At 42.0% G+C, this 434,204-nt stretch overlaps 6 protein-coding genes, 3 long non-coding RNA genes and 1 other non-coding gene across 14 annotated transcripts; 5 read left to right on the top strand and 5 right to left on the bottom strand.

Moving 5' to 3' along the window:
- The first annotated feature begins 261 nt into the window (after positions 1-261).
- Positions 262-425, top strand: LOC140706287 (U1 spliceosomal RNA). Its single transcript, XR_012085927.1, has one exon. It is a non-coding gene; the product is annotated as a U1 spliceosomal RNA (small nuclear RNA).
- Positions 426-2,555: 2,130 nt separating this feature from the next.
- DRGX (dorsal root ganglia homeobox) lies at positions 2,556-37,460 on the bottom strand. 2 transcript variants are annotated; one of them, XM_072994865.2, is made up of 5 exons: positions 37,074-37,460; positions 36,403-36,504; positions 30,353-30,525; positions 29,119-29,231; positions 2,556-6,251 (listed from the first exon to the last, which is right to left on the bottom strand). In XM_072994865.2, exons 1-5 carry the CDS (start codon positions 37,296-37,298, stop codon positions 5,980-5,982), a joined length of 885 nt encoding a protein of 294 aa, XP_072850966.2. In that variant the 5' UTR covers positions 37,299-37,460; the 3' UTR covers positions 2,556-5,979. The 2 variants fall into 2 exon arrangements, with proteins under 2 accessions (XP_072850966.2, XP_078246760.1); XM_078390634.1 differs by lacking the exon at positions 37,074-37,460 and adding an exon at positions 36,802-37,033.
- Positions 37,461-55,642: 18,182 nt separating this feature from the next.
- ERCC6 (ERCC excision repair 6, chromatin remodeling factor) lies at positions 55,643-118,751 on the bottom strand. Its single transcript, XM_020808773.3, has 21 exons — positions 118,478-118,751; positions 117,027-117,480; positions 115,802-115,922; positions 112,040-112,145; positions 110,701-111,403; positions 98,455-98,583; positions 95,379-95,537; positions 92,832-92,967; positions 86,966-87,136; positions 83,007-83,183; positions 81,313-81,429; positions 79,828-79,923; positions 78,369-78,587; positions 77,522-77,632; positions 76,511-76,630; positions 75,393-75,487; positions 73,826-73,971; positions 73,057-73,740; positions 71,420-71,612; positions 69,234-69,312; positions 55,643-67,210 (listed from the first exon to the last, which is right to left on the bottom strand). The coding sequence occupies exons 2-21, from the start codon at positions 117,476-117,478 to the stop codon at positions 66,776-66,778; spliced, it is 4,449 nt and encodes a 1,482-aa protein (XP_020664432.3). The 5' UTR covers positions 117,479-117,480; positions 118,478-118,751; the 3' UTR covers positions 55,643-66,775.
- A 50-nt stretch (positions 118,752-118,801) lies between these two features.
- Positions 118,802-120,216, top strand: LOC110087241 (uncharacterized). 2 transcript variants are annotated; one of them, XR_013543666.1, is made up of 2 exons: positions 118,802-119,394; positions 119,585-120,216. It is a non-coding gene; the product is annotated as an uncharacterized LOC110087241 (long non-coding RNA). The 2 variants fall into 2 exon arrangements; XR_013543667.1 differs by having other exon boundaries at positions 119,908-120,133.
- A 22,337-nt stretch (positions 120,217-142,553) lies between these two features.
- LOC144588223 (uncharacterized) lies at positions 142,554-338,587 on the top strand. Its single transcript, XR_013543664.1, has 2 exons — positions 142,554-154,010; positions 338,466-338,587. It is a non-coding gene; the product is annotated as an uncharacterized LOC144588223 (long non-coding RNA).
- On the bottom strand, positions 185,501-207,064 carry LOC144588224 (uncharacterized). Its single transcript, XR_013543665.1, has 2 exons — positions 207,004-207,064; positions 185,501-187,307 (listed from the first exon to the last, which is right to left on the bottom strand). It is a non-coding gene; the product is annotated as an uncharacterized LOC144588224 (long non-coding RNA).
- CXCL12 (C-X-C motif chemokine ligand 12) lies at positions 323,945-351,361 on the bottom strand. Of its 2 annotated transcripts, none has more exons than XM_072994867.2 (4): positions 350,963-351,361; positions 344,993-345,110; positions 332,546-332,632; positions 323,945-329,039 (listed from the first exon to the last, which is right to left on the bottom strand). In XM_072994867.2, the coding sequence occupies exons 1-4, from the start codon at positions 351,162-351,164 to the stop codon at positions 329,033-329,035; spliced, it is 414 nt and encodes a 137-aa protein (XP_072850968.2). In that variant the 5' UTR covers positions 351,165-351,361; the 3' UTR covers positions 323,945-329,032. The 2 variants fall into 2 exon arrangements, with proteins under 2 accessions (XP_072850968.2, XP_072850967.2); XM_072994866.2 differs by having other exon boundaries at positions 323,945-328,728; positions 350,963-351,355.
- A 23,981-nt stretch (positions 351,362-375,342) lies between these two features.
- Positions 375,343-390,452, bottom strand: TMEM72 (transmembrane protein 72). The gene is made up of 5 exons (XM_020808768.3): positions 389,645-390,452; positions 383,779-383,845; positions 379,775-379,846; positions 379,449-379,588; positions 375,343-376,416 (listed from the first exon to the last, which is right to left on the bottom strand). The coding sequence occupies exons 1-5, from the start codon at positions 389,712-389,714 to the stop codon at positions 376,019-376,021; spliced, it is 747 nt and encodes a 248-aa protein (XP_020664427.3). The 5' UTR covers positions 389,715-390,452; the 3' UTR covers positions 375,343-376,018.
- Positions 390,453-392,265: 1,813 nt separating this feature from the next.
- Positions 392,266-399,381, top strand: PAOX (polyamine oxidase). Its single transcript, XM_078390633.1, has 7 exons — positions 392,266-392,508; positions 392,749-393,241; positions 393,660-393,856; positions 394,294-394,549; positions 395,386-395,498; positions 396,343-396,500; positions 396,711-399,381. The coding sequence occupies exons 1-7, from the start codon at positions 392,322-392,324 to the stop codon at positions 396,852-396,854; spliced, it is 1,548 nt and encodes a 515-aa protein (XP_078246759.1). The 5' UTR covers positions 392,266-392,321; the 3' UTR covers positions 396,855-399,381.
- A 13,113-nt stretch (positions 399,382-412,494) lies between these two features.
- MTG1 (mitochondrial ribosome associated GTPase 1) lies at positions 412,495-424,208 on the top strand. 2 transcript variants are annotated; one of them, XM_078390631.1, is made up of 11 exons: positions 412,495-412,677; positions 413,141-413,207; positions 415,412-415,514; positions 417,214-417,294; positions 417,530-417,586; positions 418,001-418,091; positions 419,504-419,565; positions 421,051-421,147; positions 421,679-421,760; positions 421,870-421,982; positions 422,615-424,208. In XM_078390631.1, the coding sequence occupies exons 1-11, from the start codon at positions 412,578-412,580 to the stop codon at positions 422,719-422,721; spliced, it is 960 nt and encodes a 319-aa protein (XP_078246757.1). In that variant the 5' UTR covers positions 412,495-412,577; the 3' UTR covers positions 422,722-424,208. The 2 variants fall into 2 exon arrangements, with proteins under 2 accessions (XP_078246757.1, XP_078246758.1); XM_078390632.1 differs by lacking the exon at positions 412,495-412,677 and adding an exon at positions 412,687-412,953.
- Positions 424,209-434,204: the final 9,996 nt, after the last annotated feature.

Raw genomic sequence — 434,204 nt, 5'->3', positions numbered from 1 at the left:
ACAAGCAGCCTCTTCACTAACTGAAAGTTTGAATTTCCCGCTTTCCCTGCCTTCCACGCACATTGGGTATGCTAATATCTGTGCACTGGAGGATTGTGGGAGGAACACCCGGCCCCAAAACACTGAGGAGCTCTCTTGGCCTCTGGCAGAACTGGGGCTGTGCAGCCCTGTTCTGAGCAGGAGGTGCAGCCATGGGGGTCACCATGCCTTGGGGGGCCAGGGTACAGAAGGGGGCAGGAGGTGCAGGGGCCACTCCAACTCATACTTACCTGGCAGGGGAGATACCATGATCCTGAAAGTGGTTTTCCCAGAGTAAGGCTCATCCATTGCACTTCAGGTGTGCTGATCCCTGTGATTTCCCCAAATGTGGGAAAATCAACTGCACAATTTGTGGTAGTGGGGGGCTGCATTTGTGTTTTCCCCTGGTCTTTCTAGAATAACTCTTTCTCCTTTGGTCCTTGGCTGTTTTCACCGCCCTCTGACATTTAAATTTGCTGCCATAGGCCTGTTGGCTCTGTTGGTTTTCCAGGTGGGCTCCAGGAGGCAGATCCTGGAAAGCGAGCAGTGTGGATGGCAGAGTGGCAAGGTCCAATGTGGCTGCTACGGCGAGCAGCCTCTGGTGCTGGTTCAGAGGCCTCCCAGCATGGCGATGGGAGGCTTCTGGGTGGTGGTGGCTGAACCCTTTTTTACAGTATTCGCTCCATAAGACATACATACTTTCCCCCACACACTTTTTTGGCAGGAAAACTGCGTCTTATGGAGTGAAAAATACAGTAAATACAGAAGAAAAATAAGAAGTGAAGTAGAGAAAAGCACCAGCAGTCCTACATTCTCCTCCATTATTTCCTGTCTTCAGAAGCCCTTCAGAATTCTTAACAGTCAGGCTTGCCTTTTACAGGAAAACTGTTAACAACGTGCGCTTTTTATACATGATCAGTGACACTTAAATCTCTTACATGTAGGCAAATGAATGTTAGTTTTGTCTTGGGTTTTTGCGTGTTAACACATTAGTTGGTTGCATGCTAATACTACTATAGTAACCATCAGAATCTGGAGGGAAGTGTTTTTGGATAGTTATAAAGTCACTGTCTACAACTAGATGGCCAATTTGTTCCAAGCTGGATTGAGCTACAGTAAACAGGGTCACTTTGAGGTGCAGTATGTCACTTGGGGTGAGCCTTGCTCCCACGTGCAAGGATGAATGGTTTCAGGGCAGGAAACCACACCACAAGCAACCCTACAATGGCCCATTCAAAAAAGAGAAAACCCTCTCTATGTTCCTTCTTCCTCCATGGATTTTTTAAAATTATATTTGTAAGTGGCATGGGATTGAACTGGTTAAAAACTATTTTTTTAAAACTTTAAAAAACCTACCAGATCCTTTTTCTCTCTCTCTCTCCATGAGGGGAATGAGAGCAATCTTTAAATTTATTAATACATATGTGGTTAGATCGTGCAGGGGCTTAAATGGAGTGAGTTAAGCGATTTGCGTTAGTTCAATACTAGCAATTATATATGCTGGAAACAAACCAAAATGAAGTGATTTTAGGTAAAGGTAAAGGTTTCCCTTGACATTTAGTCCACTCATGTCCGACTCTAAGGGGCGGTGCTCATCCTTGTTTCCAAGCCATAGAGCCAGCGTTTGTCTGAAGACAGTTTCCATGGTCACGTGGCCAGCGCGACCGGACATGGACCCATACTTAAAAAAAAAAAGTAGCCCCTGCTAGGGAAACTCAAAAGGTGAAGATAGGCATGGAAAAAGGTGAAGCTGGTTCCCAATTACTTGTACGTTGTATGGTCACAAAAAAATGGAGCAAATCAGCCCATTCCCAAAGTGGGGCGAAGGTCTGATCACACCCTGTCTTTACTCCATGAGAGCCAGGAATTCATAATGAGCAACCAATTATCTTTGGGGAAGGGTGAGGTTACAGACCACCTACAACCTGACGAGTGAGAAGAACGTATTTGACAATGTCCATCCAGACCTTCAGTTAAAATTTTCTGTTCTTCACCTTAACACCTTAACTCATATATATAACTGCCATCACAGTCCAATGGTAGAACACCTGACCTATATTAACAAGGTCCAGGGTGCTTCAATTCTTGGCATCTCAAGGAAAAGGATAATCTGTAGCAAGGTGGGGATAAATGTTCTCTCAGCCCCAAAGATCAGAAAATCAGAATAAATTGTCCTGGGCTAGGTAGATCAAAATTCAAAGCTTTGTAAAACACTTAAAGAGGACTTTCTAGTTTAATGTCTGGATTAACAGCTAATCATGTTAAAACAGAAGTTTATCTTTGATATGTCTGTAATCTTAGTTTCACTCGAAGTGGGGGAAAAATGAGATCCCAGGTTGCTAGGTGTTTCATCCCTATGTGCACCAAGCAAAGGGTATTTTCAGATTAGAAATCCTTGGCTTTGCCTGTAAACGCCTTTCTGAAATGGGAGTCATATCTCAATTGTGCTGAAGAGCTATGACACAAAGTTACTGTATGTATGTGTGTGACATTTTGAATAGAGAAATATAGGGTCAAAAAGAATGCAGAGATCTCATTGGGGTCCTTTTTTCTAAATGTATATTTTATTAAACCAACAATGTAAATGTTAGTGTGAAGTTACAGTTCATGCAGCAGGTCTTCCTTATTATACAGCAAAACATCCAGGCAGCTTTTTGCAGCTACATCAGGCAGGCAGGCTTTGTGATGGTCTCCAGTTTTGCACAGTCACCAGAGTGTCGCACCATGAATTATTAAATCAGTGTTTCGTGGTAATACATAATTTCTTATCAATTATTCATGCTAATGTGTGTGTAGTTTACTTAATTGTGTTATTGACGATCAAAAGTAATTTCCTGAAAATCCTCAAGGACAGAAAATTTAATCAGCATAACTACTTTTCAGATGCAATGCTGTTAAGTATTCTTAATTTGCTCAACAGTTCACTTATTTATGTACCTTTCTGGAGGAAAAATGAGTTTAATCAAAGCATTAGAATGAAGAGAGAGTGTATGTGAAGGCCAAGTTCACCTGGATGATTGGTAATTATGCTGAAATGAAATTGAGAATGCTCCTCTTTGCCAAACCATTTTAATAGTGGAACTTTAGAAAACAGTGATTAAAAAAAAAATGTCCAAATGACGGCTGGAATGATCTTGGAGACAGAAAGGGATTCCTCTTCTTCCCAGGATGTTACATGGCTTTGTTGGCAGGAAGAGCGATTCCTGTTCTTTCGCAGACAATGCAGAAGAAGAGATCAAAGGAAAGAGAATCTGGAGCCAGGGAAGTTCTTGTCACATTCAAACTTCACAAGGATGCTGTGATTTCAGGACTACACTGGTTGCCTGTTTTTACTTTCGGAATGCAAGCTTATTTTTTTAAAAAAGTGGGCTGAATATTAAAACAACGGCTGAGGTTTAGACAAAGAACTGCCGTTCTTCCATTTTTTCATCTTCATCAGGCTTCAGAGACAATACTGTAGGAAGATACTAGTGTGCATCATCAGTCAAAACAGAGCTTCATATTATGCCTTTTTTAAAAGCATTTCAACAAGAAATACAAAACAAAATGAAACAAAAGCAAAAAAGACATTGTGGTACTTTAAAGACTACTATATTAGGAGCTCTGACCCAGAGAAATGCTCTTCACATGTTGTTTGCACACAGACAATTTGCGATCTGTTATAGAGACTGGTACCCATTTTTAAAAAAGTGAGCACCAACTGTAAGTTACAAGGCTATGTGTCTGTGAAACTCTAGTACTTTGGAGAACCAAATGGACCTTCACTTTCATCATCTTAAGAACACAGTGCTGCCAAGGGCAACTCTTCAAGACTTTATCACACTTGTCTTATGTGTTTATGTCAGCAATTCTATATGGACTTATTTTAAAATAAGTTTCACTGACAGCCAGTGTATGTAGTGGATAGTATGATGGACAAGGACTCCGAAGATCTGGGTTCAAATCCCCACTCACCCATGGAAACTCACTGGGGGTGGCAATGGCAAAACCACTCCTTAGTTAGCTCACATGTATCTGGAAAACCTCTTTAGGGTCACCACAAGCTGGATGTGACTATATGATGGCACAAAATAACAAGCTTCACTTATCTTACTGAGACTTATATTTTGGCAGATATACACAGTCTTGCATGGTTAAACAGACTTAAATTTCTTGTCCTGTAATCCATCGTAGGAATTTATCTGAATTCTGAATGGCACTAGGAACATCTACTATAACTGACTGGTTAAACAAAATGCAGTCAGTGTATTCGCGAAGGCTCTCACGGCCGGGACCTAATGGTTGTTTTGGGGTTTTCGGGCTCTTTGGCCATGTTCTGAAGGTTGTTCTTCCTAACGTTTCGCCAGTCTCTGTGGCCAGCATCTTCAGAGGAAGTGTTGTCCTCTGAAGATGCCGGCCACAGAGACTGGCGAAACGTTAGGAAGAACAACCTTCAGAACATGGCCAAAGAGCCCGAAAAACCCACAACAACCACAAAATGCAGTCAGGTTTCTGTAAGCACATCAGGGGTTTTGGACCACAGTTTCAAAGTAAAAAAAAAATGCACCACTTAAGGGCAGAGCCAATTCACTATGATCACCAATCATACCATGAGCTGTGATCTACAGATGCAGTCAATGTGGTGACATTTCTTCCACTCCATCTTGTCTGAGGCCTGCTCAGAATAAAATAATATGGAAGTGTATAGTTACTGTGAAGTTACTATTGTGTTCAATCAGAGGGAGAGGGAAAAGAATGTGCTAAGGTTTCGAAGGCAAAGCATTTCCTCTTGAGAAGAGAGTAGATGCAAGGGTGCTATCCACCCAATGAAATTCTTTTAGGCTACATTCCTGGGCAGCTAAGAGTAAGTCCTACAGAAGTCAGCAAGATTTATCTCTGCACTGACAACATGTAAAGGACTGTTCTGTGTAAATGTTCTAAAAACCATGTGTTTCCTAGAAATGTTTTAAGTACTGCCTCTGGTGTCTGAATCCTTCTAAGTCAAGAAATCAGAGGCACACATCAGTAAGTTAGCGGCCAAGCTCTCCAGACCGTGTGTGACTCACTCTCCTTTCTGTGTGTTAGAGCTCATTGGGTAAAATGGCTGAAATGTAGATTTTTTTCAGGCAGCAACTGGGGCAGCAGGTTATCTTTGCTTGGACTTCCTGTGCCTTGGGCAAAAACTACAGTATCTCCATTCACATTGCTCTCAGGAACTGCTACTTGAATTCCAAATTCCAAATTTCCACAAGGGCAACGGCCTTCCCTATACAGTACCAGGTCTGAGGATCCTACATGAAATCCTCTGTGCCATACTGCATTATATCAAATTGCTTTCTTAATGGAAGAAGCATTGTTAGGTAATTCTGAAAGATTCATCCATCCACCTCAGTCGATTTCCTCCCAGGGCACAACATGTGCTATAGCAGCAGTTCCCAAACTTTCCCACTTCACTCTTCCTTATTGATTTAAGAAACTCTCACAACTCCCTTCCTTTCCACCATTATACAATTCTCTTTCAAAAGAAAAAGCAATTCATAATTTTAAATTAGCAATAAAACACAGTGTCTCATATGTGTACGTGCATATGTACGCGTATACACGCACAGAGAGAATTTCTTTATAAACCTCTGGGATGTTTGGGAATCAATACACAAGAGGTGCTGGAGAACGGTCCCAAGTTTCTCTCTACAGCTTCTAATAGGACTCCTGAATCCAGTTTTGCTTTAGATTGAAGTAGCACCAGACTCCATGGGGCTAATAAGGAACCCGAGGAAATTTATCAAGAAGTAAAAGATGTCAGTAAGAAAGATGACTGAGGAACGCTTGCACTTGTAGCTTGCTGGGACAGCAAACAGCTACCACATTTTCTTCCAGATGCAAAATGATCCAGATAGCTGAGGTTGTACACCGGTCAGGTAGATTTCCTTAGATTTGGCTTCTCGATATTATTGGGTTCATTGTGATGTGGAAGGCAGGCTCTCAGACACTTTTCTCACTGTCGTTCTGTTCTACAGTCAAAGGAGGCTTGTTGTCCAAGACATTCTCTGCACTGGGCTTGGCCCCTGAACCACAGCTGGGGCCAGGGCTGCTGGAGGCCAGAAGATTTGCTGACTGAAGCACAGCCTCGGAATGTTCGCGTGCTTTCATGCGCAGGGCTGCTACGCTTGCTGTGCGATTACTCTGGCAGCCGTATGTGGGAAGGAAGGAGAGCCCCATGTGGTCAGGAACGCAGCAAGAGCAGAGTGGACTACCTGGAAGAGGAAAAATAAAAGACCACCTGCCACCAGAATCATCAACAGAGCTGGAATAACCAGAGTAACCACAACACACATCTCCAATTATACACCAGAATAATTTTACAGGATCCTGTCCACCTTCATTTGTTCATCAAAAGGATCTACAGGTCACACTATTCTGTCCTCCTGAAATGATGCTCCTTCTATAAAATCCAGTAAGACAATAACAAAATGTTCTTTTAAATAAATCCTAAATTATTTTGATAGCCCTTCTACTTCTTGTCCACCAATCACTAGAGTTGAAACCAACTTGACCTCCCACAGGACAAGGCTAAACAGACTGTGTTCCTGCAGCGAGTTACTCATAAACCTATCTCAAACTGTATTCTCACTAACCTAGCCACATGTAACCATCCAGTTAGCCAGGGACACTCACTAAGGGAGTGGGGGTGGCGCTGGTAAAACAACTCCTTAAATATCTCTTACCTTGAATATCCTATTAGGGTTGCTATAAATCAGTTCTGACTTAACAGCACATAACAACAGCATGAAACTGTCAATTCATTAATTTGTTTCAGTCTGTTAACACACACATTTTTATCATGTTGTCTTCTTTTAAGACTAGATGCATCATTTGAGAGTTAACAGAGAACAAAAAAGAGTTTTAAAGATCATATTCTACATTCCAGAATACAGAATTCCATTTTTTTAAAAAGGAACTTTTCTAGGTCTGAAATTGGACAAGGTAAACAATACAGATTACAGCATTACTTGATAAAATGGACAATATTTAGTAATGTGACAGCTTTCCATCTTAATGGTAACAATTTATTACATTCAGATTTAAAAGTATAGCTAAACTAGGTTGATTTGATGGTCAGGCAACAGATATAACAAGATACCCCTGCAGAAAGGAAAGGAAAGGAAACTGCCATTTAATCTTGGAGAATGTGACAGAAACATATCAGCCTTTCTAATCTGTGTATGCTGACATGCCACAAAGCAAGGAAATCTGATTTGTATTCGCGAAGGCTTTCATGGCCAGGATCTAATGGTTGTTGTGGGTTTTTCCGGCTCTTTGGCCGTGTTCTGAGGGTTGTTCTTCCTAACATTTCGCCAGTCTCTGTGGCCGGCATCTTCAGCAACCTTCAGAACATGGCCAAAGAGCCCGAAAAACCCACAACAACCATTAAATCTGATTTTATTTTATTTTTCTGTCTACCTATGCAAAGCATGAAGCTATCAAAAGTTTATCTATACATAATACTAAAAGTCTGTGTCTTTTATGTGTTACATATGCATCGCATGAGTAAAAACTTGTTTTGGCCAGAATATACTTGCCATTTTAAAATGTCCCTCTTTTCCTTTCTATCCAATATTAGCAGCATTCACAAATGCAAAATGCATGTCTTCATGAGAGGCAAAAAAGATTATTTAATTGTACGTGTAAATATGTGTAGTGGGAGGCAGTCACAGGGAAAACAAGGACTTTAGTGAGAGCTCCATGCAATAACATTGTGGAGTGCTTCTATTTCTGTTCTCTCATTACAGTTTCTCACAAAGATACTGAATAGGACTATAAAGTGAAAGCTTCATTTTAATCCCTACAAGGAGACAAGTCTGTTCATTTGCCAGCCTGAGGAAGCCAACTGAACTGGCCATTTACTAAACTGTTTCACAAACCTGCTGTCTCTTCTATTCTAAATTAAAAACACACAATTATGTCTCCATTAGGTTACAGCAAATTCTGCAAAATTGATCTGAACCACCTACTGTTGCTGTATTACATCATTCTTGAAAGGCTGAGCCTGGACATAAATACTTAATGTAATAAATACAGTCTGAAATATTTGATCCACTTGACAGTTTAATTGATCTGCGACAGACTGACAGGAAAAATTAAATTAGCTCTACCTCATCTCTGCCAAAAGCACATTTTAATTGTAAGACGTACTTGAACTACAGTTTGGTTCACAAAGCTGGTTCCTTTCTCGCAACACCACCAAAGGGAGCAAGTCATTTCCATTTTAAAATACATCACACTTGCGCCCTGCCTCTTCCTTCAAAGAGCTCTCTCTCTCTCTCTCTCTCTCTCTCTCTCTCTCTCTCTCTCTCTCTCTCTCTCTCTGAAAGCCAAAACATTAAATGGTCCTGAGGAACTGCCTTATACAGTGGACCCTTGACTTACAGACGGCTTGACTTACAGACTTTTTGAGTTACAGACTTCTCTGGCGACAAAATTTAGGTTTGACTTGCAGCCTGAGATTTGACTTACCAGAAAAAAACCAAAATGAAACAAAAACGGCCTGTTACGGGATTAATCGGTTTTCAATGCACTGTAGGTCAATGGAGACTTGACTTACAGACTTTTTGACTTGAGAACCGCCTTCCAATACGGATTAAGTTCTCAAGTCAAGACCCCACTGTACTCAGTAAGAAAACTCTAGTTCAGTAGCAGGAAACTGTTTGGGTCCCAAGGGCCAGATTGCTACCAGGATCAATCCCGTGACCAAAGGTTATGGGGAAGAGACCCCAAACCCTCAAGCCCATCTCCTCCCATGATGTTACCCACCTCTGCTGTCCCTCAACATTTATTTATTTTTATTTATTTATTCTATTTGTACCCCACCTATCTGGTCAAACAACCACTCTAGGCGGCTTCCAGACATCTCTCTTCAATTTCTCTGGCCCACACCTCTCTGTGCTAAAAAAAGTCCTTTCTATGCCCCTTGTGTTCTGCTAAGAGACATATGAAAGAAATTCCTTTCCACCCACTTAATTTCATGACAGATGAGCAGGATGGGGTAGAACCCTGCTGATCAGAGAACATAGGCGAGTGGGAGGTATCAGCCCACTGTCATCTCCAATCAGTGAGTAGAGATTACAGCAGGATTTCTCTGTAAACTGCTTCTACCCCATTTGTGAACACTAGCACTGCATTTGCAATGGGTGGACAAGGCCTGATGTTTCCTACTCCTATGCATCCAGAGCTTCCCAGCAAATGCAAACAACACCTTTGGAAAAAAGATTTTTGGCAGCATAAGCCTCCCAGTTTAGCAGTTGCTAATAAACTGAACATAACTTGGAAAATGGGTTTCTTCACATGAGTACTGTAATTCTGTATGAAATTCACTGTTACAAGAAGCTCCCTTTCGGGCCTTTGCAGCTGCTCCACACTAGTGGCACATACATACAGAAATGCTTTTTTTTTTTAAAGGAACAGCATTCTCTCTGTAGCTGATTCAGCAGCCCTGAAGCCTGAATTAAATTTCGCCTACCCATCCAACCTGCTATCTATTGCTCTCCACCTCTCTGAACTGCCTTTGGAGAGCCCTTGTGCCTTGAGTAAGTGGTGCAATGGAAGAAAATAGCTGTTACCTTCAGCAGTATTTTAGTGGCCACTGTGGGACAGATATGGGACCTTAGTCTGATCCAGCAAATTCATGGGTCTATTTGAGTGTATCCTTTCCTTCTTCATTCAGAACCACAAATTGGGATAGGGGGATATCCCAGCTGGACATTTCAGTATCCCTGGGAAGTTCTGACTAAATAGGCTGAGATTTAGTGCTATGCAGATGGCAAGTTATTTTCCAGCTGACAGAGATTTGAATCCAGAGTCCTCAAACTCTCTCATTTCTTTACAATTGTCAGTGTCACTTTTTAAATATTTTTCATTATCTCTATTTTACTTTCTGATATGACTTTTCCTCAAAGTCTCAGTCACAGCTGCTCCATGAGTGGTGGAAATTTCTCTTGCCTTGTCCTCAAGCTAATGATAATAAAATGCACCTTCCCCTCCCCAAACTTTAGAAAGGGAAAATTCTCTTGTGCGATGCCTGTGTATACTAAGACTCTGACTTCAAAATTGAAGCATGTTGTGCATAAGGATCCTTTACCATATCGATGAATCAGAATATTCATATTTATAGCATGTTAAGAATCCTTGGATACCCAATGTGGTGTAGTGGATAAAGGAATGAGCCAGGGCTCAGCAGACCCAGGTTTAATTCCCCTGTTTCGCCATGGAGGAACTGGTGAGGAACTGGTAAAACCACTCTTTAAATACTCCACTTATCTTGAAAACTCTCTTAAGGTCACTTCAAGTCAGTTCTGATTTGATAACATATAACAAAAACAAAGCATCCTTGTTTCTCATTTAAGTTTTCTGACGGACACTAGAAACTGTGAATATAGCTCATTTCAGTGCTGTTTCTTACCATCTCTAATCTTCTTTTGCAATTGCTCTTTGCCACAACATCAAGAACTCATTTACTTCTTAATCTGCTAATGTGATCTATTCCATCCTTTGCCAGGAGAGCCTCTCTGCACTCTACACAGGCAAACAGAATAATCTCTACACAAGAAACTAAATGGGCACTAATCTGACATTAAAAAGGGTAACACTCAAAAGTCCATTCCAAAACACTTCAGCCTCTTGGGATATTCTGTTAGAGATATCTAAGTAACTACTATGGAGAAAAGGAATTGCAAAAGAAGATCAGAGAGACAAGACAGAGACACCTGAAATGTGCTATATTCACAAATCCCTATATAAAGCATATATAAAACAAACTCTGTGTATATAAACATGATGCCCAGTGTTGCACAATGGATAGAGTGGCAGAGTAGGGCTCTGAAGATCTGGGTTCAAATCCCTGCTTAACTATGGAAACTCACTAGGTGGTTGGAGCTGGTAAAACTTCTCCTTAAACATGTCACTTACCTTTAAATCCCTATTAGGGTCACTATAAGTCAATTCTGACTTGACAAGACATAACATAAATCTGAAGCCTAGGTGTTATGCTCCATGTATCTGTGGAAATGGACTGTAATCCATGAAAGCCCACACTAAAAGTAATCTGTTGGTCTTTAAGGTAACACCTTTTTATTTTTGTTATACCTGCTGAAAAAGATGAACTCTTTGAAAGCCACTCTCTCAATACCATGCACAGTCTTAATGAGGATCACGGTCCTTACCTATTAGTAATAAGTTGGAGGTGTGAGGGGAGCATCAGTGGGAAGCCTCCTGCAAAACACTTCTTTATACTTCTGTATACACACCCTCACAGCACATGTATTCTTTGATCTGCACTCTCATGGAAGCTGGGGAAGGAACGGATAAGCCTCTTGTCCTGCACAGGCCGATCTGATAAAAATCGCTAACACCTTTGTATTAAGAAGTCTGTAGAGGAACACGGGATGAAGAGCAGGCTTCTCTCTGCACTTAACATGGGGAGTTGGGTGGATGAATCCTCTTGGAAGGGCTAAGAACAAGAGCTGCTCATGACCAGCGCAGGGTGGACACCAAAACTTCAGAGGCAAGTAATGCTCGTCCCAGTCCGCAAGGTACCCTGTCTCAAAAGATGCTGTTGCTGAATCTTCTGTTCCCTTACCAAGCCAATTCTATACAGCGCACTAGCTCCAAACAGAAGCTGCTTGCATGCATTTTAATTTTTTTAAAAAACACCCTTTCCACAGTTGCGTAGGGTGGCACAAGTATTTTTGTTACAGGCAACAAGCCCAGGGGCAGTTTTATAGAATAGTAGCTCCCTGTTTCCTCCCTGGCAGCATCTTCATTTCTGGACTTACAAGAAGCATGCAGAGGAGAGAGTCATGCAGGTAGAGAGGACTCAGAGATGGTGACAGGCATAATACCAGCAGCTGCTGCAGCTCTCAGAAGCTTCCGCTACTGGAATGAGGAAGGATGAAAGACTTTCTTCCCTTTTCAACTACTTGCTTACATTCTGGATTGAATGGGCAGTTTCTCTTCCAAACCTAATGGGATGCTCACACTTTGGCAGGAAAGTGTGCCAGCATTAGTGACAAACAGATATCTCACACAAAGAATAGACTTCATTACCAGCCAGAGGTCCTACAGCTGTGCAATATATTGTTTGCCAAAGACTGAGGTCAACTGATCTCCACACCCATCTGCTACCCAAATTGGGAATCATACACAACACAGTGAGAATGCTGCTGAGAAGCAGCCACTTCAAAATGTCAAAATGAGGAATTGGTGATCCTGAGAGAGGGCTGCACCACAACCAGTCACCATGTGGACATAACACAGTATGGTATAAACACCTAAAAAATGCTAAGCCCACTAAAGCGTGGATGGTCAATTACTATTTCACTTGTAAGTTAAAACACAATCGCTCAGGTATGCAGCACAAGGAGTCCTCCATAATGAGAAGCGGGCTGAATTTCATAGAAGGTTTAAGATGTTCTACAAAAATTGCACGGATAGTGCATGGGAAGGGCAAGGCAGGACAAAAAGTGTACCATCGGCTCTACAGGTCGCTAAGCAGGCTTCAAAATGGCACTAGGCAACTAATAACCACACGAGGGTCTCTTCTTCACCATGAATTTGTTTAATCTGTTTTTCAAATATCACTAAGCTATTAGCTCTCATCATGAAGCTGCAAATTTCACTGGTGAAGGGCGTTCTCTGTGTAAAACTGCTCTTGTTTGCCTGCTGTAAAATAAAATGCCTATATAAGTGGAGAACGAAGGGCACAAATAAGGCTAGGCACAGAGTACAGTAACCTGCCTGGTGGGTACAGGAATAGGTGTCTAAATAGCTGGTGTTGCTCTCACTCGAAGGATTCTGAAAAACACCGTTCGCCAAGGACAACAATTTAGAACTCAGCCCTTTTCTTGCAGGCACCACAATTAAGCCTCCACAAAACCTTCTGCAACCCTGAGAGATCCTGATCGATCATGTTCAGTGCTTTGATGCATAATGCAAAAGCTCCTTTCCCATCAATGGCAGAGGCTGCTGTGCCAACAGAGCAAGCAGGGACATGAAAGGGGGGGAGGGAGGGAGTTAGGGATGGCCCACACAAGTCATCCCATGACAAGGGTAATTATTTTCCTCTTCCTAACCTCGACTAAGCGATAGGGGTTCCCGTGAAGTTCTGGATGAGTGGAATTGAGGCTGTACCACAATGACAGAGAATTTCCGCTGAAAACCAGAAGGATTCTTGTTTACACTCATTAATAACTTCTCTATTAATGAATTGGCTTCATCCATTAAGGAACTGATCTTGGGTTCTTGCTTTTAGCCTCCTAATTTCTCCCAGTAACTTCATATTGTTATACAATGCATAAATAAATCAAGTGATGCAAGGGATTTTCCTTTTAGGCTCTGTACTGCATCTCTCTCTCTCTCTCTCTCTCTCTCTCTCTCTCTCTCTGTGTGTGTGTGTGTGTGTGTGTGTGTGTGTGTGTGTGTGTGTGTGTGTGTGTGTGTGTTGTGCAAACATCCACACCCCTGAGAAGGGAGGGCAGGAATTCCCTATAAACAGGCCTTATGATTGCACAAATTCTGGATAAGCCACTTTCCAGAACCTACTGTAAAAGAGTTAGTCTTCAAAAAATACTTGAGCAACTTACATTGTGAAGCCTTGGAAACAGAAAGCAATTCACTATTTTTCAAAAGTAGTGTTCCAAATTCTGTTGTTCCAGCTACCATATATTTAGCAAAGGGCAGCAGAAAACCACACTGTCTGACAACCATTTGTCAGGCATTCTTGGGAGAAATATTGCCACGCCCTGCAGGTATCTTAAAACATCTTTCGCCCACAAACTGCTGAACAACTAATAAATCTCATCACTTCTCAGAGGACAAAGCAGAGTTCTCCAAGCAGAGGCAGAGTTCGGATAGGCTTTCCTTTTATTGTAGTGAAGGAGGAGGATCTTAAAGAGCACTTGCAAAACACATTTTAAGGGTGCTACAGAAATCTCAGCAAGATTGTTATCCTCATTTATCAACATTATTTCTATTCTATTCTTTTTGCCACAAAGCCACCAAAACAGTGTACAAAACCAGAACAATTAAATGAGCAAACATCAATAAAGATGTTAAAATAGTTGAAACTTGACATGACCAATACTTTAAAAGTACAGTATGTGTCTTAATGCTATTTTTGAAAATGAGGGGAGGCACTCCTAATTCTGAAGAAGTATCCCCCTATGAAAGCTCTTGCCCAGCTAACAGGCCTCTCCACAGGAAGGATTACCTCCGAATGTCCTCTTCTGCAGATATTTCCATACAGACACATTCAGAAAAAAAACACAGGTGGACCAGGCCCTTAGAACATTTAGAAAAATGAGCGTGGAAAACAATTGTCAGCCAATGGTGTAATATGATCTTGATACTTTTTGCCAGTTTGCAATCTAGCCAACTAAAGTTTCCAACACTTCCAGATATTTCTAAATGGAAGCACTACACACAGAACATGTTGCAGTAGTCTATGCATAATATAAACTAAGGCATGGATAATTGCTGCCAAATGCAGGAAATAAACACAGTTGAATCAAAATGCCACCGCCACCTGAAGGCCCAGGAACAGCATACCGTATAGTCTGCATTTTGCTCTCAAGCTAAGCAACTGATTTTCAAGGGGACTGCAACTCCTTTCAGAGCAGATTGAATCCCAACAACTGAATCAGGCTTTCTCCAGATCCACGCTCTTATTGCTTTTCTTGTTGGTTTGTTTACCCTCGTGCAGTCCAAGGGCCATTAAATATACGTAGTTTGCTTATGTAGTATTACATGGTGAGAAGCAATGGAACTGAATGTTACCAGAGTTCCAAATTCCCTCAAAATACAGGACATTGTGGGGCACTAGAGGCCAATGGCCAGGGAATGTAATTTCTCTCCAGCAGCTCCAATACAAAGAAAGTACCAGATTCATTGCAAAATCATCCATCAAAGACAGACCAGAAGATCAAGATGCACAACCGTATTAAAAAGAGGTCATAAAGAAGTAAGAGAGTAGCACTACTCCCACCTCCTTCCAATGGCCAGCACAAGTTCTCAATGAAGCATATTCAGTCCCATAGTGAAGTCTGAAAGCCTAATATAATCAATATAATTCAACCACTTGAGCAGTTCAGTATAATTCAACTGCTCTGCAAAGTTGGACAACGCTAAAGACATGCTGTCCTCCTTCAGTGTTTTCTCAGCTTCCCCATCTGCTATCTGAAATTATGAACTGTATCCATGCCTCAAATGCTGGAGGGAGTCTCTTCTAGCCTTCCATTTTTGACATTCACTCTTACTGGTACCCTTCCTCCCCCCCCCCCAAAAAAAGCTAGCTCCTTATCTCTACTTCTTTTTTCCACTACCTATAGTGAGCTACATGAAAAATCCCATACAATTCATCCTAGCCACCTGGGTCTTGATAACATTTGTGGACTTGTTACCATGAGATCCTATGGAAACAAAGGCCATAGAAATATACTAATCAGGTCTCAACGTATGACAAACAGATAAACTGTAATGGAATAAGAGTTGCTATGTGGCCCTTGTCTTAATCATTAATATATTTCATTAACAAAAGAGACTTAGCTGTAGTTCAGGAAAGCAAATGAATCAAGAGCAGGCAAAAAGAACTTATAAGACAATACGCTCATCTCAGCCACTGAGATGAAGGCTCTGCCAGCTAATTAATCAAAGACTCTGCCCATCTGCACAGAGAGAAAGCTACAGGGTAATAGTGAGTATCAAAAACGTGCACTGAGATGGAAGAGTCATGAGTCTTCTTTATAAGTTATTAATTTTCCCTAATCCTCTTTCTCAGTGGCATATGTATGTATGTGTGTGTGTGTGTGTGTGTGTGTGTGTGTGTGTGTGTGTGTATGTGTATGTGTATGTGTATGTGTATGTGTATGTGTATGTGTGTATGTATGTACAGTGGTGCCTCGCATAGCGAGGTTAATCCATTCCGGATTAACCCTCACTATGTGAAAACATCGTTAAATGGAACGTAAAAAACCATTGGAACACATTAAACATTGTTTAATGCGTTCCAATGGGCCCTAAACTTACCGTTCAGCGAAGCTTCCTCCATAGCGGCAGCCATTTTCGCGCCCTCGGTAAGCGAGGGGAGGGCGCGAAAACGCTGCGTGCGGCCATTTCGGGACTTCCGGTGGCCATTTTGGAACCGCCAAACAGCTGATCTGCGGGCATCGCAAAGCGAAGATCGGTAAGCAAAACGCTTACCGATCGTCGCTATGCGAGTTTTTGCCATAGGGACCGACACTATGCCTCCGTATTAGTGATCCCGAAAAAGGAATCGCTATGCGGATTCGTCGTTATACGGTGCACTCGTTAAGCGAGGCAACACTGTATGTATGTATGTATGTATGTATGTATGTATGTATGTATGTATGTATGTATGTATGTATGTATGTATGTATGTATGTATGTATGTATGTATGTATGTATGTATGTATGTATGTATGTAGATCCCAAAGAAGGGCAGTGCCAAAGAATGCTCCAACTACCATACAACTGCACTCATTTCACACACTAGCAAGGTTATGCTCAAAATCCTCCAAGGTAGGCTTCAGCAGTATGTGGATCGAGAACTCCCAGAAGTGCAAGCTGGATTTCGAAGGGGCAGAGGAACTCAAGACCAAATTGCTAACATGCGCTGGATTATGGAGAAAGCCAGAGAGTTCCAGAAAAACATCTACTTCTGCTTCATTGACTATGCAAAAGTCTTTGACTGTGTCGACCACAACAAACTATGGAAAGTCCTTAAAGAAATGGGAGTGCCTGACCACCTCATCTATCTCCTGAGAAACCTATACGTGGGACAGGAAGCAACAGTTAGAACTGGATACGGAAACGCTGATTGGTTCAAAATTGGGAAAGGAGTGTGACAAGGATGTATATTGTCCCCCTGCTTATTTAACTTATATGCAGAATACATCATGCGAAAGGCCGGACTGGAGGAATCCCAAAATGGAATTAAGATTGCCAGAAGACATATCAACAACCTCAGATATGCAGATGATACCACTCTGATGGCAGAAAATGAGGAGGAATTAAGGAAGCTTGTAATGAGGGTGAAAGAGGAGAGTGCAAAAAACAGTCTGAAGCTCAACATCAAAAAAACTAAGATCATGGCCACTGGTCCCATCACCTCCTGGCAAATAGAAGGGGAAGATATGGAGGTAGTGACAGATTTTACTTTTTTGGGCTCCATGATAACTGCAGATGGTGACATCAGCCATGAAATTAAAAGACGCCTTCTTCTTGGGAGGAAAGCGATGACAAACCTCGATAGCATCTTAAAAAGCAGAGACATCACCTTGCCAACAAAAGTCCGCATAGTCAAAGCTATGGTTTTTCCTGTAGTGATGTACGGAAGTGAGAGCTGGACCATAAAGAAAGCTGACCGCCAAAGAATTGATGCCTTTGAATTGTGGTGCTGGAGGAGACTCTTGAGAGTCCCATGACCTGCAAGGAGAACAAACCTATCCATCTTGAAAGAAATTAACCCTGAGTATTCACTGGAGGGACAGATCCTGAAACTGAGGCTCCAATACTTTGGCCATCTCATGAGAAGAGAAGACTCCCTGGAAAAGTCCCTGATGTTAGGAAAGTGTGAGGGCAAGAGGAGAAGGGGACGACAGAGGATGAGATGGCTGGACAGTGTCATCGAAGCGATCAACATGAATTTGGCCCAGCTCCGGGAGGCAGTAGAAGACAGGAGGGCCTGGCGTGCTCTGATCCATGGGGTCACAAAGAGTCGGACATGACTAAATGACTAAACAACAACAACAATGTATGTATGTATGTATGTATGTATGTATGTATGTATGTATGTATGTATGTATGTATGTATGTATGTATGTATGTATGTATGTATGTATGTATGTATGTATGTATGTATGTATGTATGTATGTATGTATGTATGTACAGTGGGGTCTTGACTTGAGAACTTAATCCGTATTGGAAGGCGGTTCTCAAGTCAAAAAGTTCTCAAGTCAAATCTGCATTTCCCATAGGAATGCATTGAAAACCATTTAATCCGTATCTGCTCTTTTCTGTCCATAGAAACTAATGGGAAGCTGCTATTCCGCCTTCGACCACTAGAGGGGGATATTTTGTTTCTTTTTTTTCTTAGGTCAAGAAAGGTTCAGGGAAGGCAGGGAAAATACAGCCCAGGCAGTACCAGGCAGTCTGAAGACTCCCAATCCACTCTCTAAACGCTGGGAGGAGTGAGGAAGCAGACAGGCACCCTTTTCACTGGCCAACAGTTAACCGAAAGTTCAAATTTTGCACTTTCCCTGCCTCCCACGTGGGTTTTTTTCAGTTCTTAACTCAAATCTAAGTACTTAAGTCAAGTCAATATTTTCCTATGAAAGCGGTTCTTAAGTCAAAATGTTCTTAACTCAAGTCGTTCTTAAGTCAAGACCCCACTGTATGTATGTATGTATGTATGTATGTATGTATGTATGTATGTATGTATGTATGTATGTATGTATGTATGTATGTCTCTCTCTCTCTCTCCCTCTCCCTCTCCCTCCCTCTCTCTCTCTCTCTCTCTCTCTCTCTCTCTCTCTCTCTCTATCTATCTATCTATCTATCTATCTATCTATCTATCTAGTTGTTTTACATACATTTTGGCCCCAAACTAAGACCTATATCTTAAGTTCTGGCACTTATGAGTGACTAGTTGCCTTTGCAATCTGTCTTATTGCAGAACCTTACTGTTTTTATTAGATAGTTATTCACTGTATTTTGTTATTTTAATACTACTTTTCTACTCATCTTTATAAAGGAGAGGATGCAACACAATGATGGCTAACAATCATAGTTAAAACAATTTCTCTTGCCTCAAGAAAATAACTGCTAAAATGTATGGGGAAATCAAAGACATGTAATTTTAATTTTTGTTACTTCCAGTTTTCTCTGCCTGTGCAAGTCTTAGCTTTAGAAGTGACTGCAGATTTCTCATGCCATCTGTAACACAGCAAGGCATGACAAGAAGGGCTTTCTACAGAAACTGCTGTGTTGGTTCAGGGGTAGGATGCTCACTTACTCAACAGGCACAGGCCACAGAACTAAACCAGTTACAGAATGGTTTACCATGCCCTGTCCCCATTCTCGGAGGAGCCCGCTGGGCAGGAGCAGCGCTTGCCCAGCCATGCAGCTTTCTTCAGTGCCACCTCCACATCAGCCAGTCAGGCCTGGCAGAGCCTCTTGCCCTCCGTGTGGCAGCTGTTGCGGAGCTTCAACGGCAAGGCCCATGGGAGCCCTGATGGCGAGGCCCACCATGGCTGCCCCCGGTGAGTAGCCGCCAGTGCCAGAGCCACCTGCTGCTCTTCGATGGCCACCCAGGAGCCGCCCACCAGCGGAGAAGAGGAGCCACCCCCATGGGGCCAGGTACAGGCAGCGAGGCTTCAGCAGCGGCACTCGACTAGCCACACGTGACTGAGATCCTTCCTTTCAAATCAAGGGGGTAATGTCAGCGTATATGCATTTTTTGGGAGGTAAAAGGTAAAAAAGTTCCCTGATCCCTGATTTAATACAACATTACAAACTCTTATATCAGGAGGAGGAGCTTCATCGTGGTGAAGCCAGCAGCTACTGGGAATAGCTCCCAGGGAAGCTGGAACTGATTCGGCCTGGGATTCCCTTAGAAATGGGGGAATCAAAGGGGTGGTCAGGAGAGACCTTTCTGTAGCAGATAGTGAGCCACAGAAGGTAGAAGGTTGGGCAGCAACTCAATTTTTCTTCCTTCTGGAAATTCACACAAGCACAGACCGAAGATGGGAAGCCATTTTTGGCAACCAGCCAGGACAGCTCCATTGCCGAGGATAAGAGAACAAGAAACACAGCGAAAATATACAACAACAAAGTAAGTGGAATCCCTTGTTCTATGAAAAACCCCATTAAAATGAAGAACAAGTGAGTGTGAAAATTTACGACCGAAAAGAGATAGAAGCGGCGTATTTAGCATGTCAGCTCACGCTTCAAAAATGAAAGGAAACTAGATCCATGTTCAGCAAGCTGATTCAAGGTCGAATTGAGGGAACAGCCAGACAGAAATAGCTCGTGCCTTTATTAAAGAAAAAATACCCGGAGAAATTAACACTGGACAGGCTTTAAGGGATTAAAACTTAGTGAAAGCTGTTCACTTTGGACTTTTTTCTTCCTTGTATATTCTTCGACTGCATGGGACTCTGATTAAAAACCTGAGCTGGGTCCCCTTTTCTGGGGAAGGAGAAATAAGCCTTTGGAAGTTAAAAAAGAAAAAAAACAGACTGTGAACTGTGAACTGAGAGCCATACAATCTGAACTGAACTGAGGACTTTGATAAATGGCACTCTGATAACACAGCCTTGCTGGGTGAAGATGGAATAAATTCTGGGAAGCAAAAAAGAAACCTGGCAATGTGTACAGCTAAGCCTTTGTCTTGTCCTCCCCAGTACCACTCATGTGGCACGTATTGTGCGTCTGACAAAACTGCTTAACTTGCTGACCCATTCGTGGCCAGTAAACGTTCCTTGCAACCCTTTGTTTGGTATGCAATATTCCCATGTGAGCTCCAAAAGCATCACTATGCGCCTTACTTAAGATCTTGCCTCTATATTTTTCAGGTACAATAAGTTGTTTGAGGTTTCTTTACTTTAGTCATAGGTAAAATCACTGGCACAGAACTTATTCCCTTGATTGTAACAGTTTGATTTGGAAGTACAGCGGTGCCTCGCATTACGATGTTAGTTTGTTCCAGCGAAATCACTGTAGAATGAAAACATCATAATGTGAAAAAAGCCATTTTCGCTGCCTGTGCAGCAAGGAATCCGTCCCAGAAAACAGCGGGGGGGATTTTGTTTACCTGGCGGCCATTTTGAAACCGCCGATCAGCTGTTGGAAAATTGTCGTTTTGTGAAGAATCGGTTCCCGAAGCAGGGAATCGATCATCGCAAAGTGAAATTCCCCCATAGGAAACATTGTTTTGTGATTGCAAAAGCGATCGCAAAAGTTCATCGTAATTCAGTTTCATCGTTAATCCAGCAATCGTAAAGCGAGGCACCACTGCATTTGTTCTTTAGGAACCACATCAGGGTGACACAGGGTTATGTGAGAACAGGTATCTACAATTCCAACATAAGACGTCCCATTAATATGAATTTTCTCTCCAGAGTTCTGTAGTAAAATATTGTCTTAATTTATAAGAAAGTACTGAACAACTCTGGCTTCTGGCAGATCCATGGCCAGTTGCCATGGAGACAGAACCATTGTTACAACCTCCTTCAGTGGCTTCCACTGGTTTTATACCTTTTTGGTCTATCATCTTTTCCATTTTTATTTTTATTGTTTTTCATACAATTTGATTGAACATGCCCAAGCCCACCATAGTTATAACACTGTCCATAAGTCCTTCAATCATACTGAGGAGATCTGTCAAACTTTTCCTCAGGGTTCATTCGCTTCAGCGGACTAGGCCCTGCCAACTTAGGTGAGGCACTAAAGTGGTCATCTTTCCCTGACATTTTACTGTTGTAATTTTGATTGAATGATTTCTTACTGTTGTCCCAGTTCTGATTGCAAAATTTTACCACAGAAAACTTAGGATCTCTAATCTCACTAATGGAACCATCATATTCAGACACCTGTAATACATTTTTAGGATTTTTGTCTTTGACTAAATAACGCAATTCCTCAGGAAAAATGGAATAAAATTGTTCTAAATCAACCACATTTTTCATTTGGTCTAAAGAAGTGACATTTTCACGTTCCATCCATTTGTCCAAACATTGAATCAATTTAGCCCCACTTGGGCATAAGATTCTTCAGGCTTTTTGGTAAGGGAACAAAATTTTCTTCTAAGATGTTCTGCATTTATGCCAAATCTAGAATATACTATTTTTCTATATGCCTCAAAATCTCTAGCTTGCTCCAGAGGCATCTGAGAATAAAGCTCAGCTAAATCTCCACTTTTTTGTGATCTCAAAACTATCATCCTTTCATCACCCTTAATCTCAAAGTCCCAGCACGCTCTCTCAAATGATATCAGGAAAGATTCATGGCAATCTCCTTTCCTATATTGGGGAAATTTCTTTAGATTGATCGTTGAGAGATTTCTCTCATTAGAGTTGTTGTTGTTATTAGCCACTAATTCCAACTGTTTCATCTGTATTTGAAATTCCATTTCTCTTTGTCTTAATTCCATTTGTCTGGCCTCAGCCTTCTCCTTGAGCTGTAGTTCCTTGAGCTGCAGTTCCTTAAGCTGTGGTTCCCTAGCTCTTTCTTCTTTTTCTCTAGCCTGAATTCCTGTTCCAACTTCCATTTTTCAAAATCTTGGGAGCTTAGAATACTTTGTCTCTCTGAGGCACCCTCATCAGTCTCCTCCTGTTCCACTGGAGCTAGAGGGTCTCCATTTCCCTCCACTTCCTGAGGTAAACTTTCTGCCTCCTGACTCCCTTTTTCGCTATGTTTGGGTGGCATGTTTAAGTGAGTGAATTAGTCTTTAATGTCTGCACTGCTTTTAAAAAGAACCTGTCTTTCTGCTGTTTATTCCAGCAACTACGTTGTTTTGCTTTACTCAGCAGCTCTCTTTGGTTGTTCTCCATCTCACAACCTTTTAGTTACTGTCCCTCGATGTCTGAGGTATTTTTCCTCTCAGACACCAAAATAATTTTATTTCTCAAGCCACTGCTTTTATTTTCTTATCACCTCAGATCTGTTCTGACCCTGGATTCCACTTTTTATCTACCAGTGCTCCCTTATCTCTCAGATCCTTGGATTTGAAGCTAGCCACTGGGTCTCTCAAATCCTGAGGTAAACAAAAAAGAGTTTTTCCTTTAGAGTCGGTTCCCTATCTTTAGTTCTCCCCAGATCTGGTTTCAGAAGCCCAGCCACTAAACTTTTCCACAAAAGCTCTAGCAGGTTACCCACTTCTTCACCACAGACCTCTGACTAAAAAGTACCCACGACTCCAGAAAATTCACTTTTAAATACTGGCTTCACTGGATTATTTTTCATCCCGCCGATGGACACCAATTGTGATGTTTACCCTGTGGCCCCTGCTTGTTTCACCAAACAAAGAGCTCACCCAAGTATCCCAACATGCCCTTCAACATGCTGCCATCAGTTGATCTCTTTATCAACCTATATTTCCTATGAAAGACTGAGGGCCATTCAGTACTGACTTTTAAACAGAAGCAGATTTAGTGATTACAAGTTGTTTCAGGACTAGTTCTTAAGCACATTCTTAAAGCTTCAGTATTTTACTTTAACCTTTTCTATCTTAATTAATACAGGTCACACTCTGACTAATCACTCCTTAAACACTCTCTCTGCCTCAAACCCCAAAACTCTTTTTCTCTTCCCTGTCTCTGACTGAACTGACTAGATTCTGACTCACCCCTCCCTTCTAGTTTCTCTGGCTCTGCCTCCCAACAGCTCTCATTGGTACATGCCAATGCTACAGGCTACAGTGGTGCCTCAACTTACAACCGTCCCTACTTATGACCATTTCAAGTTACAACCAGCTCCGGTCACAAAATTTTGGGAAATTCTAATTGTTAACTGTAGGTGGCGACGAGGCTGCTTCTTTGTAGCTCTTTTGCCCTAACAGTTGGAGAGTGTGCGATCAGAGGATTCTGCCTGGTAAGGTAAGGTGCTGTTTTCTGCTTTTTAAAAATTGTTCTGGGTGGGTTTTGCAGCGTGGTTTTGGGCTGGGGCGTATGTTTCTGTGCTGTGTTGTTGTTTTGGTTTTTTGTGATTTTTTTTTGCAGCCCCAGCACCTTTGGGGCTTGCTTTGCTGTTTATTTTTGGTTTGGGGTGTTTTTTTAAAGCCACAGCGATGGAGCTTGACTTTTTGTTTATTTTTGGTTTGTTTTTTTTTAAAGCCCAAGTGATGGAGCTTGCCTTGCTGTTTATTTTTGATTTGGTTTGTTTTTTAAGCCCCAGCACCTTCCGACTGGGCTTGCTGTGTGCTTAATCCCCCCCCCCCCGGGAACAGATTAATCGCGTTCCAATGCATTTCAAAGGGAAATGGTGCTTCGATTTACGACCATTTCGAGTTACGCCCATCTTCTGGAACGGATTACAGTCATAACTCGAGGCATCACTGTATCCCATAGCAGAGCAGAGAATGAATGAGGCCCTGCTTATCAATATAAAGCTAACTGTGCAGGCAGCAGGATTGCATTCTTGCAGTTTGTGTTTTTAACTAAAAATAGAAAATGCAGGGAGTACTAACCAGGGCTGTGGAATACGGGGGTGGGAGGTGGGTAGCCTTTAACCCTTTCCTCTCAAGGTTCTCTCCCGAGCCAAATGGAAGCTTCTGTTGGATTAATTTTGTTGTGACTGCTTCACAAAAAGAAAGGGCTGTCTTCACCTGTTCTGTTCCATGTATCCTGCCTTAGTATTGGGCCAGAACATTTTTCAAATCCAGAATTTAATGTCGTTATCATGGGGTCTGCATGTTCCCATGGCAGTAACGTTGGTCAGCTGCTTCTACACTTGCTATTTCTAGATTTAAAAAAAAAACAATAAAGCAACTTCCAATGATGCATTTAGTGACCGACAGGTTCTTCTTCTAGCAAAGAGCCTGCTTGCTTGAAAGAATCAATTTAAATTGCACAAGGAAGTAAAACAATCCATTAACTATGGGGAGAGGCATAAATATCCTGGAGGGTTTCCCTCTGTCTGACCAATCAGGGGAATTCTTTCCTAGCCTCATAAACAGGAATCAAAACCTTCCAAGGAGCCTCTCTTCATCATCACAATCTTAGTGGGTGCCCTCGCCTGCACTGCAAGAACATTACCAGAAAATAAAACCACAGCTTAATAGTGACTCATGATTCAGTTTGTTTATTCAGATTTATTTCCCTGCATATATACATTTGGGTGACGTATCCAAAGGTGCTGTAATTTGCTAGAGGCTAATCTGAAAAAGAACAGAAAAGGCAAAATACTGAAGACTAAGCTATTGGCCAAAGTCCCTCCTTCAGAAGCAGCACACGGAGGGAGAACACATGCATGGCAAGCATAGGGCTCACACCCAAGTGTTGTACTTTGACAGAACCTCCCTGCAGAACATGCTTTCTCAGTAACCTTTTTTTAGTGCCTGGCATTCTGTGTGCACAGATAGGTGGGAAAAGCAACAGCGTCTTACAGCAGGGGGAAGGAAAGAGCACATAATAGCTAGGAACAATGCAATCCATTTTTCCCAGTGTTCCTGATTATACAACCTTATACTGTAGTATAGTCTAGATTATCATCCTTCTCCCCCTTTCGCTTCTTATAATTCTGGAGAAAGACAGCAATCTGCCTTCCTCAATGGTGTTTCCTACTTCTTCCAAATAACTTCTCTCCTTTTCTTTTTCTGCTTCCTGAATGAAGCAGAGTAAAATCAGTGGTGTTTCCTCACCCTCACTTCCAGATTCTTTTGAAGAAATAGAAGTCTGGAATGTGTTTTCTTGTCTTGACAGCTACCCCCCCCCCATTCTTTCCTATTTGTACAAGCTGATCACATACATGCCATATCAGAAGCCAGCCACTCAGACTTCAGTGGTGTCTACTGCTTGTTTAACAGGGTCAGCTTGTGCTCAGAAAATCATGATGGGTGTGCTGGGTTTTCTGCTGACTTGCAAGAGTGGGTTGAAGTTCATTTTAGATTTTTAAGAGTAACAATAGAAATATAAGGTGGAGATTATGTAGCTGTTGTTTAAAAATCCCTTTTATTCTCTATTTATGCAGACCTTCGCTCTTCGCTAATACACATGTATTAAACAACATGGGTTTTGTTTTGTGGTTTTTTTTGGAGCAGTAGAGCTCCTTCTACCACCACCATTTCCATTTTTTTTAATGCAAGTTTGGCATAGTGCAAACTACCATTAGAACTCAGACTGTAAGGTTTTGCAAGCACCGTCCCTAATGTAAGCAGTACATATTTGGGTGTAGCATTGAAAGACATAAGGAAAAGAAAGGACATTACATGGTATTCAGTGCTCTGTTCCCAACAAGAAACAATTCCACTATTTAAAATATGACACACCAATCTTGCATCATAGAAGGGCTTGTGATGTAGATTCTGCCTAAGAGCTATTGAACACTGCAGCAGGTTGCCTAAATCAGGAAGCTGGGGTGCCTTCTTGGTGGACATGGATGTAATATTCTGTCTTAGGGATGGACCTAAACAGATTCTTAAGATGAAGGCTCCTCATGCTATTAAGGAGTCTGCCTGTCCCTATCCAGATAAAAGAAGAAAGACCCTATTTTCACACAAAAAAGTAAGGATAGACATTAAAAAAAAAACTTCCAGTTTACGAATGTGAAATATTGTGCTTCTGTATCCATGATTCAAAACACAGGAAATGGCCTGATATTGATTCACAACATCAAGCCCTTGTTTACGGCAGGAAAAATGATGCCAGGCTTTACATAGCAAAGGGCAGCCTGAATACTGATAACATCAATGGCAGCAGTTAAAATGCTCTACCTTGTGATCACTACAATTCACAAAATGACACCAAGCAAGGGAAAATTTCAGAAGTTGACCCTTTTTCATCAGTTAACCACTTCTTCCCTAAACACAAAGCAATTGTCATGGCTGTTTTTGACAGGTTTGAACCTCTCAGTAAACTAATGTTGCCGTGTCCACTCTGCAGAATGCAGGCTAGAAAGCTATGTTCAAATTTCCAAACCCTTTCTTGGGTAACTCAACCTGAGAAAATAAAAACTGTATCAAACAAAAGGCTCTACGAACATGTTGTGTGCATATTTTCCAAAAGATTACCCTTTGCCTTTTGAAATTAAAAAAAAGGGGGGGGATTTCCAGAGTCAGCAAAGATTGCCACTGGAAACCAAGGTCAAAATCAATCATACTATGTGAAAGAAAGTCAGTAAAGAAAGGCAGGGACAAAAAACAATTCATTATTTGTAAACCACCCAGAGTGGTCTTGGTAGCCAGATAGGTGGTATAAAAATCAAATACTGTACATAAATAAAATTTGAAATGTGGTGTTGGAAGAGAGCCCTAGAGATGCCACAGACAAGCAGAAAGGACAAATGGGTGCTCAATCAAGTCAGGACTGAACTCTCACTAGAGCAAAAATGAGTAAACCAAGGCTATCCTATCATGTACATATAACGAAAATACAGAAGTGACCAGAAAAGACAATATTGCTGGGAAAAGGGGTGGCTTTAGTAGGAAGAGAAAAATACAGTACCTAATATGGTCTCAAAAAGAAAACCAGAGCTGTTAGTCTGCAGAATTTACAAGGGAAGACGATATTGCTGGGAGGGGGGCAGACGGATGAAAACAACCTAATATGAGATGTTGTTGGATTGAAAGATCAGAGCAGAACTGTTAATGATAGGACATGTTGAAGGTCATTAACTCGCCACACATCAGAAGTAATTTGATGGCACGTAACAACTTTAGAGGTTTTTTTCTGAATTACCAATCAATTGTATAGTGAGAAGATGGGTGGAATGGTTGAGACTATTACAGAATATAGCACCAAAGCTCTGCTAACATTGAGTGAAACCACTGCAAAGCAAAAACAGTAATTTCATAGCTTAAATGAATGAGCTTCTGAGTATCTGTTCTCTATTCTTTTAAAAATATATTTTAAAATATTTTTACAATTGGACACAGAATCCCTTTCGCAGCACCAATGTCTCTTTGGCAGGGAAGGAGTTAAAAAGTTATCCTCCTTAAGAGTCAGCTACTTCAGTCCTGATTGACAAGGTGAAAAGTTCTGATTGCCCCTGGCCTGGAGATGATTTCCTCTTTTTCAAACTGGTATCAAAAGCCTAGTTTCAGAAATGCTTACTGAAAATACTCAGGGTTGGACAAACACAACTGCTCTGTGCTTTTGTAATACAGAAATACTTTGAAAATGCCTTACAAAATTGTCTGCTAATTCTCTGGAGATACATGGCAAAATGTCCCTTTCTGATATGCCATTATTTTATTTAAAGCACACTTGTTTTTTTGTTTTAGTTTTTTACTCTTCAAAGAAAGCTTGTCTTTGACTATTTCTGTGACCTTTCATTGCCCTCAAACATCTCCCTTCCCACACCATGAAGATGCAACAATGTATCACCTTTGGAACAGTCTCGGGAGTTAGTCTGTTCCACACATGCTCAGTTTATAAGAAAGTCACCATTTTGTAAGGCCTTTTTGAAGATCAATGTTTCAGCCACTTCAGCCTGGATTCCTTCCAACTTTTTTTTAAAAAAAAAAAAGCAGGTGAAGCCAATCATTCTCTTTCAATATCAGGAAGATTGGTATTTTCAATTTATTTGATCTGTTTTAATCTGGGGGTGGTTAAGGTTGCTTCTTTCTGCACAAGGGGTAAAAAAAATACTTTTAAAGAATTGTAAATCAAAAAACCTTTGTCCAAACATTTGCAAATTTGATAGAGAGCAAGGGCAGACTGTCTACTACATTTGTGCCCAATCTGGTGCTGTTCCAAAGTCCAGTTTCAAATGCCAAAAATGTTTTGTTTTGGCATTTTAAAAATTGACTTGTAGAATGTAGATTTGCTTTGCCAGCACTGCAATCTTGTGAAGTAATAATGAAATCCCATCACTTCCAGCAAGAACAAACTCAGTGCAGGAAGACAGCTATGCAGCACAAAGATGCATGAAAAGGAAAAAGGCAGAAGTATGTGGCTTATCCTGCAATTATTTACAGTATTTCCTTTACAACTTTTATATTTTTTGAAGGCTTACATAAAGGTTTTGGGATTCCTGATCTAATCCAGTGGCTATCATCGGGATATCTCCTTCTCAATCCAAGCTTTTGACTGGTTAGTTTGAAAATCGGATTCTTATTTCCAAAAACCCAGCTATGTTAGATACTTGGCCAACATAAGTGCTTATTATTTTCCAGAGCAAGTGCATAAGAACTGTAGTTCTAATGAAACCAAACAGAATATTTAACCTTAACATCAAAACAGGAAAGCAAAATGTTATGTTTAAAGACATCCGTTTTGCAACCATTATGCCAAACAGTCCAACTCAAATCAGTCATATATTTGCCTCCGAAGAGGATAGCTTGAAACCACTGAATTCCTACTGCCCCACATGTGAGGTTAAACAGAGACCCTTACCTTTGAGGGATGCAACTTGCGACAAAGCCTGTGCATATGTGGCTGTATTGAGGAGAGTCCCTGGTAGACATGAGGGGAAAAAGGGACCAGAAGGGCCAACTCCTCTGCTAAGGCTGCAAGAAGAATGATAGAGATTACCAACAAAGACCTATGCTGAAGGTACCTAACACTAAGGCCCTACAGGAAAAGAGTGGACTCTGTTCTTATGTCATCCAGCCTCATAACAACTCTGGGAGGGCAGCCACAATAACTCTTCCATTACCAGGCACAGTTTCTACATGGCAGTACCACCTATAAAGAGTGTCCAGGAACATAAACTGGCTCAGAATGTATGTGCTTATCTTTTTACAGATGTAGGTCATGATAAGTGTAGAAAGCCTATCACCATATAAAAACACTAAACAGCAATCCTATACAGTGGTGCCCCACATGACGATGATAATCCGTCCCATAGAAATCGCTGTTTAGCGAAATCATCGTCATGCAAAAACCATTTCCCCATTGTAATGCATTGAAACCCATTTAATGCGTTCCAATGGGGGAAAATGCCTCATCGTTTTGCAAAGATTGCCCATAGGGCAGCCATTCTGCGAAGTGCCGATCAGCTGTAAAAATGGCTGTCCTGTGAAGCATGGGTCCGGAAAACACAGGGCAGCCATTTTGCGAAGCCGCCGATCAGCTGTAGAAATCGTCCTCTTGCGAACAAATGGTTCGCGAAGCACGGACCAAATCGTTGTCAAGCAAAAATCGCCCACTGGAATGACTGTTGAGTCATCGTTATGCGGATTCATCGTTTAGCGGGGTCGTTGTCTAGCGAGGTACCACTGTATATGTTTACACAAAGGTAAACCCCATTTAATCCACAAATATTTACTCCAACTAAGTATCTGTAAGGCTGCAGTCAACATCTGAATGTAATTTACAAATGTGTCTGTACACATGAATCAGATACAGCATGCCAATGGGAACAATATTTCATCCATTTCTTAGATGTAGTGGGCTCTGATTACTAAATTGCCACACTGAATGTGTTTTAAGGTGCCACATAATTGTTTGCAGGTGCTAATAACACAGTGCTTGAAGTCCAGAAGTGATAACCAGAGTAGCCCCATTCCATCTGTGGTGAGTCAACACCTCCATAAGTCCCACTGACTGAAAAGACTTACTCTAGGTGCAACATTACTGGATTCCAGCCATTAAATATAATGATGAGAGCTACAGAGGACAAACCTACCTCTGTTGAATCTCTAGATTCTCCTTCTTACTTCTGGTATGATCAACTGGGGAGGGAGAGTTTAAATTCCTTCCTGCGGGTGTCACTTCAGCCATTGTCTCTTTAGGCCCTTCCTGATCAGAAGCCCCTCTCTCAGTTTTTCTCCATTTGGCCCTTCTGTTTTGAAACCAGACCTGAATCAGGAAGAAGAATATAAACAGGCAACCTTTCACTCAGTCATCAATTACCATTTATCCCTTACTTATTTGCTTTGTGTAATCCTATCATACTGATTTGATTGTTAAGAGGGCTTCTTCTTCTCCAAATGAAAACCCAACTTTGTCGGAATATGGGTTCCTGTCTGAGGCCCTTATTCAAGGAAGCAAATGACATGCTTCATGTTAGCACAGAGTTATATCCATTCATTTGGAAGTTTAAGCACAAAAGTCTGACAAAGGGGGGAAAAAAAATAAGCAAATACTTGTATTTCTTTTACCATGAAACTGATAATGCTGTCAGTGCAAAACCACAAAGAACAATAAATTTATCTTTAGTTCTAATTGGCACCAATGGGAAACTCTTGAAAGTGCACATAGTGACAGAAGAAATCAGTGTCTAGGTCAGGAACAGAAAGAATGAAACTTCCCTTCCCATGTTTCACAGAAGCTCAGCTCTTACTGCCTACGCAAACACCTTATGTGGATGAAACCTGGAGAGAGTGGGTCGACTAAATAAGAGTGAATGCAGTGGACTGCCAGAGAGAGAGAGAAAGGAATAGAATGGGTTTGAAATGCCAAATCCAAATGCCAAATCTACTGGAGAAACTGCCCTTGCCCTACAAAAGAAATGTATTTACAATAAAGGGCAAGTATTACACTTGAATGGTTTAAGTAAAGATTGGTCTTATACAGAGTGGATGGTGTCCTTCTTATTCATGCTAATTTTGATCCTGTTTTTAATAAAATCTACTCCGTTGCCATATTTTAGAAGAATTAAAAAATATCCAGCTCTTCAGACAAAATCTGCACTAGTATGATGGAAGACACACACACACCACACACACACATACACACACACACGTAATATAAGTGAGTGTCTCATTATTCTGCAACATATATATTCCATCTTATCATTTTGTATATATATATAAATTTATCAGAAGTCTTCAGGGAAAGCCTCATTTAGATTATGCCACTAATACTAACTACCACATTTAGCTCCACAAGAGGCCAAAGGCTTCTTTTCTTTCTTCTTTCCCCCTTTGCACTGATTCTAACTGTACTTTCTGTTCCTCCCTCTTTAATGCACAAGAGCTGACTCTTCTTTTAAAATTGCTTGAAGAGAAGAGTTGTGACTCAGGATGCTGCAAAGCTTCTAGTCCCACCACCTTGCATGTCCCATCAGACATGCCTTGGTATTCCTCACCCCAGATAGAAAAGTGAAAGAAAATTCGGTGCATTTCAAATCCTTCCACCATTGTAATTGTGTGCACATGCATGCACACATGCACACACACAAACACTCCGTCTATCTGGGCTTGTTTTGAATTATGGATGCATCTGAAGGTTTAAATACTTGTCTGAACTGGAGAGAAGAGGAATGAGGAGATAGTATCTTGGCTAATCCCAGAAAAAGAGGAAGAGAAGGAATCTGGTTTCCCAGTCCCCATGGCATACAGTGGTTCTTCATTAACGCCAGGCTCTCTCTTATGGAACATATAAAGTAAGAATGTGCAGAGTGCCTCAACAGAGCCACTGCCACTGAGCCATTAAAACAAATGAAAATGTTCAATATTTCTTGCTGAATAAATATGGTAATCTTCTAGATCAAGAATGAATTATAGGCAAATTTGATCAACAGGTCTTTGATGTTTGATATTAAGCACCAGAACTACAAGTCCCAGCATTCTTTAGTTCATGGTGATATTTTCAGCTGACAAATCAGCCAACTGGTGGCCAAAAAAAAAAAAAGCACAAGCAGGCAAAGACACTGATTCCAGTTGGAATGGGAGGGAGCCACCTCTGCTGCTAAAGGTACAGGTTCCAGAATATATACAATAAATTATCTTTAATTATAAATTTACAAGCCTGCCAAAGATCTGTGCAAGCAAGGAGTTCCAACACTGAATGGTAGTTTAAACTATATTGTCATTCCAGCAGCATAACCCCATGTATCTACTACAGTGAAGAGACAAATCAGGAGCCTGAATCCATCACTCTGCCACTGGCTGCGAACCAAGGTAGTAGTGAAACTGGAACTAGCCAATACTTGGGTACTATATGAAATTCATACTGCCTGAGTGTCCTAAACAATTGCTGCCATTGGCTGAGGACACATCCCAAAATAGTTGCAATTTGCTGGCATTCTGGAGCATAAGTGAACATGGAAGGATGTGAAGATTTAACATAACATGTTGAATTGAAGGGATAATTGTTGTTAAATGAATATAACATTAACTGGGTGCATTAACTACATTAATGCAGATTGTTACATATAGTTTGGCTCTTAGATTAGCTGATTCAGTTAAGAGAGAATTTTTTTCCTGCTTTCAGCAATAATCTTTTTTATTTTCATGTTCATCCCATAGCTCCACACTGAGCACCAAGAGCAATAACAGACTCAATTGCTCATTCTGAAATCCCAAAGCAAAGTTTAGAATGGTTTGCAGCTGAGCATCTTCTATCCCACTTATCTCGGTGGGATTAAGTTGCTGAAATCCAAGTACTTCAATTTAATTCGGCTATAACAAGTGAATCCACAATCCTGTTATACCTCGGTGCTTGGCTTTAGTTTTACTAGAGACAAATGAAGACATGACTGGACTCCCTATTATTTTATACTGAAAAAGCTTAGCTCAGAGAGCTAGATTTATCTATAGGCATAATAATGTCCAGAACTATAGAAAATCTGGCTTTCTGAGCCATAACTAAGGAAATACACAATTTGAAAGATTATTGCAATGTGCTGTGTATTGTTGTTCTTATTATCATCCCATTTTTATTTAGCATGCTTTTAATTGCATGTATCAGCAAAGGCTAAATGATGATTTTATCTGCATTCTAAATTTAGGAGAGTTAAATGCAAAGCCAATTGCAGACACTTCCTTGTGTCTTAATTGAATGAAGGTCACAGCTATAACAACATTTAATTGAGCTATTTTTCATTATCATATTTTAATGACTTTGCAATGACAGTTTGCCGGCTTCTGAAGAAAGGGTCTGATGAAGTCGTTTATTTCCCTATTTAGTTTTTGTTTGACAACATCATCTTCGATTAAGATGTGGCTTCCCAGCACATTAATCATATTTGAATGAGCAAGGGGCAGAAATGTAAACATGTCTCCCTTCCCCTGTTTCCCCATGTCCCAGCATGAAAGCGAACCTTAGCCTCTATTGTGTGCTTGCATAATAGCCCACAACAAGGCTAAACACTCTAATTGTTACCACCCCTATCTCGCCCTTGCACCTTTCAGGGAGAAGTTATGATCTTCCACTTCTGAATGCCCAATAATTGTCCCATTTATCTCAATTTGCAGTGCAGTCTTTAGGCACCAATTGTTAAAATGGTGGGAGGGAAAACCCCAAGCCATCACCTCCAATGTACTGGCAAAAAGAAGATTTGAATGTCCAAATAATAATAATCAGTTTAATTTCCCTGCACATGAGCAATGATTCATGTTCAGATTTAATAATCAGGGTTGCATAATCTGATTATAGAAGAAATAATTTGTTTACAATCCCCAATTTACTGCAGTGAATTCCATTATCTCTCCTTAGCCATTGGGTTTTAAGAGATACTAACATGACCCTGGGGAAGAAAAGGCATGCTATTATATTTCCTACAATTAGATCTTTGCATAGTCTTAACCCCGAGCACCTACATAAAAAGAAGACAAAAACAGCAGGCAGGAAAAGCCCCATAAATAACATATGTGAGTTGAGAGAAAGGCTGGGTTTTATTACTAAACCGGGTGTGGGAGGGGGCTGTTCAGCACCTGGTTCATGCTTCTGAGATCTGTTCACACCACTCCTTAACATGTTCTCTTCTTAATGAAAACATATAAAGGCAGATGGGAACAGGAGAGTACAGGGCACTTTAAAGATGTCCGTACACATTCCAAAGGTACTTCTGTCAAGTGAAGAGAGGAAGAAAACTTTCATCAGTAGAAAGCTTAGGACTGGGGCAGAATTTTTGTAAGATTCCAATAAATATCCTCATTATGACAGGAAAGGGAAGAATGTACATGCCTTCTGAGATCTCAATGTTCTTCTCCTATTCTTTAAAATTTGCAGGAAAGGAGGCCTATTCAGGGTTTCTAATGCGGCCATATTCTAAAGCTGGGGAGGACAATTTGTGGTCCTCCAGATATTTTTGGATTGCATCTCCCAGGAACCCTCACTATTGTCTATGGCTGGTTAGCTCTGGAGTGAACTACAACTTAGCAACATCAAGGGCCACAGGTTGACCACTTTGTTCTAAAACTTTAACAGCTGTAGTGATATCCAGGATGACCACAGCATCAACTTCATAACAGATAGGCATCATTCATGACATTTTCCTGCCTCTCCATGACACTTCCACCATCAGGAGGAGGGTAGGAAAGCAATACCTGTGGCACCCACCCTAAAGAGCCTTGGTCTCACCCCATTCCACATGAGACAAACTAGATCTAATACTTTCTTCTCATCATAGTTCCTTGAGGGCCAAACTATAAGGTGCAGAGAGCCATCCCATCATTAGAAGAAGCAATTTCTTAAGTACTGTACTTAAAAACCTACTATTGTCACATCAGGAGCTTTCCCCATCTCCCATAATTTGCATATCAACTTGCTTTGTTTTTTTAATTGGTCATCGGGAAGTTAGAATTGGCTTTGTCTCCAGTAAAAAGGTTCAACCACAGTTCTGCTTTAAATGCCTCTCTGTGACTCTTAACATATTTCACCTGCTGACTACAGAGAGTCTGTCCTTAATAAGACAGAATAAAAACTATGGGAATGCCAGAAATAAACTTTATACATATTGATTCCGGAGATCTGAAAAGAGAGACACGTCTTCTTTTGCAAAGAATCCTCCTAAAATTTCTAAACTTAAACTGGTGAATTTCCACCCAAAAGGATGGACTGCTGGGGTTAAAAATAAGACCTGGCTGTTGATATTAATGAAACTTACTTTCTGATATAAACATATACTGTATTTATATCCCCAGATACAAAGTCAGGAGAAGGCTATTAAAGATACATTGTGACAAGTGCATACAAGGCAAAACTACAGTATCCCCTTGCTATAAACCTATTAGATAGGATACGCATTTACTAAATTATTTAGTTGCATTAATTTTAATAAAGCTTAAAAAAATATCTTCTCAATTACCCCAGTGACTACCTTTGCTCATATTGTGCAGAACACTAGAAAATAGCAGGAGACTGATTTCTTACTTAAAAACTGGGCAGGCTTATACCTCTCTACAAAAAAGTACTTGATAATTCTCCAAAACCACTGTGTAGAAAGTTCCCTGGAAGGAAATCTCCTTTAACTCAGGGGAGCTTGCTTTCTAATAAGGATTCTGTTCTCTTCCTTCCCTTTATTTCAGTGGAGTCCACATCGGGTGCGGGAGACCTGCCCTGTGCTCTGAGTCAGTCAATTTCCTCGGGAGGGCAGCTTTGCAGAGGAGGAAGAGCTGGCTGGGAGAGTCTCACCCATTCTCAGCACCCCACCCTTCCCCCCCTCCCCCCCTTCAAAGCGAGGAAATGGATGTGCATTGATGTAATTTAGTACCTTAGAGACATGGACAAATTAGTGTAGAACATTATCACTGGTTAATTATGAATGACCGATTAATCAACCTAATCTAATATTCCACATTATGTTGATGTTATTAAAGTGCATCATGAAAATGACAGATTGGCTTCATTTGCTTTCTTTGCCCAAATGTGCAAATGGGTCCTCTCCTCACAGGCAGCATTGGGCAAATTGGATGATGTCAAAGGGGGGGAGGGGGAGGGGGAGAGGGAGAGCGAAGAAAACTTTCTGCCGCCTGGCCCAAGGCTCCTTGCTGGCAGGCCCTTGTTTACCTGGACGCGGGCTTCCGTGAGGTTGATCTTCATGGCCAGCTCTTCCCTCGTAAACACGTCTGGGTAGTGGGTCTGAGCGAAAACGGCTTCTAGCGCTTCCAGCTGGTTAAAGAGCAAGCAGGTACATCAGCCAAAAGGAGGAGGCGAGGGGGGGGAGCTGGGGCTGTTCTGAGGCCAAAGGGCTCCGTCCTCCCAGCTGCCTCAAAGCTGACCCTCCCTCTCCCTCCCTCCGAGAAAAGGAAAGGGCCCGGCGGGGGGGGCGCGTCCTCAGAAGGGCCTGGCTGGCAAGCGGGCTTCTCCGTTGCGGGCCTGGGCAAGTCCCCAGCCTCGCCACAGGCTGAAAACCTGGCTCGCTTATTGATAAGCCTAGCCCCACCACCCCCCGCTTCAGGCAGTGACCTCGCAGCGCGGCTGGTCTGTTTGAAGAACCAGTTCCTCCGAGGCCGTGCCGGAGGCCTGCACCCGCCGGAGGCGATGCCGCCCTCCTCGACGCATTGCCTTCCAAGGCGCACGACTCGGCGCCCATTCCCCGGGTCCCGCGCCCCGGGCAGGCTGAGGACTCTAAGGGCGAACCCTGGGCTTCTCGGCGGCAAGGCAGCCCGGCCTGGAAAGGGGGTCGGCTCGCGCGCCTGGGGGGCATTCGGCGGGGCCCAGAGCAAGGCGCCGGCTACCTGCTGCAAGGTGAAGGTCGTCCTGTTTCGGCGCTGCTTCCGGCGTAAGAAACCGTCGTCGAAGTCGGCCGTCGAAGGGCCTCCAAAGGGCGCGGCGCCTGCGGGGACCAGAGACAGTTCTGGCGCTCCTGAGCAGCCCAACAAGAGCGGAAGGTGTGAGGCTTGGCTGGGAAGCCCCGCGCAGGGAAACCCTGAGGCCCAAGAGGGCACCAAGCGGGGAGCCATTTCCTCTCTTCTTCTTCCCTCCCCCCCCAACACACGCCTCTCGCCGTGGGGACAGACAGAAGGCGCCTACGGCTGGGCTACCAAGGAGGGCGGCCTGACCCGCAGAACCTCCCGTCCTTTGGCCCGGCGAGTCCCACCCGAGGCGCGGGGGGGGGGGGGGGCTAGGCGACTTCTCCTCGATGCCGGTACAAACGGCAGCGCCAGCCGCCGGCCCCCCCCCGCTCCCTCCCCTGGGCCAACCTGCGCCTCACGCAGAATTCCCGCCCTTTTCCCCCCGAAATGTAGCAGGCACCAGAAAGTGAAGGTACGGCAGGAAGGAGTGTTTTCCCCTTTGGTTGCCCACTGGGGTTTTTTCTTTCTTTCCCAAATGCCCTTTTTCTCTTTCCCAAGAGCAACTCGGAAGGGAAGAGGAGGAAGCGCTCGCTCCAAACCGACCTCCCCCCCCCCGCCGCCGTGATGAAAGTGGACGCCCTCCGCCTGAAGGGAGGTCGGGGAAGGCAGGCGTAAAAATGGAGGTCGCGGAGGGACAAGCCTGGGCAGGTCCCGGCCTTTTCCTTGACCGCGCCAAATCCCGAGAGTCAAGGGGCCACCCCGCTCGTCCAGGAAGGCCTCAGTAATGGAGGGCCGGAAAGGGCAAAGGTGAGGAGGCGCTTGGAATAAAAAAGGGCGAGCGAGAAATTCGTTCAGGGCAACCCGCTTGGGAGGGGAGGCTTTCGAGAGAGAGAGAGAGAGAAGCTTGGGGCAGAAAGCGCCCCAGATCGCCCCAGGCTCCCATCTTCCTCCTCGGCCTCCCTGAAACCGCGGCGAGCCGGATTTCGTTGCGCCACATTTGGCGATTCGCCGAAACAGGCAGCCGAGGGTCTGCCTAACCGAGAGCTCTTTCCGCGGCCGGGCCCGAACCCTGGCGATCGGGCGCCGGTCACGAAACTGGGCGAGGAGGGCCGGGGGCGAGCCCGGGGATTGTTCACTGGCGGATGTGCTCCGAGGCAGCCTTGGGGGCTTACAGGATCCGAGCTTCGGGAAACTCCTGCTCTGAAAAATAAAGTCACCCCCCCCCCCGCTTTGCGAGAGCCCCGCTGGCGGCGGAGACGGGGTCTGTTTAGCTTTCCGCAGTTGCCGCCGGAAAGTGTCCCAAGATTGTCCACAAGCAAAGAGTTACGATTTAGGATAAAAGGCAACACCAGACACATTCCGGTTAAAGGGTCCGACCCCATTAGCTCATATGAGTAAATCGATGTAGAAGCCTCAGACGCGCCAGGGGTCTTTTGAAGACTCACCTAATGGGTGCCTACTTCAAACCACTCGGGCGGCGGGAACTATCCTGAGATTTGGTACTGGGGGTCTGGGTTGCTGCTCTTAGGGACCGAACCTGGTTTTGCAGTGCGCGCGCGCGTCTACGAGCACGCGCGATCCTTTCGTTTCACTTTTTTCCTGTTAGATTTACTCCCCGTTAAGTGTGTGTACGTTTGCCGCCCTACATCTATGTGTGATAAATTCCTCCTAGATCAGTGCCTAATACAATCCGAGGGTTGTCACTGCCAGGCAGTTTCGAAGGTCAGAGAGCAGACTCGGGTAGGTAGAGCAAGGGCATCCTCACGAAGTGGAAAACCTGACGCGCGTATTCGCGGAGACAGAAGTTCTGATTCTGCCCAAAATTACTTTAGGAAACTGAGCGGGGATCCCCAAAGGAGAGGAAGCGCCGTCGAACTATCTATCCTCGGCCTGTTTGTGCATGACATCTTCCCAGTTCCATCCACAGATCCTCTAAATAATTTTAATCTGATTCATATGAAATAAATTGTGTAAAACCCTAATAGAAATGCAACATTAAATCCTAGTAGATTCGATGAAGACTTAACTTTCCAAATTATTTGCATGAGATGATGGGCTACGATTTTTTTTTCTCCGTCCCCGTTTTTCCCAGGCTTGACGGAGGTCTCCAGTCGGGCTGGGTGGGAATTAAAGGGGCTGCGTCGAAGGTGTTCGGGGAAGGCAAAAGGTGATGGAGAAGCGCCGCGCTTGGTGACACCGACCTCCCTGCAGATCATTCCCAGCCCACTCCTTCAAGTTGTATTTGTTGCTTTTGCGGCCAGTATGGGATAGTCACTTGAAAAGAGTCCCATTAAAAGCAAATCTATGGAAATCTACCTGTCGGGGTGGGGTGCAACAGTAACCCACCCGAAGATTTGGCAAGCTGCGTTCGAGGCTACCAGCAGGGCCTGCTCCTCGAGAAGATCTCGGCCTTGAAGAGTCCACTTTCCCCAAGTTCAACCCAATTCGTGTTGATTTACATAACTGTCTGACTAGCACCCTATTATCTAAACATATCACTTGGAACCGAGCCTCATCGATCGAGGAGGGCCATCCACGTTGCTGAAGTCCAGGTTCTTCGGTAAGTGAACGGCTGCGTGACCTGGCCTTAAACGGCACTCAGATCAGCCGGGTTTCTTTTCAAGTGAACATTGGTGGACTAAGGGGAAGATCAGCAGGCGGGACCCAAAAGCAGGCCCAGTTACACTGTATGCCCGGATGCCTGAAGGACTCAGGAGAAAGCGGGAAGCTTGTGGCTCCTCTTGCTCAGAAGCCAGAATCACAATTAAGGAAAGCTAAGCGGGCATTAAGCGGAAAAAGACACCTGCCTAGACCTGCGAAGGAGGAACCGTAAACTCCGCGGAACTTTTTCCTTCCCTGATGAGCATCGTAAGCTCCCTTTCAGTTCTATGGGCCTTGGTCAGTTTACCAAGTATACTGGAAGGTGGGGATAACTTCAACCAAACTGCTTGTGGCTGCCCCTACTTCAAACTATGGGTTTTTCCACACTTGCCCGTGCCTCATTCGTTTAATAACTGACCCAAACTTTCTGAAACTGGGAAGAGGTTGTGCCAGACCAGGACTGGAACCACTCCTGCCGGCAAGATGCTTCCCGTGCCAGCCTTTTTCCCCTCCTCCCGGCTAATTTCAAAGCCTGTTTCCAAAACGGTTTGAAAGATTTATGCTACCCGCAGGCGAAAGAGAACGGGAGAGGGGGCCTGCCCTCGATTTCTGAGAGAATCCCGATTAGCGGCGGAACAAGAACATCTGTGCTGCCGAGGAGAGGAGAGCGAACATCCCTGCCCCGCGTCGCCCGCGGCTCTTCCAGCCGCAGAGGGGAGGCAGGTGGCAAGATGTCACCGCGAAGCGCGCAAAGACCCCCGCGTACCAGCCGGGCCGCCCAGGCGCTTCCCAAGCAGCTGAAAAGAACAACCCTCCTCCCGGTTGTTGTGGGTTTTTCGGGCTATTTGGCCGTGTTCTGAAGGTTGTTCTTCCTAACGTTTCGCCAGTCTCTGTGGCCGGCATCTTCAGAGGACAGGAGTCGGAACGCTCTCTGCAAAGAGCCCAAAAAACCCACAACAACCATCAGATCCCAGCAGCGAAAGCCTTTCGAGAATACTCCTCCTCCTCCTTCAGCGCTTCCAAGTGGGAACTCCCCGGCCTGAGAAACGAGAGGCAAATTGCGCGGGGGAAAAGGGGGTTCTTTTGCAAAGTCCCAAATCGGAATGGGGTTGGGGGGGGAGAGAGAAGGAGGGACAGAAGCGCCCTCTTAATCTAAAAGCTGCGGCCAAGCGCTCAGTTCCTCTCGCCTTGCCCAGCAACTTGTAGGGCAACCTTCAGAGGCAAATCCCGCAGAGTTCAGCCGGCCTCACTGCCAAGGAATGAGGAACAGGATCGTTTCTCAAGTTTAAGAAGTCCATCCGCCTCTCAGAAAGGTAACCGAAAACTTTGCGCTCCTACTTACGGTTTGATCTCCGACACAACACTCACCCTCCAGCTGCGGGGGACAGTGGAAGTAGAACATGGTGGCCCTGGGAGATGCGACGGGAGCGGAGGGGGCCCCTGGAAGCGGCGAAGGGGGGGGGGGGGTTCGGAGCTGTGGAATAAATCGCAAAGAGTCATTAGCAGGCAATCAAAAAGTCCATCGCCGATGGCTTCTGGGGCTTCTTTTTGCTTTTAGCAAACCCAAACCTAATCGGGTCGAAGCTTTCCGTAAGAAGAATTAGGCTTAACACCATCCCCTCGACAGAAAGGGTGTGTCTGTTCATTCTAGAGCCCTGCTAAAGGCAAGATTTTGGCCAAAAAGGAAAGGTGGAGAGTATCGCGCTCCTTCTCAGTTCGAGTTCAGGGGCAATGGCTGGCTCATCCCGCCGACCACCCATTCCTCAGACATAATGCGTGTCTCTTAAAAAGAAGTAGCTAACGGGGGAGGGGGGGGAGGTGGAGATGCAGCGCCAGCGGAGGAGGAAGTTATTTGCGTGTCCTCTCGGAGAAGAACCTTTTGGCAGCAGAGAGACAGCAGGCATTGCGCCCCCCCCCCCAGCACTGAGCCCGATCCCCTTGGCTGACAGAACCGGAAAGGGACTGGAGACCGTCACCTTTGTCCGAGTGGCACCCGCACAGATCCAGCGAAGACAATAAATACCCCATGAGAAAAAAAAAACATCCCTACCTACACTAGGACAGAGGAGGAGGAGGAGGAGGAGGAGGAGGAGTGACTGGCGGCAGCAGCACCAGCACCACCAGCAGCAGCAGCAGCAGCTGCTGGCGTCAAGGCAGCCACAAGGCCTCGGCGGAGTCGTGCCAATGGGCAGATGTCTTTGCAAAACTGTCTGCAGCCCGCTCAGCCTCTCAGCACTTGCTTTTATAATCTCACGCGTAATTGGCCTTAATCTGATTATTGCCAGCGCTGTCTACAGTGAGTAACTTGGATAGGTCTGCCGGGCCTTCCAAATGACCCACGTGGTGCGTGGAGGGGGAAAAGCGCGTCATTTCTCAGTAAACATCAGGAATGTGGAGCGAGAGGAGGAGGAGGAGGAGGAGGGGAAAGCCCCCGTCGAGGCCGTCCCCTCCCCGCCACCGCCTCTGCCTCTCCTGCCCGCGCGAGGCTCCCCAGGCCGGGCCGAGTCCCTCCCGGGCCGCCCTTTTATTGCGGGGAGCCGGGCGGGGGGAGGCCTTGGCACTTGTGCCTGGCTGGCGCGTCCCTCCCCGTGCCCACTAATGGCCCATCGGGTGGGCTCTGCCGGAGCCGCCTCGCCTTTCCAAAGCGAAGTTTGATTTTGTTCACAGCGAGGGGTCTCCGGATTGATGCTCGTTCCCCGTCTGCAAATGATATGCGGTGGGACCCTTCGCAATTACTTTTAAAGCGCATCCGAGACGGAGGCTCAGCAGCGAGAGGGATGGCCCAGCCCTCACTCCCCCCCCCGCCACCAGCCGGGGTGAAAACGAGCCTTTAAAGCCCCCAGCTGAAAATTTAAATTCGCGGGCGCGGGATTGGATCAAATGGCACACACGGAAAAGTGGGGAGAAGGGATAATGGCGCATAATTGGTTCTATAATAGCATTACACAAAGATAATAGCCGCTTATGGCCCCCCTGCCCTATTAAGTGCTTCCCTGGCGTAAAGCCTTTACGATATTAAAGGGAAAATATAATGATATTGGGGTTATTAAATGCGTTTAATTAATTTATGCACCACTGAAAATAAAGTTGGTGTCTTGATCCACTCAAGATGCGTCGGAAGATGCAAGTCAGACAACTGTTGATAAGTTTGGCTGTCTATATTTGGTCTAGACTGCTGGTTTTCTCTGGAACAAACCCCTTTTGGACAGACGACAAAGGCTGAATATTTTATAAGCACGGCAGTAGAACGAGAAAAGGGGCGTCGGGCGCGCCGGGGAAAAGGAGCGCTCCAAGGCAGAAGGAGCTCTCGAGACCAACCGGGCGCTTCCGAGCCGGCGAACCGCAGGAAAAGGCGGGAGGGAGGCGCAGTCCAGGAGCACAGCTTCTTTTTTCTTTCGGCTCTCAATATATTGCGGGCGCAAAAAGCTATTCGGACAACCACCGGTACTCTGGGTCAATCGTCTCTCTGTCTGGCAAGACCTAGACGCAAAGCTTACCACCCTACTCAATTGCCGAAAAACGTGGCACGAAGGTTTTAGACTTTTCTTTCTTTTTTTCTTTTTTCTTTTCTTTTCTTTTCTTTCTTTTCTTTTCTTTTTTTTTTTTTTTGCCTACCACTTTTTTTCGCCAAAAGGATGAACTTTTTGACTGGCCACCAGACTCCAAAGGAAGGTAGACTAAGATTTCGTATTGGCTTCCCAAGACCACGAATTTATTCTTTCCTACAGATTAGACGACGATGAGGGTCGGAGCGAAAGTTCGGCTTAGCAGAAACCCCCCTCCCCGTCCCGCCATTAGAAACACAGTATGGAAAAGGATTGACAGCGAGGAGTGTAAATCGGGAGGCTCCTGCTTCGCAGGCACATCCAATGTTGTGAACTCCCAGGAAATCCTGATCCTGGAAACCGAGGTGGCTTTCCTTTCTCTCTCTGGCGCCTAACAGGGAGGGGTGGGGGTTTCTTCCCAAGAACCTTAATAAAATAATCATAACTTCATTATGGCACTCTTGAAGGCCAGCTCTTGTCAAGGGGGAGAGGAGGAAAATGCATCGCTCTCCTGCCCTTTGCCAGCCAGTCCTGGCGGGAGAGAGGCAGGCAGGGAACCTGCAAGTTCCGCGCAGTCGATCGGGTGCTCTCTTGCACGCGCAGAGGGGAAAAACCACACCAAACCGACCAGCCACTTCTCAGGCCCGCTGGCTAGAGTTGAGCGACCAAGAAAGAAATCCCCTGACTTGCTTTGCACGTCAGAAGGCGCTAATGGAGGGCTGATGGTGCCGAAGAATTGAGGGGAGCCAAAGGAGGGCAGAGACCCGATTCGCCTCCCCTGCTGCATGGGAGAGATTTTGTGAAGGGAGGCTTGCTCTGCTCTCCCGAGTCCTCCCTCCGACAGCCTATCTCCGGTTCAGCACCTTGGACAGAGACCAGGATCTTAAGGCCTTCCTCAGCTAGTGGGGACACGGGGGCACGTGCTGTCGACCCAGTTGAAGTGTAAGGAGCGGGTGTAGTTTTTCTTCTTTGGCGAGCCTGTTTCTCCAGCAAACCCCTCCCCCCCTTTTTGTATCTGACGCCTTTCCAGTGAAATCGTCGCCCGGGAAATGCTCGGCCACAGCTGCAACACGCCCACCCCTCGCGCATCATTTCGGGCCAGGCCAGTTAGACAGCCGAAAATGTCTAGTCCTCCTGATGGGACCGTCCTTTTGGGCCTGGATAGCCAGTGATTTGCTCCCAAGCCGCAGGAGGACTCTGTCAACTGTTTGCCGGAGTTGAGAGGAAGGGCTCGTATTTCACACAGGCTGCTCGCCCCAACCCCTTCCACGCTCAAATCCGGTGTGTGTGTGGGGGGGGGAATGGAGAGGTCGCTTCAATTCGGAGAGGGAGAGATGGGAAGTACACGTCCTGCCTAAAAGCGCTGAAGTGACTCTTAGGGCGCTCTTTGCGCTGGGAGCTAAGCAGCAGAATATGCAGCCGCGGGGAGGGTGCCTTCGACTTCGGCCCGATTATCTCGGGGTAAACGCTTCGTGGCTCCCTCTCCCATCCATCAAGCGCCTCGCCCGCGCCTCTCCCCCGCCCTTGACAAGAAGGCACTGGCGCTGTCTCTTGCACTGACAACACGCAGGCACAACACCACAGTAGTGTAGATTTAGATTTTTAAATGATATCCAGACCCTGGACTGGTTCGACTTTGACTGAACCTGTTTGCTTCGGCGTTCTTCTCAGATCAAGCTAATTTAGCTCCGTCGGCGGGTCCTCCCCCGCACCCCTCTTCCTTTCCTTCGCCTTTAGTAAGCCGCGGTGACATCCCGTTGTCTGTAGGAACTTCCAGTGAAGAGGTTATATTCCAGCTTAACCCATGAGCAGTAAAATGTATTTTCCAATTAGTCAAATTTGCAGATTTGTGCCGCTTGGATTCTTTTATAATTTATAACATAAAAGTGTTCTTTCTTTATCTAAAGACCAAGGTGACTGTTCTTCATTTTCTTTAACCTCTTTTACACTTGATGTTCACCAGACTCATAATGTTAATTGGCTTCATATACGGATCATCAGTTTAATGAAGGAATAAATCCTTTGTTTTATTCTTTATGTCCCTATGTTTTAGCCGTCATTGCTTTAATGAAGAATGGGACATGTTCCCAAATAAAAACGTGCGCGAGTCGGTCCTGAGGACTCAACTGCGGCTGGAAGGGAAAGAGAAAGCCTAGAATCTCTCAAGAGTTGTCTCTCCGGCAGCAACGTCCTGCGGAAAATCCTGGCCGGTGGCTTCCTCCTGCCGCCGCCGCGGAGCGCAGAGGGCTTCGGGCAAGGCGCACAGGCGGCTCACGCGTGGCTGTAGTTTCTCCCCGGATCCTTGTGATCCTTCCTCGGGAGAAGGCCTGAGGCCAGGACGCCGGCTTCTCCCAGCCCAAGCGCAGCTAAGCCTGGCCCAAGGCCTTCCCCGGCCCGGTCACCCGAATACAAGCACCCTCCTTCTGTTCAGAGCGAGTCCCACTGCCGTTAATCGGAGCACTTGGGTGGTGCAATAGAGATCCTGGCTGTCCAAGGTGGGCGGAGCCGCTTGCCCCCACCTCATCCACAAATTTATGCATTATCGTAATGTGCGCAGACCCACTGTTGTGTTGCAGCGCCGCACTTACTTGGCACGAGGCAACTCTGAGGATCAAAAAAAGGTCCGAACCATTCCTGTGGAGGTTCACGGTGAAAATGTTTATTATTGCTGCGACCAATTTGTTATTGACCGTGGAGAAAGGAAAAGGGAGGATCAATAAAGGAACTGCCACAGTTAATCAATTCACATATCTATTGCTATCTGAAACACAGATTTTTAATCCTAGGCTAATAAAGATTTTAAATTTTAATCTAAGACCATAGTGGACGGACACTAAAACAGAAGCGACAATAAAATACAGAATGCAGTCTGTGAAAAAGAATTATCATTATAATTTACCCACCAGAATGAGAAGGAATCCTTGCTTTCAAAAGTTGATTGGGGTTTGGCCAACCTCCAGAGCAAGTGAATTCCCTTTTTGTGGCCAAGGCTGTTTCCATAGACGCCTCCTGGTTTAAAGACGGCAGTCCATGGCACTGTAAAGAAGCTGTTTGCCGGAATGGACATTTTCTTAAAATATGTGTCAGGGATCCCTCCTTTCTTATGGCCACTAGCTCCATGGAGGTAGAGTATAATAAAACTACCAACTAATCAGTTGACAAATCAGGACAAGCCCTGCTATCTCCTGTACTGAAAGGGTGGATTTGTCCTACATATGGGATATTTGCTTGTATGCATTAAAATGTAGTAGAAAGGCATCTCAAATACATGGGCACATGTACCTCTCCTTCATTAGTGGAAGAAATCAAAACCAGGCACAAATGAGAGGTCTAGACTCTTTGAGGAAAAGATTGGGGGGGGGGGAGCCACAACAAAGCATTGTCTTCTTCAAATTGTTTAACGTGTATTGTGACAGGGTCATCTAGTATGTAGTCATTAATTAATTAGACTGTTGAAAGGAAGATACAGATCAGCTATACAGTTGTAGTCCTACACAAGATAATGATGGAATAATAAATCCAATTGACATAGTGGGACTTACCTCTGGACTAAATATGTAGAGGATGGCTCTATAGAGCTGCAACTGGTACAACTCAGCATTGAGAAATATTACACCAAAATCACTGATATTTACAACTGAACAAACGTGGACAGTATAAGGCTCTATGGCTAGAATTCTAAACACACCAACTTACAAGTAATTCTCAATAGGGATTGGTTCTGGGTAAACATCATTAGGTTCATGTGACCATCGTTTCATTGGGTTAATATTGAGTTATTGTAGGCGGGGGGAGAAGAGAGAGAGTTGTGTTTCAGCTCATGAAAATGTATTTATTTGTTCAGAACTTAAGACTGTCCATTCTACACTGCAGTCTATGTAGGGAAGAATATTAAAGAAATACAGAGAACACAAAACACCACTAAGCATAATCATCACCATAGGAAAGAATTCTGTTGTCTAAGTCAGAGTGTGTTTTACCCTCAATTCTACTGAGGCCTGGCACCCATAATCTTCCCTTACAGCTCTTCAGAGGGGCTCGCTCTACTGTTGCTGCTAATTATTTGTGGATGATTTTGATATCAGTGCTACTTTACTGCAGAGCCACTTCTGGAATTGCTTTGTAGGAAGAGACTAGGGTCACTGGAATGGGCTTTGCTTTTTGCTGTGAATTGCACTGATTGTAACAGCTACATAAAAGCTAAGTGTCATTTTTTTAAAAAAAAGCTAAAATAAGAGGATTATATAAGGAAATTCTGAGTTTCTGCTATAAACAGGTTATCAGAACCAGAATGGGGCTCCTTTGGGCAGCAAGACCCCAAAGTAGAGAGGGAATTGAAGCAGGGAACAATTGCTCCACCCTCAGTTGAAGAAGTTAGTGATAAGGAGGAACGGCCTGTGTGCCACTCAATAAACTTATATATATATGATAAGGAGGCATTAACAGGTGGGAATGGAAAGACAGCAGATGTATGCCAGGTGTAAGAAAGAAAGAAATCTGGGAAATGGAAAATAGGAAGGAGAAGAAGGATGCTTATAATCTGTTTTTTGATGGCAGAGATGGAAACAGCAAATGCAGAAAGAAGCCACTTCTCTCATGTTTAGGTTTGCTGTTTGTTCCCCTTCCTACACTCAAGTGGAAAATATTAGTACATTGGCCTCCCCCTCACACACCGAGGAAACTCTCAGCGGCACACGCAGAATTCTGGGGAGCATCACTTCAGACACTAGATTGGCTCCAGCTATTTTGCGGGATTCTGTGCCTTTGGGACCACACGAGGGTGTGAATGAGAGGCATCACATGGAAAGTTCCCACTTCTTAACCAAGGAAGAGACAGTGAGAGAGTAGAACTGACTGAGTTTATGTTACTCATACGATATGCTCCATGTTGTTGTTATGCGTTGTCAAATCACTCTAAATTTAGGGTGATCCAAAAACTCAATGATTTTCAAAAGGCCCTCCCATTAAAGCCCTGTTCAGATCTTGCAGACTCAAGGCCATAACTTCCTTTATTGAATCAATTTATGTCATCTTTGGTCTTCTTCGTTTCTCCTCCTACCTTCAACCTAAGTAATTATGCTTCATGCATCCACTGAAATCTACAGAACTTTCAAGTTACTAATCCTGGTCAGTTTTAATAAGAATGAGCGGAGGATACCCATGAGTCCTCTTACACCCAACCATTAACTAGTCTTACAAACACCCCAAACTGGATTTCTATAAAAAGCTTTGATGGATGAAGTTCTCACAACCAATGGATGGCTGTTATAGATCAAATAATGGTCTACAGCTAAAGCTACCCTGACAAATGGCCATCTGATCTTTGTTTAAATGCCTGCAGCCAAGATGAGTCCATTGCCTTCTGAAATGGTCCATTCCATTGTCTAATAGTTCTTATTGTCAGGAAGTTCTGCCTAATATTTAAACAAAAGAGAAAGACCAGCTACAATAAACATAAATGCCCAATGGAGTGATTTTAAACAGTGTGATCAGAATGCTGGTAAGATTTCTTGCCTAGCTCAGACTGGAAACTGCTGCTGCTGGTGGTGGTAGTAAAGGATAAGAGCATACATGTAAACACATTAAAGTGTTTGTTTTTATACGCATAAAAACAAGCAAATAGATAGTATACTAAAGTAAGATTTTATTCAGTGACTTGCAATACTTGATATGCTACTGGTATGTTTTACATCAGTATCCATTTAATTCTTGTATTTAAAAAAACTTTAATACAGGTGTACTGCTAAATAAAACAGAGAAAAAGCTGGAAATTCACAACTGGTGCAATTCCATCAGCCTCTACTTCCAGCTCACATAGTCAGAAGGAAAGAAGGGACTACTTCAAACATTCAGCAAATTGTACTGTTACATGAAAAATTGTATCCTACATGGCTTTTGCATGGAACTAAAACCTCACATTTGAACATTTTTTACATTTCTCCAAAAATGGACTTTCACTGAATTGTTAGACTAATTACAAGTCCTAGTGTGTGTGTGTGTGTGTGTGTGTGTGTCCCCCTTCAGCTTTATTATGAAACTCATTTCCTTACACAGTCCAGGATAAACAATACCAATATATTTTGTTTTAATTACTGGTGCTTAATGGGCCATAATGAGGATGTTGAGCAGTGCAGGAAAAATGTAATTTATAGCATGCTGCTGAGCCCTGGAACTTGGCCACAAATATTTCACCTATGCTGGGCAAGCAGTAGATTAAATAAGATTTGGAAAGTCATCTCTTATTTTCTAATGGCACCCATTAGCTCCCTTTCTTCAACCTGGACCCTTGCACAGCCACTCCATTAAAGAAAATCCCAGAGGAAAGAGAACTTAGAAACTTAAGTTCCTGCTGCAATGGCTCTCCCTCTGCCAAGATGTGTACACACACATTTTTTGAAACATGCATATGTTACTTTTACCAATTAAGTTTCAGCTCGCATGCACTAAGAATATACCACCTATAGGGTTGTCAGGCCAGCAACTTCTCATTCTCTTAGATTTCAAGGCCAAAAACAGAGACTGGGAAGCTGCAATTTGTGATGTCATAGGGTAGTCCCTTTTCTAGCCCTTATAAAACAATGTGTGACTGTGTGTGCATGCTCAACAATAGCAACACAAACACCCTCACTGTGCAGCAGTAGCTCCCCTCCCAGCTAAGAACCAATCATTCCCCCTCTTTCCTTAATCTTCCATTTTTTTCCTTGAAACCCAGAATGCTTTCTCCTCTTTTCATTTAAAATGGAGCTCATTGTGGCTCTGATCATCAGCTTCTCATAGCAAAATTCAAGCTTAAACTGAAGAAAGTAGGAAAAACCACTGGGCCACTCAGGTATAATCTAAACCAAATCCTTTATGAATGTAGATTTCCAAAGAATAGCAAGGAGAGACAAGAGGGCTTTCTTAAATGAACAGTGCAAAGAAATAGAAGAAAAGAATAGAAAAGGAAAAACCAGAGATCTGTTCAGGAAATTGGAGATATTAAAGGAACATTTTGTGCAAAGATGAACATGATAAAAGACAAAAATGGGAGAGACATCACAGAAGCAGAAGACATCAAGAAGAGGTAGCAAGAATACACAGAGGAATTATACCAGAAAGATTTGGATGTCCCAGACAACCCAGATAATGTGGTTGCAGACCTTGAGCCAGAAATCCTGGAGAGTGAAGTCAAGTGGGCCTTAGAAAGCTTGGCTAACAACAAGGCCAGTGGAGGTGATGGCATTCCAGTCGAACTATTTAAAATCTTAAAAGATGACACTGTTAAGGTGCTACATTCAATATGCCAGCAAGTTTGGAAAACTCAACAGTGGCCAGAGGACTATAAAGATCAGTCTACATCCCAGTCCCAATGAAGGGCAGTGACAGAGAATGCTCCAACTACCATATAATTGCACTCATTTCACACACTAGCAAGGTTATGCTCAAAATCCTACAAGGTAGGCTTCAGCAGTGTGTGGACAGAGAACTCCCAGAAGTACAAGCTGGATTTCAAAGGGGCAGAGAAACTAGAGACCAAATTGCTAACATGCACTGGATTATGGAGAAAGCCAGAGAGTTCTAGAAAAACATCTACTTCTGCTTCATTGACTATGTCGACCACAACAAACTATGGCAAATTCTTAAAGAAATGGGAGTGCCTGACCACCTTATCTACCTCCTGAGCAATCTATATGTGGGAGAGGAAGCAACAGTTAGAACTGGATATGGAACAACTGATGGGTTCAAAATTGGGAAAGGAGTACGACAAGGCTGTATATTGTCTCCCTGCTTATTTAACTTAGATGCAGAATACATCATGCGAAAGGCTGGACTGGATGAATCCCAAGCCAGAATATCAACAACCTCCGATATGCAGATGATACCACTCTGATGGCAGAAAATGAGGAGGAATTAAAGAACCTCTTCATGAGGGCGAAAGAGGAGAGTGCCAAAAATGCTGTGAAGCCTAACATTTAAAAAAAAACATTGAAAAAGGGATGCCTTTCAACATCAAGTAAAAAACCTACGAGTTTTTTTACTTAAAAATCAGAGATCAGAGGAATGATAATATTAATGCTTTAGTAGTAAGTAACGGAACAAGTTACTTTGGCAGACAGGTTAATGATAGCAGTAACTATCTGCTGCTGATCCAAAGTAGTGAGTAACAGAACAAGCTCCTTTCAAAAAGTGACATTCAAAGTTCTGCCATTGCCCCGTTTTGGCTGGCACTGTGCTCTGAGGAAGTCCACCCACCTGCACCACCACATCCTCCCAGGCTATGCTCCTCTGGGTAGCCACCCGGAAGGAGGCCATCTACGTGAAGCTGGGCCTTCTTGGCAGTTGCATCGGCTCTGTGGAACCAGCTCCCGGTTGAGTTGTGCCTGGCCCCCTTCCCTTCTCATTTTTAAGAGGTCACTGTTGAAGGCAAACACATTTGAATTTTTCTTTGCCTTGTGCCCTGCAGTTTTTAATATGTGTATTTTGTGTTGTTTGTCTTTTGAAGTCACCTAATTTGCTCATTTGTTTATTCAGTGACTGTGTTGTTATTGTTATTTTTAATATATATATTATTTTGTTGTGAACCGCCCAGAATAAGCACTAATGGAGTGGTATTAAGTTTAAACAAACAAACAAGGCTAGCACTGTGCTTTGATGTAGAGATTCATTCACCACTTCCTTTCCATTCAGCCAATCACTTGCCACAGCTACTTTTGTGAGTGAGTGCAATGATCCAGCAGAACCATGGTGGCTCTTTTCTCCCCAAGGATCCTGTCTCTATCTTCAAGCTTCACAAACTGAAACATATATAAAGTCACTGAGGAAGCAGAGGCCGAAATCACATCCACTGGGCGGGTGTCAGGGGCACCATCCAAGTCAGCCTTTTGTTTAAAGAGTTGGGTGATAAATTCCAAACTGCTGGCTGAGGAGGAGGAGTTTGAAACCACAGCCTTCTCAACAAGCCTTTTGCAGCCTGCATCTGTTTCCATCCAAGAAGCTAAACCTGGCCCCAACAACAACCATGAGAGATATAATTTTTGGAACTACCCATAAGAACTTTGTGCACAAACTGAAGAAGATGAATTATTATCAAAATGTAGCTGTTTCTTGTTTGATTTTTAGTGGTCTGATAAAGATATCACGTGCTCCTGCCTTTGTTCAGGTTACACTATTCTTGGCAGGTTTCTAAACTGCTTTAGAATTCTACAGAGTAATTACTATTAGGAAGGTGCCGTTCAGATCTTCGTGACTTCAATTCCCAGGATGCTTCAAGCAGAACCCTGGGGGTTCTAGGCCACAGATCCACACTTACGAACATCTACGTTTTGCTCACCTGGACCAAGGCCTCATCTTGGAGGCTGCATGACCCTGCTCTGGCCTCCTTCCTGTTGCTGATGTGGAAAAAACAGGAAACTGTTATAGTGTTTCTTGGGAGTTGTAGTCTTACTGCCATTTAGGCTCTGTGAAGGGTGCCTCCCCCAAAACTATGATGTCCTGGAACCATGGCAGCTTCCTTTTTTGTACATTAATAAGTCCTGGGTGCACTTGTCTCTCATGGTACACCAGTGAGAGCAGCCTGGAGCAGAAGCATTCTGCAGGCTCCGAGGACTGACAAGCCAGAGTATCACTGGACTTCTCCAGAATCTAGCCATGGATGAAGCCCACTAATCAACAGAGATCATAGCTTCACTGAAGTGGGTGGCAGAACATTGGCTGCTGGGTGGAAAAATACAGCAGAGGAATATCAGGACCCAACACGAATAAGGCTGGATGCAGTTTATGGGCATCTGCTGCACTGTTCACACCTTCTACCTCATTATGAAGGACATCCTTGTGGGCACAGGATATTACCCAGCCCCTCTAATGCCACCTCGGCCAAGGTATTAGAAATTTGTCAGAAAATGGCAGGAAGTTCATGGGGCTACTTTCATCACAGTGTCAAGGCTGGCAAGCAGTTGAAGAAGAATCAGGTCCCGCTGGAGTTGCTCCAGCATCAGATGCTGCAGGATGTGTTAACATACTATAAGATGCAGCTGCAGAGTAGAGCAGCAGTGCACGAAGCTGGAGAGTACGCAAGCAGCGGCACAGGAGCAGGGGTAGATTCAGCAATCTGGAATTAGTACCTGAGCCCATTTCCCCATTTGTCAAGAAATCACATCCACACTACTTTCTACAAACATTTTTAAAAGCTTGTGTCTATTTGTACATTTGGGAGAAGAAAGGTGAGTCACGGCTGCTGCTTTCACCCTAGAGAACAAAGGCAAGAAGTTTCCTCTATGGATGGACGATAGGTTTGAGACGGAAATGACAACAGCAACCTAAGAATATTAGTCTACAATATTTGAGGAGGTCCTTTCTGTACTCTTACTCATGCATTTTCTGGATGTAAGCTGAATTGTATCCAATTCATTTTTAACATATGGAATATAATGTACCAGCTACTGGTGGTGCTGAAGTCCTTTCTTCATGTCAGGAAGATGCAGAAGAGCAACACAGCCCCTAGTTAGCCAGGTGATCTACCTGCTCAGGTATCTCCAGGGGAGGATGGTTGGACGTTTAGAGGCCAGGCAGCCCCAGACAGGGGAATCCTTTCTTCATTGTAACCCTTCTGCTGCCACAACCCTGGTGCTGTCACTAGCAATGGGAAGCTTTCCAGTACTGGCTGGCCAACAGCTGCTCTGTCCTGTTTTGATATGAGGAATCATTTTAAAACAGGAGGTGTAAAACACGTAATTTCTCACTTGTTATCAGATAACCTACAGTAAAAATCTTACTTTGGGTTATCTGCAACATGTCTTCTTCCTGCCTACAGGAAGATAGACATACTAGGAATGCTAATGAATGAATTGGTCTGCTGTTGGATGGTATAAATATGCCTTGTTTGTAGCTATGGTCAGAACTCACTGACCGAGTGGAGCTTTTTTCCCCTGCTGCTTGTGTTTTCTTTTTGCACACTTGCCTGTAGCTTCATAAAAGTGGTTCTGCTCTTTGCCTCTGATTGTTTCTTCTAAAATCAGTTTCATCTCCATGGTTTGAAATAGTCCTGTTGGTCACCCATTTATTCATGGCGATTATTTCTTCCAAGTGCTTTGAGAGTAGGTTTCACTTTACTTTTTAAAACATCAGGTTGTTCATCCTAAGCAAATTGACAACTATCAGAGGTATCTGTCATCCTTGCACTTCTATATAGTTCTTCACTAGATATAACTGGCTGCTTCCTGATGTAAAAAAAAAATGGCAGAAGATTTCTCTCTGCCTGGACTTTTGCATCGTAAATTGTGAATTGAGGAAAAAGACAGATACATGATTGCTGTGGCAACAAGGCTATAGCCAAGCTGGAAGACAATGGAACAGTATGGACAGGTTAAATAGATGGGTACTTTCCAAGGTTCCATGTCCAGGGTATACCCTGACAAGATGCTACAATCACATCATTTGCCTCAGGACAAAATGATTATTTACTTTCTGGGACTAAAGAAAGGTGGTACAATGCACTTTCCCCTCCCAACTTGCCATTTAGCAATACAGAACTGAATTTTAGTGATGAAGGTAAAGAAACCAATCAGAATGCAGGGAAATGAGAGGCATCAGTGGAACAAAAAACAATTCCTGCTTGGAAGGAAAAAAAAACCACTCACCTTCATATTTTCTCTCTCACACACATACAGAGACACACACATACATTTTGCAGCTTAATTTTTTTCTTATGAAATTTTACTTTTTGCAGATTCTGATTGTTCTGGGGCCTTTGGGCATTAGTTTACCTTAATTCTGAGGAAAGCTTTAGTTTGGACAATGGTTACATTATTATTTTGAGGAGATTCTACACCTCCTTAATCATTTTTCCCGCTGATCTTGGGTCCCTGTCAGAGACTTCTACTTTTTTTTTTTAAGATCACTCTGTTTTACTTCATTTTCAGTGTTTGTGAATGCTGAAAATGAATCAAAGCAAGCTTGCATCTGTCAAGTTCCCTTCTGCTGTCAATTGCCAGTATCACGAAGTATCTTAAGAAAAGAGCTTAGCCACTTCACAATAATGGCAAATGAAACACTTCCTCTGCTCCATGGAGGGCAGAGGAAGTATTTAAAAAAAACTGTACCATGACAGGGTTGATGTATTGCATCACTTTGAAAAAGAAAAATTGACAACTTTCTCCAGGATGTGGGAGGGCACAAGAAGGGGGATTTTTGCCACAGCAACATGTTGCAAAACGTGAGGTCATATCTCTAGCAGAAATTAGAAGCCTGCGTTCATCACAGCTGGCATTTATCCCTAAAAAAGGTTAATTCCAATGTGAACCACACAACCATTTCCAATCATACAGAAATTCATCTAGGTATCAAAGTATAAATATTTTCATTGTAGCAATAATTGCAGGCAAGATCAGATTGTTAATTTCTACAAGGTTTATTCATCTACATTGTTTCTTTGTTTCATAAGCATAAGAATACAGTACTTTAGAGTTGTTGAAGATATGTTATTCCTTGAGAATTTGCAAGCACATTTAAGTGACATGGTAATCAGTTTTACAGCTATGGAAATCTGTAGGCACCAATGTTTAAACAAAAATCCATTACTGAGTTGTTAAAGGCTGCAGGTGTGATTGCCATTCAAAAGTCTCTCAATGAAGGAAAGTTGCAAATAAATAATCCAAAACCAAAACTTCAGTTCTAGGCAGAGCTTAAGTTAGAAAAAACTACTTACAGTTATAAGTTTTAGCTACAAAATTTTCGGAAAATAACTCATATTTCAATCCAAAAGAAGAGAGCATATCTCTAAAATACATCATTAAAAACTAAAAACCATTATAGTTTAATCAATCTTTAGCCTTTAATCAATCATTAATCAATCAATCAATCAATCTACTAAATAGGCAAATTTACTTCCTTCCTCTGCTCCTCCATGGAACAGAGGAACAGAGGGAGGAAGCTTTTTTTTTAACCAGTTAGGGTAGCAGTAAGGCCACACTCCAAATTATCTTATGAAGACGAGTCCATAGTTTCCTATTTTGTTTCAGTGCCATGAATAATTACTTTCTAAACTATATCATCCAAAATCCTTCAGCCAAAATACTCATTCCTAATGAGCTATACAGTGGTTGAGAGACCTATTTGACTGATGAAGGGGGAAGGGAGTCAGAACATTTAGCACATTTCTGTTTTGTCAACACCTGCTAGTGATATAGAAAGTTTCCTGAAAGGGAGATGGAAGACAAAGAAATAAACCCTGATATCAGTAATTTATGAGGTACAAGTTTGGGCAATCTGTAAGAAATTAATGAGGAGAATAGTTAAAACTCAAACAATTACAGTTAACAGACACAAGCTTGTTAGAACCCTAGCATTTCAGTGAATTCAGTTAAAAGGTTTGAATAAAGCAGGCAGTCACTGGAATAGAGGAAGTAAGAGTAACAATAATAAATCTACAAAATAGCTCCTGAAGTAAAAATAAGGAAATATGGAAAGTAAAGTAAAAGAAACTGGATTGGAAAACTCATGAGCTAATTAAGAAAAAATAGCAAGAATGAAATAATGTGACAGGAAAGAATGTTTGAACTGGAATTGTATAATATGAAATTAAAAGAAATGGCATTAAAGACTATTTTGGCAACTAAACATCTCTCATGATGAGATTAGTCTGCCACAGATATGAGTAGTTTTCCAGAATTCAATAAAGAAGATCATATAGAATCCTTTTTAAAATAAGTCTTGAGAGAGAGAGAGATGGATACAGAAGATAATACGACCATGGGATATTTAAACTCTCAAATCTGTGGAGGTTTAGCTGGAATGTATGGAGAAATAAAATAGACAAATCCCAAGACTGTTTATTATCCAAGGAAAGGGTTAGGCAAAAAGTTGGTTTTACCACAGAACAGAGCCAGAAGGAATCCAGGCCTTTAAAGAAAAGCCTCCGTAAGACATGCAAACACAAACAACCTAAAAGTGTCTCAGAGAGCCCAGATTGCAGATAACCTGAGTTGTGAGAGAAGATGCAGAAAAAAAAACAATTCCTCAGAACCAAAGGGCCTGAAAGATATAGAAGCTGTTTCAGAACCGGGGGATTGAGAGAAAGAATTGTGGCAGAAGGCTGCTTTTAAATTGGGGCCTCAAGCGAGGGTCCAGTGGAACACTAAAAGAATGCTATCTACGTGGGCACTTGAGACATAATTCATCACATGCTCTCAAATCAGTTCCGATTTTCCAGGGTTTTCTAGTTGTGAGCACTCCAAAGTGGCTTACCCCTCCCAGCTTCTGGGGGTACCCCTGGGACTGCAGCTTGGCAATGCAGGCTGGCCATTCTCCCAGGAAGCACAGTGGGGAATTGAACTGCTCACATCTGACTCACTGAGCTAGCTGGCTGGAAAGGGTCACCATAAGGCAGATTGGACTTGAATGTGTGTAATTATCATTAAAATATAATTGTCCCGATTTGAATAAAATAAATCCTCAAACAGGAGCCAAGAGGGGGAAAAATTCAGTTAGAAGGGTAAACCTGAATCAGGAGACACAGTTGATTCTAAGTGCCTTAGGAAGTATAGTATACAACCTTCCTAAGAGCTGCCATAGAAACAAGGAGACTTAGACAAGCATTTAGAATTGGGGTCAAGGATTTCGCTTAAGAGAAGTCATAGGCACTATAACAAGAAAGTTCGGCCAAGAATAATTGTGTGACACCAAGTCAATTCTGGCTTATGGTGAGTGACCCTTTCCAGAGTTTTCTAGAAGTGTTTCACCTGTCCCTTCTCCTGAAGGTGCTCTGTATTACAATGTAGTCTCTGTACTCTCACGCTTATACCTGAATATGTGGCTTTGTTCCATGAAAGCTCAAATTATAAACAGTCTTTAAAGGTGCCACATCTTTGCCTTCATTATTTTGCTCCCTGCTCCCTTTGTTGATATGCCTAATTTTAGTCACACTCTTTTTTTTTGTAATTTAAATCTAACAGTTTTGGTTCCATTTTCTGGACCAGCAGGTACAACCCACCACTTCCCTTCATTGAAGCATGGTCTGTTCGTGAGTTTCTTCTCACAATAAATATCACAGGGACTCTGAGCAACTTTAGACCTAGCAGCTGCCAGTTCATCCCACAACCAAATCAGTCACACCCACTAAAAACTAAAAAGAAACAAAACCAGCCAGAGGATTGTACCTTGTACAGTACAATGATTTTTTTCTTTTTAATTTCAAAAGAATTTTTAAAATGAAAGTGAAAGCTGAAATGTTTAAATATATTGAATGATATAAATATAAATTAAGAACACGCATCACCCGTTTCAATCAGTTATAAGCTTATCTATGTGCTCTTTAAATCTATGGCAGATTTCAGTCCTGCCGCCTGAGAGAAAGGTGGCACAGAAGTGCAATCAGTCAATCAATCAATCTAAAGTGAAATGGTGGAGACATGGAGAACTCCGAGACACAGATAGTGGAAAAATGAGTTTCGGGAAACTTGGTAATGGAACAGTCAGTGAAATCTGATGTTGTACATATTGACTAGACTTCCTAATACATTTCTGCCCGATAGCTGAAAAGTGCAAGAAAGAACCCTTTGTAAACAGCCAATCCAACACAGTGCTCTTTCTGGAAATGGGGCATCTGTATGGTTTTGAAAAAGTCAGTCTTTTCTTTTTCCTGAGATGTAATAGAGGTATCAAGAAAGTGAAAACAGTTTGATTCCTGAGTGAACATTTAGAACTCCTTGGCATCTTCTTTCTCGGGGGCTGGAATGTATATGGCGAGATAAGCAAAACTTTGTTCAACTGAAAATTAAGCAACATTTTCCACATGGCAAAAGACATCAAAATAATAAGCAGTGCTTGCAAAACAGTCAGAAATGGCATCAGGGCCTGAGCTACTTTGGGGAGTAGAGTTTCCTTTAGGGAGGGACCAGAGTGATCAATGAACACCCTCAATTACAATTACAGGCTATCCAGAATCTGACCCAAATACTGTCAGAGATGACAAACAGATAACCTCCTAAGGCAGGGGTGGCAGCTTTTGATGAAAGGTAGGATGGTCTCTGAGGAGGGATGGACTCCCGAGATCATTTACTCCTCCCTTAGTAAGTCATTTTTGAAAACTCTTTCCCAAATACCAATGAGTTGACTCTCTCTCATCACTTGTACTAAATTTATGACAGTAGGTCTTTGGAGAGCTTGACATATCAATCTTACTACATTCGCTTAGCGAGAACACCTACTACCTCCTTGAGCCTATATCGAGCCCAATACAGCCTGCTTAGGCCCACAAACTGGCCTGGATCTTAAAACCCTCTCAACCATGTATAGTTCTTTGATTTGAAAATCCCCTCATTCTCAAGCAGCTATGTTTTACTCATCTAGTTAGTTGTTCTATTCACTCATTCCTATTGTCATTTATAAAACAACACTTCAACGTCTGCTATTTCTCAATACAATCATTGTGTATATTCTGTTTCTTGTATGTTCCCTTGTTTCCTTTTTGAAATAGGTGGGTGGGGATTACTGGGACCAATTTGCCAAGAAACAATGCTGTCAATAATCCATTGTAACTGTATATTCTCAGAATATGCATATGCTTGTGCTTCTTTTTGTGAAGCACACCTGCTAAAATCCTCTGGCAATATCTCAGTCCTCTGGAGTTCAAGCAGAAAGACAAACCAATCACAAGGCAGATCCCTAGAAGCAAAATGCTGAAGGAAAGCTATTGCTTAATCCACCAAAATAATGCCATTTTTATTGTGTAGTTGGACACAAAATAGGTTGCTGTGGTGGGGGGTGGGAATTGCAGTTGGAAATTGGTAACTGTGCTGTTGACAAAATGGGAAGAATAGAGACCCATATACGTATTTATTAAACACTGCAGTGTCTGGCAAAATCAAGGATAGTCTGTAACACAATTTATATAAAAATAAAATGTACTCAGCTTCTGCATTTACAGCAAAATGTCTAAACCATATAAAAACTCATTTTGGGGCAGAACCTCTGGTTCTTCACCTTTGTCTTCAGGGAAATTGCATCCTTGTAAATATCATTAAAATAACTGTATTCTTGTGCCTGGGCCTGCCCTACACACTAAGACTCCAAACATCTACACCAAATGCACATCCACCAAATGCTACCATTCTGCCCTTCCCAGATTAAAATCAGGGAAAAGTTTATTTCAGATCAGTGAATCTTGAAGGAACAGCAGAGAATGCCAAGATAATGTGGAAAGTAATAATTAGTCATCTTTTAAAATGGATCAACCCCCAGGAATGTCTGGTCTGTATTCAGCCAGAGAGATGAGTTATTGGAAGTAATTTAATAGGCTACAGACCAGGGCTAGCAGAACCAAAGTGAACCTAAGAAAATGGGGATTTGCATTAACACACTCCTTTACAAGTGCAGAGAACAGGAAACTTCACACCTATGCCAGTGTACTCTACGCCCCTCAATATGTAATATGGAGGATGTGAGGTTAGCTGCCCTAAACCTCTTGATGTTGCCCATTATTGGGCAAAAATTATTATCTATTTAGGGAGAAGAACCACAAAAATAGTGCTTCATGGTTCATGGCCACCTACGAACCATTCAAACTTTAAAAAACAAACCATTAAGTCATTTGTTTTTTAAATAGTCCATGCCTGGAGGTGGGATGGGAAACTAACTCCTCCATGCCCACATCCTGCCCGCCACCCTTCCACCGCCCCCTTCACCTCCCTAGCTGGTCCTGCCTCCTTCTCCGCTGCCATCTTGAGAGTCAGCGGCCAAGCTTCCCTTCCAGAAGCCAGGTTTGCTGTCTCTCCACATCCACCTGCCTTAGGTGGGCGCATGCACAGGGACCGCAAACCTAGCTCTCAGAAGGGAGGCCAGGCCTGTTGTCTCTCAAGATGGTGGCAGAGGCAGAGGATGAAGAGGAGGCAGCAGGACCAGGTAGGGAGACGACAGGAGCAGTGGCAAAGGGGTGGGTGGCGGAATGAACCTGGTCACTCTTTAAATCATAAAAAATTTGTGGTTCAGGTCAGCTCAGCTTCATCAATTTTGATGAACCCAAATGGACCCAAACCAATGAACCTGTGATTTTAAACAAACTTCCTGGTTTATTTTTTAGTTCATGCCCAACTCTCTATATATTTATTAATTGTACTGCAGTTTTTCTGACACAAAGAAGAATCTTCCTTGGAGAATCTTCCTGCAGTATTTCAGTACTAACAGTATGCATGTGTTCTGATACCGCCCCTCTTTGAAATGGATCCCAATGAGAATTATACTGCATTATGTGGGCATAAAAATGTCCCATATCCAAAGAAGTATCTGTTAGTGCTGAATCAAGTATGCTGTTCCCAAGCATTCAGAGATATAAAATACAAGGTGAAATAGAAACAAAAACAAAAATCGGGAGGGGGGGAAGTACACATCTTTGAGAACAAAGTGTTGGATGAGAACTCAGAAAAGCTGGGTTCAAATGTCTGCTTGGTCACAGAAACTGACTATGAGGTGGCAATTGTAAAGCACTCTTTTAACATCTCAAATATCTCAAAAACCCTATTAGGATTGTTGCAAGTCAGAAGTGGCTTGGTGTCACATAAAAAGAACACACATCTTGCATTATGGGGTATTTTCCTGATCCCAGTGAATTCTAATATCATTTTTCCTCCCAAATGAAGAAACAGCACCAGTGGGGCTTTCTGAAACCACGACATGTCGCCTCTGCTCACTGCAATATGGTCAACAAGAAAACTGCATGCAACCTTTCTTTTTAAATCCCCATTTTACTTTGGATGGGACAAAACATCTCAACGTAAGAGGCAAAAAGATAAATAAATTTATTGGGACATTTATTTTGAACCAGTTTTTGTTTACAGAAACAAACTGTTAATGGCAGTTAGCCAAAATTTGGACATGCTATTTACAACCATGCAGGTGACAGTATTGTAGGCAGCACACTTTGTTGCTCTAGTTCTGCATGGACTCTTAACAAAACATTACTCCTAAAGACTAAAATTTCCTACTAAAGTGCAAGAGAATAGTTTTTTTTTTAAATTATAATCTCTAAATTTCTGCTAAGTATTATCTAGACTGCAAGTCAATTCTCAGGTTTGCCACATGATGGGGAAAAGATGTCTACCTTGCGCTTCACACTCCTGATTAAAACTGCTCCTTTCAACATGGAATGTGATGTTTTCAGATTGATATAGGAATGTGTCAAAGCCGTACATTGTGAGTAGAGATGGGCATGAAGTACTTTGTGGCCCTTCATCCTAAGTTGTCTGCACAGCAGCCGAGCATTCCTTTCCCTCTCCACCCACTGATCTGCCAGCACAGTGCTGCTCTTTCCCTCCCTGTCACATGATCTTCCAGTCCAGGCAGTAGCCTGGCCTTCACTTCTCTGCCTCCTCCAGCAGCTAGCCACTCAGATGAGTAGGCAGGACAGGAAAGTATTCCTGCAGTGCTGTCTTTGAGTAGCCAGCTGCTGGAGGAGGTGGGGAAAGGAAGTCTGGGATCCTGCCTGGACTGGAAGATCATGTGATGAGGAGGGAAAGAGCTGCGTGCTCTGGCAGGTTGGTGGGTGAGCTGGTGGGGCGAATGGGATGTGTGGCAGCTGTGCTGCTGTGCAGCAGACTTATAACGAAGAGGCATGAAATACTTCATGCCCATTCCCGAGTGTCCCAGTTGATGAGATACTGACAGTCAACACAGGTTACCTGACTTGATTAACTGCACATTTCCAGGCATTTTCAAAATTATCTCCTATCTATTTTCAATCCCTATGGATTAATTGTAAGTTATTTTAAAGCTAAATTAATAGATTGGGGTAGGGGACTTGTGCAAGTCACACTCATGATCTTGGCGCTATCACCCAAGGGTTCACTAGCTTTTTCCCTTCAGACCTCCCTTGGGGGAGCTGAAAACGGGTGAGGCCCAAGAATCATGAAACAGCAGTGCAGAAACCGAGCTTTTTTGGGGGGGGAGGAAACAGCAGAGAGAGGTGAAGTTTGGAATTATCAAGTGGCAATGACCAACATAATTTTAACTTGTTACTTTGGAAACTGTTCCATTCTTTGCCACAAGTAACAGGAAGCTCCGTAAAACTCAAAGTTCGGTAAAGATACTGGCTCTAAAAATACCGTATCACAGGTTCCCCGTGTCAGATACAATTTACTGATTCAGCAGCAATACATTAGAGTCATACAGAACATGGTTCTCCAGACTTGGAGAACTGTGCCTGTTCCTGTGACCCCATGCCTTCTCTACCACCCCCAGAAACACAATTTTCCTAAGCAAAAAAAGCCTCCTTATGTCTTCTAATGGCCAAAAACATATGATTAAAAAAAGAAATAAAGTGGGATGTGTGGGTGGCACTAGGGATCCCTCAAATCATGGCAAAATTGCCAAGGGTCCTGAGAGGCCAGATGTGGGCCCCTAGGAACTGCATGTGACTCACAGGCAACATGCTATCCACCCTTTTCCCCCCCAACTTCCTCTCTACTCCCCACATGCTCCTCAAAGTATCATTTACCTCCTGCTATTTCCTCTTTCCTTCTAATCCCTTCATATTTAACTTGCCACTGGATATACACAGTGAACTGCAAGCACTAAGGTCCACCCAAAAGTGAGCTATCTCAGTTGTGATCTTCTGGCCCTAGTCTGGAAAACAACTGAAAGCCAGGGTTGTTCTCTCTCACCCAGCACCCCTGTACCTAATATGCAGGCAAAATATCAAGAGGTACAGCTCCCACTGTCACATGCTAGGTGAAGTTGCAGCTGTTGCATTTCTTCCTGTTGTGCACAGTAGAGGCCTCTGAAATCCAGCCTATTTGCAGAAAACATACAGGGGGAATGAGACCTAGCAATTTCAAAGTAAAGAGGCAGCACCATGAAGGAGAAACAGCATGCAAGGCACGAAGAGTGATGGTAATAACGTAAAGATCCAGATGAGCCCACTCCCCATGTCTTCCCTTCACCTTAGTTATAATGGCTACTGATCATGGAGACACCCTAAGCATGTTCAGCTAAACATCCTAAAGTGCCAGTGGAGAGACGTTCACACAGACTAGACAAAAGTCTGTATTATATCCAGGTGACCTGCACATTTTGGTTGGTACATGTGCTGACAAAAGAGCACATAAATGGAATTAAGTCAGAAGGAGTAAAATTCCCTACACAGCCTCTGTGCAGCCATAATATGGGTGCGCTCCCTCCTCCTCAGATCTCCATAACATTCACAACACTGCTCTGGAGCATCCTCCGGAGGAGACATTGAGTGCACACAGGAAGTGCAAAAGGGGGTTACTCCTAGACAGGTTAATGAGAATATGCAAGCATATATGCCACAATCTGTAGCTTCCACATCTTTCTACAAAGGCTTATTGAACAGTTGCTAAGCACAAAAGTTCAGTGAGCAAGTTTTTCTAAGCAAGAACTGTTCTAAAAACAAATAAATGTCTAAACAGTTCCTGGGATGGACCCATACACCATTTTAAAAAGAAGTTACAACATCTGATCAACACTGCATTGCAATTTTAAGTTCCTCTGGATTTAGAGGACTGTACACTTCAGCAAACATGTACAGGATTGACTGTGTTTAAAATGGGTACTTTGATACCCATCTGTCTGAAATATGGCAGGTCTATTCTCCTGTAGCAGTAGAATCCTTGAAAATGGCACACTGGATAGAAATTAACAATGGTATATATACTTGAAAAGGAATCAATGGAAATGACAAAAATGGGTAAAATTCATTGCGAAGTGAGTGTATGTTATTCTTATGGATCAAAAATAATACAAATGATAATAAATATAATGAAAATTAATGGAATGATGAAAATATTTTTTTTTTAATATCCTTCTCATGGCATATCTTTCTGTGACCTATTCAAGTTTGTCTTCGGTCAGCCATTTTCTCCAAAACAATCTAGGTAACCTTCTCACATCACACTGCACAGAAATGCACCAACCATAAAGGAAGAGGCTCTCTTCCCAGCATAGAGTGAGAAAGGGAAGTTTACCAGTCTGTGCTCCTCCCACCCCTCAGCTGCTCATGTGACTGACTGGAGGTTATAACCTCAGCAACAGAGATGGGCATGAGTTGAATCATGAACCACAAAAACTGGTGCATCTGGCTGGTTTGGTTTGCAATCTGGTTCGGGGATCCTGTTTTGCTGATGCACCAATCTTTTCTCCCCTCAGCACGTTGTTTTGTTTCGGCAAAATGGATGCCCGCCCGCCCCCTTCCCACTGCCCCCATCACCTCCCTTCCTAGTCCTGCTGCCACCTCCTCCATTGCCATCCTCAAAGCCAGTGGGCCCAGCTTCTCTTCCAGGAGCCAGGCCTGCTCCGTCCGTGCATGTGCCCACTGCTCAGCTGATAGGCGGGCGTATGTGCAGAGACAGCAGGCCCGGCTTTCCTTCTTGGAGTCAGCTGCTCTCTTTGCACCGTGTGCCTCTCAGCTGGGTGGCGGGCGCATGTGCACTGGCAGCGGACCTGACTCCTGGAAGGATACCCAACTCCCTCGCTCTGAGGATGGTGGTGGCAGCAGCGGCAGGACCAGGTAGGGAGCCAACAGAGGCAATAGGAAGGGCTCAGTTGGTCGGTGCCCGCCTGGCATGAGTCCGAAAAATGAACTGTGAACCAGTATGTTTTTTGGAGGATTTGTGACAGTTCATGGATAGCCACGAATCATCACAAATCACCATTTTTCCAGTGCCGCTGAGAGAGGGAGGATCGGACTGATAAACTTCCCTTTCCCACTCCATGTTAGGAAGAGAGCTCAGAGTGAGCACAAGGTGGGTAAAGATATTCTCTTCCTTCATGGTTGGTGCATTTCTGTACAGTGTGATGTGAGTTACCTGGATTCTTTTGGAGAAAATGGCTGACCTAAGACAGACTTGAACAGGTCACAGAAATAGGCTCAGCAACATGGGAAAGGAAGCAAAGAATGTGGCATGGCAGGGGAGGCTCCCTGCGGTTAATTCTCGGGTTTGGAACAACTGTGTTCAGCTGACAACCAGGGAGAACACGGCTCTCTCTCCACATTTAGAAGACCAATTCTGTTCTCTCATTCCATCAATCCAAAACTTGAGCCCAGCAGTGTTGAAGTGGAAAGAAATCTGCCCATCACCATTTCCAAAACCTAAACAATTCTAGATCTTTCCATTATATTTCCTTGTGCCAGACTCTCCTACAGATTATGTTCCTTTGGAATACACTGTACAAATACAGTTTGGCACTCGAAATAATTCTTATTCATACTAGTCAACTGACTCCAAGTAAAGAGGTCCAGTTATATATGCAGATCAACAGTGTGCATTTTTCTGATTGTGACTTGGCTTATTAGGAACTGTAACGGAAATGGATTTTGAGGTCTAGTCAACATTCAAGTCTTTTTAAAAGCAATAGTCCATCCCCACTCCCTAGGTTTCTACTGTTGCATTATGAGGTAGATGTCATAGTTTATGTAAACAGTGTACTGATGTACACATACTATTTCATTACGTTATTTAAAAAGAGGACTAAAAAGCCACAAGTGTCCCCACTTGAAAACTATCACAAAAACTATCATAAAAACTCTGGTTTGAGTTTCCAGAGTCCTTGCCCATTTGACTGCCTGTGAAAAGTGCAGATGCTTCTTAGGAGCTCTCGGAAGACACAAGACTGTTCCACACTCAGCTTTGATTCAAACTCTTGCAGTATCTCCTGGGTACTAGCCTGACCAGGCACCTGGGCCTGTAAAGCTACGAAAGTTCGGATATCCATCAACAACTCATAATGCTTTGTTGTGGGAGGAAGAGGCGCCCCTGTTCGCTGAAGCTGCTCCTCCATTTGGTCATCTGCTCTCTGTGGCACTGTCAGACGGTTTCGTTTCCTTATTTTGGCCAGCAAAGATGAGGAGTCTGGGACAGTTGAAGAAGACTCTCCTGCTTCCACTCTACCACTGAAGTGAGCATCAGCAATATTTTCATTTCTATCCTCCTTTCTCTTTATCTCTGTATCCTGCAAAAGAAAATGGACATTTCTGGGAGGCAGTTTTCAGATTTATACAGTCTGGCCCTCAAATGGTTACATAACTGTGAGACTAGAAACCTCTAGTCAGGACCTCACTAGATCATGTTATAGTCTAATCATAAAGAATAGTCCTGTAGTGATGAAGCACATCAGCATTGCACAACCCACCCCTTCAGATGTTGCTGGACTGCAATTCCAAGGATTCCTGGAAATTGGGGATACCAGATTGGGGAAGGCTAAAGTGCAATCTTGGGTAGAGATGAGTGAAGTAAGGCCATTCAGATGATAGAAAACTGCCATCAACTCATGCCAGCACAACCAGTGGTAAAGAAGACTGGGAGCTACAATCCTGCAACATCTCGAGGGTCACAGTTTGCCCAGTCCTGTGTAAACTGAGAACAGATATGAAACTAGCCCAGTCTATTCTAGCCATGTACCGAACATACCAAAGATCTAGGAAAAAATATTTAAGGCAGCATATTCACGAAGGCTTTCACAGCCGGGATCTAATGGTTGTTGTGGGTTTTTCGGGCTCTTGGGCTGTGTTCTGAAGGTTGTTTTTCCTAATGTTTCACCAGTCTCTGTGGCCGGCATCTTTAGACTCTGTCTGACTTCTGGTGCAGTTTGTTCGGATAATTGAGTATTTACAGCTGTGGAATCAGCTTTTGTCCTTTTCAGGAGATGGGTGATTGTGGTGATCAGCGTGTTTTTTGTTGTGGTGACAGGGAGAGATTATCTGTCACTGTGATTGATGGGTGTTGTTAGCTGATCTTTTGTGTGCAGCAATCACCGGTCCTTATGGCTGGGTAGAGTTTGTTGACCTTTTGCAGGCTTTATTTTTCAGTGCTGGGAGCCAGGCTTTGTTGAGTTTTAAACTTTCTTCTTTTTTATTGAAGCTATGCTGGTGTTTATGGATTTCAATGGCTTCTCTCTGCAATCTAACATACAGATTGCTGGTGTTGTCTAGTACTTCAGTATTTTGAAAAAGAATTTCATGTCCAGCTTGTTTTAGGGCATGTTCAGCTACTGCCGATTTTTCCGGTTGTTTTAGTCTGCAGTGTCTCTCATGTTCTTTGATTCTGGTGTGGATGCTGAGTTTTGTGGTTCCAATATATACCCGGTCACTGGACAACACCAGCAATCATTATGTTAAATCACAACTATCCAAACAAACTGCACCAGAGGTCAGAATTCTGACTCCTGTCCTTTAAAGATGGCAGCCACAGAGACTGGTGAAACGTTAGGAAGAACAACCTTCAGAACACAGCCAAAGAGCCTGAAAACCCACAACAACAATTTAAGGCAGCATTTGCAAGTAAAGAGGCAATAGCTTATCTATACACTATGCTTAACCTGTTGAAAGCCAGAAGACATCACAATATAGACGCTTATGTGAGGAAATGTTGGGTAGTATTAGGTGTACAAGTATGTGCATTTTCACTAAGTAAAACAGTTGCCAAGTGCCACATTTTCCATACATATTATCAAATAACAACACCGGGCAAGTGAAATGTCTGCCTGCCCCACCACCTTAGAGGATCTGCATTGATAAATGCAAAAAATGGACTATACCCGGTAGCAATAAGGGGCTTACAGAAACATCTTGAAATTCCAGCAGTTCCAATTACACAGCACCTCTGTTTTGAGGCATGTGCTAGCATTAAACTCTGACAAAACATATCAAACTGTGTTACACTAAAATGTCCATTTTTAAACGGCCGTTTTGGAAGAGTTCTCATAAATTTTGGTATGTTCACTAAACGATTTGAAAGCATCAAGTAAAGCATTTTTAGTTTATTTTGTACCTAGCCTCAACTTCTTAGATAAGCCATTAGGTCAGCCACTGCCCCTTGATTTGCAATGAAAGGAATGTACTACTGCTGTATGTCACTGAAGCTTATGTATTTTATGGAGCTAGAATGAGGAAACATGCAAAATGATCACATAATTGATCAAAAAAATTAACATTTAAAATGAAGTAGTATTTTTCTTAGCTATAATTTTTTTTTACCTTGCACTTCTTTCCTGGAGATAGGGAAGACGACGACGGTATCGCCGTATTTGGGTTCTTCTTTTGACCAAACCTACACCTGAAAGATACCAAGAAGCATGTTCTTCTCACACTCATACCATAAGATGTAATAGACACATCACAAATATGAACTTTTTTTTATCATGAGAGTCACATACCAGAGGTGGCTGGAGGCACTGCCACAACCAGGCAGGGTTAATACCACAAACCTGCCCATTTATATACATAAATCCACCACCCGCCCTCTTCATTCAGATTATCACTTAAACCTTTCCTTCCGTCTGCCTCCCCCATCTTCTGTCTTACTCTTTCTATGTCCCCAGCTCTCACTCCCTTTTCAAATCCTGTTCCTCACATGGCATTTAGGCTTTTAATCTAATAACACCTTTTTTTCCTAAGACAAAGTGGCTACAACTAAGCAACAGCTGACAGTACACAAGGAAGACATTATTTGCCTCTCCTGCAGAGCTACTGCCCTTATGGAAAAAGGCTTCATTCACACAAAATGGGACCATTTCTTCCTAAGTGTAATTGATGAATTAAAGGGTGGGGCTGAGAAGAACAGTGTACAGACAGGACATTCCACACCCTGGGTTAGTGCTTTTAGTCACATTTGCCCAGGGCTTATTGCATATACTAAAGCTGAAGACTTTATTAATGGGATGCATGAAAGACTGAGGAAACCAAGACTACCTTTTCTTGAGCAGCAAAGGTGTATACACCATTAGACTTGAATGTAGTCAATAGACATATTTGCCAAATCAATGTTTCTCAAGCTCTTTTTACTATCTATGAAATGGAAATAGTGCTTATATAGTACTGTGAAGATAGTATGAAGATATATGAGGAAATCAAATGTTATCTAGCCAGAGTTTTAGTACTGTCTATAAATCAGAAGGTGCAATAGTCAAAGAACACCAGAGCATTTATTCATTGTCTTCTTCAGCAGCGCAGGAGAGCATCAGCAAACTTTGCAAGTTTTCCATTTAGACCAGGGACGGGCAACCTCAGTGGGCTGGTACAGGCTGTATCTGGCCTAGAAATGCCCTTTCTAGAAGACAAAATAAAAATGGGAATTGCCTGGGCAGGTACTTTTTTTTTTCTGTGATATTTTTGGAAGCAGGGAACCTCAGCTCCCTAATACAAAACTTACTGCTCCCATGGGCCTTTGCAAAAGCAAAAATTGGATTCCCACTCCTTTTCTTGCTTCTTCTTCTTCTTCTTCTTTAAAATGATGGCCCATGGGCTGGCTGGATAGCTCAGTGGCCTCGCTTAGCAACGTTAATCCGTTCCGGAAAAAACGTTGCTAAGCCATTTCATCGCTAAGCGATATTAAAAAGCCCATAGAAACACATTAAAATGTGATTAATGCGTTCCTATGGGCTTAAAAACTCACCTTTAAGCAAAAATCCTCCATAGCGCCACCATTTTCGCTGCCTCTTAAGGGAGGAAAAACAGCGGGCAGCCATTTTGTTTTTCCAGCGGCCATTTTGAAACCTCTGATCAGCTGTTAAAAAGGGTCGCTTTGCCATGATCGCTTCCCCGCGATCATCGGAAAGCGAAAAAAACCCCATAGAGACCGTTGCAAAGGGATTTTGCGATTGCAAAAAGTCCATTGCTAAGCGATTTCGTCGCTCAACGGAACGATCGCTATGCGAGGCACCACTGTATCTGGCTACAGAGCCAGAGATTGGGAGTTTGATTCCCCATTGTGCCTCCTGTGAGAAGAACCAGCCTGTGTGGCCTTGGGCAAGCTGCACAATCCCAGGGTGCCCCCAGAAGAAGGGAATGGTAAACCACTCCTGAGTATTCTCTACCTGGAAAACCCTAGAAAGTATTGCCGTTAAGTCAAAATTGACTTGATGACACATGATTATTATTACTGGGGGGCCCTGGTGGTCTTTGTGCTGTCTGCAACCTCACTTTATCCACCCCATTTAGATCTTGAATCAGCACAGGGTTGTTCTGCGGGAGATTATAAGGGCACAAGTAGGGAAGATAGCAAGATTTAGAGAAGCACACAATTGTATGTTGCTTGGCCCTTCATGTTTCTTCTCACGGCAGAGGTGCACAATTCTGTTCTGCAGATGTGACATAACAGAAACATAGCCCCAAGATATACATGCACAAGCTCATGGAATTAGAAGGATCATCATAGGCCTTACTTTGCTTTTGCTGGCATACAAGACAGACCACTGGGCCCAGCCCCACCAGAAGCAACTTGTTGGTATTGCCGTCGAGACATCTTCAAGGCTCTGAGGGCCTCCTGAGCAACACGATTGGCTTCCGCTTCCACTAGCATGTAATGTGGACTGGAAGCTTCCATAATGGCATCATGCTTCATTACACTGTGTATTCCTGAGGGTGTAAAATAATTACAGCTTGTCTTTATTATTTTTTGGGGGGGGGGAGATCATCTAAAATTATGTGTTAAAATACTAACAGAAGCTCATGTACTGTAGCATACATCAATTCTGAAGATATTTTCCTGTAATGGAAGAACGGGTGAAGGCACAAGGAGGAAGAATTACTATTCTGCTCTGCAGTGATTGGGTAACTTGAGAGACCAACACAATAACTCAACATTTCCATTGTTTATGGTTGAAACAGCTGTCTAATCATCCATCACAGGAAATAAGCAAGTCCATGGGATGCTGTACCCCATTTGGAGCACAAGGCACAGGTCTGCCCCACCATCTGCCTAGGGGAGCCCTTTTCCATCTGGCTCCCTCAGTGCGCCCATGCAGCTGTGGAAAGAGGACAACACGGGGAGAAGACAGAGAAGAAACAACCAAGAGTTCCAGCAGGGCCCTGAGACACATCCAGCGGCCTGACAGCTTCTCCTAGAAGAGAGCATAGATCTTGAGACCTGTCACTGAAGGCATCACTGAAGAGGGAGGCTCTTCAGGATAGAGGTTTAGTGAGAGATCAAGTGAGGGGAGGGGGGGGAGAAGCGAGAAAAAGATCTACAGTATTTTGTTTTCTGAAGTACATGGAGGGCATTGCTTTTATTGTGCAGTCACACTGCCCTAGTCGCAAGAATTGTTCAGGGGTGAAAAAAACAATAGTTGCACCATCCCTTTTTACCTGTGGCACAAGTCCTTCACCTGAAGTCATCAAACTCTGAATGTAACAGTTAATGCCAAGCCTTATTTTGAAACTGGTTCTTAATTGCAAAAGACCAAGCAAAGATATACAGACATGCACATGGCAAGTGCTAAACACCAACAGGCACCAGGCATTATCATACATTGCTTATACTTCTGCCAGAGCACATAACTTTGAAAAAGTTTACTAGGTAAAACTATCGTTTCACGCAATCCAGAATTAAATATTACTGGATTTATTTAAGAGCATTAATAGAATAGAAGTTCAAAAGTGTTTGCACCTTAAATTAGTATGGGACTGTTATTTCTTGGTGATAAACATCTGGCAGAAGTATATTTTTACCTGTAGTAGGACTGATTCACAGAGAATGACACAATAAAAAGACAAGGGGGCATACTAGATGACTAGATGACACATACTAGATAACACTATTTTCTCTGCCATTTTTCTTTCCCTTCAAAGTTTTCAAAAACCTGAATGAACAGACAAGGCAAAGAGGAAAGAGGAAAGAGGAGGAGAAAGAAGAGGAAGAAATACATTCACACCATCTGGTTAAAGAATTTAAGCTACGCTTTCTGTACTATACTTCAGCTGCCACCAACTGCTTTCATTTGAAAAATTAGGTATAATTGTTTTCAGAGCCAATCCAAGACTTGCTCATCTTTTACAAAATGGTGCCCAAAAAGAGGGTTACCTGATTTTTTGAAAAGTTTCTCCAAAACATAGTCATCGTTTTTCTTTGGATCCTTCTCCTCCTCCTCCTCAGTTTCCTCCTTTTGGTACTTTCTCTGCTTCACCAGATGAGGAATTCGCTCACCCTCAAACTTGGCACCTCGGGAATGTTTAGATTTTCTTGTTGTGTCCTTGTGATGTTTTCTTTTTGAAGAATGCTTGCCTTCATTATTATCTAGTTGCTTGTTACTGTCCTGCTCCTTGCAATGGCTATAGTTCTCATGTACTACATTATGCTGACTGCCACATTTCACACTAGGTTCACCAACTGGCAATGAGTTCAGTAACTCCAAACTCCCCGATGGTCGATTCTTTCCCAACTGTGCTCTGTACGATGGTTTCTCACGTAATTCTGCAAGCAAATATGCTACTTTACTGAATGAATCTGTATTATTAGCAGTAATTTGGGCATTATCGTTTGAAGAACTAGGCATCTGAAGGGATGAGTTTGTGTTGGTATCTTCAGTTTTTTCCATTTTTGTAGAAGGTGAACTTACAAGTTGTGTTGCTGCCAAGGAACATGGCAATTCAGTGCCTGTGGGTGGGGTATGTTCCGTGAGATATTTGCATCTTTTAGAAATCTCAGAGGACTTTGTGGCTTTGCGCTTTAAGTGTCGCTTTGGTGCTGGAACATCAGAACCAGTGCCTGAAATACATGACACAGAAAATCAACTGCTACTCTTGACTCTCAATTTGTCCTATAGATGTGGCAACCAACCCCCTTGCCCTACCTGCAAAGATGGCACTGGTTTCTGTCCCCTGTGTTCCATCTGGACTGCTCAGTGTAAAGAGTTCATAGAGATCGTTGGATTTGAAAAAGCTCCTTTGCTTTGGATCTTTCAACACCCGATTTGCTAGAAATTGTTTGAATATTTGTCTGCGAAAACAGTATTTTATGTTAAGATGTGTAGCTGTCTCTTCTACGCATTAAGCACAAGGCCCCATAAGAAAAACTTACTGATGTGAATTTTACCCTAGAGAACAATTTACACAGTGCAACAAGATTCTTGCTTCACACAGATGTTCTGATTTACTTTAGTAACTTTTAAGCAATTCACCAAATGTTAACCATGGTGTTTACTGAATTGAAAAATCCCACAACACATCAAAATACCATCCTATGGGGCAAGTTTATTCCTAGCAGAATTTACAAACAACTGAAAATGACATTCTGTTTTACAAACAAAGAAACAGGTGGAGAGATCCAAACTAACAAACGATGATGGAGGTTTGCTCGGTTAGTCAAGACAAGAGAAATGAAAGGTTGGAGGGCAAAGACATGCTGAAGGTGAGAAGGTGCACTGAGGAAACTATGCTTGCCACTAGCCTACTTATGGGACATCCAAAGAAGGCAAATTAAATTCCCTGATAGCCTCTCAGGTGAACCTGGTTGTGCAGCAGGGTTTCTTGATAAGACAGTAGAACATCTCAGGCACACCTGGATCTAAGCAGTACATCAATTAAAAATAATTCAGCAACCCCCTCTATAGAAGTGAAGTCTAAAAATCTAGGAGGTTTGGAGAAGGTGCTTCTATATCAGCAAAAGGAGAATTACAAGGACTGGCAACCGAAGAAAGCTGTATCGACGGGGTTGGCGTTCTGCTTCAATGTGAACGTGAACACAGCTAGGAGATGAAACTCATTTTAGCAATGTTCCTTCCATCTTGGACAGGTGTGTTCTTAAAACATGAGCCTTATACAGTAGGGGCTGGTCCTCAGGAGAACAGTTTCAAAGGGAAAAGATCCTGCTGCATAAGAGGGCTCACAGTCAGTCAGTCCCAAACTGGAACAATGTGTCCTTACAATGTAATCTACGCATTCCAGAGAACTGGAAAGGAAAAGGTATCTTCTTATCCCTTTCCTTCAAAGGATATTCAGTGCAGAGGGGAGTTATTTTAACTGCCCAGCAGGCACTTGCCCTACTTACTAAAAGCTATCAGGGGCTTCAGCGGGCCAATTTTCTCTCTCTGCATTCCTTTGTGAAGGAGGGAACAAATTCAACTGACAGCCTATGTCCCAGAAGGACTGGCTCCAGTGGCATTCTGACATTCCCCCTTCGAAGCAACGTAAAGTGCTTGTCTACGTTCAGGACAGGGTCCCGATGCACACGAAACAGCAAGCCGGATGAAGGGAAGCAGGAGGTCTTGGTCAATGCCAGGATGGGACTGTATCTGAGACCCTTTTGTACGTGGTCGTAAGTTTCAAAATGACAGGATACAAACGTAATAGATTAATGCTTCTGAGTGCTACATCTGATAAAACAATAGCAGATCAATATACTTGTATGGTTCCACTAACCTGTGGTAAATTTTCTCTTCAATTGTGCCTGCAGTAAGAAGCCTGTACACTGTCACATCTTTTGTCTGGCCTATTCTCCATGCACGCTCTCGAGCCTACAATACAAAAATGTTTTTTGCAAATGGCACTTCCAAATACAGAATTGGAGTGGATCTGCCTTAAGGCAAAACAAGATGCTGCATTAAAGATACAATAAACTGATGTGCTTAGACTGATCTGCTAACCCACATTTTTCTTCCCCTCTTTTACAGAAAAAGCAGCTGCAGGATCCTGACCTGGACTTGCTCCATACAGAGTTAGATTAACCCTCTTCAGCATTTTGTTTTCCTGATGAAAATTGTCCCATAAAGCTGCTATGTCTTTTGGAGGCACAGAGCAACCTCAAGGACTGAAATGCAGTGTGAAAACAATGAAAAGAAAATATACAACCTTCTCTCTCTATGCCACAATCATGATTTAGATCAGTGGCTCCCAACCCTGGGTAATCCAGATGTTCTTGGACTGCAGTCTTCAGAAGCCTTCACCAGCAGCTATGCTAGGCAGAGTTTCTGGAAGTTGCAGTCCAAGAACACCTAAGTTACCCAAGGCTGGGAACCAGTGTACTAGACCAAGGCCTACTTCAGGCACATGCTCTAAAGCAAAAGGACAGTTTTAATTACAGTGATGCCTTGCAAGACGAAATTAATTCATTCCGCGAGTTGTGTCGTATTGCAAAAATTTCCTCTTACGAAGCACGGTACTAATGGTTGTGTGATTTAAATCAAACAAAAAAGGGGGGAAATCATCTTGTGAAGCACGGCCATAGAAAAATTCGCCTTACGAGTCACAAAAAATTGCAAAACACCGTCGTCTTGCGAGTTTTTCGTCTTGCGAGGCATGACTGTATGCTGCTAACACAATGTGCAGTTTGGTACTTAAGAAAGAACAACAGTATGCCAGGAAAGTCTCCACAGCACTGAAACATCCTAAGCCTTGCACACCTCCCAAATGCTTTTTACTCCTCCAAAAAAAAGCTAGACATTTAACCTACCAGACAGTCTGATATTCAAGGAAAATGTTGGCCAGGGTCCATTATCAGAGCCAGCTCAGATTGGTGGGTTTTGCCCCTCAAACCCTACCTGGGTGTCTGTGCTGGGATTCCAATCAGGGTCATAGATAACCACTCTGTTTGCACCTGTCAGGTTAATACCAAGTCCACCAACGCGAGTAGTAAGAAGGAATACAAATACAGATGTATCCTGTAAATACATGCAGTACAAGGCAATTTTTAGGAAAAGTTGGAAATTGCACATTTAGATCTTGCCAGCTTGTGAATGAGGTGAATTTGCATTTTGGTTTCTTAAGGCTACAGAGTATCAAGCATTTGTATTTGGGAACAAGTTCTTCTGAAATCCATAGCACCCAATTCTGAATAAATGTATTTAGGATTAGGGTGTAAGGAAAACTAAGTCTGAAGTTAATTATGGGCTGAGAATAATTCAGAGAATCACAAAGTAATAAATGTAACATGAAGTCATCAATAGTGTTTGGCTAACATAATAAGCCATGGTTATCACTGTCTCAAGGGTGGATTCATATCCACAGCAAAGGCAAGAACAGCATATAGAGTGTGGATAAAGAATAAGGTTGTTCTCTTCAGACTGGAAACCCTATTCAGATGTTATAAATTTGTTCCCATAAATTGATCTCTGGTAGTCTCTGAGGCAAGATTGGCACATTAAGAGGGAGGAGAGGCAAACAATGTTCACTCTCCACACCCAGCAGTATGTGATGGCAATTCTGCAGGGAGTTTGCTTGCTGCCTCCTCACTGAAAAGAATGTTTTAGTGTAATGCTTGCTTTCTTCTTTTCCCATTCTTTTTCTTTTTGTGTCATCTACCCTAGACAGCACTCAAAGAACTGTAGGTACCTGAGAAGTAAACAGATCTGAGTCTGTGTTCCATAATTCAGAATGAATTCCCCTCACCTGAAGAATTCTCATTCAAAATACATGGGGACCACTGCTTATTATAAATATTTGCGTAACTGCACAAATGAGTGGCATATTTGTGTACCTGAGTATTGCTCTTACTCTGTTAATCCTTGCAAAACCAAATACTTCAGAAATTGGCCTCACTAGACGCTTCTCACCTCATTGTATCTTGTCACCAGGGGCTGCCTAGATGCAACTGGTGTGGTCCCATCCATTTTGAGGTAGGAGTAACTCTTCTTCTTCAGAAACGATTCAAGGATGTGCAGCATCTGAAACATTGGGGGAAGGGGGAGGATTCTGCTGAAAAGGGCATCAAATTTAAAAATATATTTTATTTCTTTATTTATTTATCAATTTTTAAATGGTTCACCAATTCCCAGAATATCTTTCAAGTGCTAAACCGAACTGGACATTAAAAGAGACATTAAAATACACAGATTATCAATAACTAAACCATAATAAACTCAGAATTCAAAAATCCAGAATTCAACAATGTGAAAACCGGGCAAGTAATTAACAAGAATAATTAACAAGAAGGTAAACATCTAAGTGAACACGCAATTTTTTGATAACTAAAAAAACCCAAATGTATGCTGCTTATATACTGCCCTGCAGCAATTAAAGCATCCCCTGGGAGCTTTACAATTTGATTGTGCAGGCTATACATCTCTCTCTATACATACCTTCTAAATATAATGTTGGAAGCAATCCTAATCAGCGTACTTTTGCAGTAGCTGAGAAATCTACTGAATTTACACTGAAGAATAAATATATTAAAACATGCTGAATCCAAGACAGTACTGAGTAAGAACAAGGGAAAAGAATGCTTTTAGTAGATTAAAAAAAGGTGTGCACAAACATGCTGATCATATTTAAGCAGCTAAAAAGAGTTAGCTTCCCACCGTGACGATTCTGAAGCATTGCACTCATCAGAGAATTCAGCCACTTTCCTCCCGTATCAAGTATGTCGTGAATAATACCAGACATTGTGTTAAATGCACTTACCTGCCTAGACTGAGTAAAAAGCAGCACCCTGTGGCCTTGTTTGTGCCATATTTTTAGCAGAGATTCTACAACTATCATTTTCCCAGAACGTTTCCAGAATCCAAAATGGTCTTCTTCATGCACTTCCTCATCAGGTGTACCCTTCAAAATCTTAGGGCCACCAGAGAAAAGGTCTGGATGATTGCAGATCTTTCTGAGGGTGACCAATCCCGAGAAAACCTACAAAGAAGATGTAATGAAACATTTTCATTCCCCATGTGTCACACAAATCATGTTTGAACCAGCAAAACAGATAAGTAATTCCTTGTGTTCGTCTTACTGGTGCTTTTGGAGAGAAGCTTAGTGAACAGTTTATGCAGTATATTTACTTATTTTTTTCTGACTGGTCTGTTCACCTTAAGGTTAAAGTAAATTAAATAAAATACATAAACCCTAACAGTTTATGTTTGAAAGGGAGGGGTTACTGATCATAGCTGTTCTCTATTGGTGCAATGTTTTCAAATCTATTCTTTACATGGCTTATGAACCTAGCTAAGGAAAAAAAAAAAGAAAAAGCAGGCTGATAAAGAACAAATGTTGGGGGGTATAAAGAGACTGAGGGCAGCTCACAATAATTAAAATACAGAATATAAGTTAAAAGCAAAATAAATTTGACCATTAAAATAAATAAACATGCAATCAAATAAAATAATAATCTAAAATCATGTGGAGAGGGGAGACCTCTGAAAACACAATTTAAAAAAATACTATACCTAAAATCACAGAAGAGTCCAGGTTAAATGCCTAGTGTAGTTAAACAGCCTGTTTTAAAATAAATGATTTTATTGGTCAAGTTTGCCCAATACCAGCTTTCCAATGTCAGCTTTCTTAGGTCTGAAACAGAGATATAGTCAAGCTCTGCTACACAAAGTGCTTTCTGTTAGAAACACCATTGGCTAAATCTGGGATCTTCTGCATGCTGAAGAACCACTAGATTCTTCTAAAATCACTCCATCAGAAACTAACAAGAGAAGCCTTCATTTCTTTTCTTGCTCTTCCTAACAACAACAGTGTGTCGTCAAGCTGATTCTGACTTATGGCAACCCTTCTCAGAGTTTTCTAGGGATAATGTACTTATACATGTTTACCAGTCCCTTTTTCTTGGGGTGCCCTGGGACCATTTAGTTCGCCGAAGGGACAATGGAGAATTAAACTTCCCACCCACAGCTCTGCAACCAGGTGTTTTATCTCACTGAACTCACTGCTGAACAACCAAATCCAGCTGTCTATGCTAAAGAAGCTGACCATCCCTAATTTAAAGGAGATTTTGAATCTTCTTCATAAATATACATCCTATTTATTTTGCTAGTTTGGTTGAGTTTTCATGCCTACTGCTCTCAAGAGGCTGCAAAGCAGTTTTGGCAGCAAATGGAAAACATCGTTTCTCACATAGACCGTTCAATTCTTCAGCTGGGCTGACCTGCATTTCTCCATTGAGAATCTTATAAACTTCTTTGGAATCAATAAATTGCTGGTAAACTTGGTGCTGCTCCTCTGTCAAACGGCAAAACAGTACCTGAAGAGAGACCCAGTAAAAGTTACTTACACTCAGCATTACAGTCAATCAGTGGGAATTATGTGACCTTTGATGAGCTTTGCATGGCTCATCAAAGCCATCGGGAGCTTTCCCACAACTCCCAGGAAAACATCAACAACTAAAAATAGGAAACCACGCCTCCAGAAGCCATAATTGTCAATTTAATAGTATCCCTCAGCCATGAACAATTTTGGATCTGGAACAGCCTTTAAAAAATAATAATAATAAATCAAAGTTCCCCATCCGTGCAATAAATGAATCTTGAATTATACATAAAACAATTGATAAACATCCTTTCCCCCTAAAGGTTGCATACTATGAAATGGTAGACAAATTGCTTTTATTCCAGACCTTAGCATTTCCATGGGGAATTTCTCAGCCCCTGGGCTTTTTATCCGTTAAAGCTCATGACATGCCTATCACACAGAATTTCCTCATCTTTGACAGGCAGGAGTAATTCACAGTTAACTCTAATTCTTATTTAAACTCTGTTTGCCACGTTGTTAATGACAGGAAGTTCTCTGAAGCGGTTTGGCTATAGTTGTCAGCAAGCAGACCTACTGAAAGTTTTAAAATAAGGTAGCTGTGACCAGCAATTAATAAAGTGACCCCTTGACCAGATTTCCTTCTCAGCTCCTCAGGTATGAATTCCAAAACCAGAAAAGATCCATCTCCTAAACATTCTTAGACTTTATGTATCTGACTAGATCATGACAAATCTTTAGAGGAGTCCCTCCCACCGCCCCAGATTATTGACTTTCCAACCGACTTGCAATCTACCCAAATAGCCTCTAACTATTCATCTCCAACAAAGAAAATTATCTACCCCAATTTCTTCTAAATTTTAAAAATCTCTCTCTCTCCTTTAGGTCAGAACTGTCATTTCATTTTACACTTCAGATTTAAGTGTCAAGAGAAAGCAACATTATAACAAATATACAAAAATTGTGCTTCCTTTTTTTCACTATAAGGAATAATATTCTATATGTACCTCTTACACAGAGATGCCAAACTCCCATTGCTAAGCAAAGTAAATTGGACTAGAGTAGCCCAATGCATCAATAGGGATTTGGTGAGTCAACTCCTTCATAAATTCTCTTGATTCAAATTTGCTTAATCTTTCTGCAATTTAATTTAGAACAGCAATTTGCAGTTGGAGTAAGCCCATTTGAATCAATGGGACCCACATACCTGTTGACTCAGGAAATCCCCACTGCCTACGCTAGTGGAATAGGTCTACTCTAGAGTGACTTACTATACCAAGCAACAGGATTTTAACCAGTGAGTTTCTAAAAACACTTCCTTATAACCAAAGTCTCAGAGAAGTATCAACATGGGAAGTGGATAGATGGCACAACTGAACCATACCTGTTCATTTTTACCAGGTAGTGAAAGACTCATTTTAACATCTGCCTTCATTCTCCGCAACAGATAGGGGTTAATAGTGTCCCGTAAAATACATGCACACTTGTATGCAGTTGTTACCTTTTAAACAAGAAAACAGCTTATTTATTATACATGTTTCTAACACTTTTATCCAATCTTTCTCTACAAAAAGCTCAGGGTGGCATGACTGGAAGGCACCTCAACTTATCTGCATAAAAAAACTTATAAGGCTGGATATAAGGGCTCAACGTGAGAGATTGGCTCAAAGTCATCCGAATAACCTTATGCCCAACCAGAGGTTTAAATCTTGGTGGTGTTGCCAACCCTCTATTCTCTCCCTATGGAGAGAATGCGTATACTGTACATTCCTTTGTCCTGTGATATCATGTTCACTGTCAGTGACAGGAATGCTACAATTTCTCTTGAGTGTACAAGCGAATATCTGGTTATGATTGTCTGCGAGTTTGCCTCTCTATGATTAAACATGTCTGTATACACTTGAGTCTATGAATGTATCCATTTGCTCAAGTGACTGGAAGTGTACATGTTCTTTGACTGATTGCATGTCATGGGCATTAGTTTTCTGTATTTGTGTACAGTGGACTGTGTATGAGATAATATGAATGACTATGCATATATTTGTATGTGTTCACACAGTGAACACACAGCGTTCCGTGTCTAAATCACACTGGCCATGTGACCACAGAAAGATTGTCTTCGGACAAACGCTGGCTCTATGGCTTGAAGAGTGGGATGAGCGCTGCCCCCTAGAGTCGGACACGACTGGACAAAAAAATTGTCAAGGGGAACCTTTACCTTTACCTTCACACAGTGAAGCTGGACTGTTCATCAATTTAAAAGTGGAATAGGATTATCCAGTTACCAGAACACTTACATTAATTACTGGTGCCAGTTCTCTGCTTATCTGGGGGGGGGGCAGCAGCAGCAGCTCTACCACTGTCCCTCCACCTGTACAGGAACACTTATGGGACAGGGAGAAGAGAACAGTGGCAGTGGTAGCAGCGGCTGTTTTGAATCATTGTTGGCTGCTGTGCCTTTGCAGACTAAGGCTTGGGTCTTACATGCCAAAGAATTGTGTGAAACCCCAGGTATGCTGCTATCTGAGGCAATCAGGTCACTAGTTAATGATATGGCCGATCCCGACTGTATTTCATGTGCAGATGAAGATTAGGTATCATGACCATCTAACAACACATAAGGGCTCATGTGCACTACAAATGTTTTTTCAAGATTAGTTGATCAGGAGACATGAAAACTGTCATAACAAAACACTCATTCAAAGCTCTTTGGGATGAAGAACAGCAATGAAGGAATTCCTTAGATCTTTGCTGCTGTATGTAGGACGCTGTACAACGGAATCTGCCTTGTATACCATGCTGATCACAGTTATGTATTACTCCAAACTGACTTCTCTGGGGTCAAGTGATTTATCATCATGTATAGCCCTCTGGCAACTAAGTAATATTTTTAGATCGCTTACCTACTATGCCCCACCCTCGCTAATGGATGTGTACCAGATAAAATATGTTTAGTTACCATCCAAATTGAGTAGAATAGGAACAACAAGAAGAGGGTCTGTACTGGAACATTCAAATTAGATCTGCAAATGAACATTCAAATGGACTATGAACAAGACACATCCCCCCCAACTTTACCTGAACCGAAGAGGCATTAGCATATCCTCCCATAGTAATCGGAACAGAAAATTGTTCCATAAAGACAGGAAGTGTTCCCAACTTTCCCGGAAATACAAAATCAAAAAGGGACCACAGCTCCTTTAGGTTGTTTTGCATAGGTGATCCAGACAGGATTATTCGATGAGGAGTGGAGAACTGCAACACGAAAATATAGAAAATGTAGACATTTGGCCACTCAATTATCATATTTTAACTCTATAAAATACAATCTTAAAAACAAGACTGTCTACACATTAAATAAGTATGAAACCTTAATTTATGGTATAGAGTGGTACCTTGACTTATGAACTTGATCCCTATTGGAACAGCGTTTGTATGTCGAAAAGTTCGTAAGTCAAGGCAAACTTTTCCACAGGAATACATTGAAAACCATTTAATCCGTAACTGCTGTTTTTCGTTCTTAAATCGAGGTGCTGTTCTTCAGTTGAAGCATTAGTTCCCATAGGAACTAATGCAAAGCCGGTTAATCCGTATCTACCACTAGGGGGTGATTTTTAAATTTTTCTTCTTCTTTTGACCTAAGGTGAACGTAGGTCAAAGAAAAAGGGCAGGAAAGGGGTTTTTTGTTCATAAGTTGAGGCTCCATTTGCAAATCAAAGCAACTTTTTTCGAACAAAGCCGTTTGTAACTCGAATCGTTCACAAGTCGAGGTACCACCGTACTGCATGGCAATATCTGAAGAATACAAGAAGCCTTACCAGAATTAACGAGGGAGATTCATAAGAATGGAGCAGTAACAGGACAATAAATTAATTAAAAGAAGCTGAAGTTTAAATATTTATCCTAAAAGATAATATGAAATGCAAAATGATACATGCATCCTAACTCTCTGTTAAGCCTCAAGATACCTATGAGTAACTTATTCAACAGAATTCTAATAAACTTCAGCAGCTAAGTTTTCATCCAGTGATGAGATAAATAAGAAAATATATTAAAAGATGGTCTCAGATAGATTTGGCAACCATGGACAGAGTTGGTGCTACAAAAATGGTATTGTTGCCAAAATTCTTTTCCAAACTCTCCCTATAAAAATTAGCTCAAAAGACTTGGCGCAATAGATTAAAAAAAAGTTTCATCCATCAACGTTAAGACAAAGACTCTAAGACAAAAGAGATTAGATCACGGGGACTGGGGAGAAACCAGTACACTACACACAAACATGATGAGGCAAACCAATTAAAAACACTGGCATTATATCTGGAGGAAAGTTATGGGCAGATATTGAAGCAATCTACAAAAATTTGGAATAAACGGAAAAATAACTTAATTTCAGAAATATCACCACTGCTTCCATTTACATAACACTTGAATTTTTCTTATGCAGATAAGGTATGGCAATATGTTAAACAGAAAGAATATGAGTTTTACAGAATAGGAGAACTTTATGAAAATGAAAACCCCCTTACTGTATTTCAATTAAAAGAAAAATTATAGTGAGTGTATATGAATTGGCTTCTTTCCCATCAACCACATTACCTAATTACAAACCCCACAGTAAAACACAGTATGATCAAGAAATATGTCGAAATTTGAATATATCTTAATGTAACATATGAATAATACAAAAGAATAATACAAAAATAAAAAGGTCCTGGTATAATTATAATACAGGAATTATAATATTATATCAGCATGCAACACTGTTTTTCCCTCTGTAAAAACTATGGTCGATATACAAGTTAATCCATTAAAAGAGTAGACTATGTCTAGATGGGCGGCATATAAATGCAATAAATAAATAAATAAAAACAGCACTGATTCCATCACTGAATGAAGAGAGCTTGCCATGTTGTTGTGGCCTTCTTTCATGGGCACCATTTATTCTGCCCTAACAACATACGTATATTCATTACTCCTCACCTCTTTCAACCCCACTACTACAATGGGAACTCACTGCCGAAAATCCTATAGGGTTTTTATTTCAATTAGCTGTATGTGACAAAGTGCAGCTAGTTAACAAGGTGCTAGCTATGGGGTTGGCCATAGTTTGTGTATCAACTCATGTGCTTTCCATTACTTTTGAGAAAAATCCCACTTAAAAAAAATGGAACACAAATAGATTCTACAAGGTCCTTAATTCCAATATAAACCATGCAAATCATGAATATATGTGTAATAAATACAACCAAATTTGGGTATGTTATGATCTGCTGGAAGCAAGAATTAATATCAAATGTACATTTTCCTAATACAGAGTCTAAGTCCTTCCAAACATATAAGAAAAGGACAAAAGAGAAAAGAAAAAGAGGTAGCAGTCTCTACACAAAGACAGTTGGTCAAAAATTAAAGGACACAATTATATGCATATACCTACCATTCCCACATATGTCAACTCATTTTGAAATGAGGAACACTTCCACAAGCAGTTCAAGTATGGAGTGCATGGGCGCTACTTTTCAAAAAGCAGAATAAGCACTTAATTGTGCTTAGAGTAGCTCTATGGACCCCAGAAACATATAAATAATTGGGAAGTGTTCAGGGACAACATTTTTCTTTTTAAGTATCTGCTAGTGGTAATGTTAAAACATCCATACTCCCATTGCTAAAATTACATATTCTCAAATCTTTTTATATTTAAAAAAAGATTTATGTTTAAAATCTGTGTAATCAGAAGAACAATTCATTAATATTACATTTATCTGTCCCTGCCTCCATATCTTCCCCTTCTATTTGCCAGGAGGCGATGGGACCAGTGGCCATGATCTTAGTTTTTTGGATGTTGAGCTTCAGACTGTTTTTGGGCTCTCCTCTTTCACCCTCATTAAGAGGTTCTTTAATTCCTCCTCAATTTCTGCCATCAGAGTGGTATCATCTGCATATCTGAGGTTATTTCCTCCGGCAATCTTAATTCTGTCTTGCGATTCCTCCACTCCAGCTTTTCTCATATATTCTGCATATAAGTTAAAATGGGGAAAGATGGTGCCAGGGGGCGGGAGGTTGTTGTTCTGATGATTCGTCACTTCATGCTCACTTCTCTCTCCTCTAGACCAGACTAAATCCACCACCACCATGAGCAAAAGGAACCAGGTGTTGTACGTGAGGCAAGCCGAGCCTGCCTTTCTGAGCCGCTTCAAGGAGCGAATTGGTTACTAGGAGGGGCCGACGGTAGATACGAAGTGACTTGAGTAATTCAGAGAGACTGTGGGCTGTGCCGTGCGGGGACACCCAGGATGGACAGGTCATGGTGGAGAGTTCTGATTAAACGTGATCCACCTGGACCAGGTAGGTGGGGCTCATCAGCCCTGGAAGGCAGCCCATCTAGAAGAAGGAAAACTCCGATTTCAAACCTCCACTGCCTTGTGGCTATATCCACTAATGGAAAAGGCTTCAGGAGTAAACCTTGAGGCAAAATCCGGAGCCGGGGTCCCTGAGGCAGTTCATGTTGTTCTGGCAACTCCTGCGACGTCGCTGGAACCAGTTGTATTGGCTCTTGCCTTTCCATTGGACTATTTCAGCGACGTGGAGAGAGGGGACTTTCTGCCTGGGTAACAGCCTATCCTCCATATTATTTTACCCAGACTTCGTGCTCTGGAAAGGACACTCATACAGAGCACGTTACCATAGTCCCTCGAGACTGAAGGATGCCTAAGAGAAGAGAATCACAGCTCTAAAAATACAAGTCTTCTCTGACTTCAGATTCCAGAGTGGTTTGCAGCAGCAGCAACATTTATTATAATTTCATTTATTTACCCACTTTTCTCTTTAAAAAGGACCCAAGGCAGCTTACATCATTAAAACGACAATATTTAAAAGCTAATAACAGTAAATATATAAATATTTAAAAGAATTAAACACAGATTATATTTTAAAAGGTAAATAAAATTGATACAGAAAACACATTTAAAAGCACCAAAAGACAAGATGAAACACAATGCTCATTTAAAACCATGAAATGTTTTGAAGTTTTAGGATCATACCTGTTTGCAAGCAAGTGTAACTGCAGCATCTGGATTCCTAATTTTATGCCCCTCATCCAGAATCACATAATGCCAATCATGGTTTTGAATGCTATCTTGCAGCAAGCGGATATATGAATAGGAGGTTATCAAAATGCCATTACATGCTGCAATTTCCTGAATCAGTTTCACCTGCAAATAATAAAAACACCAATTATTAAAACAGTGAGAAGTCAAATAAACTAATGCTTCACCTGCAGTTAGCACCTAGTAAATAACTGTAACACTGTAAGAAAAAAGCTAAAAGTAAAAAAAAAATGATTCTAGGAAGAAGTATCCATTTAAGATATGATATAGAGGGATTAGAGCAGTGGAAGCAAACCTTTTTCGGCTCGAGTGCCCAAAATGAGGGGGTGAGGAAGAAACCAGTGGCTGTCGTGCCACCGGGAAGACCAGAACCGGAACAGGATGTGGCAGTTTCAGGGACAATCATGGGGACGGACAGGAAGTTAAAGGACCCAGAACTGGAAGAGAAAGGGGGAATCCCAGCTGCAACCACTTCAAAAGGTTTGTCGTGTGCCAGAAGAAAGGGCTTCGGGTGCCAGCTGTGGCACGCGTGCCATAGGTTCGCCATCACTGGATTAGAGTTACCAACTCTTGTGTGCATCAGAAGCATAAATACTGTTAAGGCACTTACTTTAGCCTTTATACTACGAATCAGTGAAACTGTTGTCAGGTCTCACACATGGCTGATACACATCACCCAAGAGGTTCAAAATGCTAAGAATGCACTCCCAGCATACAACAGTATCATAACAGCAGATGGCAGACTGTTATGCTACAGTCACCTAGTTGTCCCATCACTGCATCCTCCTTCTCTTCTGGAATCAACAGATTATGGAGCCAATGGGACTCAAGAAGTGGCACTTGCATTCCAGGAAGGCCAGCAGCTTTGGACAGTGAAATACACAGCATGCTTATTTCTTTCTTTTGTCCTCTCATTTAAGGTATGAAGTGAGAACGTAAGTATTATCCACGATGGAAAGTATTAAATCAACACATATTTCCCATGCGTGATTAATTTATCTAGTGCACAAAGTTAACTGGCATTTGGAATAATGGGGAAAGGCTGGAAAAACTGTAGCTCAAATAATTTTCTACTGGTTTTTTAAAAAACTGAAAGTAAGGTATAGCAAAAGAAACATGTCAGGGGCCATCATTTGTGGCACAAAGTTGAGATACAAGTATTGTAAATGGAAATGAATTCCTTTTTTTTAAAGGAGGGAGACCTAATTTGTAGGAATTATCATTTTAGCAGTTGCAGAAATAACCCTCATCCTCATTCCTTGTCTTTACACCAAAATTGGTATGCAAGGCAGCTAACAATAAAACAAATGAAACGTTTTTTTAAAAAAATGAAGGAAAAAAAAAAAACAAATGTCATACGAAGCACCAGAGTAGTCAAACAGTCTTCAAGTGAAGATGAACTTACATGCCAAAGGCCTGTCTGCACAGAACGTTGCCAGTTGGCAGCAGGATACGAGTCAGCCTCCCTTGCCAAGAAATACCATCACCTGGGAGTGGCTACTAAGAAGACTCTCCTCACATGCTCAGGACAGATGTTGCCAATGAAGAATACTAGTGGGCATAGCTGGGAGAGGGTTATTTCCCCAGTCTTGTGCAGGATGCAAGACAAGCTCTGGTGTACTCATCCAGGTTCAAGTCCTGGATAGCTGCCGTTTTCTATTTAGGTGCGTGGCATTCATCAGCATTATCTCCAACCCGGTGAGATTGCTACCAAGGGTTCTCAGGCTCCCTCAAGTGAGCGACAGTAGGGGCGCAAACTGGCATGGCTCTCACCCTATAACAACTAACCCCTTTTGCCTTATATCACCTCTAAGTTTTTATTACTACAAGGACCACTCCTTGTTTCCCTCTACCTCCTCACTACTTTTAAAAATAAGTACTTCCCAACAGCTCAGAAAAAACTATTGTTATGATAAGAATGTACAAACAAAGAGAGATTTACCGTATTTTTTGCACCATAAGACACACTTTTGCCCCACAAAACAGGGGGGTGGAAAGTCTGTGCGTCTTATGGAGCGAAGAAAACAGATTATATTTTCCTGTTTTCTTCTCCTAAAAAATTGATGCGTCTTATGGAAAGGTGCATCTTATGGTGCAAAAAATACGGTATATGTAATATGCATAGGCAACACTTTTCTGCTTCCATCCTTCTGATACACAGGATGGCCCTCACTCTCGGTTATCATCACAGCGGCCTCCTAAAAAGGGTGGGCATCTTCTGTATTGTGCCTTTGGGGCAAATAGGACAGCCGTATGTCAGCTAGCCTACAAGCAGACCCTTCACACTTCAGCTCCAGGAAACAGATGGAGGAGGAATTGCTAAATCAGATTGTGCCAACCAGGCAGCACCCTCTGGCCCCACTAATCTGTTTGGCACACCCACCAGTAACTGGCAGGCAACAATTTGACACAGCCTGCCCAGGAGAGGTGACCTTTGCTTTCTAGCATGGGGATGCTGGTGTATTGAAGTAATCATTTAAGGGATTCTCACAAAACTATATCCAAGGGCTTTTAAACCCCTCTGAAATAAGAAGTGTAGAAACACAGTTTCAAATTTCAACCAGACACGTATTTTCAAAGGAGGAAAACCATATAATCAGATATGACTACTGCTAGTATTTTTGACAAATTGCAACCGGACTTCCATTTTGGCGATTAAGGTTTGGCATAAATTGTTGTGCTAAGGACTGCGTTTGAGATCCCAATCGTCATTCAGCAAATGTAATCCTCATTTGGTAAGTGGACAGTCTAATAAAATACAACTAAGACTAAGACCAAGAATTAAAAAAAAAACAGAGTAATCCCTGAATAGCAATTAATAAAATAATGCACACTCCCAATAGCTGGAATTTTGTTATTTCTGCTCCTAACGTGTGGCTGCACCATCACAAGTTCTCTTGCTGGCAGAGTAAAACGTGACATGTTTATGCCAGCCCAGCCACAAGAGAGAAACCCTGCATCATGCAGGACAGTAATGTGCATAAACTCCCCAATATGCATTTATTGCAGCTATTTCCCAGCAATGGTCTGCTGCAAAATACTATAGGCATCTCTATGCAAACACTTAGGACAAATCATCTCAGGCGATTTCAAATTAAAAGCTTGTAAAATATGTAACCTCTGCTAGATTTTGCAATTAATAGGGTATCTCTGCAATTAGCCTGGCTTACAGAAGGCTGCTACAATGTTGTCATTAAAAGATGTTTTGTGAAAGTGCTGCCGTTATTATGGCTCAGGAGACCAATCCCTCCTAGAGGGCAAACAGTGTAGTGGTAGAAAACAACAGCCATAAATCACGCTGTCAGGCAGCAGAGAGAACAGGAGTAAAAACACAGGCACATGAAGGCCGTTCACTGTAGACACAGCACAGCAGAGTCCTGCTCAGGATTCACTGAACCTGTAATTAATTAAAATTTCCTTCAAGCCAAATTTTTATTAAACAAAGATTTGTGCTGACACCGAAGGAAAACACAGAAAGGCAATTCATCACCTACCATTTCCCTAGTTTAGGTCAATGTAAGGTAAGGTTTGCCACAGGCCTTTTAAACAGTCTGCAGGAAAAAGATGCGCAGGCCTCAGAGGGGACATCGCCACCTTTTTTCAAAACTCAGTCCAATGTTTTGTAAACATACATAGAAGTTACACTCCAGGGATATGTCTACTCTAACATGGCTTTCATCTTTCTCTCTGCACAGAATCTCATCTCTGTGCACATTTCTCCTTAAACTGCAGGCTTCAGCTTTCATCTTTTTTTCCAAAAAGAAAAGGAAGGCTCCAAGACTGTGAGGGGTAGACAGCACATAGGTAAAAATAGAGTAAACAATGCTGAACTAGGCTGATCCCATAGAAGTTTGACCTTCTGTAATGAAGCACATAATTCTGTCTGAGGAAACCAATCAGGGGAATTGTCTGGCACCCCGATTCCTCTGTCTGTACCATAAACATAGAAGGAAGAGACACAAGGATATTCAGCATCAACTGCACGAACATTTACCTACATAACAAACGATTACAGCATTCAGTGGGGAAAATCCTACAGAAATTAACCCTTATACAGTGGTGCCTCGCTTAATGAGCGCACCATTTAACGATGAATCCGCATAGCGATGTCGCTTTTGCGATTGCAAAAGCGATCACATTGCGATGTTTACATAGGCAAAAACTCGCATTGCGATGATCGGTAAGCGTTTCGCTTACCAATCTTCGCACTGCAATTTTTTTTAAACAGCTGATCGGCTGTTCCAAAATGGCCGCCGGGTGCCCAAAATGGCAGCCGCAAGTGTTTTCGCGCCCTGCCCTCGCTTACCAAGGGCGCGAAAATGGCGCCGCTATGGAGGAACTTCACTGAACGGTGAGTTTGGGCCCCATAGGAACACATTAAACCAAGTTTAATGCGTTCCTATGGGTTTTTTTCGATCCGTTTAGCAATGTTTCTGCATAGCGACGATTAATCCAGAACGGATTAACGTCGCTATGTGGGGCACCACTGTATCAAACATGCCTCTATTTTAACTCAGTGTTACTAAGAAAAGGAGCAGTCTGATTTCACAGTACAATACAGACACTGTGCTAACATAATTTCCTAATTTCTATGCTTAATGAAGTTTGAGACAATGGATTTACATGCTTCAGGGACAGACATCAATGATAAAGGAACAAGAAAAAAGAATAGTATTTCCTAGTGATGCTCTCAGCCTATAGTTGGGCAACTTTTGAAACAAGAACGGTTCTTCATCTCTTTCTCTGGCCTCCAACAACCACAGTAGCTTCTTTCCCAAGTCTTTCTGTTTCTTCTCTTTACAGTTACCCAAATAAGACTTTATTCATGACCTCTTTCTCATATTCTACAAAATTTAGAATTAATAACATTCCCTAGAGCACCAAAAGCAATGTTACTAAACTCCAAGCTCTCTCCCTAGCTAGCCAAATGGCTCCTTTAAGGGAAGGGGAGGCTGAACATAATATAGTTTCAACCTCAAACTGGTGGAGAACATTATCTAAAAGCAGCATCAACTCTGCCATGAACATTCAGAAGCTGCTGCTGAATTATCAGGAATTATTATGAGGATGTCTAGCCTCTTTTTAATTCAGTTGAAGATGCTATTAGGGATTCTGGCCTGGCCCCAGAGGAATTGACATATGGTATACTAAAAGGTTTGGGGTTGATGCTATTCAAGATTTATTTGAAACCGCTAGATAATATTTTCAGTAGCGTTCAGGTAAGGTAGCCTTTAGAACAGATGTGAACCATTTCCAGCCCAAAATCCATATAATTATGAAAAAAGGGGAGCACATATCAGCAGTGTATGGGGTGAGTGTCCCAATTAGGCTATGGCTAACCTGATCTTACATGTGCATACACACAGCACTCACACACAAAGTTAAATACCTATCTCAACTGCTTCCTTAGCTGATCCATACAAACCAGCTAAAGGAGGAGAGATTGGAATCCAGCCGGAAAAGCTTTTATATCTAATCACCAGTTGATCAGGAAAAAATTTTTTTTTCAGTGGGGCAAGCTCTTTTACCTTGGGGTGGATAGAGATGTTGGACTGCAACTCTCAACATTGCTCAATGTTAACTAGGCTGGCTAGGGCTGATAGGAGTTATGCATTAACACCACCATTTTGCCCACATATGTGATCATCTAATGATAAATGATAAGGAATCAGGGTTTTTTAAGGACCATGTTTGGTAACAAAAGTTTCAAATAAACCTGAACTGTCCATGCAGTAAAATTCAGTAAAATGAAGAGAAAGTTTGGAAGTGTGGGTTTTAAAATGTTAGAATGCACTCATACCTTTTTCTTGGCATAAGATCCTGTTTCATGTAAAACTGCAACTCTAAATGGAGGCCACCATGTATGAAACTCTTTCACCCACTGATGCATCACAGTGGTCGGACATACAATCACTGTTGGACCCAGTCCTTGGAATCTAGAATAGATGGCAAGATGACAGTACCATGAAACGATACATACTGTATGAGCCATTAGAATAAGTAGTCACTTGCAAAAGGAAAGAAACCCTTATTTTTCCTCTTTAATCAACTCACAAATGAAGTCTATTGTAACCGTATTCTTTCAACTCAAGACTTAGTAGGGGCACATGTTAATCCATGCCTATTTGACAAGTGGTTAGCCTTTCACAGAGTAGTTGAGACATCTGTATTCTAAACCTCTGAAGGAACTGCAGACTCCTGTTGCTATCTAGCTTCCTTGCTTAGTTTGTTTGGCATTTGCTGTCTTCAGGATATTTTACTACAGTTCGTGAGACAGCTTGCACGTACATTGCCTTGACAGGACACAAAGGAGAAAGGCAGTATTTGTTTCATCCAATATTTGATTAAGTATAAACAGGTAATTCAAATGAGAGTGGCCATCTAGATGAAATCCTGCATCAAAGTAGCATGAGCACCCAATGCCTAGTATAGCCTAGTAGGATATAAATGTTACCATTATTTCTGAATTCTCCTCCCACTGTCCCATTCCTCCCTTCACTTTGCCCACATTATCCCTACATATCTCCCCCTCTCAGGCCCATTCTCTGTTGCAGTCTCCTTGCGTGTTTCCGTTCTATCATGGGTACCCCAAACTTATTCAAAGAACCCCCCCAACTCAACTTCCCCCCCAACTGTCAGCTGGGACTTGCTAACCTCTCCACTTAGTGGTTCTCACTGTTCCACAATCACCCTCATGTCATTAAAACCACCTGTTCTCCAATTTAAGACATAAGACATAAGACATAAGAAATTTATTTGTCATTGCGCTCACAAGTGGGTGCAACGAAATGAGGTGCTCTTCCCCAAGGTAAAACTGGAGAATATAACCTTCCAGAATATAACCATCTGCTTGACCACACTGTCCAGGCCGGGAGGCAATGCAAGCAAGTAGCTTTCCTTGCTGGAACTGTTCCTCAAGCAGACTACTGATCTTAGCATTCTTTTTCCGCTCATCGTACTTCTTCTGAATTTTCTTGGAACACTTTTTGTTTAAAATTTCTTCCTCCTCAGGAGTCAGCTTGGCACCCTTTTTGCGCCCAAGGGGCAAGGCATAGTGGGCTTCATACCACTGTCGGTATGGTGTGCTGTCAATGAGTACAATGCAGTTTTTCACCAGCGTCTTTGTGCGCACCAGCTCATTGTTAGATGCATTGTACACTACATCAATTATTCTGGTTTTACGGGTACAGCACTCAGACCCCCAAGAGAAGTTTCCAACATCCAGACGCAGAGCACGGTATTTTTTGTTCCCACCACGTTAATTAATTTTAAAAAAGCTATTCTTTAAGATTTCGTTTATGTTACCAGATGCTCACAATAATGCATTTCATGTTGCTAAGGCTGTAAAAGAGTGACAGTGTGGTATAGTAAACAGAATGACAGACTAGAACTCAGGATATCTTGGTTCAAATCCCTGCTTGGCTATGGAAACTACCCATGGAGTGGCAATGGAAAACTGACCCTTTAACATTTTCCATACAAAGAATATCCTCCTTGCTGTGTCTCTATTAGTCAGAAGAGACTTGACAGCACATAACAACCAAGCAATAAATTCAGTTTAGTTTTGACAATGAAACAAACACTGCATATATCTCATTCCCCCTTTCCCTCCCTCCAATTTCCATTCCCTGCCTCTTCCAACCTGAAGAAATTCCACCCCATTCACTCTGTTTCTAAATTTCCAATAATTGACATCTCAATTCCAGGGCACCTATTTGAAGAATATCAAGACACTTTTCCTGGCTGTTCTCATTGCTGGGCTGATTGCTACATATACATTGCTATTTGGACTGTCATTACAAAAGTAAAATAAATCCTTATCGTGCTAACCTGAAAATAGATTTTGCTGAAATTTTTCCTTGCTTACTCCTGAATGCCACCTTCATCATCAACAAAGCCTTATGATTTCCTATAAAGTAGTCAGTAGGTATCTCGCCATAGCAAGTATTTTAACGTAAAATGTAATAAAATGACTTAAAGGTATTACATCTAATTGAAAATTCCATATTGTGTAAACTATCAATATTAACATAATTGAGTTTGTAAGCAATCCGTTTGTGCTATCTAACCTTAGACACCGTATCGACCCAAAATATCTGGTGAGGCTCATCTGCAAAATGAAGCATCAATGCCTGGAATTCATTAAGAGTGTTACATGTTTAATTTTTCCTGCCCTCCAGCTCCATTGTCTCGTAAAATTTTTCCTTTGATGTCCCCACTAAAAGAATTAAAGGAATATTGTAATTGAAATGTTGTTAATAATTCACAGGGCCCTCCTCCACAGCAATACATCCAATGAAATATTAATTGAGCTCCACAGACTGACAGTCTGCAGAAAAGCACTTGCCTGTAATTTGAACCACGAGTCCTGATCTTGCTGTAGCTCAGACCTGCCAAGAAGGCAATTATCTGAATGGTCTTGCCCAATCCCATCTCATCTCCCAGAATTCCTCCCACCTGCTGGCAGTGCAATTCCCAGAGCCACCTCACACCTGTCTGCTGGTACCTACAAATAAGAAAGCAAAAGAAGAAGGCAAACAGAGATCACAACAGAAATAACTCATGAATTAGTCATTCATAAGGTTTGAAAGCTAGTTACCGTAACATGCTGCATGTGTTTTACATGAGGGCGATATTTACCCTGTCATGCATTTTTTATGCCTTTGGACATTAGATGTGATAAATGCATTCATGAAGCACTGTTAAAAGAACTTCTAATTAAAGCAAACCATGATAATTAGAGGGTGTCTTTTAGAAAAAATATAGATAGCAAAGCGGTAACCCCCACCCCCGGGGGCATTTCTTCAAACCAAAACTACAATGGTTTTAGCAGCTGAACATATTGGACAATTGTTACAATATAATGGAACATGACAGGGTAGGGGCATCAAAACTAAGAGGGCAGTGTTGAAAAGAACAAGTAGTAAATGTTCCTTCCAATGAGAGGATTTTTTAAAAAAAATTAATGGCATTATCAATGGCAAGATGGTGTCACATGTGACTTAACAAGAATAAGGTAGAAAACACAATATAATTTCTATACCCCCTGGAGTGTGAGACAAGGGCTATCTACTAGGTACAGTTGACTATGGCTTACATCAATGATTTATCTTGTCCCATCAGTATTAACATAAATACTACTCAGGCAAGATCTGTGTAAAGACAAGTTAAAGGCGGGAGTGGCAAGGGAATGACTGCATTTAGTATAAATTAGAAGTGAAGCAGAAAAGAAGGAATGTGAAAGCAGATTAAGAGTACGGAAACTAGTACAGTAGTGCCTCGCATAGCGATCACTCCGTTTTACGGCGAAATCGCTTAGCGATGCATTTTTTGCCATTGCTTTGCGATGGTCCCTATGGGGTATTATAGCTTTGCGATGATCGCAGGGAAGCGATCATCGCAAAGCCCCCATTTTTGGCCAGCTGATCAGCGGTTTCAAAATGGCTGCCGGGTAAACAAAATGGCCGCCCACTGTTTTCAGGCACGGATTCCTCGCTTAAGAGGCACCGAAAATGGCGGCGCTATGGAGGATCTTCGCTCAACGGTGAGTTTTAAGCCCATAGGAACGCATTAATCACATTTTAATGCGTTTCTATGGCCTTTTTTATTTCGCTTAGCGATGTTCTTGTTTGGCAGCAATTTTTTTTGGAACGAATTAACATCGCTAAGCGAGGCACCACTATAGCAATAAGCTACCCGACACCAAGTTTAAGTTGCAAAATGGATTTTAGGATCAGGCATATAATAATAATGAAAAAGAAGAAGCCATGATGCAATGAAAAAGAGGTGTGTGTGTGTGTGTGTGTGTGCGCGCACACACACGCGCATGCACACATGTGTACATGTACCTGAATCTCTAAGGCCCTCTGCAATACCAAATGAAGTCCACTGAGACTATGCACTCAACTTAAATGGGCACAACAAACTTACCCCTAGGATTCTGTCAGTTGACCTGCTTTTATAAAAGGTGGTCTAAAATTAAGAAAAGCTAAAATGAATCACCTGCCTATCATCTCTCATTTAAGAGAGAATGAATCCTCATAATATCCCATCAAATACTTCTGAAAATCACGTGGAGAATTTTAGAATACTGGAGTTGGAAGGGGTCTCTCTGGCTATCAAGTCCAACCCCCTGCTCAGTTAGGGCCTATTTTAAATGTGACTAGATCAGTATTCTTATTCCACACATTCTTACTATGAAATGAACAGAACTTTTGACAACAAGAGAAAGCAAAACAGTCCCCCTTTCCTTCACTAAATCCATTTCCAAATTTATTTGTGTAATTGCAAGAACAGGCAGAAAATGATCTACGAGGCCCTTCTTTCAGTTCAGCCATAATGAAAATTCTAAAGCCTGGACAACAATACAGGCTTCAGAGAACACAAATATAAACTCATTTGGGAATTGATTTGTCTTCCTCAGGATCCAACTTTGTCCTGGAAATGTGGTCTGAAGTAGGGAGGATGGAGAAAATAAGTTATTCTCCTCGAATGGAGAGCATATAAACATTTCCAATGCATAACAAAAATAAATAAATATATAAATATATAAAGCATGCATTAATAAAAATAACTCACAATGAATTTTTATACCAAGGAAACCTATTTGCAAAACTGTTTATACTAGGGAAAACTACATAAAAATATATTGGAACTACCTACAAACGTTTATGGAGACTTCAAACAAATCTGCAAACTGATGAAGGAATCACGAGAAAGGAAGGAAGAACCTGAACAAAACTATAATTAATATCCAGCCATTCCTAATCAGATCAGTTTTAAAGCTACTTTTCTCTACTGGGGAGAAGGAGCAAGTCAGACAAATCATTCACTTCAATTGATCTTTTTTAACCACTCAGGAAGTTTTGCCAGCTGACTCACACTTGCTTGGGGATACCCTTCATTAGGGAAGGTAATCTTGCCAAGACTCATTTTTAGTTGCCTGTCTTAGCTGAATTCCCTTTGGATTACCCCGATCATAGATCCATTTTTAGAATAATGGTCTCAGCAGCATAACATATTGTAAGTCCACATAGTAACTGATAGGAAATATGTTAACCTAGCTGGGAGTTTGATGGCTCCATTAAACACTGCTCAAAGGGCCATGCTCAACCAAGTGTTGAAATAAAGTGCCTGACAATGAACTCTGAATACCTTGTAGTGACTGGATGGAAAGATGGACAGGTTGAATAGGGTGAAAGGAGGCTCCTGTTTTATGCAGATAATGCCCTGTGGGCTGATCTCCTGGTAGCATTGGGCTGCGGGGGAGAGAAAACTCTCTCTCAGAGACAAAGTTTTTTACTCCAGTGTAGAATGGTAAAGCAAAATGAGAGGAGGGGAGAGAGAGAGACTTCTATCTATCTAAGGAGGAGAACACTATTTTTGTTAACAGTCAATTGTTGCAAGTACTTTAGCTCACATACTTGAAAAGCTTCTTGAAGAGAAAGCCTGGAACTTTGTAACCTTCGGGAAATTCAGTATCACTTTCCTCAGACTCTTCCCCTGCCATTCGTCTTGCCTCCTTGTCTTTCAGTTGTTGTTTGCGCCACTTCCTGAAATTAAGAGCAAGGATTACCGCATAAGAAACATCATAGAGGAACAAGATAGCTAGCATAGGAGGAAAAAGGAAATCTGCAAAACAGACATTACGATGCAAAAAACCTCATTGTTTTGGATTCAGCACAGGAAACCTGGTCTCAGATATTATCCTAATCTTATACTCTTGAGGAGTCTCATGGGCGGCAAGCTATCTGGCTGAGTTCCCTCTTGCAAAATGAACATAACAGAGCTGCTATGAAGGTAAGTGAGAAACACTGGGAAATACAGCATATTTCCACTTTCTAAGGGAACAGCCTATAATTTTTATTTTCCGTTAGAACAAAATGAAACGTGTTCTTCCTGAGAGGATCAATCCACCCTAGTTTAAGAATTAACCGGCGCAAAGAGCTTTTCGCATCTATAATTTAGGTCAGGCCTAAACAAAGCCTGGTTGGCGCTGTCCTTAAAAGGACTTTTGCAGCCCTAAGACTGAGCAGTGAAAAAACTACAGGTAATATTTTTGGACAAAACTTAGTATTTTTTCCTGCTCCCAGAGAAGAGCAAAGGTCAAGTACTAATAGAGCTATCTTAATGAAGTAACTGATTAAAGCTGAAAGGATGACTAGAGACCAATGTGCAAAGAGGTGAAAGGAAAGTCTGATGCTGCACAAAACATACTGCTGGGACATGCAATGCAGGCTGTATGAATTAAGGTAAACTGGATATTATAATGAGATAAATAGAATGTTTAAGCATTATAATATGTGGTGTGAGTAACCTAACTGGACAGGAATGAGACATTTTCAGACAAACAACGACAAAGTGTTTTATTTTGGAAATGACAAACTCAGAAGAAAGAGTAGCTCTAACACTGAGGCAAGATGCAGCACAAGCAGTTAAGGGCTATAATGTAAGGTCTGACTGAATAATATCAATCAGAGTTCTTGGAAAAATTCTCTGCAGAACCATCATTCAACCTTATGCTCCAACTGTAGATGCTGAAGAAGAAATTGAAAGCTTTCATGCAAGCATCCAGAAGGAAATTTATCACACACCAAAGCATGACAATGCTAATGATGACAGGTGACTAGAATGGAAAAGTTGGAAACCAAGGAGAACCAAATGCTGTTGGAGAATTTAGCTCAGGGTCAGAAACAAAGCAGAACTCCTAGAATTTTGTGAAGCAGGATATTCCACTACAAACATCTACACCCAGCAAAAACAGCAACAATTTCACTGCACTTTCATGATAACCCAAATTAGATGGCAGATGGACAGATGAGTAAGTCAGGGGGAGGCATTAATTTAACTCTGCATCACAATTGATAAAGAGTTTTCTTGAGAGACATTGCAATGAACAAGCTAAGCCATTCCTTACAAAATATTATCAGGTTGCTGTCTCCATATCAGAAACAAGAAATCATCTGCAGCAGCCAGCTATGGGAGAGTTCAAAGTGAGCAGAGAAGTTTGACTTCAGATAGATCTACATCCATCCATTCTGCGCATTCAATGCCATCTTTAGTCCATCAGATTTTTTAAAAAGATTCAAAAACTTACAGCACTGGTTTACTGGAGGCCAAAACAAGAAGAATGTATATATCTCAAGTTGCAATCGTCAAACTAAAAAGCTTAAAATAAGATTCTAAACCAGAATGAACAGCAGCTCCCTTTATGATATACCGGTAGAAGTTTCAGTCTGTGTGCTCTAATAGACAGGCTCAGATGTTGTCGCATATTTTAGTCTCTAACCAAAGAAATATGGGCATTAGAAGATATGGAAAGTTTGCTCTAATACACACAACTTAGCTTTGAACCATGTCTTCCAAGAAAGAGGAGGTGCATCTCCTTTAGTGATTAAAGCTAATTTACCAAGAAGTTAACGAGTTGCAAGTTTGTGTAAGAAAAGACTGAATCTCTAAAGGTAAGAACTGCCTCCAACGGATAAAATAAGTTATTTTCTCTCTGGAAAAGGGAGGAAAGAGGGTGCCCTCTGGTGCATGATGGATGCATTGGTTCTTTTCAGTAGATGAACAGATCCATACTGTTGAGCACTTGGGTGGGTAGACCTGGATCTACCATTAGATCCCTGGGTGACTTGCAGCAGATTAGCTAGGATGTCTGGTTATCAATGAACAACAGCAGCAGCCAGAAGGACTCTCTTCTTCCATCCCAAAGTATGAGATTTTTGTGTGAAAAAAAATTAACTTACATTTTTTAACTTTCTATACACATCTTTAGCACCTATTTCTCTGGTGAAACTTGGAGATTCTGGTCAAAATGAAACAAAACAGATCCAGCAACCCTGAAATGGCCCATCCCTTATCCAGAGAGAACTACAGTAGTCTTCAACTGGTGGTAGAGATTTCAGTCTACCTCATCACCAATTTGTGACCACTGCTATAGGGACAGTTGAGGTCTAAAATGCTCTTAGTTGTTCTGAAGGCACTTCTGAAAAACCAAGTCTCCAAACCACAGCAGATGTTTTAGCCTATGTCAGAGACAGACCACCTGGAAATCATACATGAGTTTCAATCAGCTTCTTTGACAGATTTAATAAGTATGTTAATTTCAAAGTATGGAACTACATTCTGTACAATCTACTTGGGGGGGGGGGCGGAAACAGTTCATCTTGTTAGCTTTTCATGCAGTCATGTAGTTGAAAGCCAGTGCAATGTAATAGACAGAGCACTAGATTCTGACTAAATGAATGTGGGATGACCCAAGACTAATCATTTGACAGCTATTTCACAGAACTGTTGAAAAGAAAAAGAGGCAGCTGAGGTGCTACCCTGAACACTTTGAGGCAATGTCATGTTAAAAATGGAGAAAAAAGTATAACGAAGTGTTGCCAGCCTACATTCCAGTCTCCACACCTCCTACATAAAGTCATATACTGTAGTACTTTATGTCAATGAGCATGTTCCACTCTTATTGAGAATTTCTGGCTCTTTTGTTCTTACTCCTAAAGACTTTTTAGTACTTTTCCAACCTCTGAATTCCCAAAAATGTGCAAATGCCCTCCTTCAATTACATAATGACCATCACTCCAAGAATCTAAATGTATGTTGTTGTTGCTATATGCCACCAAGTTGCCCGCGACTTATGGTTACCCCATGAGTAAGTGATTTTAAAAAATTATATAATTCTTGTTTTGGAAGAATTGTATAAGGCTGACTCGAATACCGTTTCCTTCAAAATCACAATTTTACAAAAAGCATGTGATAGGTATGCTTGTAACACTAGAATCTCCTAAAGTCAGTGCACTGGGGGACTTTTCTGTCATTACATCAGGAGAAGATGAAAAAAAGAAGGCTCAGATAAACAGAGCTCTTTTCCATGTCTTTAGACACTGCTGAAGAGGGGACACATTGCTAAACCACTTTCTAGTACTGGTACAGAGTCAATGGTACAATGGAACATAGAAGATATCATACAGAATGTACTGAGGCCAATTCGGAAGATAAAAAGTAATGCTATAACTGGTAATGTTGTTTTCATATTGCAAAATCTAGTGTAATTTACTGCAGATATGATGGAGACAGTTACTTTATTTAACAGTGTGTCTGGTTATGAGATTACTCAACAAAATGAGAGCTATAACCTATTCCATGAGTAACACGAGATAGTTCTTGAGGCTTTATAGCAAGGCTGAACAAAGTGTAACCTCCAGATGTTTCTAAGCTGCAACTCTGAATATTCCTTTTTACTACGCTTCTTAGGACTGACAGTAAAGTGGATAAAGTAATCATTGTTACGACAAGTGGCAACTGCTAAATGAAAATGTATCAGTAAAAAAAGTGAAATATCTAGGAGTTATTACCACAAAAAACAACAACAAGTAATTTGATGAAAGAAAATTATCTTACAGCACAGAAGGAAATTCAGAGAGACTTGGAAGAATGGAATAAGCTACAAACCTCAATGATGGGAAGAATCTCGATAATAAAGATGATGATATTACCCAAACTGTTATTTTTAATTCAAAATTTACCAATCTTATTAAATTATAAATACTTCAAGGACCTGGACAGCCTGATTTTGAAATTTGTATGGAAGGCCAAGAAACCAAGAATAAAACTCAGAATATTGCAAGACTTAAAAGAAAGAGGTGGTTCAGGATTACTGAATTGGCTATTATATTATAAGGCACGTGCCATGGTGTGGATTAAAGAATGGTTAAAGTTAGGAAATCAAAGGTTATTGAAATTGGATGGTCATGATTTAAAAATGGGTTGGCATGCATATGTGTGGTATGGGAAGTGCAAAGAACAACTTCAGAGAACATTTTCCACGGAAGGTGCTCTGTTTAGTATGGCAAAAAATTCAAATCGAAACCTACAAGAAAATTCCAATATGGGTAGCACCAATAGAACCATTTACACTGAAAGTATTGAATCAGAAGGGAGCGTAATTCACGTATAAAGACTTATTAACTAAAGACCAGAATATGAAAGATAAACAAGATCGAGAGAAACTGGGCCTTGCTACAGATTAGTGGTCAATGATGAAATTAGAATCAAGATACAAAAAGGATAAAACTAGGGACTTTTTTGAGGGGAAAATCCAAGTGGATAAATTATGGATTTATACTAATGAGAAAATAATTTTAAAAATGTATACATACTTATTAGAATACAATTTAGAGGATGAGAAAGTGAAGGAGGCAATGGTAAAATGGGCACAAAACTTTGGGTACAATATTGATATGGATGAATGGACAAAAATGTAGAAAGAGAATCATAAAATGATTAAGCCAGTGAAGCTTAGAGAAAATATCCTTAAATTGTTTCATAGGTGGCATGTTACTCCTGTAAGATTGGCAAAAATGTCAGAAGGGATTAGTAATGTTTGCTGGAAATGTAAAAAAATCCAGGGACTTACAGTGGTGCCCCGCATAGCGACGTTAATCCGTTCCAGGATTAACGTCGCTATGCAGGGGGGAACCCATAGGAACACAGTAAACTCTGTTTAATGTGTTCCTATTGGGGAAAAACTCACCGCTATGCGGGGAATCCTCCATCCAGCCACCATTTTCACCGCCCGGTAAGTGAGGGCAGGGCACAAAAACTCTGCAGGCAGCCATTTTGTTGACCCGGTGGCCATTTTGGAACCGCCGATCAGCTGTTTGTAAGACATCGCAATGCGATGTTTTCCCTATCTAAAACATTGCAATGCGATCGCATTAGCGATTGCAAAAAATGCGTTGCTATGTGGATTCATCATTAAATGGTGCGCTCGTTAAGCGAGGCACCACTGTATTATCATATGTGGTGGTCATGCGAAGAAGCCAAAAAATTCTGGACACAGGTTTGGGAAGTGGCAAAAGGGACTGTTCAAAAAAAAAAATACGTTTTAAACCTGAAATGTTATTATTGAATATAATGCCAGAAATAATTGATAAGAAAATAAAATATAGTTTACTGTTTATATTCACAGCAGCTAGGTTACTCTGGGCCCAAAAACGGAAGAACACAGAGACACCAATGTTGGATGAGTTATTAAAGAAGCTATTGGATACTGCAGAACTAGATATGCTTTCAGAGGCACTACGGGATCAACCAAGAGACTTTGTAAAGCAAAGCTGGAAGTTGATATATAATTGAGCCTAGAAAAAGACAGGAACTTAGGGGGAAAATCAATTTAGAGCGAACCAGTGCTCACTGGAGTCCTTTGAAGACACTCCGATGACCAGATGACGGTAAAATCTCTGATCCATAGGGGAAGGATAGATGTTTAGTTTGTAATGTTTTTGTTAATTATTTGTTAGTCTTAATGTTTTTAAGTTTGTATGAATAAAAAAATATCTATCAGTAAAATAGTTATTTTTTAAAAAAATCACCACTTTCCATCAGTATACTGCTAAAGGTTTGAAAAATTTAGTCTGGCATATTTTCTCCATTTAAATTAATATGCTCTGATGGTTAAATTAATTAACATACATATATGTGTACAAAATAGTAACGTGACACAAAATGCAAAATATTGTAACACTTTCCCCACCTCTAATTTATTTTTACCAACACATTAAGACAGAACAACTGAGCTGTTTCTTTGGAAATTACCAAACTTTCTAGGAAGGCCTGACACTACAAAGGTGCTGTATAAGAAATACTTAGCACTTTCGGAACATTTCGATTTCAAGAGAAGGAAAGTCAAAGTCGCCTGAACTAGAGGTGTCATATTGAACCAACTTCAGGATGCCTGACTACCTCCAAGGGATCAAGCATGTTGACTTCTGCAACACACATACAAAGAAAAACACCATCAGTATACAGTAGAATTGAATTTAGACAGAAAGCCCATTTCTTGCCAGCATACACAAACACATACACTCCCACATCACCAGTTTTGTCAGGCAAAGCACGATAAAGACTGGCAGTCTTGAAAACATGCCTTTTAAAGACGATTTAATGCTCCAACAATGGTACTGCCATCTCTGTTTTTTTACTCATAGACCCCATGACAAGTTTCTTTTTTATTTGCAAAAAGCCTAAGAACAACAGAACAGCTGGATGATCACAATTTGATTTTTCAAAAGATATTCGGGAACCATGCTGTGTACATAATGTACTTTGTGTTTCTGAACATAATACATTTTTAATTTCTGACAGCCAAGAATCCCTTAATGATCATTCTCATTCAGTGAATTGAGTTAATGAGTTACTCTTCCGATCTGGCTTTTTATTACTTGTGTGGGGTCGCTCTAATGGCTCCCTCCATGACAGATAAAATGTATGGTACATCAAGTCTTAGTGAGTAAAACCAACTGACACCAGGACTTGGGCATTTGAGCTTAGTATTAGGATTCCCTCTCTCACTTCCAATGAAGTGGTCTACAAAAGCTTACGGCAAATAAAGCCTTTCGTAAAGCATTGTATTATTCAAGATCACATAGTTTTTAAAAAATGGGATCGTGGAAATTAACTGAGGGCTTACAGCAGCAGCAGGAACTTTAAGAAATGGGGTGGTACAAAGCACGACTAAACGACTAAACACAAACAAAGCAGGTACTAATAAAACATGGTGTGAACAGGGTTACAGTCAAAGCACAGCAGTTGCTACTTCAGCACACCTATACATTTTTCTTTGATTTAAATTTTGGATATACCTGCCTTCCTCTACTCAGTGACTAAGGAGTTCGCTACAAAAGCAGCAGCCAACTAAACTACTACCAATGTACTAGAAGTGGACATGGAAGGCAGGTTTGGTCGGCAGATGCTCAATTAATCAGCAGAAGAGCTACGTTCAAGGAGGACTCAGATGAACTACTGATGCACTTTCCATTCTCCATGGAAAAGGAAGATATGAGGTCTCTGAGAAGCAAGATACTCCCAGAGGGAAAAGAGAAAGACCACATAATTGTGGACTACTGTACTGAAAAAAGAATAACTACTTCACACTTATTTAGCTCAACCTTCTTCCACAAGAGGAGTTGTGCTTCTAATACAGAATAAGTAGGGATCTGTCTACGGAAATATAATACTGAGAAAAGGGAAAGTTACAGCAACAAGTACTGGGGGCCAGTTGCCTGTGAAGACAGAAGATTGGAAGGATGTTGAATAAAGGCAACTGGGAAAAGAATGGTTTTAAACAAGGAAAGAAAGGGAAAAGGCTCCCTCTTAAAGTGGGAGTTCAAGACTTGTCACAACCAAAAGTCTGAAGTAGGATGATGTATCCGAACAATCAGGGATAAAAAGGCTGTGATAGGCAGGCAGAAGCAGATGTTCAATGAAGAAGTCTTTTGAGAGACAAGCAGTGGCGATATATTGCCATGCTACTTGATTTGAGTCATTACACCCAAGACACATAGCAACTGGAACCAATGAGGAACCAGGAGGGATAAAGGGGTGATACAACCGTTAATGCTAGAAAGCAAGTATTGCTACTGGATTTCAAACATCTAAAATCTTGCTAATTTACTAAGTGTTTCATTGAATCTGGTCTCTGTTATGTCACAGCCATCGCTCGCAATCTTTAAGAATTCTTGGAGAAGGGATGTGATGTGACAAGAAAAGAGATAAGTAAAAGCTGTCTCATCTTCAAGGAGTTGGGGGGAGAGGGGAAAGTAGACTGAGAAAACAGTCAGCCTGAAATAAGCATGAAGCAAACTTCTACAACAGACAACAACATTACATGATCAATCTATGAGCATCTTGAGAATCAGCCTATAAGCATCTGAGGATCTTCCATCTATTCACATTGGAAGTATAAAAAACATACAATATCTTGTGATTGTTATGCCTTCATTGCTAGCAACCCAAATGGATTTGTCAGGAATAAGTCCTAGCAAATGAGAGTAATTTTCTCTTTTGTTAATATTTCTAGTTTAGTAAATCAGGGCAATGCCACAGGTAGAATATTCCTTGATATCAGCAAAGCATCTGACAAGGATTCCACTGAGATCCTTCTTGAGAAGATGGGAAAACACGGATTGGATGCTACTGCTATTATGTGGATAAACTCTGGGACAACAGTACGCAAGTACGAATGAAAAAATTTCCCAACAGTGAGAGTGGTTCAGTGACAAAACACATTGAAAAAAATGGGATCTCAAGTTTAAACAGAGGGTGAGCAGCCCTTTAAAAAAAGTGTTGTAACATCTTGTATTGCAAAACATGAACGAAGCAGGAAAGCTGGACTAGATGATCTCCAGACTCCCTTCCAGCTGTACAAGTCTATGATCAACAAACTCGGAATTAAGTGGCAGCTGAGGTAAGTCCTCGTGGCCTTCAAGTGGCCAGGATAACCTACAAAGATCACAGTCTTCAGATGAAAATTCAAGAAAGTAAGATTGGGGAAAAAACAGAACTTCTGGAAGACTGAAGTTGCAAGGCATATTATGATATGAATGCTTTCTCTACATTTCCTCAACTCTTTCCCCACCTTTCAACAACAGCAATCTCTACATCTCTGGCACAGTCACATCAACACCACCCCCCTCAGAAAGGAACCCCACAGTCTCCAAGACAAGCCAAAATAGCTCCCTCACCAATTTTACATCAAGCTGAAAAAGAAAGGACCACAGGCTACAAACTGTATGAAATTGGAAAAGGTATTCCTGGGCAGAGGTGCCATGTGATCTTCCACAAGAAGCAATGCCAGAAGGACTCCCAGACTGTAAATACAATGAAGTGGAGGAAATATCAATAATAACTGCCACTTTCACCTCCTCCGGACCATGAGGACTCCTAACCTTGTCCACTTCTTTCCATTTGGGTTCAATTCCATTTTCTTTGATCCAGTTGATCACACCACTCCTACTCCCTAAGCACTAACTGAGAATCAAGACTGGCAGCTGAAAATGAAACAGTCGGGCTTCATCAACACTTTGATTATATTAAACCCCAAACCTCTGAATAATCTTTCCCAGTGACTCTACAGGGATATCGAGTAGGAGTAAAAATGCTGTTGTACCCTGTGGGAACCCAGAGGACAGCTCCAAAGCAACAAATCTCCCATTACCATTCTGCTAGTGGTTTGATAAAAAGAGACTGTAAAGCAGAAACAGTCTTATTCAGGTATTTTCAGATGAAGAGAGCCTTTGCCATTTCTGGAGACTGGCTAAAAACAAAACTGCACACCCATTTTGGCAGCTCAATTAAAAATCTTTTTGAGACTGAAATTTTAATAGACAAGGACAAATGCAATTAGTGAGACTAAGAGCACAAAATTAAGCTGTACTTTAGCGTGACATGAATCTTCATGCTTGCATGCGACTCCCCCATTTTCTCCCATTCAAGGAGTTGCTTCCACTTCAGCATAAACCAGTTTGTCATTATATCTCTATGGATCTACTCTAATACACAGCCCCCAATTTCCCACCTTCAATTACATATAATAAGAGAAACAAATTCTCTCATTTCCCACTACATCTTTCTTTCTAAAATTAGTGTTCAAAGTCTTCCTCTCCCTCAGAAAAATCTGCTGTGAAATACGACAAGACAGAATGACTACAAAGTTCCCTTGTTTGTCTGTTTTGAAGTCTCCCTCTGGAATCACAAAATTTTTAATTGATCTTGTGCTTCAGATGTTCAGAGGAGAATCACAGCTGGCTCACTGTCAAGTTTTCCAGGCATAATATCTTCACCTTGATGCAGGACCATCTCCCCAATACAATCTCAAAAACTTCACTGCGGAAGGAAAAGCCATTTTCCATCTTTTGAGGTAAGTGGGACTCCCCACACAGTGACTTCCTCAACTAATCAATCCAGGAGGAGTGCCTCTCTCATTTGGGGGTGAAACTTGTCATACTCCCAAACCAATTGTTCCCTATCAAAAACTATAACTGACAAGGAATAAAATGTAAATCTGAGCAAATGACGTTTCTTGAACAAATTCACTCCATTTTATCTCCTAGCAGCATTTCCCATGGCCCAGATTACCTGGGGAATGTCAGTAACAACATCAATGTGGACAGCTGCAGTTTAACAGCCACAATAACTGGAGCTATGAAATTTTAAGAGATGTAATGTGTTGGTGGCAATTACAGTTATTGATATTTCTAAAATTCATTTAGGTTTTTATTGTAACTTTAGCAACTGCAGGAAATGTATGACTTTAGCTGGGATAAATTGCTACAATCTTAACGTTATTAAAAAACTTGTCTGAATGGATTTAAATTGTGAATCATATTAAAACTTTCAATCAAAATAAATTACTCTTGATGAAAACACTGAATTAAAAATGATTTAATATTGAGTTAAGACAATAGAAAAAAAGTTCTCTTTCAATAAAAGAGCAAATATTTTACAAATTAATACATATATTAATTCCTTAGTTCATCTTTCAGAAAGCTTGCAGTTTCTATAGCCAGAGGTACCTGGAGGGGCCTAGAATAGAAAAACATAGTTCTCCTGTGAACATGAAAATATCCTATTGCTTTTCAAGCAGTTTTGGGGCTTCTCCTAAGCAACAACTCAACAATAAGGGATTCAGGTCAATCTAGAACATTATTTTGTGACAAACACAGTGCAGCATGTGTTATTCATCTTGTATTTTAAGAACAACTTTTCTTAAGTTAGATGTTTTAATTCTTTTTAGTATTCATGTGCATCAATTATCAATTTTGTTTAAAACAGCAATGTGTCCAGCAAACTATTTCAGTATCAGCTTCCCCATTAACCATCAGAGTAGCCTTCTTTGCTCCAAAGTTATGTAGTCCTATAATCAACTAATATTGGAGCTGCAGACTTGCAAGAGTACTAATGTTCACAGCAAACTGCATCCTGACAAATTAAGAACAAAGCAACCACCATAATAAAGCAGGTGGAGGGCAGCCATAAGAACATAAAAGTCATGCAGGATCAGACCAAATCTGCCCACAATGACAACCTGTAAGAAGTCCAGAGACACAACTTAAGTGCAACTTCCCCTTGTGCTCAATAAGAACCATGCTGCTCTGGTTCTAGAGGCCATGTATACTAGCACCCACTGATAACTCCATCTTTCATGCATTTGACCAATTCTCTTTCTGCAGAAGTGAACATTCTAGGTTCATTTCTGCAGACCAAAGAAGGGCGCAAAACTGTAAGCAGGCACACCCACAGTAAATTATTTCCTTGGCATAAAAGAACCTATCAAGAAAAACTGAACCCACAAAATATTCTAGAGTAGTCTTAATTGATTAGATAGGCGGGATATAAAATAAATAAATAAATAAATAAATAAATAAACAAATAAACAAACAAACAAACAAACAAACAAACAAACAAACAAACAAATATTCTGAAATGATTCGGTCCCTTAGCATCTGAAATGTACAAAACATACAGTATCAAGTATCTGTTAAGCATCTGCCCTAAAGATCATAATCAAAGTTTATACGTTGCATGTTTCTATTTCCCAACATTCTCTCCCACCCTATGATATGTATAACATCTGATAATACAGTACACATTCCATGTTTGAAGTCCAAAAAACCTTAAAATAAAATTTCTTAGATTTTAACACACCACATGTTCTCCTTTTTGATATAACATTCTGATATAATATGTGTTGAACTGTACTGAACTCAGGGCAGGACTGCAATAAAGTCAGCTGAACTTAAGAGAGTTCTATGATATATTTCAAAGAAATGTGAATCTGATGTACACTCTGAAATTTCCACCATAAAGATTACCTGTGCACTAACCTTAATCTTTGTTTATAGCAATCTTCATCGCCATCATCTTTGTATTTTTTTATTTTCCTTTTCCTAATATCCTCTTCCTCTTCATCAGAGCTCTGGAAACTCTCATCCTCTATATCATCTTTTTGAAATGCTTTTTTAAGTGGTTTTTTCCCCTTCCACGACCGAGGTTTCACATTATAAACAGCAGCCTTATCCTCTGACTGCAATTCCTGTTCCTCCTCCCAACTACTGAGCTCTTCATCAGGCACATATTCAGACTCCTGGCTGTCCTCCTGTTGTTCCTCCCTCTCTCGATCTTTAGATTTAGGAACACTTAACTTTGCCTGAATATGAAGAACATGGTCCTGAAGCTTCTTCATGCGCTTCCTCAAAGGGTTCTCCATTTTTGAGAGGCTTTTCCTCTTGTTTCCCTTGCCTTTTATGGGACATACTGAAGCACTGGCTTGACCTTCCTCCAAAGGCACTTTCTTCTTGGTCTGCTTACAAAGGGATGGCCTCTTCTTTTCAAACGAGAGCTGTGCTTGATCTGCCAAATATTTTTCAAACCCAGATGTTTCATTCAGCATTATCTGGCGGGGCTTTTTCTCTTGATTTTGGTGTAGTTTTGTTCCAAAAGGAGTCATCTGACCAGTTTTGATAAGTGTCTCCCATTCCGTTTCCTGGACTGGCATAAGCATACTGCCAAGGGATGATGGACCAGGATCTAAGAACAACAACAACAAGCTTTATCTTATTTTTATACTTAACAGTAGTTCCCAAAGTCAGGTCCCCAAACATTGTTGGATTTTAGTTCTCAGAGGCCCCACCCAGCATGGCCAATGGTGCTAGGTCTATGTAAAAATATGATCACTGATGCTCAAAATGTGGTACTCTACAGCACAAGCTGTGGGGAACAGAAAGTGATAACTCCAGCTATCATGCACCATATACAATGATACTTTACTGTACACAATCTTCTTTCTACATACAGTATTAACATTTTTGAGTGTTGATTGATAGCATTTCATTGAAAGATGTAATTCAATCCCAGTGTTTGTCAACTGAAACATTTTTCCAGCTCAGCTAATTTGATTAACACTTCCAATTTATTAAGAACAATGCTCTAGTGATTCCACAGTACAGCCATCCCTTCTGAACAGAGCTCAGATTTATGTTCATTTATGAAGACTCCCTCACAAGTACTCAGATAAGCAATTCTGCAGGTGCACAAAATTAAAACTGTTCTAAATCTTTCTTTTTGAAAAATTAACTTTTTTCCCTAAGTGAAATGTTCACAAATAATTTCTGATGAAGACACCAGAGCAAAATGCCACCCCAAGCACGTTACATAATTCCTTACCTCCATCATCTTCAAATACATCGTCATTTATTTCAACAGGAATTTTTCCACCAAGAATTATTTGAAGGCGCTTTTGCTTTGCCTTGATTTTTTTCAATTGTTGCTCCTGAAATAGTAATAGCGCACACCATTAAAGCAGAATAGCATGTTCTCAATCTTTCAAAACAGGCAAGACATAATGGGAAAATTAATTGTGTCTTCCATATGATTTCTGAAGCTGATATAAGATTTTCTAGCATCCTGTGGACAAAAATTACCGTATTTTTCGCTCCATAAGACGCACCTCTCCATAAGACGCACCAAATTTTTAGAAGAAAACAGGAAAAAATAATGTTTTCTTCGCTCCATAAGATGCACAGGCTTTCCATCCCCCTGTTTTGTGGGAAAAAGTGCGTCTTATAGTGCGAAAAATACGGTACTTCGTTCCTGAATAATCCACATTTTAACTATAATTCATTATGTACTGTACTTTATATGCTACTTTTCCAGCCTCCCCAGGCACATAAGATACTAACAATAATGAAACAATAATTAAGTCAATAAAATTGCACTTTGACTAGGCCCATTGGGATCAATGAAACTTACAGAGGACTTGACTCACCAAATCCCCACCAATTCCATGAGCCTGCTCTAGCGTAATTTACTGCACTAAGCTACAGATTTCAGCCTATGCTCAGATGCTGCAAACTCAAGGCCATGGCTTCCTTCACTGTCAATCCATTTCTTACAATTTCTTCCTCTTCTCCTGCTGTCTTGAACTCTGACCACCAATATCATCTTTTCCCATGAGTCATCTTCTCATGAGGTTGTCAAAATAGAACATCCTCAGTTTAATCATTTTCATTCTAGGGAGTGGATAATTTTATCTAGCACCCACTTTTGGAACCTACCAAAGGGAAGCACTTGAGCCACTTATATTAAACATAAAACCCGTTCACAACATACCAAGATCATCTACATTTTGAAAAGATTTACACTACTTCCTGAAGTTGCTCATACTCAGGTCTTAGCAAGTCTTCCAAGGCAACTATGTTTCACACCGGGAGAGTTATAAGAACATTCAACACAGAGAACAGATTACAAATTTGCACACTCAATAAGTTCAACAGTTGACGCAGAGTCCCAGGTATGCCGGGCCCTGGCTGTTTATGACATTGGAGGTGGAGAGAAAGGTTACAGCCTGATACAAATCCAGGACAAAGAACAAACCAGCTTAATTTGTTCGTTTGTTAATTGAGGCTTGTTGTTTTTTGTCGGAAAGGCAGAAGTCCAATTGTCTCAACTAGATGTTTCATGAGTCCATGAAACTCAGATATGTGCCAACTGTGAAAATCTATCAATTTAGACCTACTCTAGTTGGGATGAACAACTGGATTTAGGCTGATGATTTTTTTTAAGTAATACTCTTATCCTTGGAACATGTTTTTACAGCTTTGACTGCTCCATTCTATATACAAAGAGGCGCAGAATAAGAAAGTCAGGGTAACTGAGGGCTAGAACACGTTTCTTAACAAGAAATAGAATAGATTAGGGTCTAAGAAAAATACAACTACCACCATGAGAGGACAGATGCATTTTACTCAATGGAACACAGTGTGAGAAAAGAGACAGTGCATGTTTTTCTCCCTCTGACAATAAATCTGATTAGTAACAGACTCAAGAAAAGTGTCTGATGTATATGAGATTCAGATGATGTCTAAGATCTGATCCAAACAGGGTCCAACAGATAATTTCTAGTTCTTCCAGAGGCAAAGTGTGCTAAAAAAGATGGAATCTGGATGCAGTCCCAAAGCTTTATGCAAACTGTGGATTTTGGAAAGAAGCAGAGAAACAAATTTAGCTTTGGTGTCTGTCAAAACACTCAAGGTGTTCTGTGTGGATATTTTATGAGGGGCTCTCTAATCTCTATGCTTTGGGTCATGAAGCAATGTAATTTTCACAGTAGTTTAATCTCCTTTTAGGAAGATTTTCAAGCATCTTAATTCCCTTGCCTCTGCACCTATCCTTATGAAAGGTTACAGTTTGCCGTTTTGGTAATACCACTGCAATTTATGCTACTTTCACACAAATCAGCCAAAAACATTAAGGTCTGAGTGGGGCGAGGGAAGCAAAAGAGTCTTCCCCATATTACAGGATTTCCCTTCCACATAAATCACTGCACTTGCACTACTGAAACTTTACAGATTTCTTAAGTGGGCTCACCTTCACACTCTCCGTCATTTTCTGAACAATAGTCTACAAACAAGTATACCAGCAAGACATAAGACTGGCTATTAATATTTGTAAAAGTGATGGTTAAGGGAAGTGAGTGAAACACAACATTGCAGAATAAGAGCAAAACTTATTGAGTTTTTATTACAAACCATCACTGGATGCAATGGAGACATTTTCCAACAAATTAATGGTTCAATAAACAGATATAAATTGTTTCTCTGAAGACATGAGAACAGATACAAACTTGTGGAAAATATCATTTTTAGATTGGGTAGATTTCCTGGTGTGCCCTATGACTAATAAAAAATGTAGAATGTAGTAATTTAGAAGGGTTACAACATATAGTTGTACCCAGTGTGGTACAGCAGATAGGATGATTGTGACGGACAGTCCAAAAATCACACCTGTCCATCACATTAGAACCCTGATGTGGGAGCCAATGACAGGACAGGAGGACAGAACCAAGAAAGGGGAAAAAAGGGAGGACAGTTGGAATCAGTTAGTGTGGACAGTTAGAAAAAGTCAGTTAGGGCAGTGGTTCTTAACCTTTGTTATTCGGATGCTTTTGAACTGCAACTCCCAGAAACCCCAGTCAGGACAGCTGGTGGTGAAGGCTTCTGGGAGTTGCAGTCCAAAACTCCTGAGTAACCCAAGGTTAAGAACCAGTGAGTTAGGGAGAAGAAGGAGTGAGGTTTCTGAGAGAGATGCAACGATAGAGATAGAGAAATTACAAATAAATATACCATAGCTGAATTGAACATAAGTAAACAAGGAGTGATTTAGTGTGGAACATAAAATATCATATTTTAGTGATTGTGATCTAATGAAATTAAACAAAGACTATCTGTGATTCTGAGTTATGCTTTCATACCCTTTAATAAAACTAATTCTGTTATTGACAGCAAGTGTGAACGTAAAGTTCTTTATTTTATTTAACTTATATGCCGCCCACTCTACCCAAAGGTCTCACGGGCTTTACTGTGTGGATAAGAGATATCCACTGGTGGCAGCAAGAGAGAAAGAAGGAACATTGCCAGCATGGACCTGAGTTGAGGGAAACAAACAGGGACACGGGTTGTACATAACAGTGATGAACTAGGAGTCAGGAGGCCTAGGTTAGAATCTCTGCTCCCCCATGAAACCTCATGGGGTGGGATGGAGGAATAGAACTGGCAAAACCTCTCTTTAAATACCTCACTTACTTTGACAGCTTTATTAGGGTCACTATAAGACGGCCCCAACAAAACAACATACACCTACTCTCCTTATTTGAAAAATAAAATTATTCTTGAAGTCACAACCACAGATGAAATGACATCCTTTTACACCAAAGTTGAATGGAGCTGAAAAGCACAAAAGTGAATTTTTACTCAGTGGCCACCAGTGCTGCCAATGACGCCATTGTACTGCACAGGTGAACTCTGCCCAACAGGATTTCAGCAATTATACTGTCAAAATTAACTTTAATGAAGCTTATTCCAACATCAGAAACTTACAGATTTAAGGAGGCTTCATAGAGCATACACAGACCCAACAACTTTCCATTACCTTGTTATATTTTTGCCGTTTCACAGAATCTAATTTTCGGTTAATATCTTTATTAGTCGCAGCTTGGGGAGTAAGTTGTTCAATAATGGCATCAATTTGTTTCAGGGAGACTGCACATGACCTAAAAACATAAACTCAATAATCATCAATGAGAAAATTTAAAAGTTAAATAGAGGCAACTGCATTTTCAAATACTAAGCAATATATAAAACTGATAACCTATTATGGTTTCTTTAAAGTAATAGCTGGTTTTCAAATGCCTGGGAAAACAGGAGATTCATAAACTCTACCAGCATAGCAGTTGTTGCAACTAAAAACTAAAGCCTTTTTACTGTGCAGGGAAACAGATAAAAAGCTTAATTAATGGATTCTCACTCTAAATCTCAACAAGAAACTATTTTAGCTGTATTCCTGTGGTTGCTCTGCACATTCAAAGTTTTATACTACATTGCTCAGTGATAACTCTACTTTTCCATACAAACTAAGTTGTTTTGAAAACATTACCTTAGTCTAACAATCTGAGAAAAATTGGGTACCTCCATTAACTAAATGCTGGGGCAAGGGGACAAAGGAAAGAGTATTACATTATACATCTAGTTCAGTGCAGAATAATTCATGTTAAACAGAATGGCCATGGCCTGAGGATCTCGCCTTTCAACTGAAAGTGATTTAACTATAGGCACAATTTTGCTCTTGCAGAAATTAACGACAAAACATCCACTAATGGAACAGGGTTGAAGCCTAACATTTCAACAGGTGACAGTTAAAGTTCTTCACTCATAAAGAAAAAGGATTTTAAAAAATCCATCTGTTCCTTTCTATGGAACTGCAATAGGCTCACAATTTCTTATAATACTAAGGACCAGACTTTGATGCAAGATGTTTGGTTCTCAAGCTATTACATAACCACTAGCTTCGTAATACTACATAATCACCACCAGGGTGGATAAAATTAATATAAATCATGATTTAAACAAATCAGCAAGAATCAGATTTTTTAAAATTGGAATCATGACATGAAGTCTACCATGATCCCCACTGAGATTTCTTAACAAAATAAATCAATAACATTCAACAGACTGAAATCCACTTTGGAAAGTACAGGAGGGATCTTGCAATTCACGTAGTATCCAAAACTTACATTAGATGTGTCCGGATATAGTTTTCAACCCCCAGGATGCCTATAAAAACCTCTAAATAAAAAGTTACTAGTCACCCAACTCACCTCAAGTCATCTAATACATTGTGGTATTCTTTTTCTGCATCAGCAAGTTGCACCTTGTTTGCTTCATTCATTGCACTGTCCACCTGCTGAAGAACCCCTTCTTCCAATACATCCTGATCATACACATCAATTTCCAGGCCCCTGAGTTCATCTGCCCGAGCAGCATTTTCCACAGACTGGATTTTCTGCCTGTCAATGAGCAGAAGTGGTCCCTTTCTGAGTGTCCCAGAAGCATCGCCAGATGATTCTGATAACTTGCTCTCCAAGTCAAGTGCTTCCTGGTCATCACCCATATCACATTCACTAGGAGGCAAATCACTTCCTTGTTTGACTTCCATTGGTTCTGTATTGCCTGGATTACTGTCAGCTTCTGGATAGCCGGAACTGCTGCGAGTAGCACCATCATTCTGATCAGGCATACAGTTTTCTGGGTGAGGTTTCTCAGCCTGCATCTCTGTTCAATATAAGGAGTTGAGAAGTAGCATTTAGGTTCTTTAGCAACCAATAAAGATTACACTTTCAAGTCAGATCTCAATTACAGTATGTTCATTTCCCTAAAGCAGATACCACTCAACTGAAGAACCTAGATCTACTTTAGATCTCTACTGCCTTTCTCCCCACAGGGGACCCAACATTTTAACATTTTAAATGTTTAATATTAACCTCCAATCTCATATAGAGGTTTTAGAAAACTGTGTTCAATAGTTTGGCACACAAACCTTCATTCAATCACAACAGGTTCACAGAGCAGACTTATGCAACACCAACTTTGCACTCCTACTTCCCAAGGAGTATAAAAAACAATCCAGCTATCTCGGTTCTTGGCTAAGAGAATGGCAGAGAATGTGTTGCCCTGTACTAACAGATCACATATTAATGCAGGTTTTATTTGTTAAATATTAATTTTAGCTAACTTAAATTTCACTTATTTCCACGTTTTTGGCTGAAATCCAGCAGTAAGTCAGAACTACAGTTGGCCCATTTGAGTCAATGCAAGGTATTGAAGAGGTGGCTCACCAAGTCCCCATTGATCCAATGGATCTTCTCTAGTTGCAACTTACTTCTGGGTTTCTGCCATTGTCTTGGCATCTTCCAAGAGTTGTGGACGATCCCATACACAGGAAGATTGCCTCACAGGTTAGCCTGCCTCTTACAGGAACGAAACACAAAACTCCGACGGATTCATCCCAAATCTGGCTTTCGTGGGAGTAAATCCTACTAAACCCTTGGGACCCAACGAAAAAGGTGGGGGGGAAGCCCTGTGATCCTTGTACACAATCCGAAGGCGGCGGGGAGGGGAAGCCGTTACGAGACCCCCTCCAGAAGCGAACATAAGCCAGCTGCCGACCTGTTCTTTGGGCTCAAGCGACCCCGAGCGCCTCAGCCCAAGATCCAGCCTGGCCGGGACGCAGAGGCCGAAGGAGCCCTACTCGTGAGCCGCAGAGCCCTACCTCGACTTCGCGGGAGCCTCCGATGACAGCCGAGATCCGCAACCCGATTCGACGGCCACCAGGCCAGCGCCCGTTCGCCGCAAGGCAGGCGGAAGAGGGGTGGCTACAACCGGATACGAAGGCCAGGGCCGCAGAGAGAGAGAGAGAGAGAGACTTCCAGCCGCGTCGTGGCGGATGGCTGGGAAGAAGGATAGGGGAGACCCCGGCTCTCCGATGCCCGGCGAGTCCCTCGTCCGCCTTCCTCCACTCGCAGGCCGCGCGCCAACGGTCACCGTCGCCCGCCGAACGCAGGGAGGCGCCAAATCACAGCAGTGCGCATGCGCAGGCAGGGGGACAACCGCCCGGTGCTTGGTTTCCGTTTGGAATGGTCAGGCTGCCGTTCGAGCGGAGAGCCCAGCGGTTGGAGCAGCCGTTGGGCGGCCTGGGCTGCGTTCTAGATTCGGTTCAGTGTTCGGCTTGGTGTGCGGGCCGTTGGGTGGCGTAGAGCAAGGCTTTGTTTAGGGAATGTCTGTGCACTGGCCGTTAAACGAGAACCTGGAGGGCGGGGTAGGGTTTCTGAGAGTGTATCGACCAGTTTTATTACATCCGTAGTAGATAATTTCAAACCCTCTGCAATCTTGTGTGTCATAAAGAAAAAGCCTTCTCTCCGGTTTCTTTGTTTTCGAAACTCAGGAGAGGACTTTGGACCGCGGAGGCTACTTTCTCTTAACAGAGATTGATCCTTACCTTTTCCCCTTTCAGGCGGGTCCCGTCATTCGAACCAACGAAGCACTGTCTCCACTACATCACACGAGACTGTGCCATAGAATTGAGGCCCAAGTCCAAGACCTGTTGGACCCTCTTTCCAAAGTTTCTGAGGGGGCATGAATATATTGCCTGTTATTTACAATCTCTTTTTCCATAACGAGACCTTTCAGGTATAACTTATTTTAAATTACAACTTTTTTCACATTTGGTTTGTTTTAGAACAAGAAGCGTCCTAGCAATTTTTTTTAAAAAAAGCAGTTTAAATTAAACATCCATTCATAATTTTTTTTAAAAAAGTATCTTTTTAACAACCCTGCTACGATCGCTATATATTGAGTAACATCTTGCTTTGCTTTACAGTAATTTCTGGACTCTAAATATTTGGATAGCTCAGTGGTTTACTGTCTGGCTGCAGAGCCAGAGGTTGGGAGTTTGATTCCCCACTGTGTCAACCTTGCCTCCCTAGGATCCCTTCCAGCCCTCCAGTTCTAAGATGATGGTGATCATCTACTACAATTGTACAGTACAGTTGATAGTTATGTGGTATGTGTTGTGCATAACACATAGTATATTGCTTAGTTGCTTATTACCTCAGTTAGCCCCATGACTGATTACACTGTAAACAATGATCTGTAATTCATGGCTATTGTCTTCTACTCTCAATTCTACCCTTTTCCCCATAGGACTGGCTATAAAGCAAATTTCAGGCAGCACCACAAGAAGGAATATCAATGCAGTGATTGGCTGGTGTCTGAATAATACAGCAAGATTTCAGAGCAGGACTATCGCAACTGTGCTCTTTTCCTGTTTATCTCCTGTTTTATCTTTTGGAGGTTTCAATCCCACCATCTCTTCCTCCTTTTTATTCACCAGAATACATCTCGTCCTACTCCACGGGGGGGGGGGGGGGGGACAAAAAAGTAAAGGTTCATGCATGTACTTTGAAGTTGAATGTGGTCTGAGAATTAAAGCAGTTCTGCAGAATCAAGAAATAGCTGTGTCTGTTTTCTACCCTGGGTTTCCAAACATAATGGTCAGTATTCTGTCACGTTTTTTACACCACCATAACAATTGGCATCAATATCAGCAGTAAACTGTTACCAATTAGGAAGCTAGCGTAGACATATGTCATTGTGCCCCAAATCATATGAATCCACTTGCAACAGGAGATATCTATACTGACTCCTTAACTTGTGTCAATTTGCTACTAAAATGTATACAGATAACAATATGCTAACTGGTATAGATAAGACTGATTTTGATCAGTGACTTATAGTACAGTACTACTATTACATAACAATAACAACAGCCACAATGCATTTATTACAGTCATACAACCTGTTCAGATACATGCCAATCTACTTATAAAGAATATGGAAATGTTTAAGAAACTGCTTTTTGTTGTTGTTTAGTTGTCAAGTTGTGTCCGACTCTTCATGACCCCATGGACCAGAGCACGCCAGGCCCTCCTGTCTTCCACTGCCTCCCGGAGTTGGGTCGTCCTCTTTTGTCCCCTTCTCCTCTTGCCTTCACACATTCCCAACTTCAGGGTCTTTTCCAGGGAGAAACTACTTTTACATATAACATTTAAAAATTTTAGAAGTTTTGTTATACACTAGTGCAATGGCAGTGAACCTTTTTGGGCCTGAGTGCCCAAACTGGGGCGGAAAACACAGTGGGCCGCAGTGGCGACCCATCACTTCAGAACCTGAAGTGGCAGTGGCCGAACTGGAAGTAGCGGCAGAAGGGAGAATCCCGGGCACGAAGGTGCCTCAACACCCCACTCTGGATCCAATGCCAGCTGCTCCGGATCCTAGCCTGTCGCCTGTTGAATCATCAGCACCATGGCCGCAGCTGCCTCCTGAGGTTTGGCTGTGTGTGTTGGGGGGGGGGAGTAGCAACCTGGCAACTTATGGTTTCCGTGCCTGAAGAAAGGGCTCTGCATGCCAACTGTGGCATGCATGCCATAGGTTCACCATTGCTGCACTAGTGCAACAAAATCACTAGAGCCTGGAGCCATTCTGACCAGGTTTTATTTGTGTTTTAGGGTTTTGGTAAGCCTCACTGTACGCCTTTCTTAGCAGTGAAGTTGATTTAATAACATTCGGTTGTGGACTATGAGTTATGAGCGTCTGTGACAAACCTCATACTGTGGTTTGAAAGTATGGGAAATAGTTTCATGTATTTTCAGTGTTCCAAGATGCACTGATGTTTTCAAGTAAAACACAAGTCCTTACAGAATTTAACAGATACTGTACAGCTAATCAACTTACTTGTAGTTGTCACTGGCAAAAGTGGGATTTCAGGTCACAATATTCATAAAGCATCTGAATATTCTTGAGCAAGGAGTAGGGTATTAGAGCAATAACAAAGTAATGAAACTAAGAAATAAAGATAATAGAGAGATAGTTAGGATTTGCATGTTTGACAGGTGACAGTTGCTATTGTTGCAGATGCTGTTGGGGCACTGAACTGCTCCATTATTTATGTAAAATTGAAAGGTTTCTTCAGCAGGAATATTTTAGATTGGTACATCATCATTTATTATATCTTTTCAGATCTCATTTATGCCAACTTTTTCCTACATAAAACTCAACTACTGTACAGGACAGGTATCTCCAGTGAGAAGAAGCAGATTTCTGTTAGGCATTTCTGGCTATTGTGCCTTTAATTAAAAGTTTCCTCCATTCTGAGGAATACCAGTGACTCCAATTACTTTCCATTGAGCAGTGCCTTGTATTTCAACAAACTTAATTTCTACACTCCTATTTAGTTATAATAATTTCCTGTTTTGTAACACAGGAAGATGTCTGCACCAGAGGCTGGAAGCTTTTTTGTTCTAAGGGCACTTGGAAAGTTATACGAAACCGGGATGAAGAATGCCACTAATATGGCAGTCTAAACCTATTTTAATCAGGCTAATACTAGATTCTTGTTATCAGCCTCTCCCAGGCATGTATACTTCCAGATGGAAAGCTTTTAGTGTTTCTAGTCATGGGAATTAATCAACTTTTCCATCTCTCCTAAGATTTTTTGTGGTGTGGGAATAACAAAAATGGCAACCTTGACAATAAAGCAGTGATACAATAAAAGTACTGTGCTATCTGGAAGCACTCCAGGTTTGTAAAACATCCCAGAGTCTCTTTGGTACATAATTCATGTCAGAAAGACACATCGATACACTCATGTGTTTAGATGAAACTTGACGATCCTTAAACAATAATACTGCAGAACAGTGTTCTCTTTCCCCCATTTTTCCAGCCAGAATGTAACTTTGGATTTTATATTTTCTTCATGGTCTCTGTGATTCATACACAGGGGTACCTTTACGCTTGTGCAGATACACTCAGGAATATTCTAGACTAGAGCTTTGCCTTTCCTGTTAACTGATAATACTTGTCCGCCCAACAGTTCACTTCTAAATGCCACCTGGACAACACCCTGAAAGCTTTTGGAGCTATATTTTTCTGAAAAAGTATAAGCAACTACAATTAGTTTCATCGCTACTACTTGCCTCCTCTTCCTCATTTTCTTCTCAAAAAAAATTTCACAATTGTTATTCATAATTTCTGTTTCTTCAGTGTTTATGGCCTCTAAGGGCCCATTCAAACACTGTATATCTTGAAGCAGCAAGATACTGCTAACCAACAGACATATTAAATGCCTATACTGTTTGGATGAAGGTAATCAAACCTCAAACTGTAAAATCTGCCAGAAGCGTAGAAAAGTGGCATTTAAAAATAGACAATCTCTGCTAATCTTTTCCTGTGGGAGGAATCAAAGCCATGCATTTGATTTGCAAAGAACAAGCCTCAACATTGGCATAGACTTTGTCTATCTGTAAAACTCCATTAAAAAACTAATAATGTGATTTGCTTGCTCAGAGGTGCAAGATACCTAACTAAATAAAACATCAGAATTGGTCCTGACCAAGACAAAGCTTCTGAGTTAATACTGTCAAAATACTTACATAGCTGGTTACATCAAAATGATCTAAGGCTTCAATACCAACCTCTTTGATGTCAAAGATAAGGAAGAAGTCCCATAAGGAGAGCCTTCAAAACCTTAAAGAATCAGGAATAAAGGGGAAAACCGCATTGGTAATCATCCACTCTTCTATACTAAGGAACACTTCCAAATGTAGAGAGACTGAGAAGATTGTTTGTTTGGGTCTGATGTCAGTAGAAACAGGTCCCTCAGACCATGAGCTGCAGATGTCACAAAGATGTGATTCTTGCACCTCTTCTGGTCACAGACAACTACAGTACTGAATTCACCAGAGCTTGATAAAACCATTCTGGGCACTCAACACCAAACTTTAAGCAATAAGCAATCTTCGGGATTCTGATCTTGAGTGGTATTGGGATCCCCAATACCAAGGAAAGACACAGCTAGGGAGAGGTGATATTCCAGGTCACCTACCTTCCAGAGAGAGAGATCAGTCAGTTGGGGTAGACCAATGGTTATTATTTCTTCATCTCATTACCATACTATAGGGGTGCTGACTGGCATGCCCCTATGTCACATTATGAAAGTTTGGCTCAAGAAATATGCTAAGGCAAAATAAATGAAGAGATCAAGATGCCCTTCAGTACTATCAAGTCAAAAGCAGCAAACGATGCTGCAATGTGTTTCTTTGATTTCCTCACGTAAATAGAGGCAATCTCGATCATCTCAATCAAGAAAGAATCATATGAGCATCAAAAAAAGTTTGTCGAGGAACACACAGAGCAGTCATCCACAGTAATACAAAGCGAGGCAGAGACTTCTGACTCACAAGTTGAACAGGTGTATATTTGTTTAACTTCCCCTGATTTTGATATGGGAGTTTCTAATGCTCTATCAGAGGACATAAGAACATATTCTGATATGATGTTGAGAATGGCAAAATCTCTCTAAATAGCATAGGCCATTGCCACCACAAACTGACCCAGAGTTCAAAAAAGTTCAGTGTAACAGGTTACAACTTGTTCAAATACACCTTCTGCTCGTTCGTTCGTTTAGTCGTTTAGTCGTGTCCAACTCTTCATGACCCCATGGACCAGAGCACGCCAGGCCCTCCTATCTTCTACTGCCTCCCGGAGTTGTGTCAAATTTATGTTGGTTGCTTCGCAGACACTGTCCAGCCATCTCATCCTCGGTCGTCCCCTTCTCCTCTTGCCATCACACTTTCCCAACATCAGGGTCTTTTCCAGGGAGTCTTTTCTTCTCATTAGATGGCCAAAGTACTGGAGCCTCAGCTTCAGGATCTGTCCTTCCAGTGAGCACTCAGGGTTGATTTCCTTTAGAATTGATAGGTTTGTTCTCCTTGCAGTCCAGGGGATTCTCAAGAGTCTCCTCCAGCACCACAATTCAAAGGCATCAATTCTTCGGTGGTCTGCTTTCTTTATGGTCCACCTTCTGCACACACTATCAAATCTTGGCAAAAAAACCTTCCTCTTTGCTTCCTACTTCAAAGAGAATTGAAAATCTATATAAGGTACAGGAGGAAGGAGCATCTTTCCTATTAAAACATTCACAACCAAATTTAGTAATTGTAGAAGCTTCCCAATCAAGATTTAAAGTGAAGCCATACTTCATGCCAATAAAGAGAATTGTAAAATGGATCTAATGTATAGATGCATTTATTCCACAGCTGCTTTAGGGATCAAGGTTGCTAATTATAAGGCTCCAATGGGCGGGTGTCATCTTTTCTTATGGGTGAAAATGCAGCCAGTTTTAATGAGCCTCTCAGAGGATAAAACAACTCTGACATTAACTTTTCAACAAGAAACTCTGTCATCATTATTACAGCAGATCCATTCAGCAAGGCATGCTAGAGGATGCACCACTAAAAACATGTCCACAACAGCTCTTTTAAGAAGATGTGCCTGCTAAAGATCATCAGGTATACTGGAAGGATCCAAAAATTGGAGAGTGGACTTACCTGTTGCCAGAGAAGTCCTTTTTAACACCAAAACCTGATGGAAAGCCTCTGCAAAAAGAGCCACACTGAAATCCATGGAGAAGACTCCACTTACCAAAGGGGAAGATCTGCAGATAAACGAAGAACAACAAAACAACCATCGTCAAGCTACTACAAGCAGCAAACGACTGGGCCAAAATACCAATCAATATCAGTACTGTACCTGCAAAGAAGAGCGATAAAACATCAAAGCAATGGTTTCGGCTCAAGTGCAAACAAGACAAACAGTTTAAAATACCATATTAACAGATCTGCACACTACTCAATCTACTTTAGCTCCTTTTGACAAGGCATAGCACTCCATCACCACTGGCCAATGGGTACTTGCCATCATAGTTCATCTTTGTAGTTCTATATACAGCTCAGTAACAAAGGTGTTACTGTTATGCACCATAAATTCAGAACTGACTTATAGTAACCTTAATGGGGTCTTCAAGTGTAAGTGAGATATTAAACAATAATAATAATAATTTATTGTCATTGTAAGTATATACACATACAACGAAATTCACAGACACCCAGAGACCAGACACATGCACACACATAAAATTCCCAAACACTCCCCACCCACTAAAAGTCCCCCACTAAAAATACAAACATCTACACCGCAGGCCAAGTTACACAGTCCAACTAATTATTCACTACTGATGGTCTTTAAGCTCATTATTAATTGCAATTATAGCTCTGGGATAAAAACTATTGAGAAAACGTGTGGTCCGAGTCTTAATTGTTCTATATCTTCTGCCAGATGGTAACAGTTCAAAAAAGTTATAAGCAGGATGGGAAGAGTCTCTCAGGATGCTATGTGATTTCCTTAGACAGCGGGATGTGAAGATGTCATCCAGGGTTTTTCCAGTAGTTTTTCCAGTTCCACACCGCCAATGATTTTCCGTGCCCAAGTGAGGATTTGTACCTAGGCTTTCTGAGGCCTAATCCATTTTTCTCTTCACTACATTTCATTGAATATCCTATTGGACCACTAGAATTTTTTTTAAAAAAAAACTGCCAAGCAAGGCAGTGAACTGAAGACACCATCTTTCTTCAATCACTAGATAATATTTTTGATTTGTCTGCAACTGGCTTACCTGGTTTGTAACTACATTTTTGCCAAATTCTGTAATGTGGGATTTGTCACGTTTCTCTCTGCCTCCGTTTCCCCACCAAGTAGGAGCCATTTGTTTCAGTACAAGGCAAGTGAACGTGAGGTACTTTGTAACTGGAGCTCTTGAACTAAAACGTTTGAGTCGTTCTAATCCACACTGTGAGAGGTGGAATCTGAAATTTACCATCTCTGAGCAGATCAGCAGCACCTGTTTTGGAAATTGCTGGCCTACAAATCTAGCCATGGGTTTCTGAACATTCATATTTTTCTGACCACACCATGTCTGTAATGCCCAGCCTCATGAAGACTGATATAGAATCAAAAATAAGCTTCTGTTTTTAATATTTCAGTGGCCTGAGAAGTGAATGGTAAACCACTTCTGGGTACTTTAATCTTAGAAAACCACAAGAAGGGTCAGAATCAGTTTGACAATACACAATTAAATGGGTATGACCCACCCTTGTCTTTGGACAGTTTATTGCAGTGTCTTTAATGTACTAAGAAGATATACTTAAGCCAGATACTAAGGTATGGCACAAGCTGTTTCATGTCTACTCAGAAGCAAGTCCTGTTAGGTTTAATGGGATTTGCAGGTAGTGTGCAGACAATTACAGCCCCAAAGCCTTCAGCTTTTTTCCTGAAACAGTTAACATAAATTTGTGGTGGGAAATGCAGATGTAATTGTGGAATCCTGCAGATCTGTACCTTATTATAGCAGATTTCTGTGTGGAGTATGAAAGATTTCTCAGGGTGGCATTTAAGACTTCCCGGTTTGTGCTGGCAAATTGTTAATCAGTATGTGACAGCATAAATAAAATTAAAGGGTTTAATTAAAACTAATGAATGAGTGAATAGAGAATAGGCTGTGTGTTTCACTGGCAGAACCCTGATGCTCTCAATAATTAAAGTGTCACAGAGCAGGGGATATCTTAGAAATGTCAGAATTTTTTTTAAAAAAGGTAAGAGAGATACACCTTAACTTCCAGAACAGCTTGAGAGCTTATGTAAAAACATAGGAAGGGTACAATTCTGATGGGAACATCTCCTCTTCCATACCTGCAAATAAACCCAAACATATTTCTCTTGTTCTTTAAGGTCTCTCATTTTGTTAATAAATGAGATGTTGCTACACAAAAACTGATCTTCAGACAAGAATATTCATGCTTACAAAGCTAAAGTGGCAACAAGAATTCAAAAGAGAACCCCAGGTTTTGGAGAAAATACTCTACACACTCAAATTTCCGAGGTCGGTAAAATGAGTACCCAGCTTGCTGGGGGGGCAATGTGTAGCCTGTATAATGAAATTGTAAACCTCCCGGAGAGTGCTTGTAGCACTATGGGGCGGTATATAAGTCCATAAATAAATAAATAAATAAATAAATAAATAAATAAATAAATAAATAAATAAATAAATAAGTAAGTAAGTAAGTAAGTAAGTAAGTAAGTAAGTAAGTAAGTAAGTAAGTAAGTAAGTAAGTAGGTAGGTAGGTAGGTAGGTAGGTAGGTAGGTAGGTAGGTAGGTAGGTAGGTAGGTAGGTAGGTAGATAGATAGATAGATAGATAGATAGATAGATAGATAGATAGATAGATAGATAGATAGATAGATAGATAGATAGATAGATAGATAGATAAATACATTTTTAGCAGTTGCCCTTTGTACTTGGACTATTGTTCTCTGCCATTTGATCACTGTCATCTGCTTCTGAAGGACCCTTTGTGCTTTAACTCAGACTGCCTTGATCTAATTGTTGGCTTACCCTTGGCAGAAACACCTGCTATTTACTTCATATACAACTTATTTCAGCCCTAAGTACCCTGTTTCCCTGAAAATAAGACCTAACCTGAAAATAAGCCCTCGTATAATTTTTCAGGATGCTTGTAATATAAGCCCTACTTCCAAAATAAGCCCTAGTTAAATGAAACCCCACCCTCCATCATTGTGTAGCATTGTGCAACAACCAGAATAAGATGACATGACTGTATTTGAATAAATGTAGATTGTTGTACATTAAAAAATAAGACATCCCCTGAAAATAAGCCCTAATGCATTTTTGGAGCAAAAAGTAATATAAGACCTTGTCTTATTTTCAGGAAAACATGGTAGTAAGGCTGTGAATGTACTATTTTTCACTTTTACTGTCTGTTATTAGTATTAGAGATGGGCACGAATTAAAAAATGAATCACCAAATTTGTTTTAAAAATTATTATTTTTTCAATTTGTATTCATATAAACCAATGACCCAATGAATCCCCAAACAATGCATTTTAGCAGTTTTTGATTTGTTGATTCATTTGGCTATCAAATAGGTCCCCAGGTACCTAGAAACACCAAAATTACAGGGACGTTTCCTCTACAGTCCTACTAAGTTTTATGAAGATTAGTTTTCAGATGTCCAAGTTATACACCCACAAATAGGGCCCCCCAGGAAAGTTTCCTCCAGGCACCTAGAGACACAAAAATTACAGAGAAGCTTTCTGTGACTCTCCTCTACACTTTCTCCAAGTTCGGTGAGACTGAGTTTCCTCAAGCCAGCTTCTAAAGTGTAATTTCCTCGGGGGGGGGGGAACCCACTTTGTGGGTGTATAATTTGGATGTCTGAAACCCAATCTTCAGACATCCAGTCCCTGGGGGAACTTTCCTGGGAGGCCCTCCTTGTAGTTGTATAACTCGGATGTTCAAAACCAAAACTTCACCAAACTTGCAGGGCCTGTAAAGGAGAGTCAAGGGAAGCTTCCCTGCAAATCTGGTGTCTCTAAGTGCTGTTCATCAGGCTTTTATTTGGTTTTAAATAAAAAAATACAAGTTGACAAATTGATTCATAGATTTATCAGAAAAAATCATAAATTAGTAATTTGCGATTTGTTGACCTTGATGAATCATGAATCACCAGTTTTCTGATGTGTGCCCATCTCTAATTAGTATGTTTTAAAGGAAGTTATTATGAAACTGATAGAAGTCTGTCAAACACAAATCCAAACCAAATAAAAATGTTCGGTTATTATCAGTTTATTTTTCACCATGTCATACAGTAAACATTCTTAAAGTTTTTTCATGACTAAATGAATATTATTTCAACTCTTTGCACACACACATTCATATATGTATACCAAGGAAGAATCTATTCAGGATCTGTATGGTTGTTTATATTCACACTTATTCTCTGTGTATATAAACTCTCATAAATTTCAACACCATCATCTAAAAGGGAAATCTACAAATCGGGGAGGAGGGAGCATATACTTTCTCTTTCTTTGGGGACAGCATCACATTCTTTTCTATCCCTTCTTGGGGGAGTGGGTTTCATGCCTATGGTGTGGAGTGGGTGGGAGATGCTGACCTGGGTTTAAAATTCTTAGTTACGGCTCTGTTCCATCTTCCAGTTTTAGATATTCAAATCACCGAACCAGTCCAAATAGGCTTTGCTCTGCCAGGAACTTGCTTCAATCTTGATTTCATACAAATCAACCTGAATGAGTTCCAGTATACCTGCAGGAAGAGCCTCTCTGCCGTTCCATACCCACCACAGCCTATTCAGAACAGATTTGTATTCTGAATAAATCACAGATACAATTTACTTGCCATAGAAACAGAAACCTCAGCAAGTATACAAAGCAAAGGCCCTTTTTAAGTGATCTGTGGTGAAGCAATTCCCTTCACTACAGGTATAAGCAAACCCAAACTGATGCTTTCTACACAAATGATTATAAATAAAAGCCAAAATTTTGTCAAACTGATCGTGTAAATATAACGTATAGGTCCCTCGGTATCATTTGAAGGAAATTAATGTAGGGGCCAAAGAGATGGAGTCTGCAGTAAGTAATGCTCAAGAGGTTTGGCTGCGATTTTGTTCCTAGTGTAGCAGAAATAAATGTTCTTGGCAAACCTTCAGGGGAAAATAAGACATATGGGTAAGTAAGATTAATCTGTGAAGCTGGCATCTATCATGAGTCACCTTTTACATTATAAACATTAAAATACACAGGTTGGTGCAGGTCAGCTTTGTGCAAATTGTGGCTAGCTTGAAAACTCTTCTTACATAAAGTATTCTTAATTCACTCTCGCACACACAAAAATGCATAAGGGCCTCCCAGATTTTAGTCAGCTATAGATTTTAGTCAGCTGAGAATTTTATACCTGAAGAACCCTGGAAAGGGTCACCATAAGTTGCAATCAGTTGCATGTTATTATTTTTCCGAGTCCTAGTTTTGTTGCTCGGGACGTGGTGGCGCTGCGGGCTAAACCACAGAAGCCTGTGCTGCAGGGTCAGAAGACCAGCAGTCGTAAGATCGAATCCACGTGACGGAGTGAGCTCCCGTCGCTTGTCCCAGCTCCTGCCAACCTAGCAGTTTGAAAGCATGCAAAATGCGAGTAGATAAATAGGTACCACCTCGGTGGGAAGGTAACAGCGTTCTGTGTCTAAGTTGCACTGGCCATGTGACCATGGAAGATTGTCTTCGGACAAAACGCTGGCTCTATGGCTTGGAAACGGGGATGAGCACCGCCCCCTAGAGTCGAACACAACTGGACAAAAAAATTGTCAAGGGGAACCTTTACCTTTACCTTACCTAGTTTTGTTACATGTACGTTTCTGAGAATGCATACCTGTAATGGAGCTTTGGTCCCGGATGTTTGAACATCGAGGCAAGATTGGTCTCAATAACCAATCACTAAGAAAATCTATCTTTACTGCATATATATAACAATTCCATTGGCAAATCAGCAAGTGTTAAACATAAACCGTGTAAATGGCAAGCAAGAAGTGAACAGAGCAATTAGTTATATATTAAAGTGCATTTGCTTCAAAACAGAGAAATAAGAACTGAAAAAGAAGAAAGCCACAAGCCCAAGAGGGAGCCTGTTTCTGTGGGCCTGGGTAAGCTACAGAAGGCAGGCAGTTCAGAAGGTGATAGCAGAGGTGCAAGAATTCGGAGTTCTCCACAGGGACAGACAGAGACAGCAAGCATGCCCATTCTTTTTCTCAGAACAAAACACCTTGCAGCCCAGAGGTTCTTTTATCAAGCATTTTGGGTGGTCTCTCTGCGTCCTTATCAGCATGTTCAAAGTAGGACTCTTGATCTTGCACAGGACGTTCATCCCTCCAGAGCATCACATTTTGCCAAGGACAGCAAAGTATTAGCAAACAGAAAGAATAACCAACGTGCACTGGTTGAGCTGGAGGACCATGCTTAACAAAAGGAGGGAGGTTCTGCAGAGCTCACTGTTCAGTCTCCATATCTGTGCAGCCCTTTTCAGGTGTTACACAATCTAGTTTCATCAACATGCATAGAGAGGAGTGCCCAGCATCTCCACCTTCAAACACCATTGTTTTCTTCATGCACATCATCATCCGTTTCAGAAGAGAAGTTTCTGCTTGCACGGAGATAGTGTGCAAGGAAGAGTCGTCACAAATCAGAGTTCCTACTGCTGTGAAGAGCCTTAAGCAATGAAAACCATCTCTTCTTCAGACGTGCTGGTGACTGGGTGAAGAAAGGATTCATGGATCAGGCCTGGGATGGGCTAAGAAAACTGAATTCTTTAATAACTGAATAATGGCCCCAGTTATTTTCCCGTTGCAATATACCCTGAAAGAAAATTAGGCTCTTTACCTGAGAGTATTTATATCTGCATCTTGAGAGCAGTAAATATTGAATAGGATTATTAGGAGTTAGAATTGTTGCTTTTTAAAAATGGGGCCTCATCCAAAGAGCAGAGAGACTTCCTTTCAGCGATTGATTTAACCCTTTTCTTCCTTTGCAAAACAGTTTCCAGTTTAATACTCAATTCTGTGCTGTACATGCCCATAGACATATTTAACACTAGCCAACGGACCCAGCTTCACCCTGGTTAAGATCCTATTAGTCCCACCCTCACACTAGTGCCTTCTCTTTTCTTCGAGCACCCTCTTCATTCTTTTGCATAGCGACAGCAGGAAACTTTCAAAGACCCACCAGCAAATCATTCAGACCCATAAGCCTCCTGGGGTTAACCAGCCCTCCGTTCCAGTGAGTCTAAACCCAACCGGTAAGGGTCCGTCCATGGCAATGGAACTACAGAGAGTTCCTTCACAAATCAGATCATCATCATCCTGCCCAGCACATGAGACTAGTTCCAGCATGTGCCTTATAATTAGAGATGGGGATATTTATATATGAATACGAATATCCCCGCGCAGCTGGACTTAATGAGGATCTGGACCCTGGGGCTGAACCATCCACTCACATGTCCACCAGCAGTGGTGGCCCTGCTCATCCTTTCAGTCGAGCCCAGAGTGCTGCTCTCTTCCCACTCAGCTAGCCACTTGGCAGCCTTGTAGGGAGATTCGTCCTCCCTCCCCCTGCCTGGAGTGGCCAGCCGAGTGGGAAGAGAGCAGTGCTCCAGGAGTGATTGGAAGGATGAGCAGGGCTGCCACTGCCATCAAACGTGTGAGTGGACAGTCCGGCCCCAGTTGTGCAGGGACATTCATATTTGTATATGAATACGAATAGCCCATCTGTACTTATGATGTCAGTTGAGCTAGATTTTACTTGCCACAGACCCACAGTCATTATGCAGGATATGAAGTCCTGAGCCTTCCTGATAAAGTGGTCTTGATATGTCCTGATAAAGTGAGAGGACTTCTGCACTTCTCCTGAGGCCAACTCAGCTATATCAGGAAAGGAAACCATTGAACAGCAAGGTGGCTAATATACCAACAGTATGCTTTTTCTGCCTTAGGGACTCATTTTCAGACCCAGCAGATTGTGAGACAAGGCACCTGTGGTAAGGGTGATAGAATCTCAAGAGATCACTGCTGCTCTGCCTCCCTGAGCCTTCTCTGCATGGTAAGTGATCAATACATGTGCTCACTTCATCCAGCCAAGTCTATACACTATATCAGTTGTTCCTAGCCTTGGATCCCTAGATGTCCTTGGACTAAAACTCCCAGAAGCCTTCACCACTAGCTGTGCTTGCCAGGATTTCTGGGAGTGGCAGTCCAAGAACATCTGGGGACCCGAGGTTGGGAACCACCACTCTATATACTAGCCAGAATCCTGTTGCGCAACTCCACACAGATAAAGGCTGGTCATGTCATCAGCTGCAGACTTCAATCTTTAATTAAAATTTTCTATGACTATGAATCAAGTTGAGATACGAAAGGGACTATTTGTCTTAGAAGATGCTGTTCTTATTATGTGCTGTGGCATCCACCCTAAGTTATGCATTATTTATAAGTTGTATGTTAATGTGGTTGTGAGGCGGAGCCAAGGGGGTGCTGAAGAGGCGGAGCCTGGGACAGAAGTTAGTTCAGTCAGAGACAAAGAAGAGAGGAGTTTGGGGGGGGGGGTTGAGTAGAGGGTGGCTAAGGAGCGATTAGTCAGAGTGTGACCTGTATTAATTGTGATAGAAGAGATTAAAGTAAAATACTGAAGCTTTGTGTAACTTTAAGGTGCTTAAGAATTATACCTGAAACAACTTGTAATCAATAAACCTGTTTCTATTAAAGAGTCAATACTGGATGGACCTTAGTCTTTCATAAGAAAAATAAGTTGATAAAGAGATCAATGGGTGGCAGCGTATCAAGAGGCATGCTGGGATACCTCCGTGAGTTCTGGGTTTGGTGAAACAACCGGGGGCCATGGAGTAAATGCCACATGTGTCATCAAGTAACTTCTGATTTATGGCACCCCTATGAATGAGTGACCTCCAAAATGTCCTGTCCTCAACAGCTCAGCTCCCACAAACTCAAAACCATGGCTTCCTTTACTGAATCAATCCATCTCTTTTTAGCTAGAAGATGGTTCGTCTATATCAACGGCTCCCAGCTTTGGGTCCCCAGATATTCTTGAACTAAAAACTTTTGAAAGCGTTCACCACTAACTGTGGTGGCCAGGATTTCTGGGAGTTGTAGTCCAAGAACATCTAGGGACCCAAGATGGGGAACCACTGCTCTATATATTACTTTTCCAAGCTTCAGGGGAGGGAGATTCATTATTGAGCATTCATGACTTTACTCCATCAGTGCATATGTGTTGTTTACAGTTAACATGCAATAGTTGACATGGATGGCTAGATAGAAAAGCAAAGTGCTGAAAACAGATGAGAATTTTCTGGTCCTGCTTCTGACAATGTAGTCTTTTATTTGTCATTTCAAGGATCCTGTGCTTTCTTTTGACAACAACTGTATGATGACAACTATTAGACATCAAAAACATTCCAGAGCCTCTTTTCTGTGTGATGCTTGTAAATCAGTGGTTCCCAACCTTTTCTGAGTCATGACTCCTTTTATAATACCCAAGTAACCTGTGACATCCCCCTCCAGGCATATTTGCATAGGAAGGCATTTTTAATGGGGTAAAGTCATCCCTTCTCAGAAAGTAAAGGCTTCTTTCTTCCCCCCCCAAAGGGCTTGTTTCTCATACATACACATAAATGCTAATTTTAATATCTGGTTCCAAAAGGTCAAGGAAGAAATGATTTCGCAGGGCTACAACACATATAAGGCAACCCTTGACTTTGCAATGCCCTTGGGGGTCGTGACTCCCAGGTTGGGAAACACTGTTCTAAAGAGAAGGATATCAAAATAAACTGTGAAGAGTTTATCAACTATGGCTGGTCACAGTTGTGACTCAGAAGCCGAAGTCATTTCCATGCAAACACTGGCTATCATTTTCATGTTCTTTGCCATGCCGAAAGTTTTTCTAAACAGAGAGCTTATCTGCACAGTACTGGATTAACTTTAAGTTTTGTTTCAGGGATCATTATATTAATGCCACTTTCTTGGAATCTGTATTTTACCTTAGGAAAGGAAAGGATTACGTCTCCTGAAACCTAATAGCTACCCAATTTCCCAGAGAACTAACATGCTGGATTGGTGGGGGTTTTTTTTACATGAGGTTCATTTTTGAAGTTTTTTTTAATGAGAAATAAAGGGGGAGTGACTGTCAGTGACTGGTAGTCCAGCTCCCAGTTGTCCACTAGGTGGCTCAGCTGGCAATCTTACAGAATTCAGGTTTTCCCTGCCTGCCCCTCAGAGTTGTCCGTCATTGTTTGGCTTACCTGTTGTAGGTATTTAAATGGAACAAAAACAGCCATGCAAATTTTTAAAGGAAGGATAGGGCAGTTTTTAAGAAATTGGGATTGATACCATCCATTAGATGTTTCTATTTCTATTATATATATATTTTAAAAATTAATTTGAAATAAACCTTTTTTAAAAATAAAATTGAATACAATTCTTTGGGTGGTTTGGTTTGGCTTGTAGCATGCAACGGTGAGCTGTATCTTCATAACAATAACACTGGAGAAAAGTTTTACAGTCATGCATGTAGCCTGGATTGTTGGAGTTGGAGAAAATTATACCACTGTGACAAACCCAGACCTACTGGGATATGTCACACAGTTACACTAAGCTGCCACCAACCATTCCCTTTAAGAAGTCACACAGACCAGGGATGGATTTTTAAACAATAAAAAGAATAAGGTTTATTTTAAATACACACAGGGAAAAATAAACAATCAGGTGAATAAGGTAAAGTAACGTGGCTTATTCTCACTCATACAAGCATACAGTTTGGTTCACCCAGAACCCTTAACTTGAAGCACAGACCCTGAACCTATCAGTTCTGGCTAACCAACAGACACCTGAACCTATCAGGTTGGTACTCTGACACACAGAAGTACCCTGTCTGACACACAGACTCCCACAACAGCTTCTTCTTCCCAGCTGCTGCTTCGTCACAACCCAGTGTCTCTCAGCATCTCATAAACTCTCCACACAGGCATCACATATATATACAGTACAGCCCCTCCTCCTGATGTCCCGCCTTCCACTCCCCATAGGATGAAACTTTCCCTCCAAACCCATGACAGACAGGTAACATCAGTGCTGTATGTAACACCTCCCCTCTTTATAAGTTGTTTTGTAGGGGGAAAGCTAAGGTGCTTTTACCCAAAAAACAACCTGGATAAAACACACAACAACATTTATACATACGATATTATACTTACTCATACTTACATTCTAAGTCAACCATAGCAATTATGCATTTAAACATTTACCATATACATTACATCAATTTACCTTTATTCATACAAACCAAATTCAGAAACAGGTACATTTAACTTTTTGTCATCATTATATACACATAGTCCATATTTCTTTCGCCGTCTTCATTCTTCAGGTCTTCTTGATAAGGCGTCAGCAACACAGTTCACTGACCCTCTGACCACCTTCACTTCAAAGTCATAGTCCTGTAGGTTTAAAGCCCACCTCATAAGTTTGCTATTGTGGGTTTTCATCGTCTTTAACCATTGCAATGGTGAATGGTCAGTACACAGAATAAAATGTCTTCCCCAGATGTAAGGCTTGGCCTTCTGGATCGCGTAGACTATGGCCAAACACTCCTTCTCCACGGTTGCCAAATGTCTCTCACCTTTTTGAAGTTTCCTACTCAGGTAGGACACTGGATGCTGGTCACCATTCTCATCCTCCTGGCACAGAACTGCTCCTACCCCGCTGTTAGACGCATCGGTGTAGATGATGAACTCCCGGTCGAAGTCTGGAGCACGCAGGACTGGATAGTTGATTAACGCCTCCTTCAACCTCTGGAACGCCGCCTCACAGTCGCTGGTCCACGGGATGCGGTCATCAGCCTTCTTCCTCGTCAGATCGGTCAGCGGAGCCGCAATCTCGCTAAACCTCGGGATGAACTTTCTGTAGTAGCCCACCAACCCAAGAAATGATTTGACTTTTTTCTTGGTGTTGGGTCTAGGCCAATCACGAACAGCTTCTATTTTGGCCTCTAGGGGTTTTATCATTCCTCCCCCTACCATGTGACCCAAGTATTTTATTTCTGGGCTACCCAGCTGACACTTGTTGGCCTTTACTGTTAGCCCTGCTGCACTTAACCTCTGCAGCACTAACTCCAGGTGTATCAGGTGATCTTCCCAGGTATTACTGAAGATCCCTATGTCGTCAATGTAGGCCACTGTAAAGTCACTGAGCCCTGCCAAGGTCTGGTCCATCAGCCTTTGGAATGTGGCTGGTGCATTTCTGAGACCAAAGCTCAGGACTCGAAACTCATAGAGACCAAAAGGGCTGCAAAAGGCAGTCTTTTCTTGATCCCTGGGATCAATTCTCAATTGCCAATATCCCTTTACCAGGTCCAATGATGAGATGAACCGACAACCCCCTATGGTTTCAATCAGGTTGTCTAGCCTGGGCATTGGGTAGGCATCAGGAGTGGTTACACGGTTTAATTTCCTGTAATCGACACAAAACCTAATGCTCCCATCAGGCTTGTCCACAAGGACTATCGGAGAGGACCAAGGACTAGAAGAGGGGACGATTATGTTCTCCCTAAGCATCTCGTCCAGCTCCTTCCGCACCTTGTCCCTATAGGGTCCCGTTACTCGGTATGGGGATACTGCCTGCGGGGGTGCATCCCCTGTGTGGATCCGATGCATCACTCCCTTCACTATCCCCGGCTTGTTGGAAAACACCTGTTGATATTTACTAAGCAGCATTTTTAGTTCTTGCTGCTGGTCTTGGGTGAGTGCAGGACTGATCTTTACCTCCTCTGGGTTGTATTTTACTTCCCCTCTACCCTCCCAGAAGGGTAATTCCGCTTCCTCACTCTCAGCTGCTTTTATCGCGAATAAAACCCTCTGTTCCCCTCTGTAGTAGGGTTTTAGGGCATTCACATGAACCACCCTCCTTGCTTGGTTCTCCTCCTGCTCTATAAGGTAGTTCAGGTCTGACATCTTGGAAATGACCCTATATGGTCCTGCCCATTTGAGCTGCAGTTTATTCTCTCTGCAGGGCCTAAGCCAAAGCACTTCCTCCCCTGGGTCAAAGTGCCTCTCTCTAGCTTTGTGGTCATACCATGTTTTCTGTCTGACCTTCTGAGCTTGCAGGTTTTCTGCTGCCAGCTCTAGATTTCTCCTTAGGTCATTCATCAAGGTGTCTATGTATGTCACAACGTCTTGTGGGTCATCCTGGGTGATCTGCTCCCAATTTTGTTTGATCAAATCAAGGGGCTCTTTCACCCCTAAGTGTGCAGCAAACATGTCAGAGTGACCCCTTTGTAAGATCATGGGGCGATACTTTTCAGGTACCACCAGCTGACTTCTGATCCCATCTCCCCCTTTTGAGATATTCCTCAGGGTTTCTCTATATAAAATCCCCTTTTTCTCCAGAAATCTCACTGGAGTTTCAGGTGTTAGCTGGGCGTCAGTCACCTGTTCAAAACACTTTTGGAGAGTGGCGTCTGCCTTTTGCTCCTGTCCAAATCTGCTGTCTGTGGTTAAGGTTTCCACCACAGCTTCTGAACTCCCCTCTGCTTCCGTCTCTGGCTCATCATTACCCCCCTGAACTGTCCCCGTGGTGGCTTGTGAGCGTGTAATCACTAGCACCCGTTTCACATGTTCAGCCAGGTCATTTCCCACGAGCACGGCTGCTGGCAGAGTCGATGAAATCGCTAGCCGCCAATCTCCCCTCCAGCCTTGAAAGTTGACAGGTACCTCTGCTACTGGCAGAGAGATTACCTGCCCCTCAATCCCTGCCACCTTCATGCTCTCATTTGGGATTATAAACTCCCTAGGAATAATATCTGGATGGCACAGGGTTACCTGGGAACAAGTGTCCCGCAGCCCCCTATACTGACGGTCAAGTATTCCTACGTCCACCCCTGCTGTCTCAAACAACTGAGAATCTGTTTTTATCAGCAAGCAGTGCTTTACCTCCACAAGAGGACCATTTTCCTCAGCCTGATCAGCAGAGGTAGCTGTTCCAGACTGAGTAGCCATGGCAACAGGCTCCCTCAGCGACACTGAGCCTTGCTCTTTCTGGACACAGAACACAGCTTTTGGCTTGGTTCCACTAGACTCCTGAGGCACCATTCCTTTTAGCTGCTTTAATTTCTCACACTCTGAGATTAGATGACCCTTTCCCTGACAGAAATAACATTTTCTGGTGTATTTTGATTCTCTCTCATCTTGTTTTGGTTTTCCCTCCAAAATCTGAGGTCTTAGTTTCATGTCTGAGGGCTTCCCTTCACCATGGGCCCCTCCCCCTTGCTGGCTTTTCCCTGGTCCCTGAGAGTACTTGCTGTAGGTTTCTTTGGGTTTACCTACAGATTTCCCCTCACCCAAGGGCTTTCTTATTTGGGAAATAAAATCTGCGATCTCTGAGGCTTCTGCCACAGACCTCGGTTTCCTTTCCCTCACCTGGAATTTCAATTCCCCTTGCAGGACTGAATAGAACTGTTCCAGTGCTATCAAGTCTTTAAGCTGCTCATAGGTCTCTGTCCCTTCCTGCGATAGCCATTTCTCAAGCAGCCTCACCAATTGGGCCCCCACTTGGGTAAAAGTCTGTTCTGGTTTCTTGGTGAGGGACCTGAATCTTTGTCTCAGCTGCTCTGCATTTATCCCATGTCTGGCAAACACCAGTTTTTTAAACTCTGCAAAATCTTTCATCAGTTCCTCAGGCATCTCGGCATAAACCTCAGCCAGGCTACCACTGATTAAAGACCGCATGATGGTCATCTTCTCAGTTTCCCTCACTGAGAAGTCCACAAACGCTCTTTCCACTAAGGAAAAGAACACCTCAGGACAATCTCCCTTGTGGTACACAGGGAATTTCTTCAGGTCAGCCTTAGACAGTTGGCCTCCCTCAGAATCCCTATTGTTATTATTGTTCTGGTTCATCATTTCCAATTTTCTTAATTCAAACGCCATTCTTTCTTTTTCCAGAGCAATTTTCTCTCTCTCCATTCTTTCTTCCCTCTCCATTCTCTCTCTCTCTCTCTCTAATTCAAATTGCCGCTGTTTCTCTCTTTCCCTTTGCTCCATTTCAAATTGCCTTTCCCTTTCCTCCCTTCTTTCTCTCTCTAATCTTTCCTCCATTTCCCTCACCCTCAGTTCATGCTGTTGGGCTAGGAGTATTTTTCTGAGTTCTGGGTCCTGCTCTCCTGTGCTGTCACCCTGCACTGAGCCAAATTCATCCTCAGAACCTTGGTCAATCTGGGGGTCTTTCACTTCACTCATGTCTGCTACTTGGCTTCGAGTCAAGGGCATAATCCCCCCTCAGAACAGGCTGCTTTAAAAAGTCAAGCCTCAGAATAAAACGACCACTTTTTTCCTTTTTGCCTCAGAACCAGCTCTCCCTAGAGATTGCTGCTGTTCTTCAGCACTAAACTTGCAACAGTATCGAGTCAGAGCCTACCCCCCTCTGCTGGGCCTCTCAGCTGGCAAGCTAGCTCGCTGTTGCTACGCAGTTTTGCCTCAGCTTTTTCCCGCCAAAACTAGGCTACCTCAGAGCACCTTAATCTAAGTCTCCCCAGTTGGCACGTTCTTCTACTAGCGCACCTCCCCGTGAGGTACACCTAGAAGATTACCTACGCGCCTCAGACTGTCCCTGACTAGACCCCCCTTGCTCTGGGCACACCTGCCAAGGCTTTGCTGGACCACTGGACAACTGGACCAGTCGTATCCCACACGCTGGACACCAATCAATGTGACAAACCCAGACCTACTGGGATATGTCACACAGTTACACTAAGCTGCCACCAACCATTCCCTTTAAGAAGTCACACAGACCAGGGATGGATTTTTAAACAATAAAAAGAATAAGGTTTATTTTAAATACACACAGGGAAAAATAAACAATCAGGTGAATAAGGTAAAGTAACGTGGCTTATTCTCACTCATACAAGCATACAGTTTGGTTCACCCAGAACCCTTAACTTGAAGCACAGACCCTGAACCTATCAGTTCTGGCTAACCAACAGACACCTGAACCTATCAGGTTGGTACTCTGACACACAGAAGTACCCTGTCTGACACACAGACTCCCACAACAGCTTCTTCTTCCCAGCTGCTGCTTCGTCACAACCCAGTGTCTCTCAGCATCTCATAAACTCTCCACACAGGCATCACATATATATACAGTACAGCCCCTCCTCCTGATGTCCCGCCTTCCACTCCCCATAGGATGGAACTTTCCCTCCAAACCCATGACAGACAGGTAACATCAGTGCTGTATGTAACAACCACCATATAGTGCTTTTTAATGTCATTTGCATCAAGAAACCCCTTTTCCATTGATCTGTGTGTCATTGAAGCAATGAATTAGAAAAGTTTGTAGGGATGTGCTGGAGTGGGGTGGGGAGGCAAAGGTAGGCCTTGTGGAATGCAAGCTGGAGCTGCTGGCTTTTACTGAAAGAGCTGAGAGGGCAATCTACTTCTGCAGTCAAGTAGGTCATGATGATTTATGCAAGCTGACTTCCAGGGGAGGGTCCACTGGATCAGGGATCAAGAGCAGCTGAAATAAGAAGCAGATAAGAAGCATCTCAGCAAGGTTGGCAAGTGCATGCACCACAATCTCTCTCTCTCCAATCTTCTCCCCTCATTTCTAGTATTTTTTTGGTGCACTGACCACATAAAAATACAACACACAGCATTGTGCTGAGCCCCTGAGTCCTGGGGCCAGCTGTGAATGTGTGGAGGTGGGCACCCAGGAAGAGAAAGCCAACCTCCACACAAGAGTTTTACATTCTCATCCTCCAGTGTTACTAGCTTGGAGATTTGTCTCCTCATCTAGAAATCTGCTGTGGCAATTTCCATGACACTTCAATTGACACCAAGGAAATCTTGAGGGAAGTTGAAGTCCAACAACAACGAAAGGACTTCAGGCTTCCCATTGTGATGGAGCTGACAAAAGCTTCAGGAAAGAATAATACCACGTGGAACCCAAAGCATGAATACCGAGGAGACCATCGAAAATTCCCAAGCATAACAGTCCTTGTTCCAAAATGTAGTGGAACTGGTGAGCCATGCTTTCTCCAAACTCAGAAAGCCCCTCCTGGCGGATGGTATTAAAGGACTCTGCAAGATGCAGGAAAATTAAGTGAGCTGTGCTCACCAGCACTCACCCAGTTTTACCCACAGCACAGCTGAGTCAGTTAAGTAACAGAATCAGAGCTGAGACTTAATTGACATTGATCCAGCAAATAAAGTTTCATCCAAGAATGCTTGGAGGTGGCCAACAACCACCCAGTTGAACACCTACCGTAGGAAGGGAATATGAATTACAAGCTGTGATCTGGTCCTTCTCCTTCCTTGAGCGGTCCCCAAGTTGGAGCTGGAAAGAGAAACGGAGGCTGCTCTGAATTTTCAACAAAATCCTTTTTATTCTTTAATACATCCAATTCAACGGCTTCGAACGGATCGATTAAATTTAACTCTGGTAGGATCTTATAACTCTTAACCCTAACATCAGGAGTTGTCCAGTCACTTCTTATATCAGGGCTGGCCCAAACCGCCGCTTGTCCGTCACAGGTCTCAGCGGGCTGCTGCGCACTGCACAGATCCTGCCGCAGCACGGGTGTCTCACCCTATCCCCCTCGCGTTGAATCAAAGAGGGATTGGGATGAATCACCCTCCTTCCCCACAGGCTGATTGCATGGATAGACCACAACAGTCCATTCCAGTGGTTCTATATTTCCTTTCTTCGCCTCTTTACCTTCTGGATCAGGAAGTAAGCCTCCCCCAGTTCGTAGGTTTGGAAAGTCTTTCAAGAGTCCGGGCACCTTATCTTGTTCAGGGATTCTCTCCGTCTGAACCGCCTGATCTCTCCTTTCTGGTAATGGTTCATCCGTTATCTGAAAAATGTGTGCGCTTTCCCCCTCTTTTAATGCCTCTTCCCAAACAATCAAATCACGCTCCTCTCCCCTTGTCTTCTGCCAAACACACCTCCAATGACATTTTCCTCCCCATTCCTTCTTGTTCTATTTCTACCAATACACCCTCCCTACAGCCATGTTCTTCCTTTGTTGTAGTCCTCTCTGAGGATGGCACACTGACAGCTCTCTGCTCACACAAGCCAATTGTTGTTCACATCTCCCAGGCCTAGCATGTGTGAAGACCTCTTTAAAACAGTAGAGACTATTTCCCCCACTTTTTTTATTTTTCTCTCTCATAAGCACATGTGTACACATGCACATTTACTACCTCCTGGATCTAAGAGGACATTCCCTTCTAGATGTAACATGCAAAGATAAGGGGAAAGGACTGAATCTAAAGACCAATGGTTTCCAGCCTTGGGTCCTCAGATATTCTTGGACTAGAATTCCCAGAAATCCTGGCCAGCCCAGCTAGCGGTGAAGGCTTCTGGGAGTTTTAGTCCAAGAATAGCTGGGGACCCAAAGTTGGGAACCACTGATATAGATGAAGGATAACATCTGGTTAACCAGACCCGAATAATGGAAGTCTTCCAACAGAACTGGACCAAATGGTGTGCTGGAAACTCCTTGACAAATCCATGGCTAGATTTTGAAGGGGATTTGAACTATTTTACTTTCAAAATGCTTAGGATTTGTAGTTGCTACTCAGGTTTGCTACTTATGTCTCACTGGGTTAGATTGCTGGAAGCCCTTAGTCATTTGACAGCACCATAAAGACGATGTGGTGATAATTTTTTATTTTCATTATTTGATAGAGACACAATAATAGGGTCAAGTTTATGTTTTGCATTGGGACAATTGTAGATAAATTTTACCCTGCTCATTAGCTAAACACTGAGAGGAAGCAAATACAAATATTATGAATCAAACCCATGAAGGAGGAGTAGATTTATTGAAATAGCTTCTTGCAAATCGTATATGAACTGTAATGCATCTCCCTTATGGGTCAGAGTTCATGCCTCAACATTATGTAACTGAATCAACCCAAACAAGCTCTTCATTGAAGCATTCATGGAGACTAGCCTGTGCTTCGCAGTCAGAGTGGGTCTGCTTTACAGCAGTGGGCTCTCAGCCTGAAGCCACCCCCCCATCCTGTGTTCACAAAGCTCTGCATTGTCTCACAACAGAGACATCCTCAGCTCTGCAGCTGTCATAACACTTAGAAACTCCCTTTTTTGTCCCAGACATAATTGAATGTAACTCAAGTGCCAACCTTTATTTAGCACAGAGGCACTGTTCTTTCTTAACTGCCCCCAAAAGAAGCTCATCTGTCTTCTCAAATATTCATGTTTTTCAGCACCAGCAAGCACAGCCTACACTGTCTCACTGTTTCCAAGACCTGGTGACCCTGAGAACATTGTAGCCAGACACAAGGGTGCAGCCATTATCCTTGGAATCTCAGTGATGTTGCCTGATATGCCTTCTTACCCTTCTTGTAGAACTGAATTCAGTTCTTCAAAAAAAAAAAAACCCTCCGGTTTATGAATGTGGGATATTCTTGTATCCACAATTCCAAATGCCGGGAAATGGCCTAATATTTCTTCAAAATATCATGCCCGCATTCCAGCAGAAAAAGGATGTCAAACATACAGAGCAAAGGGCAGTCTGAATATTGAGAACACCAATGGCAGCAGTCAAGATGGTCTATAGGATCCCCTCTTGTGCTCACTATCATTCAAACATGTCAAAAAACGGTGTTGACAATTGCTTTGTGTTTGGTTGAGAAGTGGTTAACTGATGAAGAAAGGTGTCAGCTTCTGGGATTTTCCCTTGGTTGGTGTCACTTTGTGAATGGTAGTGAGAACATGATAGTATCCTGTAGAGATGGAGAATGCAGACTAGAAAGTTGTGTTCAAATTCCCAAGCCCTTTCCTTGGAGGAGACAACCTGAGGAAGAAAAGCTTCATTGGACCAAAAGCTCTACGAACATGTTGTGTGCATGTTTTTCAAAAAATGTCCACTTGCCTTTTGAAATAAAAAAAGGAAGAGGCTGGAGTTAGCAAAGAATGTCACTGAAAATCAAGGTCCAAATCATCCATACAGGATGAAAGAAAGAGAGTGAAGAAAGAAAGGACAAAAATAAACGCCTTGGGTGTTGGAGGAGAGCTGAACATATACTAAAGACAACCAGGAAAGCAGAAAAGTGGGGGCTCAACCAAGTCAAGCCTTAACTCTCACTAGATCAAAAATGATTAAACTGAACCTATCCTATCATGCACATATAATGGAAATAAAGAAGAAATTAGAATAGTTTACATTACTCTGCTCCTTGGAGGCACCGTGGGGAACCAAATTCCCAACCCATACCTAACTCACTGAGCTATCCAGCCAGCTAAAACAGCTATAGGTAAAGGTAAAGGTTCCTCTTGACATTTAGTCCAGTCATGTCTGACTCTAAGGCGCAGTGCTCATCCCTGTTTCCAAGCCGTAGAGCTAGTGCTTGTCTGAAGACAGTTTCCATGGTCACGTGGCCAGCGCGACTAGACACAGAATGCTGTTACCGTCCCACCAAGGTGGTACCTATTTATCTACTCACATTTTTACATGGTTTCGAATTGCTAGGTTAGCAGGAGCTGGGACAAGTGATGGGCGCTCACTCTGTTATGTGGATTTGATCTTATGCCTGCTGGTCTTTGGACCTTGCAGTACAGAGGCTTCTGCGGTTTAACCCACAGCGCCACCACATCCCTATAGCCCCAGCTATAGGAACTTGCAATTTGACTGGATGTTTGTATAGAAGGAATGATGGTTGTCTCTTCCTGTGATACACTTTTCCTACTCCTAACTTTCCCTTCCCAGCCCCATTTTACTTCACAGGCAAAAAAGATACAGTACATTGAGAGGCAAATGAGGAGGAAGCACCACAGAGCTGATGATTATGAGAAACAAAATGACACAGCTGAGAAAAATCATCATCTTTCTTGCTCTATCCCAAAAATGTCCAATCTGGATTGAACGTTGCAGAATACTTTGGATCAACAAAAGATATTCTCATGGGAAACATCCCCACAACTCAACTTTTTGTGTAATTTGACCCTGAAAATGGAGCCTTACAAAATATACAACTTGTCACTGCCTCAAGGGGTGTCTGTGTGTTTTATCTTAGTTGTACATGGAATTACTGTTAAGAAAGAGGCTTTAGCTGAGGTTTAACCTTAGAATATGTCACTTTTCAAAGTTTTTCCACAAAACTCCAAAAACAAGTAGATAGTGTCCCAGAACACCCTGAATCTGGAAACTATGCCCTGCTGAGAAGATCTAATAAATTCTTAACTGGCCCTGCAGTCAATGTTATCTTGCAGAAGGTGGAAAAATAGAAAAAGAAGATCTACTATTCCAGGGCTAAGAAGTTTTTAAGAGCAATAATGTTATTTGTAACATTTTATCTTCTTTTGCTGTTGCAGTTCTTTTACAAAGACAAGTTGTAATGTTCTGTGAGACCAGTTGTAATGTTCTATGATAGATGTATATAAAATGTGTATAAAATAATGCACTATGAGGAGAAAGCAAACAGAGAGAAGGGTTTCTTCCTGTCAACATCTAGTGTCATTCTAACAAGCTGAATGTTGGGAAATTTGGGATAAGCAGCAAAAAGTACTTCTTCACAGAGAGTTTACTTTCTGACAATGAAGTAAAAGATAGTGGCCATGTTAGGTGGTCTTCAAATGGGATTCGACAAGAGCATAAGAATAAACATACCATCTGGCAAGATATTACTTCCATGATTTAATGTATAATGATTTCAACAACGCTTTTGACAAAGTTCCCCTTGACATTTTTTTTTAGCAAACTGGCAAAATGTGGGGTAAATGTTGATACTCTGTTAGATGGATCTGTTGACAGACCATACCAAAGGAAGCATCATGGACAGAAGTGACAAGTGGAGTGCAGAGGTTTTATCCTGGGCTTGGTGTTGTTAAATGATTTTTTTATAAATTTGGATGCAGGAGTTCAGGGATGGGTCATCAAATCTGCAGATGATATGATACTGGGAGAGGTAATGAATATTTCAGAAGTCACAATCAGGATTTATGATGACTTCATTAGACTGGAGCACAGGGTCAAATGAAACACTGAGATAAAATTAATTTTACATCTTTTTATTTTCAATATGTATCCAATGACTTATGTTAATTTCACTGTAAATGGGCTAGTATAAAGAAACCCATTCACTAGAAATTCTCTCTAAGACACATTCCTTTCTTACAAGATAAGCACCTCAACTCTTTCTCACAAACCTGCTGTGAAACACCACAAGGACATGACTCCCCATCTTCCAGCTTGGAGCCAAGGAGACAGGGAAGAAAATATAAACAAAAAGTCCCCAAGAAGAAGAACATCAGTTGTAATGAACTAACTGACATTTTTTTAATGTGAGAGATAAAGACTGGGAGCACTTAAAGAAAACTTAATTCTTTGTTCCAAAAATACCAAACATCTATTGTATCTTACTTTATATCCATGTAATCAGTAATTTTCTGATGTCTGTATAAATATTTCACATCTTGTCAGAAGGTTGTAAACATACCATCAATACAAGGTTGTGGGTAAACTTTTTGTCTTGTGATCTGTGCTTTTTAAGGGACAAGATCCTTATAAATGTATGTTTATTCTTTACCTTGTTAAGTCAAATGATTTGGGCTGTTGCCCCATTCCTCTCCTAGCCTACATGTTATTTCCAATAAACCAAACCTATATTATAAAGTATCTTGTCTATGGTGGTAATTATTTTCTCTCCTTCTCAGGTACCCGAAAAAGTTGGACTTGCTGGAAGAACCAGACCAGAATTTTTATGACATGAATTTTAAGAAGGATAAATATAAACAGGGCAAAACAGAATCAATGAAGAAGCTGAATACAACTGTACTCACATTATCATCTTCCTTCCCAACGTAGATATACAGTAAAGTCTTCATTTAGGCATGAACATTCATTTCGACAAGAGGAAGGGAGGGAGGATGCTAAATAATCTGGAAGCCAAGCAGGAATAAAGCATGAGTTGAGAGAGCTGAGTCATTTTGGCCTGCAACAGAGAAGTGCAAGAGGTCATAGGATAGCCGTCTTCAAATATCTGAAGGGTTGTCACATGGAAGATGGAACACATACATGTTTGTTGTGCCAGTGGATAGGACCCAAACCAATGGATACATATTAAAAGAAAGGAGATTGCAAGGTTAGGAAGAACTTCTTAATGGCAGGAGCTGTTTGGTGGCAGCAGGGACTACCTTGGAATAAGGTGGACTCTGCTTTGTTAGAGATTAGATAGCCATACATCAGAGATGCCTTAGCGGTGCATTTCTACACTGGTGGGGGATTAGATAAGATAACACTTGAAGTTCCAGCTCTGCATTTCTATGATTCTGTAATTTTTTTTCTCTCCTTGCTCATTTTCCCATTCTCTAACTGCAATTTAGTGAGATGCTGATGTTGGATGACTGCAGAGAGATCCATTGGATTTAAGTGTGTGCTAGATTTGAGGGTGTGCATTTATGGTACCACACATTTCCATTTCTACTGTATGGCATGGAATCATGGACTTCTGAAAAATTACAAGGATTTGAAATGTGGATTTATTGCTTGATGCTAAAAAAATGGATGGAGAGCATGACAAATGAAAGAGTTCTAGAAAAAGACTAGAAAATTATAAAAACACATAAAATGGGGGGAATCAAAATATTTTCGTCATGAAATTCAGGTGTGATAAGTACAGAGTATTATAGCAGACCGTTCAAGGTAAAAATAAATAAGAAAAGAAGTGCAAAAAGCAGAAAAACCTAATGGCTGAGGAACTGAGAGATCAGTTTGAATGCAATACAGCATCGCTATATAGAAGGATACAGCCAAAATCAAAATTAGCCATGATGATTTTTAAGCTCTATTAGAGGAACAATCCTGAGAAGCTTTTCATCTGATATTACAATCTATTTTCATACACCACCTTGTATGCTGCCTTCCCTGTATCAGGCAAGCAAGGCTCAGTTGCAGAGGGTCGTATTTGTACATTTATCTTCATCCACTTGATCTTACTCAGAGTTAGGCATGCTGACTGCAGAGAGAATGAAAATAAAAGGGTTATGAACAGAAAAGGACTTCTCTCCTTCCATCTGTCCTGCATTAGAAGGACCGGATCCTACAGCTCTGTCGAGAATGTTTTCATGCACACATCTTCATTCATTATAGTTTTGTAGGTCTCCAGATTACACACCCTCTTGCTGATCAGAAGAGCAGGAACTGACAGAGAAAATATAACACAATTTTTGTTTTTGTTTTCTTTGGCTTTTTAATCAAAATTGATTTGTGAGAGGAAAAGGGCAAATTGGATAAATTTGCTGGAAAGCCATAGGGTAGCTCTTAAGTGGTCCATTGTGTCTGAACTTATATCCTGTTGGTCTCTTTTTGTGTGTATCTTGTGTGTCTTCGATGCTTATTGTTATTTATTTTTCATAGCCATGACTTTATGTGGTCTGAACTTTTCTGGATAAGTTAAGAAGGGCCCATTAGCTTCAAAGCTGGCTGCTGGGAACTACAGGCTTATTGGCTGTGCCCGTACACTGTAGATCTCACCATGGTTGCCCGGAAATCTCTGTGGGAGGTTTCCAACCATGCTGGCAACTCTTTAGCCAATCATAAAATAAAAGCAGCTGAAAATATTAATAAAATGTGTTTCATCAAAGGAATTTCCTTTAGGCCCTTGCTGACTTCAATTTATTCGAACTTTTGTCCTACAAAAAATTAACTCAAAAACATCTGCCTCATCACACACTTTTTAAGGAAAGGGGAGCTAAAATTTAAAAGCCAATGGGAATGTAGAGCCTGAAAGCAGCAGACCAGTCTAGATGGTCTCCAAACTGATTTGAAAAAGCATAGGAGCAAGAAAGCTTAGGGAGTTTGCAGTGAATATTTGAACATATTGGCCTACTGAGTTATATGCCGACACAACATCTATAAACCTCAAATTAAGGAGTTGGCCCAGAAATTTTATGTTATAGGCTGAGTTGTGTGACTCAGTCCACAACAGCAAATGCCTGTGCTAACTTCTTTTGCTTACAGCAGTTTGCCATGGAGATCTAGGCTGAGTGCACTAGTCCAGTGGGTGTAACTAACAGGATTTTGGCCATTGGTTCTAATAGTTCGATTTCATGTTGGAAGTATCTGTTTTCTTCTTTGAAATTTTCTTTTCTGAACTTAGGCTTCTCAACACTACTTCCTTGAATATAAGCCTCCTTAAGAGGAGCCTTGTGACGCGATGGTTAAACTGCACTACTGCAGTCAAGCCACTGCTTATGACCTGCATTCAATCCCAACAGGTTCAGGTAGCCAGTTGAAGGTCGACTCAGCCTTCCATCCTTTTGAGGTCAGTAAATTGAGTGCCCCACTCACTGGTGGAGGGGGCAATATGTAACCTGCACAATTAAATGCTACATATTTAATTACATACGGTATTTAGCTGCCTAGAGGGTGTCTAAGGCAGTATATAAGCAGCACACTTTTCTTTTCTTTTTTTCTTTTCTTGCTTTTATTCCTTTGAAGCCTCACCAGTATTACCTGCCCAATATTGCACACAACAGATACCATTATGTTTTGAAACAAAATAAATAGTACAATACTTAGTAGCCCTGGCAGCAAGTCTCTTAGGATGGGGTGCACAGAGGGAGTGAAACCCAAACTATTTGACCCTCAGTTGTGGTGTTATTTTGAGGGACTTTGAGACTCTCTTTTTTGTCATCTTTCTTTTACTATAGGCCAGATATGGAGAAACGTTCTCGGTTGTGGGGGCTGGCCTGGCCTCCTTGACCAGTTTGGCAAACCAGACGGTGTCCTGGCCCTCGAGCCTTGCAGCATCAGCCCTTCCTCCATGCCAACTTCCTCCATTAAGCAAATTTATAATTTATAATTTATTTAATTAAAATATTTTCACCCTACTTCTCTCTATTAAAGGACACAAGGCAGCCCAAACACCATTCATGTCACTTTGCACACCATCCCAATCGGGATGTACAGAGTCCCCATGCGCTCTGCCACCATGGATTAAATATAACAGGGAAAGTAGCACAAGGGATCTTTTCAGGCAGTGACCAGAGGGAGGTGCTTCCCAGGGAGGGATTGACTTCTCTGGGATCCTCTGTGGTCTCTAGGAACCCTGTGAGCCTGAGGTCCAGGTCTGGATGTAGTTCAGGAAAGACAAGGTAAGCCGTCTCTATTGATTCATGGAAACCATCTGAATTCTCCCCAACACCATTTTAAGACAATATGATAAATGTCACTTGCTATTCTAACCTGTCTTGCCTGGTGACCCACCAGTTGCTTTTTTAAAAAGTGGCATTTCAGCAATGTGGGTTTGTCCAGAGCACTGACGCCCTGGGCAGCTTGATCCCATTCCCAAGCAAGAGTGTTTTTATGGCTCCCAGATGGGCCTTCAGCTGCCTAAACAGGGAGGCAGCATTTTTGTTTTCTTAGGAGCCACTGAGGCAGAAGGTCATTTAGAAAGGATTCAAAATGGTAAAGTCAGCAGGGTCTGACTTTATGCCTTTTGGGTGTGATGAAACTTTTGTCAACATTTGGGAGGCTTAATGGACAGTTACGGTTGAGGGCAAGGAGCAAACGGATCTCTCGCTCACTGACAGAGTGAGAGTGAGAGATACGGCCTTGGGGTCATGAGGCTGTGTCTGGGGAATGGCCCTGCACCATTTTATGGCACTGGTGCTGAAGGAGAAATGTTTAATGCTGTGTGTGTGGTTTTTTTTGTGCAGCTGACAAATTTACAGAGTCTCCGACAGAAAGATCAGCTTGAGTTCAGCCCTCGCTACTTGTGGTCAAATGCAGTATGTTTAAAAGAAGAGTCACAGTCTTCCTCTCCAATTGTGTTCACTGATGAAGAATTTGGAGTACTAGAGTAACCAGAAACTGGGGGAGGAAACAAGAGCACTTCAAATCTTTGAAAATCTGAACCTCCCATGATCAACGATAAGGAATTCTTGCATATTTAGAAAATACATTAACAAATGTTTTAGGCACAGCCTGATTAGAAATATAGCTAACCTACCTCCAACACACTAATCTCCAAAACATTGGCAGCTAGGCAAAGACAGATGGCAAGTTAAAGTTCAACCCTGGACCATTCCGGCTGGAGAGGAGCAAAGGAAAACCAGAGTCTACGACTCAGAAGTGGAGGTACTGTAGGATTAATCTTGTGCTAGACAACAAAGCCTGTGGGTTACAGGTCAAGGTTGGTGAAATGGAGTTTACAGACACTTCAGACTACCTGATGGTGTATATGTGTCTAGGGGGAAAGAAAAGTATTCGTTGCACACCATCACAGTTCTTTGGGAATTCCAGTCTCAGACTAAACACATTCTAACTATGAATGCAAAGTATAAATCAACGTGCTGCTTTCAGCCTACTTCAAAAAAAAAATCTGACAATAACAATTTGTCTTTCCTGTAGCACCCAATTAGATGGGAAACTGGGGGCAACAGAAAGGCAGAAAAAGAAGAGAAAATAGGAGAATCTCCCAAGCAAGAGCAATTTTTACAGCTCCCAGATGTGCCTACAAATGGCAGGAAAAGAAATGCATTTCATCTTGGATGATTTGACTTGATAGATGTCTCTAAAACTGCCGGGGGGGGGGGGAGTCAGAATTATCACTGAGAGCAAATAAATTCTCAAAATCCAGTGGAAAATTAATTCTTTTTGAAGCAAATGGCAGAAACAATAAATGAAAGTTCTGTTCCAGCCCTGACCATAGATAAGAGAACTTAGTGCTATTATATACAATGAACAACCAGGCAGGAATACATTTTAGCAAACCCACATTTTTTTCTAAATATTACTTAGCATTCAGGAAACATTCCTTTCAGTAAGAAGCCTAGCAGTTGAGAAAAACAGGGATAACATGTCGTTGCTTTTTTCCATCAGGAGGAGGCACTAGTTGTGCAAAGAAGCTGAGGGAACTGATGGGTGCTCAAAACTGTAAGTTCTTGTCTTAGTCTGGGGGGGGTGGGGCAGAATTCCAAAGCTATAGCTGACAAATGTTTAATTTTACAGCAAAATAGTAGTAGTAGTAGTAGTAGTAGTAGTAGTAGTAGTAGTAGTAGTAGTAGTAGTAATGAGCCATCAAGTCCATTCTGGTTTATGGGTATTCTAGGTAGAGAGTACTCAGAAGTAGTTGATTGGTCCCTTCTTCTGAGAGCATCCTGGGATTGTGTGGCTTGCCCAAAGTCACACAGGCTGACTCTTCTGGGTACACAGGGGAACCGAATTCCAAGTCTCTGGCTCTGCAACCAGATACCAAACTCACTGAGCTATCCAGCCAGTGCATAAGTTCAAGCACCTGTTTATCATCTTTCAGAGAAGATGGAGAAAAGAATTTATTTTCAAATCAAATGATTGAAAGAGAGTGCTTCTGAGCATGTACAGGGGGCCTTTCCAATGAATTGACACATATCATTATCACTTTGGGATCAGACAGTATTAACACAGATAATATTCTGCATCAGAAGAATTGGTATTTTGATCTTGTAACCAGAATATTTCTGAAAACTGTGGTAAGGTTTGATGACTGAGCATAAACAATTTTTTAAATATCAACCCAAGTACTGTAAAATGGTATATATTGTATTCTTTTTACACTATCTCCTAGAATATCATCACTGCTAATAAAGCCACCATACCTAAAAAATCAGTCAGTCATATGTTGTTTGTACATAAATTTTTTATTGGAAGTGCTGAATGTAGTTACCATTAATACATTAAGCATGAAACAGGGTGGAATGCCCGTGTGACATATATCAGTAACACACACTTAAAAAAAAAAGGTTCGTACAAACGTTGCAGAGCCAGGAAGCAAACCAAGATAACTGCTTAATGCAGACTCCCCCCCCCCCGACCATCTCTCTCTCTCTCTCTCTCTCTCTCTCTCTCTCTCTCTCTCTCTCTCTCTCTCTCTCTCTCTCTGTGTGTGTGTGTGTGTGTGAGAGAGAGAGAGAGAGAGAGAGAGGTGCTGTCAAGTCTGAATCCACTTACAACAACTGTAATGGGGTTTATTTAAGGAGTGGTTTTAGCAATGCACACACCTGCATGAGTTTCCATAGCCAAATCTCTATCCACTGAGTATCTCTCTATCAAAGCAACCATAATTCTTACAAATAAAAAAGCAACAACAATAACAACAAAATGGTAAATGTACAAGTATTAGAAAGAAATAATGTTCCAGGTCACTACAGCACCAAAAGAAAATAATTTAGACATGTATTTCAACAGAAGATCTTTATAAGGCTCAGAAAATGGGCTTTCAGATCAGCTTTAGGCCTAGAGTGAAGAATAAACAACAATTGTGAAGTTAGTTAATGCCCTATGAGAGATTTGGAGCTCTGAACGGAGATGATTGAAGTCAGAAGCAGCTGAACTAGTATCCATTTTCACAGACTGAGTGGGTCTTCAAATTTTGGTTAAGTTGATTTAATTTTGTTTTCTCAGAATTTTGATATAGCAGGCATAGAAGGAGCTCACGGAGGACTAAAATTTAAAACTACCTCAAACAAAAAATGCTAGAGATCGATCTAGACTTCACTCACAAGACCTCGGCAGAGCTCATTTTAAGGCAACTAGGCAGCAGGGACCTCTGATGTAAGAGAATGGGCAGAGAGATTTACCAAAACATCTGCGCTGAGATGCTGCAAAAAGAATGTTTTTGTCCCTATGGCAACTTCCCCCATAGAGCTGGGATAAAGTACTCCTGGTTCCTCAAGTTCAGCTAAGAATCCACAACAGAAGGAGAACAACAGTGCTTGAATCTGTGAAAGCTGCTCTTTCAGCAGAGCTCTGCAAGACATTTCAGAGCAGAAAGAGCAAGATCACAGGGATAGTGAAAATCAGCTAGGAAGCTGGCAATCATTGGGTGAAATCCTTTTTTAATGCATATCCTCGTGCATAAGGCTATTGAAGTCATCAGCCACAACCTTTTATTGCTGCTGAAAAGTTTTCAGTTTGGTTTTGTCCTTCTACAGGTGCTGTCTGTAAAGATCAGACAACGTGGACAATCTCTTATGAGATGCTCCTGACAAAAATGGGAAATATTAGGGATTGTTGGGATTGCTGAACTGTTAGTGTTTTGTTCCCTTTTGTTGGAGGAGGAGAATGCAAAATGGAAAGGAAAATGTGCAACGCATGAATGGCTCTTATGAAATAAGAGATAGCTTAGGCTAAAATGTGATGTCTGGTTGAAAGGTTCTTTCTCTCAAGGTTAATAATGTTAGTTCAACAATTAAAAGAAAAAGAATTTTGAAAATAGTGAACCAAGAACGTCCAGCTCATATCTTCTTGCAAGAGATACACCATTAAGAGTCACAACATAATATTTTAAATTATAAGGACATATGAAAGATATATTCATTGCAAGTACACCCAAATCCATGTGTTATTTTACTGCAGTAGCCAAAAAATGTGTGACTTCATCATACCACATAAACTGAAAGAGCCAATAAAGGCACAATAAAAATAACGCTAGGCTCTGTTTATAGTCCAGACTCATAGCAATCTCAATTTCTTTGCAAACCACTGCGGAAACTAGACAGGTTTAAAGAGGAAACAGTTGTCTTTGATTGTGACTTGACTATGTGCTGAATAACATACTTGACAGAAGTAAACCTGAGGGGACTTGGGTTGACAGACAATGAATGCACATGTCACAAACTCTTAATGAATGTAAGTTAATAGACACCTGGAGACAATTACCTGGAGGAAAAGTTTCCTTGTACTTTCCAGTTCAGTTTACTCGGGAACAAACCTTGTCCTTCCTTCAGATGATGGATCTAAACAAATTAAAAATTGTCATTTGAGTCTGCATCTGGCAAAGCACCAGCGCTAAGAGTATTTGCATTTGGTAACAAAGAGCTGCGTATAGGGAAATAAATTAGGACATTAGGAAGTGAGTACACCCCCTCACATGGAAGTAGCTTCTATAAAATTTAATTAGGAGAGTTTGAATTATACTATATATGCTTTCCTTATTTCATGATATTAAGGGTCAACATGCTGTTCTACCATCTTGGATAATATCAAAGGTTGTGTCTAAGCCTAGAAATATAACATAGAACTAGATTCATATTGGCCAATTAATTTATGAACTGGAGTCCAAAATACTAACAGGCACTAATATAATCTGGTTGCAAACTATATTCAGCAGGGCCAAATTGGGTTTATGCATCCTAGACAAACTATGGGTTCACTTTAATAGAAGGCTTGTATCCTACAAGTCGTCTTATAGAAGAATAAAAAATTACCAGCAATTGTATTTCTGGATGCTTCAAAAGCATCTGGAATGGGGGTTATATTAAAATTAGGGGACTTAATGAATTTTGAATTAAATAATACAATCATCAGAACTAATGAATTTTAACCCTGTGTTTTGTTTTTGTTTGTTTGTTTGGACAAGCACACATTCAAACAGTTTAGCCATTTGAAGAATAAAGGGCTATAGAGATGAAATGATTCACTAATAGGTCTGAACACAAAACAAGTACACAATTAAAGGAAAAAGCATGACATATAAATGCAATTACACTGAAGTATCTATTTTAAAATATACCAGCAGTACAGAGGTAATGAGGCCACCAATACCTTTGGAACTCTGATCATCTGAGTTGCTGCATCATAAAAAATAATGACTTCTAAAATCTATACATTTTTAATGAACAGTGGTGAAAATACTATTGCTTAGGTTAGTAAACTGCACTACAGTAGGCTTATTGAATTAATTGGTCTACTGTAACCATGACTTTTTGTATGATCACATGGAGAAATGGAACACATTTTGGACCACCTGTGATGGACAGGGAATTGCACTCTAGTCAAACCTCAATTCCATATTCATGTAGAATCCGTGAAATCTAATGCACTTAGGATTTAATAGACGCCAATTATTTTCCATGTCATTCCCATTCATTCTCATTTTTGTCTGTATGAAATGTATTGTAAAAGTGATGTAAAACAGACTGACAGCAAACCTGTCCATCAACACACACACACACACACACACACACACACACACACACAGAGAGAGAGAGAGAGAGAGAGAGAGAGAGAGAGAGAAAGAGAGAGAGCGAGCAGATATTTATATACAGTGAAACTCTGGGAATATATTGGAGAGAGAGGGAGTGGGAGAGGTAGCAAACCTCTGTGAATATTCATGCAGCAGCAACATCAGAGGTAGCAAAGCACTGATGAATCCCCTGCAAGCACAGATAATGTGTACTTGAATATACAGTATATCACAGAAGTGAGTACACCCCCTCACATTTCATAAATATTTCAGTATATCTTTTCATGTGACAAAACTGAAGAAATGACACTTGGCTACAATGTAAAGCAGTGAGTACACGCCTTGTACAACAGTGAAAATGTGCTGTCCCCTCAAAATAATGCAACACACAGCCATTAATGTCTAAACCACTGGCAACCAAAGTGAGTACACCCAGAGGTGGGATTCAGCAGGTTCGCACCTATTCTATAGAACCGCTTCCTAAATGTACTATTGGTTCTTAGAACCGTTTGCTGGCCTGAGATGAATGAAGGAGGAGGGGCCAGGTGACCAGCTATGAGCGGGGGGAGGGGGGCACAATTAGCTGCCTCCCTTCCTGCGCCACACTGAGCCGTCTGAGGTGGGGTGTGGGTGAGAGAGATAAAGCCCTGGAAAGAGCAGAGGCGTCAATGGGGGAAAGGGGGGAGGATGAGTCCTTGATGTCACTGGAGGAAAGCTCATGGCCTCGAGGCAGAGGGGGGGGGATGATTGACAAGGCATGAGGGCAGGACACAGAGGGAAAAAGTTTTGGGGTGAGACCACTTCAGTTAAACACCCAACCGTCCTCATTTTACTATGATTTTTTTCAAGTTAAAGGTACCACATAAGACTGTTGCTTATGTGGTACCTTTTTTAAAAAAATGTCCTGGGTATTTATTTATTTATTTATTTATTTATTTATTTATTTATTTATTTATTTATTTATTTATTTATCATTAGGACATAGAACCTGTTGTTAATTTATTTGAATCCCACCACTGAGTACACCCCTAAGTGACACTGTCCAAATTGGGCCCAAGTAGCCATTTTCCCTCCCTGGTGTCATGAGACCCGTTAGCGTCACAAGTCTCAGGTGTGAAGGGAGAGCAGGTGTTATCACTCTCACTCTCTCAGACTGGTCCCTGGAAGTTCCGTATGGGACCTCACAGTAATGAACTATCTGAGGATCTGAAAAAACAAATTGTTGCTCTACTGTATTTGCTACATGATATGTTGTTACCCGCCTAGAGTAGTCGGTATAACTAGATGGGTGGGCTATAAATAAATAAATAAATAAATAAATAAATAAATAAATAAATAAATAAATAAATAAATAAATAAATAAATAAATAAATAAATAAATGTGGCCTAGGCCAGCGATGGCAAACCTACGGCATGCATGCTACAGCTGGCACACGGAGCCCTTTCTGCCAGCACACGAGCCATAGGTCGCCAGATTGCTACTCCCCCTCTGCACAGCCAAACCTGAGAAAGCAGCTGCAGCTGGCGCTTCAGAAGTGTGGATCCGGAGCAGCTGGCGCTGCAGTGGATCCAGAGTGGGTCTCGAGGCACCTCTGTGCTGGGATTCCCCCTTCCGTTGCCACTTCCGGTTCCGCCGCGGCGGTGGTACACTGCCCCCTGTTTTTTCCCCCGGTTTGGGCACTCAAGCCCAATAAGGTTCACCACCACTGGCCTAGGCTATAAGAAGATTGCCAAAACCCTGAAACTGAGCTGCAGCATGATGGCCAAGACCATACAGAGGTTTAACAGGACAGATTCCACTCAGAACAGGCCTCGCCATGGTCAGCCAAAGAAGTTGAGTGCCCATGCTCAGCATCATATCCAGAGGTTGGCTTTGGGAAATTAACATTAAATTAAATTAAATTAAATCACACCTAAACGCCCTCTCCGTCGTAGAGCTCGTCCAGCGCCCTGGTTTAACCAGGATCTTCGAGCGCTGAAGCGACATAGGAGAAGGCTAGAGCATAGGTGGAGGAAGAACCCGACGGATTATAATAGGATAGCTGTCAGGGTCGCAACTAACCTTTACCTGTCTAAGGTAAAGGCTGCTTGTCGAACTCATTTCGCTAACCGGATAAGCGAAGCGTCCAACCAGCAGACAGAGTTATTCCGTATAGTGCGCGACCTATCCGGAACTGGTCTGGATGATAGGCCTCCCCCTAGTTTTTCACCTGACCAGTTTGCAGCCTTTTAAAAAATCTAAAGTGGAGGCCATTCGACGGGACCTCTCTCCTTTTTTGAACACAGTGAGTTGAGCAGAGATGTCCAGCGCTCTGTCTTGCCTGGTAACCCTTGATTCCTTTCAGCCTGTCACGCCTGATTCTGTGGCCAGAGTGCTTGACAGCTGTCGAGCCACCACCTCCTCCTTGGACCCTTGCCCGGCCTGGCTAATCAAAGCAGCCAGGCCGATAACAACAGAATGGGCCACTGCAATAATAAATGGGTCTTTCCTTGGGGGCAGGTTTCCCTCTGCCCTCAAGGAGACACTCATTAGGCCCATAAGAAAGAAACCTAATTTGGCAGCAGACGAAACTGGCAATTATAGGCCCGTCGCCAATATTTCTTTCATGAACAAAGTGGTCGAGAGGGTGGTGGCTGACCAGCTTCAGGCACATCTGGATGAAACAGATGCCCTGGATCCTTTTCAGTTGGGCTTCAGGCCATGCCACGGTACAGAGACGGCATTGGTCGCCCTGTATGATGACTTGTTGAGGGAGGCCAACAGTGGTAAAATTTCTTTGTTGGTCCTCCTCGACATCTCAGCAGCCTTCGATACCGTCGACCACGGCATCCTCCTGGGGAGGCTCTCTGAGCTGGGTATTGGTGGCTTGGCTCTGGCCTGGTTCCATTCCTTCTTGGAGGACCGCCCCCAGAGAGTGCAGCTTGGGGAGAGTATTTCGGCCCTGTGGAATCTCACTTGTGGGGTTCCACAGGGGTCGATCATCTCCCCAATGCTGTTTAACATCTATATGAGACCGCTGGGTGGGGTCATCAGGGGATGTGGAGCATCATGCCATCAATATGCTGATGGCACCCTGCTCTATATTTCCTTTTCACCAACTGCAGGTGATGCCGTCCTGTCCCTCCAGCACTGCCTGGGGCCATATAGCAGTGGATGCAGGAGAACGGGCTGAGGCTGAACCTGGACAAGACGGAAGTTCTGAGGGTGGGTGGCCCTGTGGATGGTGGCTTGGGAAACTCCCTCATGTTTGGGGGGAGTGGCCCTGGCCGCAAAGAGTGGGGTCTGCAGCCTGGGGATACACCTGGACCTGATGCTCACCATGGAAACGCAGGTGGCGTTGGTAGTCCGCACTGCCTTTTTCCACCTTTGGCAAATTGCCTGGCTACGACCTTATCTAGACACGGGGGCACTCACTACCTTAGTACATGTGCTCGTAATTTCTAGATTAGACTACTGTAACACGCTCTACGTGGGGCTTCCTTTGAAGCTGATGCGGCAACTTCAAGTGGTGCAGAGTGCGGCGGCCAAACTCCTTACTGGAGTGAGAAAATACCAATTTATCTCTCCTACTCTGGCCATGCTGCACTGGCTGCCCATCCATTTCCGCATTGACTACAAAGTGTTAATGCTTACATATAAAGCCCTAAACGGTTTAGGACCTCGATACTTGGCAGAACGCTTACTCCCAACTAGTTCTACCCGTGTCACCCATGCGAGCCAGGAGGTGAGGCTGAGGAGCCGAACGCCGAAGGAGGCCCGGAAGGAAAGAACTAGAAACCGGGCCTTCTCGGCAGTGGCTCCTCGCCTCTGGAATAACCTACCTCCGGAGATTCGTGCTGCACCCTCGCTGGGTACTTTTAAGAACTAAAAATGTGGGTGTATAGGCAGGCCTTCCCTTCCAATTAATTCCTGTCCTCTTTCCTTTTTTATTCCTTTTTTTATTCTTTTTCTCTTTATTTGATTTATTTTGTATTTTTCCTATCTTGCAAAATCATTTAATTAATTAATTGTTATAAATTTTTCTTGAACTAGTTATCCTTTATGTTGTAAGCCATCTAGAGTGGTCAAAATGACTAGATAGGCAGGGTATGTATGTATGTATGTATGTATGTATGTATGTATGTATGTATGTATGTATGTATGTATGTATGTATGTATGTATGTATGTATGTATGTATCAATCAATCAATCAATCAATCAATCAATCAATCAATCAATCAATAAATAAATAAATAAATAAATTAGACGTATGAGTGCTGCCAGCATTGCTGCAGAGGTTGAAGGGGCAGGGGGGGTCAGCCTGTAAGTGCTCAGACCATACGGCGCACACTGCATCAAATTGGTCTCTAGGGCTGTCATCCCAGAAGGAAGCCTCTTCTAAAGATGATGCACAAGAAAGCCCACATATGGTTTGCTGCTGACAAGCAGACTAAGGACATTGATTTCTGGAACCATGTCCTGTGGTCCAATGAGACCAAGATAAACTTGCTTGGTTCAGATGCTGTCAAGTGTGTGTGGAAGCAACCAGGTGAGGAGTACAAAGACAAGTGTGTGGTGCCTACAGTCAAGCATGGTGGTGGGAGTGTCATGATCTAGGGTTGCATGAGTGCTACCGGCACTGGGGAGCTACAGTTCATTGATTGAACCATGAATGCCAACATGTACTGTGACATACTGAAGCAGAGCATGATCCTCTCCCTTCGGAGACTGGGCTGCAGGACAGTATTTCAACATGATAACAACCACTGCTTTGCTCAGGAAGCTGAGGGTAAAGGTGATGGACTGGCCAAGCATGTCTCCAGACCGAAACCCTATTAAGCATCTGTGGGGCATCCTGAAACGGAAGGTGGAGGTGCGCAAGGTCTCTAACATCCACCAGCTCTGTGATGTCATCATGGAGGAGTGGAAGAGGATTCCAGTGGCAACCTGTGAAGCTCTGGTGAACTCTGTGCCCAAGAGAGTTAAGGCAGTGCTGGGAAATAATGGTGGCCACACAAAATATTGACACGTTGTGCCCAATTTGGACATTGCCACTTAGGGGTGTACTCACTTTTGTTGCCAGCGGTTTAGACATTAATGGCTGTGTGTGATGCGTTATTTTGAGGGGACAGCACATTTACACTGTTATACAAGCTGTCTACTCACTGCTTTTTACATTGTAGCCAAGTATCATTTCTTCAGTATTGTCACATGAAAAGATATACTAAAATATTTATGAAATGTGAGGGGGTGTACTCACTTCTGTGATATACTGTAGATATTTAATATTTGATATTAAGAATTCATGGTTAATCCTACAATCTTCTCCTGGACTTATTTTGACAGAGAGAATATAGCTTGCCCATCTTTTACTTCCAATTATCTAGTCTAGTCTATTTGATTTCCATGTGGCCATCTGCTGATTTCCACATGTACAGTCATATATTCAGTTGTCTGAAACAATAAATAGGTTGCTAGTGTCACAGAATTCTATGAGTCATTTTCCTGCTTCATTTCAGACTCCCAGGCCAAATTCTCCAGCAGTACTTGGTTCTGCTTTGCTTCCAACTTTTGTGTTCTGATTATCTATGATTATCAGCACATCTTCTGCTGTGTGATCCATTTCCTCATGGATGCTTGCATTAAAGCTTTCAATTCCTTCTGCTGCATCTATAGTGGGAACACTGACTTGGTTAGATTTTTCCAAGAAGTCTCATTGATGTTATTTGGTCACAGCTTGCCTTAAAGCTCCTAACTGTCTATACTACATCTTGCCTCCATAATTCTGATTTTGTCATTTCTAGAGCAAAGCACTCCATAGTTGTCTGACTGAAAATCAGTCTGAAAGCTGTATGTGTTACTTGTCAATTTGGAGCTGACTTACAGTGACCCCAATAGGGCTTTCAAAGCAAGTGAGATATTTAAAGAGTGGTTTTGCCAGTTTCACTCTCCCAGTGAGTTTTCATGGCTGATACGGGATTCCAACCATGTTCTCCAAAGTCCTACTCTGTCACTCTATCCACTACACCACACGGGAATTTAAAATCTGCTTCCCCATAATTTTGACCTCCTGGTACTAGTCCTCTCATCTGGAGCAACAGAAAACAACTGTGCTTTTGATTCATGCTCTGTGTGTGATTTTTCAGATATTTTAATCATGCCTTTAGTTCCTTTTGTCCCTCTTCTCTAGGTTAAAAAGGTTCAGTAATTTCAATAACATTCAATAATAATTACTATTCAATGCTTCAATAACTACTACTACAGTATTTCAATCACACCTTCTATGGATATACTTCAATTTTCAGTGCCCTTCCTAAAATGTGGTACCCAGAACTGGACACTGTACTGTAAATGTAGTTTGAATCACACCAAATAAAGAAATGCTCCTTTTCATGATATCAATATTCTCCTTGCAATTAATGCAGGCTAAGACTGGATTTTTACCCAGTGTGATGTAGTAGATTGAATGATGGAATAGGACTCAGTAGTCCTGCATTCTATTCCCTGCTTGGTAAAGCAGAGATTTGAAGTAGTAACTCCTGAAAAGTTTCATTTAGCTTGAAAGCCCTATTAGGGTTGCTATAAATCAGTTCAGATTTGACGGCACATACTGTAATACACAAGATTGCATTACTTTTTTCTGAAGCTGTGTGTCGCTGTTGCCCCATGTTCAGTTTGCAATTTGTGAAGCCTTCTAGAGCTTTTTTCAGAGGTGGCAAACCGACTCAAGCGAGGTCTCCCAGACACAACACTTTTGCCTTCCATATTTTTGTATCTATCTGCATAGCTCTACACATGCCTCCACGGAACATTCATCTTGTGGGTTTTGACCTGGTGTTCCAGCCCATCAAGATTATTTTGATTCTTAATTCCATCTTCCATGGTGCAAGCTACCTCTCCCAGCCTAATAGCATCTACAGATTTGATAAGCATCTGCTCTACACCCTCATTCAATAAACAAATTTTAAACACCATAAAGTTTAGAACAGAACCCACGCGTGACACTCCATTCGTAAGCTCCTTGGAGACTGATACAGAGCTATTTTATGTGCATTCATTTCGTAGGTTTTCCATCAAGCCATAGATCCTCTCAATAATATTATCATCCATCCCATATCCATATTTTATCTATATATTAAACAGTACTATCTTAGTTTTAAATCTGTGGGGTTTTTTTTATTAGAAAAAGAAAACTTCATGAATTCCCTAATGGTTATCTGATGATGTAGTTCTCAATGTGGATCAGAAGGAGCTGGGGGTTTGCTGCATTAGTCAGCTTTTACAATATGTATTTATGTTGCACCTTTCCACCGCAACATAGCGCTGCAATCTTCATGAAACAATAAGAACAAATGAAATCAATTTTCATTATAATCAATTAAAACCGAACCCACCATAAAAACAGTCAATCGTCATCGTCGTCATCTTAGAATGGCTGGGCAGGAAGGGACTCATTGAGTCCAGCCTTTATCAAAGAGGTACATTGTGGGAAAATAAACTCCCAACCTCTGGCTCCACAGCAAGATATCTAAACCACTGAGCTACCCATCAGTTCTAACTAAGTGCACAGTTTAAAATGACACAACAGACTAAACATTATATACTGGTTTTAAAGGACGTGGGGTTTTTCCCCCCACCATTCTTAAAAGCAGTCAGAGTGGAAAGTAACAGCATCTCTTAAGGGAATGCATTCCACAGTCTGGGAACTACAGAGGAGAAAGCCCTCTCCTGTCTGCATGTTAGGCAGGACTCTGCAACTGTTGGGATTTGTATGAGCGCTTCTCCTGAAAATCTTTACATCTATACAGGTTCCAAACAAAAACAGATGAAGTGACAGAACCCTCAGCAATTCTACCTAGTAACAGCAGAAAGAAGGTGATTGTCTGGAAGAAAGCAGGAAAAGAGCCTGCGGGAGGTGAAGAAGAACTGAAGAGGACAAGGCGAAGAAGTTAAATTGTATCCTGAGGAGGGAGGTTGTATCTTAAGAGTGGGCAAGATCTTGAGAGTGGGAAGTTGGATGTTTGAGAGCTAGCATGTAACTCCATGTAAACTTAAATTGAACTCTGTTTGGTTTTACCAGTTGTTATGTTAAAATGCAGAATAACTTTTATGTTTCATTCTTAAAACTGCTTGGGCTCATACGTTTTGGGCTGAAGGCAAGCCTATTAAATGTAAGGGCTTTTAAAAATGTGATTAGTCCGGGGTAAGGCTGGTCACGGATGATCTCATAGGTAGCCAGTCCCCAAGCTGTTTAGGGCTTTAAAGGTTAAATCTAATAACTTGAATTGGGCCCAGTAAACAAATGGCAACCAGTGCATATCTTTTGGTATCAAGATTCTATTATCACAATACCATTCACCATTAGGCTTCCTAAGCTGCCTCATATTACACCAGTTGACGATCTTAGTTCTCCCTGGTAGCCACACACAGAGGGCATTGCTACAATCAAGGTGTGATGTAATTAAGGCATAGATAATTGTTGCTATGTCATGTTGACTGAAGAAGATTGTAGCTGGCACACTAAGTGCAATTGTGCAAAGGCATACCTCCTTCTTACTGCTGCCACCAGGGACTTCAAGGACAGGGCACAGTCAAGGAGCATTTCCAGACTATGAACCTGACCTGTCAGGAGGATTACAGCTCCTTCTAGAATAGATTAAACCACAACTCCCAAATCTGGCTTTCTGTTGACCAGCAGGATGTAATTTCAGTTTGCTCACACTCATCCAAGCCAGTGTTGAGCAAAAGCTCTGTTCAAGGCTCCTGACTGCTTTCTTGGCATTGGGTAACAAGGAACGGTAGAGCTGGATCTTATCAGGGTATTGGTGGCACCTGACACCAAAGCTCTGAATAACCTCTCCCAGGGGCTTCATATAGTTGCTGAATAAAATCAGGGATACAGTAAAGTCCTGAGAGACCACATGTCAAACGCTATAGCTTTCAGACAGTATTCCCTGAATACTACTCAGCAGGAAGAATTGAAGCCACTGCAGCACAGTGCCCCTAATGCCTAACCCAGCCAGGCAATCCAATGGTCAATGGTATCAAATGCCATCAAAAGGACCAGGAAAACTAATAAGATTGCACACGCACACACCCCTTTTCTAGTCTCTGGCATGGGTAATCTACCAAGCTAACCAAAGCAGTCTTGGTTCCATATCCCAGCCAATAGCCTGACTAAAATGAGTAAAGGTAATTAGTGTCATTCAGGAGTGCACCACCTTCTCAACCACCTTAGCAGTAGACAACTTTAAGTGATGATACTGATTTAAGAGCTTCAGTCTGGCAACATGAAGGAAACCTTGGCCAGGCATTCCTGCACCAGCCTCTTCTTCCTGTACCAGTCACTGCTATTACTCTCTTCCTGAATATTCTCAACATGGCCCCTGCCGTTCCTCTCATGTCCACCTCCTCCATCTTCTCCCAACCACAAAACAAAACCAAAAACAGCAGGGAAGCATGCCTTCAGCATGAAAATCTGGTCAGGGGTAGGCATGGATTTTCCTTTCACAAGGCACTCGTGTTAATTATCTTGTTTATGCTTCATCCACAAAATTAAATGCCTCAAGTAAACCACTCTTGGAAGCTTATTTAAAAAGATTTTTTGTAGTGTCCTAGGAAAGTGTTTACCCCCTCCCCCATACAATCCCATAGGAGAAGCTAGGTTGCCTAATGAGTGAGCTATGATATGTGGTTTACACAGAAATGCTAACACTAACCACACATTGTGGATTTTGCAAAAGTTATTTGAGGGCAACCAGAAGTTAAACAGTACTCAAAAGTGCAGGACTATGTAAGTCAGAAACTGCAACAACATGCCAGTGCGAGATGGGTCTTGCTCCCTTTGATAACACCAGCTTCAACTCTATGTGTGTTGTTGTCTGTACCAACAGTGACTACAGTGTATGCATTTGAAATGATAAAGTTAAGGTGCATAGAAGATAGATAGTTACGTAGAATAGGGAAGCAACTATGACATTACACTCACTAGGCAGAAGGCAACTGAATTACACTGGTGTAAAACTATGTAGTACTTATCCAGCTAAAAGGAAATTCCGCAGACATCACCATGTCATAGGTATATGCCTCAATGGTTGATAAAGATGAAGAAGACACAGAAAAACTCTGTGCAGAACTCAAAGCCATTATAAAACTGTTTAAAAAGCAACACCTATATTTCTTAATGGGGAAGATTTTAGGATGTTTTCTTAGAAAATATCCTAAAATTTTGTGAAAATCCTGTGGTCTCTGACATTTCAGACAGCCAAATAGACTGTGTACATAGAAATTCTTACGACTGCACATATAGCAACATAGTGGAAGCAAATACAGTTAGTCAGAGGCATAGCAACAGTGTTAGGCAGGTAAAAATCTGTCCTATCTTTAGAAGAAATAGATGGGTTAGTCTGTGCTAGCATATCAGGCAAAAAACAAAAGAAAAAGAAAAAAGAAAGAAACCGTTGAGGCACCTTAAAGACTAACTATTATATTTCAATGTGAGTCTAAAATATAGCAGTTAGTCTTTAAGATGCCTCAACATTTTTGTCTCTTTATTTTTTTATACCTGGAACATAAATTTAGATTATAATCTTATTGCTGCTGTTTGCTTTAAATTGGAAAAAAATCAGGAAAAGGATTGAAATTAAACTGCTAAGCTGTTGTTAATGAAGGGATTCACGATGATATAAAGATAACATACTCAAATAGCTCTGCTATAAACATTTATTGATGTTTTCAATTTTGATTCAGACTGCTAAGTCTCTGAGAAGCTCTGTTAGGATATATCTCAGTTAGCAGAATCAACAGCAACGGTGTTCTTGTGAGGTTTTAAACTCACCTTATTATTCTGTTCTCAGGGGAAATAAACCGGGCAGAAGTTTAAGTTCAAACAAAGGTTACTAGGTTAATTTGGAGAAATATTTGATAGAAAAGGCAGCCTTACTAGGTAGAAGACTGTCTCAGGGCCCAAGAGGAGGGGTTTAGCCCATTTCCAAGAAACAAAAGTTAACAGGTTGAGGGTTAGAAAGGCCTGAGAAAGGAAAGAGGAGGTGGTGAATCCTTAACTCTTTAGGAAGGGCAATGGGATAGTGAGAAATAGCCAATGAAAGGAACAGTTTCCTTGCTCAACAGTGGCTCCTCATACAGGGAGGAGGCAAAAAGGGTTGTTTCACAAGACTCAGGACCTGGTTATACTGGTAAAAAAAACCCTGGTATTTGCACCATGTTTAGCTGCAATTGCACTGATGTTTAAAAAAGTTGATCACATTATTTATTTATTTATTTATTTATTTTATTTATTTATTTATACCCCATCCATCTGGCCTAAAAGGCCACTCTAGGCGGCTAAACTCTTGTCCCCCCCTCCCCAACAACTCACATTATTTTGTTTGGAAGCTCATCTATTTACCTCCTCCTGGCAGGCTTGTCTATTTTAGCTTGGGACTGAATTGTGGTCTTATGCCTCGAATTGCCCCCCCCCATGTGCCTTGTTCTCCCGCCATAAATGGCTCCCTGCCTGATCGCCTTCTCCGCCCCCCCTGCCCCTTGCTACCCTGTCCCCGCACTCGCCCTCCCTGCCCGAGCATGCCCGCCTCTTTGGGTAACTATGAGAGGGGAGGGGGAGGGGGGGCAGCAACCAGAGCCATGGGGGGAGGGAGGGAAGGAGGGAGGGGGGAAAGAAAGTGCAGGGGAACCGGAGAGGAAGGGGAGGAAACAGCCAGGCCAGTCCAGGGTTGGAGCAGTGAAGAGATGTCTTTGGGCAAATAAAATGGATCAGAAGCACAAATCCTCTAGGATACATATGGTTTTTTTTATGTAGGGTAATCCCCCAAAACAAACTCAATCACAGGAACCATTTCTGCCCACAGATTGGACAGTGTTTTGGGGCAAATCCCATGTTAAAATCATGAGGATTCAGGAGGATTCATGTTTGGATCAGTGTTTTTGCACCACCTTAAAGCCAGGCACACGTCATTTCTGTGGTGTAGTCTATGGGCACAAATGGGAACCGCTGGAGCCTTCTTAAAAGGACAAAAGCAGTCAGGCTTTCTAAAAGGACAAGCAGCTTGCCCTCTCCTCTCTCTCCTTCACCTCGCCACAGCAGGTGGGGCCAGTGTGAGAGGAAAAGTCTCAAATGAAACAATTTTAAAAGCCTGTGTAGCCCCCTAAAACAGTGGTTCTTAACCTTGGGTTATTCAGGTGTTTTTGAACTGCAACTCCCAGAAACCCCAGCCAGCACAACTGGTGGTGAAGGCTTCTGGGAGTTGTAGTCCAAAAACACCTGGGTAACCCAAGGTTAAGAACCACTGCCCTAAAACACAACTTAAAATGTATTTAAAGTTTTCCCAAGAGAAGCAATGTAAAAATGCTACTTAACTAGTATCTCAAGGAGACACAGACAGCAACTCATATACTTCAGATCCCAGCAAATACTGTACTCCTATGCATATTGTGGGATTAATCAGTGATGCAGATAAGCCCTCAGTCTTTGGCCCACGACTCTTCGACATTTCTATTAATAACATGAATGAGGGGGTGCTAATCAAATTTGAAGATGACATAAAATTAGGTGGAATAGTTAATACCCCAGAAGACAGAAACAAAATGTGAAAAGATCTAGATAGGCTTGAACAGTGGGCAGAAACCAACAGAATGTATTTTAATAGAGATAAGTGCCAAGTTGTACACCTAGGAAAAGGAAACCAAATACTGTACATAGTTACAAAACGGGTTACTTGGCTCAGAAATACTACAAAGAGAAAAATCTGGGAATTGCTGTAGATCACAAACTGAATATGAGCCAACAGTGCCATAGGGCTACAAAGGGGGCTAATGATATTTTAGGCTGCATTAGCAGAAGTATAGTCTTCAAATTCTGTGAAGTAGTAGTTCCCCTCTATTTGGCACTGGTTAGGCCTCATCTTCAGTCCAGCTCTGGACATTGCAGTTTAAGGAGGATGTCAACAATCTGGAACAACTCCATAGGAGGGCAACAAGGATGATCAGGGACTGAAAGCCAAGCCCTGTGAGGAGAGATCGAAAGAAATGGACATGTTTAGCCTTGAGAAAAGGAGACTGAGGGAGATATAGGATATCAGTTTTCAAATACTTTAAAGGTTATCATATACAGGAGGGGCAAGATCTGTTCTCAATCATCCCGGGTTGCTGGATATATGAAAATGGGTGCAAGATACAGGAAGTAAGGTTTCAGTTGAATATCAGGAGTAACTTCCTAGCTGATAGAGTAATAAAACAATGGAACCATCTACCTTGGAAGGTGGTAAGTACTCCAGCACTGGAGGCATTCAAAAGTAAGTTAGACAGCCATCTGTCAGATATACTTTGATTTGGACTCCTACACTGAGCAGGAGGTTGGACTTGATGGCCCAAGAGGCCCTGTTTAACTTTCTATTATTCTATAGTTACACCTACTTTTACTTCCCAAATACCCTTACTTCCCCCATGGGGAAAAGCATAAAAGAGGGGATGCTTCAAAAGATTCTTCCAACATTTGCTCTAAACTCATGGTTCCAAATCTTGCATAATCCAAGTGTTCTTGGATTGCTTCTTCCAGAAGTCTTTACCACTAGTTGTGCTGGCCAGGGTTTCTGGAAGCTGCAGTCCATGAAAATCCGAGTTACTCAATTCTGGGAACCACTGCTCTAAAACTAATGTCATTAATGACAATTTTGAAAGCAGAAATGTACATTTTTTTTAAAAAAAGTGAATGAAAGAAAAAATTATGTATTTGGAACAATAAAAATGATGTGTAGAATTACAGAACATCTGAAACAAAATTTGAGAAGCTGAAAAAAAATCGTGATCTGAACAATTTAGAAATGAAATATCTAGAGAAAGCCATGATTCTTTTAACATGCATGTTCAACAAACCACAATGGCCACTACTGATGAATAGCAATAGTTCTCTGATTATTGATACCAAGGGTAAAATCATGGTATAGATTGAGTACATTGAAGAAATGTTTGAAAATAGTAGGTGAACAGAATTTATTGGCCCATATGTTGATACTGGAGGAGAAATACAGAAATCTAAAATGTGGTGCAGCTAGCCAGAAACAGCAAAGCTCATAAACCTAATAATGTTTTGCACAGATATGAAAGTTACTTTTGACTTTGACAACGCGAATATATTCTATTGTATTGCACAGAATGTGTTAGAGGGGCACTTTGATGTTTTAGTGAATCTTTTCAGTCACATCTGCCAAGCAGGAATCACTCCTGAAATCTGAATGAGATGGACCTTTATTACCTTATCCAAAGATGAATATGCCAAAGCTTGCACTGAGCACAGAACAAGAAGCTTAGTGAGCCATTTGTTTACCTTTTTTAAAAAATAATGCATGACAGAAATTACAATAAATCTGGGGAAAGTGTAGGAGACACACTGGATAATTTAGAACCAGAGAGGATTTGGAAGCAGGGAACTACTTCCTCACATAAGCTTAGAGAGACAGACATGACATGAATGTAGCTGATATGTATGTTTGCTTTACTGAATACAAGAAAATCTGTAACAGCAAGCTGAGAAAGTTGTTAGTAAACAGAAGTCTTGACTCAAGAGATATCTTTTTGATTGGCAACCTGTACTGGCAACAAAAAGCTGCAGTAAAAGTTAAAGATCAGATGACAGAAAAGATAAGAGACACAAAGACAACAAAGATGTATACACTTGCCATTCCTTTCCAATTTCTATTTTGGGAATGTATTAGAGAAGCACTTATGAGTTCAAGCGACAGCACTATTATCAATGGAAAATTTATTAACAACATGCCTTGTAAATGATATAGCAACTAGCTAAGACTTCAGATGGTCTGCAAAATTTACTCAAGGCAATGATGAAAATAACAGCCCAGTCTAAAAATGAACTTGAAGAAAATCAAGTTCACAGTAATTAATTTTTTAAGCAGCTCAAGAAATGCAGTTAAAGATCCAAAATGAATTGGATGAAATGAACAGAGGAAGGTGATGGATTGGAGCAAGTTTGTTAAGAACAATGTGATGGACAGAATTCTACTGCTTACTTACACCAGTAGAAGTGCAATGGCATCAACCTCATTGGTGGCCACTAGTTAAAGAGATGTGGGTTTTATTCCTTGTTGCACACCAGCCTTGTAGCTTGGAACACAATGAGGTATATACCGGTAGGTAGTGATTCCCTAACTAGCAGTAATTTGCTTCTGTGATTTATACCATTGTACTTACATTGGCCATCTCATGAGAAGAGAAGACTCCTTGGAAAAGACCTTGATGTTAGGAAAGTGTGACGGCAAGAGGAGAAGGGGACGACAGAGGATGAGATGGCTGGACAGTGTCATCGAAGCTACCAACATGAATTTGACCCAACTCCGGGAGGCAGTGGAAGATAGGAGGGCCTGGCGTGCTCTGGTCCATGGGGTCACAAAGAGTCGGACACGACTAAATGACTAAACGACGATGACTTATACTGGTGCATATAAACAACAGGATACAAGCTAATATGTAAAAAAATTTAAATTTGGCCTTGACAATGCCAATGTATTTTATTGTATCACACAGAATAGTGGACTTTAACACAGGCAACTATTGAAAAATAAGTAGCTGAAATGTGAATTTATTGTAGGATACTAAGAATTTCTTGGATCAAGAAGATTGAAAGGTTAATGAAGAATCACTACAATGAATGAATGAAACTCTAAGATTACTATTATTAGAACAACAAGCAATGAAAAATCTCAAGAATGCAGAATGCTAGAGTAAGAGAGATGAATAATAAGAAATGAAAACTACAGGTTCTTAAAGCAACAATAGGGATTGCACTTCTAGCACTGGCATTATTAGCACCATGCTCTACTGAAGGACCTCATAAACGTTCTACCCTTTGAAAGAGCTGAAAGAGTCTGAGGCCCAACAGCCACAAAATGGTAGGGCAAACGCAGAGCTCGAAACAAAAGGGTGGGAGATAAATGTGGCATTTTGGCATTATCAACAGGCAATTAGCAGTATAATTTTATAGTGAAACCCTCTTTGGAAACTGATAAACTCATTTTGCGTTGTTATTTCCTTGTAGTGGTGTGTTCTGTAATTCAGCTTTCCTGAAACGGAGCCATTAATAACATCATAGTAATATTTTTAGGCACAACAGGGGAACATAATCGCACTATATTAATGTGAGTTTTATCTGAAACTTTAGAGGCTGTGACTATACCGGCAAGCCAAATCACGGTGGCTTGATTTCAAGCCTCTTTTATGCTTCAGTTCAGTGAGCACATGGAGGCTGAAGTTTGTTTTGGTACCAGTGTCCACATTGACCCCTCAGTCTGATGCAGTTTGATCCGTGCCACAGCCTGCAACTTCCTTCCTTACATCCCACCCTATCGCTTCATGATTTATTGTAAAGCCAGCGGTCAGTTTAAAGTGTTGTATTGCATTAGGGGAAAGGGACAGTTTTCCAAAGTTCTCCATAACATACAAACAAACCACATACAAAACAAATCTGCTGTAATTTGTTGGAGTTGCTTCCATTTCATATCAGTTTTTTTTTCTTTTTGTCCTTGCAAAGGTGATCAAGCACTAAGCTAGTATATCAATGTAGTGATAAAGTGATCTAGCACTCAACTCAGCAGTTTGTAAAAATATCTTGGAGTGACTTGGGAGAAAGATCACGTGGGTGGGAATTCCCACGGTTCCAAACCATTGAGCCCAGCTTAGGACCCCCCCCCACACACACACACTATCATCCACAGTCAAGCTCTTGTCCTTTGGGGAAGCGAAGCAAGTGATCATAGAGAAAAAAGTCCATCCAAATTATTTGGGTTTGAACAGTTATTTTACTAGCAAACAGATCAAAATATTTAAATGGAATTAAAAATATATGTAGACAACATTGGGTTTTTTTCCATCTTGAAGAATCTGTTATCCGATGCAATAATTTCTTTGTGTTAATATTTTACATGTAATTTTATGTATGTATTTGGAAGCCGCCTAGACTGGTCATAAGAACAGATAGGTGGAATATAAAATAAATAAATAAAATAAAATAAATGAACAATAGCATATGTGATTGATACCATCCAGCTATATATCTCTACTTTCTCTTTATTTTCATGACTTTTCTCATCCCAGTGAAAATTGATATTGGTAGTTTCACATTTCTTCTCAGATAGAGTAGATCTGGCATGCTTTCTGGTGAGCTATCCTACCCCATTCCATACTTGCCTCTCCCATATGAGCATGTAGGACCCCTGGGAGGCTGGATTTGGCCCCAAGACCTGAGGCTTCCCACCCCTGCCTTACAGGCTGTTGTTTAGGTTCCTGGGCCTGCTGAGGTTGCTCACGAAACATGCTTCTCTGCAACATCAGTTGCATTTCTGTAACAAAGAGCAGCTGTTTGACAGCAAGAAGGGAAGAAAGAGAAAGTGAAAAAGAACCTCCTTTTCATGTTTGAATATGACAGTCTGGCAAATCAGTGCACAGCCACCAGGGCTAAAAGGGTGAACCTTTCCCAGGGAAGTATTTTTAGAAGAGGTGCCAAATTCTCATGTATTTGCTGCTAAACACCACATCTTAAAGAAAGCACAAGACGGAATGGCTTGAAATGTTATGAGCATTTTTAAAGCTTTCATGCAGATGTTTTCCTCCATCACAAAGTTTTGAATTAAAAGTCCCAAGTTCTGGCCTATTAGCTTGTACTGTATCAACTAAAACACACTGATGATGTCTGCTTATACTTTGCAACAAACAGTCTTTATATTTGTGAGACCAGAGGCAAGAAACCAGCTGTTCTTGCTGGAGTGCCATCTCGTCCCCTCTCCGTAGAGACAGGAGTACAAACTTCACTCGGGGCCTGCTCTCAAAAGACAGAGGCTACGGAGACAGACCCTATACCAGTGGAGGAAGAAGTGCAAAGGTGGACGGTTGAGGAAAGCGGTTGAGGAAAGCTGGAAAACCTTGGCAGGAAAGGGACAAAAACCCCAGGTAGAGGTGGAGGCAGGGTTTGTGGATATAAAAGGGGGAGAAGGGGAACTGCCTCCAGGCTGGGAATGGATTTGGATGCAGGACCCTTGGACAGGGAAGTGGGAAAGGCTCCACATACCCAAGGAGGAGGCAGGCTACAGAAGGAGGAGGGAAGTGACCCTGAGACTATCCTATTGGGCTGAGATGGAGGCTAAATACAGCAATAAATGTTACCCCAATTTCCAAAGTTGAAAAACTGTGGGTTAGATGATCCCACTGTTAGGTGGCTTTGTAGCTTGTTGACAGGCTGTACCCAGAGAATGCTTACCACTGATTCCTTGTCATCTTGAGGAAAATAGGGTGCCTGTGTCCGAGGTACAGTATTTTTCAATATTTTTATAAGTGACTTGGAAGTGTGGAGGAGATGCTCATCAAATCTCCAATTGCCATCAAGCTTGGAAGTGTAGCTAATATTCAGAAGACAGAATCTAAGACAATTTTAACAGCTTGGAAAACTGGGTGAAGAAAGCAGAATAATTTACTACAGGGAAAATGTAAGGTCCTGCCATTAGGCAGGAAAACTCAGATGCACAAATATAGCTTGGCCACAGTCCATGTGAAAAGGGTCTAGGAGACTTAGCAGACTATAAGCAAAACATGAGTCAACCGTGTGACACAGCAGCAAAAACAAAACAAAACAAAAACAAATGCAATCGTAGGCTGCATTAACAGAAGTATAGAGTCCAGATCAAGGGAATTAATAGTACCACTCTATTCTACTTTGGTCAGACCTTTCTTGGAGTATTGTGTCCAGTTCCAGGCTCCACAATTATCAACAAACCTGAATATGTCTAGAAGAGGTTGCCCAGGATTGTGGAAGATCTACAAATTAAGTCCTGTGAGGAATGGTTGAGAAAGCTGAGTATGAGAGAAGATGAGTAGAATAGAGTGGATGAGAGAAGACTGAGAATGATATGATATCTGAAATAATATTAGCTGTGGGTCTGATGGCAATTTTATATATATATTAATTGTATTTTAATTGTACATATCTTTATTGTATTTTAAATGCTGTAAGCCGCCCAGAGACCTTTGGGTAGTGTGGGCGGCATATAAATAAATAAATAAATAAATAAATAAATAAATAAATAAATAAATAAATAAATAAATAAATAAATAAATATAAAATAAATAAATGATATCAATCTTCAAATATTGGGGCTGTCCCATGGAAGATGGAGCAAACTTATTGTTTGTAGCTTCGGAGAGTATGACCATTGGATTCAAGGAAATGTTGCTTAAACAGAAGAAGAAAGATCTTTGCAATAGCAAGAAGCGTCTGACAATGAACCTGACCGCTTCAGAAGGTAGACCTTGGAGGCTTATAAACAGAAGTTACATGGTTGCTTATCAGAGATGCCTTAACTGTGGATTTCTTGCTCAGGCATTTGATTGGACTTCATGATATTTGAACTCCCATCCATCCTAGCCACAGCAACTAGGGATCAGCCAGGGTGAGAAACACTGCTCCTACAGGTGTTGGAAAAAAGAGCTCACACTGCTATGAACAGAGTGAGGCCCCAATACTAGCAAGAGCAGAATCATCACTGCCCTCCCTATGTTTCTAGAAACCACTGCTCCTGAGAACTAAACTACGTATTATACCTACTTCATAGCACATAGCATTGCCTTTTAGTTTTCTTTAAATTCTATATGTGTAGTGGCAGTGTGGGGTTTTTTTGGGGGGGGGTTGTTTGTTTGTTTGTTTGCCCTCTTCCTCCCCATAGTGGACCCAAGGCAGCTCACTAAAGATAAAACAACAGATTTTAAACCATTATATAAATATAGTGTTTAAAAATAATTACACACATATTAACATTTTTTAAAAATCAAGTTTAAAAATAATTCAAAACATTTAAAAGCTTGTAAGCTAAAAACCAACATTCCTGAGACAACTTACTGCATAAAGGCCTGCCTGAAGAGGAAGGTCTTTGCCTGACGATGAAAGGACCAGCGGGAGGGGGCTAACTTGGTAGCTTCTCAGAGCCGTGCACTCCAATGCCTGGGAGCAGCTATTGAGAAGCTCCCTCTCATGTCCACACCAAACGGGTTTGGGAAGGTGGTGGAACCAAGAGAAGAGCCTCCCTGAAAGATCTTAAAAGCCAAGAAGGCTCATATAGGGTGACAGGATCGTTCAAATAGCCTGAACCCAAGCCATATAGGGTTTCATAGGCAATAACCAGCCCTTTGAATTGGGCCCAGAAATAGACGGGCAGCCAGTAAAATATATGAAATGAGAAGAGGAGATTCAGCATTTATTTCATTTAAAGTAGTTCACATAGTGTAAACTCTCTCTGTCTCTGTCTCTGTCTCTGTCTCTGTCTCTGTCTCTGTCTCTGTCTCTCTCTCTCTCTGTGTGTGTGTGTGTGTGTGTGTGTGTGTGTGTGTGTGTGTGTGTGTGTGTGTGTGTGTGTGTGTGTGTGTGTGTGTGTGTGTGTGTGTGTAAGAGAGAGAGAGGCAGAGATTCTCCTTGAGATTCTTCAGATAAGGCTTTGCCCCTTCTTTCAGGCCTGACTAGTGGCATGGACATGCGTGGGTACAATCCAGAAACATCTGGATGGCTGCACTTTTGACACTTTTGGGCAAAACATTTCCAGAGTGAGGAAATGTAAACCATTTTAGTCCCTTCCTTCAGATGTTAGAAGCTATTGTTTTGTCTTGTTCCCACCCCCACCCCCATTGGAATACTTAATTCGTAAGACTCCCAGGTAAACAACTTATTAGCTGCAGACAATCTTGGCTGTACTGATGTTGTTGAACTACAACTCCCATCAGCCCAAGCCAACATGGCTAATACTTCATCCCTTTGTTTCTTCTTCCAGTTTTCCCCTCTCTTCCTCCAGTGATAGTCAAGTCCAGCCCCCTGCCAGTGCAGGAAAATCACACTTAAACCATCCTTGACAGATGATCATCTAACCTCTGCTAAACAAAACAGAACAAAACAAGAAAACTCTGGTGGAGGAGACTCTACCCTCCCATCTTTTCTATATAGCCTTGCTGTATATGGCATAGGCAGCAAGTATACACCTGATCTCTGTCGGTGTGGTTCTGAAGATTACAGCCGCCTAGAATGGTCATTCAACTAGATATGTGGGGTATCAATCAATCAATCAATCAATCAATCAATCAATCAATCAATCAATCAATCAATCAATCAATCAGTCAGTCAGTCAGTCAATCAATCAATCAATCAATCAATCAATCAGTGCAAGAGTAGGTAATATATTTTGTTTTATTTTAGTGCTCCAATAACAGGTATCACCTACTCTTGCATTTGGTCAAAAATATAATAACTCACAAAAGCTTATGATGAAATAAGTACACTGGACTTTAATGTGCCTCAAAACTACTGGTTATACATGTTTGGTGATATATACTGGTTGATAGGATTGGATGACTTTTCTGCTGCCTTTGGGGTGAGCTTTTTTCTCTTTTTGACTTTAAAGATGTGCAAAGGTTTCACAATTCCCCACATTTATATTTTCAAAAAACAGAATCCTGTTTGTGTGATTATTTAATCTCATTACCTGCTTGACATGTCGCTAAATAGACATTTGTTGTTGTTTAGTCATTAAGTCGTATCCGACTCTTCGTGACCCCATGGACCAGAGCACGCCAGGCCCTCCTGTCTTCCACTGCCTCCCGGAGTTGGGTCAAAGTCATGTTGGTAGCTTCGATGACACTGTCCAGACATCTCGTCCTCTGTCGTCCCCTTCTCCTCTTGCCTTCACACTTTCCCAACATCAGGGTCTTTTCCAGGGAGTCCTCTCTTCTCATGAGATGGCCAAAGTACTGGAGCCTCAGTTTCAGGATCTGTCCTTCCAGTTAGCACTCACGATTGACTTCCTTCAAAATGGATAGGTAAATAGACATTACCACATTACAATAGCATAAGGAAGGAAAGAAAACATTGTCCTTAGTGCTTGAACGTGGCTGGTGGGTCTCCAATACTTTTCAGCCCTTAAGTCACATGACACATTGCGAACAAATTATACCCCAGTGAAGGACTGAGAGACTGCTTGAGCATGGTAGGGTTGTATTAGGACAGCAGCTCTGATCTTGGTTTAGAAAGTTGGGGGGCGGATTAAATTAGAGAAAAAGAGATAGTCCTACTTATTGAGGTGTCAGCCATGCAAACTTGGAGCCTTGAAATTTTGTCATGAGATATTTTTCACCTGATTTCTCACACAACAAAGCTGGCTCAGTTCAAAAGAACAGGAATAGAAATGGGATCCAAAATTGGCAGAACTCTGACCTAGAATAGACAAAAAGCAAGCAGAAAACTGGAACTGTCTGTATAGCTTAGAAGAGACAAATGCTGTGCTTGTGCCAGTCAGTTTTAGCACAAGCATCCTGGGTACCACAATGATTATACTTATTCTCCCCCCCCCCCCGTTAGAAAAAAGATATTTCATAGAGGAACAAATGTTATATGTCATTACAAGACATCTGTTTATACCCATATATAGCATGGACATAAACAGATCTTTCAGAAAATGGATCTTAATATTATAACTAACGAATTCATGCAGAGAGCATCAATTAAAATAAATAAATTCAGCATGGAGAATTCTAACAATATATACCTCTAGTACATTTCTTCAAAGTGCACTACATTAGTTGTTTGCTGTACATTGCTGATTTTGCCAAGGGAAGAATTTTTTATTTGTTTTTCCTGATAGTTGGATCTTGGATTTGCTCTTCTGTCTTATAGGCATCCTTCAGTCTCGAAAGACTATGGTAACGTGCTCTGTATGGAGGACATGGAACAGTGTCTAGTGTTTCATCGCTGTATGCGAACCTGGAGTGTCCTCTCCAGGGCACAAAGCCTGGGTAAAGTAATATGGAGGATAGGCTGTTACCCAAGCAGCAAATCCCCCCTCTCCATGTCACTGAAATAGTCCAATGGAAAGGGAAAAGCCAATACAACTGGTTCCAGTGACATCGCAGGAGTTGACAGAACGACACGAACTGCCTCCAGGACTCCTGCTCCGGATTTTGCCTCGAGGTTGACTCCTGAAGCCTTTTCCATGAGTGGATATAGCCACAAGGCAGTGGAAGTTTGAAATCTGAGTTTTCCCTCTCCTAGATGGGCTGCCTTCCCAGGTTGACGAGCCCCACCTACCCAGCCCTCTATCCTATGGATTCAGGATATATGGAAGGGGCATACAAAGAGTGTTTGCTGTTATTTCACTCACAGCTTCTCTCTTACTTGAATGCAAAACAAATGTGGTAGCGGAATGTTCACAGGGACAGTGCCCTACTTGCTTTCATCTTACTAAATATTTGGGTTGCTTTACAAACAGACATCTGAGCAGAACAATCAGACTGGATTAACATGTATAAAATCTGTTCCCTGTTATGCAGCAAATAAACATCGCTTTGGGTAGATTTGTGTTAATATTTTGAAGTAACTGCCACATGTATTTATAGTGTTCTCCCTGAATTTGCCCCTGGACACACACACACCCAGGAAACTGAAAAGTCTACAGATACCTGGCAAAAAGATTAAAAGATGTTAAAAAATAAAACACACCCCCACACAACAGAAATTATAATGTGAAAGCAACTTAAATTATAATGTCAAAAGACCGTTGAGTTAAAAAAAATTAAAAACATACAACAGTGTTTAAGAGCAATTTTAAAACTGCATTGCTCCATGCTGATCACACATTTTGTGGGTGGGTGTCATCTGATGTTATTACCTCATGAGTGTTTTCTAATGGTCAGTGTTTCTTTATGCCCCATGCATGGGTATAATAAGGAGGGAAGGGGGAGAGTAAGCAGGTAGAGGAGAGCAGAGAATATAAGCAAAATGGGAAGACAATATGTGTTGGGAGTGAGATGTCAGGAAGCAATTCCTGATGTTTGTGGACAGGATGATCCAGTGCATCCCAATACATCTGGCAACAAATATCTTCCCGATGTGTGGACAGTAATAACAGGTTGACCTATTCAAATGTGCAACAAAACAATAGCAGTTTCGCCTAGAACAGCCCAGAAAAATTGGAGAACCACAGTATGGATAATCCCTGAGTGAGAGAAAGGTCAAAGAGGAAAGAAGGGGGAAAGAGACTAAAGGGCTTGTTCACACTGTGTGATATCCCTGATTGTTTTGGAGTTCCTGTACCGGAGTCTACATGAGCTGATCCTCCATTGGAGCAGAGCAGAACCAAAAAACCTGGGGGGGAAATCTTTCCCCACCCTGACTCTAGCCCTGGCTCCCGGTCACTGTTGGGAACCAGGACTAACTGGTGGATTAAGTAGAGAATTCTGATGAACTGGAGCCCCTCAGGATTTGCTTCAGATGATCCCTTTCAGGGTCTTCCTTTTAGGAAGGAGTTCTCCAAACAGTGAAAGCCTAAGGAAGAGTATAGTATCTCATTCCACATCCGATATTAATGCTGTGAAGTGCTCTGCAGACTATTGTAAGTAAAGATCAACAGACTAATACAGTGGTGCCTTGCAAGACAAATTTAATTCATTCCGTGGTTAATGTTGTCTTGCGAAAAGTTCATCTTGCAAAATGCGTTTTCCCATAGGAATGCATTAAAATCTAATTAATGCGTTCCTATGGGCAAAAAAGTCAGAACAAAGTCAAATTTGGTTTACAAAGAGTTTATTAAGTGCTCTTTAAAGCCATACATATTGTGCAGATGATTTAAAACATTTCAGTCAACAAAAAACTTTAACTTTTTAAACATCATAGAAAAACATTTAAAAATCAGCAAACATGAGGCAGGAACAAAAAACAGAAAACGTTCTTCTTGTGAAGCACGGCCATAGTCTTGCGAGTCATCAACCCCATTGCCAAAGCCATTTGTCTTGTGAGTTTTTTGTCCTGTGAGGCATTTGTCTTGTGAGGCACCACTGTTTTGTAAAATAGATAAATTAATAAAGTATATAGTGAAAATATGGTTGGCTTCTTTTGAATTTCGCTTGTGACCATTCTGTTGGTAGGATGATGGAGTTCCGGTGTACGACCCAAAGGTAATTCTGCTGCATTCAAGACAATAATGCTACTACTTACAAATAATGGACAATATCTGGAATACGTCCACATCCAAAGCTGTAAGTTTTGTACAATACAATCCAAGACAGGAGCAAAGATTATTTACAATGCAGTGTCAGTGAAACTGCTGCAACTAGAGTACGAAAAAGAGCCAGTGATTAATGTTATAGCAGGAAATGTGGGGGAGCTTAACAAAAGGTTTGTTAGCAAAATGGATAGACTGGCCAGGCCAAAGGCCCCACCCAGTCAGCATGTTTATTCCTGCTGAGGAACAGCTTCCCTCCAAAACAAGTTGACGCCAAGTCTCCTGGAGATTCATATTTCTCCTCCTCCTAAGCTTTCCCCCCCCATAACCTCTGGGATTACACTGCATTAAAAAATTTGATAACCAGGAATAAAGGACATTGAAAAATGGGCAGTTGATGGGAACTAACCACCTTTTTGACATGAAACATAACTGTCATGCCACATGAGTTAGTCTTTTACTTGTGGGAGTTGATTTGACTAAAGCAATCCTAACCTAAGCAAGGCTGTTACCCGTTGCCTGGGGCCAGAAACCAAGTGTGTGTGCCTGACCCAAAGCAACCTCTTACATTTTAGTGCTTGATACTAGACATCAAAGGTGGAATTGGGGGCTCAGTTTAAGCAGAGCTTGGAAGTAACTAGTTATAAACAATGAATTATGTTACAATTTGTAATATAAACTTGTTATGCTTTAATTATCCAAGAGTACTAAAGGAAATGGCTGAAGAACTCTCAGAATCGCCATCCATTATTTTCTTGAAATCATGGGAAACAGATGAGGTGCCAGAGGATTGGAGGACGGCCAGTGTTGTCCCTATCTTTAAAATGGGCAAAAAAGAGGAACCTGGGAACTACAGGCCAGTCAGCCTGACATCAATCTCAGGCAAAACTCTGGAACAGATCATAAAGCGGTTATTGTGCAAGCACCTAGAAAACAATGCAGTAATAACTAGAAGTCAACACAGATTTGTCAAGAACAAATCTTGCCAAACTAATTTGATCTCGTTTTTTGATCAGGTCACCTCCCTGATAGACAGAGGGAATGCTGTAGATGTAGTATATCTTGACTTCAGCAAAACTTTTGACAACGTGCCCCATGATCTCCTGATTAGCAAGCCAACTAGGTGTGGGCTGGATAGATCAAGTGTCAGGTGGATACACAATTGGCTACAGAGTTGTACTCAGAAGGTGATGATTAATGGGTCCTTCGCTAACTGGGAGGAGGTAACAAGTGGGGTACCCCAAGGCTCAGTCCTGGGTCCAGTATTAGATCATAAGCTAAATATGAGCCAACAGTGTGATGTGGCTACAAAAAAGGCAAATGCTATTTTAGGCTTCATTAATAGAAGTATAGTTACCAAATCCTGTGAGGTGCTAGTCCCCCTCTATTCAACACTGGTTAGGCCTCACCTTGAGTATTATGTCCAGTTCTGGACACAATATTTCAAGAAGAATGATAACAAATTGGAACAAGTTCAGAAGAGGGTGACAAGGATGATCAGGGGGCTGGAAACCAAGGCTTATGATGAAAGGCTGAAATAATTGGGCATGTATAGCCTTGAGAAAAAGAAGACTGAGGTATGATATTATAGCACTTTTCAAATATTTGACAGGCTGTCATACAGAGGAGGGGCAGGATCTGTTCTCGATCATCCCAGAGTGCAGGACACACAATAATGGGCTCAAGTTAAAGGAAGCCAGATTTCAGTTGAATATCAGGAAAAAACTCCTAACTGTTAGAGCAGTACGATAGTGGAACGAATTACCTTGGGAGTTGGTGAATGCCCCAACACTGGAGGCATTCAAGAAAAACTTAGATAATCACCTGGCAGATATGCTATGATTGTATCCCTGCATTAGCAGAGAGTTGGACTTGATTACCTTGTTAGGCCCCTTCCAACTTCACTTTTCTATGATTATGAAAATGAATTAATCAGATTTCCTTTTACAACAAATAAACTACTTTAAAGAGAGATAACTTCAAACTCTTTGTTGTGTAGCTGTAACAGATTTAGTACTTTTATAATCACAGGGTTTTTAAGCAACAAAAAAATAACTTTTCAGAAACAGACAAAAGTACAGTGGTGCCTCGTATAACGAGTGCCCCGTTTAACGACAAATCCGCATATGAGTGCCCCGTTTAACGACAATCCGCATACCGATGCGGATTTTGCGATCGGAAAAGCGATCGCATACCGATGTTGCTTTGCGATGTTTTCCCCATAGGCACCATTTTCCCCCAGCTGAGCGGTGGGAGCCTCCAAAGGAGCGCTCCCGCAGCTCAGCTGGGGGAAATGCCTGCGGTTGCCTCAGAAGGACCCTTCTGAAGGGTCCTTCAGAGGCCACCGCCAGGATTCCCCTTCCCCGCGGTAGGCTTCCCCGGCCATGGTCGGACTGTCAGGAGTCCAACCATGCCTGGGGTAGTCGGCCGCGGGTGGGATCCAAGCCGCGCGGGGGGGGGGGTAGAAGGCATGGCCGGGCTCTTCGGCAACTGCCGAGGCTCGGATCCAAGCCTCGGCGGCTGCCGAACAACCCATCCATGCCTCTGATCCTCCCTCACGGCTTGGATCCCTGCCGTGGGGGAAGGGTGGAAGGCATGGCCGGGCTCTTCGGCAACTGCCGAGGCTCGGATCCAAGCCTCGGCAGCTGCTGAAGAGCCCATCCATGCCTCTGATCCTCCCCCCACGGCTTAAAGCCTCCCTGCGCCGCCTACCCCGGCCGTTCTCGGACACCTGGAAGTCCGGAAACGGCCTGGGTAAGCGGCGCGGGTAGGCTTCAAGCCTTTCCGATCCCCACCCCACCCTGTCCCCGATGCCGGTAGCCTCCCCGCGCCACCTACCCCAGCCATTCTCGGACACCTGGAAGTCCGAGAACGGCTGGGGAAAGTGACACGGGGAGGCTTCAAGCGGCAGCTGCAGGGTGGGGGGGTGTCTGCACCCATCCTCCCCCCACGGCTTGGATCCAAGCCATGGGGGGAAGCTGGGAGGGTGGTGGGATTGGGATGCCTTTCAGGCATCCTGGGCTTGGATCCCACCCGCCGCCGGTTACCCTTGGGTAACCAGTGGCGGGTGGGATCCAAGCCCGGGATGCCTGAAAGGCATTCCAATCCCACCACCCTCCCCCCACGGCTTGGATCCGAGCCACGGCAGCTACCCCAGCCATGGCCGGACTCTAGGGAGTCCAGCCATGGCTGAGGTAGCCGCCGTGACTCGGATCCAAGCCGCGGGGGGAGGGAGAAAACCGGATAATCCATTCCTACTGGAACGGATTAACCGGTTTCCAATGCATTCCTATGGGAAATGGTGCTTCACATAACGATGTTTTCACATAACGATTTTTTTTGAACCAATTAACATCGTTATGTGAGGCACCACTGTATTGAGGTAACGGCATCCAACCACTGGGAACAGTAACTGTAACTTTATTTTTTCAAAGTAACTTTTCATGCTCCAACTCCAATTATTATGTTGCAAAGACAGTAATCTCTACTGTTGTTAGGGTTCCTTTTCTGCCCTCTCCAGGCTTCTGATTTCTGCCTTTCTTCATATTCAGTTACCAAAAGTCAACTCTATTTGGGATCTTTTTTTGCTGTCATGCGGAAGTATGCTTTTGGAACCACAACAGAAGGTGTCTATCTCCAGACTAAATAAAATGGAAAGCTCTTTAATCTCTCTAGATTAAAAGTGAAGACCAAAGTCCAGCTGAAATACATGCAGGATTTCCTCTTCACTGATGATGCAGCCATTGTTGCCCATTCTGCCGAAGACCTCCAGCAACTTATGAATCGTTTTAGTAAGACCTGCCAAGATTTTGGATTAACAATTAGCCTGAAGAAAACACAAGTCATGGGCCAGGGCGTGGACTCACCTCCCTCTATTACCATCTCTACACAAGAATTGGAGGTTGTTCATGATTTTGTGTACCTTGGCTCAATGATCTCTCACTCTCTCTAGATATCGAGATGGATAAACGCATTCGCAAAGCAGCTACCATGTTCTCTAGACTTACAAGAAGAGTATGGCTTAACAAAAAGCTGACAGCATATACCAAGATCCAGGTCTATAGAGCTTGCGTCCTGAGTACCCTCCTGTACTGCAGTGAGTCCTGGACTCTTTGTGCACGGCAGGAGAGGAAGTTGAACATGTTCCATATGTGTTGTCTCTGACTCATTTTTTGGCATCACCTGGCAGGACAACGTTCCAAATTGTGTAGTCCTGGAATGAGCTGTAATGGTTAGTATGTATACATCACTGAAACAGTGACGTCCACATCGGCTTGGGCATGTCATGAGAATGGCTGACGGTTGGATTCCAACTGCATGGAGTTGGAATCCGACTGTATAGAGAATTAGTGATGGGAAAGCACACCAAAGGGAGACCACAGCTGCGGTACAAGGATATCTGCAAGCAGGATCTGAAAACCTTAGTAATGGACCTCAACAGATGGGAAACCTTGACACCTGAGCATCCAACCTGGAGGCAGGCAGTGCAGCATGGCCTCTCCCAATTTTAAGAGGCAAAGAAGTGGTCCCAAAACCAGCAAAATCAGGGAGCTGGACAGGGGACAGGTTGTATTTGTCTTCAGTGTGGAAATGATTGTCACTCTTGAATTGGCCTTCTCAGTCACACTAGATGCTGTTCCAAGACCTCTATTCAGAGCATGTTACCACAGTCTCTTGAGACTGAGGGATGAGATACACAAATGCATTTCATCTATTTAATAAATAAATAGTAGCATGCAATGTAGTTAGGACTGGGACATACCAGGGAAAGCGTATTTCATGATGCCAATGAAAACCACCCAGAGGTGTTTTTATTTACGTCAGACAACAAACAGGAGTTAACAGCTATTGTATGCATGGGGAGATTTCATCTGCCTGCTGCTTTATATGGAGAGAATTCCCTTATGATGCCTGCATTCTGTGCAGGTTGTATTTGCAGCAAGCATCTGAATACCAGTGAGATTGAACCTTCACAGATCTGATTCATTTTAAGTAGCTATGGCTGTGAGAATGGAAGACAAAGTTCAACTGGAGGGAAATGTATTGGGAAGAAATGCTTTCACCATCTCTAATGTAAACAGAAGCTTTGAGGGCACTCTCCAACATTTCTGGTCTGTCTTGTTCTTTTTGTTCTTATTCTTACTCTCATTCCGTTCCTGACCACCGCTTTCGACATATGATGGATGCTTCCTTGAAGAAGTGGTGGGAGCCAGAGTTATGGTCAGGCTGGAGGAAATGAAAGTTAGAAAAAACATATTTTGAAACTTCTTTTTAAGAGCAGGATAATTTATGTGTCAAAAAATATATATTTTTTGCAGCTGGTACCTTGCAAAAGGAATAGCACCCCATCTACAGCTCACCCAGTTCTACATAAGCACATTTCCTCCTGACAGAGGATGTGTTTGTCAAGGTCACTGTAGCTCTTGCCATGTTTGTGGTGCTGCTGCTGTTGGTGGTGGGGTCTTCCTCTAACTAAGGGGCATAAGGATAGGGAGGCAAAAGTTCCCTAGTTATACCCCAGTTAGTTTGTTATATAAATTTCCGGTCACATGATGCGGGGCCATTATGGCATCATTTCCTCGGCTAGTGGTGTAACTGCAGTTTATTTCTCCATTACCGGGAGGGCTGTGTTATTTTGTTTCAGTGATGTATTGGACCATTCCTTACCTGTACTGCATGTGTGAATGTCAGCCTTGCCAGGGAAAATGGAGAAGGGAGAGTGGGCAGGACAAAGATGTTGCCACAGAGAAGCTATGCCCACCCCATGGGGCTTGGTGCAGGGGCGGCAGTAGTTATGCCCAACGTTTGCCACACACCCACACACACCATGTGACTGCGATTCAGTACAACCGTTGTAGTTAAAGTATCATTAAGAATGGGGAACATTTGTCTCATTTAATCAGGTCAGGCCCTCAAATAAATTTTCACACAGGGCTCTTCCAAAAAGCCTAGTTGTAGCTTGTGTTTCACTCCTCCCCCTTTTCTTTCCCACAATATCACAATAATAAATACAAGGTGTGGATTGTTTTAAATGGCTGCTCAGTGCCATGAACAAACAAGGATGCAGTTGCAGACTCAAAATACTGAAGCTACTATGTGCACTATTGTTATTGACGCCTTAGAGCAGGATGTTGGTTAAATACCATTACTGTAGTATTAGGTACATATATGACAACAATGTAGGACAGATGCCAAAAACTCCTATATGCATGGGTGCTTGCCCCCCCCTTCCTAAACTTGGCATTTCTTTAAATGTACTCAGGTAAAAAAAAAACAGTCAGGTCAGCATCATTAAGGTATCGTCAAGAAAGTTTGCCCTCTCCTCCCACCCTTGCTTATTTAGTGTCTAATCAAAAGGTCTTCAGAGCATAGTACAGTATCATGTGTAGAGATGGGCATGAACAGTCAAACCAGCAGTTCATGTTGGTTCATCCTTCAGATGAGCAGGTGCTTGGTCCTTCCCAGCCCTGTCCTCTCAGATGGACACCCTCTCAGAGGCAGCGCCCACAGGAAGCAGGGCAAGGAAGCCGGGGCACTGCCTCTGCGTGGGTACCCGCCAGAGGAGGTGGGGCTGGGAAGCACTGAAACCTGTTCAACCAAAGGATGAACTGGCATGAACTGGTTTATTTATTTAATTTATATCCTGCCCATCTAGACTGAAGTCTACTCTGGGCAGCTAACAACACTCAAGAACAATAAAAAATAAAAAAAAAACATTAATGCAATCGAAAATAGCAAATAAATTAGATACCGACAGGCAAAAAACAGATATTTGCTTTTTGTCAAGGCAGGCACCAGGAAGGACTACACGAGAACCCTGAATTGAGAGGACTCTGCTTTGCTTCAAAGCTTGTATTGCCTTTAAAATCCTAGCCAGTGCTCGCACAGGGCCTATGGAACATTTCAGGAGTTCAGTGTTCACACTGGCTGTGTTGCAACTGGCATTCCAGCCCACAGCCCCCCCTTCTTGTGCCCATCCATAATCATGAGAACTACACATGACTACATTTTTTAAAAATAAATATTTTCAGAGAAATTGGGTTAATCTTTGTACCCCAAACTGGGGTGGTAAACAAACAAGAAGTTGGCTGGATAGCTTAGTGGCTTAGGTATAGGTTGGGGGTTCAATTCCTCCAGGGAGAAAAGCCAGCTTGTGTGGTTTGGGGCAAGCTGCATAGTCTCAGAGCATGTCTAGAAGAAGGGGATGTAAAACCACTTCTCAGTATTCTCTAGCTGGAAAATTCTGAAAAGGGTTGTCATAAGTCAGAATTGACTTAATGGCACATGATTATCCTTAAATAAACAAGAATATGTAGAGAAAGACAGGAAATGTAGATACCAGATAGGATCTCGGGCTCCTTTATAAATGGGTGGGCCTAAGTCTAAAGGTTTCCAACTGCCAGAAGAAAGGCTCGGGGAGGGGGGGGACAGTACTGCCCAAAATTTTTGGGCAGGTTGATGTTGAATTTTGAGAGAATACCCTTGCAAAATGGCTTCCATCTGTATGTTTCCCCGTGACAAAATGGATGCATAATGAATATGATGTCTCTGTTAGCCTTTGATCTGCTGGAATATATAATTATGCAAACCAGTATGTATATGTGTGTATAAGAATGAATGAAATATATTTACATAAGAGAATATGTGTAAAAAATCATCTAGAATCAGCCAATAGGTATTTAGAAGGTTAATTGTCAGAAGAAAAAGTGAAAGTTAGGATGAGGCTTGTCTGTTGATACGAGGCTTCTCAGTTGATATGTTAGGAATGTACACCTTCAGTTAGGAATGTTGGTTGCTAGGTGTTGTTTGAGAACTGTTAGGAAACTGCTATAAGAAATCTGTCAAGAACAAACCAAATCTATATCAAATGTTCAATTACTGTTTTTCAGTAAAAGTTCCTAAAGTTTATTATGACTAAATGAATATTCTTTTTACCTGCTGAGATACACATATACAGTATTTATCAAAGAAGAATCGTATTCATGATCTGTGTGGGTTTTTTAATACTACGCTTAATCTGCTGTGAACAAACTCTCAAAAATTTCAACACAATGTGTCACAAGACATGAATTTTACATTCATTGGACATTATCAGTCAGAAAACAGCCATTTCTCAGATGGCAAGTTGATGAGTTAAGAGAAAAATAGTGCACATAAGAAATCAACTACTAAGCAAAGATGTAGTCCAAGCTCTAAAACTTAAGTTTATATTTAGGTTCTCACTCATCACAAGTAGTGGACCCTACTTGCCAATAATGTGAGAACACTTTGTCATGAGGTCTTTGTCTGGGACCAGGGAGCTGTTCTAAGTTGCTGCCATCTGAACACCAGACTATTCAGGCAGATTTGCCTGAATCCTTTTGCCCCTTTACAGACATGCAACGTTATGTTGCACAAGTGGTGGGTTTTTTTCACGGCTTGGACAAGGAAGTATTCAGTACCACCTTGTGCAAATATAAGCCCTGTCAAAACCAACAGGGGTAATTTCCAGCTTCTACAAAGACACGTTGTAGGACACAGAACAATATGGGCAAAGTCTTACACTCAACCCAAGAAGATTCTCCCCTGTGTACATGAATCACATGCTGACAACACAAAATACACTGAATATATCAACCCTAGCAATTCTATCCTTTTGAAAACCGTAAGAAAACCAACACACACATTGGAAATTCATCATGACAAAGGGAGATTCTACACTACTTGTTACATATATAGCATATATAATTCAAATAACCTGCTTGTGGAAAAACTTCCCAGTGATGAAGTGAATTGCACTGCTGAGTACAATGCTGAATCCAAATTAATACCACCAGATAGTTGTTATGAAGTATGTGAGAAGATCCTGCCAACCTAGCAGTTCAAAAGCATGTAAAAATACGAGTAGATAAATAGGTACCACCACGGTGGGAAGATAACAGCGTTCCATGTCTAGTTGCACTGGCCACATGACCATGGAAACTGTCTATGAACGAAACGCTGGCTCTACGGCTTGGAGACAGGGATGAGCACCGCACCCTAGAGTCAGACACGACTGGACTAAAATATCAAGGGGAATTTTTACCTTTACCTATTTGAGCAGAAGCAATTCAACAGACAAAATAGAATATGAGAGTTCAATTCATTGAACCAATTTTATTCAGTTTTCCAACAAGTTTCATATACTGATTTTATCATATTATAAAATGAAGCTCCCATCAATTTTGGGGGGTGGTTTAAGCTGAAGTATTATATCTATTTTTCATTTTAAATGCAACATTTATAGTTTCCTTCCTATTCAGGGGGAAGCCTTCCTGGAATCTAATTGGAATTTAATTTCTTGAATGTGTAGTGTAAATATAGTTCCTTATGAAACAAATTTGTACAACTGAAGTCACCTTAAAAAGTACAATGGTTATTGTATGTTATGAATGAGGAGAACGTGCGATCACAAGGCCAGGTCTACAGTCAAGGTGCTTCATAGGCCATCGTTCAGTTGGCTCATGATACGAATTCCAGCTTTTCCCCGAGTGGTCCAGATGAAGGTATTTTATACTCAGGAAAGTCGGGAAGCCTCCACTTAGTCTGCTGCAAGTGCCGCAGTACAATGCCAAATGTGCTTACAAAACAATCTGACATTGTTTCATTGTTTCCTGACCCCAAAATCCTGACTTCATTTATTGTCCTGGTCTAATTTTGTAGTGTTCACAAATATTCCCTTAAGGACAAAAACTTGAATATTTGGTGGGTTGCTCTCATGAAAATTGGATTAGATAAAGGGGGTCTTTAGCTCCTGTCCTCTTTCCCTGTGGCTAAATTCAAAGCATTCTTAAAAAACATTCTCCTCTTGCAACACCAGGTCACATGCAGTGCATTTCATCTCCCTGAAGAGCCACTTTGCCAACTATCACATTAGTTTTTTTTCCCGAGGGTGAAAAATTCTCAATCGAGCAAAAATGAAAAACAACCTTAAATAGTCTCCCGCTTTTATATTCATGCTGAGAATGGAGCAAGAGTGTGTCATCAAATACGGTGCCACTCTGAAATTACCCTATTTGGTGCAGAGGGCACTATACAGAGAGACACAAAACATATAGAAAGGAACGTCTGACTGTGAATGTTGGGAACAATTCTGTCTAGAAGTGCAGAGCATTGCTTAGCCCATTCAGCTCTGTCCAACCCAGGCCGGGCTGGGTTGGGCAAAGCTGGATCAGAAGTATGAGATGAAGGGGGGCAGCTAAAGGGCACAATATGAGACCACAACAGAACTTGCTTTGTAGGTGGCTACCAGCAACAGGAACTAGTGGAGGGCAGAGGAAAATCTGCCTAAAGAGATCTCTTACTCTAAGGAGGGTATCAATCACAAATGTTAAAAGAGAAAGACATCACAAAGACCAGCTGCTGAGGGATGTTGTATGTGTCATCTCTCAAGCATGCTGCAAGGGAAGGGAAGGCAGGAAGGGAAGAGAACCTATGGGAAGGACTCTGTTGGACAAGTTTTGGGTGTTCACCTAACCTCATCCCACCATTTGAGGTGGGATGAAAAGCATTGCATGCCCACCCCTGTCAGCCATGGTGGCATCCCATGCTAGGTAGAGAAAGATGTGGAGGGAGCAACAGTAGACATGGTAGCAGTGGCATGCAAAACACACACACACACACACAAGGAGGAGAGGTCATTTACTACTGGCATTGCATTGGCCAGAAATTACTCTTCTATATACCAAGTGTGTTGGGGCTCATTTCTATTCTACTGGTGGACCAGAATACAGTACCTGTTATGCATCCAGTGTCACTGGTTCAAGTGGGAAATCTGGGTTTAAAAGAAAGGGAAATATGGACTGAATAGATTAAGTGGAGCTGTATGAGGGAGGACTGACGTTTTCATAAGAAATAAGCAAAGCGACTCCAGGTGTTATTGATGTTTCTAAGGGCCTGCTCCTACTGCTGGAATGAACCTGCAGAGGGATTGTTTTTCTGTATTCCGGCTAAAGTCATGTGGACTTTAGTCTGAATCTAAATTTTTTGTGCTGGTGTGTCCATCCTCACCGTGGGGATCCCCCCAACACACTACCTTGGGCTCCCTGCTGCCACTGTCACTTTCTCCACTTCTTATCTGGGTCTGCTCGGCAGGGACGGGGGATGAATGGGGGTGACCTGTTAAGCAAAGAGGCAATTGGATGTAGGGGGGGTGAGTGATCAGGGGGCAGAAAAGTGATCAAGTGGATGAGCAAGTGAGGGAGTGACCAGGTGGGCCAGGGAGTGACTGACTGAGGAGGGCAACTGGATGGGTGAAGAGGTGATCAGACAGGGGCTTGAGTGATGGGACAGACGAGTGATTGGGCAGGTGGGTGAGCAAGCAAGGGGGCAATCAGGTGGGCAACTGGGCAAACAAGGGGTGAATAATGGGGCCACCTGCGTTTTCAACAAGCACGTTGCTTTTATTATTGTTTTTAATTCCTGCTATCTGGTATAATGCTGTATCTAATTATTATAAAAAAGCGGATGGGCCGTTCATATATGCAGACTCAATTCCAATGAATCAATTCCACATCCTCCTTAAAATAAACGAACCTCTTGTGGAAGGGCAGAAAAACACTCTCCCCTGGCACAGTGTTCCACGCATGCACGTAATTCATGTGTATGGTAAAAATTATTTATTTGTTTAGAAGGACCCAAAATGATAGCAGGTTTGTCAGTGAGATTGGTCCCTTTGTATTCCCAAAGTGAGGCCAGGGTAAGTCTCCCATCTCCAAATGTTCTATAATAGCAAGGTCCCATCTCCTGCTGTGATATGTTCATTCTTACAGAAATTACACCATAACTAGATGTCCTTTCAAAACCAAAGTTTTAAGAATATGTCCGAGTTTTACAACTTTGCCAGGGTCCTTAAAATACTGAGAAACTCATCTTTACCAATGTTCTTAAACACCGTCATGCTGAATGTCATGGGATGTTGGTGAATACTTGGGGATGGGTTACAACAAGATTCTTGGTTGGTGGGAGTTGGACTGAGCTCATGTTTTTTTTTCCCACAGGATCACTGCTTCTTGGGTGAGCACAAAATGAGTGCACTAACTAAAAGGTTGCTCCCTTTTTTGCAGTCTTAAGATTCAATTTATGAGAAATTATTTTTCACAACATTAGAAATCCCCCAAGGCTGTTCTGTGGTTTGAAGGATTCAAAATTAAAGAACAATAAAAATGCACTGACCAGGCACTGATGTTGAAACAGAAACCACAGCATAGCCAGCTGCAAGCAGTGTTCATTGAGCCACACTGAATGCTTCCAACATGAAGGAAGGGAAAAGAATCCTTCTACTAACACAGGATAGCATTCGTTTGTCTGTGAACTCTAAAACAACAATGGAAGTTAAGAGAGACAATACAATTTTCTCTGGAATTAGCAGAGCTTCAACGTATCTAGCTATTCCTAAGTCATTCCTTTCACCGGTAAGAATAGTACAATGAAATTACTTCTGGTTGTAATAAAACCAGGCAAATCCTTTTGCCGTAAAACTGTAACTTTATAGTTACTTTTATAGCTAAAGCACTGTGGCCTTATCAAATGTCAGAGGAAGACTATTACATAGTTTAAGTGCTGACTGCCTTGTGCTATTGTCTTGTGCTTTGTTGTTGGTATAGAGGTGACAACAATGTGGACAAAAGGAGATTGTTTTTTAACCATATGCCAGCAAATAATTCTAGAATTCAAAAGGTTATTTAAGTACCCCGAAAGAAATAGGAATATTATTATTGATTGTGAGATTTTCATTTTGGGTAGCCAAAGGAGGACATTCTACAAATTGGGCTGTCCCTCCTACCTGGTTCTACAGGTAGAAACAACCGACCAATCAGGTTTGTCCATGGCTCCTCTTATAGGAAGAAGGCAATGCTTGCTTGGTTCATTCTTTTCTTCTGTGGCTGAAGAACCTGTTGCAGTTTTTACAACCCCGCATGCTGCCTGTAGTTTGGCTGTAGCTTCTGGGCTGGGGTAACTGACAAGCTTCCCAGCACTAACCAATCATTCCACCCTGCCTACGAGTTCAAAGAGAGCCCCGCCTCTCAGCTGAGAATTCTCTCTCCTTTTCTGTTTTCTGCCAAAGTCAGTTATCACGTTGCCTGGTTTGTTAGTCTGCAGTTATCTGTTCCCAATTGTAAGTAATGAACCTTTCAATGTCTCAGAGTGAGTTATTGAGACTGTAAGTGCCAGTTAATGAGAAAAGGGGTGGACTCTTTGAGGAATTTGCAACTATTATCCTCTGTGATTATCTGTATTTCTACTGTATATCAAAAGGAGAATTTTAACCAGAAATTCAAAACTCTGCAACAGAACCAAAGGGGGACAACCAAAGACAAGCCTGATAAGTCCTAAGGAGAGCTGCAGAGAAGGAACACCTGCTCCAAGACTGGTGAGCCCTAGAAAATCTGCTTAAAGGAGTTCTACCACCTATTGTAGGACACTCCTTTAGAATGCAGCCTTCGTTAAGGCACATAGGTCCATTCCATAGACTGTATCTTCCATGTATGTAATCTATATATTTCTTCATGTGGGGCTTAAGGCAGCAGACATAGCCATGGTCTTAGTGAAGTGAGTGGCGATCCTTCTCTGTCATCTCAGGTCTGAAATCTGATAGCAGGTAAAAATACATGCCTTCAGCCATCTGGCCTAGGTAGTATACTTAAAGACTTCCTGTGAAGTCAGATTTCTTGAAGCATTTTATCCTTTTTTGGCACCTTGATGGCCTGTCTGATAGTTAAAAGATCTCTATAAAAGGTCTATAAGATATTTAAAAGGCCTATAAGGACATCAAGTTCAACCCCCTGCTCAATGCAGGAATCCAAGTCAAAGCAGATCTGACAGGGGGTTGTCCAATTTTCTCTTGAATGCCTCCAGCACTGTAGTGCTCACCACCTCCTGAGGTAATAGATTTTATTCTCATATTTCTCTAACATTGAAGACATTTTTCCTGATATTCAACCTAAATCTGGCTTCCCGTAGCTTGAGCGTATTATTATGCATTGTGCACTCTTTGATGACCAAGAACAGATCCTGCCCCACCTCTGTATGACTGCCTTTCAGATATTAAAAAAATGCTATTATATCTCCCCTCAGTGTTCTTTTTTCAAGACTAAACATGCCCAGTCCTTTCAGCCTTTCCTCCTAGGGCTTGGTCATGATTTGCATTTATCTGCTAAATGGAGTAAAAAAAATTCCCACAGTGTGTTATCACATCATTAACACTTTCACATTCAGGCAGCTGGTTAATGGCTTGGACTTTTTCTGGATTCTGTCTAAACCTGTCCAAGAAACTTTCTTCCATTTTTAGAAAATCTATATTTGTTACCAAGTGTGATGGCCATAGAGTCCTCCAGTCATTTCAGTACTGAAGCTATTTCAGACTTCAGCTAAACATCTTTGGTTATGCTGCTTTTGTGTGGATCCAAAAAATAGGAAGATCATCAGTTTGGCACAGAGCCCCTTCTAGACCTCCAAGAAGTTGGAACATCCCCCTGCCCCAAGTGCAAGTTTTACAGCACTCTAGAACTGGGAGGAAAAGACTACATCCTGATAAAGATGTGTAATTGAAGGTCTTCACACAGGTATATTTGGCTGCCCTGCAATTGAAGCCTTAGGCCTGTTAAAGAGGATGGTGAACATCAGTGCAGACTACAAAGGTGAAATCAAGAGAAGTTTCTCAAAACGTTTCCAAACCTGGTTAAACTGGAATGGGGCAATTGATTGGATTTATGGGTGATGGAAAATCATTTGCTCTTACAGAAGTGTTTCTCTGCTTCTGCTGTCCAGGAGGAAGGAAGGCATTAAACATATGGAGAAGACAGACGTTATCTCAGAAGAGGACATCCCAAATGACTGATGTGATATCTGTGGCAAAACCAAATGGGAACATTCAAATTTGCATTTACCTGGGAAAAATACAAAAGTTGTTGAGAAAGACACATTCTCCCTTGTTTAGAATACACTGTGGTACAACTCCAAAGATGCAAAGGTTTTCTCCAAAATGCGTGCCCAGCCAGGTTATGGTAGGAGTAGTCTGCAGACTGCGGAAGCAACAGCAGCTAGACTTCATAGAGTCCTCTGTAATATGTGTCCTCCTGGCTATCAGCTTTTCTGCTTCCCGTCAGGTTCCAGTTAGTCTCTGTTCATAAACCACTTAAAGATAACAGAGAGTCTGGACACCAGGCTGAGGTATAACTAAAACTCAAAGGGTAGTGACTTGAGCATTTAGCTTGTTGTTAGGTCTGCTGCACAGGTGGGTTGGTTTGCTCCTAAAAGGCGGTGATCAGACAATATCTTTGGCAGAGTAAATTAGCTCACCCCTGGACTGGTCCTACCTGCACTTTTCTAAACCCTGTTAGGGGTTTCTAGTTTTTTGGTTCAGGTAGGATTGCTCTGTTTTGGTTCATTTCCAGCATGTACAATCACAGTAAATGAACCAAACCAAGGCTTCCTATTTAAATGTGCAAATATTGTACAGTAGTCGCTTAAAAAGAGAGACACTTCCAGCAATTGGCAAATCAAACACTTCCACAGTTATACAGAAGGCTGAGGAAACTTCCTATTAGAGCAGTATGACAATAGAAGCACTTTACCTCAGGAGGTGGTGAGTACTCCAACACTGGAGGCATTCCAGAGAAAATTGGACAACCATCTCTCAGATATACTCCGGTTTGTATTCCTGCATTGAGTGGAGATATTTAAGAAAAAAGCAAACAAAAATCTCCTTTGTTGCCCCCTCTTGTCTCCACCCAGCTTGGGGAGGAAGTTTTTGATTTGTCTTTTATTCTTTTTAAGTGATGCAGCACCTCTGTGCTGTCTTAATACACTTTAAAATTTATTTTCACTTCCTCCTTTATGGAGCCAAAGACGTGTTTAGTTTGCCAATATCTTGAAGTGGCTTTCTTTTTAAGCCACTTCACAATATTAGCACATTGACCGCAGGATGATATGGACCAAATAGGGTCACTTGAGGTCCATATTAAGATCTAGCCAGGGGGCCCTTTGGAAAGAGCCGTCCCTCAAGGAGGTAAGAGGGACGGCTTGTAGACAAATGGTCTTTTCGGCAGCTGCCTCCAGACTATGGAATGCCCTCCCGATTGAGAGTCGTCTGGCGCCGACGCTGATGACATTTCAGCGCCAGGTCAAAACCTTCCTGTTCCAGAAGGCGTTTAACTGAAATAATATCAGCTGTGGGTTTGATGGCAATTTTTAGACTTTATATTTTAATTGCATTTTAATTGTTTTCACTTTTTATTGTATTTTAAATGTTGTAAGCCGCCCAGAGACCTTTGGGTAGTGTGGGCGGCATATAAATTAAATAAATAAATGAATGAATAAATTTGCACCAAAAGGCAAATGTAGTAACCCTATTTAGCCTGTTCCAAAGAGACTGTGCAGACAAGTCCTAACTCTTGTTCTTACTCTCCAGCTACTTACCTCTTTGCTTAGTATCACCAAGTAGCTCTACTCCATATCAGAACTTGGAAATAATGCATTAATTAACACATTAATGGTAAAAAGTGACTTTTCTGTTAAACAGGAGAAATGTATTTTGTCTTAGAAAGTAGTATTTTGAAAATAATGTGTTAATGTTAAAAGTATGACTTTTAAAACATTACTATCTAGATGCATCAGTTGGCTTGTCTTCCTGCTTCACACTAAGGTCTTTATTTTACCATTAGCAAGTTAAATTAATTTGTTATTTCAAGCTGTGGTTTATATATAGTCAAAGTAGACATGATGGAACCATCTTTCACATGACTATTCTGTTTGTGAAATGAAGTGGGAAGACTCTGTATGAAAACATTTTGCAGGCAGAGAACTCTGCTACTTTTTCCTTATCCTATGTTAGTTTAAGTAGATCTCTGCCCACCTGGCTGAACTGGGAGAAGCGTTAAGCAATTAAGTAAACTGAACTAAGAATGAGAAGAAATGCAGGCTTAGCTCTCTTCTTTTGTACACTTCTTTTCATGTAAAGAAAATATCCCCTCATGTATGTCTGAATATGTGAGTGAGGCATGGGCATAAAACTGCCGCTCTACCATAAGATATTGAATTTGGTTATCAGTTTCAATTTCTTTTTCTGTTATTTTTCAAATTAAAAAAACATCATTTTCATTGATGGTTTCATTTTGTTTATATCTCACATTCCTAATAAAGGGAGTCAAGGCAGATTACAAACAGTTTGAAAGACAAATACAGCCAAAAATACAATAAATTACACCACTAAAATTCAATTAAACACATTACCTGTTAAAACTAATGAATAAAAATCATTTAAAAGCACATTTTCAAAGGTTAAAAAGTGTAGCATTCCTCATTAAAGCTCCTTCATTGGCAGCCAGCAAATTGCCAAATGCCTATCTGAATAGAATGGCCTTTGCCCGTTGACAGAAGGATAACAAGGAAGGAGTCAACCTGGTCTCCCATGGGAGGGAGTTCTTTATCCTGGGAGCAACCACCAAGATCACTATCACTAGACATAATTTTAAGCATAGTAGGGCCAAAGATATTGAAATCCAGGCAGGCCAATACAGGGAGGTATGGTCCTTCCAATAACCTGGATCAAAGCCTTAGAGGAGTTTATAGATCACAATCAGGATTCTGGATTGTGCCCTGAAAGAGAGTGGTAGCGAATTATGTTGTTGTAGCGAAGAATTTATATTCTTGCTATAATGTCCCTAGTCAACTGCTTGCCTGCAGTATTTGGGACCCAGTGGAAATCCCACTTAACCAAAGGCAACCCATGTAGAGCACATTGCTTGCTACAAAATGATCTACTTGAGTTGTCTTTAGTATGCGTTTGGAGTTTCCATTGGGTCCAAAATGGGATGGAATCAAGACAGAGGCATAGTTGACCCCCTAATAGCAACTGTGCCAATGCATTTTTGGCTACCACTGCAACCTGAGATCCAGTCAGGAAGCAAATCCTTTGTTTATATTTAGACTTATTCCTGAAACATCTACTGTAGTAACAGGATGGTTCCATAGTATTTTACTTGGTATGTTTTTGCTAGGTAAGCAAGATTGTAGGAGATCAAGTTGAGGTACCAATTGCTATCCTCACATTTCAGTACTCTAGAACTTTTCCTTTTTCTTTCTTTCCCATTGCTGTGTTTTCATTTACCTTATCAGTGTTTACACAAACTCAAGTGTCAGGTTACTAGGACAGAGATTCCTTTGTGGAGCAATGTTATTTTTGTTATTTGTCATTGACATTGCTTTCAGACTTGGCTGGAGAGTTGACTGATTGTTGACTTTTAGTATACTGCTGTTTAAACCTCATTTTTAAAGCATAATGTCCATTTTCAAAGTTGCTTTTTTTAAACATTCCTCTGAATTATTTTAGCAATGTACATGTACAAAATTTCAAACCTTGGACATGCTTACATGCCATCAAAAAGCATATGCATCACCAAAAAGGAGGGCAGAAGATTTGGGTAACAGCAGAACAGGGGCAGAGGGTAACAGAGGTGGAGAAAGAGTGCCTTTTTTGGGGTGTTATCCTGAGTAAGTGAGCCTCCCACATTCAAGTTAGCGGCTAAATCTGGTTGATGGGGTTGCTGTGATAACATGCATATTAGAATAGCCAGTAGGTTTGGAAGGGCCTCAGATGGATGCAAGTAAGGAAATGAAGCTGAATGTTGGAGGCCTGAGGAAACTGAGATAGTTCAAGGCCATTTAAAATTGAAATACAAGTAAAATTCTGGAAGACCCCCCATGGGCCTCTGATTTCAAATCCTTGAGTGTTACCATGGGAACCACTGTGCACAGCCAAGTACCTTAAATTAATTTAACTGGTGGGAAAAGGGAATATTTGACTGGCTGGAAGGACCTCATAACTGACAGGATGTTCAACGTTCTTATTTAGATAACTTGTTCATTAATACTTCACAAGTAAAATACAAGATGAGGGCTTTGGCACAGCCATAATTAAGGGGGGGAAATGAAACACTGCATAAAATGGCATGTATGTGTTTCTGCATGTGTGCATCCATTTTATCTTTGCAGCACATTGCAAAATCATTAATGTGGCTTTGAGAATTTAGCAAATACACATTAAAAGGCCTGTTGGCTCCTCCTTCTTCAAGAGCAGCCCAAGGTCACAAAGAGTGTTCAGGGGCTCTGCTGAAGTGAGAAAGATACTAAGATTTTCCTCTTGGGGAGTGCGATGATATTTAGATTTCCTTTGTGAAATAAGTATTAGATTACAAGGGAAAAGCCAAGGCTACAAAGGAAGGCCAAACAACACAAAAGCAACAATAGCCTTTAAATCTTATTATTCCTAAAGTGCCAGATTCTCTTTGTGGAGTGATACTTTTCTTCCACTTGGGATCTGGGATCTGTATACAGAGGTCTAATGTGCTCCTTAACCTTGTCATGCCCTGGCTGATCAGGTGAGCTCTACAAACACAATGCCCCTGAGTCTAAAAATGTGTCAGTGTATTGAGCCCCATTTCTAAGGTCAGTAACATGCAATGGACCCCACCACCTTTCAGTTCTGAACTGTTTAGAACTGCTTTGCATCTTCACTGTTCAGAGATGGCCCCAGATGGAGTACACTGCAGTAATCCAGACATAATGTAACTACAGCATGTACCACTTGAGCCAGGGCTCCATTCTTCAGGAATGAATGCTATAAAATTGGGGGAGCAGAGGAGCGATGGACCTGATTTGAACTACGTCCCACCCATGCCTAGGATTCGGGGGGGGGGGGGCTAATTGAGTAGCTATGCAAAGGATTGCAACAAAAATGTAACTAACATGCTCTGGATCCCACCCAACATATTTCTAAATACGTTCTTGCTGCCTTTAAGACTTTTTGTTGCTAGATTGTTTGTACTAGTGTTGATGTAGTTTATGTTTGTTACTGGTATTGATTTTTCTTGCTTTAACACAGATTGCTGTAAACTATGACTCAAAAACAGGATTGTGATGACTTCCAACAAATAACATACCTGCATCAGTCTGTTACAACAAACACATGAAAATGGCAAGCTAGAGAAACAAGTTTGCCAAGCATAGTCCACTTCAATTCTTGAGAAGCCTTTGTTCAGTCCTCCCTATTTTGGTATCACTCAAAAGTTTCGATCTATCACTTTCATCATCCACAACCATGAATTATGCTGGCAAAGTCCAGCCTAAAACTTCTGGAGGCCATCACGTTGGAGAGGTTTGCCCTAGTTGGTTGTCTGCTCATCTCAAAAGGGGGTACACGTGCACACTTTGCAGTTTTTGTGTTGGGAAGCTTCGTATTTTTCTCCTTATGAAAGAAACACTGCTGAAAGGGGGGCATACAGGTTTCATTCTAGTCCACGAACAGTTGGATGTTTTTGTTGCATTCTAAGAACAGTGGTTTCATATCCCAGACATGTTCTGTGACACATTATAGCTATAGACAGGGTTGACTTTAGGATTAGGCTCACTGAGGCAGCCACCTCAGGCAGTGGGGTGCTGGCAGTCATAAATCCAGCATTCCTTGGCCAGTTGGGCTCCCTGGTCCTTGTCCCACACATTTATTAAATGTCCTTTAAAAAAAAGATATTTTTTAAAAAACCCTTTAAAAAACACACAGTGCCACAAGAGAAAGAAGCAGAAGCGATGGCACTTTCTGTACCAGAAGGTTAGTTCCCTGCAGCCCAAGGTTGCCCTCCAAAACTGGCAACCTTAGAGACCACCTCTCCCATCACACTTTGGTTCCCAGGACCCTCCCACCCACCCCTGGAACTGGCATTCGAGAAAAAGACTGGGTATTGCACACCGCATCAAACCTTTGCCTCAGGAACTGCTTCTTCTTTCTCTTGCAGAGGTGTGTGTGCTGCTGGAAAGAGGGCTTAAAGAGATGGAGTAGGGGCATTGACTGCTCAATGGCAACATTTTGAATCCAGTTCTTTCTGGCCAGTTGAAGTTCAATGCCAGAGCTTCGGCAACAAGGAAAAGATTTGCACCAGTAAACATTTTCTTTTCTTCTTGTTCATGTTGACTAATCATTTCATTTTGTGTTTGTTTTATCCAAAACAGGTAAGTTTGCAACCATCTTGTCGTCGCCACCTCAGTCAGTCCTAATTATAGCCTAGGCTATCTTCTCCAGTCTACAATGGTAGACAAGATACCATGCAAATCATTTTACACAGTTTTGTTTTGCGCAGAGGGTTCTATGTTGTGGCTTTCACCCAAATAACATTATTTCTCAAACTTATCAGTGGGAGACTGGAGCCGGCATTGCTTTTCATTTGTGGGCTTTTGAACTGATTTGGGTTGCAGTTGGAACTGATCTTTACAACATTAATAGCCTTTGTGAGTGGGGCTGGAAGATCCCTGAAGTGGGAGTTGTGAAAACTGCATCTTTACTGTACAGTATAGTATTATAGTCTTCAAGATTATGTTAGTCCTTTCAAGAGAGTGGGTGTCTAAGGCCACCCAGATCACTTGGAATTGAGGGAGTTCTGTGTTCTGTTACTTGTACTGTTGGGCAAGCTCTATCATCCTAAAGTACTAATAAGAGGAAAAATGGTTAAGCCACTTTGCCTTACATTGATGGAAACTTCCTGGTGGATAAATATTAATGAAATTTTCAGTCAGATTTTCTTATAGCATCATGCTGGAGAAACTAGCCAGTTTGCTTTATGCAGAGCAATGATTTCTAACTTGGGGCTCATACTGTAGTAGTCTTCAACTACAACTCCTAGAAGCCCATAGAGAAAAGCTGTAGACTCTTGATATAACTAAGGCTGCTAGGTACTATAGTCAGAGTGCACTTATAGAGCCAAAACTGAGTAAACTGGTATAAATTTCAATTTTGGAAGGGAAACATGTGTTATTTTCCTTTTTGAAAATGGAAGTGGGACGCAAAAGGTGGCCTCTTAACAAGGAATGCCCAAACTAACATTTTTTAAAGAGTTAAACTATGTTACTTTTCAGCTGCTTTTTTTTTCCAGCATTATATTTCAAGAGCCTTTTCTTGGCATTTGTCTGAAAAGGGAACAAATCTAACATAAGCATTTTAATTCTAACATACTATTTCCATGTTCTATTCTGTTGGCCCTAGATATTGGTGTTTGAATATTTATGTGGCAGAGCAGAAAATTTACACTAAGTGATTTGTAGGGTATTTTCTGATCTCAAACCAAATATTAATGTGTTGAGAGATAGAGGTTCTGAATATGTGCAGCAATGATATGTTGAAATCATGAGCTGAGGAAGGTGATAGTCTGATTGTCAGCCAGGTAGGATCAGGCACCTTGTCACTCTAGACCTTGGTAAGTAACTACTCATTGATTGGTACTATAGGTATTTCACTTCTCCAAGAAAACAGCTTTTTGTTATCCTTTGTCTGTAATAGATAGCCAGCTGTTAGTATTTTGTATAAAATGAAATATGGAATTGCCTTGGTGGTTTGTGGGAAACCAGAAAAGGTTTAGTTACTCAGGTTGGCAGTTAGCCAGAGTGAAAGTCATGTGACACTGCTGCACATGTGCAGAGTTCAATTTGCTGTGTCACCGTTGCATCAGACTACACTATATTAGCAAGGTGCTTTCTAAGCTTATTCGTTGGGTTGATGTATGAAGGAGCATCATGTTACTTTGTTGGAATTGTGGAATTGCCAGTTCTGAAGTGTGATGTATGTATATTTGTAAATACACTGTCGGTGAAGGGAACGTCTCTTTGTGTCCAGTGTCTTTGTTTTTGCTGTTTGGAGATTACACGAAGAAGATTTCTAGCAGCTTAACAATTTCTGCTGTGCATCTCTTATCAAATCTTATCACCCGCCCTATCTCCATTGTGGCCATCAGCAAACTGGCACACAAAGATGTAAGCCTCTCTGGGGCTTCTGTACTCATGTCTATCTTTCTTGTCTTGTCTTATCTTGAATTAATTTATTGGATCAATAAGATGTTTTTCTTTTACCTTACCTTGAATATTGACTACTTCCAATTCATGGTTATAAACTTCACTGAAAAATGACTTAGAATATTATTATTTTTTGGTCCCAAAACATTACAAAAAAGTTTTCTGGTTTGTTTTGTTTGTATAAACATGAAACAAAAATGCATCCTGGTGGCAAAAATCAACAAGTAAAATATTGGGATATTTCTTTACTCAGCTGTTTATATTTTTAATTTATTTTTTTAAAAAAAAACTGCACAAAGGAAGTGGCAAAAGCTTCAGTACCTTGTTTACAACTGGTCAAGTAACCATGCCATAGAATGCCTACATTTTACATCTAACTGTGTGGATTCTACAATAAAATGTGACCTTGTCAGATGTTCCATCCTTGCAAGTTAGGGTTAAGAAAGTACTTGAAGCTATGATGCTTTATATTAATTAAGGATGTTTCTGATGTTGGAGTTTGCCTCTAATTATTACGTAGAGGAAGATTTAATGATTTAAACTACTTAATGTTGTTTGTGTTTTCCAAAGAATACTTTTTTAAAAACTGGAAACATTGCTTCCAGCAGACTGGGGAAGAAGCTTCATAACTATCAGAGGGGCCAACTAATGCTACACAGCTGGTTTCTGCTGAAAACAGGAAGAACCCGTTGCTTCTCAGCTAGCTCTCTGAGGAAGCCATGATCATACAAATTTTTTGAGCATAACTCTTTGCTTTTATCAGGACATCTCAGCTGAGGGGAAATGGCCTCGGTTCTTGACCAATGCTGACTAACAGGAAACACCAATAGAAAAAGCCAGACCTAAAATGTTGTGTTGACTTTCAAACCACTTCAGCCTGGGGCAGAAGAAGGCATAATTTATCTTGTTACAAGAAAACATGTTCTTCTTTTAGTAAACAAAAGAGAAAGTAATTGACAACTTCCAACAATAAGGGCGAAGCCAACAACCCAGAGTGAGTTGTGCAATGAGAATAATAGGTTACGGCTATGGGTACAGCTAGAGTTCAGGCTGAGTTGTGGTTTCAAGTCTCATAGTTGTGGGAAACAGACTCTTACTTGCCTTGCTCTGATGGGGGTCTGAACTGATGTTATTTCAGAGATTTCGCCAAATCACTCTATTTTTGTCTTTCAGCTACAATAAAGTATCTTATTCTTCAACCCCAATGAATCTGGCAACACGTGAGGAGCAATAAATAAGGGGAATGTTCATAACTGTTCTTACCGCTGACACTGCCAGTTTTTGAAATGAACCAAATGAGCACGGTCTGTGAATGCTGCATATGCGTAAGAAAAATACACCATGATCCCTCTTGGGGTCAGGAGAGAACTCTAATAAGAAACACATTTTGGAAGCAACAAGTCAAGCTATTTCGACTAGAAATTTACAATTCATGAACACTATACTATTTTATGCATGTTCCAATGCTGCCAATCTTCCTCATGGTCTTGTACTAACTTAGAAACGCTGTCTTATTCACTTTCATACAAGAGTGTCTACTTACATTTTACTTTTCTTTGGGTGGCAAAATAGGACCACAGTGTGGGAATACAGGGTGGTGGAGAGGACAGAATAACTGGAGAAACACCAGTATTCCAGGTGGTGGGCTGAAAGGATTTCTTCTGTCATATTCCAGCCAAGCAGAAAAAAAGTTCACTACTGTGAAATTTCAAAGGTAGATTTAAAAAAAACACCAAACTGCTTGTGCTCTCTCTTGGGCGCTGGAGACCACGATTGATTTTCTTGATATGAACAGTGATGGCAAGACCCACAGATATTTGTGTGGCCAGTTTGTGAAGCAGCCCAGTCAAAAGTAAACATATTAAGCCTTGCCAATGCTGAAAGGATTAGGGATAAAAAGCACCGAAATAAAGGGACCAGATCATGTTATGGATAATTAATGTCTTAAGCAACAAATCATGGCTAACATAAACCATGGCTTAGTGTGATATGCAAATGCAGCCGGTGCTGCAAATTACAACCATATGCTAAATTAATAGATTCACACAGTCTACCAAACTTCTGTTTTTACCTTTTGACCCGTCTTTTTCCTCATTTGCTCTTTGCATCTCCTCTTCTTATTGCCTCCAAGACTACAGACACAGAAAAACAATTTTGAAAAAGCCAAGATTTTAATAGAGCAGTAACACAACAACAGCATGCTTCCCACCAATTTCTGAAACAAAATCAGTACAAACCTGATGTTTCTTTCATCGTATAATAAGATCACTTAATTCTTCCCAAAGCCTCTGGCTTGTTTCTATACCCACAATTCAGAAAGCCAGGAAATGGCTTGATTTTGCTGCACAACATTGTGCCCACATTGCTGGCAGGAAAAAGGATGCCAAGCTTTACATAGCAAAGGAAAGCTTGAACATTGACAACACCAATGGCAGCAGTCAAGATCGTCTACAGGAGACCCTCTTCTGCCCATCACCATTCATACTTGTTGAAACACAGCCCTAGCAATTGCTTTGTATTTGAGTGAGCAGTGGTTAACTAATGGGAAAAAAAGGAGTCAAATAATGGCATTTTCCTTCGTGAGGTATCACTTTGTGAATGCTAAGGATGTATCACTGAAAACCAAGATCAAGACCATCCACACTCTTGTATTCCCAATCAAGGTGTATGGGTGTGAAAGCCAAACAGTTAAAAAAGCTGACAGGAAAAAAAATGATTTGTTTGAAATGTGGTGCTGAAGGACAGCTTTGTGGATGCCACTGACTGCTAGAAAGATGAACAAGTGGATCTTAGAGCAAATCAAGCCTGCCGCTATCTCTAGAGGCAAAAATAATTGAAGCTGTCCTGCTTAGGGCATATCATGAGACAGCAGGATTTTCTGGAAAAGACAATAATGTTGGGAAAGGTTGAAGGCAACAGGAAAAGAGGAAGACCAAATACGAGATGAATGGTCTCAAAAGGAATCCACAGGTCAGTTAAAAGGAAGATTGAGGAATAGGGATTGAGTCTATATTGGAGAAGGCTACAGTTCCCATGAAAACACAAGTTTACAGTTTGAGTCTGTTACTTTCTGTGCAGAAGCTTAATCCAAATAAGGCAGAGATGCTTCTTGTCAATCAAAAGGCAGATGAGGGCACAGGGATCTAGTCTGTGCTGAATGGATAAGGTTACACTCCCTGTGAAAACTCAAGTTTGGGTTTGCTCCTGGATTCATCCCCGGGCCTGGATGCCCAGGTCTCAGCAGTGGCCTGGGTATATTTGCATAGTTAAAACTAGTATGCTAGCTATGTCAGTTTCTTGAGAAGTCCAATAGGACCACAATGATTTAGTTACATTCTATTTGGATCGCTGCAACATGCTTTATGCAGGGCTGCCTTTGGGAAATGTTTGAAAACGTCAGTGAATCCAGGATGCTACAGCTGGTTACAGGGATCAATAAACGGGAGAGGGCTAGCCAGAACTCCTGGGAGCAGCCACAAAGAAGGCCTTCTCTCATGTCCCCATCAGCCCTGCCTGCTCTGGCGATGGGACCAGAGGAGGGCCTCCTCTGAGCATCTTAAGCACCAAGAAGACCCATATGGAGAAACACAGTCTTTCAGCTCGCCTGGACCCAAGTTGTATAGGGTTTTACAGATAATGACCAGTAGTTCAAACCTGAGTTTTCAGGGGGAAATATAACTCCATCCTGCACTGGTTGTATCCCTGTTCCCTCATCTGTCTTTCCAAATGGCAAAGATCACCTCTGTCTTGTCTGGTTTAAGTTTCTGTTTGTTTTCCTTCATCCTGACCGTTACTGATATCAGGCATTGGTTTAGAACCAAAACGGCTTCCTTGGAGTTAGATGGAGATGAGAGATAGAGTTGGGTGTCATCAGCAGACTGGTGACACCAAACACCAAAACTCCAGGCAACCTTTCCCAGTGGTTTCATGTATATGTTAAATAGCATGGAGGAGAAAACAAAACCGTAAGTGGCACCACAGGCCAATGGCCAGGGCATCAAACAGGAATTCCCCAGTGCTGCCTTCTGAGTTTTTCACTAAGGAGCAGAGCCACTGTGAACCAGTGTCATGCGAGTATTCCCTCCTCCCCACTTATTGGGTTTGCTACTCCCAGAATGTTTAGCGTTCTGCAAACCCATATAAACTTTTGGTAGGAATTTTTCTGGGTTGTGGTAAAGCTACATAGTGATATGTTAGCATCATTCACATGCATACCACATGCGAAACAGCAGTGTGTTCAGCTACATGTAGGTGGCATGAGTGACAGAAGTTTAAATCACATACAAAAACTTCATCTGCAGTAACGCCAGCACAGGGTAAATAAAGCTGTAGTTGTCAGTGCCAACAGATAAACTGATGTCTCTCAGTGAGGACCACTGATTGCTGGAGACAATTCCCCCATGAGCAATAATAAAATGTCCTAATTACCCAGAAAAAGCATGATAAAAAAACTGAACTGAAAGAAAATGAATTCCAGTTGTCAGCAAATTCAAGGAACCCCTGAAATGAGTTAAAAGAAGGGCCAGTCAAAATGGCACTGTGCTTGACAAGAATGTACCCAGAGCATGAACCAGGTAGACAGAAAAGACAATGTATAACCCTCAGTAAAAGGGTATATAAAATACAATGCAGGATCTATGTACAACTCAACTGAATTGCTGCTCTCAGTTTTCCATCAGAACTCAGGCTGAGTTCTATTTGCATGTTCACTTAAAGCAACAAACAAATATAAAATATTCTTAAAATGATAATACAGTAAAATTGGTCAATTTTAAAAAAGCAGAATTAAATATTAACAGATGGGAGCAAAATGAAACAGAGTAGATGTATACAAATCATTTAAATTAACACATAAAGATGAAGTAACACTTGGAGAGAGGAAAATGGAAAATTAAATCCACAAACTTTATGAAATCAGTTGAGGAAATCCACAGAGTTACTATAATTTGCAACAACATTATAAACATATTGTGCATCTACAAGCATTATCACAATCCACAAGGGATTCGCAGCGGAATACTTTAACCCACAAGGTCATTCCCTTGTCTCCAAAACTTCCAGCCAGCCTTCTGGTTTGTCTTTGCTGCTTTTTCCCCGCTCTTCATCCCAACCACCAGTCTTTGCTCCCATTTGAAAAGCTCCTCTCTCAGAAAAAAAAAATGGTTATGGGAATCACCAGAGGCTTGCAGCCTCATCCTTTGCTTGCTGCATCATCTTCATCTGAATGCCTCACCATCCCCTCTGTATAATGGCTGTGCCACTGTCTCTCCAGAGGCTGCTGGTGGGCCAGCTACAGACAGTTTGGGAGGATACTGATTATCTAGATCCAATTTCAGTTGGGCTTTTGACCCAGTGATTTGACTCAATCATTTTTTAAAAGAGAAGGATGGGGTAAGGAGAGCCTGACTGTTAATTCTACTCAATTTCTCATCAGATTGCCTTACCATCCACCATGCTATCCTTGTCCATATACCTCTGTCTTCCTCCCTGTTAGAACCATTTATTTATTTATTTATTTATTTATTTATTTATTTATTTATTTATTTATTTATTTATTTATTTATTCATTCATTCATTCATTCATTCATTCATTCATTCATTCATTCATTCATTCATTCATTCATTCATTCATTCAACTTATATACCGCCCACTCTACCCAAAGGTCTCTGGGTGGCTCACAATTAAAAAACAATTAAAATACAATAAAAGATAAAACGATTAAAACACAGTTAATATTCAAGCTAAAAATTGCCATCAGGACCCACAGTTGATGTTATTTCAATTAAAAGCCTTCTGGAACAGGAAGGTTTTGACCTGGCGCTGAAATGTCTTCAGCGTCGGTGCCAGACGAATCTCAGTTGAGAGAGCATCCCATAGTCTCTGGCTATTCATGGCCATACAAGTTCTTCACCAGTGCCTTGACTCAACGATAGTCTGAGGGACAGTAAACTGAGCTTGAATTTGTGGGTGAGTGATTTCTGTACTTTGGAGACTGCCACATTATCTATTTCACATAGGACTGCGTTCCCCCAAATGAGCATACATTAGGATAAGCAATCCTTGATCCATCTTCATTACAGAAGGCCACAGTCATCTCAGCAGCTCAGAGTGCCTTCTTCTCAGCTGTGTCTGATATGCCAACTATAGAAGCTGCTAGACAGGAATGGCCTGGTCACAGTGACGCAGATGTTGCTAACTCTGCGGGGTAGAAATCTAATAAATAAATAAATATTAAACTAGTGCTGGAGAAAATTCTCAATTTGGTTTTGCTATATCTTATATGTCCACAAAAATTAATAGCATGAATATTTGTATATATGGGCATGTCCACCACATATCTATATATGTTCTTAATTCCTCTTACATCTGGAGTATAGTACCAAATGTATATCTTCTTAAAACTGTGTTCCTTTATCTTGGCTGAAACTGAATTCATTACTCTAAATCTATTTCCATATGGTATCTTCAGTAATTAGTACTGGGTCCTGTTCCCAGGCCTCTTTAGAACCTGAATTCTAGATATTGTTCCTCAGATCTGATCTGAAAACTTGAAAACAAATTTCTCAAAGGGAGGAAGGGGCCCTGATTTTGTGGACTGCCTTTTCAGCTGTGGTAAGGCATACAACTACACATCTGTTTTTGGTCTATGGTGAAGAGCTTTCTTTTCAAACAAATATTTTTTAATCTATAAATGCAAATCATTGTTTTACGAAGGTATTTGTGCCATTCTGAAATCTCCAATGTGGAATGTTTGATATATTTTAATATTTTATACAGCACATATATATATAATACACGTCTGTTTTATTCATACGATTGAATCACATAGTCAAAAAGGAGAAACCCCCACTCAGTATAGGTTCTTTAATGCAGGATGCAGAGATAACTAAGCTGTTAGACAGCTTTTTCTATTGTTTTGCTCAAAACTTCACTTCTGCAATTTTTCTTCACTGTAGCAACATCTTGTTCTCCAAAGCAATAAGGAACAAGTAATCTATGGGACAGCCTTACAGATGTTTGTGAAAAAATACTGTTCTGTCTTCTGATCTCCAGGCAAAACTTATTCGGTTCTTTCTATGATTCTTCATAGCTATCATTCTCCAGACCAAATGGTTCCTAACCCCCTCAGCATCCTAGTTGTCTTTCCCTGAAAGTGCTCTAATTTGTCAATAGCCATATCAGGCCTTACAGAATTCAGTTTCCTAAGCTCACTAAGAGAGGATCAGCTAATTCTACCCACTTCCATCGGGTTTGTAGAGGATATGTTCCTGTTCAGCATATGTGTAGGCAAAGGAGGTGGTGCTGCCCACTTCTCTCTAGGCGTGTTCAGGAAACTGCATTTTGTAAGGTCTAACTAGGTGTTTTGAAAAATGAAGTACTGTACATACAGCTGGACCTAGTATTCCAGATGCAGATTGACTAATGCAGAATAAAGCTGAATTATTACTTTCTAGCTCCTATACAGCAGTGCTGGCTCATACTCAGCTGGTGACCCACTAAGACAGCTAAGTCTGAATTCAATTGCTAGTTCAAACAAGAGCAGACTCATCCGATCAGCTCCTGAACTACACCTGCAAATCTAACTGATTCAGTGAATCTACTCCATTTGAGACAATCAATTGGATTCAGGCCACAGGTTTTGTTCACATGCACTGCTATCAAACCAAGTCTTCCCCAGCTAAACTTTCATTTTTGGTGTTTTCTGCCTTAAAGATGTTACAGTTATCTATGTTGAATCTGACATGATATGTCTACCCCTTGATCCTTTTGATTTCAAACTGTGGATAAATTAATTACAGTGCTTTGCAGATTCTTGCTGATTAGGGATGTGTGTTTACAGTCTTCTGGCTTTTGGCAATCCATGGAAAATATGAATTAGGAAATGATTATGGAGAAAGAATTGCAAATACTTAGTAAAAAGTTTAAAGTTTCAAAATCTGAGACTTGGGTGGAGAACTGGGGATGCTGAAAGCATTCAAGCCTATTGTATTTTTCATGGTGTAGAAAGAAGAGAATATTATTGGCCAGAAGGCTATTGGTGTTCACAGAACACCAGTTCATTTTAGCTAATTGATTATGTACCGGGGCATGTCTTGGACTTATACCTAGTCACATGCCCAACTACACAAGCAAGATGCACCCTGGCAAGCCATCAATTAGCTGCAATTAACTGTGGCAAATCTTGTGTGTAAATTATATATACTGGATTTTGAATATTAAATATCCTAAGATCAAGGATATATAAAATTACCGGTAAGTGCCACTGTATTCTACTGTCAAATAATATTCTAATCTGTTTGCACAGAACTGTAGTCAAACAATGTAGTCTTTACTCAAAGATATACCAGTTGGAGTAGTTTAGGCACCAGCCTCTTCTACTGCCAGAAATCCTTTTCTGCCAGCTGAACCTTCTGCCAGCTGATCTGAGGGATCTACCAGCAATTTGCCAGCAGAGCTGCTCTTGCGGTTATGATCTGCTGGCAGAAGAGTTTAAAAGGGAACAGAGAAGAGCTGAGGTGAGAAAAGAGCTAAGTAGTGCCTGATCCAAATCTCCTGCAGCCCTGTGACACAACCACAGTTCAGACACAAAGGCCTAAGCAATTTCCATCATCCATAGGCTGGGAAGGATTTTGATTTAGCACAGGTTTAAGTGGGCTAGCACCAGCTCGGCATGTTCTTGGCCATCTTGCCAGTTGGATTGTGCAAGACTTGTTTCCAAATAGCTATGCATGCACCTACATTGCAAAATGTTACATGGTTTGTGTTACAGCTTTAAAAACTAGTCAGGGACCACCAGCATTAGTTTCTGCTGCTGATATTCCTGTTGTTGTCCAAAGAAACATGATTAATTAGCCAGAGTCCCCCACCTCACTTCCAAATTCATACAGTTTTCAATATGATCACACCCCCATCCTTTTAACACTGCTCTCTTCTCCATCTCTTCCTCACTCCTTCCCGTCACATCTCCTTTTTCTGCAGAGACATAACATTCATGTCTCTGCAGTTTGGGATTTTCCTCCTTTTCTGGTGAAATAGCACCGATTTGATTTTAAAGCTTCAGCCTCATGGAATAAACTAGCTTTGTCAATTTCATATGGCTCCCAGTGAAGCTTTCGGGTAATGGCGAGAAGGTAGGGGGAGAGGGGCATATATCCAAGGCTTTTTGATTAGGACTAGGAGATGGGTTAGCACTGGAGTAGCATCTGACACAGCACAGAACTTGACAGGCAATTTTTAAAAAGTAATAGAATAATTGTTTGGAGCATAAACAATTTGGAGATCATCCTACTGTTAAACGGCATACTGTATTCACTGGAGATGTCAATGTCAATGTCACCCCATAGGACACACCTCCAGCTCTCCTGCTCTGTAGACGGAGATAGGCAATCATACATGCCAGAAAAAGGAGTGATGCCAGCTGAATCAGTACCAAATAAACAACCTCCTGACAGCTGAACAAAAAGATGTGAATGTCACTGATAAAAGTGTGAGCTTCTGTGAATTAGCTTTATGCCACGTAGTCACCAGAAAATGAATTGATTTCAATTGTGCCAACTAACACAAACTGTGGGGTAAATTGCTAATATAGTTGTACCCGAAGAATAACATGTAACTGCTACTGTACTATAGAGAATTTACTTTAAAAAATAATTAATGCCAAAACCAGCACTGTAATAATGGTATGAAAGAAAGGTGTTTGAATTAAGTCGTTTTCCTAACTAGAGAAAAAATCTCAGTGAGGGGCACCATTTTCGCACACATCTAGAGCTGAAATCACCAAAATAATTTGTTATCCTACTTTCCAGCCTCCTCAGTTCAAGTATTCCAGGGCTCAATTTCCCAACAACCTTTCAAAATTCCTACTTTTGCAGCTTCTCAGGAGTTTCAATGCTCCTCAGTTTCTCTTCAAGACTAAATTAAATAAAGTCAGGGAAAGTAAACATGAAGTAAAGCCATTAACCTACCTTCTGACGATACTTCCCTTATTTAAATCATAGCTCCCTTCATTACATCCCCTTAGTCTAACATATGTACATTCAGCTGCTTTGGTATCACAGGAAGGCTCCCTGTGGTGTCTTATCCCTCTAGACTCTTCCTACTTACAATGAAACTGCCTTGTCTAATATAAAGAAAGTACACAGCTGGCCAGTGTAAATTGCCACCAATTGTGTACATCTTCTCAGTATCAGATTTCCCCATCTCCTTTTCCCTCTAAATGTGGCCTAGCTTCCCCTCCTTCCTCCTGATCATTCAACAATTTTGAAATCTTACTTTCTCCATATTTCCTTCTCTCACACACCATCTCCCAGAAGCCTTAGAGCTTCTGGAGTGGATTTACTCAGTATCAATGCTGATTACTTCCTGGACTGACAAATCCAGTCCACTTTAATCTGTTCTGCCTGCATGGACATGGGCAAAGGCCACCTCTTTTCAAAACTCACTGCTCACTGTTATTGCAACTGAATCCTATCAGCTAATCTTCCCTGCACATGGTCTGTGGATTGTATCTTTTTTGCTTTGTTTCTGCTTGAAGTAGCTTGTTTTCTAGTAAAAGCTTCCACTTTTCCAGTTTCTCTTTATCTTTACCACAGTTTCACCTATAGTTCCTCTTTACTTGTTCCATACCCCTACAGCCAGGCATACATATACATATACATATACATATACATATACATATACATATACATATACATATACATATACATATACATATACAGTGGTGCCTCGCATAGCGACGTTAATCCATTCCGGATTAATCGTCGCTATGCGAAAACATCGCTGAACGGAATTAAAAAAGCCATAGGAACACATTAAACTTTGTTTAATGTGTTCCTATGGAGGATAAACTCACTGTTCAGCGATGTTCCTCCATAGGGGCGGCCATTTTCGGTGCCTCTAAAGCGAGGCAGCACAGCCGGTCGGCCATTTCAGAACCGCCGACCAGCTGACCGAAAATGGCATTTTCCCCCAGCTGAGTGGCGGGAGCTTCAAAGCCCCACCGCTCAGCTGGGGGAAAATATCGGCAGTCGGCGGTGGCTTTGGATAGATCCCAAAGCCACCGCCGACTGCCGACATTTGCCTTCCGAGCTCTCAAAGGGCTTCCCCACCACACATTGGAGAAAGCCCTTTGAGAGCTCGGAAGGCTCTCAGCGGCAGCGGGGACAGGGTAGGGGGTGTCCGAATGGCTTCCAGGCGAAGCACTGGAAGCCATTCGGAACCCCCCTGCCCCCGCCGCCGCTTGGATCCAGCCCCCGGCCGGTTCCCCTTGCATGGTCTGACCCGACCATGCAAGGGGAACCGGCTGGGGGCCGGATCTAAGCTCCTACCGCCGCCGCCGCCACTTGGATCCGGCCCCCGACCGGTTCCCCTTGCTTGGTGTGATCTGACCATGCAAGGGGAACTGGCCAGGGGGCGAATCCAAGTGGCGGCGGCGGTAGGGGCTTTGATCCGGCCCCCGGCCAGTGCCCCTTGCTTGGTCTGATCTGACCATGCAAGGGGAACCGGCTGGGGGCCGGATCAAAGCTCCTACCGCTGCCGCTTGGATCTGGCCCCCGACCGGTTCCCCTTGCTTGGTCTGATCTGACCAAGCAAGGGGAACCGGCCGGGGGCCGTATCCAAGCAGCGGCGGCGGCGGTAGGAGCTTAGATCCGGCCCCCAGCCGGATCCAAGCTCCTACCGCCACCGCCGCTGCTTGGATTCTCCCCCCGGCCGGCTTTCCCTTCCATGGTCGGACTCTCTGGAGTCCAGCCATGGATGGGGTAACCGGCCGGGGGGAGAATCCAAGCTCCTACCGCTGCCGCCGCCACTTGGATCCGGCCCCCGGCCGGTTCCCCTTGCACAGTCAGATCTGACCATGCAAGGGGAACCGGCCGGGGGGTGGTTCCAAGCGGCGGCGGTGGCGGTGGGGCTTGGATCCGCCTCCCGGCCGGTTACCCCATTCATGGCCGGACTCCTGAGAGTCCGACCATGGAAGGGGAACCGGCCGGGGGGCAGATCCTAGCCCCGGATGCCTGATAGGCATCCGGACCCCTGCCGCCGCGGCTTGGATCCGCGTTGCGGCCGGCTACCCCATCCATGGTCGGACTCCTGAGAGTCCGACCATGGCGGGGGTAGCCGGCCGCGGGGCGGATACAAGCGGCGGCGGCGGCGGGGGTCCGGATGCCTTTTAGGCATCCGAAGGGGAATCCCGGCGGTGGTCTTGGAAGGACCCTTCGGAAGGGTCCTTCCGAGGCTACCGCCGGCATTTTCCCCCAGCTGAGCAGCAGGGCTCCCGCTCAGCTAGGGGAAAATGCCCCCTCCGAAGGGGAATCCCGGCGGTGGCCTTGGAACAACCCTTTGGAAGGGTCCTTCCGAGGCTACCACCGGCATTTTCCCCCAGCTGAGCAGCGGGAGCGGTCCTTTGGAGGCTCCCGCCACTCAGCTGGGGGAAAATGGGGCCCATGGGGAAAACATCGCAAAGCGATTTTTCCCCATAGGCAACACCGCAAAGCGATGGCAAAAGAGATTGCTTTTTTGCCATCGCTATGCGAATTCATCGTTAACTGGGGCACTCGTTAAACGAGGCACCACTGTACAGATGCAGATGCAGATGCAGATGCATATACATATAGGTTTGAGGAAATAGAATGTAACCTACAAAAGCCTATATGTGTGTATTAGTCTTTAAGACATTAAAACACTTTTGTTTTTATTTTCATTTTGTTTTTGTTATACACACTGAAACAAACTGCCATATTTACCTCTCTGAAAACTGCTATGAGTTTGTCCAGAAAACAAAATGAAAGTTTCTTGTAAAAAACAAACTTTAAAAGCACATAACACAGTGCTCCAGTCCCTATCTCTCTGAAATTTAGAAGACTAATCCCTTCCTAAGGGGATCCTAATCCTTCCATCTGCTATTTATATTCAGTTCTGACAAAGAGCACAAATTGCATAGCTGTTTTTTGTTTTTGTTTTAATTCCCATGCTAGTCAATGAAAGCCTTCCCAAGTCAAAGCAGGCTCGCTTCAAATCAATTGAAACAGAAGTGGATCATTTTTTTTGAAGTACTGAATCAGGATACAAACTGAATCTAGGTGGGTATGTGCTCAGTCTATGTATGTGTGTTTGCTTGTTTGCACACATGCACACATACACACACCTACAAGTGTTTAGCCAAAAAAGCAATAAATACAACAGCAAGACATTTTAGACAAGCTGCCTTCTTATGTGAATTAAAGGGTCTGTCCACACTGAAATTTGATGCCAATCTGGCCTATGCTTAAAAGGTCCAGTGCAATCTATTTTAACTCTTTCTTAAGCAACTCTTGCAACTTCATAGGAGATTGTATTGTGGATCCTCTTCTTGGTTTGTATCAATCCAATTTGTTCCCATTTCAAATACTGTGACATTCCCCTTCCCACCCCTTCAATTACTGACACTCCCCTTCCATCCCTTCCCTACCTATTTTCATTTCAGCCATTTAGTACGCTATTATAATTATTTTTGTTAAAAGTTAGGGGCATAGCACTATAGCAGTGTATCTGCATAGCATGCTAGACATTATTTCATGCCATTGCTTACAAATTTCTATTGATTACTTTGCAGATGAGTAATTTCCTGCAAGCATATCTGCTTTCGCATTGTACATTTAATAGGCTAACTGCAATGCACTGTTATGTCTTGCACCATCCAACTGTTTTAGCTTTGCAGCGTAATTTTGCAGTGAAGAACCCATATAGGTTTCTCCACGAAAGCCCTGGTGGCAGTCTTGAGCATCTGGTGTATACAAAAAGGTGCCGTGATGACTCAGAGACTACTTTTTGCTGCATTTTCTGGGTGATACTGGGTGAAAAAGAAAGTACACCCTCTTTGAATTATATGGTTCTACGTATCAGGACATAAAAACCATAGTATTCAAAGAGGATGTACTTTCTTTTTCACATGACTGTATCCAAATATTCTCACTTTTTTCTAATGTTCTTGTATATGAAGGCATTCTTTTCTAATAACTAACAATCCATTGGGCTATTATGTTCTGAACTACTTTCAGCCAAGTTTGTAGATCTGTGCTTTCTGATGCATGGGCATACTGCCTAACAGACCACCAACAGCCCGAAAAACTTACAACAACCACCAGCCCAAGAAGAACTAACTGTTTAAATGCTAACTGTGTCTTTTACTGTGTCAGCCGAGCACCACCTTTCAGTTAATTATTGCTGCATAATTGATGTGGTGGTAAGATCCACTGACCACAGTGGGACACTGCTGAGGCAACAGCCATAGTCCTTCACAGAATGAGGCCTTTTAAATCTCATAATGAATGTGGAAACCTCTTTCCAGGTTCTGTAAAGGGATCCAGCTATCGTCTGATTCACTGAAACCTGGCAACAGGGCACTTCTGTTTGTTTGGCGCATGGCTTCTCGCCCTCTGACTAGATCAGTTGGAAAGTTCTTTAATCTCTCTAGATTGAGAGCGAGGACCAAAGTCCAACTGAAATGTATGCGGGACTTCCTCTTAGCCGATGATGCAGCCGTTGTTGCCCACTCTGCTGAAGACCTCCCTGCCAAGACTTTGGACTAACAATCAGCCTGAAGAAAACATGAGTCATGGGCCAGGGCATGGACTCACTTCCCTCTATTACCATCTCCACACAATAATTGGAGGTTGTTCAGGACTTTGTATACCTTGGCTCAACGATCTCTAACACTCTGTCCCTAGATGTTGAACTGGATAAATGCATTGGGAAAGCAGCTACCATGTTTTCTAGACTCACAAAGAGAGTATGGCTTACTAAGAAGCTGATGGCATACACCACGATTCAGGTCTATAGAGCCTGTGTCCTGAGCACACTCCGGTACTGCAGTGAGTCCTGGACCCTTTGTGCAGGAGAGGAAGCTGAACACATTCCATATGCGTTGTCTCTGACCCATTTTTGGCATCACCTGACAGGACAAAGTTCCAAATAGAGTAGTCCTAGAACAAACTGGAATTTTTAGCATGCATACATTACCGAAACAGCGATGTCTATGTTGGCTTGGGCATGTCATTAGAATGGCTGATGGTCGGATTCCAAAAGATCGCCTGTATGATTAGTGCAGGGAGATCACCCCAGAGGGAGACCACAACTGTGATACAAGAATATCTGCAAGCAGGATCTGAAGACCTTAGGAATGGACCTCAACAGATGGGAAACCCTGACATCTGAGCGTTCAGCTTGGAGGCAGGCCCAAATTTGAAGAGACCCTTGTCCAGCAGGCTGAGGCAAAGAGGCAGACCCGAAACCAGCAAAATGAGGGAGCTGGACAGGGGAGAGGTTGCATTTGTCTTCAGTGTGGAAGGGATTGTCACTCTCAAATTGGCCTCTTCAGCCACACTAGATGCTGTTCCAAGTTCTCTATTCAGAGCACGTTACCATAGTCTCTTGAGACTGAAGGGTGCCTAATGGAAAATGGAATGGCTTCTCCCCCCACTCAGAGCCTGGGAAGAAGCCTCAGCAAGCACACGGAATCCTTCAGTCCCCCACAGTGTAGGGAGGCCTGCAATGCTGGAGTGATTTATTGTCATAGAAAAATCACTATCTAGTAAGGTTTAGATTGAGGAACTAAGGGCTTGACCACACATTGTAATTGTCCTATTTTTTGTGTCAGATTTGACATGCTTGAAATCAAATTAAAAATCTCCAACTACACAATGTACGGCTAATCATAGTACATATTTTTGTCTGAAAAATGGTTTTTTTAATATCCACATGGAGTTTGTGCATTTTGAATCAATTTTGCACTCTCTCTTTTTTTGATTAATTTTGGCATGTGCGATCACCTGTGCTCAAGTAAATTGTGTCTGTGAGGTTTGCCAAGTTTTGGATGCTGAGTTCAACAATTTTTGGACTGCAGGGTATCCCACAGTCTGAACACTTATCTCTTTTTTTCTCCGTGTTCCTATTTTGGTGCTGCATCACTTAAGCAGGAGTAAAGCTATCTCTTTTTGTTTTTCATCAAATGCAGCATAGGCAAAATTGGCGACTTGAGGAATGATGGCATGGGCTTGTTGATACTTCTTCAAAACTACATAAAGGTAAATGGTATGAAGAATTTATGGGCAGCATGTTTTTGATTCATAGTATCTTTCCTTAAGGATCAAACGTAGGATGGGTAAGGGGAAGCTGTCTCATGCTGAACAAGCTCCAGAGAAAACCATTTCCAGGGGAGTTAGTTTTTGTTCAATAAGCCGGGGGGGGGGGCGGTTTCTCTGTGCTTCACTGCAAATAAGAAACTGCATAAAATCTACCCTTGCTGATGCTTAATCATGGACCCTATGCTTCCTGACGCTTCCAGCTCAAACCATGCTTAGAACGGCAGGTTCCAATTACATTGGCATATCATTGACATGGGATATTTTAACATTTCCTCTCAAAACAGAAGCAGCTTTTTCCCCCTCTGCTAAAGAAATACTTCTGTTCTCTGCTATTTCTGGGTCAGCGTGGGTCAGAAAATGTCAATTCCTGTCTAATAGATTAGCTTCTCAAGCTGGACATTATGATCTTGTAAATGTTAGATATTATTTTAAGAGGAAGCTTTTATCTCTCTGATAATGATTGACTTGCTAGTTTCATTGAGGGGGAAACCAGGCCTGATGCAGCTGAAAATATCTTCTCCTTGCAAGATTGAGAGCCAGCCTCAGAGAGAGGGTAGCAGAATCATTGCAAACTAGAAATTTCAGAACCAAAAACATCACCGTTCAGTGAAACGCCTTCCCCGCACCCACTGGTTTACATCCTGGGTGCCAAAAAGAGCTTTCAAAACAGGCCTGCAAGGCCTGCCCAACTGCCCAGCAAACCACGGGGCAATATGGTTGTGCCATTGCCATTGTCATTTTCCCTGCCAGGCCCCAGGACCCATCAGGCTCTGTACAGGTTGAATAGGCCCTTTCCCAGCCAAAGGACCAGCAACAAAGCACACATAGGACATGGAAACACTGCCACAACCAACCACTGACCCAACAATGGGCCTACAGGCAGACTGGAAGCTTCCAGCCACCTGCTGGCCTTCTTCACACAGTGTCTCTGCCCAGGCCACATTCGATGCAGGCTTCAGCCTGCTCTGCCCAGCGCTCTGTGCCCACTCCCAACACTGACCAAGAGGCCTGCAGTGTGCCAAGGAGGGGGCATTTAATTCTGCCAATCCTCACAGCCAAGTCTTCTAAGAGGAAATCAAAGCACCTCCTCCCTTCCAGATGCCTCAGTGCAGCATCAGTACATAGAGGCAGCATTTCCCCTAGTTTTAGAGAATGACAGAGAACATGCCTTTCCCCTAATGTGGTTTGATTTCCCCATGTCTAGTGTCCCAGCCCTTTTATTAAATTATCACTTCTGTGGAAGAGTTGCTCAAACATATTTTCCTTGCCAGAGGGCAGATTAATTAAGGTCTGCTTAAGGTTTTGTTTTTAAAAAATGCTTCCTTTTTCTACCTGCTGTTTCCACTGTGAGTATTAGCAAAGGATGCCTGTATGCACAGGATTCTCAGGCAGTACCTTTCACCTCTCAACAGTTGGAGTTCAGATTAAACTTCCTTTCAGAATAGCAAAACGTGACAGAATTACTCTATTGTTTTAGAAATTGTCCAAGCTGTCAACTCAATGTTCCAGTTTTCGTTAAATTGTTGACATTTTAAATCCCTAGCACAACAGTCCTAGCTGAAATGACCAGTATGAGCTCAAATATGAGTTTTCTGGTATGCAGTCCTACGCTTCAGATATGCCAGCTAGCCAGTGTTCTAGTTCTTGTATTTGCTGCTGATGCTAATATAATTTTAACTTGGGGACTGCAGCTCTCAGACATGCTGGCCAGCAGAGCTAGAAGTGAAGGCTTCTGGGAGTTTTAGCCCAAGAACATCTAGGGACCCAAGGTTGGGAACCATTTCCTTGCGAGGTGGTGAGCACTCGAATGCTGGAGGTATTCAAGAGGAAATTAGACAGCCACCTGTCAGGTATACTTTAGATTCCTGCATTTGACTTGATGACCTTATAGGCCCCTTCCCGCACCATTATTCTATGAAGATTTATTCAAGTCAAAACAAATAAACAAGGAACAAGATTTGTTAAATGAAGGCACAATAAAGAAATCAGCAGAAAGCAAATGAATTTCAGATAAAATACAATACAGTCATTTGGTAGCAACTGTAATGTACAATAACTTAGATTAAAGTATGAGATGAAGTTACAGCACACAGAATTAGGCACTATTCAACTACATTTGCCCTTTATTTACTACCAGCCCTTTAGTCAAAGTTTACTATGTTCCCAGGCATTTAGCTGTCTTTGACATAAAGACTAAAAAAGAAAGATATATAGCTGTTTATTCCAGGGACAGGTTCCTGAAAACTCAGGGGAATGTGGAGAAAAAACTGGTTCATGAAAATTCAGATGAGAAACTTAGAAGAAAAATGTAAAATAAAGTAGTGAAGTTTGTGTCTCACTCATGTGTGTGTGAGTGTGTTTGGGGGAGGGAGATAAAAATGAAAGAAGAAAGTAATAGAATTACAGGAAATCAAATTTCATTCAGAGTTGTGTACAGGTCAAAAATCTACCCCAGAAAACCAAGCTCTGTGTGAAAATCAAAAGGGAAAAAAATTCTATTAGAGACGTATAGAATATCCCCAAAGAAATAGCCTTACAGATTGTAAAAACAGAGGTTCTCTTACAGTTGATGTGAAATGGAAAACAAAGGTCCTAGAGCAGTGGAGATCTGCAAAAATGACAGGACAGTGTGAGCTTTGAAAGGCTCTGTGCCTCTGCTAAGGAACAATTGCTTTCTGTCCACGGATACCTCTGCATTCTGATTGGCCTCCTTTCCCTCGTCACTAAAAATCAGTTCTGTATTGGTAAATGGTAAGGTAGGAGACTTTTTTTTAACTGCCCAGAAGGTAAAACATCCCTTTGTCTTCAGGTGGATAACATGATCATTAAATCTTTTCAAGGCACTCTGTGAGCATGAGGCCATTGACAGTATCTAACTCTGTAGTTTGTTTATTCTGTCCCATTATCTATCTGAATGGCCAAGGCCTTGTTACCACAGCAACCATGTATCTGCCCTTTAGTTAATTCCATAATCCAAAAATCCAGGCCAAAAAAAATCCTCTGACCTCTTTTCCGACAGGAAACAATCAATCATGCTGTTTAAAAAACAAATGAAAACTTTCCAAAACTCGTTCAATAGGTAGGGCATTCTGTTCCCTAGTTCTGTTGTCTATTCCTTAGACTACATATCTGTAACACAGCCTAAGCCATATACCCATAAGCCACATTCACTGTGTACTCTTTGACTCCAAAAGCAGAACCCGATTAAGAGGCATTCCATCTTTTCTGGTCTATATCAGATCTTGAAAGAGTTACATATCTGAAAAACTTGCAGATTCCCCCCAGCTTGCTACTGACCCTGTCAGCTGGGGGATCCTGAAAGGTTTAGTTCAAAGAATAAACTTATTGAACTAAGTAGAAACCAGAATGAAACAGGTTGGAATAGGGACTTGTTAATAAAAATGATGCCAAAAATAGCAGGATCTGATGGATGCACATCAGAACAGCATTTTAGACCACAAATCCAATAAATATCACTCTTACATTAACTCTTTTTTGCCTAAACCCCCACCAGAACAGATCACGCTGGCTTGGAACTTCCGAATGGAGTAAACCAACCAAAATCATGACACATGTGTGACTAAGTTGGCCTGATGCAGCAAAACCCAAACATCCCCAGGAACAACGTTCCTGTAGTGGTGCTGAGTAGAAAATCAATACTGGAAAGAAAGAAAAAATTAATTGGAACGGTGACTTCCAAGTAGGATGGATCAACAAAATTCACCCATCCTTCTGGGCTAGAGGGGACAGACAAAACTTGCCACAAAACACACCCAGGAACAACATTGCAGTATCTGTTCTGGACAGAAAATCAATATTGCGAATAACTACCTGGAATGGCAACTTTCAAGGAGGACAGCTGAACAAAATTCATTTATCTCATTGGACTAGAAAGGACAGATGCAACCAGTCACTGAATGCCTCTGGAACAACATTCCAGTATCCTTTCAAGGTAGAAAATCAATATTATGAAAAATAGCCTAGAACAGTGAATTCCAAGCAAGACATCCCAATGAAATTGACCCATCCTACTGTCCTAAAGGGAACAGGGTATATTTCTCCCCACATATGTCTGTTCTCCTGACCATTAGTATTCTCATGAATGTGGTATGTGCATACACAGAGGCTTTAGACTTCCCACTCCTTCAATACTGAAATAATGATACAAGAACATATGTATAGCTGGCCTCTGACCTTCCATTTGGCACTGCATGCATCTCTCAGGGCCAAAACGGGTGCTCACCTTTGATGTATTGAGTCTTCCAAATGGAGCAGAAGCAGCTGTTTGGTCTCAGCAAAGATCTCAAGACATTTCTTTGAGATGTGTGGAGTTCACATTTGGCTCACTGGAAACATTTAATCTACAATTTGTGAAAGAAATCTCTCTGAAATGATTTGCAGGGAACCAACATTTTGCCTTCTATCATAAATATTTATTGCCACTTTGGACTGTGTAATGGACTGCTCCGTTAGTGAGAAAGGATGACAGCATGGCTTCTGCAGCTTGAATTGTTACATAGAAGAGAGACTTTGTGTGGGCAGAACTATTCATGAGAAACTGAGAAATACTGCACTTGATGAGATGCTGTGTTCGCTACAGTCACTCAAGTTCCTGATGCCCAGAATTTATTTGCAGCTGTTCATAAGGTGCACAGTGGTGCCTCGCTAGACAGTTACCCCACATGACAGTTTTTTTACTAGACAATGACTTTTTGGGGGAATTTCGCTGGTCAATGTTTGGTCCCTGCTTCGCAAACTGATTTTCACTAGATGATGATTTTGACAGCTCCCTCCATGCTCGCAAACAGCTGTTTTCAGGACCTAAGCTTTGCAAGACAGTGATTTAAACAGCTGATTGGCGGTTCAGTTCACAAAGTGGCTTTCCTATGGCTGATCTTCGCTAGACAACGACGATTCTTCCCCATTGGAATGCATTAAACAGGTTTCAATGCATTCTAATGGGGAAATGCTTTTCACTAGACGATGATTTTGCTAAACAGTGATTTCAGTGGAATGGATTATCATCGTCTAGCGAGGCACCACTGTACTTAATCATTACATTATGGCTGAAAAGTAGACTAGATCTTAAATTTTAAAATGATTACATTAATGTCAGATTTTGTAAGATAAAATGCATTCCAAGACCCTCCTGTCCTTTACCAGGGTAACTGTATCACAAGCTGCTGCATCACAAGCACCAGCTGTTTGTATTAGGAAAAGCTTCACCTATTGGATTTCTACCCTGCCACACTGCTGTTAAAGGCACTGACCCAAAAGGACAGAAGCCTAAGAGTGGTTCCAGTCGTTTAGTTTTCAATAGGTGACAAAAACATGGTTCGGCTTCCTTGGCAATGAATGTGGGGCATATTTACATTGTATGAGTCAGTGCAAATAAACTAATTAAAATCAGCTGTTGAACCTTTTTTTCAATGTTTATAAGGAAATTGAATACATTGCATCCTGGCAGCAGAAACCAAAAGCAAACCAGGCTTCCAAGCCTCATTACATGGCTTGTTTTTATTGCCATACTAATTCGCGACTATAGAATGCACTGTGACCATCTCTGTGCACTTCAGAAGAATTATGCAATTTCTTGTATCTGGAATACATCATTAGCAGCTCTATAACCCTGTTGCCACTCAGAAGAGGCTCAAAGGTCCATAAATCACTCTTAATCCTTCTTCTCTTAAACTGGACTGGGAGTTGTGACAGCATAGCACTTTGGGAGAGGCTGGAAAACATATTTTCACTCCACATGCAGCTAGTCTCTGAGAAAAAAATTCCAAAGGAGTAGCAATGTTAGTTTGTTGCACCAGAAACAACAAAGAGTTTTGTGGCACCTTAAAGGTTAATAAATATATTATGCCATTTTCCACAGGGCTCCTCTCTCACTTTCTTGTTATAATTCAGTGTAATTAGACATCCAGAGGAAACACCTGGCTTTGACCATGCCTATGGTCTTTCCCCCTTTTGGCATTTGCCAGAGAAAAAGTGAGACAAGACTTCTGCTTTCCCAGTGACTCCCACCACACAAAGAACTCCAGAGTGCCCCTTTCTACTTCTTCTCCTCTGCTTCCATTCTCTCTCCATCTCTCTGATAGCTGCTTTGCCCACATGGGTGTCTCTGTTCAGACCTCCTCTCTCTCTCTCTCGCCCACGTCACATCTTCATACCTCTCTCTCCCTGGGGACTCTCATGCTCCTCTCCCTGTATTGAGACTTAGATGCCTCCAATCTCTACATTCTCTCAGCATTAAACAAATGATGATTTAACAAAAGAATTCTGATGTGAACATAGTTGTGCTAATACTAAGGATGGGTGAGAATTTAATTTATTTTTTTTTTATCAGAAACTACCAACATCCACAAACTTCATTTGGGCTCATGGCAAGGAGTCACTGGAGAAATTCCATAAGGGCTTTGATAACTTGCATTCTTCTCTTAGCCTAAGCCTAGACCAGTACAGTAAATGTACTTTCTTGATAATGTGGTGCAATTGTGCAAGAGATATTTCAGCACTTTGTTGTATCAGAAATCCATTGACAGTTGCACATACTTACATTCCTGCAACTTCCATTCAGAATGCACTACCAAGCCCTTTGTCTACATTCAGACTGTCCAGTATAACTGGATTCACTCAGAAGTACGAGACAGAAACTCAAAACTTGTGGAATTACAGCAGGCCAAGTATAATCCCTGCTTAACATGATAAAAAAGCAAACTGACGGGCTGGTACCCAAAACAACATACTACAAGACGGACAGCATTAGTAATCAGTGACTCACCTACAGTTCCCAAGTGAGACCACTGAGACATATTATCAATCTCCTGCAGCCATTTTGGACAACACTACTTCCCTCTTCCAGGCATTAGAAGGCTGATTCATGCTTGCCTACAAACAACCCCCCAACCTTAAACAGCTACAGACAGACAACAAGCAACACAACATGGTGAAAAAATGCAGTGAGGCGAACCATCCCTTATCGTGGTTGCTACCTGCTTAGCTGATGGAGATGGAGTGGTGCCAGCTTTGACAAAGTGATAAATCAGTTCCTGTGGGAAGAAAGATATGAGCCAAAGTCAACTTTGACTGCTTGGTAGGAAGATCTTAATTGTCAGTTAATCTCAGCTTCCTTTTTTCTAAGGGGAGACATACAAGGTTACTCGTATTGTATAAGGTACTGACAGAACCGACATGTCATGTTGGGTGTTATTGCTGTTGTTGAGGGCAAAAGTGTAAGAGTGGATCAGTGCAAGGCCAAAATGGGACTTGTGTCTAAACAAACAAACAAACAAACAAACAAACAAACAAACAAACTAACTAACTAACTAACTAACTAACTAACTAACTAACTAACTAACTAACTAACTAACTAAACATTTCTGTGGCTACCAAGTCTACCTGGCACAGTTTGTCATGTTGGCTAAGCCTGCTGCCTCAAGTAATTAACAGCTTTATAGCACCATTCCTGTGTTACTGTCTATCTGTATCCTTACTTGCTCATAAATCTCACCATCATGGTGTTTGTGTTCTGTACTGTTGGATCTGGCTACAGTGACACATGCCTTAGTTACATCCCATTTGGATTACTGTAACACACTCTTTGTGAGGCTGCCTTTGAAGATGGTTCAGAAACTTCAGCTGGTGCAAAACTCTGCACACAGACTACTGACTGGGGCCAGCTACATGGAGCATATAATGCACCTGTTACAAGAACTGCGCTGGCTACAAGTCCGTTTCTGAGCCCAATTCAAAGTGTTGGTCATCACCTATAAAACCCTATACAACTTAGATCCAGGCTACCTGAAGGACCGTATCTCCCTCTATGCGCCTTCTTGGCAATCAAGATCAGCAGAGGAGACCTTCCTCTTGGTCCCATTGCCAGCACAAGCACAGCTGATGGGGACACGGGAGAGGGCCTTCTCGGTGGCAGCTCCCAATCTATGGAACTCTCTCCCTCGGGAGATCAAGATGGCCCCTTCCCTTTTATCCTTTCGGAAAAAAAGCTAAAGACCCATCTCTTCAGGCAGGTTTTTAACAATTATAACTGAATCCCTGAACCCCATTTTAGCAGACATTTTTCTGTTTTCATGTTTTAGTCTTTTAACTGTATTTTAAAACATATATTGTTTAATTTATCTTTTAATATGTAACGCATTGTGTTTTTAAATTGTGTGAATTTTATTGTTGTGAGACACTTTGGGTCCCTTGTTGGGAGAAATGTGGCATCATCATCATCATCATCATCATCATCATCATCATCATCATCATCATCATCATCATCATCCTGTCAAGTCAGAATTGACTTACAGCAACCCTAATAGGGCTTTAAAGATAAGCGAGAGATTTAAAGAGTGGTTTTATCAGTTCCACTCCCCCAATGAGTTTCCATAGCCGGGAATTTGAACGCTGTTCTCCAGAGTCCTAATCTATCCACTCTATCCACTACACCACATCACCAAGGAGAAATACATAAATATAGAGAAGTCGTATTTGCATGCCTTGCGTCTAAAGCAGTGGTCCCCAACCTTGGGCCTCCAGATATTCTTGGACTTCAACTCCCAGAAATCCTGGCCATCAGAGTTGGTGGTGAAGGCTTCTGGGAGTTGTAGTCCAAGAACATCTGGAGGCCCAGGGTTGGGGACCACTGGTCTAAAGAACTTGGCAATGAAGAAGTGGACACTGAAATAATTGGTAGCCTCTAAACTGCAACAGTATTTTGCCTTCCCCCCCACACACACACACACATTTTTCCCCCCTTTAATTTGACAGCAAATTTGGTAAAGTTTGCTTGTTGGGCTATAGTCTATCCTAGACTATGGATAGATTCAGTGGCAATAATAATCTGTAAAGGGACATTATGTTATATTAGTTACCGCTCACATTTCCCACATACTGGTTTTGCCAGGTGGCAACAATTCTACACATGTATTGCACCAAGAGTTTAGTCAGTTTGGTGCATTGCAGTTCTGCATGTTCTTTTAAACCGTCTGTGAACTGCAGCAATGTTTACATTCTAAAATGCCTTTTCATGCTAAGAATGGGTAGTTATGGGCTCACAATATTGTACAATATTGCAATTGAATTCTCTCTGTAATAACAGCTCCCTGGAGAGCACAGAGGTAGACGTTGTAACCTGGTGTTGATACAAACAGCCTGGAAATAGAAAGATGTGAGTTTTGAAGCCACATTCTGGAGCCTTGAGGTCATTCCCACCACATTGTCTCAGACCTTCTTGAAAAAAGTGTCTTGCTTGCCAGACCTTTGTTTTCTTACAGGAAGATGACTACATCCCTGTCCTTGCTTCATGGCCTTTAGCGTTTATAAAAAGCTCTCCTGCTGATGGTTTGCAATATGATCTCTCAGCATTATAATCAGTTTAACAATCAGCTTAGTGTTCATTTTGTCCCCTTCCTCCACCTCTAGATTTTGTTGTTTTAGGGAGCAGTCAGTTAAAAAAAAATTAAATTTATGTCAGTGGCACCAGAAAGGAATGCTTAAAACACACATTTGGCACACCAAAATAAACAACTCAACTGTGTGCCAGTTTTTACAGATCTAGCCTACTCTTGATTTACTCGGTATGCAGAAGACCAACATGGCTAATGAGAACTTTGAACTCTGTTGTCTCGATAACCATCAGTTACTACCGCTTACTAGGGAAATTTGGAGCTGGGATAGATTCCAGTGGCAGGTAGTAGGAAACATGGCCAAAACAGAAACATAAAACAAAAAAACACATTACCATTCTGTGATAGGATCACCAGAGGTGCCAGGTGCTGGCCAATTGCCACACCTCTCATAAAGTGGAGACCTAGGAGAACCATCTGAACCAGTGTAGAAAGCAGTGTCAGAAAGGGAGCAGCCACATCTGGGTCTGATGTACATTAGAACAACCAGCCATTGACTCCAACAAGCCCCAGTGGCCAACCCATTGGACAGAACAGCCCACCCACTGGCAGCCCAAGCCATGTTGGACTAGAAATCAAATATAAGAGGGGCATAGGAAAGGTTTTAGATTCCAGCATTTCTGGATTGGTCCAGACTAGGGCTGCATGAGTTTACACATCACCTTAGAACTGAATACAGTGGGGTCTTGACTTAAGAACGACTTGAGTTAAGAACATTTTGACTTAAGAACCGCTCTCATAGGAAAATATTGACTTGACTTAAGTACTTAGATTTGAGTTAAGAACTGAAAAAAAAACACGTGGGAGGCAGGGAAAGTGCAAAATGTGAACTTTCGGTTAACTGTTGGCCAGTGAAAAGGGTGCCTGTCTGCTTCCTCACCCAGCGTTTAGAGAGTGGATTGGGAGACAGTCTTCGGACTGCCTGGTACTGTACTGCCTGGACTGTATTTTCCCTGCCTTCCCTGAACCTTTCTTGACCTAAGGAAAAAAAGAAATAAAATATCCCCCTCCAGTGGTCGAAGGCAGAATAGCAGCTTCCCATTAGTTTCTATGGACGGAAAAGAGCAGATATGGATCAAATGGTTTTCAATGCATTCCTATGGGAAATGCAGATTTGACTTGAGAACTTTTTGACTTGAGAACCGCCTTCCAATACGGATTAAGTTCTCAAGTCAAGACCCCACTGTATGACAATTCTGTTTTGTTCTAGACTCATACAAATTGGTCTGAATTGGGCCACTTCACTTTAGTAGCCAAGATTTGGCAAAAACCAATATACAACCTCAATAAAATTCATTTGAGAATGTGTTGTAATATTTTAATCCATTGGAAAATGGTGAGTGATTAGGTCAATCATTCTGTCATTGACAACATTCCAAATCCATGTTAATGGATTATGGCATAGGGTATTACATTGTATCCTATTTCTCAAATAATAATACTGAGTGTGGCCTGGTAGTCTAATTTTCCCAACATTTCAGATCATGGGAAGCCCTTAACACAACTTGCTAAACCAAAAAGTTTTTGTCAACTAAATACAGCATGATGCAATACACAAATGAATACAAGGTCCAAGCAGAGTGGATATGATTACTAGCAGCCATTAGTAATAAAGCAGCATAGCAAGATAATATTACAAAATATCTATAGCAGGACAGTGTATTTCAATGATGAGGCAGCAAAGTCACAGTCTCTGCTAAGCCAGAGTTCCATTTATTACACATTTAATCAAGATGTACATTTCACACTTTTTTAACATCCTTCATTACATTGATTTGTAATAAACAGATCAGTAAACATTCTTTACTGATAGATAGAATCTGATAGATGGAGATTCAGCCTGTATGTAAAGCATACTGAGAAATTATGAACAGGATAGGCAGTCTCATCAAGTTGACTATTCCTGTGGGAGGATAGAGTTTCCAATGGAATTTTCCATTAGAAGGTGAGTGAACTGTGAGTCCCACAAGGCCTTAAACAGAAATCCACTGATAATTCCATTTTACAACACAAGCTAAACTAAGTATAAATTCCAGTTATATTTATCAACAAGTCTAAAATGACTAAGAAATGACATTAATTGATTTGCCAAAGTTGGAGGAAAAATAAATGTACTGTAATTTGGAATTGGGCTGGTTTATGTCCTTAGTAAAGGTAAAGGTTACCCTTGACATTTTTAGTCCAATTGTGTCCAACTCTAGGGGGTGGCGCTCATCCTGCTTTTTGAGCTGTACAGGCAGTGCCTGTCCGAAGATAGTTTCCGTTGTCACGTGGCCAGGGAACACCGGTTTATCTTCCCACCGAGATGGTACCTATTTATCTACTCGCATTTACATGCTTTTCAACTGCTAGGTTGGAGAGGACCTGGGACAAAGCAACGGGAGCTCACTCCGTTGCGTGGATTCAATCTTACAACTGCTGGTCTTCTGACCCTACAGCACAGAGGCTTCTGCGGTTTAGCCCACAGCGCCACCACGCCCCTTTGCTTTATGTCCTTACCAGTCTCAAAATCCCGTGCGGCCCACTCAGTGTATGGACATAAGCATGGCAAAGAGGAAAGGCCTTATCTCTACCGTGGGAAACTATTTATGTCTGGGGCACAGCTTTGGCAGTCTGGAGGCTCTAGTGAAGTTACTTGAGAAGGACACCTAGACAACCAGATGTTAGATTTTCATAGTCAACTCTAGGACCTGGCTCTCCGGACATCATCTCCACTACTTCTGTTCCAATTGTGCAAACTGTTTAATCAAACAAAGAGAAACTAAAATAATACAGCAAGCATAGTTGTTGAGGTTAACCAATGACATAGATCAAAAAAGATGTCAGTTTCGGTTTCTCTTATAACCTCAAGTTCTTTCCATCATCTATATGAAGAAAGTTGTGAAATATGGTAAATTTTTCACAAATGAACTCAAATGAAAATTTCACCAATTCTCATTGCTCATGTTTGTTGATTTCAGGAACAAATCACCAGGAGGAGAAGGGATATCAATAAAGATATTTCAGTCTACGGACGCAGAATCTATTAATATCCTAACAAGAACATATGCAAAAAAGAAAATAGAAAAAAAATGTATATTGAATGCTTCACAGACCTGAAGCATTCAATATACAATTGTGAGGGGGTCACCAACAGCACCATAGCCATAGTCTGGGGTCATAGCTTCTGGGCCTCTAGTAGCCAAGGGGGATAGAAGACAGACACCTGCAAGCCAGCTAGCTGATGAGGAGCCATCTGTGAGGGGGAGAGGAAGAGGCCAGGTTGAAAGAGGAAGACTTGGAAGCTTCCTTTAGGGAAATGAAAGATGAAGATATGAGGAGAGGCTGTTAATGCTTGGGATCTCCAGTTCTGTGCCTTGGCTGAGGTGGAGGCTGCCTGGTAAGAGGAGCCCTGGTCTGAAGGTTCCTGAGCCACGCCCACCTTTGACCAGGGCCGGAACTCCACCTCCCCTCTCACTTTCTGAGACCAGGACTCTGTCTCAAAACAGGGACTGTGTCCCTTTTGAAAGGACGTTCCCCAGAAGAATGTTCCATCAGCAGATCTCAGCCAGTATGCAGTTGACCCCCAGCTCTATCCCTCCTTGCCCTCTAAATCTGAGGTAGCTATTTTGGCTCTAGATCAGTGTCTGATGTCAGTAATGGGCCGGATGAGGATAAATAAACTCAAACTTAACCAGAAAGACAGAGTTGCTCCTGGTCAGTTGAAAGGCAGACCAAGGAACAACAATGTAGCCTGCGCTTGATGGGGTTAAATTCCCTCTAAAAACACAGGTGTACAGCTTGGGGGTGTTCCTGGATTATTCTCTTTTGGTGCGGCATTTGCTTGATCCTTTTTAGTATTTGGATACTTACTGTTTTTTAGCTTTAAATATTGTCTTTTAATGATATAAGCCACCTTCCATCCTTTTGAACGAGAAAGGGGGAGTAAAAAAATATTTTAAATAAAGACACATTTTAATCCATGGTCATAGTTAATAGAGAGAAATAAGTCCTTCCAAGAATTAGTTTAAGTGGCTTAAGTAAGCATTTTAAGACTACCTGATTTTGTAAGAAGAGGCATAAGGTAGTGAAGGTCTTCTTATTTCTGTAAGTATTGGTGTATAACATCCAGAAGAAGTAAGACAGGAAGCATGATCAGTAATGTAAACAACAGACCAGCTAAAATGAGTCCCTACTGAACTCCTCTGGATGCCCTAACGGAATGTGAAACATGATCTCTGAAACCACATGAGATTTACAGACAGGTTTTTGAAAAGTGTAGTTTTGGAAGGGCAGAACAGCTTTTATCAATTGATACAGCATCTAACTTGTTCCATAGCTATTGTTTCTAGACATCTGATCAAAGGCCAATTTAAGATCTACAAAGGCTGCAAAAATTTATTATGGAGAGAACTGGGATATTTTAGCACAGCCTACACCAGGACTTTTTCCTTCTTCACATAATGTATTCAGCCTCCACTCTCTCATACACATAGAACTAACAAACAGTGTACATTTGAGTATCTTTAGAGTGTCTTATAATTATTGCAGAGAAACATTTATTTTAGTTCGCACACTTGGATTTAAGAAGCAGGGCTTAGAGAGTGATGGCATCTCTCAGAGGCATCTCAAGATGCAGCACCTCTTACTTGAGATATAATTTTGATTTCCCCACCATCTTTTCCACTAATTGCATCTAGAAAATTCATATATTTTTCCCCCTTCAGAAGATATATCAGTTCCTTCTCATTCCACCCAGTAATATTATTGAAAAGGGTATGTGTGTTTTTCTCTAATGTCTCTCCCCTCCCCACCCTTTGTGGTTTAGCTATCGGCAAGCTCTGCATTCCCATCCCAGCTGATCCCACCCTTAATTTGTGAGGAGAATTACCAGGCCTTAGAACACAATTCTAACTAGAACTAGACAAGATGTCTGGGAGCCAGCTCAGCTGACACCAGGCAAGCTAAAGTTGTACTGAGTGCAAAACCTTCCCTGCCTCAGGATGCTGGAAATTACTTTGCATTATCTTCACCTCAGCCTAATTTGCTAACAACATCTCTGGGCTGGAGAAGCTTGGAATCTAGTTGAACTTGCCTCCTCTCACCCCTTCTCCTTCTCGTTTTGGTTGTTCTGTCAGCAGAACTCAGCCAGTACAACTATTTTGCTGGCAGATTTCCTCAGATCTCTGAGAAGAACCAGAAGAAGATAATTCTTCTGGTACCAGGACATTGCTGCCAGCATAAGATGATTTCTGCAAACAGAAGAAGCTTCTTCCTATTCCAGCTCCTTACAGCTGGTGCATCTTTGGCTCAACCATCATTAGCCAATAAACCAGTATTCAATACCAGATCTGTAATATAATAAAAAAATACTTGTACATCGCTCCATGTACAAGTAGCCCCTAGGCCTGTGTTTTACCCAGGTCTATGGTATAAGTCTGGTTTTAAAGCAGAATCAATGCCTATTTCTCTTCTTGGTACATCATTGTGCCTACAGTAGAAGAAAGAGTTGCCTACAAAAGTTGTATGTGAACTCAGACTAAGCCAGCCATTCCCATTCTCAAAAAGAAAGAAAGAAAAGCAGCTTCATTCAGAAAATAAAGGTTTTCCCCTTTAAAATGAAAAAAAAAGGTTTACCAACTAGTAAGAAAGAACACATTTTTATTTGTTTTAGGTTAATAAACTACAACAGGACAAATCTTAGAGCTGTGATTAGATTTGATCTTAATATAGTTTATCAATAAATTAAGGCCATGGATGGAGACAAGAACTTTCCTTGCAAAATTGTTCCAGCTTTTCATTCCCCAGTTTTGCAAGTATGGTTGCAAACTCATCAGTGAGCTAAAAAAATAGGGAGAACTAATAAAAGCGTCTAATGTTATGTCACACCAAAGCTTTTTGAGAGAAAATGTCAACTGAGGTGGAAATGGAGTAGAAATTGCATTTAAAACCATTTCCCCATGCCATAGCTGTGTGAACTGGTAGTAACCAAATAACTGAGGCTTGTGGCAACCTTAACAACTAACAGGTTTTCTTTAGCATAAACCTCTTCATGAGCATAACATCGATAAGCCACCATTAAGATATGTTTCTGACACCTCCAAAGGACTGTTAAGGGATAGTGATGCTGTCAATTCCACCACCATGCTGGACCTTGTACATGTGCATCACATTGCACGTTCCCTTTTTTCGTGTGTACACACAAAAAACCATCTCCTGAGGTTATGCTGTATGCACCGTAAGAAGTGGGTTATAGTCCACAAAAGCTTATGCCAAATAGCATGTATTAGTTTTTAAGGTATCACAACAGTCTGCATAGTTTTTTATATTTAAATAAATATATGCCATGCCAATTTCTTTGCTTGCTTCAGTGAAACATTAACAATGAATATAGTTTAGGGAATCCCCATATTATAAAGAAGGATATTTCACACCATTTCTGTAGGCGACATGTTGTGCCAATATGAGCAAGTGTCTGATGCCATAAAAAGAAAACAAAACATTTATTCTCTTTTAAAACTGGAAGCATAGGAGGATGGGGTTTAAAAAGGTAAAGGTAAAGTTTCCCCTTGACAATTTTTGTCCAGTCGTGTCCGACTCTAGGGGGCGACGCTCATCCCGCTCTTCAAGCCATAGAGCCAGCGTTTTGTCCGAAGACAATCTTTCCGTGGTCACATGGCCAGTGTGATTTAGACACGGAACGCTGTTTACCTTCCCACCGAGATGGTACCTATTTATCTACTGGCATTTGCATGCTTTCGAACCGCTAGGTTGGCGGGAGCTGGGACAGGCGACGGGCGCTCACTCCGTCGCGTGGATTCGATCTTACGACTGCTTGGTCTTCTGACCCTGCAGCACAGGCTTCTGCGGTTTAGCCCACAGCGCCACCACGTCCCCTTTAGGATGGGGTTTACTTACGGTATATTTGAAAATTGTGGTTCTTCTGAAAGGAAGGAAGGAAGGAAGGAAGGAAGGAAGGAAGGAAGGAAGGAAGGAAGGAAGGAAGGAAGGAAGGAAGGAAGGAAGGAAGGAAGGAAGGAAGGAAGGAAGGAAGGAAGGAAGGAAGGAAGGAAGGAAGGAAGGAAGGAAGGAAGGAAGGAATTGTGACTGATCTGAGTGAATAAAATTAGCTGGAAATTCAGAGTTCATGACAGGAGTTAGTGAATTTTTGAAATTTGTCATGAAGTTCAATGTCTTCATCTAACTCAAACCGGAGTTCATACAAGGTTTGCATAACTTGTAGTGATTGTTGTTGTTCTTGTTTAGTCACGTTGTGACTACAGCTAATTAAAAAGGTGCCAGGGCATATATTGGTCACATATCTAGTCATCTGCCTAGTTGCACGATCAAACAATACTCCAACACTTCATCAGTTAGTCCCTGTGCCTCAAATGAACTTTAGCTGCATGTTTCATCCCAGGTTTAATTCTGCCCTGTCTGGGGTGTCTAGCAGTTCACTTTAATTAGACAGAGTATTTGTCTTGGCTGTAGCCTGAGATATAAATGAAGAGTTCTTCCTTGGATTATCCCCTACTTCGTGAGCTGAATAGGACTCCCTGAACACTACCTACACCCTCTACTGACGCATCCATAAGACCCATGTTTTGCTTCTCTATTCAATGCCCACATGTAGCACAGTAGTTAGTAAAGCCTTCTGGGAAGGTAAAGGCAATGGAAAGAATCTTGTACTCCCACCAAGCATCTGCTGCAAAATGCATTTCCTGGCACAGTGCCCATCACAATACTGTGCCTGAACTGCTTCTTAATTTTAATGCTTTCTGTAAAACATTCCCATCAGAAGACAGTAGAGTTATGACAGGACAGTACATTTTGATGATCTGTTATTGAACTTTCCACTTGGAGCAAACATTTACTATGCTGGGATTCATGAAAGCAACAACATATTGAATGGAGGAGCGTGGAAAGGAAAATGATTTGAGCAGTTGACTGGAGTAAAACATATTTAAAATTCTATAAATGATATTGGAAGAATGACACAGAAAGGACTTCCAGTACCTCAGTTGGACCTTTGCAATTTCACCACACTTAACAGTTGATGTGCTTTTAAAATAATAATAATAATAAATGAAAGTCAAAAACTGTTAAGCGGTTCTAGAAGATTGCTTGGAGCTGGATGGGAGAATGAGGGTTAAATAAGCATTTACGTAAAAGGGGGAAGAGACTACCATTCCATACACAAAGTAATAAATGCAGTCTAGGTTTTTGCCACGAGGTCATAGAACTAGTTCTTAAGTATATGCTATTAATTCGATGTTTGCAATATGAAGTGATAATATATATAGTTATGACAAATAAAACAAAAAGACAGAACTACCAGCTCTAGTGCAATGCAGTTCAGAGGATTAAGTTCATAATGGAGGTCTGGATGGCTGCCTGACACACTCTGTGCCCAAATAAAGGCACACAGATCAGTGCCTCACTGACCTCATGAGCTTTTGAAGACAATTTGATCCAGTCCTTATCAGGATCCATGCCACTATGTGTGTGGTTCTGGTTCTTTGGGGAAATCCCATTTCCAATCAATAGGGAAAGGTAAATGGCAAGGCCAGGTCATAGATTGAACGGCGCAAGCGGTTCAGAAGTGCTTCTGGCCAGGCAGTAGCTGTGGTTCGAGCTGGCTATTCTGTTTTGTCTGTCTGTCTGTCTGTCTGTCTGTCTGTCTGTCTGTCTGCCTGCCTGCCTGCCTGCCTGCCTACCTACCTACCTACCTACCTACCTACCTACCTACCTACCTACCTACCTACCTACCTACCTATCTATCTATCTATCTATCTATCTATCTATCTATCTATCTATCTATCTATCTATCTATCTATCTATCTATCTATCTATCTATCTATCTATCTATCTATCTATCTATCTATCTCCCACTCATCTAGACCCAAGTCTACTCTGGGCAGCTAACAACACTCAAGAATAATAAAAAAATAAACAACATGAATACAATTAAAAATAGCAAATAAATTAGATACTGACAGGCAAAAAACAGATATTTGCTTTTGGCCAAGGCAGGCACCAGGAAGGACTACACGGGAACCCTGAATTGAGAGGACTCGGCTTTGCTTCAAGGCTTGTATTGCCTTTAAAATCCTAGCCAGTGCTCGCACAGGGCCTATGGAACATTTCAGGAGTTCAGTGTTTACACTGGCTGTGTTGCAACTGGCATTCCAGCCCACAGCCCCCCTTCTTTCCTCTAGTCCCACCTCCAGCTTTTCTGTTATGGTTCCTTTTAAACCAACTTGGTTTTTAAATGCACACTTTTTATGGCATTGTCTTTCATTTCATCTTTCTTGCTTCCTTTTCCGTTCCTTTTAATGTGGGTGTTTGTGGGTGTGTATGTGCAGACGCACATGGATCCATGCAGAGGTGATCCAGCAAACACTGCTCCCACATTCTCTCCTCTCTTGATCATCGTCTGATTCTTTAACATTTTTTTCTCTGTGTTTTACACCCTTATCTCTCCTTCTTCCTCTTCCTCCTGCCAATTTACTCCTGGGCTTATGGAACCCTGATCCTCTCCCTTTCACATGGACTCTCTCAAACAGAAACACACATGCACATACACTATCTACACATGCACAGGCAAGCCAGAGTCGGTCAGGCACCTTCCCTCAGCCCCTTCCCACATGTTATAGGAGACAAAGACACCAAATGCCGTGATGGCTTCCCCCCCTCTTTCTCTCCTCATCTTTTCATCCCCTTTTTGCCCTCTTGTGCCCATATACCACACTCCCTGCTCCCTCTCATTGCTGCCCCTCTCTTTCCCTTCCTCTCTTTTCCTGTAGCTGATCCTTCTTCCTCTCTTCCCCCACCCTCTTACCATATAGACCCCTCCCCCATCTTATTTTTACCCACCCATCACCCTCCGATCTTTTTGCTGCAGTGCTTTCCAATTTTAATTTTTTAAGGAAGTTCAGGTTTTTTTTTCTTTTTTGCTATGGTGCAAAAGTGACAACATTTAAAAAAAGAAGCAGAATGCAGGAACAATTGCTATCCAAAGAAAACTAACAGGAGTTACAATAAGGTGTGGAGGTATGGAGACTGACAGTCAGTAAGACAAACAGAAGGAAAGGTCATGAAATGATACTCACCCACAAAACGCACAGATCAGCACACATTAGCCTGTTACTGGAGTCCATACAAACATACCCTACACTGGAAAAAATCAGAGCAAAGCACAACAAAGAAATACCACTGTCCAACAATGGTGCAAAAGAAAAAAAAAACTAGATAGCATGTGGTTTGTCTGAGGTTTTTTGTCCTACTTTGACAAAAAAAACAAAACACAACGTTGACTGTAGTATTGTGTGGCACCGTATATAGTACCTGTATTATGGTTGCAAGGAAAGTTGAACAAATGGTAGATGTGAAGGGGCCCTAAAATGCAGGTTGATTTCCCCCCCCACCCGGAGCACATGAAGGTCATATTTCCATATCAAGTCTGTCATAAGCAACAGATTCTGACATTTTATTATGGGTTCTATACAGAGCACTGAAGGATGCCTAACTACTATCAGTCTTATTATGGCTTGTGTACAATTTTGCGTGGGTACTTAACATCCCCCACCCTCATTCACTCCTATAGCTCTATTTCTCTGTGTGTAGTATTTGTAGGTAGCTCTGTGAAACAGGCCTCAACTGTCAGCGGACAAGCTAGCCTTTCACAAAATGGCACTTGTTATCCGAGAGCTGGGAGAGAGGTCACTTTATAAAGCTATGTTCCTGCCACTCAAACTGTTAATGGCTTTTGTTCACTGGCTAACCACACCGCAAGGCAGTAGCAGGTTTGTTTCTTGCAAAACAATTGGACAGAAGGGTGGCCAGATGTTTTGCCTCATAGCCTGGATTCAATACAAATTCAGAGACTCTGCATCAGAAAAGAAAAAGAAAGGAAAGCTTGAGGATTTGAGAATCTCATGCAGCAAAACAGGAAATGAGAGCCCCCCACTAGATGCCCTAGGAAGATCAGGACAGTTCAGGGCAGGATCTAAAAATCAGAGGGGTGAGTGATCAGGTTTTCTGAGGCTCAGGAAGCCTGAAAGAGTCTTTACTTCCTGGGGCAATGGGGAACAACAGGTGTGTGCGCGCATGGCAATAAGTGTCAGAGTCTTCCTTAGATTACCCAGAATGCATTAATCAGGGATGCTTCACCAGTGAATTTCCTGCTTTGAAAGGGGTGAAAGACACTTGCATTTTTTCCCCAGCTCTACAGGTCTACGATTCTAAGCTCCTTTGGGGCTGGGAGAATTTAGAAGGCCCACACATGGAGACTGAACTGTATGAAGGGCTCCACTTATGCAGCTGGAGGGCACATAAGGGGATGCCAGCAGTTCCTCAGAGAGTGAGGAGACTGATGTCCTCATTTTAGTGCCTATAGTGTTGCTGCAGCTCAGAGCACAGGTCCTTTATACATTTTTAAAGATAAGGAAGCTGAACGGATTATCTTTCTTACTATATATACATATATAGGTTGAAAGATCCATGATGTTAATTTAAATATATAATTTTGACAAATTGAACTATGATCATTTGTTTGGCTTAAACACCAGGTGCTTCTTTTAAAAAACGAATTAGGTAGCTGCTTCTTGTACATGATGCTACAATTAACATTGAATAAATATAAATAAAACAGCACACAGTTGATACTTCTGAGTTCAGATCTAATTTTTGTTTCAGATGCATGTCACACTGCACTCTTCAAAGCAGCTTTGAAACTGAACAAGTCAAAAGGATCCTGGAAACTGGCTGAGCTGGTGCTGTAATTTACTTTTTAAAAAATTATATTAACAAACTACAAAATATAAACTCAACATACGAAAAATACAAAAACTTCAGATAATATTTAAAAGTAACTCTAAACAACTTGTACAGTAAAACAGCTTAACGAATATTAGTGCAACCCCACTGGGACCAATAGAGATAGAGATTTGTTTCATACATTATTATTGTTATGATGCCCCAGAGTCTTTCTAGAATAACATTTCATGTTTAGGTAAACAGCCTTCACCTTTCCTTGCCATATTTCAACAAACATATTCTTTTTTATAAATCCCTTTTTAACTTTTATATCCCATATCGTTGATACTCATTTCCCAAAGTTCATTATACCATTCAGTTTCCAATTTCTTGCAATAACTAGTTTAGCAGAAGTAACAGATTTTAGAGTAACTAGGATCTATAATATTTAAATTCACAGGAGTCAAATAACATTCCATATTACTTTATAAAAAGTTTCTTTAATTCTAACAGACGTCGACTTTTAAATTCTCTTTCTCCATATACTATTCCACGTGTTTCCACTTATTTCCTTGTCCACATCTATTTCCCAAATTACTTTAAGAGCATCTTGAAAATTTTCTTCCCCTAAGAATGTATTATAAATCTTTGCCACCATGCATTTCATGGGCTTATCCTTCTCTCTTTGAAAACGAATTTCTTCAAATTTGGTTAGGTCTCAGTCTCTACCATTATATTGTTCCCATTCTTTTGTCCAGTGATTTAACTGACTAACATTAATCCATGATATCTTTTCACTCTCTAGCATTTTCTTTATTTTTTCACTAGAATTCTTTTTCCCTAGCTAGTCTTTTAGTCTGTACACTTGTTTCTTTTCCAATATATTCTGAAAAAAATCCTTTCAAATTTTCTGGAAACTCCTCTAATTCAACTACGGGTGCTAAAGTAGTAATAGACAGGGACATTATATGCCTGTATTTAAACCAAATTTGGAATGTGCTGTTATTTCCTGTCCACAAGACTACAATTCCCAGATTCCTTTCAAGGTGCTTCTATTTCAATATGGTTTCAAGGAGTATAATGGTTAGAACCTGAACAATAACAATTTCTGCTCTCCACGCTACTGCACAATTGTTGTTATGCATCATCAAGTCATTTGCAATGAATTAACCACCTCTGAGAAGGTCATATTTACAAATGGGCATGAACTGGTTTGGCAGTTTGTGCCAGTTTGTTCACCAGCCCAGTGGTCTTCGGCCCTTCCTAACTCCACCTCTCTTGAGGGAGCTCACTCAGAGGCAGCACCTGGAGGAGGCGGGGCAAGGAAATTAGGGCACTGCCTCTGAGTAGACACCCACCAGAGGAGGCGGGACTAGGAAGTGCTGAACACATGTTCAGCCAGTAAACAAACTGGCACAAACTGCCCAACTAGCAGTTCATGCTAGTCACATTATTAGCAGCTCTGCCCAGATGTTGCAAACTGAAGGCTGTGGCTTCCTTCATGGAGTCAATCCATCTCATGCTCAGTCCTCCTCTTTTCCTACCATCTTCCAATTGTCTATTATTAGCTTTCCAGTAAATGTTTGTGTTCTCATGATATGTCCAAAATATTATAGCCTCTCATTAACTAATTTAGCTTCTAGTCAGAGTTCAGAGTTGATTTGCTCCAGAACTCACTCAGTTGTCTTCCTGGTGGTCTACAGCAGTGATCCCCAACCTTGGGCCTCCAGATGTTTTTGGACTACACCTCCCAGAAGCCTTCACCAGCACCTCTGCTGGCCAGGATTTCTGGGAGCTGAAGTCCAAGAACATCTGTAGGCCCAAGGTTGGGAACCACTGGTCTACAGTATCCATAAAGTTCTTGTGTAGAACCACATAATGAGTGGAGAAAAAGAACACATTTGTCAGCTTTCTTCACTGTCCCATTTTCACACAGTACCATAATAACACCATAGATTAGATTATCATGGTTTCAGTTTTTAGCAACACATCCTTACACCCAAGGGATCTCTCCCCCCCCCCCTTTCTAGCTCCACTTTCAAGTCTCAGTCCTCTACTGATTTTTTTTATATCCTTGTTGGATGCACATAAAGGTTATTGTGGTGAAGGGAGTTGTGCGTTTCAGGAAAGCTGAGAGCAATAGCATCAGGAGGCTAGACTCTTGTCAAGAGTTTGGACTCCTAGCAGGGTCATCCAAAGTGGAATGATCAAAGCTAAAATGCACCCACCCTCTTCAGCAATTCACAGTCACATCAGCCCAAGTAACTTGAGAGTTCCAGCAGTGATGGGAGCAGAGAAATTCCTGAAGGGCAGCAAGTGGGCGGCAGGAAGGTGACATTGGGAGAGGATCCTTGCCAGGCAATGAGTGTGACAGTTAAGAAAGATGATTCTTCTAGACTTCTGCTTGGAAGAAAGCAATAGTAAAGTACTGTAACTCTGAATTTTCTCTGTACCATCAAACCCCTATAATGCAAATGTCAATTATAAGTGCATCGTCTGATTTGTTTTTTTCATGTATATACATTTTATTACCCTAATAGACTCTGAGATTTTCTAGTGGAGGCAATGAGGAGCCCAGGTTGGGTAGCCAGGTGGGTGGGCTCTGTTACGGTGGCCTCAACATCCTCCAGCTGTTGTGTAGCAAGTGATCGGGGGATTCAAAGGACTTAGCAGCATGTGGCATTCCAGCCGTCTGCAATCAGCGAATGGGGAGGGTAGGTGTTTTTCTAATGGCAAATCATCTTTAAATATGGTTTTCTGTATAATAAGCAGATGTTCAGCAAGCAAGAAGCTGGAGGGGGGAACTATTTGCAGTATTTTAACCAAGGACAAAGTTAGTGGCACATTGGAAAAGTAGCAGATACATTAAAAGAACTGATATAGATATTGATTTGAAGCAAAGCATGAAGGGGGCAGGGAATAAAGTGTATATATAAGTGTCTTGGCTGCTATGGATGATCCCATATTGGCTTTTCTTGCACCAAGGAAATCCTCTGTGAAAAAAGGTAGCAACACTATGGTGGAAGGGAAGATGAAAATACTCCTTTAAATCAGTAACAGGACCACATAGGATTGGACTGGATTTGAAGATACAGGGAGCAGCTGGTCCTAAAGAACATGTAGAAGGATTCTTCCCCTCAGTCTCTCTTTGCAAGGAGATATAAGGCTCCACTTACTTGGTAGTAAGACTGCCATCACCATCCTCTTCACCCAATATGCATGAAAGGAATCCCATTCCACCTTTGCTGTTTGAGGAGGGAAATGTCTGTTGTGAAGTGTGTATTCTCCACCTTGGAACAAGGTGATTCAAATAACAAAGAGCGCTGAAGGAGTTGTCCCCTTTGCTAGCCATAAAGATCTCTGCTGTGTGTGCAGAGCAGATAAAACACTGGGCAGGATGAATTTTATCCAAGAAGCAGTTAAGCTTTATTATATATTAAAGATAATGGAGTAAATCCTATTCTTAGAAAAGATCATATTAATATAGAGTAATAACACAGAACTCCTTCTCTGGGCAAGCCTAAGTAAACAAAGCACATATGCAAGTGTTTCTGGGTAATCAACACAGCAACAAAGCAATGCAAACCATTTCCTCACACATCTAGAATTCTAGGTGGTTGCTAAGTTACTCACATCCATGAAGCTCTCTTGGTACCTCAAGAGGGATCCAGCTGCACACAGGGTCCACTTGCCTCCACAGCCAAAACAAATTTGCAGATGAACAAAAATAGAATGGCTCCACGAGGAGCTTCTAGAGGAGTTGAAGTGTAAAAGAGGAATGTGTAGGAAATGGAAGGAGGGATAAATGAATATAAAGGAGTAGCCAAAAAATATGTAGGAAAAAGGTTAAGGGGGCTAAAGCTCAGAATGAGCTGAGACCCACAGAAGAGATTTAAAATAGCAAGACGTGGAGTTCCAGCTACGTATAACAGAAAGAACAAGGAAGTAGCAGGTTCACTGCACAGAAATGATGGAGAAATGCTAACAAGTTAGCAGAAGTGCTGGGAACTGCCTGGCTCTTACTCCATTTCCATCTTCTCCCAAAAGGAAACCAGTGTTCGACATGGCAAAAAATAAAAATAAAAAATTAGAGGGCTGCTACTCAAGATAAGTAAAGAAGTGATAAGGGACCACTTAGGTTTTTTTTAAAAAAATTAACTGTGTGCAAGAGTATGAAAGGTACTTGCAGAACTAGTCATTACCTCAGAGCCTCTGCCTATAATCTTTGAGAATTCTTGGGAATAGCAGATACGGGGATGACAAATCTTATCGCCCTGTTCAAACTGGGCCAGTGGGGGGGGGGAGGATCCAGGTAATTACTGATCAGTCAGCTTGGCACTGACAATAGGAAAGGTACTAGGGTACTCATTAGTTCTGTGAGCATTTGGAAAAGAAAAATGGTGGTTATTAGACTCAGCATGGGTTTCTCAAAAATAGGTCATGCCAGACTAATCATACCACCTTTTTAATAGAATGGCAGACATGGTAGCTCAGCAGAATGCAGTGGATATACTTTATTTAAATTTCAGGAAAGGTTTCAGCAAGATCCCACATAACATTCTTGTGGACAAGCCAATGTAGGCTCAGTGCCACTGCTGTTAGATGAATCGTAGCTGGTGGATGGGCCATAGCCGAGGCGTGGCCACAACTGGTTCCTAAACATCCTGCAGGGAAGTGACGAGTGGGATGCTGCCGGGTTCTTTTCTGTGCTTGGCATTATTTAGCATTGTGGCGTCCGCCCAGGTCATAAATATCCATATGCTCTCTGCATGGACCAATGAGAGTGCCGGAGAGGCGGAGTCACGAGATATAAGATTTTCTGCAGGAGGAGGGGGAGATTAGATTGGAGTTTGGAAGTTTGGGGTGGATACAGAGAGAGAGTAGGCGGTTGAGGGTGGATAAAGTGGGATGTTTGGTTAAGTTAAAGACATTAATTGTACCTTCATCATCTGTAATAATAAACAACTACAGTGGTGCCTCGCTTAGCGAGTGCTTCGCTATGCGATGAATTCGCATAGCGAGGGGGTCCGGGCCATCGCTGGAGCATTCGCTCAGCGATGGCCCCTATGGCGATTTTTCGCTTTGCGATGATCGCTAAGCGAATCGCTTAGCGATCTTCGCAAAACGAAGCGGGGGAGAACAGCTGATCGGCAGTTCCAAAATGGCCGCCGGAAGGTCCGCGCCGCATTTTCGCGCCCTGCCCTCGCTTACCGAGGGCGCGAAAATGGCGGCGCTATGGAAGAAACATCGCTTAACGGTGAGTTTTCAAGCCATAGGAACGCATTGAACAAAGTTCAATGCGTTTCTATGGCTTTTTTAGTCCCGTTTAGCGATGTTTTCGCATAGCGAAGGTTAATCCGGAACGGATTAACCTCGCTATGCGAGGCACCACTGTATTTGGTTCTATTTAAAATGACACATTGCCTGGACCTCTATTATTAAGAATGCATAATGTTGATGTAATTAATCAACTGGTGGCAGCAACAAGACATGTAGCTTGTGCCTTTTGATTAGCAACCAAGGGACAGGCGGGAACAAATATCTTTATAAATTAAAGCATCTGTATAAATTACTTGCAAGAAGGAGTATAAGGGAATGAAATAAGTAGTTAGTACTTTGAAATACAGAGTGAGGATGAGCTTAAAAAATTAGAAATTGTGCAAAAAAAGTTTCAGCAAGTAAAAATGTAATTCTGCATTTAGGCAGGAAAAAAATGCAGGTGCACAAATATAAGATGGCTTGGCAGGAGTACACGGGGAAAGGATTAAGTCATAACATAATCTCAAGAGTGTGGTGCAGCAGCAAACTGAAGTATAGTATCCAGATATAGTATCCAGATCAGGGGAAGTAGTTTGTTGTTGCTGCTGTTGTTGCATCCTGTCCATTTGTATCCATCTTATGGCTATCCTATGAATGAAAGATCTCCAAAGATCTTCTGTCCTCAACAGCCCTGCTCAGCTCCTGTAAACTAAAGCCTGTGGTTCATTTAAAGGGTCAGTACATCTTGTATTTGGTCTTCCTCTTTTCCTGCTGCTTTCAACTTTTCCCCACATTATTGTCTTTTCCAAAGAATCTTGCCTTCTTATGATGTGCCCAAAATAGGACAGCCTCAGTTTCAACATTTTTGCTTCCAGGGATAGTTCAAGTTTGATTTGTTCTAGAACCCACTTGTTCATCTTTCTGAGGTCCAAGGTATCTGCAAAGCTCTCCTCCATTCTATTAGTAATGCAACAATTAAAGCAGTCTGTGGTTCAAGTACACAGAATATAAAAGCAGTCAAACAGATCAATGACAGATAAGAAGGCGAGGGACACACCTTCACTGGAAGTAGTAAACAAAGGTTAGCTGGACATCTGTTATAAATACTTTAGCAACAGATCATTTGCTTTGATAAGTGGTTGACTATGATGATCCTTGGGATCCTTCAAAAGTTCCCTCTGATTTTCTGGAGCACTGTGTGGGGCTCCACCCTATGTGCATGGGGTTCTGGCTGTGACTGGAAGCAAGTGGGCAGCAACAGTGCTTGATGCACCGCTGCACACCTGCACAGACATGTAGCTTAAAGGGAACATTGGGTCCTTCCCAAATTTGCAGTTCTATGATTCCACCCCGCATGCCATCGAGGGCAGGGGATACAATGAAGGTGATGGTCAATATGAGATATGCTGCACTTATTAATCCTCTTCATACTTCCAGTTCTGTGATTACATTTAGAGACACTGTTGACTAGTCTATGATGTGTGGTTTGCTTCAGGTGTCCTATTAACCATTTAAATCATTCCTGAATCACAATTATGAGAGAAGGAAGCATTCACTCATCTCTTCTTTAGAGTCTTCATTTCATGTCCTACTTGATATGAGAGTAATGGAAAAGGAAATGTCACATCCTATCTGGGGTCAGAGCAGTGTCTTTGCAAAGCAGTGGGGTCAAGGCCCTTCAGTTTCTTCTCTGCCACTTCTGTGACTCTGGAGAGTTTGCTGTTCCTTAAATGTCATGCCAGAATAGCTTAGTCTTTCTCTCCTGCTCATATTACATCCATGTTTTTCAGATGGATTTTGAAATGTTGAGTCTAATATTGCCTTCTTTCTTTGTTCTTTAGGGAATACAAAGTTTGATTGCAGAAGAGGAGAAACAAGACACCCACAGCCACACTGTTGCCTTCCTGGGACAGCATTTCCAGAAATTTCTTCCTCTTAGGCAAGGACAAAATATTCCCACCATATTGGCATTTTAACCTCAAGCAATTCCAGACACCAAAAATGAAAACGGCGTGTTGTAGGGTCTCTGTGGAGAAGGTTTAGTTTGTACAACTCTTCCGTCTAGGCTGTAGAGATGGCAGCTGGAGATCATTTGCCACTGTGTTGATTTTAATTCTCTCAGATTCTGCTAATGTTTTAAAACTCCCCATTACTTTCCATGTGCCAGAAAAGAAGTGAGATTTGTTCCTTGTTCACTGCTTTTTCACTCAATTCAGCTCAAAGATACCCATCAACACTTACATTCACTATCCTTCAGGGAAGAATTTGTACTAAATTGTCTTAGATGTTCACACCATGGTGAATAAAACTGATAATATATAATAAACTCACCACATTTTGAAAGATCCATCCAAAAAACAGAAGCACTTCTATTTTCACAGAAAATAGACTCAACTATAGACCCTTGCCCATCTTGGCTAATTGGAAGATCAGCCAGGGGGGTTCGCACTTGGGTCCAGGAGGTTGTGAATGCCTCTTTGAGAGAGGGAGTGGTCCCTACCACCTTGAAAGAGGTGGTAATTTGGCCACTCCTTAAAAAGGCTAACCTGGACCCAAGCCTGGTGGTTAACTACCAACCAGTGGCGAACCTCCCTTATTTGGGCAATGTGTTGGAGCGGGTTGTGGCTGGGCAACTCCAGGCACTGCTGGATGAAACGGATTTTCTGGATCCATTTCAGTCGGGTTTCAGGCTGAGTTTTGATATGGAGACTGCCTTGGTCACCCTGTTCGATGACCTTTGCCGGGAGAGAGACAGGGGCAGTGTGACCCTGTTGATACTCCTGGACCTCTCAGCGGCTTTCGACACCATCGACCATGGTGTCCTTCTGGATAGGCTGGCTGGGTTGGGAGTTGGGGGCACTGTTTTACGGTGGTTCCGCTCCTTCCTGGCTGACCGTGTCCAGAGGGTGGTGCTGGGGGACAGTTGCTCTGCCCCATGGCAGTTATGTCATGGGGTTCCTCAGGGCTCGATACTGTCCCCCATGCTGTTTAACATCTACATGAAACCGGTGGGAGAGGTCATCAGGAGGTTTGGGCTGAGGAGTCAGCAATATGCTGACGATACTCAGCTCTACCTCTCGTTTTCCACCAATCCAGGTGAGGCAGTTTCTGTGCTGAACTCGTGTTTGGACCTGATAATGGACTGGATGAGGGTTAATAAATTGTAACTCAATCCAGACAAGATGGAAGTGCTGTTAGTGAGTGCTTCACCGGACAGGCTGGAGGGCCACTTCCCTGCCTTGAATGGGGTTACACTCGCCCTAAGGGACAGGGTCCATAGCCTGGGGGTGTTCCTGGACCCCAGTCTAACTCTGGAAGCCCAGGTGGACTCGGTGGCCAGGGGTGCCTCCCTTCAGCTGCGGAAATTGGACCAGCTACAGCCCTACCTGGACGAGCGGAGTCTCATGACAGTTACACATGCACTGGTAACATCCCGCATAGATTACTGCAATGCGCTTTACGTGGGGCTGCCTTTGAAGATGGTCCAGTGACGGTCCAGAATCGAGCTGCACGGCTGGTGAGTGGTGCAGCTGCCAGGGAACATATCAAGCCGATTCTGTATAAGTTACATTGGCTACCAGTTGCTGCCCAGGCCCAATTCAAAGTGCTTGTTTTGACATATAAAGCCCTAAATGGCTTGGGCCCTGGATACCTGAAGGACTGCCTCCTCCCATATGAGCCTACCCGGCAGTTAAGATCTAGCCAGGGGGCCCTTTTGAAAGAGCCGTCCCTCAAGGAGGTAAGAGGGACGGCTTGTAGACAAAGGGCCTTTTCGGCAGCTGCCCCCAGACTGTGGAATGCTCTCCCAACTGAGATTCGTCTGGCACCAACGCTGATGACATTTCAGTGCCAGGTCAAAACCTTCCTGTTCCAGAAGGCTTTTAATTGAAATAATGTCAACTGTGGGTCTTGATGGCAATTTTTAGAATATCTATTTTAATTGCATTTTAATCATTTTAACTTTTATTGTATTTTAATTGTTGTAAGCTGCCCAAAGACCTTTGGGTAGAATGGGCAGCATATAAGTTAAATAAATAAATAATTTCAGAACAGTTGGAAATAATATTTCAGAATTCTTGGAGAACAGGAGAAGTCCCCACAGCCTGGAGGAGGGCAAATGTTGTCCCTATTTTTGAAAAGGGGAAAAAAAGAAGACCCACAAATTTATCACCCAGTCAACCTAACATCAGTTCCTGAAAAAGTCTAGAGCAGATCATTAAACAGACAGTTTGTCATTACTTACTTCCTGACAGTCAGAGCTGGTCGGCAGTGGAATATGCTGCTTGAGAGTGTGATGGAGTCTCCTTCTTTGGAGGTTTTTAAGCAGAGGCTGGATGGCCATCTATCTGTTGGGAGTGGTTTGATGGAGTTCCTGCATGGCAGAGGGTTGGACTCAATGGGCCCTGTGGTCTCTTCCAACTCTGTTATTCTATGAGTCTATGACACTCGGACTCTTGCTCTGAGGGACCTTTGCATGGAGCCCTGTTGGCCACCCTCCCTGTGGCATTTCTCACAGTGGGAAAATTGGGCCCACCATGTTGCGTTGTTGTGGTTCTCCCAGAGGTTCCTCTCTGTGTATCGGTATTTTACTCTCCCCCCTCCTCTCTACCACCTGAGGCAGGGGCCTTGGCTGCTAGCAAAGTGCACGAAAAAGAAGGATGAACATCCAAGAGCACAAAAATATTAGTAATTATTTTTGTGCTTTTTGAGGGCTTACATTTTTGCAACCTGGGTTTATATTTTGGGAAGCCATTCTAGTCTGCTAGCGAAGCCCTTTTATTATTAGGTAAGAAGGTGTCTGACATGTGCCATGGCAGTAGTTACACTGCAACCAGTCTATCGCAACGCATTCCATATTAGCCTGTGTTTGAAGAGGGCACAGAAATGTCTAAACAATCTAAAATTAAGCAGCCATACACCATTGTTTAAATTGTGCTGGCCAAGTTGTTGATGAGCCAATTATTAAGAGCATATTACTTCGTTGCTAAAACAGGTGCATGAGTTCCCTAGCTGTTTCTAGGCTCAATTGAAAGTAATGATGATACTATTTAAAACCCTACATGGTTTAGGACAAGGATATTCGGCTGTTCCCCACATGGGTCTGTCCTTAAGATTATCTACAGAGATCCGCCTGTCAGTTACCAATCCATACTTGGTTGAGGAAAAGGAGAGGGGTTTCAAAATGGCTGTGTCCAGCACCAATACCTTCTTTCTCATGGAGGATTTTATCCTTTAAAGATTTGCCCATGCCATACTATTTGGCCATACCATACTATTTCTCCTTTTCAAAAAATTGTTCAGCTTTCCAAAAATAACATAAGAGCACACATGGACACTAGCATATCTGCATTCAAAATGATTGGTAGCAACAGGTATTAACAGCGAATTACCACCACAAGAAAATTAAGTGGAAAGGAGAGAAAATTGATCACATGCAAAATATCAAAACTTCAGCAACAAATATTATGGGTGTATATTGTACTATTAATTATTGATCCTGTATGGAGAATTAGCACGGGGAAATCGCCCCAGAGGGAGACCACAGCTGCGATACAAGGATATCTGCAAGCAGGATCTGAAGGCCTTAGGAATGGACCTCAACAGATGGGAAACCTTGACATCTGAGAGTTCAGCCCGGAGGCAGGTGGTGCATTATGGCCTCTCCCATTTTGAAGAGACCCTTGTCCAGCAGGCCAAGGCAAAGAGGCAATCCTGAAACCAGCAAAATCAGGGAGCTGGACAGGGGACAGATTGTATTCAAATTGGCCTTTTCAGCCACACTAGACGCTGTTCCAAGTTCTCTATTCAGAGCATGTTACCATAGTCTCTTGAGACTGAAGGATGCCTAATCTAAAATCTAATCTAAAGTTATTGATCCTGTAACTGATTAGGTTTCCTCCATTGTATCCGCTATGTTTCTTTTTCTAAAAAAAAAAATCATATACTAATTTACACAAATAGACAGCTGACCAAATTTTACTGATCTATTCACGTATGATGAGTTCTGAGTTTTCCATTTAGAAGCTGCACATAATTTTGTGACCTTTAGAAGCTAGGTGACCGTCTATAAGAACTAAGATGCAAATATAATCAAACAAGACTACTTTCATTCTGTACAGTCTGTCGTATAGTGTCTTTTATTCTTAAAAAAATTCCAAAAACATGTTATCCTTGTATACATCCCCAAAATATCAGTTCTTCTTACCAATCTCTTTGCCACAGATACCATATAGCATTTTGGTAGAATGAATTCCATACACTTCGCTAGTTTAAATGGTTTTTACTTGCTGGCTTGTTACTTTTGTTTTGTTTTGTTCTTGCTGTTAGGTACCCTGAACAATGCAAGGGCAGGTGTGATGCAAATATCTTTAATTAATAAATTAATGAGCTCTGTAGGATCAGCCCAAAGTCTCTTCTAGCCCAGTGGCCTGTTTCACGAACTGGCTCATAATATGCTTTTGGGGGTGGCATAAAGGCAATATCTTTCTGCCAGTGATGTTCCCCACAAGAATTGGGGTTTCTGCTAGGCCTTTCAAGTACCAACAATGGTTAGCCATTTCTATACACTTTAACCAAAAGCTGGAATATATATATATTCGAACTTTTGGTTAAAGTGTATAGAAATGGCTAACCATTGTTGGTACTTGAAAGGCCTAGCAGAAACGCCTTCTACCTATATCTTCCCAGCTCATTGTTTTACTAAAATTTAAAAAATATAGTAACTTCTCTTCATAGAAAATATCAAGGCCACCTCAAGACATCTTTCTGCCTCATATAAAACAGCAGTTATTTTTATACTTGAAGCAGAATATCCCAAAAGGATGTCTCTTGGTAAGCAACAATAATCTAAAATGACGGAATTACCTGAGTAAGTTGACTTCCTTTGTCATAATAAAATTTAATGACAACTTTCAATCTGTGTTTACTTTAGATGCTTCCATGTGGGCTTTAAATGTAGCTGGGCTGGTACCTTTCCCAATATTCCCTCAATATTTGACCTATTTCCCCTGAGCAATTTGGTGTTCACTTAAAGTCCACTTATGAGACTCCTGATCTTTCCCAATAATCATTAAATGGGTTCATTCATAATTAAATCTATTGTTCTACAAATTTGTATTAATTGTACAACAGCAACAAGATCAACACCTAGTTGTTCTTCTTAGACCCACTTTTGAGGATGACATGGAGACTACATCATCTGCATAGAGCAACACAGCCATTGGTCTGTCACCTAGATATTGAGCTACCGAGAAAGGCTAATCACGCTGCTCATTCACATACATATTAAACAGTGCAGGGGCCAACAAACAACCTGGTTGTATCCCTCTAGTAGTAGGAAAGCTGTTAATTCTCCAGAATGTCTTCTCCAAATTATTATTGAGGCTTGTGTATTGAGCCCCATAATTAAATATAGCAATTTCCCCTCAGTGCTTATTGGGGACTCTTTGTGCCACAGATGTTCCCTGTTGCTCTGATTGAATTTTGCCTTCAGATCAATAAAACCAAAACACAAGGGAAATGTCTGTACTCTAACATATTTATGAATCAGTTGGGAAATTACAAAGCAGTGAATAACCACTGAATTCGTCCTTGAAATCCTATTTGTTCCTGGGCAGTAATGTCTTCTATCCAGTCTTTTGGCCTTATTAACAGATATTATGCATGTACTTTGCTTAATACCAACCCTAAAGAAATCAGTTTGCATTCACAGGAACAGTAGTGGCTTCTTTTTTATATACTGACATTAGAACATTATTCCATCCTGTGGGCAGGTAACTTACCTAATTTACAGTTGTGAAGAGCAACTTCCAAAGCTCTGCAGGGAGATAGTCATTTCCTGGGGTCTTAAGGTTTTTCAAAACAACTCCCACAACTTTTGTAGAGAGAGAGGTCTATTTTTGGAATTTATCTATGATGGTTGCCATTGGGTTAATTATTTTATCATAATTTAGATCAAATATGTTCTTATAATGCTTTCCCCAAGTTCTACCTAATATACTATTGCCTGAATTTCCAGGTCTATTGTCCTTCTGTGATCTTCTCATAAGGTTGACCCAAGACTGACTAATTACCTCTATCTTCTTTTGCTGCAATACTTTTTACAGTAAGATCTCCAGACAATAAGTTGCTCTAGATATCAGATTCTTTCATTTTGATCAAGGCCCTCCCTAACTGACACCTAACTGACACCTATTATCCAACATTCCCATGACAAGGTGCTCTTGGAACTTTTTTTGTGTTTTTGCATTTCTTCTCAATTGAGATAATTTTCCACGTTTGGATAACCATGTAATCTTCTTCCACATTACACCTTCTACCTTTTCCCTAAGGTGAATTTCTGTGTATCTCCATGGTCTTCATATTTCTACTTCTCTAGTCTGCAGTCCTAAGGATGGAGGTTCATGGTCACTACCTGGTTCTGAACAATCTTTGCCCTCATGGATGGTATAATACAAAGGGCTAATTCACCAGCAGGGCAGCATTTAGTTTTGTTGGACACTACTGGAACTTACATAGTAACTTGTAATTGGGGAAACTGATGTTGTCTAAAGCCCAGGTTTCTTGCTTAAAAATTAAATCAAAACCCCTTTAAAAGGTCCTGATTATTCTTTTCCCCTATTTTACTCTCCATCCTGCTATATTCTATGATAGAATTGGAACCTAATCTCCTCTTACTCTGTCAAGTAATATGAGAAGCTGAACCCTCTCTGTAGACAACAGTTCTGTTCTGTCACTGGAATAACACCCAGCCAATCTAACCATTCTAACCAACATTCTATATTCCACATCGACTGCTCTCCTCACATACTAACTGTACCAATATACAGTGGTGTCTTGACTTAAGAACTTAATCCATATTCGAACGGTGGCTGTAAGTCAAAACGTTCTTAAGTCAAAGCAACATTTCCCACAGGAATGCATTGAAAACCAATTAATCCGTTCTGGCTGTTTTTTGTCCTTATGTCAAGGCATGGTTCTTAAGTCAAAACATTAGTTCCCATAGGAACTAATGCAAAGCCGGTTAATTGGTACTCTACCACTAGAGGGAGAATTTTTTTCTTTTTTCTTCCATTGATCTAAGATGAACTTTGGTCAAAAAAAGGGCAGGAATTTTTTTTTCGTTCATAAGTGTAGCGTTCGCAATAAGTCAAGACACGGTTCATAACTCAAAGCAATATTCCGCATCTGGAGCTGTTTGTAACTCAAAGCGTTCGTATGTCAGGGTGTTTGTAAGTCAAGGCACCACTGTATGCTAAACACGTTACTTACCAGGCTTACATGAATCAATACATTTAGCACAATCTCATATCACAGGTGCCGTAAGTATTCTGGTGACACCCAACTTTATCTTTCTGTCTGATTCCAAGAATGCTGTTCAGGGCTTAGATAGTTGTCAGTAATAGACTGGATGAGGGCAAGCAAACTGCAATCCGGACTAGACAGAGGGACTCCAGATCAGTCACAAGGCAGCTCAGGGGATAAAGATTCCACCCGTACTGGAGGGGGCACAGTCCCCATGAAAACAAAGCTTGGGTGTGCTCCTCAATTCAACCCTGAGTCTAGATACACAGGTCTCGGTGGCGGCTAGGAGTGCATTTGCAGTCAAAGCTGAGGTGCCAGCTATGCCTGTTCTTTGAGTTGCCTGGTTTGGCTATAGTGACATGCACATTAGTTACTTCCTGTCTAGATTACTGCAACATCCTCTGTTTGGGACTGCCTTTGAAGAGTGTTTGGAAACTTAAGCTGGTCCAAAACACTGCAGCCAGACTGCTGATGGGCACTAGTTAGCATGTAACTACTTTATTACAACAGCTTCATTGATCGCCAGCCTGTTTCCAGGGCCAATTTGAAATGCTGGTTATGACCCATAAAACCCTTTACAGCTTGGGTCCAGGCTATCTGAAGACCATGTCACCCCATGCAGGCTTTTTTGGCTTTAAAGATATTCTGGGGAGGCCCTTCTTTCAGTGCTACCACCCTCACAGGGTCATTTGTTGAAGATGTGACAGAGGGCTTTCTCAGTGGCCGATTCCAAGCTTTGGAATGCACTGTGCTGAGAAGCCAGTTTGTCCCCCTTCCTCTTGTCTTTCCGTTGTCAGGCAGTGCTCTTCCTTTTCAGCCAGGCTCTTAAGCAGTAGGGGTGGGGTGGGGGGGCAGGAAATGTCCAGCTATTTTTAAAAATGTTTTAAAATTTGTTTTTGATTCTGGTGTTTAAATATTATTACATGTTTGATTGTTTTAATGTGTTCCCTGTAGTGTATTTAATAGTGATTATCATGCTATTTTAGTTGACTGTAAGCTGCCTTGAGTCCCCTATGGGGAGAAAGACTGCATATTAAATAGATGAATAAATAAAACAAAACAAGCTGATTTCTGATTTTCTGGTTGCTTCGCATTTGGACCTGTAAAAGAGGGGTTCTCAATTGGGCTCTTACTGTCTGGTGCTCTGAAAGCTATGCAAAATAATCCTTTATTTTAGAAGCGCTAGCTGAAAAGTCAGCATCTCTCCCTCTGCATCCAAAGGCTGATCCGTTAACACAGTGGTCCCCAACCTTGGGCCTCCAGATGTTCTTGGACCACAGCTCCCAGAAGCCTTCACCACCACCTCTGCTGGCCAGGATTTCTGGGAGTTGAAGTCCAAGAACATCTGGAGGCCCAAGGTTGGAGACCACTGCGTTAACAGCTCCATACTGGTACCTTCCACAAAATGTCTGGAGCAGATTGTGTCACATGTTTTGAAGAACTTCATTCTTGTGATGTAGCAACCAAGGAGTCCCATTTACTTCAGCCTTCCAAAGGCTCACTATCTTGATGAGCAGTTTTGCTGTATCAGCCTGAGAGAGGTCATCTAAACACTTTAACACTAGGAGTTGTAACGTTGCAATAAATTCATGATGGGACTACCCCATGGTTATTTGATTCAGTTTTTCCCCCTAAAGTTCATAGCTGGATGGGGAGGGCTGTCAGTTTAAAGGTTAGTTCATATCTCTTAGACTTTGCCTTGTCTATTTCTTAATTTAAGAAGATCTATTTGATGTTTACATATCTCAAGCAGCTAGCTGAGGTGTTCAGTTGCCAGACTCCAGGCTCCCTTATCTAGAGTATTCCTATAGAAGAGAAGGATAATAAGTGACACTTGCATTATTAGATTGTTCTAGATTATACTTTTAGGCAGCTGGCATGCCTGCTTCGGTTTACATGAATCCCTTGAATGAGCTGTTTAAGATTCTACACCATTCCTGATTGCTTCTTAAAATAGAATGATGATTATTTGCTTTGATATTCTCTATAATGTTTCAAAAATGCAGTCAAGTGTGCCCTTTATTTTGTTGAACTGGAATTAAGTTTAATAGTTCTTATCGTTTGAATGGTTTGTTTCTCTACTAGGGCATCTCCAAATTACAGTTTCTCGGAAATGGACTTCTCAAAGGTTGTGCTAGAGGCCTTTGACCCACTGTCTATATCTGGCATTGCTGGTTCTGGTTGGTCAGAACCCACACCAGTTCAAAGAGGTTCATTGTGGGAATGTCATCTGTATCTGTTGCATTCTTCAACGGTGTGTTATCGGGAGGGAGAATCCACACGATCATAACTCTGTTTAGGAGCGGGAGAAGAACTGTGGTTTCCAGGACTACTGACTCATTTAGATTTTCTCATCTTAATCAACATGTAGCCAGTATGGTTATAATTATACAGCTATGTTTGACACTATCTTTAGATCTTAAAACAGAAAATGATATAATATTCAGTATAAAAATAAGTTAAAACCACTAAGAATTTGAATCAGGACTAGATCAACATTACATATACTCAAAATAGGCATATTTATATCCAACTTACTTTCAGGGCATGACCACATATAAGTTTCCCCTATGTCAGGGGTGGGCAATTAATTTCTATGGAGGGGCACATGAAAAATCTGAACTGTGTTCGGGGGATGAACCAACTTCACTTAAAAATAAAATGAAAAAGTGATGTTATGATTGTTTTTATTATAAGCTTGTTAAACTTCACAAATGCTAAAGAGGTTTTTTGAGGTATGTTAAAGATAAGCAATTGATCAACTTTAGACAAAAAGCTATAAATGGTTTTGATGTTCAAAACTGTCCACAGGCCAGACAGGAGCGGCTCACGGGCGTATGTGGCCCTCGGGCCGCACTTTGCACAGGTCTGCCCTGTGTTAACAGAAGTACCTCACTCTGGCATTTAAATTGCTGTCACTGTTCACATAGAAATGTTTTATTATCCTTGGAAGGTGTGCATCAAGTGTCTATACATCACACAGCCCCACTTGTCCCTCACTGGTCCACGCCATTATCAGCACTATTACCCACCCCTTTTGTCTTTATTCAGATCCCTTAAGTGAAACAGCACTGAAATGATGAGACATGTACATTTTACACCTTGCACTGCCTGGAGATAATGCTGCCAGTAACATTTTCTCGTCTACCACAACCTTTCATAGTTTAGTTGCCCTTTAAATGTTCACAGATCTTTCCCATACACTGGAGGTTGTAGACTTCTTTGGTCTTTCTTTCCTCCTATCTTTCTTCCTTAATCATTTTAGCCATCTTAATAATCTGTGTGTGTTCCAAGTTAAAATATCCAAGATAATATTTTGGTCCAAAATCAACAAGTATCAATTGTGCCATGGGTGCAGCCATTGCACGTCACTTTTACTCCTCCACACTTCAGCTTCAGTTGAGGTTTGTTATTAATTGCTATTTGTTTTTTGGGTTTTGGGTTTTTATTTAAAAAAAAATTTAGCCCCAGGAATCGTTTTCACCTTCTGGGAAGATCTCCTTTACAATATACTTGTGTTTCCAACAAATTTTCCTTAGTCATCTATGATTTAGATCTGCCAAAGTCAAAAGCATTTTAGTGTGAGTAAAAGAACTCGGCGAGAACCACAGCATATACAACAGCGCCAGTGGCAACAGGAACATGAATTTTGAGACTCTTCTGAGCCTCATTAAACCCTGGATCAGCCTCCTCCACAGCCAACATACAAAGGTGGCTGATGGTATCTCCACACTGTTTAGAGTTCAAAGGGAGAGGTTGTAACTTATCTCTTCCAGCGTGGACGAGCAATAATTTGGGAGAAGGTGGATAGAAGGGTGAACAGTAGTTAAAACTAACTGTAAAAAAGATTAAAGCAGAAAGCAGAGCTCCCCACTTGAGGTGCTAGCTGTCCTCTCAGGAATCATTATATAAAGGAAAGAGAAAGCTGAGCATAGCCACATACACGCTCTGAACTTTAAGAAAGCTCATTTACGCAGGCTTACAGAAATACCACAGTTGGAAATATTCAAAGGGAAGGTAATTCATATTGGGCAGGAGTCTTCAAACGGTGAGATGCTGAAGGTACAATCACAAACAATTCTAGTGAGAACTAAATGGGGGAAGCCTCCAAAGAAACTGCGAAGGAGGACTAAACATGAGGAGGAAAGTCTTGCCAGTAAGACTTACTTCTCAGTGGAGGAGCCCATCTTAAGCGTTGGTGCACTCCCCTTCACTGGATGTTTTAAACAGAGACTAAATGCCCATCTGTCGAGGATTGTTTTGGTGGGATTTCTTGGATTGACAGGTGGTTGGATTAGATCAGCTCTAGGATACCTTCCAACTGTACAGGTTTTTGAACCGTGGTCAAAAACAGGCTGTCTCAGCGTGGCAAGACTTCCTTCTTGAGAGTCCTTCCTTCTAGAATGTGACAAGTTCTTCACACGCACGTATTCACCATGTTTTCCACATTCTGTACAAAATTCAACAGGATAAAACTACAGTAGGGAGATTGGTTCCAAGCCCTCTCTACGGATGCTGAAAACCACGGATGTTAGTGAATGCAGTAAAAGAAAAAGAAAATCCAGAAAAATGTGTTTTCACCATGTATTGGCAGAACTGGCTGCTAGAGGGAGCCAGAGAGTATGCTATATATTCTTCAACAACAAGAACACTGTACATAGTGTGGTCTCTGGCTTCTTCTAGTAATCACTTATGGTAAATACATTGTGAAAATACATATTTCTAGTTTTTTAAAAATATTTTTAATATTTTCAGACCATGGATAAGTGAGACCATGGATACCGCTCCCACAGATAGAGGGATCCTACTGTAGTGCCTTCTCCCTAACTTTGCACACATACATCAAGCACAGAAAAAAAACTGAATGTTCAAAAAGACACAAAAACCTCACTCAATGCCACTGCATTTGGTATTCCATGCAGGAGAGCAACTCTTACCACATTTTTCAAAAAATCAGTCTTGCAAACATAAAACATCTTGCAAAGCTTTCTTTACATTTTCTTGTTTAGAGCAAGGTGTTGCAGAATTTTGAATTACTTTTTTCTGCACAGTAGAAGCACAGAGACTCACAGAGAAGAATAGCTGCAAATTTGCCAGAGTCCACCTCTTCTCTCATGAACTGGCAGTTATGGTCTCAATAATTCACTCTGAAATATTAGTAGTAGAAAGAATAAGAATGTTTATTACTTATAGATGTGAAGAGATCAGAAGCAAACTAAGAATCAACTGACAAGGAGAAAAAACAGAGAGAAAGAGCAAAGAGGTGGGGCTGTCTTTGAATTCAGAGGTGGGAAGGAACTATAGAGAGCATGCAAGATTATAAAAACTCCCAACACTAATCACGATTTACATCCCTGTAGATACATTGTAAATATTGTAAATAGGATTTTGTAAACTCAAGAATCATCTTTACTTTGACTTAGCCAGGTTGTGTGCTGGGAAAAAGGTGTGACATAGCCACCCTGAACTATTTTCTCCTGTTTATGATGGCAAGCTCCAGTCAATGCCTGTTGCAGGAACCTCTGGTTATGTAATGGGAACACACAAACTCTCTCACATACAACACTCAACACACATCAGTGCTGTACCAACAAGTGTTCAGTGAATGCAAAATATCCCTTGACATGGGCAAGAATGAAGTCCTAAGATTTCTGTTGCAATTCAACCCATAGTCTCATTCATCACTCCTCTGGATCAGTAGTTCCCAGTCTTGGGTAACCCTGGTGTTCTTGGACTACAACTCCTAAAAGCCTTCACTGCTGGCTGTGCTGGCCAAGATTTCTGAGAGTTGTAGTCCAAGGGTATCTAGGGAACTGAAGCGGGGAACCATTGCTGTAGATAGCAGTGATTCCTTGGTTAATCCAGACAACAAGCTTCTGATGCACTGTCTGGCTGGATTAACAACATTCACAAACTTTAAGACAGTCTCCACTATTATAGCATTGGTGGCTGTTCTACAGAGCTGAGAGTTGTTCAGAGTTCAGAAGACTTTGCCAACAGGCCTCCATGTTGCCCTAGATGTGAATGTACAGTGTTCTCCTCAATGCCAAATTTCCCTCCATCAATTACCGTTGGTTCTACCATACCAATACTAGTAAAAGTCACGATACCACTTAGAATAACTAGGAGGAGAAAAGGCTAAATCCTGAACCTCTCATCCAGTGACCCCAAAGCACTAGGATCACTGCTTTCCCATTGCTAATGATGACATGGAAACATCAATGACTGCCAAGATCACTGGGGGCTTTAGCTTCTCCCACCTTCAGTGACTCCAAAGCAGCATTTCCCCTCCCAATGGTCTTGGGAAAATTCACTAGAACTGGACAAAATGAGTGCTTTCTCATGTTCTAGAAATCTTCCACAGCATCACTGCAATGAGATGAAGCTCAAGTGTGCCTCATCTTCTGGGCTTGGGGGTGTAGATGTTCACCCATATATGTGCATGCACTTGCTATGTGTGTGCATGGCTGCACATGTGTATATGCACTGGTACATACATGGGCATCCCCAGAGTCTCACCAACTTCATATTAGACTCTCAGGGACAAAAAGGTTGTACGGGTATGAGGGAAGGAGGGAGACAAGAAAGAACAGGGCTGGCAGACATTACATTTTTACTGAAATCTGAAAACATAAGAAATCTGTAATATGAGTCACCTGTTTTTATGGAATACCAGATCCTATGGGTTAAAAGGGTTCCCTTAGAGGATGCACAAAAGAGACTGAAAATGTGGGAGAAAGGACAAATTTTGGGGATTTAATTACTCAGAATGCTCCAAAAATCCCAACCTTAATATCCACATATGTGGTGTGATTCTGTGAAAGAGTGACAATAGGTACAGGAAATCATTACTGGAGAAGTCCCCCAGCTTTTACGGAACTCTCGAATTCTGACTTTCTGAAATCATTTCCTGAGGCTCTGTTTCCGAACACTATGTTTACTCTTGAGATGCTTACATTCCTGTGATTACCTTTGGCAACGTCTTCTCACAGAGACCATCAGAACTGCATTCCTTGTTTCACCACAGGCAAGAACACCTGAAAAGGCTGAAGAAGAAAACCTGCAGTTCCTTCGCCTGGGAAACTGTGAAGTTCAAGTGATTCAAGGAGGAGTGAGACTAGCGGGTGTCTGGCACCATAGCCTGGATCATCTTCTGCACTCTGGTGTGCCCACAACACAGCATGCTTGCCCCAACATGATCTGCTCACTCCATCATACCTTTCAGCAACAATACTCTTCTTTTCACTCTGTCAGCTGCTGAAGCAAAACTGTAGCAAACATTTTGGCTCCAGAATCTTCCACCTGACTGAATGTGTAGATATGCTCCGCCTTTGAGACCTCTTTACTGAGGTTGCAAAAAAGAAAAGAAAAATCAGAAAGGCTCGACAGTGCGTGGAGAAATTTGTGCAGGAGCATCAGCCTTAATGGTCCCTAAAGGGGTGCTTCAGCTGCTCCGTTGTCACTGTCAAGAAGATACAGCTCATTCTGGGTCATCTCTGAGAGGTCTCAGACTACTCTGAGTGTTCTAGAGGAGTTCTAGCGGTGTTCTAGAGGAGAGGTCCTAGCTATACCACAAGAGGAACCATTCCTCTGAAAACTTAAGGATTTGCTAAATCCTCCTTTATGCTGAGTCACTAGCCCTCTGCAGCCATTGTGCCTGAATCTGAGAAGAGGTAAAAGGGTGGTCAGGAGCTCCCCACTCAAGGGCTCCCAATTTCAAAAGCACTGTAATCACATTCACCTGACTTACTTCTTGGGAGGGAGAAGAGAGGACATAGGCGGTCTGGGCTTACTTATGTGCCTCCCACCCCACCACTCTTTGAACCTTACCCTGCCTCATGCTTAACATCTGAATGAGGCTCACTCAACATGTACACTAAAAGCTCAATGGACCCATAGGCAGGCACTGATCTTCAAGAAGATGTTATCTTGACTTCTTGGTTTCTTTACAGAACCACAGCAGTCCTTATCCAATTGTTGTGCGTTGTATACTCTTCCTAACATAGTCTCTAGTCCTCTGCTAAGATTGTTCTTGTTGTTCTCCTGTTGTGTTTCAAGAAAGTTTGTGCAGCAGATCTATGAAGTTATCTGCTGTTGGTATAACTCACAGTTCTCTAACAGTCTCTTTTCCTAAGATAGCATTAGAGTGTTGTAGCAATAATTCCACTATAGAAGGTAACAGGTTAGGTGATTCTGCTATAAGCATCTGTACGAAGAGGACATGTTCTTGGCTGCTTCTTTGCTATCTATACAAGACTACAATTATGCACAAACTTACCTGAGAGGGAGACCTATTAAAAGCAATAGAACTTGCTTCAAGATAGGACCTTTGTTAAGAAGCAACGTGGTCTGCAGGAGTCTTGTTCCGGCACAAGGAGACATTGACAAACTGAGAGCTAATTGAAAGTCATCACTTTCTACTTGGCACCTCCAGCTATTTCCCCACTTCCATGGCGGAGGGGCGGGAGGATTTCTTCACACCAAAAGGACGAGTTTCACTCCTCCTGGGATAAATAGCAACTTCAGTATGTGATGTTCAAGAAGATCGTGACATGGGAGAGAAATCTCCACCTCCACTCCTCTTTAGTTCTGATTCAAACCACACAAATCCTTCAGCCGCTGTTGTTTTAAAAAGCACAGGCAGATGTGAATACACATTTAGTGTAACGTGTAATTTGGGCCTCTGAAGACCTTTGAGCCCCCGTCAAAGGGAATTCTTGCTGGAGCAGAAAACTCTCCCTTCTCCCCCATTTTCTAAGCTCCTGCTCTTCACCTCCACAAGCTGGAGAAGCAAGTTGACTCTTCCGTTTGCCAGGCTGATGAGAGAAGCAGTGAAGGACTTCACAATGACTGGCAAACGGATTTCAGCAGCTACTTAATCTGAACCATTCTTTAGTCCTGACTGCTGGCCCCTAGTCCATTCACTTACATTCTCCTGGCACCTACACGCTGCTCCCTGGGAAGCATACACAATTAATGTTTTTCCTTGGCAGAATGTGCAGATTTCAAAACTGTTGGGGTGCTTTGGCTGAACAACACAAATTAGGGTTGTTGGCCCCTTACAAGCTGTACTTTTGGTCTCTGTAGTCTCTCCGGGAGAGTTGAAGGGACTGCGGTATGAAGACCTGCGGGGCAAAAACAGAAACTGCCAAAGCATATTCCAAGGCTGCAGTTTTCAATTAACAATGGCAATTCAATGAAAAACACATGACGTTCGCATCTAGTCCTTAAAAATGTGATTGGTGCTATTAACAATGCACAGCATCTAGCTGATTACAAACTGAGATCTTTCAAATGGAAGAAATAAATAGGCTGGAAGATTTAAAGCTGCATAAAAATGGTTTTCATCAAAACCAGTGGGCTGGATTCAGACTTGGTCATAATAACAGTAATAATTGCATTGCCATCAAGCCATTTCTGACTTATGGAAACCCTTCTCAGGGTTTTCTGAGGCACCTAGAAATGGTTTGCCAGGCCCTTCTCATGGAAGTGCTCTGGGACATTGTAGCTTGCCCAAGGCCCCACAGGGTGGCTCTTCTCATGCTCTGACCTATTGAAATCAATGGAGCTGAGATTGCTGGCATTCTCATGGTATCACAAACATACCCACACGGAGGAAGAGCAAAAAACCCCACCTATTTATAACTAATGGTACTAAAGATCTTTGACATTCCTCTGTTCTCAGACAAACTGGAAAAAGGAGAAAACTGCAAAAGAAAAAAAGGGGGGGTTACTGTGTTCCATGTGTGTTGCTACTAATTTCTTGATTTCTGTTAGCTATGGAGAACATTTTCTGCCCCTAGCAATCTTTACCTATCATGTGTGAAAAGGAGATCTTGTGTCTCTATAGCTCCGCATCATTGTCTCATCCTTTTAAGAAATGGATTAGGGAAGGTTTTTAGAAGATGCACAACTTGTGACTTACTTCACTGTTCTTCTTACAGAAGTGAGCCTGTACCTGAAAAGTACAACCTCGGAATGCGATTTAAGACTCACCTGACAGGATGATACTTTATGTGCTCACTATGGGGTGAGTCATGACCAAGCTGAACATGAGCACATGGATGTGGAGAGCTGGGCCGTGGCAACAGACTCCTGATCCTTGAGGGTCAGATCACACGGTAATGTACATTTCCTCCTCTCATAATGATATAATACCAGTCTTTCAATGTTATGGTTCCCAGAGAGACCAAGTCGGCAAACAGAGCCCTGCTATCTCCCAGATGACCAGTTACAACTCAAAAGCAAGACGATCAGCCAAATGTAGATCGAGACAAGCTGACGTTAGGATATTCCTCCTAGTCAGCATCTTGTCCAGCACAGCTGACTCTTCTGTAGAGAGCCTGTCATCACCCAGCATTCCTAGCTTCTCTCCAGCCAATTGGATGGAAGGAAGAGAACCCACATGCTAGTACAGATTGTGCATGTGAGCCTCCTCAGACACCAACAGTGTCTGTGAAGTTCCAGGATTTACAAAATGTTGACAGCAGTTCAGCCTATACAAGGAAGGAAGATCTGTACTTTGCTCTGAAGGAACCAGAAATCAGACAAGTTGTACACTTATTGCTGATTGTTGTTGTTAATTTAGCTTCTTAAGATGTTTCCAGATTTTTCAGGCTTGTATTGGGCTAGTTAGTCACCTGCCTTTCCATCAGTGTGCTGTTGCTCAACCTTAACCATTATTGTCTTCTCTTCCCCCCCCCCCCCCGCTCCCAAAACAGTGATCTGCTGGAGATGACCATATTTTAGAACAAGGGACAAACTTCACAGTTTATTAGGTGCAGTTTTCCTTTCCCTGTTTAAAATTTTATTGAGACATAAACTCAAGTCTACATTTTGTAAGCATCTTATGTTTATAGCTGAGAGCAGTAGAGATGAAGAATGATAGGGGATCAGCTAAGGGAGAATGAGATACATTAATCACAGAGGAAGAGAGGAAATCACCCTACTTAAGCTTTTAACAATTTAAAGTCAATGTCATTGTGAAGAATTAGGGTGGGGAACTAAGTAAAAGCTGGAATGATATGGGCCTGAATAGGCCATTGTTAATAAAAATTGGTACCAAAACTAGTGGGATATGAGGGACTCCTATCAGAGAACTAATTTAGACATCAAGTCTGTTAAATATTACTCTTTCATTAATTGTTTATTGGCCCCAGACCAGCTGAAACAGAAAACAATGACTAGAAATGGCAACTGCTGAGCCTGCAGATTCCCATCCAAGTTGATCAACCAGGACAGTACCTTTGCCTGCTAAAATGCCCCCAGGAATGCAGTCCCTTTACCCTTGCTAGATGCAACCCTATTCCATCTGCAGTGCTGTGCGGGAGATTCAGTGGGATTCCATACTTGCTCCTGCAAGCTGGGTCACTCTCTCACACATAATTTTGTATTGTCCATTCTATATGGACCTCTGCAGAAAATATTTATATTTATTTATTTTATTTATTTATTTATTGTATTTATACCCCGCCTATCTAGTCATTTCGACCACTCTAGGCGGCTAATTAGACCCGTTTTTGTTAAAGAAGAGGGAGTGTCCGGATTGTGCCACACTGAGGTATATTCTTTCAACAGGAGAGTCCATTATAGTGGAGAACACGGCAGCCCTTTTGAAACCAGATAGTGAGGAGCCACAGACTGAGACATAACGAATTTGTAGATTTACTTCATTAATAGTTTGTTGTTATCCTGTATGAGTGATTATTTGTATATCCCAATAAAGACTCTGTCTGACTGACAACCAAATTCGCCATTCATAAAGGGCTCCAGGGGAGTTATTCAGCAAAACAAAAGCATCCGCTGGCAACTACATTCTGGTATCTGGCATTGGTAGAGAATGGATTTTTTTTTGGCCTGGAACAGGTGCCTTCCTGTGAATGTTCTGCCACTTGTCACACCACTCCCACCTGACTGGTGAATGGGGATTGTTTGGCACATTAAACAGGTACTATTCTGAAATGCTAAGCACAGAATAGGTTTTTGACCCAGAAAAATAATTGGAATGTGGTTCCTCTGAGTCTTCCATGGCTTGTTGAATCATTCCCATTGGGCCCCATGTGAGTGGCAAATAGGGTTGGCTTTTTCTCAGAATCTTCTGTTTGAAGTATCTCAACCCCCCAGCCCCAGAATATGAATTTTTCAGCCATAACAGGTACCAGAGTGTTGTTTCTGGGATGTTTGCAGACTTGCTACATCAGTCCTCTCTAGCCCCACTCAGTTATGAATTTATTTGCTTTTTCCTGCTTGGAAGTGGCCACTGCAGTTAGTTTTGCAGAGTATCAGTTTTCTGCCTGGAATCTTGTTTCTGGGATCTTTTGTGACTGGTTGTGTTAGTCCCCTCTAGTTGGATGATATGGGTGAAATTTTGTCTTACTTGGCCATCAGTGTTCCAGCTGTTTTTTTTGCAATTTCAGTCTTCTGCCTAGAATGGGTACTGTAATAGGGACATTTTGTGGCTTGTTGCATCAGTCTTATCTAGCCACATATTTCTCATGAACTTAGGTTGCTTTACTCTACTTTGAAGCTGCTCTTCTGGGCTTTTATATTACGTTCCAGCTGGTTTTGGAGATTAAAGGGTTAATGAAATTACTATTTAATAGGTGTGGTATCTAAATATTATTCTGATATGTCTCCACAACATCCCTCTAGTTTAGTTTTAGTTTGTAGCTTAGTTTTCAGTTTTAGTTTTGGCATTCGTTTTTTTCTGAACAAGTGCCCATTCCAGCCCTTTCCGCTCTGTTTCAGTTTTTACCTCGTCCCATTATGTGTGGGGGCCATTTTAGAATATCTGTCCTATTTCTCTTAAGGCCTTTGCATTCACTGTGTGGTTTGTTGCACTCCGTTAATGTTCATGTTTTCGATGCAGACCTTTATGCAACTCTTGTGTGTTGTTTCAGTGCTGGAACCATGGACAGGATATGAATGAATCTGGCTGCTCCTCTGACCCCTATGTCTTTTTTGTTCTCTTTGTGTTCTGTGCTCATAGTATAAATAACTGGAACTGAGCCAGTCATTTAATGAGTGCATATACGTGATACTATCCAAGTTACATCTCTTGCTTGCTTGCTTATGTTTCAGGCCCAAGGACTGTTCTCAGTTACACCAACGTAAAACCAGAATATCTCCATTGCGAAACCAGCTGATTTTAGTTTTAGGTCAGAAGAATTTATTCGAAATGCTGGTTTCCTAGCAAAACATGAGGCAATAATTTATTGATAGGATTTCCTGAAAAACTGCCAAATGTGGCGGGGGGGGAGGGAGAGAAAGATAAATTAATTGAAAAAATACACATTATTTAAAAATTGGAAAATGGAGGTCCCCTAAATACGTGTGTTTCCATGTAAATAAGTGTATTATATCCATGTGTTTGCTTAGTGATGGTGGTGTTAAGCCCATTCCAATGTAGAAGGCAGTTAAGAACAGAAGTTCTTTTTCACATATTCAGCCATTTTGGAATCTAAAGATTATATGATTTTGTTTGTTTTGAATATGGGAATCTAACATCAGTGCCAGGCAGAAATTTTACTTTCTTTTTCTTGTGTGTGTGTGTGTGTGTGTGTGTGTGTGTGTGTGTGTGTGTGTGTGTGTGTGTGTGTGTGTGTGTGTGTGTGTGTGTGTGTGTGTGTGTGAGAGAGAGAGAGAGAGAGAGAGAGAGAGAGAGAGAGAGAGAGAGAGAGAGAGAGCTTGAATAACATACCATGAAATTCACTGAAGTATAAAACTCTGAAATCCCACGGTTAAATACTAGCCAGTAGACTATAGACTAGCAGAAAAGCTACGCTAGCTCTGCAGTGTCTCAGAAGAGAGTTCCTGCTTTGTAGTTCTATCATGATTGAAAACAAACTAGTTTAGCAGTGCTAGCTTAACCATGATGTGTGTATAATTAGTAGCTATCTTGGCTGGGGTATAGTTTTAAAAGGACATTCCCCACCCCCCTGTACATATGTAGGCATTCCATGCAACCAAGACACCAATCGTATGGTGCAACTCTGTGCACACAGTTGCACATGCTTAGGCAGGCCTTCCTGGTTTCAGCACCTATGTGCCAGAATGGGAGTGACAGCAAAAAGGAACAGTCTGGCACTCATTTCCTAATACAGTGGTGCCTCGCATAACGAGCGCCCCATTTAACGAAAAAATCGCATAGCGATGGCTTTTTTGCCATTGTTTTTGCGATCGCACAATGACCTTGCCTATGGGGAAAAATCGCTTTGCGATTTTTCCCATAGGCACCATTTTCCCCCAGCTGAGTGGCGGGAGCTTTGAAGCCCCGCCGCTCAGCTGGGGGAAAATGTTGGCAGTGGTCTGCGGCCTCGGAAGGACCCCGAAGCCACCGTCCCCTGCCGACAATTCAGTTCCGAGCTCTCAAAGGGCCCCCTCCGATATTGGAGAAAGCCCTTTGAGAGCTCGGAAGGCTCTCAGCGGCGGCGGGGGAAGGGTACGGGGGTGTCGAAGGCTTCCAGGCCTTTGTCTGGAAGCCTTGCGGACACCCCCCCACCCTGTCCCCACCGCCGGCAGCCTCCCCGCGCCGCCTACCCCGGCCGTTCTCGGACGCCTGGAAGTCCGAGAACGGCTGGGGAAAGCGGCGCGGGGAGGCTTCAAGCATCGGGGACAGGGTGGGGGTGGATCGGGAAGCTTGAAGCCTACCCGCGCCGCTTACCCAGGCCGTTTTCGGGAAGTCCGAAAACGGCCTGGGTAAGCGGCGCGGGTAGGCTTCAAGCTTCCCGATCTACCCCCCCCACCCTGTCTCCGATGCCAGTAGCCTCCCCGCACCGCCTACCCAGGCCATTCTCGGACACCTAGGTGTCCGAGAACGGCCGGGCTAGGCAGCGCAAGGAGAAGCCTACCCGCGCCGCTTATCCAGGCCGTTCTCGGACTTCTGGAACGGCCTGGGTAAGCGGCGCTGGTAGGCTTCAAGCTTCCCGATCCCCCCCCCACCCTGTCCCCGCCGCTTAAAGGGTAACTGGCGGTTGGTGGGATCCAAGCCCGGGATGCCTGAAAGGCATCCCAATCCCACCACCCTCCCCCCGCAGCTTGGATCCGAGCCGCAGCGGCTACCCCAGCCATGGCCGGACTCTAGGGAGTCCAGCCATGGCTGAGGTAGCCACCGTGGGTCAGATCCAAGCCATGGGGGGAGGGAAAAAAGCGGATAATCCATTCCAATTGGAACGGATTAACCGGTTTTCAATGCATTCCTATGGGAAATGGTGCTTCACATAACGATGTTTTCACATAACGTGTTTTTTTTTGGAACCAATTAACATCGTTATGCGAGGCGCCACTGTAGTATAATCTAAGGGGTCATCCATACTGTGGTGTTCTCCTTCCTTGTTCTGAGGTTGCCCTGGTTTATTCTATATTTTTGTTGCTGCTGTTGCAGATTTGAATAGATCGTCCCAGTATTAGTGTCCTCACTTGGGAAGGGTATTTGTTGCTGGATGAACTGGGATATCCCAGTACTGCCTGTCCACACACAGGAATTGCTCTCTGAAGTGTTAGCCACAACACAAACAGTTGTTGCCTTTTGCCAGTCTTCTTCACTCTCTCTTCTCTGCCTTCCTTGTTTCCCCCACCCTCCGTTGCACCAAATAATCATGTTTCAGCATCTTTTTAATTTTTAGTTTTCATTGTGCTATGTTGCAAAATTAGTAACATTTTTTTCAAAAATTAAAAGCTGAACAGGGACTGCTAATATTTTCTCTGTCCTCTCCACACCTGCTTCATTCTCTCTTCCATTCATTAATTCATTCTTTTTGTCCACCCACCATTCTCAAACCTTTGTGTTCTTTTATTTTTTTTTTATTTTAGCCTGCATGAGCAATTGACATCCAAGGAAACTAAACAGGCAGTAAGGTAAAGGTAAAGGTTCCCCTTGACATTTAGTCCAGTCTTGACCGACTATAGGGTGTGGTGCTCATCCCCATTTCCAAGCCGTAGAGCCAGCATTTGTCTGAAGACAGTTTCCGTGGTCACGTGGCCAGCGCAACTAGACACAGAACACCATTACTTTCCCACCAAGGTGGTACCTATTTATCTACTCTCATTTTCACATGCTTTCGAACTGCTAGGTTGGCAGGAGCTGAGACAAGTGACAGGAACTCACTCCGTCGCATGGATTCGATCTTACGACTGCTGGTCTTTGACCTTGCAGCACAGAGGCTTCTGCGGTTTAACGCATAGCACCACCACATCAGCAAGGTGATATGGAAATTTCATCAAATTGCAAAAACCCACAAAGTATTTAGATCAGCACACAACAGTAAGATAATGCAGATCCTACATTAGAGCAAGAGAACAAATCACAACAAAAATACACCACCACCTGAATTGCAGTGTAAAAAACTTCGGAAAGCAAGTACAGTATTTTGTCCCTTTTTGACTCTGTTCCCACTAGGTCCAATTTTGCATTGTGTGGATGCAGTAGAAGCATCATGAGTGCAAGGGAAGTTGAACAAATCCTCAGTGTGGAGTGACCCTTTAAGGTGAATAGGACTATCATGTCCAGGAAAACTGAAAACCATGGAAGACTGCATAAATCTCAGGCCGGATGCACACTAGCCAGACATATGGAACTTTTTGACTGCCGACTGTAGGTGAGTGATTTTGAACTTGCTCTTTTGAACTAGAGATCTGGCTTCTAGCCTCTTTCCTTCATGCTTTATTTGTAGGGCTGAGTTACTTGAAGCTTAGATCAGGTATTGAAACACTTTGAAATGTGACGCTAAGGACAAACTCCAGCGCATGGTGTCACGCATTAATGGGACATGTGCATACAAACCCCTCTCTGCTAGACAATTAATAAGTGTTGCTTAATTGAAACACTTCTTCAGCTAATACCACTGCATATACAGTCAGCCACAGGAACGACTGAGTGTTAGTACAACAACTGTACCTCTTATAGACGGCACAGGTTGCTGTTCAAAGGCTTCAAGGCTGCCGGTTGCCATCTAGTATAACCGGAAAGTACAGGTCAGGACAGGGCCGCTTTATTCAGAGGGCAAAGTGGGCATTTGGCCAGGGCCCACTGTCTGTAGGGGCCCACATGAAGAGAGGGGTAGAGTGGCCAGAGCAGCAGCAGCAGGTGGCTAGGAGCCATCGGGGCCAGGAGGAAGGCCCAGGGTGGTGGCGCAGTGCACGCAGGCGGTGCTCCTGGCTGGCGTCCCTGGGGGCCGGATGGTGCTCAGCTCCTTTGTGCTCCATGTGCTGCCCCCAACTGCCCACCATGGCCATGCGGCCACCACTGCACCTGGGGAAGAGCCACAGGACCCTCCCGCAGGCACGCCGTCCTCCTCCACCTCCTGTTCACTCCCCTGAGAGCTGGGCTGTGGCTGCAGTCGGGGTGGCTGACCTTCCTGTGCCAGGCAGCGTAGCTGCGGGAGGCGCACCTGCAGGAGGTGCTGTTGGGCACCGACGCCAGACAAGGATAAGGGTGCCCTCCTACACCTGCTCAGGGAGGTCTTCCAGGGCCCCAAAAGCGCCTTGCCCCTGAAGGTGAGTATGGCCATCTTCAACCCCAGCTGCCCCAAGAGCACCCTGGAGCTCAAGCATCTCAGCAAGACTCGCCTCTCCCGACAGAGGTCAGGTGAGGTAGTGGGGGGTGTATGGCCAGCTGAGATGCACGGAACACTCTGCTTAGGCTCAGAGGCACTCCTCCCACCAGTGTCCTCAGTTGGGTGGTGTCGACAGCCCTCCACCTCCTCTTGCACCTGAGCCCAGAGTCCTGCAACCCCACACAACAAGCAGTCTCCCTCCCTCCCTTGCATGTGGGGCCTGCTCTGGATCGCCACCTCAACATGTTCTGCACACATGACATTTCCTCTTCTCTGGGCATGTGCAGAGCACCTCGAAGCTCAGTGTTAGGCTTCCCTTGCCTCACCCCTCCCTCATAAGCTAGACTTTCTTTTCATCGTTATGTTGTTTGTTTGCTTAGCTATTGTTCACTTATTTATTGCTACCAAGATTTCCTTAGCAAGTCAATCTTTTTTGTATATTGTACGGTAAGGGAGAGGGAGGGATGAGGAAGCCTTCCCCCCCATTATATTTTTTGCCCAAGGCCTATCAGAGTCTTAAATCAGTCCTGGTTCAGCATACTGTTTAGGAAGGGGGGGCATTTTATAGGATAGGAGAGCAGCACAGTGATTTCTTCTTCAGGTTTCCTGCCAACCTGGAAAATGTGGAGATGCCAATTCTGCAATCTATCTGCCTTGTAACTCAGCTAGCGTCAAAATGCTGATTTCAGTGTCGAACAAGGAAAACAACTATTGAGAACGATGGAGTCTATGGAGAGAGCTGGACGAAGAACGTGACTGAGCCCGTTAGGATAAACTTTAAACTCACCCTGCTGTTTCAGCCAAGGATTAGTTTTCTTTCAAGTGTGTTAAGATCTGGAAGAGAAGTCACACCACGGCTACTTTGGCTTCTCATGTGATGGCTGAACAAATAAATGCTCTGACACTGGGGCTTCTCAGCTGAACAACATGTAGAGCTTGTACCTAAGCAGAGTCACTGGAGCGGACACAGGAAGGTTCAGTGGCTCCCACAATTCACTATTATTTAATGAACAAAGCTGTTTCGTTGCAGCTGAAAGCCATTAGTTGTAGTAAATACGCTAATATTTGTAATACAGGAACCGTGCCAACCTTGCCCATATGACCTACCTATTGTAATCACAGTGCATGTACTAACTAGCAAAGCATTATGCTGCAGAAACATCTCACTGCCTTTCTTGAGCTGGAACGTGGTGGATTTTCACTGAAAGACTAAATAATAGGGATGTACCTTGGCTTCGGAGGAATCCCAGACCTCGTGGCCTCCTTTGGATTGGTTAAATCTTTTTGTTCGATTTTTGTTGTATTGAGTTAGGTTCTATTTCATTACTTCATTACACAGAATGAAAAGGAGAATTATGGAGCTTATGGCTGACCATCTCATTCAAGGGCTTTAACACCACCCGCACATGATCACATGTTTTTCATGGTACCATACTTACAGTACCTGTTCAAGGAGGTTGTTCAAAAATTGTCTGTTTGCCTCCAAATAGGGACAAATTAAACTTTAGGATGCTGGGGTATGTGTTAAAATAATTAATGATTTCAAGCTGTATGTTAACATTAGAATGGACACAGCGTCAAAATATTCAGATTGTGCAACTGTTATCAACAAGACAAATAACGGTCTATGTTAGGGACTAAAGCTATGATTGCAACTAGAAATGGTTCTGGTTGGCACATTGAAGGGAAGCTCATCATATAAAAAAGAAAGCACAGTTTCAAGGTGGCACTGAAAAAAAAAAAGGTTTTGTTATAATCTTTCTCAATAATCCTGGTTTTAGGGAGACCCCATATTTAGTGACTATTCCTGCCAGAAAACAGTCGTGGAAGTACATTGGAAACTGGAGATCACAGAATTAATCCTCATTTATGCATAAATAAATAAATATTTATTTCATTTATTTATTCAACTTATATGCCGCCCACACTACCCAAAGGCCTCTGGACGGCTTCGTTTCGTTTAGTCGTTTAGTCGTGTCCGACTCTTCGTGACCCCATGGACCAGAGCACGCCAGGCCCTCCTATCTTCTACTGCCTCCTGGAGTTGTGTCAAATTCATGTTGGTTGCTTCGCAGACACTGTCCAGCCATCTCATCCTCGGTCGTCCCCTTCTCCTCTTGCCATCACACTTTCCCAACATCAGGGTCTTTTCCAGGGAGTCTTTCGGATTTTCCTTTCACTTCCAGGCGCATCCACAGCTGAGCGTCCTTTCGGCTTTGGCCCAACCACTTCATTAGCTCTGGAGCTACTTGTACTTGTCCTCCACTCTTCCCCAGTAGCATGTTGGACGCCTTCCGACCTGAGGGTCCCATCTTCCAGCGTCATATCTTTTAGCCTTTTGTTTCTGATCATGGGGCGTTCTTGGCAAAGATACTGGAGTGGCATTGCCAGTTCCTACTCCAGGTGGATTGCGTTTAGTCGGAACTCTCCACTATGTCCTGTCCGTCTTGGGTGTCCCTGCACGGCATAGCCCATAGCTTTTCTGAGTTACTCAAGCCCCTTCGCCACGACAAGGCAGCAATCCATGAAGGGGCTGGACGGCTTACAACAATTGAAATACAGTTAAAAAAAGATAAAACAATTACAATACTGTGACCTCAAGTTAATTTCTTCCTCCATGCACTCCTCCTCACTGATGAACTGTCATGTTGTCCTACTATATATCTCACTGTTTATCACTGGAGGTGGGAGATGTTTACTGAGAATTCATGTCTCGTAGGCACTTACCAAGGACATCATGAAAACATTTATGGGGGGTCAGCCTAGTTATCAGTTTAGTATAAATGTCTCCAGCTGTGGAGAAAAAGCCTTGAAACAGAGCCCTTAATGGTGGGCAGGATTGATGCCAAATGGCTACTCCGACTAAGTTTGGCCGCGCTCTCTCTATTTCCTCCAAGTACTCGAGCAATGCACTTCCATGATTACAAAACAGAGACTGACAAATGCAATGCCATTTCACAGGTTGGGACTTTCCAATACAAAAACAAAACAAAACCTCCAGAATCTGCAAAGAGCCTCATTCTGTACTATAGGAGAGGGAAGCATAGCAGTTGCAACATAGACTGAAGTTAATAATATTTTGCTCTGGTGAGCTTATTTGGAGCATGCTGTGCTGAAAACACCCATCTCTGCCCCATCAAAATCTGTTTCGCAGGGCTAGCTAGCTGAACACATCTGCAGTCGATAGTACCATCTGGCATGTCCTACTGTGTGCACATGATACTTGGCATGTAGATGTTGTGAATGATTGTGATTGTGCACAGGGATATTTTGCTGCACCCAGGCAGTGATGATGAAGAAAATGCTTTGTGCATTGACAATGTTCTGGGGACTTCCCTTTTAAATGCTGCACTGATTGGGTTCCATTTTCATCTGCTCTTCTCCTGTCAGCTTTATTTGATGTGCCTTTTGATCCTGAGTACAGCTTTAGCATCCATGTGTTGTCTAGAGTAGTTTGGGAAAGCAGGACAGAGCTCTTGTTCTATTAAACTGACCTACCATTTGCTGTTTTGGCCTCAGAGTTCCCGGAGAAGGCCTACGGTAGATAAGTGGTGAGGCCAGTTATGTTAAAATCTACCACCACCATCTCCTTAGACACTGAGAAAGAAAAAGGACTAGGTGATCAAGATTTACATTCACTTCTCAAAGCAATATCTGTGGATACAAAAGCCATCAAAACTTCTCCCACCACATTCCAGACCTTGGTGGACAGTATTCTCCTCCAAATTGGGGGCATCGAGGACATAATTTCAACAGTGAAAAACTATGTTGGAAGTAACATGGCAGAGATAATAGCATTGCAACATGCTAAGGAGATGTTGCAAAGCTGAAGTGAACACCTTAGGAGTTGCAACCTTTAGTCTTAAGGTGTATGAGAATGCTGAAGTGGGACACCCTATTTCTTTCATGGGAAACGTTTTTGAGAGGCATTACATCTTCCTGAAGAATACAGCATTGCAATACTGGATCTCTTTGGTGTTCCACCCTACTTTTCCCAAGCAATAAACAAATTACATTCATAGCTATTTATTACGGAAGCTTACAATCAAAGGTGAAGAGATAAATAGAGGTTCTGATAGTGCACACATTATGTTATGTCCTGAGTTCCCAAAGGATATTCCTTTGACAAAGAAAACTCACTAATTAACAGGGCTAAAAAGATAGTTGTATTCACTTTTCTAGTGCTGTGAACATCTTTACACACTTAAGGCTGTCCTCTGAAGAAACATATTTTGCTGCTGTATTTTACTGACTAACTTAGAAAAATGAAAACAATAGAGATACGTTTACTTTGTTTAGCTAATTTGTGCTTTCTTGTTTATTTTTTTTCCTTTTCTTTTCATGATGTTCAGATAGATTTTGTTAATGAGGAATGACGTTTTCTGGCAAACGGCTAAGATTTCATTTTTCTTCTTTGCCATTTGGATCCAAACACAACAGCACATAGAAAGGAGCTGAATTGCTTAGTCGTGCTCTTGTTGTTCTACAACTGACTGATTTGTATATTATTGTACTTTACTTTGGCATTAGGAAAAAGTCACAGTTTTCCAGTATGCTCTATAACATACAGGCATATACACACATACCACAGAAACACAGTAGTCTGTTGCAGTTCTTCAGAGTTATTTCTGTTTCAGATCAAGGTCTATCACTAAACTCAGTAACTTTTTAAAAGAAAAAAATGGGAGAAAGAACATGGGTGCAGGCATTCCTGTTGTCCAAAATATCATGCTCAGCTTTGTATGTCACCAGAATACTGCCCATGGCCATGCCCCTATCCTTTAGGAGAATGAAATAACTGATCACATGGGGGAAAGTATGTTCAAAGATGGCTGTGGCTTGAAAAAAGCAAGGGCCTAATCACATTTGCCAAAAGAACCCCAGTAAGATTCTTCCCATACCAAAAATAAATACATTTATCTTTGTGGTAATGTGCTATACAGTGGTGCCTTGACTTACCACCATAATCCATTCCAGAAGATGGTCGTAAGTCAAAATGGTTGTAAGTCAAATCAGCATTACCCATTGAAATGCATTGAAACCTGATTAATCCATTCCTGATGTTTTTTGGTTGTATCTAGAGGCGCCGGTTGCAAGTCGATTAATCCATCCTCTACCTCTACCAAAAGCGGTTAATCCATCCTCTACCACTAGGGGGAGACTTTTTCTTCTTTTAACCTAAGATGACCTAGCTTTAAAAAAGGGCAAGAAAGGAGGGAGGGAGGGAACAATGGGGGAAAGAGGAAAGAAAGAAGGTGATCACTGGGGCACACAGACCCCTCAGACAAAAGTTTGTGCTATTAAGCACAACAAGAGAGAAGATAGAAAGAGTGAAGACAATGGGCGGTGGGGAGAGAGTTTGGAGTCTAAAACACCTTTTAAACAAGACACCTTTTAACTCAAACACTTTTTAAACCAAACACATTTAAAACTAAACACCTTTTAAACCAAACGAAACACCTTTTAAACAAAAAAACTTTGGAGTCTAAATTCCATTTTACAGCATGCCAGCCACCACAGACCCTTGCAGAAAATTTTCTGATTTTAAAACAAAAAGACTTTGGAGTCACATTTTAAAGCCACACATTTTAAAACAAAAGAGAGGTCACAGTACACAAACCCTTGCAGCCACCGAATGCAAAAATAAATAAATAAATTTTACATGTTTAAATTACAGTCTAATTTTCACATTCAATTTTAATTTAATATTACAGTCTACTTTTCACAATTTAAATCCACACTGCAAGAACCGTCAGAGCACAGAAACATAACCCTCCCACCTAGCCCAAACCCAAGCTGAAAAAACCCTGTACAGTAAATGCAGTGTACTCACCCAGAACAGGCAGACTCTCTGTTTTAAAAGAAAGTCAAAAATCCAAAAAGCAAAAATAAAAAAGCCAAAAAAAAAATACAGTATGTACAGTACAGTACCAGGCACTATCAGGCAGTCTGAAGTCTCTCTCCATATCCACACTCTCTAACCACGGGGCGAACGAGGTAGCAGCCTCTTAGCGGACCAACGGTTAATTGAAAGTTCAAATTTCCCGCTTTATCCACCTTTCCTGCGGGTTTTTTCTGTTCGTAAGTCAAAGCTCTAGTTGCAAGTCGAAGCAAAATTTTTCTACTGGAGGGAGCTGTTCGTAAGTCGAAATGGTCATAAGTAGGGACGTTTGTAAGTTGAGGCACCACTGTATATACTGGCGGGAACGTTCCCATTGGTTTTAACAATATCGATTCATTTCTTCCTATTTGAAATGTTATTGCTGGCTACATCATGGGATTGATTTATTGTCTCTGATGTTTTCTGCAGCGGTGCTGTCCCTTCTTTTCATTTTTTAAAAATATATCCATAACTGATGCATCAATATAGCAGAAAGGGATTCCCATTCAGGAGCATATGATCTGTGGTGCCTGAGTATTCAGAAGTATTACACTGCCTCTGCCTGTATGTTTGTGCCACTTGGCAGACAGTAGGTGGAGTAAACAAGACAAATGGCAGACAAAGTCAAACCACACCAAGATAGTCCCTGTAAAGTTGTAGACCTCTGTTTATTGATATAGCGATATGCCAAATCTTTTTTCAAAAAATGAATCAAAGGGCAGCTGTGCAGTAATCATGTCAACCGCCTTCCCTAAGGACCATGGATGGGGAAAAAAAACAATAGGAACACGCACATGTGCTGTACTGGTAAGGAATATATCGATATATCATCACTACAATTTAAAACCACCCTCTCAGGACAAGGAAAATAAACTGGAAATAAACCACTGTCCAGGAAAATGAGTCAATTTTGGCTGTGTGTCACGTGCTAGGAAATTTATGAAACAATCTTAAAAATGGCCAAATCTGTATAAATAGGTTTCTTTTGCCAGGTGTGATCGAGCCCTAAGAGCCCCAAGCAGCAGAGGAAAAAAACCCTCAATATCTGAAGCAAAAGGGCCTGGGCTGATTCACATTGGCCTTTGCATTGTTTGATCTGTTAAAAAACAATGTATCCATTTTACTTCCACAGAAAATCTATATGATTCACCCCTGTAATTGCAGCCTATGTCCGTTTTCTTCTTTTCCTTTCTTGATTTTTCTTCCCTTTCTTCTTCCCCTTCCTTTGATTCTTTCCTTCTTCTTCCTTTTTTCTCTCTTATTCTTCTCTGTTGTCTTGTCACGGGGCACAAATTCTTTCAGATATGGAGACAACAAACACACACACATATGTGAAAGGAAAGCAAAGTTATTACAGCCTTCTAATGAGAAAGGAAAGGAATAACACAGAATAAAGATTACTTATGCCCATATACTGCTGTTGGGAGCCCCAAAGAGAACAATAGGTAGATCCCTTGGATAGAAAGAATAAATAGTCTTCAGACACAAAAATAAGGGATGCACATCCACAAGCTTACCACTTTTAGATGAAGAGGACATTCAATCCTATCAAACGCTTTAGCATTAAATGATATAATGGCATACAGCATTTTCATGGTGTGTGTGTGTGTGTGTGTGTGTGTGTGTGTATGTGTGAAACTTCTGCTTAAAGGCTCTAGCTGCATTCTGTTCCAGTGATGTGCATACACTCCTGACAGGACGCGGCAGCTGCCAGCAGGTCGGGTAACCCTTTATTCTGCCTTTTTGCTTAGAGGTAGAGCATAAGATCAAAGGGTTATTTTAGCCAATCCTAGTTACGATTAGGTAACTAATATCCTATCTGTCTCTCTCATAACATACTATGTAATCATGCTAAGTAAATAAAAGAGCTCTCAGGGCATTGCCAGTAGGCTCTGCTGGCTTGGACATCCACTGTCGACTCCTTTGTTCTCTCTCTAAGGCAATTATCCTTTGTTCCGTGATCACCCACATGTGTGATATGTGTTGTTTGTGTTTTGAGCAATGGTATACCACATTGAAGAGTCTTTTTATGGGTTCTCAGATTTGTCATTTTTTTTTGATGAAACAGAATCAGTCTGCTTGAACATATGAACCCATGACCTGTCCCACTTATTTGTCAAACTACCTGTGAAAATTTTACAGTTCTGGTTAATTAAAGAAATAGTGTGCTGTTCTCCAACTGCAATTGGATTGTTCAAAATGGGTTCATGATTTATTAATATTAGATTTTTGTGTCAAATAACTGATTAAAATATAATCAAGAATATTAGACAAGTGTGTGTGTACTCTGTGTCATCAAGTTGGAACTAACTTATAGTGACCCTAATAGACTTTCAAGATAAGTGACATATTTAAAGAGTCATTTTACAAGTGGCCTACTGGGGATTCAAACCCTGTTCTTCAGAGTCCTAGTCTGTAACTGTATCCACTACGCCACACTGGCAGACAAGTAGAATTTAGCAAAAATAAAGTAAAATAATGGAAACATGTCATTAATGTTAGATATCCAAAAAGATGTTTTCTCAGTTCAATTGTAAATGATAAACTTTTGATGAATTGTATACCTCTAGAGATCTGATTGATTTGTGAGTCTGGCTCTGCTTTTGTTGTTGTTGAGGTTTCAGCATGCTGAGATTATCAGCCCTTTTGTGTTCAGTTCCTAGAATGCTTATTTTATTGTGAAGTAGATTCCTTGTCCTAGACAGTTTTTCACGCATCTTGCTTCCCTTGTGCATTCTCCTCTGATTCTTGTGTTCAGGATGTCCCAGAACACAGTGTCCCCAAGGTAGTATTCTCCTTAATGCAATCAGTTGAGATGGTTCTGGTTTTATCTGTGGATGATTATCTTTTCAGTGCCCACAAAAAGGATCTAACAAGGTCCTCAGAGAGCGGCAAATAAACTCCCAACAGAGCATAATCAGATGCAATTAACTAAGCGGTTCACAGAACATTTGGTTTAGCTGGTCTAGAATTAAGAAATGAGAAGAAAATCTGTTCTCAAGTATGTGCTGTGCCAGTCCAAATAGAAGCTGAAATCTCTTTTCTTTGAGTAGATTAATCTCCACATATCCATCAACTAGTCATTATAAGAGATTAATCTGATCTTGGCTTGCTTGAGCTAGATGCTGAGGGAAATTATAGTGTCCAGTTTAGTGCACACTACAATTAAAATTGGATCTTCTTTGATATATGAGAATATCACTTCTTCTTCTTTTGAGATTTTTTTTATTCTTTGCCTTTTAAAACAGCTTTAATGGGGTTGTCCAACCCATTAACATTAAAGGCCATTAAGGACAACTAAATGTATGCTTCACTCTAACTAGTCCAGATGCTGATTCATTGGATTCCATGTTGTGTCACTTCGTCCTCAGAAAAAAAAATTGAAAAAAGTAAACAAGAGCCAAAATGTGTTCCCTTGCAAAGAAACACTCAGGTCATGGAGAGATCATGACCCCTTATGATTTGTTGCACTGAGGAAAGAGGAAACTGGGAGTAATATAATGTGCACTCCAGACTTTTAGAAAGCAGATTTCATAAAACATAGGAGATATTAGGTGAGATCCTAGAGTCAGCAGTACTCAAAGAGAAGGGAATATGCCATCGAATCTTATTACCCTTTTAAAGAAAGGTAAAACATTGTGTGTCTGGAAACTGAGATGGCTGCATAAGAGGTTTTCCAGTAACTTCACATGTGCAGGGAGTAGAAGGAAGGGCAAATAACACCAAGGAAGAATAAGAAAAGTAGCCAATATTTGTAGGGAGAAAGTTAGGAGTGGAGGCTAGAAATCAACATGAGTTCAGTTTTACCAAAAAGGGCTTTTTCAGTTATATTGCTAAAAGCAAGAGAAAGAACAAGGAAGTGATAAGCCCATTACATGGAAAAGGCAAATAAATCATAATAAGTGACACAGAGAAGGCAGAACTGCTGAGCACCTGCTATGCCTCTATCCTCTCCCAAAAGGAAAACAGTTTTCGAACTGCAGAGGGAATGAACCAGGGAGTGTGGGGTGAGGTGGGGTGCCCAGTGCAAGTAAAGTCATAGCACAGGAATATCTAGCTGCTCTAAATGCATTCAGATCTGCAGGACTGCATAAGATGTACGGAAAATACTAAAGGAAGTTACAAATGTAATTTCACAGCCGTTGTATTTTGGAGAACAACTGGAGATGGGCAAATGTCATCCCTGTCGTCAAAAAAAAAAAGAGCAAAAAGGGGACCCATCAGTGAGTGAATGCTATGGACATAGTACACCATGTGTTCAGCAACTTTTGCATCTTTTATTAAGATCCCATATTATGGGCGTGACTAAATGGCCAAATTGGAGTGGACTGGATTGGACTAAATAGGGTCGCTAAAATTGCATAAAGGAGTGGTATGCCATTTGGTGCAAGAAAATTGGTGGTTTCAGGTCAGAAAACCACACTGCACCTCAAGTAATCCAGTTTAGCCCTTCCTCCTTTTAAAGGGAAAGGTGGAGACAATAACAAAACACTCCTCTTGTCTCCTCCTCTGTGACGGATGGGGGTAAAATTTGCGATTTTTTAAAAAGTTATTCTAAGTGGCTTAGCACACTAGAGCTGCCTTACAAAGGCCCTTAAATACACACAAACACACACACACACCTTTGCTTCCTCTCTCACCCCTTCCTTGGGGAAGGGAGGGGAGCTTAAAGGTCAAGGTAAAGGTTCCCCTTGACAATTTTTGTCCAGTCGTGTTCAACTCTAGGGGGCGGTGCTCATCCCCGTTTCCAAGCCATAGAGCCAGCATTTTGTCCTAGGACAATCTTCCGTGGTCACATGGCACAGAATGCCGTTTACCTTCCCACCAAGGTGGTCCCTATTAATCTACTCGCATTTGCATGCTTTCGAACCGCTAGGTTGGCGGGAACTGGGACAAGTGACGGGCGCTCACTCCGTCGCGTGGATTCGATCTTACGACTGCTTGGTCTTCTGACCCTGCAGCACAGGCTTCTGCGGTTTAGCCCACAGCACCACCACGTCCCTCTAGAAGCTGCATAAGCACAGAGGCTTAAGCAATCCATTTTGGTTCAGTCCCACCAATCACACATGCTGGAACTGCACCACAATGGAAATGTTCCTATCCCAACAGCAGCCCCTAACATGAACTCAGAAAGGTGCAGGTACGCATTGATCAGGGACTGGTTCATTTATGCTGGCTCATACATCAGGTGGTTGCCAGAAAAAGGAGCAAGCCAACTCACTGCCAAACCGGATCAACCCACAGGATACATTCCCATCTAGTCATTCCTTATATTATTGTGACCAAGCTGAGTTTAAAAATGCTGCTGACAAATAGTTGTGTAGTGGCTTGATGGGTTGTATCCAAAGAGTGCTCACCAAAGGTTCATTGTTACCTTGGTGAAGAGTGACAAGTGGATACCACAGGGTTCTTCTGTCCTCTGCTGAATGTTGTTACAACAACTAACAGCCGCCTAGAGTGGTCTTTTAGACCAGATGGGCAGGGTATAAATCAAATAAAAATAAATAAACAAATAAATAAAACATTTTTGTCAATGACTTAAAAGAGAGTGTGGAAGGGATGCTTGTAGATGACACCAAACCAGGATAAGTAGCTAATACTTCAGGAGGAAGAATCAAGATTCAAAAGCATCTTAACAGATTGGAGAACTGGGTCAACCCCATTCCCCAAATATGAGTTTCAACATGGGGGGTGGGAGGTATAAAGTTCCACATTTAGGCAGTAAAACTCAAATACAGAAATATAGAATAGGGGGCAGCTGGCTTGGCAGTAGCATGCGTGAAACAGGTCTAGGATCTGACTAGACAGCATCTAAACCTGAGCCAGCAGTGTGGCATGACAAAAGAAAAAGGAAATGCAATAATAGGGCCTATCACCAAAAATATGGAAGGGCTGTAGGAGTATGCTTACCCTGATGAACAGAAGGCTGAGAGGTGATGTAGCAGTAATCTTTAAATATTTCAAAGGTTGTCAAATGGAAAATTGTGCAAGATTATTTCCTGTAGCAGTGTATTCAAAATTCAAGAAAGAAGAATTTCACTAATTATTAGGAAGTTTATTGACAGTAAGAATTGCTTCACAGTGGAATGAACTACCTTGGGATGTAAGTTCATTTTTCTTTGCTGGAAGTTTTTTTGAGCAGAGCTGGATGGCCTTCTCTCATGGATCCTGTAGCTGTGGATTTCTTGCTTCATCCCAGAGTTGGACTCAATGTCCCTTAGTGTAACTTGCAATTTTACAGTTTGATGATTCTATTATTTTCAGTACTGAATGTCATCATAACATACCTCTGATTTACCATGGAAGATGAGTAGCACTCAAGAGCATATTGCAAATCTCCACTGGCAACTGGAGTGTGCCAAAGAGTTTCAAAAGAAGATCGGTCTATGATTTATAGACTATAGCAATGCCTTTCACTGTGTAGATCATGAGAAACTATGGGTTGTTCTGAAAGAAATGGGTGTGTCTCAGCACTTGATTGACCTGATGCATAACTAGTATTGTGGACAAGAAGATACTGTTAAGCTAGAAGAGAGACATACCATATTTTTCCATTTATAACACGTCCCTCTTTATAACTGCCAAAATTAAGAAAACTTAGTTTTCAGTATTCAGCCTCTGGGCTCAGAGCATCCAACATTTTGAGTCCCTATTGAATCTGAGCTTACAGGCTCCACCTCCAATTGGTTTGCTCAGCACCAGCTGATGTCACTTCCATAAGGCTCCTGATTGGAGGAAGCTAAGTCTCTTGACTGTAGGAAGCTAAGCCTCGTGACTGAAGGAAGCCTGTTTACAGAGGCAAGGTACGTGCTGTTTTGTTTTGTTTTGTTCTCTCCTCAGCTCTCTCTGTTTAGTTCCATGTAAAAATGTCCCTCAATTTTTGGTATAATGATTTCAGGAAAAAGTATTGTCTTATACACAGAAAAATATGGCAATGCTTTCCTATAGGCAAAGCTATTAGACAAGGGTGCATTTTATCCCTTTATCTGTTCAAGATGTAAGCAGAACATATTATATAGAAAGCCAGACTAGATTCAGATGGAGTGAAAGTAGATGGAAGAATCATCAATAATTTAAGATTATAGCATTTTACTAGCTGCTATAACTTCAAAAGCTGTTAGGGGAAATGAAAGAAGACAGTGTCAAAGTAGAACTGCACTTGAACTTTAAGAAGACAAAAATCATAACTACAAAAATAATAACTACACAATATATTCGCGAAGACTTTCACGGCCGGGATCTAATGGTTGTTGTGGGTTTTTCGGGCTCTTTGGCCATGTTTTGAAGGTTGTTCTTCCTAACGTTTCGCCAGTCTCTGTGGCCGTCCTCTGAAGATGCCAGCCACAGAGACTGGCGAAACGTTAGGAAGAACAACCTTCAGAACATGGCCAAAGAGCCCGAAAAACCCACAACAACCAATAACTACACAACTTTAGTGTTGATAATGAAGAAACTGAAATAATTAGAGATTTTGTATATTCTGGCTCAATCATCAATCCAAATGAAGCTTGCAGCCAAGAAACCAGAAAAAGATTGAGAAGCAGAAGGGCAGCAATGAAGGAATTAGAAAAGATCAACTATAAGGATGTATCACTAGAGACCAACACCAGGATCATCCCTGATGCTATGGACTGCCAGAAAGATGAACAAGTGGGTCCTAAAATAAATCAAGTCTCTGGAGGAAAAATGATGAAACTGAGATGGTACTACTTTGAGCACATCATGAGAAGGCAAGATTCTCTGGAAAAGACAATAACGTTGGGAAAGGTTGAAGGCAGCAGGAGAAGAGGAAGACTGAATAGAAGATGGACTGACCCTAAAGGAAGCCACAAAGCCTGAGTTTGCAGGAACTGAGTAGGGCAGTTGAGGGCAGGACATTTTGGAGATCACTGATTAATAGGGTTGCTATAAGTCAGAGGTGACTTAATGGCACATAACAACAAATGGTTCACTTCACTTGCTATCCTAACCACTGAGAAGGGCATTGCACAAAACTTTTCTTTTTCATTCACAGTGTTCTAACTTCTAAGCTGTGGTAGTGCATGATGTAATATAGCAGAACCTCTTCTACTGGTTCAACTTCTGGTATGGCTTTTTTCTCTTCTAGCAATTCCTATCTTTTGCCAAGTATTCTTGATTTTAGAAAATGTATAGCTGTTTTTAATGTAAATGAAAATATTGCTTTATTGTCAACTTAAATTGACAGCCAGCCTCAACAAAGTTTGTTTTGGAATGCAATAATTATATTAATGATTGGAAATGAAGGTAATATTCTTTATTATTTCAACACAGAATTTGGATATGTTATCCTTTCCTTTGTAATATGTCCTTTTGTATTTTTATTGTTAAAAATATTGAAGAGAAGTTATTTTAAAAATGTCTCCAGTCTCGTCTCTGGCCTAGGCTCTTCCAGTTTGGTGACTTTGTCTTATTTTTATAGTGTTCAAGTATTTGAAGTTCTTAAAATGCTGCCACTATGTAAAGCTGTGTTCCAGTGAATTTTGGCTAGCACAACGGATTTCAAATTGGAATGAAAACACGTCACACATTAGAGTTAATTGAAAGCCAATTATTTTTGTAGTTCGTACCCATTCTGCCTGTAGAATTAGAAGAAAAGCTTATGGGCACTTGCTTTTCGCCACCATAACTCACAGCAGATAGTATATTCCAAAAGTGTAACCACTGAACTCAGCTGATGTCCCGCTCAGCTCAACCTGGCACCTCCTTCAATTTATATTCCTCTGTGCCCCAGCTTGCCCCACCCTTAGCATGAATAAGTATGCAGAATCAGATGGAATGGTGACTGCATACTAGGTCACTTTTACGGTGCCTTATCCATTTTCTCCCCCTTTGATTCACTAAACGACATATGTATTTGTGTATATTTTGGGTCTGTGAGAGCAGGGGAACTAAGCATTCAAAAAGACATGGTTATAATATTTCCAAGTGGATATATATTATAGAAGTACAGTACTGGGCATGGAGGAGTGCAAAGGGAGAACCTACTTCAGATGGGAGATTCGAGGGGTGACAAAATTGAAGGGATCAGAGCAAATGGTTGGAGAAAAGCTTTGGGAAACTGATTTCCTGTTGGATGTATGTTCAAACAAAGTATGGCTTGTCGTCTGTCCATTGGGGAGCCAGGGCAGAAAAAGATAACTGGGAAAGATGGTAAGAGAGGGCAACCCAAGGACCACACCAGCTCTCTGGTTTACTATTGTTATAGGTATTATTGGTAATTCAGCTCAAATGTAGCAAAGTCCACGTTTTACTCTGAGGGAGCCTTCTGAGGGACATAAAAACTGGATAAGAGTCCTACTGCAGTTTTAAACAGTGTGGATTGAGCACCGTGTTTTTTTTTTAAAGTGCAGTAGGATTTGTGCCATGTGCAACAACAGGAGTCACTGCAAATTCCATCCGACTTTTTTTCTAAAGTACTGTATATAGTTTTAACCTTAGTGTAAGGAAGAGCAGAGTTCTGTTGTGCCTCTGAAAAACGTATGTTAGAATAGTCGTCAGATTTGTTTGTAGTCTCGTTCTAGCGTTCAGTATCATCAAAAGCATGCAAGCTGGAGTTTCCATCCAAAGTTCTGCATCAACAAGGCCCATGCTGTGACTAGCAGAAATGTTTTAGATTTTAATGTTTAAAACATTTCGGAAAAGAAATTAGGAAAAACATCAGTGTTAGACGGAGAAAGCTGAATCAGGAAAACCAAGCTCTCAACAAACCACAGCATTGCCTCCTCTTCGTCATCCCTGACTCAGCCTGTATGGCAGCCATGCAAAAAAGAAGAAGGATACTGGTAGATGGGAAACATCTGGCTCACCGTGAGACTGAGCAATGATGCTGACTTGTATTACCTGGATTGTCTGTCAATTACTTCTCCAGATTGTTAACAAAGGGGCCTAGAATCAAGGCTGTACAGGGCTGATGTTTCTATTTCAACTGGGAAAACTGGGGAAATCTAAAAGCAAATACTTCCAAGGGAATGGATGTGGAGACCAAACATGTTATACAAATTTCGCATTATACAGACATGGCTGTGTTCAGAAGGAGAGTATAATTAAAGACTTAAACTATCCCTGAACAGCTGTCCTCCAGTGATATTGTCTGCTCCTCCCTGAGCAGACAAGGCTTAACCATGCTTGAGATTTAAACACTGTACAAGTCCAAGGTGCTGTCATTCTTCTCCAGCCTAGCTCGTGCAAAACGTAGTCGTCCACTTCCCACGTCAGCTCTCTCTGACTTCAGTCTCTCCACTGTACAATTGACCTCCAACTCCTCCCTGTCCCTCCCCACCACCACCCCCCAGGCCTTTGGGAACTTGGTCTTTACTTCCTGAGGCAGAAATAGTGCCTACTGCAAGGGAATAAAACTTTACCCACAGATAGAGAGAGAGTGCAAACGACAGCTTCAGATTAATTGCATGCTGTAACAGGCTGGTTCAAATGCACTCAGTATGTTTCCAAATGTTAACTGTGGCTTCTCGGAAGTGGGCCAAATGTGACATTCTAAACTTCTGAAAAAGCATGAGCAGTTTGGCTTCAGAAGACATGTCCACCTCAAAACTGAGACACTGCTCCCCAAGCTCTCCATATAAGAAATCGGGGTTGGTAGAGGAGGAAGGAAAAGCAGGAGACAAACGTCATGACAGGTCTTGTCTTCTATGGTACTATCGTTTAGCAGAGCTTTCCAATACCAGTGCTCTGGGGGAAAGATGTTGAAGCGATTTACCACAGGACACTTCCAGAGTGTTCAGTACTTTTTGATCGTTCTCTTGGTCCCATGTTAAAAGAGTTTTTGGGGAATATGTAGGAGGTTATACGAGCATTGGGTGTTCATAGGAAAATACTGAACAGGAGTTCTTCTAAATGCTTCATGGCAACCACCCACTCTGTTCTGCTGTATTTTGTGTACAGTAATTATAGCAACAAGTGAGAAGGAAACAAAAACAAATTACAAACTCATCATCACATGTAGCCCCTAAACCTCTAAATCAGAAATTTTGCAGATTTCTTGCCTAGAGAAGCCTCTGTGGATCAAAACAGGCAATGAGATTAGCAGTTATTTAGCTATTGTTCTCCCTTAAATTGGTTAAAAATGACTATCTGAACACCCACAAGTTTCTTCATCTCCACATGTTGCAAATTAGCTTGCTTTGTTTTATGATCACTCATCACAAGGCAAATGTGAGCTTATTTTGAAAGTCTGCTTGCTCATTTCCAAGGAAATCCCATCACTCTAGGAAAACATGCTAGAGTTTGTGCAAATACACAATCCCGTTAACATTCCATTTCATGTTATGACACACATGGTATCCACAGAAAATGTCTAAAAATTAATAGAGGAAGGTGAAAGGAAATGACTCATCCACCTATTCCCCCAACATTCTCTTTTCTAAAAACTGAGATATACAATACTTGTAAGGTAAAGGTAAATGTCGAAGGTTCCCCTTGACATTTAGTCCAGTCGTGTCCAACTCTAGGGTGTGGTGCTCATCCCCGTTTCCAAGCCATGGAGCCAGTGCTTGTCCGAAGGCAGTTTCCATGGTTACGTGGCCAGCACGACTAGACATGGAACGCCGTTACCTTCCCACTGAGGTGGTACCTATTTATCTACTCACATTTTTACATGCTTTCGAACTGCTAGGTTAGCAGGAGCTGGGACAAGCGACGGGAGCTCACTGTGTTGTGTGGATTCGATCTTATGACTGCTGGTCTTCCGACCTTGCAGCACAGAGGCTTCTGCAGTTTAACCCGCAGCACCACCACATCCCTTACACACAATACTTGTACCTGCACCTAAAAAAGCATTGCAGGAATCAATTAAAAACATGCTATAGAACATGTACATGTTGTATTCTTGTTTGTTCATTTATTTAATCTCTATCCCACCTTTGTCTCTTACAAAAACCAAGGCAGCTTAAAACAATCGTGTAAAGGCAATAACCCATAGACTGAAAAATAAAATCAAAGGTTGTGCTGTCTTTAGGCAACTTCAGCACTAGCTTCAACTGCTGAAGAACCAGAAAGAGCGTATAAATCCAGGCACCCCATACATTCTCCTTTACAGAAATCAGTTGCTTGGTGGGAGTGCTGTAGGAGGAAAATGTTTAGCTTGTGTGTACAAGAAAAAAGGACACTGGAGGCTTCTAAATACATCTCTGCCTCCAGGGCCTCATAAGGATCTCAAATGTCAGGTCAGTTTTTCCAACTGTACATGTCTTCAAACTCTATCCAGCCAAAGTCTCACTGATAGCTTTCCTGGAAACTTCTAGCATAAGGTTCTAGTCTAGCAGCTTCTAAATATAGCTTATTTTGCCTGGCTCCCTCTTCCTGGCTCCCTCTCTGGGTGTTTTCAGGAACAAACGTAACAACAAACTTTCAGAAATAAATGTAAAACTTGGCTATTTGGGCAGGCTTTCCCTCCTGCCATATCTTAATTTCTCATACTGTTGCCATCTTGGACTTATAATATCTGCTTGTTGGTTTCATTGTTTTTAAATTTGTAAACCGTCGAAAGTAGACCTTTGGTCTAGATGGGAGGGATAGAAATCTAATAAATAAATAATTAATTTATTAATTATTTAAAGGTTCATGCATTCAGCTTTCATTCTCTGTCTTAAATACTGAAAGAAAGAAATATGAAAAACATTCCTTTACCCCGCATGGCTTTCCAGTTATTTGCACAATAAACTAAGAGACCTGTTCTTCAAAAGTAGCAAGAATACGTGTGACAGTGAGTCCATATTTGCTGCAGTAACCATTAGCCCATAGCATCCCTATCAGGGAAGAAATTTTACCAAAATGAAGACTGGAAAGTGCAAAGTGCCACGGATTAATCACATTAAGAAACGGTTTCTTCATATTTAATGCCAGACCTTTAATCCCCAGAGTAGACTACTTTTGATTCCATGAAAGAAAGAGTCAAATCTGTTCCTCAAGCAATTCTCAGCCCATGGGCAGAACTATAGTATCTCCCAGATATAAATAAAGCAAAATAGACCTCTGGTGATATTCGCAGGTGTTACACTTTAGCATTCAAATAAAACCAATAATCTGGCTGCCCTTCCTGAACTAGCCACAGACTTCCAAAACTGTTGATCTGAACTCTTCACAGCCAGGTTGCAATGAAGGTCTGATATCTCAGCCATGAGGGCACCCTACTGTGTTTCAGGGGTGAGCATGTTTTATGCATCTAGAGTCCACTTTTCTGCCCCTTTAAACTTCCTGGCAGCCACACACAGGGCTAAAATTGCAAATAAATAAATAAAAATCAACAAATCATACCAGTTCACTTCCAGTTTTGAAAAACTGATATATTGAAATATTATATGGTGCAGATGAAGTTGCAAACTATTTAAAAGATGATCCCCCATTTTTAGGAGGCTTCCAAGAACTTCATTTTTTTTCTGAAAAAAGAGAGAACCAAGGGCTGAGAGCTTTAAAAATAAAAGCAGGCTTCAGGGCCTCAGGGCCACTCGGCTCATTTCCAATGTGTTGGCTTATCTTGGATGACAAAAAGCCTGACAGAAGAGGTTCCCACTAGGCAAGAAGATCACTGCTGATACTCTTGATGTGTTTGCTCATGTTATTTATTTCTTTTGTTCTTATTAATTTATTTGCTTTATTTCTCTACTAACCATTCAGAGTCGTGTCTCGCATTAACTGGGCAGTAGAAGGAAGGAATAGCCTCAATATACAGTACATCCAAGAAGATTCAATGTGGTGTAGTGAAAGACTAGACTCAGAAGACGAGGGTTCAAATTCCCACTCAGCCATAGAAATTAACTAGGAGGTGTAAATCCACATCTTAGATACCTAGCATATATTGAAAATTCAATTTGATTCACTGCTCCAGATGCAACTTGATGACATGTATCATAACACAACACCATCTACACTGGATGGCCCATGTCATACAGTCGCTTTCTTAATGTACTCGCATGTTCACTGGATGGCCCATGTCATACAGTCGCTTTCTTAATGTACTCTCATGTTCACTCGTGTGTCCTTGAGCTCAAACACAGGATCAAGGCCTACTTAAGGTAATTGTATGTGTGTAACATGTCAACAAGTTTAAGAGTGCCTGTAGCAGGAGACTAAGCAAGAACAATTAACATTCTATTAATCGTTGCACAAATGAAACAGAATCAGTTCACTGTGCAGCTGTTTTCATAGTTTTCTGATTAATCAGTATAGAAAGCTCTCCTGATGTTTGTTTTTCTAACAGTAAATCAGAATGTGCTTTCAATTTCATCAAATAAGGTTCTGTTTATACAAGTGTTCTTATGCTGCTTACATGTAGCACTTTATGGTCCCCTCTCTGCAGGACATAACCATGAAGCTGAAGAGTCTAGAAATTTATGACATAAATGCTGCAGCTTTCACAGATGGGCAAATGATAAACGCAACTGTTCAGGGCGGTAAGGATGTATGCAGACCCACCCTGAGAATTTTTTTGTAAGTGATTCCTCTTTGTTTAATTCAGCTAGAAATTTATCAAATGTATTGATGGATGCAGCAAACTCCTTACAGTTCATTCAAACTGCAGCAAAATCCTCCAGTATGCCAAAACATTCTTTTCTGGCTCTGTGATTCTGTAATTCTGTGAATATGGGGCAGGAGAGAGAGAAGAAAATTACTCCAAATAGGAAAGGATATATAATGCTTCTACAGAACATGGGGCATAAAGTTGGTACTTTGGAGTGCCTAGAGACTGGGAATTTGAATCTCCCCTGTACCTCCTGGAGCCAGCCAAGATCACCTGAAATGTGCATGACTGTTGAGATTATGTCCCATGCCAACTGTGCAGCCTTGGGCAAGCTGCATGGCCCCACAGCACTAAAAGCAAAGTGTGCTGCTTATATCCAATCCCATAGTGCTTGAGGCACTCTCTGGATGGTTTACAATTTAATTACGCCTCCCCAGGAAACTGGGTACACAGTTTACCATCCCAGAAGGATAGAAGGCTGAGTCAACCTTGAGCCGGCTACCTGAGCCCATTGGGATCAAACTCAGCTCGTGAGGAGAGCCTTGACTACAGTACTGCAGTTTAACCACTGCACCATGAGGCTATCAGAAAAAGGGACTGTGTAAGCCATTTCTGAGTACCTTATAACTAGAACACTGTTCTAGAGGGTCTCCCTAAAATGAAATCAATGTGACAGTTTTAGAACTGGTGTCCCTTAGTGGTTTGGGGCAGCTGGTTGCAGAGCCCCAGGCCAGGAGTTAAAATCTCCTGTCTGCTGTCTGCCAGAGGGGCCAGCTAAAATAACTTTTCAGTGCTTTGTACCTTGAAAGTCCTGGGAAGGTTGCTATAAAATCTGAATCAACTTGACAGCATGTTGTTGTTTAGAAACAGAGATTCTGCCAGGAATGGACAAGAGAAACCAAACTACTTCCATGGTAAAGCTCTTTAAGCACTGCTTTACCAATCATTTCCCACAAATTGCTAGAAGCATATTAATCTCTATTAGCAGTCCTGGCCCTAAGAGAAGGAGTGCCCTGGGCAAGGAGTGTCTTTTTTTTCCCAACCTTTGGTCCATTTTGCCGGGAGTCCTGGGGTTATTGGGGGCATGGATGTAAATGTCACAGCTCTTTCTCTCAGGGCTCAATCACACGTGTGAAAAGAACCCCAGTTTTTTTTCAATCCTTCTGTTGTACCGATACATTCATTTCAGTGGTCACATGATATATATATCAACAGGAGGTTTTACATTGTTTTGAAGTGCATCACTACATTTCTTTATAGCAGGCTACACTGCTCTTTAATTTTGTATCAGTTCATTTTCTGTACTGTTTCTTGGGGCAACCAGCCCCCACTGTCCTTTTTTTTAAAAATTACATAACTGATATATCGATAAAGCAGTACAAACGTTCTTTCCTTCTCCCCTTTTCCCGTCCCTCCTTTAGGCACTCCTTATTCCTTATTTCTCTGCATATCTCTCCCTCTCTTTTCTTGGCTTTCATTTTTCTTTTTCTTTTTGCACTGCATCGGGAGGAAGAAGTAGGTTTTAAAAGACTTGCAAGGTTTTGTGAAGAGCAGGGTGTTGTTGTTTTTTTAAAAAAGGAGGAGATGCAACATCCCTTTCTTTACAATTCAAAGCAGGAAATGTCCCTTTCTCTGATCAAGCTCTTTTTCACTTGCAAGGGAATGGGGAAGCTTGTCTCCTTCTGAGCGATGTATTCATACACTTCTTATTGGGATGGGGGTGACTGATTTATTGATATCCCTTTTAAAAAAATAAGGGTACAAGCACAGTGGCCGTGGAATGGCCAGAGTGCCCCAAAACCTTATGACTTCACAAAGGAAATAAATTGACAGCAATATTCACATGCACTAAAACGATAAGAAATGAAGCGATACATGATCGGTACATTTTAAAACAATTCTCCCAGAGGGGCAGAAATAAACCGATTGCCAGAGCAAATGAATCAATGATAGCTGTGTGTCATGTGAATGGAAAATTTTGGAATGATTCAAATCATGTCAAAAATAGTATTACTGAGGTTCCTCAGGCAAGTGTAATTGAGTCCTTCTATAGAAATCAATGGGGACAATCTGCTATTTTCTCCTCACAGTGAGATTTCTGTGTGATATTTTTGTTTTTGTTTTGTTTTTGTTTCTAAGAAATCATGCAGGGCTTCTTAGAAGTTTTCCATTTCTTTTTCTGGGGGAAAATGTCACACTGTGCAAGATTGTGGAAAACTGTTGGATAGCTCGGTGGTTTAGGCATCAAAGGTTGGGAGTTTGATTCCCCACTCTGCTTCCTTGACAGGGTCTGGACTTGATGACCCGAAAGATCTATTCTGGCTCCGTAGTTCTAAGTTAATTATTATTACTACCGTCTCCTGTACAGGATTTACCTGGGAAGAACAGAAGAAAAAAATGCACAGGATGATTACAATTCCAGCGCAGAATGACACTTTACCTAAAGAGAAGTCCCCTGTACAGGGCAGAAGAAGCACCAAACCGTGCAGGATTGTTACAATTCCTGCACAGAATGGCATCTTTCCTCTGGAGGAATCACCAGAAAGGCATTAGGCCCTGCAGAATTTGACATTTCCCTCTGTGTTAACAAAGGGCAAAAAGCAGGAAAGGGAAAGCTAGTGATTGGGAGTGAATGAGAGAAGGAAATCTCATTGATGCAGGGGAAGTCTCAGCAGGAAATCTCAGCATTGCCAGACTTGGAAAATCAACAGGAATGAGAAATTTTGTCAGTGCTCATGAAATGGTAAAATACAGCCTGAGGCAAGTATGAGGTAAGGACCTATGTACATGTGTAAGGCTGAGGACCGTAAGTAACAATACATGTAAGAATTGTTGCCTGTAGCTCCTTTTTGCCCTAGTTTCAAGCAGACTGATAGATGAACTTTGTTTATCTTACATATGGATGATGGATAACGAAAATGGATTGTGTCTCTTCTGAGCATCTCCAAATTCCAGATCTTTTTTCCTGCTTCCTGGGACTCACTCTCTCAGATCTTCTAATAATGGCCTACCACCCAATAATCAAACATTTTCTACATATGCACACAAATACACACATGGGCATGTGTTCAAATACACACACACTCATAGCCATGCACAGACAGAGAGCTGTATATTCAAACGTACAGTATACAGTAGTCCAAACACACATACATGTACCCTGGGCTTTCTCCCTTCAGGCCTCAGCTCTTCTGGACATGAGTATGGAAGGGGGAAGAGAAGCCTTTGGGAGCCACTGGACAAACTTTGCTGGGCACTTTGAGCCAGCAACTCACACCTTTTTTTAGTCTCACTTCCATCCGGACAATGAGAGTCAAGAGAAGCCATACAGAAGCTCTCCTGCTCCTGCCCAAGAAGACAAAATTGCTTTGAAATATCTCTGCAGTGAGTAGGTACGGATGGCTGCCAGACTTCCTTTCCAGTCTTTGTACTCCCAGGATTTCTGGGGTTGGGACGGAGGGGGAAAGGGTCGCCCCGAATACACCACTCGCATGCTTTGTTGGTGCACCGTGTGAGCCCTGCTGCAGCAGCTACCTTGAAGAGAAGACCGATAGCTCTTGCAAAGGCTTTGGAACATGTGCAGATCAGTGACAAAGGAGCGGCCTCCAGCCCCGTAAGGATGCTGAGTTCTGCCTGTCGCAGTCAAACCTATTTAGGAGTCAAGTTTTCTTTTCAAAGGACTGAAACACGGATTGGTGGGGGATGGGCAAGTCAGGCTCTCCCTCCCCCACCCTAAAACACAGATGGCCTCTGTTTATGGGGAGGGGTTGCCCATACAGAAAATCTTCCCCTGTCTAATGTCACGGGAGGTCACAAGCTCTTTTAACTGATCTCTTGTTTTCATAATTTTTCTCATTTCCTTCTTGATCCCTTTCTAAATGAGCATCAAGGAGCTAGAGTTTGCAGTGATGAACCTGAACTGTAAGGATGGCTGAGCCTCCATTTAAAGTCAATGTATGTGTTTCAATAAGCACAAAAGTCAACTGTAAAAGTTAGAAATCACATTTTCCTCCAAGACTTAGGTGCCTAACATATTATGTGCTGTAAATGACAAAAAGCAGCATTTTTCTGCCACACTTTAAATACTGCTGTTTTCCCATCCCCCATTCCCACAGCCCCAGAGAGATTTATGGCTGAAAATAAAATATGTCTCTCAGCAGGAAGAGGTCAATGCATGGCTGGAGGTAAAACTGAGGCCTATGGAAAAATCCATGTCTGTTTAGTTTACCAGTGTCGCACAATTAGATGGTGCTAAAAAATCAATTAGTCACACATTAGGCTTCCACTTAATTGTTTTTGTAACTGATCCATTGATATATTATTGCCTACTCCTTGTTTATGCAGGGTAGTTGAACTATAAAAATAATAAGAATAAAAAGTCCTATGTGTCTCTTAAACAATGCAGTTAAAATGAATTAAGACTAGTTTGCAGAGAAGAAACATTTCATCAGTCTGGAATAAATGAACACCTGTAAACATTCCAAAGATGGTTGGTTCTTCCGAGTCAAAATAACTTTGGCTTATTGAAAAACAAAATCCATTTTTTTTCTTTTTAAAAAAAGGAAATAAGCACCACTAAATGACACAGTGCATCTTCACCCCCAAGAGGGGTACTTTGGAATTCAAGCCAAGCTGGACAGTCCAATCTTGCACTGGCCCTCTAAGGGAAAGGGGACTGGATGGTCCAGTTGACTTAGGTTGAGTTCCAAGCTACCAATCCCTTCAAGCTTTTCATCTTCTGTTGCTACTGGAAGGCAAGGTTTGGGGCTGGCTGTAAGACCTGAGGGATATTTTGCTGTACAGCTGAAGAGATTCTTTTCCCCTTTCTTCTTCCTAAGTGATGCTTTAGTTTGGTTCAAATTAATCTCATGAGCTTGGCACCTATTCCCTACCCTAAACTCAGTATTTCCAGATTGCTGTACTAGTTGTTATGGGTCTAAACAGACCAATACTCCGTTATCTCCCATTCTAGTTTCCTTTTCTTTTCTCCCCCACTTTCAACTGTTCTCTCAATATTATGTACAACCCAGAAACAAATATGTTCGTACCTGTCATTGATCTGGGTCACAGAATACTGTCAATTGAGAGCAGTGTGAGGTAATTTTGAGAGTTGAGGGAGTCACTTTGCTTGACAGATAGATGATCGATGGAGAGAAGGAGAGAAATGAAAAGGCTGTGCTGGAATCCCATGCAGGTTTACTCAGAAGTATGCAATGGTATTTGCCAAACTGTTTCACAGCCGCTTTGGGCCCCTTGTTGGGAGAAATGCGTCGGTGTTGGCATCATCATCATATTTATGTTAGTTTGGCTTAAAGAAATCTTTTGTGAGATAGAAGATCTAAAGGTGTTTACATAGTGAGAGAGGCAGCAAATGCAACTTGTAGATTTTCTGTTGACAGATAGGATAGTCAAAGGAGTAGGGTGAACTAAAATCTTGGGGTACCCCTTATGTTGAAATAAGTCCTATGCCTACAGCCAGAATCAGGAGATCTACCATCATTCAGGAACACTTACTCCACTTGAGGACTCCATCTTCCTCTAAATGTTAGGTAATACTCTTAATTTGGCTCTGGATGATATCCTTTGATGAGTGTGTCAACTAACTTTAATGACCACCTCTTCTGATAGGGAGTGTCACGTCCCTAGAAAATTCTACTCCTAGCCTATTAGACTGGAGAACATACTAGGCGATGTAAAACCATTTGTCTACAAAATGGGGAAAGACAATTGATCCCATGTTGTCTGAGCTGCAAACTGATACTTCAAGCTTATTCAATAAGTCTGCAGCCTCCATCTTGGTATGATGCTTCATCATAGGCCCTCAGATTGCCACATCTGGTGGGATGATTCTGAGACTTTTCTGTCCCTCCCCCCAACACAACACCCAGCCTCCAGAAGGGTCCCACTCAACTGAAAAGCTCACCTGTTTTTAAAAAATCAATATTCATATTTTCTAGTTGTCCTATAAATGCAACTGCCTGTTTTTGGACATTGCAGAAGAACCATACAGCTTTTCCCCCTTTTATCATCTCTTTAATTATGTAAATTGATGCCAACTGAAAATCTAGCGCTGAAAGGCTGTGCCTTGGAGATATTGTTGCTGACTCTTTAGGAGGAATGCTTGGAATCTCTCACAGTGCTAATCATTAGGACTCTTTCCTCGGGCATTACATTTCTGATGTCTCAATGAAGCATGAATGCCGCCAGCCCCTTAGTGCCCTAGCAGGAGACATTGATTCACTTGACATGCCCCAAGAGGGCCAAAACCTGAGCAGCAAACAGACTGGTGTGAAAAGGAGTCTTAAACTTGAGCTGCTGATGCTTACTCAGCTGGAACTGATTTCCTCTGTGGAAATGTCTATGAAGGCCAATCCCTCCCCCCTCCCTCCAACCTGGGAGAAAAAAAATTCCAGCAACAGAACAACACAGAGTTCTGGCTTTCTTCAGATTTCTCCCTTTCACTGTGTCTCTCTGTGCCACAATACACTCGCCTTTCAGTGTTGTTTTAGTCCTATGCTGCACCTTCTGTTGTTCACAGTGAGATGAAGGGGAGCTGGACAAGTGTTTTGGAGAAAGTTTATATCTGGGTATAATCTTACATGCAAAATTGAACAAATTAATATATGGACTAATCTCTCAAGTTCATGCAGAAGTTTCAGATTTTTAAACCCACGACCCCTCTTGAAAAACATAGACATTTTACATTCCCCAACTTCAAACATTCAAAATCATTTTTTTAAAATTGTAATTAATATATTGTGATTAAAAACAATTCATAACATTTGCAAATTTAGAGACATATCTATTTTGCTTAAGGAAGGGAAAACCCTGAAGGGGGTCACCATAAGTCAGAAATTACTTGACCATATGTTGTTCTTGAAAATGTTACAATATTAAATATTTTTAATATATTTAATTATTTTATTTATTTTTGTTTTTTTTGTTTTTGATTATCATTATCATCCTCATCCTCATCCTCATCCTCAGCAGCAGCAGCAGCAGCAGCAGCAGCAGCAGCAGCAGCAGCAGCAGTAGTAGTAGTAGTAGTAGTAGTAGTAGTAGTAGTAGTAGTAGTTCAAACTACACCCCCTTCCCTGAAATTCTGACATGGTCCCTATTCCTTGATCTGCCTTTCAGTGGTCCGGAAGCACCTCTATCTTGTCTGGATTAAGTTTCAGTTTATTTTCCCTCATCCAGTTCATTACTGACACCAGACACTGATCTACAGTTGAAACAGCTTCCTCAGATTTAGATGGAAAGGAGAGATAATGATAAATAAGTAAAAAAGAAATGAGGAATAGCTCATCAAGTCTAGTTCACTGATAAAATGGTTGGTTAACCCAAAAGCCTGCCTGAATGAAAAAGTCTTTGTGTTTCTTATGAGTCAGATCCCCATCCTGTCCTATAGACATCCTCTCTGTCTGAGCACCATCCCTATCTTTGGGTCCCTTTCCATAACTTCAGTTGCTGCACTTTTCAGTATTGTATAGCCTTCTCGTAATAAAATGTTCTCTATGTGGGGTGTGACTCTTTCGGCTGCTGTAAACTTCAAATAATGCAAACCGTTCCTTTCTGCCTGTAGTGTCTCCGCTGGAGTCCCATGGTGCAGAGATATTCCAGTCCCTCTGTATATTAAAAAAGGGAGTTGATTTTGGACTTGCAGGCCGTCAACATTTAGTCCTTGAACAATCTGTTCCATCAGCTCCTTCCACCTAGCCCAGTATTTTCTGCAATATTTTCAGTTTCATTGTGTTTAGGGAGGAAAGTTATATTTATCACACCAGACTGACCAGCGTACCTGTCACATGTTTGTGGTTCTGTCAGAGAACAAGGTCATATCCACCTTGTTTCCAGGGGTGTTTTGGTGTCCCATTTGTCAGAAGCTCTCACTCCTGAACAAAGGGCCTAAGGTTGGGAAGACCTTAGAGACTATAGAATTCTGAGGCATATTGTGCCAACCTCTAAGACTGCTTCTTCATTGTCTTAGCAGTGATATATTGGAGCAGGCATATATATAAGGCAATAGGGTAAAAAACCCAGGACTTTCTAAGCAGCAGGATATCGTTGCACACAGTGCTTGTTCGTGAATCATTACTCTTACAAAAGACCTGCTCCTTGTTTGTTGATATGGACAAATCCAGCTGCCTGCATTTTTGTATTTTAGGGGAGGGAGGTATAGGTGCTAATCTGGTACATCTGGAGGTACTGTATAGGTGCTAATAGGAGGTACTGTATAGGTGCTAATCATGACAGTCTCCACAGAGACTGTCATGATTAGCACCTATACAGTACCTCCAGATGTACCACAGAGACTGTCATGATTAGCACCTATACCTCCAGATTCACCACTAAACTGTTATTCTTAAATTGTGCAGAAGAATGATTTTAAAGGCAATGTAAATGGCAGAGAATTTGTGTTGGGTAAATGGAGGGGTGGGGAGGTGTTAGTTAGTTAGTTAGTTAGTTAGTTAGTTAGTTAGTTAGTTAGTTAGTTAGTTAGTTAGTTAGTTTGTTTGTTTGTTTGTTTGTTTGTTTGTTTGTTTGTAGGCCATCTTTCTCTTGACAAGGGAACCCAAGGTGGCTCACAGTATTAAAAAGAATAGGATTAAAAGCACAGGAAAATATACATTTAAAACAATTAAGTTATAAAACTGATTAAAATACATTATATGCTCCCTGTAACTGGCCCCAGACAGTAGTCTGGTTGCTGAAGTTTCCAAACCGTCTTCAAAGGCGGCCCTACATAGGGTGCATTACAGTAATCCAAGTGGGATGTAGCTAAGGCATGCATTGTTATAGACAAATCAGGAAAGCAATTTTTCAAGTGCTGTCCCATGCTTTAACACCCCCCCTTCCAGCTGACCACTGGCACGTCATATTCCTGCCCACCCAACTGTCTGTACAGAGATCAAGAGAGAGATGCAGGGGGGTTATATTCACCTGCAGTCTGGTAGTGCAGTAAAATGCAGAAACTTTCTTTGGCTGCATATCCTCAGGCAGACCAGAACACCAAGTATGCTGTACATACAATATATGGATGGGGCCCCTAGCTACTCCTGCGACTGTATCTTTTACATCCGGACAACCCACACAGAGACAGGAAACTGGTGCGACCTCTGAGTAAGGAAAATCTTTCCTATTTCTTTGATGAAGTTCAGAGAAGGTCATTCTGATCAAAGAAATGGCTGCTGATCTTCCACTCTCTCTGTATGTAAGTATGACTTTTGTTCTCCACCTGGGCTCAGTTTGGTTGCTGGCCTGACTCACAAGGAGATGACGCGCCCCTGCAGAGAAACAAGTGTTGGATGCAGTCCTCTGTTTATGGACAGTTATTGTCACAGCTGTGGTGCAGCCACAGCTTTTGGCAGGGGCCTCTTTCCATGTGCCCCTGCACTAATGCATCACCACCCACGTGCTCATGCTGGGTATGTCACAGGCTCACAGTCCAGAGATATCTTTCTTTCCACACAGTCACATCTGTACACTTACAGCTGTTTAAATGCAAATATTTGCCCTCACAAAAAGAAGTGGGGGGGGACAAGGAAATCATTACAACGAAAGAAAACTGCAATTGTGAGCAGGATTTAAGGGCTGTGACAATAACTGCAGCACAATGGTGCCTCAGAGGTCCTGACTTGTCTCATTGCTCCCCCAAACTGTCAGCAGTGAATTTTTTGCTTCACCTCACCATCTTGGTTTTCTTATCCTGAACAGTGAACAAATTCTTTGCAGATTTTTTTATCAGCTGTGCCTCTGCCCTTCGGAGAACATGAGCAGTGTCTTTCCCTTGTCCTAAACCTTCCAGAAGAATGAGGGAAGAAATGAGAGCCAGAGTGAAATATTCCAAATACCTCAGGTACTCTGTGAAAGGGGTTAGGGCCATATAATGAAGTGGCAGGACGGGACACCTAAGAAATGCTGTGTCAGCCCACTGTTTTATATATAACAAATGGAACAAGCACAATCTGTGTATGTATCTTTATGAGGGTTATAGACTCCAATGCAATCTGGAAGACTCCATTTGTTGAACCACAAAATTGGTTTCACATCTCATTTGTGACATGAGAGAAAAGGGACATGTGCCTTCAAAAGGTAATTTTCTGTTCCTGAGAAACGTGTGAAGCTGGAGTGAGTTCTGTGTATGTGGATATGTTTTACCTAGGAAGAGGATACTGGCTGTCATGAAGATGGCAGTTAAAAATTTCTAACTTTCCTCCCTCTGGTTGGTTGGTTGGTTGGTTGGTTGGTGAACACACCAAAGGATTCCAGAAGAACAGTCTGTACTATAGGAGCCTCATGGCAAAGTGGTGAAACTGTAGTATTATAGTTAAAGCTCTGCTAATAATCAGCATTTGATACCCGCAGATTCTGGCAGCCAGCTCGAGGTTCATTCAGCCTTCCATCCTTCCTAGGTCAGTAAAATGAGTACCCAGCTCGCGGGGGGGGGGGGAATGTGTAGCCTGTGTAATTAAATTGTAAGCCACTCAGAGAGTGCTTTAAGCACTATGAGGTGGTATATTTGCAGCACACACACTTTGCTTTACCGACTAAACATTTTTGTGTGGATAATGAGAAGCTATGGCCTGTTAGGAAAGAAATGAGTGTGCCTATAGATCAGATGGGTGGGATACAAATCAAATCAAATCAAATCAATAAATAAATACTGGCAGAAAGCAGCAATGACTTGAAACAACTTTTAATGGAAGTGAAATTAAAAACTGCCAAAGAGAGGCTGCAGTTCAACGTTAAGACAAAAATCATGACTACAGAAGGTTGTTGTTGTTGTTAGGTGTCATCAAGTTGGAACTGACTTATAGCGACCCTAATAGGGCTTTCAAGGTAAGTAATGCATTTAAAAATTGGTTTTACCAGTTCCACATCCTCCGTAAGCTGCCATGGCTGAGCAGGGAGACAAACCCAGTTCATCTGAGTCTTAGTCCATTTTACTGACCATTGCACCACACTGAGTGCAGAAGAACTACACAACTTTAATGTAGATGATGAAGAAATAGAAACAGAGAAGGATGTTGGTTTAATCAGCAATCCAAATGGAGATCAGAGCTAAGAAATCAGGAGATTTAGAAGGGCAGCAATGAAAGGGTTTTAAAAGATCATCAAGTGTAAAGATGTGTCACTGGGAAACAAGACTAAGATCATCCACACTCCTGTATTCCTGTTCCCTATGTATGAGTGTGAAAACTGGACAGTAAAGAAAGCTGACAGGAAAAAAAGTGATTCATTTGAAATATGATGGTGGAAGAGAGTTTCCCAAATACTGCAGAATTCCAGAAAGATGAACAAGTGAGTCCTAGATCAAATCAAGCCTCAATTATTACTGGAGGCAAAACTGAGGCTGTCATACTTTGGATACATCTTGAGAAAGCAAGATTCTCTGGAAAAGACAATAATTCTGGGAAAGGTTGAAGGCAGCAGGAGAAAAGAAAGACTAAATACAAGATGGACTAAGTCCCTAAATGATGCCACAGGTTTGAATGTACAAGAGCTGAGTAGAACTGTTGAGGACAGGATATTTCATAGGGTCACCATTAGGTCGGAGGGGACTTGACAGTACCTAACAACAACAATAACAACAATAGAGCAGCAAAAACAACAACAACATGACTCACAACAATTAAAGCTATATAAGGATGATAGGTTCAAAATATTGTACAAAAACTATAATTAAAACGAATTAAATGTTAATATTAAAACTACAAATGAAAACATTTTTAAACATCTAAAAATATCTACATTTAATCAATATAGTATTCTCTAGACCCCATTGTGTAAAAGCCTGTCTGAAAAGGAAACTCTTTGCCTGACAATGGAAGGATAAGAAGGAGGGGGCCAACCTGGCTTCTTGGGGCAGCATATTCCAAAATCTGGAAGAAACCACTGTCAATGCCCTCTCAAATATATCCCAAACAAATATCTATTAATATTTTCAATTTGTTTTCTTTTTTCTTTATTTTTGTATCCAAACATAATTGTTCATTGATGTTATTTCAATTGACAAACTTTATGCTGTTATTCTCTCTGTGTTTTGAATTTCTTTCATTTTACATATGGGCATTTTTGTACATGCTTGCCTTTTTACTATCCAGATGTCATAAGTGTGCCAGTACAGTTTGTTCTTGGTGAATAGGATAGTCCCAATGGGTAGAGAAGAAGAAAGACCACAGTGTACCAAGTGTACCTCTGTAGACTTTTTATCCAGTGCTCTATTAGCCACAAGTGCTGAGACTCTAGGATAGATCATCTTTTTTGTCTTTTCCCTGTTTCCTCTGTCTGTTCGAGGTTTTATATGATTGGTGTGCGCCATAAGTTTTTAGGGGTTATTTGCAATGTTATTTTAAATGTTTCTATCTTTATTCTTTTCTTTTGTTGTCACCGCCCAGAATAATGCCTCGGCACTAATGGGAGCAGGATATAAATTAATTAATTAAATTAATCGTACAGAGATTATGTTGATTTACCAACTAGCTGCCTGATAATGTCCCTAAGATCAATGGTCCCCAAACTTGGGCCTCCAGAGGTTCTGGAACTTCAGCTCCCAGAAGTCCTGGCCAGCAGAGGTGGTGGTGAAGGCTTCTGGGAGTTGTAGTCCAAGAACATCTGGAGGCCCAAGGTTGGGGACCATTGCCTAAGATGGTCTCAAGCAAGCTTTTGGAGATCATAACACTTGTTGATTTCTGGCATACATGACAAGGTCTCCTATCTGTGTTCTGCTGAAGTTTTCATGGCCTCCATTATATCCCCAGCCCTTTCCTAGCTGATGTCTGGCTTGACATACATAGTCAGATATAGACATTATATAAACTGCAGTGGCAGCCTTCATGTAAAAACAACCCCCCCAAAAAACTGGTTCTCCTTAGTTTGAGATAGTTCTTTAAAATTATTGGCTACTAAACATCTATTATTGATAAGCTTCCTTTTGTCATACACAATAAGGTTATGAACTGCTGGATAGCTCAGTGGTTGGGAGTTCAAATCCCCACTGTGCCTCCTTGATAGGGGCTGGACCCGATGATCCATAGGGTCCCTTCCAGGTCCGCAATTCTAAGATTACTATTAAGGTTTGTGTATCTGCATCCCTAGCGCCTCTTTGAATCCTATTATGGTAGGGCTATGATGCTGGCTCCCTGCTGTCTGTTAGATTTATTTAGTTATTTACAATTTATTTAATAAATAACATTTGCATTGTTTTATTAATCTGGTGGCACTAAGAGTTTCTAGACACCAAGCTTCTTATCATTCTTGGCTCTCCATGCACTTGACTGCGTTCCAAGACTTTCATCAATAGATACTTATATTTATGTTAGAAGGTCAACCCTAAAGCGTTCATTCTTCAGTAAGTCTTACTGAACTGAATGTAATCTTGGCATTAAGCACAAATGGTTGGATTCAAGATTTCCTCAGATACTTTGGATAATTAGCTCCACCAGCTGCTTATACAACATGGGAAGTGCTGATTCAGCAACATTTGTTAATCTGTTGATCATCTTCTAGCTAACTCCAAGCTTATACAGTCATTTGCTCATAATATCCGCCATATCTACATGTTTGTCTATAACATTTATATCCCACCTTTCCTCCAATGAGCTCAGAATCATGTACTGTACATAGCTCTCCTCCCCACTTTATCAACCCAACAATCCTGTGAAGTAAGACAGCCTACTTGGTGGAGCTGGGCCATCACTGCAAAGGGGTACACACATCAAACACCTGTACACAAAATTCTGACCACCATATTCATCCAGTTATGCAGATGAAATGGAAGGTACATGTGTTTATGCAGAGATTTCAGGTGTGATAGCCAATTGCCCTTGTGACAGAATATTGAAACTCTTATATTGCAATTGTGTGTATAAAGAAAATCAAGAAATCAGAAACTTTTGATTGAATAGGTTATTTTTCCAAAACCACAGGCAACTGCTTATTAAAATACTGTTTCAGCACAGACACAAGTATATTATGTCCAGTGAGAATTGCATAAAATCATGGGAAATTTTGAAGTTTCATATTTTTTTAAACATTAAGTGGGCACGTTGTGTACAGTTTTTTTAATGTTGTTTACCCACCCAAAATAACACTATGAAACACTGAAAACCGGATAAAAATATAAATGTCAGAAATATTTCCTAATGCTAATTTATTTTAAAGAGAGGCAGTGGGAGGGGAAAAAGCTGCAGGTAATTCAGAGAACTCTACAATTCAGTCCTCATGCAAAAGGATGTCATATTTGAGTCCCCTCCCCCCAAGTACCTTTTGTTGCAGAATTCAAACAAAAGCAGAGTACAAGTAGGAAGGACATTTAAGGCATTGTCACCTGAAGACCCTTTTGGTTTGCAAAATAGGTACTCAGCAATATTTATTTGAAAAACAAACAATCTGGGTCACAAAAATGTCCCAAAAATCTATTGCTTTTTGTCATTGTAATATATTGGCTGGGACAAAAGAAGAGCAAGTTCCCTATACTCTTCCAGTGAACGGTGAGGCCAAGAAGCAGAAGTGCCATCCTCTGGTTGCCAATTGCCAGCAGCTTGGCTCCATGATGGGGGGAGGGGGATTATGGAGAAGGGAATTAGAATTCGCAGTTGAGAAAATGCATGATGTGTAAAACTCTCCAAGCCTAACCTTGAGCAAAAGCACCACCTTGATCTTTTTGCTATTTCGCTATACAATGTATTTCCAGCTGAGTCCGAAAACACTCCAAAACTCCTTCAGAGTAATAGATGGCCAAATTGGATCAGGTTGGATTGGGATAAACACTTACAGTATATAGCAAATCAACTCACACATATCCCAGATATTATTAAAAGCAATCAAAATTAAGTTGGACAGAAATAGAAATGCATGGTAAGGAAGAAAAAAATGAAAATATATTGTTTAAAGAAAAGATTGGAGAAGAGATTAAAAAGATCACTAAACTTTTCCTTAAAAACATGTTAGAAAGCTGGAAAAAGTTTAGGGGTGTCTTGATCCCACTGATTTCTCCCTTATCTCAGGTTGTGGATTAAAAAAAGTTTCCAGAAAATCTCAAAAAAAACCTGTAAGAACATATTAAAAGATAAAGGTATAAATAGGATAAAAGATTGAATGGAGAAGTTGAAAGATAAAGGAAGTATAAAAGAGATTTTGGGAGGAGAGGAGATTTCTTGGCTTAACATGCTTCAGATAGAAATGTGAACAAGAAAATGGAAGAGTAAGGAAGGGAATAGTAGAAACAATTTTTCTGGGTAGAACATCTTCAGAGGACAGGGAGTGCTGTCCTCTGAAGATGCCAGCCACAGAGACTGGCGAAACGTTAGGAAGAACAACCTTCAGAACATGGCCAAAGAGCCCGAAAAACCCACAACAACCAAAATTTGAAGAGATTATTGAAAAAAGACTGAAACTAGAGGAAAAGACAGAAAGAAAGGGAACTGAGATACTGAGATGAATGAGTCTCTTGCCTCCCTTTCAATGGGGAGGCAGGAGAAAAAAAGCTTCCGGCACCCATTCCTGCAGCATCTGGCCTTGTGTCAGCATACAGTAATATAATTTTAAATTGGGTTATCCAAGACCTCCTTTTTTGTGTGTCATATACTCTGAGGGTTCAATGGTCAGCTCCTTCTCTATCTCAAATAACTCACCAGATCTCTTCGGTTTGGAAATAGGGGTAACATTTATTGGGTTATTTAACAAGAAGTCCAGTATCTACAAACGTACTGTATTCCAAACTTTCTCCCCTTTTGACAACAGGTTTGCTGGGGGGTTCCATTCTTCTAACTTAAAAGAGTTTCCACTCTGGTCATTCCAGCACCCTAACCACTCAGGTGGGATACTGGGATTCGATAGTAGTCCCTTCTCCTCTTCCAAGAAGGGGATGATGTCCTTCTCTCTAAGGTCCAACCAATCACTCTCCCGGAAGGGTTCCCCCGTCTGCCACAGGGTTCCAGGAATCCCCTCTGTTGGGTCTCTCATATCCTCCATTCCAGTCTCTCCCGGTGTTCTCTTTCCACCCTCTCCCTCTCCTCTCTTAACTTCCTCCACTACTTTTTGGTCTCTTTCTCACCCTAGTATGATGGTTTAGGGTTGAGCTCTCTCCTTCTCTGGGCATCTGCCTCTTCTTTAGGGACTCTCAGTTTTTCTATCTTCCCCGTTCAGGGATCTTCTATCCAAATCCATTCCCAGCCTGCGGGCAACTCTCCTTCCCCCCTTTTATATCCCCTAACCCCGCCTCTACTACCTCCCGCCCTTTTTCTCCCATGCCCGCCAAGATAGTCCCAGTTTCTGTGACCGTTAGTTCTTTTAAATCTTTCTCTATGCTCCCCGGGTCAGGTCCAGGAGGTCTTGTCTTCCTAGGTGGGGGAACTGGTGGGGTTTGACCTTCTTTCTCAGCGGTTGGTGGGAGGGACAACACTCCCATGAGAGGGGCCTCTCTCTCACTCCTAGACTTACACATACCATAATTTTTATTGATCCTCACTCATTTATATCCATTACAATAACTATTTATCATTGTCTGCCATTCTTTCAATTGTTTTTCTGTAATCTTTATAGGAAGCATCCAAAATATGTTTAATTTAGGAATAATTTTCATTTTACATAATGCTACTTTACCAAACCAGGAAATCTTTAATTTCTGATAAACTTTTATGCATCCAATTATGTCTTTTTTCACCCTATCCAAACTTATTTTAACTATATCTTGTACGTTCCAGGTCATATTAATCCCTACAAATTTAATAACCTTTTCCCATTTTTCCTTCAAATATTTTCTTTCTTCTTTTCTCCTCATCCGAGTGGTTTAACAATAAACATTCTGACTTTCCTCAATTTACTTTTAAACCTCTTACATCTGATTTAAGCCTATCTGTTGTTTCTATTGGATTTTTAGCTATTAGTAATGTGTCATCAGCAAACAAATTTATCTTACCATTTTCTTTATGTTCTTTCCCTATAATCTGTTCGTCATCTCTAATTATTTGTGCCAGTAATTCTATTATCAGTGTAAATAATACTGGAGATATGGGGCAGCCTTGTCTCATTTATTTATTTATTTATTTATTTATTATTTATTTATTTAATTTATATCCCGCCTATCTGAATCACATAGGACCACTCTAGGCGGTGTAGGTGTAACAGCCTAGGTGTATCGTCTCAGTTATTCCGTCATTAATTATTACTCTAGCTGTATTCTTTGAATATAATTGGTGAATTATCTGCCTGAAGAGGCCACTGGTGATGGAGCGGCTAAAAAATATTGTAAGTAAGTAAGTAAGTAAGTAAGTAAGTAAGTAAGTAAGTAAGTAAGTAAGTAAGTAAGTAAGGAAGGAAGGAAGGAAGGAAGGAAGGAAGGAAGGAAATAAATAAATAAATAAATAAATAAATAAATAAATAAATAAATAAATAAATAAATAAATAAATAAATAAATAAATAAATAAATAAATAAGGTGCTTCTCTGTCCTGTGAGTGCCATCGAGATGTAGAAATAGCCATGCAGCTAAACAAGATACACAGACCTTATACAGAGATATGAGCATCAACTCTACCTGTAGATCTGTTAGTTTCTCAGCGTTGATTCCCTTTGTTTATGGAAATGGAAGAAAACAGAACAATTTGCATACTGTGGGGTGAAAGCACATATATCAAGCCAATTCCAGAAGGTGCAGCAGCCATTTTGGAACTCAGTCACTTTGGGCCTAGCACTGACCGAGGTCATTTGAGGGACTTTGGGGGGTTTCTCTTTCATTCTCCCCTCCTTTCCGTTGCTCTGCAGCACCCTGATGGATAAGGAGTCCTGCTGGACTTTAAAACTAACTACCCTGTGCCTGTTTTGGAGATTTTAGAAGTCTAGTAATGATATAACTCATTTTTGTTTTCAGATGCAATACAAGGATCATACTGTCACAATTCAGGAGATGTCTTGGTCTACATCTCCTCTGAGGTGAACTAACTCTGAACCCAAGCCCTCCTGAGCCGTTCTGATCTGGAGGCACACAGAGACAGAGAGCCTGACTCGGTCCTCAAATGACGCATCTCTCCCCCGTCTCTCCCTATGAGGAGAATCCCAGGATGGATGTGGGGAGAGTGAAAGGACGGGATGCCCTTCTGTGATGGGCAGGAAATGGGATTTACCAGGGATCTCTAATCCCAGTGCTTTTGGGCAGAGAGAGTGAACTGAATCCATTTTAGGACTTGCCAGTATTCGCTGCTTTTTTTGCATGTTTTATCTTCCAGTATCAAAATGTTAAAACTATGGAAGAGTACAGTATTGGGTGCTCTCTTGAAACATGTTAAACGCTGTCTCTGTTTCTGTCAACTCTGTTGACCATCACCCACCCTTGCCTTATTGCACTTCCTGTGGTCTTGCTGCCAAAAAACATCTTCTAGTCTTTGGCCATAATACATTTTACTTACTTAAATTTTACTTGTATAAACAAAAAGCAAAAGGATTAGATTGCATTCCTTCATTCTTACTCTCTAGTTCAGTGCTTATCGTTCTGAAATGTCACAACGTCCTTGCTTATGGGCACTTCTGTGGCATGTCGTTTGTATACAAACTGCCAAACTCTCTCCCCTGCCAAAAAGAAAAGAAAAGAAATTACGTTGGAAGGTACTAGGAAGTGAATCAGACACATGCATCAAATTTGAATACTGTCCTTTCGCAAAAACCATAGCACCTATCCTTCTGATTGGTTTTTTTTAAAAAAAATTAAAAATGTTTTTTTTAAAAGATGGACATCTCTGTTCTGGATATCTGTTCTCCTAACAGTCTTTGTAAAATTCACTGGATGACAGTGCCAGTGGGGATGGGTAAGGTTTGGGTCCCATTACATCCTGGAGCCTGGCATCAACAAATACAGTAATGAGTTGTGCCATCAGGTACGAGAAAGATCCGTATTAAGATCCTTGAAAACAATGACCCAAGTCCTGTTGCTTAGTGTAGTAAATCACAAAAGAGTAGGCCCATCGAATCTATGATACTTTGGTGAATCATTTCTCCATGCATTCCATTGAGTCAAATGAATCTACTCTAACTGGAAGGAAGGAAGGAAGGAAGGAAGGAAGGAAGGAAGGAAGGAAGGAAGGAAGGAAGGAAGGAAGGAAGGAAGGAAGGAAGGAAGGAAGGAAGGAAGGAAAGGGCCAACTAATGGTTAAGACTGGGTAGCACAGAGGTAACCCAGGGCAATAGGAGAAGCCATCTGATAAAGAGCACCTGATAATGCTTGCGCACCCCTTGCCTCTCTTTCCCACACTTGTCTGGGAAAGTCTTGCAAGTGCTGGTTGATGAAGAAACTCAAGGATCTCTATCAAGCATTGTCTGAAGCTCACACACCATCTGCCTTTACTTAGCTTAAGAAAGAGAAGTACAGAGGAGGAAGATCCTTCAAGACTCTTGGCCTCTTTGCCCGGAATTGGCCAAGGCTAGAAAGTTCCTCTACTGTCTTTTCCATAGGAAAGATGCGGGGGGGGGGGGAGTGCCTTCTTTGCAGTTCTGTGAAGGGGCTCATATATACCCTATGGAATATTTGGTTCGGTCCAATGGGTGGGGAAATTCTAGGAAGGGGCTTTGATTCAGGATTTGAGTTAGAAAGAGTGGGGTAGAAAAAAAGAATGGGCCCTGGTTTTTAAGGAAATTAGCAAAATTATTGGATGTGATATTCAGATATCACCAATCATTGCCCTTCTAAATATAATTAAGAATGACCATCTGAAAAAAGATCAGAAATAGTTAGTTGTTATAATGGTTACAGTAGCAAGATTAATATTTGCAAAGAATTAGAAAAGTGACAAACAAATTAATCTTGAAGATTGGTATAAAGAAATGTGGAGTTTAGCAATTAATGATAAGTTAACATGTGAAATAAAAATAAGAAGAGGAATGGTAAAGTCTAATGATTTCAAAGATGTATGGAATTTATACTTGGAATATGTCTTTTTTTAAAAAAAAGGGGGGGGGACAGGCTATGTGCCAGCAGAGGAATCAATGGGACTTTTCTCTAATTTTTGTTTCAAAGAGACATTTAAATCTGTATTTATTTCTTTGAGCAATTCCTGCTTTGGTGGAGTTAATTCCCAAAATTAATGGTGTGTTGCATGGCACCTTCCATCCAAGGTTGTAACCCTTTGTTTTCCATATTCAGGTTTGTTCTTGTGGTTGTTTTAAATGCAAATTTTAAAAACATGCAAATAACTCCCATGGAACACCTCCCCCCCCAAAAAAAAAACACAGTTCAAACTACCCCCCAAAAAAGAGCTGGGAGTGGGTTGTATGACAAAAATTTGTATGCTTTTTGTCATATCACAATCTGTATGACAAAAATTTGGATACAATTTTTGTATCCAAGAAGTACTCACATACCCCATATGTTATTTGTTTGGTTTTGGGGGGTGGGGTTGTAACTTGCTCTCTTGAGAATGGGAACATCAGGACTGATAAAGAATAGCAAGAATTGGGGGGGTGGAAAAATCCACACCCAAATGCCTTTTAAAATCACAAAATGTCTTTAAGGTAACTTTAAAAGGAGCTAGAAAATGTTACTTGTTTTACCCAAAAAGCCCACAGTTCCTGCTCATTACTTTTCTTTTGAAATGTAAGTTCATTATCTCATTCTTATAATTCTCTCCTCCCAATTTCTAGGTGAAGACTGCAGAGAATTCCTCTGTACATAATTTCTATAATACCCTGTTAAAAAGAGAAACGTTTTGGAATCAATTTGATAGCATGTTGTTGTTGTGGAGATGTAGGAGAAGGTGGCAGGACCCATCACCTGGGCGTCACTCCTGCACCATGAAATGTGTACCCCAGAAAAAGTCAGCTCTCAAATTCCCACTGTTTTCTCTCTGCCCCCACCTTATGTTGGTTCCTTTTACGGCTGAAGCCATTCTCTCTCCTCCCAATGCTGTTCCCATGGTTTCAGCTGCCAGCAGTATTGTCCTGCTTTTCATGCTCTCAATGCCTCTTAGTAACTACTCCTGTCTCCTTCTCCTTATGTTTCTTCTGCACTCTCCTTATTTCTTCCTCCTGCACACCGTCCGTGGTTCTTCAGTGGCTTCGTATCTTTCCGTCCTGCGTGCCAGATGCTTCTGCCTTGCCCTCAATATTGCCTCATTCCAAGCAGGGACAGAGGGCAGCAAATGCCCAGTTTGCCAGAAATTCAGCAAAAGCGCTGGTCTCAGAAGCCAAAATAGGGGTGGGCTCTCAAATTAGCCTTTCCTGAGTTGCCAAAGAGTCCCAGGTAGCTGCTGAGACACACTTTGGCCAAAGCTGCCCTGAACTATTCCAGAGGAGCTGGTCATGGGTCTACACAGAAGGTGTCCCATATTTATAAGTGGCATCTAGTACAAGACATAAAAGTTGTTAATCTAATTAGAAACAATGGCCACAAGTGCTATCAAGTTCAGAAAATATGCAGGAACATAAAACTTTTTAAAAGAGGGAAGCAAATGTTACCCTCCCCCACCCGCCTCTGGGGAAAAAAAACAGGTCAATTAACATCTCCAGGAGCTATTGAACATTGAATGTGGGGGGGGGCAGGAAGTTGGAGTAGGGAAGCAGAAGTGGCCAGCCGGAGCTTTTAACAGCTTAAATTAACCTGGAGGCAAGCATGGTTTGCTTTGTGGAGCGCTGAGCAGGTGTCCATGTCAAAGGGCAATGACCATACACTGAAAAATGTTGAAACTCCTGTTGGTTGCTCTTTAAATGCCTGAGAGCCAGGCCAGTTTAGTGCATAGAGGGTCAGACTTAGGAAACCTGGGTTCAAGTTTGTGCTTAGCCATGGACACTCACTGGGGGCTGGCAATGGTAAAACTGCTCCATAAGTACCATATTTTTCGCTCCATAAGACGCACCAATTTTTAGAAGAAAACAGGAAAATATAATCTGTTTTCTTCGCTCCATGAGACTGTTTTGTGGGGGAAAAGTGCGTCTTATGGTGCAAAAAATACGGTATCTCACATTCTCCATGAAACCATATTAGGGTTGCAATGAGGTGGAATAGGTTTGATGATACTTACAATAAATGTGCACATGAAAGTTTGAAATGACGCAGTCTTTTGAGAGAAATACTCTGTGTGTTTTTAACGGCAGGTTTTGTTTAAGAAGTCACTGTCCTTCACATTCCTCTGACGAAAATGGGATCAATATTCTCAAAGTTCTCCACATAAATATTAATGTTCTATATGACTATAACTTCAGTACACATAAGTGTATTGTATCAGCCCCGTAGACCGTGGCTTTCTCGCTGCTTTTGCTATCTGCAGAGACCAACTAGCATGTTTTTTTTTCATTCCTGCTTTTTTTACTAGTGGCACATTTTTACTTGTGCTGGAAATCACCACTAGACTGTTAGGCTCTACGCCTAGCCTTAGCTGCCTGTGAACAAGAGGTTTGTGGGTCTTTTTGGTTCACCATTGAAAGGTTGAAGAATGTGCCAGAAAATCTCCATCCCTCCTCTTTCCAAGCTAGGCCCCTTGGACCAAGGTAACAGTTGATTCCCGCCGTCTCCTCCAAAGAGTAGCTTGTAAAGGAAGGACAGAATCCTTGGTCCTGAGAGGGGCTGGGCTGTGAGCCACCAAGGGGTCCAATTGCCAGAGTTTCTGACAGGATTACTATTAATAAGAAAGAGCAGCCCGGGACAGCTGCAGCTGTGTAATTTCAGCTCCAGACTGACAACTTCCAGATTTCCTTTGGCAAAATGCTGTTCTAATTATGCTGTGTATTTGCCATTTATCAACAAAATGCCTGGGAAAGAGCCGATTTGTTCCAAATAGGTCAGAGACAAGGATCAAAGCTTCAGTAATCTGAAGCTTGTACAGTCTGGCAGACCTGGAAACGGGCATCGTGTCAACAACCAGGCACAAGATGCAAATGTGGAAAGGATGCCAAAGGTCCACTGCCATTCACGTAGATCAGGAGGCCTCTCCATCCCCGGTCATATTCCATACATTCTCCATTTCTATTTGAGTGCGGCACACAATCTGGAATTCAATCTAGACATAAAACCGTTTAAAGGAAAATTCTGTTCTCACAGCACAGTAATGTACGTATCTTCCTGGAAAGCATGTGGGGGAGGGGGGCTCAATATGTTCTTAAGCAGAGGGTGAGGAAGTTTGGAAATATCATAACATTTTCCAATGTGTCGATGCTTTATTTATGTTCATCTTGTCCTCTAAATAATTGTTTTTCATCAACAGATATCTTTGGGGGGGGGGAGGGTGCTATGTTAGCCTTCTGCAGCAAGCAGGGCAAAAACTCTTGAGGATGGGATGCTTTGAACCTCTTCTCCTTGCACCCCAAAACCCCTCATCACCCTCCACTGCCCAGCTGATTAGAACTGGGAATATTGCTGATCAGGTGGGGGGGAAGAGAAGGTGTCCAGGCATCCCTCCCTCCCCGGTCCCATCAGGATGCAAACAGCAGGTTTTAGGCTGGACACAGCACAGCAGTTAACTTAGCCATAACGTTATTCCCACGTATCTATTCCCCACCTCTGCCCCCACTCTTGTACTCTTTGGCCTGAATAATGGAGTGGCAGTCCAGGAAAGGGAATTCAGGGGGGCCACAGGCTGCTGTGGTGGGCAGCGGTCAAAACCTCAGCAGGTTGCACAGAAGCCCACCAGTGTTTAGCTTTCATGACTGTTTGGAATAAAAGTCACTCAGAAAGTACCCAGATACCTTGTCTAGGAAAGTTTCTAAGATTCTCACCATGTCCCCCAAAATTAAGGCTTTTAAAAAAGTTGTTTTTATTTTTATTTGCAAAATGTTCTCCAATGTCTGGGACACTGTGGAGGGTGCAAAATGGTGACCAGATTGACAACACAGTGGTTGCTTCTTTAAACAGCAACCACCACTGCCCTAAGTGTGTGTGTGTCTCTCTGTGTGTGTCTGTGTCTGTGTGTGTGTGTGTGTGTGTGTGGTTCCCCACCTCCATTTGCAACGGAAATCATGGGGGGGGGGAAGGAACAGGGAATGCCACTCCTCCTTCCTCCCTGTCCTGTTGGCAGGAGCCTGGCAGGGCTTAAGACATGTCAGAGAGCGCTGGCCTCGGCACTCTCTGAATTCACAAGAGGATTGCCCTGTTATTAGGTTGGTCATATTTCAGTTTCCTTAAGAAAGCTGGAGAAGAAATAGCACCAAGTAAATTGGGGGGAGTGGGGGAGAGAAATCCCCTAGAAGCACTGGGGAAAGGGTGGCCAAATGTCCTCCCTTACAAAAGATAGCCCACGATCTATAGGCACCCTATATTCTGTTCTCCAGGCCAAGTCTGCTTAACACTGAAAGAAGCCTAAACAGGACTTAAACACTGCCCACCTACAGTGAGTACTTAGCTTTTCCATTTGGAGAAGCTGTATTATAAGTTCTGTTTAAAATATTTCAAAAATGTTCACCTGTCCCTATAATGTAGCCTAGGCAGTTCTGGACTGGGGTGAAGTTGGGGTAAAGATGCTGAGGCTGCACTTTGTGTTTCCTCCGCCACACACGATGCTCTCTTCTCTGTGGCCTTGGAACTGACAAGCCCACCACTTCGCATCTGGAGTGAAGACAGAACTCGGGAGACCAGGACTCTTAATGCGTGCTGGCTTCCCCTCCCTGCCTGTTTTTTATTGTTGTTTTTCTCTGCTAGCATTTCTTTCCTCTGGTGCACGGCTTCAAAATGAGCTCATTCAGGATTGGAGCCACACATAGTAACGTGGCACACTGTGTACATGGAATCACATCTTGCCATTGAGAGGCAAGTTCATCAGTATCCTTATCTATTCAGCCACGTTCCACCGCCCATCTTGGTTGCTTTTATAAGCCAGGAAGGGCAAGGGTCCAGCGCATATGTGGGAGGTATCCCCTCTCCAAGGGGCCTTGTGTATGTCTTCAAGATGTATACAATAAAAAGTATTTATTATAATCGGACAACCAAAAAGCCACATTTACACCCACTGGACTTCTATCAACCATGGCATCCAAGCTGGCATGGCCACAAGCAACTTTATATGCAAAGTGCCTTGAAACTGGTCATAGTGGGCTTATGCACAATTTTATTACATCTAATTGCTTCCAGTTGCCAGTGCTTGATCTGTTAACAGAAATAATTCATTTGGGGGAGGATTCTAGTCCCCATTGGGCCATGAAACTTAGAGGGTGATGTTGGTTCAGTCGTTCCAACCTGCTTTCCAAAGGCTTCATTATAAAATGATGTGGAAGAGAGCAGGAATGAAATAAAAGTGTAGCTAATGCAATAATGAATAATGATAAAGATCTAAATAAACATGTGTACGTATTTAAATTAATTCTATATTTTCCACTGTTGTTCAAGGTATATAAAACATTCCACTTCTGAAATAAGGTTGTGTTAGAATAAATGGGAAGTGTTGTCCCACAATGGAGCACTTTGGACTCAATCAGAGAGTTGATGTCTTCTTTCTAATGGGGGATTCCAGATATATGATCTTTGAAATGTGATCAATCCAACTTCAGAGTGAATTTTCCATTAAAATCCACTTGCATACCTGGCACTCTTTGCATTTTTCTAGCCAAAGCTATCTTTCCAGGCCTAGGAGCCTCATGATGATCTGGACCTCCTTTTGTAGTTTAACCAGTTGCTAATGCTATTAAAGGGATGTAGTGGTGCTGCAGGTTAAACTGCAGAAGCCTGTGTGGTGCAAGGTCGGAAGACCAGCAGTCGTAAGATCGTGAGCTCCCATCACTTGTCCCAGCTCCTGCCAACTTAGCAGTTCGAAAGCATGTAAAAATGCAAGTAGATCAATAGGGACCACCTTGGTGGGAAGGTAATGGCGTTCTGTATCAAGTTGCGCTGGCCACATGATCATGGAAACTGTCTTCAGACAAACGCTGGCTCTATGGCTTGGAAACGGGGATGAGCACCGTGCCCTAGAGTTGGACATGACTGGACTAAATGTGAAGGGGAACCTTAATGCTACTAAAATTGATAAAGCAGTGTTCTATTTAATCCAGTCTATTGGGACTGTGAGAGCAGAGTCTATTGCCTCCTGTTTGGGGACCGCTGTCTTTTAGGGTTGCCCTTCATGGCCTGGAAACATCTTTGCCAGTAGGAAATGGCATGAGGGATGTTAAGGAGCTAGCTCCCTCTAGTGGCTGGTAAAGTGGGAGGATGAGGAGAAACTGAACTTCACAGCACAATAGTGAGAAGAGTTACTCTGACTGAATCACTGGGGAAATGGAGAAGGGAGGCAGCCTGAGGCATTGAAGTTCTTGCAAGCTTAACTGCTAGGGAACGATGAAACTGACAGACACATCCTCTGCTGGCAAAGGGGAAGAGAGACCACGGAGCAAGGGGTGCAGTGTCCAAGACCTTGCATTAGACCTAGGTATCTGAGCTATGTACTCAGCAGGGAGTAACAGATACTGTACACTGTTGAGGGAACACAGGAGGCTTGATATTTCCACTTATAGATCAGACATTCTTTCAGTAAAGCTGTGACAGCGTCCTGAGGTCGATCATTTGGTACCTTGGGCATTTGGCGTCTAGTTTCTTTTGCATGTCGATGCAGCGCTCTAGAAAACATAACTGAAATGTCATCCTGATGGAAACTGGCTTGGCTGCCAGCAACTCCAGTTGTGTATATGTTTATATGTGTTGTTGATATGTGTTGCAATTGGGGAGACAAGCAATTAGGAGAGCCATAACCGATAGTACCCTAACAACTTGGGAGCAAGAGTGCGGTGAATCCTATTTTTCTCATAAGTGAATACATCCCACTCAGTCCTGTGTGGGTGATTCAAGAAGCCAGGCGAGGCAGCTTTCTTTCGGCTTCTCTGTTTTCCCCACTAGGACTCATCTTTCTACAGGTGGTAACAAGAAGGTGAATATAGGCATCCTTCAGTCTCGAGAGACTATGGTGACATGCTCTGAATCGAGGAGTGTCCTCTCCAGAGCATGAAGCCCGGGTAAGGTAATATGGAGGATAGGCTGTTACCCAAGCAGCAGATCCCCCCTCTCCACGTTGCTGAAATGATTCAATGGAAAGGCAAGAGCCAATACAACTGGTTCCAGCAATGTCGCAGGAGTTGGCAGAACGACACGAGCTGCCTTCGGGACTCCAGCTCCGTCAAAGGTATATATCCTTTCTTTTATTTTGGCCTCCCATCGTTACGTTCATTTTCATAAGCAGCACTGAAGCAGTAGCTCACAACTTGTGAGGCAGACCCTGCAGGGCCCAGTTTCCTCAAGGCATGTGAATTCTTCTTCCCATGTCGGTCCTCTCTAGATTTGTGAAGGCCTGCTTCTTCAGTGGCTCCACCATCCCATCCTAACTTGGAAAGAGTTTATGAGTTTCTTAAAATGAGGTTCTTTGTGTGTGCTTTAAAGGAGGGATTGAACAAGATGACCTTTTGTATTCCCTTTTCCAAGAGCAGTATTTGGCCGCTCTATGCATATACGGGTCCATGAAAGCAGTTGGGGCTGGGACAGTGAGGCTGAAGGCAGAGAAAGCCTAGAAGGGGGCCTTTAATTCAAAAGTCAAATGAGTGTTACAGACCAGACTAGAAAATGATCTTTCCCACACATCAATCACACTATCACCTGTTTGCAGTGGGGATTCTGGCTGCGTCTTCCTGTGTGACCCCATGAACATTCCTGGCTAGATACTCTATTGTTCATTGCCGAGTATAGGAAGAAGTCTTGAGAGTCCTTTAAAATTTGCTGAGCCCCTCACTAAATACGCCAACAGATGTACTAATTCTGCCTATGAGATACAAATATAGTTTGAGGTTACACGAAGTCTTGGAATAATTTCTCTCCGTTTACAGAGAGTCATATTTCTGAACTGCCAACACCAGAGAAAGGAATCAGTACTGGGCTGGTTTCATGTTGTGTTTTACTCCTAAGAAAAATATTCCCTGAGATGCAAGAAATATGAAGTAGCAATCGGACCTGTTGAGTATCCGCTGTACCTGCACTTGTTTAAACAGACAGGAGAAAACATGGTAATCTCGGTTTAAACTCCCCACAGAACGTCACTGTTGTTTAGGTCTTAGTAAGATTACAATGGCAGAGCAAAGGCCCCCTGTCTGGGCACTCTGCCTGAGCAAAGAAGACCGTTACATGGAAGGGATATAAGATTCCTTATGTGCCACCCCCACCCAAGATACTCAGAGCCAGCCAGCCAGCCACTGTCTTTCTCCCCTTTCCCTCTTGACAGCAACTGTTTCAAGGCAGCTTCTACATGGGAAACTCCACTGGGAAACTTTTATTCTTCTGCAGAGTGAGGTTACTATTAGAATTCCAATTCTAGTAAAGCTGTGGGGGCCACAGATGCCTCCCCAAAAGGGAAGACACAGCAGACAAATTTTAGAAAACAAAATACAAGTACAGTATATGATAATCTAATATATTCCAAATTGAAATTATGTTTCTCTGTGCTCATGCACCAAAATATGGCCATTTCTTTTTATATTTTCCTACACATCTCTCTTACCAGCTATGCCTTTTCTTAACAGATGACAAGATCAGGCATCTATCTCTTGCAAGCAGATGGACTGGGGACAGCAGAGTAAAGAGATCTGACCCAGGAGATACAACTTACAGGAATCGCATCCTATGCAGCTTGCAAAAAGGTGAATGCTCTTGGCCACACTTTTAGGCTTTTTTCCTCCTGCCTGAACAGTGCAGTCTCTAGAGACCAACAGGGAGACATGCTTTATAGTCCTGTAGGGCCATCCAGCCAAAATCTACACAAATGGAACATCGTTTCTTCAACCCATTAAAGGTTCAGAAGTGAATACTATGTTGCATAGCCTACACAGCTCTAGGGTCCTGTATGAATGGTATCTAATTATTCTGCTCTATTCAGAGATCAGCTTTTTAAAGAAAGGAATCATGGTAGAGACCCAATATATAGATAACTTGGGCACATTCAGTTAGTTTTTACAGCTCATGTCTGACAAAGCACCAGAGGCTAGAGCCTGTAATATGGTAAGGGGGCAGTTTCCTTAAAATCTTATCCAGAATCAGTAATGAGAAGGAATGAATTGCTTAACCAATGTGGCATTGTCCATCCACCTCGGAACAGTGATGCAGCTGCATAATGGACTGTAAAATGTTTTAATAGCTCCTCTGAGAGGAGTCTCAGAGGCCCAGCAGTTAATCCAGCCTCCCAAGGAGCATATCCAACCCTACAAGATGTGCCATACACAGACCAGGAGCAAGAAATAACCCAAGGAGTCACTGTTTGGGAGGGTGTTGATTGGATTGAGAAAGGGGGGAAAAAGCAGACTACAGAGAGGGAGAAGAGATGGAATTTGAAAATATATTTTATTAAGAAAATGATATGTGTTTACATATTTCACAAAATATAGTGCTTTTAATGCACAGCATGACATTCTGCTACAAAACCACTTTTTAGAACGCAGACACACATACAACCCTTTTCACATTATTTTGGGAAGACTTATGCCCACGCCTGTAACATTACACACAAGAAGTCGATTACATTCTGGTCAGCCTGAAAACAATTCATACTATCGGGTTACAGCACAGTGGCTGCTTTCAACTGAACCGCACTGCAGCTGCTCTATGTGACAGAATAGCTATGCAGAGACACACCCTCCAATTTTGACCAACTACTGTAAGTGACATAGGCAGATTGAAAACAGATGTCAGTAATGGTGTCATACAGATACTGTTGTCATTGGCACAGTCACTATCTGACCAGTTGGCCAGATAGATTACCCCTAAAGGGAGGAGCATCCTTTCACCTGGAGCTCCATGGCTCTAGGTAACAGGCTGTGTGGATAGGCTCAGTGCATACCTGTCTATCTGTCTTCCAGATCTTCTCTCTCTCTGCAGCATGGAAGAGAAGAGGGTGCCAGAAGTTGCACAGAGAGCCCACGAATCATACACCAGCCACAGATTTTCCCCTTCGGAACCAGAGGAGTGTTTTCATTTAGTGATTTCCACCTTTATGGCCCATTTCCACATCGTCTTGCCTGCAAAAGAACTTCCAAGCATCTGCTGAGCCCAACTGCAGGTCACAGAAGATTTCCAAATATATTCAAAAATTTCCAGGTGGGAGGAGTTGCCATGATGCTTTGCTGCAGCAAAGATAGGAAAAATCTTGTGCCACTTGTGCACAAGCTGTCGGGGACCACAGCCCCACCTCATCAAATACACAAAATTTCTTAAGAGCAAACTTTGGGGACAACAGCTACACATGATATACTGACAAGCGTATCTACTGCAGATGCCACATTTAGTTAGGTTTGGATCCTTTTTTCAGACTTTCAGACCACAACTCCTGACCACGTGTGCAGCGGCAGTGAAAGCTGGAGGAGCAAGCAGGTATTTATCGTCCCCATTTGGACCTTCTCGGTTCCTAACCCATCCCCTCCAATTGTGGGGTTCAGAATTATGAACGGTTATCTATTTTAAACCGTCGGGCAAGGAAAGCAAAATGCCTCACCTGGATTTTTCAAAAACGCATAGTTAGTATTTCATACTTTAAATTCCAGCAGTTCCAAAGGAAGATGCCCTTTTTCTGTTTACTTGAACATCAAGGTACAGTACAAGCAAGTCCCATGTCCTTCCATGCTGCTAAAGGGCAGAGTTAAAGCTTATTGGAGAAATCTTATACATATTTACTTGGAAGTAATGCTCCACTGAATTTTGGGAGGACCCTCCCCCAAAAAATGTTAGTGTTGCAGCCAAAATGATTTACTAATTATTTACCTTTTATCCAATAATTTGCCTTTTGCCAATTATTTGCACCTTTGGCCTTTCAGATGTTCTAAAATTCACCTCTCAGAAGTCCCAGCCATAAGGACTGGTGTCAATGGATTAATCCAAAACATCTGGATGGCCAAAAACTCCCCCTTCCAAGTTTAAACACTCTGGAGCTATCACAGAGAAAGCAATTGTAGGTAAAACTTTTATTGTGCAACTCTCCTGCTTCATCCACAGACTTTTACAGGGAGTTGACAGGAAGACAAAATCAGTTTGTATCCTTTGCTTCCTATTCAGTTTTAGTATCTCTAGTAGTTTTGTAGTAAATTTTTCACATTTATGGGAAATTAACTAGTTCAGTGTTGTTCTCCTTTCTGCACATTCTATGTAGCCGCCATGTTGTTTTTGGGGGGGTTTTGGTTTTGGTTTTGGTTTAATTTTGCTGCAAGCCACCTCTCCAATGGATTTTATTTTAATGAACAATTAAGTGAAGGGGGAAAAACTAATGTACATTTTTTTCACTGTCTTAGGACAAACTTGTGAGCATTCATGCTTCACACTTCCCATGAAACTGACCAATATGTTTTGATGCAGGATCATTTCAGTGCCATATCTGTAGCCTCTGCACCTTTCTAGGGTGAAGTGAGCTTCTTTGATCAAAATCCAAAGTGAGCATGAAAGTAAAAGGAGAGGCTACCATTGTGAAGTTCAATTCTACATTAAGTTGGGCCTCATGCATAGATCAATAAAAGTATATGCACAGTGCTAGGCACAATTCTTAAACTAATGTTATTGGGGAAAGATTGGGCAGACAGAAGAACAGGTTAGGAATGAGGAAATATATCCCTTTGTAGGAAAATGTGGAGAAACATTATATTCTTCATCCTAAAAAGTCTCTGCTCCAGTGAATTCAACTACAGTATTTAAATCCTCACCGTATGGTGGAGATAAAAATCACTACACAATGATATCCTGAGGAAAGTGCATACAGCCAAGACGTCCAGACTGCTTCATCATGAACATCTGACCCAGGTTTGATAGAGCACCTTATTGCTCTTCCAGGAGACCCACTTGATCCTGTTGGAGCAGAAACATGTCCTACTTCAGCCTGCTAAATTTGAAGGCCGGCAATAAAATGAAATATTCCGTTCCCTGATGAGTATATTGACGAGGCAGCCTGTCCCAGCTACACTTTGGCATTTGGGATTTGACAACAAATTGGGACAAGGCAAACCCATATAAATGTTTTTGCATATCAGAGGTATAAGAAAGAGTTCTTTGGTTTGTTCATTGTGTCGTTTAGCACAAGCAGTGCTTCCTGGTGATCCATGTTACATTGTATGGAAAAACAGAAACACAGTAGATGTTTCACACCTGACTAAATTCCTGGTGCATTTGGTGTCTTTCCAGTGCAGTTGTCATGTGACAGTTATTATAATAATAACAATTCTGATTTATGGAGACACAAAAGTGGTTTACTGTTCCCTTCTTCTGAGAGAGCCATGGGACTGTGCAGCTTGCCCAAGGCAAGACAGGCTGGCTCTTCTGGGATGCACAGAGGAGTTGCCCCGACCTCTGGCTCTGCAGCCAGATAACCAAACCACTGAGCTATTCAGCCAGCTGAATCCATAGGGCCTAGCCTTACCAAAAAAGATATATTCATTCACAGCATCCTTAATACTACATTGTGCCATTTCTGGTCCTTTAAACATTTTGCAATCCTTTTTTTTCCAGATTCACTCAGGTCAAACTAAAAATTATATTAAATATCTAACATGCAGTTCATTATGTTTGTTGTGTTTATTCCACAGTAAGCAAGGGATTCAGTCTCAGTTGGGATCAGTGTCACAAAAAAAAAAGCTTAATCCTCTGATCCCATGATCCCAAATCAGCAGATTTTTAAAAAAGCAAAAGCAAATTGTCATCTATGGGATCTGACTATCATTGGCTGTAATCCTGTTAATAATTTATACCTGCAGAAGTATAATTATGTCATTGACAGGTAGTGATTTTTGGTAAAAGCATCCTACTTCTGTTCTGCAGCTTTTCCAAATCCTGTGTAATCCTTGATTGATGTGGGTTTTTCGACCTCTTTGGCCATGTTCTGAAGGTTGTTCTTCCTAACGTTTCACCAGTCTCTGTGGCTGGCATCTTCAGAGGACAGCCACAGAGACTTGTGAAACGTTAGGAAGAACAACCTTCAGAACACGGCTAAAGAACCCGAAAAACCAACAACAACCATTAGATCCCAGCCGTGAAAGCCTTCACGAATACCTGCGTCATCCCTTTCACCATGTGCAAACCATTGGGGCTGCAGGACAGGAAGAGTACATCTTTAATTATCAAAAGTCACTGCTCTTGGTGGATGCAGGTGATGCCATCATTCTTCAGCAGGAGTATGTTATGGAACAAATTATTTGCTATGCAGAGATTTTCTCAGATCATGGTAGCAGAAAAATAATACCTTTCCTCCTTGCTATTGTGATCTTGATCTGGATCAATTATCTATCTGCTTAAAGTAAACACAAAAACTCATAAAAACTGCTCACTGTGTATTTAAAGTAACATGTAGCTTGACCTTTACAAAGTCCTTTGGACTACTTAATTCATAGGAATGGTCTCTAGTTGTGAGTATTTGTGTGCCAAAAGCGCACCAACTTCAACTGCGTTGACTTTCAGAATCACACATGCTTCAAAATGTCACTTAGAAAGTGCAAAGGTTGCCATAGCTGAAATCTGTAAGCTGTTAGCATCGGCCTTATAGTCTTTAATTTTTAAAATACCATTTCCCTAGAAGAAAGCAGCCAAAGGTACAACATGAGCAAGGTTTATGATCCTTTATGAGGAAACTCTTAGAGTAAGTATACAAAAATTCTGGGGTCAGTCATTCTGTTGCATCCTATTTAGACCTTTGCTTATTAGGCCCCTGTGCCCCAGTGTCCCCCCCCCCTGATGTTCTCCCCCATGGACAGCAATTATATTCCACACATATGTGGGCAATCATCTATCACTTATTGCACCGACTTTGGTAGCCATTGCTTGTCCAACCTTTCAGCACAGATCTTCTAGAAAGGGGTCCCTTTTACCAACATCAAACTCTTGATATGAGGGGGAAATGCCAAGATTCCATGGAGCAGAAAGGAACATAACTCCTGCTTCGTGTGGCTTTTGGTATGGCTTTTTGCTGCTAGCATCAGTGCAATGTAATATCAAGTTGTGTTAGATTTCTGCTACGTTACATAATATTGGCAAAGCATTCTGTGTACTGTATGTGTATATATATATATCTGTTCTCTGGCTTCTACAGTGAGGCATCCTGTAGACAGCTACAATGCTCGCCTCTTACATCTTGAATCTCCTGTTGATAAAGAACAGAGTAAGACTCCATTAAGGAAGGTGTCTGTGGAAAGACAGTCGGTCCGTAAGCTACCCTCAGACTTCCAGCTCCTAGGGGGAACCTACATAAACTTGGCAGACTTTTCAGACCTTCTTCCAAAGCACAGACAGCATTGAGCAGGGATCAGATTAGGGCGTAATGGAGGGCATAGGAGCAGATATGTGTGAGTCTATATGCAAAGTCTATGGGATGGCTTTCAGGAGCAATGGTTGCTGCAAGAATGTGGGGATTGGGATGGAGAAACCATGGAGAAAGACATCTGTGTTCAAAATCTGGAAAAAGCAAGCAGACAAGAGGTTCTTGCAGAAGAAGCAATGCCCTCTCTTCTTCCTCATAACTGCCCTCCCATGATAAGAAATGACTGGCATATGTTTCTGTTTTACTAAGCATTGCATTCATCAAGGACCCTGAGCAGCAGAACAGGCAGGCCTTGGGAGCAAAGTCTGCAGCAGCTGCTCCCCCACTCTCTTCAGCATCATCCAGCAAGAGACAAGTCGGCATAGATTCTGACCTGGAGTAATATCACTGAGTGCTATGTGAATACCTCAAAGATGGATGTAAAACCCTTTTACAACTCTCCTTTGTATAGCTTCATAATGGCACTAATAACAACACAGGAACCTTCAGACTCTGTGTCCTAATTCATTCTTGCCTACTGTTGGCTATTATGCCATCGTTCTTCTTTATTTTAAACTCAGAAGTATGTCACCACAGGATCGAATCAGAATGATGAAGACATGGTATGTCACACTTCAGGGCTGATGTATATATTTGACCTTTCTTTTTTAAGGAAAAGAAAGGATTGCAAACACAGGAGCTACAAATATAGTGGTATGGGAGAAACCCATTTGGTTTTAATGTAGCAAATGGCTGAGGAGTAAAAACAGAACACTTCTCCCTGTCCTGGACCCGCTGCTCCTTTGTGACTGTGTTTACTCTCAAAGAAAAACAAGCTGGGAGAGTCTTCATGAATCTCTAGCTTGGTCCTCCAAATCTGATTCCTGGATATCACTCTCATTTCAGGCACAGTGAAGCACTTTTCAACTCTACTTGAGCTTATGTCAAATACACAACCCTGACTCTCCCTTCACATTGTCTCTCAAGCCCTGTATTTCTTGGAATGTTTTTGGGCCCCGACCAAATTAATGCCCCCCCTTTCTCTCATTGTTGAAGTAAAGAAGCATGAACATGAGTCATATTAATGATACAGAAGAAGAAGCAGCAGGTATTAGGTGGCAGGGTATCTGGAACCAAGAGCTACTTCCTAAACAAAGAGCACTAACATAGGATATTGGTATTAGACTAGATATTTACATGGATCCTATAAAAATGAACAAGACAATGAAGAGATGTTACCATCTTCACGTCTTATGGATTGCAGCTTCAATCGTAAGAAATCCTTCTTTAAAACAGAATTAAGAGATGCAGTTAAAACACTTTTAACATGAAAAAGCTAGGAAATCCATGGTAGAAAAAAAGCCTTTTTTTTGTTTTTGTTTTTCATTGCCAGCATGGCTGTAAACTACAGCTCTGAATATAATTTTTAGAAGTTTGTCTTAGGTGAGACCCACCAGGAACTGGGGGGAAAGAAACCAAAGGAAAATTCAGAAATATGGCCATGAATGCTGTTGGATATACTCAGTAAGATATGCTATGAAGAACACTTTCTTTCTTATGTAGGAAAGGGCAGGCTTATGTTTGCCCAGGGTTCCTTAAGGAAGAAACAACATACACTTGAGAGGTGATTATGCCATCTCTTTGCTGAAGCATTGCCCACTGGTGCCATTTACTCCTAATGGTGGCATGAAATAAGAGTAAGAGAAAAGCAAGTAGGATTAACATGCAACAAGCTTCCCGGCTGGAAAAATTCACTTTGCCATGGACAGCAGCAGCCTCTTGGTATGTACCAGATGTGGAACAACACCTGCCAAAGGGGATCTTTGCTGAGGGGCCAGTCCAATGACTGGGCAAGGGGCTGGCACATGGCCAAGTAGCTGCTTCCACTTCTGTGACTGAAGCTTGGTGCCTGTTAAACACCAAGAGGATGCTGGCCCTCCCCACAGTGGCACTCCACTACATGCTAGCCTAGGTCTCCACCAACATTGTCCAGGGAGGTGAAACAACTTACAACAGCCCATCTTAAAAAAAACATTCATTTTATTTCATAAAAATAAATTTTCAAATACAGTTGGGCTTCTATAGTATTAAAAATAGCCGCTTTTTCTAATAGAATGTATCTGTCTTTCTCAGTGTGTGTATGTATATATATATAATATATAATATAATATAATGCAATACAGTATTGATACAAGTGAAAATTAGGAAGTTTTGAAAGCTACATTACTATAACTGTAAATATTTTATATACAGTTGTTTATGTGGAAGGCAGCTGCTAAGCTACGAATAGACATATGACCACAGGTTACAGACAAAAAGATAGCAAGTGCACTCTGAAAGAAGATTATTGGGGGGTTTGCAGAAATTCAGTACACACTGGTGGGAAAACTGATTTGTACATATGTTTGAAACCAAGATTAAGACACAGTTCACCAGAAACATCTGCTATGCAAGGCCTTTAAAACTGAATTTCTGCAGGGATTCCTGGTGGACTGCACTGGCAACATTCCACAAGGCAACATTCACATGGGCCAATTTATGTATCACTGGGACAGCTAACAGAATCCCAGTAAGTTCAGTAAAAGCTCCTAAGTCTTCCGGAGCAGCTTGAGGATCTATAAATGTTTATGTGAGGTTTACAGCCCTGGGGCCATGATGCTACAGTCCTAACTGCCAGCTGAGGACTGCAGCACCTATTAAGACTACTGAATTATTTTCTGTTTTCTGGCAAAGATAACGCCATTCCCAGGAAAATATGCTCCTGGACTGCAGTTGACAAGTTAAATGTGCAATGCATTACTGGGCTCTAAACAGCAGTGCCCATCCTCCAGCCTCTGCTGTCTCGATGGCTCAAAACCAGCTCCATTTCTAAGCTCCTTTTCCCTACAATCTCTAGATTTCGCCCCAGTAAAAATGTGGGGGAAAGAAGGGGAAAAGTGGAAGCCAATTTCAAGCAGTGTTCTATGGGCTTCTAAATATGGTCTAATGGAAAGCTATGGTGTCATAACAAAGCTGACAACAGAGAGGCATGTTTCTGCCCCCCTAGATTTGCCTGAATGTGTCATATTGCCTTATTAAAGAAACCTGTCTACAGTGCATTCATTTCCTGTTATCTGTGGATTGCCTGCAGCAGCAGCTAGATAAGGTTTGTTGCAGAATGCCCAGTGCCGCAGTGGGGGTACTACCACCGCAGGCATCAATACAATCATTGCATCTTTTCACAACACATGGGAGATGGCTCAGTTTTGTGTCGGTGCTTTCCTAATGTAAAAGTGACCTTCAGTGTACGAATACTGACAAGGTTCGGTTTGAATGCTTCAGGTAACCATGCAGTTTATTCACTACATGGGTACAAACTGGGGCTGACATTATGTTATTTATGTCCCTTGTGAGGACTGCTCTCAAGATAATTGGACAAAGTTGCTTTGCCATGGCCTAATTTGATCCTTATCTTTCTAGATCCAAATACTGGAAAAATTTAATGATACAAAGAAGGCCCCAGCTTTCTCTACAGTTACAATAAAAATAATCCCCCTCAAAGACCTCTGGGGAAAACAAGGCCTGGTTTCATTGAGAAATGGATCCATCTGGCTAGAAGGAGCCGTTAGTCGCTTGACCCAGAGTGTGTTAATTGCTCAGTCTTTTTTGTTTCTTGGCTTACTTGTGTAGATATTTCTCCACATATTCCTGGATCCACTTTAACTTGGAATCAATGCAGATCTGTTTGCTGCTATTTTTCAGTCTTGCACTGCCAAGAGAGAGAGAGAGAGAAAGAATACTAGAATAAAAATAAATCAAAGCAACAGAACTGTTGGATTCTGTTCAGTTCGACTCCTGTGACAGAGATTCCAGCTTATGAAGGTTCTGTACATGGCCTGAGGGATACCTCAAGAACACACTTCCCCAAAATTTGCCAAAAGGGCTTGCTCTCCCTTCTTTTTCCTTCAGCCAATGGACAGCCATGCTGGGATCCTTTAACTAGGCTTCCAAGCACCATGTCTGGAAAAGCTACACACAGTGTTTCAGCCAGATGACCGCATGGACTCAGGAGCGTGACAACATCCCCTGACATCCTCTGGCCCATGAAGGGCTATGAGACGGGAAATCGACACACACTGCCAAGATGTTTCCCCACTCTCACAATAACAAAGAATTATGCCTCTTCCTTTTTACTATATGCAATGAATTATTAATGAAAGGAATTTCTGAGGTAAAATGACAAGTCAGTTATTAGGGCTGTGCTTTTACTTCAGACAACATACAAGCCCAAGGAGCACTTCATGAGGATTCCAACTATCTCTGAGCTACAGAAACTCTGGATGGTCCTCAAACTACAGACGATACACCCAAAATATATATGCAATGATATATACACATTCCCAACTTAATCATTTCCATACCAGTACCATCCCAAGTTCTGCAAAACTCTCCACAAATTCCAAGCTGGACCACATGCCAGCAGTGAGTGTGGCTAAGAGTGGAAAGGAATGGTGGCTAAGAATGGAGAAGGTGGAGCCAAAGACAAGTTGGCAGGAACAGATGTAACTCTTACCAATCCTGGACACTTCCCTAACTGTACATACAAAGCAAAGCTCAATCCTATGTATGCATGCTCAGGAACAAGTCCCAGTGCAACAAGCTTAAAGTACAGTACAGCAGTAGCGGTGGTGGTAGTAGTAGCAGTAGTAGTAGTAGAGCAATAACATAATACAATATTTAAAGGAATGTGGAAGCAAGTTCAGGTCATCATGCTCCCCATACTAATGTCAGCAACGCAACTTATTCCCAAACCCTAGCTATCAATTTAAAACAATTGCCAATGCTGCCAATTTGCTTCCTAAAATGCAAAAGATCAGTGATTTTTGCAAATATGTCATTTCACCCACATATTTAAGATTCTTAATGGTTAGGTTTGACATAGTAGTAGCAACGGTTGTTTTTACTTGTTGTTGTTGTTGTTTTGTTTTTATTCTGCACCATCAGGTCAGTTCCACCGTATGGTGACCGGTTAGGGTGACCTATGTTTAGAGTACTCGAAAATGTTTTCCATTTCTTTCACCCCAGAGTGCCTTGGGACTGGGCAGCTTGCCCAAAGCTACACAGTCTGGCTATTCTCCCAAGCACAGTGGGGACCTGAACTCCTAACCTTTGACTCCACAGCCAGGTATTCAGCTCACTGAGTCATCCAGACTTTTAGATGGAAATTACAGAGTTAACAGTTCCCTTTGGGGGGGGGGTGCATGTGTGAAGTCTCACACATTTCACACAAATTGGTACGGGGACAAATTAGTCAAGTGTACACTGCCCGGCACAATTCTACGCTTGCTTATTCAGGAGCAGGTCACAGAAAGGACCTTTTAAAACATAAGCTGCCACTGCTCCCCAGTTTTCATATCCCTTTCTTCCAGAGGGGATTTTGAATATTTAAAATGTAAAGAGCACAGTTTTGAAAGAAATTTCAAGAACAGGGCAATCAAAGTTTGTAAATACCCTTAGTTACAAATAATGATAATTTCCCATCAGTGATCAGAAATACGTTTGGTGGCTTCCTAAACAGTGAAGGAGTGGTGGGAGCGGCAGAAGCAGTTTAGTGATTAAATGGGGAAACTCTTGGTTGGCAATTCCCCATCCCTGTGATAAGACAGTCAAAATAGTTTTCTAGGTTTCTTGGCTCTGCAACGAACGGTAAGGATTTGACAGCTCATTTCTGTCTGAAAGAATATGTTATGGGTGATCATGTCGGAGGGTTTGCCAAATGCCTCAACAATGAATAGCTACTGTTATAAGTACATTTATAGTAACTCTCATTGTTCAGAAGGAACTTAAACAGCTACTTATAAAGATACTTTTTAAAAGGACCAAAAAGTTGCAACTACTGTATTACTCTGAGGTACAAAATATCTAAATACTGAGGCCCCATAGACCCTTTAAAAATCAACTAAAACAGTTACTGTATTGTTACACTTCACAAGGAGCAAAGTTATTCCTTATTATGCTAAAGGCACAATAAAACTGAGTTACGCTGTAGTGATTATTTACAATTTCATAGGCAATTTTACAGTTGGCCACTACAGTATGTGATCAGAATGCTGGATCAGATACATCTTTAGTCTCATTCAACATGACCCATATATACTTATGAATTACTTGGCTGAAATCCTGTTGTGCAACTCTAACAGATGATGGCATCAACCAGTGACATTTATCTTTATTTTAATTTTGTTGAAAGCTTCCTATCCCACCCTCTTCAGGTCCCAAGACTCCCTAGGAATCTCTTTTGCTCTTTGGAAGAGGGGGTAGGTTGTCATATTGGAATACCATTGCTAGATTTGCCACCTTCAGTCCTGATCCAGCAGTGGGATGGCCAACGGTAATTTTCAAATACGAAAGGCTCCCCTTCTCTACCCAGAGACTCCCAAAGGCTTCCTCAGGGCAAAAGGGATACCTAGGTAACCTGAAGGGATGTGTGTTAAGAAGTTCTAAATTAAAATAAAGAGACATGACAGGGTTGCATCAAATGGATCTCAGCCAATATGTCCATGGTTTGTGTAAACCACAACCACAACATCTGCCAAAGAAAGTTAAAAATGCATGAAAAGCAGGGGAAGACTATATAGTTAAAAATGCAAGCTTTAACGTTTCAAGTTTCCCTTAGCACAGACCTGGGCAAAGTGTGACCTGAGGGCCACATACGGCCCGTGAGCCACTCCTCTCCAGCCCGCCAGTCGTTGCTCCAGTTCAAGCACTTGTTCAAGCCCAAGACAGACTGGATTTCTCTCAGTAAACAAGTTGAACATCAAAACCATTTATAGCTTTTTGTCTAAAGTTGATCAGTTGCTTATCTTTAACATACCACAAAAAAATCTCTTTAGTATTTGTGAAGATTAACAAGTTTAAAATTAAAAACAATCATAACATCACTGTTTCATGTTTTTTTTCCAGTAAAGTTCATTCGGCCCCCGAAAACAGTTCAGATTTTTCATGTGGCCCCCTGTAGAAATTAATTGCTCACCCCTGCCTTAGCACAAGAACCCCACTACCAGTTTCTCTGAAATGTGACAAACGTTCCCCACATCCTCCAAAGGAATCATTAATGCTGCAATTTTCACCTATTTTTGATACCCAAAAAATATTTAAAAGTGATACGCCTTTGTTGGTCTTCCCATAATAGTTGATGAAGAAGGCATCTAAAACTTGTGAAAAAAAGATTCAACTTGAGATTCCTTCCTGAATCTAAATAAAGCATAATGTTTATCTATGGCACCAAACTGAAACTGCCCCAAAGCAACCAAACTGCTACGTATGGAGAAGTGGGCTTCAAAATATGAAAGCAGATACTCAAACAGATTAAAGGTGCATGTTTGGTGCTGGGTGGTTTCCATGGCATAATACAATACAATACAATACAATCACAGGACAAAGTATAAATCAATCAATACAAAATTAAACAAATAAAAAACAAAATCTTTTTGGCATTTTTTTAAAAAATGCCAAAAGTTTACCTAACTCAAGACTTCAAAATAATACCAACTTTTCAGTTCCTTTTCTAAAGATTCCTCCAGCTTCATTCATATCCTCTTTGAGCATATATTTTAATCCTGTCTCCTTACGGATGGGATCTGTAAAACTAGATATTCTATACTATTTTCCCCCATTCTGTTTTTTCTGTTCCAGCATACTTTTTGCCCTGATCATTTAAGCCTCCCCAAAAGTCACCAGGTTAAGTATGGAGCGTGGTTTAGCTAACAATAGTCATTCAGCCTATCACTTACACTCTTAAATACCTCTTCGTCTTGCAATTGCAAATTATCCAATTACAACTGTCTTGATATTTTCCAGATCTTTTTTTTTTTTTTTGGTTCTGAAAAAAATGAGAGCAATCAAACTATTTCTCTGTTAAATTATTGATTCAATTTAGAATTGAACTGAAGCTTTTCCTCATAATTATTCTTAATCATTCTGTGCTGAAAAAAGGGCAGATGTTTTAATTAAATGTAAAAGAACTGAATTCTGGAAATAGGTAGAGAAAGTTCACAGGGTTGCCTTTATGCAGCTAAAAGAAAAAAGATTTTACATTGGTTTTCAGAGAGGTCACTGTATTAGTCTACTTCAGTAAAAGCAAATGTCTATTTATTTTTATTTATTTATTATTAGATTTTTATCCCGCCCTTCCAGACTGCATTTACTCAGGGCGGCTCGGATCAAAATCATACATAAAAACAGTTAAAACAATAATTTAAATTGACAATATTAATGTTAATCAAGATGGAAAAGTAAGCAAAAGGCCAAGCAGAAGGCTCACAAATGAATATTCCAAATGTGTTGGAACTATTCTTGCATTATATGTTTGATGAATTATATACGGATGTAAAAAAAAAAAGTGCATATTCAGAGCTGTTGAGAAGTGAAAAAAATTATCCTTTTTGCATTTTATAAATAACTAAGTTTTGGTGTTTGTTTCTATTAACACAACAACCAATTGGAATAGTCTTCTTGTAACCTCTTTATAATTTTTCCTCTTATTGTTTTATTTAATTTGATTAAATATAGAATTTAGGGCAACTAAGCATGAATAATTTATCATTTTCTTATCTTTTTCAAAAATCTATATTGCTCATTAGGATTCATTCTATAACAATAAAGAAAACAACCCCATTATCTATCAGAGGCATCACAGTTCCCTTAAAACAATGCATGCACTTCATCCAAATTTAATACATCCAGGTTATTTTTTCCTCAGCTGTTTAATGTGATTTTTTAAAAAAAACAATATTTTGTAAACTGAAAAGGGTTCTAAAAGACCTTTCATAGAATGTCCAGGTGCCTCCATACATGTAAACACACACACACACACACACACACAATATTGTGTGTCAACAGTTGTGAAAAGAGATTGCCACAGTAAGCCTGGTGGATTCCCTATTGCTATGGATATTAGTTGAGTTTTTGCTGTCCTTATCAGTTACCTTTCTCTTCACTGACCCACAGTATAGAATGAAAACAATAGAAACAAATTAAGGGCACATCTGCATTGTCAGAATGACTCGTTATTTGGCTCACTTTTGATGCTGTTTGGTTTATGGCATCCACACGGTGTTTTGACTCAGAGAGATCCAATCCATCCCTTTTTAGAGCTATCCTGCTCCTTTTTGACACAGCAGGGCTACAGGTTTTTTTTTGGGGGGGGGGTTGTTTGTGTGTGTGTTTGTGTGTGTGTGTGTGTGTGTGTGTGTGTGTGTGTGTGTTTGCTTTTTTATAAAAAAAATATTTTGCAGCAATTTGGAGCAGTTTGGTGGGTTGTAGAATTGAAATGGGTAATGGAGAACACCCCTTCTATTTTCATCTACTGTACTCTGTTGTTCTAAAATTTTATATGTATTTTATATAGAAGCAGTGCTGTTCTAAATATGCATTGGCCGTATGATGGGTACCACGCTAGGTAGATGCACTACTGTTTCACTATGCCACTTACTTTGTTTAACAAGAAAGAAAGAAAGAAAGAAAGAAAGAAAGAAAGAAAGAAAGAAAGAAAGAAAGAAAGAAAGAGAGAGAGAGAGAGAGAGAGAGAGAGAGAGAGAGAGAGAGAGAGAAAGAAAGAAAGAAAGAAAGAAAGAAAGAAAGAAAGAAAGAAAGAAAGAAAGAAAGAAAGAAAGAAAGAAAGAAAGAAAGAAAGAAAGAAAGAAAGAAAGAAAGAAAGAGTCACCGCGGCCTACTGAATGATGGCCACAGGGAAAGGCAGGGAACGGGAAGGAAAGGAGGGTGTCATTAATCAAAAGAGAGACATGTTGAGGCAATAGGGAGACCTGTCTGTGCCCTTCTCATGGAAGAAAAAAACATTGACCAGTGCGAACAGAAGGATCGCTCAAGTGAGAGATAAAATACATAGATTGCGCTAAGGATAAGGAACATTTTTAGCATGAACCAGAGCACCAACTTTGCTCTCTGCAGAAAATCCTAGGACACTGGGACTTCTCACCACTTGCCCATAACATATACACCAAAACATAAACAAAGCATAAACAGAAGGAAAGTGGCTACTTTAAAGACGAGCTGCTTTATATTAGTGGGAGCTTCTATGGACTGAAATACTTTCCATTTTTGTTTTGTTTGTGTTACACATACTGAAGGAGACTAACCCAGCTACGTATGTACTTCTCTGAAAGCGAGTGTAAGATTTTTTTTCCTTCTATCAATCTAAAAGGAACCTAGTGAACTTCCTCTACCTATTTCCAGAATTCAGTTCTTTAATCAATCATGTTTAGTCTCAGGAGTGCACCCCATCGACACTGAATCCCTGTTTTCATAGTCAGGCTGTAAGGAACCACAGATCCCTTGCCTTTAAGACTTGAGCGTATACACCAGCAAAGATTTCAGAGACTTAATCACCTATCTCAAAAGGAGTTCCAGCTGAAATCTTTTTCAGAATCTTACACACGTTGATGTTTATCTCATGATTATCAGTCTTATACACAATCTCGACTTCTGTACCAAAAAAAGTCATCACAGACCCTGTAAATGTGTTCAATGTCATTGTTATATCTTTTTGTGACTCTGAAATATTCTTTTAAGCAGGCAACCAAATCTTGATGTAAATTCAAGGGTGTCCCTGAAATTAAAATTACAACAGATCACTTCTGAATCAAGAATTCTTGCTCTCAGTTCCCCTTACATCTCAATGTGATGTTCTGTGCTCTGTATTTTTAGTAGTGACCCATCAACTATCTTTAATACAGTCCTTTTTGCTTTCATAGTTCTGGAACCACGACTCATAACTGAAAGATTTTTAAAACGCGTCATTATTTCTGCTGTAATTGCCCATTTTCCCCTCAGTTTTTCAGTTCGTTGCTTGCAGCATCTGATTTCTCTCCAAAATGTAAAAGTTATACCCTCAGAAGTTCATAACACAAGTAATATCACTTTGCTTTTTTTTTTTTTAAAGATGTTTGGTCATATTATACTAACAGTTTATTTTCCTAAGGTCTGTGTTTGCACAGTTCTATTCTGAAAGAATTATCTCATCTTCTTGTACTACTTTTAGATAATACCACAGACAAAATATACATTAAGGATGTGAAATCAGTTAATAATTATACAAAAGGAAAGGGGGAAATGCATCACCCCATTATTCTGTCCACATTTTTCCTCCATTAAAAACTCTCAGAATGCTGAACAACCTCATTTCTAAAGAAGCAGCTATGTTAGTGTTTCTCAGCATCTCGACAAAATGAAAGCAGAAAAAGAAGACAGGGGGGCACTTTAAAGATTAAGAGATTTATTTCATTGTGAGCTTCTGTGGATCCCATTTAATTTTGCCAGTCTCATTCATATCCTTAAGCAACAGTTACACTCATTAACTAGGAAGTTCCATTTTAAATTCCTTCTATTTCTATCTCCCTCTCCCTCCCCCCCTTTTATTGTGCTACCACTCTCTGGCACAATAACAAATAGTGTAAAGTAAATAAATTAAATGAATTACTTGTTACTACAAGGTATTATTATTATTATTATTATTATTATTATTATTATTATTATTATTATTATTATTATTATTATTATTATTATTATTATTATTATTATTCAAAAACACCAGGCACAGTCAATCAAAACTATAAAAACATTGAATGGTATTATATAACAGATACAAGTTTTAACCACAGACCTTAGTATCTGTTACATATCGGCACAGTTTGTATGATGTTCCTAATATTACCGGGTTTTGCAGCTCTGAAGGTGTGATTTCTGAGATTTGCAACTGCTTATAGTACTGTGTGAAGTTTCTTGTTATTGTTCCTAAAGTCCCAATGACTACGGGGACCACTGAAGTATATTTCATCCATATTATTATTATTATTATTATTATTATTATTATTATTATTATTATTATTATTATTATTATTATTATTATTATTATTATTATTATTATCATCATCATCATCATCATCATCATCATCATCATCATCATCATCATCATCATCATCATCATTTAGAACTGCAGAGCTGGAACAGACTCTATGGGTCACTGAATGTCCCATCAAGGAGGCACAGTGGAGAAGCAAACTCCCAACCAGATACCTAAACCACTTAGCTAGTCAGCAGTTCATTGCTGGCTAGCAGTTACCATCTCCTGTTGTACTTAAATGGCTGAAGTAACACAAGAGAATAAAGATTTGTCCATCTGAGTAAGTTTTTTTAAAAAATCTGTATCTGTAAAGGGACCTGGGGAGGGCTTTCTGTCTCAGCAGCACTGAAGCTCATGGGCACAGCCAAGTTCTCAACTTTTACTATACAAATTGATTTGACTCCTAATTTCTTTCAGGGTGTGTGGTTAGAATGGCTGACCTCTCTGTGTGCATTTAAAATTAACTGAATTCTATACACACTTTTAATAGAATTAAATTCTATTTTGTTAAAAGTAGTTCCCTGGGAAGGTACCCTTTCAGTGTTTGGGGTGATGGATGAATTTAACCTACTCATTATATCCACATCCTTCTCATCATCAGCAAGGAGGTGATAGGAGCAAGGCGAGTAAACTCTTTATTGTTCTTTATTTTTCAAATTTGCCTTAAAAAAAATCAACACCCTGTCTTTAAAGGTTTAGCTCTGGGCTGCCTGTTTTAATGTATAGCCTCCTTCTGAAGCCTGAGGGCAGATTCATTGAACTATGTCTTGCAATTGCCTTGGCTATTTGGTTCATGCCCTGTTGTAGGATGTGAGTTCTGTGCAGAGCAGGCTGTTGTTTAGATAAGAGAAATCCTCCCCAACCCTCAGCTTTGTCCTAATGCTTACTGGCTCCCAGATTCTTATTTTTTATATATACATATTTTCATAAATTTAATTCAAATGCCTAGATTTATTTTATTTATTTCTTTATTAATTACATTTGTATCTGGTCCATCTAGTACCCAAGCACTACTCTGGATGGCTAACAGCAATTAAAAACACAACTACCCAGCCCAGCTCACAAAGACATAAACAATGAGATCCAGACCAAAGCAGTAATAATCCACAATATAAAATAAACTTACAGCAATGGCTAATCACCAGATGACCAGAAAGATTTTTTTTACTTGAGGGCACAGGATAAAAACACTGTCTGTAGGTAAACCACTTAACTGTGGTTCCATAGAAGGGGGAAAATAATGGTGAGGTTATCTGGAAATTGAGTCATGGCAACTAGACTTCTTTCTTGTTAGGTTGAAATGTTTCACTACTCATCCAAGTAGTCTGAAGACCGAAGAAGCTAACTGGATGAGTAGCAAAATGTTTCAGCCTAATAAGAAAGAAGTCCAGTTGCCATCACTCAACATCCAGAAAAGCATCTACTGTAAATTGTTTCCTAATCTCGCACCGAAGTTAACTGGAGATAAGGCATAGATGGCCAGAATGCAATAGAGTTACTCATTGTTGGATCCACTGAGATCTTAAGGTGCAGCCACACAGGAATTTGTCCCACTGTTTCATCTGTGCTGGGGATCAGCTGGTTTGTGTCTTTTCCTGGCAACCCCATGGCATTAGTGCCCGTGCAAATTATCCCAATCCCAAAGCAATCCTACCCACCACTTTTTGATTCCCTGTCAGGGGCTACTGTTGCCCCATTTTGGTCTGATTCCAGCACAAGCAATCACTATGGTCAAATCAAAGTGGAGTTTTCAATTTCCCAGTATTATTAAGTGGCTTGAGCTGGTAGCTTAAGCTGCTTAAGGATATTAGGAAATTGAAAGTTTAAGACATCCTCTTTCCAATTTTCCAATATCCTCTTTCCAATTTTCCAAGATCACTCCAATATTTCATATAGATGAGCAAAGTGTGGACTTCTAGATGTTGAACGACAGCTGCCAGCATTCTTCACCACTCATGACAGTTGCAATCCATCAACATTTGGAGGGTGAATTTTTGTGCCCTTTACAGCAACGTTGTCTTATTATAAGTTTGCTCCTTTTTCTTTGCTTTATCAACCCAACAATCATGGACAAATTCTAGCAATCTTGGATAACCTGTTGGCTGCAGGAAACTCAGTCTATGGCCACCAAGGAAGGAAGGAAGGAAAGAAGGAAAGAAGGAAAGAAGGAAGGAAAGAAGGAAAGAAGGAAAGTCTATAGTACTAGAAGCAATATGGCAATATACAGTCATCATGACTAGTACCCTTAATCTCCGTGATTCTATCTAATCTTCTTTGAAAGCTCCCCATCTTGGCAACTGTTACTGCAGCTTGTAGAAGTGAATTTCATAATTTAGCTGTGTGAAGAAATACTTCTTGTTCTAGTATTATGATAGCAGAATAAAAGCCTATCTGCAGTTGTTCTGATTAATTTTCTGCCCTTCATCACATTCCCATTTTCTTGTCTTTTTTTGGCTTGAGCTGAAAATCTTCAGGTATTCTAACCTTTACATGCTAGGGAACCACTTCAATTTCTTCATGATTTTGGTTTATCTTTTTGCACCATTTCCAGCTTACTGATCTATCTCCAACATAGAGTAGCTTCATGCTATTATTTGGATAAAATGTATAGACCTTAGTTTATATCTTAAATTTAAAGAATATAGCAAATAACAGCTGAAATCCTGTTGCACAGTTAACAAACGATGTAAATTTTAGATGTCAATTGCCACAAGTTAAGAAATTTCTGTAGGCACTATTTGTTGCATACACCAATATAATTTTATGTATTATTATACATAATGCATTTGATGTCTTTATAAGAGTAAGAGTAATAACTGATAAGAGTATTACATTTTCCCATTTCTTCAAATTTCCATTTATTTCTAAACCAGAATCATGTTCTGTATCCATACCATCTTAATATAATTGCGTAGTGACAGTAAATTGCTGCTAAATAAGAAGTTGTCACCTGTATTCCTGGCCACATGCCAAGCTATGTGACTGGCACAAGACCCAAAAAGTGAGCACCAACTTTTTCACTGATAACAGTTCAAAGGTACAACTTATGCAATTACATCTATGTGGGCGTAATCCATACTGGTCACTGGCTGTTAACAAAGAAAGTTCCCTCAGCACAGCTTCTCCATAGGTTAAAACTGCCTAATCTCCTGGCCTCCTATAGCATCTCATCAAACAGGATTGTATCTCACACAGTCATTGGTCTGCCAGTCCCATTATCACCTGCTTCCACTGGCAGTGACTACACAAAATCTCAGCTCACAAAGCCTTTTCTATCCCCTAATGGTAAAGTATCGGATGAGTACACAGAGTGGATTCCATGTCCTCATACTGGATCTTCACTGGGAGAAGTCCTAGCTGTCTTAAGTGCACTTTCAAATGATTTAACTGAAGAATCATACCAGTTCCTATCAATGTAACTGCAACTACAGCCTCCAGTTAGCATTTCCATTCTAAGAAGACATGCAGGGATGATTTTATGAACTACAACTAGACCATGTGAGCTTTAGATCTTTACCCTAAAGTCAATGAAACCAGTGGGACAAACTATGTCCTTTGTCAGTACTTTGCCTTTGAATCCAGCGGCCACCATTGCTAGCTAGGGAATTCTAGTCTCCAAAGAGAATGCTTTTAACCTTCCAAGTAGGCATAACTAATTATTTATTTTGATAATGGTGCATTGTTACACCTCCCTCTCTCTCTCTCCCCTCCTACCAATGCCTACCATGTTTCAACTAGATGCTTCAGTACCCCTTATACACAATACAGATAGGAAGTCTTAGTTTAAATAAATCTGAGTTTATTTAAACTGAGCTTTTTAAATCACTCAATCAATCAATCAATCAATCTGGAGCTAGGACAGTGAAGGAAAAAGTTATAGAGGCATAGCCACAGACAACACACTTTGTTTTTTAAAATCCTGCACATAAGGTTAGGGGAATACTTCCAATGTTATAGTATTTGGGGGAAACTTGTAAAATACAAAACAGAACAAGATTCAGAACAGGCAAATTTTCAGATAAACATATTAAGCTATATATTTTATTATGGATTAATTAATTATGATAAAAACTACTGTTAATTCCAATTCTACACCAATGAAAAGAAAAGAAAACCCCAGAGAATCCCAGAATCATAAGACTTTTGTCACTTCAGAAATTGCTACAGCTTTAGGCAGAAAATGCATTGGAAGACGCTGTGTATACCTACATTATCTGGAGAGAACAGCCAGGGACCGTCAGGATCTTGAGGTGCTTAATGTGGGATTTGGCCACGTTGCTCTCCACATATCTGCAGGGACAGCGGTAGGTCAGGCTGATGGGTTTCCCTAAAGGGCAACATAATGAAAAGGATTCAGATACCTGAGACAGTACTTAGGCCAGCCTTTGTGGGTTTTGTGTCAGATATGCCTGTGGTAGAAGTCGTTTCAGCCTTTAATCCTTGTGTTTGGAGAGACAAAAATAAGGTGAGAAACTTGAAATTAAGAAAGGGGAACATGCTTTAAAAAGAAGAAGCTGGTTCATTGTCCCAAGTAGCTGGTGGCAATTGGGCAAGATAACGGCTAGATTTGAAAAGCACTTGGCCTCCCTCAGTGTTAATCCTGCCAAATGATTTGACCCCAAGCCAAATGAAAAGGCAAACAGGATAAGAAAACAAGTTTGGGGAGCCAAACAACCCCCTCCTCTGCAGACTGGCTCCAAACAGGGAGAGGGGAGCCAGTAGGGCCTGTGGGCACTCTGGTGATGCTCCAGGTCAGGATATGTTGTTGTTGTTGTTGTTAGCCATAAACTGCTTGAAGCCATCTGTACATTCTTTCCCTTTCTATGCATTCCCAGAAGAAGAAACACCAGGAGCAGCTCATAAACTTCAAACCTTTGGTACTTCTAACAGAATGGATCCCAAGGCAGAGCTGCTCCCTTGATGCCCTCAAACTTCCTGAAGCTTCTGCAGTTGTGAAGGCTCCCTTCCATGAGGGACCATCATGGCAGATTTCAAATGAAGACAACAAAGGACCCCTTGCTCCTACCTAAGGGGCCACTCCCTCATGCTAAGGACTAATCATGGAGGACTTTCTTGGGCCTATAGCACTTCAAATAGCAGGGGGGAAGAGGCTGCCATGCTGAAATATCCCTTCATGCAAAATTTTAAAAGCATTGTTCCTCCACTGACATATCAGAGAAAAGAATATTAAACCAGCATTCTCCCGGACATAAAAGCAAAAGTGTATATAACACTGGACCTTCATGAATCGACCTCCTGACATTTTCCTTGCCTGGCTAACAACAATTTTTGTTTGTTTGTTTTTGATTTGTGGTGTTATTGGGAGCTTGTGCTCAGAGAGGAAATTAAAGTTTAACAGGCCATGAATTAATGCAACTCCATAGAAAGCACTCTTCTCTTCAGTGCAATCAGAAGTGAATGTTATACAAAGCTGGGACATTTTAACATTTCTGTTTATCAAATGTGCCCAATAATGCATACTACTACTGACTATTCAAAATTCATTATCACAGTATATGTATCACAGGTTATTTTCAAAGGTAGTAATAAGTTAATCAGGGAATGACGACAGAAATGTCTATAATAGTTATAAAACAAGCTAAATGCTTGTATCTTCACCTTTTTTCAAAAATGGAAGGCTACTATAATTGTAAGATATCATAAAGATAGCAGGTGGCTTATAATTTAATTCATAACAGGTTTAAGGGAGGTGCTCATAGCATCTCACATGAAGCCATTCCCCCCCCCCCCCCGATTCCCATCATGTTGTGGAAGTTCTATATTCGTATGGGTAACAGCTAGGAGAAGTAATTCATGCTTATTCCTTCCCCCCCTTCATGCCACCTTCCACAAATGGAAAAGTGACCCTTTATATTTTCGCAGTATGTGGATCTATGTAAAATACACAGAGAGAGAGAGAGGAGAGAGAGAGAGAGCAATATATGGGGATATACATCCATATATCTGTGTATAAAATATCCACAAACATACACATACATATGGCTCTATGTACATACGTATGTTTGATAACAATCCTGAATGCAATGAGATAGATAAGGTTCATTTTTGGCCATCCAAATACAAAACATAAAAATACACTTTTCTATGCTTCTTCTTCAGTCCAAGTTGTTTCCAAAACACAAAAGAGCTTTGTTATTTGAAGAATATTTGCTCCCTTACATATTAAAATGGTAATTAACACCATTCCATTTGTTAGAGAATGCTACAGATCACACCCCCAGGCAAGCATACTTACAAATGTAAATTAAGTATTTCAGTAATATTACTCTTCCCCATACAGGCTCTTAAAACCATTAGGAGCTACCACTATTATAAGGCTGATACAATATATTTCCCCAATCCCACAATCTGATTTTCAAAAACTTCTCTCAATGTAGTCCTCACAAATAATGCCAGAGTCATTGTGTTGTTCCTTTTATAAGCAATAGGAATTCTACTCCCTGAACATGTTTAACTGCTTATTATTATTTAGCCCATTTCCCCCTTAATGTTCAAAAGATTAAATCTAGAAAAACAAATAACTAAACATTTATTTTATGTTTGGAAAAATATTACACTAAAACACTTTCTACTCTTTTTTCAAGAACTCTGGATAGTCCTACTCACACGCAGCCATTTGCACTGGTATTCTGTATTGTGTAACATGTGTTCGATAAGAGCTACTGCATGGTTTACCTTATCGCTTTATAAATGTGAATACCTATTAATCTTAGATGTTGCTATTAACTGCAAAGAAGGAGACATAGCAGCCCCTGTGGATGCTTTTAACAAAAGAGAGTAACATTCGAGAGATCCACTCTCAGTTGTCCCACATAACTCCACACATAGAATAGTACACAGGGATTTTAAAGAGAGGGATTTTAAAAGCACACATTACTCACTAGAGCCCTCATCTGCTGTCAGATGTGGTACAATCCAGACACAGATTTACACCCCTTCAGCAAATTGTATGCCTCCATTAGTGCAAGGTGTTGGATGGTTATCCAGCTTCGCAAAACAGAAGCAGGATCCCGGAGAGAACAAGACATACCAACCGACCCTTGAACAACGGGGCTTCAATTCTGATGATCCATGTTTGTGTGGCACCTCTTGTTCAGGTATGTCTGCCTCAATAACTGATGAAACCAGCTGAAAGTAAAGCAAGGAGCCCCAAAGCTGACTGGAGTTTGCACAGTGGCAGGTATATTGACCTGGGGACAGGCATTCAATAAATTTTTCAGATCAGCTGAAGCTGTCAATGACCATTTTTAATATGTAAGGCGGCAGAAATTCTTAAAATAACAACAAAGCTCTTTTGGAAGTTCAGCTGACAGGACCCAATGAGAAGGCAAAGAAGTTGAGCTTGTTTTTCAGAATTTTAAGAACTTTGTGGAAGACTCCAGATCCACGGCTCAAAAATATACGTATATTGTTGGTCCTATTAAAGACATCCTCATAGATTTTCAAAATTTGTTTTGCTTTTTGTGGCACCAAGGTGGTACTCAAGCCAAAGTCCAGAGATGGGCTGTGTCTGGTCTCCTGAGGGCAAACTCCTCTTGATAAGCCCTTAAGTAATAGCAGGTGAGGGGGGTTAATTGTTATCTTCCCCCACACACACACAAAAAAAAGATGCCAGCTTCAATACAAGATAATCCTGACTGTAACTGCAGCCTAGAGCAAAGAATGAGGAAGAATTTATAGTTCCTCGGAATTTAATTAGGCAGACCCACAAAAATGGGGGAGGGAGTATTAAAAGATGTAAAGGAATATTCTAAACAGATTAAATGAAAAAAGGTGGCAGGAAGTGTTGATATTTTGTATGGGTTAAGATAAGGCATCTTAAACGATGATCTTAAAACAAAGCAATGAATTAAGCAAAGTAAGAGCCAGGATGTGAAAAATATTCTCAAAGTCACAAAAACATCTTGGCTGAAACTGTATTTATAGTGTATTCAATTGGATGCAAACGATTTGGGCATGAAATCTAAGAGGAATAAATGAATGGAAACAATTTCTGACTAAACATTGACTGGACTGGCAGGCTGTGTTTCAAATGGGCAAGAGCTGCCTACAATTAGCAAGGGAAAGCAGCTTAAGAGTTAGCCAGGCAAGAAGTCATTGTACTCAGGGAGGTGTGTTGCGCCCCAGGGCAGGGCAGCCAAATAGCCAGCAGATTGTGTAGATGAAGGCAGCAGGTGGGGACACCGTGTAGGTCTCTGTGCCCTCTCAGTGCAAGGAAACGGGGGGGGGGGGTCCCTTTAAACAAAGGGCTTCTGGCAACTACCAGCCCTGGTGCAACTACTGTGCTTTTCCCTCCCGGAAAGGGGAAGGTTGCGTGCAAGAAAAGAGTCAGAGGCGGCCAGGGCGAAAGCACGGAGGGAGGGAGTTATGAATAGGAGGCAAGGTCTGGATCCTCTGTAAAATTACACAAATGAGGTAGAACATTCAATCATTATCAGGAATTCCCCCCCACCATGATGAGGAAAAGGATCAACCAAGCAGTGAGAGAACTGGAAGAGGTGATTGTCATCTGGACTTTGGGGAAAATGTGTAGGACATTTAAAAAAAAAAAAAGAATTGGAAGGACCTGAGATTTTTCTTGCAGCAAAATAAGTTCCTAGCATCTTGCCCGCTCCCTGAAGTCACCCAAGGAGGAAAGCAGGAGAAATTCCCAAACAGGCCGAGCATCTCTGCAAAACAGTCTTTATTCCTGCAAAGAGGAGAGCGATGACCGACTCCCACCGTCTCAGCTACAGGCGGGGAAGATTTACCTTTTAGGGCTACGCTTCTCAGAATCCTCTCCATCCATGGATCTGGGTGGTGTGATCCCCAAAGGGCCCTGATCCCGGCCAGGCTAGCTAAGGGTGAGGGAGGAGCATTAACACGTGGAGGAGCGCAAGCTCAGCACCCCTCGTGTCGGGACTGGAAACCGCCGCGGCCCCCCCCCCCGGCATTCAGGATCGGCGGGCTGCCGCGCAGGTTTGGCCACAAGCCTGGGGGAAGAGGCTTCCCCGACCCGGGTCCCCTCGGAGAGACTCTTCCCGAAGCCGGGCCAACTTTTCAGCTTCAAGGCCAGGGGCTCTGAGGACGCCGGTCTTGCACGGCTCCTCCGCCGCCGCCGCCGCCGCCGCCCTGGGGTTCCCGGAAGGTTCCCCCCCCCCCACGGGATGGCTCCCCAGGACCAGAGGTTTCAACGCCCCCCCCCTTTGCTAAACCCTCAAGCAGGGGCGCTGGCCAGGCGGGCTGCTCCCTTCCCGAAGGGCGAGCTGCAGGCTGGGAGAATTTGGCCCGGAGTTTAATCGTGGGTCAAGCGGGGGCGGCTTTGCGCCTCGCCGGCAGAGGCCGCCCGCCCCGTCCGTGACCTTCTCCGGCTGAGGAATCCGTGCCCGCCTCCCGGACTGGCCAGGCTGCCACCGGCCGCTTTGGGAAACGGTGGTGGAAAAGAGGAGCCCGTCCGATCCGCAGACGAGCGATTAGGGAGCGATGTCCTGGAAGGAGGCGCCCACAGGACACCATCCTCGGACCCCGGGCACCTCGGGCGCGGCCAACGGATTCTGGCGAATGCTACTGAAATGGGCGAAGAGGGGCAGGAGAGCGGCTGGACCGCGAGCCCCCCCCCCATGGCGGTCGCCCCCTGCCCCGCTTGCCTTCCCCGTCCTCGGCGCTGCCCGCCTGAGCAGCCCTCGGCTGCGGATCCCGCCGCCCCCTTCGCGCGGACCCCCAAGTCGGGGCTCTCCGGCCCGTAAACGGAGGTTGGAAGCGCTCCCCCAAAGCCCCGGCCGGCGGCGGGATGCGCCGGGGACCGGAGGGGCCGCGTCTCCCCGGCGCCGGTCCCCGGGTCCTGCCTGGCCCTGCCTTCTCCGAGGGCGGTTCGTGAGGAGGCGCCCCCGCTCCCCGCCCGCCCGCCCGCCCGCCTGCGCCGGCTCGGCTGACACCTGAAGGGACGCCGCAGCCGCGCAGCCAAGACCCCGCGGCCGCTGGCTCTGCGCTCCGGGGACGAGAACAGGGACGGGGCTCCTCGCGTCCGCCTCTCTCTGCGACTCCCCTCCAGCAGGCGGGCGGGCGGGCGCCCCGGGGCCCCTCGGCCCGCCTTGGCCCGCCGGGGTGTCCCGGCAGCGGGCCTCCCTCGGGCGACGCGGCGGCGGCGGCCAGACCTCTCCGCGGACGGCGCGCACTCACCGTCGGCGGCGCTCAGGGCGCCGAGCAGGAGGAGGGCGGCGAGGGCGAGGGCGAGGGCGAGCGCTCGGCTGTCCATGGCGGCGGCGGCGGCGGCGGCGGCGGCGGGCGCTGGACGCGGAGCCGGAGGGCTGGGGCCGGGGCTGCTGCTGTGGCGGCCGAGGTGCGCGGCGCTCTGCTGGGGCCGCTCCTCCCTCCCTCCCATCTATAGCGGCGAGAGGGGAAGGGGAGGGGGCTCCTTGCGGACTTCGGGGGGGGGAGAGAGAGAGAGAGAGAGAAGGAGGAAATGGGGCCGCTCGCTCTGATGGATTGCCTGTGGCATGTTATTATATCCGTCCTTCCCCCGAACTGGGCTGGAAAGGAGCCCGACGCTCCCGTCCCGCCAGGCAGCATCAGAGGAAGCGGGCGGCGGCGGCGGCGGCGGCGGCGGCGGGAGCCGACCGGGCGCGCCCCCGTCTCCCTCCCGCGCTTTGGACGTTGCCCCGGAGCCACCGGGCGCGGGGGCGGGGAGCTCCCTCTCCGGCCGAGGTGGCCGCTCGCCGGAGCCCAGCCGGACCCTCCTCGTCCTGCTCGAGCGGGAAGGCGAGGCGGTCCCGTGGGAAGCCCCGGCCGCGCTCGGAAGGGCCGCCGGACCTCCGGGAAGCCGGAGGGGATGCTCGCCTTGCCGGGGCTCCGTCGAAAGCCGGGCGAGCGGAGACAGCGAGGGACGGACCCGGAAAGGACCCGGACTGGGCGGCGGGCAGAGAAATCACCTCCAGGGCTCTTTCTCCTCTATTAAATCCAAATGTTCCTCTTTGTTTGAATATCCCTTCAAAAAAATTTTCCGGTGACCGAGGGAGGAGCGGCCGTCTTCCTCTTTTAGTTTTGTTCTACTATGTCAGTTTTAGTTAGCGGTAACAGGCATCCCTTGGATAATTCGGGTGTATTTGAAAACACTGAAAGGGAGGAAAGACGGGCAAGAGCAGCGGCAGACGGGGAGAGCTTGGCGTTGCTCTGCCTGGGGGCCTTTCTGGAGTGGGATGATGCGCCCCCCCTGCCCCTCCCGCGCACAGGTCCTGGGAATGGAAGGGAGACCTAAGGGGATAGAAGCGGTGCTGCTCTGCCCCCCCCCCCGACCCGACTCTTGCTGGGATCTGGGGCTGGGGAGAGGAACTGAAGGGAATCGTCATAACTTGCCAACCAGACAGGCTTTGGGGGGGGAGGGGAGAGCCAAAGCGGAGCTCTTTCTGACTGGTGCACCCGCTGCCGGGTCTGATCTCCTTTTGGTCCACTGCTAGAACATCTAGTGGGTCACAGAAGTTGTGCAGGAGGGAACTACGCCCCCTCCCTCGGGCCCTGGGTCTTCCTGCCCCAGGAATGAGCCATGTCCCTCTGAGCTATGACTTAGCCCAGCTTGAGATCCTCACAGCTCAGGGTTGCCCTAAATGCCTGCAAACAAGCCCCACCCCCGCCCCCGGGGAGGAGAGTCCCCTTCCGATCATGGCAGGCAGCCAGTTTCTCTGACAGAGGCCTCGGTGGGATGCGACACAGAAAAGGTGGAGGAAGGAGGTGGGGTGGACTTTTGTTTGGGCTGAGCCAGACAGCCTAGAACCAGCCAGAGCAGCTGACCTCTTGAGGCAAAAGGACAAAATGACATCCATCGGGCCTTCTTCCCACCGCTGTCGAATCCCCCTTCAAACGGGGGGCATCCTGGACTGCACCTGAGTACAGCAGCCTGTCTCAGAGGATGCAAGGCAAGCCCATCCAGCTGTGCTCTTCCGCACCTGACGGCTGCTTCCCAGTCCTCAGCATCTGCAGCCCAAGGCAGCCTTCTCATTGGCCTAAAGGGAAACCTGAGTGCAATTTTGCACTTTCTGTTCTGAATTCTCTCCCCCTATCTTTTATATAAATTGTGGGTTGGTCTGTTCTTTGTGTTTTGGAAGTTTGTGCCCAGAGACCAGTCTCTGCAGCTTTTCTACCTTGAAGTAACTTTTGCTTGAATGCATTGCACTCATTTATTTTAAGATGTAATAAAGTCTGGTTCATTCTCAGAAGTCATCTAGCCTGCCCGTAGCCTTCTCCATGGTTCACATGCCAAAGAGTTCCCAGATTAAGGAAGGGGGAAGCAAATCACTGTGGCTGGAGTCTTTTTAGGGTTCCCCCCCCCCAATATCATACTTCCCAGGTCCAGAGAAGGAGACGAAATTCCACAATAGCGTTCCTCCCATCTGTTGGGATGCAAGGACTCTCTTCATCTGGGATGGATAAAGGGGGAGAAGGTGGGGGTGATGACTTCTAATTTAAGATGAGAAACTAGTAAATTCCTCTGTCAGCTGTTCATAGAGGCTGGCTGTGAAATAAGCTTTAAATTTCCAGAGATGTGGAATCATGTGAACTGGTTGCCGCAAAAGCAAAGTAATCTTGTGGGACCTTTAAAAGCTATGTGTTATCAGAGTTATAGGGCTTTCAGGGCAAGCACGATGTTTAAGGAGTGGTTTTCCCAGGGCTGGTCCCCTAAGTCTATTTCCATGGCTGAGCAGGGATTCAAACCCAAATCTCCTGAGTCCGCATCCATCACTCTATCCACTCTACTATACGTACTAGAAAGCTTTATTTGACAGATGTTTTGGCAGGCTTGAACCAGTTCATAACATGCTGCTCACAAAAGCTTCTGCTAAGTAAAACTTGTTGTTCTTTAAAATGCTACAAGACCTTTTTTTCCCTCCTTCACATTTCCAAAAGCTATTCAAGAGGCTTCTTACAACAAACCAGTCAACCTATCTCCCTCAACTGGCCACAAGTGGAAGCACACCGTCAGAGCGGCTCTGAGCAAGAGGCTTTATGGAGGAATCTTCTTACTCCCTCTTTTCTCTCAAAGAGACGAAGAAATCAATGAAAAGCAGGCAATATAAGGAATTGTTCTTCTTACTACTGCCATCAATCTGCATGTGGCAATCCATACAGGTACAGCAAAGAGAGAGTTGGTGTAGCTATACTTATCCAAGAGCCATTGTGATGTAAAGGGTGGCTTGAAAGGCTAGGACTGGGCTCAGATCAACCACAGACATTTGTGGGCAATGGTAAAACCACTCCATATATATCTCGCCTATTTTGAAAACCCTATTAGGGTCATGTAAGTCGGAAGTGATGGCATGTAACAGCAACACACTTATCTAGGTGAACTTTCAATAGGGGAATGCTTCTTCGAATACCTGTCACAAATTAGGATCAGTGACTATGCAGAATGGTATTTCAGAAGTGTATCATTACACCATGATATCATATACATATGATGTGAATCATCACATATATCATATTATATAGAAAACTCCAGATCCCTTCGTATTGTCACATCATCTGGACAATTTTTCCCCCCAGTAAAACCATTCACAAATTCAGCTGCCAGTTATCAGGTCTGCAATGATTAAGTACAGAGAAATCAAGGCATAACCATGTGTAACTGAACCAAATAACAAAACAGTTCACATCCTGCTCTTCCTACAGCAAGAAAAGGGAGATTGCTTCTCCCACTGGTTCTGGTTGCAGCAGCAAAACCTCTTGTTCTCTTTTAGTGCTTATTGTGGCCAACAAATCAAGCTGGTGCAGTGAGAGAGAATGAGCATTGCTATGGTCAAATGGGCCTCACACTACAAAATAAATCACATCCTGTCTCTGTCAGATTAACTGATTAATTCCTTCAACTCAAAAACACTGAATCGTCTGAGTGCCTTAACTTTGTCAGAGAAATATATCCACTTTGGACCCTTGTAAGGAACTTGCAAGTCTCTCTCTCTATTTAGTCTGTGACATGCCTTATCTGACTTTTTACTGCCATCCCTTTACACACACACACACACACACACACACACACACACACACACACACACACACACACACACACACACACACACACACACACACACACACACCATGTTCTGTGCTCCACATGTTAGACTGTGGAGGAGGAGGGAGCCAAGTCTTTATTTATGGAGACCCAGTGGGAAATCTCCAGCCCAGTTTACTTGCACTAATGCTTTTCCCACAGATGAATGAGTAGAAGGCGAGGCCTAGGGTTGAAAACGTGTGCCCTCAACTAGGGCAGTAAGCAGCCCCATGCTCTTCTCCATGCTGGCATCCAGGGTGCCCTAGGAAAGCTGGCGATCCTGGACTGATCTCTCCACATGAGAACTGTTCACCCTCTGATAGTCCCCGAAGGTTGTGGAGAGGCTACAACTGCAGACAAAGTTTGAGAGTCAGGTTGCCTGGACTTCTCCGGAAAATTAAGACAAGTGTGAACTTCTTGGTGTGTCACCCCATGCTGCAACTGGGTATAATATCACCCCAGAGAGGCCATCAACAAAAAGTGTAAATAAAAAAACCACACACACAGTCTGGATCGCTTCGCATTGTTCTGTGCAGGGCCCTGTAAGAGCCGGAGGGTGGATGTCTTTTGTACCTACTTGCCTGGCACGGCCTGAGCAGCTGTGGACAAGGCTCTGGTTTAGAATGAGTGGTACCCAGGAAGCCTCAGATCCAGGCCCAGGGCCTTCAAAGGGGGTGGGAAGGGGAGGAGAACAATATTCCAAAGGCTAAGTAATTGTTTCCCTTTAGATTCTGTTATACAAGTTGTTGTTTTCTTACATGTGCCCAGTTTTGCCACATAATCTGTCCTTTGTTTTCCTTTCCTGGTAGGGGGCATTGGAAAGTATAAAACAGATTACAATTCTATATTGATTAAGACCTATTTTTAGCTTTTTACTGAGTAATGAAAGGGTTTTTTTTACTGGGTAACAAAAAAATGCCAGCATCCTCGTGTGGTGGATAGATCTGTTTTAGGTACTGGCAGGTACTCTTCCATTTGCTGAAGTCAAGTAGGTCTGAAGGGGTTCAAAAAAGATCCTCTGGCTGACACCAGCAGAATTGAATTAGTTGAAAAATCAGGATAGGAAAATTCACAGGGTATGATGGATCACTTCACATTAGCAAGTTCTGTTCTACGACTGACTGAGAAAGCAAATGGGGGTGGAATATCATTGCCTTCCCCAGTTTTGGGCTCATTGCATTGCAGAACTGCCATTCTGCGTGAGACCCTCTACTTATGCAGCCTCATGTTATTACTGGGTGGTGTGTTGTGTGCTGTCAAGTTGATCCCCCACCTGTGGCAACTATGTTCGGGTTTCTGAGGCACGCAAGATGTTCCATTGGTGCTTTTACCAGTGCTTCCTCTGATGAGCTTCCATGGCTAAGCAGCAACTTGAAGCCAGGCCTCCTGAGTCCCATTCCAACACTCTGTCTGCTCCACTACTGTATACTGCTCACAGGATCATGATAATGCTTGTTAGTCTCATTTCTGGAGTAGGAATGTGAGATACATATCTTGAAATTGCTGTAATAAATATGTAGCAATTTATTGATATAGCTAGAGACCTGTGTTTAAGGAACTGTACTTAAACAGGGCCAGCCTAGAATGGTTTATGTTTGCAACCTAGTGAGGAGACACATAAAGAGAAACAGGAGGACTCTCCTCTATGCTTCCTGGACCCTTTTCTCTCTTTTTTAACCTTTCCTCTGGCAGCTTGCCTTAATGGGGCCAGACTGTTGCCTGAAAGCCTCCATAAATCCTAGTAAGTTCAGCACTCATCCTGAAAGGGCCAAACAGCAACGTAAAATTGCTGAGTTGACCTGCATTAAAGATGCTCAAATTTCAGAAGCAGTTCCAAACAATTTGCTCCTCTTCAATCAGACACTACATAAACCCGTTTCATTCATAGCACAAGAATTTCCTTCCAGAGATTCCTTGGAAAAGCAGGAGCAGAGATCAAACAGAGGTCACCTGAATCATTGTTTATCGTTGGCTAATTACAGCAACTGGCAGCTTCAGTGAGGGTTTTTTTAATAAGTTGAATCTTACTTTCCAGATATTCTGAACTGACCAAAACCTCAACTATATATTAAACTTGCCCTCAGTACAAAATTATGGAAATGTTTTGCGATGCTCAGCCAGGCCACTGCTTGCTTTGCCCTGCTAGGTTGCCCCTTCTTCAACATGGGGAAATGGAGGCGGTGGTACCCATCTTCTGGTGTGTGCTGCCATCAAACAACTGCCCCAAACCCCTTCACTAAGTTTAGGGTTGCCACTTAACTTGTAATAAGGGCTCCATCTCCTGAAATATCCACTTACCAAACAAGGCAAACAGCCAGTGCTCTCTTTCCTCTGCTGTTAAAAGGCTGGAAGGGATGAATATAAGCTGCCCTTTTAAAAAAACTTTAGAAGTCGTTTTGATGAAACACACACAGCCTGTATTATTCTAGTGACACCAGCCTGACTGGTTATCCCAACGTTGGCCAGCTGTATCTTGTGACTGCTGGTTTCAAAAATAAGAAACATGACTTGTAAATAAAGAGAGTTTTATTTTGGAAAAAATATAAAAGAAGATTAAGAGGGTTGAATGTTGCAAGCTGTCAAGTTCTTATCACTGAGCCAAAATGCCTTTTAATTTACTTCCATCTTGCTTTACATTTTAAACCCACTCAGTTCTTTACATATGTTTGTAAGGATGCGCGTTTTTACTTATGTTCCACCAAAAACATACAATCAATGTCATAGCTTCCTCACAAAAATAGACCCCTCAGTTCTTTGTAACAAAACAGCTCTTAGCAAACTGTCTCTAAGAGAGCCTTCTGTCTTGGACTCTTGACATAACAACAATGGCTTCTGCAGACTAAAACTTCACTTGATTGCTTCTGAATCTGTTTCATAGCTCTTTCTGACCAGATACATATCTGGTCTGATTGCACTGAAAAGGGCCCTTTGCAAAGAGCCATCTCCCTTAAAGCAACCCTCCCATCTTTTGGGAATCACTCCAATGGGCTCCTCCCCAAAAAACATAGTAACTGTACAGGAGGGATCAGGGCCAGACTGGAGCACAATTCCCTATATGTTGTGTGATCATTGGGAAACAAATCACACCAGACCACTTCACAAGCAGTCCAAAATGAGATCTATTTCCCAATGTGATCATGCATGCACGCAACTCTCTTTCATTAAAAGGATTTTTGGCTCAATGATAAAAACTTGACACTTTATGTGTTGGACAGCCATAACAGCCAATCAGTACACAGCTGTATTCATACATATTCTGTTTCCCCTCACAACCGTCTCTTGGTGCACACACAACTTACCAATGCTGGACAACATGTGGAATTTCACCTCTAATCGCCCAGGTATGCCTCAGAGTGCTGTGTCAGAGCTGAGGGTCCAGACACTCACTACCCTTTGTTTGTTCATTTTTTGGTTTGCTTGTTGCATTTGCATCCTGCTATTTCCCCAGTCAGCTCTTTGCAGCACACCTGGCTTTCCTCCTCTCGTCTTTTTCTTTACAACAACCCTGTGAAGTGAGTCAGACTGAGATTATGGACCACGACTTTCCCAAGTTCACCCAGTGAGTTTCATAGCTGAGCCCATGTCTCCCAAGTTGTAAGACCCACACCACATTGATTCTTACATTTTCAGGCTCCTTACAAGACGCCACCTGTGCCAGGTATCTTACTGTGATCCTATTCTCCTGATAACAGAGCTGGGTCTGCCTCCAGCAGCTTGTGCAAGGTGGCCGGAGTATCACACAGCTTGAGGAATTCCTGGCTCCTATCTGTGTAGGATTCTGCTGTTGATTTCTCTCCTCTCCCCAAAACTGAAAATCCTGAGACTGCCATTTGTAGTCCTGACAGGACATCTGGAACACTTTCTGAGCACACAACTAACACAACAAAAACCAGACAGAACCTTGCCGTTACAGAAAAACACATTTAGGAGTGCAAAACTGTGATCACAGAAGCATCAAAGAAGATTCTTTTTTCAATGCTTGACTCCGCTCTTGCTCATCTCAATTCTGTTGCAGACTCATCCATCCCAGGCAAGGTTTCCAGAACCCTGTTTTCAAAAGTAAACACAGATCTGGAAGCCCATGCGAGCTGTGTGTGAAAAAGGCTAAGGAGGAGTTGGGTGGGAAAGCAATGAGAAAGGGAAAGGTTAACCATGTGATTTCCTCTTCCTCCTCTGGCTCCAGTCACCTCCTTCCAAAGCTATGTTTTCCCAATTCAGGGATGCATAAACCAGAGCTTGCATATAGTCATGGGTTAGATGGTACAAACGCCATAGTACCATGTCACTAGGTGTGGCAGCAGCCTCTTTCCCCAGCACAGCAAACATAATTGGCTCCATGCTAGAAAGGGCAACTTGCAAGTACAAATGTCCATGGGGTCACCAGGATGGAGCGGAAGTGAAATACTGGGTATCTATAAATATGAGGATATTTGCACTCTTTGTGTCTGAAGAGATGGATTCTGATCCACGAAAGGTCACGCTGAAATGAAGCTGTTGGGTGGGGATAAGTGAAGAGAACGGTAATGCAAAAAGTACAAACATCACCATAACTGTGGTCTTCTTTTTTAAAAAAAGTGTCAGCCACAATGACATCCATCTTTTGCTACCAGAGGAATGCCAAGAAGGGGGGAGGGTAAGACACACTGTCCTTGTGCAGAAGAGCTAATTAACCCAAGAGGTTCATTCCATCTCTTGCCGCCTGAGCAGGAGCAAAGGCTGCGTTTATGACAGCACATGTGTTAATCAGCTCATCCAAGAAGTCAGCAATTAAATCTGCCAACTGAAGAAACACTCTGCTCCTCAGATGGGGTGGGAGGCAGCTCAAAAAAGCTTATGACTCATAAAACGTGCAAGTTTTCAGGGCGCCACAAAACAGTTGTTGGTTTTGCTGCAACTGAAAAGCTTGGCTACACCCCTGGAAATGTTTTTATGGAGGGGGAAGTGTATATCTCTGCATGGATGGGCATGCACAGAGATACTCCCACCTCCTCACACCTTGGGTTCAGCCCTCAAAGCTAAAAAGGCGATGCCCCTGACCACTGCCAGAGGTGTGTGTGAAAGAGACAGAAACAAAACTGTGTGCTTTGGGTACTTCATTACCTCCATATATTTACAGATCATGCCTATTTCCATTTTGAAAGAAGCACTTCTTAAGAAGATTCAAAGAATACATCTTGGGCTCCAAGACATTATGTCAGTCCATGAGCAGAACACAGGACTGCTCTGACTTGCCCAGCTCGAGATGCACATGCTCTGATTTCGCCCATGGTGTCCACATGCGCAGCAGAAACATCTGCGGGGAAGGAGCCTTTGGGCATACAGCCACACATTGCCTTGCCTCTACGGATGCCAGGGAAAGGCCTGTGCAAAGCTTTCCTACTCATCAGGGAAAGAGTCATAGCAGAGCGGGAAAGCCCTTGCTTTGCACACCAAAGTTCCCAGGGCATCTCCCTTGAGAGCCATTGATAGTTGGTGTGATGATATGGAGCCAGATGAACTAAAGGTCTGATCCTGTGTTCCTAATTCCTTGTGCTCTGTATATATACATGTATGTATGTATGTATGTATGTATGTATGTATGTATGTATGTATGTATGTATGTATGTATGTATGTATGTATGTATGTATACATGTATGTATGTATGTATGTATGTATGTATGTATGTATGTATGTATGTGTGTGTGTGTGTGTGTGTGTATATATATATATATATATATATATATATATATATATATATATATATATATATATATATACATACATACATACATACATACATATATATATATATATATATATATATATATACATACATACATACATACATACATATATATATATATATATATATATATATATATATATATATACACACATACATACATACATACATACATATATATATATATATATACACACATACATACATATATGTATGAATGCCATCTCTCTTCAACTAGAATTAGGATTTAGGCTTTCTTACCTTGGAAATCAACCCTGAGTGCTCACTGGAAGGACAGATCCTGAAGCTGAGGCTCCAATACTTTGGCCATCTCATGAGAAGAGAAGACTCCCTGGAAAAGACCCTGATGTTGGGAAAGTGTGAAGGCAAGAGGAGAAGGGGACAACAGAGGATGAGATGGTTGGACAGTGTCATCGAAGCTGCCAACATGACTTTGACCCAACTCCGGAAAGCAGTGGAAGACAGGAGGGCGTGGTGTGCTCTGGTCCATGGGGTCACAAAGATTTGGACACGACTTAACAACTAAACAACAATACCTTGCATGTAACTTTCTAAATAAAGGGCAGTTGCTTGTTTTGACAGATTCTCCTGCACTATTGGATAACTAATATGGTATCGTGGACTAGGGCTCAGGAGGCCTGAGTTTGAAACCCCACTCAGCCATGAACACTCAATGGGAATGTGGAACTGGTAAAATCACTCCTTCAATATCTTACTTACTTCAAAACTGCATTAGAATCGCTATAAGTTGGTTCCAGCTTGAAGGTACATAAGAACAACTGATAGCCCACATATCTACACAGCACTTCGTCTGCTTGTGAGCAAAGCCTTAATAGTTTTTTCCCCTCACACCTTGTGAACATTCACAGCATGGACCAGCTCTGCACAAACATTTCTGTTTTGTTGCACACCCCCTCCCTTCTTCATTCCTAGATGTTTTCTATGTTCACAAGCATCACTGGGAAACAAACCTCATTTGTTGGCAGACAAGCTAGAAGCAAGATTTCCACAATTCCAACATTTACCCAGGAACAAGGGAAGAATGATTTTAATACCTGCACACAGAAATGCTTCTTTCTTTGGTAAAAATTGGACAGAACAGTGAATGAATACTTTTCCTTTTATCTTTCATTCTAGGAGAATATTTTTTTTTTAAAGAGATACAAGGGGTAGAGACTTTTCTTCTTATTTTTTTAAATTAAAACTAAAATCTTCTTATTTTTAAAAAAATGAAAACTGGGAGCCTGGGACAGAGGATGTCCAGATCGGCATGAGATAGTCTGGTCTGAACAAAGTCCAGCGAACAGGGTAGTATGGCAAGCCCATCCTTACAGGCATTGAGCAAGTGATTGGACTCCATGGCCTTACAGGCTCCTTCTAACTCAATTATTCTAGGATTCTATGATTATTGGAGGAGTGCCAGTTCCTTCTGTAATGTCCACTGAGAAGGACTGCTGCAATACGATGTTGAAGTACTGAACACTAAGCCTAGAGGCTGAAATTATCCTCACTCCAGGAATCCTCCTCCTCTCTTACTTGCCTTTGCCCCCTTTGCCTTTCCTCCTCATAGTTCAAAATCTTTCTTCTTTCCTTCAGTTTTCATTTCGAATTTCTCACCTCAAGTCCTAATCGGGTACCCTTTTTTTTTCTTTTTTGTCCCACATTCAGGGAATATCAATTTTCAGGAGCAGTGCTCTTCTATCTCAGCCACTCAGTCAGGAGAGAGGGTTGCCATGGTGACCTTTTCATGCTTTTCTCCAAGAATTCTCCTTACTCCATGATCCCTTAACTTTGGCCTCCCCCACCCAATGTAAAGAGGTTTGTCCAGTCCCTGCCCTTCTAAGAGTTGTGTGGGAGAAGGGATCTGGAAAGTACTGTCATTCATATAGGATCCTCTTTCTTTGCCATCTGGTTGTCCTTGCCTGCTTTTTAATTAGCACTTGTCTCTAAAGCCCGGCCTGCGTTCGTCTCCTCCAAGTTCAGATCCATCTTCCTGCCCTTTCCCCCAGATCTTCTGTCTTGCACATGTCATGTTCAAAAACAGTACAATGGGACCTTTAGTTCCAATGCTCTTTCGATTTGAACAAAACTTCTGTGGAAGCCTTGACTTTTCTTCCGACAAATTGACCCTAGGGGTGGGTAATTATTTGGAGGGCAATGATTGGAAGGCCACATTAAAAACTGACACATTCGGGGCTAAATGCATCTGTTGAAATGGACACTAAGCTCATCATTGTGATACTCCATCTTAAACATGTCTGCATAAAAAAAAAAAAAAAAAAACCAGGGACTTAGCAACTGTTGGTGCTAAATCACAAGGCAAAGAAATGGGCACTGTGTGTGGCCTGCACCTAGAGAACATTTTAAGTCCTGTTTTTGTGCCCCATGTTTAATGGTGTCTGTGAGGAGAAGAGAAGAGAGAGGTTGTTTAATATCATTTGCCATCTCTCTCTCTCTCTCTCTCTCTCTCTCTCTCTCATTCATTCCTTTTTCTCCTTCATACCTTCTCCTTCTCTTTCACACACAGAGAGATCTTTTCCTTTAAAAGCAAACCTTTTGGATGGATAGACTTTTCTCCAGCTTAAACCTAGAGGTGATTTGGTGAGCTATAGTGAATAACCACTATGACAGGAATCCTCTCAGGGCCTTCTAGGTATAAAGTACTAAGACAAGGTTTACCAGTGCCTCTCTTTCAGGTGGTGCTTTGGGACCATGCAACCTGCGCCAGGCCACAAAGGTGGCATGACATGAAACATCATCACCTCCATTATGATCCAGGCGATCTTGGCTGGCCTCTCTCCCAGGATCCAAGCTTCCATTTCCTGGCTCTGAAGCCAGGTTCTCCAACCCACTGACCTACACCAACTCCCATATGGCAAATAAAGATTACTTAATTGGAAATAAATTTGATTTGCAGCCAGATCTGGACAGGAAATTAATGGAGGGGGAATTAATTCAAAGTGAACTATTGATTTAGATCTGAGTAAGGGAGGAAATTAAATGAATATTGTGCTTAGTGTTTCAACAGGAAATTAATTGCCTTTTGTGAAATTTAAATACATTCTACTAAATTATTATTTTGTTTTCATATGTACATATAAATTAGCATAGCAGCATTCTTCAAAGTTTACAAAATATGTAATTATTCTCAGAACAGGCTTGTGAACCCACATGAAAAATCTTTTAAGTGTTAACAACTCTGGCACCAGAGGACTTCCAGCTGTTTGTCCATGTGATTGCCATGCACATGTTTCAGACAGACTCTTGTGCTCTTCCAAGATATGTGGCAGATAATTAAGTAAAAGATGGAAGTGTACATAGGCTTGAGATGGACCCATGAGTGGCACTATGCATCCTACTCTATTGTCTGCTAGGGCGGCTCATGGATTAGCATGGAGTGCCTCTCCCCAAATATTGGCAGTAGTTCCCTGCTGTTGACTCAGATCTGCTTCATATACCACGGTGAGAAGCACAGGAGCTCTCCTAGGGTGACTCTGTCTACTCTGGGCCATACTGCAGGATTTTTGCAAATCCTGCTATCCTTCAATCAGCAAAATCTGAGCATGGGATTGCATCTTAATTCCCCAGACTCATTCCTTGCCAGCCACTGCTGTATTGAAACAAGTCCTTTCTATTCTTTTAACAACTTTGCAATTTGTTGTTACCTTTAAAAAAAAAACCTGTGCAATTGCATTGTAGTAAAGAATAAGAAGCATTTTTATTCCTGCTCTTTTTATAGCAGGGGGGAAAACCTGGACTTCCCTGATTAAAAAACGAAAAGAAGCAAAATGGTGGCTATAAGAGAAGGCACATGGAGACTGCAGCCAAGAAATTAGAAGACTGAGACTCGGAAGGGCAGCAATACAGGAATTTTAAAAGATTATCAAGTGTAAGGCTGTGTCACTGCAGACCCAGGACCAAGTACCCTTTTCCATGTCATCCACACTCTTGTGTTCCCTGTCACCATTTATGGCTGTTGGACAGTAAAGTTGGACAGTAAAGAATGCTGACAGGATTTATTTATTTATTTATTTATTTATTTATTTATTTATTTATTTATTTATTTATTTATTTATTTATTTATTTATTTATTTATTTATTTATTTATTTATTTATTTATTTTTGCTTTGTTTGAAATGTGGTCTTTGAGGAGAGCTTTATGGATACCCTGGACTGCCAGAAAGCTGAACAGGCGAGTCCTACAGCAAATCAAGCCTGAACCATCTTTGGAGGCAAAAATGATGAAAGTGAGACTATCCTACTTTGGGCACACCATGAAAAGGCAACCTACTTTACTAAGGGCCTCACTGCCCTTCCACCTCTCACTACGTACTTCAGGAGCACTTTGCTGAGGTCTCTGAGGACAGAGGGGAAGAGCAGCCACCACACCTTCCTGCTTGCATATTTGCCTGTCCTCCTCTAGAAGTGGCAAAACTCAAAGTAGGTCTCATCATGACTCCCTAGTTGGAGGCTCCATTTTCTTTGTTCTATCCCATGTTCTGCTGAAAGCTGCCAATGACAAAAATGGTCAGTCTTGCCACATTGCCTCTGCGTTTGTTTCTTATTTTTCTGTTGCTACTGAAACAGAACCAACATGGCTCCCTCTCTGAAAAATGCTATTTACTGTGTGACCGTTTCACTTCATCCAGTTGGCTCCCTTCCCTTCCAAGTAAAGCCAGCCATGTAAACTACATGCTTGAAGTTATATTAAACATCTCAGGCTCTGAAAAAGTGTAGATTTAATCTCGAACTGAAGAAACAGATGATACATAAAGCCCAGCCTCTTCCCCATTCTGAAGTCAATGTCCTTTTTCCGTATTCCTCCTGCTTCCTTTTGTTTGGCTATGAATTGCTGAGAGACATAAAGCAGTGCAGACCTTAGGAATACACCTTTAAAACATGTTGAAAAGAGAGCAGTAACGGAGATTGATTAGCATTCCTGTTAATAATAATAATAATAATAAATCACCAAGTGCTTAACTTTTTTTAAAAAAACATAAAACCTTATTCTTAAAAAATACTTTATTTAAAAGACTACTTTTTTTAAAAGGAAAAAAAAATCATCAGTGGCTCCTTCCCTGGCAGTCCCTTCCTTGACCTCCCAGGCCGAATGTCTTTATTCTAAGGGACTGAGTCTCAGGAGACTTTGAAACCCTTCCCCCCCAGGCAAGGAGGCATTTGGTCGGGGGGGGGGGGGCACTCACAAAATCAAGAGTTCTTTGCACTCCCTTTTCTCCCAGCGTGTGCCTGCAAAGCAAAATGGACATACTTTCAGACCAGTCTCCTGAAATATATGGCATTACAGTGGTCTGCTTGTACTGGCATATTCTGCACATGCGAGAGAAGCCCCAAGTGAAGCCATAAATGCCACAGGAAGCTCTTCAGTGACATGATTTACAGCTCAGAGAGTCTCCATAGAATACTATCTTCCCAATTTACATCTCTGGGATGTATGGGTGCCTCTTGCCAGGCAGATCTTAACTAGAGGCAATTAAACTGGAGCACCTTTGATTCTTCCCTTCGAAGGGAAGATTATTCCTCTTTTAATGTCAAAAACCAGGTGGCTTTGCCTGCAGCTGAGATGCAAGGAGGTAGCCCTGGAGTTGTTTGCTTCTTTTTTTTTCAAGCTGTAAAAGATGAAGCAGGTTTGTTTTTCCTTTCAGGTCCAAGCAGGTGTGGGATGCTCTTTTGCCACAAGTCTATACCCAGAGGGGTCTTCTTGCACGGCGAAACACCAGATGCAGCTCTAGTGAATAACGCAGCCTGAGATCAAAGGGATGGGACACTACAAATTCTGTTGCATTGGATATTTTGCTCATCGTGCAAAATATGTCATCGTTGCTCAGCGGGGAGCCAGTATTTGGAAGGAAATCACAAATTTAAAGCAGGTGCTGGCTGAGGTTTTCTAGCTTTTTTTTGCCTTGCTGTCATCAGCCAGCTGTTAAACTGAACCCTGGCCTCTTTTCTTGCTCCAACTCTGTTAGCCGCCCAACACTGCATGCCTCTGCATGTTTACACAGAAACAAGCCCACTCTGGGCCTTATTCCTTAGTATATGGGTTTAGGACAGCAGCCTAAATGAAGCCCCAGAGGCTCATGTCCCATCAAACTATTGTCTCCCCGAGTTTCATGAAAAGGGCAGAATGTTTGAGAAAATATTCACAAAGAAGGCAGAACATTTGTCAGTTGTGTCATGTAAGTCTGACACCAAAGTACAGCAGCTTCTAAGCTCAGATATCAGGAAGGTCTACAAAGGACAGCAAAGATGCTGACCATTACAGAAGAAATAGCATCACAGCAGAAATGGGCAGTTCACGGTCTGAAAGGGCAGTCTGGCTCAAAGGCACCTACTCTCTCTCCTCATCCTAATCTCTGAGCGGGAGGACCTTCCCTGCAAAGCTCCTAGCATAGCTCACCATTGCCAGATGAAAGGCATGTTCTAGGCAGCCTTATAAACTCTTCCCAAGCAACAGGGAAAGTCATGAGGTTTAGCTTATGTTCTGTACGAATGGACACACATCCCCACCCCAGAGTGTGTCTACAGTCTTCGGCAACCCTGTGAGTCCATAGTGTGGGGAGAAAGGGTTCCCTAAGGAAGAAAGCACGAAAAGCACACAATGTTACAGTTTTCTGAAAACCCAGCATTCTTGTAAGAAGTGTGTTACAGTTTATTTTTCTGAGACATTGCTGCCACAAAAGCTCAACAGAAGGTTTTATTTCATACAGTGAATGCTGTGTGAATTAAAAATAACAGACTAGTTTTAAAACAGGCTGGAAGCAGGGAGGGGATGCCTCTAGGGAGGAAGAAAAAGTACACCCAGCATAAGAGCAAGCACTTGGGGGGGGGATGTAACATGGAGAGACAGGACTATCATATGGTGTCCTTGGAACTACAGAACTGATACCCAGCCTTCCCCACAGAGGGTGATTCTGAGCTGCTGGAACTGGGACAGCAAAAATAGCAAAGAGGACAGAAGTGATTTTGGTGGTTTCCGTGGATGGGAAGATTTGTGCCCGTTTCCAGAGAAAAGGGAGGCAGGTGATGGCGGTAGCAGTGGTGATAGGTAAATCCCTCCTGATAAGATGTCTTAAAGGTAAAGGTAAAGGTTCCCCTTGACAATTTTTGTCCAGTCATGTTCGACTCTAGGGGGCGGTGCTCATCCCCGTTTCCAAGCCATAGAGCCAGCGTTTGTCCGAAGACAATCTTCCGTGGTCACATGGCCAGTGCGACTTAGACACGGAATGCTGTTACCTTCCCACCGAGGTGGTCCCTATTTATCTACTTGCATTTGCATGCTTTCGAACCGCTAGGTTGGCGGGAGCTGGAACAAGCGACAGGAGCTCACTCCGTCGCGTGGATTCGATCTTACGACTGCTTGGTCTTCTGACCCTGCAGCACAGGCTTCTGCGGTTTAGCCCGGTATATTATCTCTCAGTGCGAACATCCAGGACAGGACAGAGAGCTTGCCAAGATGAATCAAGCCTCACATCCAAGTGAGAATATGATGATGTGACCAGATACAGCCTTCAATATGTTCTAAATATCTACAGTATGAGCTTTTGGGGAAGAAAAGTGAAGGATCTTGGGTCACAGATCATTTTTTCATTACTTTCTGAGCCAAAAGGCAAAAATAGTGATATGAAGATGGTGTCATCAGGAAGGGTTTCACTTTCCAGACCACGGTCTGCACTTTAGTGAAGATGATTCCTGATGACTTGCACCTTACAGCATGAAGCAGGATGTGTTTGCTAAGAGTCTTGCAAACTGTGTCCTGCGGGGGAAGGAGATAGTATTCCAGAGGACAGGAGACAGAAACAAGTCATAACACACTAATCAGTCATCTCTTTCCCCCCCCCAAAAAAAAAAACTGGAGTTACAAGCTTGGTTGATGAAAGGAAGGACATGGGTATAGCATATCTTTATTTCAGAAAGAGTTTTGACAACGTCAATCTAGTAAAATGCAATCTAGAAAATGCTACAGTTATCTGGACTCTTAGTTGGCTGGTGGGCCCTGCTCATCGATCATAGAATCATGAAGTTGGACTCCTGTTGCATTGTGCCACTCTATTTGCAAATGGTTGTTTTACTTTTAATAAAACAATCTGCACTGATGGTGTATTTGTTGTCTTGAATTTCCTAACAGATTTGGTGAAACAATGAGAGTCCTAAATTGTTCTACCATGATTTGTCCAGAGCTTGGAAATATAAATTTTTTGGACTACAATTCCCAGAATTCTCCAGCAAGTATGGTCACAGATTATGACAGCTGTAATCTTTAAAAATATGTTTCTAAAGTTTAGATGCTATGGAATGGGCACCAGAGGCAATAGAAGCAAAATGATGAAAAGACAATCATTTGGAACATACTATAGTACACTCAGTTTAAATGATTATTTTTTGCAAGCTCTCACAAAACCAGGAAATTTGGCCACAGATTCTGTCACTAATGGCTTTTTAGCAGCTAAACACTCTAAATCCCATGCTGGTGTCTTTTCACAGGTTTTCTTCATAATAAGACAAAGCAGCCCATTGGGCCTCTCCCTGTGGAGGCTAAGTTTAAAAGTTGGGGTGAAGGGAGAGATTCGATTATTTTATCTGCAGACGGAATAACATGATAATGTTTGTTTGTTTGTTTGTTTATTTATTTATTTATTTATTTATTTATTTATTTATTTATTTATTTATTTATTTATTTATTTATTTATTTATTTATTTATTTAAATTTATACCCCGCCCCTCTAAACCATGTCTACTCGGGGCGGCTTACAACATAAAAATCAATATAAAATATATATAATCATTAAAAATACAATTACTATATTAAGACAATTAATTTAAGAAAAAATTACCAAGATGGGGTAGGATAAGGAAAGAAGAAATAAAAAGACTTAGTTGACTGGAGGGAAGGCCTGCCTAAATAGCCAAGTTTTTAATTGTCTTTTAAAAACACCCAGCGAGGGTGCCAGCTGAATTTCTGTTGGGAGGGCGTTCCACAGCCGAGGGGGCACCGCCGAGAAGGCCCGGTTTCTAGTTTTTTCCTTCCGAGCCTCTCTCGGCGTCAGGCCCCTCAGCCATCCCTGCTGGCTATGGCGGGTGATTCGGGTAGATCTGGGTGGGAGAAGACGATCTGCCAAATATTGAGGTCCCAAACCATTTAGGGCTTTATAAGTGATCATTAGCACTTTGAAGTCGACGCGGAAATGGATGGGCAACCAGTGCAAAGCAGCCAGAGTGGGGGAGATGTGCTGATGTTTTCTCACCCCACTAAGTAGCCTGGCTGCCGCATTCTGGACCATCTGAAATTTCCGCTTTACTATAATGTTCTTATAGTACTGCAAAAGGGGGATAGCTAAATCTGGTCCTGGGAAAAGTATGATGATATTTGGGAATGGTCAGATTATCGAGATATTTAAAATGCTTTGGAAACTCCAAATATGAACTAAAATGGATTGGTGAACAAGTTCTACAAGCATTTAATAAGGAATATTGGAAATCAGTGTCCTTGGTTTAATCTATAGAGAGGTCTAGTATATGAAATTTGTTTATAAGCAGTGAACTAGTTGTGTGTGTGTGTGTGTGTGTGTGTGTGTGTGTGTGTGTGTGTGTGTGTGTGTGTGTGTGTGTGTGTGTGTGTGTGTGTGTGTGTGTGTGTGTGTGTGTGTGTGTGTGTGTGTGAGAGAGAGAGAGTGTGAAGAAGGCTTGAAAAAGGAAGGAATATATTGCATTAAACTATAACCCCCCTAATAGATAGATTCCCAGGACGTCCGGAGGGAAATAGGCTTGAGTTCCTTCTCTCAGCTATTGATATGCAGATCACCTGTCGGGTTGCGAAGTTCTGTGTTGCAATACTTTGACTGCGGAAGTTAAAAACCAATTAGATTGCAGTTCCCAGTTGTATGTATGCCAACATGTTCTAATGGGATATTGAAAGTTAGAAATTTTAAGGTTTATACTTATGTGACTGGCCTAAGGACCGTAAATAAACTACTATTGTTGTTGTTGCATTAGATTTGTGTATACTAATTTAAACTAATACATGCACACACCATCACATTCAGCTATTATGACTATAGTTTAAGTGGAAATACACGCCTGCTCGCCATACGGCACAAGATTTTGGGACTAGGTGCCCAGTTTGGGAAGCAGCGCCAAGAGAAAGATGGGATAGAAATCAAATGCATCAATACAGTGTTTAGAAACGCCCTGGAATGTCCTGTGCCTTGTAGTTTTTGCAGCTTGTTACAAATGAATGTATAGAGAAAGAAAAGAAAATAAGGGTCACTTTAGTTTTGTTAAAATATCCAGCTTAAGCAACAATCAGTTCTTTTGGAGGAATGGTCCAAAGAAGCCTTCCAGAATGTCCACTCCTGAGACTGACCTCCCGTTTGAAGTTCACACAGAACTGACGTGGCACACCATCCGATTCTTATCATGCATCAGCAGTTACTGTATATCAATGTCTGTGGCTGGTGCTTTTTCTTACAAAATGAAGCCCCCCCCCCAAAAAAATACATTTTACTTAAAAAATGGGAGAGGGATGGTTAGATGCATTCACCAGTCAAAGCCCCTCTTGTTTTGCCAGGGAAACTCACGGGGGGGGGGGAGAGATAGGGTGGCCCACTTACACATCACCCAAAAGGAGGACAAACATTCAAATGGAGGGCTGTCATTTGCCCACCCTATTCCACAGTCAGTCCTGCTATTTAACATGATGGCATGAGTGCAATCCCTGAGCTCTGATTTAAAATGTCTGCTGTTTTGCATTTGACTGTGCATTACTATGTATATATAAATCTTTCTATATATTAACTCTTGAGCAAAGGCAAATCAACCCTGAGTGCTCACTGGAAGGACAGATCCTGAAGCTGAAGCTCCAATACTTTGGCCATCTCATGAGAAGAGAAGACTCCCTGGAAAAGACCTTGATGTTGGGAAAGTGTGAAGGTAAGAGGAGAAGGGGATGACAGAGGACGAGATGGTTGGACAGTGTCATCAAAGTGACCAACATGACTTTGATCCAACTCCGGGAGGCAGTGGAAGACAGGAGGGCCTGGCGTGCTCTGATCCATGGGGTCATGAAGAGTAGGACACGACGAAACGACTAAACGACGACAATGAAAGGCAAATGCGAGTGCCTTGCAGTTTCAGTCTAGAATCCTCTTAATCAGCTTTGACATGGCATTTTTCTGCTGTATAGATCCCTCCTGCATTCAGAAAACCACTGAAATCAACTGGCATTGGATGTCATGTTTGGGGCCGTTTGGGGAGTCAGAGTTTAAAAAAACCAACAACCCAAAACCTCATGAATCCTTGGTTAGGGGAGCAGTGTGCCTGTGGGCAACCGTGTTGCCAATTCACCTACTGTCTGGTATGTTGCTTTAATATGTGCACCCCCTTCAGTATTTGGTACACATAATTCTGGGCACTACTTTGGACAACAGTCTTGTGCTGTGTTTACAGCAAAGAAATGCTGTGTGATCAGGGTGTGATCTCACAGGGTAAGAAATCTCAATTTGGATTACTTGTGGAGTGTTCCAGTACAGCCTGTTTCCTGGCAATCGCACAATAAATGAGGAAGTGCACTCCAGCCTGACCCACAACCGTGCCCAAGTGGGACCTTTTTAGTCTAATTCGTAGGGCTCCTACTTTTGGGGGCTGGGCTGGAGTGATTCCCAGGGTCACGTCTCCCCAATAAAATAAGCTTTGCCAGTGGGATCAGGCCTGCACCTTTCAAGCTGTCTGATGTCACCCTAATTGGGTCTTTCTCTTTTAAGGAAATGCACCTTATTGCCCAGTGTGGCCAGCAGGTGGCATACTTTATCACAAGGACCATCAGGAAACAGTGGTTTGTGCTGCAGAAGTATATCTTCTCTAGCCCCCCTTCCTCCCCATCAGGACAATGAAGATGCCCATAATCAGGGAGATACGTATTAAAAGCTGGGACTCCACAAAGTGCTTCCCATGTTCTGTAGCTATACATATGCAAATCATATGGATGATATTGTATTGACAACTGAATTGATTAAGAGGGAAGTAAAGGCTGTGAAACCAACATGAATTTGACCAAACTCTTGGAGGCAGTGGAAAACAGGAGGGCCTGGCGTGCTCTGGTCCATGGGGTCACGAAGAGTTGGACATGACTTAATTACTAAACAGAAGGCTGTGAAAAACTGGAGTGCACCTGGTCCAGATGAGCTGCACGGATTTTGGTTAAAGCATTTAACAAGTCTGCATCAATGCATAGTAGTGCAATTTAATCACTTACTTCAAAATTCTACAACTGAAGACTGGATGACAACAGGACGCCTGTTTCTGATAATAAAAGATCACCAAGAGGGCAATGTACCCAGTAATTATCCACCAATTACATGCCTTCCAACAATGTTCAAGCTCCTCAAAGGAGTACTTGCAAAATCAATATATAATTATTTAATTGAACACTCCCTATACCCAACTGAGCAGAAAGGGAACTTCAAAAAGTTCAGAGGCACAAAAAAGACAGCTGCTTATTGATAAAATGATACTGAAGAATGCAAAAAGATGAAAAACAAATCTTAACATGGCCTGGATAGACTATAAAAAGGCATTTAATTTCTTGCCACACAGCTGGATCAACACCTGCCTAAAAATTTTTGGAATTAGTCCTCAAGAAAAAACAAGGAAGAATGGAAAACTGTCTTAATGGCCCATGGTGAAGAAACTGGGGAGGTTAGCATCAAAAGAGGAATATTTCAAGTGGGTTTTTTGCCACTACTGCTGTTTAACATCTCACTAATCCCCATGTCAATAATTTTATATAAAACTGGATTGGGCTACCATAGTTCACAACAAGAAGGAAAAATCAATCATCTGTTATACATGGATGACCTAAAATTATATGCAAAAATTTCCGCGGAGATAGAATAACTCTTAAAAACAGTGCAAATATTTAGTGAAGATATTCAAATTAAATTTGGAATTGACAAATGTGCAGCTCTGTCTATACACCATAGCAAGATCCAAAAACTAGATGTAATAGAGTTTAAAAATGGCAATATTATGAAATCACTATAAAGTGATGAAAATTATAAATACCTTGGAATACTAGAAGCAGATGACATAGTGCACACAAAAGTTAAAGAACTGACTGAAAGAGAATATATCAAAAGATTGCAGAAAATCCTAAAATCAAAATTAAATGGTAGAAATACAATCAAAGCCATAAACACATGGGCCATTCCAGTAATTAGATACCTAGCTGGAATAATAGATTGGACCCAAAATGAATTAGAAGAACTGGATCAACAAAAACATGGAAACTAATGAACATGCATCACGCACTACATTCAAAAAGTGATGTGGACAGATTATACTTATGACGAAAAATCAGAGGCCATGGATTACTGTAAATATAGCAGGTAGTAGAGGAGGAAAAAAGAAACCTGAATGATTATGTCAGTACAAGCAGAGAAAAATTACTTAAGGCAGTGAAAATTGAGAATGTTTTGAAAGCAGAAACAAAGGCCCAATATACAAAATAACAATTTGAAAATAAATAAAACAGCTGGAAAAATAAACCATTACATGGACAACACCTGAGAAATATTGATTTAAAGCATGATCATAATTCAACATGGGCATGGCTAAAACTGGGGACCCTTAAGAAAGAAACCGAAGGCTTGATTTTTTGCTGCCCAAGAACAAGTACTCCAAATGTGATGAAAGCTAAGATCTAAGGAATTAGTGATAACAGCAAATGTAGACTCTGCCTAGAAAAAGATAAAACATTCACCTCATCTGTGAATGTCCAAAGACTGCACAAACAGATTATAAAATTAGACATGATAGAGTGGCAAAATTAGTGCACTGGTCATTATGCAAAAAATATAACTTGCCAGCCTTCAAAAACCCATGGGAATATCAGATAGAGAAGGTGTCAGAAAATGAGGAAGTCAAAATCTTGTGGCATTTCTGGATCGAAACTGATAGACACCTTGAACATAAAACACCAGACATAGCAGTAATAGAAAAAAGAAATGTCTGGATCATTGACATTGCAATTCCCAGGGATGCCAGAGTTGAAGCTAAAGAATTGGAAAAAACTAACAAAATACTGTTCAGAGATTTGGCAATGAAACATCTCGCTTGTGGATGAAACATACCTCAGTGGTCCCCATAATCATTGGGGCTTTGGAAACATTATCAAGAAATGTCACCAACACTTTCTTGCAGTACACTCTGGGAAACTTTTTAAGATGAAATAAACCATAGCTTAGATTGTCACAATGGAGCATCAAATCAGTTTCTGTTTGCAGAGAGCCAGAGAGCCAGAGAGCTTTCAGAGATATACAAAACATATAAAAGAACAAGTTCAGGCAGACTCTTTGACCTAAAAGCAAAAGTACAATCCAGCACATTCATTTATTTAAAAAACAACCACAACCACCCTAAAGCAGTAGCTGGAAACCTGTGGTTACAGCCCACCACCATAATGTTGGTGGTGTAACATTTATCAGCAAATTACTGTCATTCAAAAAGTTGGCACAGGCATTCTCTTATCGCAAACCAATGGCATGGTGTGGTGTGTGACAGGAAATGCCCACTCTGATTTCACACCTTATGGCAGTTCACTGCTAAAATTTAACACTGCTGACATTATGCCAGCAAAAATACACAATAGGATTCTGGCCATTGGTTCCATGTAAGTAAGTACAAGCAGGTAAGAACATCCAGTCTCTGATTTTAAAAATCTAATCTAGCAGCTGTAGGAAAGGATGTTACCTTGTAAGCAATAAAAGTGATGGTCTCCTAATTTTATTACACAGTCCCGTGGCATTTTATTTACATATTGTGAGATAATATATAACAGAAATACAACAAATATATATAGAATATCTTACCTTCTCTCTCCTCCCTCCATAAACTGCCATTGTTCCTTTACTCTGGCTAAATAGTCAAGGAAAATGAGACCTCCTAAAGCCCAACATTAGACAAATGAGCTCTGAACTTTAGATTCTTTCTCCAGAGATTCTAAGAAGCCACAATTATAAACACTGGCAAATAGTTTACTAACAGTCATTACATCTCTCTTTTCAAATAGCAGTCTTCTCTGCAACAAAAGGCTACTTCCATTCCTAAGCCAGGACAGGGCATAGCATCTTCTGTACTGGTGATCAGGTCTGCTAATTGCTATGGTAGTAACCTAACTAAAAGGGGCTCAAAACAGACAAATCCCTTGTCCGTGAGGAAAAGTGACAGACCTCCAAGAGGAGGAAAGGGTGGAAGAAAAGGACACCTAGGAAAGGTTTCCCTATTCACTGGCAACAGCAGAAATCTTTGGCTCCTGCCATTACTAGTCCACCAAATCTGGGAGCTTCATTCTGTGACTGCCCCACCGCCCAGCCCCCTCGGCGTGCTTCCATCTTGAAAATCTAAAGACAGCAGAAGGAGTTCTCCTTCTTGTTCTGTGGAGCATCACAGCTGGGAAACAAGGATGGGGGCTGTGTCAGATGTGCTTTCTTCAGCCAAGCTTTCTGGCTCTTCCAAGTCTTCTCTGACAGGCAGGATGATACCCACGACGTTGTCCTCGAAGTGCTTTTGCCTCCCTGCAGACAGTGCACTGGCCGGGTTCCTAGCAGCATCCTGTTCTTTGCTGCCTTTGAAAAAGGTCCTCAAATATCCTGCAAAGGAGCTTGGTCTTCCTCCATGGGCTCCCTTGCAGAACATGTATGTTTGCCCAGGGTCCTCTATACCCATCACAGGTACGGCCGTATTGTAGGGGTCCCTGCGTTGCTCTTGTCTATTTGCTCTTGTTTCTTTTCGTTGCTTACTGAGCAGGAAATAGGCCAAACCAGTGAGCACCAGCATTGTGCCTGAAAATTGGGCAGAAACAAAGAAACTCCAGTTAGCTGCCCAAGGGCTATATTTCAAAATACAACTGGACGCAGGCGGAGAGGCTATCCAGGAGGGCGGGGCTCCCGCTCACCTATCCCCCAATCAGAGTCCTAGCTTCAGCTGCCTCTTGACTCCCACTTCTAGCTGCTCAAATGGGGTGGACACAGTGCAACCCTCACAGGCCCAAATGCACCCCCCACCCCCATCTTGCTTGTGCCCTCTAGGGTGCAGGGGGAACAATGTCGCCATGTTTGGAACCCTGCAACCATCCCTGCCCCCGACTCCCTCTCCCAATTTAAAAACAATATGGTATTTTTGTCACTATGTACCACAAGGGTGTTTTTTTCTTTTAAAAAAAAGAAATAAAGAAAAATATTTTGGGAGAGGAGAGGACATTGTTATGGGTTCCATGTCTGCCCCATCCCAGACCTCTGGGAGTTGCCTGCCCCATCCTAAACTTTCATACCTCTGCATACCTGGAATGTTGCCATGCACAATGTACTAGGGGGGAAAAACAGTTGTGGAACAAGTTATTATTCACTATGGCACCAGGAGGCATAGATGACTTTCCCCTTGCCAGGATATTTACCCTTAATTTCATTCATTCATTCATCCATTCATTCATATCCTTTCTCCTTAAAAAGGACCAAAGGCAATAAATAACTAGACATAATAATTCAGAAGTATCTGTCCATACTTTGTTGTTGTTTAGTTGTTAAGTCATGCCTGACTCTTTGTGACCCCATGGACCAGAGCACACCAGGCCCTCCTGTCTTCCACTGCCTCCCGGAGTTGGGTCAAAGTGATGTTGGTCATTTTGATGACACTGTCCAACCATCTCGTCCTCTGTCATCCCCTTCTCCTCTTGTCTTCACTCTTTCCCAACATCAGAGTGGTATCAGCTGCATATCTGAGTTTGTTGATACTTCTTCCGGCAATCTTAATTCCCGCTTGGGATTCCTCCAGTCCAGCCTTTCGCATGATATATTCTGCATATAAGTTAAGCAGGAGGACAATATACAGCCTTGTCGTACTCCTTTTCCAGTTTTGTTTTTTCTTTGCTTTCTGTTTTCTCTTTTAATTCAGCCATTCCTTGAGGGTGGGATTGTTGTGTACTGAGTCCTGCTGTTCTCCATTTTGGATTCTTTTTGCTGCCTGTCTGGCTGTGTCTCCATTTTGAATATTTTCTCTTTTTTTTCTTGATGGGGAGGTTCTTCCATTTCTTTAAGTTATTTTTGCTGCTGTGAAAAGAACTGAAAAAATGGAAGAAACATTCTTGGGTTTAGTTTTTTCTCTTTTTTTCTTATTTCTTTGTGGAATTTCTCTGTTGTTTTGGTTGTGGGGGCTTTGATTGTATTTTTTGCTTTTTTGCTTTCTTATTTTGGTTTTTGGGAGAGGGGGCTGTGTGCATGTGATTGAATGCATGTGCACATGTGTACATGTTTTTTTTTTTGTTCTGTTTTCTTTTGCTATTTTTCTTTGAATTGGTGCTTTCCCTATATGAATGATATTTTAAAATTGTTATTTGGTTAATTTGCTGCATATTTATTCTGCTAAAGGTTACATATTTGGTGTACATTTGGTACATTTTGATGGCTTTTCTTTTTCATGTACTATTGCCTGCTTTGAGATTAGATAGATTCTCTTGCACAGAAGAAATATGAAAAAAAAGTGCACATCCCTTCTGATCAGATCATTTAAAAAATGTTTTTCTGCATCCTTTCGTTAATTTTGGAAAAACTTAGAGAAACCATTTTACAAACAAGTGAAAATACAGAGCGATAAACATATACAGTACAATATATCCAAGGAACCTTTAATATGAATCTTCCAGAACTGTGTCTTCTACCATGGAGGGCTTTAGGTTGTGAACTGCCAATTGGCATTCACAATAAAGGAATACCAGGTGTCAGTGTTGTCTTGCTATTCCTTTCATGACTCTTTGGATGCATAAGTTTTTCCGATACGGTCACTTCCCAAAACCTTTCTCCCCATCTGCGGATTAAGAGTCCTGTTGAGATTTCCAGCAAGTAGCTATTTCAAGCCATGCAGCTGCTAGTAACATAATAAGCAAATCCTTTCTCGGTAGGTTTGTGTTTTCATCTTTGAAAATGGAGAACAGAAGAAGGACACTACAGAGTGTGATATTTGACCAGAGCTTGGAAAAATAACTTTTTTTGGATTACTGTACAGCTCTCTGAATCCTCTAGCGAGTATGGCCAGTGGTGGATCCTGGAAACTGTAGTCTGTAAAAAGTAATGTTCCAAGTTTGGGGCCTTCTTTATCCCAAGGATACACTTAGGATTCTTCCAGATGGGGGCTCATTTTTATTGCCTGTTGTCACTTCCTTTTGTGCCACATGATTCCACTTGTCTCCAAGTGTGGAATTTACTGGAATCTGTGTATTTCAAGGGATATGAAAAGAGAAGGCAAGAAAAGCCACAAGGGCAATTGATTGCGTTCTCCTTCTGCACTGACCTACCCCCATTTTGGAATCAGGCAGACAAGCAGACCAACCAGCAGGGTAATGGCATCATGTTGACAACCCTAGCCCTCAAATCCTTGGAGTTTAAGTGATGGGGATGGCAATTATTTCTTTCTCTTCCTTGGTTGATCTCAGCCCTGCCATTGGATGGACAAAAGCAAAAAAAAAAAAAAAAAAAAAAAAGTTCTAACAAAATAATTAAAATTTCCAAACCAGACACTGACTTTGAAACAACGCAGTGCTAAATTCCACCCCAGGACCATTCTGGAAAAGAAAGAAACCTTGCCTTGCAAGATGGAAATGTTGCCATGCTTCACATCACTGTCCCCAGTCATACCAAGACAAGCCTTGCGCTTTCCACATGAAGGAGGATTTTTAAAATAACCAAAAATTCTAACAGCTGTTCAGAGGAATCTTTCTGAAGTGGGTTCCCAGCACATGGACAAAGGAGGGCTAGCACTCCCCCCCTTGCAGTGACCTCTTTCCCCCCCCCCCCGCAAACCTCCTTACCTCTTTTCCTCTTACCTGGAATAGTGACATGCCATACAAGCACAGGGTGCAAGAAGCAGGCTACAGAGAGCAGCAAATATGCCAGGAACTTCTGAAAGGCCCCACGACATCTGACTTGCTTCAAGCACATGTGCATCTTGGATCCAACTTTGGGGCTGCAGTGAAAGTGGAAGGCTGAAGCCAGGGTTTGCTATAGCTAATTGCCATGCACTTCCCTCCAGTCCATCCATGCCCCCCCACCCTCACAGTCCTTCCCTGAACGTTCTTCTATGGATCAGACCCTCTGGGCAGAGGTAGGGAAGAGGAAAGTGTGAAGTTAAAGGATGGGCAGTGGAACTCACTTGGAACAAGCCCCCAAGAGCAGGCTGGCAAAGTAGGCGACTTCACACACAGAAACAGCTACTCCTGAAATGCTGAAGAAGGAGAACTGGTTAGGAAATGAGGAGTGGGCAAAGCAATCCCCCCCAGTGTTCCAACAAAATGAACTAGAAAGGGGGCTTCACTCTCTGTGGAGTATCTGCTGCTATGATGACCGTCATCATTTCATTGCTTCTTCAGTACCACAAGGTGGCAGATCTCATTGCCTGATCAGCAGAGGCAGAAGGGAGAGAGAGTTTGCCCCCTCCTGTGGTCCAACAAGGTGGCGCAGAGGAAGGCAAAGCCAAGGACTGTAGCAGGGGAGAGAGGAACAAGATTGACACTTTCACCCCATACCTCACTGGGTTTATTCTTCTAGGGAAAAACATTTGGATTTATAAGAATATCAAAAGAATATGAATCCACTACGTTTATCATCCCTTTTTATTTCAGTCTCTTTCTGGTAAGGAACAAAGGAAGTGGTAAAGACAAAGTACAAACTTGGGATGTTAATTTAAAAGTAATTAATTATTTTCTGCAATACAGCATGTAGAAGGGCTGTATTACTTGCTGATGCCTGAATACTGTATGTGCTCCTTTTTTTATTCTTTCTTTTCTTCTCTTTTCCTTCCTTTTTCTCTTTTGTACTGATACATATTTTATCGATATATTGTATCAATACATATCTCCTGAGAAATCTCTATGTGGGACAAGTTAGAATTGGATATGGAACAAATCATTGGTTCAAAATTGGGAAAGGAGTACAACAAGGCTGTAAGTGTATATTGTCTCCCTGCTTATTTAACTTATATGCAGAATACATCATGCGAAAGACAGGACTGGATGATGGTGCCAGCAGCCACAAAATTAAAAGATCCCTGCTTCTTGGGAGGAAAGTGATGAGAAACCTAGACAGCATCTTACAAGGCAGAGACATCACCTTGCCGACAAAGGTACGCATAGTCAAAGCTATGGTTTTTTCAGTAGTGATGTATGGAAGTGAGAGCTGGACCATAAAGAAGACTGACCGCCGAAGAACGGATGCTTTTGAATTGTGGTGCTGGAGGAGACTCTTGAGAGTCGCCTGGACTGCAAAGAAAACAAACCTATCCATTCTAAAGGAAATCAACCCTGAGTGCTCACTGGAAGGACAGATCCTGAAGCTGAGGCTCCAATACTTTGGCCATCTCATGAGAAGAGAAGACTCCCTGGAAAAGACCCTGATGCTAGGAAAGTGTGAAGGGAAGAGAAGAAGGGAACGATAGAAGATAATAAACTTTATTCTACATAGCTATTTACTTATTACTTGTTTTTCTCTGTTTAGGTAACTCAGAAATATTACTCATCATCAAAAGAGTAACTTGTACTTTTTAGGGTTTCTTATTTTAAAAGTTTTGAAATGGCACAAGATCACTAAGAACCACCACCATACCCAGCAACATTTTAGGGCTAATAAATAAACGGATAATTATGTCATAAAGCAGTTATGTTAATAGTTATTGCAGTGTTCTGCATAAGAAACATTAATATAACCTCATTATCACAAAAATGAATGTATAACAGGTAATAAAATGATTTGTACCCTGTCACTCGAGGGAACATGTAAACTAGTATAACATCCATTTCATAATGAAGCATGGAATTCACTGTCATGCAGGAGCAGGTAATCTGTAGAGACCCAGGACTACAAACACTCTGTAAAGTGCCTTGACAACCTTCACTTAGGTTTTGGACTACTGACCAAATTTATAAAATAAATTTATAAAATAAATAAGCATCTCACAAATGGTTAAAAAAAAGTGTGCCAGCTCCAAGCACAATAAATCAGAAGTTTTTTTGGAAAAAAAATGTTTAATAATATAAAACAGGCCAGTCATTTAAAAACAGTATTAAAACAGTTTAGAAACACATAATAATAAAAAAGTACGTAAGCATGCAATATTCCATAATAAGAGTTCTTTCTTCTACCCAACTGAATTGCTAAGACCATGCCTAAAAAAGAAGGTCTTCACCCATTGCTGAAAGGAGAGTAACAAGACTGTGTGAAGATGAAGGGGCCTCAGGGTGCTGGGTCCATTACAGTCTGGTGGGGCATACTCAGTGTTATCAAACAGTTATTCAACAAACTGATCATGGAAATAGTTCCCATGAAGGAATTCAATGAAAGAAGTCTATTTAAACAGTTTTTGGGCACAACCAGACAGGCATTTAGCCCACTGCTTGGTCCACTGCAGGGGATCAGTTGATTAGCTTTTTTTTTCTGGCCGTCACATGACATAATTGTCAGAGCAAACCAAATCTCCCCCCAAGGGTTCCTACCCATACCTTTCTGGATCCCTGTCAGGGGTGTCTACTTTTTTTGGTGCGGATATTCATGTTCTGATTTGGTCCATTTCCAGCATGTGTGATTACTGGGAATGGTCCAAAAGTGGATATCAAGGATATCTAGCCTCCTTCCAGTTTGAATCTCATAGAATCATAGAATAATCGAGTTTGAAGGAGCATATAAGGCCATCAAGTCCAGGAATCCAGTGCAGAAATCCAAATCAAATCAGATCTGACAGATGGTTGTACAACTTTCTCTTGAATGCCTCCAGAGTTGGAGCACTCACCACCTCCCAAAAAAATTGGTTCCAATGTCATACTATTCTGTTAGGTTTTTCCTGATATTCAGCCTAAATCTGACTTCCTGTAGCTTGAACCCATTATTTTAGCCTTAATTACTTGTGCTACATCTCACCTCACTATTAGAGTCACACCATTTCCTTCAAATGTCTCATTTCTTGAGTAAAACACTTTGTAATTATCTGGTTGAAAATGCCCTGTTCAAGTCCACTTTAGTTCCTTGCCCAAGGTATTATTACATTTAAGCATTTAATTTCTTCTATGATTTCGAGTTACCTTACTGTATGCTTCCCATGTTCCAGTTATGTGTATTGTCTAGCACTGGAATTTTCCTTTAGCTTTTGTGTACACTAGCAACTAGACGGCCTTTCAGCTTTACTCCAGTTGCTTCATTAACAACAGTGCTATTCATACTGTTTTCATCAAGCTGGCCATGAGCTGCTGATGGTGCAGAAGAAACATGCAAGTTCCAAACCCATGACCAGATGTGTGTGCCAGATTTTTGTTGGTTTGTTTGTTTAAAGTAGGTTTCAAAAAATGGGCTGCAGATTTAGGTCAGAGATGGCTCTCCCTTGTTTTGTTTCAGATTGTCTCATTATTCTGTTTCCAAGGTATAAATATTTAGAAGTGTTTTACCATTACTTCCCACTCTTCAGTACTAACAATAGTTAGCTTGAGTGTCACTTCCACGGTCGGGTGAAGACCCTCTGCCACAGTCACCTGTCACTAGGGCTACTCTACCATAACTGAAAATATTAATTCCCTTCTGTTGATGTGACCATGAATTCCTGAAGAAGGTAGATATATCTTATCTGATGTTTCAGCTTTAACCATGTAGGGTATTTTTGTTCTTGCCTGGCTTCTACCCCTTTGGATCTACTGCCTTTAAAAAAAACAAAAAGTTACAGTACTTGAGCCAATATACCAGGCTAACATGGACAAAAGCAAAGAACTCAGCTATATGTGTACAGGAAGCCAACATTGTTTGAACTCCTCTGTAACATCAACAGGCTCCCCAGGATGGAATGATTGTGTTACACTAAGCATATATGTTCCTTCTTCTCACCCCCCTTGACATGACTGGAATCTCTGGTGGATGAACTCTTCATGCCAACATAACCTGGATGGTTCACAGGGTTGAGCAAGGAAGACCTCACCCTGCAATACTGAAGAGAGGCACACCCTTCTTCTGTCCATAAATTGTCCGTACAGCAGGGTACACTCTTTTTAAACATTTTTGTGTTACCGTAATTCAGATCTGGTCTGTGGGAGTGGAGCAGCAGAAGGTTAAGCAAGGGAGGAATTGGGCAAACAGAATATCACAACCCATTATTTCTTTTTTAAATCTGATAGCAATACTCACAGCAGGTAGGTACCCAGGCTCTTAAACTGCCCCTGAAGAAGGGTGTCTGTGCCCACACCAATGAGTACTGAAAATAGAAACAACAGACTAAGCACTTGTACAAATACTAGCGTGCAAACTGCTTCACATGCACGATCACAATAATGTTTATGATAATCCTACAAACTAGTTTGAATCTCAGATTTGTGTTGGCTGCCCTCACCATGTCAGGGATGAGTACCTTCAGTTTGGGGAGGAATAAAACAATTTTATCAACTATGCAGCACCTTCCAAAGTAAGGCTATAAATCTCACAGTGTCTTGCCCTCCATGCAAAACATAAAGGTAAAGGTAAAGGTTCCCCCTGACAATTTTTGTCCAGTCGTGTTCGACTCTAGGGGGCGGTGCTCATCCCCGTTTCCAAGCCATAGAGCCAGCGTTTTGTCCGAAGACAATCTTCCGTGATCACATGGCCAGTGCGACTTAGACACGGAATGCTGTTACCTTCCCACCGAGGTGGTCCCTATTGATCCCCTTGCATTTGCATGCTCTCGAACCGCTAGGTTGGCGGGAGCTGGGACAAGCGACGGGTGCTCACTCCGTCGCGTGGATTCGATCTCATGACTGCTTGGTCTTCTGACCCTGCAGCACAGGCTTCTGCGGTTTAGCCCACAGCGCCACCACGTCCCACATGCAAAACATAGGGGGAATTTTAAAAAACCCTTTTCCCACTCACAGTGTTCACTACATGACACTTGTTTTCGGAAAAGAAAACTTTGGGGAAATCTTGCAGATTTCTCAGAAGTTTCCTGGCCATTGTTTTCTGAAGAAAATGCAAGCAAGTCTGTGCACGATTATTAACATTATTGTGTAGAATGGCACCTTTCCTACACAGGATTCACCATGAAGGAGTAGAAGAAACATCTGACTATACAGGATTAATACAATTCTTGCACAGGATAGTGTATTTCCTGCACAAGATTCACCAAAAGGGCATTTAGCTGTGCAGGATCTGGCTGTTTCTTGTGTAGAAAGATAGGCCAAATAAATAAATAAATAAATAAATAAATAAATAAACAAACAAACAAACAAACAAACAAACAAACAAACAAGGGGAGGGACAAAAGAAGAGAAAGCTAGACTGGAGAAGCCACAAATTTTCACCAGTGTTAGCGGATGGCTCTTTAGAGAGTTTGGGCACCCTGAGACTTGTCAAGAACAAGAATTGCCAAGAACAAGAATTGCTGTAAGTGCTCATCACATCCCAACATCAACATCAGTACAATTATGGGGGGAAATGTGAGACTTCACACTAGGGTGCATGGCAGCTGAAGTGCATAAGAGCAACTTGGTTTCCTAAAGTGTTTCCATGCAATGGTGAAGGATAATTTGGCATTTGGCACAGAAGCAGACACACTCTTGAAAGTTCTGGCTATACAGCACACACACAAAAGGTATTCTCTCTACAGTACTGTAGTTCTAGTATCCTGCCTTAATGGGGGTGCGGGTGGAAAGAAAAGCTGAAAAATCGAAGGTGTCTCCAAAAATCCATAGTGTGTTGTAGCTGGGATGAGATTTATTTTAGGTCCACGTGGAAGGGTGGCCCTCAACTAGTCATTTTGGGGTGCTCCTTTTCTGACCCTGGGTAGCACCTGATAAGATTTGAACATGGATTTCCCTGGTCTTGTTCCTCACCACTTTCCTACTCTAGAAAACTATCCCAGCTAAGCCGTGCCTTCTGTTCTCAATTTTGCCACGTAAGATCTCAGAACGATACCATTTGGTGTAGTCAACTTTTTTCTAATTCATAGCAATCAGAAATTCTAGACCTGGTGCCTCAACAGTGCCTTTGCATTGTGAAAAATAAGATGGTGGAAACTGTGAAAACAATAAAAGACCTCGGAGACTCCAAATAGAAAGTCTGATCCAGCCATCTGCCCTGCAGCAGGAAATCTAAGAACTCTGGCCAGACTTTTCCAGGAAACCTCCAAAAAGGAATCTTCTAACGTCTCCCAAACAGGTTGTTCCATTTTAAACAGCCTCAACATTATACTGTATAACAGTGGCTTGTTCCATTTTTAAAGATTGTGGAATAAGCAGCCACAGATATTTCCCAAGAAAGAAAAGGAAAGGATAGGCTTTTCATTCAGTAAGTTAGAAGGCAGCCCACCAGTCCTAGAGAACAAGGAATGCTGAGAGTGTTGAGAGGATGCTTCTCAAATTTACAGAAAGCTGAGGAGGACAACTAACACCGCAGCAGACCAAACCATGATTTAAAAGGAGCTTGACAGGCTGAAGCATTGGGCCAGCATAAATAAGATGAAAGTTAACTTACCCAAAGTTCTGCGTCCATACGCAAAAAAATGCTGAGTAAAATCCTATTAGTTAGGCCAGCTGGTGTAACACAACTGACGTAAGTCTTATTGGCGAATTGCCACAAGCTGAGAAGTTAGTGCGGGCGTTTGCCTTTGCATGCCAAGGTAATTATTTACGCCTCCGTTTCAAATATAAAACCACCCCAGAGAAAAGGGGAGAGGGAGAGAGCTAATACTAATCAAATCTCAATTTTAGCCGTAACCACAGCATAAAACACCGAGGAGGCATGAAGGAGAGAGTTGGGGATTAGGCACTGTAAGGAGCTTTGTCTTGGGTAGGCACCGTTCAGAAAGACGGCATTAGTCTTTCCAAGAAGTTTGAACGATGGTGCCTGGAACATTCCATCCTGCTCCCTGGTTCCTTTCAGGGTTTAATCCCTGAAAAAAGATTTTCTCAGCCGGTTGTACAAGGAAACATTTTAGCCACATGCTCTGATTTCCCCTGCCAGCATTTGTTCCTTGAAACACAGGAGGGCATCCAAGACCTGGACAAGTTACTTTCTTGAACTACCATTGCTCAGAAACTCCCAACTGGCATAGCTAGTTGTAGCTGTAAGTAATTTGTCCAACCTCTGGGACTATCACCTTCAAGTCACTCAGCAAGTCAAAGTGTTTTGGGAGAAAACACATTCTACAGCAGCAATGTTTGTTTTGCGCATGGCAGCAAATGCTACCAATAATGACCAGGACTGCATGCTTCCTCTTTGCAAAAATCATCGGTAAATATTGGATTATGGGATTTGTTCTGTTTTTATTCTAGTTTGTTTAATCAATGCTACATTGTTTTAAATTCATCATACTGGTGCATAAGTGTTTTAAGTTATTACATTTAAGTATCTTATTGTTTTTGATGGAAATATTTGAACAAACAAATAAATAGAAGATTACAAACTAGAGACTCAGAATCAATTACAATTCTCCACTTGTTTACAACAAAACGGCATCCTTCCATGCCTTAGCAGTGTTCATCAGGGGATATACAGTGTATATGCAGCTAACAGCTGGGCATTAATCTGTCTCCTTAACCATCTCTATTTGAAGCAGTTCATCATTACATGCGCTACACCACACATTTTTCTCCAGATTACTCAATTCAGATCGAAGGCTGCAGTCACATTGGCAATAAGAACCACATTTAAGCAGCATTTAAATCGATTTATATTTCATCATTTATACAATTCAAGGGTGAAATCGATTCATATGGGCTGCAAAGAGAGTTTTTTTCAACTGGCTGGCAGGGGCTTTTTAAAATACTTCACTTTTAAAATCAGTTCTCTTCAGTGTGGTTTTGTGAGCTGATTTCAGCAGTGCAGCATCAAAACCTATTTAAATCAATACATCAGTTTCCATTCAGTTCATGTGAACAAGGCAACCAGTTTAAATACCACATGACTTGAACCTGGTTTTTGAGAAATTTGAACAGAAATTTATTCAAATTACAGTGTGACCACAGCCTGACAACCCCTTTGCAAGAGCAATGATTACCAACGCAAATTAGAATCTTCCTTTCACTTTACTGGGGAGGAAATTTTCATCTTTTTCCAAACATTATAGAAATTTTGAGCCAGGTGACACAGGGAGCCCCAGCCAACTCTCTACTTTTATGAACCCTATTCAGGGCAACATGTTCTCTGAAGATATAAGGAGCAGGGCAAAGTTATTCGGCATAATTGCCAGAATATATACGTGGCATATCTGTTTGAAGCATGCCTAGAACCTCCCAAGTCCTTTGCTGCTAGGAATGCAAGCACCTGCCCTACCTTGAATCAAACCATGGGCCCACGTAGTCTAGATTTTACCAAATCTAACCACCACCAGCTGTTGGGGGTTTCAGGCAGTGACTCTCCAGGGTTTCCTCCTTTTCCTCACCTGGAAATTCCTAGTAAACTCTGCTAGTCCTCCATCCGAGCACTAATCAGGCTCAGGCTTTTTTTTCTGCTTCCCCCATGGAAGAAATTGCAAAAGAGTGTCAGATCTCCTGCTCCTCCTCGCCCCCCCCCCCCACAACCTTCATCTGTTTCTTAGGGCAAGGACGTGGCATCTACTCCCTTCTCCTCATGACTCAGCCTGAGTGGATCCTTCCAGAGGCAGGGGGGGGGAGCACTGCATCTGCCTCACCCAGCCTAACTGAAGGGCTGGTGCCTCCTGCCCATACCAAAAAAACCTGAAAACATTCTTGACTATGTGGCCCAGGATCCTATTTACACTCACTTGGTTAGTACAATAAGGCACTTTTCACTGGTGTGCCTTTGATACTAAACTGGGAACTACAGTTGATCCAAAATGGGGCTACCAGGATGTGTAAATCTGAGCAGCCAGGAGAGCTGAGTGAATGACAGGTCTGCTTAATCCTAGGGTACGCTTTATAGCAGATTCTCCAATTGCTGGGTGACAGGGAGAGAATTGGAATTTGATAAAACACATGCATTTGGCTTCCTTACCCTTTGTTACATAGACAGAGACTTTGCAGAGAGAGACGTGGAGATCTAAACTGTACAGCATGCAGCGTCATTATTTTCTTATATTCAAATAAATGAATATAGCTCCAGTTTAGATTAGGACCATTATGGGTGAGGTTTGTCCCCCGCATTCATCCTCTCCTCATGTGGTAGCTAGAAAAGGAGGGGAAAGATTCTGCAGCCTGAGATGGAAGGGGGAATGAGGAAAAAGCTAGTTGGGGTTGCCAGGGCAGAAATTTCCCCTCCCTGTATCAAAAATGCTATGCATCTAGGATTCCTAAAGAATGATCTTCACCTCTATGATTCTGCTTAGATGGCTGCCATTTAAGAAAGCAAGACTGGCATGAAAATGTTTTTGTTTTGTTTTAGCAGTATCCCTTCCAATAAAATGTTTGGAAGTTTTATGCCAGTCTCTTATCAGTACTCATTTTTTATATATTTATAATGAAAGCAGAAAGTAACAAGTGAGGCAGTTAGGTTTAAAACACTGCAGTGAATAATGACAATGGCTTATTTTTAAAAACATCAAGGCCAGAATCCTGTTTGAGGAAGAAGGAGGTTACATCTAGTCCAGGGGGAATCATGTGCAGGGCTGGCAGGATAGCTGTCTAGTGACCGGCCATTCACTGCTGCATAATTAGTTGTGCAATTGCACAATTGCTGTTGCTCATGAAGATTTGTTTTCAAACATGACTCTGTCCAATATCCAATAATAATAATAATAATAATAATAATAATAATAATAATAATAATAATAATAATAATAATAATAATAATAATAGTAATAGTAATAGTAATAGTAATAGTAATAGTAATAGTAATAGTAATAGTAATAATAATAATAATAATAATAATTTTAACAAAGCAAACTTTCCAGGCTGTCATCCTCTCACTCTTTCATGTCTCTGTCTGAAGTATGAGTTCACATTAATTTTGCTAAGCCAATACCACAGGGGAAAATACCTCCATCAAAATTTAGCAAGATCTAGGAAGAATAACAGAATCCATGCCTGTAATGCAAAGGGGTAAAATTGTATTAAACCATGGTTCTCACCTGATCCAGTCGAGATCCCCAACAGCCGGCAAAAATATTCCAGTGCTTTCCAAAAAGTTATTTGACTCATGCTGGCAAAGCAAAAAAGCTTTTAATCCTTAGGATTTTTGGGACACAGCAGCACTTTATATACCATGTGTGCCCTGAGATGGCAGTGACCCTCATAGTAAAGAATTCATGAGCTTATCAAGGAAACATCATTCAAAACTAATAGAAAAACAACAAATCCCGCATAACACACTTTCTTTCCACTCTGAACTAGTTAGTACTGCTTCTTAAGGGCTCTGGCAGTTCAGTCGCACTGCCAGTGTCCTGCAACACTTAGTGGGACAATTAATGATTACAAACCAGAAAGGGGAATTGTTGCCTCAGGGCATTTTTCTCCTTGCTGCATTTCCACAAAGGTATCAGAAGCATACTGTACAAGAGTCTTGTTGCTAAACAGCTCACATTGCTACAGATTAATTGCTATGGGTAGGAATCAGAGGCTTAAGGGTTGGCTCTCTGCTGTACTCGTTCCCCATGTCTCTGCAGCATTCCCTCGATAGCTTGACCCACATCACTGAGCTTTGATCCACGGTTGCAGTATTTTCCTGACTGATAAGGCACCACAGAATTTGTCCCTCTGCTCAGTTAACCACTAAATGGACCTCAGCAGCATAGACACCACAATAGCCTGAATAAAGTCTATTGTAATTTCAACCACAGCTTATATTAAGAATGCACAGACTTGCTAGTCTTGAAAGCAGACTTGGTATGGAATGGGAAAAATATTCTAAAAAAATAGGAAAATAAAATATTTCCAGAGACTTAGAGATAAATCAACATTAATTTATCTCTTAAGTGTTGATTTATCTCTAAGGTTTTGATAATTTTTTTCCTATTTCTTGATGGGCTGGTTTTCTGACCAAATCAGCACCCAGCCACTTTCCAGTACTCATCCCTTCCATGAGGACGGATTGCAAAAACATTCTGGGCAGAGTCTGGGCAAAGAAAACTATCAACTGCACAAATGACCTATCAAACACCCAAATCCCACATATATTTAAAATTGAGGTGAGCTCTGCCTCATACTTTGCATCCATCAAAAGGTCTTGTCTACTATAGGGCAACACTTCATTTATGCTCCTGCCTTAGTCCATTAACAGAATGATCTAAGGGGCAGGTGGTGTCCACTGAGGCTAGTGGGGCACAGGCAGAGCCGAGCTATCCCTGTAGCAGAGGTTCCCAACCTTGGGTCCCCAGATGTTTGTTTGTTTAATTTTTTTACCCTTCTTTTCACCTAAAAAAAAAAGAGCCAAGGTGGCTCATATCGTTAAAGGACAATATTTAAAACTAAAAGCAATGAGTATACAAATACTAAAAAGGATCAAACAAATACCACACTCACAAAAAGGCCGTAAACAAAAGCAACACCAAAAACACATTCAAAGCAGTAAGGCTCAACTGTCTGTTAAAAACCCCACACAGGGAGCTGGTCACTGAGGGAAAGCTTGTCTGAAGAGAAAAGTCTTTGTCTGCTTGCAGAAGGACAGCAAAGATGGGGCCAGCCTGGCTTCTCGTGGGAGAGAGTTCCAAAACCTGGGAGTCACAACAAAGGAGCCCCTCTTCCAAGTCCCCACAATATTCTTGGATTACAACTCCCCAAAATCCTGGCCAGCACTAGGGGGGAAGGTGTTATCATATCAAAGGCTTCTGGGACATTTGGGACCCATGTTTGGGAAGCACTGCACGGAAGGGAACTAGAGGCAGTGCCACCTGCAGGACAGCACAGACGCTGCAGTCTGTCCACCTTGCACGCTGCTTTGTTATGAAAACTGGAGTTGAAGCAAAGGCTCAAGAGGAAACCAAAGTGCCTTGCAAACAGAAACCTCCCCTGACAGAAACCATGAATGCAACAAGTGACAGGTAAAGTTGTTAAATGTAACTCAATGTTATCAAGAACATTTAATTTCCCAAAATGTACACATTAATAACTCTCTTAATTTTCTCATTTTTTCCCCAGCAGCACATCTGTTAGTCTCCAGTTACGTTTTTTTTCCCATTGCACGTTTTATGTTCAATTACAGATCATCATCAACAATAAAAAGAAAACGGGGGGGGGGCGAGCCTGTCCTGCACTAGGAAAAAGTTAGTCTCACCACAAGACCTGGAATTTATTTATTTATTTATTTATTCTCTCTCTCTCTCTCTCTCTCTCTCATTTTTTCTCTCTCTCATATCTTTCTTTCATTGTACTTCCTTTTTTAAAAAAATCCTTAGGTAACATGGCCTAGATTGTAGGGTGTACTGGATATAAACCACTGTCAGCCCATTTTATAGCGTCCATTATGGGGATAGCAAATGTACGGGACAATGTATTTGTGCGACTGGACAAATTGTCAAGGGGAACCTTTACCTTTACCTATGGGGATAGCAAATGTACAGAACAATGTATTTGCATTTTCATTCACAATAAAAAAAAATTAAATATTCGAAATCTTTTAAAATCAGGTCGTTTCTCCCGTGAGAGTAAAATGAGCTCAAAAGCACATCATCAGCCACTGGGTTCACGTCTGCCGTGGTACACCCACCCACTGACCGACCCGCCCGCCAGGAAAGGGAGGGAAGAGGCGGGCCCCGGAACGGAGCCTCCTTCCCCTGCCGGCCCGGGGAAGAGGCGGCGCGGAGGAGGGCCATGGAGCCGGCGGGAGCAAGCGGGCGTCCTGGAGCGGCTGCCCGGCCGCGGGTGCTGATCGTGGGCGCCGGGTTGGCGGGCCTGGGCGCCGCTCAGCGCCTCCTCCACAGCCGCCGTCCCTGCTTCGACTTGCGCTTGCTGGAAGCCTCGGGGCGAGTCGGCGGCCGCATCCGCTCCGGAAAGCTCAGTAAGGAGGGCCGGTAAGGGCTGGCCTCGGAGGCTCGGCCGGGCAGGAGAAGAGCCGAGGGAGCCCGGCGGGTTGGGCCGCCCCGAGCGCAGGCGGAGGAGGCGCTTCTCTTGCCGCGCTCGCTTGGTGCAAAGGCGGGGGGGGGGAGCCTTTTGGCCTTCGGCGCCCAGCATTGGCAGGCCGGGGGCGGGGCCGCTCGGGCAAACACCGGTGGGGCTTTTCTCTTTCCCTTTCGCCCAGGCGGCAAGGTGGTGGAGATCGGGGCCCACTGGATCCACGGGCCGTCGAGAGGGAACCCCGTCTTCCGGCTGGCCTCGGAGTACGGCTTGCTAGACGAGGATGCGCTGTCGGAGGAGAACCAGCGGGTGGAAGTGGGGGGCCATCCCGTGGGGCCCTCGGTCTGCTACTCCAGCCGGGGCCAGCGGCTGAGCCCTGACCTCGTGGACTCCATGGGGCTCCTCTTCGCCAGCCTCTTGGAGGAATCGCGCAAATTCCTGCATGCGGACCGAGTGCCCGCACCCAGCGTGGGCCAGTACCTGAAAGGTGCCATCGCGCAGAGCGTGAGCGAATGGTCGGAAGAGGAGGAGGAGGAGAAGCGCCTGAAGCTGGCCATCCTCAACATGTATTTCAAGCTGGAGTGCTGTGTGAGCGGGACTCACAGCATGGACCTGGTGGCCCTGGAGCCCTTCGGAGAGTATGCCATGCTGCCTGGTCTGGACTGCACCTTCCCTAAGTGAGTGGCTGCCTCAGCTCTTACTTGGTAAACAAACCCAGCTTTCCAGACCCCACTGCTTTTTCTGACACTGCCCCTCCCAGGTTTTAAACATATTTTTAGTGGATTAAACTGGGCATGTGTTTGTTAATGGTTGAGATATTCTTTACTCAGTGCATGTTTTATCATTGTTCTCAAGTGCACCATGACCTCTGCGGGCACCATCTGCAAGTTTTTTCTGGTGCACCTGGTATTGATATATATTCTTTCCCTCATTTATTCTTCCTTCCTCTCTGTTGTAAGCAGCTTTCTCCTGGGCATGAAGACAGCTCAGATCATGAACTCCAAGTCACTCATTTGGGAGAGCAGGGAGTGAATCAGTGATGAGGCAGGTCAGGGAACGAGCTACGTACCTAACTTTGTCTTTCCCCTCTCTTAGTGGTTATGACGGCCTCACAGACCGTATAATGTCATCTCTGCCCAAAGGGATTGTATTGTTTGGTAAGCCAGTGAAGACCATTCATTGGGGAAGTGCCTGCATGGAAGAGTCAATGGGGCGCTGCTTCAGCGTGCAGGTAGAATGTGAAGATGAAGAGAAGTTCTTAGTGGACCATGTCATCGTCACAGTGCCTCTAGGTGAATCACTTTGGCTTTCTGGGTCCCCCCCCCTTTCAGCCTGATCTTTGACCGTAATAAAATTATGCTTGTATATTCTCTGTCTAACTGGCTCCTGTGCTGACTAAGCCCTCCCCCTTTTACAGCACAGCCTCTGATCTCTGGTCACACTGCATGTATGCTACTAGGGTTGGAGGTAGTGGGGTAGCACTATCAATTTAAAAATGGGTAGGGAACGTGCACCTTGTTTTTAAAGTGTTATTGTGTTCCTGGCACCTTCCAGGAAGTGGTGATACAGTATATGCAATTTCTACTCCTTTGTACCTCTTTTTTTTTTTAAAAAAAGTACTGATTCTCCCAGCTCTGTAGTTCTAAGATTAAGATTATTTTAGCAGCATTCATCCAACTTCTCTTCATGTCCTGATCTGTTTTGTGTTGTGCCATTTCATTACCTCTAGGTTTCCTCAAAGAACACCAGGAGACCTTTTTTTCCCCTCCACTTCCATCCCAGAAGATGGCAGCAATAAAACACCTTGGTTTTGGGACAAACAATAAAATATTTTTGGAATTTGAGCAGCCGTTCTGGAAGCCAGATTGTGAACTAGTTGAAGTTGTATGGGTGGATGAATCTCCTCTGGCTGAGTCAGCCGCTGATCTGCAGGCTACCTGGTTTCAGAAAATCCCTGGCTTCATTGTTCTCCAGCCACCAGAAAGGTATGCAGGAAGGACAGACTGAAATGGGTTCTGGAACAGGCCCTTCTGGCGCAGCTGTCATTTGAACTAAGGAGCCACCCAGCACCAGGTTCAGTTTCACCTTATCCTCCTTGTTGCAACAGGGGGGGGGCAGCGGGCAGGATTGACTGAACCTTCTAAGGCAGAGGCAGAAGCATAGAATGTATCCCCCTCATGGAGCCACATTCAGTCACGGGAGGGTGAAACTGCACACACCTTCATCACCTGCCATCATCACACACCTACAATCACCTACACCTACAATTCTGGCAGAAAATGCAACCCTTCTCTCAGAAAATCGTTGCAGTTGCAAATGTTTTGGTACTCACATGCTCATTTATTTGGTTTGCATTGGAACAATACAAAAAAACAGAGAAGAAATGTCAGATCTGATACAATCCCACACAGAAACCCAAAAATGCTCAGCAAGGGATGGTGGTATCGCGCTCATAGTCACTGTGCTATGCACAGCCCCTCCTTAGGCTCATCCACAATACTTGTACATTCCATCTAAAATTGTCAATTGTCTAACCTGTTACTAATGTGTGAGATTTTAACTCTGCAAACCTCCTACTAAGAATCAGGATGGAGAGTGCTCTTCTATCTTGATAGGGAGGACCTACCTTGACAGTCGCCTTTAGTTTTTCACGATGGTGATGCCTTCTAAATGAAGTGTTTGGTGTTAGGAAAAATCTGTGTTTATGGATGTGCACAAACACACTGCTCTGTCCGGAAACAGAAATAAATTGACTGTAATGGACTCAAGGAAATCTTGCTCTGCAGTAAAATCTTGCTCCTGTTGTCCTTTCACTGTACAGGTACGGGCATATCCTCTGTGGCTTCATTGCTGGGAAAGAGGCCGAATTCATGGAAACTCTCTCAGATACTGAGGTTATCACAGCCTTAACACAAGTATTGCGTAGAGCAACAGGTAGGTGTCTCCTTTAAACCAGTTTACATACAAAGAGTCCCTGAGCATAAGAATTCACACAGAAATCTAAGAGAACTGGCCAGAATTTTCAGAAATATCTGTAATTTTGCAGATTTGTGTAAAGGAGGTATTTGCTAGCTTCTCTTACTTTGCCTTCCTTGGAAACAGGGAGGTTGTGTTTAAGAGCAATTTTTTCCTGCTATGACGTATGCAGACTCCAAAGGAGAGGACATTGGAGTTTGATAATGAAATTGATCACCATAACCAGAAGGTGGATGGTTTTCATAATGAATAGTTCTGTCACACTGGGGCATAGGGCAGCTTCACTGATGCGCAGGAAACTCAGGCTTGGATTATTTTTACTCACAGAACTGCAGAGTCAATGGTCAAATCCAATTTCCTGCATTATGGCAAAATCTTCTAATCACGAGGGCCTTAAATTTCTTTAAGTAGTCAAAACTCTGGAACAGCTGTCTCAACAGCTGTAGAAAAAGGTTTAGCCAATTTTCACAAGGAACAGATCCATAGACTTCATAAAATCAGTTTAGTTCAGCCAGGGATGCTTTATCCTACCATTTCCCGAGTTCCTGAGAAAATCAGCAAAAGAGCTCTGCCTAGGACAGTTATTTTGTGACTGAAATCCTGTTGCTTAGCACAGTAAGTCACACAACTAGAAAAGAGGCCAATTGAATCTATGAAATTTCCGGAAGAGTTGACTTGTCAGATTCTGTGGGCCTGCTCTAGTTGTGAATTACTAATAGATTTCAGCCCATGTTGCTGAAGTGTTTTGCTTAAAGTTTTAACTCTGGCACAATATTCATTGGCTGTTGTTTCTTTGGACCAGGAAATCCACAGCTTGACCCTCCAAAAAACATTCTGAGATCTAAATGGCACAGTGAGCCCTACACGAAAGGCTCCTACAGCTACGTGGCTGTGGACAGCAGTGGAGATGATATTGATGTCCTTGCTCAGCCCCTTCCTGAGGAAGCACACAATTCCAAGGTAACTATTCTGGATTCTTGGTCGTATGGGAGTTTGTTTTTCAAGTCCTGTAAGCTGCTGCAAACCTGTTATGCCAGTTGTGCACTGGCTGCTTTCCCCAAGTTTTATATATCAACCCTTCTACTCCCCCACCCTTGACTAACTTAGGCTTGAGTGAATTGTGAATTCCTCTGATCAAGGCTATGCTAACGCTGTTCTTTCTCACTGCAGCCACTCCAAGTTCTTTTTGCAGGAGAAGCCACGCATCGCACATTCTATTCTACCACCCATGGAGCCTTGTTGTCTGGCTGGAGAGAAGCAGATCGCCTCATCCACCTCTATGATTTACCTGACTCCCCACACGCTATGCTGTAAGATAACAACAGCAGAGATGACAGTAGCTTTTTTTAAACTCCTGATTATTGCTTCGAAGGAGTGATTAGAAATCATAAGTCAATGCAAACTCCCTTGCCCTCCCCCAGATTCTCCAAAAGCCTAATTTAAAACTTTCTTGACTTTATGACTGGGACATTGATGCCAAAGGATGTGGCTACTAACACCCCTCTGCACAACGGAGAATATTCAGTATAAATAATAAACCTATTTCTAGGCAGCTCCTTGTCTACCTCTTCTGGTCCAAGAATATAACTTTCTGCCCTAGAGAACTCAGTACAGAGATTTAATCTGACTCTTTCAACTCACTTTCTTAAAGACAGTGTATTGACATACCTGAAAACGGAATTTTATTATTGGAGTTTGCACCGCTGTACATTGGTTTGGGAAGAGGTACCCATTCACTTCCTGACCAAAACAGGACCTCTGAGACATACCTACAGTGTTCATCCCAGCCCATGGTTGCTGTTCATTTTCAGTACGCCAGAGATGGAAAAAATTGTGAGGATGCTGGTGGGGGATGAGCAGGGTCACGCTCCTTTAGGAGTGTGAGAAATTCATTTTCTGTTTACTTTCTGTGTTCCATGGCAAACTAATTGGGGTGGGGGATGGTACTCAGAGGTGACGAGATCCCATACCTATGGAGGATGAATTCCACTCCTTATGAGTTGTTGTAGAGGAAATGAAGTTACCTCTTGTCCTCCTGAAAACCTTTCTCCCTCCATGATGTGCAATCTGAGGCTTTTTACTATGCTTCATTTTACAAACTAAGATTGTTTTGGTTTTTTGAACTCTCATTAGTATGTGAAACTAACTGTTCTAAAGTAAAGATATCATAGATTGTGTCAGGGAGAGTCAAAATTTTCTCTTCCTATCACTTTTATTAAGCAGAACATGGACAATTTCCATTAGCAGGAATCCACACATTTGGGTAGGTAATGGAAAGAGCAGTTTAGGATTTAAGATGAGAACCTTGCTCCAACTGACTTGTCATTTTATCGTCTGAAAATACTGTGTTTTTTTATAAAATTAAAATGATTGCTAGATCAATGTTCAGTTTGCCACACTAGTGCCATCTGCTACCAAACAGTTGAGTGACAACACTTTTAGAAGTTAGCTTTACATTTGCACTGTGTGATCCTGTTTGTGCCAGCCCATACATCTGGGAGCTCAGAGAGCTACAAGAGACTGTTTCTCTGTTCAGGTTTCAAAGTCCTGTCTCCAAAGTCTTAAATTCCACTTGTGCTGGGGGTGTGTGTGGAAAGAATCCACCTCTGCCTTTTATGAAAAATAGGTAGCAAATGAACAAAGGAGATATGGTTAGTTTTTTCAGCCATTTTTTAGCCAGTTTATTGTTGCTTGATTCAAGCAGTAAAATGGTTGTCACCAAATTAAACAACACTCGTTTTCCTCTGCGGTGAAGGAAAGGGAAGCTGTGTTCCGATGTCATGGTAATACTGTACATGGTTTATTGTGAGGAGAATTTGGCAACATTATTGTTTTGGACTTCAGTTCAACTAACCAAGCTGGCTGGGGGATTCTAGGAGCTGCATTTGCCATTCTCCTTTTCTCCTCCAGCCCAACCACAAGAGCTTTAGAACCTCTGCTCCCATTTTTTGTTAACTCTCATCCAAACATGATGGACTGTGCTTCATCTAAAATTGCTTGCTTAGAACAAGCCAACATCAGTCTCTATGTTATAAAGTTGGCTTGTTTCAAATAAGACATAGGTAAGAATAGCCACATTTTTGGAGGGAGTTCAGTTGACAAAAATCATGGCAAATCACAAGCAAAGCCTATCAGGACTGGGGCCATGCCAGAAGCATGCAACCTTAGTGCATGCAGGATGGGCCCCATCCCTCTGGGGAGAACTGCTCTAGAGATGGCAGGACTGGGCCCTTTCCCTACAGCTGCTGCCCTCAGGAGGGCCACCTGTGGAATCTGAGGATTGGGCTATATGAGAACAGGCTTTCCCTGCAGACCTTTGCCTCAGCAACAAAGATCTCTGGTTGTGCTGTTCCTGCCTTATCTCTCCTTGCATTCCTGGACCCTGCTGTCTTGATACTGTTCCTTCTGACTTTCACTCTTGGACTGTCTGACCATGATTTATGTCATCCTTCTACTGGACTGCTGTTTGGACTCAAAACCTTAGCTGGTTGGTCTCTGCTTGGGCTGTGAGGTGGTTTCTAACTTGTTTCTGTGGTCTTGTTCTGGACTGGGTCCTGGTGCCTTTTCTACTGAACCCTGACAAAGCCATGCTGAAGGATGGAGGCATGTGAGTCCAATTGAAGGAGGCTAAGCTCATGTTGTTCACATGCCATGGGTTAGCATAACTTGCAAATGTAGTCTAAAAGTGCTGCAAGGGTGGGGAATATAGAAAGAGTGAAGAGGTGCTGATACTGATTTCTAACAGAGAATAACCTCTCAAACTATGTTTATGTCTGTTAATGTACCTGTAAAATCCATAAATGTTTCTAGTATGTCTTAATTATATATATATTCCGTTGTGTATGGTTTGCCTTTTCTAACGTATCTATGTCTTCTGAGGTCAAACTTGACATTAAGGGTAATGCATGTTTCCTCCAGTTAACTGGCTTTGCCTCCTGCAGAAGGATTTTCTCAGAGATATGTGCTTTGGCAGCCAGATTTACAAATTTAAACCAGTGTTTATTTTCCAGTGACTGATTGCAAATTATACTCTTCCACTACTTAGAGAAGTGCCTCTTTTAAAAATGTGCTAAGTGGTTTGACCCTATTCATAAACTTCATTCCTTTCGTATCAACAACATTCCATGGTTCTTGCAGCCATTCTTTTTCCTCCTCTCTCCGCATGCTTTCATTTCACGAAGAGACTAGGATAAAATGTCCACATCTCAATATAGTTCTTAATATTAACGTTTGTAGATAGAAAATACTCAGACAGATACAAGATGGAGGGAGAGAAGCACTGCAACAAGTCCTTACATTATGTTCTGCCGCTATATCAAAAATTTTACTTTGCTGACCTTAATTTCCTTATACATGAAAAAGACTAACTCTACAAGTTAAAATACTCTTTGGAAGAGGTGGGAAGTACAAGGATGATGCTGAACAACTGTATCAATCTTCCAACTTTTTAAAGCACTTCAGGTGCACTGTAAAATTGCAATTCCTTGCAAAAATCATGTGAGGTCTTCAATTATCCCCAGCAGCCAACCAGATTTTAAAATGTACAGCAAAGGGACGCCAAACCTTCCAAAATGTTCTAGATGACTCTGTTTAAAGTAGACATAAAATTGAACTCAAGAATAAATGCAAGGGGCAATTGTGGATCCCTGCAAAGATTATACACTGCAATTTCACAAAATGAGGAAGTTAAGTCACTTATAAAGGTAAAAAGGAATCAATAGTTTTATTTCGTTGCAACATTACATAAGAGAAGAATTTTTGTTTAGCTTGCATTCACTGCATGGAACCGCAGAACTGTGCTGCAGGGTCAGAAGACCAAGCAGTCATAAGATCGAATCCACGTGATAGAGTGAACGCCCATCGCTTTGTCCCAGCTCCCGCCAACCTAGCGGTTCGAAAGCATGCAAGTGCAAGTAGATTAATAGGGACCACCTCGGTGGGAAGGTAACAGCCTTCCTGTCTAAGTCGCACTGGCCATGTGATCACGAAGATTGTCTTCAGACAAACACTGGCTCTATGGCTTGGAAACGGGGATGAGCACCGCCCCCTAGAGTCGAACACGACTGGACAAAAAAAATTGTCAAGGGGAACCTTTACTTCAGTGGTTCTTAACATGGGCGATAATGCCCCCCAGGGGCCGATTTCATTTTTCAGGGGGGCGGTAGAACGAAAAGGGGCGGCGTGGGGGCGCTGGAGCAGAAGGGGAGCAGTAGGGGGGCGCTGGAGCAAGCCAAACCTGTGAAGATGGCTGCAGCCTTTTTACAGTGTGCATGAATATATATTTTCCTCCAATTTTAATTTAGTTTCAGACTTTTTGTCTTGAAATTTTTAGTTCCTGCATTTGTTTTTATGACCTTTTTATATTTCTTTTTGCGTCTTAAAATTCACTTGCAACTAAATCATTAAATGTTACTTTTTGGGGGGCATTTCATTTTCTTGGAATTTAATTTTTTTTCAGGGGTCATTGGATTTAAGTGTCTTAAATAAATAAATAAATAAATAAATAAATAAATAAATAAATAAATAAATAAATAAATAAATAAATATCATCACCGCAGGGAGGGGGGCGATGATAACTTCCTCAATGGCTCAAGGGGGCATTTCTTTCAAAAAGGTTAAGAACCACTGCTTTACTTAACAAAAGTGAATATTCCCAGTATGGTGTAGTTTTTTACAACCATACAAACAGGAAAATGCAATAAATAATCTGTCTCTAGCTGAATCAATAACATCTGTATTTAAATAAAACAAATTTGAACAGTTCTGGTCAATTAGTAAAATAGTAGTAAAACCAGCTTTATACAATTCAGTTTTAATTAAGGGGTCACAACCAAGAAAGCGTGGTTCCTGGTTCTTTTGACTTCCTTAGGTGTCACAATTTCTAATATCAAAAACTGCAAGGAACAGATAGGAAAGGAAGCTATTTTGCAAGAGAGAGATTCTGACAAGTATCAACGTTCTAAGGCTTCATAGGTCACAGTAGCACCTTAAATTGGGCAAAGAAACTTAACAGGGAGCTACTGGAGGCACGCAAGACAGGATATGCATTCTTAGCTGCTATCTTTAATCAGTCTGGCAGCTACAATTGTTCCAAAACTGATTGAAAATATTTGGAGTGAGGGAGTGGGATATAGGTATATACCACTGGTGGCGAACCTTTTTGGGCTTGTGTGCCCAAACTTGGGGGGGGGGAAACCAGGTGGCGTGCTGCTGCCGTGGCACCAGAAGTGGCAGCAGAAGGGGGAATCCCGGCATGGAGGTGCCTCGAGACCCTACTCCAGATCCATTGCCAGCACCAGCTGTTCCAGATCCGCCTGCCAAAGCGCCAGCACCGCGGCTACAGCCGCCTTCTCAGGTTTGGCTGCAGTGGGGGAGAGTAGCGATCCAACGACTTATGGCTCGCATGCTGCCAGAGAGGGCTCCACATGCAGCTGTGGCACGTGTGCCAAACGTTCATCATCACTGGTATATACTATAGTAGTAGTAGGCATCCTTCAGTCTCGAAAGACTATGGTAGCGTGCTCTGTATGGAGGACTTGGAACAGCGTCTAGTGTGGCTGAGGAGGCCAATTCGAGAGTGACAATCCCTTCCACACTGGAGACAAATCCAATCTGTCCCCTGTCCAGCTCCCTGGTTTTGCTTCCTTTGTGACTTCCTCTTTGCCTCAGCCTGCTGGACAAGGGTCTCTTCAAATTGGGAGAGGCCGTGATGTACTGCCTGCCTCCAGGCTGAACGATCAGATGTCAGAGTTTCCCATCTGTTGAGGTCCATTCCTAAGGCCTTCAGATCTCGCTTGCAGACGTCCTTGTATCTCAGCTGTGGTCTCCCTCTGGGGCGATTTCCCTGCACTAATTCTCCATATAGGAGATCCTTTGGAATCCGACCATCAGCCATTCTCACAACGTGCCCAAGCCAGCGTAGACGTCGCTGTTTCAGTAATGTATGCATGCTGAAAATTCCAGCTCGTTCTAGGACTACTCTATTTGGAACTCTGTCCTGCCAGGTGATACCAAAAATCTGTCGTAGGCAACGCATATGGAAGGTGTTCAACTTCCTCTCCTGCCGGGCACAAAGGGTCCAGGACTCGCTGCAGTACAGGAGTGTGCTCAGGACACAGGCTCTATAGACCTGGATCTTGGTATGTGTTGTCAGTTTCTTATTGAGCCATACTCTCTTTGTGAGTCTAGAGAACATGGTGGCTGCTTTCCCAATGCGTTTATCCAGCTCGACATCTAGAGAGAGGGTGTCAGAGATGGTTGAGCCAAGGTACACAAAGTCATGAACAACCTCCAATTCTTGTGTGGAGATGGTAATAGAGGGAGGTGAGTCCACACCCTGGCCCATGACTTGTGTTTTCTTCAGGCTGATTGTTAGTCCAAAGTCTTGGCAGGCCTTGCTGAAATGATTCATGAGTTGTTGGAGGTCTTCAGCAGAGTGGGCAACAATGGCTGCATCGTCTGCAAAGAGGAAGTCCCGCATGCATTTCAGTTGGACTTTGGTCTTCGCTCTCAATCTCGAGAGATTAAAGAGCTTTCCATCTGATCTAGTCTGGAGATAGACACCTTCTGTTGCAGTTCCAAAGGCATGCTTCAGCATGACAGCAAAAAAGATCCCAAAAAGTGTTGGTGCGAGGACACAGCCCTGTTTCACTCCGCTTCGGATGTCAAAGGGATCTGATGTTGAGCCATCAAAAACTACAGTGCCTTTCATTCCATCGTGGAAGGACCTGATGATGTTAAGGAGACGAGGTGGACATCCAATCTTGGGAAGTATTTTGAAAAGGCCATCCCTGCTAACCAAGTCAAATGCTTTTGTAAGGTCTATGAAGGCCACTAAGAGTGGCTGTTGTTGTTCCCTGCATTTCTCCTGCAACTGTCGGAGGGAGAATACCATGTCAGTGGTGGATCTATTTGCTCGAAATCCACACTGTGATTCCGGATAGACTCTGTCTGCAAGCACCTGGAGCCTCTTCAGCACAACACGGGCAAGCAGCTTCCCTACAACGCTAAGAAGAGAGATACCACGGTAGTTATTGCAGTCACCCCTGTCACCTTTGTTCTTGTACAATGTGACAATGTTTGCATCCTTCATGTCCTGTGGTACTCCACCTTCCCTCCAGCAGAGACAAAATATTTCATACAGTTCGGTGATGATGATCTCCTTACCGCATTTCAGCACTTCAACAGGGATGTTGTCCCTTCCAGGTGCCTTGCCAGAGGTGAGGGAATCCAAGGCCGCATTTATTTCTGCTAGGGTTGGTTCGCTGTCCAGATCTTCTAAGACAGGCAGGCACTCAATGTTATTTAATGCTTCTTCGGTTACTACATTCTTTCTGGAATATAGCTCGGAGTAGTGCTGCACCCAGCGTTCCATCTGCTGTGCTCGGTCCTGGATGATCACACCTGTAGTAGACTTCAAGGGAGCAGATTTCTTCTGTAATGGACCTAAGGCCTGCTTGATACCATCATACATTCCTTTGATGTTACCTGTGTCTGCTGCTATCTGTATCTGAGAGCAAAGCTGAAGCCAATAGTCATTGGAGCATCTCCTGGCAGCCTGTTGGACTTGGCTACGAGCGGCTCGAAGAGCTTGCAGGTTGTACTCGCTAGGACAGGCTTTGTATGCTGCTAGAGCTCTTCTCTTATCCTCAATGGCTGGCATTAACTCCTCCGAATGGGCTTCGAACCAGTCAGCCATCTTTCTGGTCTTCTTGCCGAAGGTGGACAAGGCGGTGTTGTAGACAGTGTTCTTTTTTTTTTTGTTTGTTTTGTTTTTTTTTATAAGGGATAACAAAAAGGAAAAGGGAATTGGGATTGATGAGGAAGAGGGGAGACAATAATATACTTTCATCCATTCTGTACCTATTGCCATATCAAGATTTTAAATTATTCTGTTTACTCTTTTCTGCCTTCTAGATTCAGTTCTCCTTTCAATATGTACTGTTCACAAGCTGCCTGTTGATTCTGTCCACTTGTTAAATAGATCCCATCTTTCTGTTGCCTTTTGCAAGGGATAGTCCTTCATGACTTCTGATAAAATGTCCATTTCGGCTATTTCCCGTATCTTTTCAATAAGATCTTCTTGTTTCGGTACCGTTGATCTTTTCCAATTTTTAGCATATAACATTCTAGCTGCCGTAACTATGTATATAACTATATAATTCTTTGACTTATCTATATTTTCAGGTATCATACTCAATAAAAACAGTTCTGGGGTTAATGGCACTTTACAGAGCAATATTTGTTCCAACATTACATGTACTCTTTTCCAATATTGTTTCGCTACTCCACATGACCACCACATATGATAATAGCTTCCCACTTGTGATTCACATTTCCAACACTTATTTGATACATCTGTATACATCTTTGACAATTTTTCTGGGGTCATGTGCCATCTATAAAACATCTTATATATATTCTCTTTAAAGTTCACCGATCTTGTAAGCTTTATATTATTTTGCCATATTTTCAGCCATTGATCAATATCAATATTACGCCCTATATTTTGTGCCCACTTAATCATACATTCCTTAACCATTTCATCTTGCATCTTAATTTCCAACATATAATTATACATTTTCTTAACAGTTTGTTCTTTTGAACTTAATAAAAGTTTGTCAAAAATTGTTTGCTCTAAGTAGAAGCCTTCTATTTTATCTTTTGTATATCTAGATTCTAACTGTGCTCTAGGCCACCACTCTATATATATATTCTGTGACTCTAGCTCTTCTTTAGACTTTAGTTCACCATCCTTTTTTAATAGATCTTGATATTTTAAAAAGTTTGTTTTTGTCATAAGACTGGGTTGGATAAAGGCCTCTAACGGTGACACCCATATAGGTATTTTATAATAAATTTGTTGTACAATTTTTCTCCACATTCCCAGTAAGGCTCTTCTTATAATATGTGAGTTGAAATTTTTTTGTTCTTTGTCCTTTTTATACCATAAATAGGCATGCCAGCCTAATTGCAAATCATGTCCCTCCAAGCTAAGTAATCTATCGTTTTCTAGAGTTATCCATTCTTTTATCCAATCTAGAATACAAGCTCTATAATACAGAACCCAGTCAGGAAGACCAAAGCCACCCCTCTGCTTAGCATCTTGCATTGCCTTAATTTTAATTCTTGGTTTTTTACCTTGCCATATAAATCTCATGATTATCTTATTAAATTCTTTAAAAAATGACTGTTTTAATATTATAGGGATTGACTGAAATAAGAATAGGATTTTTGGTAAAATAGTCATTTTAATTGCTGCAATTCTTCCCAACAAGGATAGTTGTAATTTGTCCCATTTCTCCAAATTGTTCTGTATCTCCTTCATTAGTTTCATGTAATTATCTTTGAATAATGTACTTGTCTTCTTTGTAATTTGTATTCCTAAATATCGAATTTTCTTCTCCTCATGAAAGTTCGTCTTCTCTATTAGCTCTTGTCTTTCATGTTCTCTCATGTTTTTGGTAAGTAATTTAGTCTTCTTTTGGTTTATTCTCATTCCTGCCATGTCACCAAAAATTCTTAACGTTGTCATCAGGTCCTCTATTGAATCCAGTGGTTCTTCCAATATGATAACTAAATCATCTGCAAAGGCCTGGAGTTTGTAGACTTGACCTTTCACTTTTAATCCTTTCAATTCTTTTTTGTTTCTAATTTGTTCGTTTAGTATTTCCAGAGTCAAAATAAACAGGAGTGGGGAGAGTGGGCACCCCTGTCTAGTACCTTTCTGTATTTGGATTTCTTTTGATAGTTCGCCATTAATTTTTACTTTTGCCTTTTGCTCCGTATATATTGCTTTAATTAGTTTCATAAATCTTTCTCCAACCTGCAGTGTTTTCAATGTGTGCATCATAAAATTCCAGTCAAGATTATCAAATGCTTTTTCCGCATCCAAGAATATCATAGCCATCTGTTTCTCCGGGTGTGCTTCATAGTATTCCAGGGCATTTAAAACTATCCTTATATTATTCTTCATCTGTCTTTTAGGGAGAAACCCAGACTGATCTTGATGTATCAAGTGGGTTAAAGTTCTTTTCAATCTAGTTGCCAGGATAGTCGCATATATTTTGTAGTCCACATTCAACAATGAAATTGGCCTATAATTTTGTATTTCTTTACCTTCCGTGTTTTCCTTATGTATAAGAGAGATTGTTGCTTCAGTCCATGTTGCTGGTATTTTCCCTTCTTCTTCAATGCATTCTAGAAGCTTTTTAAATGGCTGGAGCAGCACCTCTTCCAGTTCTTTGTAGTATTCCGCTGGTAGTCCATCTGGGCCTGGTGCTTTCCCATTTTTTTGTTTTTTAAGGGCTTCTGAAATTTCTGCATACGTTATAGGCTCATTTAAGGACTGAATTTGTTCTTTAGTCAATTTCATTTTATTGTGCTTCAACAAATATTCTTCTTGGGCTTCTCCATCCACTTCTTTTTTCTCATATAACTTCCTATAAAAATCTTCAGCAATTTTCTTTATTTCTTCCTGTTTGAATTTTTCTGTTCCCTTTTCGTCTTTCAAAGTTCGGATTATTGTCTTCTCCTTCTCTTTCCTTAATTTGTATGCTAACCATCTTCCCGGTTTATTTGCATTCTCAAAAAAATTTTGCTTTGCAAATTTGAACTTCTTTGCGGTTTCTTCAGTGAGCAATATATTTATCTGATGTTGTGTAAGTTTTATCTTCTCTATAAGTTCTTTGTTTGTTGGGTTTTGTTTCAACTGCCTCTCCTCTATGGCTAATCTACTTTCCAGAGTCTCATATTTTTTCTGTCTTTCTCTTTTTTGTTTAGCTGCAAATCTTATGGCTATTCCTCTAAAAAAAGCCTTACTTGCCTCCCATATCATAAACATTGAGATATCTGGTCTCATATTCTGTTTAAAGAAAAAGTCCATTTCTTCTTTTACTTGTTTCTTAAATTTTTCATTTTTTAGATGTAATATATTCAGCTTCCAAGTGAATTCTCTTGTTCTACTTGCTATTTGTAACAAAATTGGGTTATGGTCTGCAAATGTATTGGGTAGGATATGTATTTGTTCCAACTCTTTCAGTAGGTTTGTTGATATCCAACATGTATCAATCCTTGACCACGATTTATGCCTGTTGGAGTAGAAAGTGTAATCCCTTGTCTTTGGATTACACGTTCTCCATGCATCCACAATATTTAATTCTTCTGCTAATTGTAGGAAATTTCTTGGAATTGTGCTTCTCTTCTTTCTACTAGATTTCTCTGTTTTTGTGTCTAGTTCTCTGTCGAAAACAGCATTATAATCTCCAATTATGCAGTAATGATCATACTCTTTATTTGCCAATTCTCGCTGCAATTGTTTATAAAAGTTTTCTTGATTTCCATTTGGTGCATAAATATTGACTATTAGGAATTTCTTAGATTCTCTTTGGATTTCCACCATTACTATCCTTCCATCCTCTGAGGCAAAAATCAGGGAGGGCTCCCATTCCTTCTTAATAAAAATAGCTACTCCTTTCTTCTTTTTGCTCACGTCTGAAGCCGCAAATAGTTTTCCTAATCTTGGCCATTCTAATAATTTCAAATCCTTTCTTTTCACATGCGTTTCTTGGATGCATATAACATCAGATTTCTGTTTCTGCAGTTGTAGAAAGATCTTTTTTCGCTTTTGGGGTGAGTTTAGGCCGTTTACGTTTACTGATAAAATCTTCAGTTGTTTTCTAGTCATCTTGATTTAAATTACTGTCCTTTTGTTTTTTCTTCATCATGCTTCTAGTACATCTTGGCTCTATTGCTTCTTGTTCTTCTGTCTCTGTTTCTGATTCTGCTTGTGATAATTGGCTTTGTTCCTCTCGAAATCTTTCTTCTGATTCCTTGTTGTCCGTTTTTTTTAGCTTCTTCTCATTTTTTTCTATGAAGTTTTGTGCTTTCATCGGGGATGTTATGTTGTATCTCTGTGTATCAAACCGAAAAAATAGCCCTTCTGGTGTTAGCCATCTATATGAGATTCCATTTTGTTGGAGTAGCTGTGCCAAAGATGCATATTCCTTTCTTCTCTGTCTCACTTGCCATGGGATTTGTTTTAAGACATTAATTTTCTTGTCTTCTATTATCAATTGTTTTTCTTGTGAAGCCCTTAAAACCTTATCCCTAATTGCCTTCTTCGTGAATCTCAAATGTACTTCTTTAGGTAAATTATTTTTTCTAACATATGCTGTACTCACTCTGAAGGCTGCTTCCAGACCTTGGCGGAATTCCGCTACATCCATCTCTATTGCTGGTGCGAGGGCTTCACTCATTACTGTCTCCAAGTCCTCAGATCCCTTTTCTGGTACATTTTGGATTCTTAGCATCTTAAGAGCACGTTCCATTTCCAGCATTATTAGCCTGTCCTGACATTGCCTTTGGTCTCTCTGTATCTGCTGTACACTTTCTTCAGCTTTATCTAGTCTGGCGTCTGTATTTTTCATTTTCCCTTCTATATCTTGTGTTTTAGTTTTAATTTGTGTTACCTGCTCCTTTGTCTCAGTCAATTCTGCCTGTATATACGTCATTTGGTTTGTCATTTCGGTCAATCGTCGATTAATTTGATCAAATCCTGTGGACAGCAGGTTCTGCATAGTGGTCTGCCATTCTTTATCAGATTTTTCTGATTCCTGAGAGGTTAATTTCCCTAGTGCTGATGTTTGGGCTGGAGAGGTTCCTGGTGTTTGGGATTTAGGGTTGGGGTTCGGTCTCTTTGCAGCCATTATGAAATCAACCCAAATTCAAAACCTACTATCAACCACCTCCCCTTAACCTTCCCAAATCTTTGCCCAATATTGCAATATATATCACAGTTTTTTTTAAAAAAAATTGACACTTTAAATTTCAACTTCCATATACCACATCTCTTGAATTGTCCACCAAGTCCTTCTGTGAAGATCCAGGCTCCGTAGAACCCCAAAAGCCCAAGAGTTAATATCGTGCAGAGTTCTAGTGTCCCAGGGGTTTTTAACCAAACAGTTGGATGCGCTAACACAGCAGGGAATTCAAACCGTATGCAGCCTCACCCAGATAGAAGGCAATCTTCCGGTATTTCCAACTTCTACTGCTCTTTCCAGAACCAGATTAGTAGAAAAGAATAAGAAGAAGAAACAAAGAAAGGAAGAAAAGAGATCTTGCCTTTCCCACCTCAATATCTGCACAGTTCAGTTTCTTTCTTGTTGCAGAATCTCTGAAGAAAAGGGAAAAAAGCTCCAAAGTCAATCAGATATATAAAATCTGCCAATAATATTCTGCTTTCCTCCAGTAGGTGCCTTCCTCTCCTCACGCACAGTCTATCCAGTTCAATACATTGTGCATCCACTTAACAACGGCTTCTCCTTTCAGCAGACAAAGCAAGGGGGGGAGGGAATTTTCTCTACGTAGAAATAAACCTGGCAATGATATTCTGCTTTCCTCCAGTAGGTGTCGTCTGCTCCCCATACACAGTCTATCTAGCAGAATAGATTGTACATTGTAAGTCCACTTAACAAAGTATGAGGCGGGGGGGAATTTTCCCCCCACAGAGATAACATGTCGTCTCAAAGCTTCGGTACTCGATCTGTTATTAAAAGTTCTGTCAAGTACTTTGCCACAGTCAAACAGGATCAGTCCACAATTATTTAGTTCATCAGCAATTTCCAGGCACAGTCTTATTTTTCTGACCTTGGCACGGTCCGACCAGAGTTAGTTTCGCTTTTAGGCTAGTTCATTAAGATAGGACCGTGCTTCAAAAGATTTGCCGCTTCTAAGCTTTCTTTCGGTCTTATCTCTTTTATCAGTTCGTTAGCTTAAAAGGCTTCAAGTTTTATTTATTATTGTCCATTTTTAACTGCAATCATCAGCTCTCCTCTTTCCTCGGACATTCCGGAGTACTCACTGCTTTTTGTCACCAAGATGGCGCTTTCCGTTCCAGCTTGTGCCTCGTGGATCTCTTCAGAGGGAAAAAAGACAGGCCGCCGCCCCTCAATTCTTCCTCCGATGCCCACGTTCGGTCCAGAAGAACTTCTCCTAGCTCTTCCTCCACCCTTGTTGTCCCTTAAGGGTGCCAAGCTGGTCGGTTTTCGGCATTCCTCAGGAGCTTCACCCGAGTGCAGCCAAACAGTGCAGTGACAAGCTCCGCCCCCCTAGACAGTGTTCTTGAAGTGTTCCCATCGTTCAGGTGCATTTACATTAGCTGGACCTGGAAGGGTTTCCTCGAGTGCTTGGGCAAATTCCTTCACTTTTCTTTGATCGCGAGTCTTGTTGATGTCAATACGTGGTCTTCCTTCCTTTTTCATGTGATACAATTTCTTTGTTCGCAGTTTTACTCTACTACACACCAGGGAGTGATCAGTATCGCAATCAGCACTCTGGTAGCTGCGTGTGATCGTAACACTAGGAAGGCTAGAACGTCTAGTGAGGATCAAATCGAGCTGATGCCAATGCTTGGATCTTGGATGTCTCCAGGAAACTCTGTGTTGCAGCTTCGTATTAAAGAATGTGTTGCTGACACAGAGACCATAGTAACAGCAAAACTATATATACTGACTATATACTGACTATTATAGTATTAATTTGGTAGATAGTTTAATCCTTTTACATTGCAAAGATGGTATTTTTTGTATGCCAAAAAAAGAGAAAACAAATCATTTTAGCCATGCATTTTCTGGTTTTCTAGTGCCAGTAGTCAGTTTAATGTAGAGTTCCATATATTTTGGGACAGCCCAGCCCTCAAAATACAGACATCTTTTCAATGCTTGGTCCTGACCCTATATCTTTTTGAATATATTCAGGTGGAGAGAATTGGAAACAGGCATTTCCACATGAGCACTCATTGCTGTACCGTGTTTTCCCGAAAATAAGACAGGGTCTTGCATTAATTTTGACTCAAAAAACTACATTAGGGCTTTTTTTCAGAGGATGTTTTATTTTTTTCATGTACAACAATCTGCATTTATCCAAATAGTCATGTCATCTTCTGGTTGCTGCACAATGGTGGAGGGTGGGGTTTCACTTAACGGGCTTATTTTGGGAGGTAGGGATTATATTACGAGCATCCTGAAAAATCATACTACAGCTTATTTTCAGGGAAACGGGGTAATGCTCCTAAATAAGGCTTGCCTCTAAAACCTGTCAACTTCCTGGCATGTGGACTACATATCCTATCCTCAACCAGCAATCGAATCGTGGAGTGTTTGTAATCCAAACCATCTTAAGTACACAAAAAGTGTCAAGGGAAATACTGTTTTGCCTTATCTTCTGATAATGCAAAACAGTTTAAATTATAACATCAGATTTGATCACTGGAGGAACCAGAGGGCACTTTCCTCTCTATACTGTATTTACTTCACTGGGCAGTGAGTGTAACATTTGCAGGGACCACAGTCCACGAAAGCGTGCGTGCGTGCGTGCGTGCGTGCGTGTGTGTGTGTGTGTGTGTGTGTGTGTGAGAGAGAGAGAGAGAGAGAGAGAGCCATAGGCTTTAGCAAAATGAGTATAATATTTACGAAGGCATAAAAACAACATAAATGCATACGCACCAGATACATACAGTATACCTGTCCACGAAAGCTTGCGCCAAATAAAATTTTGAAGTCTTAGAGCACCACAAAACTCTTAGCTCTTTTCAAATTAAACCCGCCAGCCTTTTAGGTGCCCGGGCTTTGCTGGTTCATGCAGCTCCTTTAGTGACAACTTTTAAACGCAGTTCAAAATCTCAAGGGCTACTGGGAAGCCTCCTTCGCTCACATCCCTCCCGTCCCCATTAAAAGACGACGACAACAACAACGGGTGTCTTATTTCTTCCTCGTCCTTCCATTGCCCTCGGGCGCCGCGAGACGATTCCCGCCGGTTTCCCTGCGAAGCCTTCCCGGGAGAGGGAGGACCTGCGCGCGCCTCCGTCCCAGGTTCGTCGCGTCGGAGAAGCCCGGCCGACCCTCCAGGCTGGTCGCGCGCGGCTTTTGGTTGGCTATAGCGCGAGAGGCGGGGGGGACCCCACCCCGCCACCCTTCCTGCTTCTCCCGGAAGGAGCTTGACGTCATAAGGCCTCGGAGGGATTCCCCGGGGAGAAAGGAGATGCGGTTCTCGTCTGCCTTGCGAAGCCTGAGATGGCGGGAGCGCTTCGACTTCGGCGGCCGGGATGTCGCCCACTGGTTCCCGGGACACATGGCGAGAGGCATGTCTGGAAGGGAAAGGGGCGCCGGAAGCCTCGGCTGAGCTCCCCTTCATCTCCCCCCCCCCTGTGCTTGCAGGGTGGCGCCGCTCTAGGCCGTCGCGTCTCGGCGTTGCACAGGGTGCAAACCTGGCCCTGAACTGGAAAGACAGAGAGCCATATTAAGCCCCGGAGACCCGGCCCAGTCCGTTTATAGTCAGAGCGAGCGCCGGGTAGCGAATGGCGAAGCTCCTGCCCCTCTTCTGCAGGGCCGCCTCCTTGCCTCTTTCCCGAGGACAGGCAAGGAAACCGAGGAGCAAAACTTGGGGGGGGGGGGGGGTCTGCTGCCTGAGGCCACTGTCTACTAATGGATTTGCCTGGGAGCATGTTGGCAAAAATTGAGAAGGGGGTGCTTCTATTCCCTTCTAGTGGCACAACTGGAGCTGCTCTGGCTTGTCAGTTCAGTTTGCCTGTTTTTAATTTGTAGGGCTAAAGGACATGCAGAGACACCTGCGCCAAGTTGACTGTTTACTGGAAGTGCACGATGCCCGAATATCCTTTTGTGGAGACTGCAAGAAAGGGGACCAAGCACACTTCTACAGTATAAGAGTTTGCCTTGCCCTCTCTTGAATAATCCAGTTGTCTTTTCATTGGTTCTACCCTAGTTTGGCCCTCCTTTACTTTTTGAGCACATCTTGGGACTGTGTGTTCAATAGGCTTTATAATGTGTAGTACAGTTTGGAGATGTGTCTACAAGGTACAGGCATGCAAATAAAAGTTTTAGGATACAAAATACCAATGTTTCAACTTCCCTTCCATCTTTAACACAGTCTGTAGATGAAAATATATTAATTACACTTTGGGTAGGATCACATGGGGAAATAGATCACATTTTCGACCAGTTGTGGAACAATCTATTCCTCATGTCATCTAGATTTAGGGCTGCTACTTTTGGAGCCAGACTGGAGTGATTCTCCAAAATATGGAAGGGAGATCCCTCCCTGCAAAGCAACTTTGTCTGGTGCAATCAGATATGTGCCTTTCCTGTTGTCTGATCCCACCCTTGCTTGCCCTCTAAGGACTTCAAGGCAGTGTACAAGAGTCTCCTCCCTCCCCCATATTCACAACACTCATGAGGTATGTCAGACTATGAGTTAGTGGTTGGATCGTTTCCTGCTTGATGTGATTTGAACCTGGGTCTGCCAATTCCTAGTTGAGCACCCTAAAACCTAACCACACTGACTCTCGTATAGCTAGATGTTCTATGATAACATTCAATTGTTTCCATATATTTTAATAGATTAGTAGTGTAATGTGGTCCTTTTCAAAAGTATTGCAAAACATATTTTTGCAAAGCAAGCAGAGAATTAGCTGTACAGTATTATAAGCATGCAACATCACCTCTTTATTTATAGATCAACCGAGGATGCGATCAATACTGTGCTTCATATGGCTTTATCCCACTTGGAAACACAAGGGAATTATGTAAGAATGCTGTTCGCGGACTTTAGCTCTGCTTTTAACACCATTATACCCCACAGATTAATAGACAAACTTAAAGATCTTGATTTTCCAGATTCTATCTGTCTGTGGATTTTGGATTTTTTAACAAATCGTCCACAAAGGGTTAAACTGAATAACTACATCTCTACTGACAAGATACTCAGCACTGGCACTCCACAAGGCTGTGTCCTTAGTCCACTACTGTTCTCCATTTATTCATCGGATTGCACCAATAACCATCCCAGTAATAGGATTATCAAATTTGCAGACGATACTACACTAGTAGGACTTATCTCTGGGGATGATGAGTATGCGTATCGGGACGAGGTATTACAGCTATCCCGCTGGTGCAAAAAAAACAATCTTTTATTTAACATCCAAAAAACCAAGGAATTCATAGTGGACTATAGGAAAAAAAGAACAGACATTCAGCCACTGTATATAGATGGAGTTTGTGTGGAACAGGTGGTTGAATATAAGTTTCTTGGGACTATCATAACAAATGACCTGACTTGGAGTGCAAACACCGCTGCGTTAATCAGGAAGGCACAACAACGGTTGTATTTTCTAAGGATTCTTAGAAAGCAACAATTGACTGAGAGTTTGTTGATCACCTTCTATCGGAGTTCGATTGAGAGCATATTATCCTACTGTCTCTGTGTATGGTTCACGAGCTGCACAGTGGCAGAGAAAAAGGCAATTCAAAGGGTGATTAAAACGGCCCAAAACATCATTGGCTGTTCACTCCCCTCTTTGGAAGAATTGTATAAGAACAGATGTAAGAGGAAGATATCTAACATACTGAAAGACTCCTCTCATCCGGGACATCAGCTCTTTAAATTATTACCATCAGGAAGGAGATTCAGGGTATTGAAAGCAAGGACAAGCAGATTCAAGAACAGTTTTTACCCAAGTGCAGTATTGAGTTTAAATGCGGGGCCATAGGTTTTTGGTGGAATTTAAATTGCTGAGAGAAAACGGGGTATCTATATTTGGATGGTGAAAGTTGTGTATATTTTAACTTTTTTTGTAGTGTTGTCCAGTTTTACTTTGGGGAAGAGCACCTCATTTCGTTGCACCCACTTGTGAGCGCAATGACAAATAAATTTCTTATGTCTTATGTCTTATGTCTTATGTCTTATTTATTTGCAATATTTTTGTGAGTGTTGCTTAGCTTGGGTACTAAGAGAATGTGTCTTTGACAGTGTGGAACTATTCTTTCTGATTCTTCTGTGACTCCTTAGCACATCTACATCCCATTCTCAGGCCGGAACCCTCTATTGCAGGAAACCCTGGGTATCCGTCCCCATTTGTTGGTGTTGAACAAAATGGACTTAGCAGATCTAACCCACAAAGAGGTAAGGCCCAAGGTGGATCTTCCTTTATTTTGACAGCTGGGGTCTAATTCTCAGGATAGATGCAAAACAGCAGCATGGATATCTGGCTGGGGATTTTCTGCCCATTCTGTATGTGAAGCAAGCAGTTCTTAGTCTTTGGTATGTTTGACAGCATCCTTTGCACCAGCTCTAAATTGTTGGGAACCTCAGCTGTCCTAACTTTTTTTGTTACATGGCAAAGTACCTGAATTATTTTGTATCATGCTCATCTGTTTGTCACTGATATACTCTGATGTCTCAGATCTGGGGCTGTCGCACTTGGGCAGCACCAGGCTTCTTCATTTTCCTGTTGTCTTATTGGTATTTGCTGTGTAGTGAGTGATGTGTGAGAGGAAGAGGGTGTGTGTTATGGTCAACAACATTTTAAATGCCAAACTATCTGTTCCAGCTGTTGTGTATGCATAGTGAAGCATGGTAATAGTTTTCCAATAGAAGTAAATGTTTGATCAAAAGAAGTTCAGTATTAATTATGCTTTATTATTTTTTCATATAAATACCCCTTTTAATCTGGACAACTCTATTTTTATGGATGAAAATACTTATTTTTATTGTACCTTTACTGCTTATAAAATCAAATGGGTTCTACAGTACCTGTAGAGCTGGATTTTTAAATATTTTGATGTGTTTTGCATCTCACTTTGTTAGTGCTTTTTTAAAAGAAAAAGGTGCACAGCATGAGGTGCCCATTTAATGATTTGAAACTGAATGTTACTTACAACTGCCTCATGACTAGCTATTCCAATTCTGTTGCCTGGAAGTTTCCTTTTGCCCTTTTACATGTGATAAGCAGATGCTTTATTTTTCAGGCCTTGAAGCTTTGCATAATAAAACATGATTGTTTGCAATGCATGTTTCTGTTTACCTTTTTGTTTACATGTGCTGATTGATCACATGTTCTTTTTATCTTGTTTTAAGGAGTGTAGCTATATATTGTTATACCTTCTCATTTGGACATACCATGCATCAAATTTTAGAAGACTAGTTGGTCAACAAATATCTAACTGGCTTGAAAACCTGTGTGGGATTGGCAAAACTCCACACTTCGCTGTAATTTCTGTTATCTTGGTCCTTAAGCAATTCATCCAAAATGAAGATAATTTCATTTTGGGTAGCACGGCTCTTCCTAGTTTTTAATGACAGTTGTGTGAAATGATTCATGTTTGCCTGAGTCTTTAAAATCCTAAATGGTATATAGCTAGGGTATGTATTTTTCAGAATAAGCTGATTTAAAATCCTTCTGGATTGTAGGCAGGATAGAATTCAAATAATACTGTACATATTTTCCAAAGTCCTTCCCACAGTGACAGGTTCAGCTAGTAAGGAGAAGAGAAGGGACCTGCACATTTTCCAGGATATGAATTTTGCTGGTTTTATGGCTTATTGTTCTCCGGCTCGGTGCCCTCCATCATTCCTAAGCCAGTATACTATTTGATAAAGTGGCGGTGCATGATGGGACTTAGAATCCCACACATTTAGAAGGCTTCTGTTTGGAAAAAGCTGTTTTATTTTGTACACAAGTTGGCATAAGCAGCCTTGCGTTTTCACTGTATAACAAAGTGGGATATGGGAATATACATTTAAAAAATAAAAGTAATGTAAGTCACCCAGGTGTTCTTCAGTTCTTTGATTTCATAAATCATTTTTTTCAATGTGCTTTTAGCGGATTCTACAACATTTGGAACAGCAAGGCTTTAGAAATACCATATTTGCAGACTGCCTGAAAGATGAAAATGTCAATAAGGTATGGCACTCCTACAACAAAATTGCCTTCTTGTAAAGTGATGGGAGTTTCTCACAAAGAAATCAGGCTTCTTGCTTGAGTCTCTTGGTGACCAAAAGAGTGACATGTTGTCTCTGACCAACTTGTGGTGTTTCCTGTTAAGGAAAGGCCACAGAGTGGACTACTAGCCCTTTTATTCTCCCTAACTTAAAGATAAGAGTTGTTCCACTAAAACTACCCTTTTTTTTCCTTGCAGATGGTTCCCATTCTCACAGAACTGATCAGCGACAGTATGCGCTATCAGAGATCTGAGGTCAGTTATGGTGACCAAAATCCTACTTAGGTTTATCCAGATTTCACACACACACACACACATTCCCCTTTGCACAATTGCACAGATGGTAAAATGAGCAATTATACAATGCTTGCCTGTTCACACAAAAGTGAAGAGTGGGGACGAACACCTACCTAGCTATTGTGTGCTTATGCCTGTAGAAATAAGGTTGATGTGCTTTTCTTTTTCAAAGAAAAAAGAAAAAGGCCTCTTGAGTAGTGACTGGGAGGTTTCTCCCGCTCACTGTAGGGCAAATTTTGGAAACAACCTCTTTGTGTTCATTTTGTCTAGATTCTCCATTGTCTAGATTCTCCATATTCTGATTCTGATGTGTCCTGACACTGCTAAATATTTTTGCAAGTCGATGATTCAGTTATTTCTGGTTCATTCCAGAATCCTGAGAGCTCCATCATGGTCGTTGGTGTACCAAATGTGGGGAAATCATCAGTTATCAATTCAATTAGACGGCTGCACCTCAAGAAAGGTATTTTCCATTGCCTTGGTTATAGTTTCCTTCAAAACAACCGGTGTATCCAGACTGTGTGTAGAACAGTAGTCTCTTATATAAAAAGATTTTTTAAAAAAACCCCAAATAGCATTAGACATGTAATAATGCACTCAAATAAAGAAGCCAGAATTCAGCTGAATATTTTTTTTAATGTCCTAATTGTTACAGCTGTAAGACAGTGGAACTAATTGCTCTGAGAGGTTGTCAGCTCTTCATTTTTGGGGGCATTTAAGATAAAGATAGACAGCCCTCTGTCAGATATACTTTAATTTGAGGAGGAATCCATATGATTCAATAATTTTATAGGTCTCCTCCAACTCCATTGTTCTATGATTCTGTGATTCTACAATTCTATGAAAATTAATAGGCTTAGACTTTCAGCTTTTGTGACCAGAAGGCTGTTGGTGTTAAATAAATGTTTAAATATAGTGGAAATACAGGAAAACTATGATTAAGAGTATGCTGGCATTTCATATTCAAGTGTAGTTAAAGCTGATTGATTATTAAATAGAAAATGGGTAGCTTTGTAACTTCATTTGAAGGAAGTTTTATTTGATGTGCTGGAGAGAGCAGGAAGTTTGGCTGAGTTTATTATCACTAAAGCAAAATTTTAGGTCACATTTCTGGCCTGTAAGGCAAAAGGGGCATGTTCTGACACAGAAGCTGAAATCCTGTTGCATAGGTATGTAAATAGCATAACTTTTTAGATGTGAATTGTTGTAAGTTAAGAAATCTCTGTAGAAATTGGCCAAAATCTCATTCTTTATTCATTCCCCAATGAGTCAGTTCCTTCGTAAGTCCTATTGAGTCAAATGGACCTCCTATAACTGCAACTTACTATGCTAAAGTACATTGCAGTTAGAGTAAGACCATTTGAATCAATGGAACTTACAGAGGAGATGACTGACCAAATCCCCATTGATTTAATGGATCTACTCTACTGGGACTTAGCACATTGAGCAACAAATTTAGGCCATTGTCTGTTGCATGCAAGACTGCAACTCAGTATGGAACAAGCAATTATCTGGAGATTTCTTAATTTACACAATTTTCTTGTGAAACAGAATTTCAGCCAAACAGTGGCCAAGCAACTTGTTGAGAATTAGGTTTCCTGTTGTATGCATTATATGTAACTTCTTTCTTTCTTTCTTTCTTTCTTTCTTTCTTTCTTTCTTTCTTTCTTTCTTTCTTTCTTTCTTTCTTTCTTTCTTTCTTTCTTTCTTTCTTTCTTTCTTTCTTTCTTTCTTTCTTTCTCTTTCTTTCTTTTTCTTTCTTTCTTTCTTTCTTTCTTTCTTTCTTTCTTTCTTTCTTTCCTGTTGGCCGTCTGTCCCTAACCTTCTCTCTCTCTCTCTCTTTCTTTCTCTCTCTTCTCTTTCCCTAACACAAAGGGAAGGCTTCCTTGGTTGGTGGAGCACCAGGTATTACCAGAGCTGTTCTAACCAGGATCCAGGTAATGATGCATCCTGCACAAAATCAAATTGATTGGGGATTACAATGCAAAGCTGTTTCTGGGTGTATTGAGATGCAGATAGGCATTCTGTCTATGAAAAGTGGTACACATAGCAGGAGGTGAAATTCTGAAGGAACAGAGGATGGGAGTGTGCCGTCCTTGGCCGTAAACGATATAGGAGACAAAGGAAAGTCAAATGAAAGGGATCAACCAACAGACCCGACGACAGTAACCAAAATGGCGGGAGAATTAAACTTGGAGGACAGAGCGGGAAAGACGGAGGTTTGCTTAGTGAAGGAGAGTGGGTGGAGCAAGAGGTATCGGTATGGAAAATATAAATGAGGAAGGTGTTAGATGGTTCAGTTCGGTAGTAGAGGTTTATGAGAAGAAGAGACAGGAGGAGCGCGGGAGGGCATTTGAGAAGATTCACACCCACAGCCTCATGAGAGATTTCCCGAACCTGAAAGTTGTGGGATTGTTGCCAGAGTCGGAGATAGCTAAAGAAAGGCCGAGCCGATACGTGACTAAGGAGTGGACAGTTATCACGGCGCCCCGTGAAGTCGAACTGCAGCGTGAGTGGGAAGCTTTGCGACACCCTTTTCCTGAAGGACCGGACGAGAGAGGGTGGGTTCGCCATACATGTTGTGGGACAGTTTGTGTGACCCGGAGCTATCCTCCCCTGAAACCCGAGCACAGGGAATGGCGTGAGGAGTCCCACCGCTGAGCCCTTGGGACTACAATTAAAGTTTTGTTTCTGACAGTTGTGGCCTGTTGGCCGAGTTAAAACTGTTTGAACCTGTAAGTGATGTGCTGGTGGATGTAGGAGAAAATAAAGAAGAGACATTGAAAGTTATTAAGACTACTCCTTTATTATTTCCCACCGAAACTGAGGGGGCCGTCCCGGGGGGGAGAAGAACCTGTTCACAGAAATAGAACAGGGATTGATATCGGTATGTGCATATAGGTGTGTACATACCTATATATGGGGAGCACCAGTGGAAGAGGACTGTTGTCTTCATGTTCTGCTTCTCAGAGACATTTGTTGAGTTCAGGAGAGTTTTTGTGCTCTACCACTGAGGAGTTACTGGCCCTTCTCTGTGGCTGTCCCTTTTGCTCTAAATGGTAATGCTTGATTATTTACAGCTTGTCACCTGAAAAAAAAATCTAACCCCTTTTTATAGGAAAACTCGCTTGCTAACTTCACGCTGCCACCACATTTCCCAAAGTCTACTGACACTACTTTCCTGTGCCTTCACTGAACCACAGAGTCTCTCTAGCTTTAAAATTTCGTAGTCAAACCAGGATTTGAAGCCAGGTCTTACATCATACATGACTCTGTTGATGGGCCACATTTATTGGGCTGTGTAAGTGACCTGGGGTGGTCTCTCCTTTTTAGACAAAGTATAGTCTTGGAATACCTTTCTTTTGTCATGTGTGTGCCAGATGTGTAGACTGTAAAACTGAGTCGGAAACTCTATATTTCAGGTGTGCGACCGACCCCTCATGTTCTTATTGGATACGCCTGGGGTTTTGACTCCCAGAATTCCGAATGTAGAGACTGGGTTGAAGTTGGCATTATGTGGTGAGATGACTTCTCTCCTAGTGCATTTGTGCTGCTAGTGGTATGCTCTTGTGAATATTGCAGGGGATGGAGTAAAGACCAAATCTGGACCTTGCTGATTGAGCAGAAAGTTTAAGAACCTGGAACCAGCCCCACAGGGTTTGTTCTGTGAAATAATAGATAATCCAGTAAATTGGAGCTATTCATTTTAATCTACAGCCCTTGCTTGGCTCTGTAAAACCATCTTCTTATGCAGTACTTTGTACAGGCCTTTGCTTTTAGGAAACTTCCTGGATAAGATATTTGTCCAGTCCTGTTCTGCATTTAGGGTTTCAGGGTTCTGTTGTATTTTTTCCAAATAAGTCTGTGACTTAATCCTGGCACACAAAAAATGCCTTATTGATTCCTTTTTAATGTACTCTTCTTTTGTGCAAAGAGCTAATTGTGGGTGTGTTTCAGCAGAGATAGGCCCGCTCTGCCCAGTATCTTATGATAAGGGTTTGATAACTTGGTGCTTTGCCAGCTCCTAAGTCTCCTGCCTTTTCTTCCCAGGGGCAATCCACGATCACATGGTGGGTGAGGATATCATTGCTGATTATCTCCTTTACACATTGAATCAGCACCAGCAATTTAGGTGAGAAAACACCTTACTTGTGGATTGAGATCTGATGTGGTGTCCCAAATGGAACCCTTTCATGACACTTAAGAGATCCTGCTATTTGTAATTCCCCCCCTACATGCAGATACGTTGAATACTATGGGCTGGGTAGCCCGTGTGATGATATAGAAAGTGTACTCAAGAGGATTGCACAGCACCTGGGCAAGACCAGCCGAATGAGAGTGCTGACTGGCACAGGTGAGTCCTTGTCCTTTCTCCACCATCAGTTGGCATGCCTCCTTTCTGCCAGCACCACTGGGTTTCTGCTGCTGGGGCTCTTTGTGCTATATTCTGTTCCTTTGTTTGCTGGGAAATTCTGTAGGTTGGCTACAAAGTGGACAGAAGAGTTGAGGGGGGAGGGACTTCAGTTGGTTGCAGGTTCTAGAGATGAATCCAGAGAGTTCCAGCTATAATAGCCTCTGTTTTCTCATATAGCCACAAATTAATCTCTTATTTTACTTTTACTTCCTTTACCAGAACCCATTTATAGCCTATATTTGCATTTGAGCGCTGTAACACCAGGGTCCCCAACCCCCGGTCCATGGCCCGGTGTCAGGCCAGGATCTTGGCAGTACTGGGCCGCAGAGATAGATCACCTGCCCCCCATGCACACTTGCATGCACGGCCCACACGCATGCACGGGTGCCCTGCAAAATCATGCATGCATGTAGGGGTGCCCCATGTGCACACTGGTGCCCCGCACGCACACCCCTGCCCACCTGCACACGGGCCCCCCCTCAGTGGTCCACGGTTGGGGACCACTACTATAACACATATAGTGTTGGGTGAGCATAGCAGGATATTTTACTTTTTTCTTTCTCTCTTCACAGGAAATGTGATTGTGAAAGCACCCAACTACAATGCAGCAGCAAATCATTTCATTCATACTTTTCGCAAGGGGTCTCTGGGGAAGGTCATGCTTGACCAAGTTCCATAGTTTTCTCTGCAATGCTACTGAAGTTTTCTCCTGAATAGCTTTGGGAGCCTCTATCCAGAGCAGAAGCACCAACAACCAGCAGAGCAGGGCTGCAAGGACTTTGCTTCATGTTGATAATCCTTGAATATATGCAGCTAGTCACATTTTTTCACCTGTTGTTTGTGCACAGTTGCTAAACCCAGCTGTAAAATCATGCAGATGATGATTGAACAGGCAGCAGTGAGCTCTGATTGAGGCTCCCTCCATAAAAAGTGTATGGATGCAGCATTCATCTGAACTAATTCCCTCATGCACCCTTCCAAGTCACAGGGAATTCTTGCCCTCAGTACTGTACTTTTGCCCTCAGTACTGTACTTTTCAGAGGGCATAGAGAAAGAGCATGGAAACACTGCGGAGGTAAGAGGCCTCCTCTACTTCCTCCTGTTTTGATGGCTCCCAGTCCCATAATTCAGCTTGGGGGGAGAGTGTCCTGTTGAATTACGGCACTGTGAAATCATTTTTTCGGAAAGTGCCATCCCTAGACTGTACTGTTTTCTGTATTCCCTATCTCATCCCTGGCATCCATTTTTCTTTGCTGTGGTAGTCAGGTGAGTATCTGTTCTGAAGCAGGAAAAGTGTGCATTCTTTAAATGTCTAGGAAGTAGTTTGGCCAAAGCACTTTCAGATTATTTTGTCCAGGCATAATACTATGCGAATTCACTGTTTGCCAACAAGGTATCCAACATACTGTCATTAAATTAAGTGCTGATCTGGTGGCAGGTTTTTTTGAGCTTGTGTCCTATCAACTCTTGAAGAGCTTTCTTTACTGCTCTACTTCTTAAGCAGTAACAGAAATGTTCTGTCATTTGCTTCATCTATACAACTGTGAAGAAAATATGGTATTGATTTTTGCTTTGATTGGACTGGCAAAGGAGCTGTCAAGCCTCAAGTGCAAAAACTAATGTGCGGAAAATCCACTTTAAAATAAAAAGAAAAGGGGAAAAAAGGGAAAAAAATCAGACCGGGCACTGGAAGTTCTGTTAAGCTTTCTGGTACCTCAAAAACAGTCTTGGAGCATAATGCAATGACTGTGGGCTGCATTTTTGACATGCCTGCATCAAACCCATGTGGACTAAGTACCGTATTTTTCCATGTATAAAACGACAATTTTTACTTAAATAATTAGACAAAAAATTGAGGGTCATTTTATACACGGAAAGCAGCCGCTTTCCCTGCCTTTTGCAAAGCTACAGAGTAAAGCAGCCGTGAAAGGGTGGCAGGATCAAAGGGGTGTGAGTGTGCAAACTTTCTAATTTGGGGGTTAGAAAAGGGGGGTGTCGTTTTATAAACAGAAAAAAGCGGTAGGTTGTGAAGTTATGTATGCATTTGTAAATGGTATTATTTTTTAAATTATAGTTTTAAATTGTTAAATTAATATTTTTTAAATTGTAACCTACTCAGAGATCTTTTGATACAACACAGAATATAAATATTTCAAATATATAGCATACTAGTGTACACTTTTTATTTCCACTGGGGGTGGCATTTTCCCCAAAACAATGGGTTGAGATTCTCCCCTGTGCTTCAGACCACAAGCTGCCTGCTCAGCCCATTCCATGAGGGATGAAGCAAGAAAGTATCACAATTCATGTTGGCTAAAGAAGCAGTGATAGAAGTGACAAGATCTGCTGTATTGTTATCTCCCATCAACTTTAAGCTGCATAGCACAAAATGCTCTCTATTTATCTGAAACATGGCAGACTTTATAAGAGACTGGACTCAGGTGGCCTGAGTTCAAATCCCACCTTGGCCATGGAAACACATGGAGGGGGCGGCACTAGTAAAAACCACTCCTTAAATATCTCACCTTAAAAACAGGTGCCGTAAATCAGATTTTATACACCTCCAGCAAGGTGTACATTCACAGCCGTTAGTTACCTGTGCATTGGCGTTACTAGGAAGACATCTGAAACCAGATTTTTTTGAATCTGATGTTATCCAAAACCAACGTCCAATCTAAAGCAAAAATATATTCTGTGCACAACCTTAGTGTAAGATATGTAAGCATTCAGCTGATTTTCATTTTATTAACATAGAGTGTTATGTCATACCTTGGTAGTTTGTAAGGTGCTTTCTTGCTGCTACAATATCCACATGGTGTCAGAATTAATATGGACATATTTTTTAATTTCCACATATTATTTAAAACATTTACAAGAAAACAGTATTACAAATGCAGTGTCACAAAACAGGCTTCTCCCATAATTTCAAGTTTTATCTAGGAAATCCCTCTTAATTGAAGTGTTCTTCTCCAACACCACCCCCAAAATACCCACACATACAGTAGGAGGTAAACAGTGGCAAAACACAGTACTGTACTATGTTACCTTGGATTCTGCAGATGTTTTACTTAAGGTAAGAAAACTAAATTGAAGGACTTCACATTTTATTTATTACAAAAGTTACTGCAAAACGATACTGTCAGTCAAAATGTGGTCAAATGGAATGGGGTTGAAATAGCACACAAGATAGTGAAAATTAACAGGAAACTTCATTAGTGATGCACCCACCTTTAACTACTCCACCACGGCAGTGGCTGACAATACATCCCTTCCATTTGCTGCACAATAAATCACCACATCTATAAGCCTATGATATAATATATGTAAATTCTGGTAGTGGCAAGAGGAGGTGTTGATTGAGCACCTTAGGAGCCAGGCACTGGGCAGACATTTGGCTAATCTTGGGTAACAGCTGTTCAGCAGCAGCTGGCATGGCTTTAAAAGTGGCACTGGTCTTCTGAGTAAATCATCATCAGGCAGGTTGCATGGCACCAGAAGAAGGCTGGAACCTCTGTGTTTTTTTGATGTCAGGCAGTATCTGAAGCAAGGTCCAGATACTTTAAGGGGCTCTTCCTGACAGGTGGTAGAGGCATCCAGCTTGCACTGTGATTCTAGTTTTTTTCGTAGGAACAGTCAGTGGCCATGTTCAAGCCTAAGTCAGGGAAAGGATTCATCAAGAAGAGATCCAGCACTTGATCAGAGAACAAGAGGGCAGGGATTGAAGAGAGAAACCCCTGGTGGCAAGTTGCCTTTCTTTAAAGTGAGAAGGAACTGGTTGCACAAAGAAGGTAAGTGGACAGAGGGACAAGATGCCAGGACTGAGCACCTGATGTCCATGCCCGATAGTTGTAACTGCCTTCAAAGGTGCTGTTGTCTGCGTTTTCAGGATGGCTCTCCCCTGCTGATCTCAGCCTGCCAGCAGCTACAGCGGCTGCCGCCCCTGCTGCCGCCCCTCCTGCTGCGGCTGCTGCCACCCTCAGCGCTGTCCCCGATGAGCCGTAGCGAGAGGAAGACTTTGAGCGCCGCGTAGCACCCCGTGCACTTCCCCGGGCTGCCCCTCGTGCTCCGCCGCGCCCTCCTTTGCAGCCACTGTCTTCAAAGAAAAGGGCAGCCAGTAAAATGAAAGTCCAGCAGATCGCTGTGCTCCATTTCATCATCACAGCAAAGTGGGCCAGGCCTGTAAGGAAACAGAGGCAGGTAGGTCACCTATGCATACATGGGGAGGGAACCAAAGACCTGTTTTAAGGAAAGCTCCTGCCTGGGCCTCTTTCATACTGCTTAAAGACAGAGAACTTCCACACCTTCTAGCCTTAACCAGAAGGGTAAATTGGGAATGCTCCCCAGACTAGCAGCCACCAGATCACTCCATCCTCTGGCCTGTAGTCATTCTTGTTCTCTTGTGAAGAGACAAAGAAAAATAGCATGCTGCCAAAAGTAACGTGCTGAGACAGACTAACATGGTTGCTTTGGAGAAAGAGGGGGGGGGGGGACAGCCAGCCACACAGTGCCTTGGAGGTGCTTGGGGGGGGGGCTGAGAGCTAGATGGAAGGAGTCTAGCTCCTTACTGTATGTACAAGATGGATGGAAGGAAAGGGAAAGGAGGAAATGGATCACCCTCTCAGACATACCTACCTGCCAGGGTTGTCAGTGTGAGTGGGGAGGAGGAGAGTAATTTATACTGCCTTGAGCTCTCTGGGCTAAGATGAGATATACATGTAAAATTGAATACAGCAAGGTATCAGCATTTGCTATGTGAGAGGAGGCTCTTGACTTTCCCTTGTCTCATCCTGTTTCTGTCTAGTTTCACCTTTTCCTTTCCTAGCAAAAGGGTTTGTGTATGTAAAGTACTCCGAACAATTTTACAGCACAACATAATTGCTACCTACCATAGTAAGAGAGAAAAACCCTTGTAAGGCCATCTGGTAAAAAGACACAACCTTTAGCTGGCAAGCCTACATCTGTGACATAATTGTGAATATCTTGTCCCCCTTTTCTTGATACATTTTAGCATTTTAAAAAAACAAATGATTACAGAAAGCAAAGCCCCTAGTTAGGCTCATCATGGACCATTTCTATTTCTGTTCAGACACCCACTTCAATACATCTTTAGATCAGACAATACTGTATGGGAGAACTGTGTGGCAGCAAAATGATTATCAGCCATTTCACTCCGGAGGGGCCCCTGTTGCAAACATTTTTAAATGATTTTAATAAGACTGGACTAAAATTTAGGAACCAATGGCTAAGAAAATCGAAGAGGGTGGGGGGGGAGGCAGCAACAGTATACAGTCGTTTACTAAGGCTTATCGGTTCCCCAAGAGAGCTGTTGCTTTTTAACAACCACAGCTCGCCCTCTCTTAATGGCCGCCCAAGAAAGACAGTCTCGCTCCGCTCCACAAAACCATCTGCCTCGAATTCCCGTTCTCTCCAATGGACGCCTAGGAATTGGGGGGGGGCTTCGGTCAAAGGATAACTTAGCCGATTAGCGATGTCCGCCCCGAGAAGGCGAAGCAAGCCCTGGGGCCGAGGCGGTCGAGGTACTCAGGATGAGACCGTCCACCGGCACCCGAGAGCAGGACCGCCGGGGGAGAAGCCACGTGCACCCACACCGGGCCCCCCTTGCATTGGCCCCTTATTATGGAGGACCGAGGAGCGGAAAGCTTGGCCCAGAAAAGGGCCACGGCAAAAGGGCCACGCCGCCCCGGATGGCCCCCTTGCCAGCTCCCTTCAGCATCCCCCGTCTTCCAACCTGATCCGGAGCCGCAGCTGGCCTTGCACCCCCTTTCCTCCTCATACCCCCCCTCCCAGGTTGCCACCTCTCCCTCCCCATCCCTTCCTTCCTCTCCCCATCGCCGTCCCGCGAGGCAGCGCCCAGGCGCCCAGATCCTCAGCATCCCCCACTCCACCCCGTCCCCACGTTGCGCCTTTCGCCTGGCGCCGTCAGCCACTTCCCCGCTGGGCGAACGGAAGAGCGGCGGCTTTGGCAAAGGAGAGAGAGAGATTGTAGGGGGCTGCTCTCCCTTCGCCCCCCCCCCATGGCAGGCAGGACCCCCCGCTCCGGCGCCCCGAGGAGCAGCCACTCCAGGCACCTGCCGCCTCGTCCTCCTCCTCCCTCCCAGCCCGGTAACGCACCTGCAGCAGCGCTCCGCTCCGCTCCGCTCCGCTCCCGTCCCCTCTCGGCGAGAAGGCGAGAAGAGACGCTGCCCGCAACGGCGAAGGAGCGCCTCTGCTACGTGCTGCTGCTGGGGTGGGGGCGCCTTTGCGCGATGCCGGCGGCAGCCCGACGGTCGGCGCATGGGCTTGGAACCGTATTTCCCCCCCCCCCACACACACACACACTCCCCGCTCTCCCTGGGGACCATCCCTCCCCCTCCCCTCTCCTCTCCCGGCTGGGCACCCACACCTTGCCGCACGGAAAAGCCCCTGGCGTGCCATCCCTTCCTGGACACGCGGGAACTATGCTGCACCAATTCGTGGGGGCGTCGGTGTACTTGTTGTGTGCCATCACTTGGGGACCGATTTAGATCGACCCCCAGTAACTCTTTCAAGGTAAGCCTGAGCTATTTAAGGGGTGCCTTTACCGGCGCCGCAGTCCTCACGAGCTTCCCCTACCCAGGCAGGGACTGAAAGGCAGGTCTCCTAAGTCCTAGCCCACCTCTCTATCCGCTAGACCAGTGGTTCTCAAACTTGGGCCCCCAAATGTTCTCGGATTGCAACTCCCAGAAAATCTTGGCCAGCACAGCAAATGGTGAAGACTTCTGGGAATTGCAGTCCAAGAACCTCTGGGGACCCAAGTTTGAGAATCACTAGGCTAGACCACCCTAGGTATCCATCTCCCAGTTACTACCATGGACTTAGAAAGACACTCCAAGGGTTAACCTGTGGAAACAAAAACAAGAGAGACTTCTTGTGGCATCTCTAACACTAACAAGTTTCATTTGGCAAATGAACTGCAGGCCACAAGCACTTAATGCCAAATACTGAAGGTGCTTCCCTAGAGTATATTCAATAAGACTTCCTGTCAAACCATTTAAATAATCCAGACAATGTATTGTTAATTTTGTTAAGATGCCCAAGTACAGCTCAGCTAGTAGTGTTCTCAGGGTAGTTTATAAATACATTTGCCATTGTTGTGTGTTGTCAGTCAGAACAGTCTTATAGTGACCCTAATAGGGTTTTGAAAGTAAGTGGGATATACGCATAAGGAGTGGTTTTACCAGTTCCACTCCCTCGGTGAGTTTCCATAGCTGAGTAGGGATTCGAACCCTAGTCTCAAGAGTCCCAGTCCATCACTCAGTCCACTACACCAGTGGTTCTTAACCTTGGGTTACTCAGGTGTTTTTGGACTGCAACTCCCAGAAGCCCTCACCACCAGCTGTGCTGGCTGGGGTTTCTGGGAGTTGCAGTTCAAAAACACCTGAGTAACCCAAGGTTAAGAATCACTGCACTGCACCACACTGGGGACCCTCTATAAATACATAAAACAAAACAAAGCAATCATAGATTTGCAGGGGGAGAGGAAACATAACCAGAAGCTTACTACCTGGACTACAGCGCTGCAGGGATGGGCTGGTGCAGTCTTAAAGATGGCAATCAGACTGTGTCTTTGCTAGCCCACACAAGAATGTTCCTACCCATACCTTCCTGGCCCATGTCAAAGGGCTTCTGCTTTTGTCATGTAGGTAGTAACACTTTGGTTTTGACAAAAATTAACCCTACAGCAGTTATCCAAGCACTGGAATCTCCTGCCGGTATTACTGTGATGTGGTGTACATACCACATTGCTGTACTATAGCTTTTTACACCTAGAAATGACCTAGAAATTTCAGTTAGTCCAAAAGAGAGCAACAAGAGTGCCCACTGGGACTGGGCATTTTTAATACACCACCCCAGTGCTGCATCAACTCATTAACAGTCAGTTTCCAAGACCTACATGTTCAGAATGACCAGACATAGTGAGCAGCCTTGCTCTCTTTTGAACTAACTGGATTTTTCTGGATCATCTTCAATGGTAGTCCCACATGTAACAGTAATCCAGGCTAGAGGTTACTAGTGGATGGATAGTCAATGGTATCAAATGTTGCTGAAAGATCTGAGAATCAACAGGTGTATATTTCCTCTGTTTTTTCTGATAATTGTCATCTCATATTGTGACTAAGACAGACTAAAATACCAAAATCAGACTAAAAACCCAACTAAAATGACTCCAGGTAATATAATCAAAATGTGCCTCTAGCTGGTGAGACACCATCCACTCAGTCACCTTGCCCCCAATTGGGAGACTTTTAACTAGTCTAAAATTATTAGGACCCAGTCCTATGTTGCTTGAGAGTGACACTTTCTGGGTCCAGTTTTTGAGAAATCTATTCCCACCATGGTGGGAAGGTAACGTCGTTCTGTGTCTAGTCACGCTGGCCACATGACCACGGAAGATTGTCTTTGGACAAACGCTGGCTCTATGGGTTGGAAACAGAGATGAGCACTGCCCCCTAGAGTTGGACAGGACTGGACAAATTCTCAAGAGGAACCTTTACCTTTATTCACTATAATCAGCTAAAATGGGCAGTTTGAGAACACCTGTAGCTGGGCAGAGTGTTCTACCCACATCCTCAGATCTCTGAAAAGGCAGTGCATGGGACCTTGGTTTGCATCACCTAAGAATTTCAGATTCTTGCCCATCTGAGTGGCTTTATCTCAAATTACACCACAAATATACCACAATTGGCAAACAAGAATTCAACACTCTCTTTCTCTGTAAGACTCAGTAGCAAGCTCTAACCTGTATTCTATCGAGTTTGGACACAAGTCCTTCATCATCTGCGTTCCAGCTGCCTTCTCTTTTGCCTCACTGTATGATGCAGTGCCAAAGGGGTTCAACAAAAGTGTGTATATGTGGGGGACAATCAGGAGTAATTATGTCAACCATAACTGGTAGTCATATCTATCTCACCAGAGATTTAAGAGCATTATCCATGTCAAGACCCTTCTCTTTAAAACGTACATAGTAAAATGTAAGTTATCAGGCAAACATTTATTAATGCTAGTAGGGAAATCAACACATATACTGAACACTCCGTAGTGTTGATACAGAAATTAAAATTCCAGAATGCACAGGTTAGCTTTTCTAGAAAGCATCATAAGCAGGTAAACTAAACTTCTGTTAAGTGGTGTTTTCTTACAGGATGTACCCAAGTTGAAACATTCCTTTGGCATCTGGCCTGTCCACCCAACTTGTCAGATAGTTCATCTTGTATTGTCTCAGTCAGGGCTCCTTGGTATGTTTATTCACAGGACAGTATGCTCCCATTAACTGTTTTATGAGGCATTGTTTACTACAACAAAGAAGATGCACTGTTTACAACAAAGAATGCCTAGGTGTCTTCATGCTTTGCAGAGAATGACTTTACACATAATATTTGGGGCTTAGCTATATTACAAGGTATAGGCAAAGCACACTGGCTATTTTTCAGTACACAAATAAGATCTAACGCATATGGGATTAAGAGTTACAGATCTCCTCATTCACGTAAGCAAGAAAATCCTGAAAGCCTTCAGGAATTCATCAGGTTCCCTCGTCCCCTGGGATGGACAATCCAAATCTGCTTCCAACTTCGCAGAGGGGTAAAGGATTTGTCTTTCCAAGCCTTACGGCAGATAAACATAAAGAACCAGAATAACTTATTTTATTTATTTTATTTTATTAGATTTATACCCCACCCATCTAGACAGATAGTCTACTCTGGGCAGCATTACAAAATTTAAAAACAATAAAACCAATGCAAAAATCCAAGATGCATAACTGTGTTCAGTATACTGTACTTGTATAGACCCTTGGAATTGCTCTAAAGACGTTACTACTGACTTAGTCACTGACATAGAGCTTAAAGATGGAAAATCTTAGAGTCTCAAAATTTAATTTTGGCTGAACATGTATTATGAAAGGGAGTGCTCCCAAATGGAATTGTCCAAGTGTGTCAGCAAGACTGTGTATATTGCTTGTGTGCTATGCAGTTTACCAAAAGGATTCTGGCTTTTGTCTGAACAAAGTTCAACAAATTGTCTTGATGGAAAAAACTATGATACAAAGGAAAGAAAAGAGAGAGAGAGAAAAAATGTTGAAACTTTATTTCAATTTATTCAGTATATGAACATAAGTACTGTACAAAACTCCAAGGTTCACTATTGCTGCACAATGGTCGGTTGGATGTTTGTAGAACAGTAAATAGATTCAGGAAATAATTCTCACTGCTGTAATTACCGCTTCAACTGACTTTGCACAGAAGTTACAACATTCTTTATCAATATTGCTCTCTGTAGAATATATCTATTTCCACTCCCTCACCCCCCCAAAAAAGAAAACACTCATAAAGAACCGCAATGATTTTCTCACTTTGATATTACATGTTTTAGGAATACAATCCCTGTAAGACCTAAGTAATATATGTAAATGAAGCCTTTTAGAAAGAACAGTTCAGTCACTGTTTTACACAAAGCCAGCAACTCCTATACACTTCCAAAATACACACCATAAAAATAAATTTTAAAAAGGTGAATTGGTCCTTTGAAAAATCTCAGCTTCTTCTCCTCAACTATTTTCGGCCACACAAACCAGTTTCCTAACAAGATATATCCCCCACTCTGCAAGACAGGCACCAAAATTGATAGTTTACCTTATCAAAGATGTAAGGGGAAGGAGCATGATCAAAGCATCTAGTTTGCATGTTTAATTTGGTAACTTAAAAAAAAAAAGGATCAGTACAATCGATTTTACCAGCTGAAAAATTTGGCTAACTTTTAAAGGACATGCTTTCTAATTGAAAATGCCTCCTTGTGTCAATTAAAAAAAATTGAGGGCCCCCCAAAGCATGGAAAAATCATGGCCCATACTTCCCTTATGGCATACAGTGACCTTTTGAGAATTCCTTTTGATTTTTTAAGAGAATTTTAAAATGGAGGGGGGAATAGAGTGCCTGTTTGAGACAGTCACAAAAATAGCTGTGGGGTACTGCAGCAAACTGTATTTTATCCATCTCTGTTTTATATGCAAGAACTGCAAAAGCAGCATGAGAGGAAAAGATGTGTCAATGTTATCCTCAGGTACTGGCAAGCTGTCTAGAATACAACCAGTTTCACAGAACCCCTGGGTTTTTCTCTTTCTACCAAAAAGACCTGTGATCTTACATTTTCTCCACATGGCAGTTTGCACACTGTCTATGCCCCTCTGTTATCTATTGTTAACAGAGATGATTGCTCAAGTCAATTCACTAGTTCACTATAATTACTGTACATTGAAATATTCCCCAAACTGTATCTTATGGAAAGTTTGGTATACTTCCAAAATCTAGTCCATAGCTTTTCACTAATTTGTTGCTCTACAAATTTTAATTCTGGAACTGTACCTTTTATTTTCCATGGCGTTAGGTCCCTAATTTTGAAAAGCATTGTCTTCCATGTAAGACAACAATGTATGTTTTTTGTTACTGCGGCTTCAGAGAGAACTTTCACTCATTTCTGTTCACTTTCTGCCCGCTTTTAACCACTGTCATTACAGCCCTCACCCCGAAAAGATTAACTGTACCAAACTAGGTTCCAAATGTGGCTTTTCCCCCCCCAGAAGTCAGTTCCAAAAAAATAAGATTTGTTAGGATTAGGGATGAAGAAATAAGGGATGAGGCAAAAAATAGCTACTACGAAAAAAAAAAAACACTTCATTTTGCTATCTTACCGTTCAATCTAAAACTTATCTGCCAGGAAAAAAAAAGGTCACCTATGACGTTTTAAGTGGATGACGTATTTTGATAGTGAGTACAGTAAATCCCACTTTTATCTCTCTGGGATCAGAGGATTGATAGTGGGAGGAAGATCTTTCTATCTGGAATGGTTCGGGGTCTCTTCTAACGGCAAACCTTTGACTCTTTTAAAGCATGTCACGTCCAACATACAGGAAGAGATCGGGGGGGGGGAGAGTCACTGGCACCTTATAACCACACAGAGAAGTGGAAGAAATACAAACTGGGTGAGGATGTTTATTGTGGTAGGGAAAACAAAGACGGGGACTCTGGAGGGGGTGCAATGCCCTGGGGTGGGTGCATGCACGCATGCCCACCTACCAACCCTCCTCCCCCCACCAGTCCTGCCGCCCCTTCGTATGTTTTCCCCCCC

This window comes from Pogona vitticeps, chromosome 3, assembly GCF_051106095.1.
Source record: "Pogona vitticeps strain Pit_001003342236 chromosome 3, PviZW2.1, whole genome shotgun sequence".
In the NCBI taxonomy this organism is placed as follows: domain Eukaryota; kingdom Metazoa; phylum Chordata; class Lepidosauria; order Squamata; family Agamidae; genus Pogona; species Pogona vitticeps.
The sequence above is the reverse complement of the archived record's forward strand: the minus strand, read 5'-3'. Positions and strand labels throughout refer to the sequence as shown.

What these genes read in the sequence shown, in the direction of transcription:
- TMEM72 (XM_020808768.3), bottom strand. Translation starts at nt 389,714, where the DNA reads ATGAGTCAAATAACTTTTTGGAAAGCACTGGAATATTTTTGCCGGCTG. An exon ending in GGGGATCTCGACTGGATCAG is followed by an intron (nt 383,846 to 389,644) that starts GTGAGAACCATG and finishes TTCTATTTTCAG; the next exon opens with TACTCATTGGTGTGGGCACA. An exon ending in AGCCTGGGTACCTACCTGCT is followed by an intron (nt 379,847 to 383,778) that starts GTGAGTATTGCT and finishes CTCCTTCTTCAG; the next exon opens with CATTTCAGGAGTAGCTGTTT.
- MTG1 (XM_078390631.1), top strand. Translation starts at nt 412,578, where the DNA reads ATGCGGTTCTCGTCTGCCTTGCGAAGCCTGAGATGGCGGGAGCGCTTC. An exon ending in AAGATGAAAATGTCAATAAG is followed by an intron (nt 417,295 to 417,529) that starts GTATGGCACTCC and finishes TTTTCCTTGCAG; the next exon opens with ATGGTTCCCATTCTCACAGA. An exon ending in GAGAGTGCTGACTGGCACAG is followed by an intron (nt 421,983 to 422,614) that starts GTGAGTCCTTGT and finishes CTCTCTTCACAG; the next exon opens with GAAATGTGATTGTGAAAGCA.
- DRGX (XM_072994865.2), bottom strand. Translation starts at nt 37,298, where the DNA reads ATGGCTCCCCGCTTGGTGCCCTCTTGGGCCTCAGGGTTTCCCTGCGCG. An exon ending in CGACCTTCACCTTGCAGCAG is followed by an intron (nt 36,505 to 37,073) that starts GTAGCCGGCGCC and finishes CTCTTTAACCAG; the next exon opens with CTGGAAGCGCTAGAAGCCGT. An exon ending in AATCTAGAGATTCAACAGAG is followed by an intron (nt 29,232 to 30,352) that starts GTAGGTTTGTCC and finishes TTCTTCTTGCAG; the next exon opens with CCTTAGCAGAGGAGTTGGCC.
- CXCL12 (XM_072994866.2), bottom strand. Translation starts at nt 351,164, where the DNA reads ATGGGAGGGAGGGAGGAGCGGCCCCAGCAGAGCGCCGCGCACCTCGGC. An exon ending in CGCCCTGAGCGCCGCCGACG is followed by an intron (nt 345,111 to 350,962) that starts GTGAGTGCGCGC and finishes GTTGCCCTTTAG; the next exon opens with GGAAACCCATCAGCCTGACC. An exon ending in GGCTGTTCTCTCCAGATAAT is followed by an intron (nt 332,633 to 344,992) that starts GTAGGTATACAC and finishes CTCTCTTGGCAG; the next exon opens with TGCAAGACTGAAAAATAGCA.
- ERCC6 (XM_020808773.3), bottom strand. Translation starts at nt 117,478, where the DNA reads ATGCAGGCTGAGAAACCTCACCCAGAAAACTGTATGCCTGATCAGAAT. An exon ending in ATCCCAGCACAGACACCCAG is followed by an intron (nt 75,488 to 76,510) that starts GTAGGGTTTGAG and finishes TTTGTATTGTAG; the next exon opens with GCTCGAGAGCGTGCATGGAG. An exon ending in TGTATGCCAGCAAAAGCAAA is followed by an intron (nt 69,313 to 71,419) that starts GTAAGGCCTATG and finishes GGTATCTTTCAG; the next exon opens with GTGTAGGTTTGGTCAAAAGA.
- PAOX (XM_078390633.1), top strand. Translation starts at nt 392,322, where the DNA reads ATGGAGCCGGCGGGAGCAAGCGGGCGTCCTGGAGCGGCTGCCCGGCCG. An exon ending in AGTATTGCGTAGAGCAACAG is followed by an intron (nt 395,499 to 396,342) that starts GTAGGTGTCTCC and finishes TCTTTGGACCAG; the next exon opens with GAAATCCACAGCTTGACCCT. An exon ending in AGGAAGCACACAATTCCAAG is followed by an intron (nt 396,501 to 396,710) that starts GTAACTATTCTG and finishes TTCTCACTGCAG; the next exon opens with CCACTCCAAGTTCTTTTTGC.